General features: G+C 37.2%; 2 protein-coding genes across 14 annotated transcripts; one reads left to right on the top strand and one right to left on the bottom strand.

Moving 5' to 3' along the window:
* Nucleotides 1-35436: 35436 nt before the first annotated feature.
* LOC131030353 (patatin-like protein 2) lies at nucleotides 35437-130110 on the bottom strand. Of its 6 annotated transcripts, none has more exons than XM_057961123.2 (8): nucleotides 129848-130084; nucleotides 129431-129609; nucleotides 129159-129342; nucleotides 128761-128925; nucleotides 45456-45530; nucleotides 45128-45358; nucleotides 35875-36050; nucleotides 35437-35754 (listed from the first exon to the last, which is right to left on the bottom strand). In XM_057961123.2, exons 1-8 carry the CDS (start codon nucleotides 129953-129955, stop codon nucleotides 35706-35708), a joined length of 1167 nt encoding a protein of 388 aa, XP_057817106.1. In that variant the 5' UTR covers nucleotides 129956-130084; the 3' UTR covers nucleotides 35437-35705. The 6 variants fall into 6 exon arrangements, 5 of the variants coding, with proteins under 5 accessions (XP_057817106.1, XP_057817109.1, XP_057817108.1 ...); XR_009102893.2 differs by lacking the exon at nucleotides 35875-36050 and adding an exon at nucleotides 36903-37015 and having other exon boundaries at nucleotides 35637-35754; nucleotides 129848-130079; XM_057961126.2 differs by lacking the exon at nucleotides 35875-36050 and having other exon boundaries at nucleotides 129848-130082.
* A 151763-nt stretch (nucleotides 130111-281873) lies between these two features.
* On the top strand, nucleotides 281874-557690 carry LOC131030343 (twinkle homolog protein, chloroplastic/mitochondrial). 8 transcript variants are annotated; one of them, XR_009371605.1, is made up of 23 exons: nucleotides 281874-282121; nucleotides 282207-282350; nucleotides 282992-283116; nucleotides 283868-283923; nucleotides 284031-284088; nucleotides 284244-284369; nucleotides 327187-327264; nucleotides 327366-327446; nucleotides 327655-327720; nucleotides 327800-327916; nucleotides 363489-363536; nucleotides 363777-363862; nucleotides 363977-364037; nucleotides 374951-375133; nucleotides 425783-425914; nucleotides 426029-426090; nucleotides 447081-447164; nucleotides 484562-484693; nucleotides 522464-522560; nucleotides 522767-522901; nucleotides 523014-523081; nucleotides 556429-556598; nucleotides 556713-557372. XR_009371605.1 is itself a non-coding variant. In XM_057961103.2 (22 exons), exons 2-22 carry the CDS (start codon nucleotides 282227-282229, stop codon nucleotides 557673-557675), a joined length of 1995 nt encoding a protein of 664 aa, XP_057817086.2. In that variant the 5' UTR covers nucleotides 281874-282121; nucleotides 282207-282226; the 3' UTR covers nucleotides 557676-557690. The 8 variants fall into 8 exon arrangements, 7 of the variants coding, with proteins under 7 accessions (XP_057817086.2, XP_059072799.1, XP_059072802.1 ...); XM_057961103.2 differs by lacking the exons at nucleotides 556429-556598; nucleotides 556713-557372 and adding an exon at nucleotides 557600-557690; XM_059216816.1 differs by lacking the exons at nucleotides 556429-556598; nucleotides 556713-557372 and adding an exon at nucleotides 557600-557690 and having other exon boundaries at nucleotides 282199-282350.
* The last annotated feature ends 19026 nt before the right edge of the window (nucleotides 557691-576716 follow it).

Below are 576716 nucleotides of genomic sequence, written 5' to 3'. Positions count from 1 at the left end.
AATGTAGATTCTAGGTTTTAGAGAGATAAAAAAAATTAGATAGTCAAATTTCAGTAATCAACATGTAAAATTTCAATAATTAGCATGTTCCTACAAGAATTCTTTATCTCTCTATCTCACTATCTTTATCTTCCCCAAACTCTAGACCTATCTCTCTCCCTCTCTTGTCTCTATCACCTCTCTCTCCCCTCTATAGGTATATTCCACTCTCTCTACCTTTCAATCCCTCCTTACCCACATCTCTATCCCTAACTCCCTCCCTCTCCATTCTCTTGATCACTACCTATCCCTTCCACCCTCTCTCTCCCCGTATCTAGGTCTCTCCCTCCCTCCCTCTTTACCTCACTACCTCTCCCTCTCTATCTCATTACCCACCTCTCTCTCCCAACCTAGGTCTCTCACCTATTTATCTACCGACTCTCTAGTTTCCTCCCTCCCTCTCCACCTTTCTCTCCCTCCCCTCTTACCCCTATCCATTTATGAAATATCTCCTTCTCTTCTTTCTCTCTCCTCACCTATATATCTCCTCCTTCTATAGGTCTCTCACTCCCACCATGTCTACCTCTCCATCCATCACATTTTACTCCTACCTTTGTTCTTCTATCTCTCCTATTCTCCCTCCATTCCCTCTCTAGATCTCTCCCATCCTTTCTTCTCCTCTCCCTCACTATCTCCCTTCCCACTATCTATTATTCTCTATTCCTCTATTATTCTCTCTCAGTTGTCTAGGTAATCATCTCTCCATCCCACCCTCTCTCCCCACTCTAGTTTTATCCTTCCCTTCCTCTCCACCTATCTACCTCTACATATAGATCTCATTACCCACCTCTCTCTATGTGCCTCTATCTATCTCACTCCTCTCTCACTATCTACGTTTCTCACATCTCTTTATCCCTCTACATATCTCATCTATCTATATTTCCCCTCTATAGTTCTCTCCCTCCCTCTCTACCTCTCTCTCCCCTCTTAACCCTATCCCTTTCCTCCTCTTCTTTCTCTCCCCTAACCTATTTATCTCCTCCTTCCATAGGTCTCTCACTCCCTCCATTTCTACCTCTCAATCCATCCCCTCTTACTCCTCTCTTTTTTCTTTTGTCTCTCCTCTTCTCCCTCCCTTTCTTCCCCTATACATGTCGGCTCAATAACATAAATACATGAATATCAAAAATAATTTCCGATGTTGGATCTCCAAAATTTTCCAGCCTCCAATATCAATAAATTGATTCTAAACCATGTCGGCTTTCATTGTCGGTAATCAAAGAATTCCTTCCAACCTGCTGGTGACGATGAAGTGTTTGTGAAGTATCTGTCGGTACACAACTAAACCAATATATGAAGTTGGAATAAGTTGCCATGTTTGTTGGCTTGATGATAATTTTTGTATTTGATGACTTCATGTTTTGTCATTTGTGGCACACTCATGTGTTCTAATTGTCATAGTCAAACTTGTATACCAGTTAAGGTAAACTAGTACTATTGAGTCATTGAATTTTTAACCGGTATCATATGTATAGTTGAAGTTCAATCAGTATGAAGATGTCTAAACTGGTGTATGTAGATAATCGGTACATGTAGATAAGTCAATCGGTTTTGATTAGTTCCAGAGTTACCAATTTTGAGATGCAGCAAATAAAGTCAAGGAGGAGCATGGAAACAATCATCCTATATGGATTCAAGTGAATTGGTCTATGAGTTTAAAGCAGTCAACACTTAACTGGTATCGGTGTTCTAACTGGTTTCCCAGTTTGTATGATGAGTTATCACCGGTTGTGATGTGTTACCACCAACTGACACTATGGCGGCGATTTGTGTCATGTTAAGGATGATTGTCTAGATTTATTGAACCTAGGAAATTGTGTCAAGGTTTAGGAGCCGACATGAAAATTAATGTCTATAAAAAGACATTGTGATGAGTTATTTGAAAAGACAAGATGGAAGTTATGTTATGAGTTGAAGTGGATGTGATTTGCTGAAGGAGTTGCAGAGTATGTCGGTGATATAGTAATGTATGTGCAAAAAAGGATCTAAAAAAGAACAAGGTGCTATTCTTAGATCATTCCCACTGTTGTTCTCTAACAACTACAACAGTAAAATCCCTTAACCAGGTAAGCTCTCACAAGCTTCATTGTATAAATCCTCTAACAAGGTGATTCATTAACTTGGATCTATACCCTCCACTTAGGTTAGCTTTAACCAGGTATAGCTCCTAATAGGCCTTGAGATCTCTAACAGGATTTGCTCCTAGCAAAGCATTTGTAGACCTTAACCATTCAGTTATCTATTTCTGTAAATAGTTAACTTGTGATTTACATCTCACCGTGGTTTTTCCCAATTGGGTTTTCCACGTATAAATATTTGTGTTATGGTGAATGTTTTTCTTCTGGTGAATGTTTTTATAACACTTTGGATTACATGAAAATTCATTAGTAAATCGGTTAAATGTTTTTACTAGTTTGCAATTAAAGTGTTACTATTTTTTCTTCACTAATTCACCCCCCCCCTCTCAGTGCTTTATAAGTTTATCAGTTGGTATCAGATCCTAACTTCCTTAAGGCTTAACCGCTTGGAAGGGATCTCTAATACTAAGGAAAAAATGGGTGAAGGAATGACCTATAGAGAGATGGTTAGAGAAATTGTTGAAACCAAGGATGAGCTAGAAACCCTAAGAGACAACCATAAGACTTCACTAGCTAAAAGGAAGACATTGACCGAACAATTGTTGGATATCAATGAAACCATCTCTTCTGATGAAGAAAATATAGATGCATTGGTTGAGGTAGTGGAGAAACTAAATGGTGAGAAACTTAATCTAATGAGAGAACTTGAAGCCCTTACAATCCACTTGAGTCAAGAACTTGAAGCTAGGAGGGCAGCTGAAGACCGGATCAAAGAGAAAGATTATGAGATCTTTAAGATCAAGCAGGAGAATGCAACTTTGTATGAACATTGGAATGAGGAGAAAGAAGAGAAAGAAGAAATCAAAGCAGATCTTGATATGGCTGAAGATGGGAAAAACCAGCAAGGTAGATTCAAGTGGTTAGTGCACAAACAAAACACTAAAAGATATTAAAACATGAAACATACATAAAACCACATAACAACATAAAGACAGCTTATACCTTGCTATTTTTACCTCTCCCTCGAATTAAGCTTGATGAAGTGGGTGATGAGGATGCACCCTTGATGCTCCACTTGATGTGTTGCTTGCTTGATTTGGATGGGGATTGATCTCCTTTTCTCAACAAGATAGATTGGATTTGATAGGATTATTGGATAGATTTTGGATGGATGGATTTGATAGAGGAATATGAAGAGAGAGAGGAGAAAATAGCAACATGACAATGCATGAGACGTAGATGATTTGTGAGGATAATAGGCTCCAATTTATAGATTGGAGAAGGCTAATGGAGGGCCAAGATTGATCTGATCATGAAGGGTTGAGATTGATTTTAGATAGAAGGCATGGATCAAGGGTGCCTTGGGAAAATAAACAGGAATATTAAATTCCTTGGGAAAAAGGGGGGAGAGATTTGAATTTCAAATATGAGGAATTAAAAATTCCAAAATAAGGATGCATTGAGGGATTCAAAGAAATTTAAATTTCTTTGAGAGAATCAATGTTGATGTGACATGAGTGGGAATTAAAAATTGATGGATAATGATAAGCATGATTATGAGAGATTCTAGAAGGATTAATTAGGCTAATGAGATTAGGAAAAGTGATTTGTAGGAATCACATGACTAGGTTAATTAATTAGAATTAATCAACTGAGTGGGTTTAGAGGAAATAATTATTGGAGGGGACTTTAGAGGAATAGGGGAATAATTAATTTATTTGATAAATTAATTATTGGACAATAGTGACGGGATTAATTAAATTAGATTTAATTGATTCTGAGAGGAATAAGGATAACACAATTAAAGTCAATTAATTATGTTGATAGGCTTAAATTAGTTAAATATTAATTTTATGTGTCTACATTTTTCCCCTCTTTGATATAGCATCGTGAAATGATGTTATATCAAAGAAGAATAAAACTTAGTGGAAGAAAAGGATAAGGACTAGTAGCATGATGCCCCAATCATGAGATGAGGAAGAATGATGAGGAGGAATGATGACGAGGAAGTAGTGGTATGCCCCGTCGAGAGGACATGCGAGTTCAAAGAACACGGGTGTGCTCTCAAAAGGAATTAGAAGAATAAGTGATGAAAGGATGAAGATAATGAAAGAGTGAAGTAGGATGAGTTGGAGTGTTGTGAATGAAATGAGACAAAGAAATGATAAATGGATTGGATTTCTTGGTGAGCAAGTACAAAAGACAAAACCTAGATTTGATATTGCCATGGATAGTCTACACCACTAATGGATGATTGAATAGGATTGGATTGGGGAGGGGATTATTGATTTAATTGGAAGAGATGGAGAATATGATTGGATAAGATAAGATTGGATTAGAAATTGGATTGGAAATTGGATTGGATCGGGTGGATTGGTGGATAGGATTTGATTGAATGGAACCAATGAAAAGGGAGAACCAAGGATTAGTAAAAGGATCGATGGATGAATGGATGAAGATATTGTCTAGATAGATGGATCAAGTGGATGGATATGGGTAGGAAATGGAGGAATAAAGGATAGAGGATAGGGTGATGGAGACCCAAGGACTATGATGCAAAGGAGTGCAATGCCCCACTATAGAGGTAGTGGAATTAAGGATTCAATGAATGGTGGATAACGATATATGATGTGGGAGGATAATGTGTATTGGATATGTATGGTAGAGGATTAAGGAGATTAAGGCTTGAATGCTCCAAAGCATGCATGCATGTACAGTGTTTTGCCTCTTATATGATCAAGATGAAAGATAGGAATGGAGGATTCATTTTGATAGGATGAGGGATATGAGATGGAGGATATGGATAGGAGAGTCAAGATCAAAGATAGGAAAGGAGAATGGACTTAGATATGATGTAGATGGATGGGAGGATTGTGTGGATGAAGCTTGCCCCCAAGTGTAGAGTGCAAGGGGGTGAGGGGATTATACATGATGCTTGTTTGCCAATTTTTTGTCATGGTACTTACCCAAGGCACCACAAGAAGTGATTTTCACCATTGGATGAAATGATTATTTTTTAATTTTCTGGTTTTTTTTTTTTTTGAATTTTTTTGAATTTTTCTTGATTTTTTGATTTTATTTTATTTGGAATAGTTTGGATGGAGAAGGATAAGGATGAGTGGATATGGAAGATAGTGGATACGTGAAGGAGGAAGGGAGGACTCAAGAATCTAGTTCCATAGATGGTATCCCTTAGTATTTCTTCGAATTAGAGATATGCCCATAGATGTTGGAAACAATAATTGGGGAGATGAAATGGATAGGGGATGGGAGATAAGGATTTGGAAAGGATTGGACTAACAGAATGGGATTGTGAAAAATGGATGGTGGATAATGGATGGGGTTTTGAAGAATTTGTGGAAGATCAACATTGGCACATACCTTGAAGGGTGGTGGAGTAGTGGAGGAGAGTGTTTTGGATTAGATGGGCGATAGAGTGTGGATTTTGGGAAATGAGGACCCAAAATAGAAGAAGGGGATGATGGAGTTGGGATGGTAGATTTTGGGACATAAGGACCCAAAATAGATTTTGAAGATGGAGGAGTGTTAGATGGAGGATTGGAGGACTTATGAATGGATGGAGCTTTTAGAATAGCAAGTTTGGATGCCAATTTTGATTTTGCTTTGGGATGCATTGCTTCTTTGGGAATCCACATAGTTTTTGATTTTTTCTTTTGGGGCCTTTGTGGCCTTTTTAATTTTTCTTTCTTTCGAACCATATTTTCATTTTGAGCATGTCGTTTAGAGGGTACATGTTGTTCCTTTGATTTTTGTGGATTTTGAGCTTTATGCTTTTTAGATTGGGCATCCAAACTGCTTCCAATAGCAATGGGATGGGTGCATGAGGATGAAGGATTGATGGATTTTATGGATGGGATGGTGGAAAGAGAGTGTTGGGAGGAATTCAAGGATGTGCACCTTTGTTGATCTTGCTTAGGGATTATTTGAGGTGGTGGAGAGGTGGATGGAGGGATGTAAGGACCCAATATGGATGGAAGGGATGGAGGATTGTGCATCGAAACATAGGGTCCCAAAATGGATGGAAGGAATGAAGGGTTTAACTTTAGAACATAGGGTCCCAAAATGGATGCAAAAGATGAGGGATAACGGGATTTTGATTTGTATGAGGGAAATTTGGATTTAGGAGGAATAAAGGATGTACCAACATCTTGAGCATTATCTTGAGGACCCTTATTATTTCAGAAATAAGATGCGAGTCCATTTTGAGGGGGTTGAGATGTGGAAGGAAGATTAGGATCTTTAGATGGATTGGGATCATTACATGGAGATGAAGGGATAATTTAATCTTGACTAGGGAGGTTATCATGAGGTGGAGTGGGAGGGGTGATTGTATCATGAGATGGAAGAGGATCATGCGATGATAGAGGAATCATATGATCGTGAGAGGAAGTGCAGGGGATGGGATCATTAGATGGAGTGGAGGGATATGTATCATGAGATAGAGAGATTTCTATGCTAGCATGCTTTGGAACAAGCTTTTGGCATGTTGGGAGTTGTGGGGATTGTGTACTGGAGGAAGATATGGAAGCTTTGATGTGAGTAGATGGGGAAATGGGAGTATCATGAAGTGTGGGGGATTGGGATTTGTTTTAAGGTGGAGGTGATTGGGTTGGATGGAGGACTTGAGGAGACTTGGCCACTTTGCTTTGAGGTGAGGATTTTGTCTCCTTTGTTAGCATGTCTTGGATAAGATTATGGATGATGGATTTGGAGGACGTGGGCAATATGGATTTTGGAGGATTGGGACTAGATGGAGAATTGGGATTGGATGGAGGATTAGGATTAGATTGAGGATTGGGATTGGATGGAGGATTAGGATTGGGATTGGATGGAGGATTAGGATAATGGATTGGGGAATTAGGATTAATGATTGGAGGACTATGGAGTAAAGGATTTGGATGGGGAGTAGAGGTAATGAATGCATTGTAGAAGGATGGGGATTTGGATGTTTATGGGAGGGGAGGTGGAGGTATACATATTGGATTAGAGGAGTATGTGGATGAGGGATAATATGGAGATATGGATGGGGAATAAGATGGATTTCCCTTGTCGAAGGTAGAGGAAGGATAGGATATATGGTATAGATTGGGATTGGGTGTAATGTGTTGAGATAGGATGGATGAAGGTATGATAGGCGAGTGGGAGATTTTGGGATTAACTTGGTAGGAAGGTTCATGAATTTCCATGAGCATCTTCTCATACCAAGCTTTGAAATTATGGGTAGTCATGTTGAGAGAGTTTGATTAGATTGGAAATGGATGAATATGTTTTGGAGGGGAAAGATTATGAATATGATGTTAAATGAAGATGAGGATTAAGACTTGGCTTGGAATGATGATGGATTAGATTTGATTATATTTTGATAGGATTCTGATTTGGATTGGAATTGGATGAGGACTTGATTGGATTGGTCATTGGATTAGGACTTGATTTCATTGGTCCTTGTATTAGGACTTGATTGGATTGGATTAGATTGCATTGGATTAGATTAGATTTGATTTGATTTGATTGGATGATTGATTGAATGGATTAGATTGAATTGGATTAGATTGGATTGGATTGGATTGGATTGGATTAGGTTGGATTTGATTTGATTTGATTTGATTGGATTGGATTGGATTGGATTGGATTGGATTAGATTTGATTTGGATTGGAATTGGATTAGGACCTGATTGGATTTGGATTAGATTAGATTGGTTGATTAGTTGGATTGGATAACCGGATTAGGAATATGGATGGATTTGATTGATTGGAATTTTGGAGATTTGATTGGATTAGAGGAATAATGAATATTAGTTGAGGAAGGATGATTGTTTGAATGGATGAAAGTGGATTAGGGATTGGAGAATTTCTTGGATAGATAGAAATCAATTAAAGATTTGATGATGACAAGATGGAATTTGGAAAGAGGGATGATTTGATTGGTTTTGGGGGATGGACTTGGCAAGACATGTCAAGTAAAGAAAACACAATGGTCAAAAGAAATTAGACTCAAAAGACACTCATGCTCCTTCACAACATATCCTATGGCGAGAAAAGACAATAGTCAATGGATCCTAATTGGTTTCTTAGCTACGCTTACCCAAAGTGGACACTTAGATGCTTGACCCCACTGGCTCCCCTCCACGACACTCACTTCTCTAGGGCAGCCAAGAATCAATTTCCATGAAAACTCTTCAAGGCGGACATTGTGTCTCTACTAAGGGCCATAAAAATATGGGCAGCTTCAGAGGTCTTACCTCCTGCATCAATGACTAGAAGGTTTTTGGCCACTATGCACAAGGTGTTTAATATGGCTTCTCGTTAGGAGCTACCCTTTGCAGTTGCACAAGAGCAATTGAGGCCTATAGCCCAATGAAGCACCAAGAACTTAGTAGTCACGCAAGCATGATTGAGATCTCTAGGATCCTACTAAGCACCCAATGTGAGAGTGAACTCTAATATGGCCCCAACCATTGACCCTTTCGTAGTCAATGGCCTATTTATTATAGTGAGTTGGGAACCCTAGGTCCGGGTGTACAAACTTGGGTCATTCCCCTCTTACCTTCTCAAAGAGCAAGTTGGGAGGGCAGGCCCACTAAGGGTAAGCATGCAATCAAACAAGAAAAGGTTCGAAGGTCGGGATTTTTGATTGTCTATGCAGATAAGAGCATACTCTCCTACCTCTACACTTTCCTCAAACACAAAAAGCAAGATTTTTTTTACCCCTAATTAAAATTTAGGTGCCTAGAATAAAAAGATTAAGAAAAACACAATGTTTGGTCAGATTTCTTCGCCAACCTACAAAAAAAAAGTGGATTAGTAGTTTGAAAATGAAGTCTTCAACAAGCATCCTATAAAAGACACAAGAATGACAAATATATATATATATAGATATAGATATAGATATAGATATAGATATAGATATAGATATAGATATAGATATAGATATATAGATATATATATTTGGGGGAATGAGTAGAAAAACAAGAATAAAAACTTTTCTACTAGTGACAAATGTGGATTTGAAGGAAACTTTGATGGGTAAATGGGATTTGACTAGGTTTTTTGCCACTTTCTAAGGGATAGGCAAGCATAAAATGGAGATTTTAGAGGAGAGGTGAAGGAATGGAAAAATTTGTCTGAGAGGGACAAAGAAGTAAATATTGGAGATCGACAATATGGCAAAATTTGGAGGTGATTGGATAAAACTGGAAGAAGTTATGGCAAACCCTAGAAATAGAGAAATGTGGGATTTTGGGCTTCAAAAGTGGAATTTGGGATAAGGTCCTCAAGGAAGTAAATGTGAAAAATGAAATTGCAAGGGATATAGTGAGGTTTGGAGGAAAACAGAGTGAAGATAAAGAAGATATGGTGAAAAAACAGAAAAAATATAGTGATCTGTTTTTGTTTTTCTTTTTCTTTTTTCTTTTTTTTTTCTTTTTTTTTTCTTTTTTTTTTTAGTTTTTTTATTTTATCCATGCGGTCACGCTGATTAGTAGACAATCGCACTAATGCGCGAGTGGTTGCACTAACAGATAAATTATTAATATTTAAACAAACAAATAATAGAAAAAGAAAAATTACAGTCGCCTTGATTATCAAGCGCTTGCGCTGATGCATGGGCGCTCACGTCAAAACAACTAGAGTTAGTGCCCAAAAAAAAATTCAAATTTAAAATTTTCACAAAAACGCTCACGTTAAATTTTTCACAAAAACGCTTGCGTTAACCGCAGAGTGATCGCGCTAAAGTGACAACTAAAAAGAAATAGAAGTGAGAAGATAGAAGAATGCAAAAGAGGAAGAATGAGGAGGAGATAGAATAATTTTCATGGCAGTCGCGCTGAAGCTGACACGGTCATGCTGAAGCATAGTGAGCCGCCAATTTTTTTTGAAATTTTCTGCAGTCGTGTTGATTAGCAGGCGATCACGCTGATCCAAAAAGGATCATGCCAATGTGCATGCACTCATGCTGAAGCGTGAATCCTATGAGAAAGCTTCACAAAAAACTCATTTTTTTGTTAAATTTGGGACGTGGGACCCACCAGACGTGCCAAAATGAAGATGGGAAAAACCAACAAGGTGGATTTAGGTGGTTAGTGCATAAACAAAACACTAAAAGATGTTAAAACATGAAACATACATAAAACCACATAAAAACATAAAGACAAAGCTTATACCTTGATAAATTGGATGATGAGGATGTGCCCTTGATGCTCCACTTGATGTGTTGCTTTCTTGATTTGGATGTGGATTGATCTCCGCTCAACAAGATAGATTGGATTTGATAGGATTATTGGACGAATGGATTTGATGGAGGATTATGAAGAGAGAGGGGAGAAAATGTCAGCATGACAATGCATGAGAAGTGGATGATTTGTGAGGATAATAGGCTCCAATTTATAGATTAGAGAAGGCCAATGGAGGACCAAGATTGATTTGATCATGAAGGGTTGAGATTGATTTTAGATAGAAGGCATGGATCAAGGGTGCTAGATTCAGTACCGATTAAGCTCTGATTTGCCTTCAAAACCTCCTTGAATCATGAATTATGTCTGTGTGTATAGCTCTACTTATATTCACATATACCTTATTATATTCCTCTTCCACACACACTAATCTCACAAATGAGATCTTACATATATACCAAAACCTAAGACCAAATGTGTAGGTTGGCTCACTTAAGATATTACAATAAAATCAATTACAAATGAATCAATATGTGATGCATCATGTTGGCTCAATGCATTTACAATAATAACAAATCATCTTCATAGTGTGTCATGTTGATCTGGAATAGATAGCGCTTGTCGGTCCATAACCTAGACCTATTTGCCGGTAACAGCAAATATACAAACCGGATTAGATCAATGACCAAATCACCAAAACAAAGTGTCCAAACAATGTCTTCGACATAACCAAGTAATCTTCAAGTCATCCTTAGTGTCAGTGAACAATATAACCTACCGGTGAACCAGATACCAGTGATTGTGCATAAGTCACTAAACATACCGATGAACATAACCGAGAATCTCCACAAGGATACGTGTTGACAAAAGTTGACATCAATGACAAAACTAGTGCAATACATCCAAAATACCAACAATCTCCCCCTTTGGCATTGATGGCAACACAAGATGGAAAAACCATCTAAGTGTTAAAACAGAAATGCCAAAAACAAAAAACCAACAATTTCCCAAAGAGATCATTAACCAGAGATTAAAATAAAGATACAGAGAGTAACAATCTCTCCCTAATGAATAATGTCTCCGCAAAAGATAATGTGTTTTTCCATAGATATCTCTCCCCCTTTGACATCAAATGCCAAAGCAATACAAAAACCAAATTCAAACATTTATTACAAAATACCAACTTATCAATTTATCCAACTACTCCCCCTGAGAAGTAGCTCTCCTCATCAAAGCTGGAAAAAATATTTCTTTGTTAATTTTGTCGGTTTGATGACAATCATCAACTGTCTAAGTCTCTACTAATGGGGGTATAACCCCAAGCTACTCTCTGAGATATTCAAAAGTTTCCTTAAGCAAAGGCTTAGTAAAAATATCTACAAACTGCTCTTTAGTATTCACATAAACCAATTTCACTTCTTTTGCTTTAACATTCTCTTTCAAAAAATTGAATTTGATTGAAACATGTTTAGTTTTTGAGTGAAATACTGGAATCTTAGATATATCAATTGTTGTCATATTATCACAGTAAATGGTTATAGGTTCTTTGCATTTTACCTTTATGTCCTTCAACATTTGCTTAATCCATAATACCTGGGTACAATTAGTTGTTGCTGAAACATATTTTGATTCTGTTGTTGATAAAGATGTGCAATTTTGTTTCTTGCTCAACCAAAAAATTAATCTTCTACCAAGAAATAATTCTCCGTCGGTGTGTCATCTACATTTCCTACCCAATTTGCATCTGTGTATGCACATAAATCAAAATTTTCATCTTTAGGATACCATAAACCAAGATTTGTTGTGCCTTGTAGATACTGGAAAATCTTTTTTACTGTTGACTCATAATTTTCTTTAGGATTACTCTGAAATATTGAAAAAATACATACCGCATTCATAATATCAAGTCTTTTTTGTGTTAAATACAGTAAACCTACTAGCATAGACTTGTATCTTGTTGGATTAACAGGTGTTGATTCATCCTTCAATGATAGTTTATCAGTTGTAGTCATAGGTGTACTTACCGGTTTAGAGTTTTCCATGCCAAATTTCTTTAGTAATTCCTTCAAGTACTTTAATTGACATATGAATATACCTTTATCAGTTTGTGAAATTTGCAATCCTAAAAATAATTTTATCTCCCCAATCATAGATATTTCAAATTATTCCTGCATCTTATTAGAAAAGTCTTTACATAATCCATCTTCTCCTCCAAAAATTATATCATCAACAAAAACTTCTATAACCAAGATGTCATCATTAGTCACTTTGTAATATAAGTTGTTGTTATCATTACCTTTGTTGTAACCAATCTTCAAAATATATTTGTCCAATCTAGCAAACCAAGCTCTAGGAGCTTTCTTTAATCCATATAAAGCTTTCCTTAACCTACAAACCATATCTTTGTCATTTGTCAATGAAAATGCATCAGATTGTTCAATGTAAACTTCCTCTTCAAGATCAACATTCAGAAATGCACATTTAACATCCATTTGATATACTTTATAGTTCTTGTGTGTTGTAAAAGCTAAGAATAATCTGACTGCCTCAATTCTAGCTATCGGTACAAAGGTTTCATTATAATCAATTCATTCTTTCTATAAATATCCCTTACACACTAATCTAGATTTGTTTCTGATTACCTTACCATCTTCATTGTATTTATTTTTGAATACCCATTTAGTTCCAATTACATTTTTGTTTTCAAGTCAGGGAACCAATTTCCATGTGTTATTCTTTTCAATTTGTTCCAATTCATCTTCCATAGCTTTAATCCAATGTCTATCTTCACATGCCTCATTAACTGATGTTGGTTCAATTTGAGAAATTAAACATACCTCTTCATTTGTTAGTCTTCCTCTAGTCATAACACCTTGATATTTGTTCCCAATTATCTGACTTTCAGAGTGGTTCAATCTTACATACCGAGGTGTTTTTACTTGTTGTTCTTCAGTCACTGTGGAATTTTTAGATAATGCCAGTGTGAATGGATCAACATTCTATACCGATGTACTTATTGTAGGTTCATTTGATATTATCTCTATTATCGATTCAGAGTCCATGTACCTTGAATTACCTCTAAACTATTCATCAATCTTCACATTTGCACTCTCAACGATTTTCTGCAATCTCTTATTAAAATATCTATATGCCTTGCTCTTAGATGAATGGCCAAGAAATATTTCTTCATCACTTCTAGGATCAAATTTTCCAATGTACTAATCTCTCCTAATATAACATTTACTTCCAAATATTTTGAAATATTTAAGAGTAGGAGTATTATCAAACCATAGTTCATGAGGGATCTTATCGGTTTCACCTTTGATGTGAACTTTGCTGAATGTGTAAACCATTGTACTCACTGCTTCTCTCCAATATACATGAGGTAGATTTGTTTCTGATAACATACTTCTAACTGCATCCAGAATAGTTTTGTTCTTTCTTTCCACAACTCCATTTTGCTGGGGTGTCCAAGGTGCTGATAGCTGACTTCTAATTCCATTCACTTCACAGAATGTATTAAATTTCTTAGATATGAATTAACCTCCTTGATCAAATCTCAAACATTTAATTTTCTTAACAGTTTCATTCTCTACCATCACTTTGAATAGTTTGAATTTCCCAAAAGCTTCTGATTTCTCCCTGAGAAAAGTAACCTAACACATTCTAGAATAGTCATCAATGATTAGCATAAAATATCTATCTCCTTGTAAGCTTCTAGTTCTTGTTGGACCACATAAATCAGTGTGAATTAAGAAGAACGTTATTGGATTTTTCTGGAATACTCTTAAAAGTTGTTCTAACTTGGTTTCCAAATTGACATTCCTTACATATCGGATTGTGAGGTTTAACAATCTTAGGTAAATCCCTTACTGCCTTAGTTGTACTGATTTTCACAATGCAATCAAAATTAACATGACAAAGTCTCATATGTCATAACCAATTTGATCAATATGTGCAATCAAGAATGCTTTCTCATTGTTATTCAAATGAAATATATTACCTCTAGTCTTATTACCGGTTGCAATTTCCAAGCCAGTTTTGTTCATGATTTTGCATTTACCATTCTTGAATTGTAACTGAAATCCTTTTTCAACTAATTGACCAACACTCAAAATATTATGTTTCAAACCTTCAGCATAGTAAATATTATCGGTATTGTGTTTACCATCAAAATATATAGTGCATTTTCCTTTGATCAAAAAAGCTTTATCATTCCCAAATCTTACTAGACCTCCATTATATTCCTGAAAGGTTAAGAATTTACTTTTATCACCAGTCATATGATGTGAACATCTAGAATCAATGATCCATTCATCCTTATCTTCAATTTTAGTTGCCATGGCCTGCTCTACCGGTTGAACAGTAGGTGTCGGTTGATCTTCTGTTATAGCAACAAAAATCCATCCATTGTCTGTCGGTTCTTCATCAGAATCATCAGTAACTTTTTTATCAACATAGTAGCATGATTTGTCTCTATTCTTCTTAAATCTGTATCTCTGATATTTAGGGTTAGGCTTAGATATTCTTTTAGCTTCCTCTTTCAATCTTGCATGTCTATCAGGATACCTAGATGCTATATGACCAATTTTATTATAGTTAAAACATTTGAATGGTGATTTACCTTCATACTTACTTCCAACTGGACCTTTAGGAATTTTCCTTGCAAATAGTGCTTCAAGCTCTTCAATTCTTCATTCTCCCTTTTGATTTCTTCAAGGTTCTCTTGCATAAAATGCTTTCCAATCAAATTTTTCAAATGATGATGATGATGCCTTGAAAGGTAAATCTGTCTTAATTGTAGCAACAGGAGCAAATTCCTCAAGTTCAAAAGCTGAAAGTTTTCCAACCAAAGTGTCTCTAGATACTGATGCATTAGGCATTGTTCTTAATTCATTTATAGCAGTTACTTTCATTTTATATGCCGGTGGCAAATCTCTTAAGAATTTAGAAACAATTTCATCTTCACTTAAGGATCCTCCACAATATTGTATACCCAAAACAATTTCATTTACTCTTTCTATAAAAGTAGAAATCCTTTCATATTCTTCCATTTTCAGATTTTCATACCTGACCTGGAAGCATTCCAACTTTGCGATTTTCATTGTGGTATCACTTTCATTCAATGTTTCCAATTTTTCCCAAATAGCTTTAGCAGTAGATTGGTGTGATAATCCCATGATTTGTTGATCTGACAATGCGCTCAAAAGTGCTTCTCTTGCTTTGCAATCATTTTCCTCATCTTTAGCCAAGGTTGGTGGATTAGGTTGACCTTGAGTAGGACCAACATAGCCATTCTTTGTAACATCCCATATGTCTTTTCCAATGCAATTAAGATGTGTCTCCATTCTTATTTTCCATATACCATAGTTGGTTCCATCAAGTTTCTGATTGTCCTTCCTAAAATAGTTAGTTCCCACAGAATCTCCTCAAGTTGTTAAACTTTTGCACAAGAGGACTAGGCTCTGATACCAATTGTTACGTCTCGGAGACAACTGAGAGAGGGGGGGGGTGAACTAGTTGTTTATTAATTTTAAACCAAATATAACTTAACCAAACTTAATGCATAATACTAGTAAACCAAACTTTATGCCGGTAAATAGTTTTGGCAGTTAATTCTAATGTCGGTAAAGTTTAATGCATGAAACAAAAAGACAAATAACATCCACAACACATAACACAGATATTTGTACATGGAAACCCTGTAAGGGGAAAAACCATGGTGGGAAACCTTACCCACAATCAGATGATACTACTGTAGATAATATGTGTGTACAATATGGAGTCTGCACATGTAGAAAGGCCAACGACATAGAGCTCACTGCTCAATCAAAAATGGGAGTCACACTAACTATAATTGGATGGTTAAATCCAATGATAATGTATTGCTCAAAATAGCATCTTCATATGCTGGATTCAGTACCGGTTAAGCTCTGATTTGCCTTCTTCAAAACCTCCTTGAATCTTGAATAATGTCTACATGTATAGCTTTGCTTATATTCACATATACCTCATTGTATTCCTCTTCCACACTCACACTAATCTCACAAATGAGATCTTACATATATACCAAAACCTAAGACCAAATGTGTAGGTTGGCTCACTAAATATATTACAATAAAATCAATATGTGATGCATCATGTCAGCTCAATGTATTTACAATAATAAAAAATCATCTTATAAGCATGTCGTGCTGATCTAGAATAGATAACGCTTGCCGATCCATAACCTAGACCTATTTGTCGGTAACAGCAAATATGCAAACCCGATTAGATCAATGACCAAATCACCAAAATAAAGTGTCAAAACAATGTCTTTGACATAACCAAGTAATCTTCAATTCATCCTTAGTGCTGGTGAACAATATAACCTATCGGTGAACCAGATTCTGGTGACAGTGCATAAGTCACTAAACATGCCGGTGAACATAACCAAGAATCTCCACAAGGATAAGTGTTTACAAGTGTTGACGTCAATGACAAAACCAATGCAATACATCCAAATACCAACACTTAGAGAGCATATGGAATGGAATGTTATCATTGTCATAAAGCGGGACACATTGCTAAGTTTTGCAGAACAAAGAAGAACCAACCGATAAGTCACTCTACAAACCAGAAAGGAAAGCAGAAGGTTGATGTTGAAGAAACCAGAGGCGAGATGAATATAATCTAGAAGATGAAAAGTGATGACAAAGCATCACAAGATTCTAATACTTCACCTAGTGTGGAGAATCCTACACTGGCAAACTGAGCTTCTCAACAAGCTTAGGGGGGGCATATTGATAAATCCATTTTTGGATCCCTTGAAGAAAGTATGGTAAGAAAATTTTGCATTTTGAGTTGAAATATAAGAATTTTGATATTTCTATCAATCTATTTTCTAAGGATGACCAACCGGTTGATATACCTATCGATAAAGGAAAATATGTCAAGTGGTAATTAGGTTTTTTCAACCTATCGGTAGTACAATAAATGCAGTGAGTAAAGTTAAAAAAAAGCAGTTTCACTAAGTCATTTTTACCCTATTGCATTCGAAGACATTTTGTGAGCACTTGCAGAGCAAAACAGAGCATTCCTAGCAGATTATGAATGGATTTGGACAACAGACTAAGAAGTTGGATAGGATTTGAATAAAAGTAAAGCAAATCAAGTGTGCAAGCGAGACAGCAACTATAAATCCTAGTAGCACGAAGGAAACAAGGTATCTGGTCAATCTCCTCTCTGAAATCAAATTTATTTGGAATGGCATCATCTTTTGCACCATCAAAGAGTCTTTTTATCACTGCTGAAGTCATTGGGTCAATGGGGTTAGACAAGATAGAATCATACAATGCATTATCACAAGTACCCCAAGGATTTTTTATTAAAGGTAATATGTCCAGTTATATAGATTGCAAAATTGAGGATCTAGGTTCATTGGCAATCTATTTCTAGCTAAAGTCTTTGTGCGACAAGAACGGGAAGATTAAACCTGAGTACATCAAGGTTTATGAGAAAGGTTTTCAAAATGCGGTTTATTTTCTTGAGTATTTTGAGGAAGAGCACATCAGAATCATCCTCATCCGCGTACATGGATGAAACATGTATCTTGATAGGTCGCATACTATAACCAAGGAGGCTATTCATGCTGTGACCGGTTTCTACCAAACCGGTGAAGTACCCAAGTTGAAGAAAATCTCAAACGAGATTTTTATTGAACTAACAAAGACTACTGGTGATGGTTGTGCTATATCTATCAATAACATTGAAGATGACGGAGTCAAATTTGTTACAATGGTTATCGATTATAAGATATTTCATTCTAGCTGGATGAATAGTGTGACATATGTTGTCGTACATGTTGCCTACCAGATGATGAAGGAAAATGCAGATTATGATCTGTGTGAGGCAATGTAGAGTCAGTTAATGTTGAATCTAGAATCAATCAAGAAGAACAACAATCCGAAGTTCAAGTATGGGCAACTTTTGATCGGTTTATTTTTCTATTTTCAGAACTTTATTCCTGGTATTGGAGATATACAATGGTCAAAAGATACACCTATTTTAGCCCAGAGTAAGAATAGCATAATGGTTGTTAAGAACACATTTGTTTCACACTGACCACTAATTTCTACCTAATCGAAGTTGTTGAACCAAGACAAGAAGAAATTGACAAAATAAGCTATGAAGTCAATTATGACTTATTGATTGGCTACACCAACAACCTCTTGGCATCACCTAAGGATACCAAGAAGAAGAGACTAGGTACTTATCAAGAAATAATTGCACAACCCAAAAATAAGAAGGAGAAAAAGAAGAAAGATGATCAAGCACCTTCTGTGTCAACCGCTACTAGAGTAACAAGGAGCGTTCAATCCAAGAAGGAACCAGAACCTAAGGTGTATGCAAAGAAGCCAACTGCCACTAGCAAAAGAGGTAGAAATCTTATCTTGCAAGAAGAACTTGAGGAAATAGAGTCCAAGGAAGAAACAAAGAAGTTGAAGGTAACAACTAAGAAATCTAAACCAGTAGGGGAAATCCCCAAACAAAATACTCCTATTGATATTTGCATCTTTCAAGCCAATGAGTCATTTTGAGAGGACTCTGAAAATATTAAAAAGAAAGCAATTTGATAATGTAAAGGATTATTTTGATTCTTTTGATGAGGTTTAGAAACAAGAAGCAGTACAAGAGGTAATCAATTACCTATGTCAATATAACTGGTTACCACATGAAATTCAAAAGGACATTTCTGATTCTTTAGATTTAATTCTTGAAAATAAATGGAAGCTAATCATTGATCAAGAACAAGAGATTATAGTGAATTTTTGTTCAATATTTTCCTAAGTTGTCTCATGAAGAATTATTAGAAATGCTTGCTAAACACAAAGGACAATTTCATTCAAGAACAAGGAGACTGAGACTGTTGGAAGGTAAAATTCAGATAGTAGAAGATAATACTCATTGAATTGCTAAAGATATTCAAAAAATGAATGAACAATTGAAGAACTATCACAATAAACCTGATCACACTGAAACCGGAGCTCCACCAGAACTGGACACTAAAGAAATAATTACACCAGATGAACTCTACACTGACAAGAATAAGGATGACACAAATTCTCCACCTGTCATATTTTTTGTTGATGAAACTAAAGATATTGAGGATATTGTTAATACAACCAAGACCAATAATGAACCGGTTAAGGAAAAAGAACAGGAACCAGATATGGTTGACAAACAGAAAGCAGAGGAAGCACCGGCTACTAAACAAAGTGTGGACATGCAACCACCACCGATAAAGAAACATAATGTTAAAAGTCACATACCACCGGTCAATACACCAACACGGAAGGAACAGACAGAGACAGGGAAAGAGAAACTAAAGAAGAAGGAAGAAGAGAAAAAGGATGAAGAGAAGAAAACAAAGGCAAAGAAGAAAACCTTGATCGAGGATGATAATGATGAGGACTCTGTGAGTATTAAAGGTCCTATAGATATGGAAAATTTGAGTTCCTCTGAACTAATGGAGATTGCTACTGCTATGCAATCCAGAGCACAAAAAAAGAGGTTGAAAGAGCAGAAATGAGAAGCAGAGACCATTCAAACTACTGTTGACATTTTGTCAAGTCTCTTACCGAAGACTAATACAAATAATCTATCCACCCCTATTTCTAAGCTTGGACAGTTAGTTGTTGAAGCCAGTGAACAACTAAAATCACTTGAAGAGGCAGCTCATACTCTAGTAGAAAAAGATTACAGGAAGAGAAGGTGAGAACAATTGATTTTAGAAATTGACAAAGGTAAGGTTGCTTTAATAGTGAATAAAAATCTTTTGAAAACTGGAATAGAAATGGTGGTCAAATTTTGGCTACTATATCTAAATTATCATTATTTTGTTCTGACTTAAAGAAAAAGAGAGAAGACACAAAGAAGGAACTTGACAGGATAAGTGATGCATACATACTGGTACAGGATTCCGCTTTGAATTTTGGTAAATCCGTTTATGCCCTACAACACATATTAGAAGTTTATGATTTTGAACAGGTAAAGCGGATAAGATCCTTGAAAGAGATGAAGAATCAATTAATTTTGAAAGTTGAAATCTTATAGAGAGAATACAAGGATTCTAAAGTAATTTTGGCTACCCCAGAGATGAGCACTATTGATGCTATGGAAGAATTTACTACACATATTTTGACACATGTTGAAATCACTGAGACACTGTTAGACACATGGGACAATGACCTTAAGCAGTTGAAGTTTCATTTCAATGATATTTTCTTGAGAATTGCATTGTAAAGAGCTTAACACTATTATCTCTATATACATGCAATTTTTTATGATAAATTTTGATGTAATGTATGTATTTTACTTCTTTATTTGGCATTGTTGTCAAAGGTGGAGTAGAAATAGTTTAATTGAGTCAAAAAAAATTATCTACTGTTAAGGGGGAGTAATGAATTGCTAAGGGGGGATCTTTTGAGTCTCTACATTTTTGTAAGCATACTTAGTTGTCAAAATTTTCCTAAGTGTTGCCACCAATGCCAAAGGGGGAGAATGTTGGCTTGATGATGATTTTTGTATTTCATGACTTCATTTGTTGTCATTGATGGCACACACATATGTTCTAATTGTCATAGTCATCTTTGTATACCAGTTAAGGTAAACTGGTACTATTGAGTCATTGTATTGTTAATCGGTATCATATGTATAGTTGAAGTTCAATCGGTATGAAGATGTCTAAACTGGTGTATGTAGATAACCGATGTATGTAGATAACCGGTATATGTAGATAAGTTAATCGATTTCGATCAGTTCCAGAGTTATCAATTTTAAGATGCAGCAGATAAAGTCAAGGAGGAGCGTGGAGACAATCATCTAGCATGGATTCAAGTGAATCGATCTATGAGTTTGAAGCGGTCAACACTTAACCGGTATCGGTGTTCTAACCGGTTTCCTAGATTGTGTGATGAGTTATCACCGGTTGTGATGTGTTACCACCAACCGACACTATGGTGGTGATTTGTGTCATTTTAAGGAAGATTGTCTAGATTCATTGAACCTAGGAAATTATGTTAAGGTTCAGGAGCCAACATGAAATCTAATGTCTATAAAAAGACATTGTGATGAGTTATTTGAAAAGAGAAGATGCAAGTTATGTTATGAGTTGAAGTGGATGCAATTTGTTGAAGGATTTGTAGAGTGTGTCGGTGATACAGTAATGTATGTGCAAAAAAGGATCTAAACAAGCAAAATGTGCTATTCTTAAATCATTCCCACTATTGTTCTCTAACAACTATAGCAATAAAATCCCTTAACCAAGTATGCTCTAACAAGCTTCATTGTATAGATCCTCTAACAAGGTGATTCATTAACTTGGATCTAAACCCTCCACTAAGGTTACCTTTAAATAGGTATAGCTACTAACAAGGATTGAGATCTCTAACAAGATCTTCTCCTAACAAAGCATTTGTAGACCTTAATCGGTCAGTTAACTATTTCTCCAGATAGTTAACTTGTGAGTTTGATGTAGGAGCATCCTCAATTCATAGCAATCTTGCATCAACCAAAAACATTTTCTTTCTTGTTTACAGTTTCAATTTTCCTTTTTGTGTGTCCTGGTTTTGGCACATCGGCTTCCTATGGAGTTGGATTCTTCTTGAAGACTTGATCACCCTACTTGCTTTCTAACCGCATCTCATTTGGTTCTAGCAAGATATCACTATCGGTTTTCCTTGATAGTTTCTTGATTACCAAATTGTTATTTTCCTTCCAGTTGCCTGAGATCTATTCTGGTGATCTACCAGAACCCATTCTGATGCTTGCGGAGCCTTGGACATTGATCTCGATGTTTCTTGATGTGTGGCCGACCTTCTACGTTTCATCCTTTGGGATTTTTCAGAGGCTGACCTCATTTATTTCTGCATGTTAGGGTCTTGATCCTTTTGGGCTGACCTGATCCTTTGGATCAATATATATATTTGTAATCATGATTTGCATTGTGGTCAATCAATTTAGAGATAAAGGAGTATCAGATAGATAGTTCTTATAAGATATAACTTTTGATTCAAGGTCCATGTGAGACCTATTCTACGAGGCCTGTGTGTCGGTATGTTGTAACTCGGTTGTTGTCGGTTGGATGTAATTGACTTTTCATGCAATAAAACAATCTATTATGCATTTGCCTCCATTATATCTATGTGTTTCCGTTGTGTTACCTATTGCTGACCAGTTTGGACTTCTCTCTTTGATGTCCCTCCTCGTCGGTGACTTCTTCAAGTGATATCAGAGAAAAGTTTCATTCTGAAGGATTGTGTGTCCTGAATTTTGTTGTAGGGTGACAGATTGTAGATCCGACCTGCAATTGCAAAGGACTAGCGTGAATCGATGGTGTGAAGAGGAACTAGGAATGGTGGAGCGCATGAGAATGCAGAACCTACTATAATGGAAATGTTGTGAGGAATAGCAGCCTGGTTAGAAGTCATGGAGACAGCCCAGAGAAGAGGGTGACATGTTGAGGATGTGAGTGAAGATGAAGGAGAAGAAGCCCTCACAGAACAAGTAAACCTACCGGCAGTTGATCCAGAGGAGGAAAGGTTTTTAAGGGTTTTCAGTAGGGCGAACACTAAACCTAATTTTACCCCACCGAAATATGATGAGAATTTAGATGCAGATGAATTGTTGGATTGGATCTCAAAGATGGAGAAATGTTTTGACTTTGAAAACACTACAGAAAAGAGGAAGGTGAAGTATGCCTATACCCGATTGAAGGGTCATGCATCTCTTTGGTAAGAGCACTTGCAAGTTGATAGGAAAAGAAGAGGTAAAGAAAATATTAAGACATGGGATAGGATGATTGCTAAGTTAAAATCAAACTTTATCCTGAAAAGTTATCAAGTAGATCTATTCCGGAAGCTGCAAAATCTAAGATAGAAGGAATCTAGTGTGAAGGAGTACACCGAAACATTTTACAAGTTGAACATCAAATCTGGACATGTTGATGATGAAATTGAACAAATTGCAAGATATCTGAATGAATTACAGATGTCTATACAAGATGAAATCAATATGATCAAATTAGAGAGTTTTGAAGAGGCTTATCACTATGCAATAAAGGCTGAAGAGAAATTGAATAAAAGGCATGAGAAGAGATAGAGAGGTAGAGGTGGAAGGTTTACCAGAGGAAGATTTCAAGGATGGAGAGCATACACCAGAGGAAGAGGAACTAGTATGGATCAGAACAAGGACAAGGAAGTAAGCAAAGAAGGTAGTTCATACCGAAAGGATGATAGAAGTTTCTACCAGAGGAGAGAACCGGATGGTTACTTGAATGAGAACTTTGGAAGATAGGACAAAAGGACATTCAGAGGAACCTGTTTTAAATATGGAGGAGAAGGACACCATGCATTTGAATGTAAGAATTCAAAGACTACCAGAAGAGCGGCAGTGGCGAAAGAGAACCCCACCGGATCAAACAATAAACCGAAAGATGGAGAACTATTGATGATGAGGAGATCTTTGTGTCATACCAGAGAAGATAAAGAACCCTTACAAAGGAAGAACCTGTTCAAGACCAGATGTAAGGTATCTAGTAAGTGTTGTAAAGTTGTTATTGATAGTGGTAGTTCGGATAATCTTGTTTCAGAAGAGATGGTGAATAAGTTGAAATTGGAGAGATTGAAACACCCTAAGCCTTACCAGATAGCATGGATTCAGGATGAACATAAGTTGTTAGTAAGTGAACAGTGCTTAGTAAAATTGAAATTTGGGAATTACCATGATGAAGTTTTGTGTGATATTATGCCTATGGAAATTTGTCATCTTTTGTTGGGAAGACCTTAGCAATTTGATAGACAAGCAATACATGATGGAAGGAAGAATAAATACACTATTGTGGCCAATGGGATGAAGCAAACCTTGTGCCTTTGGAGGAACCTTTGAAGAATGATGTTTGTACAAATACCAGAATCTGTCTTATAGATGGAAGGAAGTTCATAGATGGACTGAGACATGAGAATGTATGTTTTGGCTTAATTCCTAAGAGGAATGAGAGACCGAAACTAGAAGGAGAACACCCGACAAAGATAAGAGATTTGCTGATAGAATATGAGGATATCATTTCAGATAATGTACCTGATGGATTTCCACCTGTTAGAAGTATTAGTCATTGCATGGACTTAGTTCCCAGAGCTAGTTTGCCTAACAAATCTACACACTGGTTAAGACCGGCAGAGAATGAAGAACCGAATAGACAAGTGCAAGAACTGTTGAAGAAAGGTTTGATCAGAGAAAGTTTGAGTCCCTATGCAGTACGAGTAGTATTGGCACCTAAGAAGAATGGAGAATGGAGAATGTGTACTGATTCCACAGCAATAAACAAGGTCATAGTGAAATACTAGTTTCCCTTGCCTAGGATAGATGACATAATGGACTATTTGTGGAGAAAAGTACTTTACAAAGATAGATTTGAAGAGTGGATATCATGGGATCACGATCAAAGAAAGTGATGAATGGAAGATTGCATTTAAGACCAATGAAGGATTATACGAATGGTTGATGATTCCTTTTGGAATGACTAATGTACCTAGTACTTTCATGAGGCCAATGAATGAGGTTTTGAAGAAATTATTGGGTAAGTTTGTTATTGTATACTTGGATGACATTCTAATTTTCAGTAAAACAAAAGAGGAACATTTGTGGTAGTTAAGACAGGTTTTGCAGAGGTCAAGAGAAGAAAAGTTACTGATCAATATCAAGAAGTGCACTTTCACAAAAGATGAGTTATTCTATTTGGGATTTGTGATATCTGAGGATGGTTTGAAGATGGATCCCAAGAAAGTGATAGCCATTGTTGAGTGGCCTGCACCAGAAAGCATTGGAGAGGTAAGATCATTTCATGGATTGGCTAGTTTTTACTGAAAGTTTATCAGAAATTTAATTTAAGTTTATAATCCTATGACCGAGACCATGAGGGAAGATAGGAAGGAATTCAAGTGGACCACTAGAGAAAACAAAATTTTTGAATTGTTGAAGTAGAAAGTGATTGAGCAACCTGTGTTGGCTTTACCAGATTTCAATAAGGTATTTCAAGTAGATTGTGATGCAAGTTGAACAACAATAGGAGCAGTTTTGAGTCAACAAGGGAGAGCAATAGCATATTTCAGTGAGAAATTAAATAATTCCCAGAAGAGATATTCAGTATATGATCAAGAATTTTATGCCATAATTCAAACCTTGAAGAAATGGTGACATTACTTGCTTCCTAAAGAGTTTGTGTTGTATACAGATCATCAAGCTTTGTAATATTTAAGCAGTCAGAGTAAGTTGAATCAGAGACATATGAGATGGGTAGAGTTCTTGCAAAGTTACACCTTTGTGTTGAAACATAGAAGTGGAAAATCTAACAAGGTTGTTGATGCATTGAGTAGGAGAAGGAATTTGCTGACAGAGATGAGAGTGACAGTATTAGGTTTTGAGGATTTGAAGACCTTTTATGATGAAGACCCGTATTTTGCAGAACCTTGGAAAGCCTATAGAAAACCGGTTATGGTTGATAGGAGCAAATGGTTGGATTACTTCATTCAAGATGGGATGTTATTTAAGGGAGTTCAGTTGTGTATACCTAAAAGTTCCATGAGAGAGAACCTAATAAAAGAGAAGCATAGTGGAGGTTTAGCTGGACACTTTGGCATTGATAAAATAGTTGCATTTGTAAGTGAGCAATACTTTTGGCCCCAGATTCATAAAGATGTTAAGAGATATGTACAGAGTTGTAGATTTTGTCAAGTTGCAAAAGGTAGTAGTCAGAATGCAGGATTGTATAAACCTTTGACAATACTGGTTAGACCCTGGGAGGATATAAGTATGGATTTTGTACTTGGCTTACCTAAGACATCGAGGGGGAATGATTCAATATTTGTGGTAGTGGATATATTTTCAAAGATGGCTCATTTCATACCTTGTAAGAAGACATCAAATGCATTGCATATAGCAGACCTATTTTTCAAGGAAGTGGTAAGATTGCATGGATTACCTAAGAGCATAGTTTCAGACAGAGACACTAAATTTGTTGGCTATTTTTGGAGAACACTTTGGAAGAAGATGAAGATGGATTTGAAGTTTAGTTCTACTTTTCACCCACAAATTGATGGACAGACAAAAGTAGTTAACCGAAGCTTAGGAAACTTGTTGAGATGTTTAGTAGGATATAAAACCGGAAGTTGGGATTTGATCCTTGCATAAGCAGAGTTTGCCTATAACAATTTAGTGAATAGAAGCACCAGAAAAACACCTTTTGAGATTGTTACCGAAGTGCATCCTAAAGGAATAGCAGAATTGAGAGACATTAACAATGAAGACTAGAAGAGTTCAGAAGCAGAAGAATTTGTAGATCACATGGCAACATTGCACATTCAGGTTAAACAACATTTGGAAGACATGACTAGAAAATACAAGAAGAAGGCATATAAGAAGAGGAGACATAAGGAATTTGAGGTTGGCAATGAAGTGATGGTCTATTTGATAAAAGAGAGATTCCCGATTGGAACTTATAATAAGTTGCAGATGAAGAAGTTTGGACCCTATATGATCTTGAGAAAGTTCAGTTTTGGAAATGCATATGAAGTGGAGCTATGGATAGTCTAAGTATTTCACATATATTCAACATTGCAGATCTTCATGAGTACCATGAAAAAGAATTCAGTGAGGAAAGTATTATTGACTTGGAGAAACAATTTCCATGGAAGGAACCAGACCAGGATGAAGAGATTTTGGATGGTAGGATCGGGCATAGTACTTGAAGCAGTTAGTACAAAGAATACCTTATGAAGTGGAAGAACATACCAGTGGAAGACTCATCTTGTACTTCTCAAGAAGAGGTGGACCACCTTAGTTTTCCTCTGACCTCGGAAAAGTAAGAGGCTCACTTTCTATTAACCCTAGATGTCTGATGTAGGAGCATCCTCAGTTCATAGCAATCTTGCATCAACCAAAAACATTTTCTTTCTTGTTTATAGTTTTATTTTTCCTTTCTGTGTCTCCCGGTTTTGGCACACTGGCTTCCTATGGAGTTGGATTCTTCTTGAAGACTTGATCACCCTACTTTCTTTCTAACCACATCTCATTTGGATTACTTTTTGGCAAGATATCACTACTGGTTTTCCATGATAGTTTCTTGATTACCAGATTGTTTCGTTGTTTCCGATTGCTTGAGATCTATTCTAGTGATCTACTGCAACCAATTCTAATGCTTGCAGGGCCTTGGACATTGATCTCAATATTTCTTGACATGTGGTCAACCTTCTACATTTCATCCTTTGGGATTTTTCGGAGGCCGACCTCATTCATTTCTGCACGTTAGGGTCTTGATTCTTTTGGGCTGACCTGATCCTTTGGACCAATATATATTTATAATCATGCTTTTCATTGTGGTCAATCAATTCGGAGATAAAGGAGTATCAGATAGATAGTGCTTAGAAGATAGAACTTTTGATTCAAGGTCCCTATGAGACCTATTCTACCAGGCCTGTGTGTCGGTATGTTGTAACTCGATTATTGTTGGTTGGATGTAATTGACTTTTCATGCAATAAAACAATATGTTCTGCATTTTCCTCCATCATATCTATGTGTTTCTATTGTGTTAACTCTTGCTGATCAGTTTGGACTGATCTCTTTGAGGTCCCTCCTCGTCAGTGACTACTTTAGAGTTCCATCTCACCGTGGTTTTTCCCAACTGGTTTTTCCATGTATAAATATTTTTGTTATGGTCCTTGTGTTGAATGATTTTATAACACTTTGGATTACGTGTAAAGTCATTGGTAAATGAGTTAAATATTTCCACCAGTCTACAATTAAAGTGTTAGTGTTTTTGCTTTCATTGATTCACCCCCACCCTCTCTCAGTGCTATATAAGTTTATCAATGTTGCCATCAATGACAACATATTGAAACCAACCAATTGAGTGTCAATTGAAAACATCTTCTTGGTCCTCTACTCCTTTGCTCTTTATCTTGATTTTCAGTTATCACTTATCCTCTCTTCACCTCTAATAATTTAGCATGCAATCTCCTTCAAGGTTATCCTTTCTTTGGGACTGTGTTATGTGCTCGTGATAAAGTTTCTTCTCTGTGGCCCCTTTTCTTTTCTTCTCTATTTTCTAACCTCTTTCTTTGGAAGAGCTTCTTCATCTGCATGCCTCTCCTGCACACTTGTCCTTACACCAGCTTTTTCAACTCTTTTTAATTCCCCTCTATCTCTTTCTCAAGATGCGCTACTCTTGGCCAACTCTGACTCACTCAACCACCTATGTCACATCTCATCAAAACCTTCTCCATTTGGTCATTTTTGTATGCTCATAATTTGTTTTCCCTCCAAGACTGAATTTGAAAATTGATCTTCTTTTCCTTTGAGAAAAATCATGTCTTCTGACTACTTGGATCATCCGTACATAGATAGTCGCCAGCAATAAATGTTTTCCCCATGTATCCTTCTACATTCAGGTTATAACTCTAATATTGGATTACTATACTTAGTAATCCTTGATCTGATATTTTTGTCATGGATGTTTCTTGAGCCTCTCAACAAATTCCAATTAGTCCTTCATTAAATGCATCTTGCTTCATTCCTGACCTGCCCTGATTTGATTGAAATCGACCTGCAATCCATTCTAATATCTTGTCAATAAAATACTTCCAAGTCCTCTCGAGCCACACAGCTACTCCTCTACATGTTCATCATTAAATGCAATCACCTCTCTCCTTCATCTTCGTAACCTGATTGGGTCGGTCAGCTAACTATCATTATGTGTGTATCCATATAATTATTATATGTCGACAAAGGTTTCATCCTTTGATTTATCCTACACTTGCCACGTCCATAGCTTCTCCACCTTCATCATCTCCTTTGATCAACATCCACGTGAGAAAATTCAAGTCGGCATCATCATACTCGTGACTAACTCTGCGTGTTACTCGCTTTCCTTACATTTTTAGCAGTTTGAATAACTTGAGATGTTATATGCATTATTTTTGCATGTTATGTGCACCGTATACCATCTATCTATAGGTTTACAAGTGTATTTGTGCTTCATTGACTATTGATTGTGGAGTAGAAAAGGTTGCTTACATTCTTCCTACAGATGCACAAATGGCAGCGGTCTTTTTTAGTAGACCTGTAGATTTGTAGAACATCAGTAGTCATCTAGCATAGCTGAGGTGGGGTCCAGCAATATCTTCTTTTCCATGTGCAATAGGTGATGTGGCCGAGATGGGGTCCACCCACACAAGACATCCTTACCAATCAACTATCACAAATATGGTTGTAGTGGGGTCCACCCTTCAAATCAATGACTACCATCACACCATGGCCTCCTGGTCTCTAACAAATATGCTTCTCACAGATGAACATCCACCGTTAAATTTACTACCATCCAGCATGGCCGATATGGTGTTTTGATGTAGGAGCATCCCTGGTTCATAGCAATCTTACATCAACCAAAAATAATTACTATTTATTTTGCTTTTTGTTTACAGTTTCAGCATTTATTTTTGTGTGTCCCATATTTGGCTCACCGAAACCTATGGAGTTGGATTTTATTTGAAGACTTGATCATCTTCCTTATTCTCAAACCATGGAGCATGTGGATAACTTTTCGGCAAGTTATCACTACTGGTTTTCGATATAGTTTTCTATTACTAGTTGCCTGGACCTATTTGAATTGGTGATCTACCAGATCCCTTTCATAGCTTGGGGAGCCCTAAGCATTGATTTTGATGTTCCCTGGCATGTGGTAGACCTTTTCTCATGATCTACACTTCACCCTTTGGATTTTTTAGAGGAATTTCTTTTGCAAAGGCTGACCTTGTTGGTTTTACACGTTAAGTCTTGTTCTTCGGGTTTTCATCCCTTTTTTGGGTCGATCGAATCCTTTTGGATCATATAAATAATTGTAATAGAGAATTATAATGTAATCAAGAAGTTTGACTAAGCATAGAAGATAGATCTTAAGATTTGAGGTCCAGGTTGTGACCTGTTCTGTATTTTGAGCATCTTTTAGCAGGCCTATGAGCCGGTTTCTGTAACCCGGTTGTTATCGGTTGGTTGTAATCAGTTTTCATGATATAATTCAATTTGTTTTGCATTACCTCCATTATTTCCTTATGTTTTTATTGTGTTTACTCTTGTTGACTGATCTGGACTGATATCTTTGGGGTCCCTCCTAACCGGTGACTACTTCAGGTTTGCCAGTTCAGTTGAAGAGAGGTCTGCTCATCTAATCAACGACCATCATTGCACCATGGCGTCCTCCTCTCTAGCACATAATCTCCCCATGGATGCATGCTCACCATTGGATTGGTTAGTGATAGACATGATGTGTTATGTTGTTAATGCATGTGACTAACACGATGTGAGAGATAAAATAGTGTGTTATACTATACATGTAACTATGTTCAACTAACATGGTAAATTATGCATAACCACAACTACACATTTTTTAGTCAGACCTATTCGCCCAATGCCTTCACCACTTTATGGCTTGTTTCTTCTATAGTCCATTCATTCCTTCTATATCTACTCTATGTCATTTGACTAAACACAAATTCATGATTATTCAGCTTGCACACATACAATCAAATCTTCTTACCTCTATCAACCTAGGACAACACTAACTCAACCAATATGATCATCCTCTGAGACCTCATCATCCTGCATATTTTCCAATGGATGTCTTTTCATGCCTTTTCATCTCTACCCAATGCGTGTGAAGCTATCAATCTACACATTCTTTCTCAAGATGTGCTTGTTCTATGTGGCACTTATCATCTTTGCACCTCTATCCAATCCGATCTTCATTATGGGGAATTCATCATGTTTGCATCTCTATCCACTACATATCCTCAACTATTGACATCAATGACAATCTAATGCCAACACTATCTCAGCCCTCTCTCTTCCTATCTATGTCTAACACCTCTCTCTCCCCTTCTAGGTATCTTATATCTCTATCTAGCACCTATATATTTCTATCCCTCCCTCTCCACTTCTTTCTATCTCATATCTCATATCTATATTAAGGCTTAGAGTTTAGGGTTTATGAAATTTGATGTATAGTTGAGGTTATACCTTTTGCTTCCTCCCTACCTACTTTCCTCTCTACCTTTTATTTCCTCCTTACCCCCATATCTATCCTTACATCCATTCCTATCTCTTCTTCACTCTCCCTCTTTTATTATTTCTCTCCCCCATCTCTCTACATTCTCTTGATCACTACCTCTCCCTCCCACCCTCTCTCTCTCCCCCCTCTATAAGTCTCTTTATTTCTCCCTCTTTACCTCTCACATGTATATCCCTATCTACTTACCCACCTCTCTCCACCAATCTCTAGGTCTCTCACCTCTATATCTTTACCCTCTCTATTTATTTCCCTCCCTCTTTACCTATCTCCCTACCTTCTTACCCCTCTCTTGATCTTCATGAATTTATCTATCATTTTCTTTTCTTTCTCCCTCACCTATCTACCTCTCTCCTCTCTAGGTCTCTCACTTCGTGTCTACATCTCTCTCCCTCCCTCCTTAGCCCTCTATTTCTCTTTGTTTTATCTCCCTCCTCTTCTCTCTCAATCTCCTCTCTAAGTCATCACATATCCTCTTCTATCCCTCTCTATCTATCTCACCTCTCTCTCCATCTAGGTCTCTCAACTCTCTATCCCTCTCTAGGTCTCTCGCCTCTCCATATGTAGCCTCTCTAGTTCTCTCCCTCCCCCCTTACCACTCTCCCTTTATGAACTATCTTATTCTCTTCTCTATCTCCTTCCCTAGGTCTCTCACTCCCTCTACAGTATTCCCTAAAACCTATACCCTAAAGAATTTATATACCCTAAACCCTATACCATATAGAGAGAGTTCATAAAGGGAAAGGGGTAAGGGGGATGAGGGAGAGATGGAGGAAGGGAGAAACCTAAATAGTAGAGAGATGTTGGGAGGGAGAGGTGACAACTTGGACAATAGAGAGAATTTAAGAAGGGGAGATAATAAGAGAGATTCAGGTAGGGACGGAGGTTGGAGAGGTAGAGAGGGAGAAAGAGAGGGAGAGACGTAGATAACTGAGTGAGAGGTGAGTGAGAGAGAGAGAGAGAGAGATATGGAAGGATCAATATGACCAATATCCTCAAACCTATGTACCTTATACCCTAAACCTTATATCATACAACCTAGTTTCTAAACCCTATACAAGAGAGGGAGAGGTCATGACTTATAGAGGGGAGGAAGCTCAAGAAGAGGAGAGAGGGAAGAATAAAGGGATATACAGAGCACAGGAGGGAGGAAGAGGTGGGTAGGGAGTGATTTAGAGACCTAGAGAGGGATGATAGAGAGAGGTTAGGGGGAGAGAGAGGAAAGAAAATAAGAGAGATTAGTTCACAAATAGAGAAAGAGGAGTAAGGAGGCAAAGAGGAAATGAGTAGAGAGGAGAAAGATATAGAGGTGAGAGACCTAGAGCCTAGGAAGAGAGGGGTGAGAAACCTAGGGTCAAGAGATATAGGTGAGGGAGATAGAGAGGGTGAGGTGGAGAGGTAAAGATGGAGGGAGGGAGAGACATAGGGATAGAGAGAGAGAGAGAGAGAGAGAGAGAGAGAGAGAGAGAGAGAGAGAGAGATTGGGAAGGAGAGGTGGTGATCACAAGAATGGAGAGAGAGTTGAGAGAAACAATAAGAGGAGAAGAGAGATAGAGGGAGAAAAGGATATATGGAGATAAGGATGGAATGTGAACGAGAGGGTAGAAAAGACCTAGACAGGGGAGAGAGAAAGAGAGAGTACTAATTCTAGAGTTTAGGGGAGATAAAGAGGTGAGTGGATATAAAAGAAAAGGAGAGAGTTCATTAAGGGAGAGGGTTAAGGCGTTATGCATAGAGATGTGGTGAGTGAGAGAGAGAGCTAGAGAGAGGATAGATAGAGAAGTGAGATACGTAGAAGGTGAGAGAGAGGTTAGACACCTAGATGGGAGAGAGAGAGAGAGGGAGAGAGAGAGGGGGGAGAGATAGATATAGGGAGATAGAGAGAGGTTCCTAATGATACATGTATGAAGAGGAATAGATGTGGAGAAGGAGGGAGAGAGAAACTTAGAAAGGGAACAAAGGAAGAGAGAGGGTAGGAGGGAGAGGTGATGACCTAGACAATGGAGAGAGAATAGAGAGGGAGAGAGTATGAGAGATAGTTGGGGAGGGAGATAGATATGAGGGTAATAAGGGAGGGGAGATAGAGAGGGAGGGAGATACCTAGAGAGGGGAGAGAGGTGAGAGAAAAGAGATAGAGAGAGAGGAAAGTATCGATATGAACAATACCCTAAATTATATTTATCCTAAACCCTATACCAGCAATCTAGTACATTAAATCCTATACCAATACCCTCAACCCTAAACCATATATCCTCAACCCTATACCTAAACCCTATATCATACTCTATATTCGCTAAACCCTATACAAGGTATGGAGAGTTGATGAATGAGAGAGGAGAGAGAGAGAGGAAATGAGAGAGATAAGAACAAAGATAAAGTGAGGGATAAGGAGGGAGGGAGGGAGAGGTAGATAAGGAGTGATTGGGAAAACTGCATAGGAGAGGGATAGAAAGGTGATGGAGAGAGAGAAGTTTACAAAGAGAGAAATAAGGGTTAAGGAGGCAAGAAGAAAGGTGAGAGGGAGGTGAATACTTAGCAAGGGGATAGATGTAAGTCTTGGAGCCTGGGGAGGGAGGGGCGAGAGAATTAGGGGAGAGATAGAGTGAAAGATATATAGAGGGAAGAGAGGTTGGTAATGAGATAGGGAGGGAGAGTTAGAGAAGTAAATATGGAGGGAAGGAGAGAGCTAGGGATGGGGAAAAAGAGGGTGGGAGGGAGAGGTAATGATTGAGAGAATGGAGAGAAAGGCGAGAGAAACAATAAGAGAGGGAGAGAGAAGAAGAGGGAGGGAGGGATAGATATGGGAGTAAGGAGGGAAGGTGAGGTAGAGAGGGAGAGATGGTGGGAGAGACTTGGAGAAATAGAGGAAGGGAGACAGTGTGGGAGAGGTATGTAAAGAGAGAGGAGACATATAGTAGTGAGTAAAGGGAAAGAGAGAGAGGTAGATAGGTAGTGATAGACCTTGGGGGATAGAGGAGAGAGTGAGATAGGGAGAGGTAGAAAGGGGACATAGAAAGAGTGATAGAGAGAGATCTATAGTTCTAGAGTTTTAGGTAGATAAATAGAGTGAGATGGAGATAGTGAGAAAATGCAAATAAGAGCATGTTGATTATTCAAATTTGGCTACTCTAAAAATTATATGATCTTCTAAAACCTAGAATCTACATTACAACTTCTAGAGATCCAAAACTGCTCTCAAACATCCTGCCAATATATATATGCAATATAACTTAATGATTTATACTTAAATGTTATATTTCATGTATACATTCTTCTTCAAGGATTGGGTGTAACATGTGTCTAAATTGGAATATTTACCCATTCACAACACTTGCTACAATTTTGCCAATGCAAAATATTTGGCAAGTGCCATATTTGGCGATCGCCAAATTGTTTGCATTGGAAAGTACCAACCCTTTGGGTTGTATTTGCCTCGGGCATCCAACCCAAAGGTTTGGACGACCATTTCATGCCAATGACATGTTTTTATGAAAAGATAAAAGTGGCACCTTTTTGGTACCACAACTTGGTGCCTTACCCTTCATAAGAGGAGCAAGCACATTAATACCAATGTCATTTCATCATAAAGTGCGTGAACAATAGAAAACCATATTTGAAATTTTACAGATCTAAACACTAGTTGATAGATATATTCACAAAGACATTAATGAACAAAATTTTAGAGCACCTAAGCAAGAACTTGAATATTGTGAATGCTAAAGTAGACAATTGTAGAAATTAAATGATATCTATTTATTTTTAAGGGCTTGTAGAGGAGAGTTTGGAAGCCATTTCATAGATGTCACATTATTTTCATTCACAAATGTTCATGACCTATTTATTCATAATTATGCCAACAATTTAGACTAGGAGAGATGTATGGTAAGACAAACATATAGCTCAACAAATTACCCATAAATTTTGGGCATGTACTAAGTTGTATTGTACCTTTTCTTTTTATGCATCACATAACAATTATAAGAATAGAGTTTAAAATTTTCAATTATATAAATAAGGTTGTCACAAATTGTCTTTCTTCAATACATATAAGATAAGATGAATATTTGTATTTGTTTAATGAAACCCAATTGTTCATTTCATTTGTGGTTCCAAGAAACTATATATGATATGATATAAAAAATTTAACACTTACACAAATCATTATACCAAGAAACTTAATGTCTATTACATTGTGAAATTAAAAATATTAATTATTAAATTCAAATTAGTTTTTTTTTTCCTCATTATGAGGATTGTCGACTTTCCCTCTCCTCCCATAGCAATTTGGCAAATCTGTGAATCCACAAGAAGTTGTGAGCAATAACTATTACAATATAAATAATTTTAAAATCTCATAAAGTAAACAAAATATATATAATTAACAAATGAAAATAAACTATAATAATAAACGACCTTGTCAACGCATCTTTGTTGGTACCCATTTTTGGAACTTTTTCAAATAGGCCAGTTTCTAAATCCACTCTGCTCACAGGTTGATCCAATAACTTCTTCCCAATATTCACTAGGTTCTCAAGATTTTCTTCATAAGAATAATCTAAACGTGTTGTATCTCCACTTAAATTTGCTTCCTAATTAGAAATCAAATTATTATAGAGAATCAAAGTTGAAACTTAAATATAATTTTGTTAAATTTTAAATCTCATCAATAAGAAAAAGAAAAAGAAAAAGTAAACTCTTAATTTTGTTAATAGTTTAAGCTATCAATAAGAGAAAGAAAAAATAAACTCTTAATAGTAGTTAAACTTGTTATTGATTAAACACAAGCTCCCCGTAGGGTCATTTAAATATGGATAATTGGCCCCGATGTATACTATTAATAATGGTTTGTTTAATGAGTGTCCAAGTTAATCTTTCATGATCTCACTGCTTCTATTCATGACTTAATGGAACTTGTGAAAGGCGTTTTCACATTATGGATGACTAAACGAAGACCATGCATGACCATGGATGACAAATACATGTGTGTTCAAAGACATTCGTACCTTTTTTTAAATCAAATTTAGACTCATTTTCTTCAATGGAGCTGAGAATCCTCATAATGTGACCCCTCCTATCAAGGAGGAGTACGACTCAGATCTTGTATCCTAAGTTTTCTTTTTTGGTTTTCCTTTCTTGTATATGAATTTATGTATCTTTATGTTCAATTATTTTTTTAATAAATTGATTAAACTTTATAAAACAATACATGAAGATTTCTTCAATAAATAGGATTTTTTAATGTAGAATAAACTCTAAAAACAAAAATATCTCAGTTTAGCATAAGAGAAGAAAAAACATATAACAAGAGAATAAGAATCACGAAAATAATCAGATTAAGGTTTTGGTCTTCCTTCTTGAAATAATGATTCAAAATTGAAAATTCTTAGTTTCACTTTGTTGAAATAGATTAATTTGAGTATGATTTACAAGAATATGAGTACCTTGAACTATTGATTGAAGATTGCACCTAGTATCTTTGAGCTCATGGGCCTTTTCCATAAAAGCATCCAAGGTTTCCATTTCATAATTCATAATCTAGTTTTGTCTATCATATCTGTAGCAAATGTGAAGAAGTAAGTTTTCTATATGTTCCATTAAGTCATGGATGGTACCATCTAGATTTTTGAGGTTTAACCTCACCTATCTAAAAATTTAAAATATATTTTCTAAGCATATTCAACTTTGGAGGGAAAGAAAACTTACTTTATCTTTGAGGAAAAGGAAAGAATACTTCTAACATTCCAATCTAATCTTGATGAGAGGTCAATAAACATGTTTTGAAGTATATGGATGCATATTTGATCACCCTTATTATTTAAGTATAAATTAATATTATTTTGTTTGGTGCAAAGGTTTGTATGTTTGTATATATATGTACATGTTGTTGGAAATATGAGTTTGTATGTTGTCATTGTTGTCAAATTTGGTTGTTCCGATGGATTTTTGACCGGATGTATCTTGTGTTAGTGTTGTAGTTGGTGGAAATATTTTGGTCTTGGTTGTGGCAATATGTAAGAAAGATTTTTAATTGTCTCATTTACATAATGGCTTGGTTTTCTAGTTTGTGGTTTGTAGAAGTCAATTGTTACTATTTTCTGACAGGAAGAGTGTCTATCAGATTGATCTGGAAAGTCTTCAGTGGCCTCCAGATATGTTGAAGTTTATGTTGTGGTTTAATGGACGTGATTGTGTGGTTCTTAATGTGTTCTCAATATGATTATTTTGTGATGTTTATGTTTTGCAAGTGAGTTACGTTGATTTGAGTATGATATATTCAATTATGTTGTGGTTCGGTGTGTCTGAATGTATTATCCTATTTTGGATTATGTCTTTGGTCTAAATATACTTTGGATGAAAATTTGAAATATTCTTATGGATCTCACCATGGTGTGTGGAGATCCACATGGAGTATTTTGCAATGAAATATATCTTTTTGGCCTACTGTTTGACAAGTTTTAATGCTTATCTACTATGTGTGGATCATTGGATCCATCTTCGAAGGATGTTTCATGATGTATTTGGGTCCCCTCTTTCTCTTGGAGTGGACCTCCTTAATAATTTTCTATTTGAATGCCTTATCTTGTGCAATAATGGTCATTCTATCTTGGTCGATCCTCAATTAAGTTTTTGATGTTCTATTTCACATTTAAAGAGTGTGGATGGATGAGTTGTTGTGTAGAATGTGTGTGAATTGTTGATAAGTGTATGCGAATGATATGCAAGCAAATTTGAGTTTATGAATGTGCAAAAGTCAGATTGTGCAGAGAATTGAAGGTGTTATATTCAAGAAGACGGCGAGCAAAGATTGTGATAGTGTTCAGAGATGTTTGTCATGATTTTGATCGCTTGATTTGAAGTTCAAGAACAATTTCATGTTCAAGAGATCCTTCTCATATTAGTTCTACTAATTTTGTTGTTGTTGAATGACAATGAGTCTTTTAGCAACATTTTTTGTATCTTTCCTTGAAGTAGTGAGTCTCAATTGAGCAAGTCCTTATCTTGTATCTTGTCTAACATTGTGCACCTAAGTTCTGAAAGTCCATAAGGTGTCGTTGCTCCTTGGCAATGAGACTAAAAATTTGTAACCATTATTATTCATAATGTGAGTTAGGTTCTCACTGTGGTTTTTCTCAATTTGGGTTTTCCCACATAAAATATGTTGTTCATGTGTTGATGGTTATTGTACTTTTTCAATAGAGTGTTGTATGATTGAACGTTGTTTATAATTAATTTGTTTTCAATTTTTGGATTGATTCACATCCCCCCTCTCAGTCCTACCTTGAGTTCAACAATTGGTATCAGAGAAAGGTTTCTCTTTGGAAATTTTAACCACTTGAGGTAGATGTGGAATGGCACAGGAAATACATCTTAAGGCTTTATTGTTTGATGCCACAAATTTTCCTTACTGGAAGGAAAGGATGGAATCTTATTTGGAGACTTTGTAGAATATAATTTGGTATATTGTCAAGTCTAGTTATAAGAGTCATGAGACTAATGCAAAAGATAGAATAATAATATTTTATTTTTTTAGTGATTCAATGTTTGGCAAATTTAAGGGATTCAAAGATGCTAAGGAAATTCTGAACAGGCTATGTCAAGCCTATGAAGGAGATTTGAAGACAAAGGTAGCTATCTTGATGAATTTGAAATAGAATTATGAGCATCTAAGAATGGTTGAAGATGAAGAAGTTGAGAACTACATACATCGGATAAACGATTTTGCAGATGCTATTAGAGTTGTCGATTGATGTCTTGAAGAAGGGGATGTTATAAGGAATATTCTATTAACTCTACCTAGATCCTACATACCTAAGAAGTGTTCTATAGAATAAGTCCATGATCTAGATAAGTATTCAATTGATCAACTTATTTGAACACTATCTGCCTATGAGATTTTAGAGATGGAAGAAGTAAAAAGAGAAAAGAGAGAAGCGGTATTTAATGTATCAAGGCTAGCAAAAGATGAATTGGAAGAAAATGAGGATCTGGAAGAGATTGAAGCAAACTTTGTAACAAGATTGAAGAAAGGTATCACAAAGTACAAGGGTAAGGTACCCTTGAAATGATTTAATTGTCATAGAATTGGTCATTATGCTTCTAAATATATATATTGAAACAAGAAAACAAGAAATCTGATGATGATGAAAAGAAAAGTAGATATATAAAACATGACTTTAAGAAGAAGATGGATGATAAAGGAAGGAAAGAACTATGTTCTATGGAGACACATTCATGAGAGGATGAAGAGTGTGAAGACTCAAATGAAGAATAATTATTTCTGGCTATAGAAGAGAAGAATAAAAATTTGTTCGGAAGACCGAAAGAAAGAAAAGTGAAGAGAATATTGCACTTCATGCTAAGGTAGAACTAAGAGCCTATATCATCGACTCTGGATGTTCAAATCATATGACAGGTGACAAAGATAATTTCATTAATCTTAAGAAGTATGATGGTGGATCAATGAAATTTGCAAGAGAGGAAGTTGCACCTATTTGTGGGATAGGAAGTATCTTGATTGATGGTAAGCATAAGACTGATAATGTTTGTTATGTTGAAAGTTTGAGACATAGCTTATTGAGTGTTAGTCAGATGTGCAATAAATGTTATGAAGTGTATTTGACAATACCGAATTTGTAATAAAAAAAGAAAAAACTAGAAATTTGGTAGCAGAAGGCATTAGAACAAGTGGAAAATTTTACTACATAAAGGATAGAAGTGGAAACAAATTTTTCTAACTCAGAGCAATGAATGTTGGCTATGGCATAAGAGGATGGGAGATATAAACTTTAAAAACATGAAAAATATTTGTAACATTAAAGTTGTGAAAGATTTTCCAAGGATTGTCAAACCTACGGATACTTTGTACAGGGAATGTCAACTTGGAAAAAAGACAAAGAGGAGTTTCAAGAACAAGGAGTACTCTACTTGAAAAATCCTAGAGTTGATTCATATAGACTTTTGTGAACCTACAAGGACAAGAGGATTCAATGTATAAAGGTATTTTATGTTACTCATTGATGATTATTCTGGGATGACATGGGTTACATTCTTGAAAAAGAAGTTTGAAGCTTTTGAAGATTTAAAGTATTCAAGTAAATGATTGAAAATCAAGTGTTTGAGATCTGATAGAGGTGAAGAGTTTACTTCAAATAAGTTTGATGGATTTTGTGAGAAATGTGAAATTAAAAAATGTTTATATGCCCCTAGAACCCTGCAATAGAATGGAATAGTAGAAAGGAAGAATAGGATTGTTGTTGATATGGCTAGAACTATGATGAAAGATGATAACTTGGCTAATGTGTATTGGAAGAAAGTTAAGCATATCGGTTTGTATATTATTAATACGGTACAGATAAGAGTGAGTCATACTAAGATTCCTTATGAGTTGTGGAATGGAAGACCCCCTATTATGAAATATTTCAAAAAAATTGGAAGCAAGTGCTACATCAGAAGAGATAAAGATTATCTTGGAAAGTTTGACCCTAGAGCAGATGAAGAGACTAAACAAAATGGTGGAGAGTACAAATTTGAAAGTATGTGAAGTATGGGATCAGACTACCCCTAAATCTATTCAAGAGACTGATTTTGAGATCATCTTGATTGTTGCAAAAGAAAAGAGTGATCTAGAAGATGGTAAAGAGAAAGAGAAAAATCAAGGAGAAGAAGAAGGAGAACCTAAGCAAGTTACCAAAACCCCAGCTAGATATGTGCAAAAGAATCATTCTGAAGATTAAATAATTGGAGATAAATATAAAGGAGTTTAGAAAAGAATAAGAGTTGTTGAATAAAATGAGCAAGCAAACTACTATTTTCTTTCACCAGTGGAGCCTAAATCATATGAAGAAGCAAGCAAAGAAAAAAAATGGGTAAGGGAAATGGAAAAAGAACTAAATCAAATGCATAAAAATAAGAAATGGGAACTAGTACCTAGGTTGGTGGACAAGAATGTGATAGGAACTAACTAGGTTTTTCAGAACAAACTAATGGACAAGGACAAGTGACAAGGAACAAAGCGAGATTGGTACGTAAAGTCTACTCACAAGTTGAAGGTATTGATTTTGAAGAAAATTTTGCCCTAGTAGCTTGGATGGAAGCTATAAGGATGTTTCTTGCTTTTTCTCCTTATAAGAACTATAAGGTATATCAAATGGATGTTGTCATTTTTTCATAATGCAGAACTTGAGGTAGAATTATACATTGAGAAGTTGGATGGATTTGGATTGTCAAAAGAACCGGATATGGTTTGCAAGTTGAATATTGTGTTATATGGACTCAAACAAGCACCTAGAGCTTGGTATGCTAGATTGGACAGATATTTGTTATAGAAAAATTTTAGGAAAAGAACTACAAATAGCAATTTATATTGCAAGGTTGAAGGTATCAAGTTATTGATTGTTGTTGTCTATGTTGATGATATTATATTTAGAGGAAGTGATGATCTATGTAGAGAGTTTGTAGAAGAAATGCAAAAAGAATTTGTGATGTCAATGATTAGTGAGTTTCCATTCTTTCTTGGTCTACAAGTTACTCAGTTTGAAGATGTAGTTTTTATTTCTCAATTTAAATATATTAAAGAAATGCTAAAGAAATTTGAAATGGAGAACTGTAAACCTATTACAATCTCGTTGGTTGTTGGTTGTAAGTTGAGAAAAGATGATATATCTTTAAATGTTGATCAGAAGAAGTATAGATGTATGATCGACTATTATATTTCACTACCTATATACTAGATATCATGCAAGTTGTTTGCTTGGTTGCTAGATTTTAGGCTAATTCAAAACTAACTCATGAACAATCTATTAAGAGAATTCCAGGTATTTGAAAGGGACTCCAAATTTTGGACTATGGTGCAAGAAGAATGGAAGCGTCATGATGAAAGCATATACAAAGGTTGATTGGTCTATAAGTGATGATAATAAAAGTACTAGTGATGGTGCATTTTTCTTAGGAGGCAAGTTGGTTTCTTGGTTAAGTAAGAAGCAGGATTCAATATCTCTATCTATTGCAAAAGCATAATACATTGTAGTATCATCTTGTTGTACTCTTGTTATGTGGATGAAACAAAATCTTATAGATATCAGAGTGGTGTATGATGAAGCTACTCCTATAATGTGTGATAATACTAGTGTTATAAACATTTCAAATAATTTGGTAATGCATTTGAGAACCAAGCATATTTCAATCAAATATCATTTCTTAAGGGAAAAACTTGCAGAGAAGGAAGTTAGATTGGAGTAAATTTCTACAAAGAAGTAGGTTGTAGATATTTTCATTAAGGCATTGGAAAAGGATACTTTTGAGTATCTCGGTAAAAAACTAGGGGTTATTGCCCCTCCCTTTTTCAACTACATGCATAATAGAGGTGCACCTTTCCAAGGAGAATTTTGAAGACTAGTCTTTATCTCCTGGATTGATGTGGGTTGTTTCTCTTAGAGGGAGTAGTGGAGAAAATGAGAAGTGGTATATGGTGTTTTGTGCCCTTTGTCTTTGATGTTAAAGGGGGAGAGATCTTGTCAATAAAAGGAGAGATATTCTTATTTGTGTTTCAAGTGTTGTCATCACTGACAAAGGGGGAAATAGTTTGAAATATGAGTTTATATGCTTGTCATCGATGTCAAACTTGGTTATCCAGATGGGTTCTAGTCTAGATGTATTTTGTGTTTATGTTGCAGTTAGTGGAAATATTTTAGTCTTGGTTGTGGAAATATGAAAAAAAGGACTTTTTAATGTCTCATTTATAGAATGTCTTGGTTTTCTAGTTTGTGGTTTACAAGAGTCAGTTGTTACTGTTTTATGACAAGAAGAGTGTCTTTCAGACTAGTCCAAAAATTCTTTGGTGGCCTCTGGATATGTTGAAGTTTATGTTGTGGTTCAGTGAGCGTGATTATGTGGTTATTATTGTGTTTACAATATGATTATCTTGTGATGTTTTTGTTTTGCAAGTGAGTTATGTTGATTTGAGTATGATATATTTAGTTACGTTGTGGTTTGGTATGTCTGGATGGATTATCCTATTTTGGATTGTGTTTTTGGTCCGGATATGCTTTGGATGAAGATTTGTAATATTGTTATAGGTCTGACCTTGGTGATTGGAGATCTGCGGGAAGTATTTTGCATCAAAAGATTTTTTTTTTGGCTGACTGTTTGACAAGCTTTAATGCATATCTACACGTTATGTTTGGTGTCAACTTTAGAGGATGTGTTAGCATGTGTGGATCATTGCATCCATCTTAGAAGGATTTTTCATGATGTATTTGGGTCCCTCTTTCAACTAGAGTGGACTGCCTTAAATATTTACGGTCTGTGTGGCTTATCTTGTGCGATAATGATCATTATATCTTGTTGGAAACTCAATTAGGTTTTTGGTGTTCTATCTCATATTTAAGGAGTGTAGATGGATGAGTTGTTATGTGGAATGTGTTTGAATTGTTGATAATTGTATGCAAACGATATGCAATAAAATTTAAGTTTGTAAATGTGTGAAAGTTAGATTGTGAAGAGCATTGAAGGTGTTGTATTCAAGAAGACTGTGAGAAAAGAGTGTGACACTATTTAGAGATGTTTGTCATGATGTTGGTTGCTTGATTTTTATGTTCAAGAATAATTTCATGTTCAAAAGATCCTTCTCATATCAGTTACTATTTCTGCTATTGTTGAATGATAGTGAGTCTTACAGCAGCATTTTTGTATCTTGCCTTGAAGCAGTGAGCCTCAATTGAGCAAATCCTTATTTTATATCTTGCCCTAAAGTAGTGAGCCTCAATTGAGAAAGTCCTTATTTTTTATCTTGCCTAAGGTTGTGCACCTTAGTTTTGCAAGTCCATAAGGTATTTTTTCTCCTTGGCAATGAACCTAAATTTTTGTAACCATTATTATTCATATTGTGAGTTAGATTCTCACTATAGTTTTTCCCAATTTGGGTTTTCAATGTAAAATCCGATGTTCATGTATTGATGGTTAGTGTTATTTTTCAATAGAGTGTTCTATTGTTGAATGTTGTTTATAATTAATATGTTTTAAATTTTTAGACTGATTCACCCCCTCTTAGTCTTGTGTTGGGTTCAACATGTGTGTATGTGTATACATATGTGAATGCATGTGCATGTATGTGTATGTGCATATACGTGTATATGTGTGTGTGTGTGTGTGTGTGTGTGTGTGTGTGTGATCCAAGTTTGTGTATCACGTTTGAGTTCATCTCGAATTCTTGTAGTGTGTGCATGCTTTGATGATGCAGATGATGGATCAGACCTGGTAAAATTTGCATACTTATATTGAAGTAAAATTTGCATACTTATGTTGAGGTAATATTTATTTCTACCATTTGCTTATATATATGTGTGCTTGTGTACGTGTACTTTCTTGTGCAAAGAAATGTGTATATGTATATGTGCATGTATGTGTATGTGTATATTCCTCTTAGTTACATGGTCTACTTGTAGACTATATAGATGAAATCTAGTAATATATATATATATATGATCACATTTATTATTAAATATAATTTGATATTTTTGGGGATTGTAACATCATAAATATAATATTTCTTTGTTCCTATTAGTTACATGGTCTACTTATAGTTTATATGAAAGAAATTCAAACATTAAATTTTTGTCATGGGAAAAAAAAATGGGGGGGAGGGTATAAGAGAGAAGATATGCAAAACCTGTATTCTAAGATAATTTTCTTTGTATTTATGAGATTGGAATGCGCTAGCTATATATATGTCCACCATATCTGCACTAGCATTTATGAAGACATCCGATATTGGAATTCTATTCTTGTTCTTAATCCATTGTAAACAACCCCATCTAGCAACATCTTTCGCATCGTAGCTTGCACTTGTTGAATCCTCTTGTCCAGTTCCAAGTGAAAGAACCAATATTTTTCCTTCATCCTGGCCCAAAAAAACTCATCTTTTACAATTTTGTTTAATAAGATAATTTATTCAATCACCAATAAATGACTTAATATCATCTCACAATTTTATCTACCTGAGGTCTAATTGTTTTGAATATTGGATTCTCCTTGACAAGAACTCCAGTAATCTGATTCATGGCTAGCAAGGTCTGCATAAATTATTTTTATTAGAAAATCTAATAATTGATGTTTATATTTTACTAATATAGAATTGATCTATTTTTTAATAGTTCAATTTTTAATAAACATAATGCAAAAATTACCAACTAATATGATAGGGAAGAAACATGTGAATAGATAAGAATAATTTAATCTAATAAACATTATGAAAAAATTACCAACTATAAATCCCATCATTATGGTTCCTAGATAATCTAATGTCATAATTGAATTTATATAAAATAATTAAAATTGGTTGAAAAACCATATATCAAGAATAAAGATAAAGGAAAATGTCTAAACATAATCTTAGCCTAGGGATGATTTTTCGCATCTAGTGATGAATCAAATAAATCGGTAATGTATATGGTAATGTGTGTGTAGCAATAATGTATAATGTAATAAATATTCTCAACCTTAGTCATAATAAAACAACATTATTGTGTAAAATGAGACATATGAACATAAACAAATAGAAAAACATGAAAAAGGAAGATATTTTACCTACCTTTCTATAACCAATCAATAATTAATGTTTAATATGATTAATTTGAAGTCTTCTTGCAAATGTATAATTTATTTAAGATAAAATACCAAGATTACAAATGTTATGATAACATAGTCCTGAATACTATGTTAGCAGCAACCAAGAAGGAAGACTGGGAGGGGGGGTGAATCAGTCTTCACCTGAACAACAAACTTAATCACAAAACATAGATCTGTGAAACTGCAGTAATAAGACAGATAAGAAAATTAACAACACAACACACAACACCAAGATCTTGACGTGGAAAAATCAGTTAGGGAAAAACCACAGTGGGAACCTACCCACAGTAAGATGATACTCTGCAGTAGTATGTGAAAATATTATAATGGGGAATGCACATGCATTCAGGCACACTGCCTAGAGCTCACTACTCAAATATAATGGCCCAAAAGGCTACAACCCTCAGGGAAGTCTCACTAACTTACAATAAGATTCAAACTACAATCTGGAAGAAATGAACTAAAAGAATAGCATCTCCAACTATCTGATTGCAGTTCCGGTTAAGCACAGATGTCTTCTCTGCAACACCAATCTCACCTCAAACTCAACACCGAAGGATAAATCACTTTTTCACACACAAATCTCTCTCCGATAATGTAGGCACAACATCAACACCTAAATTACATGAATATAACACCTATATATATAAATCATCAACCTTGATAACAAGGTTGGCTAAACCCTCAACCCTCAACCCTCAATAACAAAATTACATTACACGATACAAAGATCGACCACCAAACCAATATAATGGTTTATATAGCATAACATGGTCCTAAATCAAATTCCAAATGATCACATCCACCGAAAATCATGCCAAGATCAATCGCAACATGCTACACCATCAGAAAAACCACATAACATGCAAATCATCACTGGTTGATAGAAACCACCCAAAACACGCACAATGATCAATGCAAATTGCCAAAATAAATAGAACACGACTAGGAAATGTTGGCATTGTTTTTTCATTGATGTCAACTGGTATGGGATGACTACCGGTAGAAGAGATATATGTGCAACACTGCTATGGAGGAATACAGGATGTGATATCTTGGATATCACCTTGTGTTGCAGAACACCGGTAAGGTAAGGAAGATGACCTCAGGAGTCACCAGTACATGAGTTGGTGCCTGACTTGTGTGATGAAATAGAAATATGTTTGAGCAATTGTTTGTGATGAAGAGGCAGAATGTTATCTGAATCACATCAACACTAGAGGAGAAGAATAAACAGGTCACCGGTATGTTGTAAGGTTGCAGAACTACAGGACTCCCATCGGATGAAGATGCAATCACCATATGAAGAGATGACTAACAGTGAATGTGCCCACACCAGATCATATGTGTCTATTTGAAGATATGTTGCACAAACAAGGAAGTCACATGAGTACATTGCAGAAAGTAGATGTTGTCACCACACTAGTAAGTGGAGCTTATCTCCTATTATGCATTATGTGCATCATAGTCCCTTGAGATAAGGTAGATGAGTCAAAGACAGACGATTTGAAGGAATGCCTTAAGTGCATGAGATCAGGGTTATGCACTGGACCGATGGAGAAGGCATGTTGAGATGTCGGTACAGAAGAAGAGTGATGTGTTTGTCATTCAGACAAACCAATAGAGATATGATTAGAGCTGATCAAGGAAAAGGCATAACTAAGCAGATGTAGAAAGAGGGAGAATGGCTTGCCTAAAGAGGGAGTCTAGTGAAGCTTGATGACTTGTGTCATAAAAAGTGCTTACTAGTATGTATGTTTACTAGTAATTTGGACAAGGTGCAGATGCAGAAGTCTTCCCACTTGATGGGAATGTGCATGCTTAGGTCAGTCATGTCTGAAGACTAGTTTAGGTGTTCCACTGGCAATATAGCAAAGGGCAGACATGAGGAGGTAACTAGTAGAATGTGAGATACCGGTAGGGTCAGTAAACCGGCAGGATAGAGGAACCGATAGAGTGGTTGGTCAGTGATCCTATCTGGACCAACTCGAAGAGCCAAGTTAACAGTTGGTTGATGTGGATGCCACATGGAGTCAAGGTGGCAAGCTCACAGAGGTTTGTGAAGTGTCGTGCAGAGTCATTTACCTTGACCTGAATCAGGGAGTTGTTGGCACCTGGATCAAAGAAAGAAGATCATATTGTTAGAAGACCTCGACAGGAAACAATAGAGGCATTAATGATGGTTTGACAGATGCAGGTCGAGGTAAAGGATCATTTTTCCTATATTTGGAAAATGTGTATTGGAAGGCGTGACAATGGCAGAGATGAACAGTTGGCTGCTAGAGAGATCAGATCGAGCAAGATCTAATTGGATTTGGTTTGCCTCAAGGATGGTCAGGAAACCCTAACCGCCTAGATTTTGAATTGGGCTTTGGCGGGAAAAGATAGCTATAAATATGAAGGCCAAAGACATAGTTAAGGTGATGTTGTATAGAAGAATATTGTGCTACTATGAAGCATGATACTTCTGCATGTAAAAGAAAATCAGCCAAGTTATTAATGAGCATCTGAGAAGTGAGTGAGAGTGAGGGAGGACCTAGTTGAAGCGTTCAACTAGTAGGAGAGAAGAACCGGTAGTGTTCATACCTACAAAGTAGAAGTGAAGGAGGGTGCAGAGAAGGCAAATAGAGAACCAGCAAAGTGTTATACCAGTGAAGAGAAGAGAGTAAGGTGGAGATCTAGCAAAGAAGAAGAAGAGGAGAGGTCTACCGATAGATTTTACTGACAGTTATGTAGCAGAAGAGAGCAGCACAAGAGTGACTCGATGTAGCAGAGAAGGTATCTCACCGACAGAGTAAGATACATGAAATGGTTGCAAGATTCACTTGTAACAAGATAACTACTTTTGTATTTGATGATTATTTTGTGAACACTAAGTTGTAGCTTGGTGTAGGGGTTGGTATTCCTTGGGTAGGTGCCCTAAAGTCAAGGGTTGTAGCTTCTTTGGGTTGTAGCTCATAAAGTCAGGGGTTGGTGCTCCTTGGTTTGGTGCCCTAAAAATTGTAATAGTTTTCATTGTGAGATTGGATTGGAGCAATAGACTCCAACAACATTTCTCACCGAGGTTTTTTTCATCTTGGGTTTTCCTCGTATATGTTGGTGTTATGTGATGTCCTCTTGTGTGATTGCATTTGTGTTGTTCTCCCCACCAACCGGTAAGTTTACATTGAGTTAGATCCATTAATTGGCATGCTCACATAGGATAGGTAAAGCAAAAATTTTGAGAACCACTGATTCACCCCCTCCCCCTCTTAGTGGTGCATTGTGTCTAACAGGAAACACCAGCAAGCATGTTAGAATCATCTGGAACAATTGCACCAACACCGCTTTTCAAATCTTCATCGATCAACATCTAAAAGCTCAAGAACACAACCAATCAGCAACTATCACAAAGAAATATAACTTGTGGAGCACCAAATCATGAACCATCTAAAATAAAGATACACAAGATCATCTAAAACAATATACCAAAATCTCAGCTCAAGATCTGATCACACCAAAAAATATCAGAGGATATACCGAACTCTACAAAACAGTGATCAACAAAACAACACTACAAACCGGATCCTGAGAACTTCCCAATCTGTAATCACCAGAATAGATCACAGGAATATGTTGACATCAATGACAACAACATATCCTAGCAATAGCAATGACCAACAATATCCAACAATCTCCCACTTTGGCATTGATGGAAACATATGAATATGAAAAACAATCAATGCAAAGAAAGAAGATATCTCCAACAAACTTCCCCTAAGATCAGGACTTAGAAAGAAGTTTTTCACATGATCTCTCTCCCCATTTGATAGCAATACCAAAGATCTCAAAACATAAAAACAAAACTCACTCTCCCCAAAACAGCAACATGAATCTCTCTCCCCCAGAAATACATAACCAGATCAACAAACTACTCCACCAGAGGAGCAGCACCAACACACCAATCTGGATAAAGGATAAGGCTATGAAGTCCACCAAATCAATGCAACTCAATGCATCTAGTTCTCATCAAGAGGTTTGGATACCCCTAACTTGTCTCTTAAGTAGACAAATGTATTTGTAGGTAAAGGCTTAGTGAAATATCAATTATTTTTTCATTTATAGATACGTACTGTAGCTTCACCTTCTCTTCACTGACTTGCTCTCTCAAGTAATGATATTTGATTGACACATGCTTAGTCTTTCAATGTTGCACTGGATTCTTTAACATGTTAATAGCACTAGAATTATCACAGTATACAACAGTAGGCTCATCATAAATAACTCTGATATCCTTCAGCATTTGCTTCATCCAAACTACCTGAGTGCAATTACTAGCAGCAACAATGTACTCATCTTAAGCAGTAGATAAGGATCTGAATCTTGTTTCTTGCTAGCCCATTAAACTAACTTCTTACCCAAAAATAATTCTCCACCGACAGTGCTCTTTTAATCATCAACATCACCAGCCCAATCAGCATCAATGTAGGCACACAGCATGAAATCATCATTCCTTGGATACCATAAACCATAGTCCATAGTTCCCTTTAAGTATCTAAATATCCTCTTCACAGCAGTGACATGACTCTCTTTTGGATCAACTTGATATCTACCAGCCATGCACACAGCATGCATAATGTCTAGCCTATTCTGAGTAAGATATAACAGTCCACCAACCATAGATCTATACAAACTGATTAGCTTTAGGAGATTCATCATTTTTAGACAATTTACAACTAGTCACCATAGGAGTTCCAACCGATTTGGAGTCATCTAATTTAAAATTCTTCAATAATTCCTTCACATACTTAATTTGACATATGAATATACCTTTTCCAATCTATGCAATCTGAAAACCTAAGAAACATTTCATCTCACCAATCATAGACATCTCAAATTCCTTCTGCATATCACCATCAAACTTTTAGCTCAAGTTATCATCACCACCAAAGATAATATCATCAACAAAGACTTCAACAATCAGGATGTTATCATTTTCTATCTTAAAGTATATATTACTGTCAGCGGTACCTTTACTAAATCCAGACTTCAACAAGTATTTATCTAGTCTAGCATACCATGCTCTAAGATTCTGTTTCAATCCATAAAGATATTTCTTAAATTTACATACAATGTCTCCATCGTCTGGTAGTGAAAATCCATCAGGTTTTTCAATGTAGACATCTTCCTCAAGATCACCTTTCAAAAAGGCAGATTTAACATCCATCTGATATACCTTGAAATCTTTATAAGCAGAATAAGCAAGAAACGGTCTAACAGCTTCAAGTCTAGCAACTGGAGCAAAAGTCTCCTCATTATCAATTACTTCTTGATGTGAGTATCCTTTACAAACCAATCTAGCTTTATTTTTGACAACTTCACCAACTTCATTCAATTTGTTCTTGATCACCTATTTATTACCAATAACATTTTTATCCTTAGGTCTAGGCACAAGTTCCCAAGTATTATTCTAGCACTGGTAGGCTTTTCTCTTTGTTGAATATCCCAAGAAAATTCCTTCAGCACTTCTAGCATCAAACTTTCCTATATCGCCATCTCTCTTGATATAAAATTTGCTACCAAATGCTCTGAAATATCTCACAGTAGGAACATGACCAAACCAAAGCTCATAAGGGGTCTTATCGATACCTCCTTTGATGTGAACTCTATTGAATGTGTAAACAGAAGTACTAATAGCTTCTCTCCAGTAAATCTTAAAAACATTTCCTTCAATCAGCATAGTCCTTGCAGCATTCAAAACAATTATGTTCCTCCTCTCAACAACTCCATTCTGTTGAGGGGTTCTAGGAGCAGATAATTGTCTTCTAATCCCATGCTTCTCACATAATGAATTGAACTCACTGGAATAGAATTCTCCACCTCTGTCAAATCTCAGACACTTCACCTTCAATCCTTTATCAAATTCTTTTGATCTCTCCTTCAAAAAGACAACCCACATCATCCTAGAATAATCATCATTTAGCAGTATAAAATATTTGTCACCCTGCACAGTTCTAACATTTGTAGGTCCACATAGGTCAATATGTACAAGATCTAGCAGTCCATCTAATGTATACTATTTTCTTTTGAAATAAATCCTTGTTTGCTTACCCAACTAACATTCCTTACATACCGGATTAGCAGGCTTAACAATTTTAGGCAGATCTCTAACAACATGTGCAAAACATATCTTAATCATTGAATCAAAGTTCACATGACACATTCTCCTATGCCACAACCAACTCACATCAATCTGAGCAATCAAATAACTTTTCTCACCAGCATTCAAATGAAAAATATTACCTTCTGTCTTAGTTCCAGATGCAATCTCTATACCAGAGGCATTCAAGATCTTGCATTTTCCATCCTTGAATTGTAGATCATAACCTTTATCAACCATCTATCCAACACTCAAAATATTATGCTTCAAACCTTCAACATACAAGGCATCATCAGTGTTATTCTTACCATCAAAAGAAATAAGACCTCTCCCATGGATCACACAAGCTTTGTTATCTTCAAATCTAATTATTCCACCATTATATCTTTCCATGCTCACAAATTTGATTTTATCGCCGGCCATATGATGTGAACACCCATTGTCAATCACCCATTCATTGTTCTCTTCAACCTTAGCAGCTAAAGATTTATCCTCAATAGTACAGCTAGTGGAATCAACAGGTATAGGTCCATCTTCCTTAAAGGAAAGGAATACAACTTCATCTCCTTCAGATTCTTCGTCTGTAATACCTTCATTAGCAGCATAATAATAGTAATTTTGATTCCTATACTTCTAGTTAGGCTTGTAAGGCTTGTCATACTTCTCATGCTTGTCATATCTATCAAACCTATCATTCTTATCAAATTTATCATGTCTGTCATACTTAGCCATTCTCTCCGAGCATCTAGAAGCAAAATGTCCTATCTTATTACAATAGAAATATTTAAAAGGCGACTTTCCATCATACTTATCGACACCTTTAGGTAATCTTCAGGCAATCAGTGCTTCAAGTTTATCCAGCTCCCTTTCTTTCTCTTCCATCTCTCTTCTCTCTCTCATATCTGGATATTCTGCACTCATCGGGATCATATTTTTGCTTACTGAATATAGATGCAGATGCTCTAAATCTTGTCTCAGACTTTTTCGTGTGATTCTCCAAATTCACTCAGCTCAAATGCAGAAAGCTTTCCAATCAACATATCTCTTGTCATAATAGTCACAGTCTGGATCTCGTCAATAGCAGCAACTTTATGTTTATAGACAAGAGGAAAAGATCTCAGCACCTTAGCAACAATTTCATCTTCCTCAATGGTTCCAATGGCACATCCGATACCTACGATAAGGTCATTCACCTTAGCCATGAAAGAGTGTATTTTTTCATCATCTCTCATTTTCAATGTCTCATACTTTCCTTTTAAACTCTACAACTTAGCAACCTTCAATTGTTTATCATCTTCATATAGCCCCTCAAGCTTCACCCAAATCTCATGTGTAGTCTAAAGTCCCATTACATTTGTCATATCAGAAATAGTCAAGGCACTAAGCAATGCTTCCTTCACTCTAATATTGTGTCCAACTTCCTTAACCTCATTAGGAGTAGATGGTCCATTCAGAGGAACAGTATAGGCATTCTTTGTAATCTTCCAAATATCTTCACCAAGACATTTCAAGTCCACTTCCATCTGATCCTTCCATATAGCATAGTTACTTCCATCAAATCATGGATTGTCCTTCTTAAAGATAAGACCTTGAGCTGCCATCCCGGATCTTCTCAAGCGGTCAAGATTCTACAAGAGGATCTAGCTCTGATACCAATTGTTAGTAGCATCCAAGAAGGAAGACTGAGAGGGGGGATGAATCAGTCTTCACTGAAACAACAAACTTAATCACAAAATATAGATTTGGTAAACTGCAATAATAAGATAGATAAGTAAATTAACAGCACAACACACAACACCAAGATTTTGATGTGGAAAACCCGATTAAGGGGAAAACCATAGTGGTAACCTACCTACAATAAGATGATACTCTGTAGTAGTATGTGAAAATATTACAATGGGGAATGCACATGCATTCAGACACACTATCTAGAGCTCACTGCTCAAATATAATAGCCCGGAAGGCTACAACCCTCAAGGAAGTCTTACTAACTTACAATAAGATTCAGACTACAATCCAGAAGAAATGAACTAAAAGAATAGTATCTCTAAATGCCTGATTACAGTTTTGGTTAAGCACAGATGTCTTCCCCGCAACACCAATCTCACCTCAAACTCAACACCGAAGGATAAATCACTTGTTCACGCACAAATATCTCTCTGATATTGTAGACACAACATCAACAACTAAATTACATTAATATAACACCTATATATAAAAATCATCAACCTTGATAACAAGGTCGGCTAAACCCTCAACCCTCAACCCTCAATTATAAAATTATATTACATGATACAAAGATCGACCACTTGACCAATATAATGGTTTTTATAGCATAACATGGACCTAAATCAAATTCCCAAATGATCAACTCCACCTGAAATCATGCCAAGATCAATCGCAACATGCTACACCACTAGAAAAACTGCATAACATGCAAATCATCATTGGTTGATAGAAACCACCAAAAACATGCACAATGATCAATGCAAATTGCCAAAACAAATAGAACATGACTAGGAAACACCAGCAAGCATGTTCGAATCATTTGGAACAATTGCACCAACACCGCTTTTCAAATCTTCATCGATCAACATCTAAAAGCTCAAGAACACAACCAATCGACAACTGTCATGAAGAAAGATAACTTGTGGAGCACCAAATCACAAATCATCTGAAATGAAGATACACAAGATCATCCAAAACAATATGCCAAAATCTTAAAACAACATCTGATCACACGGAAATATACCGAAGGATATAGCGAACTTTGCAAAATAGTGATCAGCAAAACAACACTACAAACCGGATCATAAGATCTTCCCAATCTACAATCACCGAAATAGATCACAGGAATATATTGACATCAATGAAAACAACATATCCTAGCAGCAACAATGACCAACAACATCCAACATACTACACCAAATTTGAATGTGTGATTAACATCAACACTAAGCTAACACAAAACCATCCACCAACATAAAAAAATGTCAGTAAAATACTTCTTTATTGCAAGTAACTGGCAAAAATACATTGAACTCATGATAGCACAACCCACATAAAAATAAATTAATTAATTAAAAACATGTATTAACCTCACTGTAGTTAAAAAAAACAACACAATACAAATAAAATGTAAATTTCATGTAGATCATTACTTGTATAATACAATAGCATCAACCACCAATACACCAAAAATACAAATTTTATTTCTTGAAAGTATATTGAGCATGAAAAAATGCAAATTTCTATGATTGTTGCAAGAAACATAATCCAACTAGCACAAATTTTACAATTGCTAAAAGTATAAAACACTGTGATATGGCTAACTTTCTAGCTATTACAAGTGAATATAATGGCGACATGGGATAACTTCTTGATACTAATGTATGTGGACCAAAATAATAAGACAATCCCTATCTATTGCTGCAAGTGGATTCACACTAAAGCCCCTTTTCATACATATGTTTGTAAGCCCAATGAACCTACTTTATTTCTATCATATGTGCACATGGATAAGCATAAATAATATCCTATGAAAGATACAATATTAATTACTTCTTCCATTTGTACACCAGAAATTAAAAGATATATTTGTTTTCACTTTAATTATGAAAATATAATAATTATTTGACTTTGTTTTTTATCATAAACCTTTGAGAGAATTTCTTCTTTATTACCATTTGGAATTGAGTACTTAAACTCCTCTTCATCACTTTTCATGACTCCTTTTAGGATGTCTAGCTATATAGAGTTTAAGAATAGTTTATCTACCTCTCATCTTTGATGTGTGTACCTTTACTGGATTTTCCTCTTTCTCTTGCATATCCCTACTCTTCCTTAGATTTTCTACCTCTTATACCCTCACATGATCTATTTTCTCCTCTACAATATTTTGTGTTTCTATTTGTTCTATTTCTCTATCATGTGGCCTCTACTACCCTAGATTAATTCCTCTTTCTATAGTTCTCTTTCTACATGTACTCTGACACCTCTATTTTGCAACCACTCTTTGTATTCTTTCTCTCTAGACTTCCCTTCTCTATTGTGATGTTTTTTATTTTACAAATTTTCAGCCGACTTTTATTTCTTTGATATTCCCTTTCTTGCCTTTAAACTCTCTATGTCTTTCAATGACGCAAGATGATCCTAGGCTAGAATAAATCATGCATCAACCATAAAATCATTTTCTTATAGTAGGTTTTGTTTTGGTTCAATATATCTAAAATTTTAAACTATTTTATTAATGAATCATTTGAGCTAATAGAATGGATCATCTATGTAATAACGTGTTTTATTCATAATGACTTGTAGTTTCATCTACAAGATATTTTTTATTTTTTTCAAGAAAAAAGTCTAGAACCTAAAACATATTAATATTATAAAGAGTTACAAAAAATACTATATAGATAGTAGACTATCCACAAGATATAAACAAAGCAGAGTTGACACCATTACAACCAAAAAATAGTACATAACTCAGTAGAGAGAACAAAAAAGCAAGGTACCACGAGATGTCTACAACCCAAAAATACCTCCAAAGTAGCACCAGTCAAGGGCTTAAGGAAGATTCTTCTGAGGTAACCACATCAGATGGACTGTGAAAAAAGCTAGGAGAACCATGGGGATCCACCTCTGCATGAGTGAGTAATACAAGAATTGTATTGAACTGGATCAAAGTAGATGAAAATAGAGGTTCACCAATTATCAGTTTGTGGAGACACAGCCAATCATAGAATGCATAAGGAGCATCTCCCATGAGCGCATTAACCATAGAAATCAAAATAGATCTAGAGGCCAAATCTTCAAGCAATTCAGCTCTATCAAGGAAACCACCAATCACCAAGGACCCATTAAAAATGTTATAGTTCTCTAATTTTGCAGCAAGGTCCTCCCATGAGAAAAGATCTAGATGCACAAAAGTTCTCACAAAAAGCTTAGTAATATCTGTAGACCAAGTTAGGTCCATCACCATCGAAGCGAAAATAGAGACTACTTCAGACGAAGGAGCTGAAGGATTGCAGAGAAGCCAATTAAGACCCAGAAGGGTGACAATGGAATCTTCCATAGGTTGAAATGGGATGGTAAAAGCTCTGGAGAGCTTGAAGGAAATATCACGATCAAATCTATGAACCTCCACATATTTGCTACTAAGAACAATCCTATTCACCATCTTTGGAGAAGATTGAATTCAAAAAATGCCATCAAACCCAAATATAGCAAGAAGCAACAGGGTGAGAAATTATTAATAGTCTTGTCTACATACAAGAGCACATACAACTATATTTATGAATCACAAGGTAGAATGCGAACTAAAAACTTAGAAACGTGACACCTGTATGTCTACAAATATCAAACAAACATTAGAGAGAAAAGAGAACATGTCAAGACACCACTTTCAAGCTATAACAGTGGTCGGAGAATTGGTGCATGTGCGATAGAAAACACACCCAATCCACAATACCAACGATATCCCAAAAAAATATATCCCATGGGGCAGATGACCACATATCTAAGAAGAATTGTCTCAGCAGTACAATACACCATCTCATCATATGTGTATAGGCACAATCATTATAAACCATCATTCTACCATCATGTCAACAAATGGTCCCACTTAACATAGTTAATATTTTCAATGGCAGCATGATTTGCTAACTGGTCATCAATATCATTGGCCTGATGATAACAATGAGCCAATTCAAATTAATCAATAGATTTTATTAACTTAAGAGCTTGTTGCAAAAATAGCCCAACTGCCACCCCAGAGTAGATGACTGGGGTAAATCTCTAATGATAACCATTGAATCTCCTTTGATGCATAAATTATGTATCTCACATCTGATTGCTAATGAAAGGCCCCTAAGGAGAGTTAAGAATTTCACAATATTATTTGTTACATGAGGAATGTATCTACATGCTGCTTTAATTATATTATCCTAATGGTCTCTAAGAATGACTCCAACCCCCAAAACTCTCAGATTGCCTTTAAAAGCATCATCAAAGTTCAATTGTATCTTGCCTTTAAAAGCATCATCAAAGTTCAATTGTATCTAGTTTGTGGGAGGTGGTTTCTAAAAAACCTTTGAACTGTCAACTTTCATAAGCATTTTAATCAAACCCTGAGTCAAAGGGGACTTGAGATAAGACCAAGCTTTAAGAATAAAATCATCCTGGGAAGAGAAAATTCTGTGTATTTAGAGTTCTATTCAAAAAATTCATTGCTACCTCTAAAATGGACTGCTTAATTTTGAAGCATAGCTTCTTACTATTGAATATATTGTTATTTCTTTCCAACCATGTGATCTAGACCATAATTGATTGGATAAATCTTCTAGAGGCAAGAAAAAGTGGAAGTACTAAAGAGAATAGGCCAATTCTGAAAATGATTTAGAAGCTTATCATGCAAAGGCCCAACCCACTATATCTTATTTGAAAGCCATTTCCAAATCTCATGTGCAAAAATACATTGTAACAATAGAAGATCAGAGGATTCGTATGCATTCTCACAAAAAACACATTTAAGAAGTGGAATAACACCCTGTCTATCAAACTTCATACATGTCAAAATCCTATCTCTAATTGCTATCCAAGCAAAAGCCCCGACCTTAGGTAGGCATTTAGAATCCCAGCAAATGTGAGTAGGCCATTTGGGAGAAGCCTAAGATCGGTGTTGTAGTTCCTTATAACCCTCTTTCACAAGAAAAAATACTTGTATTATATTGGTCTATATGATATTATCATCACAATTCGAGAAGAAAATTTGCCTCTTACTAAGATCATCTATCAATGATACTTTCATGTCCATAAGAAGGGGAAGAAAGTCAAAAGACTTCCATGAGACTCTAAAGGGGAGGGATGAACGATCAATTATGAAATAATTCTTAAATTTCATTCCCCAAATCTCTTTCAAAATCAATTCCAAGGGCGTCCAATTCCCTGATCTATTCAAAGGAGGATGTACATTCTAAGCATCATCCCAAAATTTACCTTCTCTCCATTGTCAATTACCTAGGAGAGGTGAGTGAGGACAACCTTCTAGCATGAAGAAATAAAATTCCAAAAGGATAATCCTCTTGGAAGACCCCTGAAATCAAAATTTGCTTGCTCTCCATTGAGTCTAAATACTTGTATCTAAGAACTTTACACCATTTGGAATCGGTATTAGTGTAAACTTTTTAGAACATTTTAGCACCTAAAGCAACATTCGGTGATTTCAACTGACAAATTTTTTAGCCCCCAAAATCTTTTGCAGAACATGCCTTATCCTAGGAAAGTAGCAATATCATTTTCTTATTGGACATGTTATCATTCCAAAGGAAATGTGGGAAGAGATTATGAACTTTGATCATAGCAACCTTTGACATATCGAGAACTAACGTCATATAAATAGGGATAGCACTAAACACAAACTTAATCATTGTGATTTTCTCAAGAAGTGTAATTCATTTACTCTTCCAGGATGAAACCCTACTATCAATTGACTCACAAATACCGTTCCAAAAATTATTATCCATCTTATCACCAAAAAAAAGGAATGCCTAAGTATTTGCAAGGTAAAACTTCATACTGAAAATCCCAAAACTTTTGCAATCTTGCCTAAACCAAGGGAGGAACATTAGAGAGGATTGGTTTTCATTTCTCCTTTTTTATAACTTGACTTGATTCTTTTAGATAAGATGTTAAAACATTCTTCATATTCAAGGCCTCTTCCATATTTCCCTTCGCCAATAAGATGAACAAGAAAGGAGAAAGAGGCTCTCCTTGATGTATGCCTTGTGTAGAAGAAAAAAAACCACATAGAGAACCATTTACCAAAATTGAAAATCTAGCTCCAGATATATGTTAATGTATCTATTTGCACCAAACAAACTTCCTCAATACCTAAATTAGCAATCCCCAATTAACCTTATCATATGCCTTTTGCATGTCAGTCTTCAATATCATTGCTAAGATCTTTTCCTGATTGATAGAGTGCAAAATTTCGTGAGCTAAAATAACACCTTCTAGAGTCTCTCTTCCTGAGATGAAATCCCCTTGTTCCTCTAGCACAATTCAGGGGATCAATATAGCTAGTCTCATAGAAATAGCCTTAGTGAAAATATTGTACATATGGTGTTAGAAAGGGCAATAGATCAAAAATTAGAAAAGGTTGATGGTGAAGCCTTCATCTAAGATATTATTATAGTATTCCATATAAATATATATTTCAAACTCCTTGATCCCTTTGTTGTCTAGAATGCAAAATTAGGCTAAAGAGGTCTACAAATTATGTGCCAATTTTTAATTTTTTACACTAAATAATCATTTAAATACTTTTATTGGTCATATAAGGGTTTGTGTTTAGAGATACATTACATTTTGAATCTATAAATTTAATATTCATCTAAAGAAGGAAAATTTGTACAATTCCAAGGTAATGAGCTCATGCCTTCAGGTTGACTGAACAAAAATAATTAAATTTGGGTCCACTAATCCTAATCACCTTCATATAGAATCATATAATGCATTTTTTTTCATGTTTACTTAATTTCTACAACTTCTATATGAAGAGATACTTGATATAATTTTAGAATAATGCGTAGACAAGTAGTGAAATTTATTTTGTAGATAGGAAAAACCAAGGAGAGATTTGAAGATCAAGTAATGTTTAAATAACTTAGAGTATAAAAAGAGAATAGATAAAGGGCCAAAGAATATTTTCATTGCGATAACACCCATGTGAAAATTCAAATTCTCTATTTTAATCATATAAATAAAGCTTATAATGTTCTAATCCTATTATGATAGATATAGACGATATATTTTTTATTTTTAAAAATATATATAATTTGAATCCAAAATTGAGTTGTCATAAGATTATATAATTTGTATTTACTAGTGTTGTAGGATACTTTGATACCAAATCAATGTTATAGTCCTAAATGGAATCCCAATTGAATAGTTATCCAACATTAGGTATCCTAATAAAAACCAATCATTCAACAAATACCAATGTGGTTCAAAAATAATTCCTTGTCTAAAGTTGCATTAAATTATGTAAACAAATTTGATATGGCCCTATTATAGCACAACCCAAATATAATAGTATAGTTCAAACATAAAACACAATAGAAATAAAATAAACTTGTTACTTAGAATATTCCTTGCACAATACATTAGAATCAACTCTAAAGACATCAAAACTTACATTATAATTTTTTAATATACATTCAACATGAAAAGAGAGGACTTGATTATTTCTACATGCAAGAAACCAAAACAACAAGTTTTCCAAATGCTATAGGTACTACAAGTTATGATAGCACCAACTTTCTAATTATTATTGATGAAGATAGTGAGAACTACTAGGAAAAACTTATATATGATGCAAGTGAAATTAAAATAATAAAGTGATCCCCTTTAATTGCTAAAATCCCACTGTTTACACAAGTGATTGTTAGGAAAATGGAGTCTCAACCTTGTAATAATAAAAAGGTACTACTGATAGAAGGTTATTGTTGATATATGAGCATGGGGGGTTGCAAGGAGGGTACTCCCCTTGTGGGCTCCAGTCTCTTGACTTCCTAGGGGTCGGGGGCACAGTGCCCCAATAGGGGTTTTAGGGGTAATGCCCTTAAAACAAAATTTTATTTATAATCTATCATTGTGAATCTTGACCATTTATCATTAGGTCATAGATCTAACAATGGATATTTTGTGAGCTTTGTTTTCCCTAGAAGGAAACCCTATTTTATGAGGGAATTATACTATGGTTGGGTATTGCAATGTGCTCTAAGATTCTGAAAGCTATTGAGTTGCCCCTAGATCTTCGCATGATCTTCGTTGGTAATACTCTTGTGAGAAGATTTCTCTGCAAGTATATTGTAATTTGTTGTTGATTTCTGAATAATATTTTGGGCATCTTTTGGAGTGTGGCATTTTTCTCCCAAAAGGCTTTTTCCTATGTAAATCATTGTGTTGTGGTATGCATGCTATTTTATGTTTAATTTTGTTAAGTTTTTGAACTGTTGTAAATATCTATGAAAGTTTTACATTACCATCCTCTCAAGATTAGTGTAGGAAGTTGTTTAGCTACTATAACTTCCTTGCAGTGACTGCAACAAGAAAGAAAACACATAAAATATGTTTCCAATATAAATGCATATTACATAGGCACAAATAATAGATTTTGAAAGAGAAACATGAATATAATATTCCATTTATTAATTGTAAGCTCCAAAATATGTATTTATTTTATTACTAGGCAATACATTATTGAATTGAGTTCCCTTGCTTTAAATAATGAGCCCTTTCCACCTTCTCTCCTCTGGCATAATATGGAATCTATGCCTAAAGTCCTCTTTGTAAATATTTATAGCTCCCTTTTGGTTGTCTAACTATGTATAGATCTAGATAATTCTTTGCATTTATCCTCTTTCATATTTGTACTATTGTTGGATGTGATGAATACTAAGACGGGGGGTGAATTAGTATACCAGAAATTAATTAACTTAAACACTTAAGTAGTTTAGCAGTCAACCGGTAAAATAGATTTACTAACAGACCGGTTAAAACAAATGCAAACCAAACAGCAAATAAGACATTCACCCACAAGAGCACAATCACCAGAACACAAGAGGTTTTGACATGGAAACCCAAATGGGAAAAACCACAGTGAGCTGAGACTCACAAGTAACTATCTGCAGAATAGAAACCAGAACGGTTAAGGTCATACAATGTTCTTCACTAGAATAGATCCTGTTAGGAATCTCAATCTCTGTTAGGAGATAAGTTTGATTAAAGACTACCTTATGAGAGTATTTCAGATCCACAGTTGTGAATCACCTTGTTAGAGGATTTACAAAGCCTTTTCTGGGCCTACCCGGTTAAGGGTTTTAGACTTGTCGAAGATGTGAGTGATCAACAAGTGATTGATCTAGCAAATAGCACAGTTTGCTTGGTTAGATCCATGATAGCTCATTGTTAATGCATTTCAACATTACTTCAGTCTTCAGTATATCCACACTCTGTTACTTCACACAAACTTGACCTTCTCTACTAAGATCGCACATACAAATAAAACTCATCAATCACCAAAAACCCTAACAACACATAAAACCTTGGACATGATGTCGTTAAAAAGGAATCTGATTTCATGTCGGTCCAATAGGATTACATTGCAAGTTCCTAGGTTCATTTCATCTAGACACATTTGGTAACACAGCACAAAATCACCACCAAAATTTTGGTAGATGGTAACTCATCACAAAAATACTAGTTGGTAACTCATCACAGAGTAATATCGGTTCATATATTTTACCGATTACCGGTTGTCAAAGATGAAGACTGGGAAAATGATAACTGTCGCTTTAGTTCCTTTGTTCCACTTGAGATCCTCGAACTGCTTGAGGTCTTCATACTGCTTTGGGTCTTCATACTGCTTGAGATCGGTAAACACTTTCTGCAAAACACCAATAGTCTAAAGACTATAATACATAATACCGGTTGGAACAAATACCGGTTGAGCATAACTCATACATACAAAAAGTGATCTCAAAGCAAGTGTGTGTCCATCAATGACAAACACAACATCATCATCAAGAATGCCAACAATCTCCCCCTTTGGTATTGATGGCAACACTTAGGAAAATTTTGACACCTAAGTGTTTTACAACAAAAATATGTCATAATCAAAAATTACTCCCCCTAAGCATATACACTATCCCTTTTGCATAAAATACAATGTATACTACTCCCTTACAGAGATAAACATGAAGGTATACATAACATGCATCAAAATTTTTAATTCCAAAATACTACTCCCCCTTTGCCAACAATGACAAAGTACTGCAGAATAACCCCTGTTTCTCATTATAATTAAAATAATAAGTGTTTATGACAATAATGAGTGAAACTTATCAAAAACTGATTTAAAATCCTTCATGAAGGTCTTCGTGGATAAAGACCATGACTCAAGCAATGAGGTAGCAACCTCACTTTCTGTTTGCATCTAGGAGGCATGTTCTGCCATGGCATCCAAGGTACTCATCTCTTGAGTGACCGTTAAGGCATCCAGATTGAGATAGCATTTATGAAGTATTTGCAGTCTGGGCAGTAGAACCAGTTGAAGTTCCTGCAAATCTCAGGTCCAGTTGCTAATCTCCAACTCTATTCTGGCAGACTGGAGCTGAAACCGGTGAACAGTTTTCCCATAGGTAATGAAGGAATCATAGGGTGTCTTAAAGGTGCTTAAATATGCCTATAAGTTAGATTGCAGTTTTTCCTTCTATGCAAGTACATCATCACAAAATAGATGGGGTTGGCTTATCTTACTGAGCAGTAGTTTCCCTTCATCCATAGCATCTCTGATGTCCTTTTGCTCTTTCTAAAGTTCAGACCGGAGCTCATTTAGTTTCTTCACTAAGGCAGTGTTTAGTGCCTTTTGATGCTTCTTCTGTGCGCTTGCTTCAGCCATATCTTCCAGGAATTGTACTTGGTCCTCTACAACCATGCATAAAAGTGTCAGTTGTGCTAGAGAGGAATTGGTACTGGGGAGGTTGGTACCGGGAATCAAACTGGTAAGAGTTTCCACCGCAGTTTGAATAACATCTTGCTCCTTTTTCCTTCTTAGCTCTTCCAGTCGCTCTTGGGCAAGCTTAATGCTATGCAGCAGCTCCGATTCATTTGCAGATTGGAGGTCAATAGGACTGGTGATGTCAGCCAGTTTGGCTTGACGACCAGTTGCCTTTGGGCTCTCCACTTGTGAGCTCTTTTTTGCTTCCTCCTTCTCTTTGGCTCTTAGCTTTTCCTCTTCTGCCTTCTTTTGCTCCTTTGCTTCTTTCTTTCTCTTCTCTTCTTCCTTCTTTCTGTCATCTTCTTTCCGCTTTTCTTCTTCTTTCTTCTTCTCCTCTTCCTGTTTCCTCTTCTCCTCTTCCTTTTTCCTTTTCTCTTCCTCTTTTCTCTTTTCCTCTTCCTGTTTCTTATTTTCTTCTTCTTTTCTCTTCTCCTCTTCCTCCTGTTTCTTCTTCTCTTTCTCCTCTTGCTCTTTGTCAGCCTTTTCTTTGTCCCGTTTCTCCTTTTCTGCCTTTTCTTTTTCCTATTTTTCCTTGTCCACTCTCTCTTTATCGTCCTTTTCCTTTGGTGCATCCGGAGTGATATTTTCACCATCCAAAGCATCAACATCAATAGGGTCCATTTTCTCAGTGACCAGTTCTCCTTCATTGTCATAAACCTCATCCAGTTTTTTGGTTTTCGGTTCTTGTTCAACCTTCTTATTGTCCTCAAACAATTAATGCAATCTTAGAGCGTCTTTGGCATGTGAGTGGGTATCTTTTACCACTTCAGGAACTTTCCCTTCCAGTAACAAGAGTCTTCTTCTTCTCATGAAAAAGAGACCTTTGTATTTATCCATAACTTCATAAAGTTTTGAATTTGACACATCAGGAAAATATTGTGCAAATATTTCCTCTCTTATTTCCTGTTCCTTTTCTATGGCAATGCACCATTTGTTATCTAAATAATTGTATAAAGAATCAGGTGCCTCAGTTCTAATTTCTGATGGTGACCGGTCATTAATACATAGATATTAAATGACTTCCTATTCAACTTCCTCCTTTTCATTATCATTAAAATCATCAAAACATTCTTTCAAGTCACTAAGCAATTTTCTTCTTATGTTCTTGATAGTCCTTTGACAATGTGTCAATGGTTTGTAAGAAGAAATGTCTATATTTACCGGTGCTGATGATGTCGATTCCTTGCTAGTTTTCTTTGCCTTTTTCCTTGTTTGCCTAGTCTTCTTAGGCTGCACTTCAGGCTCTGTGTCCTCCGAGTTTGGTGTGTTGCCTTTGGTCTTCCGCTTCCTCTCAAATACCTTGGCAGGTGCAACTTTTGGTTTCTTCTTTACCGATGACCACTTGGTCACTTTAGGACTTGCTGAAGTAACTAGTGCCGATATAGATGGCACTGCCTTTCCCTTCTTCACTGAAGGTTCTTCAATCGGTGTTACCCTTTCCAGATAGGTACCAGTTCGCTTCTTCTTAGGATCAAGAGGTGAGGCAAGTAGGGTACAGGCATACCCATCTAGCATGTCATACATTACCTCATATCCCATGGGTTCCACCTTTTCTTTTCTAGGCTCAACCACCTCCATTATGCACTCATCTACTATGATGGTAAAGCAGATGTCCTCTTCATACTTCTTGACAATATCGCCAGATATCCTCATCCGCTAGCTCATCTTCCACTTAAACTCATCAAATTATTTGTTCAATACTTTTGGATAACCGGTTCCGACCACTTGGAGGCTTTCTCTAATTTTCTTGGTAACCGGTTGGTCAGCAGACCATTGGATATCACCGACTCCTAGGAAATAGCCTTGAAAGTAGAAAAACAATCCTACCAACAGTTGTCCAAATTTAAAGCTTAAAGCATTGTCCTATTTAATAGATTTCAGGTTCACCAGAAGTTGCCTTTGCATATAGGTGCATAAATCAAATGAGGCATCTTCCATGATTATTCGATAGGCAGCATTTACCGTTGCAACAGAGACAGAGTTAATTATGCTAGCGTAGAATGTCCGATAACCTATCACCATACAAGCATACTTGACTAGATCATCCTTGATGGTATTGACGGTCATTCCCCATTGGTCACTCACAGAACCGGTGAGCTTGGTCATTTCGGTCTTGATGACTTTCCTTAGGGCTGGCACCTCACCAGTGTTGCAAAAACTGATGACGGCATGAATAGCTTCAGGTGTTATGTCATGTGTTCTCTCAAGATATATTTTATCACCATGAACTCTGCTTAGAATGATGTGAATGTGATCTTCTGTAAACTCTTCAAGAAAATACACCACATTGTGAAGCTTCTTCTTTTCCAGGATGCTATATTCGGGTTTGATCTTCTTATCATCCCTGCAAAACAAACCTAGCTGGGAATGGATTACTAGTGATCCTAGGTCTTCCAGTTTACAATCAATGTACCCTGAAATATCACCTTCTACTATAACTCCAATGGGTATCTGGGATAGGGAATTGTATTTCACTTTCCGTTGGATAAAATCTACTGAATCAAGAGGAGCACTTGAACTGGAGTGTGATGCAGAAGCCATGATAAATGAATTAAATAATAATTTTGATAAATACCTTCAGAAATCCGCAATTTAGGGTTTTCAAACTCAGCTTTGCCACACACTACTTTGGTTGTTGGATTACCACTTTGTGTTCTTCACTTGACTGATTTAAACTATCTCCGGATTCAACTGCAAAGATTTGAAATGTCTCTTAATCATAAAACGAATCACCCTTTGTCACTTTGCACTTGAAAATTTCTTCGCTCACAAACTGAAAAGTGAAAATGACTTGAAAATCCCATTTAAATGAATTCTTCACCTACCATAATAAATGCACCGCCTTTAGGGCATAAACCCTAATTTTCCTTTTTACCATTTCTGGTCTTCTGCCAATTGACAAGTATCACATACTGGTTAAGGTCTTTTTCTGGTATAAACTAGGGGTTCGAAATATTTCATCGATTTGCTCCCCCTAAGCTTTTTTAAAGCTTAGTTTGTTGATTCAGAGATTTCCACACTAGGTGCAGAAATCTTTTCTTCTTGTGACACTTCTTCTGGTTTCTTTTTCCAGGTTTTCTTCATATCCATTTGAACTATTTCAACATCAATCTTTCCTTCCGGAGTGACTGGTATATCATCCGACATGCTCTTTCTCATCCTGCAGACTCTAGTTGTGTGACCCGGTTTGTTGCAATGATAGCACACCATTCCAGGTGCTCTCTATGGTCCATTATTCATGTTTCCATTCTTCCTTCTGCATGTTGCAGCAGTGTGACTTCTACCATGATAGATCAAATAGGTTTCTCTCCAACCGGTTGCCGCTTGATAGCCACCACTACCTAATTGATATTTATAGGTATAATACCGGTTTGGATTCTGCTTCACAGAGGGTTTAGGAAAAACTCCTTGACTCCTTTGAGGATAATACAGTGCGAAAACACGCAATGGATTTCAAAGAATTGATTGAATGAACAGAATGAGCAAAACGCTCATAAATAATACAAGCTATTTACAAGAATAGCAAGTTTCTAAAAGAAACTGCTGAGAAGATCGAAGACGATCTTTCTAAAATAGAATATACACTGAATGAGCATTAATACTAAAATTAACATATTTTAATATTCTATTACCCTCCCTTAATGCTCAATCTATTAACTACACCTATAGACCCCCTGAATTTTACAAATTTATCAGGACCAAGGGGCTTGGTGAATATGTCTGCTGGCTGCTCCGAGGTAGGAACATACAGCAACTGGATGGATCCGTCTTCAACCAGCTGTCGAATATAGTGACAATGCGTTTCCACATGCTTGGTTCTTTCATGGAAGACTGGATTCTTGGCGAGTTTGAGCACTCCCTGATTATCACAGAACAAGGGAGTAGGACCTGCCTGGGAGACATGCATATCCGCAAGCATTCGCCGAAGCCAAACCGCCTCACAAGATGCCTTAACTGCTCCCCGATACTCTGCTTCCGTCGAGGAGAGAGCCACTGCCTGCTGCTTCTTACTAGTCCATGTGACAGCACCAGATCCCAAACTAAACACATACCCTGCTGTAGACTTACGGTCATCAACTGAACCTGCCCAGTCAGAATCTGTGTAACCACTGAGTATAGGATCAGAACTCCGAGTGTACAGAAGTCCATAATCAGAAGTGCCACTCACATAACGCAGCACACGCTTCGCTGCTAACCAATGATCAGCCTTGGGAGCTGTCATGAAGCGTGAAATGTAGCTCACTGCAAAACTGATGTCAGGTCTAGTAGCAGTAAGATAGATGAGACTGCCCACTAGTTGCCTGAACAGAGATTCATCCACAACTGGTGAGGATGACTGAGCTGAAAGTTTGAGCCCGGGTTCCATAGGAGTAGAGGCAGGTTTGCAATCCTGCATTCTGAACCTGTCCACAAGACTTCTGGCATACTTGGACTGAGAGAGAAAGATACTGGTCTCAGTCTGCCAAACTTCAACTCCTAAGCAGTAATGTAGAAGTCCCAAATCTGTCATATCAAAAGTGCGGCACAAATCCTGTTTGATCCCAGTGATCAAATGTGCTGAACTGCCAGTAATGATTAAGTCATCCACATAGACAACTACAAACAGAATATCATTACTAGTATGCTTGATATACAGGTTTGCATCAGATGGACTCCGCTGAAAGCCATGATCTGTCAGGTACTTATCAATTTTCATGTACCAAGCCCGAGGAGCTTGTTTCAGACCATAGAGTGCTTTGACTAGTCTACAGACCTTCTGTTCTTGACCAGCAACCTTGAATCCTGGGGGTTGCGTCATGTAGACTTCTTCCTGTAAGTCACCATTCAAAAAGGCACTCTTTACGTCCATTTGATGGACTTTCCAACTGAACTGGGCTGCTAAGGCAAGAACGAGCCGTATGGTACTCATTTTGGCTGTAGGAGCAAAAGTCTCCTCGTAGTCAATGCCTTCTTTCTGTGAGAACCCACGAGCAACAAGACGAGCCTTATACTTGTCTAGGGTTCCATCAGCTTTGTATTTTCCTTTGTACACCCATTTGCAGCTAATGGGCTTCTTCCCTGAAGGAAGATCAGAAAGGGCCCAAGTGTGATTCTTCTGAAGACTCTGGAACTCAGCTTCCATAGCCTGTTCCCACTCAGGTATACCTTTAGCCTCTGAATATGTCTGAGGTTCAAAAACACTGTGTATGTTAGCCATGAGAGCAAAATTGACTGTATGCTGCTGTTTGCTCTTATTACGGGAGGTTCTACCCTCAATGAGCTCAGTATCCCTGAGATCACCAATAGTCTTGGCCCACCATTTAGGCCGGAGAGTAGAAGTGCTAACATCTGGAGGAGCTGGAAGAGGCTCAGGATCAGGAACAGGAGCAGCAAGAGGAGGATTATTCTCCGGAGGGAACTCAGGTAGTGCATCATCGAAAATAGATTCTGCATCATCCCTCCCATCAGGCGAACCTAATGGAATAAGAACACTGTGAGGCTGACCATCAGAAATCTGCTCAGAAGAAGGGGACTGAAAAAATCCTCTGTCTTCATCAAATACAACATCACGACTGAAGATAAGACGTTCAGTGTCTATATCTATCAGTCTGTAGGCCTTATGGTGATCACTGTATCCTGTCATCATAAGTTTCTGGCTTTTGGAATCCAACTTGGAGCGCTTAGCATCTGGAATCCAAACATAGGCAACAGAGCCAAAAACCTTCAGGTGGCTGATCTGAGGCTTCCGACCAGACCAAACCTCTTCTGGAGTCTTCCCCTTAACAGCCTGAGTAGGAGAACGGTTAAGAAGGTAGACAGCAGTAAATACTGCTTCAGCCCAATACTTATTCGGAACACTCCTGTGTTGTAACATAGAACGAGCCATCTCAACAACCGTACGATTGCGACGCTCGACAACACTGTTTTGCTGAGGAGTGTAGGGTGTAGTCAACTGGCGTTTGATGCCATGGGTATCACAGAAGTTGGAGAATGCAGAAGAACAAAATTCCCCCCCGTTATCTGTCCTAAGAGTAATGATACTTTGTCCAGACTCTTTTTCAACAAAGGACTTAAACTTCTGAAAGATACTAAATACATCTGATTTATGTTTAAGAAAGTACACCCACATCTTTCTACTGAAATCATCTACAATAAGCAAAAAATATTTGCAACCAGTAACAGAAGATGTATTCATAGGACCACAAATATCAGCATGAAGTAATTGAAGTACCTTAGATGCGCGCCAAGACTTTCCATGTGGGAATGAAGTTCGATGCTGTTTGCCAGCTTGACAGGCGCCGCATACTCCAAGATGCTGAGTCTGAATATCAGGTAACCCTGAAACAAGTCCCTCCCGAGACAGCTGAGAGAGATACTGAATGTTGAGATGTCCATATCGCTGATGCCACAAAGTGCTAAGAGGAGAAACACGAGCTGCCAGAGCCACTTCAGGAGAATCACCAGTGTCAAGGAGCCTATATAGGCCATGATCCTCTAGACCAACAGCAACAGTAAGACGAATCTCCCGATCAATGATGGAGCACTTGTGAGCACTGAACACCACATCTAGTTGAGGAGAATTCCTCATAATCTGGCTGACAGAAAGCAGATTAAGTTCCATTCCAGGAACATAATACACATTCAGAAAAAGAAGAGTCCTGCCACCAGACTGTATCTGAACAGTGCCTCTGCCAACAACTGTATACTCCTCACCTCCGCCAAATACAACGGAATCACTGAAAGGTGAGAAGTCTGTAAACCAGTCACGCCGATGAGAAAAGTGACGTGATGCACCAGAATCGATGTACCAAGCAGAAGACCTGGCATGATCTGAAGACCTCTTAGCCATAAAAGCATAAAAGGCGGACTCCTTCTGCTCGGAATGTTCTGCAACATGCGCCTTCTGGTGTGACCCTCCCTGCTTCTTTTGTTCAGAAGCGAGCCTCTGACGGCAATCTTTCTTCATATGGCCGTACTTGTGACAGTAATTGCACTGCACATTTTTCTTCTTAGCTCCATCCTGTGTCTGAGAAGAGCCTTTCTGCTGAGAAGACTGAGAGGACTGAAATTTGCCTTTATCCTTCTGAAAGGATTGAGCTGTGAAGGCATTTTCCGAGGAGGCTGATGTAGTACCACTACCAAATTGCTGTTTCCAGCGATCCTGCTGTAGAAGTTTGGTGCATAGGTCTGAAAACTTCAGATCAACATTAGTGGAAGTAATATTGAGGGTTTCAATGAAGTGTTCATACGATTTCGGAAGACTTTTTAAAGTGATTACAACCATGTCTTCTTCCTCCATAGTCCGACCAATAGCTTCGAGTTGATCTCGAATGTCCTTAATCCTCGTGAGGTGCTCCTGTAAGGACATACGTTCGTCCATCATAATGGAGAACAACTGATTCTTCAGAAAGAATGCTCGGCTCTTGTCGGATGTCTCATGCAATTCCTTCAGATGCTTCCAGATGTCAGAAGCTGTCTTGCCGGAAGGAATCTGCGGTAACTGATCATCAGTTACTGAGAGTTTGAGAAGCATGACTGCCTCCCGATTGCGTTCATCAAACTTATCTTGATCTGCACCAGGTGTACCAGGACTGAGTTCTTTGCCCAAAACAAGCTGGTCAAGACGCCTATATTCAAAAATGGTCAACATACGCTGCTTCCAGATGTTGTAGTTATGACCATTAAAGCGTTGACTGCCTTCGAGCATCAGATTGGTGAGAGAAGCCATTTGCACGGTTCCCAAGAAAAATTCCTGGCTGACCCAGAAAAATCCAAGGACAACCCAGAAAAGCGTGCAAAAAACCCAGAAGGATTCTCCTGTCAAAATCTGGATTCGCGGGCTCGAAAATCGAGGCACGAAAATCGAGGCACCCAGAAAAATTGAACAACAACCCAGATTAGGTTTCGAAAAACCCACCAAGAATCTGTAAGAAAAAAATATTTTCGATAAAAAAATGGAGGTAAACACCTCAGTCGAAAAATGCAGAATCCGTGGGCGCAGTGACAAGTGACAGGTGACTGAAGAAACCTTGGCCCGGAGAAAATTTGATGTCGGAAATTTGCGTCGCGCAGGTAAAGAAGTATGTGCGGCACACAAAGACACAGAGAACGGCCGCTGAAAAATACAGATGCCTCCTCCTGTCGCGAGCTGGCAAAACGGCGCTAAAAAAACACAGAAAATTGCGTGACTCGGGGAGCCGAAGATACACACGTGATTTTTGGAAAAAAACGCGCGCCTAAACCCCCAGAACAGAAAGCCACGGACGCCAAATACTGCAACCACGAACGCCAAATACTGCAACCACGAACACAGGAGACGAGGGTGTGAAAAAACGTGAAAAAAAACGCGTTTTTTTAGACACCCATAGGAAAATACTCAGAAAAATTTTGAAAGCAATCTTCACTAAACAAATTTAGAATTATAAGATTGCTCCAAAAAAATTTAATCCTGCTCTGATACCATAATACAGTGCGAAAACACGCAATGGATTTCAAAGAATTGATTGAATGAACAGAATGAGCAAAACGCTCATAAATAATACAAGCTATTTACAAGAATAGCAAGTTTCTAAAAGAAACTGCTGAGAAGATCGAAAACGATCTTTCTAAAATAGAATATACACTGAATGAGCATTAATACTAAAATTAACATATTTTAATATTCTATTAGAGGATACCTTCTAGTGTTGTTCATGACAGACCTACATTCAAATGCTCTATGCCCAAACTTGTTGCGTGCATAACAATTTCTATTGAATCTATTGAATCTAGGCTTATTGTTTAGAAAGTAAGGAAAGTTATTGTAAGCCTTATTTCTACATACATTAGCAGTATGTCATTCCTTGAGACAATTAAAGCAAATAGGTTTGAACTTTGGCTTACCTTTATCCTTTGATGTCAGTTGCTTCTTTGATGCTACATCTTTTTCTCCAGAGGTCTCACCTTCCTCATACCTAGAGAAACCAAGTCCATTAGTATTCTTTATTGGTTTTGCAGATTCAAGCTTTTGCTCTAACTTAGCAACACTCAGATTGAATTTGGCAAGTATATCCTTTGTCTCAGTGAGTTCCTTGGTAATAGAGGTATTGGACTCCTTCAAGGTTGCATTCTCAGAAATAGCCATGTTTAGTTCACCTTGCATTTCTTCTTTTTCCACTTTGCTCTCTTGGAGATGAGTGGTAAGTGCAATGATTTCTTGCTTCAGCTCGGAGATCTCATGATCTTTGTCTTTTACCAGATCTTCAGCTTTCCTCCAGTTCTTGAGTTTTTGACACATTCTGATAGTCAGTCCTTCTAGTTCCCTTCTTAGGTTGGCATTAGACTCATTCATTTTTTCAACTTCTTCAACTAGGGCTTCCATGTCCACTTCATCAGAAGAGTTGTTTTCATTTAACTCCATCAATTTCTCAACATGCTCTCTTCTTTTTGCCAAGGAGGCCTTATACTTGACTTTAAGTTCATCATAAGCTTTCTCAGCCTGAGTGAGTCATTGAGTAAGTTCCCTCACAGTGTATTCCCTCATATCTCCTTCCAAGTGGTTAAACTTATAGAAAGGTTGGCTCTGATACCCATTGATGAATACTAAGAGGGGGGGTGAATTAGTATACCAAAAATTAATGAACTTAAACACTTAAGCAATCTAGTAGTCAACTGGTAAAACAGATTTACTAACAGATCGGTTAAAACAAATGCAAACCAAATAGCAAATAAGACATTCACCCACAAGAGCACAATCACCATAACACAAGAGGTTTTGATGTGGAAACCCAAATAGGAAAAACCATGATGAGCTGAGACTCACAAGTAACTATCTGCAAAATAGAAACCAGATCGGTTAAGGTCAGACCGGTTAAGGTCATACAATGTTCTTCACCAGAATAGATCCTATTAGGAATCTCAATCTCTGTTAGGAGATAAGTTTGATTAAAGACTACCTTATGAGAGGATTTTAGATCCACAGTTGTGAATCACCTTGTTAGAGGATTTACAAAGGCTTTTCTGGGCCTACCCGGTTAAGGGTTTTAGACTTGTCGAAGATGTGAGTAATCAACAAGTGATTGATCTAGCAAATAGCACAGTTTGCTTGGTTAGATCCATGATAGCTCATTGTTAATGCATTTCAACATTACTTCAGTCTTCAGTATATCCACACTCTATTACTTCACATAGACTTGACCTTCTCTACTAAGATCACACATACAAAGAAAACTCATCATTCACCAAAAACCCTAACAACACATAAAACCTTAGACATGATGTCCTTAAAAAGGAATCTGATTTCATGTCGGTCCAATAGGATTACATTGCAAGTTCCTAGGTTCATTGCATCTAGACACATTTGGTAACATGGCACAAAATCACCACCAAAATGTTGGTGGATGGTAACTCATCACAAAAATATCATTTGGTAACTCATCACAGAGTAATACAGGTTCATACATTTTACCGACTACCGGTTGTCAAAGATGAAGAGTGGGAAAATGATAACTTCCGCTTTAGTTCCTTTATTCCACTTGAGATCCTCGAACCGCTTGAGGTCTTCATACCACTTTGGGTATTCATACCGCTTGAGATCGGTAAACACTTTCTGCAAAACACCGATATTCTAAAGACTATAATACATAACACTGGCTGGAACAAATACCGGTTGAGCATAACTCATACATACAAAAAGTGATCTCAAAGCAAGTGTGTGTCCATCAATGACAAACACAACATCATCATCAAGAATGCTAATAGGATGTTCTGCTTTTTCTCGCATGACCTTATTTTCCCCTAGAGTTCCCATTTAATATACTCACATATTATATATTTTATTCTCTATCATCTTACCTTTTTAGTTTCTTATTCCATATATTTTTCTATTACACCTTGTACTAGTCTACATCTTTTCCCTTTTCCACATTTATCTTCTTTCTCACGTGTCCTTGCTATATCTTTTCTTGCTATCTTTCCTTTCTACCATTTCACTCTCTAGGAATCCATTCTCTCTCATGGTATTTTTATTTCTTCGTTACCTTCTACTTTTCTCTATTGTGCATACCTTTTATTGTCATTAAATTCTTTGTTTACTTCCACATATGTGTAATTTTTTTCTTTTATAATTTTTTTTATTTTTCCTTTTTGATAACTCTTTTCTCATTACAAAATATTTTGGCTTCTTTCCTTTTTGATTAGGTTCTAAGAGGATTAGGTGAGCATTAAATTCTCACATTTATGTTTCATCCTTCAATGTCATTATTGCATGATCTACCAAGAATCGTGTAGTTTTCCATACAAGATATGTGTCTAACTATAGCTAGGTCACTTCAAGGGGAGCCCATGATTCTCCTACATCATGTTGTAGAACTAATGAAAGAAATTAATTTCTTGAAAACACATAAAATAGAATTAACTATAAACTTTATACACAAGAAATATCCTCCTAAAAGTAGAAATTGCTTTAGTCTTTTGAACAAAGTTTGATACAAACCTCCTCAAGTAGTTTACTTTTCCAAAGAAGGATCGCACTCCCTTGACTTCAGTAGAACTAGAAATAAGGCTCAATTCCTCGACTCTTTCTAAATAAATCCTTACCCCATCCTTAGACACAATGTGTCTTAGTAGCTTTCCTTATTCTTTAGTAAATATATACTTTTGGGATTCTTTAAAGAAATGCCATATTCAAGACATTATTTATATATTTTCTCTTAATACTTGTAGTGATATTTCCTATCCTTGGAGTACTTTATAAGATCATCTTGATGTACCACCACAATTTAATCAACAAGGCATACAACTGCTACATCCATGGATCTCTAAAAGGTTGACCCAACATTTATTAGTCTAAATAAAATGTTAGACTTATGTGAATAATGTTGCCATTCATGTCAAACCAACCATCCAGTTTGGACCGGATAGTGTATGAGGTCTGGACATTAGTCTGGATGTTATCGATGTTATGGTTGTTGTATGAGAGGAATGTATGCAGTCAGTATGAATGTGCAGTTCAGATGTTACAGTTTTGGTCAGAAGCTATTATGCAGCATGTACAGCCCTAGATGGTGACATTAGAGGATTCATTGAGTTCTCATTGATCTCAATATCCCAGTGTTAGGAGTTCTCATCGATCCCAGTATCAGTTATGTGTCCCGATGTTAGCAAGTTTTAGTAATTATCAGAAGTATCTCTTTGATTTTCGTGTTGCATTTTTCTTGGTATGCATGAAGCCTACATTTTGGAGATATTGGGCTTGATCTTGTAATTATGGGTTGGTATTCTTGGGTTTGGATGACCCTATCCCTTTCCGGTAATCTCAGTATATGCATTGGCAATCAAAGTATGTAAAGGAAGCATGTAGAAGTCTTGTGGAGGCTGACATAAGCATATTATTAATGTGTTGGGATTGGCCGACGCACTATTTTGTATTTGTTCCCTCTGGTATATATACATATACATATATGTGGTAGCATAATGTAGAAGCGGAAGTAGTATTACAAGCAGAAATAGTAGTAGAAGCAAAAGTAGTAGTAGAAGCAGAAATAGTAATAGAAGTAGAAGTAGTAGTAGAAGCAGAAATAGTAGTAGAAGTAGAAGTAATAGTAGAAGCAGAAATAGTAGTAGAAGAAAAAGTAGTTGCAGAAGCAAAAGTAGTCGTAGAAGAAGAAGAATAAAAAAGACCAAGAGATTGAGTGAGTAAAGGTGTGTGTAAAGTGTGAGATGTGAACAGAAAAGGAAGACAATGTTGTAGTAGTGTAGTAGTCCTTTACCGAACCTGTTGTAGGTTAGTTGTACAGAGATCTCTAACTAAATCTGTTGTAGAGTTTGTGATTTGTGATTTTTTATTTGAGCTTAAACTTAGAACTAATCCCATGCATTTAGATATGCAAACATTCTCAGTTCAACTTTTTTAGTTGTAGTGAGCATTACAGCAATCAGTCATCTCTTTGTATATCTGCAGTGAGCAGTCCAGCAATGAGCCATTTTTGTAATATGGCAGTCAGCCACCTCTTTGTAAACACAATTATAACTAGTTATATTCTCCTGAGAGTTAACACTCTCCATGGTTTTTCCCATTTGGGTTTTCCATGTATAAAATATGGTGTTCATCTTGTGATTATGTTCTTCATGTTTATTCTGCATTAACTACTTTATATCAATCTAAGTTTGTTTGATATTTTTGTGGATAGTCATAATTGGTGAAAAGTTTTTTTTAATCTTTATTTTGGCGCTTTCAACCTGATCAGCATAAAATTGTCACAAATATATAAGTGTCCTAAGGAATTTTAAATAAGTCTTATGATGTTTCAACTCCTTGAACATTACTTGGTTATACCTTGGGAAGTTATCCATCATGAATAGTAGTTCAAATCTAGTGATCCTTTAAGTAGGTGATCCATACTAAGGAGAGGGTAGTTGTCCTTAGAGAATTTAACATTCAAGTTTTTGAAGTCCACTTATTACCTCCCCATTTTTCTTTCTTATAAGAACAAGACCAAAAACATATTCTAAATGTTGAATTGGTTTCATCATGTCACCCTCCAATGCAAAATTACAAATTTGTGTCACACTTGAATAAAAGGAAATAGCCAACACTTAAACAGCTTTTTCACTTGAGTCACTAAAAGGTTACATACATGTTTTAAATTTTTAGACAATTTATATTAATAAAATGTTTATGTTTTAGTATATTTTGTGTTTATTTATTTTTAAAAAATAAAAAAGTTTTTTAAATATATTTTTTTATAAAATTGAAACTAAAATTTGGTTTCTAATAAAATATTAAACAATGAAGTTACATTGTATGGTGCTCTTTATATAGAAACTTTTATTCTCTCTCCTTCAATTTTTTGCGGCTATTTATAACTTGAGACTTTAGTGCATGGACTTATTTTTTCTCAATTTTGATAAATACATTTTTTAAATAAATATTAAAATCTGTGTGTATTGAAAAATAACCATTTTCATGGAACATCACCTTTTGTCTTAAATATTTATGTAAGAAAAAATATTACCATCTTGACATAGAATTTTTTATTTAGTGCATCATATGTGTGTGTGTAATGCAAACTATAAGCGAAAAAAAGTTGCCAACATGCGAAAATTTGCAGGAATGATGCAAAGTAAAGGAAAGGACTTCCCAAGACAACAAAAACAATGTGAAGTATAGAGGAAGAAACGGGAGAGAAGCAAAGCAGAAGGAAATCGAAAAAAAATTGTCACCTATAAAGCCCTAGACAATAGATCTCATAGAAGAAGTAGTAATAGATTTAGGGTTTCTTGAGGACTTTTGCAAATGTGAAGATGTTTGATGTGTCATTATGGTTGTCATTGATGTCAATGTACCGATTCTGTGTTTCTGTGTTTGGTTTTGCTCTCCATTTTTTGATATGTTGCAGATATGTTCAAGATGTGTTGATATGTCATTGAATATTACCTTGAGATGTTATTCTTGTGTTTTGGTGGTCTGGAAGTCATGCTCTGGTAGTTTATTCAGTGATGATGGTTTTTTTGGCAAAGTTTGCAGAGCTCCGCGTTTCTCCACATTTCTAGTTATGTTGATAAGATTTCAGATTTAAGTTATTCATGTATTTATCTTTATTATTTTGATTTGGCACCTGATGGTATGCTCCAGAGTTTTGGTTGTTAAGATATGTCCATTTTGGGTTTGGTTGATCTTGAATTCTCTATGTTTTGCTCTAGTGATTGTGACATTTTGATAACATGTTGATTTGATCAATAATGTGTTGTGGTGTGATCCACTTCTCATTCCTCTCCATCGAGGAATGTTTAGTGAAAACCTATTTTGAATTATGTTTCATTATCTCTTTGGCTGACATGGAAAATTGTATTTCAGAGATCAGTTTAAATAAAGGATGCTTATAATGAATAATATATATAAGGAAGTTGGTTGGAAAAGGAAGATCTATCCTTGTTGATGAGAAGTGGTTGATCAGTATGGTTGTGAGTTGATGGTATTTGGTACCGATGGCAGTGAGCCTAAGGTTTCTTCTGACATTACAGCTATGTGGGAGTTGTGCCTCAATGGTGGATTCTTTCTTCTTCTAGGCAATGAGCCCTCCTTCTTTTCCTAGTGATTTTAGTCAAGCAGTGAGCCCACCTGCAATGAGCATTACAATAGTGAGCCACCTTTGTAAAAGTCACCTTAACCAGTGTCACCCTAACAGGTGTTTTCATATTGAGAACTACCATTCTCCATGGTTTTTCCCTTCTTGCGTTTTCCATGTCATATCTAGCATTTCATGTGTATGATCTCTCGTGTTTATATCTATTGCTTATGGTTAAGTTATCTGAGTTTAATTTTCCGAATTTGTTTATGTGGGAAAAGTGAAATATTTTTAATTAACAACTGATTCACCCCTACCCCCTCTTAGTTGTTTGGGATATTCAGCAAGGACCTAGCGGTAATTTGTAGAGTCATTGGGCCAAGAATGGAAAGATACAAAATTAAAAACTAGATTCATAAAACTTATAAAACTCAACAAATTACCAAGTTTCTACTAAAGGGTTATTTCGTTGTTGTGTTCACCATCGAAGAGGAATGGGAAAGAATATTGTGCGACGGCCTATGGCATATGAAAGATCATCCATTGTACATGCAAAATTGGCACTGTAATTTCAACCCACTAAACACGAAACCATATGAAAGGTTTGTTTGGATAAGACTTAACAATTTACCCATAGAATATTGGTTAGAGGATGCTCTCCAAAAAATAGGGTGATCTCTTAGCACCCTAATTGATATATATGTTGGTATTGTAAATGGAAACTCTTACCTATATGCGTGAAACAAACTTGTTGTTGTCAGAAAAATCCCTGACTGTATCAGATTAATGAGAGGAGGGAAAATATTAGATGCAAAGGGTAGAAATCAAAGAAGATAAATTTTATTGTTTAAGATGAAAAAAATGCAATCATATGTTGGCAGATTGTAGAATCCCACCAAAAAGGATGGTTAAATGGATCCCAAAAAAAAACCTACTTTGAACAAAGGCAATTTAGGAAATAAGAAAGACAGTGGAACGGGTGAGCATGAAATCTAAGAAGGACAACACAACAAGATAGATAAATGTGAATATAATAGAAAGCGTCCCTTCACTGAAGTAAATGACGATTATGGAAAAGTAGATCACAAGCATAGAACCCCTTGCTAGTAATAAATATGATATTGAACTCGAGAAGATAGTTGAAGATTCAAGAGGCATTGAGAATAACATGTTATCATATGAGGAACGGGCTTTTGATAAAGATCTACTAGAGGATGAACTAGAAACCTTGGATTTGAGATGCATAAGCCAATCGGTTGCAAGGCTCTTGGGAAAGACCATAAAACTAGAGGAAGGAATACAAGCAAACAAAAGAGAGAAGATGAAGCCACAAAAAATGACTACTAAGTGTGACTGGATTTCTAAAAAAAACAAGGATGAAAAGGCCTCCCTTGGGAAGAAATGAAAATCATAACATGGAATGTCAGGTGTCTATCAAACCCTGACAAGCATAGGATAGAAAAATAATATCTAGAAAAATGGATTGGAAACATAATATTATTACAAGAAACAAAATGCAATAAGGAGGAAGGATGAAAAATTTTTAAATATTGTAAAGGATGGGATGGGTTATTTCAGGAAGGGATGGACATTCTAGGGGGTTAAGCATCTTATGGAACCCAAATTTGTTTAGGATAGCTCCACTGGAATCTAAAAAATAATGGATGTTATACAAAGTAAGACACAATCTATCTAATATGGAGTTCCCTCTATTCAATGTTTATGGCCCAACTAAGATGAAAGAAAAGGTGAAACTCTGGGAAACATTAAAACACAAAATCGAAGGTCTAAATAATGGAAGATTCATCTTTGATGGAGATTTAAATATGATTTTACATCTAACAGATAAAATCGAAGGCTTGAACAAATTCAATGGGGTCATGTTAGACTTTAGGAGTTTTGTGCAACAAATTGAAGCAATATACATCATTCCAAAAAATGGATGGTTCACTTGGACAAATAGGAGGATCCCATTCACAAGTATTGTCGATCATCTTGACAGATTCTTGATCGGTCGGCAATGGATTTTAGGTGATTTTTTTCATTCTTCCACAATTATGCCTTACTCTAGATCAGACCATTTTCATGTCCAATTAGATTTAGGCTCTTGTCAAAAATGGGGCAATGGGTACTTCAAGTTTGAAAGTGTGTGGTGGAGAGAGAAAAATTTGCTTACTTCTCTTGAAGAATGGTAGAAAGAAAGAAACACAGTCAAAGGCACACCCAATTTATGCTTTGTCAAGAGATTAAAACTCATTAAAAACAAACTTTGAATCTAGAATGAGGTATTCAAAAATATTTTTGTAGAAAAGGAAGAGATTGAATTGGAACTTGAGGCACTTAATGAGAAAATTATTAAGGATGGCATGTATAGAGATGAATATAAAAAAGAAAAGAAACTAAAAGAAAAACTTGATGAATTACTACATAGCGAAGAAATATTTTGGAGAGGTAAAGAAAGAAACTAGATAGGGATACAAACATGAAATTATTTCACGCCTCAATCAAGACAAGAAGAGAAATCAACTACATTGAAGAAATCACTAAGGAGGATGGAACAATATGTAAAGATAGATATGACATCAGGGAGGTTGCAATTTCCCATTTCATATCAATCCTTGGTAAAGGGAGTACCTCAAATAGTGGGAACTGGAATGAAGTTTTAGACACTATTCCCCAACTTATCGATGAAAAATATAGTGAATGGTTGAATGAAGCATTCATGAAAGAAGAGGCTCAATCTGCTACTTTCCAGCTTCACCTAGACAAGACGCCTGGTCTGGATAGTTTCCCTACCAACTTTTACCAAAAATGTTGGAGTTTTATGGGGAAGGATATCTTTAGGCTAGTGGAAGATGTTAGAAGAAGAGAAAGATTTGTCAAAGAACTAAATAAAAATGTGTTAGTTAACATCCCAAAAATGAAGAATTGCAAGACTGTGGACGATTACCATCTAATAGTATTATGTAACACTATTTATAAGATTCTTACCAAAGGACTAGCAAACATACTAATGAAGGTCATGACAAAGTTGATATCATATGATTAGAATGTCTTCACTCCTAGATAGGATATTGCTGACAATATCATTCTTACATTCAAAACCCTATACTCAATAGTTACAGAAAAAATCAAAGGTATAATCATTAAACTCGAAATTAGTATTGGAATTTATGATAAATTTTGTTGGAATTTCATATTCAGGGTATTGGAAAGATTCATTTTATATCAAAATTGGCTTCAAATAATAAAAATTTGCATTGAAACTCCTCACTACTTCATTTCAATTAATAGATCTATATTCAAATTCTTTGAAGGAAAAAATGGGCTACGACAAGGCAATCCAATATCTCCATTCATGTTTGTAATTATTGCAAAAATGTTGAGCAGCCATATCAAAAGGTTAAGAACACAAAAATTTTGCAAAGGACTCACCATTGACAAAGGTTTAGAACCAATGACACTCTCTTAATTCATGGATGATAACACCTTATTTGGAGAGGCAATTGTAAGAGAATTAGAAACCATCAAAAATGTGTTGGACACATACATAAATGCTTCAAGACAATGAATTAACAAAGATAAATCAGAAATAATATTCTTCTCTACAAAGAAATCATTACAACGGCATATCCCAAGTATCATTGGCTGCCAGATTGCCTCCCTTCCCTCAAAGTATTTGGGGGTTCCACTTTATATCAAAGCATCAAGAACTTCAATATGGAAAAGTTTCATTACAAAATGTAGACACAAGGTTGATGTATGAAAACACAAGTGGCTTTCCCTGGCAGGTAGATTATGTTGGGAAAATTCAAGCATCCCTAAAGAGCCATCTGAGATTAGTATGCACATCCAGCATCCAACACAAACGCACACTACTATGCCATAAAGTGGAATCAGACACAATTTATTTCCCACATTAACCCTTAAAGGAAAGTGATTGCAATTTAAGATCTTTTGATATTGAAACACAATATCAGAAATATACATACATTTAGATTTAGCAACATAAATAATAAAACAGAAGAATAGAACATAGATTTGCCATGGGGAAAACCCTTTTAGGTAAAAAACCCCACACGCCAAAACTAGAGAGTCATTATATTATTCAGCAACAAAAATAGTTACAATACAATCTCAAAACCGTTATGACCCCACTTTCCAAAGGAGAAAGAGCTACTCTATATATATACAAAAATGAGAAACTTAATGCTATAATTAAGTTCTTAAAATTTGCCACCTCTAACCCTTTCAATGCCACCACTATAGTTATATCATTAACTAAGCTTATATGTGCCACTCAATCATCTACAAGGTTGACAAATATAGAGTCCAACATAACTCTACTATGAATCACTTAATAATTTACTAAGTCAACACAACCAAGTTGCAGAGTCCTAGTTGGAGACAACTTACTAAATATAGTAAGTATTGTTATGCCTTCCATATCCACCCCATCATTTTCTTGAATTTCCAAATGTTGGTCCCCCTCGTTGTTTCTTGTTTGTCTTTCTTTTTTTGTTTTGTTTTTTTTTCTTTTGATCATTTCAGAAGCCCGAAGTCCCAAGATAATCTTCCTCTTGTTTTGTACCAGCCCCGGAGTTTCGGGTTGGTTTCCTTGTTTTGTTCTGTTCAGGACCCCAAAACTTTGGAACCTTGAAGTACCGAGGTCCTCATTTTTTTCATGTTCACTTCAAGACCTCGAAACCCCGAAACCCTAGAGTTTCAAAGCCTTGAGGCTCTGTCTTGTTGAATCCTTGAGATTTCAGAACCACGGAACCCCGAGTTCTTCATGTTTTGTTGTGATCAATTTTGGAATTTCAGTCCCAAAATCCAAAGCTTGTTTTATGTTCCACCTCAGAACTTTGGATTCTCGGAGTCCTGAGGTGCGTTTGTGTCCTACCTTGCAACTCCGGAACCCCAGAGTCCCGAGGCATGTTTTTGTGTTATGTTTAGAGCCTCAGAACCCCAAAACTCTGAAGTCTCGAGCTTCTCTATGTTTTATATCAAAACTTTGGAACCCTGGTGTCCCGAAGTGTATTTTGTGAAGTTGTACAGTCACGAAACGGGGAGTATAAATATGTCGAAATGGCTGATTTTCATTCATTTGTACAAATTGCTTTCGTGAAATCTGAGCTCTCTCTCCTATGCTCCTGCCTCCTCGCACGTCTGAGTCTTCTATTGCGCCAACCTTCCAGGTTAGTTTTCTCACTTTTTTTTTGTTTTTCTTCTCATTTTTTGTGTTTCCTATCTAGGGTTAAGTAAGATCTATGTGTTTTTAATAAATTTTGGACTTCTCATTTCGCGGATCCCTAACTTCAACACCTCGGAATCCCAGAACCTTAGAATTTTGAAGTAATTGAATAGAAAGTTTTTACCCACTTCAAGATTTTAGAACTCGGATTCCCAAACCCTCATGCTTGATTTGAAAAAATTTGGTGTTACCCACCTCGGAACCCTGAAACTTCAGAGTTCCGAAACTATCTTTTCAAGAAGTTTACCCTATTTTGGGATTTCAGAACCCTCAAACTTCAGAGTTCTGAAACAATGTTTTGAATAAGTTTACCCTGTTTCAAGATTCTGGAACCCCGGAATCCCGGAGTTGGCATTTTGGAAGTCACACCTATCATGGAACCCTGGAACCCCAAAGTTTTGAAGTTGATCCTTTGAAATGTTTTACCCATCTCGAAACTCTGGAACCTCAATGTTTTGAAATTGGCTTAGTGAGCTCTTTTGCAAAACTTGGAACCCCGAAGTTCCGAAGTTAGTTGTTCTTTTGGATTTTCTTAACTCAGAAACCCAGAACCCCAGAGTCCCGAAATTAGCTGTTTTTAAGGTTATATATGTCTCGGAACCCTAGACCCCCAAAGTTCCAGAGTATATGTTGATTTTATAAGATTGTATAATGGCTATGTAGCGTCCTAAAATTGCGACACTTGCAATTTCGACTGCATTTGGGTCTTCACGATGGTGACGCAACACTGAACCTGAATGGAGACCCCGAAACCTATTTACGACATCAAAAACTGCATATTTCTGCACCATGGCCTAATCCTTCCTTGCACCCTGCTGTCCCGAGAGGTGGGACCATGGCACCCAGCGCTTTGGTCCCTGGCCCTATTTTGGGCCCGATCTCTTATGGGGCATCGGGTCTTCAAGTTTGCAATTCGGAAAACAATGTTTCTAGGTCGGCCTAAGGTCGGAAAAATCAGTCTTCTAACCCTAATTAACAAGTATATAAACTACATTTCCCCTCTCAAAAAGGGTAGAGGTTAAGTAGATGGAAAAAAAAAGGCAGAAGCGACATTCAAACATTCAAACATTCAAGCATTCAAGCATTCCTTCAAGCAATTGAGCATTCTAAGTCTCCATTCAAGGCTAAGTGTTGCATTCAAAACAAGGATTCAACCATTGAAGAGGAGATCACATACAGCATACAACATCATTACACCTTCGCATGTAAGAATACAAACATTCTTACAACAAGGTATCAGTACTTTATTACATTACAAACATTTACATTTACAGCATTCTCATTTCTTGGTTAATTCCAAAACCAGGGTTTGACCTAAAGGAAAACCCCTAATCCCTAACCCCCCAATCGTCCTCTCTTTTCTATGTGTAGGTTGCAAGTACGCGACTGTAATTGAAGATCTGGAATCCTTGTGCAGAGACGAACAGATCCCCCTTCGTTTCGCAGATTTTTCAGAGGACCGTGTGCACTCCGAGCGCCATCGTCCCATCAACTTTCGCTCAAATTTGTAGGACAGCATCGTCTCGACATTTTATTGCTAATTCCAAGTCCGCAACTTCATCCCATATTCCTATCTCTGTTTATAAGTGAATCTTTCTTACTTTACATGCACTCCTAGTTCAATCCTTCTATCTACATTCTTTACAAAAGAGGGTAGCCTTGTTGTCTTAACCCTTGAAACTCATTCAGCATTCAATCTTGCATTGTGTGGGATTGGATCTTGTGGGTTTCAACCCCTCTTTTGAATGTAAAGTCTCTCCTAAGTGAAAACCGTCAATCCTAGTGACCTCCTTTCTCCTTGGAGTGGGGGGAACACCTAGGGTTCGATTTTTCGCTTTACATTTTGGTGAACCTGACGTGAACATCCTAATTCTAATTATTCATGGTTAGATCTGAAAAATTTGCTTCCTTAATTACATTTCCATGTTTGATCTTTTGCAAATTTTAGAGGTTAATTGCATAAAAACCCTAAATTTTCTTTTTAGTAATTGAGCTTGTGAAATGTTTAATTGTTAATGCTTGTTTCAGATCTACCCTTCTATTGCAAATTGTAAATTCATATTTGTGCTTTAATTCTAAAAATTAAGTGGTTAAGTGTCAAAACCCTAATTTTTAAAACCCTCTTGATTCAACCTTTGACTGATAATTTCACTGATCAAAACACCTCCAAATCGGCTGTAACTTTGGATTCCGCAACAAAATCATAATATCTTTCATCCCTGAAAATTTTGAAAAAAGTTGCGAGGACCGTGTGCATCCCGAGCGCCATCGTCCCCGACATTTTTTCTGAAATTTCGGGAGCTAGATCTTACTGTATTTTTCTGCTAAAATCCAGAATCTTGGCTGATTTCATCAATTCTAACACTTTCAAAATTAAAGTCAAAGTTGGTCTAGTGATTGCTTGGATTAAGGCTTCTAATCATTCAAAAATTGTTGAAATTGGAATTTTGTGTCAAAATTGTGTTCTTATTGTCCTAAATCTGAAAAGTGTGTTGGCATTCATTCAAAGTTTCAGTGCTTTATTCAAATTTTTGCAATTTGTGACTTTTGAAATTAAATGTTTAATTGCAACAACTTTGATTTCTGCTTTCAAAATTGAATTTTGCATGAAATTGAGTCAACTTTTAAATTTCAAAGCTTGCATTGCTTTTAGTATTCCCTCTAAAATCATAAAATTCAAAATTTCAGTTTCCCTCTCTTTTTCAAAATTCAAATTTTGCATTTTTCAACAATCTTGGTAGGGTTCAAATTTGAGATTGCAACTTTAATTTGGCCTATCTACAAATCGTAAAATCACTCAATTTTTTCAGATTAGCTTTAAAATCATCATAACTTTCGTCCCTGAAAATTTTGAAAAAATTTGCGAGGACCATGTGCACTTCGTTCGCCACGGTCCCTGACATTCTTTTCGAAATTTCGGGAGATTGTCGTGATTGCATTTAACAGCCTAAATCTAGGAGATTGGCTGATTTTATTGAAATTTGCTACCTCTAAATTCAAAATCTTCTCTCCCTCTCTAGTGCATGAGTTTTACAACAATAAGCCCTACTTACACTATTCCCGTTAGACGAAGCCTTAGAATTAAGTCTTTCCAAGGTTTAATTACCGAGGAGATGGAACCTAATTTGAATGGCCTCTTTAACGAAGACACGGGTAATTCCTCTAATCCTCTTAATGATGAAGAAGCTCTCCATGAGGTTTCTATAGAACAACTTTCAAAATTGGATAACCAATTTGATGATTTTCAGCAATGGATGTCTCATGAATACCCCGATAGTCAAGCTCTTTCATTAATCGAAGGTCTAAAATGCATGGTTCAAAGTGATAAGAATGGAATTGATATTTTGCGTGGTATTGCACACATTATGGATTCGAATGTGATGCCTATGAAGAGTTGTGCCGAAACTTTAGGTTATACACAACCTCCTACTCAAGTCAATCATTCTATTCCTTTAACAACTTCTATTGCTAGTATACCTACTATTACATCAAACATAATGACTACTTCAATACAAAACATTCCACCTATGATCACCAGTCATGGGGGCAATCCTTCCTCTTCAATCAACCCTCTTCCTTCATTCAATCCGACTTCTTCATTCATTCCTTCAATGAGTGTCCCTATGACATCTCCACAAATGAACATGACGCAAGGGGGCAATTCATTCAACCATTCCATTCCTCCTTGTAGTGTTCCTTGTTTCCAATCATCTCCTATGACTAACCATCATAGTGTCCCGCCACCTTACTCTCAATCAATACCTTCTTTCAATAACATAATACCTCCATCACAATCTAACATGTCTAATATGAACTCTTCGACTGAAGCGACCATTAACAATCTTGTGCAAACTGTCTCTTCTTTACAGCAACAAATTGCCTCTATGAATCAATCTAAGTTTAGTGTGCCCACATTTGATGTTGCGAGCCCACTTTCTCTTGACATTGTTCGAGCTATCCCACCTAAGCATGTTGAAATCCCACAGTTGGAGCTTTATAATGGTAAAGGTGATCCTCTAACACATGTTAAGACCTTTCAAACAGTATGTACTGATTTTGCTCATGACAAAAGGTTGCTTGCAAAACTGTTTACTAGAACATTAAGAGATAAAGCCCTACAATGGTATTGCTCGTTGCCTTCCTATTCTATTACTTCTTTCCAACAACTTGCAAATGCTTTTATTCAACAATTTCAAAATAATATAAGTCCTAAAGTTACTTTGATTGATTTAATGCATTGTAAACAAGGTGTTAAAGAAAAAGTGACTGATTTCATTGGTAGATATAAGCATTTGTGTGCTCAAATTTCTTTTCGAGTACCTGACAATGATATTCAAAGAATCTTTATTTCTAATTTACAAAAAGATATTAGAGAAAAACTTCTATTTTCTGAGTTTACTTCTTTCCAACAGTTGTGTGCAACTCTTCACAATTATCAACTGACTGTGAGTCAAATGGAACAAGCAAATCCTATGGCTCCGAGAGATAAGGGTGATAGTAGTCAACAACCATTTGGGAAGTTTAAACCAAACAGAGGGTTCGTTAATGAAAACATCATCAACAACAATGTGAATGCAGCATTAGGTGTGCCTCCTATTTCTAAGTTTTTCAAGAAAGAAAGAGAGTTTACTCCTTTGAATGAATCGTTGCATAGTATTATGAATAAGTTATTGGAACAAAAGGTGCTTACTCTCCCTCCTATAAAGCAAATAGATCCTGCAAAGATTAATTCACCCTATTTTGATAACAAATCTTTTTGTCAATTTCATCATCAACCTGGGCATGATACTGAAAAATGTTTTGCGTTAAAGGGTAAAATTCAAGATTTGATTGATAATAATACTATCTCTGTTTTAGGTGTGAATGATAAAGGCAACACATCTATAGCTCTTCCTAACCAAAATCTTAAGATTTTTACTGATCCATTACCTTCTCATACCTCTAATGTGATTGAGACTAATGATTCCTCTTTCTCACCTGATGGTCTTGTGTCTATGACTTTTAATGTGATTAACTTTGTAGAGCAGCAGAAAATCCCTAAAGAACCTTCCATCACATTTGATTCCAGTGAAACTATCAGGGCACCTGATGGTCCTTTATATATAGTTGCAAAAGTCAAGAATACACCTTGTCGTGGAGTGCTTATTGATCCTTCTTGTATGGTTAATGTTATTACTAAAGAATTTCTTTTTACTTTGCAATTGAATCAAGTGATCTATGACAAAACAGATGTGATTGTGAAATTATTTGATGCATTTTCTTCTCCTGCAATTGGTTCTATTACATTACCTATTGAGGTCCATAACAAATTCCATGATGTGAGCTTCGCTATTATTCCATCATCCGAACAATTTCGTGTGAAGCTAGGCTATCCTTGGCTATCTTTCATGAAAGCTATTGCTTCTCCTATTCACAAGTGTTTGAAATTTCCCCATAATGGTGAAGTTGTTACTGTCAATCATAGTCTCTTTAAACCAGCTGAAAGAACTTCTAGTGTTCCTATTAATTATTTTTGGCCTAAACAATTACAATCTCTTCCACCGCGAAGTGATCATCTTTTCAAATCTTATCAAAAGTGGAAAAAAGATATGATCCTATCTCTAAGTGAACCTCGAACACCCAAACTTGATATTCCTAACGTTCTTGAGAAGGAAGTTCTTCCTTTGAAAGATAAAACTAATGTCTTTCCTCAAGAAGATTCCCAATCCATTCCTATGGATGTGACTATGTCTATGTCTAATAAACTTTCTAAAAGTAGACCTATACCTCCTCGTCATGATGGACTTGGTCTCCTTCCTAAACCAAATATTCCTCCTTTATATGGAGTAGTTCCTCCTCCTTCCTTTTATAGAGAGAAGAGACCTTCCTCTTCTCCTATTACCCAACCTAAGAGACCACAACCTAAACACCCAAGTGATAAGGATGAGAACATTCCTCCTCCTCAATCTCCTCAACTTCCTACTAAGACTAGACGAAATCGTTCTGCGAGTGAACGTCGATGAAAGCGTCGTCTTAGAGCTCAGGCAGCTAATTCTAAAACTCTGCAATCCCCAAAAACACCTTCAGCTAGTATTATTCCATTTTCTCCTCAGCCAAAAATTGAGCCAAAATCTCCTAAACATAAGATGCATGATGGTTTTGATCCTGTGTGAGTTAAAGATCCTATTTTTATAAATCTTGATGATGATATAGATGAAAATGTTATTCATGATGAAAATGTTACTTCTCTTGCTTCTGATAGTGAATATGAATTTGTTGATATTGATAACCATTTATCTAACGAACTTATCCTAGCTCCTAGACAAGAACAACGTGGCTTGGAACATGAACATAGCCCTTGTTTGGATCTTGTGATAGCTCCATCTGCTGTGTTGGATGTTCCTCCTCTAGCATGTTTCTTGCCTTCCCGAAATATTGATCAGCAAGATCGGGGGGTGGATGACGTGCTAGACTAGTTCATTAGCATAGCAGACTCTCTCCTCCTCTCTTTTGTTACTTCTTCTATGTGTTATTCTCATTCTTCTATTTGTTGTCCTTAGTGTTGTCTACTTGAGGACGATGCAAAGCATTGAGATCTCTTTTGGTCTCTCTCATGTTGACTCAAAAGACACATGTGTTCCCTTCTTCTAGGTGACCTTCCTTGATTGGGGAATGAAGAACAATTATGCATACATACATATGATATACATGAATTATCATACAGCATACTGACCCCAAGGAAAGTGAAGTCACCTCGTGATTTGTGTTTTGTGTCTATTATCCTTGGGTTTATCTCACACTTGGGGGCTAAATCTTTGTGATAACGTGCTCCTTTCCTTTCTCATTTCTTATGTGTATCACTAGCTTAAAGCAATCACCCCCGATGAGGCGTGTGCGATCGCTTTAATGTAAGGGGGCATACACCCTGTTCATATCTCTTCAAGATACTTGAGAATTTTTTTTGACAAATTTAGCTTTGCCTTGAAAATTTTTGATATCTTTCTTACATGACTCATAGTGAGGGAACCTTACTATGGACAGTCATGGTTCTCCCTCGTGATCTTCCCTTTTACTTTGTCAATCGAAGTTGTAAGATCCTTAGTCCACTGGGGGCTTGGTGTATCTTGCCTCCTTGACGTGGTGAAAGTCCTTCAATGTTGTTTCCTTGTACTTTACCGGAAGTATGGGCTTATACTCCCGCTAAAGTGGGGGCTAAATGTAGCGTCCTAAAATTACAACACTTGCAATTTCAACTACATTTGGGTCTTCATGATGGCGACGCAACACTGAACCTGAATGGAGACCCCGAAACCTATTTACGACATCAAAAACTGCATATTTCTGCACCATGGCCTGATCCTTCCTTGCACCCTGCTGTCCCGGGAGGTGGGACCATGGCACCCAGCGCCCTAGTCCCTGGCCCTATTTTGGGCCCGGTCTCTTATGGGGCATCGGGTCTTCAAGTTTGCAATTCGGAAAACAATGTTTCTAGGTCGGCCTAAGGTCAGAAAAATTAGTCTTCTAACCCTAATTGACAAGTATATAAACTACATTTCCCCTCTCAGAAAGGGTAGAGGTTAAGTGGATGGAAAAAAAAAGGTGGAAGTGACATTCAAACATTCAAACATTCAAGCATTCAAGCATTCCTTCAAGCAATTGAGCATTCTAAGTCTCCATTCAAGGCTAAGTGTTGCATTCAAAACAAGGATTCAACCATTGAAGAGGAGATCACATACAACATACAACATCATTACACCTTTGCATGTAAGAATACAAACATTCTTACAACAAGGTATCAGTACTTTATTACATTACAAACATTTACATTTACAGCATTCTCATTTCTTGGTTAATTCCAAAACTGAGGTTTGACCTAAAGGCAAAGCCCTAATCCCTAACCCCCCAATCGTCCTCTCTTTTCTGTGTGTAGGTTGCAGGTACGCGGTTGTAATTGAAGATCTGGAATCCTTGTGCAGAGACGAACAGATCCCCCTTCGTTTCGCGGATTTTTTGGAGGACCGTGTGCACTCCGGGCGCCATCGTCCCGTCAACTTTCGCTCAAATTTGCAGGACAACGTCGTCTCGACATTTTACTGCTAATTCCAAGTCCGCAGCTTCATCCCGTATTCCTATCTCTGTTTATAAGCGAATCTTTCTTACTTTACATGCACTCCTAGTTCAATCCTTCTATCTACATTCTTTACAAAAGAGGGTAGCCTTGCTGTCTTAACCCTTGAAACTCATTCAGCATTCAATCTTGCATTGTGTGGGATTGGATCTTGTGGGTTTCAACCCCTCTTTTGAATGTAAAGTCTCTCCTAAGTGAAAACCGTCAATCCTAGTGACCTCCTTTCTCCTTGGAGTGGGGGGACACCTAGGGTTCGATTTTCCACTTTACAGGCTGATTGTGGATTTCTTCTTCCAGGATAACAGAGATTTCTGGACCCTTCCCCAAGCAAGAAGAAGACCAAAGAAGGGGTGAAATTGGATAAGAAACCTATAACAATGAAATACCAATACCAAGGACAGATTCTGGTATCCAAGTTAGAAGACGAAGTGCAATGGGTCACAGACATAGAGATTGGCCATATAGAGTTACAATACATTGAAACCTAGTTGTAAGTTGAAACATAAGGGGCACCATATAGAACAATTAAAAGATCAGGTTTGGTGGAATCAACCATTTTTCCTCAAGCGATATAATCACCTGAACTTGTTTTAACCATTACAAAATACTATCAGCCAAAGATAAGACAATGTATAGATGCAGATGGCAATATTATTATAGATCTCTTCCTAGATATGATAGCGATGACCTTTGGGATACCGGTGCCTAAAAAAAATGTAATAACCATAGAAGAACAGGTTGTTTCTTTATTTTTGAAGAATACTTCTAGCTACAATAGGCATATTAATGAGGCATAGCTCTCAGAGGCAAGGAAAACAGACCTCAAGGTGACAGATATTCTGAGGGAAGATTTTCAAGAGCCCCAAAGAGACCTGATTATCATGCTAAGTAGGGACTTTGGGAAACCAAATTGTAAAAACTTCCACACATGGATGTTTCACTATATCACCACAATTTTCATCTGAAAGGACTATTTTGACTGGCCTCAAATCATTTCTAACAATATTCACAATCAAATGATTGCAGTCCAACGGACAAAGAAGTTCTTCATTACTTCTTATGAGATACGGGTGGTCGCTTGAGCCCGTAAATTTCCAGGGCTTAGGACTGAAGGAAAGTTGGGAGAAGAACCAAGACAAAAAAGGGTATGGGAGTATTATACTCAGCTACCTCTCTCCCAAGAAAAATTACACTTCAAAAGGATAAATGATGCATTTATTTTTGTTGTAGTAATAAAATTAACAAGAGATGTAGGATACAAGCTAGTTGTTGAAGCCATGCAATTGATTAAAATGTGGGGGTGTTGGTTCTTGCAAAACCAATGATCTACTTACATCAGGGTCAGTGTGTTCACAGGTAACCCATTCCTCTTACCTAGATATTGCAGCAATAGGATAATTATTTTAGAATATGCTAGGCAATTGGCGGGTTTGCAAGCACTACTGAGGAAACTAAAGCAAATGATGCCAAAAGGAGTTTGGTTATGCTTGTGAGTGGTATGATCCATATGGGAAGCTAAATTAAATGGTTCCAAAATCTTATGAAGGACACAAGCCCACATTGGAGGATTTTTGGGCCAACCTCCAAGATAGTTTTGAAGTCAGAGAAAAGGGGTGTTATAGGTTGTCAGTGCCTCAGATCAAAAATTTTGAGATCAAAACAAATATTCTGAAGGAGCTGAGAGACGACAGTGAATTATTTGATCCTGAATTCAAAGAAAATGGAATTGATCAAAAACCACTTACTCCAGTCAAATGGTCTAACCAAGAAGAATTGGATATTGAAATTGTTACTGCAAAAGTTTTGGAAAGAACAAGGCAATGGTTAAGTTTAAGGATCCGTCCTAGTGTTGCAAAGGGAAGTAAGAAAGGGAAAGCAACTGAAAACGCTCAGGCCAAGGTACATAAAGAGTATGTAAGGAGAACGAGGTCGAATTCAAGGAAAAAAACCTCTAAAGATCTTGAAGAAGTAGCAACACCAATTGACACCTGGGAACTCAAAAGACAATTGGATGCTAAGATGAAAGAGTCCCAATTTTTGAAAATTGTTGCTGAACATGGGATTACTACAAGTTTGCAGGCTTTCTGATAGGCTTCTGTAAATCCCATTCTTCTTACAATTGGTTTAGCTCCAGGTGAAGGTACTTCTCAATAAGAGACAGCTCAAGCACTGCAACCTCCTACCACTCAAACGAAGGGAGTTGACATGCAGCCTCTTCCTGTTCCCTCTACCCAACAAGAAACACCCATTGATGTACCAACAAAAGAAACAAACATCATTCACAATATTGAAACAGATTCATATGAAGATGATAAGCCTATCGTGATTATAGCTAAAATAAGGAAATTGGAGAGGGTACAAAAGGAACTATAGGGGGAACCCACTAGAGTTGTTGAAGAACCAATAGTACAAGTGAAACCCATGGAGATTCATGTGTAGATTACAGGAGAAGAGGCACTTGATGACAAAGGAGATGAACAAGATGAAAGGATGGTTCTCACTCCTAAAGATTAGGATATTTTGTTGCAACAATTGGGAGGAGATGATCAAGGAAATGAGGAGGAAGCACAAAGGCAATTTGAAGAAGACGTCTCTAAAAGGTTAGAAGGAATATAGCAACAACTTGACCAATCTCTTCAAAGTAGTCTCGTCCAATAGGTTGCTCAGTTTCATCATAAGCCCCCAACTCCTCCAGATCAACAGGATCAGTAAGAACATCGGCAAGACGAGCAACAAGATGAAACCCAACAGCAAGAAGAGGGGGAACAGAATTTGGAGGCTCATAAGGTCACTGCAGAAGTAGCGGTATAAGGAGAGAAACATGACGACACTATCCCACAATGGCTAAGTTTTACTTTGAAGATGAAAGAGAAGGTCATCCTCCCTACCTTAGTATTACAAGATGTGATTACAAAGTCTCCAAGGAGAATGAAAAAATCCAAAATTGTTCATCATTTTTCAAGAATAGACTCTGGAGAAGTCATCGCAGATATTGCTTCACCAGTACAAGGTGTCGAAGGATCTTCTCAAGTGACTCCCCAATATCAAGTATCTACGATGAACTTGGGTAAATAGATGAAGTGGGGAGAGATGGCTACCTTCATTGCTGCAACATCTACCATCCAATCAAGGATAGAAAAGGAACATAAGACTAAATCAAAGATTAAGGCACAATCGAGGAAATACAAGCAATTGATTATGGAGATCACCAAGCCTCTAGATTCTCGAACAGATGATGCTTTGCCATCCACTTCATCACTCTCTCTCGATGATATTAAGGCTATATATGAAATGAAAAAGGAAGCTACATTAGTCAAAGCCTGGACAGAGGACAAGTTGGGTAAAGGAAAATCATTTTTGCAAAACACAATGGAGATACTAGAAGAAGCTTATTCTAATGAAAATGCTCTTATATATTTTGCTACACAATGGGAGAAGTAGCTGCATCATATTTTTAAGAAGTGTAAAATTTTGAAGAAGATTAGGGAGTTGGAGGAGGATGTGATTACTAGAGAAGATCTGTTAGGGGGTGACAAAGTCGCCAATTTGCAATTATTCATTGATATTTTGGATTTCAAAATGGAGGTAATGGAGCAAGGTCGTATCAAGGTCATCAAGGAACATCCTTTGTTCCTGGACACACTTGATAAATATGAATGGCTTTTGACTAAATTTTTGGGCGATCATGATCATAGTCTCAAGCAAGATGGAGTATTACACTGGCAGAGTGTACTCAGTCAATGGGATTTGTATCTTGCGGCTCACTTTTCAGAGACAACTGACTTCATTGTAGATACAATGAATAGATATATTACGTAATATTCCAATGTTAGGAAGCTGAGACTTTGATGGATATGATGGTTGGTAAAGTAGAAAGTGTAAAAGAGATACTTAGAGTATCTAAGTTTTAGATAAGCCATATTGTTGATCCACCTTCTACTTCTTTGGAATGCTTTATTAACAACTATTGAAACTGCAGGAAGAAGTGAAGAATGAACGGGTAGTTTTGGAGGATGAATGCATGTTGGATTACTGCCACTGCCATCTCAACTTAGTTGTCAATTGGAGTTGTACCTCAAACTTGATTTTTGAGACATTATCTCTGTATGTTTCAAAATACCTGCTATTGGAGCATCGTTTTACGAGTGGACCCAGTTTAGTAACACTTAACTAGAGTTTTCAAGCAGCGACTTGCATGTCAACTGTAACTCCTTCCTTTTTGTAACCCTAGTATGTAGGCATGATTCTTTCCTAGGATGTAGGTCAAGACTCTATAAATTGTGGAATCTGGGCCATTTTGAGGGTCCGCAAACTAATGATTTGAGGTCTATTTTAGAGATTCTATTAGAGATTTTATGCAGATTTTCATAAGTTTAAAATATTTTGTGATACTCTTTGAAGTTCAATACAAAAATAATCATGTGGATTTCCTAACCTGCTTGTGTGTTCTATATGGTTGTGTTCTTCATGATCTAGTAACTTCTATCATTTGAATCAACAACTAGTTCTTTTGGATGCTTTTTTTAATGAATCATATTGCGCATATAAATGGTATATGAGGATTAAATTGATAGGGCAATTATTGGTTGGGTGATATTCATTTCCATTGGTGTGTAAAGTTGTATGACTTTATATACTTTCTGGAGCTCGTTATTTGAATGTTGATTTAGTGATATAGATAATATTTGGATTACGAAATTCTAACCGTGTGGTTCATTCAGTCGTTATTGTATTGATTTCATTGTTATTTCCTTGTTCCTGTGATCTATCTTTTGTTGTTTATTTTTTAGAGAATCCAAATCAAAAAATACAAAAAAAAAAGTAGATAATTTGAAATTGTTTCAACCAGTAGGCCCCTTGATAGGTACAATCACATCAACCATTGAGTTGCCCATCACCATCGAGACCCAACTATAGAGACCTTGGAGTAGTTAGTTTCCCAAAACTTACTGCTTTTTAGGAGAGGTGGTGAATGTTCACATAAACTATCTGACTATTAGTGAGCGTGTCAAAATACCCATCAATAGAAACTGGCGCTAGAAGGAGGGCCAGGAATAATTTCTCCTAACTTCCAATTTCACGGTCAGAGTATGACTTAACATGGTGCTCTCGGGAGACAGACTTTTACCTTTCACACAACCTAACCTCAATTATGAGAAAGACGAAATCATTTCCCATCTATACTCTCTTGCTTGGGATAGTAGAAGGAATCATAGTGATTGGTTGTGAGCACAACAAGTCCTTGACAACAAAAGGCAAAAGTGTATACGCATAGAAGTAGAGGCACAAAAGAAACTCCTTGCACAAAGAAACCCTCAACCACATCCTCCACAGCCAATAAATTGAGATACTAAGTTAGAGCGTATATAATCTTTTTCTCCAGAAAATTTTCATAAAGTTCTTAGGAGTAACTCCTCTCCATCAGACTTAGTAGAGTTAGGACCTGCAACTAGGAAGAAGAGAAATAAACCTCAAGGATAGCCTTCAACAGACTCACCTGTACAATCATCCAAACCCAACATAGGAGATTAGCTAATCCCTAGTCCTCAACCCGTTTCTACACCTTTCGTGACTCAGCATCCACCATCACCACCTGCAATGGCCTACTTCAACCAAGATCATACACCATTGGGAAATATACCTAGAGGGATACATGACCTACCTAGGAATACAGAAAAATTTTGTAGTAAGTTCTACTTCGGGGTACCTAGGACCGCAAATGAGCATATTGAAGCATTCAAGGATGCAATGGTTCATAACAATATTTAACATCAAGACGTGGTATGTAGATTTTTCCCATATTCACTTGGGGAAAACAAGTATAATTGGTATCTGACTCTACTAGCAAATTCCATTAATGGTTGGGATGTTTTAGAGATCTTTTATCAATCAATTTTGAGTGTATGTTGATTCTGGAATGTTGTAGCATCAGTTTGCCTCCCTTAAGAAGTTACCTAACGAACCTTTGACAACTTTCAATACCAACTTCCAAAGGGCATACAAGAGGTTACAGGCTCCTTATCAAGTAGCATCGAATGTAGCAATTGATTTGTATTTGAGATCCATTGACCCATAGATTGTGATGTTTATCAAGAAGAGCATACCTGAAGATCAAAGGGATACCTTGGCAAAAATTTATGTGTTGGCAATCAACATGAATCAAGAATTGAATCATACACCTTGGTGGATTGGATACAACTTGCCCATAGGAATGAACCAAGGAAACTACAACCAACTCCCTGGAGTACCATCACCCTTGCCAATAGGAGCTGCAACAATGAGAAGAGTACCACTTTATGCACCTCAACCTCAAGCTAGTCAAGAATTTGCTACACAAGCTTTACAATGGGAAAACAATGCCAATGTTAATCATGTCCAAACATAGTACAGTGATCAAATACATGGGACAAGGCAATAGTATGGAAACTTACACACAGCAAACCAAGCCCCAACTTCGATGCTTGAGAGTCAAGGGTCACATATATCCACTATAGTAGAAGCTTTAAAGAAGATGATTTTGCAAGTTACTTCAAATCTTAGCCAACTAAAGATGAATCCTCCAGGAGGGTACAACCAATCCCAATCGTATAATAATCAGCAAGGCTATAATAATCAAAAATATAACTCTAAGCCATACAATAGACAATGGAACACGGGTCCAAACAACGGTAGGGTAAACCATGACCATTCTGACGCAAGAGACAACCATAACAACACGTAGAGTGTTAACCTAGCGGATATGAATTTGCTAACTAATTGGTGTAGGTTACAAGATACAGCATCACATTCGGAAGTCAATTGCGTTCAGTTTGAGAAAATGATTAGGATTGCTCAAGATGATTCTCAACTGAAAGGGTTCTCTAATGAGGAACCCGAAAAGATTAATACAGTAATGTTGGTTGACACATTCCTCTACAAAAAGTTTCAAGAAGAAGCTGAAGGTGAACCATGTGTTTATCATGCATAAGACTTTCAAACTAGAAACAATTACAACCTCAGAAATCAAGGCAAGGCACCATTGACAGAATCACCTCCCCCAAAAGGCAGATTTGTACCTCCTAATGCAAGCGCAAGCAACAATCCTCCCCCTCCTCAAGCTTTTCAAGGAACACGTCCTAGATAGGGACAAGGTCAAGAATATGTTGTAAGAGGATCTTTTGATGTTACCAAGGAGATGGAGAGGATTGCAACAACTATGTCATTAATGGAAGTGTTGAGATATTGTTCTGAACAAAAGAAGGCCCTTCTTAAGAAATTGGAACAGTTGGAATCTCAGAGCAATGAGGTTAAGATGGATGACTTGAATGAGGTCAATACAAATATCAATAATGATGCCATCAAAAACCCCCAATTTTTACTCATCCTAAAGATATGTGGAAAGAATTTGCATAAATGTTTGGTACATTTAGGCGCTTCTGGAAACGTAATGCCTTTATCCATATGTCAGAAGCTTGGTCTTAACCCAATTCGTGCAAACAGCAAGGTGGTACAATTAGACAAGACCGAGGTGAATGTGATTGGGGATTTGAAAGATGCATATATTCAGTTGGTTGTCGATCCACGCATATCCCATTACATTGACATACAAGTAGTTTACATTCCAAAAGTATATGGGATGCTTCTCAATAGAGATTGGTCGAAGACTTTGGGAGGTTACTTTTCAACTTGTTTTACATATGGCTTCCATGGAAGGGTGTAAGTAACCAAATATGGATCGACAGTGAACCCAAGTTGAAGAAATTGGTTATGGATTATGGGGCTCCCAACGAGGTGGCATATGCTGAAGTGAGTCCAGGAGTTTATAGAGAATGAAATTTTCACCTTCTCTGCACCTACAATTCCCCAGTCCCACCAAGTTGATGTGGCAGAGCATATGGGGAGGATTAAGGATTTCATTGCAGGGATGAAATAAGGGATGTGCCTAGTAGGAGATGACATCAAGGTACAGGATTTATTGCTCCTGTAATGGTGTAGAATACATCATTAGGAACACTCAGAGATATCCTGCATCCCTTGTCAAAATGAAGTTACAAAATTGATGAGTCTAGTCCCTTGTGAAGATACTGATTGTGATACCAAGGTTGAAGAAATTGAAGTGCCAAATCATGAGAGAGTAATTCTCCAGAGAGAGAAAGTTACAATAGAAGCTTCCCAGCCAAAGAAGTGCAAGAAGGAGGTCCTTCTAATCGAGATAGGCAAGTAGGAGGATGAGGAGACTCAACCTCCCATGGAGCTTCAAATAGAGAAATCCACTTCCACTATGGTTGAAGTACTCCTAGAGCATGTAAACAAACAACCTCAGATGTTAGAAGATATCATGCTCAAGGAGCAACAACCCTCTTCCGAAAGTAATCTTCAGTCGTTGATCACTAAACACAAGCTGAAAAATATAAAAACATTGAAGGATAAAATCTGGTTTCTAAAGTTTGATGGATCTAAATCTAAACGAGGTAGTAGAGAAGGAGTTGAATTAACCAGTCCTAAAGGGAAGATCTTTCTAGCCTCCTATTGATTCCAATTCCCTTGCACTAACAATATGACTGAATATGAAGCCTTAGTTAGGGGACTCCTCTTTGCCCATAAAAATGGAGCTAAATTCTTAAGAGTGCAAGGAGATTTTGAATTGGTGGTTAAGCAAATAATAAGTCAGTATGCATGTCATGACAAAAGGCTAGCAGCATATAGAAACCAAGTATGGGGATTGATAAAAGACTTCGACGCTTTTGACATCTAGTCAGTGCCTAGGAAAGTATTGGAATATTAGATGCATTGGTTGTAGAAGAAAGTACCTTGGAACCAGTTAGTCAGTCTCCTCTAAAAATATTTTCCGTAGAGTTAGTCTCCACATCAGCTGTACCTGATAATATCAAGCATTTTCAAGTTTTTGAAGATGATAGACACATCCTAGCTTTCCTAGCTAATTTTGGTGCCTTCAAGGAGCAGATTATTGATGAAGATGATAGATCATATGTTGTTGAAGAAGATTGTGATGAAGAAATTATCAACCTATCTACAAATGTAACTCCCAAAGGAATGGTCACTTTAGAGCGGCTTTTTGACTCTGACCCTAGGGTAAAAGAAAGATTGACCATGGACTCAGATTCTGGAAAATATGAACCACACAATATTGTTCAAGAGGTTCAAGAGAAGATAGTTTATATTGGGAAAATTTGCACTCCCACTGAGAGGGAGAAAATTATACAAATTTTGAAAGAGTACATTGATGTTATAGCATGGGGATATGAAGACCTGAAAAATATTTGATACATATATTATCACACATGTTATACCATTAAAACCCAATACGAAGTCATTCAAGCAGAAGTAGCAATCAGTCAATTCATTGATAGAGCCCTTAATTTTCAAAGAATTTCAAAAGTTGCTTGTTGCTAGGATTATTTTCCCCATATGCCACTCTAGTTGGGTTGCTAATCTGGTGCCAGTAAGGAAAGAGAATGGAGAGATTAGCCTTTGTGTTGATTTATGTAACCTCAGTAAAGCATCAAAGAAAGATAATTATCCACTCCCTTCCCTGGATGAGGTATTACAAATTGTTAATGGTTCATAGATGATGTCATTCCTTGATGGTTATTCTAAATATAACCAAGTGTTGGTGAAGCATGAGGACCACATGAAGACAATATTCACTACAAAGTGGGGAACTTATGCGTATCGCAGGATGTTGTTTGGGTCAATTAATGTCGGGGCAACATTTCAGAGAGCGATGAAGACAGCCTTTAAAGACTTGATTGGTAAATGCATTATCATATAAATGGATGACCTTACCATATTCTCCAAAGTCGGGGGAGATCATCCGGACCACCTCCGTAAAGTTCTGGAAAGATGTCGAAAGTATGGGATATCTCTTAATCCCAGAAAGTGTGTGTCCGGGTTTGTTGAAGGGAAGCTCCTTGGTAATGTGATTTCCGAAAGAGGAATATCCATCGACCCAGATTGAGTGGAAGCATTGTTGAAATTGCAGATGCTTGGGAGTAAAAAAGAGATGAGATCTTTCTTCGAGAAGATTAATTTTGTGAGGAAATTCATCACTGGATTTGCAAAGATAATCAAGCCACTAAACGAAATGATGAAAAAGGATGCTAAGATTGAATGGAATGCTGAAGCAAGAGAGGCCTTTGCTCGGATTAAGAAGTCCATCGTTGAAGCTCTCATATTGACTAGTCATGATTATACTCTCCCATTTTACATATATTCTTTTGCCTCACTGCATTCTGGTGTCGATGTTTTGACGCAAAGACAAGAAGGGGATGAAAAACCAATTGCATTCATGACCTCCCCTTTTAAGAATGCTAAGGTATGATATTCTTCTCTCCAGAAGCAAGTTTTGGTTTGGTAAGAGCAGTCTAGAAATTTAGACACTATATCTTGAGGAGCAAGATATACGTGATTGTACCCGATCAAGCAGTTAAGTCACTGCTCATGCAATCAAAGCTGGGCGAACTCCGAGGGAAATGGATGGCCATTCTACAAGAATTTGATCTAGAAATGCATCCAATGAGGTTAGTTAGAGGCCAGGGTTTTTCTCAATCTATGGCGACTGATACCCCTCAAATTCAGTACCAGCAATATACATTACAGTCATTCACTCAGGACCCATGGTACACTGATTTGGTTTTTATCTTGTTGAATAATAAGTGCCCTGAGGGGTTGACTACCACACAAAGATGAACTTTAAGGCTCAAAAGTACTAATTACATGATCAAAGATTCTGCATTATACAAAAAGAATTACGAAGCCATCTGGGTAAGTGCACAAAGTTGTGTCCACTTAGTGTGGAAGTTTTACACTTAGAAAAAAATGGCAAATCTCACGGAGCGCATGAGAAACGAAACGGGATCCCGTTTCACATTAGGATCCCAAGCCAAAATTTGAAATGGGATCCCGTCTAGCTTCAGGATCCCAAGCCTAGATCTAAGAAATGGGATCCCGTTTCAAAAACAAAATGGGATCTCGTTCTAAACCGAGATCCTGTTTCCTTTTTTAAATTTTTTTTTTTAATACAAGCTATATATACATGAAATATAAAATTTATATATAAGTCACATTTCTCTTTGTCTTTTTTTTCCTTTCTATCTCACTTTGTCCCTTCTCTCCCAAAATCTAAAACCATGTCTCTACCTCTCTCTCACGTCCTTAACTCTTTATTCTTTATCTTCGCTATCTCTATACACCTCCCCTTACTATATATACATCTCTACCTCTCTCTTAACATACCATCTCTCTCTCCCAACCAACTTATCTTTCTCTACATATGTCATAATAGGTCCTACTAAGGGGTCTTATGTCATAATAGGTCCTAGTAAGAGGTATAATGTCTTAATAGATCCTCTTAAGGGGTCTTATGACATAATAGGAGCTATTATGTCATAATAGGTCGTATTATGTCATAATAGGTCATATTATGTCATAATAGGACCTATTATGTCACAATGGGACCTATTATGACATAATAGGTCACACTGTGACATTATAGGTCCTATTATGACATAATACCCCTTAACAAGTCCTAGTAAGGGGTATAAAGTCATAATAGGTCTTCTTAAGGGGTTTTGTGACATAATATGACCTATGATGTCATAATAGAACCTATGATGACATAATAAGACCTATTACATCATCATAGATCTTATTATGTCATTATTAGTCCTATTATGACATAATACCCTTTAACAGGTCCTATTAAGGGGTATAATGTCATAATAGGTCCTCTTAAGGGGTCTTATGACATTATAGGACCTATTATGATATAATAGGTCCTATTATGTGATAATCGATCTTATTATTTCATAATAGATCCTACTAAGGGGTCTTATGTCATAATAGGACCTCTTAAGGGGTCTTATGACATAATAGGACACTATTATGTCACAATAGGTCGTATTATGTCACAATAGGACCTATTATGTCACAATAGGTCCTATTATGACATTATAGGTCCTATTATGTCACAATGTGATCTATTATGACACAATAGGTCCTATTATGACATTATAGGTCCTATTATGTCACAATGTGACCTATTATGACATAATAGGTCATATTATGACATTATAGGTCCTATTATGACATTATAGGTCCTATTATGTCACAATATGTCCTATTATGACATAATACCCCTTAACTCTCTCTAAAATTACCATCTCTCTCTCTCAACCAACTTATCTTTCTCTACATATGTCATAATAGGTCCTACTAAGGGGTCTTATGTCATAATAGGTCCTAGTAAGAGGCATAATGTCATAATAGGTCCTCTTAAGAGGTTTTATAACATAATAGGTCGTATTATGACATAATAGATCATATTATGTCATAATATGACCTATTATGTCACAATGGGACCTATTATGACATAATAGGTCATATTATGACATTATAGGTCCTATTATGTCACAATAGGTCCTATTATGACATAATAGGACCTATAATGTCACAATGGGACCTATTATGACATAATAGGTCATATTATGACATTATAGGTCCTATTATGTCACAATAGGTTCTATTATGACATAATACCCCTTAACAAGTCCTAGTAAGGGGTATAAAGTCATAATAGGTCCTCTTAAGGGGTTTTATGACATAATATGACCTATGATGTCATAATAGGACCTATGATGACATAATAGGACCTATTACATCATCATAGATCCTATTATGTCATTATTAGTCCTATTATGACATAATACCCTTTAACAGGTCCTAGTAAGGGGTATAATGTCATAATAGGTCCTCTTAAGGGGTCTTATGACATAATAGGACCTATTATGATATGACAGGTCCTCTTAAGGGGTCTTATGACATTATAGGACCTATTATGACATAATAGGTCCTATTATATGATAATCGATCCTATTATGTCATAATAGGTCCTACTAAGGGGTCTTATGTCATAATAGGTCCTAGTAAGAGGTATAATGTCATAATAGGTCCTCTTAAGGAGTATTATGACACAAAAGGACCTATTATGATACAAAAGGACCTATTATGATACAAAAGGACCTATTATGTCACAATGAGACCTATTATGTCACAATGAGACCTATTATGACATAATAGGTCGTATTATGACATTATAGGTCCTATTATGTCACAATAGGTCTTGTTATGACATAATACCCCTTAACAAGTCCTACTAAGGGGTATAAAGTCATAATAGGTCCTCTTAAGGGATTTTATGACATAATATGACCTATGATGTCATAATAGGACCTATGATGACATAATATGACCTATTATGTCATCATAGGTCCTATTGTGTCATAATCAGCCCTATTATGACATAATACCTTTCAATAGGTCCTACTAAGGGGTATAATGTCATAATACGTCTCTCAAGGGGTCTTATGACATAATAGGACCTATTATGACATGACATGTCCTCTTAAGGGGTCTTATGACATTATAGGACCTATTATGACATAATAGGTCCTACTAAGGGGTCTTAAGTCATAATAGTTCCTATTAAGAGGTATAATGTCATAATAGGTCCTTTTGAGGGGTCTTATGACATAATAGGACCTATTATGACTTAATAGGTCATACTATGTCATAATAGGACCTATTGTGACACATTAGGACCTATTATGTCACAATGGAACTTATTGTGACATAATAGGTTGTATTATGACATTATAGGTCCTATTACGTTACAATTTATAACATCTTCTAAAATCTAGAATCTGTATTATAACTCCTAGAGATCTGAAACCACTCTCAAACATCCTGCCAATATATACATGAAATATAACTTACAGTATAAGAAAGGAAAAAGACAAAGGGAAATGTGACATAAATTTAAATGTTATATTTCATGTATATATAGTTTGTTTTAAAAAATAAAAATTAAAAATTAAAAAAAAAAAATGTATATATAGTCTATTTTTTTTAAAAAAAAATTAATTTAAAAAAAGAAAAAAAAAATTTTAAAAGGGGAAACGGGATCCCGTTTGCTAAATGTTTTTTTTAATTATTTTAAAAAATGAAACGGAATCCTATTTTTAAAAATTTTAAATTTTGGTTCGGTTGTAGCTTCGGTTTTGGCTTGGGAAATGTCTTGGAGAGCCGACCCTTTGGCTTGGACCTGGTTTGACTTGCAACTTGAAGGTCAAGTCAATCTTCATATAAAATAATGACTTCAAAAATATATCTGAACACCAAATTTTTAAAAATTTTAAAAACAATGAAAACCTATTATAGTAGAAACTATCTAGATTTAAAATATGTAATTTTAAAAAAAAATTGATCAATATTTTTATTTTTAAAATAATTACTAATGAAAGAGGTCTATAAACTCGAAATAACATGGTTTTTTAGTTTTTTAATAACTTTTTTGTCTCTAAGTTTTTTGAAAAAAAAATTATATGGCATCAAACTAGAGACAATTCTATACAGTTTTTTTTTTTTTTTAAATGTTAAGTTTAGGTCAAATTATGCTTGTCGTACACAAGAATTTTTCAAAACAATGATTATGCCCAATAATAAATAAATAAATAAATATGCAGAAAAAAATTACAAAAAAATATTCTCATCAAAGGTGAGTGAGTTATAGATCTTTTCTCAAAAGGATTTATAAAAATAATTTCATTTAGGTCAAATTATGCTTGTCATACACGAGCATGGTATGGTCCTGAAAAGTGACTTTTAAACTATAGGTTTTAGTAATGCCTATTCAAACTTCATTTTTAAGATTTGGGTATTAAAATAAATTACATATTTGGAAAGTAAACTTTGAGCACTACATTTTCTATTACTGAATTTTTTCAAGATACATTCTTTAAGTACCTCAAATATTTAGGTCAAACAGGATGAAATTGAAAAAAATGGTAAAAAACTTCCACTTTTTGGCCAAAAAGTGGACACAACTTCTTGCAGGTACCCATCTATCCTAGGTGTCTAGATCAGCAAGAGGCTCATAAGATGATTGAGTAATTTCATGGGAATTATGGTATAAGCCATGGGTCGACAGATGCTACAGCACGTTAGATATTGAAAGCAAGCTATTATTGGCCCAGTATTTTCAAAGATACCCATAAACGTGTTACACTGTCATACCTATCAAATTGCAACTTTCAAAGAAAGGAATCCCACCATGCCTCTCCAACCAATATTTGAGGTAAGACCATTTTCCCAATGGGCATTAGATTTTGTTGGTGTTATTAATCCTAACTCGTCCATAGGACACAAGTTCATTTTCACAGCAACGGATTATTACACCTGATGGACAGAGGCCATAGCATGCAAGAATGCCACTGCAAAAGTTGTTCTCAAATTCATTGATGAGTATATCGTCATCAAGTTTGGTATGCCATTTCCTCTGGTATGTGACAACGGCCCCTCTTTTACTTCAGCACAATTAATGCAATGGTCATATGAGTACAAAGTAATCTTAAAATTTTCATCTGATTACTATCCACAAGGTAATGGAGTAGCTGAATCCACGAATAAGAATATTGTAGATGTTATTAAGAAGTTACTTAAGAAGAACCCTGGGGATTGGCACAATCAATTGAGGTACGCCCTATGGGCTTATCGCACCAGAGTTAAAGATGCCCTAGGGACTTCTCCATACTATCTTGTTTATGGCCAAAACCCTATTTTCCTGGTTTATTTACAGATACATGTCCTCCAACTAATGAAAAAACTTTAAATTGAGGACCAGGTAGAAGTTTGCCTCCTATATTTATTGAAAATTAACAAGAAAAGGATAAATACCCTGCAAGATGGTTTGATAAAAGGACCAAGGTGAAAGTCTTCTGGATCTCTGACTTAGTTCTATTATGGGACAAGGCCAAGGAAAAGAAGGGCAATCATCATAAGTTTGAAAGGTTGTGGCTAGGTCTTTATCAGATTGTTGAAATCTTAAGAGAGAACACTTTTAGGTTGAGCTCCTTGACTGGAGAACTTGTACCATTGTCCGTCAATGGTCAGTTCCTCGAGCATTATTTTGACTAAACCTCGATGGAGTTGGATATTTTTTACTATAGTAGTTTAGTCATTTTAATCTGGTTTGTTGCTTTGTTGTTTTCTTGAGTTTGTGAGTTAATTGCAGGGTTTTGTTTTTGCTACGTGTTTGTTTCCCTTTTTGTTTTCTTCGGTTCGTTTGTCTTGTTCTATTTGTTTTGTTTTGTTGTGTCGAGACACATGTTTATTCTCAAGGATTCTAAAGGATGGGTGTTCTTTACATAACAGGTTGGAGAATATTGAGAAACTTTGACTCTTTTCTCTTTATAACTTCATTATTGTTTGGTTAATATTGAAATCTTTGTCTACATTCGTCTAAGGTGATATATAATGGTTTAATTATGATTTGAATTCTTGACTCTCAATTGTAAAAGGCTAACCTGATTACTCAGCACCACCATCACACCAAGTTACATCAGAAAATTTTGTAAGATATCAGATGAACTTGTTTCGAAGTGAAAAATCAAAAGTCAGGATGTTTCACGTTGTCCATCATGGCTCTCAACCCAGTAATCAAACTTTAATGTTTGAAAGTTTCTTTAAGGTTATGAAGAAATAATCATTATATATTCTATGAGGAGAAAAATGGTCTTAAAAAAGTGAAAGAGAAAAGAAATAACTCACTTATAGCAACTAAATTTGGGTGTTTCAAGTAATCTCCATCGGGGCTATGGATGCTTGGCTAGTAGTGGAGCACTGCTTGACGGGAGCTAAAGGAATCTTTGTCAGGGCTATGGACGTCTGGTTAGCAGCAGAGCTATGCCCAGAATGAACTTGCACAAAACACGTTGTTCCGAAATTATGTTTTGAAGAAGTTTACCCTGTTTTGGGATCCCAGAATCCCGGAGTTGGTGTTCTTCGCAGTCACACCTATCACAGAACCCTAGAACCTCGGAGTTCCAAAGTTGATCCTTAGAAATGTTTTACCCATCTCAGAACTCTGGAACCCCGAAGTTCCAAAATCAGCTTAGTGAGCTCTTTTACCAAACTCGAAACCACAGAACCCCGGAGTTCCGAAGTTAGTTGTTCTTCTAGCTTTTCTTAACTCAGAACCCTGGAACCCCACAATCCCGAAATTAGTTATTTTAAGGTTATGTATGTCTCGGAACCCCGAACCCCGGAGTTCTGTAGTATATGTTAATTTTATAATATTTTCTAATGGATGATTGTGGATTTCTTCTTGCAGGATAACAGAGACTTATGGACCCTTCCCCAAGCAAGAATAAGACCAAAGAAGAGGTGAAATTGGATAAGAAACCTGTAACAATGAAATACCAATATCAAGGACAAACTCTGGTATCCAATTTAGAAGACGAAGTGCAATGGGTCACAGACACAGAGATTGGCCATATAGAGTTAGAAGACATTGAAACCCAGTTGCAAGCCGAACCATTGGGGGCACCATATAGGAGAATTAAAAGATCAAGCTTGGTGGAAGTGACCATTTTTACTCAGGCAATACAATCACCTGAACTTTTTTTAACCATTGCAAAATACTATCAGCCAAAGACAAGACAATGTATAGATGCAGATGGCAATGTGATTGTAGATCTCTCCCCATATATGATAGCGATGACCTTTGGGATACCGGTGCTTGAGAAAATTTTGATGATCACAGAAGAACGGGATGTCTCTTTGTTTGTAAAGAATACTTCTAACTACAAGAGGCATATTAATGAGGTGTGGCTCTCAGAGCCAAGGAAAACAGACCTCAAGGGGATAGATATTCTAAGGGCATATTTTCAAGAGCCCCAAAGAACCCTGATTATCATGCTAAGCAGAGCCTTTGGGAAACCAGATTGTAAACACTTCCACACGTGGATGTTTCACTATTTGACCATAATTTTGATCGGAAAGGACTATTTTGACTGGCCTCAGATCATTTCTAACAATATTCACAATCAAATGATTGTAGTCTAACAGACAAAGAATTTCTTCATGATTTCTTATGCGATATGGCTAGTCGCTTGAGTCAGTAAATTTCCAGGGCTTAGGACTGAAGGAGAGCTGGAGGAAGAACCAGGACAGAAAAAGGTATGGGAGTATTATACTCGGTTTCCTCTCTCCCAATAAAAATGACACTTCAAAAGTATAAATGATGCATTTATTTTTGTTGTAGTAATAAAATTAATAGGAGATGTAGGATACATGATGACCGTTGAAGCCATGTAATTGATTAAAATGTGAGGGTGTTGGTTCTTGCAAAATCAATGATCTACTTACATCAGGGTCGGCAGGTTCACAGGTAACCCATTCCTCTTACCTAGATATTGCAGCAACGGGATAAATATTTTAGAATATGCTAGGCAATTGGTGGGTTTCCAAGAACTACTTATACTCAAGCATAATACCGGAATCACCTTGCTTGTCTCCCTAAAATATTACCCATGTCTGAACATTCAAGTAGCAAACATGGCAGAGCAAGAACTACAGGATTTGAGCTTAAAGGAGTTTTATTATGCTCATGAGTGGTATGATCCACATGGGAAGCTAATGCAAATGATGCCAAAATCATATGAAGGACACAAGCCCACACTAGAGTATTTTTGGGCCAACCTCCAAGATAGTTTTGAAGTCAAAGAAAAGGGGTATTATAGGTTTTCAGTGCCACGGATCATAAATTTTGAGATCGAAACGAATATTCTGAAGGAGCTGAGAGACGACGGTGAATTACTTGACCCTGAATTCAAAGCAAAGGGACTTGATCAAAAACCACTTACTCCACTTAGATGGTCTAACCGGGAAGAATTGGATATTGAAATTGTTACTGCAAAAAGTTTTGGAAAGAACAAGGCAATGGTTAAGTTTAAGGATCCGTCCTAGTGTTGCGAAGGGAAGTAAGAAGGGGAAAGCAACTGATAACCCCCAGGCCAAGGTACATAAAAAGTATGTAAGGAGAATGAGGTTGGATTCAAGGAAAAATACCTTTACAGATCCAGAAGAAGCAGCAACACCAATTGACACCCGAGAACTCAAAACACAGTTGGATGCTAAGATGAAAGACCCAATTTTTGAAAACTGTTGCGGAACATGGGATTACTACAGGTTTGTAGGCTTTCCCATAGGCTTCTATAACTCTCATTCTTCCTACAATTGGTTTAGCTTCGGGTGAAGGTACTTCTCATGCAAAGATAACTCAAGCACCGCCACCTCCTACCACTCAAATGAGGGGAGCCGACATGTAGCCTCTTCCTGTTCCCTCTACCCAACAAGCTATAGCCACTCATGTACCAACATGAGATATAGGCATCATTCACAATATTGAAATAGATTCATATGAAGATGATGAGCCTATCGCGATTGTAGTGAAAAGAAGGAAAGTGGAGAGGGTATGAAAGGAGCTATAGGGGGAACCCACTGGAGCTACTAAAGAACCAATAGTACAAGTGCAACCCATGGAGATTCATGTGAAGATTACAAGAGAAGAGGCACTTGATGAGAGAGGAGATGAACAAGACGAAAGCATGGTTCTCACTCCTAGGATCAGGAGATTTTGTTGCAACATTTGGGGGGAGATGATCAAGGAAATGAGGAGGAAGTGCAAAGGCAATTTGAAGAAGAGGTCTCTGAAAGGTTAGAAGGAATACAGAAATAACTTGACCGATCTCTTCAAATTATTCTCACCCAACAGGTTGCTCAGTTTCATCAGAAACCCCCAACTCCTCCAGATCAATAGGATCAAGAAGAACATCAGCAAGACGAGCAACAGGATGAAGCCCAATAGCAAGAAGAGGGGGAACAGAATTTGGAGGCTCATAAGGTCATTACAGAAGTAGCGGCACATGGAGAGAAACATGACGACACTATCCCAGAATGGCTAAGTTTTACTTTCAAGATGAAAGAGAAGGTTGCCCTCCCTACCTTGGCATTACAAGATGTGATTACAAAGTCTCCAAGGAGAATGAAAAAAGCCAAAATTGTTCATCATTTTTCAAGAACAAACTCTAGGGAAGTGATCGCAAATATTGCTTCACTAGTACAAGGTGTCGAAGGATCTTCTCAGGTGACTCCCCGATATTAAACCTGTATCCACAGTGAACCTGGGTAAATAGACTAACTGGGAAGAGAGGGCTACCTTGGTTGTTGCAACATCTACCATTCAATCAAGGATGGAAAAGGAACATAAGACTAAATCAAAGATTAAGGCACAATTGAGGCAATACAAGCAGTTGATTATGGAGATCGCCAAGCCTCTTGATTCCCGAACAGATGATGATTTGTCATCCACTTCATCACTCCCTCCCAGTGATATTAAGGCTATATATGAAATGAAAAAGGTAGCTACATCAATCAAAACCTAGACAGAGGACCACTTGGGTAAAGTAAAGCATTTTTGCAAAACACAATGGAGATACTAGAAGAAGCTTATTCTAATGAAAATGCTCTTATATATTTTTCTACACAATGGGAGAAGCAACTGCATCATCTTTCTAAGAAGTGTAAAATTTTGAAGAAGATTAGGGAGTTGGAGGAGGATGTGATTACTAGAGAAGATCTGTTAGGGGGTGACACAGTCGCCAATTTGCAATTATTCATTGATATTTTGGATTTCAAAATGGAGGTAATGGAGCAAGGTCGTATCAAGGTAATCAAGGAACATCCTTTGTTCCTGGACACACTTGATAAATATGAATGGCTTTTGACTAAATTGTTGGGAGGTCATGGTCATAGTCTCAAACAAGATGGAGTATTACACCGGCATAGTGTACTCAATCAATGGGATTTGTATGTTGCGGCTCATTTTTCAGAGACAGTTGACTTCATTGCAGATACGAAGAACAGATATATGTATGTAATATTCCAATGTCAGGAAGTTAAGACTTTGATGAATGTGATGGTTGGTAAAGTAGAAAGTGTAAAAGAGATACTCAAAGTATCTAAGTTTCAGATAAGTCATATTGTTGATCCACTGTTTGCTTCTTTGGAATGCTTTATTAACAACTATTGAAACTCCAGGAAGAAGTGAAGGATGAATGGGTAGTTTTGGAGGATGAATGCATGTTGGATCACCGCCACCGCCATCTCAACTTAGCTGTCAACTAGACTTGTACCTCAGACTTGCTTTTTGAGACATTATCTATGCATGTTTCAAAATACTTGCTATTGGAGCACTGTTTTAGAAGTGGACATGTAGTGCCAGTTTAGTAACACTTCACTGGATTTTTCAAGCAATGACTTGCATGTCAACTATAACTCCTTCCTTTTGGTAACCCTAGTATGTAGACATGACTCTTTCCTAGGATGTAGGTAAAGACTATAAATTGTAAAATTTGGGCCACTTTGATTGTCCGTGAATTGATGATTTGAGCTCCATTTTAGAGATTTTATTAGATATTTTATGCAGATTTTCATAAGTTTAGAAGATTTTGTGATACTCTTTGAAGTTTAATACAAAAAAGAAGCTTGTGGATTGCCTGATATGCTTGTGTGTTCTATATGGTTGTGTTCTTTGTAATCTAGTAACTTCTATTTTTTGAATCAGCAACTAGTTCTTTTGGATGCTTTATTTGTTTATGAATCATATTGCGCATGTAAATGGTATATGAGGATTAAATTGATAGGGCAATTATTGGTTGGGTGATATTCATTTCCGTTGGTGTGTAAAGTTGTCTGACTTTATATACTTTTTGGAGCTCGTTATTTGAATGTTGATTTAGCGATATTGATAATATTTGGATTACGAAATTCTAACCATGTGGATCATTCAGTTGTTATTGTATCGATTTCATTGTTATTTCCTTGTTCCCGTGATCTATCTTTTGTTGTTTATTTTTTAGAGAATCCAAATCAGAAAATACAAAAAAAAAGTAGATAATTTAAAATTGTTTCAACCAATATGCCCCTTGATAGGTACAATCACATCAACCATTGAGTTGCCCATCACCGTCAAGACCTGACTATAGAGATCTTGGAGTAGTTAGTTTCCCAAAACTTACTGTTTTTTTAGGAGAGGTGGTGAGTGTTCACATAAACTACTTGATTGTTGATGAGTGTGTCAAAACACCCATCAACAAGTACGACTCGCAACTACATGTATGACACATACGGGAGCAGAGTCCTAATTGAAAACAACTTGTATGACACATATGGAAGCAAAGTCCTAATTGACTTCACATTTCAACATATAACAGTTGATTAAGTCTATTCTTTCACTCACCCCATCTATGCAATGTCTTGCTTCAAACTTTCATCAAAAGCAATCAATGATTTAGAGAGCTTTCTTAAAAAACTCCTCTGGGATGGTGTGAGGGATAGTAGGTGCATATCGTTAATCCGATGAGAGACTGTATACTACTCCAAGAGTGATGGTGGAGCTGGATTAAGGTGAATGGATCTTTAGAATATTGCACTCGGGGCTAAACTATCATGGAAAATGTATAGAAAATAATGAGGAAAAAGTATCTCGACTACGAGGACCCAAGAATAATTCTTACCTTGGCTAAATCGACAGGTGGCTCAACTATATGGAGATTTCTTTGGAAAAGTAGATTTGTCATTACTGAACACCTGACTTGGAAAATTGGCAATGGCAGATCAGCCAAGTTTTGGGTGGATTCCAGGAATGGCTACGAAGCTATAAGTACTAACTATGACAACCAAGACTGGGTTAGTGAGGCAACAAAACTAAATGGAGAGTATGTAACAGATTATATAAAGGAAAATCCTCCACGCAATTGATTGTTTGAATGGAAGACGATTTCAAATCTTCTAATACCTGATGGGGTGTGTCCAACCCTTCAAGCGATTTTAGAAAAGAGAAACATTTCTTTGACTCTGCAAGAGGATGAAATCATTTGGTGTGTGTCAAAATCTAGGGAATACACGGCTAAGCTTGGGTATGAAGTATAAAGAATGCAATTAAGTCCAAAAGATTAGCTAGCTAGACTCTATTAGGACAATTGTGTGGCACCTTGTGCTGGTGCATTCCTCTGGACTTCTTTACATGAACGGATTCTCACTGGAGACCGATTAGAAAAATATGGAATTCAAGGCCCTAGCATTTGCTCATTGTGTGTGAAGAACGAAGAAACACTCAATCATTTGCTTTTATTGTGTCCATTTGTGATATCATATTGGGATTGGCTCGTACGCAGTCTTGATTGGACCACAATTAGAAATTGTTCAATCTAGCAATTTTTGTCCGGATGGCCATATAGACAGAGAAAATCGCTATGTGGTGACATTTGTATTATTGCACCATCAACGATAGCCTAGCAGATATGGAAGGAGAGAAACTGCAAAATATTTAATGATAAAGTTGGTAGTGTGGAGCATACGATACATAAAATAAATATGGGAATAAGTGAAATCGCTAATGTAAAAGTTTGCAACAAGAAGGTTGAGTACATAAATGAATGGGACAAAAAAAATACAATTAGAATGCGACACACTGAGAAGTTCCTCAATCAATGTGTCGAGCAAGAAATGTTTACGAAACAAGACTATTTGGAACAAACCAAAAGATGAAAAATACAAATTAAAGTTTGACTGAACAATACAGGGCTAAGGGCACACTCTTTCTTCCCAAGTTTCTATTAGTATTTTTCAACATTCGCAGTGGAGTTTATGAGAATTAGTTCTTAATTGAACAATGAAGATTTTGGCTTTCTACGGTATATCGGTTGGTCCCTATGTACCCTTTTTTATTATGGTTACAAGAGGGGTTAAACTCTTCAATATAGTATTTTTTCTTTGTCCCTAGCTCTTATCCATAACATAAACCTTTATCTCCTTACTTTCGGATGGGAGTAATATATATCCCATTTTCTAAACTATTTGCTATTTTGTTGCATCCAAGTCTTCTTGCTTATACATAATGTATCATTGAAAACAAGTTTTTGAATTCCACAAAAATGTACGTGGAAAACATTTTCTAACATAATGTGTCAGTCAAAAACAAACAATTTGAATTCCACGAAAAAATACGTGGACTACAGGTTCTTATCATTTCAAACCAGTCTTCAATTTGTGGGGTGTGATGTGAAGTTTTCACTCTTCAAGATAGCAGTAGCCATAAATTGGAGGCGGGCGTCATGATCATTTCACCACTCCTTTGTCTGTGGGTGAGAGAAGGATTGATTATGCCTCTGTGCTGTCCCATCAAGGTCTCAAATATCATTGCCCTTATCTGGGAACAAATCCGCAAATAGAGACATGGGATCTATATTGGGTATATGTTATATATTACTGATGTACCAAATTTCCCCTATAAGGTACTTTTGAGGACGAACGGAGGAACGATAGGGATCACAAGCAAGGCACAGTGGTGCAGGATGTCAAATTGGTGTGACTGTTGAATCAGTAACTTCAGGCAGGATAGATCGGCTGCAGTTATTCTGGTTTCAAAAACGTTTAATCGTATATCATGATGTTGACATGTTAGTCAATCTTAATTTTTGTTTTCAAAATCTACAGTATAAAAGATATGACTAACTTACATGGTATGCACACCGTACTACGTTTTAGAACCAGAATAGTTGTGTGCGGACTGCAGATAGATCCCTCTAGATTCAAAAAACCTTTCTTGGTCTTGCATGTCTGGATGCGCGATCCACTATTTTTTTAAATGGTAAATGGAATGAAGCTTTCACAGTGTGCATTGGTATGAAAATGAAGTATGGCGAGACCTTTCGACGTGGGTTGCCTTTGTCGATCTGAGACTCTGGAATAGCAATGTTGCCGCCTGTTCAAATGTGATCATGGGGGCATAAAAAACGCAGTCAGAATGGTTATCGAATCTAGTCATAGCAGAGATAATCACTTTCATGATGAGAGAATATATAACTGGTTCTTCACCCCGATTGTACAAACCTTGGGATCGCAGGAAGAAGTGATGCAGAGAGATCAACTCTGGAACTCTCCCTAAGGATTAAAACAACTCAAGGAGACACATCAAAGGATCCTCTACATGCTAGGTGATTCAAAACCAAACTCAACTCAACACACCCAACCAAGGATAACATCAAAATGGTTTGTTCCAACACCTCTATTGGTCTTAACACATCCCAAACACCATAAGAAAAGGTTCTACACACCCCCAAACTCAGACTCAAACTCATAAACCAAACTTGCTCTTCTAGGCTCTATTCCTTGTAGCCTCCAAATCGGGTATTTTCAACTTTTCTCCAAATCATCCCAAAACACTTGACAAAAAAATTACATATTTAGACACCCATTTGGATGTTACACAACATATCAGAAAACCAATATAGGTTGTTTTGGACGGACCCTTTGCTGTCCTCAAATGTGCCCCTTTTTAGCCTTAAAAAACCACCCACTTTACAAAGGAAGTACCAACAAAACTTAACACCAGATTAAACCCTTTTGTACAGTCTCTTATTATGTTCCCAAACCAAAGATTTTTCAGGTCTTAGGTCTTGGTTGCACTCCTAGATACCCAAACACCAAAAACCTCACTAAATCACCCTTTTCCCTAGGGCTTTCTAGAAATATCACTTCCAATCACTTCCAAGGCTCAACCAAAGTTCAAACACCTTTAAAATGGTGTGTCTAGACACTTCAATGCATAAAATACCCCCCTTGTTCAATTAGATTCTCTGCTGCTACACTCTAGCCTTCATTTTCACTCATTTCCAGTCACTTTTCTTCAACTTTCATGCAACTTTCATGGTGTACACCTGCACTCTTCACTCCTTCCTTTCAATCATGGGTTAGTAAACTATTGTACATGTTATTTGGCATCCATCCTATGAGAATCAGACCTGTACATTCATAGGATGGATCCTTACATGCTTGGAAATTCACAAATTAGTGAAAAAAATCACTGTCTTTTCTGGGACAGTCAGCAATAAATAAAAATATGATACTTTCAAGACTTCAAAAATGCACTCAATACATCAAAGGAATAACCAATAAACCCCCAATGTACAGCAATGATGATCCCTTAGCCTTTCAATGCAAAGAAAGCATGAAAAAACAAGGATTTGACAGCAAATAAAGAGTTTTTTAATTAATTTTCTGAGACAGTCCGTACAAGTCCGTACCAGCATCATCCAAACACACAAAAATTACTTTAGAGACTTTATAAGACCTTCCCCAACCAACTCCAACCAATCTCCAACTAATCCAAGTGATTAAAATGTCAAAACAACTCTAAAACTTATTTCCCACCAAAACTGGAACTAGTTGTTGAAATTCAAAATTTGAATTTTCAACTTTATTTCTAATACTTTTAATCAACTAAAACCTATCCCATTCAACTTATTTTGACATAATAAGATCATTAAATCACAATAAACTCCTATCCAACCTATCTAGACTCCATCATCCTATTACATTGCATTTTGGTCCTTAGGGCCTTTATCAGGACCTTTAGGATTTTTACATAATTTATTGAATTCAACATTACAATAGGCCATTATAGGCTTCAAAACATTCCAATTGACCTCTAGTGATGTCATATCACTCTCCTTAGTCCTTTGTGTCCTCCTTTGTTCATTTGCCCTCCTGGATGCTCCGGCATCATACTCCCCACCAATAAGAAAATTCTTGTCCCAAGAATTGCTCCAATGATCAGTCTGATTTCTTTTTGCTATCATCCTTTGAGTAGGGATCAGATAGTCCCCAAATGTGACCTGCTTCCTTCCTTTCCAACCTGTACTCACATCACAAAATGGATTAGAAACAAAACATGCTTTGGTGTGTCCTTGTCTAGGACATGGCTGCTCATAACTAGTCTGTACATCTGCTCTTCTCTAATCCACTTGCTGTACCTGCAACTTCTCTTTCACACCCACATATCCCTGCTCAACAATAGGACATTTTACTAAACCAATTTGCACAAAAGACAAATCCCATAAATCATCATGAAGAGGACTGTTTTTTCTCATAGTCTGCTGCAAATTACCGTCTTCCTTCCAACCAGTATCTTCGTGTTTTGTACCCTGTTGTATCATTGGTAAATGCTCACCAAAACATATTATAGGATGCTCTTTCAAGACCCCCAAAGGTAAAGGATTCAATTTATACTTCTGACCATCTTTATGAACCATATATGTGTTATCAAAACCATCATGGAGTGTCCTTCTACTATGCTGCCAAGGTCTTCCTAAGATCAAATGTGCACAAGTCATAGGGACCACATCACATAACATCTTATCCTGATATGGACCAATAGAAAAATTCACATAAGCCTTCAAACTAACCTCTACATGCTGCTGTTGGGTAACCCAAGTGGCCTTGTAGGGATTAGGATGGTCAAATGGTACAATTCCTAACTTGGTTATTATATCAAGAGACACAAGATTACTATGTGATCCTGAATCAATGATTACCTTACATATCTTTCCTTTGCATAAACAAGTAGTTCTAAAGATTGTTACCTTTGGTTCTTGCTGAAGTTTCTCACCTTGCCTTACCATCAAGAAGTCACCTTCAAGAACTGGGTCTACTCTCTTTGATTCTTCTTTCTTCTCATCTTCTTGTACCATATACACTCTTCTATCTCTGCCTTGTTCTGATTCATTCCACTTAGGGCATCTGAATGATTGGTGCCCAATCTCATTGCAATGAAAACACTTACCTGTAAAGATTCCACTTCCTCTTCCTCCTCCAAATCTACCACCTCTAGGGTTGTATCCTCCTCTTGGTTCTGAAAAACTTTCCTTGCCTTTCTCATTGTTGCCTTGCCCTTGATCTCTATTACCTCTTCCTCTATTAGAAATGCCTCCTCTTCCACCATTACTTGATCTTTCTTGTTTTCTCTTCAACTTCTCCTCAGCCCTAATGGCCAACTGATAGCATTCACCCAAGGTTCTAGGTACTTGTAGACCAATCTCATCTTGTAAGTTGTATCTCAAGCCATTTATATACCTGGCTATTTTCTCCTCTTCTTCCTCATATCCTCCTCTAATACTAAGCTTGTGAAATTGCTCAGTATAAGCCATTACATCCATTTCTTTTTGCTTCAGATTTTGCCTCATCCTCTTCACATGAATGGTATAATCAGAAGGTAGGAACTGCTCCTTCATCAAACTTCTCATCCTTGACCATGTAGACACTTTTGTTAATCCTCTTACCATCCTATCATTTTGAAAACTAGTCCACCATGTCAATGCTGTACCTCTCAACTTTGTCTTTGCAAATTTCACTTTCTTCTCCTCTTCCATTTCTTCAAACTCAAAATAGTTATCCAAGGCATCAAGCCATCCCAACACCTCTTCACTATCCATCTTCCCCTGATAGATAGGCAAATCAATATGACTCTTACCTCCACTACCTTGTACTGCCTTCAACAATCTAACCAACCTTCTTTCTTCAGGGTCATCTATGTCATTTGTTGGCTGCTCTTGGTCTGCTACCTCATTCACTTCTTCTTCATCATTGTTCCCTATGTTGTCTTGCTCCATTCTTCTTCTTCTATCCCTCTCAAGGTTTTCTATCCTTGCTTGCATATTCTCTCTTTCTCTTCTCCATTGTCTTTCTTCTCTTACTTTAGCCTGCTCTCTTGCTGCATCTTGTTCCCTTCTTTCCCTTCTTTCCCTTTCTAGGATTTCCTTCAATTCTTCTAGTTCTCTTGCCAATTGATTCTTAGGTGCCATAACTACCCTTACCAAACCTTCACCAGATCTTTTACTGATGCTCTGATACCACTTGATGCAGAGAGATCAACTCTGGAACTCTCCCTAAGGATTAAAACAACTCAAGGAGACACATCAAAGGATCCTCTACATGCTAGGTGATTCAAAACCAAACTCAACTCAACACACCCAACCAAGGATAACATCAAAATGGTTTGTTCCAACACCTCTATTGGTCTTAACACATCCCAAACACCATAAGACAAGGTTCTACACACCCCCAAACTCAGACTCAAACTCATAAACCAAACTTGCTCTTCTAGGCTCTATTCCTTGTAGCCTCCAAATCGGGTATTTTCAACTTTTCTCCAAATCATCCCAAAACACTTGACAAAAAAATTACATATTTAGACACCCATTTGGATGTTACACAACATATCAGAAAACCAATATAGGTTGTTTTGGACGGACCCTTTGCTGTCCTCAAATGTGCCCCTTTTTAGCCTTAAAAAACCACCCACTTTACAAAGGAAGTACCAACAAAACTTAACACCAGATTAAACCCTTTTGTACAGTCTCTTATTATGTTCCCAAACCAAGGATTTTTCAGGTCTTAGGTCTTGGTTGCACTCCTAGATACCCAAACACCAAAAACCTCACTAAATCACCCTTTTCCCTAGGGCTTTCTAGAAATATCACTTCCAATCACTTCCAAGGCTCAACCAAAGTTCAAACACCTTTAAAATGGTGTGTCTAGACACTTCAATGCATAAAATACCCCCCTTGTTCAATTAGATTCTCTGCTGCTACACTCTAGCCTTCATTTTCACTCATTTCCAGTCACTTTTCTTCAACTTTCATGCAACTTTCATGGTGTACACCTGCACTCTTCACTCCTTCCTGTCAATCATGGGTTAGTAAACTATTGTACATGTTATTTGGCATCCATCCTATGAGAATCAGACCTGTACATTCATAGGATGGATCCTTACATGCTTGGAAATTCACAAATTAGTGAAAAAAATCACTGTCTTTTCTGGGACAGTCAGCAATAAATAAAAATATGATACTTTCAAGACTTCAAAAATGCACTCAATACATCAAAGGAATAACCAATAAACCCCCAATGTACAGCAATGATGATCCCTTAGCCTTTCAATGCAAAGAAAGCATGAAAAAACAAGGATTTGACAGCAAATAAAGAGTTTTTTAATTAATTTTCTGAGACAGTCCGTACAAGTCCGTACCAGCATCATCCAAACACACAAAAATTACTTTAGAGACTTTATAAGACCTTCCCCAACCAACTCCAACCAATCTCCAACTAATCCAAGTGATTAAAATGTCAAAACAACTCTAAAACTTATTTCCCACCAAAACTGGAACTAGTTGTTGAAATTCAAAATTTGAATTTTCAACTTTATTTCTAATACTTTTAATCAACTAAAACCTATCCCATTCAACTTATTTTGACATAATAAGATCATTAAATCACAATAAACTCCTATCCAACCTATCTAGACTCCATCATCCTATTACATTGCATTTTGGTCCTTAGGGCCTTTATCAGGACCTTTAGGATTTTTACATAATTTATTGAATTCAACATTACAATAGGCCATTATAGGCTTCAAAACATTCCAATTGACCTCTAGTGATGTCATATCACTCTCCTTAGTCCTTGGTGTCCTCCTTTGTTCATTTGAAAGGCTAAGGGATCATCATTGCTGTACATTGGGGGTTTATTGGTTATTCCTTTGATGTATTGAGTGCATTTTTGAAGTCTTGAAAGTATCATATTTTTATTTATTGCTGACTGTCCCAGAAAAGACAGTGATTTTTTTCACTAATTTGTGAATTTCCAAGCATGTAAGGATCCATCCTATGAATGTACAGGTCTGATTCTCATAGGATGGATGCCAAATAACATGTACAATAGTTTACTAACCCATGATTGACAGGAAGGAGTGAAGAGTGCAGGTGTACACCATGAAAGTTGCATGAAAGTTGAAGAAAAGTGACTGGAAATGAGTGAAAATGAAGGCTAGAGTGTAGCAGCAGAGAATCTAATTGAACAAGGGGGGTATTTTATGCATTGAAGTGTCTAGACACACCATTTTAAAGGTGTTTGAACTTTGGTTGAGCCTTGGAAGTGATTGGAAGTGATATTTCTAGAAAGCCCTAGGGAAAAGGGTGATTTAGTGAGGTTTTTGGTGTTTGGGTATCTAGGAGTGCAACCAAGACCTAAGACCTGAAAAATCCTTGGTTTGGGAACATAGTAAGAGACTGTACAAAAGGGTTTAATCTGGTGTTAAGTTTTGTTGGTACTTCCTTTGTAAAGTGGGTGGTTTTTTAAGGCTAAAAAGGGGCACATTTGAGGACAGCAAAGGGTCCGTCCAAAACAACCTATATTGGTTTTCTGATATGTTGTGTAACATCCAAATGGGTGTCTAAATATGTAATTTGTTTGTCAAGTGTTTTGGGATGATTTGGAGAAAAGTTGAAAATACCCGATTTGGAGGCTACAAGGAATAGAGCCTAGAAGAGCAAGTTTGGTTTATGAGTTTGAGTCTGAGTTTGGGGGTGTGTAGAACCTTGTCTTATGGTGTTTGGGATGTGTTAAGACCAATAGAGGTGTTGGAACAAACCATTTTGATGTTATCCTTGGTTGGGTGTGTTGAGTTGAGTTTGGTTTTGAATCACCTAGCATGTAGAGGATCCTTTGATGTGTCTCCTTGAGTTGTTTTAAACCTTAGGGAGAGTTCCAGAGTTGATCTCTCTGCATCAAGAAGGTTTTGAGATTGGAAACAGATTGGTAGTCGACTACAACTGGCCCAAAATTGCTGACTCTATCTTTGATAACATCAATGACTGTTTGGCGGCATTCTTCAAATGGAGGGCGCATGAGGCCAAGGAGGTTTCGCTGCAAGCAGCTATTACGGCATGGAATGCTTTTCGTAAAGGTGTTCTGGAGGAAGAGTAACTATTCAGTATAATGGGGAGCAATGCAGAAATGTTTCCTGAAAATGTCAGAAAAAGGATACTCAATCTGGGTATTGGGATGGGCTTCTTCAAGTATCATCTCCCTGATAACTAAAGTTTCTAGTATTAAGTTTTCGAGACTAAACAGCATAAGGATGTATATTATTATCTTGATATTGCCTCAGCTATGAGGCTACCAGTGTGTAATATTTTTTTTTGGAGTATTAATGAAGGTAACTACACCATATGGTAGTGCTTGCATAAAATATAAAAAATATGACCTCTTAGGATAATTTTTTAAAGGCTTTTTACATATATTTAATAGGTGTAACAATTAGTCATAAACTAGGTAAAACCTACTTTCTATCACATTACTATTGCTTATTCTTTTAAAGGTGTATGGAGATCAAGTTTTTAAGACTAAATATTTATATGAGTTACAAAATTAAGCATAAGAAACAAAAATAAATTATGATACCAAATAATCTAGTATACTTAATTATCCTTGTCAAAACTTGAAACCTTTCTTGGATAATAAGAAAAAGACTATTACAAATAGCAACTTAATGAATTAAAATATTACATCATTGATTAGTTTTACATGATAGAGACACTGAATAAATTATATGGTGAGAGAAAATTATAAACAAAGAATAACCTATCACACCTCTTAGCTTATAGTTCTCTAAAATGCTTGCAACTACCCAATGCGACGCATGATTAAAATATATCTACTTATATGAGCTATCTTTCTATTACTTGTAGAATGTATCTCTTAGATTGTGAATGGATGTGCAAGTATTGGAACCCTAGAATATTCTTTACACTATGATGATTAAAAATAAAAAATGACCAACTCCTTGAAGAATGAAAACCCACTTATAGTCCTTGTAAGTTGTTGAATTTGTGATCAATGAAGTGGGGCAAGAAAATATACATTAAACTCAAAAATGATTGAAGTGGTATGCTATAGAGGACACTCATACCTCTTGGGCATTTTTTCTTATCGAATCGTACCTAAAGTCACATCCATGCATGCTTGGGTGTACCTAGAAGGCGTGAAAAAGTGTTCTTTTGGACATGCAAATATCCTTTGTAGTAACATTGATCTTATCTAAAGTAACTTGTGTAATAAATGCACACAAAACCTATAGAAACATCCTTGGAAGGGTGCCTTCAATTAACTTGGTACGAAAGAGTCCTAAAGTTGTAGGCAAATAGATGAAAATATGAAAATGGGAGTACAAGGTTTTTGGTGCTTAATATGTCTTTGGTGAGATCTTCTAATTTGACTTTTGTAGGGGTGTTTATGAAATGATGAAATCTATGACACCTTTCATTACCTTTTCCCCATCTTCTCACAATTTTGGGCTTGTCATGAACCTTGTCACACTTGAACAACTTTTACAAATTCATAACTTACAAAATTTAAAACTTGGCCACTTTTGTGTTCTTTTCTTGATAGGGAAAATTGCATTGCAAACTTTGTGACTTTACATTTTGTTTTCTTCTTTATTTATTTTGCAGTTCTTATCTTTGTTCTCTTTGTTGCACTTTTTGCAACCTACCAGACCACTTTGCACTTTCACAAAATTTTCTAATTCATGAACTTTATGACATCAAGAACCTAGCAACATTAACTATTTTGTTCCCTTTTTGGGGGTATTAGGAAGTTTTTATGGATTCACAAATTTTCTTAACGTTATAATTCAATTAAATAGGAAACTTATAATTAAGAAATTTTTGGATTGTGATAGTTTTGAGTAAATAACCTAAATAGAAGGGAGTTAAATATACAACACAAAGAGCATTTTGGTATATTGAAATTATTTCAGATCAATTATGTGTGAGAGTTCTAAATAGGAAAAGTATACAAAGTAGATTAGGAAATATTTTTTTGTAAATTTTGAGGGCTACAATCTAGGCACTACCAATGTGTTCTATGTATGTTGCACTTAGAATGCTAATGTTAAATAATTGACACAATTGATCTAAGTGGATGTGTAGTCAATTTGAAACTATCACTTGTCCATCAAGACCTTGATTGCACACATCATCATTTGCTTAACAACTTGCCAATTGAATTCATACATTTCAAGAATGTATAAAAAAGAAAACTCAAATTCCTAATTGACCTTTTACACCTCTTTGACATACTCATTATAGACAAAAATACAATTTTTAATTATAAAACCAAAATATTAAACATAAAAAGTTTTAAAAAATTATTACTTTTTTGAAGTCAATGTATATTATGCAGACACAATAATTGTAGAATAGACTCAGAATGGTTGCAGGGCTCAACAGAAGCACTGCGGTCGCTATACCCCGTGTATAAAATGAAGGTTATTTTCAGTGTACGGCAATATAGTCGAAACCTTTTTTAAACCAAAATAGCCACGGCCAAAAAGTAGGGGGTTGGGGTTTCAAACCCTACCACATAAGGGAGAAACTTTTCTATTCAAAACATCTCTCTGAGTCATTGATGGGGCATCGGCATGTGTAGATTGTACAAAGTCGGGACGTTTTGAATGTTTATGACAGTGATCTATGGTTTCAAACGTGTGGGTCACTGAAAATTTTGATGTCTATCTTGCTAAATAGAAAGATGAGAAACATGACGAAGAGTTTAGAGTGTGAGATAAACTCGGTCGAATATCTACTCAAAAAACATTTGGTGTTTTCCAATATAATTCCTCTATTTTTAGGTACTGGCAACAAAAAGTTCAATCAGATCTAGAGAGAGTTTCAAGCCAACGACTATCCCAAACTGCTATATCTGTAACTGTGAACAGCTATAAGAGCCATAAATATAGATTATGAATATAAGTAATTTTTTAATTCATTTGTGTAAGATTTGTTTAGTATCAAAATTTTGAGTCAAACTGAGTGATCTGTCATCATAATAGTAGTAGTAGCTCTCTATTATCTTCGTGATGGCGAAACGTTGATACTAAATAAATTTACTCTATCATTTTGAAGATAAATCACCAAGTGTGACCTGTCTAACTCTCTACTATCCTGATAATGGATCACCAAGTATGATCTGAAATATTGACTGAATCTACTCTATTACCTCTATGATGGATCATCTTATTTTGATAATAGATCACAAGTGTAATCAGAATGTTGATACTAAACAAATCTTACACAGTTAATCTAGAAACTACTCTAACTCTGTACTATTCTACAATGGATCATAAAATATGACACAAAAATATTGATAATAAACAAATCTTACACAATTAATCCAGAAACTAATACTATAAACTGAAAATTTAATGTCTTTAAATCCTCACCACCCAGATCTCATGAACCATAAAACAAAGGGTCAAAAGAAAAGGCGGCTCTAGCAAGGAAATTTGAAGAGTTTGTTAAAACTTAAGGCTGAATCAGGCGGCCACCACGCTACAAAGTACGGTGATCAGATTTAACAAAAATTGGAATGGTTTGTTTACAATACGCCTTTAAAATAAATAAATAAATTGGGTAGCTTAAAGTATTTTTTGGTTGAAATCTGTGACCTGTTGTTCTTTGGCCCTTTGTTTTGAGGGGAAGAGAAAAAAAATTGCGTCGTTGACCATCTCCTGGAAAATGGGTTTTTCTCCTTTTGTCTGCTACTTCTTAAATTGTGCATATTTTTGTATCAAATGGTAAATAGTTCGCCTATAATCAAAGACAAATTAAGAGAACACTATTTACACCCCGGGCTATAATCAAAGGGTAAATAGTTTGGCTAGTCTCCAATAAAAATGCCGAAGGAAAAGTAATTTGGGCCTAGGGATTAGCAACTCAATATTGTTCTTCTATTTGTCGATTTGATAGCCTTCTATAAACTATTTTTATCTGCAATTATAGATAGTGATGGCTAGTGAAAATGTAAATTGAAATATCCAAATGTGGACAGACAAGACTACTGAAATACCCAAATGTGGACAGACGACTCATAATTTACTTACTCTGTTAAGAATTTCTAATTTTCAAAGATAACTGAAAATGTTTATTCTACAACTGTATAGCTCATTTATATATTTGGTAGTCTAATTTGGGTTTCCTGTCTTAATAAAATTTCATCGTGATTACTTACAGGATTGTTGGCAGCGATCCCTCCATCTATCAAGTGAAAACTTCTAGATCTTCCAGAAGATTGATCATGTGTTTTAAAGTAGTGGGGTGGAAGAAAAGTAGGAGCTGCAGATGTACCAATGCATACATCTTTCAGAAATGGATCCTTAAGAGCATTTTCCTTAGCCTGTATATATATAGTAAGACATTCAGTTAGATCCAGACCTGTTAACTGATGGTTTACAAAATCCTGGGATCCCACAATCTATAAGCTTAAAGTTGAATGCCTAAATTTTATTTCTGTAGACTACATAGCAGATGTCGATCTACATCAAGGGCCTCTAATTCTGACCAGTTTTGTATGAGAATTTTCTATTTTCAAACACACAATTAATGTAGTAAAATAATTAGAGACTTCACCTGCAACGTGGAGAAAATGACTGGCTGATGCAGTTTCACATCAAAAGTGGGTATCAGCACATTGGTCATTGTCTCGCTTAGACGTAGTGTTGGAATGTTTTCATGAAGGATCATGTGGAGGCACTGCCCTGAGTATTTGCAGCCACGGATGTAACTCTTGGCTTTTCGAAAACGACTCCAAATCCTATCAGAATTTTAATATGAATCAGACAAACACAGTAAAAATATTACAAGATTAATACAACAATACCAACTAGAGAGTATGTACGAACGTCTGTGGAAAAATTTCAGGAAGCCACTTTTTGTAGAAATTCGTCATTTCTTTGGAAGAAAACAGGGGACGGTTGTGGGCATTTGGAGAAGCTATCATGGCAGTCATCAGTCCTCCAGTGCTAGTACCAGCTATAAGATCAAAATAGTCTGCCAATCTGGCACCTGGTCCATCTAATTCCTAGTCAAAACAACCACAATGAACGTGTAATGGAACTTTCAAGACAGTGAGAAGTCAGTCCTATCGATAACAGAAGAAATTTCTTTCATTCTCAACTGCTTTTTACTGATGAATTCAACTAAATTATTCCTAGAAGAACATTGCAATACAGGGGACTAGAAAATGATATCCTTTAACTTCTCGACTTCTGACTGATTTTAAGTTCTGGATTCATATATGAATATTTGTTGATGGGTACCTGAAGTTTGGCCTCTAAGAACTCGAGAGCTTGGGCAGGAATAAGTCCCCTAACGCCTCCTCCATCAATACTCAAGATTGTTCTTATCTTTGCTCGTGCTTGAGCCATTTCTTGCTTTATGTTAATCTTAGAAAAATGTTTGCAGACATATTACATACATAGATTGTAAAAACATTAACCTCCAAAATTCGGGTGGGGCAAAAGATTCCAGTCATGCCCAAATCATTAAAAAAGTGGATTCTAAAAATGTTTAAAGGAGATTGACCGCCTATTTTACTTTACGGTCATACCCCATGTGCGATTCGCATATCCTTTAACTTCACATTAACCTTAACAAAATACATAGATTGCAGAAAATTTGTATATTTTCTATGAATTAGTGAGCTCCCACATTAATCTACAAACCTCGATTGGGGTAAAAGATTCCAGTCATGCCCAAATCATTTAAAAATAGGCTTTTAGAAAAAGTTTAAAGTGGTGTAATGGAGATTTTAGATCATCTAGGGGAAAGGACCCAGTAGTCGTGCACCCTAACTTCGCGCTTCTCAAAATCCTACTTGGAAATTTCAAATCACTTCGATTTTTTTACAGCAGCTTACTTGGCAAGTCCCCTGCTAATAACTAAGGTTTCAGGGCCACGTCATCAAATATGATGCCACATCAGCATGCTTTTTGCCAAGGTGTCCAAAACAGCCCCAAAAAAAAGTGAGACCAATAGGCGTGCAAAAGAGACCCTAATAGTTGTGCAGCTGACATGGCATCACCTGATTGGTTACTTTTTACAATATTAGTACATTTCTTAACAACTATTGGTACATTTCCTAACAACTGTTGGTACATTTCCTAACAAAAATTGATATTTTTTGTTTCAAACAATAGGTTTTATTTGTTCAATTTTTGGAACAAAAGGTATCAACAACCCTCACAACAATTGGTACATGCTCAACTACTGGGTCCTTTCCCCTATTTTACTTTACAGTCATACCCCATTTGCGATTCTTCTATAGTAGGAAGAAAAATCTTGACTCAGAAATGGGAAAGTTACTAGAAACGGTCCCCTCCGGGGGTTACAGTCAGTGGACGGGGCTCCATTTAAAATCTGCCTTCTAAGAATCTTGACCGGGAAACGGGGCAAAATGTAGGACAGTTTCTAAGAAAATTGCATGAAAATCGTCTTATAATAAATATCTAACATCAAATTTTGTGGCTATTAAATTTATTAAGAGAAGTATTGTCTTTTTTATAATTTTCTTGCATGACTAGATAAACAATATAATATTATTATTAAACAAGAGACGTCAAGTTCCTATCAATAGTGTGGTTAGTTTATATTAGGAATAATGAATAAACTAAACCACGTCTCAATTGACTAGGCCACATGTCTTAATTGTGTCTCGTTTATGTTGCAAGATCCAATATTATAGGAGTTTGTTTAGAAATCAATTGAGTCAATTATGGAAGTTGTTAAACTTCAGCATCAATTATAAATTGTAACATTTCTAGTTTAATATCAATCAGATATTCAATTCTTTGTGTTTTGTCATGGTATCAAAGCCAGTTATATAGAAGAGTTTGTAGATATTCAATTCTTTTTTTGAGAAACTTGTGCTTCAGGTATCTTGTATCCATTAGAGTTGTGCTTTCAACGGTTGGAGAGATCTCAAAACAACATTGTTTGTGTTGTTAAAAGATTTGTGATAAGTTAGAAATTATCAGCGGCAGGAGTAGAACAATTTGTATTTGTTGTTGCAATGGTTTGTTTTGTTGAGACTACAAGTGTTGGTTTTGTGATGGGGTGCCCTTTGTTACAGTTGTTATTATTGGATCTCTCATTGTGTTTTTAGCCAACTTCTTGCACTAAGTTGTTGCTCTATTGTTTGTGTTTGATTATGCATTATGTTTCATTCTATTATTGTGAGAGAGTTCTAATGGTGAGTTGTAATCTTGCTACTGCGAGTTGCACTAAGAGATTCGTGTAAAGAACCTATGTAAGCAGTTTAATAATTGCATTGTAAATGTCACAAAAATATAAGTGACTTATTGGAAGTGTCAAGGATGAGAATAGAAAAGTATGAAGAGTGCCAAGGGAAGGGATATATAAGTCATGGTTAGATGCAATGCCACCAATCCGTGTGAGAGGTGATTAAAGACGAGGTGTTATGAGATGACCTCACCCATATTTGTAAATATGGTCTACATATGACAGAGGTCTATGAATGAGGTAGATAGTGTTGTAAGAAATGCAACACAAAATGAGACCCTTCTGGAAAATTGACAGTCAACAAAAATTGGTTGTCAAGTTAAAGCTCAGTTTCGTTTAACACTGGCATAGATCCTTCGATAGTGTGCAATGACATTCAGCAAGAACAATTGTATGTAGATGAAAGGCAATATAGTGTAATCTTAATGAATATTAGTGTACTTTATTCATTAAGGAGGAGTGTTAGGAAAAATGAATAAACTAAACCACATGTCTCAATTAAATACGCCACATGTCTCAGTTATGTTGCAAGATCTACTATTATAGGAATTAGTTTAGAAATCAATTGAATCAATTATGGAAGTTGTTAAACTATAGCATCAATTATAAATTGTGGTGTTTCTAGTTTAATATCAATCGGATATTCAATTCTTTGTGTTTTATTAGTTTAGAGCGGAAAGTAAAAAAGGAGGAAGAAGAAATATGGAGATATATAGATAGAGAGGCAAATAGATATAGATATAGAGGGATCTAGAAAGGGAAAGAAAGAGAGAGAGAAGGGGCGGACATGTTTAGAGACAGAGGGGAGATAGGAAGATAGAGTGAGATAGGTAAATAGAGAGGAAAAGATAGAGAGACATAGAGAAATAGGGAGGGGGAGAGAGATAAAGAGATATAGATGGTGAGATATAGTAAGAGTAGAGATATACAATAAGATATGTAGAGAGAGAGAGATAAATAGGGGGAGAAAGAGAGAGAGGAGGGAAAGAGAGATCTATATGGGAAGATTATTTTTGTTATTGTTACTATCCTCTCACTAAATGTAGCTTACTACACTCATTTTACCAGTCACACTAATTAATATTAATAAATAAAATTTAATACATAAGATAGCTCTTAAAACCAATCACACTAAGTAATGGTAAGATAGCTCTCAAATAATCAATAACAATTTTTTATGTATAATTCATCAAGCGATATATTTTTTTTTGATCGGTTAAATCATTTTCTACACATTAAATAATCCAAAAAAATATTTTCTACACAATAGTTTAAAAATTAATTTGCTCAAAATTATACTGATATCTAAAAAACCTATTTTACCTAATAAACAAGGGACGCAAAGCATCAGGTTCTTGCCAGTAGTGTTAAGATATGTATTTAGAGTTAGGATTATGTGAGATTAGTAGTTTGATGTTACATTACCAACTTATAGATTCTGACTTTGAACTAAAATAATAGGTACTTGGTGAAAAATTGTATAAAGCTTTGAGGATCTCACTCAAGTCTATCATTGATAACTCTAATTTTGATAATGTATAAGAGTAGGGGGAGAAGGTGAACCCTAAGCATTTTTATTTTATTCTTTTCATCTTCTCCTTTGTGTTTGGTCTTACTTAAAGGGTGTGCCTTTTACGACCCACATTTTTTGTGAATAATGTAATTTTTTTCTTTTTATAATATAAAATTAATTTAGTCGATTATTCTCTCTCTCACACACTCAAACACATATATGAAATGAGGTATGAGGTACAATTAATTTCATCATCAATAGTATGTGCATTATTATTTATGGAAGAATCCAATCAAATTTGTAATCTTATATTTTTAATTAAATAAAGGTTAAGAAAAAATTATATAAAATTTTAAGACTAATTAAATGTATTGAAAGGCAAAATGACAAGTTTCTTAGCAGGAAAGTGTATGTAATGCATTCTTGAATATATAATAAGTATTGGATCTATTATGGTATGTGTAGAATGTGACATCAAATTTGTCAATTTGAAACTATGTACAACTAGTTTGCTCATAATGATTTAAATTGTTAGTTCTTTAAAAATTCAATCTAATTTATAATTTTATCTTTTTTATTAGATAAAAGCCAAGAGAATATTATATCAAAGTATCAAGACCAATAAAAATATTAGAAGGAAACATGGTAAAATTTTGTAATTAGGAGAGTGTATCTAATACATTCTTGAATATGTAATAGTTATTACTTTGTATAATATCATATTTATAAACAAGTAATAAGTTTATTTGAATGAAATTTTTAAGATTTGTTCAATGATTAATCATGTATTTTTATTTCTTAATAAATGTCTATTTTCATATTAATTTATCATATTTAGTATCTTTCAAAATTTTAAGTATTTAAATTTAATTTATTAATATTCTATTAGATTATCTCTATTAAAATGACTTTTTTTATCTTAGTGTACAACTATTTTCCATTTAATTCATTTCATTATTAAAAAGACAAGATCATATCAATTTATTTTTCCTACTATTAAAAATCAATAAATATTATGAACTTCCTTCATACTCAAATTAAATTACAAATAATGACAAATCTTAGAAAAAATATTCATTTAATTAAGTGACTAGAATACAAATAATGACAAATCATAAAAAAAAATCTTCATTTAACTAAGTGACCAATCCACAATATTGCATTTGTTTATTAATTTCATCTTTTCAATTCTACGTGTTCTCTATTTGCTCTCTATCATCTTGATGATGGATCACAAAGTGTGATCTGAAATGTTGATACAAAAAACTCATACACAACAAATCAAGATCAATTTCATATACGCTCAAAACAAACCTCTTGTTACGTCAGAAGGGCTTTACGTACTAGAACTTTCTAATTAATGCAAATTTCTTGTTTGATATGAGAGGAGTGCGTATGATTTATGATGCTAATGTGACGTTATTAATTTTGAGGTAGGAAGATGTTTGTAGATTTGAATATCTTGTAAAATATTGAATCCACAAGGTTTGAGAAACATAATTTGGCAGTTTAGATATTGATTTTTTCTACTCGTCTAACATCCGACAAACTTTAATACATTATGTTTATTTAATGCATTGTATGCATAGAAATTTATATATTTTTTTAGGAAAATTGAATTTTAGAGTTATTGTTACCAATAGGATGAAAGGAAATTATCATTTTCATAATTATTTAAAACAAAAACAAAAAAACTTAGACTATAGGTTTTTAGGTCAAAAATGTTAATTATAAGAATTGATTGGTTAAATTTATTAAAAAGTAGATTGAATGGATGCAATAGTATCCTACCTTGGCGGGAACTAAAAATAGATATATTAGCTTAAGTGACTTCTTAATTTTTAGAGTAAAATTTAATAATTTTTTATAATAATATTTTCAACAAAGATAAATCAAAGGTTTTCTATCTAAATGTTTCAAATATTATCTAGAATAGGCTCACCAAATTCTGGGGTTTCCAAATTGAAAGTATGCCATGTGAATAAATTGGGATCGCATTCTTCATGAGAAAAGTCAACAATAGTTTTTGCGATGGTGTTCTTACAGCAACAAAAAACAAAATATCTTCCTGGAAGAGCAAGTAACTTACTCTTCCAGGTAAAATTACCATGATCCAATCTATACTTTAGCATTATTCCCACATATCAAATGTTAGTGTTGTGCATGTCAAGGTCAAACTCTACATATTTCCAGTCCAAATTAGGATATTTCGTGTGGTTAGATAATGTTTCAAGCAAGGAAAAGATTCCACTTCTTTCTTGGGAGAAGGTTTGCTCCCCTAAAGACATGGGTGGTTCAAGTATTCGAAATCAAAAATTACAAAACCTTACCTTGAGAGCTAAGATGTTTTGTAAATTTTAATACCATTCCAAGTCTCAATGGAGTAAGATAGTGAGATATAATTATTTGGATAATTTTGAAAAGGAAATCATTTTCACCCTTAGAGAGCTTCCAAAAGGTTACAATTTCATTTCTTCTTGCAAGAAAATCATTTTACCACATCTCTCTCGAGTGATAAACAATGGCGAAAAGGAAAACATCTATGATGATGTTTGGAATTGATACTATTCTTTAAATAGCAATAAAATATGGGAACCTATTACACAAATCCTCAAAAGAATTTGGGGTACTAAATTTTGTTGGTATTATGGATATGTTCCTTGGTTTTGTCATTGATGTCAACACTTATCAACACTTATCCTTCTAGAGATCTTTGATTATGTTCATCAGCAAGTTCAGTGACTTATACATAGTTACCGGTATTTGGTTCACCGACGGGTTATATTGTTCACCAGCACTGAGGATAACTTGTTATCATCTGGAGATCACTTGGTTATGTCGAAGACATGGTTTGGACACTTGGTTTTGAAGATTTGGTTACTGGTCTAATCGGGTTGACATATTTGTTGTTACCGGCAAATTGGTCTAGGTTATGGATCGGCGTGCATTATCTATTCCAGATCAGCACGGCACGTTATGGAGATAGTTTAATCAATTAATATTGATGTTGAGCTGACATGATGCATCGCATCTTGACTTGTTGTAATTGTTTTTTATTGTAATATTCTTAGTGAGCCGACCTACACATTTGGTCTTAGGTTTTGGTATATATGTAAGATCTCTATTGTGAGATTAAAATGGGTATGGTATGTAATAAGCTATTGTAAGGTTGTGATATTCAGTATATGCGAATATAAGATGAGCTACTCACGCAGTCATCATTTGAAGGTTCAAGGAAGGTTTGAAGAGGACAATCGGAGCTTAACCGGTACTAAATCTAGCATTAAAGATGCCACTTTGAGTAATACAATATCATTGGATTTAATCATCCATTTTGTAGTCAGTGTGACTCCCATTTTGTGATTGAGCAGTGAGCTTTAAGCAGCTAGCCTTTCTGCATGTGCAGACACCATTTGTAAATACATACTATCTGCAGTAGTATCATCTGATTGTGGGTAAGGTTTCCCACCATGGTTTTTCCCCTTACAGGGTTTCCACATACAAATCTTTGTGTTATATTTCTTGGATATTGTTTCTCTTTATGTTTCATGCATTAAGCTTCATCGGTACTATTATTAACTATTAATCTATTTACCGGCATCTAGTTTGGTTTACCGGTATTATGTTTCAAGTTTGGTTAAAATTGTATATGAGATAAAATTATTAGACAACTGAATCACCCCCCCCCCCCCCCTCTCAGTTGCCTCTGGGTCCTAACAATTGGTATCAGAGCTCAGTCCTCTTTTTGCAGAAGTTTAACAACTTGAGGAGATTCTATGGCAACTAACTATTTTAGGAAGGACAGACTGCAACTTGATGGAACTAATTATGGTATATGAAAAATCAGAATGGAGACACATCTGAATTTCATTGGAAAAGACATATGGGATGTTAGACAGAATGGTTATGTTGGTCCTACACAAGGTCAACCTAATCCACCTACATTGGCTAAGGATCAAGAGAATGATTGAAAAGCAAGAGAAGAACTTTTGAGCGCTTTGTCATATCAACAAATCATGGAATCATCATATCGATCTACTGCTAAAGCTATTTGGGATAAGTTGGAGACATTGAATGAAGGAGATACCACTATCAAAATTGCAAAACTGGAATGCTTCCAGGTCAAGTATGAAATTTTGAAAATGGAAGAAGAAAGATTTTTTGCTTTTATGGAAAGGGTTAATGAAATTATTTTGGGAATACAATGTTGTGGAGGTTCCTTAAGTGAAGATGAAATTGTTTCTAAAGTTTTAAGAGAATTTCCACCGGCATACAAGATGAAAGTAACTGCTATAAATGAATTGAGAACTATGCCTAATACATCAGTATCTAGAGATACCTTGGTTGGAAAACTTTCAGCATTTGAGCTTGAGGAGTTTGGTCTTGTTGCCACAATTAAGACAGATTCGGCTTTCAAAGCATCATCATCTACAGCATCCTCATCATCAACTAATAAATCTGATTGGAAAGCACTCTATGCAAAAGAACTTGAAGACATCAGAAGAGAAAATGAAGAACTTGAAGAGCTTGAAACACTATTTGCAAGGAAAATTCCTAAAGGTCCTATTGGAAGTAAGTATGAAGATAAAGAACCTTTTAAATGTTTTAACTGTAATAAAATTGGTCATATGGCATCTATATGTCCGGGCAGACATGCAAGATTGAGAGAAGAAGCTAAAAGAACATATAAGCCTAACCCTGAATATCAAAGATACAGATTTAAGAAGAATAGAGACAAATCATGTTACTATGTTGATGAAGGAGTTACTGATGATTCTGATGAAAAAATAGGAGACAGTGGATGGGCTTTTGTTGCAATAACTGAAGATCAACCAGCACCTACTATTCCACTGGTAGAACAGGCCCTGGCAGCTAAAATTGAAGAAAATGATGAATGGATTATAGATTCCGGATGCTCACACACATGACTGGTGATAAAAGTAAATTCTTATCCTTTCAGGAATACAATGGAGGTCTAGTAAGATTTGCAAATGACAAAGCTTGTTTGATCAGAGGAAAAGGCACTATATCTTTTGATGGTAACCACAATACTGACAATGTTTATTATGTTAAAGGTTTGAAGCACAATCTTTCGAGTGTTGGTCAATTAGTTGAAAAAGGATTTCAGTTACAATTCAAGAATGGTAAATGCAAAATCATGAATAGAACTGGTTTGGAAGTTGCAACCAATAATCAGACTAGAGGTAATATCTTTCATTTGAATAACATTGAAAAGACATGCTTGATTGCACATATTGATGAAAGTTGGTTATGGCATAAAAGACTCTGTCATGTAAATTTTGATTGCATTGTGAAGATTAGTTCATCTAAGGCAGTAAGGGATTTACCTAAGATTGTAAAACCTCAGAATCTGGTATGTAAGGGATGTCAATTGGGAAAGCAAGTTAGAACAACTTTCAAAAGTATTTCTGAGAAAACTAATAATGTTTTTCATTTAATTCATACTGACTTATGTGGTCCAACAAGAATAAGAAGTCTACAGGGAGATAGATACTTTATGCTAATAATTGATGATTATTCTAGAATCTGTTGGGTCACCTTTCTCAAGGAGAAATCATAAGCTTTTGGGAAATTCAAATTATTCAAGGAACTTGTAGAGAATGAAACCGGCAAGAAAATCAAATATTTAAGATCAGATCAAGGAGGTGAATTTACATCTAAGGAGTTCAATACATTTTGTGAAGTGAATGGAATTAGAAGACAATTATCAGCACCCCGGACACCTCAGCAAAATGGACATGTGGAAAGAAAGAATAGAACTATTCTAGATGCAGCTAGAAGCATGATATCAAAAGCAAATCTACCTCATGTATATTGGATAGAAGCAGTGAACATAGCGGTTTACACTTTCAACAGAGTTCACATCAAAAGTGAAACCGGTAAGACACCCTATGAATTATGGTTTGGTGATATTCCTACTCTTAAGTACTTCAGAATATTTGGAAGCAAATGTTACATTAGGAGAGATGAGTATATTGGCAAGTTTGATCCTAGAAGTGATGAAGGAATATTTCTTAGGTATTCATCTAAAAGCAAAGCATATAGATTTTTTAATAAGAGATTGCAGAAAATCATAGAAAGTGCAAATGTGAAGATTGATAAACACTTTAGAAGAAATTCAAGGTCTATGGATTCTGAAACGGCAGTTGAGATAATCACTAATGAACCTATACAGAATGCACTATTACAGAATGTTGATCCAGTTACACCGGCATCATCAGAGAATTCCACAGTGACTGATGAACAGCAGCAAGTGAACACACCCAAGTATGTTAGATTGAATCATTCTGAAAGTCAAATAATTGGGAATAAGTATCAAGGAGTTATGACTAGAGAAAGACTGGCAAATGAAGAGGTATGTTTAATTTCTCAAATTGAACCAGCATCTGTTAATGAGGCATGTGAAGATAAACATTGGATTAAGGCTATGGAAGATGAATTAGAACAAATTGAAAAGAACAATACATGGACATTGGTTCCCCGGCCTAAAAATAAAAATGTAGTTGGAACTAAATGGGTATTCAGAAATAAACTTAATGAAGATGGTAAGGTAATCAAAAATAAAGAAAGATTAGTGTGTAAGGGATATTCACAGAAAGAAGGAATTGATTACAATGAAACCTTTGCACCAGTAGCTAGAATTGAGGCAGTCAGATTATTTCTTGCATTTGCAGCACACAAGAATTATAAATTTTATCAAATGGATGTTAAATGTGCATTTCTGAATGGTGATCTTGAAGAGGAAGTTTAAATTGAACAACCTGATGGATTTTCATTAACAAATGATAAAGATATGGTTTACAGGTTAACGAAAGCTTTATATGGATTGAAGCAAGCTCCTAGAGCTTGATATGCTAGATTGGACAAATATCTTATGAAACTTGGTTACACTAAAGGTAATGCTGACAACAACTTATATTTCAAAGTGAGTAATGAAGATATTTTGGTTATTTAAGTTTTTGTTGATGACATCATTTTTGGAGGAGAAGATGGATTGTGTAAAGACTTTTCTAATAAAATGCAAGAAGAATTTGAAATGTCTATGATTGGGGAGATAAAATTCTTTTTAGGATTGCACAGATTTCACAGACTGGTAAAGGTATAATCTTATGTCAATCAAAGTACTTGAAGTAATTACTGAAGAAATTTGGTATGGAACACTCTAAACCAGTAAGTACTCCTACGACAACAAATGACAAATTATCATTGAAGGATGATTCAGCTCCTATTAATCCGACAAGATACAAATCCATGATTGGAGGTTTACTGTATTTAACACAAACAAGACCTGATATAATGAATGCAGTATGTATTGTTTCAAGATTTCAGAGTAATCCTAGAGAAAATCATGAATCAACAGTGAAAAGGATTTTTCGGTATTTATAAGGCACAACAAATCTTGGTTTATGGTATCCTAAAGATGAAAATTTTGAGTTATGTGCATACACCGATGCTAATTGGGCAGGAGATGTAGATGATAGAAAGAGTACCACCGATGGGGCATTCTTTCTTGGTAGCAGATTAATTTCATGGTTGAGCAAGAAACAGAGTTGTACATCATTATCAACAACATAATCAGAATATGTTGTAGCAGCAACTAACTATACTCAGGTATTATGGATTAAGCAAATGTTGAAGGACATAAAGGTAAAATGCAATGAACCTATAATCATCTACTGTGACAATATGACAGCAATTGATATATCTAAGAATCCGGTATTTCACTTTGAAACTAAACATGTTTCTATCAAATACAATTTTTTGAAAGAGTGTTGAAGCAAAAGAAGTGAAATTGGTCTATGTGAATACTAAAGAGCAGATTGCAGACATTTTTACTAAACCTTTGCCTAAGGAAACTTTTGAATATCTCAGAGAATAGCTTGGGTTTATACCCTTGCCGATAGAGACTTAGACAGGGGATGCTCGGCATCAAACCGACAAAATTTACAAAGAAACTTTATTCGGCTTTGATGAAGGAGAGCTACTTCTCAGGGGGAGTAGTTAGATAAATTGGTATTTGTAATTGGTTCTATGAATTGGTTGTATCTAGTATTTATATTACTTTGGCATTTGATGTCAAAGGGGGAGAGATATCTATGGAAAACACATTACCCTTTGGGGAGAGATTATTCATTAGGGGAGAGATTTTTACTCTCTACATTTATATTTTAATTTATGATATTGATCTATTCTGGAGATTGTTGGTTTTTGGTTTATTGGCATTTCTGCTTTGGCACTTAGATGGTTTTTCCATCTTGTGTTGCCATCAATGCCAAAGGGGGATATTGTTGGTATTATGGATATGTTGTTTGGTTTTTTTATTGATGTCAACACTTATCAACACTTATCCTTCTGGAGATCTTTGATTATGTTCACCGGCAAGTTATATTGTTCACTGGCATTGACGATAACTTGTTATCATCTGGAGATCACTTGGTTATGTCGAAGACATGGTTTGGACGCTTGGTTTTGAAGATTTGGTTATTGGTCTAATCGGGTTGACATATTTGTTGTTACCGGCAAATTGGTCTAGGTTATGGACCGGCATGCATTATCTATTCCAGATCAGCACAGCATGTTATGGAGACAGTTTAATCAATTAACATTATTGTTGAGCCAGCATTATGCATCACATCTTGACTTGTTGTAATTGATTTTTATTGTAATATTCTTAGTGAGTCGACATTCACATTTGGTCTTAGGTTTTGGTATATATGTAAGATCTCTATTGTGGGATTAAAATGGGTATGGTATGTAATAAGGTATTGTAAGGTTATGATATTCGGTATATGCGAATATAAGCTGAGCTACTCATGCAGTCATCATTTGAAGGTTCATTAATAAAAAATTAGACTTCCTTAGCAATTAATCTCAAACTTAAGATATAATCTCTAAAATTAATTATCCAATAATCTCTTATAGTCCTTTAATTACCTAGGGTCTAAATAAATTGTCCTAGTTATTCAATTTAACAACCCTATTAAATAAAACCTCCATAAATTAAAATACCTTATAATTTAAAATTTAAAAAGGGACCAACTTGACCCTACATACCCCATTTTATTTCCCCAATTGTTTAGCCTTCCAAGGAGTTTAAAATCTTCTTATTAAAATACTTCTACATTTATTTAATAATTTAAAAGTACATTATCTAGTTTACAATTAACCATTAGGATTCCATATAATATAAAATTTGATTACATATATATATTTATAAGAATATATATATATATATATATATATATATATATATATATATTCCAAGATGAAAGAGGGGGGGGGTTCTCTTTTCTTTATTTTATTTATCTATTTATAAAAAAATTCAACCAATGTTACAGACTATCCCTATTTTTTTTAAAACACCCACCCACACACATAATCTCATTTAAAACCTATGTATGTTTGCCCTAACCCGAAACTAGGGTTAGGGCTTGTGTGTTATAACATACACTCATATTCCCTTTTTTTAAAATTCTATTAGCATTTTGCCCTAACCCGAAAATTGGGTTAGGGTTTGTGAGTGAGTGTGTGTGTGTGAATGCAGGTTGACGGCCGAAGGGGGGAGCAGCATTCGTTATTTTATCCCCGGTGGGCGCGCAGGGCCGAACCGGAAGCTATTTTCATCGTGGAGGAAGGAGAGGCAGTGCGGGGGTTACCCGTGAGCTGCAGACAGCGCCGCCCACAGCTGCGGGCTCCCGCAGTCTGTGGACGTCGCCACCCACAGCTGCGAGTTCCGTAGTCCGTGGACGTCGCCGCCCACAGCTGCGGGCTCCCGTAGACTGTGGACGTCGCCGCCCAAGGCTGCGGCCACATTTCTCTCTTTAAAAAAAAATGCATTTTTTTCTTTAAGAGTATTTTTTTTGTGTTTAATAATTATGTTTAAGAGAAAACGTTTATATATATATGTGTGTGTGTGTGTGTGTGTGTGTATATATATATGTGTGTGTATATATAAACATTTTCTCTTAAACATAATTATTAAACACAAATATATATATATAGATCTAGAGAAATACATTACTGGTTTTATTTTTAATAAACAAATTTTCAAAATAACATTTAAATGAAGAAAATATATATATATATATTAATATTACTATTTATAACTCATTTAGGCAAGCTTATGAGATTACCCTCCTTTTTTTTTCTTTTATAGCTTTAGGATGCAAGCAGGGATTTTCTATTAAAATTTCGTAGTATGTTAAAAAGAAAAAAAGAAAAAAAAAAAAAAAATTCTTAAAGCTGGAATATGTATGTTTTATATTCTGTTTCTCCTTTTTGTTTAAAACTAACAATCTGCAACTAATATCTACAATGCATTCTAACAGCAACTTAAAATATAATCATTTTTTGTAAACAAATTAAATCTAAGAACTAAATGCTAATCTTTCCTTTGTTACATTAAGCTACTACCTTAAGATTTATTTTCTGTATTAAATGGGAAAATAAATGACTGATTTATTTATTTGCAGCAGCATAATAACATAAAAGAACATGTAGTAATAAACTAAATTTATTTGCAGAATACATAAAAATGCAACAACTTCATATATATATATTTTTTTGAAACCATAGAACTTAATAAAACTTATACATTTTTTTTGACAAAAATAACTAAGTATACTCATGCATTTCTTTAAGCATTTTATTTATTTCTAAATGAAAAAAGCATTACATATGGGATTTGAAAACCCTACTAGCCTCTCCTTTTTAATGGAGAAGAACTTATATTGAAATACATACTTTACTTGCTTTTGGAAAGATAAATACAACATTGACTCCTCTTTTCTTTTTACTACAAATTAAAATACAATTTCCTTTCAAACTTTTCTGCAACATAAAACAGCAACTAATCCCTTTATTCTTTCTTTTCCATCCCAAGCAACCTGCAATAAAAATACAACTTGACCATGGAGAGCTCACCTCCCAGCCTAGGCTTACTAGAAGCCACCCCCGAGCTTGGAGAACCAAACACTAGACGGGTTACAAAAAAACAAACAACACAACAACAAAGACAAACACTCAACATGCATCTTCCCATCCCAAGCTACACTTTCACCACATTTTGTGATGATCATTCCACGTGTGGAAGTGGACCAAGTACCATTGGGGAGATTGCAAGCCAAATTACAACTCAAGCCACCTCATGGCAATACAAAATACAACAAAAGATTCATCTCCACACCTTATGCCCCCCAAAGGCTCAAAAGCCATATTCTCTCCCCTTATGACCCCCAAATGCATACACAAGGCTATGCAGCAAGGGTCACAAAGGACACCCTTGAGATCACTCTCCTTAAGGAGAGCCTCTCACCCAAGGCTGTCATACTTCTTCCACCCCAAGACCATCCTACTCTCCCAAGAGTAGGAGGTCTTGGACACTCCCAAAACAAGAACACATAAACAAAAACATAGAAATGAAAACTTACATTTTTCTCCTACAACAATTCACATATACACATCTCTTTCAACAAGCATTTCTTTCTTTCAAAAACAACATAAACAACATAAACAAAAGGGAATAAAACCAACCTTAATCTGCCAATAGGTATGTTAGACTTAGTTGGGGATGAGCTGCCCAAATCCACACAAACTTTCCACCAACACTTCACCAAAATTCTATCCTACCACTAAATTCCAAAAATTGCATAATCTCCAAAAATGGAGAGTGGGTGATTACTCACTAAGTCCCTAATCCTTGCCTAAGAAGGCCTCTCACACACTTCCCAACCCCTTGGGTGAGGTGAGAGTTCCCATTGGTTGCTCTTCCCAACCTCTTACATATTACTAAAACTGGAAAGGGAAAAGGTAAGTGAGGATGGGGAAGAGAGTTTGACATCAAAAGGGAAGGTTGTCTATCCTAGGAGGAACCTGCTAAGTTGAATTTTCGCTCACTTTGGGAAAACCACTTTTTAAGGTGACTAAATAGTCACATGTTTCAAAATACCCCTAACCCATAGGTATACCCTTTAGACCTTTGGAAAAGCCCTAAAACTGACCCTAGGAGTCCACTTGACCCCTTAGAAACCCAACTGAAGTTAACCTACGGGTCAAACCCGAGTTTACCACTCCCAAGACTCCCTACCCGAGGCAAATTTGGGACCACACTCATGTGTTTGAATGGCTTTGGTAGAAACAAAACTCCCTCCAAGAGACAAGTCAAGATCAATGACACTAATCACCACATGTGTCAAGTGACACAATAAAATACAATATAAAAGTCACACATGGAATTAGTCTCTTGTAGGATTACACATATACATAAAAATCAATTTTAACACTCAAGCATCATTCACTTCACAAATAAAATACATTACAAACGGGGTGTTGTCTCTCCAAATAGACAACCCCTGGCTTAACAAACGTACATTGGTCTAGGTTTGGTTCTCCATATAAATTCCATGGTCACATGGATAATTTTCCTGCGCATCTCAATTAACACATTAGTAATTCCAAATAATCACAATTATACATAATTAAATACATAGATTTCATTGCACATCAAACACTCATACATTTGGCAACAATAATTCAATATCTCATTCATTCAAATTCGATTCCACATAAGCAATTAACATAATTCTCAAAATTGAACCATTCATAAAATAAGCATCATTTTTCTATCGTCAAAATGAAGTCTTGAAATTCCAATAATGACATTCACCATTTCAAAGTAATTCTATTCTAGCAACATATAAAGTTTCATAATCATCAAGCATAAAATAAAGCATCAACATATGTCAATGTGATCCAAATCATGGAATCATATAGGTTCTAAATCCATAAAGCATAAAATAAAGCATCCATAATAGTCTCAATATGCAAATACTTGAAAATGTCAAACTGAGTCGGGGTAGGGCCTCACACCCTCCCCCTCTAGGAATGAACTTCCTCCTGGAGTTCATCAAAAAGGTGGGGGTACTGTGCTCTCATACGTGTTGCATCCTCCCATGAGGTCGTGACCTCATCATAGCAATCCCACTGGACCCTAACTTGGTCCAGCTCTCGACCTCGAAGGCCCAACGTCCAATGTGCCAAAATGCAAATGGGCTCCAAAGCTAGCTGCCCATCTGACTCCACCTGCAAGGCATCCCAATCCAGAATATGAGACTCATCATAGATATACTTCCTCAAAACTAAAACATGAAACACATCGTGGATGCGTGACAGGCTAGGTGGCAACGCTAAACGGTAGGCAACTGGTCCTATCCTCTCAAGGATCTCAAATGGTCCTACAAATCGAGGTGCGAGCTTAGAACCCTTTCCATAACGGATTGGACTCTTATGCGGCCGCACTCTCAAGAAGACTCTGTCTCCAACCAAGTAGCTACGATCTATCCTCTTTGCATCTGCATATTTCTTCTGTCTATCCTGTGCCTCTCTAAGACGCTGCCTAATCAAATCCACCTATTGTTCCATATCCTGAACTATCTCAGGACCAATAGCAACTCTATCCTCTATGCGGTCCCAACTCAACAGTGTCCTACAAGGTCTACCATATAATGTTTGATAAGGTGGCATCCCCAAGGACGTGTGATGCCCATTGTTATAGGCAAACTCCACTAAGGGAAGGTACTCTTCCCATCTAGTCTGGTGATCCATGACGTACATGCGAAGCATATCCTCTAACACCTGATTAACCCTCTCTGTCTGGCCATTCGTTTCCGGATGATAGGCTGTACTGAAATTGAGCTTGGTACCCATAGCTGCCTGTAATGCCTTCCAAAAGGAAGAAGTGAAGAGGGAATCCCTATCGGAAATGATCTTGTGTGGAACACCATGAAGTCTGACAATGTCTCGCAAAAACACCTGTGCTACTGCTGGTGCTGTGAAGGTGGTACGAACTAGTGAAAAGTGGGCCACTTTGGTCAACTTGTCAATCGTCACCAAGATGGCATCATGGCGACGAGATGACATAGGGAGACCAATGATGAAATCCATTGATATAGTATCCCACTTCCACTCTGGTATAGCATGAGATTGGAGCAACCCACCTGGATGGCGGTGCTCCGCCTTGACTCTCTGACACTCAAGGCATCGGGCTACCAACTCGGCAATAAGTTGTCGCATTCCTGGCCAATAGTATAATTCCCTCAAGTCAGCATGCATCTTATTGACCCCGGGATGTGCTGCATAAGGAGCTCTATGAGCCTCTATGATAATGAACTCCCGCAATCCCCCAAAAGAAGGCACATAGATGCGCCCTCTATGGCGTAATAAACCATCGAACTCTAAGGAATAATCCACATATTTCCCTTCTAAAGTTTCCTGAGATCGTATAGCTTAGAAAACCTTTAAATACCATCCGTCCTCTGGCAACTATTACATGATCTGATCTCTCAAATCCGTGCTCATAGACATGGTGTATACCTCATGACGTCTCCTACTCAAAGCATCTGCAACTACGTTTTCCTTCCCTTTGATGTAGTGAACGTCAAAATCATACTCGCACAAGAATTTCATCCATCTCCTCTGACGTGCATTAAGATTCGGCTGAGTGAATATGTACTGAAGGCTCTGATGGTCTGAGTGCAACTCAAAATGATGACCCAAAAGGAAATGTCTCCACCTCACAAGTGCATGCACTACTACTGCAAGCTCAAGGTCATGAGTAGGATAATTAAGCTCGTGAGTCTTGAGTTTCCTAGACTCAAAAGCTATAGCTTTGCCACTCTGCATAAGGACTGCTCCTAAACCCTCTAGGGAAGCATCTGTGCAAACCATGAAATCAGCTGAAGAATCTGGTACTACAAGGATAGGTGCGGTAGTAAGTGCCTTTTTAAGTTCCTGAAAGGCCTTCTCGCACTTCTCTATCCACTCAAATTTCTTCCCTTTGCGTTGAAGAGAAGTAATAGGATGAGCGACTCTAGAGAATCCCTCAACAAAACGTCGGTAATAATCTGCTAAGCCCATGAAGCTCCTGACCTCTGTCACACTGGTAGGCACTGGCCAATCCATAATGGCTCTGATCTTCGATGGGTCTATTGAGATCCCATCACCGGATATAACATGACCAAGGTACTTGACCTCTGTTCTAAAGAAAGCACACTTCAACAAACTGCCATACAACTGATTATCCCTTAAACACTTCAAAACCTATCTCAGGTGCTCCTCATGTTCCTCCTCATTGTGTGAATATATCAATATGTCATCGAGAAATACAATCACAAAACGGTCAAGGAATGTGCGGAATACTCCATTCATGAGACTCATGAAAACTGTTGGGGCATTCGTAAGACCGAATGGGACCATGGTGAACTCATAGTGGCCATATCTAGTACGAAATGCGGTCTTGTGGATATCGCTATCCACTATCCTCAGCTGATGGTACCTTGATTTTAGATCAATCTTGGAAAATACTTTGGCACCCTGTAGTTGGTCGAATAAATCATCGATTCTGGGCAACGGATATCAGTTCTTGATGGTTACTTTGTTCAACTGACGGTAATCCATGTATAATCGGAGAGACCCATCCTTCTTCTTCACGAAGATGACTGGTGCACCCCAAGGGGATACACTAGGGCAGATGTGGCCCTTCTCTAGGAGTTCCTCAAGCTGCATCTTGAGCTCATTAAGCTCATTTGTGGTCATTTTATATGGTGCTCTTGAAACTGGTTCGACCCCTGGAACAAGGTCTATATGAAAATCAATCTCTCTATGGGGTGGCATACCAGGTAACTCTGAAGGAAATACATCTTAAAATCCCTTAAGGATAAGATGGTCATCAATAGATGGTTCCTTTTCTTCTTCTTCCTCTCTATCACTAATGGTGATGGCAAATAATTGACATCCCTTTCGCATGCTCCGCTTAAGCTGCATGGCGGAGATCATACGAAGAGACACGGGTCTCTGAATTCCAGTGATCACTATGGGAGAACCATGATCATCCTCACACTCGATCCTTTTTAGGCGACAATCCATCTTGGCTCTGTGGGAATAAAGCCAATCCATGCCAAGTACGATGCCATATGATCCGAGTGGTGTAACTCTAAGGTCTACTAAGGTGGTGGTATTACCAATCTGAAGCTGACAACCCTTAACCTCTGATTCCACTGACACTCTAGCCCCTGAAGCTAATTCCACTACCCAACTGACCTCTTGTCTAATTGCCACTAGCCCACAACGCTCCACAACCAATGGAGATATAAAAGAGTCAGTAGCTCCTTAATCAAATAATATAGATACACTGCTACCTCTGATCATACCTGCTACCTCAATAATCGTGGCCTGATGCTCTGCCTGGCAGTTGTCAACCACTGCGAAGACCCTATGGGACTTGCCCATATCTCCAATTGTCGACTCTGATGCTGCCATCCTCTAATTTCCTGCCATCTGACCCTGAGGACACTCTCTCGCCATGTGTCCCATGGCTCCACATGTGAAGCAAGCGCCACGTGCCTGAAACTGCACTCCCTGTGGTCTGGAGAAAGACTGTCCCCCTATCCTGCTAGAACCACTATACCCACCTCTGGAGGATTGCTGAGTCCTCGCCAGAGGTGTGTAAGGAGCCTGAGATCTCTGATCTCGCCTCTGACCCTGTGACTGCCACTGCTTGGGCTTCGTGCCCTGCTGACTCTGCGGAGGCCTTTGCCTCTGGTTTTGTTGTGCTTGCTACGAAGGAGGGGGTTTGGAGAACCCCGATGTGTGTCTATTGTTACCTTTCCAATGGGGTTTCTGAAACCCATAAGTCTGTGGTGTAAGGTTATGGTTCTGGAATTGATCCCTTGAGTCCTGGGGTCTGACCTGAATCTCCTCGGCTATCAAAGCCTTCTCCACAGCAACCCGAAGGCTCCTTGGAGCGGCCATTCTCACTGGTCCTGCTATGCCGGAGTTCAATCCTCTGATAAAACGGTTGATGAGAAGCTTCTCATCTTTCAGGTAGTTTACGTACAGTAAGAGTTCAAAGAACTTGTTCTCGTACTGGGTCACTGAAAGACCCTTCTACTGGAGGTCATGAAACTCATCCACCCTATGCTGTCTGAAATGCTCTGATAAGTACCTCTCCCTGAATCTCTCTATGAAAATCTCCCAAGTGACGGTTTCTATCTCTAAGCCACACTTATATTCTTCCTGTCTCCACCATGTGGAGGTTGTTCCTCGCAATAGGTGTACCACTACACGTGCTTTTAGATTGCTCTCATAAGAGCGCAATGCAAAGCACCTATCTAGGCTCAAAAGCCATGCCTCTGCTTCTACCCCATCGGTAGATCCCCCAAAAGATGGTGGCTGAAGACGCATAACCTCTCTGATTAGATCCCCTGGATCCCGACGTGCCCTCTCAATATACACTGGTGCTACGACTGGAGGTGGTGCTGGTAGGTGAACGGACTCGGGTTCATGCCCAGCCTGACTCTCTACGGGATTAGGAGGTGGACTCCTACTCCATTCCTGTTCTACTGTTCTACGGCTTCCTAAGTTCTGGTTCTCAACATTATGATCTACAGCCGGAAGCCTATCTTGAACTATGCCAATCAGGTTCTGTAGAGCTACCAAGATGTCTCGGTTTGGGTCAACTGATCGTTCGGGAGGGGCTTTTGGGTTCACTTCCGGAACCGATTCCTCCCTAATGACCTCTTTGCGTGCCATGCGTTCATGCCTAGGGCCTCTACCACGTTTGCAAGTTTGTCGCGTAGTTGGAGACATCCTTTTTAAGAATAAAATAAAATGAAATAAATAAATATTTTAGGAGAAATATTTTTGCTAATTTAAAAATAAATATAATAAAAATAAATACAATTTAATTAATTAAATAATTATAGCAAAATGTAATGGAGTAAGGTTCCTAGTGTTGGTAACCTTGCTCTGATACCAAAATGTCATGCCCAAACTTTTGGGCACAAACGGAATAATTTTTTTTTTAAATACTTAACCTAGTACGACTAACTTAATAGAAATAATGCAAAACTGGTTTAGTCTTAACTATGTTTTGAGTGAATCCACACAACTAAATTAATCTGGTGATAAAATTATCTAAGTTATCAGCGAGCTAATATTTCTCCAAAAGAGTTATCACTAATCTTTCATTAATAAAAAATTAGACTCCCTTAGCAATTAATCTCAAACTTAAGATATAATCTCTAAAATTAATTATCCAATAATCTCTTATAGTCCTTTAATTACCTAGGGTCTAAATAAATTGTCCTAGTTATTAAATTTAACAACCCTATTAAATAAAATCTCCATAAATTAAAATACCTTATAATTTAAAATTTAAAAAGGGACCAACTTGACCCTACATACCCCATTTTATTTCCCCAAGGGTTTAGCCTTCCAAGGAGTTTAAAATCTTCTTATTAAAATACTTCTACATTTATTTAATAATTTAAAAGTGCATTATCTAATTTACAATTAACCATTAGGATTCCATATAATATAAAATTTGATTACATATATATATATATATATATATATATATATATATATATATATTCCAAGATGAAAGAGGGGTGTGGGGGGGGGGTGTTTCTCTTTTCTTTATTTTATTTATCTATTTATAAAAAAATTCAACCCATGTTACAGACTATCCCTAATTTTTTTTAAACACCCACCCACACACATAATCTCATTTAAAACCTATGTATGTTTGCCCTAACCCGAAACTAGGGTTAGGGCTTGTGTGTTATAACATACACTCATATTCCCTTTTTTTTATTCTATTAACATTTTGCCCTAACCCGAAAATTTGGTTAAGGCTTGTGAGTGTGTGTGTGTGTGTGTGTGAATGCAGGTCGACGGCCGAAGGGGGTAGCGGCATTCGTTATTTTATCCCTGGCGGGCGCGTAGGGCCGAACTGGAAACTATTTTCATGGCGGAGGAAGGAGAGGCGGTGCGGGGGTTACCCGCGAGCTGCGGACAGCGCCGCCCACAGCTGCGGGCTCCCGCAGTCTGTGGATGTTGCCGCCCACAGCTGCGGGTTTCGCAACCCTGTGGACGGCGCCGCCCACAACTGTGGGTTCCGCAATCCGTGGACGTCACCGCCCATAGCTACAGGCTCTCGCAAACTGTGGGCGTCGCCGCCCAAGGCTGCGGCCACATTTCCCTCTTTAAAAAAAAATGCATTTTTTTTTTAAAGTATTTTTTTTTGTGTTTAATAATTATGTTTAAGAGAAAACGTTTCTATATATATATATATATATATATATATATATTTATATATGTATATGTATATATATATATATATATACATATACATATATATATATATATATATATATATATATTTATATATACATATAAATATATATGTATAAATAGATCTAGAGAAATACATTACTGGTTTTATTTTTAATAAACAGATTTTCAGAATAACATTTAAATGAAGAAAATATATATATATATATATATATATATATATATATTACTTTTTATAACTCATTTAGGCAAGCATCATTTTTCTATCGTCAAAATGAAGTCCTGAAATTTCAATAATGACATTCACCATTTCAAAGTAATTCTATTCTAGCAACATATAAAGTTTCATAATCATCAAGCATAAAATAAAGCATCAACATATGTCAATGTGATCCAAATCATGGAATCATATAGGTTCTAAATCCATAAAGCATAAAATAAAGCATCCATACTAGTCTCAATATGCAAATAACTTAAAATGTCAAACTGAGTCGGGGTAGGGCCTCACAAATAGTCTGTACTGTACCTTCTTAATTCGTATTGTACCTTTGGGAAAGTGTTCATGGTACTTTTTTAATTCTTTGTAGTTGATTGTGGCATTGGTTTCTTCAAAAAGTTTGATTTTACAAAATTATTTCTAAAACTGGGTGCTTGCTGCCCTGTCAAGGGTTTGAAGCTCCAAAATGACTCCACTTGACTAATCCATACTTGGGATACCACAATATGGATTCAGTCAAGTTGACACTCATGTATATACTGTACATATGCTTTTTTTTAAGCCAAAATGGTGGTTGGAAGAAGGATTTGAGTGAATACTAGGCAAGTATTGATTACTCGACTAGTAGTGTGTTTAAAACTCAAGAGTTGCACCCAAAGTCTAATTTGGGGTGTGAAAATACATGGGGCAGAGGTATGGACATATGGCCAATGGTGTGTAAGATAAAATTTCCTCATTGGTTGAGCTTGATCCAATCAAACTTTATCATTTTGTAAGCAAACAGTGAGTTCACTATTTTTATGAGTTGTATTTGACTAAATGCTCATGGAATGCCTTAAGAGCATAATCCAAGCCTTGAATCATGAAGGCATTGTAATAGGAGGTTTTCTAAATGTTTTAAGACCTCATTGAGGCTCTGTACAAGTTAATATTTCTTGTGTAATAGGTCCAAAGAGTGCAGCAGCAATCTGACTGGTAAAGGGCAGCAAATTGACAGTCTTAATGACATTTCTCTCCATTTTCAGTTGCTTGCCAAGTGTTTGCTAAAATGATTGTATGGAAAGGGTAGGGGAAGCTCTAAATTTCTATGGCAGAGGTCTCCAAGTAGTATGGGAGGATGAAACAATTTTGATGGAGTGAATCCATGGTGGAAGCAGCCAAACCCTCTTGAAAACCCTTGTTTTGAGGCTACAAAATAGGACAGTCATAAAAATGAGCAAAATAGACCTCTCTTGGCACTAATTCATGATTTTGGAAAAAAGGGTACTCAAAAATATTCGCCTTTTTCAAAGATTCCAAGTTGGGAGTGAGTAATGAGCAAAATAGTGTTTCAGGAGGGCTAAAAAGGGCTCTTTCCTTATAGCCCTGTTTTGGGAAAAACTAAGAATCCAATTGGAGTAAGGTTTGGTGACCTTGTAAAACCTTTTGAAATTAGTCCAAATCAACCTTGGAAACCTTGTTAAGCCCTCAAAACACCAGTTTAGACATTTAGGGGTTTGGACTTAGAATAGTGGATTTGAGTAACTTGAAGAAGCAAACTAGACAATGTTGCATAACACACAAATGGCAATTTTTGAAAGAATGCTCAAACCCAATTGTAAGGAGGAGTTGGGGGTTTGTGAAACATTAGGAGAACAATCCTAAATAGTGTGATAAGTGGCAGATGGAGCCTTGGACAGTGCATAGCCTAAATTGGTGGTTTGATCCTTTGGTGGTGCATTTGAACAAGCAAATGACTATGAGTCTAAAACCAAGTTTGACTAACAAAACTTGAACAAAACTTTGCTGCCCCCACATGTTCATGTTGGATTTTCTAATATGCATTTGGAAACAGCAAGTTGGATGCCAAGAGCAGGGGTTGACTAAGTATAGTTGGAAGGGTTAAGTATTTTGAGTAGTTTTGTGCATGGGCAAGAGCCATCACCTAGAAGGGAGTTTGTTGGGCAAGCCAACCATTGAGAATTTGACATGACAATAATAGGATAGATTGGATATTCAAACACAATAGACTCTACAATTCCTTAGCCAATAAATTGTTCATTTTGAGTAACTAGCCTTGTGAGTGCTTACCTACCAAGCTCCCTATCAGAGCTCTAGGCAGCTGGCCTTTCTACATGTACAAACGCCATTTGTAAACACATACTATCTGCAGTAGTATCATCTGATTATGGGTAAGGTTTCCCACCATGGTTTTTCCCCTTATAGGGTTTCCACGTATAAATCTATGTGTTATGTGTCTTGGATATGGTTTCTCTTTTTGTTTCATGCATTAAGCTTCACGGTACTATTATTAACTGTTAATCTATTTCCCAGCATCTAGTTTGGTTTACCGGTATTATGTTTCAAGTTTGGTTAAAATTGTATATGAGATAAAACTATTAGACAACTGATTCACCCCCCCCCCTCTCAATTGCCTCCGGGTCCTAACAAAGTCAAGGATTACTTCACCCTTGATTACTCTTCTACCCCTTACAAACTCATATACAAATAAGTATATTTTCTCCCAATTCCTATAGATATCAAAGTCTACAACTCTCTCCTAAAGAGGGAACCAAGTCTAAGTTGGCCTAATCATCTTTATTAGAATTTATCTTGTTTACCAAATGATAGAGAATTTACTTGGCTTACCCTAAGAGACAGAACTCTTACAAGAATGTGATTAGACAAGATGGGCATTACCTCATTAACTTCAAATGTGTTTTATGTGACAAAGGTTTTGAAAGACTTGATCACTTACTCCTCCACTGTGAATTTGCACAAACTATTTGGAAATGGCTCCAATAAAAGTTATCTTGGTAGGGTCCATCATCTCCCACCTTACTTCAACTGCTCCAAAGTTGGATCTTTCTATATAATAACCTTATCCTACCCTTGGATGGTGAATACATCAATTGTCCTCTAGAATATTTGGCTTGAAAAAAATAACAAAATTTTCAAAAGAGGAAACTCAAACTTAAAGTAGATCCTTTTAAAATTGAACAATCTATTTTAGAAGTTACTACGAGTTTTTTACTCAAAAATCCAAATGTCAAGAGGTTTTTCTCCTCTTGGGATAAGCTCATTTCAAACTCTTGGAAAATTCTAAAACCTCCTTCTTTTCATGGTTCAATCAAGATTTCCTCTAAAGTAAATCAAAGCTTAGTTGCATGGAAACCCCCTCCAACATAGTGGTTTAAATTAATCTTTGATGGTGCCTCAAAAGGCAACCCTAGCATCTCTAGGGTAGGGGCAATCATAAGAGACCACAAAGGGAAAATTTTCAAGGCAGCATGTACAAAACTTCCTCTTGGTACGAACAACACTACAAAATTTCTAGCTCTCCTATTGGGACTCTCCCTAGCTCTCAAACACAAGGTTAAAAACCTATGCATGGAAGGTAACTCCACGGTGGTATTTCAAGCCCTTTCTCATTCTGTCACTCCTACTTGTCATCTCAATTACATTTTAAAACATGTACTATCCCTTATCAATGGCTTAGATGAATTCTTTATATATTTGCACCCTTGTAGAGGAGATTTATTTATATTAAATACACTAATCTCTCATTCCTCCTCGATGTTCTACTAATGTCGCAATAGAAAGGAAACTTCTCTTAAAAATAAAAGAAATTTCTCAACAATGAGTATACTTAAGAGTTGCATCTTCCTTAATGAAGGGGTCCTCTTTTGTCTTGCTACATTTACTCAATCATGCCTCCCTACACTGACCTAAGTAGGAGTATAAATTTCATATTTTCTAATCCTTTCAAGTCATGCACCTCCAAGACTGGGAGCAGGGGTGAAGTTTTGTAGCATTTGTATTGTCGTACTTTTACATCACTCCATCAATCTTACTAACTTTTGAGCCCATTACTTCAAATATTTCTCTAAAAAAATCTTTCCTAATTTTATTAAAAATCTAAACATTTCTAAGTTAGACAACTATAGTAAGAAGGAGATTAAAAGTCTCATGAATTAAGGGAGAGGAATCAACTCGGTAGCCAACAAAACGCATAGTGCCAAGGCTACGTCTAGTCAAACAGATCTTCGTATTGTTTCCTTACAATCTCCTTCATGCTCTTTGAGGTGTATGAGTCCATGAATACTATCAACAATGACAATAAACTATAATGTATGTGTGTGTGTGTGTGTATTTAGACACCTAAATTTGATTAATTTAGTTAATTTAATTTGGCTACCTTGAGTAACATGTCTTTAATTAAATAATTACACATTATTTAACTAGTTAGTGTTCCCTACTTCTAGCTAATTAATCTTATTAATTACGCTATAGTCCCCCTTTAATAAATTATTTGACAATCACAATCATTTAATTAATTAAATTTAACCCTTTTATTCTATTAAATAAATCAAAAGCATAATTTGATTATTTAATTCACATTTGTCCTTTCCTCCTAATATTCCCTCATAAAATTAATTAATTAATTCTATTTCCCCACATGTCTCCTAACTCTAACCCTCACCTACCCTTCCTCTAGCCTAACTCGCCTAACTAACCAACAGTTTAGTCAACCCTATTGTTTATCCCTCATCATATGAGTGCACATTCCCAAAATATCCCAAATTTCCTAAAATTTGGGAAGTGCCTTTAAATTTGGAGGAAACAATTTCCTAAAATTTGGGAAAATATCCCAAATATCTTAAACCATGGAAATATCCTCATTTTTGGGGAACCAAAATTCTTATAATTTGGGAAGATATCCCAAATATTTTAAACCATGAGAATATCTCTATATTTCAATCTCTTTTAGAATAGAACCTTCCTATTTGGGTGTCTCGCTCCCAAATAGGCATGTGTCCTCAAGGACACATGTTATTCCTTCCAATGACACATGTCTTTCTTAAGAACAGATGTCATTTACATCCATGACACATGCCCTTCTTGGGGACATGTGTCTCTATCTCATCACTCTCCATCTCTCATTATAGCCTATTTAAACCCCCCATTTTCCTTCCTTGTTTATCCACTTTCATTTTCATACTATCATAATGCAGAATTGTTCATCCATCTTCATTTTCATAACCTCATAATGTAGAATTGTTCACTCACTATTTTGCACATCCATTAAGCATCTCACATCCATCGTGCATCTCATTCTAGCTTAATATCCATCTTGCATTTACTGCCATGGAGCATAATCGAGTATCTATCATTCATCAAGAACACATCAAATTAGGAGACTATCAAATTGAAAGATAATCTAGAGTTTGCAGTTTAATTGCTTCTACTTTCTTTATCTAGTTTTCTTCCTTTTTAACGTCTTAATCTTGAGTGTGGTTGAAATATGTGTGTTGCTTGTTTAGTTCATCTTTTCAATCTCTTTAGTTTACATTCACAATTTTTTGCATACATTTCTGGCACACCTAGTGGGACCCACTTCATGGGTCATTTTAATCTTTTGTTGTTGTTTTAGTGCTTTTGAATCACAAGTTTTGGCACTTGGAGACAAGAAACATTCTGTTTGCAAGATCAAGTACAACTTCTTGCGTCAATGACTGGGAGTTCACATGTGTATACTTAGTATTTTGGATCTATTTTGACCATGTTTCATATCCATTATGCCAGTGTGTTGCATTCATCCAATTGGTGTTTCACATGAACCTGTTGAGTGTTTTACATACGTCATAAGTAAAAGTGGGTGAGGTCTATAAGTTGGTTTTGTTATTTTGGGGGTCACCTGTCAATTTTTGATGTTAATTTGCTTCCAATTTCAAGAATTTTTTTCTAAATGAAGCAGGTAGATAAGTTTGCAATGTTTTAACCATATGGCTCGCAGTGTTAAGATTAAGCATGCAAGATCTCCACAACTAGCAAACGTAGACAGCTATAGAAAAAATGTGTTAGGGCCTTGTGAGAAGATCAGCTAATCAACGAACTAGAAGAACAGACCATGTATTTTTAATACCAACAATGAATCCTAGCTTACATACAAAAATACAACATGCTTTCGAGAACGCGATCATACTTTTAACTGTGATCTGTGAAAAACTAATCAATTTGTTTGCAAGACCTGATTTGCAAGTTTTACATAGAAACTAGTTTCCAATCTATGTTGTTACTATTTTGCATTAGTATATGCAGTATTTTGCATTAGTACATGCAGTATTTCGCATTAGTACATGCAGTATTTTGCATTAGTACATGCAGTATTTCGCATTAGTATATACAGTATTTTACATTACTATATGTAAGATTTCACATTAGTACACACAGTATTCACATTAGTATAATCAATATTTCACATAAATTTAAGCAGTATTTTGCATGCGTTTAGATATTGTTTCGCATTCAACTGGTTATTCTAATGTTGTTCTACTTTGGATCTATCTTTGTTTTGGGGCTTTTTCTATGTTATTAATAATTTGACTGCAGTATGTGGCAAAGTGGAGAGCAACATAGGTGTTTCGATCAGTCAAAGACAATTATAAAACCTCAAACTATTAATTACTTGCTTGTAAAGGTAGATTAGGAGAGTGTTTACTTTTTAGAGTAAACAATATTTGATTTGGTGCTTAAAATGAATTAGTGTATTTGGTGTTTGTCACACTTGTGCATGTGAGTGAACCTACTGTTAACACACACTATCCTCTCCCCTAGCTCTAGTGATCCTGGGTGCAAGAGAATAAGTGTTAAAGACACTTGATTTACTTCTTTAGGTAGAAGGGTTTGCCTCCCGAGTAGCCTATAAGGATGGGTGAGAGGGAATGACCCAAGCAATACTCTTTCGGTCCGCTATATATATATATTTGTGATTTTGGTGAAAGCCATAATCAATTGGTGCCACTGTGTTATGTCGATGGTTTCCCTCATTATCTACATGCAAATTACTTTGTGGTCTTGACAAAAGTAAAAATCCCCTAATGCTTGTGTGGCAAATGTGTAAAAACCTGTGCTCTACAGGTTGGGATATTTCTTAAATGAGCTAGCCACCACATGTATAACCACCAGATTTACCCCAAAAGTTCCTCCACTATGAACCAAATCTATTTAGTTACCAAAAAAACTTATATTTGTTGGCATAGGAGATCAAACCTCTAAAGACACCCACAAACTCGCAGTTCATTATTGAGATATCAAATTCCTCGAGATCTTTGGGTCTTTAGAAATTCAAAGTCTAATGCGCCCAGGAAGTGTGTGCCATGGAGGGGACCCAGTGTCACCAAACTTTTATAATATCCAATATGAATAAGTGCGGCTATAGATTAATTTTTGAAGTGGGATCCAACAAGTATTGTCCTTTTCTAACCTAGGAAGTACATGATTGTTAATGCATTTATCATACTTGTGTGCTTGTTGTGTTAGTGTCACCAAACACTTTTGCCAAAATCAGTCTAAGCTGTCAAACATCATATTTCACATGGCCTTAATTATTACTATCCTCTAGTGGGTTTTCTCCTTAGTGTCTCGTTGTGCTGTCGGAATTTTGTCTTCAGTTGGGCCTATTGTTGCCCAAGCTTGGTGTCAGATATTTTTAGCATCATCATTATCATCTAATAGAGTCTTGATTTGCATGGCCATTTTTATCACCCCAATTTTGATTCATCATCTTGGTCATCATTTGGATTTTGCATCATTACCATCGTCAGTTTATATTCTTTGTCAGCTTGCGTCATCACCATCTCATCATTGTCATACTTTGTTCCTAAAGTTAGGGATTGATATTTTAGTTAAGTTAAATCCTTTAATCCAACCATCAAACTTTTCCAAGTTCATCAAATCAAGAGTTGATCTTTTTGTCACCTTTGGTTTAACATCTTAAATTGCAAATCTACATCCTATTTTTAGCGACTATTATCAGTAGCTCTTTTGACTATATTGAGTTTAGAGATTAGTTTACATCATTATGGTTTTGTTACTTCAAGCCAAAGGTCTAGGCCATAATTCATCTTGTTGCTTGAGTGTATCCTGTTAAGTAGCTTTGAAGTCACTTCATTCAAAGTAGAGTTATCTATTTGTAATTTGAGTACCAAATTATCCTAATCAATCATTGTGTCCATCCTTTTATCAATCAATCAGTTAATCCAAATGTTTGACTTTAGCTTAGTTGATGCTTGTCACCACTTGATCCCGCTCTAGAAAAGTGATGGAACAACAATCTTCTTAGTTAGGAGTAGGGACATCGAATCCACAACTTAATCTCAATTTGGGTGTTAACCCTACTATATTAGAAAGTGTCCCTGTCAGTTTTGATCCACTTAATCCAGTTGTCACTAAAGAAACCATGGTTAATCAACCAGATGAGACTGTCATTCCAATTAACCCTGTCAATCAATTTCTTTCAAACCCAGACAATGTTCAAATGGTTGATGAAATCATTGAAAAATGAAAAAATAAAATCTTTCCTAATATGGTTGCCCAAGGTATGACCATTATGTCAACTGATGCACCTGTAATTGCTAATCCTCAAGGGCCATCTCAATAACAGGTTCCTTCACAACAACCCCCGCCAGTGCCACTTTCAATCCAAGCTTTAGTAACACCACCACAATAAAATATCCCACTTGCATCTATAAAATTACCACCTTTGGACATGATGGCAAGATATTATCGATATTTTTATGATGCTTCATTAGGTCTTATGCCATCTCCAGCCTCAAGGGGAGTCATTTACAATGCACCCACTAATGTACCATCCACACAACTCTCCACTTCAATGCCCATGGTTTCTCAAATGCCCATGACTTCTATTGTAATGCATATTGCTCCTTTCATTGGTCCAATCATGAGACCATTGAATTTATATTCTACACAAACACTAACTTGGACCATAGGAATGTCAGGTTATCCTCCACCATTTTCTACATAGGCCATGATTGGGAGCATGAGTTATATAATGCCAACATCATCTATGACCCCGCCTATACAATCTATGCCACAGATTGTTAATGTGCCTCAACATCAACCTCAAGTGATTGTGCCACTTATTATCTCACGACCATGATTTAGTTACTTTCAAGAGCCATCTTCATATTATATTGTTCCAAATGTGCAACAAGTGCCAGGTGTTATTCATCAAAATCCTACATCATATAGTACGCCACAACCAAACTTATCTCATCCAACCTATATTGGAGGTAGTTATCTGCAAGGAAGTGCTCCTCAAATTCAACAACCTCAAAATATGCAGTATCAACGGTAATACATTCCTTCACAATAGAATGTGGCATCTTACTTGCACTCACCTTAGTATCAACAATAACAATCAACAACAATATCAACAACAATAAACACCTTTTGTTTAGCAAAATTTTCTTGTTTATCAAAACATGAGAGGCTCTCAATATCTGTAATAACAACCAAGTTATGTTCACCCATTTCAAATGGCATAGAAAATGCCAATTTATCAACCAACAATACCATCTCCTGAACTGTTCCCAATTAATACTGAGTGGGAAGAAATAAAGGCAGCTCTCAAAGCTTTACAAGATAGCAATTCTGAGAAATTTTTTAAATTTGATGAGCATTGTCCATAACCATTTGACGAGTCAATAACATCAATGTCATTCCCCAAACATTTTGAAACACCAAAATTTGATAAATACAAGGGGAAAGGTGATCCGCATCATCACATCAAGGAATTCTACATGGCTTGGCAGAAAGTCACATATTGTGATAATTATCTCCTACGACTCTTTCCTAAGAGTATTATTGGTCCATCTCTAGATTGGTTTTCCAAGTTACCATTTGGCATCATCACTACATTTGCAAACATACTAGAGAGATTTGTGGCCCATTATCATTACAACATCTATGAAAAATGATATTTCTATGCTTGATCTTTTTCAGGCCAAACATAAAGGAGGATCTAGAGCCTTTTGGATTATATTCAAAGATGGAGAGTCCTTGCTAGTCATCTCCCTTGTACAGTACCCGACACTCAAATAGTTCCAATATTCATCTATAATTTGCATCTGAAACTTGCATATTATATTCGCTTAAACTATGCAGCTACATTCAAAGATATCATGTCCAAGGGACCATAAGTAGAACGGGCCTTGATTGATGAAGGAATCATTAAACTTTATATAGAGTCTTCTGACAAATCGAGTGGTGATAAACAAAGATATTGGAACAAAAACAAGAATGTTGTAGGAGATAGTGTTACTAATTCTAAGATAGTACAAATGGTTGTGGCTACCAAACCACCACCTGCACAAGCATACTCTAATCAGTAATCATATGTCAATCCATCACCAACAATACATGTCAATCAGTCGTCTCAAGCTTATCATAATCCTCAAATACCGACATCACATGTACAAAGTAATAATACAAATGCCATATTCATTATTTCTCAAGCTCCTCGACAAAAAAATTATAACAACCCAAGGCGTTAGTTTACACCCATGGAGGAACCCTTAGATGTGATCTTGAAGCGTATTGAGCATCATAATATGGTCATGTATCCATAAAAAGTATCATTTGATGAGTCTAAACCCAATCATGATTGGCACAAAGAGAATGAGTATTGCACTTATCATCATGTCAAGGGTCATGCAACAAACAAATGCATGAAGCTTAAGCATTTGGTCCAAGATCTTATTGACCAAGGAAAAATTGATGTTAACCCTACTACAAGAAAGTCACCCAATGTGAACCTAGGTATGTATAAGGATGCCCTCCTAAACATCAGGGAGAGGCTAGTACGTCAAATGTAGGTCAATCTTGTACAACCAATAACATTAGTTCTAAAAAAGTCCAATTTAACTATGGTGGTATGATAGGTTGTATTACGTAGGTAGAAGAGCATATAAATATGATTTTTCTCAAGGGAGTTGATACTCAATGTGACACAACCACTAGAAGAGATTGCAAGAGAGTTCTTGGATATCCACCTCCTACCACACCTCCAGTTCTTGTGCCAACACAATATAATATTATTGAACACTTAGGGAAGACCCCTGCACAGATCCCTATTTTAGATTGTTGAAAGTGTCACCTACTCATCAAGAGATTCTTAATCATGCATTGCAAGAAACCCATATGCCCAGCAACATAGATCCAATGCAATTCCAAGCTTTAGTAGCACATTTATCTGCACCTACTATCTCAAATTCACCCAATCTGATGCCATGGTGCCTGATCCTAATCATAAATGTCTGCTTAATATCAAGGCCATTATCAAGCACTACAAAGTAAATCAAGTTCTCCTTGATAATGGTTTTGCCCTAAATATTTTTACATTAAAATTTGTTACACAAGTAGGGTATACTATCATGCATTTGCATAACCAATGCATCACTATAAAATCATATGATAATGCAGAGAGAAGCTCAGAAGCGATGAGCAATCTTCCAATTTAGGTGGGCCTGGTAATACAGGATACTCTTTGCCATGCCGTTGATCTCGATCTTCCATTTAACATCCTTCTTGGTTTCCCATGGATTCATGCCATGCAAATCGTGTCATCCACTTATCACCAATGTTTAAAATTCTCATACCAAGGTTGTGAAATTACTATTCGTGGTGACACTCAACCATTTCAGTATTGTCACGCTCTTGAGGCATCTTCCCTATATTCCCATCATTGCCCAGGTATCAATATTAGAATCCCTCAAGCTACTCCATCATCCTCATATGTTGATCATGAATCCATACTCACTAATGCTAAGGAAAAATCTTTCATTTCATCTTCCTTTTCCCAGCTGAAGATCAATGACATCGATTGTGGTGAATATACTCTACAAGGAACCCTTGCAGTGAGTGCATTATAATGCAGAGACAGGCAACAAACTAGGTGATAACCTTCTCTCACCCATAACTACTATGTACAAATCAAGCTGTTTTTTTTTGTTAAAGGTGTCAAACAACACACCTACCAAGTACTCAACTCACACAATGATTTGTGTGACCGGATCCATACCGGTTTAGTATCTTCTGGTTTCGATAGGATGAAAACACTCTACCCTTGTCTAAATGGCAGACAACCTTCCAGTACCGATGGGATGGAAACCTATTGGATTTTTGTCTATTGGTGGTCCAGCCAACACAAAACACCCATAAGATCTAACTATCAAATGTGTTAGGGGATACTTGTCTCACAACTATCCTATTTGCCTAAACTCCTATTGAACCACATGGTCATTTTTCCATGGTGGCTTATAAAATGCAGCCATGGCAATGCCTTACATCAATTGGGTCTTATTGACTCACAAACCTATCAACCTACTACATATACCTCATGGGTAAAATTAGACTCTTTTAGGCTTCATTTCTTTCTTTGGGTGCTCTTGCACCACATTACCTCTATATCATCATACCCATGGGAAACCTACCAAAGAGTAGAAGAAGAAAGAACATGTGGTCTGAATGTGTGGTTCTACTATATTCCAATCTCATGGTGAACTTAATCATGAGGTCCTAGAAGGAGATATTTATCAGTGGCTTTTTAGAGATATTGTTGTAGACTATGATACCCACCTTTATCACTTCAAAGAGAAATACCTAGTAGCACACAAATTGGCTACCAAGAAATGGTATTACCAAGGTGGAGGATTAGGACAAGAAGAACATGGAATTACAAGACCTCTAGATCCAATTCCAAATGTCTGTCATCAAGGGTTTGGTTTTGGACATTCTTCTCATGAAGCCTCAACTTTGGAAGTTACTTCTAAAAACAATGAAAATGTTTCAGTTGATATTGAAAACATACTTGAGGAGGTTTTCAAACAAGAATACAATAATATGGATATATCCTCATCCTTTGGCACATCCACCCTATTTGATGCATCTATTCTCTTAATTAACCCTCCCCTTCACCATCCCGAACTTATTGATTGGGGTCAGACTATTGCACACCTTGATATATTACATAGTAATGGCATGCTCTTACAATTATTGGGAGCGACTGCGTGTGCACCATACTATCATCCAACTTTAAATACATTGTATAAATTGGATCCTCAAGGCTACTTTGGGGAAGAGGGGATCCTTAATCGCAAAAGTGAAAAAGAATTGTAAAATCAATTGTTTGTAGGTGAAAACCTTTCTGAGACACCTATAGATTCTAAAAAGGTAAAAACAAAGGGTGTATCTTCTGGTCGAAACCTCTCTAAGGCACTAGAATATGATGATTCCCCTCTTCCTCTCAATGACATACAAGATCCTAATAAATCTCCAATCCTCATTGATGACACAAGAGAAGTTAATTTGGGAACTGCAGAAAATCCTCGAATTACTTATGTGGCAGCATCTTTGTCTGATGAAGAGTTTCAAGTTTTCTTTTAAATTCTTCACTAGTGGCCTATCAACTTCACGTGGTATTATGTAGAAATGCGAGGGATTGATCTTGATCTTGTTGTACATTGTAGACACTAAAAATTGGTCATCGCTCCTACGTTGCTAACCTAATTTTTAACATGTCTTCTATGTCGCATTTTATCTTCATCATATGTTGACATCGTGTCATTCCTCTGGTTTCGATTCATTTAAAATCCAACCCTAATCAACCTTGTTCATTCGCATTTGGTCCTAAATCATTACGATTGAAATTTTATCATTTTCAAATCATTCCAATTGGTCTCATCTTGACAATTAGACTTAATCCCCTCTTTGTTGATGATTAATCAATCATTAATTATCAACCTCATTATCAAATAATTTCAATCAGTCCTCTATGGCACTTTATCGGTCTTTCATGGAACTTTATCAATCCGTTATCAAGTCATTGTCAATTGATCTTATCAATCTTATCAGTCTCTTATCAAAATCATTATCAATCTTTTATCCTATTTTATTGCCAACCTCAATCAATTGTCATTATTTTTTATCAATTATTAGCCAATCAACCATAATTATTGGGACCTAGTTCGTCATTAGGGTTGGTATCTTAAATTATTCAAATCATTTCCCTAGGTTGATTAATTAAATAATTAATCAACTCCTTTGTTAACATGTCCCTTTTTTAATAAATAAATTTATATTTATTTGGTTCACCCTCTTTGTCCATGTCACAATTAATATTTTTATATATTAATTGGCTAATTTGAGTTATGAGTGGAATTAATAATTTTTAATTATTAATTCCACCTCATTTATCCCTCTCCCACTTCTCCTCCTCTTTTTTAGCTTCTCTCCTATTTTTTAGCTTCCCTCCTCTTTTCTAGCTTCCCCTCCTCTTTTCTAGCCTTCCACTTTCCTCATTTTTTAATGACAAATTTCCCTCCACAATTCACTCATTTTGTCATAAAATTACATAGCAATTTGTCATAATTCCTTGCATAGCAACTTGTCATATTTCTTGACATAGTAATTTGTCGTAACACTTTGCATGCCATTTTGTCATAAATTTGACATAGAAATATGTCATATTTTATCATAATCATTCCCTTTTCGAATGAATTTGCCTCTTTTGCATTTTTCATTCCAAATTCTTATTCTCATGAACTTGTCTATAAATTGATATCTTTCTTCATCATTGGCATCCCCATTTTGAGCAACTATATGTTGTCAAATTAACTTCAAATCTTCGAATCTTCTCGCCCTTTCTTTCAACACATGTGCAATTTGGAGTTTGAGAGCCACATATCATTTGATTAGAGAAGCAAGAAGGACAACATTTCAAGTATATGAAGGATGGTTTGCATTTTCTTACCTTATTTTCATGTTTATGCTTTATTTTTGTACCTTCATTGATGTGGGATTTATGGATTTTTATTAAATGCCTAACTTTTCCTCTCACATACATCACCTAGTTGTCAATCCAAATGTTAAACCTATTAAACAAAAGCTTTGAAAGATGCATCCTCGGATTGCATTACTGGTCAAAGCAAAGTTGGATAAATTATTAGAGGTCAATTTCATCTGACCAATTGATTATTAAGAATGGATTTCTAACATGGTACCTATTTCTAAACCCAATGGAGCTATTCGAGTTTGTACAGATTTCAAAGATCTCAACAAAGCATGTCCCAAAGATGATTTTCCACTTCCCAACATTGATATTCTGGTTGATTTAACAGCACGACATGAAATGTTTTTCATTATGGATGGTTCTTAGGTTATAACTAGATAAAATTTGTAGAGAATGATCAGCATAAAACAATTTTTACCACCCCTAGGGCACTATTTTTTATTAGGTTATGCCCTTTGGTCTCAAGAATGCAAGCGCCACATACCAGCGCACTATGAAAATAATATTCCATGACCTTATGCATAAGATATTGGATGATTATGTAGATGACATCCTAGGAAAATAAAAATTTGGGGTAGAACATCCAGCTATCCTTGAACAAATTTTTGAACATTTGGCTAAGTACAAGTTGTGCCTCAATCCTAAAAAGTGTGTTTGGAGTTACATCTCGTAAACTCCTAGGCTTCATAGTTTCCAAGCGTGGTATAGAAGTTGCTCCTAAGAAAGTCAAGGCAATCTTAGAAATGCCTCCTCCTAAAACATTGAAGAATATGCATAGTCTCCAAGGAAAGCTACAATATGTTAGATGCTTTATTGCTCAACTTGTAGATAAATGTCATCCATTTACACATATTCTTAAAAAAGGTACAGAGTTTAAGTGGGATGCTCAGTGTCAGCAAGAATTTGATAAAATAAAAGAATATGTAGCTCATTCTCCAATATTAATGCCACCAATTCTAGGAAGACTATTCCTCTTGTATATCTCAGTTACCCCAGTTGTGGTAGGAGCACTCCTTGCCCAACATGATGATCAGGGAAAAGAACGTGCCATTTACTACATTAGTCAAACCATGGTAGGGTATGAGCTCAATTAATCACCTATGGAAAAGACATGTCTAGCTATTATATTTTGTTCACAAAAGCTACAACACTACATGCTAAGTCATATTGTTAATCTCATATGTAAGATTGACCCTTTAAAGTACCTATTATCAAAGAAAACTCTTACCAGTCATATGGCTAAATGGGTCATGTTTCTTAGTGAATTTTATATTCAATATGTAGACAGAAAGACCATTAAAGGACAGGTAATTGCAGACCAACTGGCAGAAACACCCCTTATGGATACTCATCCATAAGTGGCAGAATTTCTAGATGAATATGTTTGCACAATCACAACATAAATTCACTGGAAACTTTATTTTGATGGTTCACATACATGTAGAATGGATCAGGGGCAGGGTTATTATTTGTGATGCCACAAAGGGATATTATTCCCAAATCTTTCAAGTTGCTTTTTCCATGCACTAATAATATTATTGAGTATGAAGGTCTTATCATTGGTCTCAAAATGGCTATACAATGGAATATTGCAAATATCCTTGCTTATGGGGATTCATAATTGGTTGTCAAATAGGTGAATGATGAATACCAAACTAAGGATGATAAATTGTTACCATATAAAAGAATGATTGATGACCTCAAGAAGGACTTTCAAAATATTACCTTTGACCAAATCCTTAGAGCACAGAACAAGGAATTTGATGCAATGCCCACTATTGGTTCATTAATTGCAATGGAGTCAGACAGTCCAAAATATAATTTTTTGGTCAAACACCTTCTCTAGCCAACTTTTAAGACATCACATATACATATGGTGTGAAACATTATTGATCCTCAATCACCCTGGTACCATGACATGTATGCCTACCTTAAACATAGTACCCTTCCACCCAACATATCTCAAAATGATCGTTGTAACCTCATTTATAGATGTGCCTAGTTTAAAATTATAGGAGATAATCTATATTGTCAAGGCTATCGTGACATTCTCGCTAGATGTTAAGATTCAAACAAAGTTAATCTTGCAATGAAAGAAGTGCATGTCAGAACTTGTGGCATTCATATGAGTGATTATGTTCTTGCCAAATAGCTTTTGAGAGGGATATTATTTGCCCATGATGGAGCATGATTGTTGTGAGTTTGTTAAGAAATACTTACCTTGTCAATACAATAGTGACTTAATTCATGTTTCAACACAACATTTGTAGCCTATCACAACATCATGGCCTTTTCTACAGGGGGCCTTGATTTGGTTGGTAAAATTCATCCTCCTTCTTCAGATGGACATAAGTTTATCACTGCAGCTACTGAGTATTTTACCAAGTGGGTTGAAGATATTCCCCTCACTCTTACTACTGGTGAAGTGTCCAAATTCATCCTATATCACATCTTTTTCCATTATGGAGTTCTCTCTACCATCATTACTGACAATGGAACCCTATTTAAAAACCAACACATGCAAGATCTTTGTTCCACATTTTATATCCAGCATCATTGGTCCACCTTATACTATCCACAAGGTAATGGCCAAGCTGAGGCAACCAATAAAACCTTGTTCCATATCCTCAAAAAGGTTGTCAATGAAACTAGTCGTGATTGGCATCTCTATCTCAATCCTACCCTTTGGGCACATTGCACCAGTATTTGAACTGCCACTAGAGCCACTTCATACTCTCTTGTCTATGGTGTAGAGCCAGTTTTACCAATTGAGGTTGATTTACCATCCTTGTGCATGTCCTTGAAATATTTTATTTCTAACGAAGATTATAGGGTGTTAAGGCTAGCTCAATTGGATCTCCTTGATGAACAGTGCCAGAAAGCATATGATCACTTACAAGTATATCAAATTAGACTCAAGAAACAATATCAAAAGAAATTTTATCCCTGTGAATTCGAGGTTGGTGATCTAGTGCTATGGGAAAATCCACAAAATCAGCAGAACAGAGAAAAGAAAGGAAAGGTTGAAGTCAATTGGTAAGGCTTGTATGTAATCACAACAAAATATGGTTTAGGAGCCTATCAGCTATCTACTCCAGAAGGGGAACCTCTCAATGACCCCCTAAATATCCTACATTTGAAGAGATTCTATGCTTAATCTATGCCAGTGTACCATTAAAAAAAAACCATCCAATATTGAAAACTACCTTTGGTGATGCCTTGGGCATGTATATATGGTGAAAACTTGGAAGCAGAGGTTGTATGTAAGGGCAGTTCCATTATCCTTTTTCTTCTCCTTTTGGCCTTATCCTAGCACAGTATCCTTCATTACTTGCCTCTGTGAATTACATATATACATATCTCCTTACTTGTCCTTTTTCGAGTTTCTATGTAGTGGTCTCCTAGTTGTAGTTTCATGCACATAAAAGTTGTGTAGTTTTTTGCACATGGTGTCAGTCTTATCTTGTATAAGTTTTCTAGTTGGTCATGTATTGGTGTGCCTTGTACATATAGGCTTTTTTTTTTGTTCATATGTGCATGTTGGTTGCATTTTCAAGATAATACCTCATTTGCTAGTTCTTCACCAATTGTCAATAAACATCTTTGTCATCATGATCATATCAGGTTCCCTTTTTGTCAAATCCATCTCATTAATCCTTTATCCAATCATTAATCTACGCAAGATGCATCCTTCCTCTAGCCAGACGTTATCCAATCTTCATACATTTGTCATCCTTGAGCAAAAGACATCTGAGACACTTGTATTGGCTTTTATTTTTTTTATCTTTGTTTATCTTTTGAGCACCTATGTTTTGTGTCTTCTTAGTCGTCGTGATCTTTCATATCATTGTGTGCTAGGAATAACAAATCTAGGGGTCTGATCTTGATAGTTTTTGTTTTGTCTGGTGTGTTTTTGATGGGTCCCATGTTGTTCCCTCATGAGGTCTTGGTTATCTCATGTTACTCTGGGGCATATCTCTTTGCTTGTGGTTTTTCTAGCATCGTTTCCTGTAGCATTCTTTGTAATTATGTGTGGTGCTAGACTAACCTCTTTTGTGTTTATTTATTTGAGTCAGTCCATGCATTTGTTGTGAAGATCAACTTGGTTCTTTGTACCCTACTGCATCATATACAATGCTAAATCAAAATAAGTGCTCACTGCATACTAATATGGTTCCAAAGGTGCTCACACTTTATGATCATTTCATGCATCTTGTTTGTTGCATTTGCATTCACTCCACTATTCCACCGTTTGCCCAAGGCATTTCCTTGCTCTATGTTATTTGAGTCAGTGATGTCTTACTGTATTCGCACTGATGCTATACTAGCGCCACCGCGAAGAGGGGTAAAATGTAGACACCTAAATTTGATTAATTTAGTTAATTGAATTTGGCTATCTTGAGTGTACCTTTAATTAAATAATTATGCATTATTTAATTAATTAGTGTTCCCTTATTCTAGCTAATTAATCTTACTAATTACGCTATGGTTCCCCTTTAATTAATTATTTGACAATCATAAATCATTTAATTAATTAAATTTGACCCTTTTCTTTTATTAAATAAATCAAATGCATAATTTAATTATTTAATTCACTTTTTTCTTTTCCTCCTAATATTCATCTATTTCCCCACATGTCTCCTAACTATAAGCCTTCCTCTAGCCCACCTAACTAACCAAGGGTTTAGTCAACCCTATCCTTTATCCCTCATCATATGTGTGCACATTCCCAAAATACCCCAAAATTCCTAAAATTTGAGACATTCCTTTGAATTTGGAGGAACCAATTTCCTAAAAGTTGAGAAAATATCTCAAATATCTTAAACCATGGAAATATCCTCATTTTTTGGGGAACCAAATTTATATTCCAAATATCCTAAACCATGAGAATATCTCTATTTTATAATTCTTTTGGAATAGAACCTTCCTATTTGGGTGTCTCACTCCCAAATGGGCATGTATCCTCAAGGACACATGTCATTCCTTCCAATGACACATGTCTTTCTTAAGAACACGTGTCATTTGCATCCATTATACATTCCCTTCTCAAGGACATGTGTCTCTTTCTCATCCCTCTCCATTTCTCATTCTAGCCTATTTAAACCCCCATTTTCCTTCCTTGTTATCCACTTTCATTTTCATACTATCATAATGCAGAATTGTTCATACATCTTCATTTTCATAACCTCATAATGCAGAATTGTTCACTCACCATTTTGCACATCCATTAAGCATCCCACATCCATCTTGCATCTCATTTTAGCTTAATATCCATATTTCATTCACTATCATGGAGTAAAATCGAGTATCTATCATTCAACAAGAACACATCAAATCAGGGGACTATTAGATTGAAGCATAATCTAGATTTTACAGTTTAATTGCTTCTACTTTCTCTATCTAGTTTTCTTCCTTCTTAACGTCCTAATCTTGAGTGTGGTTGAAATATTTGTTTGTTGATTATTTAGTTCATATTTTCAGTCTCTTTAGTTTAAACACAATTGTTTCTACATATAATGCATGCATACATACATACATACATACATACGTATGTATGTATTTATGTATGTATATACATACACACACACGTATATATATTTGTGTGTGTGTACACAGACACACACATATATATATATATAAATATATGTATATTAAAATATATATATATATATATATATATATATATATATATTGTTGTTATGTGGCAACTAATCATGCAAATGTTGTACACTCATAAATATACATACACACATATATATACATATATGTGCATACATGTATATATACATGTATATACTATTGCTATGTGGGGACTAATCATGAAAAAAATTGGCATTTTTTTTCTTGAAAAACCAACATTGAAATAAACCCTAAAAAGTTGACTTTGTAGGTTGTCCTAAAATTGCATGTGTATAAGCAACTGAAATGAAAAGGGTATTGTAATGGTGTTGTATTGTTTACTAAATAATAAGAAAAGGTTGGACAACTGTGTTTTACATGGATGTAGCCCAACTTGGGTGAACCACATTAAATCTTTGTGTTGTGTATTATTCTTCATCTTTGTGTATTTGAATCTGCATATAATTGTTAATTTTGTATTTTCTTTGGATCTTCCTAAACCCTAACAATTGATATCAGAGCCGTGTATTTCTGTGAATTAGTAGGGAGTTTAAAATTTGAGTGGGAGCAATGGAAGAAATCAAATTCAAGGTTGAGAAGTCCAACGGCCAATAATTATCAGTTATGGAAAATGCAGATGGAGGATTACTTGTATCAAAAGGATTTGTGGCAACCATTGGAAGGAAAAACAAAAATACCTACCATGATGTCATATGAATATTGGGATATTCTGGATAGAAAGGCAATAGGGGCCATTCAGTTGTGCCTTGCACCATTTGTAGCATTCAATATATCAAAAGCAACAACGACTAAAAACCTTATTGCAACACTGGCTAAATTGTATGAGAAACACTTGGCTTCAAATAAGGTATTTCTTATGAAGCGTTTGTTTAATATGAAAATGAGTGAAGGGGGATCTGTAGAAGATCATTTAAATGAATTTAATGTACAATTACCATCCAATAGACTTTTGTAAAAGTCAACTTTGATGAAGAGGTTGTAATACCCTAAAATGGTCACCTAAACCATGGGCCCCTAATCTCGACAACATCACGAAGGTCCTAACCAAAGGTAATTAAATCAACCTTGAGCACCTAATTAATCAGTTCTTCAATCATTAATGTCACATGGCAAATTAATCACTCAATATTAATTAAATATTTATTTAATTAATTAAATCATTCCAATTAAATCATTTTGATCAATTATCCTATTTATTTAATTAAATATACTTATTTAATTAAATATCCTAGCATATTTAATTAATTAATAAATTTGTCATTTAATCACAAAAAAAGGAATTAATTTATAAAAGAGATTTATCACAAAAAGAAGAATTATTTGAAAAATAAATTAAAATTGCCATAAATCTTCAAAAAAGGAAACAAATCAAGAAAGAGGAATTGGAAATTGTTAGGGTTCCCACAGATACTGAGAGGGGGGGGGTGAATCAGTATCTAACCGGTAATGAAATTTTCTTAAAACTGAATATGCAGAATATAAAATAACAGTATACCGGTATGCAAGAATTAATGCAAATAACAGAATCAAAAGCATCCAAATGAAAAGAACACCATAAACCAGATTCAGTACCGATTCTTGCTCTGTTCTTTACATATACCCTTGACCTACAATTCGCACATTAGATCTGCCTTATAATTTATTTATTGCTTTCTATCCATATCCTACAAATGCCTACAATGATCTCTTTTATATACTAGAGTCATTTTACAATTTGCCAAGTCAGCTTACAATGATAAACAAAATATTACATATCAAAAATCCTGTCGGCCTGTGTGTCGGTATACATATTTCCTTCTATGTCGGTGTACATCTTCTGTGTCGATGTACATCTTCTGTGCCGGTGTCGGTGTAGATTGATTTTGTTGATGCCGAAGCACTATTTTGTTTAAGTAATGCTTTGTTGGTATAATGTCTTGTCGGTGCCATAGGATTGCAAGGTTGCCTGTGTAATGCTTTACCGGTATAATGTCTTGCCAGTGCCATAGGATTGCAAGGTTGCCATCAATGACAAAACCTTCAATCACACACAATGTCTCATTGGAGTGTCCATATGCCAACAATCTCCCCCTTTGGCATTGATGGCAACACTCATGAGAAATTTCAAAAAGATATCCAAAAATGTGTATACCAAAAAAATGTTAACAAAAATGTGAGAGCTCCCCCTGAGCAAGTGATCCCTGTGTTTTGAATTTTCTCATCTACTACTCCCCCTTTGGCATCAATGACAAAGGTTAGTAGATTTTGTAGTTGTACCAATTCATAACCTTAGCCTTGTAGTTGGGTAGTTACTATCTGAAGAATATCTCCCAAAATTAAGTTTATACCATCCATAAACTTCTTGCTCTCCTTTATTGCTATCTTAGTTCTGTATACTGTACCGGTGAGATGCTGCAAGTGCTCTGCCGGTGTTTTTCTACCCTGTGTTAGTGCCTCTGAGATTTCCTTATGCAGAGATGCTAAATAGTCCAATCTTGGACTTAGTTTAGATCTCAAAAATTTTGCCTTGTTTATTATTTTCTCTTTTTCTCTTTCTAATTTGAGCAATTCTTCCTCAAAATTTGTTATCTTTTCCTCAAAAACTGATAATGTATCGGGTGAGTTAACAAAATTATCAGCAAGTTTATTGATCTCTTCATGTACCTTGCTCATCTTTTTGTCTACATCCGTGGTCAAAAAGTTTATCTTACAGGTGTCTTTGTACAGAGTTTTGTACTCTTTCAATAAATTGCACAGTTCCAGTAGAAGTGTGTCAAATTCCCTGTTACACTTCTTTATTCCTTCCTCAAAGAATTTATGTTTCTCTTTTTCTACACTTTCCTTTATAGTTTCTACCTTTGTTTGCTCAAAATTTCCAGAAATATATTTACAAAGTGTATCCAACTGGCCTAAAGAATCTTTGTTGGCTATATTACAATTGGGAGCTATTGATTTCAAAACTGGAATTGAATCATCTATCACTTTATAGGCTTGTGAGCTATAATCAGTTATTTTCTTGATAGATTCGAGCAATACCTCTATTACATTTGATGGTGACCCAATAAACTGAGTGCCGGTGGAAGTGACCATGCTGGTATTGACCTCTGGTAGGTCTGTTTGTGTCTCCATCTCTTTAAGCACAGTTTTTCCTGCATCATTTCTTACCGATGGCATCTATTCTGGAGCCCTTAGCTCTGTTGGTTGCTCTATTTGTGTTCCAGATTCCATCTTTTTCTTTGAATTTGCTGTCGGTTGCTCTTTGTTTCCTGTTGCCAGTTGCTCTTTGTTATCATATTTATCTGCGGTATCCTTATCTACCACTATGTTGATTTTTTGAGTATCAACATTCACAGTATATAGGACTTCAGGATTAGGATTATTATCCTCTGTGTCCATGCTCTCAGCTGCCGGTTGATCTTCTGAAGTTATTGTTTTTACCAGTGGAGTATTTAAAGGAGGTGGGGGTAAGTTGTCTCTAATCTTGATACTTGGTGGTCCACCAAATTTACCTTTCCCTTTGTCCTTTTGATATACCAGAATGGGCTTGGGATTCCTATATTCTTCTTGTTTTTCTTTTTCAACCAAGAATTTATCCCAACCATCTTATGTTTCATTTAAAACGTCAGTAACTCTACCTGCTATTAGTGATATTTGCCGGTGTGCAGTGGAAAAAACTATCCGGTTGGCCTGAGCTATCAAATCATCAATTTCCTTAGGTGAGTTGACCGGGTATACTGCAAGTAATTTTTCTATTTTAATTTTCTTATCCAACTCAATTATTCCTTGCCTTCTAGCCTTAAGTCTTTTATATAATTCATCAGGAATTTCATTTAGGACTTGCATCAAAAACTTTTTATACATGTCCATGTGTAATATAACACTTTCCTCAACTTGTCCTTTCTCATCATCTGATAGGGTGTCATAGATTTTCCCTATGTTTTTCAATTTACCTTCCTTTGTGATCTCATTCAGTAATATGTCAAAAGGGGCCAAGTCAGTGTTTGTCTTCTTCTTCTTTTTGGGGGTCAGCTTTTTCTTAGGTGTGGCTTTCTTGATTGGAGACCTTACAACTTGTTGCTTCTATCTTGTCCTTCTAGGTGAAGGAGTGGATACCGGTGAGGGGTCTCTTTTCCTAACAACTCTTTTGAAAGTTGCTGGCATATCTCCTTCTGAGGAGGTATCTACCGGTGATAGATGAGTTTTAGGCTGTTGGGCTACCAACTCTTCTTCTGTTATGTCGGTTTTCTTTAATACATCATCTTCTGTTATGCCTCAACTTTCTTTACTCTCTTTTTAGATTGAATTTGACTTTCGATGGTCTCAGCACTACCAAATACTTCTTCCTTTGGTTCATTGGGGGCTTCCAGAAGTGCTTTGGCATAAGTTTCCACTATGTGGTCATCTGTTTCATACCCCATCTCTGTAACCTAGATTGTTCTTGGGATGACTGCTTCCATCTAGATCTCATCCTTTTTTATTACAAAGCATATATCATCCTTGTATTTGTTGACAATTTCTTGTGATAGTCTGATCCTCTTATTCATTTTGACCTTTAGTGCTTGAAAATACTCATTGATATTCTTTTCTTTGTTTTCACCCATGTTGTTGAATAAGTCAGACAATTGTTTTCCTACTGGTATGTCAAATCCAAAATCCTTGTTGCCTATACCGGGAGCCTGTTTGGTTATATATAGCATTAAGCATACAAGTAAATTTCCAAATCTAAAGGTTCCTTTCTTATCCTTCTTGATTTTTGCCAAATTATCAATTAACTCATCTTTTAACCATTCACAGATATCAATTTTCACATTGTCCTTAACCATGTCATAAGCACTCTTTATGCATAAATTGGAAACAGAGTTAAGCCTATTTGCATGAGTTGCTTTGTAACCTAGAATCATGCTAATGAATCTCACATTTGTATCGGTCACATCATTAACCCTCAATGATCTTTTGTCGGATGTTGCACCAGTTAATTTCATTACTAGGTCATTGGAGACCTTCTTGGTTTTCTCAGGTCTGGTACCGGTGGAAGGTAACCCTGTTACTGCTTTCATAGCTACCTTTGTAATTTTATTCACTGAGTCAAGCCAAAAGAATGAGCCATGTACCCTACTAAGAACTATCCTAACCACTTCCTTAGGAAATTCAAGAATGCAGAGGATTTCAGTGAATCCTAGGGTTTCAACAATTTTATGTTCAGGTTTCACATTTTCGGCATTGTCACATATAACAGATTTATACATGTTTTTGATTTCTTCATCACCTAATTCCTCTATGTTGCAATGAATATACATTCTCAGGTCTTCTGCATAAACAACACCCTTTGGAATTTGGGATAAAGCACCTATGTTGTCATCTTTCTTAGCTACCTCGAGAACTAGCTGAAACACGGGCCTAGGTCATTTTATAACCTCGACTACTATAGGGTTTGCTATGAATTCAGGTGCAGAGGAGGATGCCATGATGATAAATACCTTTTTCTACCTTTGGATGGATTGATTGCTGAAGTGCTTTGCCTCTTTGCTCGGAATGCTTTAGCTTGGAAATCTTTGCGCTCTCTGAAAGTTTGAATTCATGGTGAAATGAAATGGAGCCAAAAACCTTATTTTATAAAGTCTTTTCTACTACCTACCACATTAATTGTTTGCCGGCAATGTATTAACTCAACTTTATTTGCCGGTAATGAAGGATTTTCAACTTCTTTTCTCTAACTGAGGGAATAATAGCACATGTGTCATTAAATTGCCAAACCCTCAAGATAATTTTCTTCAATTTGATGAAGAACATCCTACCGATGGAGCATTGCTCTGTCCTACCGGTGGAGCATCATATTGTCCTGCCAATGAAGCATTTTTTGGTTCTACCGGTGGAGGAGTAACCCCAATATTTAGATCACCTTTTCTAATCCATTGCTTTGAAAATTCTTGCTTAACCTCTTCAACCTTTTCTTTACCTTTCAAGCTAGTACTTTTGTTATCTACCGGTGTACCTTTACTTCTATAGAATTTAGCAATATGACCAATCTTGTTACATGCATAGCAAGTTACATTATTTTTCTGAATAGCTTTCCCATAACCTATGCCGGTTTGTGTTCTGCATTTATTTGATAAATGACCAAATCTTCCACAAACATAACATCTTACATTCATTCTGCAATTTTCAGAGTTATGACCAATTTTGTTGCATTTGGTGCATTGACCGGTGGGAGGATTGATGTTCTGATAATTCCTAGATCTACATTCATTTGCCCTATGACCATATTTATTATAGTTAAAGCATTTTCCATTGAATTTGTAGGTATTAGAGGGTCTTACCGGTTTGCTTTGACCCTGGGTATTTGCAGTACCGGAGCTTTCTCCAACTTCAAATCGAACTCTAGAAGTGTCACCTTTGGGTTTTTGATTCTTCAATAAGGTACCAAGTTCTTCTAAGCTTTTCTTGAATTTTTCTTTGTGTTGATTTGCAGTTTCCAATTCTCTTTCCAAGGTCTCTTTTTGTCTCATTAGTTCATTCGAGTCATTTTGAGTATGCATCAGATCTGTCTTCAACATATCATTTTCATAGCTAAGCCTTGTGTTCTCATTTGATGCATCACTTAGTCTTCTGGTCAATTCTTCTTCATTCTTCTTTCCGTCCTCAATCTCTTTGTAGAATCTCATAGTCATATCCTGCATTTCATTTTTTGTTGTCATGATCTCTTGTTTCAATTTGCTTATCATATCATTTAGTGATTCCTTTTCATCATTTTCATTTTGCAATTTTTCACAAAGTTCTCTTCTCTTGTTTCTTGTAACAGTAAGATTTTCTTGAAGTGCCCGAATAATGTCCTGAGCTGCTTTTAAATCATCTCCTAATTTGATATTTTTCAACTTCTTTGCATCATAGTCAGTAAGAGCTCCTTCAAGTTGCTTCATCAGATTTTCCATCTTTACCGGTGTCAAGATCTTCCTCAAGCTGTTAGGCTTCTGAAAATAGAGGACCAGGCTCTGATGCCAATTGTTAGGGTTCCCACAGATACTAAGAGGGGGGGGTGAATCAGTATCTGACTGGTAATGAAATTTTCTTAAAACTAAATATGCAAAATATAAAGTAACAGTATACCGGTATGCAAGAATTAATGTAAATAACAGAATCAAAAGCATCCACATGAAAAGAACACCATAACACGAGATGTTTAACAAGGAAACCCGGTGTGGGAAAAACCTCGATGGGATTTGTGACCCACAATATTCGCTTATTGGCCAATAAGAGAATATTACTTACAATAGGGGCTTGCACATGCAGGAAGGCCAACTGCCTAGAGCTCACTTCTCAATAAGAAGTCACACTGACTTACAATGAGGATTTACACAAATCCAATATTTTGTACTGCTTTACAATAGCATCTTCAATGCTAGATTCAGTACCAGTTCTTGCTCTGTTCTTTACATATACCCTTGACCTACAATTCGCACATTAGGTTTGCCTTATAATTTATTTATTGATTTCTATTCATATCCTACAAATGCCTACAATGATCTCTTTTATATACAAGAGTCATTTTACAATTTGCCAAGTCGGCTTACAATGATAAACAAAATATTACATATCAAAAATCTTGTCGGCCTCTGTGCCGGTATACATATTTCCTTCTGTGTCGGTGTACATCTTCTATGTCGGTGCCGGTGTAGATTGATTTTGTTGATGTCGGAGCACTGTTTTGTTTGAGTAATGCTTTGCCAGTATAATGTCTTGTCGGTGCCATAGGATTGCAAGGTTGTCATCAATGAATCACACACAATGTCTCATTGGACTATCCATATGCCAACAGAAATTACGAGCTCAAATCTTCAAAACATGAAACAAATCAAGAAAGAGTTAAATTGAAAAAAAAAATTAAGAAAAGAAATCAAATGGAGATAATCTTGAAAATCAAATTAAAATTTGAAAAAATCTCAAAAAAGCAATTAAAACAATTAAATCTCAAAATTTAATAAAATAGAGAATAAATCAGTTTTTTTCTGATTTTATCTTAATTTTAGTTCAATTTCCTTTAAAACTAAGAAAAGCAGCCAATCACATCAATTCACCAAGATTGTGCTTCTTCTTGGAAAATCTTGACCGCTCGTCATCATTTGATCTCGGTCGTCGGTTTCTTTCTGAATTTTCTATAAATTCAAGCTCTCATCTCCTAATCAAGGATCCTAGAGACTATATTGTTATTATGTTGTTTTTGCTCTAGGTTCATTAAGATTGTGCATTGAGAATATTTTCACATTAGTTATTGCATATTTGTTAAATCATTTAGCTTAATATTTATTCATAGCTTAATCATATTAGCCTAATATTCATTAATCTTGCATATCTTGCATTTATCTAGCTTAATCTTACATCCATTTAGCTCAATTTTGTACTCATATAGATTAAATCCTTCATTTAGGTGTTGTCTAGTCATTGGTATTGCATATAAAAATCTGAGAGCAAGACTAAACTCGCATCTACTAGAAAGCAATAGGTTGCTTTGTGATGGTTTATTATTCATTGTTGATTGATTTACTAACCATGCATCTAATGACTTATTGAAGTGTTGTGTATTCCAAATACAGATACGATTCACTTTTCAAACACACATTTTTTGCACCCACCATGGGGATCAAACCCACGACTACAATATTTCTAATATTTCTTGAATAGATTTTATGTTTGGTTTTTATAACTAATAAACATGTGTTAAATTTGCAAATAAAAATCTTTCTTTTTGCTTGTTCTTTTGTGACAATCAAAAATGGTCTTTGTTCGAAGGGCATAACTTTTTATTAAACCGTTGGATCTAAACAAATGTTTTATATGTTATTTAAAACCCTTCTGTAGTTCCACTGAAGCAATTTTCCTAATGTGGTCTGGATTGAAAGTTATGAATGATAGAGTGCAGTACTATCGTTTTACTTGTTCTTCTGTGACAGTCAAAAATGGTCTATGTTCAGAGGGAATAAATTTTTATTGAACCATTGGATGTAAACAAATTTTTGATATGTTGTTTCAAATGAAGTTTTCTACATTTTAATTGAAGAGATTTGCTTAATTTTGTCTGGTTTGAAAGTTATGAATGCCAGAGTGTAGTACTATCAAAACTCTCATAACTAGGATAGTCATAATGAATGGAAATTCTTGTTAGATTAGTTTAATTTACAGTTTGCATGCTAGAATTTTATTTTGATATTTTTTATGTTATTTTAGAAACTAATTTTGGGCTTTTAATGTTTGCAGAATGCTTGTCAAAGAATTTATAGATCAAACATACGCCTGTCAACGAATCAAAAGCAAAATGACTACTAATGCGTTGTTCTTGCAGGTTGCCTAAGGAGAATCGACTAAACATTGTGTATTCATTTAGTATTTTCTTAGGCACTGAAATTTCTATTTGGTTAATGAAAAAATTTGTCTTTTGTGTTTGAAGAAAAATCTAAGAGGTAGGAGAGTATGCTCTTGTCTTTACAGACAATCAAGAATCTAGACCCTTGAGGCTTTTTCTAAATTTCCTTTAATGGGCCTGTCACTGTGGGAAAAAGTAATCACCTTGTGAGAATGACCCAAGTGAGTACAGCTGGACCTGAGCATTCCAACTCACTATAATAAATAGGCCTCTGGTGATTAAAGTCTCAGATGACAGGATTATTTGATTTTTCTCTTTGAGATCTCTCATATCAAGCATTTTATAGGGCCTCGCAGTCTCAATCACGTTTATGTGACTACAACTTGTTTTGGCACCTTTTCAGGCTATAGGCCTCCATCATGCTTGCATGACTTCAAGGGGTAATTTCGAAGGAAATTCCTGACTAAGAACTATAAGATAGAGGCTACCCGATTCACCTCCGAAAGGGGGATAATCTTTGTGCAAGAGAGATAGTAACTCTCCCAAGATACTTGCCATATCGTGCCCCCATTAACATTTGGAGTCGGCTAATACACCATTGAGAATCCATTGCATGAGACTCAGTGGTTGTATTCTTATTAGCTATTGGGTGTGTACCTAAGTCTTCAAGCAAAGATTTTCTTCTCTAAGCCAACTTCTATAGGGTTAGCGTGTTGTGCTTGAAATTCATTATACATCTTGCGTGTTTACTGTGTTTTCATCCCTGAAACTAAAATTGAAATACTAGAACTAGAGAAAACAAATCAACAACATTAACAACTCAGTGATCAAAACTCAGTCTGTCTCAAAAAACTGGTCTCTGTCAGTCATCAAAACTCTATCTGTGTCAAAAACTAGTCTCTGTCAATCATCAAAACTCAATCCATCTCAAAAATTTGGTCTTTGTTAGTCGTCAAAACTTTGTCTATATTAGAATCTCATCTTTGTTTATTCTTTTATCATACAAGCTTATTGAATTATCGTTTGGCTATACATGAGTTGTCGTACAAGTCCTTATTGGTCATGTCAGTTTATCGTCTGGGCCTGTTAGAATTGTCATTTGGGTCTAAGAAATTGTCGTTCTTCTCTTAGAGAATTATCGTCTAGCCTTTAGCATATTTTTCATATGAATAATCATAATACTCAATTTATATTATCGTCTGGAGGTCATTAAACTATCTTACGAGTTTAGGCAGCAAGTCGTACGAGAAACTGTCTCTATCGTCTGAGAACTGCTAAATTGTCGTCTGGGTCTGAAAACTCTATCATACGAATTTTTTATTTTGTCAGTCCAGAAACGTGTCTATCTACATACTTTTCTAGAACTATTACTTGCCTAATTAGACTATGGTGAGTGTAAATTTGGTCATCATAATTCTAAGCATAAACAATCTTGATAGTGTACCCCTGTCATTGTGTTGCACGATTTTGTCAATCATCTTTCGGCTAGTTCAATCAATTACTTATCAAACTTAAGTTACTTTGATCATGTCTTATACAGGATAGATCATTCCTGAAACCAGACCGAGTCTTAGTCACTTCTCTCAAATCAAACTAAGTTACTTAGATCACGTCTTATACAAGATAGATCGTTCCTAAAACCAGACCGAGTCTTAGTCACTTCTCTCAAATCAAACTAAGTTACTTAGATCACGTCTTATACATGATAGATCATTCTTGAAACCAGAATAAGTCTTGGTTACTTTCCTCAATCACTACGTCAAATGAACAACTAGCTTCAATTTGATCTTAACTTCTGCAACACATCTAACTCTTGATCCTGTCAGTTATAAATGCCCATTCAAACCAGAAGCTCTTCTAAAAATTCTGACAAAATTAAGAAGCCCATGGCTACCTTGGCCCAACAAATTCATGATTTCAAGAGATAAACACATGACATTCAAGATCAACGAAAAGATTCAATGACACCTCTTGAGATAAAATTTCATGATATCAAGAACACTAGACTTCAAGAAATGTTAAAACAATTATACAAGGTGGAATAGAAAGTAACTGAAAATCAAAAGTCAAATCTCATACAAGATCACAAGACATCTTCACCAAGACAAAAAGACATCTATCCCCTAGATAGACAGTTTACAGCTTTGGGGCAATCTATTGAGTCATCTTTGAAAGAGCTTCTTAAGCACAACCTTATTGTATTGCCTAAAGAGACCATATGGGGATGTGAAATTTTGAGTAATTACTATGCATACCATAGGCATAAAAAAATAAGACTTCAATATCTATGGAATTAAAACATAAAATTCAAGACCTCCTTGATGATGGTGTTATTGAAATCGAAGATCCTAAAAATTCACCTAAGGAGAAATGAGATGTCATTACCAAGCATGATCAAAATTATGAACCTGTGTCTAGCAATGGCCCACATGTAGCCTCCATCTCTTCCATGATTCCTCCATCTCCTAAGGCTTCTCAAAAACAATTCATATCATTTCCCTCAAATAATGAACCTAATGATGAAACTTTTCATGTTAACCCTCAAGGGCTATCTCAAGCGCCATCCCATCCAATGGTTGAAAAGGATCTTACCTTCCTAGAATCCCATGATGATCCCATTATACCTTTCCATTTCTTCCAAGATGATCCCATTCTATATCAAGAGAAAATCATCCTTCCTAAACAAGATCATGATGGCTCTTCCACCTTTTCAAATGATCCTATTCAAAATGAAGAGTCAAACACCCTTCCTACTCTATCCAATGGTCCTCTTCCATGTCAAGATCAAAGTATACATTCATATCCTTGTCATAATCTTCCATGTTCACCTCAAGGATCCGTCATGCCTACAAAGCCCTCTCATGATCCTACAAGTCAAAATATTTATAAACACAAAGGGGTAGACCTTCACAAGCAAGAACCCCTTCATGTTAAAGACAATATTAAGGGTCATGGCCTCAATGACATTCCTCAAAATTGTGTACCCTTACTAAACCAAAATACAAGTACACGCCTTCCCCTTCATCTCTTCCATCCATTTTAGGATCCTATATTCCTCCATCCCTTGTGTAGGATCAACAAAGGTGTACATCTTCGCATACCTTCCATCCATCTAAAAGAACACAAAGGCCCACTGAGAAAAAGAAAGAAAAATCAAAAGCTATATCGGTTCCTAAGGCACTTGTAGAAGCAATGCATTCCAAGAAACTACAAAAGCATGAAAAATCAAAAACCATGTGGATCCCTAAGCGTCTCCTTGAAGCACAACAGTCTAAAGAAAAATCCAAATCAACACCCAAGATGTTGTTCCTCCATCCAAACCTTCCAAATCTATTCTTCCATCACCTCCTTCATCCATTTTGGATCCTTATGTCCCAAAATCCCTGATTGTTCCTCCATCCAAATCTCAAAATCTGAGATCCACTTTTCCTCCATCAATACACCATCCCTCAAGATGTGTGCCAATGGTGATCCCGCAAATGTTTCTGTTCGCTCATGCACCAAACTTTCAATATCTAATCCATTATCCAGCACCTCCTTTTCATCCTTCCATACCCCTTATCCAATCCTTTGCATAATACTTTACCCTAGTTTCATCATGAAATCCAAAAACTAAGGAAATCAACTTTGAAGGTGTTGAACATTTACACTTACTTGAGTCCTTATATCCTATTGGAAAAGACATCTTTATCTGACTCTTCAAACAAATACCAAAGAACTACCTACACAAAACTCCCTGGCCCTATGAACAACAATGCACCTTAAACGATATTATATCTAAGGGTTGGGTTAGTTTAGCATTTTCTTTCTGCACTACATATCATTTTATTCAAAGCACTGCATCACATATAGTTTTTAAATGCATCGCATTCACAAAATTTCCGCATTTGTATATAGTAGCATTAATAAAACAAGGCAATTGTCCAAGTTTATCATTGGTTTGCATTCAAGAGAAAAAAGGGTCATCTCCTTTCTTAGATATTCAGACATGAAGTCTTTGACGTCCTAAGGTCATTCATTTTCAACATTACTCTGTGACGATGCTTTACTTATGGTTGGGTAGTGATTTCACTATTTGAGACTTGTTAACCCAAAATTTATCAATTGCTATATCTCAAACACATTCATAAAATCTCTAATTCATTCTAGACACCTAGTTGATCATATGACTAGTGAAAAAATCTAAAATTCTACTTCAACGCCATTATAATTTTCACACCCAAGTAGGTTTCATTACTTACAAGTCAAGGCAAGAAAAAAAAAAGTGTTATGCCAACTATTCATCTCAAGGCAAAAGAGCAATGATATATAACTAAAATATCATGCATACAAAGTGCGACAAAAATCTTGACTATGGGAACATGTGAGTAACTACATCGGGGCTATGAACGCATGTTGGAAATGGAGCAATATTTGAGAGATTATAGTCTATAATCTCATCGGAGCTCTAAAAATTTGCTGCCAACAACACTCTATTCGGGATGCTTTTGAAGTTAGAATAATCCACGTAGCTAATCATATAGGATGGTAAGGATCTTTAGTGAACACAAGAGCGGGAATTAACTCATTTGCACTCACATAGGCAAAAGAATATCAAAGTTTCAAGAATCAATGAGGAAGTGGTATGCATCTCCATTTGTAAATCATAGTAACTAAGTGTGTTAATTTGGATGTTCCAAGGGACCTTAAGGATTGATTGACCGCTTATCTATGAAATTTTTTGTACCTCCAATTCAATTGGTGTATTATGAAATGTTGAACAAACATGATCATCCTTCTTCGAATAGGAAATGCATCTTCATCATATATATTGCATTAACATAGGTCATATCAAAAAATCAATGTCTCCATATACATTCTACAAATCATCATGTCATATAGGTCTGCATGCTGGGGGCATAGCTGAGAAAATCCTAAAAAAAATCATAAAATGTCCTAAACAAACTCCTAAAAATCATAAAATGTCTTGAAAAAATCCTAAAAAATCAAAAAGCTCAAAATTAAAAAAAAAAATGGAAAAATCGAAGCAAGAAAGCATAGACCATCCTTCAAACCAAATCAACCACAAGCAAACTCTCAAGGTCTGCAATCAAACGTATCGCATGTCTTGTTAATTAATCTATCAAACTCTATCAAACATCAACATGTCTTATACAAGGAAGGGTACACTCGAAACCAAACATATCGGTCTTATACGAGGTACTTACTCTTTGAAACCAGACATTCCTATCAATATCACACAAATCAAAACAATGACATAGATCAGTATGGTTGTTGGATTTTGTCCAAGTTAGTCTTATCTCTTGTACTAAAGTGCTACATCTTTGCTTTCACTTGTACATATCTTTTAGTCGCTTTTGTGACATCTAGTTCTTTTGGAACCCTCATTGCTTGAAACCAATCTAAGTCAGTCATCCATCTCCAAACTACTAAAGGGTTTTATCACTAAGTAAACAAGCAAAACAAAATTACTGAAAACAATCACTAAACAGTTTGAGATATGATTGAAATTTTCTTTGTGTGTTGTCTTTTACATTGGTTTTTGATTATTATTCCCTCTGAGTAACTCGAGGAAGTCTATCTTGACTAAGAGGAGCAAGGATTGGGGGCATAATCCTTTTCTTTGTTTTCTGCTTGTAGGGGTGATTTCGATGATTTGGAAACATCTAATCAGCTGGGTGTCTGTGATAAGTGCCTTCACATCAAGGTGAAATCGCCACACATACCTCGACTCCACTTATTTGTTTTCTACAAGGAGGTTGGCGTCATTTCTTTGACTATTTTGAGTGAATTTCTTTAATGTGCAATCTGGATGCATGCATAATCTGTCCTCGGATATGAACGAAAAAAAGGGTCATTGCAGACAAGATAATTAATATTGCATATATAAAGGAAGGAACTCTATTTTTCCTGCTCTATTTGTAAACGCTCAGTAATGAAGATTAAGCATTCCAAATCCAATGACTAGGTTTAGGTTTCATTCATTCTAAATTTTATGCATTTCGAGTGATTCGACATGATGACAATGATCTCTTTATCTCCTGAATGAGAGTTTGACGCATCATCATTTCTTAGCTAAGTGGTATCTTATTCATCATCATTTGTCCGATTGAGTATTTTTTGTCATGCTCTGTGAAGTGTGATACCTACCTCTGTAACACAAAATACTCAATAGATCATTTCAAGCATGGTTAGCAAATTAAAAGCAAATAAAAGATAAAACCATGACAAAGCAACCTATCACCTCCTAAGAGATGCGAGTATGAATATGCTCTCAGATCTGGATAAGCAATCCCAGTGACTTGACTACACCTAGATGGAGGATTTGAAATGATAATGATATGCAAAGATGAGATTGATTATTCTAGATTCATCCAAGAGACTAATTAAGCTAATGATATGCATTATTAAGCTACATGATTCAACAATTATGCTAGAAAAATGATCAAATTAAACTAGACCTAAGATGCAATTGCCTATAATAACAATGCTCAAATGATATGCTAGAATGGATATGCCTATAGTAACAATACCTGAATTACAAATGAGATGGGATCCTTTGTGCTCCAAAATGAGGGATATTTATAAGATTTCCAAGGCCAGGGGTGAGGTGGTAGGAATCAACGGTCAAGATTGAGTCTAAAGATATCAAGGGTGAAATTAGAGGAGGTTGGAGAAGAGGATGGAGGAAGAGACACTTGTCATCTCTGTGGTGACAAGTGTCAAGGAACCTTGCTCATGAGAGGGCAAGTGTCCAAGGGAGGAGACATGTGGCCAAAGTTCCATGTGTCTCAAGGAGAAAATATCCACACCATAGGAGGTTAGGATGTGCAAGATAGGATAGGGCTATGCAAACCCAAGGTTAGGTGGAATGAGTTAGGTTAGAGGGATGGTTAGGTTAGGTGGTTAGAAGTTAGGAGACGTGTGGATAATTTGAATTTAAAAATTCAAATAATAGGAAAAGACTAATTAATTCTCAACAAATCATAAATTGATTTGTTTTAATTAATTAAAGGATTAGAAGAATTGATTGAAATGGGGGAAGAATTAATTAATTTGAATTAATTAATCAAAGGGGACTATTTAAATGAACCTATTAAATAAATCCTTAGATTTATTAATAAGTAGAGGAGTGGGAGAATTTAATCAAATTGTTAATAAATTCAATTAAATTGGAAAGGAGGATTAATTAAATAATTTCTTATTCAATTAATTATCTTCAAACCACTTTTAGGTGTATACACTTGTGTATTGAGATGTTAGCTACACAGATAAGCATCTTATATAGATCCATGCATTTCATTATTACTTATTTGCATTCATATTATTGCATGAAAAATAAACATTTGCATTACTAGTTACTCATTTTCATCATTTATTTGCATATGAAAAGAATTTTTTTTTAAAAAAAACATCCATACACATCTCCATTGCATACTCTATATTGAAAAGATATGCATACATATAGAATAAAGCATATAGAAAGACATCTCATAATCAATCAACACAAGTACAATGAAATTGAAATCAAATCAAGAGCTCGTATATCTCATCATAATCTCAATGTCCAAGAGTACAAATGATATCAACTATCAAATACAATGTCTCATCGGAGCAAGAATCGTATAAAATTGAAAATGATACATTAAACCTCTTATATAACCCAAACCCTAATTTTTAAACTTGCTCCGATGGACGTAAAACTTATATCCTAAGCTAAATCATCTGTCTTGAGTCCATTTTTGGGATCAAAATCAAAATCTGGCATCACTTCTCTAGTCAAAATTTCACGATGTTGACCACTAAGCACTTTCATCCTCAAGTCAATTTCGAATCATTTTGTGCTCAATTCAATTCTAAATCTCAATTTCATTCTCAAATCAACTCTGATTTTAATTCTTCAATATCAATCTTTGTGCTCAAATAATTATCATCACCAAAAATTGCCTAAAATCATTATACCCTTGCTATCTTTCGAATTCACTCCCGAGGGGACATACTCATGACCTCATCATCTTTTCAATGATTATCATCGTCAAAAGTCGAGAAATTTATCAAATCTTCATCTAAAGTCGAGCAAAAATCTTTTCAACCAAAGAAAATTAACCAAACCTTGTTACTAGGGGCATCTTAACTAAATCATGTTGTATAAAGTTGAGATTCTTCGATGTCAAATAGAGAAATCTCTAGAGGCATATCAATCTTTGTCCTCATCTGAATCAATCTTCAAATCAATGTTTAGTTTTAATCACATCAAATCAAGCTAGATATTTTCTCTTGCTAATTGGTTCTTGTTCAATCAAGTTCGAAATCGGTTTAATTTCACTTTGCTCAGTCCGTTCTTGTTCAATCAAGTTTGGAATTGGTTGCGTCTCTTGATCAATCTAGCTCAATCAAGTTCTAGATCAATGCTCATTTTCTGATCATTCAAGTTGAAGAATAGTATCTCGCTCTTTGTCGATTCTTGTTCAATCAAGTTCAGGATCGATATCGCTTTAATGAAATATGTTCAATTTCATCGCTTCAAATCATGCTAAACATCTCTCTCTTCATTGGTTTGTGATCCATCAAGTTCAAAACTGATTTCTATTTGACATTAACTATTCTTTGAACCAACGCATTGCTCGCACGTTAATTCAAAGAGGGGCAAATGTATTACCCTAAAAATGGTCACCTAAACCATGAGCCCCTAATCTCGACAACATCACCAAGGTCCTAACTAAAGGCAATTAAATCAACCTTGAGTACCTAATTAATTAATTCTTCACTCATTAATATCACATGTTAAATTAATCATTCAATATTGATTAAATATTTATTTAATTAATTAAATCATTTTGATCAATTATCCTACTTATTTAATTAAATGTCCTAGCATATTTAATTAATTAATAAATTTGTCATTTAATTAAAAAAAAAAGAATTAATTTACAAAAAGAGATTTATCACAAAAAGAAGAATTAATTTGAAAAATAAATAAAAATTGTCATAAATCTTCAAAAAGGAAACAAATCAAGAAAGAGGAATTGGAAATTATGAGCACAAATCTTCAAAAAAGGAAACAAATCTAGAAAGAGTTAAATTGAAAAGAAAAAAAAAGAATTAAAATTTGAGAAAATAAATCAAATGGAGATAATCTTGAAAATCAAATTAAAATTTGAAAAAATCTCAGAAAAGCAATTAAAATAATCAAATCTCAAAATTTAATAAAATAGAGAATAAATCAGTTTTTTCTGATTTTATCTTAATTTTAGTTGAATTATTTTTAAAACTAAGAAAAGCAACCAATCACATCAATTCACCTGGATTGTGCTTCTTCTTGGAAAATCTTGACCACTCATCATCATTTGATCTCAGCCATCAGTTTCTTTCTGAATTTTCTATAAATTCAGGCTCTCATCTCCTAATCAAGGATCCTGGAGACCGTATTGTTATTATGTTGTTTTTGCTCTAGGCTCATTAAGATTGTGCATTGACAATATTTGCACATTAGTTATTGCATATTTGTTAAATCATTTAGCTTAATATTTATTCATAGCTTAATCATGTTAGCCTAATATTCATTAATCTTGCATATCTTGCATATCTTGCATTTATCTAGCTTAATCTTGCATCCATTTAGCTCAATTTCATACTCATATAGGTTAAATCCTGAATTTAGGTGTTGCCTAGTCACCAGTATTGCATATAAAAATCTGAGAGGAAGACTAAACTCGCATCTACTAGAAGGCAATAGGTCGCTTTGTGATGGTTTATTATTCATTGTTGATTGATTTACTAACCATGCATCCAATGACTTATTGAAGTGTTGTGTATTCCAGTTATAGATACGATCCACTTTTCACACACAGAGAGGTGAGGGCTCTCTTGATTTTACGTTCTTTGCCAGAAAGATGGAATAACTTGGTTATGGTTGTAATTAACTTTGTCTTTGGTACAAGAACTTTCAAATTTGATGATATTGTTGGTATTATCCTAAGTGAGGAAATGCAATGAAAAAGCATAGGTGATACTTCAACATCATCAAGTACTAATTTGAATTTAGAGAGAAAGGAAAAACCAAAGAAAAGAGAAAAAAGACCAGGAAATCATGAGAAGTCACAAGGGAAATCAAAGAAAGGATTCTCTCAATCTAGAGGAAGAAAGGATTATTGGTACTGCGAAAAGCCAGGACATCTAAAGAAAGATTGTTGGTCTCAGAAAAACAAACAAGGAGATGAAAATGAAGATAACAATAAGGAAGCCAACATTACAAATAATCCTTTATAAGATTTCTTAATTTTATGTTTAGATAATGTTAATAATTCTTGGGTAATAAATTTAGGGGCTTCATTTCATGCCACATCCCATAGAAATTATTTTCTAGATTATGTTTAAGGTGATGTTGGACAGGTATATTTAGGTGATGATGAGGCTTGTTAGATTGTTCGAAAAGGCAAGATAAAAATAAAGTTGCAGAATGGATATGACTGGTTGCTATGGGAGGTAAGGCATGTTCCTAATGAAGAAATTTAATTTCTGCAGGACAACTAGGCAGTGAAGGATACATAGTTACCTTTATAGACAATGTCTAGATGGTTACTAAAGGTGTGTTAGTAGTAGCTAAAGGTGCAAAGGTAGGCACATTGTATTTGTGTACTAGTAATACTCATTCTACCTTAGCTACTACAAAAAAAGTTGTTGTGGGGACAACTACAATAGGTATTGCAAGGACAGATACAAATTTGTGGAACCATTGAGCACATGAATGAGAAAGGGATGAAAATCCTTCACTCTAAATTTTTTTTTCCATGAATGAAGCAAATTGATTTAGAGTTCTGTGAAAACTGTGTTTATGGTAAACAAAAAAGAGTCATATTTCTAAAGGTTGGGAAAGAGAAGAAGAGTGAGAAATTAGAGCTTGTGCTTCAAATGTATGGGGACTAGGTCAGGTATCATCTCTTGGTGGCTCTTTTTATTGTGTTATTTGCATATATCATGCAACTAGGAAAACATTGATGTATTTCCTAAAATAAAAATTAGATGTTTTTGAAACTTTTAAGAAATGGAAAGCTTTGGTTGAGAATCAAACAAGAAAAAAGTTGAATTGACTTAGATCTGATAATGGAGGCAACTAAATTGTAACAAATCATTTGAATATTATATTCTTTTAATGGAATTCAAAGGTAGAAGATGATTCCAAGTACCCCACAAGAAAATGGTGTGTCTGAGAGGATGAATAGGACCATCATGGAGCATGCAAGGAGCATGAGATTGCGTGTTGGACTGCCCCTACATTTCTAGGTAGATGTTGTACATACTATCATTTATTTGATAAGAAGAGGATCTTCAAATCCTTTGGATGGTGGCATTATAGAGGAGGCATGGACTAGTAAAAAGGTAAATTTATTATTTTTTGAAAACCTTTGGTTGTGAAGCTTTTGTCCATGTTGATAAAGAAAACAAAACCAAGCTTGATACTAAATCTCAAAAATGTACCTTCATTGGATATGGAATAGATGATTTTGGTTATCGATTATGGGATTTTTAAAATCACAAAATAATTAGAAGTAGAGATGTTATATTCAATGACAAGGTCATGTATAAAGATCAAATGCAAGAAACAAAGAACGAATAGGTCAAAAAGGAATGTGTGGTGCCGAATGAGATTCCTCAAAATAAAATGCCATTAGTACTTGATGCTCAACAACAATAAAATATCCCACAAACTCCTACAAGTGTTAGACTTTATATGACGTTATGTAGACCTCTTGAAATATTTTCTCCTTCTTTGTATTTTAGTTTATTAACTGGTTCTAGTGAACCAGGAGGATATGAAGAAGCAATGTAGGTGGATGTCAAATAATAGTGAGAGTTAGGCATGAAAGAGGAAATGGATTCCTCGATGCAGAATCAAACTTGGGACTTAGTCCCATTACCTATAAGAAAAATCTCCTTGCCAAATAAATGGGTTTATAGGCCAAAGGAGGAGGGTGGAGGATAGAAAAGATCTAAGGCCAGACTCATGGTAAAAGGTTTTGCAAAGAAAAAGAGTATATATTTTCATGAAATATTTTCTCCAGTTGTAAAGATGACTTCAATTAGAACTTTTCTAAGTCTTGTGGTTGTAGAAGACTTGCATCTTGAACAACTAGATGTTAAAATAACTTTCCTCCATGGGGATATGGAGGAGGAAATCTATATGCAGCACCCACAGGGATATGAGGTCAAAGGTAAGGAGTTAGTGTGTAGGTTGAAGAAGAGTTTGTATGGCCTAAAGCAAGCACCCTAGAAATGGTATTTGAAATTTGATAGTTTCATGGTTGACAAAGGTTACCATTGATGTCATTCTGATTATTATGTTTATTTTAAGAGATTAGATAATGGCAATTACATTATCATGTTACTTTATATCGATGGCATGCTTGTTGTTGGGTCTAACATGCAGCATATAAACGAACTTAAATAGAAATTAGCAAAGTCATTTGTTATGAAGTATTTTGGTGCAACTAAGCAAATCCTTGGTATGATAATTTTATGGAACAGGAAAATAGAACATTAACTTTGTCCCAGAGTGAGTATATAATGAAGGTGTTAAAAAGATTTAACATCTAGAATGCAAAATAAACTGGTACACCTTTGGTTAGTCATTTGAAATTGACTAAGGAGATGTGTCCAAAGACACATGAAGAGGTAAATAAAATTTCTAACATTCTGTATTTATCAGTAGTTGGAAGTTTGATGTATGTGATGGTATGCACACGGCCAGATATTGCAAATGCAATGAGAGTTATGAGCAGGTATATGGTCAATTTGGGAATGGAATTTTGGAATGTTGTCAAATGGATTCTTAGGTATTTAAGAGGTACTACTACCAAGGCATTATGTTTCAAAAGATCAAACTTTGTTCTATGAGGATATGTTGACTCTGATCTGGCAGGTGATATTGATACAATAAGTACTACATGGTATGTTTTAAATGTAGGGGAACTACAGTTAGTTGGATTTCTAGACTTCAGAAGGTTATTGCACTTTCAACCACTGAAGCTAAGTATGTGGCTGCTACTAAAGATAGCAAGGAGATGATTTGGTTACAATGTTTTTTTGGAGGAATTGGGCAAGACACAGTAGGATATCCTATTGTACACTAATAGTCAGATTTTCATGCATCTTACAAAGAATTTTTCTCTTCATTTGAGGACAAAATACATTCAACTTAGATACCATTCCATAGGGTTTGTTTTGGAGGATAGCCAATTACGGCTTGAAAAAATTCACACAAGTGACAATCCTACAGATATGTTCACGAAGGCAGTTGCATGGGAGAATTTGATTTCCTTATCAATTTCTATTGGCCTTCTTGACTGAAAATCATGGAATTAAGGAACAACTGATTCTAGGAGTTTTATCTAGTGGGAGTTGCAAGTGCAGCAATATCGTCCAAGATCAGTCTCCAAGTGGGAGATTGTTTGGTGTGGAGCCTAATCAGTGTCTAAGTGGGAGATTTTTGGTATGTGGCAATTGATCATGCAAATACTATACACTCGTATTGTTGGTATGTGGGAGATTGTTGGTATTTGGCATTTTTTATTTTCTTGAAAAACTGACATTGAAAGCAGCTCTAAAAAGTTGACTTTGTAGGTTGCCCTAAAATTGCATGTTATAAGCGGTTGGAATGAAAATGGTATTATAATGGTGTTGTATTGTTTACTAGATAATAATAAAAGGTTGGACAATTGTGTTGTGGATGTAGCCCACCTTGGGTGAACCACATTAAATCTTTGTGTTGTTTGTGTTGTGTATTATTCTTCATCTTTGTGTATTTGAATTTGCATACAATTATTAATTTTGTATTTGCTTCGGATATACCTAAACCCTAACATACATACATATATATATGTATATATATACAAATATATATACATATGTATACATATATATATACATATAGATATATGTATATATACATATATCTATATATACATATATGTATATATACATATATATATATGTATATATATATATATGTATACATATACGTATACATATATATATCTATATATATGTATATGTATATGTATATGCACACACACACACACATGTATATGTATATGTATATGTATATGTATATGTATATGTATATGTATATGTATATGTATATGTGTGTGTGTGTGTGTGTGTGTGTGTGTGTGTGTGTGTGTGTGTGTGTGTATGTATATGTATATGTATATGTATATGTATATGTATATGTATATGTATATGTATATGTATATGTATGTGTGTATATATATGTATACATGTGTATATATGTATATAGATAGATAGATAGATAGATAGATAGATAGATAGATATATGTATAGATAGGTGTGTGTGTGTGTGTGTGTGTGTACATACATACATGTTAGAATTCATGAAATGTGAATCCCACAAGCCAATTTATCTTCTGCAAGAATATTTGTCACACATAAAGAGAGAATTGAACAACAAAATAATTGAAGACAATAACAATGAAATTGATTGAATTGCTTTAAAATTGCTTGAGTTACAATGAAGGACTAAAGATAGAAACCCTAAACACTGGAGTTTACAAGATAGAATGGGAGTTAAAATAGAGTGCATGAATCAGTCATCTATGCACAAATAACATAATAAACTAATTAAATGCATAAAACTCTCGAAATCTAAACATAGTTTTTTTTTCCTAGTTTGCATTATGCATGGAGATAAATATTAATTAATTATTTGTAATTAATTAATTAACTAAATAATAAATGCCAGTAATTAATTACTAATTAAGACATCGATTATTTAGTGAATTAATGCAATTAAGTGAATAATTATTGTATGAATTATTTACTCCACCACCCCCGTCCCCCCCCCTGAATGCAAATTGGGGAGAGAGGCAAAAAACATGCAAAGATGAATGCAAGATGGGTCTCGGCATAAATCTTGATGAGGTCCCCATTAATAAACATGCAAGTTTCCCAGATTCAAAGCAAAGGAGAAAACCCAATGGGAACAAAACTCCTCTCCAAAAGAGAAACAAAAGACGAGCATGAAGAAATATTGAAGCATGAAAAAGCTGCAAACATTGTCGTAGAATAACTACTATGATGCTAAGAAACTCTTCTAAAACAAAAGATCGGGATCAATAAGACATGAATCTGCATGAGTGACCCCAACAACACTACTCAACCATGCAAGAGAAAAATGCTAGTTGAAAATACAGGTGCCAATAGTCTAAAGAATTGACCAAGTGAAAAATGGAAGGTCGCCTCTAGAAATAGGAATGCAAGAGTGTCCATGTGGTAAGTGTTCCATCTCACAGAAATGCATGGGTAACCAGCTGCTGCATCTTCCTAGTACATAGGAGCAAATACTGAATACATAGAATCTCCAACGTGAAACCAAGGAAGCATTAGCACGAATAGTAGAAACCCCCCCCCCCCATAATGCTGACAAGGGAGAGGTATGACAGGTACACTAAATTTGAATGTTATTCTCCGTGATGCTAGAAAAAGTATAGATCTGAGACAAGAAAGGTGGAGCTTAGATCACAGGGACGCAGAATAGGACCAGAAAAGGCATTGTTGACTTCGGAAGGAAGAGACAGTGACCTAATAAGTAATCTGCAAAAATGGACCTGAGATCTAGATAGAGCTCTGAATCATCTTTTCTACAATATATCATTTGCAAAAAAATGAAGTCCGGATGCACAAGATATGCCCCTGGGAGTGCAAATAGAAACTTTTGACTTCAACTAGAAAAAAAGGCTGCAAAATGGCCCCCTTGGTGGAGAGGCGGTGGCTCCCTAGTGGAGCGAAGGTGGCAGGAGGTGGCAGAGCGGAGTGCTGGCGGTGGTTTGTGGTTGAGGCGGTGGTGATTTCTAGTGGAGGTCATGACGATTAGCGAAAGCCACTAGCGGCTAGCGTTGTGGTCGCTGCAGTTATCGTCGGTCACGGTGACCACTAGTGATTGTCATAGTGGCTCAGTCCTAGCATGCCATTAAACTGCTTGAAAAAAATATATATATATTTTGATGAGGTCGTACGGTACAGACTATATGGCCCAGAAATTTTTTTTAAAAATGCCTCCAAGGTTCCCATCACCCAATATAGGGAAATTATATATCAAAATTCATCTAAAAGGCCTTCTGAAACCATTGGTGAGGTTTGTTTAGGCCCAAAATGCTCTAAATTTTCAAGTACCCTCAAACTTTGAACCCTTGCAAAATAGACTCTTTGTATTTGATTTCAACGAAACAAAAGGCGATTCTAAATTTCTCGAGCCTTCTAGAACTAATTGTGCACTCATTGTGGAAAAAATTGAATGTGTGAGGGATAAAATTGGCAAGTATAGTTGTATAGAATTAAGCGGCTTCGTATATATCATTTTGTGGCGTGGTTGCGTGTAATTGAAGAAAAGCATATGCTCTATGAAAAGAAGGGCAGTTGCGAACAGGATTAATGAGTCGAGTCCCTCATGTCCCAACTACCTAGCCTTGTGATACTAAAAAAAAGGAAAATAACATAAAAGTAAATATGTGCTATGTGTGCATGTATTTTTAGGTAGCAAACCATGTATAAGTAGTGGTTGTGGGTTATCCTGATGGTTCATCTGCAAAAAGTGGGGAATCCTCTACTATTATTAATGGTGGTGGAATGAGTTTGGAAGATTAGATGTATAGGGTTGATAGTGATGGAAATTCAAGTGGAGTGGGTGGAGTTGGAGATCTGAATTGTTGATGGAATGTTGGCAAAACTCATCTTTGTCCATTGGTTTCTTGTATAGTTCATTAGTTTAATTTTGACTAGATCAATTGTAGTGAGTTGAACAATGCCATTAGGAAACACTTGCAGAATTTCATATAGTCCCAAACAATGTGTCAAGATTTTTCCCTTATTGTCTGTAACACCTCGCTAAGGAACCCCAGAGGACAACAAAAACTAACTAAAAAAACATAGAAATAATTTTTGTTTTAAACACTTTACACTACATTAATAACGTATTAATAAATTAATTATAACAATGGTACATGCAGAAGATAATCATTCACCTAAACTATTTCCTCTTGTGAGTTCCCTAATGTCACTACCTATGCAACACTCTAACCAATATCTAAGAATATTAAACCATAATGCACTAACGATAACATTATGCAAAGTTAAAAATATTGACATCTAATACTAGGTTCATTTCAAAACACCAAATGAAGTGTTCCTATGATAAAATTTAGCATTGAATATGATTAAGCATTCATCAATGTGAGAATATCCAGTTCCAACACCACACTACTTAAACATTAATCAAGAATACATAACTTTTTCAATTGCATTAACTAATATCACATTAATCTTCATAAGTAATACAAATATACAATGATAATGTTACAATTACAATGATATCCAAAATACATAGCATCTACTAATACAACCATTCAGTTATCTGCAACAAGGAATGATAGAAACTAGAAAGAAGATACAAGGTCCACCGACACACACGAACAAGTCCATCGGTCCTTAATGGAGGTAGGCAACAACCACCCAACCATGTGGAACCTTTGGGTCTACCCCACCATGCTCTAGAGATAGACATGAGGCTCCACACAACACAAGCAAACTAGGATGATAATACAACATATAAGGGAACACAAAGGATGCACAAGGGGTAAACAAGACACACCACAAGTCTTCGCGAGAGGCTTCTAACACAACCACATAGGATAGGGTTCTAATATACAATTAGAGAAGAGTTGCATCACACAGCCTCACATAGGTTTCCCTGGTAGTCTGACCCTCTCCTAACTCTAGACCTTGGCGTCCATGGACAGCTCAAGTGGAACTAAATAATCCTTTCATAAGGAAAAGGAAGTTCGATCGTGCCAACTCCAAACATCCCCTGGATGAACAAACCTTCCCACTCCCATCCTTAGTCTATACGCACACTAAGGCCATGGGTGGGGAATCACAATTATCTTTATTAATGTGTTCTTTTTTCCCCTCGGTTCATTAATTAATTAAGTTATCACTCGATTGAAAAATTCGCAATGGGTTTCCTTGGCAACCAATTTAAGGCCTCAACTCCCAACTATGATCCACTCTCCCTAACTTGCACCTAGGCACCTCTAACCTAGGGTTCCAAAATATTATTACCACAAAATAATAACATCCATGATAGACATAAAGAATCGTCACAATTCCATCTCATAAGAAAAGATCACATAATCTGAAATAGGACTTCCACATGACCCTATCAACAAAGGGTTAAGTATTGAATCTGCAAATGCATCCATAAGAACTAATTCTTTATCACCAAAGCATAGAATTAGGAAAATTTTCACCAATCTAATTCCAATTAATCCATACAAACCAAAAAAAACATGATCAACAGGCACAAGACCAAAACAAGCCTTTGGAACTAGCTAGAAGTCAACCAAACAAAACGATAAGTATGACCTAAAACTAAAATATCCCCACAAGAATATTATGGGTTTATTTTTTATTCTATTATTCCATCAATAATATATTAATTATTTATTTCAGATCTTAAAATGGATTCACAAATTAACTTGCCAAATCTATAGAAAACATCAAAACTAGTCAACTATTCTTGCACAAAGAAACACCAAATTGAATGCAATCTCATAGAACACCATGGGAATGTACTTTTTGATATTAAAAAAAAAAAAAAAAGGTCTAAAATATGATTTACCATAATAAAAAATTATATATCTTTTATTTTCAAAATCTCTACCAAACCCACAAAATCGTGATAAAACTACACCACTTGTTTCACCTAAAACACCACAAACTGATTCTGTTTGAATTACAAATGGAAATAACAACATGTAAATATAGTTAAAACCATAAGAAAAAAAACATAATTCTAATGCATATTAACAATATCCAACACAACAACAAATCCACACATTATGCTATAAGATTACTGAAAACAACATGAAGATTACAAGACACACAAAATTGAAAACAACCCTTTGAAACCTCCATTTGGAGAGAGCTTCACAACATGAACTTGATTCCCAAAACAAAAAGAATTAAACACACTCAAACCTCATAAAAATACACTAATTACATTATTTATATCTGACCAAAATCAATCCAAACATAGTTTGCTCATTTGCACATAAACCCTAAATATTTCATAGAAACCCTTAAAGAAAAGGAAAGAATTCAAAGCCTATATCAACACAAAAATAAATGGAAACTAAAACAATACCAAAACTCCTTTCAAAGCACTGAAAACATTTCTTTTATTTTTCCAAAACAAAGAGAAATCATTTAGCAATAATGGGTATCAAACCCTACCTCGGGTCCTACAAAAACAATAAGAAAAGAAAGCGAAAGAAGAAGACCGAAGCATGGAAGTTGTCCTCCACAACTAGAATCTCTTCCAATCAGGAATAAAAGCATAAAAAACAACCAAATATCAACAATATCTTCAATCAAAACAATCTCCTTCCAATTTGTAAAAACAATCAACAATTCTCCGCCAAAAGCCTCCTCACACAAAGATGAAATTCAATCCCCAAAATTTCCAGCAAGAACCCCTTCAAATGAATGACCTTCATCCTCTCAAAACCCCCAAAAGGAAACCAATATAATTCCCTCTCAAAATCCACAAATGAAAAGCCAACCATCTCACAAAAATAAACTCAATAAAATAACTTAAAATCAAAGGTCACTCATAAAATGAATAGCTCAATCCCACCAAATAATAAAGCAATCATAACTAAGATATAAATACCAACTCCACACCAAAGTAAAATCACAATTAAAACAATATATATTTATTTTACCATCATAATATAAAACTCACATTACAATAGTCTCATATTTAATAATAACATAAGTGATTTTATAAAATATAGTTATACGATTATTTTAATAATAATATTAATAATCATAAGTACTCACATTTATATAATATTATCAACTCATAACATAATTAAAATATCACCCAAGAAAGCATGAGACATAACCAAGAAAAGACGCCATCCATCACACAATCAGGACAACTAACTAGGGATTCGAATATTGCCTTTGTGGTTATTCAAGCAGGTAATCACATGACCAAAGATGATTGTCCTAATATGGGACAATGGCTAGGGTTAATTCAACTTGGGCCTATATGTTATCTCTTTTACCACCATTGAAGATTGTTAGGCATGCTTAGACCTATGAATCCAAGTGGACTCGATGCTTGGTACCTAAATTAAAATAAAACACACAACACCTGCACACATACACACTCATATATATATCTAAAAAATTGGATTAGTAACCATAAACATCCATCATATATAATCATCTCAACATATTTTAGAACATCGTAAGCCATCATACACATAATACATCATCTCACATCTAATCATCAAGTAACCCTAAGCATAAAACCCTACTATTTCATTATTATACCCTCAACATATCAACACCACTAGGACATCATAGATGTAATCATAAACCCTTATGTCGCCAAAAGATCCTATAAATCATCACCCCATAGTCATGTCCTAAAACATGTATCCATTTTACATAAGAAACCTTCATTAAAACAACAGATTCTATCAACATCTAACAAACAACATGTCACTAAAACCAACATAAATCCGGAAGAATCATAATTAGAATATGGACATAGAAGATGTTACCCTAGATCATAGCTCATTTCTCAAAATATAACACGTAGCAAACATGGTTAGACAATTACACATCATAACATTATCATAGTATCATTAAATGACCATCTCCAACTAAGCACAATCACTATATTTACACATTATATTTAAGCACCCTCAAATACATTTAAGCAACCAAAATTTAAATTCATTGGAAGAGAATTCTAATATCATATACATTCTCATTTATTCAAATGATGTGATGTCATCCATTTCCATCCATGATCCTTAAAATATAAGCATGATACCTTCATGATTTAACTATATTAGTAGGAACTTAATCATTGCAATGACTACTAGAACTAACAAAAATCTCTAATACATGTATTACTTACATCATTTACATCAAAGTGTAGGTTTAGTATCATAATACTTGTCTTATCATGTTAGGGTTAGAGGGGTATTACATTGTCCTTGTATCTAGAATCATATAGTAAAGCCCAATCTCCTTCCTTGAACTCCTTTATTTTGATGTACTAATCATATCATTTACTAATATAGCGTTGGACAAGTTTAGTGTGTTGCAGTGCCTCCATAGGCATCTCATCCAACGCATTCAATCGATGTAGTTTATCCTTTTGAGATTTATCAAGATTCATCTCCAAGTTTACAATTATTCTTAATGTTTTATACTCAAACTCAATAGGTAAGGCCACCTTTGTTCCATAGACAAGCTCATAGGGTGTGAACCTTATGATTGTCTTCCATGTAATTCAATATGCCCAAATTGCTTTAGATAATCTAATAGCCCAATCTCTTATATGAACTCCCATTGTTTTGGTCAAAATAGCTTCCAATTCTCTATTTGTTACCAATACCTAGCCATTTGACTGAGTGTGGTAAGGATTTGACTTCTTATGCCTTATCTTAAATTATTTAACCAACTGTGCTACTAACTCAAAGGTAAATTGTGGACTATGATCAATCGCTATCTCTCAAGGAACTCCATATCTGCAAAATATTTCTTCATACAAAAATTGAGCCACTTTCATATCTCTGGAATTCCTCAAGTCTTTAACTTCCACCCATTTTGTTAAGTAATTAGTGTGCACCAAAATATAATATTTACCATTTGATATTTGTTTAATGGGCCCAATAAAAACTAATCCCCATATATCAAATGATGCTAATGAAATTTGAGGTTGGAGTAGCATTTCATCACTCCTTGTAGGTCTACCCATTCTTTGACAATAGTCACATCTCCTTGTATAATTGACTGCATCTTTATGTATAGTAGGCCAATAATAGCCAAAATTGAGTATCTTAATTGCAGTCCTCTTTGTTGCAAAATGGCCCCTGCAAGGGTCATAATGATAGTCCTTCAATACATCATATGTCTGATCTTCTCTAAGACATTTCATAACATTGTCAGGTCATGTATAAAACAAGAATCCAACTATCCAAACGTAGGATGAGTTGCGATGTATCAATTCCTTTTTCTCCCTAAGAGAGAGATGTGCAGGTGTCTGACCTGCAACTAGATAATTGGCAATATCTACATACCATGGTGAATTGATTGTCAAAGCAAAAATATGTTCATCGGGAAATGAATCATCCACCACTACTCCCTCTGTTTGATTTTTTAATCGGGAAATAAAATTTTCAACAACATTGGTGTTGTCTATCTTGTCAATAATAGTTGTGTCAAACTCCTACAGCAAGAGTAACCATCTAACAAGATTTTTTGTAACCACTGGTTTGTTAATTAAGTAATGGATTGTTGAATGATCAGTGTGAATTAAAATGGGATAGCTAGTGATGTAATGTCTGAATTTCTTGATAGCATAGACAAAAACAAGCATTTCCTTTTATGTAACTATATAGTTATATTTTGCACCTTGAAGATTCTTACTAGCATAATAAATAGTGTACTCAAGATTACCTTCTTTTTGCCCCAATACTACTCCAACTGCAAAGTCAAATGCATCAATATGTTATGGAGAGGTATGTTCCAATTCGTTCCTCTAAAAATTGGTGCTTGTGCAAGGGTAGACTTTAGTTCTTCAAATTCTTTTTGGCAACTTGTATTCCATTCAATTTCTGAATCCTTTGTCAGCAAAGTGAAAAGTGGTGAAGGTATCTTGCTAAAATCCTTGATGAAGCATCTATAATACCTTGCATGTCTAAGGAAATTTTATCATCCCTTTGTTTTGAGGCACTGGAAACTCTAAAATAATTGCAATTTTGGTTGGATCAATTTGAATTCCATTAGTAAAAACAAATTGTCACAATACAACTCCCTCTTCCATTGTCATAAAGCACTTTTCACGACTAAGAGAGAGATTATGACCTTGACATCTTTGCAGTGCCTTTTCCAAATTTGATAGGGCCTCCTCTTGATTATCACCATAGATTGTGAAATCATCCATATAAATTTCCATGGTATCATGAGAAAAATTAGAGAAAATGCTTAAAACAACCCTTTAAAAGGTGGTTGATGCATTGCATAGCCCAAATGGAAGTAATGAATATCCATATGTCCTTTAGGGACATGTGAAGGTTGTCTTATCTTGGTCCTTAGAAGCAATTTAATCTAATTGTAACCAATGAATCCATCCAAGAAAGAAAACTATCTGTAGATGTCTAAAATTAATTAAATTAAATATTTATTTAATTTATCCTTTCTACATAGTTTATTTCTTTAATTATGTTATTCATATTCTTCTTGCAGTTAATTAAATTTAATTTAATTAATACTGTCACTATAGTCCAATAATTGATTTATCAAATAAATTAATTATTTGACATTCTTCTAAAGTTATCTAAATAATTAATTCTTCTAAGTCTCCTTTAGTTAATTAATTTTAATTAATTAACTTAAGTCATGTGATTCCTACAAATCACTTCTTCTAATCCTCACTTAAGCTAATTAATTCTTCTAGAAGCCTCATTATCATTATTCTCCAATTTTTAATTCCTCCACTCATTCTCTCTCCTCTTGTGAAATCCTCCTAACTTGTCCACTTGCTCCCTAATTCTTCACTAACCCACAAAATTCCACTTGCTAATCATTTTCACATTCCTAATCCCCATGATTAGGAATAATTCAACCATTTGCCATAAATGGCTTGTCCCCTTCTCAACCCCCAACCTTAAATGCACCAACTTTGGTCATTTCAAGGACTTAAAATTCTCTCAGTTTCCTATGCACCCTCACTTCTCAAGGAATTTTTTAATTCATTTTCTCTCCTCATTCCCCCATGCAATCCATTATTTGAGAATTTTTAAATCTCTTGTCCTCCCCCAAGGAATTTTTAATTCTTTTTTATTCCCCCAATGTACTTAGGGATCTCTTCCCCATGTATCTCTAAGTGTGTGGAGACAAGAAATGCCTTTATGGCAAACCTCTTGAATATCACACCTTGTCCTCACTATCCCTTCCATAATTTCCTTTCAATCTTCAGCCTTCATTCCAAATCAATCTTGGCCCTCCATTCCTCCTTCCTCAAATCTATAAATTGGGGTCTCTTCCCCTTCATTGGAATCCATCTTTTGTGCAAATACATGTTAGTATAAGGTTAGAGTCATCCATAGAATCACCATTATAGTCATTTTGCTCCCATACTTAATCATTTTCCATCATCCATCAATCCATCTTTGTATTATTGTGTGTGGAGAGAAATCCACAAATCCATTGTGGACCAATCCAAACAAGTTGAGGAGGGGCACATCTTCAACTTCATCCAAGGTCTAATCGGAGGAACAAGTGGACTCACTTGCAAAGGTATAAGGTTATTTTTTGTTTTGTTTGAATGTTTACGCTACTTTGGTTTTAAACTAACCTTCTCACCATTGCAAAGTTTCTCCTTGGTTCATTTTGGCATGCCCAATGGGACCCACATCCCATTTTACTAATCTCTTTTTGAGTTTTGTGAATTTTTTTAGCTACAGGTTCCGAAATGGCGTCTTTGGTAGTAGAATGACATCTATGTTGTGCTATTTCAATGTTTCCATTGTGAATCGACATCTCCGCTCAGTAAATTTTAATATTTCCCGCTTTTTCTTACACGTTTATAGTTCAACATCTTCGCCTGTGGTTTGGCATCTCTGCCTCTAGTGTCTTTTGACACTTTTTCTTGAGATTTTCTTGCATTTTTAATAATTTAAAAGCATGAAAACATTAAAAAATCATTTAAAAATCACAAAAAAACAACTTAGATATTTCTAGTTTCTAGTTTTTGGTAGAAATATCAAATTTTTATGCTAACTTAGTTTTTGCGGGTTGATCTATGCATCAGCATCTACGCCCTGGTTCGGTGTTTGTGCCAAGCCGGATTTACCGCCTCATTTCAAAATTTTAAAATTTGAATTTTCTGATCTAACTACTTTTTTCTTTTCTAAGTTTTGGCATCTACACAAATGAGTAGTGTTTGCACTGTAGAACATTGTCTCCAAAGGTATTAACTTTTTGTCAATCTTTGAAATTCAAATTTTCACATTTTCTCACTTTTTGCATTTCAATTCGTAGTTAGGCTCTACTTCAGTACTTGCATAGACGTCCAATGTCTGCGCATATATCCAACGTCTGGACAAACATTCGACGTTTGCGCCTGTACTTCAACATCTACGTTGAGGTAACTAGGGTTTACTTACTAATCCAAATTTGAGTTTTGCAAGTGATCTATGAGGTCACCTACCAAAGGTTTCTCAAGGATAGATCAATCAAATCCAAGGGGAAAATGTGCCCTTTGAGTGATGATATGAGCTATACACCCACTACGATTATGTTTGAAAAATCTCTCCATCATGTCTTGATTGTAAGGATCATCAATAAAATATTGGACATGTGGAGAAAGCTCAGGTTGGTAAACAAGTTGTTCTTCTTCTTCTTAGGGATCTTGATCAAAGTGGTGACTAGTCTCAGGCATCTCATTGCCTTTGGCGGCCATTTTTTCTTTTTGTGAGTTAGTCAGGACTATACATAGGTAACCTTGAGAAAGGAATTGATAGACATTGGAAGTGATGATGAGAGGATTTATAAAATTTTGAATTGATTTGATTTGGATAGGATTGATTTTGGATGAGATTGATTTGATTAGGATGACACCTTAGTCCTTGTATTAGGATTTGGGTGAGAGATTAATGATGTGGACCACAAGCACAATGACAACCAAGCTAGGTAAAAGTTTAGACCTTATGATATTGATAAAATCCTCTTCTACTTAGGGTAGACTAATGTCCCTGAGCAAAATAAGACAAAGGATAAGGGTTTTGATCAACCCACAATGATTAGACAAAGGTACTCGGGGGAGATTCTTTCCCAAGCACAAAAGACAATTGATTAATTGATTAAGGATGAAGGTCTAAATCTAACTTTTACAAGGTATTACCCCTATGATGAGGTTGATTGATTGATTAGGATGATTGGATTGAAAATTGATTAATTGGATTGGGGATTGATTGTGCTAAGTACTTAAAGATTGAAGGTGAAAATGATTATAGGATGACAATGACTATGAAAGGAAAGAAAATTATTGGAGAAATGAAAAATGTGATAAAATGCAGTGTTACCCTAGGTGGATCAAGACTCAATAATGGATTGTTGGAGAAGGAAAATTGGATAAAGGGATGCGACCACACCTATTAATGGATTATGACAATCCTGACCTCTGATGGAAGGCACGTTCTCTCAAAGACTCCTCATCAAACTCATTGTTGTGACCATGGAGATAATTGTGGAAACGATGTAGGAAGGTCCTATGCTTCAACAAGAGTTTTTGATTGATATGCAAGAATTTCAGACGCTTAAGAAATTGTTTCAAACTAGGTTTCTTCTTCTTGACTTGATGATATATTGCATTCTTGGGATGTTTGATGGAATTGGACTTATGGAACATGAAGGAAATTGACTAAAAATATTAACTATGCGGAGACCTTAAAGAAGAACAGAGATGTTTAAATAGTGAGGCGGAGACATTGAAGCTCATAAATGACAAGGAGGAGACATTGAAGCTCATAAATGACAAGGAGGAGACATTGATCTACAGGTTTGACTTGTTTGATGTGAAATTTTGATGAAAAGTTGGTCAAATTTGGAAAATGTTTGATTATTAACTACTCTTGGAAAGAAAATATCAAACAAAGTATACACATTGGTCAAGGGAAACACTTGATAGCAAGCACAAAATTGATTGGGGGCGTAGATTAGCCCAAACACATTTTACTGGTATTGCACAAAATGAAGACATGCATCAAATATATGACTTAGGTTGGAAAATGGAAACCATTCAATAGGCCTCTCGCACAAGCGATACCTCAAACAAGTAGACATATAAATATTTTGGTAGCATTGGCTCCCCCTTACAACACACTCACTTCTCAGGCATACCAGATTCTCTTACCCCAGAAATCCAAAGATCCTTTAAATGAGGGATTCCTGTCTCATCTTGAGTGGGTGCATGAGGGTAACTTTAGAGTATGATTCGCATCCCCTGCACTACGAATGTGGTATTTTTGGCTACTACAAGAAGGTTCTTAGTGTAATTTTGAGGGATCACCAATCCAATGATGGATTCTCAAAGCAAGCCACCTAAGGCTTTAACTAAGCTTATTGGTGCAGAGGGGGCCTCCACATACGTCAAATTTATTCAACACTTCAGCCGCTTGACCAATGTATTTATATAGCGGCTCAGAAAACCCGCTCGAGATTGTTTTAGGAGAGTCGATATCCTTGGCGTGTCCCAATTCAAATTACCCTTGTGAGTTGATGAAATCACTAATAAAGAATAGCCCTCTACAAAAAGAAAAATCGAGTGTTGTTAATCATCTTTCTCATCACCCAAGGTTTGCGAAGGTGAAGGGTGACGATAATAGGTGTGATGATGGGTCCACCCTAAACAAGCACAAGTGTGCAAAACACATAAGGCAATGGTAGATTTTATTCCCACATGATAAGTGTTGTTTAATCTAGGAATGCGAAAAATAAACTAATACTAGTGAAAAAATGAAATCTTCAACAAACGAGCTACAAAAACAAGTCAGTAGTTTGAAAATTGATCTTGGACACATGAAGAGAGACATGTCATTGACGTTATCCTTCATCCACCACTAGTGACATCTACACCCATGGTTTCTTTACATCCAATCTCCATACCTCAAAGCGCATCCAATCCAACCATATCTCAACCTCCTAGGTAGATCGCACCTCTTCATAACTCCCTCAATCACATCAACACAAGTTTTCCTCTCACTAGCACTATCCATGGGTCACACTCGCAAGTCAAATAACAACCTTCCATTTCTTCATATCAATACATTGGTGGTGGTGATATCCCATCCTTGTCCAATCAAATCCCCAGTACTAACATGGGTCATTATGTCCCTCATTTCCCTAATCAACAACCTGATCTCATAAAAGAAATTCAGACATGAAGGACCTTATCAAGAATCTAAATAATGGGACAAATAAGAGACCTACACTTTCAAAGAAATATTTCCTTGTCCCTATGATCCTTCTATTTCAGTCGCACCTTACCCACCTGGTTTTGAAATGATAAATCTAAAAAATAAAAAGGCAAGGGTGATCATAGAGACCATGTTCAAGAATTTTACATCTTATGTCAAGATATCTCTTATAGTGACATCTACCTTAGAAGAATTTTTCCAAAGTGCCTTAGTGGGGATGCCCTCGCTTGGTTTTCCGCCTTACCTCATGGCTCCATTAAGTCTTTTATAGACCTAGTAGAAAAAATTGTGTCTCACTACACTTATAATATGAGAATGATGCTTCTATGATGGACTTGTGAAATACAAAGCAAAGGCCCTGAGAAAATTTCACCAAATTCCTCCAAAGGTGGTGGCATCTCATCAAGAAATTTCCTTGGGACATACCAGAACCATGCCAAGTAAATTTATTTCAATATAACTCAGTACCCGAGTTATCTAAACATTTGACCTGTCAATGTTTGAGTACCTTTGATGAAATATCCAAGAAAGGCTTATCCTTAGAGTGTGTACTCCTAGAGGAAGGAACTTTAAAAAATTATCAAAAATTAAATGAAAATTCCTCCTCTTACAATGACAAGCCAAAATTTTGGTCTAAGAACAAGAATATTGCCAATGATGTAGTCACTGATGTCAATAGTGTCTAAACCATTGTCACCCCATCCAAACCCACCACCACCAACAACTTCTTCAACAATCAAACCAACCCTCACAATAAATCACAACCACGCAACAATCCCTCTATCTAAGGTCGACCTCCCTACCACAACAATCAGTCCTAATGCGAGTACACTCTGCTTATGGAACCCAATAAGGTCATCTTCCAAAAGCTAGTCAAGGTCGGCAATGTTGTCTTTCCAATAACACGCCCTTTTGATCCCAATCAACCTAAACCTCAATGGTATAATGAGAATGAATATTGTGACTACCATCATGTCAATGGTCATGATACACACAAGTGTATGAAGTTCAAAAACTACATCTAAGACCTTATTGACAAAGGTGACATTGAGGTTGATATAGCCAAACCTAGTAACTCGAATGACAAACTTAAGATGTACTAGGACCTATTCGCTAAACATAGTAAGGACAAGGCCTCATCATCTCATGTCGTCAACTATGACTATACCAATTATGTGTCCAGATTTGACTCCTTGGTAGGTCGCATAGAACCTATTGATACCCATGTTAACACCATCACAATCAAAGGAGCTAATCCCCCTCTTGCCACTTCAAGACCTAAAGTCACCATTCGAGGTGCCCATCCTCTACAATCCTCAATTCAAGCCCCGCAAGAGAAAATAGTCATCCTCTTGGCAATATGTTGGATTTGGTTAAGTGTTATCATTGATGTCAACACTATATCTTGATTGGAGGCTATCCTTGTTGGATCTATCTCGACTAGTCTTGGTGATTATTTTGGTTTTAGCTATGATTCTGATCTGGTATGATTAGATCTTTGAAATTGGTTTTGGATGCTTATTTTGATTGTTACATGCTTGCTATATTCTAGTGGTTTCATTATTTGGTTATCGCTATTGGTATTTTCAGTTACCGGTTTGTTCTTGGCTTTCCTAGCTAGCTTTTGGCTTTGCTGGCTTCTGGCGTTCCCAGTTAGCTTTACTAGAATGTTGTTTTGGTGACTTGGTCAGTGGATTTTGGGTCCGGCTTATGGAATCGGTTTCTATCATGTTGTTGGTGCTTCTTGATCACATCCTGAGTGTTTGGTGACTTTGCATTGGATGGTGTGCTATTATGGTGGTCCTATTTGAACCCGATTAAACTTTCACTGAGGATTTCTACGGGCAAGTGAAGTGTGTTGGATTTTGGTCTCAGCGGAATCCTCGATGAATATAAGTGTTTGGTTACTTGATTTAGGTCCATGCTATGTAATGAAAATCATAATATTGGTTCGGTGTATCGTGTGATGTAATTTTTGTAATTATGGGTTAATGGGTTTAGGGTTTAGTCGACCTTGTCAATAAGGTTGATGATTTATATTTATAGGTGACTTGTTCATGTAATTCGTATAGATTGATGGTTATGGCTGGTTAAGTCTTCATTATCAGAGAAAGGATTATGTGCGAATAGATTCATATCATTCTAGAGAAGGTTGGAAAGGTTTTTTATTGCAAAGCAAACATCAGTGCTTAACTGAAACTATATCAGGAATTTGTAGATGCTACTTTCACAATTCATTGTTTTTCAGATTGTAGTCCGATGATTTTGTAAGTCAGTGAGACTTCCCTTTGTGATGAGCAGTTCTCTCTACGTTTTTGGCCTTTCTACATGTGTGGACCCCATTGTAATTATTCACAATACTGCTGCAGAGTATTCATCTGATTGTGGGTAGGGTTTCCCACCATGGTTTTTCCCTTTCTGGGTTTTCCACGTCAAAATATTGGTGTTATGTGTGTTGTTCTTTCATATCATATTCTTCATTAGGTTGTGCTTTGGTTTAAGATTTATAATTGAATTAATTGTTGTTATTGTTAGTAAACTGATTCACCCCCCTCTCAGTTTACTATTGGTATCAGTACATTCCAATAATTGGTATCAGAGAGAGGTCCTTTATGTAGAAGCTTAACTGCTTGAGGAGATCCGATGGCAACTGCATCTAGTTCCACATTCAATCCTTACCGGAAGGAGAGTCCTAGATTTGATGGTACAAATTACAAGATATGGAAGAGCGAATGAAGATTCATCTCAGATTTCTTGAACCTGAAGTTTGGGAGATAGTGGAGAAAGGGTATACACCTCATGATCCTAATCCTGAAACACCGACACCTACTGATGAACATAAAAGAGATGAAAATGATGTAAGAGCAAAAGAAGCATTATAAGTGCCCTATCTGATGAAAAGCTATTGAATGTCATAGAGTTGGAGAATGCTAAGTTGATCTAGACAAAGCTTGAAACTCTTTATGAAGGTGACCAAGTTGTGAAGATTGCAAAACTTGAAGGTTTCCAGCTGAGATATGAAACTTTAAAGATGGAAAAAGATGAGAAGATAAGTTCTTTCATGGATAGAGTCAATGACATTGTCATGGGTATCAAATGTTATGGTGGATCTGTTAGTGAAGATGAAATAGTGTCAAAAGTTCTAAGAGTTCTACATTCGGCTTACAAAACGAAGGCTACTACTATCAATGAACTCCGAACAATGTCAAGTACCCCTATGACCAGAGATACACTACTTGGAAAATTGACTGCTTTTGAACTTGAAGAAATTGGAGATCAAAGTGCTGCTAAAACTGAGAATGCATTTAAAGCATCTACATCCAGTAAATAGGAGATAGATTGGAAAGAGATGTATGCTAAAGATATGGAGGAAATTGAGAAAGAAGAAAGAGAGCTTATAGAGTTGGAAGCCTCGATTGCTAGAAGAATTCTTAAAGGACTAGCTGGAAGTAAGTATGAAGGAAAAGTTCCTTTTAAATGTTTTTCATGCAATAAGACTGGTCATTTTCCATCTAGATGTCCTGAAAGAGCTGTTAGGAATCCTGAAAGATTTATGAGGAATTATAAGCCTAATCTTGAATATTAGAGAAAACCTAGAGCTAGAAGGAATAAGGATAAATCATGTTATTATGTTGGTGATGATGATGATCATGAGCCTATGAGTGGATCTGGTAATTGTGCTTCATCCGGCAAAGATTGGGTCTTTATTGTTATCAAGGATGATTCTCTAGAATTTGTCATTAAAGTAAAACATACTGAGGAAAAGGCCTTGGCTACTAAAATTGAAGAGAAGGATGAATGGGTTATAAACAGTGGATGCTCACATCACATGATTGGTGACAGAAGAAAGTTTGTATCACTGCAAGAATTTGATGGTGGATTGGTCAAATTTGGAGACAACAAGGCATGTAGGATCAAAGGCAAAGGAACAATATCATTGGATGCTAAGACTAATACTTATAATTTTTATTATGTTCAAGGCTTAAAGCATAATATTTTAAGTGTAGGTTAGATGGTTCATAGAGGATTTCATTTGCAATTCAAGGATGGAAAATGTAAGATCATTAATAAATCTGGATTGGAGATTGTTTCCAGAACTCAGACTAATGGAAATATCTTTCATTTGAACTCCAGTGAGAAGGCTTATTTGATTGTTCATATTGATAAAATTTTATTATGGCATAAAAGGATGTGTCATGTTAATTTTGATTGCATAGTAAAGATCAGTTCAATACCAGTTGTCAGAGATTTGCCCAAAATTGTTAAACCTCATAATCTGGTATGTAGAGAATGTCAAATGGGTAAGCAGGTTAGAACTTATTTCACAAGTGTACATGATAAATATAATGAAATTCTTGATCTTATTCATACTAAATTGTGTGGACCGACAAGGACTAAAATCTTTCAAGGTGATAGATATTTTATGTTACTTATCGATGACTATTGTAGAATGATGTGGGTAGCATTTTTGAAAGAGAAATCTGAAGCTTTTGAGAAATTCAATATATATAAGGCTATGGTTGAGACTGAGACAAGACTAAAGATAAAGTGCTTAAGATTATCTCATGGTGGTGAGTTTACATCCGACGAGTTCAACAACTTTTGTGAAAGGAATGGTATTAGGAGACAACTTTCTGCACCTAAGACCCCACAACAGAACAAAATGGTGGAAAGAAAGAACAAAATAATTTTGGATGTTGCAAGGACTATGATGATTGAATCTAAATTACCTTATATGTATTGGAGAGAGGTTGTCAATACAGCTATATACACTTTCAACAGAGTACACATTAAAGGCGATACTGGTAAAAGTCTTGATGAATTATGGTTTGGTCATACTCCTACTATCATATATTTCAAAATTTTTGGAAGCAAATATTACATTAGAAGAGATGATGCATTAGGAAAGTTTGATCCTAGAAGTGATGGAATATTTTTGGGTTATTCTACTAAGAACAAAGCATATAGATGTTATAACAAAATATTGAATACGATATTGGAAAGCATAAATGTCAAGGTGGATGAGCATGGCAGTAATTAGATCAGAGCATATGATTATGGACCAGAAGATGAATTTATCATAACTAAACCAGTAATGAAAGGATTAGCTCAAAACAATGACCCAGTGACACCCGTAGCATCAGAAAACTCAACAGTGACAGTGGAACAACAGAATGAGTTAGCAAATCAAGAAAATTCAAAGACTCCCAGGTATGTAAAGGTAAATCATTCTAAAGATCAAATTATTGAAGATAAAAGGAAAGGTGTGATGAGTAGGAGAAGGTTATTTGCTGAAGAGGTGTGTTTAATTTATCAAATTGAATCGGAATCTTTCATTGAAGCAAGGATGAAAATTGGTTAAAAGAAATGGAAGATGAATTAGATCAGATTGAAAAGAATAAGACATGGGAACTAGTACCTAGACCTAAAGACATGAATATTATTAGAACTAAATGGGTTTTCAGGAACAAATTGAATGGGGAAGGTAAAGTGGTGAGGAATAAGGCTAGATTGGTTTGCAAAGGTTATTCGCAGGAAGAAGGAATTGATTATGGGGAAACTTATGCCCTGTTTGCTAGAATTGAAGCGGTAAGACTTTTTATTGCTTATGCTACACATAAGAACTAAAAAGTATATCAGATGGATGTTAAATGTGATTTTCTCAATTGAGATCTTGAAGAGGAAGTTTACATTGAACAACCTAATGGATTTTCTTTATTAGAAGACAAGGACATGGTTTGCATATTGAAGAAAGCTTTATATGGATTAAAACAGGCCCCTTGAGCATGGTATGCTAGATTGGATAAGTATCTTTCAAAGCTTGGTTTCAATAAAGGTCATGCTGATAGTAACTTATATTACAAAATTGAGCATGATGATATATTGATTATTGAAGTCTTTGTGGATGATATCATTTTTGGAGGAGAATAAGTTTTATGCATGAAATTTGCTAATGATATGAAAAGTGAATTTGAAATGTCTATGATTGGTGAGATGAAATTTTTCTTAGGTTTGCAGATTACTCAGACTGATAAAGGTATTTTCATTTTTCAAACTAAGTATGTGAAGGAGTTACTTAAGAAATTTGGACTTGAGAATTCTAAACCTGTCGATACTCCTATGATAATTGATTGCACATTGTCAAAGGATGATGAATCACCTAAGGTGAACCTGAGAAAATTCAAATAAATGATTGGTGGTTTGTTGTACCTAACTCAAACAAGCCCTGATATAATTAATGATGTTTGTATTGCATCTAGATTTCAGGCAGATCCTAGAGAAACTCATGATATTTTTGCCGAGAGAATATTTAGATATTTGGCAGGTACAATAGACTTTGGGTTATGGTATCCAAAGAATGATGACTTCACATTATGTGCATATACAGATTTTGATTGGGCATGAGATGTGGATGACCGGAAGAGCACTATTGGCAGTGTATTCTTTCTTGGGAAAAAGTTGGTTACATGACTTAGTAAGAAACAATCATGCACTTCATTGTCTACAGGTGAAGCAAAATATGTTGCAGCTGCTACCAACTATACTCAAATTTTATGGATGAAACAGATGTTAAAGGATATAAGGGTGAGTAATGATGAGCCTATTGTTATTCATTATGAGAATACTGCTGCTGTTGATATGTCAAAGAATTTGGTATTTCATTCCAAATCAAAACACATTTCTATAAGATATAATTTCTTAAAGGAAAAGGTTGAAGCAAAGGAAGTCAGATTGGTTTGTGTGCCTACTAAGGAACATATTGCAGATATTGTAATGAAACCATTGCCAGAAGACACTTTTGAATATATCAAAGATTAGTTGGGGGTTATCAACCCTCCAGAAGAGACTTAGAGATACATAGATGCATCAATCTGGTGAGCTTGTTAGACATACTTTTTTTATCCGAGTTGATGAAGAGGGTGCTACTACTCAGGGGGAGTAGTCAGGTGTTTGGTTCACTACTCTTGGTTTAGTATCCATCCTTTGTCATTGATGTCAAAGGGGAGAAGGTATTCATGTGAAAACTACTAGATCTTTTGATGGTTTTGAATATTCTTGGCATTCCTTGGCACTTGGATATTTTTCACATTCAGTGTTGCCATCAATGCCAAAAGGGGAGATTGTTGGCAATATGATGGATTTGATTAAGTGTTGTCATTTATATCAACATTGTATCTCAGTTGGAGACTATCCCGGTTGGATCTATCCTGGTTAGTCTTGGTGATTATTTTGGTTTTGGCTGTATCTGGCATGATCAGATCTCTGGAATCGATTTTTAATGCTTATTCTGATGGTTATATGCTTTCTATATTCTGGTGGTTTCATGATTTGGTTATCATTTTTGGTATTACTGGTTACCAGCTTGTTCTTGGCTTTCCCAACTAGCTTTTGGCTTTACCAGCTTCTGGAGTTCTCGGTTAGCTTTATCGATATGTTGTTTTGGTGACTTGGTCAGTGGATTTTGGGTCTGACTTATGGAATCAATTTCTATCATGTTGTTGGTGCTTCTTGATCACATTCTAAGTGTTTGGTGAATTTGAATTGGATGGTGTGCTATTATGGTGGTCCTATTTGGATCCGGTTAAACTTTCACTAGGGGTTTCTACTAGCAAGCGAAGCGTGTTATATTTTGGTCTTAGCAAAATCCCCGACAAATATAATTGTTTGGTTACTTGATTTAGGTCCATGCCATGTAATGAAAATCATAATATTGGTCTAGTGGTATCGTGTGATGTATTTTTTGTAATTATGGGTTATGGGTTTAGCCGACCTTGTCAATAAGGTTGATGATCTGTATTTATAGGTGACTTGTTCATGTAGTTCATATAGATCGATGGTTATGGTTGGTTAAGTCTATATTATCAGAGAAAGGATTATGTGTGAATAGAGTCATATCATTCTAGAGAATGTTGGAAAAGTTTTGTACTGCAGAGCAGAGATCAGTGCTTAACCGGAATTGTATCAAACATTTGTAGATGCTACTTTCACAATTCATTGTTTTCTGGATTATAGTCTGATAATTTTGTAAGTTAGTGAGTCTTCCCTTTGTGATGAGCAATGTGTTCTAATTTGTTGGCCTTTCTGCATGTGTAGACCCCATTGTAATTATTCACAATACTACTACAGAGTATTCATCTGATTGTGGGTAGGATTTCCCACTGTGGTTTTTTCCTTTCTGGGTTTTCCACATCAAAATATTGGTGTTATGTGTGTTGTGCTTTCATGTTATATTATACATTGGGTTGTGCTCCAATTTAAGATTTATAATTGAATTAATTGATGTTATTGTTAGTAAATTGATTCAACCCCCCTCTTAGTTTACTACTGGTATTAATGCATCCCAACACATCCAAGGTGTCGCACCTTCTAATTTTCAAAATGACTGCAATGTTACCACACATAGAGGAAGAATAACCATCCAGGGAGTCCCCCCCTCCTCCGCAACCCCCCATTTCATCCACCTGCCAATATCATATCCTTGATCATCTCAAGAAACCTCTTGCATAGATCTCCATCCTTGAACTCCTCAAGAAATCCTCTATTCACAAAGAGATCCTTGAGAAAGCCCTCCTACAATCCCGTGTCCCAGACAATATCAATGTATCCCAATTGGCAACCTTTTTGCACAACATCACCTTGTGTTCACATCCAAGGACACACCTATTGATGACCCATCTCACAATAATCCCCTCCACATTGAAGCTATTGTCCAGAAGCACAAAATCAAAAGGGTCCTTATAGATGGTGGATCTAGCTTAAATATTTGTACATACAAGTTAATTAAACAATTGTGAATCACTTAAGACTTGGTTGATCCATCCGAAAAAGATCACAATAAAGGCCTATGATGATGCATTAAGGGTTTCAAATGGTACGATCACATTACCTCTCCAAGTGAGCCCTACTATAGTGGAAACAACATATCAGGTATTAGACCTTGACCTCCCATATAATATCCTTCTCAGTCATCCATGGATCCATTCTATTCAAGTCGTCTCATCCACCTACCATCAATGCCTAAAATTTCCCTTCAGTGGTAGAGAAATCACCATCCTTGTTGACCCACAACCCTTCCAATATTGCAAACTCCTTGAAGGGAATCACCCCTACCATTGTCTGCTCAATTCACCCACTCCACCACTTCCATCTGATCCCTCAAATGTCGCCTCCACTTCATCTCAACTCGAGGTCAAGGTCAAGATCATCAATAGTGGTTGTGGAGAGTACACCCTTCAAAATGTTCTTTATGTGGGTCAACTCCCACCTTCTCCCAAGTCATATGGAAATCCGAAAGAAATCAAGAAACAAACCAAGCCCACAATAAAGTGCAAGAAAAACACCTTCCAACAGTGGGTCCCACTTCATGAAAAAGGCTCGAAACCTGATGTCACCTCTTGGTTGTATCAGGAGGAAAACAAAGCACCAACAGACATCCCCAAGCAGATGTATCCTAAGGCCTTAGCCATGGTAGATAAGATGGGATATAAAGGACATAGTATCAGACCGCAAGAACAAGGAATCAAAGCACTAATTTCAACCATCTCTTATAAGCATAATAGGAGCTTGGATTACTCACCACTGCCTAAGAATACTATCGTTGGTGCCCCGACAGATCCTCCTACTGAAGTCTAAGACTCTGAGGAAGAGGAATTCCATGAAATTCCTTTCGAATACCTTGATGACATATTTGATGATGCCCATGTAAACACCATGACCCTCATTATCCCTCCTACTCTATCTAAACTCCAAGTTACACACCCTGAACTTATTGATTGGGGCCAATGAGGACAACCTATTATTGACATTTGTGTTGATGATGATGCTCTCTTGGCATTACTCAACATGCAAGACCTTGAGAACCACACTTCTGTCAATGGTATTCAACTTCATCCAGAAGCTTACTTTGGTAGTCAGGTCAACTCCCTTAGTCATAAAAATAAAAATAAAAATAAAAATTACAAGTCTGTTGGTGAAAACCTCTCTAAGGCACCTTTGGACACATAAAAAGTAAAAATAACCTACTATGGTTCCCCCACACCAGGAAAAATCCCCTCTACTCATTGAGGAAACAAACACAATCAATTTGGGTACAGAAGACACTCTAAAGAATGTGATCATAGCCAAGTCTCTAGCAGATCAAGAAAGATAGAACTTTATGAGCTTTTTAGATGAGATGAAAATCAATTTCACTTGGTCATATGCTAACATGCTAGACCTCGATCCTGACTTGGTAGTACATAATCTTGTTGTCCGTCCGGATGCCAAACCAGTTAAATAGAAGTTAAGCAAGATGCATCCTCAAATTGCCCTCCTAGTCAAAGCAGAATTACAAAAGATGTTGGATGTCAGTTTCATCAAACCCATTAATTATCTAGAGTGGTTTTCTAACATAATACCTATCGACAAGCCTGTTGCGGGCATAAGGATACACACAGACTTCATAAATCTTAATAAAGCATGCCCTAAGGATGATTTCCCTCTACCCAACATAGATATAATTGTGGACCTGACAGTCAGGCATGAGATGCTTTCCTTAATGGATGGGTTTTCTAGATACAACCAAATATGGTTTGTTGAAGAAGATCAACATAAGACAACATTCACTGCACTATGGGGTACTTTTTGTTACCAAGTCATGCCCTTTGGTCTTAACAATGCAAGAGCAACCTATCAATGAGCAATGACAACCATCTTCCATGACCTCTTGCATAAGATAATGGAAGACTATGTAAATGATCTCTAAGGAAAGTCAAAAATAAGAGATGAGCACATTACAGTCTTAAGGAAGATCTTTGAAAGACTTGAGAAATATAAGATGCGCCTAAATCCTAAGAAATGTGTCTTTGGGGTAACATTAGGAAAGGTCCTAGCGTTTATAGTCTCTCACAAAGGCATTGAGGTAGATCCCACAAAAGTGAAAGCTATAATGGAAATGCCTCCTCCTAAGACACTCAGACAACTTCACAACCTCCAAGGGAAACTCCAGTCAATCCACAAATTCATTGCACAACTGGCAGACAAGTATCACCCATTCGCACACCTCCTAGGGAAAAATGCTAAATTCAATTGGGATTGTTTGTGCCAGAAGGCCTTTTATAAGTTAAAATAATATCTAGCTTATCCTCCAGTTTTGATGCCACCAACCCCAAGCCAACCACTCCTTTTGTACATATTAGCAACCATAGTGGCACAGGGGGCATTATTAGCACAAACACATGACAAAGGTAAAGAACAAAAAATTTACTACATAAACTACACTATTGTAGGGTATGAGATCAATTATACCTCCATAGAAAGAGCTTGCCTTGCACTATTCTTAAACAAGTAGAAATTGTGACACTACATGCTCAACAATAAGACCAAGTTGATAGAAAAATTGATCCTCTTAAGTATTTGTCATTTGAGGTTGCTCTCACTGGACGCATTGCAAAATGGGTCATGCTCCTAAGTCAATTTGACATTGAATATGTAGACCGAAAAGCAATCAAAGGAAAAGTCATAGTGGATCAACTGGTTGATGCCCCCATACAAGGTGATCACCCCCTTATCACAAAGCTCCCTAGCGATCCCATTATAACTATCACCGCATCTTCAAAATGGCAGTTGTACTTCGATGGCTCCTGCACACAGAATGGATCAGGGGAAGGTATCTTGTGTTAGATTCAATGATAGTCCCAAAGACACTGAGAGGGGAGGGGGAATTAGTGTCTAATCAGTTTATGGAATATTTAAACTTATTTATAATTTTGCAACCCAAATCAATGTACCAGTAAACAAGAAATAATGCAATAAAGAGAAATAATAGAGACAGCATAAATGCACACCATAACATAGAATATTTTAACGAGGAAACCAGTGTGTGAAAAACCTCGGTGGGATTTGTGACCCACAATATTTACTCACTGGCCAATATGAATAAATATTACTTACAATAGGGGCCTACACATGCAGGAAGGCCAACTACTTGGAGCGCACTACTCAAAAGAGTCTCATTGACTACAATATGGATAATTAAATCCAATACAATGTACTGCTCAAAATACCATCTCTAATGCCTGGTTCAGTACCGATTTAAGCTCAATCATATACCAAAAACCTTTCACTGTCCAACAATAATATTGTCTTTCTTCCTTACAATTCCATTCCTATATTCCTATTCATTACATTACAAAAATGATCTACAAGATCTCATACATATATGAGTCTATTATAATACACCAAGTCGGCTTACAAATAATTAATTACATTTACAATACAATTCATATAAGCAAAACTTTATCCCATGTCGACCTAATGCCGGTATACTTCATTTCCGCTGTAATCTGGATGCCGATGAAAGTGTCTGTCGGTGTCAGTGCCTGTCGGTCCATGATGTCTATGATGTCGGTGCATGTGTGGAAACCTATTGCCAGTTAGTTTCCAGTTGGTTGACATCAATGACAACATCAACTGTTCTCATTAGAGTGTATAATTCCAACAATCTCCCCCTTTGGCATTGATGGCAACACTCATGAGAAAAATTCAAAACTTCTATCCAAAAATGAAATCCAAAAAGAAGTGTGCTCCTCCTGAGCAAGTGATCTCCACTGTGCATTTATTTTCTCCATACTACTTATTTTTCTCCATACTACTCCCCCTTTGACATCAATGACAAAGGATCTCAAAAAGAATCAAAGAATAAAAAAAAGCTACCTCGTCGCTTGTAACCAGTTGGTTACAATTTGAAAAATGTCTGCCAAAATTTGATTTAGGCTCTGCATGAATTTGTTGTTGTCGGAAAGAATGGTCTCAATCTGCTAGATCATGTCGGTTAGATAATGCATCTATTGCTTCAGTGATCATTCTCCTTGAACTATTGCCTTTGATAGCTCAACCCGCTGAGTAATGAGACTGCCCAATCCTAGACCAAGTTTAATTTTGAGTTCCCAGGCCTTTAACCTTATCCTTGCTTTATCTTTCTCAAGTTTCTCTAACTTTTCCTCATACACTACCATTTCCTGCTCAAAAACTCAAATAAGTCTCAAAGAACCTATCTTATTATCCACAATATCATCTATCTCCTTTTGTGTCTTCTTGATTTCCTCATCTATATCCTCAGTCAGATGGTGAGGCTTGCAAGCTTCTCTATACAGCTCCTTATATCCCAAAATTGTTAGTTGAGTATTGGTAATAATGAATCCATATGCTCATTACAGTCTTTTATGATTTTCTCAAAGAATTCTCCTTTCTCTTTATCTACTCTTTCCTTTATAGTATCCTCATTCACCTTATCTATAGTTATGACATTTTCAGCAATGAATTTGGACAATGTGTCCAATTTACCTAAAGAATAATTAATGTGATCTATCTTACAGGTAGGTGCAATCACCTTCAAGATAGGTAATGTGTTATCAATAGCCTTAAATGCTAAGGCATTGCAATCTGTTATCCTCTTGATAGAATCCAATAGAACATCTGCTATGTTAGTGGGTCTAAATTCTCCTATTGATGTACTTGGTTCTTCTATGGATTTCCTCTCAACTTGTCCAATTACCTTCACTATTTCCTCCTTATTTCCATCAGTTGCTTCCTCTTTACTTACAATTTCTTCTGGTTTCTCTACCTGTGTTTGTACCTCTGCTTCTTTTGGTTTTTCAGTCTGTATAAGAATTTCTTCAACTATCAGTTTCTCTGATTTTGGTTGCTCAGTGTTAGTTACCTTATCCTCTGTCGATTTCTCTATCTCCAGTTCCTTATCTTGTGTCAATATCTCATCCTTCTGAGAGTCAACAATGTGTACTGGTATCTCAGAGATCTTACTGTCCTTAACAACATTTTCCTTAATCTTTGCAGTCTCTTTATCCACAACAATATTTATATCCTATGTATCCACATTCATGGTGAAAAGTATTTTAGACTCTGGGTTAGTATCATCATGAGTTACTTCATCAGTTTCCTTATCCGATTGATTTTCTGTATGTACCGGTGATGCTGAAGTTAATGGAGGGGTGTCGTGAGCTGGTGGAGGGATGTTATCTATTACCTTTATAGTAGGTACACCACCAATCTTGCCTTTACCTTTGTCCTTTTGGTACACCTTAGCAAAAGATTTATTTACCTTTTGTCTTTCCTTTTCCTCTTTCTTTTCTTTTTCAACAAAAAAATATCCCATTTGTCTGTAGTCTCATCAACAATCTCTTTCACTCTACTAACCATTAGGATAACCTGTTGGTGTCCACTAACAAAAACTGACCAATTTGCCTCTGCAATTAGTTCATCAATTTCCTCCTTAGAATTTACAGGATGTACTACCAATAATGCTTCAACCTTTAACTTTTTGTCTAATTCCATCACTGATATTCTTTTAGCTTCTAGTCTTAGATATAAGTCATTTGGTAGATCCTCTACAACATCAATTAGAACCTTCTTATAGATATCTAAATGCAAAATTATACTAACCTCTATTGTTTCCTTGTCTAAATCTTTGTAAGAATGATAGCTTTTATTTACATTGCAAAGATTTGAACCATCATGTGTTATCTCATTTACCAGTTCCTCTGGTGTCAGGGTATCTGGCATCTTAGTCTATTTCTTCTTTGGTAACTGCCTATTGCTTCTTCCTTAGTGTTCTGGTTCTTTTGGGAGAAGGAGAGGGTACTGATGAGGGTTTTCTCTTCTTTCTTTCAACTCTTTTGAACTCTGTTGCCTTTCCACTGTTGGTATCAAAAGAGGTGACAACTGGTGAAACATGAGCTTCCAATTTCAGTCTTTCTGGTTCATTGGTAGACATACAATTTAAGTTCATTACATTTTCCTCAATTTCCTTTGCCATCTTGGATGCATCTCTGATAAACCTTTCTCTTCTTTTTCTTGTCTTTTGCATTGAGATAGCACTCTCAATGGTTTCAGCACTACCAAAGAATTTCTCATATGGTTCCTTAGGTGCATCAAGTAGTGTTTTATTATATATTTCAAGAATGGGTAAATCAACTTCATAACCCATTTTAGTAACCAAAATAGTTATAGGGTTAACTACTTCCATCCATGTCTCATCACGTTTGATTACAAAGTAGATTTGCTTGTCATATTTGTCTACTATTCGCTAGGGTAACCTTTCTCTCACTCTCATTTTAGTCTAAATTTTTTTGAAGTAATTTGTTATAATGTTGTCATTGTTATTGTCCATATTGGTGATAGCTTCCTTGATTTTTTTGCCTATCGGGATGTCATATCCAAAGTCCTTATGACTAATGTCGAGTATCTCTTTGGTGAAGTAAAGCATTAGACACACAAGTAGGTTGCCAAAAAGAAATGTCCCTTTCTTGTCACCCTTAATCTTCTTCAAGTTATCAATTAATTCAGCCTTAAGCCATTCACAGATATCAATCTTAGCATTGTTCTTTACCATTTCATATGCACTATGAATACATAAGCTGGAAACTGAATTCAATCTGTTTGCATGAATTACTCTATATCCAAGTACCATACTCACATATCTTACATTAGCATCAATAATGTCATTAACCCTAAGAGATTTGCTATCAAATGTAGCTCCGCTTAACTCCATAACTCCCTTGTTAGGTAACTTCTTGGTTTTGTTGGGCCTACTACCGGCTGAGGGTAAACCAGTAACTGCCTTGATTGCTTCCTTAGAGATTTTAAAAATAGAGTCAAGCCACATGAACTCTCCATGAACTCTACTCAGAACATGGACTACCTCCTTAGGAAATTCAGGTATGTTTAGCAGCTCAATGAATCCTAAGTCTCCAACTATCTTATGCTCTAATTTAATTAAACCTTGTTCATCACTAATAACACCACTGTACATGTTCTCCAAATCATCGGTTCCTAGATTTTCTATGTTGCAATGAATGTAGATTCTCGAGTCTTCAGCAAAAGCGACACCCTTCGAAATTTTTGAAAAAGCTCCAATAGAATCATCTTGCTTGGCAATTTCAGGGATGATTTTAAACATAGGCCTAGGGTGCTTAACGTTTTCTACCACAGTAGGGTTTGCAATAAACTCAGGTATAAAAGATGAAGATGCCATTTTGAAAGATAAATACCTCTTGCTTGAAATCCTTGGATGCCTGAAAAACACTTCACAACTCGTCTTTAGAATGCCCTTGCTCAATTTCATGCTCTTTGGATGCTTGAATGCTTGGTGGATGAAAATGAGGGTTTTTTGGTGCTTTATAGCTAAAAATGCTTTCCAACTACCGTATTAAATGCTTGTCAGTTAAGTGAAAACTTAACATATCTGTCAGTAAAGAAGAAATGTATCTTCTTACCATCAACCGACGGTAGAATGCATGATTTTCAACTTGCTACAATACCCCCTAAGGATTATTCCTTAGTTAGATGAAGAATCTCCTATCGGTGGAGGGTTACTCTGTTCAACCGGTGCAAAGACAGATTCATCAACTTTCTGATCTCCCTTCTTAATCCATTGTTTTGAGAATTCTTTTTTTATTTCATTTACCTTTTCTTTCCCTTCTCATTAGATCCTTTATTGTTCATCGATATAGTCTTGCTTCTACAAAATTTTGCAATATGCCCAATCTTGTTACATGCATAACAAGTTACATTATTTCTCTGAATAGTTTTTTCATATCCTTGACTGATTTGTGTTCTACATTGATTAGATAAATGTCCAAATCTACCACAAACATAGCATTTCACATTCATTCTGCAATTTTCTAAATTGTGACCAACTTTATTGCATTTGAAACATTGACCGGTGGGTAAATTTGTATTTTGATTATTTGTAAATCTGTACTAATTTTCTCTATGACCAAATTTGTTGCAATTAAAACATTTCGCATTAAATTTATAAGCATTAGGTTGTCTTATCGATTTACTGTGATCTTGATTATTTGCAGTCCCGGAACTTTCTCCATGTTCAAATCCAAATCCAATTGTATCTCCATCAGGTTTTTGTCTTTTCAGCATGTCATCAAGTCTTTCTGAACTTTTCTTGATTTTGTCTTTGTGTTCATTTGCAGTGATCAACTCATTTTCAACAATTCCAACTTGTCTCACAAGCTCTTCTTTATCATGTTGCATGTGAATCAGATTTGTCTTTAGCATATCAATTTCGTGACAAAGTCTCAGATTTTCATTACCTCCATCATTAAATCTTCTAGTCAAATCTTCTTCATTCTTCTTTATGTCTTTCAATATCCTTACATGGTCTCATAGTCATGTCTTGCATTTAATTCCTCATATTGTTGTTCTCTTGTCTTAACTTATCTACAATATCACTAAGAGTTTCTTTCTCATCATCATGTTTCTGCATTTGCTCATGAAGTTATTTTCTCTTGTTTTGTGCTATAACCAGGTTTTTCTGAAGTCCTTTAATGAATTCCTTAGCAGTCCTCAAATCATCTTCAAGTTTGATATTCTTCAATTTTTCTGCATCAAAATCTTCAAGAGCTCCTTCCAACTATTTTGTTAAATTCTTCATCGATACCGGTTTCAGAATCTTCCTCAAGCTATTAGGCTTTTGAAAATAGAAGACCAGGCTCTGATACCAATTGTTATATTCAATGACAGTCCCAAAGACACTGAGAGGGGGGGAATCGATGTCTAACGAGTTTATGGAATATTTAAACTTATTTATAATTTTACAACCCAAATCAATGTACCGGTAAACAAGAAATAATGCAGTAAAGAGAAATAATAGAGATGACATAAATGCACACCATAACATAGAATATTTTAACGAGGAAACCCAGTGTGGGAAAAACCTCGATGGGATTTGTGACCCACAATATTTACTCACTGGCCAATATGAATAAATATTACTTACAATAGGGGCTTGCACATGCAGGAAGGCCAACTGTCTGGAGTGCACTGCTCAAAAGAGTCTCACTGACTACAATATGGATAATTAAATCCAATACAATGTACTTCTCAAAATACCATCTCTAATGCTTGGTTCAGTATTGGTTTAAGCTCAGTCATATACTAAAAACCTTTCGCGGTCCAACAATAATATTATGTCTTTCTTCCTTACAATTCTATTCCTACGTTCCTATTCATTATATTATAAAAATGATCTACAAGACCTCATATGTGTGTGTGTGTGTGTGTGTGTGTGTGTGTGTGTGTGTGTGTGTGTGTGTGTGTGTGTGTGTGTGTGTGTGTGTGTTGCCCTCCTAAATGGACAAGGTTAGTCAATGATAAACAACACAAAAGACACAAGAAAATCGTTAGTGTTAGTCAATTAAAAACTAATCTAAAAAGGCATACCAAGAGAGACACTAAAAACATGCTAATATATCTAACTAAAGAAACAAAGATAATGAGACATCTCCAAATGCCTCTTAGCATGGTCTTAGCTCTTTCTCCCTTGTTCCTCTCCTCTCCAAGTTCCAAAATAGTGTAGCTCTCAGCAGCTTTTTGCACTATGGATGCTTATAGAGGATTGAGATTATAGTATTGTGCTCTAAATGAAACATAAAAAGCTAATACTATGCTATTGATGCTAAAATGATATATTTTAACCAAAATGGCAATACATGAGTTTGCTATGTTAAATGCTCTCTTAAAATGCCTATAGCTTAAATGCATACAAGTTTTCAGGATCTGGATTATGAAGAAATGGGCTCTATTTATAGAAAAAATGGAGCAATGGATGGTTGAGATTGAGTAATCTCAACAAGAGTCAGGATTGAATGATTTCAAATCCATGTGAGGGCTTTCAACCCAATCCCAGGATGACAAGTGTCAATGTGAGATAGGTTGAGAGGGGAGGGAATAAGCATTAAATGCTTGACATAATCTTGGGAGTTAAAGTCAAGGTTGATTGAATGAATAAACTCTTTATTCCAAGAATAAAGCTTTTATCCAATGGATAAACTCTTGTGCAAATGTGAAATGGATGAATATGATCAAAACAATAAATATTTGGGGAGACAAGTTTGAAATAACCATAAATGGTTACGTAAGAGCCATAAATGGTCATGTAAGAGCTATTAGTGGTCTTGGAAGACTTTGGGGGTTAATTTGTTGAACACGCAAAGCATTAACTGCTTTTCAAAGACTTCTGAAGTCTTTGAGAAGTGACTTCATTTTGCTTAAGAATGTGACAATAATTAGGGGATGGATTAGGCTAATTAGGAAGGGGTTAGAAGAATCTAGAAGGGGATTAGATTTTGCAAGTGGATTTGGTGGGTGAGGGAAAATAAGATTTTATTAAAATAAAAATTTATTTATTTCAATAAATATGTGCAAGTTGCATTTGTAGGAAAATGCAAGTGGGGGGATAATGATTTAAATAAATGTTTTATTTAATTTATTTAAAAGAGGAAAAAGGGGAATTTAATTAAATAAATTGATTTTATTTATTTAATTGGTTGGAATTTGATTTTAATGAATTAATTAAAATAAATTGAATAATTTATTTAATTAATAGGAGAATGTTTGGAGATGAATTAATTAAATATTTATTTAATTAACTGATGGCTAGTGGATTTTTAATCAAATAAATAGCAAATATTTATTTAATTAAGCTGAACAGATTTGTGTGACTACATTTGCCCCTCTTTGAGACGATGCGGTTTATTGCGTCGTTTCAAAGAAAGAAAAATAGGTGTGAATAAATGTCTCATAAAATGTAAATTTAATGGGTGGTATGCCCCTTCGAGAGATGGGTCGAATTTTTTTTTTTTTAAATCGGGCGATCTCTCGAAAAAGAATGAAAAGTGGCAGGGTGTTAGAAGAGAAGAAGTTAGGCATATGGGTGAAAAATAGAAGAAAATGGAGGAAAAATGGAGAAATGAGGGGCGCGGGAAGTTCACGGGGACCACAGCGGTGAGCGGGGGGAAGTTACGGTGATGACGAAGGGTATAAATGGGGTGAAAGGGGTGAAAACAGGATCATTTGTGACCGCGACCAATGTGAAACGAGAGCTCTGAGAAGGACATTTGGAGGAGCGAGCAGCAATGAAGATGCCGATACCGATTACCGAGCACAGATTCGAGCGAGTCTGACGGTTCCAACGCCCAGAGGACTACGGACCAGTGGTACACCAATTCGAAACTTTAATGTTTATGCTTTTTTGATAGCTTTTTAGCTGAGTCCAAGTTGGGTCGGAGCAAGAGCGTTGGAACTTCGGTTTTGACACTTTTGCTCCATGAACTAGCACTATTGTGCTGCAATGGCGCTATTGCCCCATTGTTTGAGCGCTTTTGGTTTGTTGTAGCGCTATTGTAAGCAAGTTTAGGCACTTTTGATTAATAGGCACTATTAAGGTCTGGTTTGAGTGCTATTGAGCTTTATTAGCGCTACTGCATAGTTGTTTGAGCGCATTTGGAGTTTTAGCGCTGTCGGATAGCTGATTGAGCGCTTTTGCTAGGGTTGTAGCGCTATTGTTGGGAAACTAGCACTTTTGATAGTAAAATAACGCTTTTGCATTAGGATAAAGATATGCCCCAGTTTGGATGAAGAGAATCTCCCGATGCCAAGGATAGGTGGATGGCAAGGTGAAGTGAGAGTTGTTTTGAACCATAGCAGCCTGATGAGACTTAGGTCGTTTGTTAGGATAAATGTTTGTTGAAGTCTAGGTGGCCATGATTGCTTACCTGTTGAGACTCGAAGATACTTGATCAAAGTATCTGATGATAGTCTAGGTTTAAACTTAAGAAAGTTTGAAAACAAAACAACTAATGGTGATTTGATGAATGTTCATGTGTAGGAGGAGCTACGCGTGTTGCAGTTACGCGAGCGTCATCCTGCAACACAGGAGTTGCAGGATCAATTGACAGAGGCGGAGATCGATTGTATTGCCTCGATGGGACTATATGAGGTGATGCACATGCCTGTGATTCGTATGAATCACGGTTTGATCACAGCACTAGCAGAGTGGTGGCACAGCGAGACATGCACCTTCCATTCGGCACAGGGGGAGATGACAATGACCCTGGAGGATGTGTGGTGCATCCTACAGATTTCGATTCAGGGGGAGCTGGTCACGTATGATAGATCCTGGGGGACTCTTGCAGTTCAGAAGATTTTTGATGAGGATGTGTTCATTGATGATAGCTCGATTGCGTGGGAGGAGATAACTGCATTATATGAGCCTCTGCCAGCGGTTTTAGCAGGTATCGTGGGAGGACTACTCTGTCCAGACAAGCGATCACATGAGTTGGCCGTGGGGTGGGGACAGGTGATCGAGATGATGGTGACTGAGGGGACTCGATTTGCGTGGGGGTCGTACGTGCTGGCGCACATGTACCAGGAGCTCCATGAGGTTGTTTATTGGGGGAGGGGTTCCTTAGCAATGGGCATGACGCTGCTACATATTTGGGTTTGGGAGCACCTACCAGTGACTCGACTGGTGAGTTTGAGATTTCGGGTGGTAGATCAGTCGTACACCTTCATGTATAGCGATATGATGAGTTAGCCCCACCTGGGGAAGTTAGAGTGGTGGCGACGGGCACTGGACGATCTAGATGCAGTGATATGGCGGCCATACTTGGAGTGTGAGCCATGGGATGATGACGCAGAGGCATTGCCTTATGTTTTTATGACTCAATTCCTCATTAGGAGGACCTCATACCATGTGGAGAGACAGGTGTCTGGGAGAGTGATGAGACAGTTTGGATGGCAGCAGGGACTGCCTAGCGGGTCAGGGGAGTATGCACGGGTGATTCGGGAGAGGTATGCATGGGGTCCAGTGCTACCATATGATCAGGCACTGGTAGAGTTCTGGACACTCCAGGCGAGACCATGGGATATACGACCGAGGGTCGTGGATGCAGGTGTGACCAATGAGTACACATAGTACCGAGCAGCGCACCCGATCCTACAGATATCGGATCCAGCCGAGCCGATCCCAGATTTTGAGGATGAGAGGGGATGGAGACGGAGGAGAGCAGGAGGTCGAGGACCTAGGGCAGGAGGAGGAGATGGAGGAGGTGGAGGAGGAGGAGGAGGAGGCAGAGGAGGAGGTGGTGGGTTGGGGATGCAGAGTCAGCGGAGAGGGAGAGGTGGACTGCCTCTACAAATATCACAGGGACCGTTGATGCAAGGAGGAGTTCAGTTGAGTGGGAGGGGGATGGAGAGAGAGATCCCGATGGACAGAGGGGAGGGTGCTATTGGAGAGGGTGGTACAGGTGAGGTGACGATGGACACTAGGGAGGGAGCCACTCGAGATCTGTGAGATCATATGATAGCTCATTTGCAGACCCGGATAGAGGATCTAGAGGCAGAGGTGGCAGCTAGGGATGTGCAGCTATGTGCACGAGAGTCAAAGCTGGCAGTGGTGCTGCAGGAGAAGGATAGTGCAGTGGAGAGATTGGTCGAGCTGCAGGAGAGAGTCCGGATTGGAGTAGGGTCACAGGCTCCTACAAGGGAGGTGATGAGGGAGATGCGGCGAGCACAGGCATAGATAGACTACTGGCGGGGTTTATATGAGCAAGTTGTGCTAGTTAGCCAGTGAGCTCTCAGCTATTCTCAGATGCGGCAAGCCAGATCAGAGAGATCGCAGAGGGCGCAGAGCAGTGGGGGTGTGATGGGTCCTCTACGACAGGAGAGATCAAGGGATGCAGGAGCGAATGGGGGTTTGATGAGGCCTCCATAGAGAGATGGATTAGGTGGTGCAGGTACCAGTGGGAGAGAAGGTGGCGATGGTGGTGGTGGTACAGCATCGGGCTAGAGTGGTATTTGAGAGAGCATTTTGCATATATGTATTGTATCATTGTTTATTTATGGACTGTATCTTGGATGGCTCTTAGTAGCCGATTTTGTAGACTTCATTATACTCTGATATATGAGATGATATATATATGAGGAGATCCCATATTGTGATGATATGCTTTTGACTTTTATGGATGTTTATGCAGAATGATGAGTTATTGCTTAGATGGATATGTGTACATGTATGCATTTGATGAGATGTTTCTTATATGCATGTTTTTATGATGATTTATGATGTGGGATACTGACATATGAATGCAGGTTTATATATGTATGTTTGATTGGATTTTTGATGTAATGCTTTATGTATGTAATGCCATGATGATGATATATGCGTATGATGATTTATGAACATGATTTTGGTGTTTCCTATGCAATGATAATGATGAGATAATTTATGCAATGATGTAATGGTTTGAATGAATGATGTTATGTATGGATATGCATCTAGATGTGTTTTTAGATGAATATAATATGGATAAACAAAATGTAAAGTACACATGTTTATATGATAATGCCTAAATGAATGTATATGTAAAATGGATATATATAAATTGGTATGAACTAATGTTTTGGGAACAAATGGGTTTATGATTCTAAATGCTTAAATATGTTTTAAGTAAAAATGATAATGTGATGATACTATAACTTATGGTTTTAATAATTGTACCTTAATGCCAGTAAAAACGGATAATGAATGCAATGTGAAATGAATCCTAAAATGAGCCTAATAAGATACTTTAATAAATGGACGAATGAATGCACTTTTTTTTACTAATGAATGGATGCAATAAAAAATGATAAAGAATGATGAAATGATGATGGATAATTTTGACACTAAATGAATGCATAGTAAATTATTTAAAACAATCAAAGACAATTTTGATCCTATGAATGAATCCAATTATTTATGATTGATGCAATGATGCAAATGGTTAATGAAAACTAATGTCAAACATGAATTATATGCAATATTAAGTTAAAAATGACATGAATGGACTTAATGCGAGATGCACATAAATGCGATGATGATATGATCATGAGGAATGCAAGGTTTTTAAGACTTGGCATGATGCATTGATGATGTATTAGAGTACTCGGTCATGATTGTATCCAAGACCAGTTTTTGTGGTTACTTTTGCATATAAAAGCCTATATATGAATAAATGAATGGATGGGTGATATGCAACAGAATGCAAGATATAAACAGATGAGATGAAATGATGATCCATAGTGCTCTATTTTCATCATTGAGCTTTAAAATGTTGGAAGAGAATACAAGCATCTTGACATAATGATTCAAGATGACCTGAGTATTCCTTACATGGATTTGATATAGCAAGTTAATGCAAACGACTTGATATAAGGGTCAAGTCGACCAGAGTATTGCTTGCGGAACAGACAAGGATTATCTCCGTTCATGCATGACTTGGATCGTCCTCCTTGATCTTAGGTTGATCATATACTGAGACAAGTGCATAACATACTAAGAAATAAAACCTTTATCCAATTTGGAGGAAGAGGAACCAAAGGATGAGCATTGTACCTGCAAATAAACAGTATATACATAAAGAATAAAGAATAAGGATCCTTGGTAATGGTTCATGCCTATATGGTCAAGGTATACGCTGTAGTCAGCAAGCCGTAGTGATCTATGACTACATTTGGCATAAGATCACGTAGCCTGGTAAACTTCCCATGTAGACACCATTAGTACATGCCCCAAAACTTCATCGGAAATAATGTGCAAACGATACAACATAATGCTGAAAGATCCCAATACAGATAAACAAATGATTGTACTCACAAATCAACCAAGTATTTGATAGCTTTAACATAATTTTCTTGTCAAAGAAAACGTCATCTTGTCTTTGTTTTGGTAAGGAAGGATGCATCCTTGTTGAAGACAGTTTGATTGTTGATGTTGATTGTGTGGTTTGATTTGATAAATGGTCATCGTGTGAGTATTGTGTCAATGTTGGTTTTGTATCTGCTCAGATGAATATGTACAAGGTGTTGCCATGTTTTTGTTTTGATTTTCGATGGTTTTTCGATGTTTTTGGATTTTGTGGAACAGTTTTGAATGTTTTTGGATTTTGCGAGACATTTTTGAATGTTTTTGGATTTTGTGAGACGTTGTGATTGTTTTTGCTAATGAATCACCAGTAATGTAGAATCCACTTCCATCATCTAGATTGTAAGGGCATTGCCCCCAAGTGTAGATATGACTATGAAAAAGCGGGATGCAAGACGCATGAAGTACTTTCTCTTTGTTGCAGATCAAATAGCAAGCCATGGTTAGATGGATGGATGGATGTGTAGATGTATAAATGGGATCGCAACGAGCCTGAAAGATACTGGAGCCATAGTCTTTACGAGTGGTGCCTGTTTGCCAGGTTTTTACCATAGCACTTACTCAAGGTGCCACCGGAGTGGTTTGTTCACCGTTTGGATGCATGATTTTTCTTTACTTTTTTTTTGAATGTTTTTAATATTTCTTCAGGACATTTTCTGAATGTTTTTGGTATTTTCTGATATGCAGGGGAGCTTGATGCTCTGTACAGCTTATGTGTAAAACCGTTTGAGGTGCATGTTGTTGATTGGATCTGAGAGCGGTTCTCCTTCTGATGTAGCCAACTGATATGCCCCGGACCCGAATACAACAGTGACGACATATGGGCCCAGCCAGTTTGATTCAAACTTGCCTTGATGTTCTCTATTTGGTTGGTTGCGAGGATTCTCTCGTAGAACAAGATCACCTACCTCAAATGTACAAGATCTAACTCGGTGATTGTAGCTTCTACTCATGCGCTGTTGATGGGCTTTGAGATGGTTGTATGCAGCTTGTCGCTTCTCATCAAGTAGCTCCAAGTCCTAAAGACGAGATACTCTGTAGGCTTCATCATCGATGAGATTGTGCGAGGAAACCCGTAATGATGGTATCTCGACCTCAATAGGTAAGATAGCTTCTGCACCATAGACCAATGAGTAGGGAGTTGCGCTTGTAGGGGTTCGAATGCTAGTTCGATATGCCCATAGTGCTGGATTCAATTGAACATGCCAATCACGGCCGGCATCATTGACTGTCTTCTTTAGGATCCTCAATATGTTTTTATTGGATACTTCGGCCTGACCATTGCCTTGTGGGTAATAGGGAGTGGAAAAGCAGTGTTGGATATGAAATTTCTCACAGAGTTCACGGACATCCTGATTTTTGAAAGGAAGACCGTTATCTATGATGATGGACATGGGTACACCATACGGGTAGATGATGTAGTTGAGGATGAATGAGGCGATCTGCTTGCCGGTGACTTGGGTAAGTGGAACAGCTTCAAGCCACTTTGTGAAATATTCGATGGCGGTAATAATGAATTTATGGCCATTGGATGAAGATGGATGAATCTTACCCACCAGGTCAAGACCCCATTGACAGAAAGGCCATGGTATCATGATTGGTTGCAATTCCTAGGCCGGTGCATGTATCAGGTCACCATGAACTAGACATTTCTTGCATTTTCTGACAAAGTAGTAGGAATCCTTTTCCATAGATGGCCAATAATATCCAGCTCGCATGAGTTTCTTGGCTAGTGATGGACCACTTAAGTGAGTCCCGCAAATGCCTTCATGTACCTCTTCCAAAGCCTTTTTTATCTCACCTTGTTCCAGACATCGAAGGAGAGTACCATCAAGACTGCGTCGGTATAGGGTTTTGGCAATAATGGTATATCGAGCAGTTTGGCGAATGAAGGTTTTACGTTGGTTATTCGATTGGTTAGGAGGAAGGGTGTGATCACGGAGATAGGTGTAGAACTCACCGTACCATGGGGATTCAGAACCAACAAGGCAACATATCATCTCGGATTTGGGGATATCATAAGCGAGAATCCAAAGCTGTTCTACCAAGAACTCGTAGTGTGTTGAATTCTATGGAAGATCTAGGAGAGATGCGATAGTAGCCATGGCGTCAGCAGCTCGATTCTAATCTCTTGGTATCTGCTCAAAAGTGATAGTATTAAATGATGACTTTAGATTGTCCACCATTTGCTTGTATGGCATGAGTTTATCATCCTTGGTCTGATATTCATTTGTTGCTTGTCGAATGACCAGTTGTGAGTCGCCATATACTTGCAGTTCTTGTAATTTCCATTGGACGGCTAGCCTGAGTCCTGTGATCAAGGCCTCATATTCTGTTATGTTGTTTATGCATGGAAATTTGAGCTTGTAAGACTTCGGGATGCTGTCACCTTGAGGTGTGATAAACAGAATGCCTGCCCCCGAGCCGTGCCTAGTGTATGAACCATCAAAGTATAGTTTCCATGGTTGTGCTGTTGTGATCATGAATATCTCCTCATCTGGAAAATTGGAAATGAGAGGATGATCGCCTATGAGTGGTGCATCGGCCAACTGATCTGCAATAACTTGACCTTTGATAGCTTTACGGTCTACATACTCGATGTCAAATTCACTGAGAATCATCACCCATTTGGCCAAGCGGCCTGTCAATGTTGCTTTCTGAGTATATACTTGAGTGGATCAATCTTTGCAATGAGTTGTACCTTGTGTGTTAACAGATAATGCCTCAGTTTAGTGGCTGCCAGGATTACTGCTAGGCAAGCTCGCTCAATAGGTGTGTAATTGAGTTCATAGCCCACCAGTGTGTGAGAGATGTAGTAAATAGCACACTCTTTGCCTTTTGTATTATGTTGTGCCAATAGTACACCCAATGCTATACTTGTTGCTAAGATATAAAGTAACAACGGTCTACTTGGATCTAGTGGCATTAGCAATGGTGGAGTCATGATATAGTCTTTAAGTGTCTGAAATGCTTGTTGGCATTTGGCATCCCACTGAAAGCAGATGTTCTTATGTAGCAGGTGTGTGATTGGGTGACACTTATCAACCAGTTGTGCAATGAATCTTTGGATGGATTAAAGTCGTCCTTGTAATGTCCTTAGCTGACTGATATTCTTTGGTGGTGGCATGTCCATGATTGCCTTAACCTTTGCTGGATCGACCTCAATACCTTTGCTTGAGACAATGTATCCTAGAAGCTTCCTGGAGGTTACTCCAAAGACACATTTCTTTGGGTTCAATCGAACATGGTATTGTTCCAGTCTATCAAAGATTTTATCTAAGATGTGGAGATGTCCTTCTCTGGTGAGTGATTTTGCTAGTAAGTCATCCACATAATCTTCCATCATAGTATGTATCATGTCATGGAAGATGGTGGTCATTGCTCTTTGATAGGTTGCTCCTGCATTCTTGAGACCGAAAGGCATTACATTCCAGCAATATGTGCCCCATGGACATGTGAAGGTTGTATTATGTTGATCTTCTGGTGCGATCTTTATCTGATTGTATCCTAAAAAGCCATCCATGAGCGAAAGCATGGCATGTCCTGCTGTCAGATCCACTATAATGTCGATATTTGGTAGGGGGAAGTCATCTTTAGGACATGCCTTGTTTAGATCTTCGAAGTCAATACAAATGCGGATGCCCCCTTTTGGTTTGCCGACAGGCACAATGTTGGAGATCCAATCTGCATAATCAATTGGCCTAATGAAACCAACATCCAGGAGTTTCTTGAGTTCTGTTTTGACTAGTACTGCAATCTGGGGATGCATCTTGCGAAGCTTCTGCTTGACAGGTTTGGCTCCTTGTGCGACGGTGAGGTGATGCATGACTAAATCAGGATCAAGCCCCGGCATGTCTGCATATGACCATGCAAAGTTGATCTGACGCTTCTGGAAGAACTCTATAAACTTAGGTTGTTCCTCTAGAGTTAGAAGAGATGCCAGATGTATGAGATGAGGATTGTCAGGAGTACCCACATTGTATTCTTTGGTTTCCTCGATGAGAATCGTTGATCGTTCTTATTGTGTACTAGCAGGGAGAATGTCAAACCCTTCATCCTCAGGCACCTCAGAGAGGTTTTCACCATTGGATACGCTCTTTCTTTTTACTTTTGTTGGATCAAACAGTGCCACAGTGTGGTTTTCACTGGAAGATCCATGTTTTATTGTTATATTTTTGCAGCTGAAAGGTTTGGCATCTGCCCCGAAGTATGCTGTGCTATTAAGTTCAATGGCGAATCCAACTTTGTGATCCCCGCTTGGTAGATTATCCCTTAATTCCAAAAAGTCAATGATAGCCTCATCATTTTGGAAGAAGTCAAGACATGGGGGATTTGGTTGGTTCCATTCGATGAGTTCAGGATGGATAATGGGCATTACTTCATCGATTTGGTTAAGTGCATTAGATGTATCAGTGAGAGTTAAGATGTTATGGTGAAGGTCATTGATGGTACTCTCCCTGTCAGAATCAGGCATAGGATGAGATGTAGGGTCTGTGGAAGATGTTTCCAGCTCAAGAACCCAAGTGGTCTTTATCTGTGCTTCTCCATAAATAGGGATGTCTTTGCGTGGCAGAGGTGGTGATGTGTCTTCCTCATCTGAAGTGTTAAGCTGCATAGAATCAAATTCCCATTCATGTGAGTCAGTCTCTAAGTCACTTTCCAGCATCCGATTACTATACCATACTGGGATGTCTTTTGAGTTAAACATCGCAGGTGTGATTAGTTGATGTACCTTTGTAGTGATTGGTGTTGTAGGAAGTTTGATGGGGATAAAGGAATCTGATATGGGGAGTAGCGGTAATATTGACTGAGTGGCTTCTGTTGGAACTACTGGTACCATAGATGCTACTGCGGGTTCTGATACGGTTGTTGCTGCTAATGGTACTATTGATGGGATTGGTGCTATGGATGGGATTACTGGTTTTCTTGGTGGGATGAATGGTATTGGTGATGGTTGCATTAGGGTTGTGAGCCTTGATGGGGCAGTTGGGATGGTGCTTGATGCTGCTTTAATGATGAAAGGTGTCCGTTTTGCCGTAGGTTGACATAGTGGTTTGCTGGGTTTTCCTTTGAATTTGAGTTTAGGAAAGATTTCTTTCTCAAAGCCTAGGCCTGTATTGCCTTTGGGCTTTAATTCTGGCAGCAAAGGTTCATGTTGTCCTTGTTTGCAACATCCCAAAGCACTCTGACCATCATATCCCATTCTTTGCATAATGAGGAGACCTTTGCCATACTGATCCGTAGGAAGTTTAACTTGCAGTATATCAGTGGTGATGGGATCTTTATAGATCCATTGTGCTAAGTCCTCATCTTGGGTTTCTTCTTCTTGACTCTTTCCAAGGATGAAAGGCGTCAAAGCACATGCTGGCGTGGTCAGTGGTTGCTAGAGTACCTGTTGTGGTTTACCATGTGTTTTAGGGGAAGTGGGCATCTGTCCCACACAAAAGAGTTGACTCGAGTTGTATTCCCCGGGACCTTGGTCTGCTACTTTCATCTTAAGCTTTTCTTGCTCGGGTATAGTGGTGTTTGAACTGGTAAGAGAAGTGGGACTTATATATGATGTGGAGGAAATGGCTTCTCTATTATTAGGAACAGTAATCTCTAGTCGATGGCTGATATTATGGCAAAACACAAAGGGATTTGCATCACCCAGGATTGTGATCTTTGTATCGTTATGTGGGAACTTGATACATTGATGGTAGGTAGATGGAATGGCTTGCATGGCATGTATCCAAGGTCTTCCTAATAATAGATTGTATGGTAGAGGAAGGTCTAGAACCTGACAGATAATGTGCTTTACCACAGGGCCCACTCGGATTGGTAGTACCACAGCCCCTTTGGATGAACGCTCTACATCATCATAGGCTTTGATTGTGATCTTCTTGCAAGGATCCACTGATTCTATCACATATCCCAATGTTGTGACCAACTGTAGGGTACAAATGTTCAGGCCTGCTCCATTATCTATCAAGACTCGCTTGATCCTGTGTTGGTTGATAAAGCCTTCGATGTGTAGCGAAGCGTTATGAGGTTGCTGGAAGGAAGAGTTGTCACTTTCGGAAAAAGTGAGACAAGGTGATGACTTTAGACTTCCAACCATGGCTTGAAATTGGTCTGTATTCAGATTTGCAGGGACTGAGGCCTCTTGGAGTGCTTGATCCAAGATTGTTTTATGAGATGGTGATAGACGCAAAAGCTCTAAAATGGATATAAGCGCAGGCGTTTTGTCTAATTGTTCCACAAGATTGTACTGCTTTGGGATGGAGGTGGTGCCTTGTGGAGCTGCCTTTATGGTAACTTTGCCGCGACGTGTAACAACATTGCAATTTGAGTTGGGATTTTTGAAGGTTATAGTTGCAACTTGTTCACTGGCATCATATAGATGATTTACAATGTAATTATACGCAGCCTGTGTATAATCAGTGGTATCAGTGCCTCACCTGGAAGTGGAAGGACCCCTTTGATCTTGTGATGGAAGTGGATTTTTGAACATCAGATGATCATTATTGGTTGTTTTTGGGTCATGTCCTTCAATTTCAATTTCTCCTCGATCAATAAGATCCTGAATAAGATCTTTCAATCGATGATAATTACTTGTCTTGTGTCCTCTTCCTTGATGGAATTCACAGTGTTCAGTATCTCTCCACCATGCCGGTTTGACCTGAGGCTCATAGTTTGATAGTTTAGGTAGAGTGACCAAATTTTGAGAAATGAGTTGTCGCAAGACAGTTTCAATGGGTTCCCCTAAGGGAGTGTATGTGCGTTTCTGTTTTTGCTGACGAGGTCTTGGTTCATCGTGAGATGTGATGCGACCTTGATTGGAAGGAACATTTGTGTTGTTCTGAGGTGGAGGATTTTGTCCTGCAAACCGAACCACAGGTTGTGCATTTTGGATAGTTCGGGCATCCACAACCCCATCGTTGACGATATTCTTGTTTTTGTTCCAGAAGCTTGGTTTATCACTATTGAAGCGCGGGCGAGGACCATCTTTTGGTTCATTAAAGATTTTGATGAGTCCTTTCTTGATGAGTGCCCGTTCACATTTCAAACCCGTGGTGATCATATCATTAAAAGCGTCTGTGTCTTTGACATCTAGGTGAAATTCCATTACTTTGTTTAAGTTGGAAATAAATATTTCCACTAGCTCTCGTTCAGGCAACTGAAGAGAACATCTGCTAGACATTTGGCGCCATCGTTGCAGGAATACTGAGAATAGTTCACCTAGTTTTTGTTTGGTGTTGCACAGATCAACCATGGTGATGTCGCGTTCAATGTTATGAGAGTAATGAGATAGGAACTTCTAGATGAGTTCCTCAAATGTTCTAATGCCACCTGGTAGTCAGGAAAACCATGATGTGGTTGTTCCTCCCAAGCTTTGGGGAAAAAAGTGCATTAGGTATGTGTCTTCATATGCCACTTCAAGACAAGCAGAATGAAATTCTCTGACATGATCGCGGGGATCTTCCTTTCCTCTATATTTTTTGAATTTGGGTGTTTTGAATCCTCATGGAAAGGGTGGCATATAAAGATTTCGATCAAAAGGATAGGGACAGATGTCATTGAGTGAGAATTGGTTAGTTTTGACACCACTATGAAGTTGTTGGGCGAGATTCTCGACTTGTTGCCGTAACATCTCCATTTCATTTGGAGGAGGTGGTGGTGGGTTACCTTGAGGAATGTTATATCTGATGGGATCTCTACCTCTTCCCTCTTCATAGCGACTTTGTCTTTCTGATGCTTGTGTTAATTGGGCAAGATCAAAGTCAAAGGGGAGTTTTGCTCCTTCTTGAGCGAGTTTTAAGAAGTGAGCATCCGCATTGCTCCTGAGTATTTCATCAAACAGTCTGTTAAAGAGAGGGTTATGTTGAGCCCGTTCTATTGTTGCAGGAGTAGGAGTACTTGGGTTTTCGTCATTCGCATTTCCTCCAAGTGCTTCTTGAAATTCATTGAGATTTTCCTCTTCTTCTTCTTCCATTTCTATTTCTCGTTGCCGTGACTGTGATCAAGTTTGAGCCATTTTGTTTACAAGCTTTTTGTTGAAGTTGATTGAAGATGATGATGAGTTTTTTGATGAAATGAGAGATTGATGGTTGGTGAATTCATGTTGGATGTGGATCTCTAGCACTTTAAGGTAGATGTAACCGAAATTCCTTCTTTGAATTGCTTGCCTATTTGATAAGTTTTGATGTGATAAGTTGTAGAGAAATCTGAGATGTGTTACAGATTTGACTACCTAGTAATGAGAGGATTCACTCATGAACTAGTTTTAACCTGCGTAGATGTGTCTCTTAGGATGAGCTTATCTTAGATGTAGAAACAATCTAAAAAGTGATGTGATGTGTTTGATTCAAGCAATATCTAAAAGAGAATTTTGGGACAAGAACCTCTTAATGTTTTGAGAGTTGGAACAGATTGATGATGATGAAGTGATGTAAGATGATGGATGAAAAATGTTTTCAACTTTCAATAAAAACTTTGTGTTACAAATGGGACAAACTCTACCTCTTCCCTTTCGGGTGTTGGTGGTATTTCTCGAGCTGTGTTGTATGTGATACAGATGTGTGGGAAAAAGTTGGGATTAATCTTGCCTCCTTGGTTTTTGTGATAACTCAGAGCTCTATATTGCATAAAAGCTCTGCGATTCAATGATTCTGAATCAAATTCATTTGTTTTACCTTGAAGGTAGAGACGCATGCGATGCAGAAAGACTCTATGTGAGACAAAGATTTGTCTATTTATATAGAAGAACTTCCTTCTTTTGATCAAAGCCTTTGAGCTTAATGGTCTTCTTTTCAAGTTGATATTCTGATGACGCTTCTTCTTTTCGCAAGATGTGAAGAATGGTCATAAAATTTGACTCTTTGTTGTTTGCACTTTGTTTTTGATGTGTTTGGTTAGATGAATACTTTGTTTTTGGAAGTGTTTTTCTGATTTTTCTTTGACAAGAAAACAAAGCAAGCACACAAACACAAGAATGTTGCCTAAAAGGCACAAATGAGTGTGGGTCTAGATCAACCCAATCCTTGGACTTGTATATGACCCTTCCTTTAGATGTATTTTAAGGTGTATTTCCAAAGCCTGAAGTCGGCTCAATTTGCACTTGGTCTTTAAAACGAACACACTTCAAACACTTTTTATCCCTAAGGTCAAATGGCCAGTTGTGATAAATTTAGCCCACATCTTGATATTTCTTCGACTTTGGTACTACATACATTATGAATCCCATCATGGCAGGTAAGGATGTGATATACTAAGTTTTGCATGAGCATAACAAATAGATGATCCCTATGATGGGGGAGTCACCACTTTTATCAAGCCACAAGTGACTTTTCAAAAAGCTATGTTTCTACTCAAGGAAATATGTATGGTGAGTATCTTGGGAGCAAAACCATCTATGCTCTTGCACTAAATTATATCGCAAATATCCTCAATCAATAGAACGGGTGGGCTACTACTTAAAGGTGTTTAGTCATGTTCGATGTTTTTGGACATAAGTTCATTCTGCAGTGACTCACTTAAGAGCCTTGTAACTGGTGGTGGGGCCCATTTGTCCTTTCGGCCAGTTACACTGTAGGAACAGCTATACCCAAGGCTACAACTTTTGCTCTCACCTGATTTCTATAGCGGCTCGAAGGATTTATCGCTCGAGGTCGTTCCCAAGAGTATCGATCCCTTGGCAGGCCTCTCTTAAAAAGATAAAATTTGAGTGTTACTAACACTTTTCTCTTGCACCTAGGACCACAAAAGCCAAGGGAGAGGATAGCGTGTGTTAGAGGTAGGACCACTCGACTGACTTTTTTGCACAAGTGTGCCAAGCACGAAAGACGCTTGTTCTTTTTAATCCATCATTGCAATGTGATCTAACTATTTGGAGATGTTGCTCCAACAGTCATGGTGTTCTTTTTAACTTCAAAAGCAATGTGTTTTGTAATCTAGAATTCAGAAATCCTGGTCAACTTAATGAAAAACATGTTTGCTTGAAGTAAAATTTGTTTGCGAAATCAAAACAAGTGGATTGTTCTTTTTACTTCCAAAAATTGAAGTGTGGATTGTGATTTTTAAGTTTGATGCAAGAAAGAAAATTTGTCTTGTTGATTTTAAGAACCAAAATAAAATGTATCCCTAACTTGCAATGAAAGCAAAATTTGAAGTTGTTGTTCTTTTTACCTTGCAATAAAGAAAAATGAATTTTCTTTTAAGCACCAAAAACAAGTTTTAGGTTCATTTTATGCACTCCAAAATAAAATGTGAGGTTTATTTTAACTTGTGCAAGAAGGAAAAATGGATTCTTTTTAACCAACTTTTGTTGAAAGAAAGTAAAAAAGAAACTTTTAAAATATCTAAACTAACTCCTTCCCCTGCACAAAAAGATTAGAGCCTGCATAAAAGACAATTAGTTAGAAAAATCCGCATGTTTTGGTGGGCTTCTACAACCCTAAAATTTTTGGTTTTTGGTTACAAGGAATTTTCGTACAACTCTTTGTTACAATAGCGCTAGTTTGTGTTTGAACAAAAGCGCTATTTAACACAAAAGCGCTGAAAGAACAGGAATGACAGAGAGGCAAAAGCGCTAAAAGTTTATTAATAGCGCCAGAATAATGACCAATGCGCTAAAACGGTTTCAAAAGCGCTGAAATTTGGACAATAGCGCTAAAAACATGGGTGTCAGTAGCACTAGAACGTGTTCAATAGCGCCAAAGCGCAACCTGTGTGACACTTTCAACAGTCAGACATGTTAGTTTGCCAAAAAAACAATGATATTTTGGTGTTCGATTCACGTCGGGTTCACCAAATGATGCCCTCCTAAATGGACAAGGTTAGTCAATGATAAACAACACAAAAGACACAAGAAAATCGTTAGTGTTAGTCAATCAAAAACTAATTTAAAAAGGCATACCAAGAGAGACACTAAAAACATGCTAATATATCTAACTAAAGAAACAAAGATAATGAGACATCTCCAAATGCCTCTTAGCATGGTCTTAGCTCCTTCTCCCTTGTTCCTCTCCTCTCCAAGTTCCAAAATAGTGTAGCTCTCAGCAGCTTTTTGCACTATGGATGCTTATGGAGGATTGAGATTGTAGTATTGTGCTCTAAATGAAACATAAAAAACTAATACTATGTCATTGATGCTAAAATGATATATTTTAACCAAAATGGCAATACATGAGTTTGCTATGCTCAATGCTCTCTTAAAATGCCTATAGCTTAAATGCATACAAGTTTTCAGGATCTGGATTATGAAGAAATGGGCTCTATTTATAAGAAAAATGGAGCAATGGATGGTTGAGATTGAGTAATCTCAACAAAGGTTAGGATTGAATGATTTCAAATCCATGTGAGGGCTTTCAACCCAATCCCAGGATGACAAGTGTCAATGTGAGATAGGTTGAGAGGGGAGGGAATAAGCATTAAATGCTTGACATGATCTTGGGAGTTAAAGTCAAGGTTGATTGAACGAATAAACTCTTTATTCCATGAATAAAGCTTTTATCCAATGGATAAACTCTTGTGCAAATGTGAAATGGATGAATATGGTCAAAACAATAAATGTTTGGGGAGACAAGTTTGAAATAACCATAAATGGTTATGTAAGAGCCATAAATGGTCATGTAAGAGCCATTAGTGGTCTTGGAAGACTTTGGGGGTTAATTTGTTGAACACACAAAGCATTCAATGCTTTTCAAAGACTTCTAAAGTCTTTGAGAAGTGACTCCATTTTGCTTAGGAATGTGACAATAATTAGGGGATGGATTAGGCTAATTAGGAAGGGATTAGAAGAATCTAGAAGGGGATTAGATTTTGCAAGTGGATTTGGTGGGTGAGGGAAAATAGGATTTTATTAAAATAAAAATTCATTTATTTCAATAAATATGTGCAAGTTGCATTTGTAGGAAAATGCAAGTGGGGGGATAATGATTTAAATAAATGTTTTATTTAATTTATTTAAAAGAGAAAAAAGGGGGATTTAATTAAATAAATTGATTTTATTTATTTAATTGATTGGAATTTGATTTTAATGAATTAATAAAAATAAATTGAATAATTTATTTAATTAATAGGAGAATGTTTGGAGATGAATTAATTAAATATTTATTTAATTAACTGATGGCTAGTGGATTTTTAATCAAATAAATAGCGAATATTTATTTAATTAAGCTGGACAGATTTGTGTGACTACGGTATGTATATATATATGAGTCTATTATAATACACGAAATCGGCTTACAAATAATTAATTACATTTATAATACAATTCATATAAGCAAAACTTTATCCCATGTCGGCCAGAGTGTCGGTATACTTCATTTCCAGTGTAATCTAGATGCCAGTGAAAGTGCCTACCAATGTCAGTGTTTGCCGGTGCATGATGTCTGTGATGCCGATGCATTTGTAGAAACCTATTGCCAGTTGGTTGCCATAAATGACAACATCAACTATTTAGAAAACCAACATCTTGATCGTAACACCTCAAGAGGACTGCATCCCAGAGTCATATAAGATAGCCTTCGCTTGTACCAATAATATAGAAGAGTATAAAGCGTTAATCACTGGGCTCTGTTTGGTTATCCAATGAAACATAACAAAATTATAGGTCTATGGTGATTCTCAACTTGTCATAAAATAGGTAAACGATAAATATCAAACAAAAGACAATAAGTTACTTCCTTATCGTAGCATGGTTGAGGATCTCAAGCAACACTTCACTCTCATTCAGTTTGATCTGATCCCTAGAACAAACAATAGAGTTGTTGTCGTTATGGCTATAATTGGTTCTATCCCGCATATGTCGGCAAATAGTCAGAAGTGTGAGTTCTTGGTTAAGCAACTCCTAATTCCGACGTATGATGTCCCTATATTTGAAATGGTGTGCGTCCTTATTGGTTCTGACTCCCCCTAGTATCAAGAAACCTTTACCTACCTATGAGACAATATCATCCCTCCACACATCACTAAAACTTAGCAACAAACCTTCACTCATCGATCCACTTGATACACTATCCTTGGTGACACCCTCTTTCGAAAGCATTTTAACGGATCCCTTCTAAGGTGTTTAGACAAATAAGAGGTTGAATGGGCACTATGTGAAGTGCACGAAGGTATCTGTGGAGCACACTCAAGTAGCCTCACATTGGCTAAGAAGCTCTTGCATACAAGATACTACTAGCCTACAGTGGAAGGAGATGCATATCACTATGTGAAGAAATGTATCCCCTATCAAAAGCATGACGACAAAATTCATGCACCTTCTCAGGATCTGCAACCATTCGTTACTCCTTGGCCCCTCTCTCAATGGGGGCTCGATCTCGTAGGTAAAATATATCCTGCCTCATCTAACGGACACAAATTAATAATAACTTCCACATAATACTTCATTAAGTGGGTGGAAGCCATACCCCTCACCTTCACAACTAGCAAACAGATTTCCAAGTTTATCCTGAACTACCTCATCTGTCGCTATGGGATCCCTAAGGTAATCATTACAGATAATGGCAGATCATTCAAGAATCAAGATGTTAAAGAATTGTGCCAAAAAAAATCCATCCAACACCACTTTTCCACTCCATATTACACGTAAAGTAATGATCAAGCTGAGGCTTCAAATAAAACCCTTATCAAAATCCTCAAGAAAATAGTGAATGAAGCTAGTTGCGATTGGCACTTGCAACTCCATCTCGTCCTTTGGGCCTACCACACAAGCATTCAGACACCCATAGGTTCCACCCCTATTCCCTAGTCTTTGGTTCTAAAGTCATCCTTTCCCTTGAGATCGAGATCCTGTCACTTAGGGTATTGTTGCAGAACATTCTCCTTGATGAAGATATAGAGTTTTCTAGATTGCAAGAGCTTGAACTGTTGGACAAAAGGTTCCTCAAGGCCTTGAGCCACCTTCAAGTATATCAAAACCATTTATGGTTAAGCTACAACAAAAAGGTTTGAACCCAAGAGTTTGACATCATGACCTAGTGCTTATGAAAAATCAAAGAAATCTACAAGATCATGAGAAGAAAAGCAAGTTTGAGCCTAACTGGGATGTACAATATGTGATCACGACAAAATAATGGCTCAGGTGCTTACAAATTGGCCACTCTTGAAGGAGATCCTTTGGATGAGCCCATGAACATCATGCACCTGAAGAGATTCTATGCCCAATCTTCAAAGGTTGCCAATATTCAAAATAAAAAAAAGAACAAAAAAATGAAAAAATCATACAAAAATACAAAATAATTGAAAAAAGCAAAAAAGTATAGAAAAATCAATTCATCCATTAGTGAAAACCACTATGTGGCGCTATGGGAAAGTACGTTGGTGAAAACTTGGTTTCAAGCATAAAGGTAAATAAGCTAGATTCATCGTCTTGTCAGACAAACTAGCTTTCTAGGACCGAGACTTAAAAGAATGTACACCTCCCACTTGTGTTTTTATCATTTTTATAGTGTTTGCAAACAAATTTTGTTTCCTGGCATGGCGTATTCCGCTCTCGCCCTCTTGCTCGGTATCCATATTTTCACATGTAAGCCATTAATTGGATGCCTACTTCCCCCACCAAATGCATTGCTCACCTAGTTTCCATATTTCATTGGTGATGTCAGGAATTAATTTGCCCCCAATCGTCCATTTACCTATTCATTTTCATATCCATAATCCTCTTAAGTCATATGATGGGTTTACTCCTTTTATGGGCATCTATGCAGATGTTCTCATTTTGACCATTTGTCCCCTCCCTACCCAGCCTCCACATTCCATTAGTGATGTAAGAATTAATTCACCTCCAATCCATCATCTGCTAGTCCACTTCTATCAGTGCCCATCCACAATGGAATTGGAATGATTTTTGAATTATCCGCAATTAATAAATTTTGCTCCCCATTCTACTTCACCTCATCCCCCCTTCATGAGATGATGAGATTTTGTCCGAACTGCGAATAAGGATCATCCCAGTAAATTGAGCTTTTATCCCATCACACTAAGCTTCCCCCCACTCTCTAATCTTTTATCCCATCAAAATAAGCTTCTTCTTGACTTGTGCGTCATCCAAACACCCATCCACATGAGCTTAATCGAGTCTTCACATCCACAACCACATGCACCTATGATCTGCTATATTGCCTAACCAACCCTATCAGTCACCATTGCCCATCAACATGCATCCTTCCCATGTCCAACAATCCATCCATCACCTTAGTCCTACTCTTGGCAAGAGATGTCAGCTGGCCATGTGCACGTCATTTGCATGATTTGGTATGTTGTTTTGATTTGCATCTTTTTTTCCCATGACTACCCCTATCTACTATTGGAATACAAGAACACTAAGAGGGGAGGGTGAATCAATGTTTTACCGGAATGGAGAAATTTAACCTTATTAATACAACAACTCAACAACTCATAAATATAAAAGCATATAACAATAAGCAATAATGCAACCACAAAGATTAACACCATAACACCACAAATTTATACATGGAAAACCTCAAAGAGGAAAAACCACAGTGGTATTAGAGACCCACAATATCTATCGACCAATCAGATGAATAAATATTATAACAAGGGGCCTGTAAATGTAGGAAGGCCAATAGCCTAGAGGGCATTGCTCATCACAAAAGGAGCCTCACTAACTACAAAAAACATCAGACTAGAATCTGGAATGAAGATTGAACTGCAAGTGTAGCATCTCCTATGCTTGAGTATAGTTCTGGTTAAGCTCAATACCGGAGGTCTTAAACCTCTTACACAAACTCAATTTGATCACCTATGATCGACCAAAACCTCTACATATAATTACAACATTATTCGCATCGAGATAATCCCATAACCTTCCATCATAATCTACAAAGAGATCTTACATCATATGTATATCAACCCGGGACCTAAACAATTAGGTCAACCACCTAAAAGATGATATAATAAATCTTTTACATAATCTCGTAAACCAATGATAAACCAAGTTTGCCTAAGACCGAAACAACATAATCCAACCGATGACACATCAGAAGTATCAATCAACACGTTACATAAATCGGTCTATAACCTAGCAGAATGACACCAGACCCAAAATAGGTCGCCATAAGACAAATGAAACACCACGAACAACTGTAACATGAACATGATAGCCATCAACATCCTGATAACCTTCTAGAAGCTGCACCAACACCACTTATCGGATTCAACAAAATATCTTCAATAAAGCTCTGTCAAATAAAACCCTTACCGGTAACCAAAAGGCTTACTAGAACAAATGATAACTTTCAGATCATTAAATCTCGAACCAACTAAATGCGATATGTGGTATGCATCATGAACACATGAATAACCAATCCAAACTAATTCCTCAACCCGAAGCATACCGGAGAAAATCTCCAGATCAACATCATAAACCAACCACTCTATCGGAACTCGGTAGATAGTAAAACAACTAGTGTTGACATCAATGACTGTTGGTGTAAATAATTATTCATCATGGATATTATTACACTTACTTAAGTTTACTTAGGATAATGCATTTCATAGTAGTTTGGATATGAGACACTTGGGTGTTTGTGCCACATTGGGATAGTGTGTGTAGGAGAAATTCCACCTTTTATGGTGTTGATCTTGTTATTACACTATCATATCCACTTATTGTGGAGTGATAATTCCACCTTCGGTGGGTGATCCACCTCATGTGGAATATTATATTATTTCTCCTACCTACCCACACCTATTTCCTACCTACCCTATTTTCTCATTGAGCCACATGTCATATTTGTGTGCTCATACATCCATATGGCCTTGCCTATATAAGCAGGCCTCTATTCATTGTATTGGTAATAATCCAGTTGATTATTGATCATTTTCTATTGATGAGAATATAGTTTATTCTTGTCCTATATTGTGTCTCTATTTTGTACATTTCATTGAGCTCTTGATCTTGGCAAAATCTAACATGGTATCAGAGCCATTGGGGCTTCATTGATTCGTCTTGAAGAGGCATTATTACGACGTTAAGAGGCAGATCTGAGGAGCAGCATCTTTTGGAGGTGTCCTAGACCAGATCCGACCCCGCCATTGCGTCCAAAAGGCCGTTTCCATGAATTTTGGTTATAAAGTCGGCCTATTTTGGTGAGAAAATTTTTTTCCCCAATTTTGCTATAATCGTACGGATTTTTGGAATATTATTATATTTTTCGAAAATAAAATAAAATTTTATTTTTCTGAAAAATATTTTGTCAAAAAATAAAAAATAAAAAAATTTGAAAAATCAATCAAAAAAAAAAATCAAATATTGGGGGTCCGCAGACCCCCCACCGTGCCCCCGTGACCTACAGGGTCTAGGTCTGTTAGAAGTACCTGTCACGTACCTGTACGCCGGCCCGCCGCATCACCTCCCGCCGCCGTTCGACGCCGCCCGTATCCACTCTACCGCTGTCGCATCCACGCTCTGAACCCCGCGCCTGCCACCACGACGCCGCCGCCGCTGCACCAGCAGCTCCGCCTGCTCCCGCACCGCTGTCGTCCCTGCTCCCGGCTGCCGCCGTCGCCATCTCCCTCCGGCTTCCTTCCAACACGCCGTCGGTAACTCCCGCTTCACTGATGACCACGAAGATCGGAGGACCCACACCCGCCACGTGGCAGGCAGCCACTGGCCCGAAGGTAAAACCCATCCGTACGGACTGCCACATCATCAGCCACGTGGCTCATCCAGTCAACAAAATCCATACAGTACGGATTATACAGTCATCCGTCCATACAGTACAGACGCCCAATCAGTAGATAGTGCAAAGTTTTATGACGGTCATACGACCGTCAAATTTAACCTATTGAATTTCTAACGTCAGCGCCACATTAGTAGGGTTCAAAAAATTTTGGACCCCCTCTCATTTGCATTTTTTATTTTGCAGTTCAACTTCAAATGGCAATAACTTGCTCATTTTTGCTCCTTTTTGGGTGCAATTTTTTTTGAAATGGGCTAGAATTTCGTGCTCTTCGTAGTGGTGAAGAATTTTTTTAATTTTGATGTACGGATGTTTCAGAAAATGCAGTTTTTGGTGACTGTACTTGAGTAATCCCAGTTTTTGCAACTTCAGAGGCTTCGTTTGGGGTCATCCGACCTCCTTTTCAGGTGCTGTTTTTTTTGAAAGTGCGTATTTTTTCATCTAATTTCACATGATGCTATCAAATTGATGCCATTGTAAGTATAAATTGTACTTTAAGATCTTGGCCATTTTTGGCTCTTTTAGTGGTTGTATATTTGTTTGAATCTCAGTTAGATTCATTGCACTATTGATTGAAGTCTCTTGTATCTCATTTGAGAAGTTGTGAAATTTGCATCATAAGTCCACTTTGCCTTTTTTTGCAAGTGGCTCATTGTAATCGCACTAAGTATAAAGTGCCAAAATCATCACTTTAGGGGGGGTACTTTGATTGATTGAATTTGGGGGGGTGTCTCTTGTGCTTTTTTGCTCTTGTGTTCCTTCCTTTTTGCTGCTATGGGTTCTTCTAAGTTTCCTCTCTTAACTCCACATAATTATGCTACTTGGAAAATTGATGCATGGAGTAAACTTATGGAAAAATGACTCACTCATTACATTGATGGAACTATTGTTGCTCCTGCTGATCCTAAGGCTGATCCAGTTGGTCACTTAGATTGGCTCACTAAAAATATCATGGCAATTGGTACCTTAAGAAAATATGTATCAAAGGATCTCATTTTTCATATTGAGAAATGTACTCTAATCAAGGATGTTTGGCAAAAGTTTCAAGACTTGTATGGTCAAGTTGATGAGATTAGGGGATATCAAATTGATAGTGATCTCACCATGCTAGATCCCAAAAACTTTGATACTATACAAGATTATGTCACTAAGGCAAATGAGTTGAGGGCACAACTCAAAGATTGTGGCATTGATAAAAAGGATACTCAATTGATATTCAACTTGATAGGCAAGCTTCCACAAGAATATGCAGCATTTGTTTCTGGTTTCCAAACCCATAGGATGACAATGGGTTCAAGCTACAAAATGCCTACATTTGATGCTTTCAATGAAATGTTGATGATGGAACAAACTAAGTTGATAAACATAGGCATTCTTATGGCTTCTAAGTCTCAAGCATTAGTGGCAAATCAAGGGAACAAAGGAAATCAAGGAAAGGACAACTCAAACAAGAAGAAATGGCAATCAAAGCCTAAGGACAAAGCATCATCTTCTCCACAACAAGGAGATTCATCCTCTTCCAAGAGAGATAATTCACCAAAGAAGGAAAGATCTACTTGTGCTTATTGTAAAAAGATTGGTCATGAGGAGCATCGTTGCCATTCTAAGAAGATTGATGAGCTTACACATATCATCAAAAAGCATAACATTGATTTGCCTAAAGTCTACAAGAAGGATGATTCATCAACTTCCACTTCCTCACATTCAAAAGGAAAAGGGCAAGCATTCATGGCTTCTACAAGTGGGAAGACTCACTCTTTTGGAACAAGAAAAGGAAAAGCTCTATGTGCTACTACCAGTCATAATTCAGAGAGATGGCTTCTAGATTCAGGGGCTTCTCATCATATGGCATCTTCGCAGTCCATGTTCTCTACATTTGAGCCTTGCACCATGCCACAGATTTTGATGGGCAATCATACATACATGGATGTGATTGGGAAAGGATCTATTGATATTGGGGACAACTCCTTCAATGATGTGTTGTGTGTACCCCACTTGACAAACAATCTCCTTTCTATCTATCAAATCACACATGGCGCAACTAAGAGAGTTGTGGAGTTCACACCTAACTCAGTTTTCATTAGAGACATGGAGACTAGAGCTATCATTGCAACTTGGGTGGTTGATCATGCATCTCGGATATACTCCTTTTCAGATTTTGTTGATGATGATGATTTCACATTTGATGATTCTACACATGATGATCACACTTATTGTGATGATTTAGATTTTGAGGAGAACTTTGGACACTTGAACATGGGGATTCTCACATGTGACCCCGTTCTTGAGTCTTGTATTTCATCTCCTCATATTGATATCACATCACCTATCGCACCTGATGATGCAGATAGTGCGACAATTTTGCCTTCATGTGATTCAGTGCAGCAGGATATTCATTGTCTTCCAGCTTCAGATTCATGGGATGATTACTTGACAGATATTACAGGTTTGTTTATGGAATCCTACATTGCAGATTTGGGAGACATCATTGATGACATTCATCTTCTCTTTGATGAAGATGATCCTTCTTTGATTGTTGCGAGGGAACACTCTGACCCTCTTGTTCATTCTCTACATGATCATTCTTTCAAGGTTGACATGATTGTGGATACTTATGTACAGCAGTTGGAGGGGGTCTCTTTATTTTTTGAGGAGACATATGAGTCTTTGGGACATGCTCTACATCCATCTCCACTAGATCTTGGAGTGCCTTTTTCAGCAGTGTGGCATAGTTTACCACCTTTGGAAGGGGTATCTTTCAGCATCGACATGGAGACACTTGAGCAGTTTTTCAAAGATTCCTTTCATCATGAGTTTTCTTCATACATCTTCCCTTCGTGACTGGGGAGACTTCATGGATACACCTTTGGTTTTGTTTCTTCCTAGGGGGAGGAATGTTGTTCGACGTTCATGGAGCAATTTCTTCATACATCGAGCTTCTATCATTGGTGCAGATTCTCCATTGAGGGGGGGTCACAGTTTGACTTCTCTTCTTCTCTTGTATGGGGGGGACTTTTTCCTCACATGGGGTTTTGTTCCTCACATACTTCTTTGAGAGTTTTTGTATAGCTTTCATCTCTCTTTTGGGGGAGGGTTTTTTCCCATTGGGTTTTTCTCTCTTTCCCCACTTTGTGAGAGATTTCATTGCATTGGTTTGCATGCATTTGCATTTGTACATGGGTAACTAACATGGCCTCGTCGCTGGGACCCATCTTGCATTGCTTAGTTGCATTGTAGACTTAAGTGCATTCCCCTAAGTTGCACTTAAGGGGGGGTGTTGGTGTAAATAATTATTCATCATGGATATTATTACACTTAATTAAGTTTACTTAGGATAATGCATTTCATAGTAGTTTGGATATGAGACACTTGGGTGTTTGTGCCACATTAGGATAGTGTGTGTAGGAGAAATTCCACCTTTTATGGTGTTGATCTTGTTATTACACTATCATATCCACTTATTGTGGAGTGATAATTCCACCTTCGGTGGGTGATCCACCTCATGTGGAATATTATATTATTTCTCCTACCTACCCACACCTATTTCCTACCTACCCTTTTTTCTCATTGAGCCACGTGTCATATTTGTGTGCTCATACATCCATATGGCCTTGCCTATATAAGCAGGCCTCTATTCATTGTATTGGTAATAATCCAGTTGATTATTGATCATTTTCTATTGATGAGAATACAGTTTATTCTTGTCCTATATTGTGTCTCTATTTTGTACATTTCATTGAGCTCTTGATCTTGGTAAAATCTAACAATGACAAACATCAATGCAACACATAATCAATTCCTCCAAATTGCCAACATCTACAACTTCCATGATCATTCTATATCTTGGTATGTTTTGGATCGGTGTATACTGGGGTATGTTTTGTGGTATGGCGTGTTTGAGGGTCTCTCTTGTATGAACCTGTAGTCCCGTATCTACATCATCATGGTGTTTACATGACTGTGTGCAAGGGATGCCTATTGTCTGAGAGTCTAGTCCACACTTCGGATTTTCACAACATCTTGATTCCTATAGTAAATGATGTAGATAATCCTTGGCAATATCTAAACTAGGTTTTCTCCCCACATATACAAAACAACAAATCACCTCCACTTTATCCATTCTACTTTCCATTTCATCCCATCATTTTTCATTTTGGAGACCTCCATTTATTCATCTTTCCCCTTCTTCTACCTATTCCTATATCATGTTGTATTATGTTAGGCGCATTGCAAAAAAAATTATTATCCCACTATCATTTTTCATGTAGTTGCATATCCATTTTAGGCACATTTTATCATATTACCATAATAGGTTAATTTTTGTTATCATTACACTCTCATTATCATTTAGTTGCATTTTCATTTGATTCCATACTTGCATGTTTTCATCATTGTTATTTACCATATAGTCATTTTAGATTCATTTTTGTTATCATTTAGTGGCAGCTATGTAATTGCATTCATTCACAATTTAATGGTTGCATTCATATTCATTTAGGGGCATTATGATTATAAGTCCATTCTCATTGCATTACATCTTTCATTTTAAGTTCACTTTAATTATACTCATTAATTGCATTCATTTAATTACCATTTTTGTTTCATATATAGATGCATTCATTTCATTTTTACATTTAGATGTATCCATTACACATAACATTCATCTAGGATCATTCATAATATGTTATATTATAGTTCATCCATTAAATCATATGTACAAAAAAGATCAAATCATGAGCATAAGGTTAGCACTATTTCCACATGAATGTAATAAAAGCACAATACACGAAAAACATGAGTGGAAATAAAGGCAAATAATATAGAGCATCCATGTGCATTGCATCCATATAGCATAATCATCACATCATCAACATAGATCATAGGAAAAGCATAATCACCGCATGATAGATGAAAATCGCATATCACATAGGCACATATCATGAAATACAACCTGCATCCATAAGCATGCTACGAACATCATATAACATACATATGTGTACATATCATGCCCATCCATCCTGCATCACAAATAGGTCAGATCGCATGCATCATATCACAAAATCATAATCACCAACCCATCCATCACATATAAATAAATAATAAAGTCCATGCACAATCCATAATAAATACACATGCACATCGTCACCAAAAATCATATCTCACATATATCTCAAAAAAATCAAGGTGTCTAGTCATAATACAATAATACCATCTCAAGGGTCAAAATATGTCACCTATACATCTGTGAGTACTACCTTGTACTCTCCCTGTCTTCGTTGTCTCCTTCTTATCCTGAAGGACATGTTGGTGGTGGTCGTGGTGCCCTCATCCCAACATAGGAACCCGACTGTTGGCTATGGGTCCTGTGAGACCTAGTGCTCTCAGCATATGAAGGAGCTCTTTGATCCCCTGGTACCACCTGATGGTAAATATCTTTGTAGTACTCAATCTCGCGACCCATCCTCTCCACCCTCTACTTAGCACTTGTGATCTCTTAAAAGATAGGTCCTAATGCCCCAATAACCAATAGTTGTCAGGCAATATCTCTCTCCCCCTCAGTCTGGTGGTGTCTGCCTCGACTCTACTCAATTTGACCTGAAGGGTCTCAAGCTCATCATCCATGCACTGCATCTCATCTCATAATTGCCCTACCCCCACCACTTCATGCCTCCTCTAGCATCCTCTATCTCATCTGACTATATTCACAAGTTGTCCCTCTCAAAGCCAGCACTTTGTAGCTCCTACCTTAGAGAATCCCCCTCTCACCTCAGTCAATCCACCTCCTCCTCCAGACTATCAGCCCAATCCCTCTCCTAGTCCACCCTTTGTCTATTTGTGGCCAACCGATCCTCTAAACTCTACGCTCTATCCCTCTTTATATCTCACTCCAAGTGAGCCTGATCCAATGCAGCTTGTCCGCCTTGCCCTGCTTGTCCTCCTACCCCTACATCCCATCCCTCCCCAGTTGGTATGTCAATAGGCTCTACCCCCTCTCTAGAACCTTGATCCCAAGATGGTGCCCCAATTTTCCTTGTCGGAGCCTGTACCTATAGGGGCACCTCTGCTTGAGGTACTTGTTGTCCCATCCTCCTCCTCCTCGACATCTATCATCGAATCCTAACTACCCCTTCCCGTCTTTGTCCTTTCCCCCCTCCAGTAGCCTCCCCTCCCTGGGACTATCTCCCTCTCCTCTGAAAATCTCATCAATAGATGGTGCTACCTCATCTGGCTCCAAAACTCCAAGAATCAATAGTTGAACAAGACTGTGAGCCTCCCACCAACATGTATATGCTCCTATGCACCCAAAATCCTCTACTACCTACAACCCCTCATCCCATGGCATTATAGGTGCCCTTGTCCAACTAAGTCATACCTCGAAAGGGCCCACCACCTCTCCTTATGTCGTTGGCTCCCTCATAATCTACGGATGGGAGTGCTCATGTTCCACAATGTCCTGTATAAGGTCAAACTGTCGCATCACCCGATGGGGCGGGTACTGATTGATGACATGAATCATGCATTCAAAGAGCCAACACTCGCTATGAACCCACACCAACTGCTAGTCCCCTCTCCATCTCTTATTGTCCACGTATGGCCTCCACGTGAAGACCATCAACTCATCTAGCACCCTCCTCCAAAACCATACTGCTCCTACTCGAGTGTAATTTAATAGGCCTCTGTAGCGGTCAACATATGGGAATCGTTGTCATTGATCCTAAATTCCAACTGGGCGAGTAACCACAATGTGCTCCCAAGCCCAGATGTGAAGCAAGGTGACACCTATCCCGAGGTTCTTGTAACCTTGATATACGCACATGTGCATGTCATGATATAATTGGTCGAGCATCGTGGCCCCTCATGCATACTGTACACAATTCTCTAGCATATAATCTACACATTGGACCCATCCGATCGAAAATCCATGGCCACTCAAATCGAGCATCATCTGCCCACTGATCAATCCGCAAATGAACAAAACTAAGTGAGGAATTTGTCAAATCTGCATGACCTCTCACAACCGCATCTTGGTCCGATCTAGAGGAAGCTCATCACAATCGCATATGATACGTAGGTAGTGATCCCCGTGGTCCAATCGGTACTCTGGGATGACTCCCCTGATGGGGACCTTCAAGATCTACCAGACATCAAGTACTGTGATGTTGGCCTCACCTGTAGGCAAATGGAAGGTGCAAGTCTCACCGTTCCATCACTCCATGAGTGTTGTTATCATCATTGTGCGTGCTCGGATCCACGACCATCTCCCCACAAACTCCAATCCTACTACACTCATGTAATATTCCCACATTTTTATTTTATTTTTAAAGCAATATCACAACCACACAGTTCACCCGTTAGGGTTAGAATAATGAAATCCAAACAACTGGAAGGAACCCTACACCTTTTGATCACTGAGAGCCCAGACTAGGAGGGTGAGAGCATATGGCAGCAGGGGATCGTTAGTGATAATCTGCTGAATACTATAATGGGCGGCAAGCTAGGCCCTTCTGCTTATCCAGTGTGAAAGAAAGGAACTTGGCGGTAAACCAACCAAGAGAACAATACTCCAAACACAAATCAATCTACCGCAATATTTCAATAGGAGGACTGAAGACACCGAACAAGCTCAACTCGACCGCTTATGCAATGGGAGGATCATTACAACAAATATCACTCAATCGCTTATGCAGTGGGAGGACTAAGTTACAAAATATCAGATATAGGTGGCAAGCCAACCTCTTCCACTTTTCAGTGGGATACGAAGAATACAATCCAGAAACGGTTAGTAGTACTACTACTTAACCTTACAATAGAGAGGAAAGATATAGTAGAAGTATAATGTTGATCACATGAGATAACTATCATCAAACTAACTCAACACCAACTTTCTAGAATCTGATAGAAAAGACAACAGGCTGGAAATGCATAACTAACAACACATAAACTCACTAAAAAGCTTCCAACTCTCTTCAAACTCACTCCACACACCCCACAACACACGCAAACTAACACTAGACACCAAGCGACTAAGAACACACTAATAAAGAGCTACCAAACACCCCAAAACACCTTGCACACATCCCAATGCACTCCCAAAACCCATGCCTAAGCTAGGAAAGTTCGATTTGCATTATAAAATCTAAAACTCCAAATAAGGGGCTTCAAACTTAAAACATATATCGGCAATAGCATAGAAAAAGTTCTAGCCAATACCCAAAATGATAAGTCGCTTAGGAAAGGAGGTATGATCAAAATTTTGCTTCGGCCACAACAAACCAACAACTCCAAAAAACACACCACACACTGAAAATACGCACTGAAAATGTCACAAGTATGCACAACTCAACTAGGTACTATGTCTCAAGTACAAAACTCACAATACTAGGGAGCCACACTCCAAAGCTTCAAGTTCATTCGCCAAACTGACAACATAACGATGTAATTTGTTAAGATGACAAATGAGAGGCCAAACACCTGTATTTATATATTTTTCTCTTTAAAATTCAAATGCGTATGGTGCCCAAATTCGCCTTTCCCAATTGCATTGCATTTACCAAAGTGGACCCAAAGATGACACCATACTTCAAGTCAAAATCACGCCTAGCCAGCAAGGACCGTGATTTGTGACTTAGAAAATACTTTGTTGAATAAAATAAAATCTCCTTTTTCAATATTGGCGTCCCCCTTAAAGACACAAAAAATTCGCCTAGCAACTTCAGAGACATCATGTCATGCATAATTTTCAAAGTCATTAATCAGTAATAAAAATAATAAGATTAATTAAATATTAAACCTTAGGATAAGAAAATAATATTTAATTAAATCACTTATGACTCCAATACTGATTATTAGTAAAAACCAGGATGAAGCTAAACAATGAAGACCACCGAACTGTTGCAGGATCAAGACCCTGTCCAAATTGCTAAAAATAGAAATGCTCCATACCGCCACTTACTAAAAATAACAAGTCATGAATTACTCCTCCAAAAAGCAAGATCTTCACACCTAGAAAAACAGCTTTTAAAGCTCAATAAGACAACATCATCTAAACAACCAAACACTAACTTACTAAAAATAGTAAGTTCTCGCTTCACCAAAGAATCCAATGAATGTTATGCCACCCTGGAGTTCATAAAAAACCTAGTAGGAAACCATAGATAGAACTAAAGAATTCCCTCCTAATGAACCCTAAAAATCTCGTGCAAAACTCCACCAACGTTGGAAAACCTAATTATGCTTTCCACATAGCCTACGAGTCTCCGAGATAGGCCAATGGACCACTGAAAACACATCATTGAGAAGGGGACATTACAGTCCGCCCTCCCCAAAATTGCTTGTCCTCAAGCAACTGTAAGGTTGGATGAAGTAAAATCTCTTCATTTTCCCACGTAGCATCCTCTACTGTCAAATTTTTTCACTTGATCAAGTATTCCTTGATCACCCTTCTCCTCAAAGAACGTTCCCTGAAATCAAGGATAGCTTCAAGAATCAAAACTAACTCTCCCTCCTCATCAAGCGGAGGTAACTCTATCAAAGAAACAACATTATGTCCAAAAGCCTTTTTAAGGTGAGACACATGAAATACATTATGAATCATGTTGCTCGTCGATAGTTCCAATTCATCCGCCACTTATCTAATCATCCTGTTGACTCTGAAAGGCCCATAAAATCATGGTTTCAATTTCTCAACTGCACTCTCCTTGAGAGTAGACTGTCTATAGGGTTGGAGCCTCAAACAAACCATGTCACCAACCTCAAAGCTGTGCTCAATTCGTTGTTGATCAGCATACAACTTTTGTTGATTCTGCACATGCTAGAGATTGTCCCTCAAGGACCTCAAAATATCTTGACTGCATTGCATCATATCCTTCACCTGAGGGGTTCTGCTATCACCAAATATCAAGTCAGTGGAGCTAGGAGCTTCATAACCATATAGTGCCATGAATGGTGACATCCAAATGGACATGTGATAGGAGGAGTTGTAGCAATACTCTCCTAGGAGAAGCCATCTCACCCATGTATTCTGTTACTCCAAGACATAGTTTCTAAGGTATCCTTCCAACCACTTATTCACTATCTCGGTCTGCCCATCAATTTGTGGGTGATAACTTATACTTGGAGTGAGCACAATACCACATAATCTAAAAATTTCCTACCAAAAAGCACTTAGGAACTTGTTGTCCCTATCACTCATAGTGTCCTTTGGCAATCCATGTAACCTGAACACCTCATGAAAGAACACTTCAACAACTTGAGTTGTTGTAAATGAGCTGGTGATGGGAAAAAAGTGAGAAAACTTAGTTAGTCTATCCACCACCACATATATACTATCCTTCCCCTGAGCCCATGGCAACCCAGTGATGAAGTCCATGGATACACTTTCCCATTTTTGGCTAGGAATGGGCAAGGGTTGTAGCAAACCAGCTGACAAAGTGTGCTCATCTTTGTTTCTCTGACATATATGACACTCCTTAATGTACCTCAAAACATCATTTTTTATCCCCTTCCAAGAAAGCCTCTCTCGAATTTGCCTGCATGTCTTGAAGTGACCTTGGTGACCAGCAAGGGGAATGTCATGGAAAGTCTTCAAAATCTTCTCCTTCAACTTAGATTTAGCCACAATGAAGATCCTTCCCTTGTATAGAATCAACCCCTCAACCAATTTGTACTTTTCATCATGAAAAGTACCCTCTATGATGTTGGTTGCAAACTGATTTTTGGCATAATCAGCAAGCAACAACTCCCTCCAATCAGCAGTAAGCTCACATAGTGAGTTCAAATGGGGCCTTTTGGACAAAGCATCAACCACAATGTTATTCTTTCCTTTGACATACTCGATATCAAATTTGTAAGCATGTAGCTTACTCACCCACTTCTGTTGCCTTTCGTTAAAATCTTTATGTTGCATGAAATGTTTAAACTGTTATGATCAGTCTTAACAACAAACTTACTCCCCACAAAGATACTGCCTAAACTTTGCAAGGGTATGCATTATGGCAATCATCTCCTTGTCATATATCAAATATAGCCTTTCAGGCCCTCTCAACTTCCTACTTTTAAAGACTATAGGATGCTTGTCTTGCATGAGGACCGCACCAACACCTTCTCCTGATGCATCACACTACAGTTCAAAAGTCTTGGTGAAATCAGGTAGAGCCAAAACAAGGTAGGAACTCGTGATACCCTTAAACTAATCAAATATTGTCTATGCCTTTTTTTGACCACTCAAAATCTCCTTTCCTTGTAAGATCTATGAGGGGGGAAACCAACTAAGAGTATCCCTTCACAAACCTACAATAAAAACCACAAAGACCCAAAAATCCCTTTAAGTGTGTTATGTTTTCAGGAGGAGGCCAATCAATGGTAGCTCTAATCTTTTTAGGGTCTACCTTCACACATTTTCCCCCCATTTATGATCAACTTCCCCCCCATTTATGACCTTAATTAATTCCCTAGCTACTAAATCACAAAATCAAGTCGGGGTACATACCGGTGGGCCGTACTCGGTCGATCATTGGAAGAATCAAACCCTCTTAGTACGATGCTCTTCGTGTGGAATGCACGCCATCTCTCCTGAGTTCTCTGAGCTCCTTCTATCTCCAAGGTGTATGTGTGACAATGACCCCTCCTCGGGCCCTGTGTGGCCTATATAAGGTCCCCCGTGGCCCCATTTTCTTCCCCTTTCTCCTGAATTCTTTTTCTTCCTCCTATTTCTCCTTCTCTCCTTCCATTTTATTTTCTTCCCGCCGTTTTCTTCTTTTTCGAGAATTTTCTTGAAAATTTTTAGAATTTTCCGGTTAAATTCTTGAAGGGGCATGTACCACCCGCGTCTTCACGATGGGGCATCTTTTTTCTGTCTTTTACCCATTGCCAATTTTGTCGTTGTGTAGAAGAGGGGCAAAATGTAGACGTCTAAAATTAATTAAATTAAATATTTAAATAATTTATCCTTTCTACATAGTTAATTTATTTAATTATGTTATTCGTATTCTTCTTGGAATTAATTAAATTAAATTTAATTAATATTGTCATCATAGTCCAATAATTGATTTATCAAATAAATTAACTATTCCCCATTCTTCTAAAGTCATCTAAACAATTAATTCTTCTAAGTCCCCTTTAGTTAATTAATTTTAATTAATTAACTTAAGTCATGTGATTCCTACAAATCACTTCTTCTAATCCTCACTTGAGCTAATTAATTCTTCTTGAAGTCTCATTATCATTATTCTCCAAATTTTAATTCCTCCACTCATTCTCTCTCCTCTTGTCAAACCCTCCTAACTTATCTACTTGCTCTCTAATTCTTCGTTAACCCACTTAACCCCTCTTGCTAATCATTTGCACATTCCTAATCCCCATGATTAGGAATAAGTCAACCATTTGCCATAAATGGCTTGTCCATGTTGGCATTTTTAGTTTGTTGGCATTTTGCATATAAATTGCATTAATGATACGTAGTCATTGATGTCAATTGAACAGGTAATGGTATTTATGTTATTGCTAATATTGTTCTTTTTTATATTGGCTAGTAACCGGTAGGAAGAGTTTTGTGGAAGATGTTGTAAACCGGTATGTTAAGTTTGTAAGTTGAACCGGTAAATCAGTGAAAAGGGTTAAACCTTTCTATGCAATATAACCGGTAAAACCTACTACTGTTGTTTTTGTTAAACCCTAACCGATCAAGTTTGTTGGTTTATTATCTGATGAGCGGTAATGATGGAGACACGTGTGATCATTGTATGAGGATAAGTTTAGATTGTTTTGGCGTGTTTGTTTGATGTCTTGGGAAGGAGCAAAGTGGATTGCATCCAATGCATAGCACGTGATGAGTTACAAAGTCCGATGAAGCAGTGATCATGGAATGGTTGGAATTTTCTTGAAGAATGTGAAGAGATTGCTATGATTTCTAACAATTAAGATTGTACCGACTTGTTTGTAATCTCGATGATGAGAATTAGGTTTTTGTTGTGTTACCAACCTAATTGATTTGTATTTAAGATCGATGAAGTTGTTTGTAAAAGTAGTTGGCAAGATTGGCAGAAACCTGTTGAGTGTGTAGTTGCCTAACCGGTGAATGGATCTGCACTTTGAGTAAAGGCAAATTGAAGCTTAAAAGGATCCGATAAAGCAAATGTAGTGCTATTCAGACATATCAAGAAAACCTGTTGTTTTCTAACAATTACAACAGAAGTGAAATCCCTTAACTGAGTAAGCTCTAACAAGCTTGGTTACTTATTCAATCCTTTAACAAGGTGGTCCATTAGCTTGGATTCTTAAAGCTTCCAGCGAGGTTACTCCTAACAGGGTATTGTGCTTTTCATCAAGGCATATTTGTAAATCCCTTAACTAGGCGATTCCTAACCAGAATTAGTTCTTAACATGACTTATCGTAAAGCTTTAACAGGCTTGGCTCCTAACAGGGTGAACTTCAGAAGAGTTCAGATAGCTATCCTCGTGAGTCTCATCTCACCGTGGTTTTTACCTATTTGGATTTTCCACGTATAAACATTTGTGTTAAGTGGTGAATGTTTTAATGGTTATGATCTTATTTGTTAATTTTATTAACTTTTGATAAGACATAATAAATAGAAGCATTGAGAGATGAATATGTTGAGATATGATTAAGCATTGTTGATGTTTACAAAGATTGAAGTTGTTTACTGTTAAGTTGTCATAACAGTCAAACCGGTTGATGTCAAGTATTCTTATGAATATTGATCTTGACTGTGATAAGTTTACTTTGTATGGTTGATTTTGAGTTTGGGAACTTTGTATCAGTTTTTCAGTATATTAATTCACCCCCCCTCCCTCTCAGTATTCTACTGGATACTTATTCTTTCATCATACCATCAGTCCCCTTCTCAACCCCCAACCTTAAATGCACCAACTTTGGACATTTCAAGGATTTCAAATTCACCCACTTTCCTATGCACCCTCACTTCCCAGGGAATTTCTAATTCCTTTTCTCTCCTCGTTCCCCCATGCAATCCATTATTTGAGAATTTTAAATTCTCTTGTCCTCCCCAAAGAACTTTTAATTCCTTTTTATTCCCCCAATGTACTTAGGGATCTCTTCCCCATTAACCTCTAGGCGTGTGGAGACAAGAAATGCCTTTATGGAAAATCTCTTGAATCCCACACCTTGTCCTCTCTATCCCTTCCATCATTTTCCTTCAATCCTCACCCTTCATTCCAAATCAATCTTGACCCTCCATTCTTCCTTCCTCAAATCTATAAATTGGGGTCTCTTCCCCTTCATTGGAATCCATCTTTTATGCAAATACATGTTAGTATAATCTTGGAGCCATCCATAACATCACCATTTTAGTCATTTTTCTCCCATACTTATTCATTTTCCATCATCCATCTACTCATCCATCAATCCATCTTAGTGTTGTTGTGTGTGGAGAGCAATCCACAAATCCATTGTGGACCAATCCAAACAAGTTGAGGAGGGGTGCATCTTCAACTTCATTCGAGGTCTAATCAGAGGAAAAAGTGCACTCACTTGCAAAGGTATACGGTTATTTTTGTTTTGTTTGAATGTTTATGCTTATTTGGTTTTAAACTAACCTTCTAATCATTGAAAATGTTCCCCTTGGTTCAATGTCTCTTACCAGCCAATGAGTCCAAAAGTTGATCAATTAAAGGAAGCGGAAAGTGGTCCTTGCATTTTGTAGCATTTAGTTCTTTGTAGTCTATGCATACTCTCCACTTTCCAATAGTATTTGGCACAATCACTAATGGTGAAACTTCCTCACTATCCAATATAGAAAAAATGAGTCTGGTATCAAGCAATTTCTGCAATTAAACCTCGACTATATCCTTGAGTATTGGATTCATTCGCCTGTGTTGTTGTCTAACTAGTATGCATCCTTCATTAGTATATATCTTGTGCATACATAGGTTTGGGTCAATGCCTCTCATATCATGGTAATCCCATGCAAACACTAAAGTGTGAGTTTGTAGCATCTGCAATATATTATTCAATGTTGAAACCCTCGCCTGGTTAGTGAATGGGAATGCAAAGGTGACCGGTGTATCAAGGTTTTCTACTTCAACATCACCCATTGCTGCTATTGTATCTCAGGCATGCTCTTGAGTATGTTCATCTTAACTATTGCTAGAAGATGTCGAATCTATATGTGCACTAAATGGATCTTTTGATGTATGTGTCAAAACAGATGAGTCCTTTGTCCCTTCTCTCGAAGCTAGGGCATTTCCTACACTTGGTGTATAGGGAAGAAACCATCCTCTAACATCCCTCTATCAGTGCATGCAGTGGAAGTGTCAAGATTGTGGGGTATATTCCTACACTTGTTTTTGATTAATTAAAAACAAGTTTTAAGGGACCCAAAACCTAGATACAAAAGAAAGATATTCAACAAAGCAACAAAATACTACAACAGCAAAACACCAGCAAAAAGACTAGCAACATAGGAAAGGACAACAAAAGGCCAGCAAGAAGTTGGCCCCAAGCCCAGCAAAAAACAAAATTTAGAAATTCTTCATGGTTTCTTCTGCATCCTATACCAAAAGCATCATTGCCTTTGCCGCTTCCCTCAAATCAGTATTTTCCTTAACAGTCTAGCTATCTTTCATCTTCATTTCCTTCTCCGCCATAGTCTGCCTAGTTTTGCGCCTAGAGGTCTGGTGGCTTAGGCTGGAAGTAGGAGCATCTTCAATAACCACCAGGTTCTTCTCCTAGTTTTTATTTTCCAGGTGATTCACTAGCACATTCATGTTCTAGGAGGAGACTTTTAGAACCTAGAGGCTATGATCCACAAGGATTTTAAGGGCTTTCTCGTTTCTAGCCATCTGGGCGTTGACGTTGTCCTTATCCTCCTCCACCCGTTCCTTCAGAATTTTGATGACATCCTCCAGGTGTTTCAGGTCGCCTTTAATCAAGTCTTTCTCCAGCTAGTCTTCCATTTCCATTTCTTCCTCCGCTTCACTATTCTCCATCTCCTCGTGCTACTTCCAAGAATTAGACATGTTGATCAGCTTGTTGATCTTAACTTCCAACTCCCTCTATTTACCCTGCATGTTGGTAATGTTTTCCACCACCCACTTCTGAAAATTGAAGAATTCAAGGGTGCAATTGCGGGTGGTATCCATAATGGTTTCCGCATAATCCTTGCTTTGTTTCATCTCCTCCGCATTAGGGTTTTCACCTTCCTTAGGCTTCAAAGTCTCTTTCTCAATTTCTGAGCCTTCAATATTATGTTGACGATTCTCAGAATTGCCCCCTTCCTCTCCTTCCCCACACTTCTCCTCCTTATTGGTCTCCTTTTCAGAAATTTCTTCATTATTCTTTCCCTCTTCTTCCTTACAAAGCACATCCTTTTCTTCCTGCACAATATCAACCTTCCTTTTTTTATGGGTAGGGGTTCTGGTCTCCTCAGTCAAACCAGAGTCTATGCTTTTCTCAGAAATCTGAGCATTGAGAATTAAAGGGTCATCCTTTGTTGCCCTGGTCTTATCCTTCATATATTCATAAATCAGCAGAATGAGACCCTGGTGCGCAAGAGGGTAGGAACTGGGTTTTTTAATATGGTCAGCCAACCTCTCGTTAAGAGAATAAGCAAGATAGAAGGGCAAAGAAATTTTCACCCCATGGCGAAAGTGGTTCAGGATGGCGAAGTGATAATTGTAAATTTTCGTAAACCTACCATCCACAGTTAAATATTCCATTAATGCCCTAAGAATTTTTTGCCAAAAAGGTTTTACCTGTTGGGGGGTGAAGTAAGATATATTATCCTTCTTCTCCAGGTTGCTCTTCTCATCCTTCATCTTAGGGAAGTTTTTGAAGGCCTCAGCGGCGTACTTTCTATCCCTATAGAATTTGGTCCCCTCCATCTTGAGCCCCGTTACCTCCGAGATCAGACTTTCATCAATGTGCCAGATTTCCCCAAATAGGGTAGCCCTGTTATTACTCTAGCTTTTTGCGAACCCCTAAGAAACAGAGCTTCTACTACCATGGAGCTTCTCCATATAATCCGTGAACCTGTGTTAGTGGAGCCTTCTCCACACCTTCCTTTCGCTCTTCCAGTGCTCACAACCGGACGGTTCATTCCTGTTAAGGTTGCCTCCCATTCTACTTTCCAGGTCACAATCACCTCTGTTACAACTCTCAGCCCACAAGTAAAACTCTGTGTTTCTAGTTTCTCCTTGAAAAAAGACTTTCACAATTTTGAGATTGCCATTCATGTTCATACGAACCTGGCTATTATTACAATTACCTCTCGCACACATGTGTTCTTGGTTATAATGCCGAGAAGCACTCATCGACTGGCAGTTCATCCGCCCCCAAACTCTGTCATTGGTACTCGTTCCCCAGAATTCGATCATAATATTTGCTTGCTCCATTAAGGCGATCAAAATATAATTGTTCCTTAATCTCCCACTCAATGTGATCTTCCCCTATATATTTGACCCCCTTTTCCAAATTAACCCCTTCATTAGCAAGGATATCCGCTACCTTGTTACCCTCTCTAAAAGTATAGGTTAAAATAATGCTAACAAAGTTATTAAGGATAGTCTTAGCATTTTTAATAATATTAGCAATATTCCAGAAGACTGAACTAATACCTTTGAGGGCTTGTATAATATTTAAGGAATCCCCTTCAGGCTAGATTTTTTAAAATTTGAATTCCTGGGCTAACTGGAGGCTCTTAAGCATGGCCATAGCTTTAGCCACATGGTTGTTTTGGATTCCAAAAGGGGAAGCAAAAGCAACAATACACCTTCCTTGAGCATTTCTGATAACTCCACCTCCACTAGCCTTTCCAGGGTTCCCTTTGGCGGCCCCATCAAAATTAACCTTTATCCAGTCATAATTAGGGAACCTCCAAACAATGTTTTCTCTCTTCTTCTTGTTATCCACTCTATAGACCTTATGAATCAGGTTCCATTCAGTAATAATGTCTTTTTCCATATCATTCATATTTATAATAGCCCATTGCTGATTATTCTTGTGAGGGATGTTGATGTTCTCCTTTATAGCCCTGCATATTTTTTCAAAGACAACCTGAGTATTACACCTTTCTTCCCTAAATATCCTGTTATTCCTTTCTTTCCAAATGCCCCGGCATATCATGGGGAGGGTCAGGGACCATAGGTTTTTAATAATTTGACATTTGGTAGGATAATTCCATTGCCATATTATATCCTGAATGCTTTTGTTCATGACCCAATTAATTTTCCATTTTTCCCATATTTTACACCAGATTTCCCTAGTGAAGGAGCAATGAAAAAATAGGTGATCAACTGATTCCTCCTCCTTCTGATAGAGCTCACATCTATTAGGGAATTTGAAGCCCTTTGAATTAAATCATCAATAGTAAGGATACTATTATGAGAAGCAAGCCAAAAGAACATGTTGACTTTAGGGATCAAGATGTTGTTCCAAACTTTACTCCAAAAGGGATTGTGGATTTGAGAAAAAGTGTTTTTATAAGCAGAAGAAACTATGAATTCACCTTTAGGGTCGCTTTTCCAGAGGAAAACATCATCATAGTTGTTGTTAGGGGAAAAGGACAACAATTCTTTCTGAATAGAGGAAAGACTAGGATGGATGTCCTCAAGATTGGCCCATTTATTCTCCTTCCAATTGTCACAAACCATCAACCCAAACCTCCTTTTACATTCTTCAATAACTTGATTGTTGTTTTGATCAAATAGGGCTTCATTCTTCATCTAGGGGTCTTCCCAAAACCTTATTCTATCACCTTTTCCAAGGACCCATCTAGCTCCAGCTTTTGCAACTTTTATGGCTTTGGTTACACTATTCCAGATGAAAGATCCAGTCGGGATATCTTCATCATTGAGGATCCCTTGGATAGTCTAATTCTTAATGTATTTGTCAAACCAAATTTGACTCCAATCTTTCTTAATGTCAAAAGCTCTCCATAATTGCTTGGCAAGAAGAGCTTTGTTAAAAGTTTTAATAATTTTAATCCCCAACCCTCCTCTGTTCTTTGGTCTACACACCTTGTCCCATGCAATCAAAGGTATTCTCTTCTTTTCTTCAACTCCTGACCATGAGAATCTCTTCTGAATTCTTTCCATAGTTTCAACAAATTTAGCCGGAATACCAAACAGACTGAGGGCATAAACAGGGAGATTTTGAAGAGTTGCTTGGAGGAGCTGCATTTTCCCAGCTTGAGATAACATTGAACCTTTCCATCCTGCAAGTCTCTTATTAATTTTATCAATGATCATATTCCAAAAAGAATTTGGGGGAGCCATCCCTAAGGGAAGACCCAGGTAGGTAGAAGGTAGCAAGTCCACTTTACAACCAATTATATTGGCTATTCTCTGTTGTCTTATGACTGGAGTATTGAGAAAGTACATAGCTGATTTGTCCCAGTTAACTAGTTGACCAGTTGCCAAAGCATAGGAGTTGAGAGCAGTTTTGAAGGCTTCAGCCTCCTTGACTGAAGAATATCCCATGATGATAGTATCATCAACAAACTGTTGATGAGTGCAAAACACATTGGGAGAAGAAGGTTGAAGACCTTTGATAATTTTGCTTTGTTTCAATTTATGAATCATTTTACTCATACTTTCAGCCAAAATGGTAAAAAGGATAGGTGATAGGGGGTCTCCTTGTCTTAGCCCTCTAGAGTTTTTAAAATTTTTTGTAGGAGATCCATTAACCAAGATAGAGAACATAGGAGTAGTGATTAGTTCTTTGATTATTTTGATAACCTTACCATCAAAACCAAAAGCCCCCATGATTTTAAATAGAACATCCCATTCAACTCTATCATAAGCCTTTGCCAAATCCAACTTTATCAAGAAACCTTCTTTCTTTGCAGCGCTGAGAGAGTGTATGTTCTCATGAACAATAATGATTGAATCAAGAATCTGTCTACCAAGAACAAATCCTTTTTGCTCTTCAAATATGATGAAGGGAAGAATCTCCAACATTCTAGTCGTCATCACTTTGGATATTATTTTATAGAAAGAGTTACATAGACTAATAGGCCTAAATTTTCCCATAGAATCTGCCCCAGCAACTTTGGGGATTAAGGCAATAAAAGTGGAGTTCAACTCCTTAAGGATTCTTTTGGATCCAAAAAATTCTTTTACCGCATTAACCGTATCCTTCCCCACAATATTCCAAAATTCTTGAAAGAAAAACATAGGGAATCCATCAGGGCCCGGAGCTTTATCCCCTTGAAAGGAGAAGACAGCTTTTTTGATTTCTTCAGCAGACGGGATGGCGGTAAGGGTCTTATTCTAAAAAGAGTTTATAATATTAGGAATATTGTTGACCAGATTGAGTTGATGGGTCTGATCAAGATCCTCATTACTAGATAAGAGCTGCTTGAAGAATCTAACAGCTTCCTACACTTGTTAGTAAAGAGGTTGATGCTAATTTCAAAATACAACACTCCTAATAATGAATACAAAAACCTAAGCTACTGAGAATATATATAAAAAAGGAAGTTGCAGAAAGTAAATAACCAAAATAAATCGTAAACTTAAGAGTCCTAAACCTTAACACCATCCTCGACGATGACACCAAAAAAGATTGGTCTTTATTATAACCATTGATTTGGTGCAGTATGTCATGTACACAGTCTGGTTGAGGTATTTAATGGGGTAACCCTATGTCTTAAGTGAAGGCTTGTTTAATTATAAACCAGAGTCATATCTTCAAAGATAGCATTGACACCATACGTGCAACAAAGGATTCCTAACCTTTTTATCATTGCATGAATGGAATATACTTCATCTTGTGAAAACATAAAAAAATATTGAAATTAGAATCTAACTAACATTGTAGTTTTTGTGGATAACTTTGGGAGTGACTCAATAGTAGCTATGGGTACAACTAAAAATACAACTAAACAACTTGAAGTTGGTTGCAACCAGGGATCTTAACTAAAACAATATTATTGAACATGAATTAGAAACTGAGAATCAATAGTAACTATCTTTTGCATTCATGAAACTAAATAACATGAAGAAGGAAGGAGGTAAGCACATTACCTCGAGTGACCCTTGCTTGAGGAATGTAATCTCCATGAAGGATAATAATACACTTAAAGAACAGTAATTATTCCATCATTATTAACTCATGCTCAAAATAATCAAATGATAATTATGCAGAAGATTTATTAGTAAACGTAATCTATATTTTATGAATTGTATATCTAACTGATAAGTTAAAAAAGAGGTTAAATTTCTAAGAGTAGAAGAAGATTCTAACTAGAATGGCACTTCTCCTTTTAAAAGCGTTCGAAGAAAGCACACCATTATCTTCTTCCAACCGGCTAAACAAATGTTACTTCTCCCTAACACTGAGGCATCTTGTTCTAAGAGATAAAACATAAATAACAAATTAAGCCACACGAGTCTCTTTCAAAATAAAATCTTTTATTGAGTAGTAAGATGGAATCAGAAACATGGTTGATTCGTCAATACGAGGTTCATGATGCACAACCCCATCAGTTTCCATAATGCAATGACTTCTCAATGTCCGCTGGAAAGATAGAGTCAACAAGGACCTCTTCTTCAACCATGACTCTTCCACGTGTGCTAACAAAGTTTCTCTTTCCTTGATTGTGGATGGAATAGGGATATGTTGGCTACAACCATATTGCGCTTCTTTCAAGTTGCATGTTAGTTCCAACAATGACAATAATCCACATAGATAATCATTCATAGCATATCATTCATTAAAACACATTAAATATCTATATATCTTATAAATAAATGACAATAATAAGATTCTAAGGTTAAAACATATCCTTTTGTAAATTAGTAATGAAAATTCTTTGAACATCACCATCAAGAACAAGATAAGCAATTTGTGAATGCAAATGTTTGTGTCTACAATTTGAATCAATCACTTTTTCTTTAACTCCTTGCTTACAATGAATCAAAACAATCAAAGTAATTTGAGGACCAATGTTATTTTGAAATTGCTGAATGAATGCATTAGCCAACTATGAAAGGAATTGATAGAATAAGGATGCAAAGAGCAATACCATTGCAAATATTTATCTCTAAAAGTGTGAGTGAATATTTTTGCCACAAGTCTTTGATCATGAGAGAAATCACTACACAAGTTTTGAGATGTTTTCACATGAGTTAAGGGGTCACCTTTTCCATTATAGAACTCCAATTGGGAAAAATTCACCTTCTTAGGAGCAACCACACAAACCACATCATTAGATAGTGGGCTAGCTACATCATATTTGGGGACATTGAACTTAGATTGGGTTAAATAAGCCAATGTTGTTCAGGAGGAGACACTTTGAGCTAGGTTATTGATAGTGTCTTCAGTGGATGAGTTGGAATTGGATATGTTGGATTGTAAGGGAGGTGTAATATCATGATAGGTGGGTGGAGATTGAGAATAAGGAGGTGGAACATTATGGTATGTTGGTAAAGGACGTGGTTGGGAAACAAATAAAAGGCTAACAAAAGGAGGTATGTAGGAGTATTGATTAACAAGATTGCCCCCATGACAAAAATGTGTAGGATAGGCATTTTGTGTAGAGGTAGCCATGATAGAAGATGTATATACATGGACACATCAGGCAAGAATGTAGGCATAGGAATGGAATGCTCAAACTGAGAGTTTTGACAAAGCTTTGTATTGGCATAACATTGGTATCGACAATATGAGCAATGCCACACAACATTGCCACACCATTTTCATCATTTTGAACTGTTTTCTTCAACCCTTAAATCAAGGGGTGCCTCAATATTTGGGTGTTCTTGACCCGTCCATTGTTGAATTTTGTCCAACTTGTGGTCAAGCTTCCCCGATTGGTCAATAGTAACCCTAGTTAATGAGTCATCCTCGTTATGAGAAGTGCAAGGGGAACTATTATCCATAATGTTAGGTATGTATTGGGTAGGGGTTGAGGATTCACCCAAGTTCCCATGGAATAGATTATTCAACAAAGGCTCACACCCCTATGAAGCCATAGGTTTATAAACTCTCACGGGGATGTTGGACGTAGGTGAAAGGGCAATAAAACTCATGCTTAAAAAGGAAAAAATGGATGGATAGACTCGAAAGGCAAGATAAATAGATGAATAAACAATGCAATTTCCTTAAAAATGATTGATTAACAAATAAGATGCTATAAAGAAATGATAGATGTGATAAATAAATGCCTCTAAATATGAAAATAACATGTAATAGTAATCCACCAAAATGTGAAGGTTGGTGAAAGTAGGATTTCACAAGTTAGGTTATGAATCCACTTATTTCCACCAAATACATCAAAAGGGAGATAGAACCAAAGAGATCCAACCTCAATTCTATTACGAAAAGGGTTGAATGCAAAATTTATTCTACTCTCCTTTTTGTTTTAGTTGATAGTGCTTAAGAGATTTGAAATTGAATGCTAGATACAAACTAAATGATAGGAATTTGACATAAAATGACATAAACAACAAGTTATATTTACAACATGCAAACATAGAGCTAGATCTGGGTAGAAGGAATAGAGAGGAACCAATGGCTAAAAAATTAGCTTGAAAGTGCAAGACTGGGATGGGAAAATTTCCTTAGTCCATAGATATTTGATGTAGACAAACAAGAAAATTTTAGAATCAAAATGTTGCTTAGAACTTGTTCCTTGAAGCTAGTTAGAAATTCACGAGATCAAGATGCAAAAGTTGACCCAGTCCTCTAATTTTTGCTCCTGCAAAAGTTAGATTTGATCGTTGTCAAATTTTCTGTCAAAATCTCCATCTGTAGTTCTTGAATCTATCGCCTGCACACAATAAGAAGGAAAATGGTATTTTTGATAGGGGTTTGCCTTAGGTCAAACCTTAGGTCTGGAATTAACCCTTGAACTGAATTGAAATTGAACTTAAAATGGAATTGACTAAATTGGAAAAGCTTTCCTTTTGAGGGAAAGACTAAATTTGAACTAAAATGCTTGAATTGGAATTTGATATCTTGACGAATCTTACTTTGAAGTATTCATGCATAGGTTAATAATGTCATGTAGAATGCCTTCGTATTTTCTTGATCATGGGTGCCATCATGAATGCCTGAAATTTAAGCTCGACCTCGCCTTCACTGCCTTGATGATGTTTGATTGCAGACCCCCTTGAATTTGCAAAAGTACAATTGAATTCCAACTTGAGAGATATTTAGAGGTTACAATATGAGGGGGTTAGGCTTGCTTTTATACCTAACTATACCAAATGTATTTGAAATTTTGGAGTAGGCCAACATGGAGAATGTTTTGTTGCCTCCAAAATGTGACTGTTGCGGGGTCCAAATTTGGGCCCCTTTTGGGAGGACCATGGTGCCCAGGGCATCCTAGTCCTGCTAATCAGGGCTCAAATTTGAACAGTGTCCCACAAGGGCACATAAGATGCATATTTTAGATGGGTGTGAGCAAAATCAAAGCGAAATTAAGGCACAAAAGGCCCAAACACGAAAGTGAGGCCTAGGTGAGGATGAAATTGTATAAGGATACAATTTATGACGTCACATTTCCTTATGAGACTTTTTATCCAAAGTGTTTAATCTTTCATGGATCAACATTCAGTATTTTGAATAGTTCATTGGATCATAGAAAAGCCATTTGTTGAAGGGTCTGATTCTCCTCCCAACAACGTGTCTTTGCATTACCCTTATGCTAGATAAAATATTTGGAAGGAGAGAAATACTAAATTTTTCTATCATGATACCAGGGATATTAGTTATGTTTGAGAAAATGTCAAAAATGAATATTGTTGAATATATCATGCATAGTATTTGTCTACCTCAAATCCCCCGAATGTGAGCATTTATTTAAACAAATCTCTTTGCAACCCCAAACTTTAACAGTGCTTCCCTTACAATCTAAAAAAAGAATAGTTGGATGGACCTTGGAATCCTCCTCCTTTTCAGTATCATAAATTGAACATGCCATGGTGCCTCAAGTGGCAATCTAGATTAGCCTAGTATGGGAGGCACTGCTATATATTTAGATAAATCTATATATTTATTTGTTGAAAATTTGGAATATATAACCAATAATTTAGTGGAGACCAAAACTATTTATAAAGGAATGCAAGATGCCTTCCAAATTTGGTGGCAAAAACTCTAAATTGAATATGATTCAAAGGTAATCATCAACTTGTTATTTGATCCCGAGAGATTCCATAGTAAAAATTTGACAAATAGCAAGATAGTTGGGAAAGATTCAAAGTTTGCAAGACAAGTTCGAGAAGGTTCATTTTAAGTATGTTCCTAGAAAATGTGGTAAAGTAGTGGATAGGTTAGCCATTTGGGCTCCTAACAATTCTAATCTTAATTATTATGTCACCCAAGCTTCAAGAGGATTTGAGAAACATTCTATATTTTGATTTGTCTCAATGAATTACACTACAAAGGAGAACCCTAACTTTGCGCTTTTCAAAATCCTATGTGGAAATTTCAAATCACTCCCAATTTTTTATACCAGCTTATTGTTATACACAATGTGCCACTGAGAGGGGGGGGGGGGTGAATCAATGGTTTTCAAACTTTTCCCTTTAACTATCCTATGTGTGAATATCAATTAATACATCAAACATAAAGCATACTTACCGGTTAGATGGGAGCCTATCACAAATACAATCACACATGAAAAGGGACATCACATAACACCAACATATACAAGGAAAACCCAAGATGGGAAAAAACTCGATGAGAAATGTTGCTGGAGTCTACTGCTCCAATCCGGCCTCACAATGAACTCTGATTACAATGTTTAGGGCACCGACCCAAGGACCTACAACCCCTATACCAAGCTCCAATCCAATGTTCTACAAAGATAACAAATCAATACATAAGTTGTAACCCTGATTATAAGTGAATCTTGCAACCACTGCATATAATCTGTCTACCGGTATCACCCCTTCTCTGCCTTCCTGTCACTCTGCCTCTCTTCATCTCTCTGTTGGATCACTATCTTCTACTCTCTGCTACTACCTTCCGACTTAATTCTATCGGCTACCTTTCTTCTGCTTCTGCTATGTCGAATCTCCTCTTCACATACTCTGAACTTCAACACTCTTTGTCGTCTTCCAACTTGATCTAGCATTACCGGTTGGCTTCACTAATGCTTTCTTGCAGCTTGCCGGTTGCTTTAACCTCCTCTAAAACCTATTATTGGTTGTCTCCCTTCTGCTTGATCTCTATGATCCTTTGCAGATATCAGTCTTCATCTACTTCTCTATTTGGACTTTGGCATTACTTGGCAACATCTCTCTCTGAGGCATCATAAAATTTTGTCTTTGCCTTGCATATTTATGATCTGACTTTCCTGCCAAAAGCAACATTCAAACTTGGCACCTTAGAGTTTCTTCCATTGATCACAAGGCACATCGAATCCAATCAGATCTCCTTCTAGAGATCGATCACTTGCAACAAATCAATCAAGCTCTGCCAATCTCGTGACTTCTAACACATGTTTGCTAAGTTTAGCAAACACAATCCTGTATGTTGACCTGCATCTGTCAAATGCCATAAATGTCTCAGTTGTTTCCTTTGACAAGCGAGCACAACCTGCAACAAATCAATCAAGCTTCGCCAATCTCGTGCACGTCTACTTTACTCTGAGCTACCTTCTGGCAGGCTTGATCACCACTGGTTCTCCCCTGCACTTAGCCTCTTTTCTGCTTACCGGTTGCTTTGATCTTATCGGTTAAGCATATGCTAAATCCTCTCACTGGTTGCATCTCCAACACACAGTTTATATGATCTTCGATGAAGTCATTGAATTTGGCTCTCTACTGCTCTTTCACACTCCACTCTTCAACATTCAACATGCAGCATCGACATCTCCTGGTCTTTGGTTTGCATACATCTATCCATGCTTTCCCACCAAAACACAAATTCAAACACTCACGCGATTAGGGTTTCTTCTTCGACCAACGAGCCATACCATATCCAATCAAAACTCCTCAAATCATGTCTCAAAGATGATTGCCTGTACATCACTACCAACATCGTGTCTTCTAGTGCACGCCTTCCATCTTTAGCAATCTGCATTCAATCTGTTGGCTCATCTTTTGGTCAATTGCCATAAATGGTTTGATGGTTTGCTTCACCTACTTTGATCTATATCCAGACATCTTGCATCGATTAGTGCACTCCATGGATCCGATTAGATACATCCTACCTCAAGCCGCAACTCCTCTGCAACTCAACCCATAACAGTCAGTCAACATTTAAATGTCGACCAACTCTGCAACAACCTCACCGTCACGACACTTCACCGACCTCTGCAAGCTTGCCACTTCAACTCCACGTGGCATCCCTATCGGTATCCATCTCAGCCAAGACCTCTGTGTTAGTTCAGACAGGATCAACGACCAACCACTCAACCGAGTTCATGTACCGGTCCCACTTTGCTTACCAGTTTTCTAGCCTTGCCGGTATATCTTGCCTTGCTGGTTAACCTTCATACCTTCACCTTCCTTGTGCTGGTGAATCATGTCAGTCCGGTCATCAATCATGCCGATCCTTAGCAGCAATCTTGGATGACTCATCGTGTGCATCTTCATCAGACTGAGAGTACTTCACTTTTGTCTCTCGGTCCACTTGGTAGTATGTCGGTATCCTCCTTGTTTACCAATTGACATGTTTCTGCCTTTATATCGGTAGTGTGCATGATATCTTCATGCCATCCATCTCCAACTATTATGCATCTGTGGCAACACCACTTTCCATTTGCATACTAGTAACTCCATGTGTGCCTCATTTTCATTTGACTGGTTCTCTTCTCAACCGGTTTGCCAAGGAGGCAAACTCACCATCTTAACTATTCCTTCTCTACCCTGATAGCACATCACTAATCTCAACCTCAGGGGGCTTCCTCATATTCTACATTACTCATCCGGTCTATGCATCCAATTACCCGCCTTTGCTTGCTCTATCTTATCCCGAAGAGTCATAATGCATTCCATGTATGTTAGGAGATAAGCCAATTAATTACCACTTACCGAGAGAAGTGAATCCTTGTCTCCTGTGGGCCAATGATATAAGAGAATCAGTTATCAACATATTGTGCACTTCAACTTTCAGTTTTGCACTAATATGACCTCCTTGTGTGAGCAGTTACATCTCCTACACATAATCTGGTAGACATCCCCTTTGTCTACTTTACTAACTTGCAGCAGTCCAAACTCTGTCGGTCATGTCACCAACCTGTGATGACCTAGTCTTCCAGTGGGAGTCCTGCAGTTTCACATCCACCTGTCATCAACACAAGTCAACACTAACTTGTGTACCGATGATCTGCAATAGTAGATGACAACAAGGATAACAATACACTTCAACCTCCCATACCGGTTGACATCAATGACAACACAATGCCAACACTTACTTGGCAAGTCTTCTTCTTATAACAAAGGTTTCAGGGCCACATCATCAAATATGATGCCACATCAACATGTTTTTTGCCAAGGTGTCCAAAACAACCCAAAAAATGGTGAGACCAATGATCGTGCAAAAGGGAGACCCGTACTTGTGCAACTAATGTGATATCACATGATTGGTTGCTTATAACAACTATGGGTAGTCATCATCAACAATAACAACTTTAAAGCCACAACTATTGGTGCAATATTATAAAAAAAAATGGACATTAAATTAACAAGTGCGAATATTAAATCAACAAGTACGAGTATTGAATGAATGAATGGGTTTTAATGACGTCCATGAGACCCAACATCCTAAGAGACCCAAAAGTTTCAAATTATCCTAGTTTGAAGTTCTTTTCCATGCTGGATCTTCTCTTGTGAATCTTGATTAAGAGGCTCGCAGTTTTGTGAAGTCTCGACTCTTCAAAAAGCTCGCTCAGACTATCCACTTTTAATTCATTATCAAACTGGCTGTGAATGTCTTCATACGCTGTACACTCCATAATGAAATGCCATTCTGTTTCTACTGTCCTCTTGCTGCAAAACATACACGTTCTTTCTTCCCATTCTTCTTTTGACACCTTCCATCTACTAGTTTCACATCTCAAATGGTGAGATCTAGTCTTTAATTGCACAATTAGAATTTTGACCTTACTATTGATCGCCAACTTCTACCTAGTCCTACGAAGTAGGTCCTCTCCGCTATATATCCTTCTCTACATTGCCCAAGCTTGAACTAATAGCTTTAAGACACGTGAAAATGTACATTGAGATCTATTCAATATGAAAAGTTTTTTAAAATAAATAAATATATAAATAAAAGAAAAAAGCTTTATGAAGCGCTAGTAAATGGTCCAAATTTGCTCATCAAGACCACAAATGAGTTCCCGCCGACTTGAACAAGGTATTCTCTAGAATGCTGGGCGCGAGTTTTTACCTTTTCGCTTGAGCCAGATTGAAAAATTTCCTCAACTAGAACTAGACGAGTCAAGCAATTCGTTCCAGCAGCTATATTTCATCACAGACGATTCCTGCCAACATCTAGAACTAGACGAGTCAAGCAATTCGTTCCAGCAGCTATATTTCATCACAGACGATTCCTGCCAACATATGTATTTGTTGAATCATTAATTTGATATTGTATATTCTCAATATATTTTTTTTGGTTGACGGTGTTGACGGTGTTTAGTATTGCAGTTGCATGGTAGAAAGCACGGATGCAAAGGCTAAACGTGAGTTCGCGAGGTCCCATGATTTTTCAAAGGGCTGCCAATCAGAAAATGAATGCCACCGGAATTTCCTTAAGACCCTTCACTTCATCTGACACACTCTTCACTCCCGGTAGTCAATCTCACATTGCACTTGCAAACTTTTTTAAAATTAGGCGAATAATCCTTTTTGGCATCACTTCAGCCAAAATTAAAGGTGACTGGCGCTAGGTCTTCTTAGTTTTGGATTGGGTAGGAGTTCAGCATTTTACCATCTCTTCTGGGGTTTGAACTTGGATTTAATACTTTTTTTAATTGCTTGAACTCAATTGTCTTAGTTTAAACACTTCAGCATATCTCGGTTTGAATTAGGTGCTTCACTTTGTTAGAAGCCCACTTGGTTTTACCACTAATGGTCGTTTTTCTTAATTTAAACACTTGGTTTTACCTATGGAGCTCATTTTACTTATTCAAACATTTTATCATGCCTTCAGAATTTGAAATCAGACCTTCAACTATGAAACTCCACTAAGTTTTACCATCTGAATTTATAGCTAGTATATTGCTTATAATATTATTAAAGAAGTTGTGCGTGTCTCTGTTACTGCAAATGATACCAGATTCTATTTTGACATTAGGAAATGGCCTTTTGCTGCCATGAAAAAAGAAACTAATATTTACGCAAACCTTCTTTGAGGTTGGTTTTCAATTTCAAAGTGTTTTGTACTGGACCATTTTGTTATTGATGGTTTCTTACTCTGGTCTATGTACCAGGCAAAGGAGACAGCAGAAACGGAGATGCTCAATTGGATTCTTTACAAAAGAAATTGAAAAGGTTGAATACTATTCCTCAATCGCACGCACTACGTGGTCAACATCAGAAATGTCTCTGTCTACAGGTGCACAATAAATCGCCCCTTTGCAGCACTCATTTTGATCAAAGGCATTGGGAAATGTTTTTGTTTTAAAAAATGCTGCTTTGTTTCACATTTTGAATTGTTTTAAGAATGTTGGTATTCTTCGACAATATGGGCAGGTCTTTTTTTCATAAGCAAAATGGCTATTATCTTCATTGTCATTAAGTTTAAATGTTTGTGGTTAGTTATGTTCATGCGAGTGCATTATGTTTTCCAGTCTTTTATCTCAATATTTTTATAACTGGGCTTATTATATTTTGGGGTCAATTTTACTTATTTATGTAGGTTGTAGAATACATATTTCACCTGCATATTTTCTGCATATGGTTATTTACTTATTTCAATTGGATTTGAGTGCTATTGTACTTTTCTTTTTGTCCGAGACAAATGTCAACTGCTTTGCTTATATGGTTTGATCTCTGGAAGGGTGCATTTCATTGTTCTGTTCGATTTCAAGTTTGAAAGCTGATCAGTACGGAACTATTCCCATTATATATACACATGTACATGTAGGCAAACACAAAAAAAGTATTGCATGCATAGTTCCACACACAATTATAGAGAAGTATACATACACAAGCATAGACACAAACATACTACGTCTCACACACATAGACACAATACACACTAATATTCACACACACACTGATATACCATGTGCATGCATACACAATATTGAGTTTTAGTTTTGCACAACGTTTGACAAACTTGCTTTTTTGTAATGTTGTTACAGTTTGGAGGAGAAAATGCAGGGGGAAGGAATCATTCACTTTTTATTCTTCAATATGGGTGAAAAAAGAATTCTTAATATGATTTGAAGAATTGTTCTTGGACTTGGTCAATTCCTTTGTAGCGTTTTACCATGTCCAGTCTCTTATATATGAAAACTGTTGCAGAAATTTGGCTTGGGGGCAGTGCTATAGAGCTTATTGTAGCTGGAGTGGTATGATACAGGTATGGTAATGGCATCATGTGGAATATGTTATTACTTGCTTGATTGTAATTTAGGAAAGTTCCTCTTTAGATCTATTTTGTATTTTTCTGACTTTATCAGATGAAGAATCTATCAATCTAAATTTCTTTATCCAAATTCTTATATTGGGCTGTAGAGTGCTTGTATGCCAGCACTTTTATCCTCACATTTAGACACTGCAAGGTGTACCTCAAGTTGTGGAGTTAAGGCTAGACAGCACTTCACCGAAGCAAATCTGCATTTACAGCAAGTTTCTGTGGAGGTTAGTGCATCCAGAAATCATTTCTCTTTTTAAACAATTCTATTCTTGCCAAGTTAATATTTGAATTATGGAGAACATGAGTGCTTCACTTTTTTTGTTTGTTTGAAAGTGTAGCCTGCTGTTCTTAATATAATACATTGGGAATTAAACTATTGTGATAAAGTTTGAGGAATGCTACTTGTATATATTTCACTTAAAGACAAAATGCTAACTAATATATTTTTGGGAAGCTCTTCAATACAAACAATAGAGAAGCATTTGAATCCTAGAATAATGACAGCTGGTCCTAAATATTTTTTTTTGCTTGGTAACATGCTTCTTTTTCAAACATAGGCCAATAAGAAGCCTTGTACAACACGGTCAAGTTATTGCAATATTTAACTTGCCATAATCATTATTTACCTCTTTCATTGGTATTTCCCAGACAACTAATGTTAAGTATGTTTACAGGTGTAATTATAGCAAGGCATTGATCGGAATCAAGTTTGTAATTTAGGGGACAATATATCAGCTATGGAACTTAATGTACCATAAAAAATGGAAATTGAACTATACCAAACAGAATTAATAGTTGCTAAAATTGCTGAACAAAACAGGTTCTCACTGTAACTGCGAGTGTATATGATGATGACAATCTTTGTAGGAGAGATGTATGCATTGAACTTTGAATTTTTGATTTTAATTCACATTTATGATTTAATTTTTCAAATGAAATCTGAAACAAACTAAAATTTGTTTTGGTACCAAACAAATTCTTTGCTTAAGTTGTGAAAATGTTTGTTGTTTTGCCTAAGTCTACACAAACTTTACCATAGCCCACCTTCTATTTCTTGGTTGAGAGGCCATATGATGCGAGAACTTGAATAGGAACCTTTGGTAAAGCTGGCCAGGCCCAATAAATTCTTGAGACTTGTGAAGCTCCTTGGATTTGACTAGTCTCTAATGAATTATTGTTACTATCAAGTTATCAACAATGTAGCCAAGGTACTAGATTCTATGGATGTTGAAAACGTAGTTGAGAAAATTTTACTCAATAATAATTTGGCTGACCCAAAATTTTCAAAAGCTCGGACTCAGGAAAAACTCAACAGATATTTTGAACATAAAAAAACAATAAATTTTTAAAACAATTCTTCAAAAACATGCATGCTACTGAATTGAGGGAACATATTACTGATTTTATTCATATATAGATAAAAAATAGAGTTTAATATATATCATATGCCAAAACATAAGTTCAATACATATCTGAAATGGTAAATGCATAATCATTAATGATATAAAACGAATTACATATAGGCAATTACATTACGATGTTTCTAAACGAAACAATCAAAAGCAAAAGACAAATAGAAACTATCTAACTAAACCAAGCTTATACTAAATGACCATTAAATAATAATTAATTACTCTAATACCTTCCTTTAATGGTCATCCTATCAACTACACCAAGTTGACCCCTAAATTTTACAAACTTGTCCGTGCTCAAAGACTTGGTGACAATGTTTGCAGTCTGGTCCATAGTTGGAACGTACTGCAAGACCACAGTTCCATCTTCAACAAGTTGACGAATGAAATGTCAATGAAGCTCAACATGTTTGGTTCACTCGTGGAAGATTGGATTCTTGACAAGTTTCAGCACCCTCTAATTGTCACAGTACAAAGGTGAAGGCCTTTCTTGAGACATTTTCATGTCAAAAAGTATCCTTTGAAGCCAAATTGCTTCACATGTTGCCTTAATAGTTCCCCGATACTCTTCTTTTGTCCAGGAAAGAGCTACTACTTGGTGCTTCTTACTGGTCCATGTAACTGTACCCGTGCCAAGACTAAAGACATACCCAAAACTGCAATTTGAGTTTGTAAAACCAATCAGCCGATGATCTTTGTTTTTGTTGTACAGAATGCCAAAGTCAAGTGTCCCTTTCACATATTACAGTACATGCTTCGCTGCAACCCAATGTTCTACTGTAGGGGCTGTTATGAAACAAGATACGTAGCTCATATCATAACTAAGATTAGGTCTAGTGGCCGTAAGGTAGATAAGGCTGCCAACTAGTTGCCTGAATGCTGACTCATTCACCAAGCTCATCATCTTGCAAATCACTGATAAGCTTTTACCACCATCAAATGATACCATGAAATGATAATTCAATGTTTCACACACGTGCCCAAAAATGATTGTCGTGCGGGCAGAAAATCACCGGAAATTGCAAAAAAAAAAAGACAAACCCTTTTTGCCCTAATAAACCCTAGGTGCGATTTGGATAGAGAAAAAATAAATAAGAATCCATGGGTTGCAAAAGACCCATGATCCACAAAAAACCCTACGTCGTGCGATGTTTTGCTGCACCGTTTTATGCAAAAATTTTGTGCCGATTTGGTGATAGAAATCACTCCAAAAAATCATTGCGTGGAATATAGAGGTTGCGCATTGGAAAAACCCTCGCAGAAGACAGACACACAGAAGACACCAAAAAAGCTTGAAAAACCTGCAATTTTTTTTACCATTAGTTGCACGATTTCTCACAGAAATGGAGCTGCAAAAATCCTTAGACACAACTGTGATGTCATAGAAACCCACACAATTTTCAGCACGACTTTAAAACAAAAAAACCCTCGATTTTCTTTTAAAAAAAATCAATTAAAAAACTTCTGAAATAATTTCAGCATTATCTACAAATTTTTTTCTTAAAAAATTCACCAAAAAATTTAAGTGGCTCTGCTACCATGAAATGGTAAATGCATAACTATTAATGAAGTAAAACGAATTACATATATGCAATTACATTACGATGTTTCTAAATGAAACAATCGAAAGCAGAAGATTGAAATAGACACTATCTAACTAAACTACCATTAAATAATAATTAATTACTCTAATAATATCAATTTAAAGTTTCAATATAAATAAAAATTACAAATTAAAGTTTCAATGTTCATAATCTATAAATTTCTTCTATAACTAAAGCTCAAAAAGGGCTGCCATGATGTAGGTGTCCTCAAATTGGATGGCCTTGCTAGAACCCTTCTTTTTCCAAATAAGTTTTTGTTTATATAATAGCTGCTATTTTGTCAAATTGCCTTAGGCTATAACTTTTTCAATGTCTGTGCTACAATTACTCTTGTCAGCAAATATCTCCCCTTTAGAACTTGGTTCTACTTTAACTTCCCTTTTGGGAATTTTCCCTATTGAGTATAGTGTTCTGTGTTCTATTATCTTCTTTCTTCATTGGTTTCTTCATTTTGTGCCACCTCTTCCATATATGCTTCATCCATTTATGTATATAAAGGGATGTGTAATTCTCTATTTGTCCCCAAAAATGTTAATTCCTCCTTATGAGAGTCAAAAATCCCACCGCAATTGACAAATCATTCTAAACTCAATAAGATATTGAAGGTATCAAAGGGCTCCTTCATTCAATGACTTCAAAATCTATCCTCTTCTTTATCCCTAGTAGGTTAAAATCAACATCCCTCTAGGTTCTTGTTGGTGATTCCATCAGCTAGTGCAATATTGTATGGAGTCTTGTGTAATGTAGGTCTTTCGAACTCTTCCATATATGTTTAGGCATAATGCTGAAATCTATGCCATGACCCACCATTACATTCTTAAATCATTTATTGTGAACATGAAATTCAATCAGGACTGGTTTTTGCTTTCGTTTAATAGAAATTTTTACTGTATATCTTATCTGTGGCCTTTTACCAATGGTTCTATTCTTATTTCAATATTTTGCAAGTTGCTTAAGTTTTTCAAGGATGCTCTCTTCTTCCGCAAGGTTGGCTGGCTCTTTAAGTAGCAAGGCTTCCGTTTTTGAAAAGAAAGCCTTGTGGTGATCTTCCTTCCTTTTCTCCTCAACAATGGTTGATTTTGCTTTTACTACAATTAGGTCATGTCCTTGCTTAGTGGGGAAATTCTTCTCTTCTTCACTTTCTTTCTCTAATTCTTCAACAATCATCTTCCTTCTTTTGGTATCTATTCCTCCCTTGGTAATTGTCGCAACTTTGTTTTTCTTCTTCTATTCAGCTATAGCTTTCTTCTTAAGCTTCTCTTTTCCTTATGAGCATTCTTTCTCTAGTTATTCTTCTTTTGTAAGGGACGATTGTGTTGTTTTTGCTATCTTTATCAATTTCCATTCTGAATCATTTCCTAATGTTTTGAGGATCTTTCTTTAGAATTCTTATCATGACATTTGCTCCTTTTGATGCAGTGTGTAATGTTCCCTTTTCTAATGCCTTAGGTTTTGCCCTAATATCACAATCCCAAGCCAAGTAAGGAATGAAATAGAGATATCATTTACCAATTAAATCTTGATTGAGACCCCTCAATCATGTTGGATATAAAATCGACTATTCCTACTAGGGTTAGGGACATTATCTTAATCATTATTGTAAATTACATAATATACACGTGGAATTCTTTTAAGGTTCTACCCAACATTATTGTAAATTACATAATATACACGTGGAATTCTTTTAAGGTTCTACCCAACAACCCATTGTCATTATGGAGCACCACTTGGGAGATCATACAAGGCATCTCGAGCTGTTCCATCCAGCCCAGGAGCATGGAATGACATCTGTCATTTGCCTCCCAGCCCCACTTGGGCTGTCTCTACCAGAATGGCTTCCTCCTTTGCACCATCTCCCTTCCATTGTGGGACAGCTAATTGGCTATAAGCTTTACAGGAATCTTCATCATCATAATTATGCATAATTATAGTAATGATAATAATATATAAATATATATGAACAATAATATGTTAATTAAATCCATTTCTACATGGATGACAAAACAGAAAATCAGTAAGATCATGGTTCATGCATTATGCATCAGACCCAAACACTTAAATAATGCACAGGAACTGTATGCTGAACTTTATTCATGTATTCAGGTTCCTCCTTAATCCCTTTCAATGCCTATATAAATCTGATTTGCTGGTTATACTCAGATATATATTAGTGTATGTCAAATATACTTAGCATATCTCTCACTTCTCAAATCTGTTTTTACTGCATTTCAAATCTGCATATATCCCATTTAAGATCTGCATATCTTCTTCTTCTAGATCTGCATATCTCATTTTCTCCTTTTCTTCTCAATTCTTTTTTCAGATCCCTCCATATATTTCTGATCTGAATCTGCTCTATATCTCCTCTAATTCCACTTCATTCCCCCCGATTCCGTTTGATCCTTATTCCCCTTTAATCTTCTAATGTTAGGGAAAGGCCACACCTCTTCATCATGTCTGCCTTTTGGCAATAGTCACAACCTTTCACAAGCAAGAGCTTCCCCCATAGTAGGGGGGCTGAGAGATTAGCATCCTTTGAAAGAGTACAACCCTTCATAATTTCTGCCCTTTTGAAAGAGTCACTTCCTTATTTACTTCCCATTCTTTTCTTTTCCATTAATCCTTCCTTGATTCACATTCTCCCTTCTTTCTTCCTTTCTCCATATCCCCCCATTCAAATGAAGTTCTCTTCTCCCTTTTATATCTCATGTTTGAGGTAGTCACAACTTTTCATTTCATGCCTTTTGACCATTCAAGATTTGTATCTTCTTCTTCATTATTTTGCCTTTAATAATATTATTAAAAATCAACAACATTGAAAATGGATAAAATGTCTACACCTTTAGGAAGCTGTATCTCATAATAATTCGCTACAAACTTCCTCAAGACCTTACTCGTCCAATCTTTTTTCACTTGAACTTGTTGTAGGTTCCTTGGAGAAACCTTTCCTTTCTCAAATGAGCTAACATAAGCTCCACAACCTATGTTCTTGCTTCCTTCCCTTAAGATCAGCATGTTCTTTATATTTCATTGTACTTTTCTCCAATTTTTTCCTGACTTAGATATAATCAGTAAAATCTTTTGCACACATGTTCTTTCTGCCTAAATCAACAGTGCCCCTTAAAGTGTCGAACACTCTTTGGCTGCACCCATGCACAATCTGAAGTGCAGTTTTGGCTGTTCTTCTATTTAGTGAATTGTTATCAGCAAATTCAGCTTGTGCTAAAACTAAATCCCATTGATTGGGCTTCTTTCCGTCTAAGCATCTCAGTAGATCATGCAAATTCCTATTAAAAAGTTCTATTTGCCCATTCATTTAAGAATGATAAGGCTGAATTGACACTGAAGTTGGTATCTAATTTTCTCCAAACTTACACCAAAGATGACCCACAAATTTGAGGTTTCTATCCCAGACTGCTCTTTGGTAATCCATGGAGGCATCTTTTGATTTCTAGCATGGGATAAAATATGCCATGTTAGAAAATCTATCAACAACGACATAAATAGAATCATTACTTTTTTTCATGGCAGCCCAAGCATAAAATCCATACTTCCATTTACCCATGGCCTTTTCCAAATAAGTGACAGTTGATATAATCCAATGTTTTGGCTTATTCCTTTGGCATGTTGACAAATTCTGCAATTGTGCACCATATGCTTCATGTCTCTCCCCATCTCAGGCCAGTAATAGTTCACTTATTTGGGCTAATGTCTTATCTACTTTAAAATGTAGCTAAGCTGCCACTATGTTTTTCTTGTACATGATTCTGCCTTTTAGAGACTTAAGGTATATGTTAAACATTTTTACCAAAATAATAATAGTCCCTCTTGGATGAAACAATCCAGCCATGGTGTTTTTGTTTTGGTCCATTGGACTCTTACATGCTGTCCATGCTTCCTTGAAATCCATATCATACTTGTACAACACCCTCATGGTATTAAAACTGGTGACTTCTACTGTTATTAGTCAACAATAAACATCATCTACTTGATGCATCTACTGCTCAGTTAGATTTACCACTTCTATGCTTCAAAGCAAATGAATAATTTGGCCAAAATTCAACTCGTTTCATATGGCTCAAATGAAGTTTATTTTGGTTGTATATGTATTGCAATGTCTGATGATCTTTCTATAAGACAAATTTCTTAGGTAGCAAATAGTGTCTTCACTTCTTAAATGCTTGGATGATGGCATAAAACTCCTAATCATATATCAGAATGAGCAAGACGCTCATAAATAATACCAGAGTATTTACAAGAATAGCAAGTTTCTAATAAGAAATTGCTGAGAAGATCGTAGAAGATCTTACTAAAATAGAATATACACTATTGAGCATTAATACTAAAATTAACATTATTTTAATATTCTAATACCCTCCCTTAATGCTCAATCTATTAACTACACCTATAGACCCCTTGAATTTTACAAATTTATCAGGACCAAGGGGCTTGGTGAAGATGTTTGCTGGCTGCTCCGAGGTAGGAACATACAGCAACTGGATAGATCCGTCTTCAACCAGCTGTCGAATATAGTGACAATGAGTTTCCACATGCTTGGTTCTTTCATGGAAGACTAGATTCTTGGCGAGTTTGAGCACTCCCTGATTATCACAAAACAAGGGACTTGGACCTGACTGGGAGACATGCATATCCGCAAGCATTCGTCGAAGCCAAACCGCCTCACAAGATGCCTTAACCGCTCCTTGATACTCTGCTTCTGTCGAGGAGAGAGCCACTGCCTGCTGCTTCTTACTAGTCCATGTGACAGCACCAGATCCCAAACTAAACACATACCCTACTGTAGATTTACGGTCATCAACCGAACCTGCCCAGTCAGAATCTGTGTAACCACTGAGTGTAGGATTAGAACTCCGAGTGTACAGAAGTCCATAATCAGGAGTGCCACTCACATAACGCAGCACACGCTTCGTTGCTATCTAATGATCAGCCTTGGGAGCTGTCATGAAGTGTGAAATGTAGCTCACTGCAAAACTGATGTCAGGTCTAGTGGTAGTAAGATAGATGAGACTGCCCACTACTTGCCTGAACAAAGATTCATCCACAACTGGTGAAGATGACTGAGCTGAAAGTTTGAGCCCGGGTTCCATAGGAGTAGAGGCAGGTTTGCAATCCTGCATTCTGAACCTGTGCACAAGACTTCTGGCATACTTGGACTGAGAGAGAAAGATACTATTCTCAGTCTGCCAAACTTCAACTCCTAAGCAGTAATGTAGAAGTCCCAAATCTGTCATATCAAAGGTGCGGCACAAATCCTATTTGATCTCAGTGATCAAATGTGCTGAACTGCCAGTAATGATTAAGCCATCCACATAGACAACCACAAACAGAACATCATTACTAGTATGCTTGATATATAGGTTTGCATCAGATGGACTCCGCTGAAAACCATGATCTGTCAGGTACTTATCAATTTTCATGTACCAAGCCCGAGGAGCTTGTTTCAGACCATAGAGTGCTTTGACTAGTCTACAGACCTTCTGTTCTTGACCAGCAACCTTGAATCCTGGGGGTTGCATCATGTAGACTTCTTCCTGTAAGTCACCATTCAAAAAGGCACTCTTGACGTCCATCTGATGGACTTTCCAACTGAACTGGGCTGCCAAGGCAAGAACGAGCCGTATGGTACTCATTTTGGCTGCAGGAGCAAAAGTCTCCCCGTAGTCAATGCCTTCTTTCTGTGAGAACCCACGAGCAACAAGACGAGCCTTATACTTGTCTAGGGTTCCATCAACTTTGTATTTTACTTTGTACACCCATTTGCAGCTAATGGGCTTCTTCCCTGAAGGAAGATCAGAAAGGGCCCAAGTGTGATTCTTCTGAAGACTCTGGAACTCAGCTTCCATAGCTTGTTCCCACTCAGGTATACCTTTAGCCTTTGAATATGTCTGAGGCTCAAAAACACTGTGTATGTTAGCCATGAGAGCAAAATTGACTGTATGCTGCTGTTTGCTCTTATTACGAGAGGTTCTACCCTCAATGAGCTCAGTATCCCTGAGATCACCAATGGTCTTGGCCCACCATTTAGGTCGGACAGTAGAAGTGCTAACATCTGGTGGAGCTGGAAGAGGCTCAGGATCAGGAACAAGAGCAGCAGGAGGAGGATTATTCTCCGGAGTGAACTCAGGTAGTGCATCATCGAAAATAGATTTTGCATCATCCCTCCCATCAGGTGAACCTAATGGAATAAGAACATTGTGAGGCTGATCCTCAGAACACTGCCTAGAAGAAGGGGACTGAAAGAATCCTCTGTCTTCATCAAATACAACATCACGACTGAAGATAAGACGTTCAGTGTCTATATCTATCAGTTTGTAGGCCTTATGGTGATCACTGTATTCTGTCATCATGAGTTTCTGACTTTTGGAATCCAACTTGGAGCGCTTAGCATCTGGAATCCAAACATAGGCAACAAAGCCAAAAACCTTCAGGTGGTTGATCTTAGGCTTCCGACCAGACCAAACCTCTTCTGGAGTCTTTCCCTTAACAGCCTGAGTAGGGGAACGGTTAAGGAGGTAGACAGCAGTAAACATTGCTTCAGCCCAATACTTATTCGGAACACTCCTGTGTTGTAACATAGAGCGAGCCATCTCAACAACCATACGATTGCGACGCTCGACAACACTGTTTTGCTGAGGAGTGTAGGGTGTAGTCAACTGGCGTTCGATGCCATGGGTATCACAAAAGTTGGAGAATGCAGAAGAACAAAATTCCCCGCGTTATCTATCCTAAGAGTAATGATGCTGCGAAGGACTTAAACTTCTGAAAGATACTAAATACATCTGATTTGTGTTTAAGAAAGTACACCCACATCTTTCTACTAAAATCATCTACAATAAGCAAAAAGTATTTGCAACCAGTAACAGAAGATGTATTCATAGGACCACAAATATCAGCATGAAGTAATTGAAGTACCTTAGATGCGTGCCAAGACTTTCCATGTGTGAATGAAGTCCGATGCTGTTTGCCAGCTTGACAGGCGCCACATACTCCAAGATGCTGAGTCTGAATATAAGGTAACCTTGAAACAAGTCCCTCCCGAGATAGCTGAGAGAGATACTGAATGTTGAGATGTCCATATCTCTGATGCCACAAAGTGCTGAGAGGAGAAACACGAGCTGCCAGAGCCACTTTAGGAGAATCACCAATGTCAAGAAGCTTGTATAGGCCATGATCCTCTAGACCAACAACAACAGTAAGACGAGTCTCTCGATCAATGATGGAACACTTGTGAGCACTGAACACCACATCTAGCTGAGGAGAATTCCTCATAATCTGACTGACAGAGAGCAGATTAAGTTCCATACCAGGAACATAGTACACATTTAGGAAGATGAGATTCCTGCCACCAGACTGTATCTGAACAGTGCCTTTGCCAACAACTGTATACTCCTCACCTCCGCCAAATACAACGGAATCACTGAAAGATGAGAAGTCTGTAAACCAGTCACGCCGATGAGAAAAGTGGCGTGACGCACCAGAGTCGATGTACCAAGCAGAAGACCTGGCATGATTTGAAGACCTCTAAGCCATAAAGGCATAAAAGGCAGAGTCCTTCTGCTCGGAATGTTCAGCAACATGCACCTTCTGGTGTGACCCTCCCTGCTTCTTTTGTTCAGAAGCGAGCCTCTGACGGCAATCTTTCTTCATGTGGCCGTACTCGTGACAGTAATTGCACTGCACATTCTTCTTCTTAGCACCATCCTGTGTCTAAGAAGAGCCTTTCTGCTGAGAGGACTGAAATTTTCCTTTATCCTTGTGAAAGGATTGGGTTGTGACGGCATTTTCCGAGGAGGTTGACGTAGTACCACTACCAAACTGTTGTTTCCAACGATCCTGTTGTAGAAGTTTGGTGCACAATTCTGAAAACTTCAGGTCAACATTAGTTGAAGTAATATTGAGGGTCTCAATGAAGTGTTCATACGATTTCAGAAGACTTTTCAGAGTGATTATGACCATGTCTTCTTCCTTCATAGTCCAACCAATAGCTTCGAGCTGATCTCGAATGTCCTTAATCCTCGTGAGGTGTTCCTGTAAGGACATGTGTTCGTCCATCATAATGGAGAACAGCTGATTCTTCAGAAAGAATGCTCGATTCTTGTCGGATGTCTCATGCAATTCCTTCAGATGCTTCCAGATGTCGAAAGCTGCTTGCCGGAAGGAATCTGTGGTAACTGATCATCAGTCACGGAGAGTTTGAGAAGCATAACTGCCTCCCAATTGCGTTCATCAAACTTATCTTGATCTGCACCAGGTGTACCAGGACTGAGCTCTTTTCCCAAAACAAGTTGGTCAAGACACCTATATTCGAAAATGGTCAACATATGCTGCTTCTAGATGTTGTAATTGTTTCCATTAAAGCGTTGATTGCCTTCTAACATTAGGTTGGTTAGAGAAGCCATTTGCACGTTTCCCAAGGCACAGAAAATAACAAGAAGAGACAGGTACAACTGCAACAGGCACGGATTTCAAGAAAAAATTTCCGGCTGACCCAAAAAAATCCAAAGACAACCTAGAAATTCTTGCGAAAAACCCAGAAGGAATTTGTTGTCGGAATCTGGATCCGCTAGCTCGAAAATCGAAGCACCCCCAAAAATCGGACAACTACCTAGATTAGGGTTCGAAAAACCCACCAAGAATCTGCAAGAATAATTTATTTTCGATGGAAATTGAAGGTAAACACCATAATCGAAAAAATCAGAGGGTCGTGGAAGCCATGAAATGCCCAGAAAAATTTGCAGTCGAAAGGAACTTGGTACGGGAGTCGCGCCACCAAAATAGACGTCCACACGGGTTTGAAAACCCACAGTAACAGTCTACAGGTCACGACTCGTCTGCAGGGCACGCACAGAAAACAGGCTGCAGGTTGCGACGAGTCTACAGGTTGCGCCGAGGTTGCAGGTCACGACGAGTATGCAGGTCGTGCCGAGGTTGCAGGTCACTCACAGAGACACAAATGGTGGCTCGACTAGTCTTGCAGGTCGCGCACAGAGCCACGAACGCTGCCGAACAGAAGACAAATCGCCTTAAAATCGCGTCACCTGCACCCCGAATTGCTAGCAGATAGCACTGCGGAAGACCACGGGTTGTGAAAAAAAAATGCGACTGTTCAAAAAACACGAAGTAGTCACAGGAGCTAGGGATTTTTTTTTTTTAAAACCCTAGATGAGTTTTTAAGATTAATTGGAATAATTTTCGAAAATTTCCACTAATTGGAAATTAGAATTAAAAAATTTCCGAAAAAATTCTCCTAAAGCTCTGATACCATAAAACAGTGCGAGACACGCAATGGATTTCAAAGAATTGATTAATTAACAGAATGAGCAAGACGCTCATAAATAATACAAGAGTATTTACAAGAATAGCAAGTTTCTAATAAGAAACTGTTGAGAAGATCGTAGAAGATCTTACTAAAATAGAATATACACTATTGAGCATTAATACTAAAATTAACATTATTTTAATATTCTAATACTTTCTTTTAGCCTCCTTTAACTTATCATTAAAGAAGCAATAGGTTTACCTTCTTGGCTCAAGACCCCTCCAATTGTCGTTCCACATACATCCTAGTTTAGTTGGAACAATTTGCAAAACTTTGTAATGCCAAGACAGGTTGCGCTGTTATCTTTTCCTTCAAGAGCTGAAAACTCTTTTTTTTTGTTGTTGTCAATTGAAAATAAGTCCTACCACCCTTCATAGTTTTCTTGATAAGTCCATAAATGCCGCCAAAATATTGAATAAACTTCCTATAGAAGCTTGCTAGGCCATAAAAACCCCTTGCCTCAAAGGTACTTAGTGGTGATGGTCACTCTATAATGGCCTTTACTTTTTTTGGATGCATTTTTAGACCGTCCTATGAAATAACAAATCCTAGATACACATGCTCTTTTATCATAAAACTGCACTTTTTTCAAATTTATAAGCAATTTCTCTTCAATTGTTTAAATCCTCTAAATGCTCTTCTTTGATCTTGTTGAAATTTGAGATATCTTTCAAATAATCCTAGGTTCCTTGGGGATGCGTCCTTTTAAAATTTGACCTTGTTGGGATGTTTTGGAGACATAGGCATTAGTAGGAAATGTCCCCACCTTGTCCCTGATTTTGGAAGTTGGAAACGTTTTAGGGATGCTATTTTTTGGATAGGAAATGCCAGGGAATGGCAATGTTATTTGTTCCCTACAATTTAGTCAACATAAAATGCACTTTAAGAGAAAGGTACAAAACTTAAAAAATGGGTCGGGGGGCCCACAGGTACCTCTTTACACCAGTCCTAAACCTAAAATGCCACACTAACAACTAAAAACAAAAAACAAATTCATTTCACTATTTTTCCATATTGTGAAGAAGAAGACAAAGGAGGAGAACAATTACGAGAAGAGAAAAGAATAGCAGTGAGAAGAAAGCTTTGAGCACATCAAAACTACATCATTAACTTGAAAGCAATAAATTTATGAATAGTAGCATACGCTTTTGTTAATGTTTTTAGCAGGAGGAGATTTCATTTTGCCTGCGATGGTTTCTTCCTACACTTCTAAGGGAAGCTGATGTGTAACAGCTTCCTTGATAACTGTCACCGACCGGCATGTATGACTTGCAGCTTTGTGGGAGCCTCGTGCATGCTGGCAGTGGTTTCTTTCCTCTTCGTATTCCATCCCGAAAGAGGTTCACTTGTGTCTACGTCTTATGGCTCTTGTCGGTGCCAGAGTTTGTAACGGCAAGTATTGTAACTGCTGTCCAGCATATTGCGTGATCTGGATGTTGGCTTGTCATCTCCTCCATCTCAGACATTTTCAAGCCTCGTCGTTTCTTTAAAGGAGGTCAGTATTTCGTATTTTGGAGGATGAGAAGTCCTTAAAGAGAGACTATTATATATTTGTATGAGTGATCATTCAGGGGTGGAGTTTTTTGACAGTATTTTTTCTGTAGCATCTCTGTATCTTCTTCAGCGTATATATCTTCTTTGTCTTCTTGTGTATAATTGAGGGATGATTATTAAATGTCTCAGAAAGCTTCATGCTCGCCGTATTGTAGAAGGCTAGAAGCCTTCAGTTTCAGATGTTATCGGCTTCATCTTCTGATTGTTAAGGGTTAACAATTGTGTCTAGATCATTCAGTTTGACAGCTTTTGTATTCAAGTTTGTGACTTCAATAAAGTTTGATTTTTGGTGTGGCTGGGTTTTTCATCCTCAAGTGGAGGGTTTTCCCAGGATAAATACTTGTGTATCTTGTTCTTGTGAAATTTTATTGTTTCAGTTTTTTGTTTCTTATGTTTCCGGTTCTAACATTAACAGCTTTGAGGGTTTTTGTGGTCCCAAAGGCTTTAATTTTGGTTTAGTTGTAGAGGCTCTACCCATCAAGCTCACCGTGTATCACGACAAGGGACACACAAGGAGCACTGCCCCTTGAACCTCGTGAGGGGTGCTGCCTCTCAACCCCACTCACAACTTATATAGTTAATCAAGAGGAAAAGGCTTACCACTTGACAATTGCAAAAGTTGGTGGTTGCGAGTAGTGCCTTGCAACTTTAGGATCAAGAAAGGCTTAAATGTCATGGAACTTCAACCATGCATTGGGATGTTGATCTTGAAGGTGCTGCACAAGTTGACGAGGAGGACACACTAGAGGGATTGGTTGGACTTTTATTGGATGAGGCAGTCCCTTATAATGGTAGTGATTTAGGCTTAGACTCCAATTTTGATGTAATGTTAGCAGATGCTGACTACGGGCAGTGACACATTTTCTATATGATTCCCTTTTTAATGTTAGCAGATGCTGATTAGGGGCAGTGACACATTTTCTGTGTGATACATAACTTTTAGCTTGTAACTCCTCTCAAGAGATTCCCTTCTAAAATTAGTTTATAATTCTCATACTTAAAATAATATTCCTAAGAGTTACAAAAGGCCTTATTATGCACCATTTAGACTGCTCATAATAATAAAATATAAGTTGACCCTTACAATAATATTCAAATATTATTGTGACTTGTTGGAGCTCAAAATCACTGGCTTGGTGAACCCTAAGAATATGCCATTTTATATGTTCAGGATCAACAATTGATTTTGACCAACTAATGGAATGACCAATCTGGTTCGAATTCCCTACTCTTCAGGCTCTACTAGACCTAGGCAGGTTTACCTTTCGATTATGCAGTAATCTTGCTTTAATCTATCTTTTATCTCTATCTCAGAATGGCATGAACTTCTAGAATAGATCAATCTGACTTCTAACCCTACTCCTATCTCCTACTTGCATAAAACTGAAATTGAAAGTAAATATGAATATGATTATTTTAACTGATTAGTGCTTTCTATCTACTGGGCAACAAAGTCAATATTCTGTTTCTTCACTGGTTGTATACCACTCCGTCAGACAATTTTTAAATTCACAGCTTGTGTAAATCTTTCAATTATTTGGCTCCTGATATGTTTAATAAATTGTCTTATTACTATGATCCATCCACTTGAATTTAATCTCTCCTTTAGAGAACCGAGCAAACAATTCATACAAAGATGTTTAAAGATTCTTTGACCAATTTGAAATATACTTGATATTCAAATTAATATAATAAGAAATTCACAACAAACAGAACTCTCCAAATAATCTTGACTGCTTGAGCCAATATAACAGGTGAAACCAATTTTGAAAACATTCAACTGTATTCGTTGCATAGTATTAAGAGGGAACCAAATACTTTACAGAAGTTTTTTTTTGTGATGGTATATTACAAACGATGATATATATATTCTACACTCCCTCTTTTCCTAATTTTATCTTACATATATACATTACAATTTTAGGGTTGTGACCCTTCACATTGTTCAGTGCAACTCTCCATTTAATTTTAATCTCTTTAATCTTTTTACTTCGTGAAGATAGTTATAAGTTATAACAATAGTTTTCCTTTACTGGCAACTTCCTGTTTATACTTTTCGATTCTCATGAAATAATTTTCACTTGATTGAAAATAATTCTCCCTTTCACTTTGTTGTTCCTGTTAAAGTCTTCATAAGCAATTGATTTTTATTTGGCCTAAATTATTCTTCTGGCATCTTTACCCAAGTTGTATTTTTGGTGTAAAACCATTTTCTCCCTCTTTAAGTGAAAATAATTCACTTAGTCCTTTATATTCTTCATTTACCAAAATCCACATTAAAGCATCCTCACTTTTTACTACTAATTTATCAATTATATTATCCTAATGAAAATATTTTCTATCCTGGAGTGAAAATTCTTCCTTATTTATGATTCACTTTTCTGAGTGTGACACTTTTCACTTTGAGTAAAATAATTCATCTTCTTAATCATTCTTTGTGACGCATCATTAACCTCTGCCTTTATTTCTCTCCTGAATTTCCTGTAATCAAGATTTCCTTTAAATTGCTAATCATATCTATTTATGACCTCATCAAGATCTTCAAATGTCTCGTCCGCAATTGAAAAATGTTTTCCAAGTTGAAGAATATTTTACCCCTTGGTGAAAATATGTACTTATGCCCTGAAGTAAAATCTTGTTTTGATATATTACCTTAATCAGTGATAATCCTTTAGTTGCCCCTGTGTTAATTATTTTGCACCTTATCCCTTTTATAAATAAATCCCTCAAATTTATTGATTTTCTATAAAATATCTCACCCCTATATTTATTTATATATATATTTCCCTGGTCAGTGGATTTTACTTCAAAATGAAGAGTCCTCAAGTAAGGCGCCTCATGCTACACATCATCTACCTCACTGTCACTGAACATCTGATACGATGCTCATTATTAAAGTGTAAGACTATTTTTCAAATTGTTTCATTTAGCATTGCGAATTTATCCAACTTTGCCAAGATTTCTTGTGTTTTGTGTATTTGATTTGTTTGCTGCACAAAAACATGTGCTCCATATGTCCTTCAATCTAAACATCTTCCAGCTGCATTCATTCATCAATCTTTTGCTATCCGAATCCCACACATCTATCCACTTTCACAAAAATATTTTAGAAAAGAATATGCAAATCTGGAAGTGCTCGGCCTATATTCATACATGATCCATAAGCACCAGAAAAACACATCCACACGACCACCTCAAATCTAACTAGCCTCCTCTATAGCATCCTCACGGGCAAGAAACTTTATTGATTAATCATATATGCAGTGCAATAAGGGTTACTCATGTGATTAATTGTGTACAACCCTTATCCACTAACCATAATACAATTTCTTAATTGTATTAAACTGCACCATACCTCAAATCTAACTAGCCTCCTCTATAGCATCCTCACGGGCAAGAAACTTTATTGATTAATCATACATGCAGTGCAATAAGGGTTACTCATGTGATTAATTGTGTACAACCCTTATCCACTAACCATAATACAATTTCTTAATTGTATTAAACTGCACCATACCTCATTATCAATTTTTGGGCTTTATGTGCAGGAGCTGCTAGTCTTTGAATGGAGCAGTGGCCGAAGAGCTTTTTATGAGTATACTCATTTTTGTGAAATTTAGGGTTTCCACCCTTATCGGAGAGACATTATGAATTGGTCTCGCTGAAAGATGTTGTTTGTAAAGACATTCAATATTTCCAACTGTTGCATCCTACGAAATGCCACATCTATGAGGCATTGTGAAATAGTTTATGCACTTTGTAAATACTTATACATCTTGTGTGCCTGCTTGCCAGGGTAAATGTGACTGCAGTATCTGATAAAAACTTATGTTTTTAATGCTTCGAACGGTGTCCATAAACTGTGATAAAGCTTCCATACATGCAGGAAGAGCGTTGACCATAGTTGTGGAATTAGCTTTTACCAGTTAGTTGTATTTGCTTGAAAATTTCTAAAGTATTTTCAACAAATCGATTTTCTGCAAATTCTAAAATCACTGTTCTTCATGAGATGATGTTTTCTTTAGGAATTTTGTCACACCGCTCATACGCCTTCTATATTCTTCCACATTTTGGATACGTGCCTATCATCACAACTACAGGATTTGACAAAAAATCTTCACACTTCGATGGATGCTTATGATTTCGGTAATAAAGGTTGTGGAGTTTGGCTCTACACCTTTTGATTACATTTGCTTAAAAATTTCGTTGTTTGGGGGGCTTCTACAGTTCTGAATGTGGAAATCTTCCCTCTTCATTATGCTTTGATGAATGTCAATACGCTGTTCAAATTTTTTATATAAGCAGGAATAATACTGGTGAAGTTTATGGAATTCAGCTCTATAGCCACCAACCCCATCCGTAAAGCTTTAAAAATATTTCCAATGTATTCTGTGTAGATCCATAAGCATATAAGGTGTTTTCGGTGCATCTATCTTCTGCATATCTTGCGGTCATGGCAAGTCTGTGAGACCACATTTTGTTGATGCATCTCTGTCGATCAGTTCACATACCTTTTCTTTGCTTCTGCATTTTACATACATATATACCAGGGTAGTTGCTACTGCAAAGTCTGTAAAAATCGGCCTTTCATTATACTTTGATGGATGTTCGTATCCTCTTTCAAGGCTCCCATTTTGCCGCAGTTTGGAGGTTGCTGGCAAAGGTTGTGAATTTTTTAGCTTTACACCACTCGATTGCATTCTTTGCAAATTTATTATCGGTGTAGCATCATTATCAATTATCATTTATGCTTAATCTATTTTGTTAGATCTTTATCATTAGGCCAAAATTATCATTTTGGTAAAGCTTTTTAGATGTCTCATCAACGTATTGCCTTTTCGGCAAGATATCCTTCTTCGGTAAGAGCACTTTCGTGCTTTGTTGCCCTTCATTGCTATGCCGACATGGATTAATATATACAATGCTAATAGGAGTTTTATTTCGTTTTAGGCACTTTGAATAATTAATCCATATAAGGCTTATGGTTATTTTTAAGGGATAAGATTTTTTTTTAAATAGGGTATATTTAGATTAAGGTCATTTGATCACTTGATTTTTTTATTATTATTTTTTTATTTTTTTAATTTTTTTCTCATAGGCTAGATAACATATGAATCCATCATATGCATGGATTACATTATGAGAGTTGTATGCTGGGTTCTACCCTTGTGGGAGCCACATTTGACCCCACATACAGTGTGAAATTTTGAAATATTAAGCTTTGCTTGAATTTAACATGTCTTCATAGTGGATGTGATTTCAGGGTTTTTATTGATTTTCTTATTTAGGGAAACCCTAAATTTTTGCAAAATTTAGGGTTCCAACATGACTAACTTAAAGAAAAAAGAATACCACAAATGCATTCCTAATGACATAACATTGGCCCTCAATCAAGACAACATTTAAGTTGTCCTTTAATTAAAATATTATAACATCAAGTAACTTAGGACAACACAAATTACTATTTTAAAACATCATTTTTCCTCACCTTTCCCAAGCTTATGAAAAACAAAATGATATACTTAGGTGCACTTGATTATCATTGGTCTGAAAATGTGACATGATAGTTTGCCCTTCTCGAAATTGCTTGTCCTCAAGCAATGTAGACTCAACCCTTTGATTAATTCTGGATGAAAAATATTATAATTCCAATATCTTAAATTAACATTTGATGTTTGTGCATCCATTTGCATGATGTACTAAGATAAAAGACACTTTCAAATATAACATCCTCAGATTTCCTTACTAGTTGTTCAACAATCTTTTGCAAACTCCCCAAAAATTTGCTTTGCTCTATCTTGTTTCTGCTGTGCTATTCTGATGTGAATTGAAAAATCTAAGCAAAGAGTCTCTATGGATCCGAGTAGACATTTGGGGGTGGCTGTGGCTATATTGGCTGCTAATTTGGAAGTCCCTTAAATTTCACCTTTCTTCCTTAAAAAAGGAATTCAAACTCTTAAGGTTTGATAATTTTGGGTAATTTCACCACGGGAATATAACCATTGAACACCCAAAATAATGCTAGTTTCTCCCAAATCAACAATATAAAGTTCATCAGATACCTTATGTTTCCATATGAGTATATTGAGCTAACTAACTTTCTTTTTGCAAGGGATTATGAATCTGTCAGCTACTATAACATCAAATCCTTCAAATTCTTAAGTTCGAAGTTCTCTCTTGAAAACTAAGCCTTCATCAATGAAGTTGTGAGTGGCTTCACTATCAAGGAACACTATAATCCTAAGTCCACAGGGAAGTCCTTGGAATTTGAAAGGATGGTATCTTGGCACTTCTGTGTGGTTTAAGCTTGAGTTCCTCTTTTTCTTCGTCCTCATCAGAATCTGCCTCAATATAGTGTATTTTTCCCTTGCCAAGACATCTGTGACTTGGTTGCCAAGGTAAACACAAATTCTTCCATTGCAGCTCTTTTTTGGTTTTGTCCTCTTTGCTTGTTTTGGGTGGTTTTGGACCTGAGCATGAAATTCTTCTTTTTGGAATGCTTTCTTTGATTGCTCCAAAAGTGGCGTCTTTGAGTAAAACTTGTTTCTGGATATGGAAGTTTCCAAGTTGAGAGCCCTTTTAATAGCATCTTTAAAGATAGAGGACCTAAAGCTTTTACTAAACCCTTTAGAGGTTCAATTAACCTCTCTATAAACCAGACAATGAGTTTTCTTTCTATCACATTAGGAAAGTCTTTGAAATTCAGCTACTTTTCCACTATAAGGTAATCATGGAAATCTTGCAAAGGAAGAGGATTTGTAATTGGTTGACCTAATATTTGCTGTCCACCATCCTCTTGCAAAGTCATTCTGTAACATAAGAGGTTGTCTAATTGTCTAAGTTGCAGCGAAAGTTTATGAGGAAGAATCAGCCCATTTCATTAATGAATGTTTACTGGAAACTATTGTGAGCTGGGCGGTTGTTACCATAGCTCTGTTTTGGCATGATTGCTCTTAGCATGGGTTTGCTTGGATAGGGTTACTTTCATCCTCCAGATTTACCTGAGCTTATACACAGGCATGGAATTGGATATTTGCTGCATATTTCAGTTGCTGATCAGATTTCTCAATACTGGAAATACAATTCTGAGACTGTAGCATAATTTGTAAAGGAGAGAGAGGGGACATGGACATGCAGTTCAGATTAAAGAGTCAAAGTGTAATGTCCCTTTTTTGGACTACTTAGAATTTGTTTCCAAACTGATAGATTAAGGTATCAACTATCAATTAGGGTGCGAAACAAATAACCCTTCTGGATTTACTATGTCACCTTTGATTTACTCAAAGAATCAGTCTAATTTAACAATAGTTCTGGTTGTTGATCACATATATATAGAAGAAGATATTATGTCAATAATAATGAAGCCACATTTCTGTAATGAATACTGAAGTTTATGTTTTGAAATACTGGAGGCTTTTGGGGTGTATCATCAACATGTTAATAACATTAATATGACCCTCCTTATAATATAACTGTAGGTATCCGATGGTAGGCCTAATATGAACCTTAGAAAATAGACAAATCTGTTTGGGTTAACTGTGCAGGGGGTTCTTTCCAATTGTCACGATATGATATAATAGAACTTCTGACCCTTATATCAGTATGCTTTCCTTATCTATATATCCTTGCTTTTGTAATGATCTGTAACTTCGATTGAGACCTAACTGTAGTAAGTAAATGATCTGCAGAATGAAGTGTTTTGTAGGATAAGACTCAATGGTTCGATGCCCTTTTCTAGAATGCAAGAATGGTCCTTTATGCCCTTTGATTGATTGTGGGCAGTCATGACTCTTTCAGCGGTTGCATTGCTTGCAAAAGAGGTGCCCTTTCCTTCTTCAATCGCTACCTTTCCCATAGTTAATTAATCTCATTGTTTAATCTTAATGAATCATTCTCTAACAATATCTTTTAAGTTAACCAAACTGCCTTGTAATAATATTCCTTATACTTAGCAAGTTCCTGGTCACCAAGTGTGAGATAGCTGACCCTGGAAAGTAGAAACGATTTATTACAACATCTTCCATTCTTCATGGCTGTTGCAAATTGTTTGATTTGAAATTGTGAAGTCTTGCAACTTATAAGACAATTTCATTGCTGGAGTAAAAAAACAGATCGGGGCATGCCACAAAGATTTGGCATGGCTGTGCACTTTCAGAAGTTTTCCTACTAACTTGTAGACTCATAAATGTATTTGGAGTACTGAAATATTAAACTTCAGATTGGAACTTTTCCTGAGGTTGATTCTTTGATAGCCTTATCACACAGACCTGGAGTTGTCATGGTCCGAGTTCATCATTTTAAATAAGATACAGCTGGATGCCCTCTAATTAATGTTCAGCTTATCAGTTTTTAATCTCACTCTTGAATCACTTTCTTTGAACAAGAAATGTTCCCATATGTTACAATAGTTAATATAATCAGATAAGCCAGATCTATGCCATCAAGAAAGGAAAGCAAACTTCATGTATCTCTGGATATGATCATTGCAGCAATATATTTCTGGGTGTACTATGCTATGTAAGGCTGCTCAAAATTGTCATACACTCTTAATCTGAGATCTGCAATAAAGGTCAGGGTTTTGTTTACACCTGTATATTCCTACTGTGTTTATACTTCTGCTCTGCATTTGTTGTTATTATGCATATGCAATGAACATATATTATAAACTCACAAAACAACAAATTCTGTAAAAATCTATAATCTGAAACCATTCATTCAGTATGCAAAAGTTTTATGCACAAACAGTAAGGAATAATAATATTGGGATAAAAATCAAGGTTAAATAGTAAGGGTCTTTAAAACAATCTCTATATTTTTTAATTTTTTGACCATGCAATTTTTTCCTAACGAAATATTTATAGTAAAACACATACATTTCATATGAAAATATTATTTTGCATTTATCTGAAAAGTGACAAATACCTATACAGTTTATAGCAGAACTCTTTTTATTAATATCATTCCAACAAAAATCCAAAATATAAATAATTAAAGGCAGCAGCTTTAAACTTACACAAAATTAGTGATAGGATAACAACACGCAAATCCTAGGCTCCACACCACCTTCATCAAATTGGCTCTCTCCCAATTAACTGCCAATATTAAGAGTGATTTGTTAAGTTCTTTCAAAATTCTGTGATCAAAATAGAAGAGATGGAGATATGATCTGAAAGTTGTATTTTATTTGCTATAGCATGTTTTGAAGATGCACCACACTTATTAATTTCGGTGTGTACATCCTCCTCAATGTAAGCATGCTATATAAGTGGATGAGGGGTTACGTAGTGAAGAAATATGTATTCCCACGTGGGAAGACACATCTCTTCCCTACGTACCTCTCACCATAGTATATAAACTAGTCACCATTTACTTACTCGATCGAAAGGAGTGCGACTTGTTTGAGAATCGCTTTACCACCCGATACCATGAACGGTGTAACCGTTGATCAAACACGATAAGTTAACTTTGGTTTTATTTATCACTAGTTAACGTTAACATATATATATATATATATATATATATATATATATATATCCGAAGCATGAAATAGTACGACCAACTTTACAAAATTTAACACTCCCTCTTAACTAGGGAGGACACATTTCATGTTAGAGAAAACATCACAATTCATCTATTGATTGTGAAGAGAGGAGATATCGCACCATAGTGATATTCAGAGATATGGTTCAACAATGAATATCAAGTCTCATGATACTCACCATAACTCATAGTTATCAAGTACGGTATGTGCACTGGCATCAAGTCACATGATGCCTACCATACTGATAATGATTTCATGGCATGTCCACGAATATTATGTTCATAATATTCACTATGAAGATCTCTATCATAATTATGGTTTATTTAATGATATCAACCAACAAATATCTACCATAATGTCTCAGAGATATATATACTATCATGACATGTCCACAGATATCAAGTCACATGATATCCATCAAGATAGTTAAATTGATAATTGTAAAATCGTCACCTTACAATATCAATTTGAAACAAGTGTTCATTATTGAAAAGTCGTCACCCTTCAATAATGTTCACAGAAGGCCCATGCAGTCATGGAGTCACACACATGACAAATAAAAGAGTTTACACACTAAATATCTTTAAATATATTAGTATATCAGAATAAATGAGACTCTATCTCAAAATTAAATAACATTTTCAACCATACCAAGTTTATCTCTAAAGTGTTCAATCTTGATCTTGGAGAGAGGCTTGGTAAGAATGTCTGCAATCTGATCACCTGTACCAATATAATTCAGTCTGATCACATTCCTTTCCACCATATCTCGAACATAGTGATAAGGAATTTCAATGTGTTTAGACTTGTCATGAAATACTGGATTCATTGAAAGCTTGATGCAACTTTAATTGTCACAGTAGATGACAGTAGGATTTAAGGGCTGACCAAACAGTCCTACAAGCAGTTTCCGAAGCCATACTGCATCTCTTGCTCCCATGGAGGCTGCAATGTATTTAGCTTCTGTAGAACTTTGAGCAACTGAAGACTGTTTTCTACATATCCATGAGATCATTCCTGATCCTAAACTGAAGCAACATCCTGATGTGCTTTTCGTGTCAACTACGCTTCCAGCCCAATCAGAATCAGTGAAACCATGTAGGTCAAGGTCTACATGTTTATACTTCAGACCAAAACCAATAGTTCCTCGAAGATATCTCAGAATATGTTTTGCAGCAACAAGATGTATTTCCCTAGGTTCACACATGAACTCACTTAGTGCGTTAACATCATAACATATATTAGGTCTTGTGTTTACCAAATACATCAGAGATCCAATAATGTGTCTATAGAGGGTAGGATTTGCAAACTCCGATTCTGCACCTGCTTCCTTTAGTTTGTGCAGATTTGTCTCCATAGGTGTGGTCATGGATCTACAATCCATCATTCCAAATCTCTTGAGTATATCAATGGTGTATTTTCTTTGATTAAGGATTATACCATCTGCCTGTTGCCAAACTTCCAATCCAAGGAGGTAGTGAAGAATTCCTAAATCTTTCATATCAAACTCAGAGGCTAATTTTTTCTTACATTGAGAAATACAATTATCCTCTCCTGTGATTAGTAGATCATCAACAAAAAGAATAAGAATTAATAATTCACCATTGATTACCTTGTAGTAGAGATTTGGATCTGCTTCATTCTTGGAAAGCCCTAATTCCAAGAGATAGTGATCAATTCTTTCATACCATGCTTTGGGGGCCTGTTTCAGTCCATATAGAGCTTTCTTTAATCTGCAGACATGTGATTCAGCCTTATGAATAACAAAACCTTCAGGTTGCTCCAAATAAACTTCTTCTTCAATCTTACCATTTAGAAAAGCAGTCTTAACATCCATTTGATGGACTTTCCATCCTTTAAATGTTGCAATAGACAAAACTGCTCGGACAGAAGTGGATCTGGCAACAGGAGCAAATGTCTCTTCATAGTCAATACCTTATTTCTGTGAGAAACCTCTAGCAACAAACCTTGCTTTGTGCTTCTCACTGCTGCCATCTGCTGCATGTTTGATTTTGAAGAGCCATTTAGAAGATACCACAGATTTGCCTTTAGGCCTAGGCACAATATCCCAGATATTATTTTTCAGAATTGACTGATACTCTTCTGACATAGCATCTTTCCAAACTTGATGCTTGAGCGCATCTCCAACACAGGAAGGTTCTACATCAATGATCTCACTTATCAAGGTAGTATAACTAGAAAATAGGTTAGGTCTCTTACTTTCTCTGAAGGTCCCCTTTGGAGCAGCATAATTTTTAGCTTCTTGAAGCATCTTTTTAGCCCAAAGTGGTCTCTTCCTAGTTTCGGGATAATTTTCTTCTAAAGGTAAGCCTTGAACTTCATGCTTAGCATCTTCAGGGGTCTGCCTCTGAATCTCAGGGGTGGAATCCTCATCCAAGCTTGTAGGAGGATCTTGGTGTTCTAATTCATTAGAGCTTTTGGACCTCCTGAATGCTATGTCTTCCTCAAAGATGACATCTTTGCTTAGTTCAATTTGTCTTTGACCAGGTATGTATATTCTGTAGGCTTTAGAGGTTTCACTGTACCCAACAAATACTCCTTTCTTTCCAGAAGTTTCTAACTTTGACCTCTTTTCTTTGGGGACATGAATATAGACTGGACACCCAAAGATCCGGAAATGACTTATGTTAGGTTTGTTGCCAGTAAAGGTTTCTTCAGGGGTTTTATTGTCAAGAAGAGAATGAGGACATCTAATTTGAATGTACACAGCTGTCCTAGATGCTTCAGCCCAAAATGAGGTTTCTATATTTTGGTCAAACAACATAGCCCTAGCAGCTTCTACTATAGTCCTATTCTTTCTTTCAGCTACCCCATTTTGTTGTGGGTTATAAGGTACAATTAACTCCCTCTTAATCCCAACATTTATACATTAATCTTTAAACATATCAGAAGTGTATTCCCCCCCATTGTCTGTTCTTAAGGTTATGATTTTCTTACTTGTCATATTTTCTGCAAGAGATTTGAATTCCTTAAATTTAGAAAGGATTTCTTCAAACTCTTTGTACCTCAGAAAATATATCTAGGTCTTCCTAGAATAATCATCTACAAATATTACATAATATAAAAATCCCCCTAATGAGGGTACAAACATGGGTCCACATAAATCATGATGAACTAATTCTAATACATTTTTGGATTTACCGTTGCTAGAATTAAAGGACCGTTTAGTATTCTTTCCCAAGGCACACCCTTTGCAGGCTCCTTTAGATTTTTGACTTAGGTTGGGTAAGCCGATCACCATCTTCTCTATCTTAGGTAGGGCATGGAAATGAAGGTGCCCTAATCTTCTGTGCCAAAGTTCATTCGAATCTGGAGTCTCATGAATCAAGGCTCGAGGTGGAGTGGTGCAAAGTCTGTAGAGGCTCCCTTGTCTTACTCCAATGGTGTGGGCTTTCTTGATGGTGGAGTTCTTTGGCCAAGCAAGTACCTTTCCTTCCATAAAGGTTAATATGTAACCCTTATCTTCAAGTGCAGAAACTGAGACAAGGTTTCTCTTTATACCAGGTACAAATAGAACTCGAGTCAGCTGTACGGATATGCCTGACTTTAGGTTGATATTGTAGGTTCCTATTCCCATAACGGGATAATTTGAGTCATCATCAATTGTCACTTCTTCATTTGAACTTTTCACAAGTGTATCTAGGTGCTCACGAAATCCAGTGATGTGTCGAGATGCTCCGTTGTGAATCACCCATGTGTTGAAATTGGAGGTGACTTGACTAGAGAGGGCTGAGTAGAAGACTAGCTTCTCGGAATTACTCCCTTTCTTAATTTCTGCCATTGAAGCTTGTTGTTTGATCCTGTCTGAACACTTCATTGCATAGTGCCCATATTGGTCACATTTGAAACATTGTACTTCAGAAATGTCTCTCTTCTTCTTTGAAGACCTCTTCCCATTTGAGTTGTTGTCCCTCTTTCTCTTAAAGTTCTTCTTTCCTTTCTTGTGGGAATTAGAGTTTAGAACTCATTACCATTGTTTTGTTTTATTCCTCTTGTGACAAGCCGAGATTCCTCTTGAATGCAATCGGTTTTCAATCTATCAAACTTGGGAAATTTAGAACGAGCACTAATTCCTTGAATGAACGATTCCCATGAGGTAGGAAGTCCATTTAGGGCCATCATAGCAAGTTCTTTGTTGTCTACTAGATGTCCAATAGTGGATAGTTGATCCCTAAGCTCAGTGATCCTCAAGAAATAGGATGTAAGTGTTTCTCCTTTATTCATCTTTATATGGTGTAGTTGATTCTTTAGGGTGAGAGCCTTGCTAGTGTTGTTGATTTCATAAATGTCAGCTAGTGCTTTGAACATTTGAAAGGCCGTCTCATATTTAGAAATAACTGGTACAATGTGGTCTCTTACTGAATCCACAATTATCTTAAGGGCCTTCTCACTGTCCTTGCTCTACTAAATTTTCTCTGTATCATCAGAGGGCTCAGGAATTTCACTTTTGACATGGGAGTCAATTTTATTTTCTTTCAAAACAAGCATGATCCTGAATTTCCAAGATACAAAATTTGATGCTCCATCTACTCTATCTTCAAACCTAACTCCGGTTGCCATTAGGATTATGGGAATGTGATCTTAGTAAGAGCCTGGTGAAAGTTTATGAGATCGTTACAGAATTTTAATATGATCTTCCTTAACTTCGCTTTGATACCATGTTAAGTTCTTTCAAAATTCTGTGATCAAAATAGAAGAGATGGAGATATGCTCTGAAAGTTGTATTTTATCTGCTATAGCGTGTTTTGAAGATGCACTACACTTATTAATTTCGGTGTGTACATCCTCCTCAATGTAAGCATGCTATATAAGTGGATGAGGGGTTACGTAGTGAAGAGATGTGTCTTCCCACGTGGGAAGACACATCTCTTCCCTACGTTCCTCTCACCACAGTATATAAACTAGTCACCATTTTCTTACCCGATTAGAAGGATTGCGACTTGTTTGAGAATCGCTTTACCACCCGATGCCATGAACGGTGTAACCGTTGATCAAATGCGATAAGTTAACTTTGGTTTTTATTTATCATTAGTTAATGTTAATCTATATATCGGAAGCATGAAATAGTACGACCAATGTTACAAAATTTAACATGATTAACCAACAAACATTAGACTTATAAAATATTGATCCTACACAAGATATAGTTCCTTCAGCAAGGTTGACCAAGGGATTCAAATACGAGGGATTGTACCTTTGATGCAAATTTCGATCAAAATCAAAAGACTCGTCAAATCTAAGCCGAAAATTCCTTGCATCCTCAATACTTGCGATTCCTCCTCACAAAGTATGACACCCAAAGCTTACCTACTCAAATGCTAAATAATGGAAAATTCCTTTTAAACTTGGTGTGGCTTCCTTAACAAGAATTGAAATCATTAGAACAATGTATCTTGACCTCTAGGATACATTCTTTGATTTTTGCATGCCGATCAAGACTCAGAGTTGCCAGTAAAAAATCAGCAGCTACTCACCTTTTTCTATTAACAGATCAATTATGATGAATATGTTTGCTGCATTATAGAATAGATCCGAGCCTTTAGGCTGATGCTGTGTTGCTGTGTATTGTCTAATAAGCCCAACTTTATGGGATAAGCGATTGTGTTTGATTCATGAAATTGTGAAGTCTTACTTTGTAAGACAATTTTAACAATTGTTTTGCTGTTCACAATGTATCAGGTTGGGAGCATGACAAATTAAGGAATGGGCTAGAAGTTTACTAACTTCAATGCATTATGAATGTAGATGGAATTAAGTCTGACTGTCATTCATATTGCAGTCTATATTAATATTTCTATTAAATTCTGCATAAGAATATTATCAGGCTTCATATATTAAGCACATCCCCATGCATGCCACCAAGAACCAGGATGTTAATGCCTGTAACTTAATAACAGTACTGATCTGGTCTGACTGTTGGTGATGTCATTGGAGGCTTTCGATACCTTTCCTTTATATCTGTGAATATGAGGGAGAGGTTACACCTCTTCATCATGTATGCCCTTTGGCAAGAGACATACCCTTTCACCATTAGCACCGTTTGAAAGAGTGCAACTCTTCATTATTTCTGCCCTTTGAAGGGACACAACCTTTCTCGATCAGATCTGCACTTATTTAAATCAGATCTGCATTTCTGATTCCCAAATTATCCCCTCTTCAAATGAGTTCTCTTCTCCATTTTATACCTCATATTTGGGGAAGTCATAACTTATCATTTCATGTCTTTTGGCCATTCATTAACTTAGTAAAATTATAATTTTATTTGATTATATTAATTTTATATTTTAATTTAATTTTTTATTTTTATTCTTTTGTATTTTAATTTTATTATTATTATTTATTAATAAAATCATATTTCAAAGTGGGGACATTACAGTCCGCCCTTCCTGAAATTGCTCGTCCTCAAGCAGTGACGGATTTTAACCCAATATTTGTAAATATGAGGATTAGAAGCATGACACACATTTATGACCTTAAATGCAATGTTCTTTCTTAAACAAGTTCATATCCCTTTGGTTCCCTCTCATTATTCTCATATTCTAAAATAACCAAAAAGAGAAATCACATGATGATAGGGATATGTTTGTAGTAATCATATCAGGTATGAGCCAAACACGGAGCATACACGTAAAAACACAAAGCATACACATGGATATATGCAAGCACGGAGCATACTCGTATTCTTAGATTACTTCTTGTTAATTAGATTGATTCATTGGTTCATCTTTACCCTGCAGGATGGTAGGATCATGCTGTGATGTCCCTTACTAGATATAGGCCTTTTTAACAACAATTACCTGATTTCAATACACTTATGACTTAATTAATTTGCTTGATTTGGAGACAATTTCCATTCTTAACTTGCTAACAGTATATCTGAAACAAATATTTATCATAGTACTCAATGTAATTATCCTTGAATCTAATATCCTACTGCAATCAAGAATTCATAAATTTATAAATCAGGAATGGGGCTTGAGACTTACCTTGTATTAGAGGAGTGGAGACCATAGTTTTAAAACTCGTGGACTCGCCACGGACTCGCGAGTCCATGGGAGCCACGAGTCGACTCGCCAAGGACTCGCGAGGCGAGTCCTGGCGAGTCCATCTAAAAGACTCGTGAGTCTTTTGCAAGGACTCGCGCGAGTCTTTTGCATGGACTCGCGAGTCTTTCAGATGGACTCGCGCGAGCCAAAAAAAAAGTCATGCAAGCTTTAAAATTGAGTTTAGCATGTGAAAAAATTTGGTCTCTCCGTCAGGATTCATATATGGAATATAACATTTAAGTATAAGTGATATTTCCTTATATCTTTCTTCTTTCTTATACTTTCAGTTATATTCCATATATACTGTCAGGATGTTTGAGAGTGGTTTCGGACCTCCAGGAGTTATAATGCAAAATCTAGTTTTTGGAGGATTCTTCAATTTTCCAGACTTAGTCAAATTTCAAGATCCTTCAACAATGCCCCTTGACCCCAACTTGGGGGTGCTACCACCAAACAACCGGCGAAAAATACAGGGGGAAATTGCGCCAATGGAAGTAGGGAAAATTTAACCTCTGAGTCTAATTAGGCTCCATATAAAAGCATAATTAGCATTGAAGAAATCTTGGTATTATATATTTTAGAGTTGAAAGTTTGAAACTATGAGTATGTGACATGTGTAATGTTTCAATTATGGCTCTTATGTTCTCTAAATGCATTAATTTCTTTATGTTTTTTTGTAAAACTACGGTTTTTTTTTTTGCCGAGTCCTTGCCGAGTCTTTCACGAGTCTTTCACGAGTCCGAGTCCGAGTCCAAATTTTTGGTTTGCCGAGTCCGTGGCGAGTCCGAGTTTTTCAACTATGGTGGAGACTTATAAAGATAACCTGCACCCACAAGGAAAGGCAAACACCTACAAGCATATCTATTCTTAATCAATCATAATCTGTTATAAGGTAACAACGGAGAGAGTGGGTATACAAGACATGAAGGGTTGCTTGGGTCCGTTTTCTACCAAGTGCCAACAAGATTATTTCTGCGATTAGGCATGTATAAAGTACTATAATTTTATGAAAGCAATGCCTTCTGTATGATTCCACATTAAACAAAAATAATAACAGCTTCCTTCAAATAATATTATTCAACCCTTTAATCAGTAACTTTTAAAATCAAAAGACTATTAAATTGTTTTCACCAACTTGTTTAGATATATTTGAAAATAACACTGGAACTCCTGATAATAATCTGAACACTAGAAGCACACATTGAAATGTGAGAAATCTGCAAACAAGAAAAAGTTCCACAATCCAAAACTGGAAATGCAGATGCTGTGTAATTCCTTGGTGGAATCACCATTTGGAATTTTGAGAATTTTCATTCTAAAACTCCATAGCAACCTCATATTAGAATAATACTTTATTATTTTATTATTAATGCTCAATATTGTAAACTTAGTGTAAATATCTTAATAAGATCTTGCTCGATCTTATTGGCAGGTTCTTTTTAGAAACTTGCCCTCTTGTAATTCTTTGTAATCCTATTTATTGAGCGTTTGCTCATTGTTAATAGACATTCAATTTTTTTACCAATTACTTGCGTAATATGGTATTAGAGTTTGAGTAAAGAATTTGTGAATTCTTTTTTGAGATTTTTCGGGCCTCTTGGTTTTGTTGCAGATTTTCGAATTTTTTTTCATTTTCAAAAGTCCATTTTTTTTTGAAATCTTCTATTTTTTGAGGTTGTTAAGGACTGTGTTCATGCCATGTAACGGGATTCTTCCTATTTGCGTCTGTTTGGCGAGGGTTTTCGGCATTTTTTGGTGCGGGACGGACCCGCCATTTTTTTTTGCAACTTGGAGATATGCAAATATCTCAAGCAGGTTCGACTCCCTTGTTTCTGGACAATCAGGGAGTTCTCAAACTCGCCAAGAATCTAATCTTCCATGAAAGAACCAAACATATAGAACTTCATTGTCACTACATTCGGTAGTTGGTTGAAGATGGATCCATTCAGTTGTTGTATGTTCCTACCTCGGAGCAGTTAGCAGATATTTTCACCAAACCCCTCAGTCCAAATAAGTTTGTAAAATTTAGGGGGTCTATTGGTGTAGTTGATAGATTGAGCATTAAGGGAGGGTATTAGAATAATACTTTATTATTTTATTATTAATGCTCAATATTGTAAACTTAGTGTAAATATCTTAATAAGATCTTGGTCGATCTTATTGGCAGGTTCTTTTTAGAAACTTGCCCTCTTGTAATTCTTTGTAATCCTATTTATTGAGCGTTTGCTCATTGTTAATAGACATTCATTTTTTTGCCAATTACTTGCGTAATACCTCAAGGGGTTTCATCCTTATTGAGTTTCCAAATACAAGTGCTTTGCAAATTTGAGAGAAATTGATAATATCTAGATTGATTTCTCCATTGAGTTTTTTCCTCTTTTTAAGGATCCGTTGAGGAAACTAAAATAATATTTCTTTCTTTTCCTTTCCACTATCATGAATTAATAGTTTTTTCTTTCTTTAGATATTCTTGGATAAATTCAGCTTGTAACTCCCCTAAAGAGATTCCCTTCTGAAATTAGCTTATAACTCTCACTCCTAAAATGATAAAATATTCCTAGGAGTCACAAAAGGTTTTATTTTGCCCTATTTAGAAAGTCTCTTACAATAAAATATTAAGTTGTCCCTTATAATAAGATTCAAATAATATAAGCACTAACTTAAAGGTACAAAATACCAAGGCCTACATTCCTAACGACATAACATTGACCCTCAATCAAAACATTTAAGTTGTTGTCTAATTAAAATAAAATAAAGTAACTTAGGACAAAACTTAAATTACTAATTTAAAATATTATTTTTTCTCATCTTTCCCAAGCTTAAGAAAAATGAGACGACCTTGCAAAAATCTCTCTTGGAAATGAATCTGTGCATCCCTTGCTATCTCCATCTCGGAAACTTGGTGGAAAAAAGAAATAAAAAGTTACAAATCTACCAAGAAAAGACTTCAATACTTCATTCATCAATTGCATGAAGGTGCTCAGTGCATTTGTTGAATTGAATGGCATGACCAACCACTCATACAAGCCATCCTTAGTTTTGAATTGGCTTTTCCATTCATCTTTCTCCCTAATGATTAATCTGAAATTGGTGATATCCACTCTTTAAGTCAATATTTGTGAAGTTCTTGGCTCCACTGAAGTAGTCGATCAAGTCATCCATTTGAAGAAATTGAAATTGATACTTTACTGTTATTTTGCTGATGGTTTGTGAATCCGTGCACATACACCTCTCATCATCCTTTTTAGGTACCAATATAGCGGGCACAACATAAGGACTCAAGCTTTGTGTTATCAAACCCTTCTCTTGGACTTTCTTTTTCATATCCTCATTCTCTACTAGGGTCATTTTGTACGTTGCCTTGTTTGGTAGGCTTGCTCCTGGGATCAAATCCATGTGATAACTAATGCTTCTTATGGGTGGTAACCCTTCCCACAATACTTGTAATGGAATTTCAGCATTGTCTTCTAACAATTGCTGTGCTTCCAATGGAATTTCATCTTCCATGCTTGCTGTCTTAGGAATGAAAGCAAAACACATTTCTTGAAACTAAACATACCTTTGGACTGGTGTTCACTTCTTCTCCTATATACTTAAATGGATTTAACCTGAATTCCCTTGTGAACGGCTCATTCATATACTCTTCTCCTTAGTAAGCTAGTTCTACTTCTTCTTCCTCATCATCACTTACATTCGCAACAGGCACCCCTATTCTTTGTGCTATTTCCAATGTATTTAACTTTGTTGCCATTGCCCTCACCATTTCTGCCATTTAAGTGATCCCACGAGCCATCTCTTCTCCTGCCCTTTACAGTTACAGGCTTCACACACATGCAACAAAAACTCTTTAGTGCCTTTAAGGCTGACTATTTCAACAATCCCACAAGCTTGACCAGCTCTGATACCACTTAATGCAGTCGAAAGGTTTGTGAGCCCAATCAAGTATTTCAAACCTAGCAGATTCACAACAATAGATCCCGAAAAATAACAGTGTAGAACAAAATGCATCAGATGACAATAAATCAGTCATACATCAACACACCCCTTGCTGGCATGATTATGCAGTGTAGCACATACTCATTTATTTGAGTTAATGGTTGTAGCAGTCACATAAGGGAAGGTTGCCCAGAATAGAAACTAGCTGCCAGCCGTGATGAGGAGTTTTAGGGCAGGAAATAGATAGAAATGAAAGTGCTGACAGCTTCAACCTAAAGTAGCTGTGGCCAGGTCCTAATTGTGGACTATAGCTATGTTGAGTCCAATGACCCTGTTGGGTGAAAATTTTCTAAACTTGAGGGAGCTTACAAAATGTGGATTGTCACCACAGTGTGTGAGACAATACCTTTCAGAAGGCAAGATATAGTCTCTCTGATTTATAAGGGAAGGCTCCCCCTTTCTATTGTAATCAATATCTATTCTTAATCTACTTGCTAATTTACACTGATTTCAGGATGATACAATAACTTAGTTCTCTTTGTTCAGAACAAATATTTCTCTAATTCTATATTTAGAATAGAGCAACAAAACAATTTTAACTTACAGTAATCATAAAAATCTATTCTAATTGGAAGCAAAGTGTCCATGAAAGTGCAAAGTCTTCCGTTGCTTCCTTTTTTGAAAACGATTTAAGGGATGGGCTTTTTGTATTCAAAAGAGCTCAAAGTCTCCTTCAAACACTCAAGTCCTATCAATCACTGTAACCCAAATATTGATATATTGTAAGCATAAAGTCTTCCAAATATATCACAAAACGTTCTACTCTAACAAGATAACTCAACGAAGCACAAAGTCTTCGCCTTATTATCCACTTAATACAAATTTTTTAGTAAGATATCATAACACAAAGTCTATAATATTTTACTTTATCTCTTTCAACTCAAATACTTTTCACAAAGCAAGATTTAATCTCAAAGAAAGTAGAAAAGAATGACATAAAAACATTCCCTCACACAATAAAGTAGTCCTAAGACAAAGATTGGATGCAACTTCTTTTCTTCTTTGATTAAACTTTTCGAATGCACTACAAGTGCAAAGTCTTAGATAGCTTTTCAATTCTGCAGAGTTTCGACGTATTAGCCAAAAGATCCTTATTACAAAAAGATCCCTGATATATATAGAAGAGGGATGATGCACAAAAATAGGAAAAGTTACTACTAATTGTGACTAAGTCAAGGTAGAAACCTATTTGACTTGGGACACGTGCAGTCCTACATGTGTACTAGTTCATGCATGAAATGACACCTAAGGTGCCGATTGGAATTATCAAATGCCACTGAGAATTTTGTTGTTATAGTGACGTGAGATATTTTTCTTTCAATTTAAATTAATAAAACAATGATGAAAGGAAATGATTGTAATTAAATTTAATAGGCATTGATTAAGGAGAAACCAAAGTTAGACAAACGCATGCATATGTTGGCCGACTTTGTGTTAGTTATGGCGCCCATTTTTTGGTATGCTATAAAATAAAATAAGTATCCTTAAGAGGCCGACCTCTTTGGTAGAGACGCCTCACTTGGGACAAGTCATCCCCTTTGGAAGATTTCGCCTCTCTTTGGAAGAGGTGCGAAGAAGATACAAATAGATGGTGGTTCTGGAGTCAAAACAAATTAATTAATTAATTCCTTTTAAGCAGAAGTTCGCACTCCAGCAGCAGATTCGCTTTCTAGAACAATAGATTTGCCTTAAGGATAAGAATCATTATTGTGCATATTCAAGGAAATCGCACTATCCTAAGTGCAATCTATATATTTTATTTGCCCTTGAGAAGGGCCTGATTGTAAGCAGATTTTCTGCTCTTATTCATACTAGATATAAGAGATTTATTTGCTGAGTTTTTCTCCCTCGAGTAGGAGGGTTTTCTCAGGGTAAAATACTGTGTTCATTGTTCATTGTGTTGCATTTTCTGATTGCTTACATTTTTGATCCTAAAACTAACATAGAAAGCATAAAATTAATCTCATTATCTTCACGTTGATCATGTTCCTACAATTCTTCAAACTTTTGTAGAGCAATTTTCATTTGAGCTTCATCGGGTCTTTGAGTATGACTGGTGATGACCTTGACCTGTGTAATAGAATCTCCCAAATCAACACAACATTTCTTATGTTTCTTCAAGAGAGAATCCAGAAAATCCAGAATGAACTAAAGATCAACCAACTTGTCAATAGAGGACAAAGAGAAGTCCTCTTTTTCAATTTCAGTAGTTAGTAGCAAACTAAACTCGCTAATGACCATATCCACTTCTAGAGCTTTTTGTTTTTCATCAAGGAAAGTACAAGGAATTTCTGATATTTTATCAACAATCTCCTTTTATCAATGCATTCCTTTTGAGCCTTTCTCATGTCCTTGATAAGCCGCTCCAGAGTATTCATTTGATGCTCTAATGCTTCCCGCTATTCAACATACATATCTCGAGAAAGAATGACACCATTTTCCACAAAAACATCTGGGTCAAAATCGTCAAGTTTCAACCTTGCATCAAAGTCCTCCCGTGTTTCCAACTCTTGAGAAAAGAGTTCTATTGTGTTATCCACCTCAGTCTTCACAATGTCAAGATTTTTGACTATGGTGACAACTAAACTGTTCTTTGACTAAGCATTCTATCCATCCATTCACCCACTACTCTGCTCCGCGAAGTTGCTTGCTTGGCTCTCTTCATGGCCTGTTCATCTAGTGATGAAGTCACTGGTTCAATTGCTTCGGTGGACTTGGTCACCTTGATTAGAACAATAGTGAGCTGTTCAACTTGTGCTTTAAGTTTATCTTTCTTGATCTTTTCCTCATCATATCTATCAATGAGAGCATTCAATGCTGTTTGAATATCTCCTTTGGCAGAGTCACGAGTTTTTTTTTGTCCAAATCAACCATGCTAATAGTATAATTTGAGTCTTGAATTTGATCAATGTCCTTATTGACAGGAGGAATGGCAATCTCTGCATATTTGTTTTTAGCTTTATCTACCTTTATCCTTGATAAGATTTTGGCTTTCTTGGTAGTCTTAGGTTTGGTGGAAATGAGCTAACTGAAATCAAAATCATCTGCAGTGTTGGTGTTCAAAATAAGTCACCCCTGGACCGACGATGGACTGGTCCAAGAGGGGCCAGTAGCTCAGTGGTAGAGCACTCCAGCAGCGTATGAAAGGTCCTAGGTTCGAGTCCTAGCTTGTCCATATCTCAACATGGTATCAGAGCCAGGTCCAGGTTAGGAGCCCTAAGCACACGAGAGGTGTGGCTTAAGGGGGGGTGTTGGTGTTGGAAATAAGCCACCCCTGGACCGACGATGGACTGGTCCAAAAGGGCCAATAGCTCAGTGGTAGAGCACTCCAGGAGCGTATGGAAGGTCCTAGGTTTGAGTCCTAGCTGGTCCATGTCTCAACATAGAGAAACAACTCGTTTCTTCCTCTTAGGAGCATTGGAGAACAACCATGGTGGTAAGGAAGAATCATCATTGACACCTGTGACTAAAGATTGAGAGGGATTTGTTTGCTCTTGAGAAGTAGTAGCCACAATAGGCGAAGTTGTAGTAACAAATGATGGGAGGATTTTCAAGAGATGACTCATTAGGTCTAGGACCAGTTTCTATCATGAATTTATCAAAATCATCCAACATGGTGGCTGACACTTCGGATACATTTGTTAAGGTAGAGAAAACATTCTCAATATTATCATGTGGGGTATCTAAAGCAGACTCATTAGCACTAGTGGAAGAAATATGAACAATTGTACTAGGAGTAACACAAGAGATAGTAGATCCAAAAGGTTCTAATTCAACGGTAGAAACATGAGCATGAACTATGGTTGAAACAGGACAATGAACTATGGTTGAGGAAGAAAGAGATACCCGTGGAAGGGATTCTTGGGATTTATCTGACGGGGAAGTCTTGGAAGATTGTGGTAGTCCCTCTTCATCATATTCATCATCACGTTCCTCATTACCCTCCTCCTCACCTTCAAGTTGATCTACATCAATAGGCTCTAGATTAGATGGTTCACCATCGAAATGCTCACCTTGTACCTTAGACTCTTTTGTCTCTTGAGCTTTTAAAACGAAAGATTCTCCTTGGGCTTTTCCTTTGTTAGCCCCAACTGTGAATTTCAACTTTGGAGCCTTCTAAGGAGTAGTGGGATCTTGTTTGTTCTTTGTTCCAATCTTTGACCTTTTACCAATAGTTTCAGCTGTATCATCATCAAAACTAGTGGAGAAAGGCTTCAACTGGATTCCCTTGCTAGAAAGCCAAACATTAGTATTTGCAAGAATACTTAAGAATCTATCTCTGATGGATGTTGCCTCTTTTTGTGACCATTGAATGAGTGGCAAGGGTGTTGAAGAAACTTTCTTTTTCTACATAGGTAAGATCTATAACATTACCATCATCTTCAAGATCATCTAGTCCATTGTGAGCCAACAATATTAAAGTTTCTTGATATCATGCTTTGTCCTACAATCAATCCAGATATCTTCAATGCAGTGCACATGGACATATGCTTTCTTCAATTTATTCCTCATTCCTCTATAATCAAAGTCTCTCCTTGCCTTGAAGAATTTCATAGTTACTCTTCTCATTTCTTCTTCTATTGCCCTTGCCTTGAAGATTGAGTTGATTGAGTATCTACCAATAGTTAAAGAGAACTTCAAACCTATCTTATGTGAACCAGATTGTGCTTTATGTACTGCCACCATTTGACGAGCTAGTTCTATTAAGACAATTTTATCAGAGGGATACCTTGGGAGCATTAAAAGGTTCACCATTAAAGCATCCCACCTTGAGATAGGTGAAGGTAGGGAATTGTAGGAACATACATCTGTACTTGTTCACTACTTCCCATGCATGATTTGACACTCTTTTGTTGTATAAATCTTTGTTTAGCATGCACATATGATAACCAAAGAATGCATCATTGACCCTTCAAAAATGGTGAAAACTATTTTTCAATACCGAGAATAGTATTCATACACAACCACTTGCCTTCTGTCTCTTGATGTAGACAAACCTGGAAAATGTCTCATAGAAGCCGCTGCGTACACCAGATAAGATGTCATGTAGAATTTGGGGTAGTTGGTACCTTAGTAGGTTGCTCACATGTGGCATCTCTTATTTGCTTGCCCCAAAATATCTTCTTATTTTGCCTAATGACATGGATGTACTAATACATCCATTTATAATAGGTATTTGAAGTAGGAAGCCCTTTCACCTTGCTCAGGAGAGTAACCAAGTCATTGACCTCTTCAATGAGATCACTTCTAGGAAAGGTTTTTGGCCACCTAGCAATTGTAGGTCTTGAGGTCTTTAACCAATTGTCATTCATATTCTTTCTACATTATCTGTATTCCTGTCATAGTAAGCTTGTGTTGATTGCATGGTGATATCAGAATACTTTTCAATGCTTGGACACTTGAAGATAGTGTCGAAGAAGTCTTCATCAAGCCTGATTAGCTTTTTTCCACTAGTATCCTTCACACTCTTGCGAATAGGATCAAAATGATTTGCAGTGCCACGATAAATTCAGGATCCTGAGCAGACATTGGGAATGCTAAGACCGGATGAATACCACTGTTGATGGTGGGCTCCATTTTATAGTATGAGGGTGGCTGCTCAATCCTCTTGAGAAACTTTGCCAGGTCCACATGACCTATTTTAGTATCCCTTATATGATCAATATTGGAAGAAACCGATAAAGGTGGGAAGATCGAATACGGATCTTGTTTTTTGAACTTCATGGTCTTCTTGCTTGGAGATGGTTCTGTCATCTGTACAGGAATAGCATTGTAGCATAGAGAAATCATCAGTACTTGAGAAGAGCAATCATCAACATCTCGATCATTTTAAATTGAATAGGATCATGCATGTGTTGCATTTGGTGACATTAGGGTTACAAAAACCCTTATTGCATCATGATAGAACGTGTAAATCGAGCCTACGAACCCTATTTACATGTGTGTGCAATTGGCATAATTCGGGTTCATAGGCCCGATTTACACCTAAGGCTGAGTGTGGCTCAAAGGTGCCTTTCGGGTTCGTAGACCCGAACTACACTTGGAATAAAGGTTAGGTGTAGTTCGGACCTATAGGTCCGAACTGCACTTGGGGAAAAACATATGATTGGTGTAGATCAGACCCATAGGTCCGAAATACACCAAAAAAGTGCTTAGGATAGAACTAGTGTAGGTTGGACCTACAGGTTCGATCTGCACCAAAATAGTAAATGGCTAAACCAAGTGTATGGGGAACTTATAGGTCCGAACTACACCTAAGGGAGAGATAAAATGGTGTAGGTCGGACCTATAGGCCCGTCATACGCCAAAAATAGGAATGAACTAGTAATGGTGAAGTTCGGGTTTGTAAACCCAAACACCACCATTAGTTGGTGTGGTTCGGATTTACAAACCCGAACCTCACCACGAGTTCAATGCACAAGGGAGACACAATGCTGCTCGGGTTTATAGACCTGAGTAACATCACATATATGGTGTTGTCCGGGTTGGTAAAATCAAACAAAACCAAAAATTGTATGCAAAGGTGTGCAATCGAAGTGCCACTTGAAACAAAGGATAAGACAAAAGGGGTATTTGGGTTGGTGAACTCGAATACCACCACACATTGGTGTGATTAGGGTTCACCAACTTGAATACCACCAAAGATTTGGGTAAAGTTGAAAAAGAAAAGATGTGTTTGGGATTTATAAAATCCGAACACCATCACCGGCAACAAAAATGCGGCTATGGTTTTTAAACCCAAATGCACCAAAAAGGAAAAGCAAAACAATAGAAATATTATGGAAAAGAACTCACTGGCGAAGAAAAGAAAGATACCTTGCGAAAATGGAGGAAAAAGATGCCCCACAAAGTCGCCTTTGAGCAAAATGATAAACCAATATGAGAAAATGCAGGCCAAAGAGATTTAAAACAAGATAAAAGACTCTTAATCGAATTAGCAAAGGGGGCATTAATATCACACAAAGTGTCATTAATAGGTGCAAGTTGGGTTCATGAACCCGATTTGCAGTTATTACTATGACAAGGTGCATTTTGGGTTCACAAACCCGACATGTACCTATGTGCATAGGGAAAGGCATGAAGGGAGGTGTAAATCGGGTTTATGAATCCGATTTGCACCTAGAGGCCAAAGTTGTGTAAATTGGGTTCATAAATCTGATTGACACCTAGAACTTAAAAAGGAGGATAACTTGATAGGAAAACTAACACAAAGACCACACACGAGGTGACGTAATCATCTCAAAATTTGTGCATAGAGCTATTGAACCACAAATGGGCCAAAAATTTGTAGGGTTACCCAATATTTCGAAATTGGGGATAACACACCCCACTAGTGGTGTCCATAAAAGAAATGAAATTCAATCCTGCAGCTGCCAACCAGGTAGGCCCAAACCTTTGACCACAAGACTGATTCACAAGCAGTGACCAGTAATAACATGCCCCATTCGTACAATAGGTGATAACTGCTGCACATAAGACCTAGAATAGGCACAGAAACCTATGTTTAGGTGCTTGTATAAGGTCAGCTAAGAACTGTCACAACTTTGAGAGGAATAACCGAAGAATTTGTATTGGAAAGAATGAAGTATGGAAATCAGCTATGACCAGTAGAGAGAGAGCAATCAGAAACAAGAACAGAAATTACAAGGAACAACTAACAGACCTGCAACAAACACAAAAATCAGAACGTAAGCCTGGATGCCCCTGCACTAGCAATTATATGACAATTAATTCCTGCTTGGTTGTGGGTTGAATTGATGGTTTGACATTTCAATCAATTGCAGTGCATTCAAATTCACATACCTGCAATTGAGGAAGGGGATCGACATAGTAAACAATAAAGATTCAAGAATGAGGTTTGCTTCGTTGAAACTTGTATCCTTTGGATTTCAGCCACACACACCCTTCTCATCTTTGAATGAGTGATTAGGGCAGGGTATAAACATTATGCTAGGCATATTCTTGGTGATGTGGCTTAACAACTTACACTCTTTTCAATTTGATTAAGCTTTTCAATATAAAATAAAATGGACTTAGTCACTACTATGGTTATAACTTATAAGGGACTAACATCTTAATTCCCCCCACAGGGCTTTGACATTATTATTTTAGTATGTAGCAATGAATATTTATCATGACTTTCGAGTTTGACTAATTCATATTGAGGTGGTATGTTTAATTTTTATGGTGGTCGTGTTTATTATATGTTGCTATGATGTATTTTGAATTTAACCTGAAGTTATGCTTAATCAATCTTATACGAGCATAGATAATTTTTTTTGGATAGTTTCCCAAGAAGTAATGACTGTTCTGCTTGTACGTTAAACATATTGTACTTTTAGTCTTGTTTTTACATGTAATTTGTCCAAGCAAACTTTTTATGGATCAATGGAACTAAAAGTATTTCCTTCATTTTTGCAGTTTTTTTGATCGTAACTACCACATCATGCATTACTTATATATGCATGTTATCAAGATTTTTCTTAGATGTAACAAATTACCATGAAAATCATATTTCTCATTGCAGATTTGTGAATACTTTATGGAGCGTGGTATTTCTTTGGAAACACTCAGGAGGAATGGGGTGATGCAACGTTTTCATAAGGTTGACTGAACTCTGGCTGAATTTGAGCTCTAACTGTTGCATTTGTATTGTTTAATTTCCTAGTTTGGCATACATGAAACTTACATATTGTTTTTCTACAGCCTGTAATTGCATTTACGTATAGAAAGAATGGAGTGATGGTCAATTGTAAGTACCGGGACTTACAGAAGCGTTTTTGGCAGGTTAATTCTGAGCTTGCAATGCATCTCTAGTAATGAAAAAAGTAGAATATGAATGTCAGTACTAAGAAGTCTCTTGATTGCAATTCAACTTCCTGATATCTCATTTATTGTTTTTGTCTCTATGGAATGCTCATTTTCGAGTCACTGAATGCCCACTATTGATTTACAATAACCAGTTAGAAAGTTCCATTTTCTGTTCTATATGCAGGAAAAGCTTGGTGAAAAGATTCCTTATGGGCTGGATGATATCAAGGGAGCACGAGACATCATAATTGTACTAATTCAGTTTTAATTTGATTCTTTGGAATTCTTATTGATAGTTTTTTTTGGTCAATAAGCTTGATGCTATGTAGGTTGAAGGGGAAATTGATAAACTTTCCATGGAAGAAGCTGGGTACAAAAACTGCATCAGTGTACCCGATGGTGCTCCATCCAAGGTTTCAGTAAAAGATTTACCACCTCCAGAACAGGTTTGTCCTACAATGTAATCCCCTCGAATACTGAATTTTGATAACACATATTTATATTCATGAACTATCAGGTAACCACAGGAAGTGTGTTCATAATTAGTACTGGCTAAGATTATTAAGAAGAATAATTTTTGTTGAATAAATTCAATTGCAACAAGGTGTTATAGGCATTATATTGGTATTAAGTTTTAACTAATCAGTGTGCAATTCTTCATATTCATCCCTTGACGTCTATATAAATGATGTCCTGCCATATCATGGTCATTATCTTATCAGAACATTGTGAAAAAATCTACAAAGAAACAATCAAGAATGAGAAAATTGGGATATTTAGAGACCTTGATTGGCTTTGCAGCCTATCAAAAACATGATTGCATTTTTCTTTTTTTCTTTTCTTTTGAGACAACTCAAACCAGAACAGTATATGAGATAAAACTTTTAGTGTAAATAAGGTCTTGTACCTAGTAGGGGGACTTATTCACATGACTTAAGTTTACTTAGGTCCTAGATGTTATGTCTAGAAGTCCTAGTTGTCTAGATAAGACACATCATATCCTATCTTTATTACTTTTATTTCCTTTAAGTTACCTAAGCATTTAATATTTGTGTCATGTTATTTGTTCATACTACATCACACATTGCTTTTATAAGCAAGACATCTCATTGTGACATTTCATATTCAATCATTCAATCTTGCATAATGAAGCAATCTATTTTTGCCATTCTCTCTTGTGGAAGTGTCTTGCAGGGACTCTGGGGTGTTGAGGAGTCACCATCAAATCCTACAAAAACTTCTCTTCAAATTACAAGTGGAAGCCCATTGTGATCTAAACTAACCTGTGACACTAAGTTATAGACAAAATGTATAGTTATTCACAGTTTACAGTATTTTGTCTAGTGGGTTTTGCAATAATGAAATAACTACTTGCCTATCTTTTTGCCTTTGGTACAAGCGCAATATTGGTGACGATGCTTGTCTCTCAAGCAAGATTCTGGAGATCTTGTGAATAAAAACATCTAATTTTAGATCCATCAATGACTTCCTATTAGTTTAATCAAAGAGCAACAGTTCAGTGCATACAAGATCTGGAAAAGAATAACTACTTGGACAAATAATATTACATTATCCTAGGAATTGAATAGCTATTTGGACAAATAACATCACACTATTCTAGGAATTATACTACCAAGATATGTAGATAACATTGATACAAATCTTGATACTATCAGCCTATCATAGTTGAAAAACTCTTACTTAGCAAAAACTCTTTTGGCTCAAAATTTTTAAAAACTTGAGACTTGACAATAATTCGGCATTTTTATCAAACGTTTTCTATGTAATGCCCCTACTTTGAAATATAATTTAATAATAATAATAAAATTAAAATACAAAAGAATAAATAATTTTTTATTATTAAATATAAGGTATCAAAGCATTATACAGTTTAACCATAGGAGTCCAGGCTGTCAGGGAAGACAGCAAGAGTCACATCACAATGGTATGCATGAAAGCACTGAGAGTATAGTGTGAAGCTACAAACTGAGACTGAGTACAAAAAAGGATTACAGTATATAATAGTATAAGACCATTTGAGATGCTGCATCAAAAATACACAATATAGGGTCAAAACTCCAAAGATCATCTTCTGAATTAGCATTTCTCAGTTGTCAAGCCACGAGGTCAAACCCATCGGGCCTTCCATCCAGATAGCAGTTCTGGATTCCTGGATAATGACCGGAACATCTGCCTGGGCATGTGGTTGTTGCATAATTTGCCTGCCTTCATTGATTTCCTTCACACTGGCCTACAATGCACTCACAAAAGGGGACCTCTCATTGGTGAATTTGGTCCAGGTGTATACATGAGACAGCTCTGAGAGGTAAACTTGAACAGTTTTGTCATCTATGAACCTCTCGAATTTCTTCACTGTGAGCTTCATCACAAGCGTAACCTGCATGGCAACATTATAAAATATGAGTCTCCTGAGAGACTCAGTAAGCACTCTATCCCTGCTCTGAAATTTAGCCTCATTATAAAACTTCCAAATAATCCAATAGGATTTCACAAGTTAAAATAGACCAGAAATAATTGACATCTTTTTTCATGCCTTTGATAGAACCATTAATAAGATCATAGTGAGTGAGATCATTATTAAAATTAATGCCAAACATGTTCCAGATCTCTTTTGCAAATTGAAAAAGATATGCATGATACTTTCAGGAATCCTGCAGAGATTACAAATAGCAACATCATTCTGGTGATTTTTAATAGGCAATCTCTGTAGAATAAATAACCATTTAAAGCACTTGTGTTTAGGAGAAATAATAGAATGCCAGTGAAATGAGAATAATTTCTGCCAATCAGCATTAGTATAATTCAAATTCCAAATACAATTAAGATGTGAACTGAGATCATCATTAGAAAGAAGAGAGTTATAAATCACTTTAGCATTAATCTTAACCAGAGGAGACTCATTCACCCATGTGTAAGAGGTGAATCTATCCTCCCTCAATACACATGGCCTCGATGGATCCACTTTATCACAAGCAACCTTAAGCATGGCAGAAGTCCTCCAGTTAGAGGAGGGAATTTAGTATCTCTGTTTGATATCGCACCATGGGACCAGAGCACCGTTGCAAATAATGTCATTAAAAGTTTTAATGCCTTTTTGAGCCCAGTTCTTTGTCGAGGACCCTTGGATGAGAGCCAAGGGCTTATCTTTATGCATAAGATTCCACCAGATAGATTTTTCACCTGCAATAGTGTTATCCTTGTCCACATCCCCATTGTTAGTAATCAGTTGTCTAATATATTCCCAGGTTTTCATATAGTCTTAAACATAGAGGACCCAACTGGGGAGATAGGGAACCTGCCGGCAACCAAGTCAACAAAGGGGAGCAACTTCAAGTCTTGGCTTGCTTAGGCACTACAAGTCTAATATTGTTTCTAAAAGGACTTTCCATGGCTCGTCACCTTCTAAGGCCTAAAAGATCCATTTAGCTGCCAGTGAAATTCCTTGAAGCTTCAAATATTTCATCCCTAGACACCCCATCCCCTTCTCCAAACAACACCAACTCCACTTAATTGAATGCCATTTCTTTTTCCCTCTACCATCAGACCAGAGAAAATGCTTGATGACCTTTTGAATCTCGTTAATCTGATAATTGCTAAACATCCAAACTGAGGAATAATATAGATTGTAGGAGGAGAGGATCTTTTGGCATACTTGCAATCTGCTTGCCAAAGAGAGGTAGAGGCTATTCCATTTATTAAGTTTTGTTGATGTGTTTTTTATGCACATGCGGACACAGAATAAAATACCAAGGTATCTTATCCTCTCTTGAACAAAGTTATTGGAATGCTGAAGATTTAGCCTAAGGATCAATCGAGGCAACTCCAAGGTTTTGGTATGTAGGGTCTCTACGTGTGGATAAGCTCAATTTGGTCTGATGTGATTATGCTGGGATTCACAAGGGGACTTATGTTTGTATGCTTGAATGCTTGATTTGTTGGAATTCAAGTCCTATCTACTCACCAGGGAGAATAAAGAAATAGTAAAAGGTGTAGGGTTTAGAGAATCTAATCTAAGACCTAGAATGTAAGAAGATAGATGAACGACTAGGTGGAAACCTACTGGGTTGGGTCTCACCATCAGGTTGAACAATCCGACACCAACTCAGTGCAATCTTCTAGGGTAGTTCTGAAAATGTTCAAATCATCACCGTCAAACACTGATCACCATTCAGGTTAATGCATGAACAATAGTCGCATAACAATTTGAAGTTAAGCTCATTCAATGCCAGTTGACCACACAAGGCACACTTACAATCAATAAGAGGCTAGTGGTATGGACTAGGCGGATTCCATGCGAGTGCATTCAGTAACTTCCTTCATTCAATCTAATCATTTACCATCTAACATGAAGATTCAACAAGAAACCATGCATATTGCAAAGAAACAACACACTTCACCATTATTAACTAACTAACCATCTAATTGCTATTCTATTTGCTATTCTTACTATTAGCTATTCTAACCATTATTAACTAACTATTAACCTTTACAAATGAAGAGCCAAAGCTTTATATAGAGGGCTCTCTACATTTCAATGGCTCTGATTGATTTACAATCAATGGCTAGGAGTACAAGATGAAACCCTAATTAGGGCTTGTTACAACAAACTCTCCTTAGCTAATGAGAAAATTACATTCAATGATGAGAACCAATAGGAATCAGGGGTAGGTACATTGAAGTTTGTGCCTCCGTGCATAAGCGTAATACATTGAATCTGGACATGCTGATGTGGACCCTTCTGACTGGAGGAACAGTGACTGGGATGCCACCTTGTCTGGTACTTACTCGTATATCTTTTGATACTCAATTTAGTGATACTAAGAAGCTAACATTGATTAACTCTTCTAAAACTATCTACTTCTTCAACGTACCCTTGCACTGACTTTGGTTGATACTCTTCTGTCCTTGATGTACTTGATGAATGTTGTACCTCTCCTTGACTCTCTTGTGTTTGATGAAGCCTCCTCTTGATTTTGCATAATGGTGATAGGAAGTCATGGTCAAGTCACCTTCTCTAGTAGCTCATCTTGCCTTGAAATGTTTATAAGATCTTTCTTATGATATCTTGTGATCTTTGAGGATAGTTCTAACACTTGAAGTCCTTTGATTTTAGCAACACCTTGGGTACCTTCTCATGCATCTAAGGCGTCCTTAATGTGGATGAAGCTTGAAGAAGTCCTTCTTGTCCTTGCATGATCTTCCTCCAACTTGGTCTTGTTGATCTGCATTTCTTACCTTAAATCATCAACAGGAAGGCATTAGGATTAATTTCGCTTTGGACCCTTTCCATGGACAGGACCTATAATGAGATTCGCTCTGGACCCTCTCCAAGGATAGGACCTATAATGAGATTTCGCTCTGGATCCTCTCCAAGGACATGACCTATAATGAAATTCGCTCTGGACCCTCTCCAAGGACAAGACCTATAATGAGATTCACTCTGGACCCTCTCCAAGGACAAGACCTATAATGAAATTCGCTTTGGATCCTTTGGAAGGGTCAGGAGCTTAGGTGAAATTCGCTCCTGTACCCTTTGGAAGGGTTAGGAGCGAATTTTGCATTTTTAGGCTTAATTCACACCCCTTTTCACTTGGCTTTACCTTAGACTTGACATTTGAATTCTTTTCTTGCCATGCATGATCACCATTCACTGTCTCTAGCGAGGAAATAGGTCCTTTGGAGGATTTTGCTCTTGACCCTTTGAAAGGGTTAGGAGCTTAGATGAGATTCGCTCTCGACCCTTTGAGAGGGTCAAGAGCAAATTTCTCAAATTTGCATAAATTCTTTGCCTTTTATATCACTCAATTTACTTTGAAGGCATGGATAAATCAACCTTCGCTCAATCACACCATGGGAACAAGTTTTATGATGCAAATTAGAAACAAGAAGGGAGATTTAAGGAAATTCGCTCTGGACCCTTTGGAAGGGTCAACAATGAATTTGAGGAATTAGTCTTAGATATCATTCAAACATTCAAACTTCACCCTCATTCACATTGCTCACACCTTAGGACATGCTAACAAATCACCTTAAGGAGGCGCCTAGTTCAAAATGTTGGATGAAAAGTACATCTTAACAATTTCGCTTAGGTACCTTTGGAAGGTGCATGACCTCAAGAGGAATTTCGCTCTGGACCCTTTGAAAGGGTCAGGAGCGAAATTCATATTTTCACTCAATTTATCCTTCATTTTACTTTAGTTTTGACCTTGGTCTATGCTAAGAAGGCATCCTAAGGGTTTCCCTTGCTCAAATTTGGGAGCAAAGCACAATCCTTGGCAAATTCGCTTAGGTACCTTTGGAAGGTACATGATCTCGACAGGAATTCGCTCTGGACCCTTTGTAAGGGTTAGGAGCGAATTTTTCTTTTTGGCTCAATTCATAGACTCATCTTACTTCAATTTGCATTGATCCTCACCTTTCAGTCCCTCTCTCATGAAGATATCATTTATTCAACCCCCAAAAAGGCCTAAAAGAAGGATTTTGCTCTGGACCTTGGGCAAGGTACAGGAGCAAAATTGGTAAGTAGGGCTTAAGCATTGATAAGGTTTCCTCTTAGCTTGCTTGTTCATGCTATTTTATCTTCAAACCATCTTAGGAAAAGACCTTGAGGGCAATTTGCTCGAAATTGGGGACAAAGGACATACTTTTGAGGAATTCGCTCCTGTCCCTTGGCAAGGTACATAGGCTTAGGTGAAATTCGCTCTTGTCCCTTTGCAAGGGTCAGGAGCGAATTTGTCATGTTTGCACAAATTCTTCACCTTTTATGATGATCAAAGTTCATTTAGTGCATGCTTAAGGTGTATTCAAGTTCATTCAATCTCACTCAATGCCTTAGAGCCTAGATTTGATGCAAATTAAGAGCAAAAAGGAGGCTTCAAGAAAATTTGCTCCTATACGTTTGAAAGGGTCAGGAGTGAATTTGGCCTCATGGCCTAAACTCTTACCTTTTCCTCCAACTTTCTAAGTCCAAACTCATGGTCATGCTCCTCCATAGTGGGAACGAATGAATTTTGTATTAAATAAAGGCCTAGCAATGAAGTATTCTAGCCAAATTTAGGGAAGAAGCTCCCATTTGAAAAATTCGCTCCTATACCTTTGGAAGGGTCAAGAGCGAATTTGGTGTTTTACTCAAATTCCTCATGGTTTATGATCAAAATTTGCCCAACTTAATGCCCAAGGTCAGGTCTACGTTCATTTCTCTTTAGTTGATGCTTTGAAGCAAGAGTTTAGCTTGATTGAAACGCAAGAGGGGAAGTCCTGACAACACTCTGAGTCAAACGACTCACATCTTCATTCACATCCTTGACTTGACTCAATGGCATAGGTCTCAAAAGGCAAGGCTAGACTCCTAGCATGATATAAAGACTTCCTCAAACTCAATCAAGACTCAACCCTAGAAACAAGACACAAGCCTAACCAAGGGGAAGGTTTTAACAGAGACCCTGGCCTGGACCACCTACTGACCCACTTCAACTCAAGCAGACAATCCTATCCTAATGAGCTCTCTAGAAACTCTCCAATGCAAAGATTAATAGCACAAACCTAAAAGACTAAGCCAAGAAAACTAACCCTAGAAAGCAAAAAGTAGGGGTCTGTTGTGACATATTCATACATCGCCCCATTACAAATGGGGACCCTTGCTTTTTTCGCTTTGTGGGGTTTTGCTTTCTAGGTTTTAGAGTTTTGTCTGTTAGCCTTTGCTTTTCGAGTGTCGCCAGGGGGATCACCTGGATAACAGGCTTTGCTTGAGCTAGGTTGAGTCTTTGGGGCCCCAGAATTAGGGTTTCTTTGAAAGTCTTCCTTAGGGCCTGGTTTTGCTCTTCTTGCTATTTGTGTCTTGCTTGGTGAGTGAGTATCATTCTTGAAAGTCCGAGCTAGGTCAAGTTGGTGAGTGATGAAGTTTGGAATGTCATCCTGATCTTGAAATGCCCTGAAATTTGGCTAAGTCTGGAATGTCCTAATCCTGAAATTTGGCTAAGTTTGGAATGTCCTGATCGTGAAATTTGACTGTCTGGGAAACTGAAGAATCCTCCAAAAACTAGATTTTGCAATATAACTCCTGGAGGTCCGAAACCACTCTCAAACATCTTGGAAGTATATATGGAATATAACTTATATCTTTCTTCTTTCTTATACTTAAATGTTATATTCCATACATGAATCCTGACGGAGAGACCAAAATGTCAAATTTCGCTCCTGACCCTTCCAAATGGTCCAGAGCGAAATTCTCCATAAGACATTCTACATTGCCCAAAGTCATGAACTAGCTCATTCCTAGGCATTTGTGAAGGCAAAACGCTTGTTTGGATGAAGAAATGTGAAAATGAAGTCAGGATCTTGGCCAAGAACATGATTTTCGCTCTTGACCCTTCCAAAGGGTCCAGAGTGAAAATCCTTGTGCACCTCAATTTATCACTTGTCAAGACCAATTTCATAGTTCCTTAGGCATGTTTGGGGGTGTCTTGACATGTTCTAACCTTAGGAGGTGAGTAAAGGTGGATGAGGTGAAGATTTTAGCCAAGAATGTGAATTTTGCTCCTGACCCTTCCAAAGGGTCCAGAGCGAAATTTTTGAAAGCTCTCATTTTTCCTTGGCTAAGGTCAGGATCTTGATGGGGATGCGTGAAGAAGGGTCTATGTTTGCCTCTCAAAGAGAATTGGAGTTCAAAAGGTCAAGAATCAAGCTCAAATCTTGATTTTCACACCTGACCCTTCCAAAGGGTCTAGAGCGAAAATCTTGGTAGCTCACATTTTCTCCTCAATTTTGGCTAAGTGTTGGTTTCTAGGGCATGTTTGAAGATGAATTGGTTTGATCTAGCCTTGAGATGGAGTTGGTGGATTTTTTGAAGAACAAGATTTTGGCCTAAACAAGATTTTCGCTCCCGACCCTTCCAAAGGGTCCAGAGCGAAATTCTTGAAAACACTCGTTTTCCCTTTAGCCAAAGTCACGACCAAGATGGAGATGCAAGGAGAGTAGTCTATGTTTGCCCCCCAGAGAAGATTGAAGAAGGAAAGATGAGCAATCAAGCCCAAAACATGATTTTCGCTCCTAACCCTTCCAAAGGGTCGAGAGAAAAAATCTACCTAGCCCTCATTTTCTTCCTTGTTTGATCAAAATTTTAGTATCCAAGCCATGTTGGAAGGAAAATGGATATGTTCTTGCCTTAGGGAGGAAATTCACTCCCGACCCTTCCAAAGGGTCCATGGCGAAATTTCACTAAACCCACCTTTTTTTCCCAATTTTATGCCAAGGCAAGTATGGATCAAGATGAATTGAGATGGGAGAGGTCCTTAGGAATGACTTCAAGTTGCTAAGAAATCATTGAATTTGAAGGAATTGAGCAAAACCAAGGTTTTCACTCCTAACTCTTCCAAAGGGTCCAGGGCGAAATTCTTGTAGGGCCTGTCCCTGGGAAGGATTTTGAGTGAACTTTATTTGAAGTCTTCTTGTTGATGATTTAAGGTGGAAAATGCTTTGTTGAAATGAACATGTCATATGTACTTAATCACCTTTTGGTTTATTTTGCAAATGGAGAACACCAGGCCAGGGCAAGGACGATCTCTTCCAGTCCATCATCATCAAGGACGACCACTTCCAATCCAGCATCATCAAGGACGACCAATTCCAGTCCATCATCGTCAAGGACGTTCCACAGGCAAAAGGGAAGACTCAAGGTGTTCAAGGAATTGCCAACTACCTCCAGAACCTTCACTTTGCCACACTAAGGAACCACAAGATGACAATGAATGGCGTTGCCAACATTTCAAGGAAAGGTACACCACCCATCCATCACATCAAAGACAAAGGAGAATCAAATAAGGTCAATGCAAGGGTCCGTTGAAGAAGCAGATAGTCTGAGAAGAGTTAATCAAAGTTAGTTTCTCAGCATCATCAAATTCAACATCAACCAAGTTACAAGTGTCAGACAAGGTGGCATCCTAGTCATCATTCCTCCAGTTGGATTGGTCCACCTCAGGGTGTCCAGATTCAATGTACCTGACTCATCGGGGATGACACAAACTTCGAGGCACCTACCCCTGCTTCCTATTGGTCCTCACCGTTGGAATGTAATTTTCTAATTGCCTAAGGAAGTTTGTTGTAATAAACCCTAATTAGGGTTTCTATCTTGTAATCCTAGCCATTGATTCTAAATCAATCAGAGTCGTCTATTTGTAAAGGGTTTCTCTATATAAGCCCTGGCTCGTCATTTGTAAAGGTTAATAGTGGGTTGATAGATAATAGCTAGCTAATGGTTAATAGTTGGTTAATAGTTAATAGTTAGGAATTAGCAAAAAGAGATAGAGATAGCAGTTTAGAGTAGAGTAGAAAGAGAAGGCAAAGATTGTTGCCAAGACATTGTTTCAAAAAACTTGTAAACTTCATTGAAGAAATGGTGAATTCTATGTGTCGATTCAACAATTTGCATGGTCTCTATACTTCTCAAGTTTGATTTCATGTTATTAGATGAGTGGAAGAAATGTGTACGATCGATGGTGAAATTTGTATATCCATACTACTAGCAGTTTGTTGATTGCATACTTGCCTTGTGTAGTCAACTGGAATCATTCAGCTTAAGCTTAACTTCAATTGTCGCTTCTGCATTGATATGCATCAGCCTGATGGTGTCCATGCTTGTAGCGGTGATCTGAACATCATAAAGCTTTCCTCAGAAGATCGCACTAACCTTGTGGAGATGGTCCTGGGATGTCAAAGCAAGACTTAGTTAGAATTTCATCAAAGGTCATTCATTGCTCTTACGTTCTTAGTGTTAGAAATAGATCCCGTTCCAACCCTTATCTTTTTTTCCTTTTTCAAAATCTAGGACCAGTAAAATCTCACGTTCCAGCAATATTCAAAGCAAATCAGACGCTCAGGCAATCGAATGTAAGTCCCCTTGTGATTCCAACAAAATCACATCATACCACGAAGAGCTTATCCACACGTAGAGACCCTACATAACAGAACCTTGAAGTTTCTCCGATTGATCCTTCTGTCGTATCTTAGCATTCGGGAACTTTATTCAAGAGAGGATAAGATACCTCTGGGTATTTTATTTTGTGTTTGGTCGTGTACAAAAGACACATCAACAGGGTCCCCATTCGCAATGGGGCGATGTGTGAATACCTCACAACAAGTTTGCCATCCAATTTTGTTTAAATCCACAACCACATCTGCCTCATGTAGGGGTGAACTGCAAAAGGGATCCCCAAATATCTGACTTGCTTTGATGGTCCTCCCTATTGGAATTCAAATTTGGATAACTAGGAGTAGGGGGAATCATCCCACCCCAACAGTATAGATTTGGGGGCAGAGATTTTGGCCCCAAAGGCATCACATAAAATCTTTAACTTACTCATCGAAGAGGTAAAGCTCCCCTCTTCTACCAAATCCATACTGTTGGGTAGGGTAATGCCCTTAACTCTGGGGGAAGAAGATGAGTCTCTGAGAAGGTAGTACATAGCATCAACAACAATCACAAAAAGTGTTGGGGCCAAAGGGCAGCCTTGTCTGATGGACCTACTAAGGGAGATAGTCGGAGAGTGAGAACCATTAATCTCCACTTGCGCTGAAGCATCTTTAAGTAACATAAACACCATTTGACAGAAAACTTTAGGGAAACCAAATGCCTCTAGCATCATAAGAAGAAAACCCCACTCCACACGATCATAGGCCTTCTCAAAGTCAATAAGGAACATGGCAGCTTTCTGATTGGTGACCTTGGCCCAGTTCATGGCTTCCCAACTGGTGATTAGATTCTCAAGAATGTATCTCCCTTTGATAAAACCAGTCTGGGTGTTGCTAACAAGCTTTGGAAGAATCTCTTCTAATCTAAGAGATAGCATTTTGGCTAAAATTTTATAAGACACATTAAAGAGCGTAATAGGCCTCTAGTTCTTGGTAAGGGACTTATCCCCATCTTTTGGAATCAGTTTGATGACGCCCCTATTGATCTCAACACCTAAAGACCCAGTTTCCATAGCCCCATGATAGATCTGAAGCAAGTCCTCTACTATCCACTCAATGTTAACCTTGTACAACTTAGCAGTGAGCCCATTTGGCTCTGGGGCTTTGTCATTACTGAGGCTATTAATAGCCTTCTTGATCTCCTGAATGGTGAAGGGCTTATTGAGAGTGTCTATATCTATGTCAGAAATCTTTTTTGGGATGAGCATTCTGCACTGAGCAAGAGCTGACTTGTTAAGAGTGGAGTCACAGTCTGAAGTAAAAAGTTTTCCATAGTATAGGAAAAAGGCCTTCTTAATATCCTCAATGTCTGTTAATTCAACCCCATCATCCTAGATCCTGCCCACTCTTTCCTTGAATTCCTTTTGTCTAAGCATATTGAAGAAACATTTTGAGCCCTCATCTCCAAATTGCATCCAGTTAAGTGTGGCCTTGACTTTAGCTCCTTGGGCTTTCTTATACTGAATATTTCTGAGCTTATCTTGGGTATAGGAGACAACTAAAGGTAGATCAATATTGTGGGGATCATTCTGAACGAGAGCTTCTTGAGTGAGAAGTTGGTCTGTGAGCTCCCTTTCTTCTCTTCTCCGTGCCCAGAGTCTAGCAGAGAGTCCTCCAACTCCCCACATTCTTGTTCCATTTGCTGATTGCTGATGACTCGTGATAGTTCCACTTGTTGATTTGCCTGATAATATACAAGGCATTTTGAATATCTTGGTTTTTCAGCATTTTAGTATTGAGCATAAAGTTACTAGGCCTCCTACTCTGTGGGGCCAAACTAGAGTTAATAGAGATATGTGCCATAATGGGGTGATGATCGGAGAGGGATATGGGATTACCCTAACCGTGCACCTTGAGGAATCCTGGGTGAAGGAACAAGCAATAGAGTTAGCATAGAAGCGGTCAAGTCTGGAGTATATCCTCGTAGCACTTTGTTGAGTGTTGCACCATGTGAACCAAATGTTATTATACTCCTCCTTCCTGCCTCCCAGTGGATCAAAGAGTTGAAGTTTAGATTTCATCCCGTTCCAAAAGAGCTTTTCTCCACTTTTCCATTCCATTGTCAAACCACCACTTTTGTCCTCTGAGTTGTCAATCATATTGACATCCCCTTCAAAGATCCAAGGGATGTCCGGGAGGCAAGTCATCCACTTCCATAACTCAATTCTATCTCTGTAATCATTGGGGGCGTAGATAGAGCATATGCCAACTTGAGAGTCTTCCAACTCTAAGATAACCCACACAGCTCTATTGCAAGGGGAAACACATATAATTAAATATAATTCAAATTTGATTAAAGCTAATGAATGGTCAAAAGGCATGAAATGATAAGTTGTGATTCCCTCAAACTCTAAATATAAAAGGGAGAAAAGAACCTCATTTGAGGGGGGGAGAAATTGGAAATGAGAAGAGCAGATCTGATTGTGGAAGGTTGTGTCCCTTTCAAAGGGCAGAAATGTAATGTCCCCTAGAAATAGGAACATTTAACTCATAAGAATAAGTTACAAAAGACTTCTTTCCTCAGTCGACCAAATAATGCTTAAAGTGACGATAGTAGAAATTCCTTGATTGCAGAATGATAGTTTATAATATCTCTTTATAAATGATTGTTATTAGGATGATCCGAATTCCTTGTTCTATGTTATAGCGATGATGCTATAAGACTGAATATGCCGTGGCGGTATTGCTATGCTGATACAGATCTCGGTTATTAACAATGATAAGAAATTGTTATTGCTGATTGGCTTGTGCACACGATATGGGGTCTTTGACCTGTTCACCATCAGCTTTCCCAAACTGGAAACAAATGATAAAATACCAAATCTTTTTTGCTTCCAAAATGTATTGGATGATCATTATATACATTGACTCTTCCTTCCAATGATTGTGTCTTTCCGTTATGAAACTAATTGCGCATATTAATCATTTGTTTTTGCCGGCTCATAATTAATTGAATTATTAAACATCAGTTCATTATTAAATATACCGTCTACCATCGATGATCTTGACATTGATTATGTATGGTTTGCGGACATAGTCTTCTGTATCAATGGAGATGCCTGTGATGAAGTCCACTATTGCTTTCCTTGCTAATAACTATTGATACCTTTGTTCATGATTACTGCAGTTGATGATTCCCGACATCCTATCGACATAGTCCAAGTAATTGTTGCTCAGTCATAACATTGATTGCCATCATCTTAATTATTGTATCCAACTTATATTTATCGATACTTGCAAATGCTTGTCAACATCTTAGTTGCTCGACTGATCTGTATATCATACCAGTACCTATTAACTGTTGACCATCATAAGTATGATCAGTACTCATTATCATTGATTGCTTGGCTTTTGTTCTTCATAGAAGCTACCATTCCTGTTGACACTTAGGAGTACCTATATCCGATTCTGAAAAATAAATTGAGTGAAGAATGATTCAATAATTGGATGATTACATTGAACAATATACACACGTACATAAAGAGGTTACAAGACAATGTTCTATAATTAGAACATAATGTTAAAGTAAAAGACCAAAGAGCTAAACGCTAAATTAAGCGTGAAAGTTAAATTAAGCTTAAAAGCTAATTACATAAAAAAAGTAAATGACCATTAACCAAGGAACTAAAAATAGGTGACTAACATAGAATTAAATATTCTAATACTCTCCCTTAATGGTCATGCTATCTATCACACCAAGCTGCCCTCTAAATTTGAGAAACTTTGCTGGGCTCAAGGACTTGGCGAGGATATTTGCAGTCTGATCTTCTGTAGGAATGTACTGCAGTATCACTGATCCATCTTCAACATGCTGGCGGATGAAATGACAATGAAGCTCCACATGCTTTGTCCGCTCATGGAAGACTGGATTTTTGGCTAATTTTAGAACCCCTTGATTATCACAAAACAAGGGAGTAGGTCCTGGTTGAGACATTTGCATGTCTGCAAGCATCCTTCGTATCCAAATTGCCTCACATGCTGCCTTAACAGTTCCCCGATACTTTGCTTCGTTCGAGGAAAGAGATATTGCCTGTTGCTTCTTGCTGGTCCATGTGATTGCACTTGTACCCAAGCTAAAAACATACCCAGAAGTTGACTTTTTGTCATCAACACAACCTGCCCAATTTGAGTCTGTGAAACCAACTGGCCTAGGATCTTTGCTTCTGTTGTACAGAATGCCAAAATCAGGAGTGCCCTTCACATATCTAAGCACATGCTTCGCTGCAACCCAATGTTCAACTTTTGGGGCTGACATGAAGGGAGAAATATGATGGTATGATGAATCAATAAGGATTCAGACAACTACTGAGAGGGGGGTTGTGAATCAGCAGATAGAAAACTGACTAACCTTTTACAAAACTCAAAAACAACCTCCCAAGTCAAACTCTGAACTAACTGGTTCAAACACTGAACTATCAAATGCAATATCACTGTCAAGTATACCGGTTGACTATCATAATAGAATAACAGTATTAAAGCTCTAAAACTCTCAAAACCTTTTAACGAAAACATCCAAATACTTTACTGACAAAAGTAAAAGCACATTTCAGATTACTGCCGGTCATCATATCATATCTAAGTGGATTTAGCAGTTAAGCAAATTAACCATAACAAACATAACCACAAAAACATTCACCACTTGACACAATGATTTTGACGGGGAAACCCAAATGGGAAAAACCACGGTGCAGATGAATACCCACAAGTATTCTGAACTCTTCTGAAGTTCACTCTGTAAGGAACCAAGCCTGTTAAAGCTTTACAAAAAGTCTTGTTAAGAACAAATCTTGTTAGGGACTACTCGGTTAAGGGATTGACTATAATGCCCTATTAGAAGCAATACCCTATTATGAGTAACCTCGGTAGAGGATTTGAAATCCAAGCTAATGGATCACCTGGTTAGAGGATTTAGATAGCACTAAGCTTGTCAAAGCTTACCCTGATGAGGGATTTGATTGTTGTAATTGTTAGAGAACAATAGGGGTTTACTGATCTGGTAAATAGCACTACTTTGCTTCATCAGATCCTTTTCATGCTCCAATCTGCCTTCACACATACTGCATATATCTTCTGGTTCGGCAACCAATCACTCTTACACTCAACCAAAAATTGCCAACACTACAACAAAACAACTCATCGGCCTTATAAGCAGAACAATAGGTCGGTAACACATCACAAACCTAAGATCTCATAGAGATTACAAACAAATCGGTTCAAGTATGACCGTTGGATTACATAGCAGTCATTGCACATGATTCAAGACAACCTCGACCGCTCCTTGATCATCGCTTCATTGATTCCTGTAACTCATCACGTGGTTTCCTCTCCATGCAATGTACTCGCTCATTCCCAAGATAAAACTGTTATCTCTACGTGCCAAAAACCATTTGAAACTCTTCACATACAACATGCATACGTGGGATAATCGTTACCGTTCATCATTTGATCATAAACCAATACAACCGATTCACCAAGCTCCATCGGTTAGGGTTTGGCACATCAACATGTAGGGTTACCGATTGATCTCACTTCTTTTCAAGTAATACCGGTTTCTTTCACTAGCTCACCTACCAGTTGCAAAACAACATCATAACCGGTACATAATAGTTCATCAATGCAATCTTCATGCAAATGCCAACAAAATATAGCTCATAGCATAACTGATGTCAGGTTCAGTGGCGGTGAGATAGATGAGGCTGCCCACTAGTTGCTTGAATGAAGACTCATCCACTATAGGTGAATCTGATTTGGCTGATAATTTGAGCCCTATCTCCATAGGTGTAGATGCAAGTTTACAATCTTACATTCGAAACTTATCCAGTAGGCTCTTGACATACTTTGACTGAGAAATGAATATGTGGCTATCAGTTTGCCAAACCTCTACATCGAGTCAATAATGGAGAAGTCCCAAATCTGTCATATCAAAATGCTCACACAAATTCTGTTAGACCTGCATGATCAGATGTGTTGCATTGCCAGTAACAATGAGATCATCAACATAGACTACTAGAAATAGAATATCATCACTAGTATGTTTGACATACAAATTGGGATATGAAGGACTCCTCTGAAAGCCTTGATCAATCAAGTACTTATCAATTTTGATGTACCATGCACGAGGAGCCTGTTTGAGGCCATAGAGTGCTTTGACTAGTCTACATACCTGGTGTTCTTTAACGGCAACCTTGAAACTTGGAGGCTGCGTCATGTACACTTCTTCCTGCAAATCACCATTGAGAAAGGCACTCTTGACATACATTTGATGAACTTTCCATCCAAATTGAGCTAAGAGAGCGAGGACAAGCCTAATGGTACTTGTTGTCATTTTATGTTCAGAGATATGTTCCATGGACTAGTGCTGCCCTAGTTTGATCCAAGAGAAGACAATGGAATCATAAAGTATGAAGTGTTGTTTTGTTGGAAGTTCCTTTCTCAAACCTTCTCTTCCTCTCTCTTTCTCGGAACTTTGGAACCCCGAGGTTCCGCAGTTCCCTTCCTTGGTCTCTTGTTCTCTTGCCTTGGAACTTTGGAACCCCAAAGTTCTCAAGTTGCTAAGTCTTGCCAACTTCGGTAACCCAGGTCTCCGAAGTTCCCCCAACTTCGGAACCCCTAGGTTCCCATGTTCCTACCTCGGAACTCTGGAAGCCCCAGGTTCCCAAGTTCATATGTCTTCTACCTCGGAACTTCGGAACCCCAGGTTCCCAAATTCTTCAACCTTGGAACTCCGGAACTCCCAGGATCCCATATTCCTACCTCGGAACCCCCAGGTTCCCAGGTTCCTAGGTCTTCAACCCCGGAACTCTGGAACCCCTAGGTTCCCAGGTTCCCGAGTCTTCCCAACTTTGGTGACCCAGGTCTCTGAAGTTCCCCCAACTATGGTGATCCAGGTCTTTGAAGTTCCTAAGTCTTCTACCCCGAAACTCCGGAACCCCCAGGTTCCCAAGTTCCTAAGTTCCCCCAACTTCGGTGACGTAGGTCTCCGAAGTTCCCCAACTTCGGTGACCCAACTCTCCAAAGTCTTCCAAATTTCTTTCCGGTTAGCAACACATTTGGATGGCGTGATCGATACTCAAGGCTTTAAATGCTCCGACAATTTTGGTGACTTATGCACTTTCTTTTGTGGAGCCACAAGGGTACATTTAATGTTTTTGGCAGGATTTCCATCAAGGGAGGTATGGGGCCATGCTTGGTGACTTGTGTCATGACTGCATACTCTGACTTTGGAAGGTCAGTCAATCCACCTTCCTAGGATTGCCCTTTGTGGGTATGGCTAGGTTGCTTGCATGTACAAGACAAGTGCATGCACTTCCTTGCACTTCCAGACTGACATGCAGAGGTCATGATCACTCTTGTAACCATTTTTCTATATAAAAGCTGTTAAGCCTCATTGTAAAGGGTTCTCTCCCCGCTGCCTTGAGCTTTCCTATGCTCTTTCTTTTCGCTTGAAGACTTGTAATTATTTTTGCATTTCTGCAACTGTAAGATTGGCTTTTGGCCTTATGATTATTTGAAAACCACTATTCTTTCCTCCTTTCAACTTATGTATGTTGTGTATGCTTTCTTACCTTCAGCATAGGTGTATGTCTTGTGGCTTTTCTCTCCATATATGTTGTGTTAACTTGTGTCCTGAGTGTAACTTGTGGGAATCCTTCTCCCCTCTTGACACTTAGCAAATTCTAACCTCCATACATGTGTTTGGGTCACTCCTGGGGTTTTTCAGTTGGTTCTTTGTGCCATTTCGGTAGGGAGAGAAACAATCTCTTCTTGGTGCATCACCTCCCTTTATTTCTGTTAATGCATAGATAGCTTCGGTAAGATAAATGATTGAATGAGAGATAAATGAAGTCTCGCATTCAATCATTTATCATATCGATTATTAAAATGAATATCATCATGCCCTCAATTGATAAGCATTTTTTATTTATACATAATTGTTTATTATCATAGAATTCGGATTTGATAATCTATTATACTAGTTGCATTCACCGATTAGCAAATCGGGATAACCATTGCAAAACTGATTTGATGATTATCGGTAAACTGAACATCAATTAGTATTGATGATTATGCTTGAACCGGTAATAAACTCACACCGATTGATATCGGGTGTTAAGGAAAACATTTGAAGCATTAATATAACCATATACCGATCGGTATAACTTCGATGGTTATCGAATATAATATGCACCGCTTGGTTAATAAACACTGGGCACTATTGTTATAGTGAATGTGCACGATCAAGTGATGTCTTGATCGGCCATGTCCAAAATACATGGTCGGTCAAGGCATCGCTTGACCGTACCGAGTCCACTATATATGTAAAATGGTATGTGTGAGAATGGACATAGAAATTAATAAATGCTCCTCTCACCTGCCATACAAAAGAAGATAATCAGATTCATCATATAAATAGATAATACATAGATCAAGAAAATATAACTAGAATATATCTTGCACATTGAATTGAGAATTGAACATCATTTACAATTTCAAGCATTCTCTCTTCCCTTTACCTCTGCATTTTGTTAGGATAGGCTTAGGAGTTAGTTTTGAAGTGTTGAGTTGGTTCAACACTTGCACTTGGATTGAGAAGGAAGCCGACCTTCTCTGGAGATTCAACCCCCTTGCGCAAGGTCCCACACTTTGGGGTTGTTTACATGTTTCACAAGGTTGCTGAGTTGATAGCTCAGCAAGGGTGTGAGCTTTTGTGATAACAATACTCATCTTGGCTGTGGGAGAAAATGTCCCTTCATAGTCGATGCCCTCCTTCCGTGAAAACCCTTTTGCCACCAATCGAGCCTTGTACTTATCAAGGCTTCCATCAGCTTTAGACTTGACTTTAAACACCCATTTGTAGCCAATGGGCTTCTTCCCTGGAGGAAGATCAAACAATACCCAAGTGTTGTTTTTTCAGAAGACTATGTTGCTCAACTGCCATAGCCTTTTCCCACTCAGGTACACCTTTAGCCTTTGTATATGTTTGAGGCTCATAAATATTGTGAATGTTGTCCATAAGAGAAAAATTAACTTGTGTTGCTTGCTCTTACCTCTAACTAATCTACCCTCAATGAGCTCATCATCATGAAGATCACCAATGCTCTTGGCCCACCACTTAGGCCGGAGAGTAGAAGTACCAACATTTGCTACAGGATGAAGATTACCTGGAATATTTGGAGCAAGCTCCTCTAGATGTGGATCTAGAAGATCCTAAGGAAAGTCAGGGGGTGCAATGTCATGCCTCGGAGACCCCACAACTTTAGAGTCAACTGAATCCCTCCCATCAGGTGGAGCTAAGGGAAGACGAACACCCATACTTGCAGCCTTTGGAGGCTGATTCTCAGTGCTCAAATCAGGAGAGGAAGGCTGAAAAGGCCCTCTTTCTTCATCAAATAGTACATCTCGACTAAATATGAGGTGATTAGTGTCTGTATCAATCAGCCGATATGCCTTGTGGTTGTCATTCTAGCCGGTGAACATCAATTTCTGTCTCTTTGGATCCAGTTTGGTGCGCTTGGCATTTGGAATCCAAACATAAGCTGTAGAGCCAAAAACTTTCAAATGACTGATTTTGGGCTTCTTGCCAGACCAAGCTTCCTTTGGAATTATCTTCTTAATGGCCTTTGTGGAGACCGGTTAGAAGGTAGACTGCAGTGAAGATCGCTTCTGCCCAAAAGTGTTTTGGAACATGTCTACTCTCCAACATAGACCGAGCCATCTCAGTGATTGTACGGTTCCTGCGCTCAACAACATCGTTTTACTGTGGGGTGTAAGGTGTGGTAACCTGATGCTTAATGCCATGTGATGCACAGAAGTTGGTGAACTCTGTAGAACAAAATTCCCCTCCATTGTCGGACCGAAGAGTGACTATCTGACAGTTAGACTCTTTTTCCACTAAGGCCTTAAACTTTTGAATTATGGTGAACACCTCTGATTTCTGCTTAAGAAAATAAACCCACATGCGTTTGTTGAAATCATTAACAAATAATAGAAAATACCTACATCCAGTGGCCGATGGAGTGTTCATGGGACCACAGATATCCGCATGACCGAGTTCCAAGACTTTGGATCCAAGCATCTCCATTTGAAAACGGAGTCCTATGATGCTTTCCAGCTTGACACGCTCCACAAACTCCATGATTCTGAGTTTGAATCTCATGTAATCCTACAACAAGATCCTCTCTAACCAACTGAGAGAGATAGTGGACATTCAGATGTCCATATTGCTGATGCCAAAGCATGCTGATGGATGTACTCCTAGCTGCCATAGCAAGCTCTTGAGAACTAGTAGAATCAACAAGTCTATGAAGACCTTGATCCTCAATGCCAACTACAATTGCAGTGCGAGTTTCCCTATCAACTATGCCGCACTTGTGCAACCCAAAGACGACATCCAGTTGTGGTGAATGGTGCATAATCTGACTGACTGACAGTAGATTGAGCTTCATTCCAAGTACAAAGTATACATTTCGGAATATCAAATCCCTCCCACCAGATGAAATCTCTACGTTGCCCTTGCCGACAACAATATACTCTTCGCCTCCACCAAAGATCACTAAATCAGTGAAAGGCATGTACTCTGTAAACCAATGCCGAGAGGCTTCAGAGTCAATGTACCAGGCTGATGATTAAACATCATCAAAGGAGGTTTGGGCCATGAATGCATAGAAGGTAGATTCCTTCTGATCAAGATGCGTGGCAGAATTAGCTTTTTGCTTGGACCCTCCCTGTTTGGATTGCTGGGATGCTATCAATTCTCGACAATTTTTCACCAAATGGCCATATATATGACAGTAGGAACACTGTAAGCTCTTCTTTTTGGAAGACTGTTGAGGTTGACCTTGACCTTGTCCTTTTTGTTGGAAGGACGAAGCTTTACCCTTATACTTATGCCTAGCTGAGGTTGTGAAAGCTTGTTCAGTGGATGAACTAGCGTTGCTTCCAAACTGTTGCTTCCATTAATCCTATTGCAACAACTTGTTGCAGAGATCAGGAAACTTCAAATCAACACTAGTAGAGGAGATATTGAGCGTATCAATGAAATGCTCGTAGGATCTGGGAAGGCTTTTCAGCGTGATGAGTGCCATATCCTCTTCCACCATGGTTCGGCCTATAGTTTCCAACTGATCACGGATATCCTTGATCTTTGTAAGATGTGCCTGGATAGATGACTTCTCATCCATCATGATAGAAAACAACATATTCTTCAGAAAGAAAGCTCGGCTCTTGTCAGATGTTTCATGAAGATCCTTCAAAAGATCCCAGATCTCTTTTGCTGTTTGACCTAAAGGCACCTATGGGAGTTGATCATCTGTGACAAAGAGTTTGATAAGCATGACAGTGTCTCGATTCTTCACATCATGTTTTTCTTGATCATCACCTGCTGTTGTAGGACGAGATTCCTTGCCCAAAACAAGTTGATCAAGGCAATGATACTCAAAGATGGTAAGCATACGCTGTTTCCAGGTGTTGTAGATGTAGCCGTTGAACTTTTGATTGTTCCAACATGATGTTGGTTAATGATGCCATCACGTAAATTGAGGTTGATCGAGGTCAACTGAGTGAAAGCAAGAGACAAAAGAATATGATTTAAAAAAAATCAGAATAGAAGCAGTTGCTGACAAAATTGAAACCCTATAGGAGAATTCTGGCATAAATTCCAAGGCGCGAATTTTGAGGTTTGGAAGAAACCCAAAAATTAAAATTTCCCGCAAACTTAAAACAACATAAATGGTGCACAGAAGACAACAAAATTCTCGACGTCCATAGAATTAGCAGAAATTGTGAACTGTTTTTAAATTCCAAGGCAAGTTTGTTGGCAAAAAAATTGAGGCACAAAAAATGAGGCACCGAAAAAAATTTGACCAACCCAAAAAAGCTCTTGAAAAACCCACCAAAAATCTGAAATTAGAATGCAGTCTGACGCCTCAAAAATTGAGGCACAGAAAACAATGCACCCAGAAAAATATGACGACGACCCAATTGAGGACTCAAAAAACCCACCAAGATTCTGCAATAAAATTTCGACTTGATCTGAATGGTCAAAACCCTAGTCAAAAAATGCAGAAACCCTAGGAAAAAAAAAATCCGCCCAGGAAGAGAAAAAGAACTACTTTAAAAAAAACTAGTTTTAAAAAATTCTCTTCAATAAAAACTTCAAAAAATTTAATAACAAAAACTTTCGAAATTTTTAATTTCCATGCTTTGATACTATGAAAAATAAATTGAATGAAGAATGATTTAATAATCGGATGATTACATTGAACGATATACACACGTATGTAAAGAGGTTACAAGATGATGTTCTATAATTAGAACATAACATTAAAGTAAACGACTAAAGAGCTAAATGCTAAATTAAGCGTGAAAGCTAAATTGAGCTTAAAAGCTAATTACATAAAACAAGTAAATGACCATTAACCAAGGAACAAAAAATAGGTGACTAACATAGAATTAAATATTATAATAGATTCCTCATTCATCGATTGTCTTTCCATATCGATCTTGTCTCCATAGTAATTGATTCATTAATCAATCGCTTCTCTCATGATATCTATGTTTATTGACTAGTATCAATCACAGATTTGGCTTATAACAACTCTCTGTTATTAATTATTGGTGCTTGTCATTAATCATGATTCTTATTTCTTATATTCTTAAGGAAAATCGTCTTATTTATAGGATTTCATGATTTTCCTGAATGCTAACTATCCATTCTAAGCTATAGGTGTTTGTTGGTTGAAAATTTTGTACATTTAGGGAAATATACAAAATTGTGGTTTTGAACCACAACATGTGAGTAAAACTCTCCTAATTAAGGGAAGGCTCCCCCTATCTAGCTACAACTTTAAAAATAAAATAGGATGGGACAACAATCTTTCTTCTTCTTTCAAGAAAGACAATATCCTTTTCTCTTCACAGAAAAGGATAGCAATTGAATATAAACAACAGTAACCACTTTCAAATGAAATGAGAGAAAGGAAATGAAGTTTTCTGAAAGTGCAAAGACTTCCGTCACTTCCTTCGGGACGGGACAACAATATCAAGCTCAAAGACTTGATTATATGAAATCCTATCTACCCTTTTCTACACTAATACTATAAGGGACAAGTTATGACAGCTCAAAGACTTAAATACCTTATTTTTTTCTTCTTTAAAACAATGAGAAGTAGTGTCAGCTCAAAGACTCATAGCTATTTCCCACACAATCTACTTCTAAATTCTGTTTAAGAACAAGTGTAAGAACAAAGGCTTACAATTTTTTCCAATAGAACTTCTACTTTAACTAAATTAATCTTCAATACTTGGAGCTCAAAGACTGCAAATCAAATTCAATTAAGCTCTCAAAGAAACACTTGCAAAGAAGGAAAATATGGAACACCAACTCAAAAATGTAGCACAAAGACTCAAAGTTTGAGTAATTTTCTTCTATTCCTTTCAATCTTTCAATTTGCACATAAAAGCTCAAAGACTTCTTTGCTGCAAATTTGACAGAGTTTTTGCTTGCTTTCAAAAAGATAAAAATTACAATAGACCCCTTCAAGTATTTATAGGAGAGGAGTCATGAGAAAAAGGTGGGAGGATCCCAACTAACTTGAGAGATTCTCTCAACCACCAAGAGTTATTCAATAACTAACTAGGACTTCAATAATTAACGAAGACTTATTCCAACTACAGTCTAACTGAAAACAACTAGTAGTTGCCTTACATGTAATTACAAAAGTGCAAGTAATGTGTTAACTTGCATTTTATAAAAGATACTTTTACAGGTAACTTGTCAAAACAAAATTACAACTAAAGATTACAAAAGTGGAAAAATACAACTAAGTGTTGAAAAACATTTAAGTTGCAGCACATGAAAACACCAATCCTTTAAACTTTTGGATGCTCCTTTGTAGTTCTTCGGGATTCGGTTCATGGGTGTTCTTGGCAACAACCATGGTTTTCACAATAGTGTCATGACACCGGAGGAGCGCAGACTTGTTTTTATCCAGGATGGACTGGATTTCATGCAAAAAGGCTTGGTGTGTCATCAATATTAGAATTGAAGTAGTTGAGAATTGTTCGCTTCTCCACTCATTATGAATCCTCATTTGTAAATCAACAAGAACTTCTTCTTCTGGAATCAACTCTCCATCCTAACTTACTATGTTGCAAGAGGCCCTTTCACAATGTGAGACAATATCTCGGAAAACCTCACCCCAGAATCTTGTTGCATCACTGATCTTCTCAATGAGGGATTTAAGAACAAGGGCCTTGTTTTCCAGAAGCTCTTCAAACTCCAAGTACATGACCCTGGAAGAAATGATGGCATGCTCTTGTAGAACACTCAACTGTTGTTGAGGCATGGTACGCCAGATTGTCAAACTTTTTTCAACACTTTCCAGATTCTTTTTGAAAGTATCGAAAGTTTGATCCAGTTTTTCCTCAATGCTTTCCAACTTAGACATCATCTGAAAAATGTCTTTTATCAGCTGTGCACATAGATCATAAAGCTGCTCAACCCAGGAATCCAGTGCTTGTACCTTCTGAGCAGCCCTTTCCACTCCACAAATTGATTCTTGGGAACCAGAAGAACCTATGGAGTTACTCCCTTCAGCAGCAGGTTTTGTGATCTTATGAACGGCTGCCAGAAGTTGTTGGTTTTCTTCTTCTAGCTTGTCTTTCTTTGCTAGAAGTTCATCACACCTTTGTACCAATGAAGCTACGGAAAACTGAGCATCATGTTTAATGACCTCATGCGTTTGTTTGCCCAACTCTATCCTTGTAACCTCATAATCAATAGATGACATTTCTTCCAGTAGCTTGTCTACAATGGGTTCTACAATTTTAGCTACCTTCATCTTTTTTGCTGTCGACAGTTACTCTAGAGATAGTCTTAGCCTTCTTAGCAACCTTGGATCTAAATTGTTTTAGTTGCTGATAATCAAAGGCATCAGGTGAGATTTTTTGCTTCTTCCTTTTTGGAGTAAAAGAACTGAGCCATGGAGGTAAAGTCATCAACTCCCCTTCAGTAGCAGCTGTAGGCAAAGGAGACGCAGTTTCTGTTTGAATCACCGTGGTCATCCTGGAAGGAATATCTGTTTGGACAGCGACCACAGTTTGCTCAGTTACCAATGGGCATGTAGATTGCCTTATAAACTCTTCAAAATCAGAAGTGGAAGTATCAATTTCTGATAGTTGGATGCAAGTAGGAATATCCTCAGGAACTTCCAACACACTCTCTTGTTGATGATCAGGAGGTGGCTCGTATGCTGAAATGGGAATGACATTCTGAGGGGATTCATCCGCAAGCAAATCAGGAGGAGAAAGAGGCATCTCAATGGAAACTGGGGGAATGATCTCATGAGGTGAGTCTGAAAATGGAGATTTAGGAGCATCATCATATTGCTGCCCTTCTTTTGGATTATCTAGATCAACCACCTGAACATGAAATCATGATTTTTCCTTCCCACGAACTGTTGTTTCCAAAGGAGGAAGCACTACTATGCGACTTACTCGCAACTTGATCCTTGTGCCCAAAGACGATGCACCTTCTTTGTTGTCAACCTGAATTTCAGACTTACGTCCAAGAGGCCCCGTGGAATCATCTTCTTTTCCAACCTTGATTTTTATAAGTCTAATAGCATTACTTTTCAGCCATGCGTTGGTGTTAGCCAAGATAGGTTGAAATCAATCAAGGATGGATATGCACTCTTTGTGTGACCATTGGATCAAAGGAAGTGTTGCTTCCTCAACCCTCCGTGAAATGTATTCAGGATCAAGTACGTGCCCATCATCAATCATCCGTTGTGGGATATCCACCAAGTTCAAATCAACAATTTGCTCAACAATGAGCCTGCAGTAATCCATCTTTAGAACCTCGACCTCTGTGCGGAGATCTACCCAGATGTCCTCAATGCGATGCAGGTGCACAAAGGATTTCTTGATCTTCTCCTTCATACCCCGGTAATCAAAATCAGCTCTAGGTTTAAACCTTCTGAGCTTGATTTCCTGCATTTCAGTCTCCATGGCCTTAGCTTTCACAGATGTGACAAGGAAATACCGGCCAATTTTCAATGGGTTTGTGGTAGAGATCCCCATTCCAACCTTGTGTCTAGCAGAGTGATGAGTGTGGACAGCCATGGTTTGTCTTCCCAAATCCATAAGAATGATCCCGTCAGTTGGGTATCTAGGAAGCATATATGGCTGACCACTATAGCATTCGATCCTCATATAGGTGAAGGTGGGGAATTGTAGAAACAAACATCCATATTCACACACCCTTTCCCATGCCTTATCTGATACTCTTTTGTTCCTGAGATTTCTGTCAAACTGATACATGAAATATCCGAAGAATGCATCTTGGACTCTTCTGAAATGCAGTCTGCTAGGTCTCAAAGGCAATTGATTGTAATATTCCCAAACTGGTATAAGTGAGCGATCACCCTTGGTAGAAAGATCTGGAAAGTGTCTAAGTGATGCAACAAAATATACCAAATATGAGTTCATGTAAAAAGTCATGGTGGAAGGGACTGCTGCAAGTTGTTCACACAAGGCATTGCTGATGACTTCTCCCCATGATATATGATGCGACTGTCTTATGAACATGATGAACTGGTACATCCATGGCTCAAAGACATTAGAATGCTCGAGGCCCATTATCCTGCTGAGAAGGGTTATGGTGTCTCCTATCTCCCATTTGAAATCGCAGCGGTACAACTTATTCCACTTTGAGAAGGAGGCATGTGGCTCTTGGATCCACCTGTTGATATGTCGCTTGCAATTTTTTTTCCCTCTTCATGTAATACTCAGCTGCACTTTCTCTTTGAGAAGGAGGCTTGTGGCTCTTGGATCCACCTGTTGATATGTTGCTTGCAATCTTTTTCCCTCTTCATGTAATACTCAGCTGCACTTTCTTTGGAGATTTCCATGTAAATAGGTGCAGGGGGTATTTTGAAGACATTCTCGATCGTATCTGCATCAAGACGGATTATTGTTTCAGCATCATCATTTTTGATGACTCTTGTGTCTTTGTCAAAATGATGGGCGTAGGCGAGAACAAATTCAGGTTCTAGGGCAGCCACCGGGAAGGAAGATGCATGATGGATATGGCTGTCCAACAGCCGCTGCATGTTGTTATCTTGTGGATCTTCCACCCTCTTGACAAATTCTGACATATCCACGTGCCCTATTTCTGTGTCTCTGATACGATCCAGAGGGGAAGAAACTTGGGAAGGTGCTACCTCATTCTGATACTTGTCATACTTGTACTTCATCTTTTTTGGAACTGTAGATGATGGTAAATCTGACATTGATTGAAAACCTGGAATGTTGTGATGAAGACTTAAAAGTGTTAAGGCAACATCATAGTCAGCTGCAAATAACATTCTTCCTTCTTCAAATGGGAAAAACTTAGATTCTTGAACTTCACGATTTTGTGAGAGGAAGAGGGGAAATATATGAAAATGGGAAAATCTTGACTTTGACCAATTTCGGATCTTGGGGAAATTTTCGCAAGTATACAAGTTGAAAAGAACATACATGCAATCGGGGTTTTAAAACCTGAATGCAAGTACACTTGTAAATTTGCAAAATGGAGAAATGGATGGAAAATGAGAATTTGACTTGTGGAAAATGATGGAAATGGAAAGTACGGATATGAGAAACATGAATAGATAGAAATGGGAAAATTTGGGAATGTCATTTTCATGTAAATGGGAAGAGCTTTTCAACATGTAACCCTGTTTTTAAAACCCGATTTTGAAAGGGAGGGTATTTCACATCTTTTCAACTTGGAATTTCAACCAAAAATGGTTAAATTCCTTAACTGTAAGGGAAGAACAAGAATTTCCAGCCAACTTGTAATCGAGATTTAAAATCCCGAATACAAGTAAAGAGGGAAAATGGGGAAGAACAACGCAATTCAAAAATTGCATACCAAGGGGAAAATCTCTCTCACAAAACCGATCTTTGGGGGAAGAACAACATATTTACAAAACTACAACTAGAAAAAAAAACTAAGAAAACAAGAAAATAATAAAATGAAAGAAGGAAAGAAAAGAAAACATACCTTGCTTCAAACTGAAAATGCCTCTCCAAAAGATGCAATCAATCTTTGGAATGAAGAAGACAATCCAATAAGTAAACACAAACCACAGTCCAAACCCTTGCCATGTTTTTGATAAAACGTCTTTAGCAGCAAAAACGTGGTTAAAGATGCAAGAAAATAGGGCCAAATCGCTAAGGAAATACCATGTAGGAGAGTCTCAAAGCCAAATGCCCAAGGATGGAGAGAAAATGTGGCACCAAAACCCCAAGATGTGGCTTGGAAGAATCACGTGGAAAATGGTTTTGAAGAAGTAAAACGCAGTAAATGAATTGTAAACCGTTTACCAAATTAAATGCAACGTGTTTCCAAACTCACAAAAAATGCCTTGCAATCATTTCACCTTCTTGATCCATGAATTTCTCCATAAAATCTTGCTTGGAATCCTTAAAATCGTTTTTTCCTTGCAATCGGGTTTTTGGAAAACAAGTGCAAGTTCGAATTTGCATAAAAGAATGAAAATCGGGTTTTTTAGAGACAAAGACAAATTTAAAACTTCACTTTTTCAACATGTTAGGCAAAATCGGGATTTTTGGAACAAAATGCAAGTTTAAAATGGTCAAAAATGCACTTTATAAGCAAAATCGGTGTTTTTAGAGCAAAGTGCAAGTTTTAAATTGTCACTTTTTCAATTACAAGGCAAAATCGGTATTTTTTGAGAGAGATGCAAGTTTAAAATGACTTGTAAAGGGGAAATAAAACCCCTATAACAAGTTATAATTTACTTGCACACATGTAATAGGGGTTTAAAATCCCTATTACATGTAAAAACCATTAAAGTAGGGGTTTTTGGAAAGAACTATAAGTATATTTGTAACTTAACCAAAAAATCCCTATTTTAACTAAAAAAAGCCAAAAAACGTTAAAAACGAAAAGAACAATAAAGGGGAAATTTAAAACAAATTACAAGTTTTCATTTTTTAATAAAGTGCACATTTAATAAGCTAAAAATTTCCCTACAAAGACCAAAACAATGGAAATCATTTAAAACTTGCAGTTCAAGTGAAATTCTCCACCTATAGTAGGGATTTTAAAACCCGAAATTGAAGGAAAGACATAGAAAACGAACCCAGAATGGGACGAAATTCGAAACATAGTTCGAGGATGGACTGAGGATTAAGCCAATCCAAGCATTAGTCGAAATTCTGCCTCGGGAAGCATGCCATAGAGTAATTTTTTTCATTTTTTCACAAAAAATTTATGTAATGATCCATCATTTTTGGAAACAAAAATGAGGACAATAGTGTTCAAGGTCTTGATCCCACAATTGTTCATTGTTGTTTATCTTTTTGGGTCAAAGATGGGGACATGACAAGAAAGAATGAAGAGTTGCACTCTTTCAATGGGTGCTAATGGTGAAAGGGTGTGTCTCTTGCCAAAGGACATACATGATGAAGAGGTGTGACCTCTCCCTCACATTGAGAGATATAAAGGGAAGGAATCAAAAGCATCTCGTGACATCACCATCGATCAGATCAGAACTGTTATTAAGTTACAAACAGTAACATCCTTATTCTTGGTGGTATGCATGGGGATGTGCTTAATATATGAAGCCTGATAATGTTCTTATGCAGAGTTTAATAGTAATATTAATATGACTGCAATATGTATGACTGTCATAATATACATCCATAGTACAATTTAATATTGCCATAACTTTGTCCTAAGTCATAAATCTATTCTAATCCTTCTATTCTGCAAGAGAGATGGGTGCTGCTAGGGAAGGGCAGAGTAAAACCACTTCAATAGAAAACCCCAAGGGTGAAAGGGCTCCTGAAATTTGGGCTGCAGGCCCCAAGGGTGAATGGACTGAGTTCCGGTAATCTGGGTTACATTAAGGAGGTGGTGTCAAGCGCCCTAGGCAGTCAAGCCCTCTTCTGGGAATGGGGTCAGATTGGTTTGGATTTTGGTATGGTTTTAATGGTATCATAAGTTATATTACAAAGAATTAGTTAGTTATGCTCAATTAATAGCAATAGAAGGTAGTAACATAGATGTTGCTCTTGGTAATTGCCAGTGTATAAATAGGGGACATTACATTATATACAAAAATGTTTAATCAAACATAGATTTTAATACATACCATAGACCAAAAAACAAGTTCAATTCTAAATGAGTTATAATGCCACTTCCACTAGCCATGTCATATGTAGAAGTTGCCTCATCTAAAGTGATTTTTGGCAAGTTTTGCAATAATAATGTCTAATTAGGCACACTCAAATTCTATCTCGATTCCTTGTATCCCATCATTGTAATCACGTTTTTTACTTTACAGATTCCAATAACTAATGGAGATTTGGCAGTGGAGGCCCTGATGAGGAGGGGTAGTGCCCCTCATGGGGGTTTAGGGGCAACGCTCCCAGTAGGGTCAAGGAGCATCTTCCCTTGTCGGGGTTTGGGGGCACCACTACCAACAAGTTAGTAGAAACCTTAGGTCTTATTTTTGATAGATCCATAATTATTGTCAACCCATTGATGACTTCACCAATCAATCTTGGTGACTCAAATTTAAAGCCTTTTGTAGAAACAAAAAAACACCAGTGTTTTAAATCCTAGGGTCCTTTTTGGGGATGATTTTACTAACCCTAATTGTTTGTTCCATAGTTGTAAAACTTAGACTCGGCAATTACTTGGTAGGCCCAAAAATTTCCTCAAAAGTACACATATTACTGCTTTTTATCATATATAAATCAAAATTAGATTTTAATATATATCATAGACCAAAAAACGAGTTCAACGGCAACCACTAAATGAGTTACAATACCACTTCCACCGGCCATGCCATATGTTGAAGCTGCCTCATCTAAATATATTTTTGGCAAGTTGTCTGATTTATAATGTCTAAGTCAACACTCTCAAGATTTATGCCCTAATTCCTCATCACCCCCCATTGTAATCAAGTTTCTTATGTGAGTAAAAATCCCAATAACAAGTGGGGATTTCAGAGTGGAGACCCCAATGGGGTTGAAGAGTAGCACCCCTCATGGGGGTTAGGGGGTAATGCCTTTGAAACCTTCACAAACCTCTATTGTGCATCCCGTTTTCACAATTATCACTCGAGGGCAAAATTAGGTGTTTGGTGCTTTAATGTTTAAAAATCTGTTTTAAAGATCATATAAAACTTTTAACATTAGGTGAAAAAAACGAAGTTATATTCATTTAGGTGAGTTTTTGGCAAGTTTTTATGAAAAATCGCCCCGAGTTTTTCAAAAATCACCAATCAAATTTTAGGTGAGTAACTCACTAGGGCTTTTCTCTTGGGAGAACTCTGCAATTTTTCAACTATGGTTTGTTCCAATCAGCAAAATGGAAAATCATTGCCCAGGGCTTCAACAAATCTGAAACCTATGGTTGCATTGCTTGAATGAATGTATAACAAAATCTCGCACAAGAATTAGGTGAAATTGTCAAAAGACACAAAAATTGTGACCAAAATCTGCAAAGTGTAAAGCTAAAAGGTTGCTGTTCAATCTTCACTAGATGGTTGAAATGTGTTGAACACTTGCCAATGCTAGGGTTTCACTCACAAATCTGATGAAGGTTTTGCAGAATGCTGATAACCAACTGATCAATAGTGAAGTGACAACTTTGGCAAATCAGACAAATGGCAATGTTGCAAAGATGACATCAATGTTTTCCTTGTTTGCCTTAATTTTTCATCATTCAAATTATCAAAGGATATGATGTTCCAAGGACAAAACTCCCGATTTAGACTGTCCAACTGCCATTATATGTATTGAATTGGAGGCATTATGAGTAAGTATAAGTTGCAGGTATAAGCAACTGAAAGCACTGTTCTTGACATTAGAGAGGCCCGAAGCCTAGCTGCACAGCATACCCTAATGTTAAATCGTACCTTTCAATGCTTCAATTCTATTGCATGTCTTATGTTTTTACTAGAAATCAGGTCTGTTATGAAACTTTTTCTCCAAAGTGAAAATAAAGTTATGAAAGCATTAAAAGGAGATAGAAAAATAAGGATAATATGTTCCTTTGGCTAAAATGGAGAGTATTAAAAAATATTTATGAAAACTCTTTTAAAAGAGAGGAATAATTATGTTTACTAAATAAAATTTAAAGGCAACCTTTGTGAAAGGGTGTGATGGTTTGAAAACCAACCCTTAAGACACATATAAAGCATTTATGTCAGACTTGGAAAGAAACATGTAGATCACTCAAAGAAGAATAAGGTGGTTTGGTGGGCTATAGGCATTGGAGAAGGGGCAGACAAGTGTGTCCAACTGAGGTATAGAGTAGACCTAGGATTGTCTTGGCCAAGGCTTTGGTGTGAGTAGGCACATACTATGTTTTTACATAACTTCTCAAGAGTGTGCCATAGCTATGGGGGCCAATACCATTTGAATCTTCTTAGGGTGATGGTGACCTTTCCGAGTGTTGTGATTCTAAAAGTACTAAGCTTATTATTATTCAAAAATATTTATAATTTTAAATAAATGAAATGAATCTGATTTAAATTCTTTAAGGATGTTATTTGTTCATTTTTTTTATCATATTCATATTGCTAGATGCCAATTTCTATATTAATGATGTTCTTAGTGTGCTCAAGTATTAAGCTAGTTAACATTGATAAATGAGCATTTTGTATCCATGTAATAGATATACCTTATGATATTTAAACTTTAAATAATTACACTAATAAATCTGCTGCCATATAAAATTAACTTTGATATATTAAATCTATCCAATCTTATACTCAAAGAAAAAACACATTACAAGGTCAAGCACTTATTGTCATTATCATGGCCACTTAAGCCATAGGGAAACTTGGGAACACATTTTTGTGTAGCCAGTCAAACTTGTCAAAAATAGTTCAAACGTTCTTTTAAAAGGCTTCAGTCACTCAATAGTGACAAAAACTTACTTAGGCATGCTTTTGCTCCTCACTTAAGTCGTGGAAAAATGTCTTTTTGGCACACATCATGATTGTTTTTGGCACTTGAAAGGTTGCAATCTCACTCTAGCCATGCATTTTGGTCACCCACACCACTTAGCAAGTCTTTAACAATGATTTTTAGGTGTCTTTGTCTTCAAACCTTGGCTTTCCCTCAAGGTGCTCAATGACAACCCACTCGCAGGCACACTTTTTATGTACACCTGCTTTGGTGTAGTGGTGGAAAACTTGTACTCTTGAGAGAGAAGAAAAGTCACTAGTTCAAATCCTATAGGGGGTAGGGTATGTACACCTCGTTTGTAGCACAATTAGTGCCTCCTGCATGGAGTATTGGGTAGTCCCATATTACTACCCAAAAACAGATCGCTCGATATTGTGGACTAGAAAAGGATCCATTTCCATTTCCATGCCTTTGTAGACTGTCCTCACACACCTAGACACACTTTTGTCTCAACTGCCACTAAAGGCTAGTAATTCCCTTCTAGGTGTGCCATTCTTTCACCCTTGTCACTTGAAATCTAACATCTAAAGCCCTGTGCTATTTGCTCACTTGTGACCTTTAAGTCTGTCATTTTTCTTCTTGGTACACATTTTGGCTGCTATGTCACTTAAATGCTGGTTATAACCTGTTTGGCGTGCTCTGAATGGATTCTTGCACTTAACCATGACCCTAATTGTCTAGGCACATGCTTGTGTTATTCTTGTTACTTTATGGATGACAAGACACTCTTTTAGGCGCACACTTCTTGGTTGTTCTCACCACTTAAAGTGTATCATAATGCATTTACTCCACTTGTGCCACCTAATAATGCTTACTATTAGTTAGACACTCAATTTTGTTCTTGTCACTTGAAGGATACAAATATCTTCAAAGTGTGCTCCAACTGCATGGTTGACACTTAAGATTTTAATAAGCATGTTTACACTGCCCCTTTGTCATGGCAAACCCTTTGGAAGTGTAGTGGCCAAGTTACACAAATAGTACTTAGTCACTTTCCATCCACCCAAATCAACTTTTGACATGGAGGAAGATTCTTTTGTATCATAATGTCCCTCAAACTAACATACAATTTGACATTAGGCCTTGAATAGGACTTTCTGTAATCTTCTTCATAAGACAAGACATATAGCAAACCGCCTTGTTGTGACGTTTTCACACATCACCCCATTGCAAATGCAGACCCCCACTTTTTGCTTGTAGGTTAGTTGTCTTAGTTTAGTTGCTTGGCTGGCAGTAATTTATCTAGTTATTATCCTTTTGCTTGTGAGGTGATGTAATGCCTTTGTCGTCAGGAGGTGATCAAGTTAGGTAGTCTAGCCGTAGTTGGGTCTCCCTCTAGAGTAGTTTGAGGTCTTTGCAGCTTCAAGTGCTCAAGTGGTAAGTGAGAGTCAGGTGATAAGTAGGAGTCAAGGTAGTTATTGAGTGATGCTTCAAAATGCAACCTCTAGGTCAGGTCAGGGTGAGTCTTAAGAGTGATGAGGAGTAGAAAGCAAGTAGACTTCCTTAGGTTAAAGCATGGAGGCGAGGAACGATAAAGAAGTGCTGATTGAATATCCTTTACTTTTATCTCCCTTTTAATTCTTAAATAATATTTCATAACTTTACTCTCTTTTGGGGAAAATGTCACATGACAGTATTCATATTTTAATCACTGTACAAGAAATTTTCAAGATCTCTCCAAGTAAATTGAAGTGATTGATTTCCTGCCTGCTTCCAGATTTTACATTCTGAAAATCTTTGTTCAAATAATCATCGATTGGAAAATATTAGTTAAATAAATTTGAAAATAGATTCCATTCATCTAGTCTAGTGTATTATTTTCTGTGACTATCCACATGAGCCAAACAATGTGATTGTTATTTTGCCTTGTAAACATTATAGAATAATGAGGAAGGAGGAGCAATTGTAACTGTGGAAATTAATGTAACTGCTGTTTTTTTATTCCAATTCATAATTATTTTAATTCAGTTTAATAAAATTTTTGAATTTTCACTAACATGGAAAATCACAGCTTTATTTGTATGAATATTGTAGGACAAGAAATATGAATATCTGTGGAAATTTCGAGAATACTTTGATCAGGTAACTTCAAAAAAGTCTATTGTGGAAGTAAGAAAATTCACTTGCTTTTCTGCTTTTTTTATTCTGCTGAAAAGTAGTCTCTCTCCTTTGATGCTTTGCCAGTATGTAAAATTTGGGAGTGGAATGGTAGTATATGAATTTTGAAAGTCGTGAAGATTCTTAAACCTTGCTCTAAACATATAATATTAATCTGGTCATCACTTTTAAAGGAAGCTATCGATGAATTATCTTTGCCCGCAGGCAAGGCACATTATTCTTGCGACAGATGCAGATGAACCTGGTCAGGCTCTTGCTGCAGAGCTTGCTCGACGTCTTGGCCAAGAAAGGTCTCAGTTTCCTCATTTGGCCCATTCTCAGATGTATTTCTGAAGCTTTTTAAACTCTTTAATACTTCATTTTATTTTGTTACGACTTACAGTGGCCTTCATTTAGTATCTCAGGTGTTGGCGAGTTACATGGCCTCAGATAACACAAGACAAGCTATGCAAAGATGCGAATGAGGTATATTCTCTATTGCAGAGTGGCTTATCCATGCTTCTCTAATATGCATATTATATGTGGATGTATCTTAAAATGACAAATAAATACCTGTTTTAGAGCAATATTTTAGTGATAAAGTAAAGGCAATTAATTATATTTTGAAATGGTCGAAGTCCCATAGCCATAAATGACTTCCTTGTATCCTCTCTGCTTGCTTATTAAATTCTGCAATTATGTTACGTTGCAGAAAAAATCTAGTGGAAAAAAGAAAATATATTGATGTCCACAAATGACCAAAAATAGATCAACATGACTGGAATGTACAACAGCTACAGTAGCAAAGGACTAGGACAACAAAGGAAGCTGTAGACAAAAAGCAAATACATATGGTGGCTAACTTGCGCATCAAAGGGTAATCTTGGATTATCAGGTGCAGGCTTTGTGTTCAGAGATTGGATGGGGAACTTTTTGGTGATGGGAGCCCAAAAGCTTTCGGAAGGTCTGAACAATGAGGCAGAGGCTAAAGCAATGTTATTGGCTGTTTAATGGGGGATAAAATTGGGTATACAAAACCTACATCTAGAAGGTGACTCACAAATAATTACCAGTGCAATCATCAAAGGTGAAGCTCAAGCCTGGTATTTAAATATATTTATTTGTAAAATAAAAAATGATTTAAACTTTTTCAGAAACTACACCATCTCACATGTGCGATGGGGATGCAACGAAGTTGCTGACGTATTGTCCAAGTGGGCAATATCATTTGAAGAAGTGGACGAAGCACGTGGAATATTTCAGAGATCTGGAGGAGGATTACGTGGGGGGGTGCGTACATTGGGTTTTTTAATGCATTTATTAAATGGTAAGGCCGAGAATTTTGTGATGTGATCGGGCATTATTTATAGGTGTTTCGGCCCAATTTTGGATGCATCTGGTGGCGGTGGTTGCCGAGGTGTTGTAAGTGATGGAGGCAACATTTACTTTGTATACCTCTAGGCAACAATTGTTGTTCGTGGGTGATGTCTTTGTAAAGAGAATTAAATGTATTTTCAAGTATTCAATGTTAGTCCCCTTGGATTACTAGCAATCACATCAACCATTGAGTTTATCTACGAGACAAGACCTGACAGAAGAAACCTTGGAGTTGTCTCATTTGATCGCGAAGCATAGCATTTGAGAGACTTTGTTCAAGAGAGGATAAGATACCTTGGTATTTTATTCTGTTTTTGATTGTTCGTAAAAAACACATCAACAAAATTGGCGCTAGAAGGAGGGCAGAACATTAATTTGTATATCAAAGAGTTTTCGTCCAAGTTGAGGGGTAACAAGTGAAGAGTCATCAAGTGGACAAGCTGCCTCAAGTTTTGTTTTAGACTCGCACCCTCCTCTTCGCGCTCAACAAAATTGGCGCTAGAAGGAGGGCATGATCGCGATGAATGCCTAAATAGCCGAACTCCAGATCATATCAATTCATATTTGCGAGAAGTAATCTTATAGCCTTTTTTTCACCCTCCTCCACGCTCAACAGAAGAAGGAAGGCCCGATTGTGGATACATGAATGAAGTAGTTGATATCGGAACTTATCAAGTCATATTTTGAAGCAATGCTCAACTGAATTTGTTCAAAGAAAGAAGGTGATAGCTGGACTATCAATTGGACTTGCAAAGAAAGAAAACATTTCACGCAAGCTGGAACTAGTTGCTCCTAAATTCGAGATTTGCTAGATCTCTCTTATTCCAAAAAATCCAAAAAATAGAAAAGAAAGATTTCTCAATGGAGTAGCAGCATCACCAAGCTGAGCATGAAGTTGATATTTCTCAACTTTGGTGGAGATTGAATGCACAACTTTACCCATAGAGATTGTCAGAATTTGCAGTATCAGGGAAGTGTAGAATCCATGAGACAAATAATCATGATGAGATGCATTGCTTAACATACCTATCAAGGATGGAATTAGCGGTGCAAGGAAAGATTTTCTTTTGGGACGTCCCCAAGCCGGAGGCAGAATCAGGCAATTTCAGTGTCCCATAGAGAAGTGATCCTCCTTTTGGATTTTTAGGGATGATTGAAAATCAACTTGTCTTGAATGATGAAATGCATTTAGAAAGCATATTGTTACCATTGTGGTGTAGGATACATAATGCACACCGCTCTGAATTTACTTGCTCATTGTGCAAAATGGCTATCAACCAAGTCAATATCAATTTGGATTGCCAACCCTATCCAAGGAAGAGTGTATCACGAATAGATCCCGGAGTGCATACCTCGCAGCTGAATTTAGAAGAACACATGAACAAGACATTGACACCATCAGATAGTGAAGAAAGCCAGTTACAAGTTGATGATATAAGTGTTGAGACATGGACCAGCTAGGACTCGAACCTAGGACCTTCCATACGTTGTTGGAGTGCTCTACCACTGAGCTATTGGCCCCTCTTGGACCAGGCCATCGTTGGTCCGGGTGTGGCTTATTTCCAACACCAACACCCCCCCTTAAGCCACACCTCTCGTTTGCTTGGGGCTCCTAGCTTGGACTTGGCTCTGATACCATGTTGAGACTTGGACTAGCTAGGACTCGAACTTAGGACCTTCCATACATTGCTGGAGTGCTCTACCTTTGAGCTACTGGCCCCTCTTGGATCAATCCATCATCGGTCCGGGTGTGGCTTATTACCAACACCAACAATAAGTTCACTTGATGATCAATGCAATGCAATGGATAGCTCTGCACACCTTGCACCTAAAGAGGAATATGTTGAAATACAAATCAAAGAAGAAAGTGATGATCAATGCAATGCAATGGATAGCTCTCCACACCTTGCACCTAAAGAGGAATATGTTGAAATACAAATGAAAGAAGAAGAATTCCTTGAGGAATTTTCGTTCATGCTACAAAAGGAGATTATTGAGAATGAAGTGCAAGAAATTTCATGTGTTCTTGGAGAAAAGAACAATCATATAGAAATGTTGAATGAAGAATTGCAAGTTATCACAAGTGAACCTAAGTATGAAGAACAATTCGAGGGGGCGCTCAAAGACATCATTACTACAATGCTATTTGAAGGGGCGCTGAAAGATCTCATGGAAGAAATACAAATGGAATCACTACCAATTTTTTTTCAAGACAAACATATTATTGCGAATGATGTGATCCATCATCAACTCCGGCCTCTCGAGACATTGCTTGAGGATGAACTACCACTTGACATTGTATTTGATCCACTAGAGGAGATCTTTGAAAATCAATCATTCAAAGAGACTCTCATTTTCGAAGATATGCTTATGGAGTTTCACAAGGATGTATGGTTTAGGCAAGATATTGAGTCTGTAGTCACCATAGAAGTGAAGAATGAAGAACAATTCGAGGTTGCAATGGCTCCAGTTCAAAGGATTCAAGAAGAGTTTGCAAGCAAGAATCAATATGTTGTGGATGCTCGTGGAATGATCCATCACTAGTGGCGACCTCTTGAAGCAGTTGATGATCTCTCTTCCTGCGATGCACCAATGGATGGCAACCAGGAGTTTCTACTTGAGCATGAAAAGAGCGGTTTAGAAGATACATTTTTCTAGATGCTAATATTTTGAACTTTCATAACTTTACCATCAGACCAATGAGGAGGGAAAGTATCATCAAGGTGCTTTTTCTCCCAACCATGGACTTACTAGTCCCCCGTGCCATATGCGATTGGATTCGCCTGACCCTTCGCAGGGAGGTAACAAAAAGCCTAACTCATGTCATCTGAGCTGGTGGATAATCCTACACATATCCCTAGTCGGTCATACACTATAGGCTACCCCTAACTAATATGACCTCTGATTGGATTGTGTATCTGGATTAACAAATTGGTTGACGCTTGTAGAAATAACATCCCTTTTGCTAAAAATTTTAATGTATTTGCAATCACGCTAAAACATGAAGTCATAGTTCATAACTCTACTCGATCAAATTAAATTCCTGAAGGTGTTCAAGTTATCATGTCTATCTCTATGCTGATTGCATTGTAACTCTATGAGGCTCTTTGGCTATCATTTATGTTTGGACCCAAGTTTCACCCTGAGTGTAACCTATCTTTTGACAGAACCCTAGATTAATTAAATTCGCAGTTCACACTTGTGCCCTTGAGCTAGCAACCTGCCCTCTCACGAGTACAAGAATGAATCCATGCTTAATGGACATGCAGAAATCACTATCCTTCTATTAATGTGCCAATTCCCTGTACAAATTTATTAGTCTTTAAATTACAGCAGTTGAATAGTTCATAGTTCACACAGTTTCAATACTGTTTACTCATGAAAAGTAGCCCATACTTGACCTCTATTAGCTGATATTAGCCATTGAGTTGCATATGTTTTTAACCCTTCATGGCTGCAACTTGAACTTCTAGGACATGAGTTCTTTCCTAAGAACTTAATTAGCAGATGTCCACTAGTCAATCACTTGGATTTCAATCTCAAAGTATATATTTGAGTTGAACATTATTTTTCACTGAGCATCACAACTTATTCAAAATTAAGATTCAGCCTTACTGTTTTAAAGGTATTCTTGTTTCTCTCAAGATTCACTATTTCATGGTCTTAGTCTGAAAAACACTACCTTAGTGGGAAAAAGGTAAGGAAGGCAATAGGGTATCTGGCCCTCATGTTTATACCTAATTTCTATATTCAGCATGAATTATGAATAAGAGCTTTCACTGTTCCATTCTGGAAAGCTTAATATTATTCATTTATATTTTAAAGAACACCATCAAGTTCCCTTATGTCTATCTAATCCTTTTCATACTAAGGATTGATTAAGCATTAACCATAAGTAAAAGTTGTTTAGTAGAAACTCTGGCTTGGTGAGCTTCAAAACTGATATAAATTTTCAATAATCATCTAACAGCAGAATTGATTTTAGAGATGTTACCAGTGTTATGTCTCTCTTTTGTCTCTCTCTTGGCCCTTCTGTGGATTTGATTTACATGTATTAGTCATATTCCACGAACTTCATTTATTTTCTGAGTTATATTCTCATATGAGGTTTTTGTTTTAACTTTCTCATAAATCATTGCATAAAGTATTAGGAATTATAACTAACCCCTAGATTAGAAGAGGTAAAATGGCTTAGAGCCGCCAGCTTCCCATGTACTCTTTAAGTTTGGTAAGTATCTTATGCATGACATGTCTCTACTGTCTTTGCAATATCTGATTGTATTTTTTTTATAACTGATATGCTAACTGCATAAGGGATACTGCTGTTCTGCTCTTAGTATCTTACCCATTTTCTTTCCTAAGCTAGGTTTTAGTTTCATTCACATGCTAGTGAAGGTTAATCTCAGTTGGTATAATCAGCCTCACAGCGGTACTATTTTTCTGTTTTGGTTAATTCTGAGACAACTTAAAATAAGAGGGTGAACTCTTCATAATACAAGTTTTTCTGGTATGCATACCCTCAATTCTGAGTGGTATTACTTTGCATATCCTTTACCAGTTATGTTCACCATAATTTTCAGGTTATAATTCCACACAATTTTATATATATATATATATATATATATATATATATGCACATGTCAATGTACAACAAGCAGTTTCAGATAGACAGACATTTATGCCTATTTACACATTTTCAAATTAAGAAACTAACCCAGCCATACTGTACTTTCTCAGTGTACATTTTATTTACTGCCAATAAAATTGTTCTCAGCTGTTAACTATAAACACAATGTATCATATTGTTCCAACTGTCAAGGGTTTTTATTTTATTTTTCTTTAAACAAACCCTATGAATGCTGTTACAGCTGCACTATATTTCAGTCTTGTCAACCTTTCCAAATTTCCCTGAATTCACTTATAATATGAATACATTTCCCATGTATTATAAGGATTTAAGCAGTCAAAACACAACCATACTGAAAATGCAAATACACAGCCATGGCTGTGTGTTATCATTATGTGTATATATATATATATTTTGTTTTTGTCTACAAGAAGGAAAACACAACTATATGAATATTTCTGTGTGCTTTTATAAATCCTCACTCACAATAAGATTATACCATAGCCGTGCTGTATAGCTCTCTATGCAATTATATTTTCCCATTTCCAAAAATAAAAAAGATTTCCCATACTAGGTTTATACAAAAAGCATGACCTGGAAAATGAAGATAGAGGCGACTGGATATGGCTTCCCTGCACAATGCTCAACTCTGTGAACCCTCTGAGCTTTCACGAATGCAAAGCTCCTATATTTTGCAGACCCCAAACCCCCAAAAACTGCACACAAGAATGTCTATCACTCTCCTAAAAAATGCCCCCAAATACTCCATACTAGAATCGTTTCTCCCAGCCAATTCCTTTCCAAATCTTTTACGCCAAAAGACTCCCCCCCCCCAATTATCATGCCCATTCCATGTACTTTTTCTTGGAAGAGAAAAAAAATTCATGCCAAACGCATTATTCTCCTATGCAGCTTCTCAACAAAAAATTGCTTCCTACAACTATAATATTAAATGCCTCTTTTAAACAATGCTGTGTTTTTATTGCCCATATGGTGGCGAACAAATTCCTAATTTGCTCGATAATATTTTTCGTATTAAAACATTTATATTTCATTACATACCCCATTCGATATGTGGCTTTATATCTAAACCAATATGTATTATTTGGTGATTAAAGTTACATTAAACTTGCACCCATCAATGAATTTATAAAAGACCACATCAAAGGATTGGTCAAAATATTTAATACCAATATAATACAATAAAAGGTGTGAATTTATATTTATTTTTACACATATATATTATTAATATAAACATGTATTGAGTGATAAAATGATTAAATTCCATAATTAAAATAAATAATAATATATTAATTTGGAATCCTATCTATGACTTAGAGTCGTGAAACCCTAAGAACTCCTATTTAGATCTGATTAGGGTTAGCTAACATGAGAGGTTGATGAAAGACATGGTCAACATGAGACGACCTGACTCAATTTACGGTGAGGGTGTCCAGATGGGATGAGTTCTCTTTCCTTACCTTCCAACCCGATGATACTTTTCCTCCCTTTTCGGAGGATGACGAACTCCTGCACACACTTGGCCAGTTCAAATAGTTAGCCTGAAATAGTGTCATAACTTTGACATTTCAAAAATATTATTAACAAAAATAAAACATCACAGATATCCTCATGTTAAATATCAAAACATCAATTTAATCGTTGTAAATTAAATTTTTTTGCCAATTTTGGGGATGGTGGGGGGACGACAAAGGGGAGAACTATATAAAATACAGGGAAAATTTAAAATATATAGGGAAATTTAAATTTTGATATGAAAAATAGATAAAGCATGTATATATACATTATATTCATATGAAAACATGGATAAAGCAGCTATATGTACATTATAAAACCTTAAAATGCCACATTTGTGTTCAGAATTCATTGTAAATACTCAATATACATTAATAATTCAGAATTCATTGTCAATACTCAATATGCATTCATAATTGAAAATTCATTGTCAATATGCTAGCACTTGTTTGATTTGCTGAAAATTTGATTGCTCTACTTAAACAATTATCGCTGGAAATAATTGTTTTTATCGTCCGTATTGCATATCCTTCCCTTTTAAATAAATGAGTATCATATGGTAAGAGATCAAATATTTATATCGTTCCTTTTTAAAGTTTTAAATATATGATATATCTTATAGTCAAACTTGAAATATGGCAACGATATTATGAATTATCACATAGTCAAGACTTATATTAATAATTTAATATCGTTACCTTTTAAATTTTTAATAATGTTGTTATATGGAGCCTAATCAGACTTGGAGGTTAAATTTTCCCCACTTTTATTGACGCAATTCCCCCCCCAAATTATTCAACGGGGGTCCCCCATGGCTGGGGCAAACGTCCCCCCGTTTCTAGGATGTCCCCAACAAATTCCCACATTTTGGGGACAGGGGGGAAACGTTCCTTGGCCGTCCCCAAGTCCCCGAAACGTCCCCGAGACAAGAATGGGGGTTTTTAGGCCAGGGACACGTCCCCGAGTTATGTAGATATTTAGCCAATTCCATGAGTAAGGCATATGAAGTTTGTGTCATCCTTTGTAATGTCCCTTTTTTGGCCTTTCCAAAATTCCTAGGGAACTCCAACTTTCTTGGAGACTGACACCATTATTGGTTTGGAGTTTAGTTATTGACATTAAGTTCTAGGGATCATGTTGAGTTTGTTGATGCTTTCCAAGAGTAGTTTTGTCATTTTTGGTGCACTCCAAACGTCTTGGGAGGAAAATTCTAGTTTTGGAAAGTATCTCTTTTTAGTAAAGTGGATCTCTGGTGAGTTCCTGAGTATGCCAGTGCCATAAGATTTCACTTTGAGACCTTTCTTGTATTTTCTTATCTTCAGTTGGGCATGTGTGAAATAATTACTGATTAAATAACTAGTCGTTAAGTTGTCGAAAAAAGAAAAATTAGTAGGCAACATAGGATAATTATTTATAAGGTGAATTGAAAATTAACTTAAATAAAGTCAAAGTCAATTTATTTAAAAGTGATTTTAAAATCAATTTTTCAGAAAGTTCCCCATTAAAGCTATACAAGAGGCTATTTTGATTCATTTTGGGTTGTTCATTTTGTTGAAACCCTTTGTGGGAGTTTGAGCTGTTCACTATTTCAGCCTAGGGATGAAAACCCCTATGGTGAAGATTTGTTTCAGTAGCGAGAGATCTGCCTTATCTGATTTGTGGGTGGAGTGATTCAGATTTCACACACGTGCTGAAGGTTTGCAGGATTTGGATCAAACAATTTATCTATCCAAGTTTTCCAGGTTTGCTAGGTTTGTAGATAGCATATTTGTGCTGAGGATTTAATTATTTTTACAGATACAAAATATTGTGGTGTGTGTGCAAGGCGAGTGTGAGCAAATATATTTGTGTGGTGTCTGCACTCTGAAAAGGGGAAATTAAATAATTTTATTGCCAGTCGCTGGGCCTTATAAAGGGGAATCAATACTCAAAGAAAAGTTTTGGAACTTCTGTAAAACCTCACGTGGGCCACCACAAATCCATTGCAGCTGTTCAATGGGGGTCAAAGGAGTGATGTCAGCATCATCAAGAATTTGCCACTCATTCTCTAGCCAGCCGATACATATGAGAAGATTGCTGTAGCTTTTTAATGAGTAAAAAGGGAGCCAAACACGTGAGGAGGCATAAGGTGTAGCACAGCGCATCTAGGCCTTGCTTATTGCTAGCCACAGCCTTCATTTTTTGAGTTTCATATCATGTTTGAAGAGGTTTGCAGCTGATGTGGGACTTTGAAGATTCAAAGCTAGTCAAATTTGGTGCTATTCTTCTCTAAATGAAGTCGCAACTCCCTATATTCTGTCATATCACTATTTAGAGGCTACTACACTAAAAAGGCTACTGTATCATGTATATTGCTGCGGTACAGCTTCTGGGACAGAATAAAAAGAATTAAGAATTGCTAGTAGATTTCCAGGTCAGTGAATTCTGTCTTATAATATTGAAATTTATTAGATGTGTGTAACTTCTGGATATTTCAGTTCTGTAACAGCAGTGCAAGTATTGCATAAAATTCCTCTGAATCAAATTAAATATAATATTTTTGTATCAATAAGAAGTTGATGGTTTTTGGAAGATGAGAATTCAGTGTACTATTGATTATTTACAATGTCTATTCAAAACAAGTTGAAAGTTATTTCAGAACAGCTGAAACGTAACTGTTTGATGAAATGCCTGTGTGCCAAAACACTCTAAGAATTGCAAAAACAATAAAATAAAATAGGTTTAAAATTGGAGTTGGATAGTAAATCCTTATCTCTGAGCTTCCCTTTGAACTTGAAGTGGGTATAAGATTATCATGAAAAAACCTTGTCCTGCAAGTGCAACTAACTTGTCAATGCTATCCAAATCTTGGGGCTTGGTCATCATCAAATTGGCTATCTGTAATCTGAATCCTGAGGGTTTTTTCATTGTCAAATTGGCTTTCTGTAGTCTGAATCTTGACAGCCAATGTTTATGGGTTTCCAATTTCTTCCATGTGACTTCAAGGAGATTATTTATCCTCCAAAACTCCATTCTCATCAAAATTAGGATTCAACATGATTAATCTTTCATCTTCCTCAGACCTTGGAAGTTGAATTTTACTTGCTCAGTTGTCTTACAGGTCTGTACAATTTCTATGTATTATTAAGGCATGGAATACATGTTTCCACAATAACTCATCAAGACAGGGTTTTGGCAAATATGGACTCAAAAGTTGCCATCCAGTTAATACTTGATAGCAACATCAAAACATGCATTTGGTCAATATGGAAACATAAGTTGGCATGTTTGAGAGAGGAATTTGTCACTAAACTATTTACATAAAACCCAATTCTGAACTTATTATAACCAAAGAAATATTTATTTATTATAACCATGGAATACTTATTGGAATGTAATTAATATGTATTATTGGAACTGTGAAAATATCTGTTCATTGATTAGTAGTAATTTGAGCTACGTGTCTAGATAATATTATAAAAGATGGGTTCAATATGTGAAGAAATTTTAAAATTCATAAGCCTTACGTACATTGAAATTCAATTATTTGGAGTATTTATACAGTTTCTTCTCATAAATAATTATGACATTTTGGATTTCAATGGTTTTGTTGGACTTGATTAATGCAAAGCACATGATATTCTCGTTTGACTTTCGCATTATTAGTTCATGTTTTCCTTATCTCAGGGTTTGTCTTATAAGTTAGACTTGAAGTTTGCAGCTACCTTGTTCTGCTTGTTTTTCATGCTATAAATAATGCGGTAATGCACATGTTAATGGAAAACAAAGGGACATTAGCTAGGTACATATCTCCCTTAACATGGAAATTATTATTTATTGGTTTGAGTTAACAAGGCTACATCTGGGATCTGGCATGCAGGTATTGATGCATTTAGGACCTCAAGCTTTGAAGGAAGCTATTGAAAATGCTGAGCTATATCCAATTCGTGGATTGTTTAAGTTTAGTAATTACTATAATGAGATAAATTCTTACTATCAAAATTGCATGGAAAATGAGCTTAGCGTGTCAACTGGATGGGCCAAGTTGGATGAATTATATCAAGTATTCTTCTGCTTCTTTTTTCCTTCAGTTTAGGACAATTTGTATTCTGATGATATCATTTTGATAAAAAGGATTATTCCAGTTATTTTATTTGGCTACTTTGAATTAAATTTGGAATTATACAACATGCAGTTCTATCCCCATAAATTAGCCCTTAAACCGCAAGGCAAAAGCCTAGAGTTTCAAAGGGCTTAAAGCTGAGATTCAGGGAGCTGCTTAATGGTTCAAATATTCTCAATCGCTTTGGAGCTTGACTTGGCACTGAGCTGTTTTGCACAAAGATTAAGTGTCAGCCTAAGAATGACCTGCTCATGAATGTACATTGAGAGTGGTTAAGCATGGTTTAGATGAACAAGTTAAATATGTTCAAAAGTGATTGCACTCAATAAGGACATAAATTCTAAAATATTAACTAAGGAGATACATAATGGCTCAAAAATCCCATTTCGCTATTTATATTTATCCATGCACAACATGGTTTTGATGAATTGCACTATTTACTTTGGAGTTACAATATTTTGATTTGTAGAGAATATGAATCCTAGACGCCATCCTTGCTTTTTGTGGATGGTCTGGATGTTTGATATGGGTTTGTCATCCTTCGTATGTAAATTGTTTTGCTACTCTAGTTTGATATACTTGTGATTTTGTAGTTAATATTTGGAGATGCTGTTGATATCCAAAACCATTGGTCTTTGATTGTGGAATGTTTGCTCAATTTTTGATCCTCTTAGGATTTCAAAATGCACTCTACAATTTTATGGTACCATTTGAAATCATACATTGATGCAAGAGCATCCGGGTTCACGAGCAATCTTGTGTCACCCAAATAGTATATGTCTTTGCTTTCTGGTTTGCTTGTTTCCTTGTTTTCCTTGTAGGAGTTGGTTATTCATTGCAGAATATTTCCAGTTGATTCTCGGCCAAGTGTTGAACTCACCTTGTTAAGAAGCCAAATTTGTACTCACCTTTCAAGTTTGGTGAAGTTTTGATCAAAATGGAGCAAGATATGAAGTTGTAGAGTTTTAGCCTACATCTAGACTTTGTGGAACTTTTGGCCTTGTTCAGTTCCCTTCAAATCCCCATAAGCCCTCTTGACCATTGACCTAATAGCAGTATGCAAATTCTTAATGCATGTATGCAATGTTTTCACACTAAGAATCATGAAATTGTTGACTAGTATCTCCCTTCTCCCAACATATTATAGGAAGATGAAATTGAAAAATGTCAGGCACATTTTGAGCTATTGGGAACTCAAAATGCAACATTTTAAGCATGTTAGTGCTCCTAATTTTAGAAAAGAGTAGTTCCCCTATCATGATTACAAAGAAGACCATAAGTGTGAGGGTGATTGGATACGAGTGGATGATATCACTATTGGTAGCAGAGGTAGGGATTGATCTTATTGTGCATGTATCCTTCACCCATGTCCTACTTGTCCAAGTATGTTATACAAAGAATTGGAACAAGAAGAATTGCTAGATGAGCGCAAAAGCCGATTATACAATCAACATGATTGAAGAAAGCATGATAAACTAAAAGGCCGATTCGTGGCCAAATCTAAAACCTAAGTGGCAATCAAAGAACAAGAAGACAATGGACTAAGGTTTTGACTTTTCCAGGAATTAATTAAAACCTTTAGATTTGAAGCATTGAGAGATTTCATGCTAGAACCTAAGTGGCAATCAAAGAACAAGAAGACAATAGACTAAGGTTTTGACTTTCCCAAGAATTAACTAAAACCTTCAGATTTGGAGCATTGAGAGATTTCATGGATAGCAACCTCTAAACAACATTCATATTTGGGATTTTGTTCATCCCAACCTATTGTGACCATTTCACACATCGCCCCATCGCAAATGAGGACCCCCTCTTTTTGCTTGTTTTTCGTTCGTTTTCGCTTTCGTTTTTAGGATTTTGTTAGTCAGTTAGTTGTCTGGATTTAGGGTCAAGCCTTAGGGTTTTAATTACTGTCTTTTCAGGCCAAAATCCGGTCGTTTTTGAGAGCTTTTTGAGTTCCTTTTCTAGAATGCAAATTTTGAGTGCAATAAATTCGCCAGAATGGTCTAATTTTCAATTGGAATGTTGATGCAGAGCTTAAATCTGTCTAAGTGTTGAAGAAGAAATGTGAATTTTTGTCTGATTGAATATTTTTTGACCAAATTTTGACTTTTTTGATTTTGATCCTAGGCATTGGAAATGATTTGTTTTCGCCTTGTGAAGTGTTAAAATGTGAAAAATCATGTTACTTTGGCCTGTAGGAGCAAAATCGCTCCTGTCCCTCAGTGAAGGACGGGAGCTCGTTTTCAAATATCTCACTATTCCTGCAGAGTCAAGATGAATTACGAATTGGAAATGATGGAGAGAGGCGAGATCTTTCCATTGAATATAAATTGAAGATTTTCATGAACACAGAAATGCCTCCAGGGGAAAAATCGCTCCTGTCCCTCAGTGAAGGACAGGAGCTACAAATCAAATTCTGCCTTGTCCTTGCGGGATTTTGACGACTTGACGATTTGAAGAGGTCCAAACGAAGATGTTTTATCAGATGAATATAATTTGAAGTGCAAATATGGAGAAGAATGGTTCAGAATGCAAAATTCGCTCCTGTCCCTCAGGAAGGGACCAGGGCGAAGTACCTTATAGCTCCCGTCCCTCTCCCAGGGACCAGAGCGATATTCTTCATTGGGCAAAATCCAGGCAAAGATCGAGACAAGTTTACGTTTGAAGCCAAGGAAGAGCATGAGATGAGCTCATTGAATACAAATTGAAGATTTTGAAACGTCCATAAGGGTCCCAAAATGCCTAGTTCGCTCCTGTCCCTCAGGAAGGGGCCAGAGCGATTTTTGTTATACATGATTTTCTTGCTAAGTTGCAGACGATTTCAAGGCATGGATGAATGGAGTAGAGCATGACAAATCCATTGAATATAAATTTGGAAGCTGACAAAGTGAAATGAAGGCCACAAGAGCAACTTCGCTCCTGTCCCTCTCCAAGGGACCAGGGCGATACAGTGGTTGTATTGCTTCTTGTTCAAGTTTAAACCGATCCAAGTCAAGACGAAGGGTGGCGAAGACATTTCAAGGCATTTCCATCGAGCACAAGGTTACAAAGGTCATCACATGGAAGGAATGTGCACTCTAAGACCTAGATCGCTCCTGTCCCTCAGGAAGGGACCAGAGCGATATTAGATATATTGATCAATTCATGCGAAAATTACATTGAGGCAAGGCTTCACGAGGTTGTAAAAGGCTCAAGACGTCTTTTGAAGATGACATGCAAGAGTTTTGAACGTCCAAACATTGTCAAACATGCTAAGGAGTCTATATCGCTCCTGTCCTTTAGACAGGGACCAAAGCGATTTCATCAAAGCACTCATACTCCTTCAAAATCGAGGCAAGGCAAGGATGGACGAGGTAAAGGACGGCGTTTGGAAGACATCACAACGAAGATTGAAGTTCAAAGTTGTTAAGATTATGGAGAAAAGACATGGATCGCTCCTGTCCCTCTCCAAGGGACAAGGGCGATGATCCTCTAAACATCCAAACACCTCATGAAAGCAAGTGGAATGTGCATGGAATGGACGAGCAACGATGTTATCCGCCTTACGATGAAGATTAGAGATTAAAGATGCAAGATCAACGTGAAAATATGGAGATCGCTCCTGTCCTTTGGACAAGGACCAGGGCGATGTTAGGCAAAACACATGATATCCTTTGAAAATCACGTTAAGGCAAAGACGCACAAAGTTTTAAATGGCATTTGGAAGATGATACAAGGAAAGGTTCGCATCAAAATGGAGAATTTCAAGCGAAAACCTTAGGATCGCTCCTGTCCCTCTCCAAGGGACAAGGGCGATGAACATCCAAAGACACTTATGTACACATGCAAGACCATCAAATTCGAAGAACCTGACAAAATGATCAATTTTGAACGTGGAGATGAAGGAGTTGATCGTTGAAATTGCAAGAATTATGACAAAAATGGTGAATCGCTCCTGTCCCTCTCCAAGGGACCAGGGCGATGAGGTACGTCCACTTCATTTTCATAATTTTGGCGCCAAATAAACATTTCAAATTTTCCTTAAATGCTAAAATCGATGAGTTTTGAAGATCCTATTAAATTAGCATTTAATATGGCGTTAGTCATTTATTAATTATTTTGCCTTTATTAAAAATCGAAATTTACAAATTAAAAAACGAAAGGCATTTAATTAATTATTAATTAATCATTAAAAATCGAATAAAAGCGCTCATACATGGAGGTCGGCCTTGTTATTTAATTAAAAAATCATTTAAAAATCGTTTGAAATTGTTATATTTTACCAAGTCGGCCTAAGGGGATGAATAGTGAGATAAGCGCTATATAAGGGGGGTAAAACTATCATTTTTACATCATTGTTTTGTCATTCAAAGTGCGAGCTTGCATCCCAATCGAAGGTAGTGCGAAGTGTGTTTGAGGTGGTGCGAATTCCATCCAAAGGTGGCGCTAATACATCCAAGGTGGTGCGATAGATCTTCATTTGAGCGAATTTGCTAAGAGTTGAAGACCACGCCAAAGGTGAACTTGAAGATCACGTTGAAGACAAAGGTGGCGAGATTGATTTCCTGAGGAGATAACGTTGAAGATCATTTATACCTCAATTTTGCCTAGGCGAATTTTGTCTTTTTGCATTCTAGAGTTAGCTCTCTTCTGAGGTATGGCGATTTGATTTGTATTGTTTTATTTGTTGATCGTCATATTCTAAATTTTGAAATTTTGAATTTTGAATTTCTTAGCTCAATCGCTATTTTTAGGAAATGATAACTCTAGAGACTTATCATGACGTTTCCTAAAAATCTCTCTCTCTATTTCACATTATTTATTGCAAAATCAAACTTCTCATAATGAAATGTTGTGTAGGTATGGCGACCCCGAAGGCGGGAGCATCCACCAGTCGCTCAGCTCTCATGAAAGAAGATCAGAAGACCGAAGAAGTGGAGACCAAGATCGTGTCGAAGTGGAGCAACATTGGAGATACAAACTTGGGGAACTTTAGCACGAAGAAGTTTCGAGAGGTCCCTTACATCGGCAAGCCATCACCTGTGGCCCGGAGAATAATAGAGAGTGGCATCATTAAAGCGGCCGGTTTTCCTCCAGCTATTCAGTGCCACGAGTTGATGATCGAGTGTGCCCGTCACTATAATCCACAGTCCAGGACGATCGTGTCCAATGAGGGAAACACTTTGGCGTACCTTTCAGAGGAAGCTATAAGTGAAGCTTTCCATCTTCCAGAGCACAGGGACATGATATACAAGAGCATAGAAGGAGCCAGATCAATGTACGATGATGATCCAGATGCTTGCCTAAGCATAATCAACAAGAACTGGCTACTCAAGAGTCGTCCCCGTCTAAGCAAGATTCCGAACACACCGCACAGGATTGATTTCCAGGAGGAGTACAGAGATTTGATTACCATGCTTAACCGAGTTACGGGAGCATCTCATGCCTTCTATTTTGAGAAGTGGATGTTCTACTTCATCCAGGTGATTGTTCAGGGTAAAGGTACAATACATTGGGCTAGGATGATTAGCCATTGCTTAGACGTACAGTTGAGGAGACTCAGGGCTACTAAGTCCTTCCACATGAGTTCATACGTCATCTATGCTTTGATCAGGAGTGTTGAGTACGCAGGACTGCCTCACAGAGGAGTGATTGGAAGAGGACCCGGCGAGGTCAGAGCTTGTGAATCCTATGCCTACTTGCATCATCCGCCAGGAAAAAACTACAAGTTAGTTAATGATACCTTCACGATGAACATCACGAGGACGTTGCAAGGTGGGATTCACAATAGATTATCTCAGGATGCCCAGGAATTCATCAAGAGGTACGGTGCTTGGTTCATTCAGTTTCCCAAGTTCACTTACATTAGAGTGCATGGATGTCCTTTACCTCCATACATGTTGCCGAGATATCCGACAGACAGAATTGTGTTACTTGAAGTAACAAGGCAGTTAGCAGCATATGCGCATTCAGACACAGACATCAGAATGGAGTTCAAGTACCTATCATTTTGGGTAATTCAGTTGAGGTATGTCCTAATGTCTTAGCCATGGATGATGCAGAGAAGGAGTTAGCCTTGTATTCTTTTTCATCTTTTGCTTGGAGAGAAAGCTTTGATCCACATGGACATTTAGAGGAGACGGTCGGTAGAAGATTTAGACATGAGCATCAGATTGAAGATTTTATGATGAACATCTTAGATGATCTTGAAGTAAAACGAAAGATGCATTCTAGATTGCCTTTGGATTTCATCAGGAAATGCAGGATTTACAGAGTAGCCGACCAAGCTCAGGATAATGGCAGACATATCCAGTCTTCCTATGATAGAGAAAGTAAAACAATAAGGTTGGATTGGAATGAGCTCGAGATCGTGGATTTAGATGCTTTGATGGCACCAGTCTTGTCTTGTACTCGCAGATGGGTAGACGTTCAGCATCAGAAGTTGAGAGAACAAGGCATAGCTATGTCTTTTACTTTGGAAGAAAAATCAGCCGAAGGTGGAGCTAGTGTGAGTGAAGGCAATCCTAATCCTAGGAATTCAGGTGAAGGTAACCTTCGATGTGCCAGTGAGGGCAATCTCCATCCAAGAGGTTCGAAGAGAAAGGAAAGATCAGAAAAGAAAGAGTCTTCTAAGAAAAAGCAAGGGGGCAACAAAGATCGAACACCAGGTACTTCTTCTAGACCAGAGAATAGAACAACTCAAGTGGAAGAATCCATGGAGTCTATGGTACAGAATGACAGGCAGGAGGAAGGACAGGCACAGCAGGGTTCGTCAGATGGATCTCTCGAAGACTATGAGTTAGAAGAAGATAATGAAATGACATCTCCTCCCAGAGAAGAAGAAATAGTGCATAAAGAGATTCAAGTTCAAGAGACAAGATCGAATATCCCAGATTGGTTGAAGGAAAGATTGACTAAGGTGATCATAGTAGAGGACGAGGACAATGCAATTGATTTAGAGAGCCTTGTTGGACGTTCACATGAAGTAACAGGGAAGAAGAAGGCTACAAAGATGTCCAAGATGATTCGAGATGAGACTGGATCTAGAAAACTGCAGATAGCTACACCGACAGCAGACAAATATGAGGGTGAGATCCTAGCAGAGGATTATGATATTCAAACAATCGAGTTAGGACCATCCACTGCAGAACAGACAATGGATGATGCCACCGACACATTTGAGGCATTGAAGGACAAGCTTAGAGAAGAAGTGGAAAAGAATAGAAAGCTTGAGAGAGAGGTCGGTGCATGGAGGACGTATTTCAGTCACATCAATGAACCTTTGGGACGTCAGGATCCAGTTAGATCACCAGTACAAGCATTGCCACTTCAATCAATCAATGAAGCAGAAAGATTCAGGAACATGGTCCAGTGTACATGTAGTTGGATGGATAGATCTCATACAGTGGGCATAGAGTTTGTTACAAGGATGATGAAGATCATTCATCAAGCTATCCAAGTTCTTGAGATAATCCACAGATTGATGATAACAGTAGCTGCATTTGCCCATACCAAGGACGTTATCATTCCTGTCTTGAAAGTTATAAGACATACATCGAGGAGAATTTTAGCGCAGGAGAAGATCTTGGAGGGTGATTCTCACAGTTTGTTTCAGTGGTCAACCTTACTCCATATGAAGAATGTTCTCTTCGAGGACATCATTATTAGATGTGGCCAAGTTGAGGAGGTGATCAATCCGATCCAGGACAGAGTATTTGAGGTACTTCGTACCATTCTTGGCAGAAGGATCGAGGTCGAGACAGATGTGGATATGCAGGAATTTGAGGATAGAATCAAGATCATCTTTTGCAAGGACGTAGATGTTACAGATGAACAGTATGATCAGATGTTTGCCACCCTGCTCCTGATTGATAGAACGAAGGAACTTGAACCTTCATGGGACGCAGCTCTTCTAGATGCTTTTGATCAGGTCATCCACTTAGAAGAGAGTATGAAGAATCTTCCCGAGATTCCAATCACAGAAATCGAAGGAATCGTGACAAAATTCATTGCATATGCTAAGAAAGAGAATTGGAAAGGGAATAAGATTCTAGATGAAAGGTTGTTACAGATGATATGACATCTTATTTCTCATTGGTTGATACCTCCTAGGTTTTTGTGCCAAAATTTAATATTTGGCTATGTATTTAATATTGTTCAGTAAAAAGGAGGTCATTTGTAACAAACCCTAATTAGGGTTTAGGTGTCATGATCTTGTCCGTTGATTTACTTTCAATCTGGACCTTTCATTGTAACTGGGGATGCTATTTATACCCCATTTTCCATTTCATTTGGTAATAGTCAAATAGTGAAATAGTGCAAGAGTTAAGAGAGATTAGAGTTAGAAGCAATTTTATTTTGTAGCAAGATTGAGTTTTGAAGAGAGAAATTCAAGCAATTGTTGTACATGATGACTTGGAAATCAATAAAATATTGAAGTTATGGTGTTTTGTTGCAAATCTCGAGTTATCTTCATGGTTGTTTGATCTACTTGAATCATGCTCAATCAAAGTAGTTTGTTAATTTGAAAGACAAAGTGTGAGATTTGATATTTGGTAGGATTCGTAATCCAAACCACTAGCTTCTTGCTGATTGTAGGAACGCCTTGCGTGGTCGACTGGAGAAAACTTTGAGTCCTTTAATCCTCAATCATTGTTGTATCTTGGATATGTACCTTCGTAGTTGTGTCCTTGATCTTTGATGCATTGAGTATCATTTTATTACCTTAGAAGATCGCACTAATTTCAATTGAGTTGTTATCTTATGGCAAAATTGAAGTTGGTTGAATCCTGCCAAGTCTCGTCCATACTAAGTCATTCATAGGGTTAGGTTAGATTAGACCTCTTTTAAACCCTACTCTTTTTGCTATTTTTTTGAAAGTTTCTTTAGTTTAGAAAATCTTTGAACTTTTGGAATGCGTAAGACCCCTTGGAGGAAACAGCAAATCACATCATACCACTAAAAAGCTTGTCCACACATAGAGACCCTACTAAAAGAACCTTGGAGTCTACCTAACTGATCCTTTATGCAGATCTTCAGCAGTTAGAGACTATTTTCTCAAGAGAGGATAAGATACCTATTGGTATTTTATTCTGTGTATGATTGTGTATAAAATACACGTCAACACAACCTTGAATATTTCTTGATCGTGGGCTACGGATGAGGCCGAATGATGACGAGAATAATGGTGAGATGGAACACCTTCACTCATTTAAGGCAAGGCATGTTCCGAAATAAAGATAAACCCCTATTAATGCTTAGAAGCACAATGAATACACCAGTGCGTTTGGTGGAGGGCTAGAGACAAGTGGTATTTCTTGACAGTTTAATAGAGCAACAACTGAAATGTCTTCAAAACTTGAAGCGGATTGCTGCTCTACATAATCTAATGGGTGCTGGGGGAGTAATTAATGGAATTTGATCATTGTTATAGGGTTAATACAAACAGTTGATCACTGTTTGTGGCAATGCTTCTTGATCTTGGAGAAACCCAGGAATTGGTAAAGATGATAGTTGAAGCATTGATAAAGAGCGAGTTACTTGGGAGTTTGAATGAAGTCATCCCAACGACAGTTTATGTTGTTGGTTTGCCTGCTTTGGACAGGATTTTATTGGTTAAGAATGGCATTGTCAGCAGCACATGGAGACCTCTGATTTGTGACAGGAATGTTGTGGGAGGAGGTGTGAAGGAAGAAAAAGGCATCTAGAGGCACATAATTCTTGAAGTAGGCAATGGGACTAGTGACAATTGAAGGTATTGCTTGGATGAGTGCACTCATTTTTGATAGCTTTGAAGATTAAAATAATTTGTAATACAAATACTATAATAGAAACTTTAGATAATTGATGATGATTGTTATATATATCATAAATACAAATATAGGAAGTTAGAAAGTATACAAAAGGTAATTGCATAGAAGCCTGTATAGGGGGTTTTGTTATAACTCACAACTGCTGAAAAACTCAAATATGTATTTTGTTAAATATAATACAAAGGAAATAGTCACCAAGACCATAATTTATTGATAAAGAAACAAACAAACAATTACATTACTTTTTAATATAATAACATTATTAATTATATCTGTAGGCCATTCATATGTATTATTGTTCAATTAATTCATTATATGGAATTGACCATATAAAGTATTTGTAATTCTCGTAATATTTAAAAAAATGAATGAAATTATTGCGAGCAATATCCTCGATCCTTTATAATGATCCACAATCCTATAGAATGGTATTAGAGGTATGATTTGTTAAGTGTAGGAACTAGCTTGTAATTTGGAGTACAATCTTGGGAACAAAGCATTTTGAGTGGTAGTGAAGACCATATAAGTATGTCCTGTTTGAAGGCTAGGAGGAGCTATGTGAGGACTGTATAAGTCATCAAAAGTGTAAATGCGAAAAGTTTGAAAAATTCATAGTTGATCCTTGCATATTCCAAGTAAGTTTACTTAATCTTCAAAGCTTATCAATTATGGATAAAAGAACATTGGTAGGATCAAGTACCTCTAATATAATGCCATTCTACAATTTTTTTGAAGATGAAATTTTTATAAATCTAGATTATTCTTTCGAGTTTCCTGATGGAAGTATTAGTGATCTTTTTCTTGAGAAAGGGATTAAAGGTAAAATGTTAAAAACTATCAAGCAATCTAAAGTTAACCTTTAAATGCATTAGAATTTGTCTTGTCCATCTACTCTTTGTTGTTCTTGAAGATGTCTAGAGATGGAGATCTAAAGATTTTTTCCATGTTTGTTTCTCTTATGTTGATATTATCATGCATCCTTAGTTTAACTATGACATATGTTGGTTGAAAATTTTGTACACTTGGGGAAATATACAAAATTGTGGTTTCAACCACAGCGTGAGTAAAACTCTCCTAATTAAGGGAAGGCTCCCCCTATCTAACTACAACTTTAAAAGTAAAATAGGATGGGACAGTAATCTTTCTTCTTCTTTCAAGAAAGACAATATCCTTTTATTTTCACAGAAAATGATAGCAATTGAATTTGAACAACAGTAACCACTTTCAAATGAAATGAGAGAAAGAAAATGAAGTTTCCTGAAAGCGCAAAGACTTCCGTCACTTCCTTCGGGATGGGACAACAATATCAAGTCAAAGACTTGACTATATGAAGTCCTAGCTACCCTTTTCTACACTAATGTTATAAAGGACAAGTTATGACAACTCAAAGACTGAAATACCGTATTCTTTTCTTCTTTAAAACAATGAGAAGTAGTGTAAGCTCAAAGACTCACAACTATTTTCCACACAATCTACTTCTAAATTCTGTTTAAAAACAAGTGTAAGAACAAAGGCTTAGAACTTTTTCCAATAGAACTTCTACTTTAACTAAATTAATCTTCAATACTTGCAGCTCAAAGATTGCAAATCAAATTCGATTAAGCTCTCAAAGAAACACTTGCAAAGAAGGAAAATATGGAACACCAGCTCAAGAATGTAGCACAAAGACTCAAAGCTTGGGTAATTTTCTTCTATTCCTTTCAATTTTTCAATTTACACATAAAAGCTCAAAGACTTCCTTGCTGTAAATTTGACAGAGTTTTCACTTGCTTTCAAAAAAGATAAAAATTACAATAAATCCCCTCAAGTATTTATAGGAGAGGAGTCATGAGAAAAAGGTGGGAGGATCCCAACTAACTTGAGAAATTCTCTCAACCACCTAGACTTATTCAATAACTAACTATGACTTATTCCAACTACAGTCCTAATTGAACTCAACTTGTAGTTGCTTTACATGTAATTATAAAAGTGCAAGTAACAAGTTAACTTGCAATTACAAAGTTATTTTTTACATGTAACTTGTCAAAACAAAATTACAAATGCATAAATAAAACTATTCTCCGTGTCCAAAGATACGACTCTAACTGCATCATCCTTTGTCTGTGATGATCTTCATGTTGCTTCAGGATGCTAGAACTTGAAGTATTCTGGATTGATAAAGACATCTTGAACCGGAACGGGAACTTGCATCCTTGTCTTCTTGCTTGGGGTAGTACTATCTTTTCAGGAGGGAAAGGGTCGCCTTCCTCTTTTCATGTCATGACCATCTTTGTCTTGAAAGCATTCTATGCTCTCAACCATGAATTGTTGTTGTATCTCTTCTTTGTATCATCCTTCATTCTTGAAATCTGCTTGCAAAATAAGGCGTATGCCTTAATCCATTGATTTGGTAGATCGTGTGTGCAAACCAGACTGACAAGGGAAGAGATAATTTGATACGAAAATGGGCTCACAAGTGAATTTCGGGTTTTGGAAGTTGCATTACATGTGTGGGGAAAACAAGAGCATTAACTTACTATTGCGGGGAACAAACATGCAACTTGATATGTGTAATGGGTAACTACAAGTTTGCACTTGTAATTGGACCTTTAGAACTCATTTTCAAGTGTTTTTTGAGTGCATTTTGGACCAATTTAGGGTTCTGGATGGCTGACTGCAAGGAGACTTTAAATGGGGAAAATGAATGAAGGTGTGAAATGAGTGGATGAAATGGTATGTACGGATGATGGAAATGAATATGAGTGAAAATGAAAGGATTTTGGGAAGATCGTCTTCAAGAAAATGGGAAGAACTTTCAACATGTAATCCGGTTCTAAAAACCTGATTTTGAAAGAATGGGTATTTTTCATTTTCGAAACTTGGAATTTAAACAAAAGATAGTTAAATCTTTTATCTGTAAGGGAAGAACAATGATTTTCATCCAACTTGTAATCGGCATTTAAAATCCCGAATACAAGTAAAGAGGGAAAATGGGGAAGAACAATGCAATTCTAAAATTGCTTTACAAAGGGGAAAATCTCTCTCACAAAACTGATTTTTGGGGAAAAACCAACCATTTACAACTAGAAAGGAAAAACAAGAAAACAAGAAAATGAAACAAAGAAAGAAAAAAATCAAACCTTGTTTCAAACTGAAAATGCTTCTTCAAAAAGATGATCAATCTTTGAAAGAAGGAAGGAGAACTCTTAAAAAGAAATTAACTGCATTCCAAAACCCTAGCCACGTTTTTGAAAAACTGCCATATGTATCAAAATGCCCATTAAAAACATGAAGAATCGGTCGAGTAAAGCACCCAACCTCCACGCCTAGGCAAGACAAGCCAAAACAATTTAGGAAAGATAAGATTCGTGGCACTTGAATGAGGCAAATCATGGCATTTTTCAAAAACGTTTTTGCTGTTAAAACGCCTTCAAACCAGCAAATAAATCCACCAAATGGCATGAGAAGAGTTTCAAAATGCATAAAAACAGGGAGGAATCCAAAACACCTTCTATCTCCCAAAAAATCTCCAAAAAAATTGCTTCAAATCTCCAACAAAATCCTCCAATATTGCTGGTCGGGTTTTTGGAAAAGAACAAGAAGTTTAAAATTGAATGTAATAGTGAAAATCAGGTTTTAATTCCCATATTACAAGTTTAAAATGTTACTTTTCTCTCAACAAGGCAAAATTAGGTTTTAAAAATCCAATTGCAAGTTTAAAATTTCACTTTTTCCATCAACAAGGCAAAATCGGGTTTTAAAAATGCAATTAGAAGTTTAAAATTCCCTAATTTGCACTTTATGGAGAAAAACGGGTTTTTTGGGCAAAATAGCAAGTTTAAAATGTCACTTTATTTCGATTCTAGGCAAAATCGGGTTTTGGAGAGAGATGTGCAAGTTACAAATTACTTGTAAAGGAAAAATAAAATCCTTTCAACTTGCACATATGTAATAGAGGTTTAAAATCCCTATTACATGTAAAACCCATTAAAGTAGGGGTTTTAGGAAATAATTACAAGTTTACTTGTAACTTAACCAAAAAATCCCTATTTTAACTGAAAAAGCCAAAAAACAACAAAAAACAACGAGGGGGAAATAAAAAGCAAATTACAAGTTTTATTTTTCAATAAAGTGCACATGTAATAAGCTAAAAATTTCCCTACAAAGTCCAAAACAATGGAAATCATTAAAACTTGCAGTTCAAGGAAAATTCTCCACCTGCAGTCAAGGAGAAAAAACTTGAAATTGAAGGAAAGACATAGCAAACAAATCCAGAATGTGATGAAATTTGAAACGTGGTTCGAGGATGGACTGAGGATTAAGCCAATCCAAGGATTAGTCGAAATTCTGCCTTGGGAAGCGTTCCATAGAGTAAAATTTTCTTTTTTAGACAAAAAATTATGTAATGGTCCTTCATTTTTGAAAACAAAAAATGAGGACAACAACATGGGTGCTGAATATTTTGCAACCTTAATTGATACCTAGTGTATTTTTTGGGAAGAAGGTATGCTTTCTCAATTCCGAGCAATTATAACAGCTGATGGAATTGTAAGGTTAGACCTAACTTCACCTTGTCATTGGAAGTTGAGTACATCTACTCAGCTTTTTGTTTATAATTGTAAGTTAAAGTTGTTGATCTCACTTTTGGATTTGTTTACACCATAGTAAAAGGAAGATGTATCTATAGTTTATTGAACATTGTTTTCCCACCATCTACTTTCCCAATTGATGTTTCATCCCTTGAAGGATCAACCGATCTACTAGATTATGGTAGAAATATGGATCATCTAGGTTTTCAAATAGGCTGTCTAATCATCAAGTACCTTATTTGTAGAGAAATTCCTAGATTTTGTGATCTAGATGTACTAACTGCTCCGTTTATTTGTAGTTGTCCTTGTCTCTAGAGGAGAAGAGTTTCTACAATAGACATGCTTATGTTACACAATAAAACCATTAGTGAACAAGTCCAATAAATAGAACTTGGTAGAAGATCTTTTAGAAGATTGCTGATGTTCAAGTTTGTAATTCTATATGCTCTTGCATCAACATGGAAAATTTTACAACTGTGGAAGTTGGCTTGGAAGATAACCTTTGGGATTTTAGAACCTGACTAAATTTGATTTACAATAAATCTATTAATGTGTGAGGGGAAAAAGGAAGAAATTACTTAAAACTTAAACAAAACTATTGAGGTGATTTGCCAAGAGTTGTTGGCATCAAAGTTTGTAGAGAGCATTTATTTTAAAGACAACGATTTCAAGATAAAAGGGTTTCAATACTAGAAATTATAAAATTTATGAAACAAGTGTAGTTGGCATAAAATACCTATTGTAATGTTTGATTCCATGTTCCCTCCTTGATCGTTATATATATCCTAAATAAAGCAATTATTATTATTAATTAATATTATAATTAACAATGAATGATTATTTGAGATTTATTTATTTATGAAATATTATATTTTAATTAATATATTAATATTCATTACTAGTAATATTCTTGAAATATTCAAATAAAAAATAATAATATTATATTATAAACATAATTTATATATTATAAATTATAAACATAATTTACATATTCTTAATTGTAAACACAATCTATATATTTAAAATAATTAAATAAAATAATAAATTAATTCCAAGAATATAAATACTTTATTAACAGTAATTATTTAATTAATAATTTTATATTAATTAATTAAGTAAGAATAATTATTATCAATTATTAATATATTTATGATATATTATCTGATCACTAATATATTATACAGACTCATAGATTGAATTAAACCAATTTACTGAGAGGTCAGCAAATAAAGCCCGATTCATTAAAGAGATTTTACTAAGTGGTTAATGGAAATAAGAAGAGGTGCGATTCATTTGCAAGACTAATTACCAAGGCAGGGTGCAATTCACTTACTAATAAACCCACAGCAACGATTCAATAATGGGGTATGACTATTGTATGGAGCGCTGGTATTTAAAAGAAAGAACTTTAATAAATAATAAAAGGAATGCTAAGGCAGCGATTAGCAAAAATGGCAAAGGGTGCGATCAAAGTAATTTGAGTAATGTAAAAGAATGAATAAATACAAGGATGTGTCTCTTTATTTTAAGAAGCATGATATTTAGAAATAGAAGATATATATACGGGATCAATTTTGGAGATTGAAGGGGAAATATATATTAGCTGGCAGCCAGCAATCAGATCAGATCAGAATTGTTATTAAGTTACAGGCAGTAACATCCTTGTTTGGGTGGTATGCATGGGGATGTGCTTATTACGTATGCTTAATATATGAAGCCTGATAATGTTTTTATGCAGAATTTAATAGTAATATTTATGTATGAATATTAATATAAATATTAATAGTAATATTTATAGACTGCAATACGTATGACAGTCATATTTAATGTCATATATAGTGGCAGACCAGAACGTCAGATCTGTCTGCCTTTGTAGCCACTAGATAGACTAATAATTAATGTTTAGGCAATGGTAGTGTTAATAATTTATACAATAGATAATATTATTCGATTCATTTATTTATGTACATATATATAGATATAATGTTTGATTAGACAAATAACAATATTAGATTCTAAAATCAGTATAATAGTGGAATTACTTAAAAATATTCCTGCCATTACTAACAGTAACTAAGGAGAGGTGATGGACTTGTTTCCAAGAGGGGCAGTCTAAATCCAGTCAATAGGTTGTTTCCCAAGAGAGGGTGGGAATCAACGACCCAAGAACCTTGATGATAGGGTCCAAAATAGGGTAAGGGCTTGGATCTGTAAACTTGGAGGGAAGCCTATTGAAATTGGTAACAAAGCACTTGGCAACATAGTCATTCTCTTCCTCTTAGACTAGAGTAATGCAAGGGTTAAAGGTTTTAATTGTTGAAGTTAATCATCTTAAATTAATTAATGAACAATTTACTTATCAATCTATCAAATCAATAGAATATGGAATGACACACATTTGATTATTTTTGCTGAGCTAGTTTCTTATTTTAACTGATCTAAGTCATATTGAAATGAGATTTATTATGATTAAACAAGGGACATTACATTTGATATCCGACAATGAATTAATTAATTGTATTAAGTGGGTTGTCACTCTCAGGTAGTTATGTGTCCGTTGGTTGATGGTTTGTTTCCTCTCAGCAACCATCAGGTCTTTTAAATATTTTGTGTATTTTCAAGGAAGGGGGGAGGATATAGTCGGATCAATTGTAATCCTTGGTTAAAACCATCTTTGGTCTTCTTCTTTGTAATAATTTCATGTGCAAATAAAGATATATTTTATACCTGTGTCTAGTATGCATTTTTATTTGTATTATTATTTCCTGTATTTAATTTATCAGATATAGTAGTAAACATTTGGCGTCGTTGCCTTAAAAGAAATCAGGTCAGCTTTGCGTGATTCATGCCCTTAGATCACAATAAAGGCAAGGAGAGGCCATAGGGTGGTCAAGACCAAGTGATCAGGTGATAGATAAGGATTGTAGAACAAAGAGAACAAAGAAGAATATTACGAGAAACATTTGAGGGAAATCCAGCCGAGCGATTAGATAGTCCGTCTGTACAGCTAACGTCTGACGAGGAGTACAAAGAGGGAAATCTTGAAATCACAGACGTACTCTGTCGACTATCCATCTTAGGAGAACCAAGAATTGGAGGATTTGAACCGCCAACCCTTAGACGGAGGGAGCACAAGAATGAGTTAGAGTTTGGAAGTACTCGAAGTGTTGGGGACATTGGACGTGGACGTGTAGAGGACATGCATGTGGCTGAGAGTGCTGGGAAAGCACCAAAACGTAGTGGTCGAAACAGTCCACCTAGGTCCGTCACACAAGGGAGTAAGTAGGCAAGAAAAATGGTGACTCCTTTGACTAGTCCAAATGTGGATCGACAAAAACTCTCGAAGTTCATAGGGAATGGGTTTGAGGATCCTACATGACACTGCAAGACATGTGTGACGATATGGCTAGCAAGTGGTCAGGATGACGAAGACTATTGGTTGAGATCATTTCTGGTCATGTTATGGGGAATTGCTATTGACTAGTGTATAGATTTGGCAAATATACACAAGGAGTCATGGGGCAGATTGAGGAAGGCATTCGAGGAGGAATTCAAATTGTTAAGGGATGACAAGGAAATTGTGGCAGAAATCTACAATACCAAGCAGGGCAAAAATGAGAATTCATGAGCATACAATCGTAGGCTCAAGGAGTTGCTAAGTAAGATGGAGAACTAGCTAGTCAACGGGTTGAAGAAGAGGTGGTTCATTGAGGGATTGATCCCTTTGCTACACAAGAAAATGAAAGTAGTGATTCTGTCCTCGTACACCGATGCTTACAATCAAGTGATGATCATCGAGAGTGAAAACAAATCATCCTCTCGAGGGAAGAGGAAGATTGACGATGACGAGAGCATCAAAGGTAGTAGTGATGAAGAATCCAAAATGATTCAAGCCCTTTGACGAGATATGTTGAGAATGATGAAAGGATTGAAGGCTGAGAAAGGAACCAATAAAGAAAGTAATGAAGTATGGTGTACTGAGTGCAAAATTGAGGGGCTCACGAAAGGTAATTGTCTAAAAAAGATGTTTTGTGAGATTTGCCAGGTGATGGGTCATTCAATAAAGAAGTGCCCATATAATTTTAAGACTAGAAGTACACAAGTACTCTTCAGATAGAGAGAGTCTAGCCCATCGAAACCACATAATGTATCGTTGGTTAATTATGGAAATCAACGAGGGTGAAATCAAATAATGTACAACTCCAAAGGACGTCCTATCATACAGTGCTGACAATGTAGTGAATGGGGACACTTTGGGAGAGACTATTAGAATAAGAAAGACAACATACAATTATTGTGCAAATGATGTGAACCGGGTAATCATGAAGACATCGACTACCCAAAGAAAAAGGGTATTAATATGTTGGATGTGGCGGAACAAGATGAGACAGTTTTGGCAATCACAAGAGCACATATGAAGAAGGCGGTGTACTTGGACCCTTGTATAGAGAAGGAACGACTTTGAGCAGCATGAGAAAAAGTAGAACAAATGTCAATGAAGGAACGAATAACTTCCAATGGAAGTGCAAGTACGTCATTGCAGGAGTCAAAGAAGAACATAGTTCAGTAGGTACTACAGACAACCATACCCATCAAGGTGATAGACCTTCTTCAAACTATGTTGCAACTAAGATTGGCAAATACCAACACGACACAGTTAGCTAAAGACAATGTAAACCACAAGAGGAATCGACAAGGGAACCACCATGTGAAGAGAATGAGGCTAGTGATCTAATGTTGCTGACAATGAGGATCAGGATGAAGCCGATGGTCGTCGAGATGGAAATAATGGGAAGAAGATGACAAAAATCATTGTCAATGGAGACTGAGGAGTAAATGTACTGCTAGAAGATACTTGAAAATGCCTTGGAAGACCAACGCTTTGGTTGCCGACCTTCCACTTGGTAGGTGCTGACTAGCACGACATCGAGCCATTGGGAACACTGATGGCACAAAAATTAATGATTTGGATAACAATTTTTCTTAGACTTCATAGTCATCTCATTGCAAAAGGTGTATTACGCACTCCTTGGGAGGGAATGGTTGATTGCAGCCAAGGCAAATCATAATTGGAAGCTTAACACACTCTTGATCGAGAGTGACTGGAGGAAGTATGTCATTGACTTGAGGAACCACGCGGTGAGTAAAGAACTAACATCCTTCGACTTAAAATCCAAGGGTGGAGAGTTAGGTATGGACAAAGGGAGGAAAGGCATGGAACCCAATAATGAAGGGGTGCTCGAGTTGGAAGGCTACTTTGAAGATGAGACGAGTTCCTTGAATGGACTATTCCATTGGCAAATGGAGGTGTTGGTGTTTGTTTTATCATCTACCAAACATTAGAATAGGATACCAGAAGGTATTCTATCCTCTCCTAAAAAATCACTACTGATTCCAAGGTCTATATGTGCGAACAAGTGACTTTAGTGGAATAGCTTCTTGGGTAGTGTATGCTGAAATTTCAAGGGGGGACTTACGTTTAACAAGTATCTTGAACTGCTGGATTTAGATGGGTTTGGCAATTTTAGGGTCTTTTTTTTTGGATTTTCAGGGATTTGGACTTTCAAAAAAAGGGAAAAGGGATAGGGTTTAGGAAGACTAATCTAATCCTACGAACTCTGGAGACGGTATCAGTTGGGTGCTCTCGGGAAACAAAACTTTGCTTCGCCATGCTAGGGACAACTACACAAAGCCGGTGCAATCTTCAATGGGTTGTGCTTATGACCGAGATGTCAGGATGCACGAAGGACGGGCTCAGACTAACTTTGCATGGTAAAAATGGACATCATCCATCTACCAAAAGTATGAGCGGAGATACACCATCAATTGACACTTATCAAATCCTTCATTCACATTAACAACAGTGAAAGCAAATCTAAATTAATTTTAACTGAGCGCTGAGGAAATTGAAACCATGCAAATCATTCAAACAATAGGGATTACAAAGCAGCGCACATGCAATATATTATTTGGAAATTACCTTACGCAACAATACATGAAAAACCTCACCCCCTCCAAATGAGAGGATGTAGCCTTATAAAGTTTCTCAAAAATAAATGAACGACCAAGATCAAACAGTGATCAAGGGCCCAAATTGAAAGCTACAAACCCTAATTAGGGTTTCCTAAAGCTCTACCAGCTTGAATGAGTAAGAAGAGGACAAGTGGCGCAGCTGCTAATTTCACTGAGGGGAATGTCCAGTTTCCTCTTTGATAGATTCAACGTATCTGGACACGATTAGCCTGACTTCTTCTAGAGTGACACTTGGCAAGCTGCTAATCTGGAAATCGATGATGTCCACATCCTCAGTACACGTGGCGAGGATGCTCTCCCACTCGACTGCTTGAGCCAGAAAATTCTCATTGATGAAGAGAAAATTTGCAATCTTTGACAGATCGCCCTTGTCAACCATTCCTGAGTCCCTGAAGAAGCTGGACTGGATCTTTGCCCTCAGGTTTTTTGCTTGCAGGTACTTCTCCTTTATACTCTCCTTTTTCCAGATTTCAGATGCTACATGGAATACCCTACTCAAAATTCCTTTAATGCTCTCCTCTGTCTCATAGCACTTAACCTCGGATCTTTTCAAAACCTCGATCCGAGTGACTAGTGTATAATACCAGGTACTGAAATAGTACCTGTCCCCAGCTTGTATGATGCCTGTATCTACCAGACTTCTCTTTGACAAGCCTTAGATTGTTCTTAGATGTGGAAGTATCTCATCTTGAATTTCATCGATATCTTCCCAATTTGTGGCCAAGTCCTGGATACGGCTGATCAATGAAGTAGCAGATTCATGAGCTGACACTAGATTTTCTACCATTGTATCAGCTCGCACTGAGACATTTGAAATCCATTCCTTGTCCTACGTGAATGTACCCTTCATGTCCTCATATTCCTTCATTGATTCCTATTGAAGAGGCTGTGGAGGGGTGATGGGGATCTCGCGGTTGAGTGGCCTGGTAAGGTGAAGAACATATTTCCTCCACTGCTGCTTTTCTTCTTCAACCTTCTTCCTGTGTTCTTTTTCTTGGGCTAAACTAGCCTTGAGGGCGTTACACGAATCATCGAAGTACTGGACCTCTTGCTCTTGGGTAGGCTTGCCTAGTTCTATGGTAGTGATCTTGTAATCATCAGGGGCAACATTGCCTCTAGTTTTCCCCTCCTTGGGCACCACTATCTGGACTGTCCTGAAGCCTGCACTGTCTCTCTGGATCAAGGAGAACTTCCTAGTCGGCTTGGGTGGTTTGATCATGATTGGCTCATTCACCTTTTCCAGAAAGCCTGCGGTGATTTCTTCGAAATGGGCTGCCTTGGGGACCTTTGCCCTTATCCTCTCTCTTAGCCAATCAGGGATGGTCGACTGCTCAATGGTATTCTGATCAAATTCGTCGTCTGTCTTTTCTGGTTCAGTATTTATACCATCCAAAAAGACTAATGGTGGATTAGGCGTTTCAACCTCTACAGCTGCATCCTGCCTTTTGCTTGGATTTTGGACAAATGTTTCCACCACTTCTTCGACTGAAGGAGAAGGCACTCTTGCTCCCTCATCAGCCATATACACTTCCATCTCCTGCTCTTCGATGACATTCTGATCAGGTATGGCGGATGCGGCACTTAGAATGGAATGACCTCCACTAGACTCTCGTCTTTCTCCCACGACCTTCTTCCCAACGGCCTTCCTCGGGCTTCCAACTAGTTCTTTCCTCTTTCGAGATCCGACACTTTCCAGATTTCGAGCGTTGCTTGTAGAGGCACACGGGTTGGAAGGTAGGGAGTCATCTACTTCCATCAAATCATAGGTCAAGGTGACACCTTTAGCCTTCAATGATTTCGTCTTTTCTAAGGTCCACCATTTGGAATACTCCACCACCGTCCTCACGAGGTCCGCCAGATCTGACTTCTCCCCTTCTGCCCAATCTATCAAGGCCAATGGTTCATCTTTCATCTTATCGAAGCATGGTTGCTGAAGATCAAGGCTGTCCTTCACCTGGTCAGCAACTTTGAACACTTCTGTCGTACCATGCTTAAAGGAATCTTGGACTAGAATCTTTTTTCTAACCTCGAAGCTATCGGCTGCACTGGCCCAATAATCTTGTAGATCTACTCTATGTTCGAAGGCCATCCCTTCGACTCTTCTTATGTTGTGGAACGGGTCGAAGTTCTTCTTCGCCTTGTATTGGTAGAAGGGATACCAGGCCAATTCCTTCTCAGCCGTTGCAGCAGCCTATGATGATGGACATGTCTCCAGCCCATTCCTGATTGTGAGAGAAGAGGTTCGTGCCTTCTTCTACTTATCTCTCTGAATTGCCATATACCCTTCTAACTGCCTTACAACCTCGAGCAACACTGTTGCCAAGAATAATCATTATGTTATGTTGTCATATTATGTTTATGTTGTCATCGGTAATAATGAGTTACGACAGTCAGTTAGTCGTCCCGAAGGGCAATTGGACGTGACGATTGGTCGCACCCCTTTGGGTATTATATATTGCGTACCTTTCCTTCGAAGTGGGATCATAATAGTTGTATCAGATGTAATGTGATAGCACTTGATGTACATGGACTGTTGAATTAATACAAAAACTGGCTCTTTAATATATTTCCATTATGTTCTGTGTATTTACTTTCTGCGTTTAATCGTTTACACGTATGTGGCAAACATTTGGCGCCGTTGCCTAGACATACTTGGGAAAGGAAGGAATGGATGGCCTACGAACACGATGGGCCTACCTGTCGGTGAGATTAACCCAGAGGCTGACGTCGCGCAAACGAAACAATCGTCGTGGGACACAGAGCGTGATGGCAAGAGGTGAAGGGGAAATTGAACCTTGTAATAATCCCGACACGATGTTGATATAAATTGTGGCCGAAAGGGAAATTAATAAATTTTTTTTTTTTTTGTGTACATGGTGTGTGCTTGCTATGTACGAAAGTGATTTATGCCAAATATACTAAATAAGGACAAAAATAAAAAGATACAAAGTGACGAATGGGAAGTGACACGAGGAGCGTTGAATCTTAGACAACAAATAGAACGAGGGCGTAGGCTAAGGCAGCTTGTCGAGGGACGACCGGCTGAGGGGTTGCTCGAAGGGAACCCAGGAGGTGTCACGGAGGTTGTGGAGGCAGAGATAGACAAAGACAGAGAGAATTACACTTTCTACACTGTCGTAGGGTTGCCCGAAGGGAACCTAGGAGTCACGGAGGGTGCCGAAGGAGAACTCTACAGTTCGCCAGAATACAACCATAGGGTAAGAAGTGGTGAAGAGTTGGTGGAACAAAGAAGGCAAAGTCTAAACCTAATCGACGCTACCAGAGACCTACTAAAGAACTTGTCCATTTTAGAGGACGAGACCAGGAAGGAGAAGGAGACCAAAACCGAGATCAGAGAAGTAGGAGATACTGGTGCAGTCGAAGGTGTCGGGAGGACACAAGGGCACGGTAGCAGAAGCAATTTGTTCGGGTCGGGCTCAGCCATCCTTGGTAGTTAAGGCAGTCTGTTGGGACCTAGTGGACTAGTTTCCGGAGTACCTAGCGATAGTGGACCTGGAGGGCCGATCTCGGGAGGTACGAACCTTGGAGGTTTCGGAGGGCAAGGTGACGGTAGTGGACCTGGAGGGCCAATCTCGGGAGGTACGAACCTTGGAGGTTTTGGAGGGCAAGGTGCGCCGAAGGTAAGAAGTGCGATGGCGGGCAAACAAAAGTTGTCCAAATTCAATGGAGATGGCAAAGACGACCTCGTACGACACTGCCGTACGTGTGAGACAATATGGTCAGCCAACGGGGTGGTTGACAGAGCGGATTGGGTGGTGTAGTTCCCTGCCACCCTGAGAGGGGTAGCCATTGATTGGTACTCTGATGTGGATAAAGCAAAGGTGGGAACATGGGATGAGCTACAGAAAGCTTTCAAGATGGAGTTTTGACTCCTTCGAGATGATAATGAGATCGTGGCAGAGATATTAGGCACAAAGCAGAACAAGAATGAGACTGTCCGAGCCTATAGTCGACGACTCAAGGAACTGTTGGGGAAAATGGAGAGTCAACCAGCGGATGGGTTGAAAAAGAGATGGTTCGTGGAGGGACTGAAACACTCCATCCGGAAGAAGATGAAAATTGTTCCACCAACCTCGTACGACGATGCATATAATAGAGCGATGGATCTTGAGAGTGAGACCAAGACATCCAAGAAGAAAAAGAAGATGGATAGCTCGTCCTAGGATAATGACTCTTCCGAGGGAAGCAACAACGATGGCGAGTCCGGCAGAAAGGTGCAAGCCCTGTAGAAGGACATGTTGAGGATGATTAAAGAGCTGAAGGTTATGAAGGGAGGTCTGAGCAAGACCGACGAAGGGGAGCTTTGGTGCACGGAATGTAAGACGGACGGCCACACGAAAGGCTCTTGCCAAAAGAAGGCCTATTGTGATATATGCCAGTTGATGGGGCATCCCACGAGGGAATGCCCCTACAACATGAAAACACGAAACCAACAAGTATTGCTTACGCAGGAACAACCAACTACATCCGACAATACTGGCAGCTCCCAGGCGAACAACAATGCAACATCGGGAGGCTATCGAGATAACCGGTGGGGAGGACGAAACAACAATAACAATACAAGGAGCCGGATCCAATACGACTCCAAAGGCCGATCGATGGTACAATACCGAGCGTGCAACCAGTGGGGGCACTTCGCCTGAGACTGCCCGAAGGGAGAGGCCACACAATATTTGTGCAAATGGTGCAGACCCTTATAGAGTTAGGTAGGACAAGGGGCTCGTAGGTAGCAAAGAAGTACAAACTAAGCTTTACGTGGAGGAGGCCCTATACTAAGGTAAGTTATCAGTATGCAGCATGAGAATCATGTAGGGCGTATGAAAGCCTTACGTGGGTACCTTACAAGGAAGTTCGTATGGGTGCAAAGCCAAAGAGTTGTATGTGGTTATTGTATGAGGAATCTTGGATGTGCACATGGTAGAATTGATTGTATACAAGCAGTAGAGTTAGCCGCATGTGGAATGGGAAAAACATGGCTGCTCGTATAAAGGGTGTAGCAAGACAAGGAAATCATATGCATACGAGAAAATCACCATACCATATGCTGAGGAAATTATGAGACCGTACAACGAGGAGAGAAAAACACCATATGGCAAAATTTGTTGTTCGTGCCTCGAAGGAAACACTGCAAGGTCATACAACAAGGTCTTGACTAGACAGTACACGAGGAGGAGAGGGAACAAGCCACACAAAGATAGAGAAAACAAACTGTACGACACTTCTGGGTCTTGCATGAGAAACAATTGTAGGTTGTGTATGGAGGAAAGCATGCCGTATGGTCAAAGAAAGAAGGCATAAGTAGGAGAAACATTGTCATACGTTTTACGATTGCCATATGCAGCAAGTATCAGAACAAACAAACCATATGAGAAGCATGAGAGGAACATTTCGTATGCGTACGGACCACAGGTGCTTGAAACCCAACACACAATCGAATGGAACCGTACGTGAACATGGAAGGAGGCTGTACAAAAAAGGCTCGCCAGAGTTGTATGTGAAGGGATGTCCGGACAAGCAAAAACCGTATGTGGGGGTAGTTCGTAGAATGCTGTATGAAAAGGACATGGATAATAGGGAAAACAAGTTACTATATGGGGTCAATCTCAAACACAACACCTTGGCAAGCCGTATGAGGAGGAAGGATTTAAGCCATATGAGAGTGAGTTGTACAACCAAGGAAGACTTATGTTGGACAGGGGGAAGTCAGGAAAAACAAAGCAACTTCTAGTACGACCATCAATTTTGAAGTGGAGAGTACGACTTGAACATAATTTTGAAGTGGAGAGTACGACTTGAACATAATTTTGATATGAAATTGCTATTTTTTGGCTTCATCAACATTGTTTTTGGCATCTTAAAAAATCATGAAAATCATGCACTGCGACTTGACCTCGCATGGGGTTCTACCCCTTGACCCTGCTGGGGGTGCTGGTCCCAGACCCTCACAAGGCCCCATTTGATTTGTTAGGTACACTACAAGTTGGGGTTGTCTAGTCCAAGTCATTGTCTAGACTTTTGTCATTAGTCTTCCCGAATATTACTTGATGTTTAATTGTCATTAGTTATGTGTTCGCTAGTTGACGGTTGTGTTCCTCTTGGGAACTGTCGGATCCTATAAATATGTTATGTACCGCCAAGGAAGGGGGGAGGATATAGTCGGATCAATTGTAATCCTTGGCCTTCTTCTCTATAATAATTTCTTGTGCGAATAAAGATATATTTTACTCCTTTTTTTGGTATGCATTGTTATTTGTATTATTATTTGCTGAATTTAATTTATTAGATATAGCAGTAAACAACAAGCTAAGGCAATTAATAGAAATTGATAGGATGACTAGAAGTAGTAACATAGAAGCATGCACCGATAGACACAACTAAGAGGGATAATCATATATATCAGTTTCTTTTAGAACAAATGTAAAGGGCTAACTAACATGGTTAATTAAAATCCAAAGGAACAATCTACCACTTTGAAGGCCTAAAGATACGCTTGTTTTCTTTTGCCATGTCTACCAAAGAGTTCTCCCCACTCTCCTTTTTTCTTTGAGGAAGGCATTGCCTTATATAGAGAAAGACAGTCCTCCAAATCAGTTTTGCTTGAGTAATCTCACGAAAGAAGTGATTTGGTAGATGTTAGTTACAATGATGGGAATTAAACAAGGCAACATGCAAGAGCAATCCTGCAAACTCTGCACATTTTTGCACCTAGTGCAATGTCAAATCCTTCTAGTGGCTTAAATTCCCCATTGATGGTGGAATGGATACCCATCCCATTTTGGCGTGAATTGCATGAGAACCTAGATTGAGAACGATTCCCTATAGGTATTCAATAGTTGAAGAATTCAATTTTGTATCTACTATGACAATGGTGCCTTGCAGAAGGTAGACATGATCTAGGTGAAAGTTTTACCAAGTATTGTGCTTTAGGCATTTCCTTCCTTTTGGTGTAGGTCCAAGTGTTGGTGCCATATTGAAATGTAGCCAATGGCACAACTGGAATCCGTTGTCAGATTGGCATCCTTAAAACTTTGTGTGGTAGTTGTTAGTTTAGGATCAGATTGATAACAGAAAGCAGAAAATAACAAATGCAACAGATTGATAACAGAAAGCAGAAAATAACAAATGCGACATACATAACACAGCAGTACCCTGGGAAAACCTCCCTCTTGGAGGTGAAAAACCCAGCAACAAAAGATCTCAGATTATATTAATTAAACTCAGTAGCAGATTTACAATCTTGCTTCACACATGAAGCATACTTCAAATTAGGGCACACATTAGGGGGCAACTTATCTTGCTGTAGGCGATACAATATGCTGAAGGCTATGTCCTTGAATACTTCGCTGCCCTAGATGAAGTTCACTGTTACTGTGAATGGATTCGGCAGCCTTGAAAGGAAGTTCGCCAGCCCTGTATGAAGTTCACCCAGCCAAGTATGATGTTCGCCCAGCCAAGAAAGTAATCAGGACGAATTCGCTGGACTGAAACACTAATTCGCTTGACAAAGGCGGATTGCTGACCAGTAGACAAAGATAGTTCGCTGTATGTGAATTGGTATTGAATGATTACAAATCAACTTGTATATATATGCCTTAATGCCTCCTAATAGATCTTAGGTCGGCCTTATTGTTTTGGCGCCAAGAATAGGATCAGACCTATAAATTACAAGTTACATTCATATAGGTCTTGTCCAATACAATTACAAGTTTCATATAGGTCTTGCTCAATTACAAGTTACATGTGACGCCCTATTAGGGCCAGACTTAAACAATGTTTAAATATCAAATTGAACCATCAATATGGCTAAGGCCAACATGCCACTTAGCCATCAAGTGTACTAGGTCGGTCCTAGAAGGATCCGACCTAGCTACACATCAACAGTAGGGACACGTAGTTGTGATGTCACTACCTTTTCTTCATTGAACCTATTTCAAGGTTATTAGGGGCCCATTGTAAATGCCAACTTGCATTACTTAGACCAATAGTGCAACATTATAAACTTGTTAGATTGACAAGATTGACAAGTTGCAAAATGTTGCCATTTGCATCTCCTGATGAATGAATGGTTCCACAAATTGCCTCAATTGTGCTTGCTCTTACAAAGGTGATATCTGTAATTTACCTAGCTGGTAATATCAACCAATGGTGCAACTCCCCGATCGACCATTTTGGCAAATCCTAAAACTGTGTGCAGGTCATTGATTTAAAGGAGCATCGATCAACGTCCTTTAAAACAGATTCATAATAAATAGATCAGGACCTGAAAGGGCGATTGAAGAGCAAGAGCTCTACCATTAAGAACTTCTCTGAGAATTCTAGCACCTATTCCCTGATCAAACTTGAAGTCATTCGTAGAAAGTGATCTCTAGTTCAAGTTATCTATAAACTATACATACAAACAAGCCCAATTCTGTCATCTGTATGATGCCATTTCTTCACCATGCTGTTCATTTATTTTTAGGAAAACTTTATGATTGGTGGGATAGTCTTGTTAAAAATAGTCCAGCAAATTCTAATGCCACTATTGATGAAGACAACACGGGGAGAGTACATTGCCTAGTTTAGCCCTAGCCAATTAAAGCTAGAATTGTTGGCACAATTCTGTATAGAAAGAGAAGACATAGGAAAGGAAGCTATAGGTATTCTTTATACCTTTAAATTATGTTATCTGGCCTAATTTAACGAATATTTTCTCATATATAAAAAATATGCTTATAGAGTGAAAGAATTGAACAATGCCACTCTTAAAAGACATTTTTTGTTATCTCTACCATGTAGAATGATGAATGGGTAGAAAGCTACATGGAAAAAGAGGCAAGGTCAATAACAGAGTACACATTAGCAAAATTAAAAGGCATTGTCCAGTAGAAACTCAGAAAACAATGCATCAAAAGCTTGTTAGGAAGCAATATTGATGAATGTAATTCCTTGTGCAATCTTAAAGGATTTTGCTAAACAACTCTTGTTTATGAAGATTAGGGATGTTCCAAATTCAATTGCCATTGCATAAATTCTCAAAGATCTGCATCCATACCAATTTCAAAATGGTCTTCTCCATTCACAATAAGAAAAGTCCTCTCCAAACTATGTCAAGAAAAGCCAACAAACTAGAGCCCAAGGCCATAAGCCATAACATTAATGAAAATCTTCCAAAAAATACAAAGCCGTTTACATCCATAATTGTTAGTTTAGAAAAGCTGGATACAAACCTCTGCCTCATGTTAAAAAACAGGTCTTCATCTCATAAAATCCCTTCTCATGTGCAATGGTCCTCATTATGCCATTGATTGCTTGGGAAAAAATCTTGTTGTTTCAGCCAAAGCTTTTACCAAGTACCCTCAAGCACAAGTGTCATGGATGTCATTAAAGCATCACAAGCAATTCAAAATCCAAAAGAACAATATTATGAGTTAGTTGAAATTTCAGAAAAATGTGCAATTATAAGAGATAGGTTAGTGAGAGAAAGAATGTTTACACATAGGGGAAAGGACCCATTTGAAAGCTGAGATGATAAAGAAGAAGATTCGATTTAACAGTTGATAAAAGACTAACTAAAAGCTATTGAACAAAAAAAATATTTTTTTTGAAAATAAAGATGTTTACAAAGATGCCCTAACAAGAGAAGAAAAAGCAGGCAAGCAACGAGCTTAGAAAATTGCAGGAAAAACCAGAAAGAGATCAGCTCGGAAAGGAGGTGAAACGTTAAAATCATCAACAGTTTGAGCATGAATGCAATGAGCTGGCATGGAGGAAAAGTTAGAAAAAGATGATCTCTTCAAAAGAAGAGGAATCAGAAACAAAATTTCAGGATTCAAACTCAGAAGAGGAGAAAGGACAAGAAAGAAAAAGCAAAGAAGGAGAAAATGTAATCATTTGATAACTTGACAAACTTTGATTTGAATATCACTCTAAGAAAATTAGATGCTATGAGAAATTAAATGGAAGAAATTGGGATTCTAGTTTTATTCCAAAAGACTAGCCTTGATAGAACAAATTTTATTTGCAGCTGATGAATGTAAAGGCTAGAAATAAGAGGAAGGCCAAAGATTGCTTCAACAACTTATTTTATTTATAATTGTATATATATTAGAATAAGTTTTGACTTTCTTGACTATAAGCCCTATCATCTGAATGCTTTTGTAGATTGTGTTTTTGCAAGATCTTTTGTCAATACCAAGCCATTCCTAATTGGTATTGGAAGAACAAAAGTAACAAAAGGTCTTTCTATTATGGGAGAGCCGCTCAAGACAGAAAGATATACTCAACATTTCCATTTCATTACTGAGGGACAATTATTTTTCATAGATTTCCTTGAATTCAATGTAATCGATAGTTGTGTTTTATTAGGTCATATTTTTCTTTGTAAATATGAGCTTCTTGTGCTGCACAAAACTCACATATATTCGAGAAATAATGGAAGATAGATAAAGATTTCAATCCTCAAGTTTGCTAAACATAAGCTGGAATGGGTAAAAGAATAACAAGGTTGGACCAAAGAATTCAAATAACATCATGAATTAAAAATACAACAGGAAGAACAGAGAAAGCAAACTTCCGAGACAAGATTGGAAAAGGATAGAAGATGATAGATTTGCCTAGATTAGGGGTAGATTTGCAAAATATGTTGTGACATGAATCCACTAAAATTTTGGACATCAACGCAAGAAGAATGAAATAAATATTAGACGAGTGTGCCATTAGCATTCCTCAGAATTTGCCTACCTGCTTAATGGAACTGAAGTATTAGAGATGGATGAACATTAGAAAAAAAGGCCATCGTCATGTCCAACATTTTCTGAGAACAAAAGAGCAAAACAGGCAAGAGTTACGAAAAGATTTTGTATAAACTATTCGCCTCTAAATGAAAAAATCATTCCTTTCTATTGTTTCATACTATTTAGTTCTGAAGTTATCAGAAGAACAGTAAACTGTAAAGTATATCCTAAATTTGCCTCCAAATCTAGTATTTGGAAAATTAAGATTGAAGAGACAAGTATAAGACAACATTTTTTGTACCACAAGGATTATGTGACACCAATCCTTTTGGAATCTTGTTTCCCTTCAACTGTAGGAAACATTCATCATGTGAGGAGTCATCACTTGCCGCTGAATCAGAGTTATTGAAACCATTACTAGTCTCAAGGAAGTTCACAATTTGTTTATCATCATTAAAAATCTGCCAGTGATCCCAATTATCCGGTACACTTGGCCTACAAATCAATTCAATAGCATAAACTTCTTGGGAAAATCATCATGAGGAATCAGTAGAGTCGCTGACTAAGCAAGTGAATCTGCCCTAGAGTTAAACTCCATTGATACCACCGAAATATTGAAAGAATCAAAATTTTCAATATTTTGCCAAACTAAATTCCAGTAATGTTTTAACTGGTCATTTCGAGTTGGGTAAATATTTCTGATTTGGCAAACTACCAACTTAGCATCTCCCCGTGCATGTAAATTTCTAATACCTTTTTTTCGAGCCACCTCCATACCTAGCAACAAAGATTCATACTCGGCAGTATTATTGGTATTAGAGAATTGAAGCTTGAAAGAATATGGGAGAATCTCACCTTGAGGGGAAATTAGGACAACTCCAACACATGAGTTGTCAGTGTTACAACTTACATCAAATTCTATTAACCATACCTGATTATCACTTTCTGGTACTGCAGGTTGTGAACTCAAAGCTTCATCGTTAAAAGAAATTGACATAAGCTCTGAATTTTCAGCAGAAGAAGAAATAGACATAAAGTCGTCTGTTGAAAGACTAGCATCATTACTGGAAGATTCAGATGTACTATATTATGATACTTCAACCCAATCTTCAGCAAACTCAAAACTTCATCAATACGTAAATAGTAGTTTCCCATACTAGATGACTCAAATAATATTTGAACTTTGTGATCATCTGATTTGACCACCAAAAACTTTACTTCCTTCTCAGGGAGTAATTTCTGCATCTCACCTTTGATAGGTATCCTAGCTTTTGACCAGTCCATGTTGATTTCACCTCCAACATCTTTACAAAAATTTCTTCCCAAAAGCATACCGTAGGAGGTTGGAACATCAGCTACTAAGACGGTCATCTTGATTCTCTTGTCAGGATATGTAGCAAAAGCGAACTGAGCTTCTTCAATTTGACCAATCAAAGGTACTTGTTTTCCATGGATAAGCATTTACCAAACGTCTTGGTAAGGGTAAGTCCTTAGGCATTAGCTACCTTAGCGGGCATTACATTATCTGAAGCTCTTGAATCTGTGACACAATTGCTCAATTTATACCCATTTATGAGAAGGGAAATATAAAAGGGTTCAATCCTCGCTGACACAATAGATGGGACAACAACTAAGTTGTTTTGAAAGACTACAGGTTCTTGAGGATTTTCTTTTTCTTTAACAAATTTAGCTAACCTATCAAACTGTTCAGGATTAGCTTTAAGGTATTCAACTTCTGACATTTGGATTTTTGTTTTCTTTGCATGATCAATAATGTCAAAAGGTTGGTATTGAAAATTAAATGAAGGAGTAGACACATCACTAACAAGTTTGGAATTAATTGACACATTCTTTGGCACATTAGACAGAGAAAGGTCAGGTGTACCTACTTGATGATTTGCAACCAGATCTTTGGGTAAAGTAGGCAAAGGAGTACCTCTCTTTGCAAGAGTTACCAGTAATTAAGGTGTATGCTTTGCTTTGGTTTTATCGCCAGACTGCTGATCAAGCTGGTTAGGAACTTGCGAACGAGTAAAAACTACAAATGCTTCACTCTCACGTTCTACTTCGGCTTCCTGGTACTTCAAAAACTAGATACTAGAGTTGCCAGATAATTCTCCTTCATCCTTCTGAAAAGAATTAACTATGTCTTCAAGTGGAAGATCTTCAATAACATCGTCACCTTGTTTGGTCTCATAATAACCCATTGAAGCATTAACAAGAGGTGCTTCGAGAGCCAATCTCTCGGGAGGAGGAGGCAACTTATTTTGGTTTCTAGCTGCATAGCTAGAAGCATTGTTTGGGTAGGTCCTTCGTGGAACATCTTGTATGGGGCAGGGAAAGATGTTTGAGAAATCTACTTTTTCAAAGCAAGAACCTCGTTTGCAAGTCTCTGTACCATAGAATCAGTAGTTCTTGCAGGAGAAAAACTTGAAGCTTCTTGAGAAGAAAAACTTACTTTGGTTTTGTTGGGATCTTTCTTAATCTGTCCTTAAGTGATCTTCCATTTCTACTGCTTGAGTATGAGCTATTGACAAATTTACCGGAGGTGTTCTCCTCAATAAGAAGCTAACTTTTGGCAATTGTGCATGTATAAAGAAACATTTTAAGTTTTCCTTAGTAGGCTGAGAAGTAGTGGAAATTCGGCTCTTTAATTTGTTGAACTTAGCCACAAAATCCCTCATAGGTTCAAATGGATCTTTCCTCATGGAAGTCAGTTGAGCCAAAAGAGCATGTGCATTGTGCATCTTCGTTTGGCTTAAAACATGCTTCAAATTGAGTCTTAAGAACGTTCCAAGTTGTAATTGTTTGAGGTGCCAGGTGACAAAACCAATCAGCAACAGTACTTTGTAAAGTCTCAACAAAAAGACGTATAGCTACATCTTCATATTCCACACCAAGAATCCCACATGCAATATGGAATGATGCAATATTTTCATCTGGGTGTTGCTTACCATGCCCAAAGGATTTGGGAAAATTTTCCTTGACCCTTGTGGAAGAGGATGAAGGGGTGGAGTTAAATTCAGAGGACCAACAATTTTTCCCCATGGTCTTAGTGCGGCCATCACAATAGGCTGTATTGGTTGAAAAGGAGGAATTACAAACCTTGGTACTTGTGGAATTACCAAAGGCCTTGGTGCACTTGAAGCTTCACTTGGAATAGGAGATCTCTGACTTGTAGGTGGAAAACTCCTTGTTCTTTGAAGAGAAGAACTTGCTTGCACAGGTAAGTAAGCAAAATGATGTTTCCATAGAAGTTCAAAGATAGGATCAACAACATCTTGATTTCTGGGCCCTTGAGTATAGCTTTGTCCAGCTAGAGTAGAAATTGGTTGTAGCTCGTGTCCCTAGTAGTGTTGCCAAAAATTTGTTTGGTGAAAATTTTGTAAACTAATGAAGGTTCACAAAATGTGTGTTGCACGATAGCACATGGGATGATATCTCTCAAAAGGCAAGATATAACCCCTCCTAATTATAAGGGAAGGCTCCCCCTTTCTACTGCAATTATTTTCTATTCTACGTACCTGCTAACTTTACACTAATCCAAGGTACAATAACAACTTAGTTCTATTCTTTCAGAACCAGTTACATCTAACTCTCTTTTAAGAATATATTTTCCCTTAACTTAAACAACTTGAAAACTTGCAGTAATATTAAGCTTATCTATCTGGGAAGTAAAGTGTCTGTGAAAGAACACAGTCTTCCGTTACTTCCACTTTTCTGAAAATGAACTAGGGACGAGAATTATGCACATTTAAGAACTCAAAGATTCTTTTATATACTGAACTCCTATCAACCACTGTAACCCAAATATATTTTCAGCTCAAAGACTTACAATATATTGAAAGTTCTTCTACTCTAACCGGATAATTTGTATAGCACAAAGACTATTTTTTACCTTTTCAATACAAATTCTTGAGATAACTTGTAAAAACTCAAAGACTTTAAGCAACCTTCTCTCAACTAATTTCTAATTTTTGAATTCCCAGAGTAACTCAAAGATTACTTGTAAAGACTCAAAAACTGATGCAGAGTCCTAGGATAGGTTCGAACAACACAACCTTACAAGGCTATCAAACACAACTAGGTATATATCCTTTTAGACCATGACCACACTTGGACCTAGATGTTCTCAATCCCTTTTGACAAACCAAACACCCCCCAATACACTTGGTGACAACTCAACATTGCAAGGAGACAAACTTGCTCATTAGACCTACTCCAACCATTCTTGATATATGAGCATTACAAGGTAACACTGGGACAATGGTTTGGGGACTTCAAAATCTTCCTTGGACAACTCCAAGAAACCAAAATGCACTCAAAGACCTGATACCCAACTCCTTGTATAGGTCAAACTGCTCTACAAGCCTTTTAGGCCTAGTAGTCCTACTTCGAGTGAAAATGGACTACAACTCACAAACTAATGGTTCTTGACATAAACCAAACACACTTCCTCATACCTTTTAGGGAGACCTAAAGCATATATCCAAACCACCATGGGATGCCTTGGACTGCTGTTGTCAACGTACAACAGTTGTAAAGACCTAATAGACCAATTAGGATACCTTTACAAAGCAAGTTGTTGATGTGTTCACTAGGCACATGCAAACTCAGAATAAAATACCAAAGTATCTTACCCTCTCTTGAACAAAATCTTTTGGTTGCTGAAGATTTATTTAAGGTTCATCCAAGAAAGACTCCAAGGTTTCGAATGTAGGATCTCTACGTGTGGATAAGCCTAGTTGGTCGTTGTAATTACTGTTTTATCAAAGGGCATTTATGGTTCGAAAAGACTCAACAATTGATTAGCAGATGGTATGCAGTAAAGGATTTTCCCTAATACTACTAAATGATTTTTAAAAAAAAAGGCAAAAGGTGAGGGTTTAGAGGGAATTCTAAACTACTCTAGCATGAATGGATGAAGAAACAATATGAGTGAAACTCAACTAGTTATAGCATCGCCATACATGAACAACTTTGCTAGAACTAATGCAATCTTCTAAGGATGTTTTAAGGTTTTCAAATCACTGTCAACCATAGACACCATCAATTGAATGCATATCAAGGGTTAAACAATAATCGAACTTAAACACTTTTAAGTGCTCCAGTTGACCACACAAGGCTCGCTTACAATCAACAAGGAAGCTAGTGGTATGGATAACGAGCTTCACAATGTATCAAATACAACATTCCATCATGAAATCTTATACTAAAATTATCATCAAAAGATTCAAGGATTGAGCTAAAACACCATAACTTCAATGTTTCATTAATCCATTGGCCAAATAACAACAATTCTTCAAGTCTAACTCTTGCTATTATTGCTCCCTCACTATTCACTATTACTATCAATTGTTAACTATTAACTGCTCTTATTCCTATTCTCATTATTAACCTTTACAAATGAAATGAGTGGAGCTTATATAGGGCTTCCAAATACAATGAAGTGCCGAGATCGAAAAGAGATTCCCTGGCCCGCCCCCTCCCCAGGCTTCGTTAAGCTGCTTTTGAACATCCAAATCCTATCAATGATGCGCCAATCATATTACGTAGATAATAACATGGGATCGCCTCCAAAGGGCTTAATCTCCGCCCCCCCTGAACTGAGAGCAGGAGAACCCTAGGCAAATGATTGCAAACCTCTGCTCGCTCGCCCTTACTCTAACAGGCGTACATTAATTAATTAAGGGTGGGTGATCGAATAGTCCTGGCGAATAGGCAACCTCTAGCAGGCATACATTAATTATGGACCGGTCAAAAGTGATCAATCAATAGAGTACTTCACCCACCCTACTTTAGATAGTTTGGTCTACCCCCGCCAAAAATAGATTGGGGGGGTTGTATCACGTACATTCCCTCGCAGTGCACTCGACTGCTGCCTCTATTCCAAATAAAGCCGCCTTCGATATGTGTCACCTTTCCTAGGGGGGCCTAGCCCCGTGCATAGAATAGCAAGGGTGGCCATCAACAACTATATGCGGGCACAGGAACCACATGGGCCACCTCCAACCTTATACCTTCAAGGGCCAAGATCTTGCCACCTAAACCCTAATTAGGGTTTGACACAAATAAAGACCCTATTTGGATAATCATCACCATGAATCAACCAATAAGAGAATAACACATGCTGACACGAAAATCGAGGAAGCATCCTCCAATAGGAATGCGACATGCCAAATGAGATCATAACAAAATTTCTTCTAGAACTTTATTTTCTTTCTCTTTCTCCTTCTTGGCATATTCGACGAATCTGGACATCATGCTTTCAATTTTAGAAATTGGAATCTCAGGTAGATTCTTCATACGTTCTTCTAGGTGAATCACCTCATCAAAGGCTGTAAGAAGTGAGACCTCCCATCCATGCTCAAGTTCTTTTGTTTTATCAATATGAAACATAGTGGTATGCATAAGATCCAACTGTTTTTCTGTGATCGGTCTACCTTCTCCTTGGAAGATAACCTTTATCTTTCTTTCTAGTTCTTGAATGTCCACATCCACTTCAATTTCCATTCTTTTGTCAAGAATGATACACATTACCTCAATGATCTTGTCATGAATAGGATGGATGGTATCTTCCACTTGGTTACATCTATTACTCACATCTTCAAAAAAGAGTTTCTTTATTTGGAGCAAGGTTGACCACTGTAGCAGATTAGGGGTTGATTCTTTCCTAATTATCCCTTCTTGTGCCAGCATCTGTCTAGGTGCCTTCCTTATTGTTTGCAAAACAAGAATGATGACGTCCTCAGTATGGACAAAGCCATCGACTGTCATCGTGAGTTTATGAACTATCTCAAGAACTCGAATGGCTCTTCCAAGTATTTTCATCATATTCCTTACAAATTCATTAGCCATTGTGAAAGATTTACTGATCCAAGCCTCTAGAAGTTGTCCTGAATTTCACATTTTCTCCATGTGATCAACTGACTCGATGGGAAGAAAAGGAGGTGGTGTGGTTGCTAGACTTTGATGTCTCAAAGGCTGCTGAAACTGCTGAATATAGCTCCTCCATGTCCAATCTTTTGTTCTTTTCTATATTGGCTTTTAGCTTCTCATTTACTGCTTTTATGGATTCAGTGGCTTTCTCCATGGCTTGCTCGGAAGTGAGTGGACCCAAGTCGAATGTCTCCAAATCATATTCCTCTGCCAAGATCTCATCTTCATACTTATCTGCGGTGGGAGTGGCAATCTCTATCCTTCTGGAACCTGTATCATCCCTTATTATCTTAGACATCTTTGGAGCTTTCCTTTTCCCAATGACCTCTTGAGATCCATTTAAAAGACTATATAAATCAAATGCTTGTTGTTCTTCTTCTTCTATCACTTCTTTGGTAAGCCTTTCTTTGAGCCATTCGGGAATGGAGGACCTTCCTTCTCTTACTTGTAATTCTTCAGGTGGAGGCTCATTCCTCGGAGGAGAGGTTACTTCATTATTATCCTCTTGTTCTTCATCATCACAAATCTGAATATGAAGGGCTGGATGTGATGAATCTTGAGACATTCTTCCTTGTTCTTACTTGTCATTCCTGTCATTCTGTATTGTTGACTCTATTGATTCATCTACTTTGTGGACTACACTTTCATTTCTTCTTTGATCTTCTCCTTGATCTTCTTTCTCATGTCTAGAAGAAACGCTGGGAGGTTGATGAAGATTTGTCTTTTGCTTCTTCTTGGAAGTTTCCTTCTTTCCTTGTTCATTCTTTCTCTTTGATCCTTTTGAGTGTGAAGTATTCTCACTCACACTTACCCTTTCCCCTTCTTCCATCCTTGTCTCTAAGTTGAAAGTCATGATCACATCTTGCTCCTTTAGCTTTTGATGTTAAATATCTACCCATCTTTGTGTGCAAGCTAAAATGGGATCCATCAATTCTCTTAAATGTTTGACTTCCTTTTCATCCCAATTGATCTTTATTCTTTTGTCTGCTTTCTCATAGGTAGATTAGATGTATCGACTGCTATCTTGTGCTTGGTCGACCACTCTATATATCTTGCATCTTCTGATTAGGTCGAGGGGCATCCGAGAGTGCATCTTCTTTCTTATCTCAAAGTCATCTTGCGTTTTCATCGAAAAGTCTTCTACTTGAGACAAATGCCGGTACTTCCTTCCAGCCATCTCTTCTACATTACCATGAGGATCAAAATTTTCTCTAGAAGCAAATGGTGTAGATAAATAGAGAGATAATTCTAGCTCGACACTTTCAGCTGCTTGATGTGAAGGACAAACTTCTATTGAATTCCCAAGTGTAATGGAATTAGTGATGACAGGTCCATGTTTGTACCTCAAGGATTTAGTACATGCTAACAATTGCCTTCTCACCTCAAGGATATCCTTGGATCCTTATATATGTGAACTTGGGAAATTGAATAAATCACACCCCATATTGCTTGATTAGGTCTTTCGCATCTTGAGATAACCTTTGATGGATTCCTCCTTGTAGGGTCCTAGTGATATGCATCGTGAAAGTATCATTGACCAATCTATAATGTTGTTTAGGTGGATGATGCAATATCTCATAAGAATCACAAACCCTTATCTCTCTGGGCCCTCTTCCAACTCGACCTCTATATGGTAACCCCGCATATTCATAGCTCCTTGCTAAAGATTATATGATATATGACCTCATGTGAAATGACTTAGTTGGAATCAACCTTCTCAACTACACATCTAGGCAATTACTAATGATCCTTGCCCAATTAATCATTCCCTGCCCTTGAATAATAATTTGAATGAAAAAGAACATCCACTTGTCAAAGCAAAAGGCTTGAGGAGTTCCTATAACTCGACCAAGCAAAGTGATCAAATCTCCGAATTCTTTTTGAAAATCCATGCAATGTGGCCCATTGGGAATCTTGTTAAGGCGAGGTCTACTCTTTTGCAACCAATCCCTATTGATGATTGATAGGCATGTGTTAGGATCATCCTCATAAATTGACTTGGCTCCTTCTAGACTTCTATAGATCATGTTTCTATGCTTTGGTAGATGGAAGGCTTCACTTATGGCTCTCTCTGATAGGTACGCAAGAACAATTCCATCCTTTGCCACGATCGTCCTTGAGTGTGAATCATAATGCTTAGCACACTCGATCATCAATTCATGACATCTAACTGCAGGAGGGAAGCCGTTTGGCTTGATGATGCCGCTCTCTATTATCTTCTTGGCTATAGGTGACGGTTTGCCGATGTATGGTGCCTCATGAAACTTCTTCACGTCAAAATTGACAAGGTTTGTGTCCCCAATGTTGCTCCATCGGGATGTAATCTTGGTTTCCAAATCATCACTCTTTTGGTCTTCTTTGATAAGAGCTTGCCTTGATGACGATCCACTTGCCTTAGGCGCTGCCATGATTTACCTATTAGAGGTGGTCAAGTTAGAATCTTGATGAATTATTAATGCATTAAGACCTATAAACTGAACCTTGCATCAAATATGAAATTCGTTACTAAAAGGTTCTAATTGACTTTGACAAAAATCATTAATAATGCAAACTAGACCACCTCCTGCTTTTAAATCTACCTAAAAGATGGAGTTACCTTTGATTTAAGCACTTTATCCTAAAGAAATCTGATTAATGGCGACTGCTGATATTCAAGAATTCGCTGTCCTTTCAATCTCTTGCTGTTTAAATGATGAACTTCACCTATCAATCTGCTAGACTTCGATTTTATTGATATCTTCTTATTTGATTTGCCTTGCTAATGATTTAATTTTGCTCCATTGAATTCAAAATCTGCTGACTGCTAAAATAGTTCACTCAATCTGCTTATCAAGCTCGCTGATGATAGAAGATAAATGGTTTGATTTGATTTTTTAAAAATGATCTTGATAATGTCTTTATATATGCGATATGCCTTATGAAACAAATAGGCCGACTTAGTGAAAAATAAATATCAATTAACCTTTCATGATGGCTGACTCTTCATTTTAAGTTTCCTTCATTGAAAATCGAAATTTTGAATATAATTTAGCGCCAAACTTTTTGTATCATGCGATTCTGCTTAAGAACTTGATCAAGGTTCATACATTTTGATTAAGCATTGATTTTGCTCAATGTCCTCCTTAAGGACACGTCCTATATGGTTTTTTCGCTCTTTGTCCTCTCAAAGGACAGGACCTATAACTAATTCGTTGACTATCCTTGATGAAGGCGAGGCTCTTGATGTATATTTCGCTCTATGACCGCCTTAGGGACACGCCCTATAATCAAAATTTGCTCACCTTCCTTTTGAAGGACAAGACCTATATTCAAAATTCGCTCCATGTCTATCCTGAGGACACCACCTATAAACTTGCTTTAGGCAGCCCCTTAAAAATGTGTGCTTTATCAAATCGCTTCATGTGTTTGATGATCAAACTGAAGGCAAGGACTTCACCTAATGTCTTCTTCAAGGACAGGTTCTATAATAAGTGAATTAGCTGCGTGACCGCCTCAAAGATAAAACATATCAATCACTTCTCTTTGTGTCCTCTTCAAGGACAGGCCCTATAAACAAATTCGCCCTTCGTCCTTGCTAAGGACAAGATCTTTATCTTATTATTTCGCTCTCTGTCCTTTGTGACGACAACTCTCAAGAAATGGTTCGCTCTAGGATTGCCTTAAGGACAAGTTTTATAATCAAACTCGTTCCATGTCCTTCCCAAGGACAAGACTTATATGTTGAATTTGCCCATTTAAGAAGACAAGTCCGAAATGAAGAAGCTCGCTTCATGTCCTTCTCAAGGATAGGACCTAAATCCAATTTCGCTTTATGTCCTTTGTGAGGACAAGACCAAAAGATAAACTTCTCTCACCGACCTCCCCAAAGACAAGCTCAAATCGTTCCATAACCAGCCCAAGGACAAGTTTCAAAACATAGTTCGCTCAATGTCCTTGATGAGGACAAAATCAAGATAGACAAAATTCGCTCTTGACCTCTCTAGGGACAGGACCTAAATGACAAAATTTGGCAACTTACCTTATGACCTTTACCAAGACATGACTTGAAACTTACTACTTCATCAACTTAAAAGCAACATCAATTCTGCCCTCTAAGAACATTTCTATAAGAAATTCAGTCTGAGGCCTTCGGAAGGATGGGACCTACAGTAGAATCTCGCTCTATGTCCTCTCCAAGGACATGACTTAAATACCATCTCTTCACTGAAAGATCAAATCAAGGACACAAGTCAAATTCGCTCTAAGACAACATCAAAGACAAGGCTAGAAAGTGCGCTCCAAGACCCTTGGAAGGATAAGGCATGAAATTCGCCCTTGGACCTTCAGAAGGGCGGGACCTAAAATAGAATTTCGCTTTAAGCAATGATGATTGCTAACTTAGCCTGATCTGATCTATGCTAACCCCCTAAACTCACTCATTCCATCTTGAAAGCAAAGAGAGGCAAGACTAGACAAAAAGAAAAACCAAAAAAGAGGGGTCCCCATTTTGATGGGGCGATGTGTGATATGGTCACAACACAAGTGTCTTCAAAACTATTCACCCAACCCAACCACCACGTGGAACACTTCCAACTTGTCTCCAAACCATCCAATCCACCATTCAACAATGTCTAAACCTCTTAAATTTCCTCCACACTCAAATTACAATCAAAACCCTCTTTTTCACTTTCTGTCACATAGGGATGCCAGACTGATTATTGCATTTTTGAGTTGGCTAACTTCATTGCTCACTCTGCCACCACCAAAACCGTACAATGGACCCCTAACTCCATACTTTCACCAAGTTTCAGCATCTGCTGTTGGTGGAGTACGAAGCTATGGGCATATTTGTACAAAAACCCTAGACAATGAGGGTTTCAGACCTTCTGTGACTAAAAAATCAATATCTTTGCTTAGACTTGATGAAATGAAGCCTAACCAGGTTCAAATGAAAGGTTATTCACCAAACTATTCAACCATGCCCAGGTTAGTCCATTCCCTATCCGTACAATGCCGTACAAATTGACTGTTACAAGAAAACCGTGAAAATGCAGTGCAAAACCAACAATATCTTATTGCCAATATCCAAATTTCAACCAACAACCATTGCCTCGGTTTGAGGGAGGCACATATAGCCTTATTACAATTAACCAACTGGCTATAACTGATTTTCAAATCAATTAGCCTTTGGAACAAGTGTTTATCCTAATTTGACAAGAAAAAGTGCAAAAGTCATTAATACACTTTTCCAACTTTTACAATTTTGAATTCTACTTAACCAAACCTCCCTAAACACTTCATGAACATCACATATAGGCCATTTATGGCTTACAAACAAGTTTTACATTGGTTCCACCCATATTCACTCTTAGGGTGTTATTGACCAACTAGGTCCTAATTTCTTACAAATGAACCATTGGCACGAAGGCCTTACAAACATGGAGAGAACAATGAAAATTGGTCCTTATGACCTTATTACACACATATAACCTCTGAGAACACAAAACAAACTCAAGACCTCAATAGGTCCCTATGAACCCCTAGATGCCCCTGCACCAAAAACTCTTCAGTATTCAACACCAATAACTATATCCAACTTTAATCATTCAAGAACATATGATACCAACGACATAAGAACATTCATACCACATAAAAGATTGTATTCAAAACAAAGTTTCAATGCCTAGCTCTCCTCTTTCTTGATTAAATTACAAATTTACAAATTGATCACCAAGTCTCAATTTGCTCTTTACTTTGACAAAGTTTTGTTGTATAAACAAAGATGGAAAAAAGATCCTTATTACAATAATAACCCTCATATATATAGAAGAGGGGTACATCATGAAAATAGGAAATTATAACTAATTCTAAGTCAAAAGAAGAGTTCAAATTGACTTAGGACTTGTGCACTCAACAGGTGCACACGAGCAATTTGAAATGACACCTGAAGTGTCAATGGATAAAATAAAATGCCACTAGGAAAATCATGAAAATGACTAAGTGTCATTTTCCCTAAGTTGAATCTCGTTTCTGGAATTTCTCGAACTTCTGCAAAGCATGCTTCATGTGAACTCCATTGGGCCCCTAGGTATTGCTGGTGATGACCTTGACCCTAGTGATGGAATCTTGTAAGTCAATGCAACACTTTTTGTGTTTCCTTAAAATAGTATCCAGAAAATACAAGACGAATTGGAGATCAACCAATTTATCAATTGAGGATAAAGAGAAATCCTCCCTATCAACTTCGGTGGTCACGAGCAAGTGAAATTCTTTGATGATTTCATCCTCATCAAACACCTTTTCATTCTCATCAAGAAAGGCACATGGAATCTCAAAGATTTTTGCTGCAATCTCTTTCTTCGTATCCACACATTCTTTTAGGGCCTTCCTCATATCCTTGACTAGGCACTCAAGAATATTCATCTGATGTTCCAAGGCCTCTCGTTGCTCAATGTACATGCGCCCGTGAAGGAAGGACACCATTTTGAATGAGATCATCTGAATCATAATCTTCAAACTTCAACCAGGCTTCAAAATCCTTCTCTTGTGTTTCAAGCTCCGGGAGAAGACTTCTATGGCGTTATCTACCTTTGCCCTCACTGCATCAAGGTTGCTGACGATGGTGCAGGCTGAAACTAAGAGTCGTGTGCCTTGACTCAACACTCGATCCATCCATTCTCCTACAGCTCTGCTTCGGGATGCTGCTTGCTCACCCTTTTAACAACCTATTCGTCCAAGGATGAAGCTACTGGTTCAACAACTTCTGAAGACTTGGTCACTTTAATAAGAATTGAGGTGAGTTTCTCAATTTGTGCTTTGAGCTGATCTTTCTTGACCTTATCTTCATCGTACCTTGCAACGAGAGCTTCCAAAGCTGATATGGCATCACTTGAAGTAGAATCATGAGTTTGTTATCCCAACTTAATCCTTTGAATGACATAGTTTGAATCTGGGACTTGACCAATAACTACATTTGGAGGAGGAATAGCTATAGTCTTGGGTTTGAGAGGAACAAGTTGGCTGAAATCAAAATCTTCAGGAGAGACAACTTGCTTCTTTCTCTTTGGCATTTTAGACATCAACCAAGGTGGTAAAGTTGAATCATCATTTTCACCTGCTACCACATCCTGAGAGGGATTGATAGAATCTTGAACGGTGGTGGTTACTATAGGTGATGTCATTATAACAACATGGGAAGGATTTTCAAGGGATAACTCGTTAGATCTAGGAGCCGATTCATTCATGAATTTATCAAAATCATCCATCATAGTTGCAGACACTTTAGATGAAGTAGGAAAAGCTGAGAGGACATTCTGAATATTGTCATGAGGAGTGTCTAGGGTGGACTCACTAGCACTAGTGGAAGAAACATGGATAACATTTGTAGGAGAAACACAAGTAACCACTGGAGGCTCGGGCTCAGAAGTAGAAACAAGAACTTGTAACATAGATGAAGAAGGAAATACTTGAGGTAAATATTCATCTGCTTGTAACAACTCTTCTTCATTAAGTCTACCTTGTTCTTGATCATCTTCTTGCTCTTCTTCCAATTGATCAACATCAATCAGTTCTTCATCGGGATGCTCATCCTCCTCTTGTTCATTTGGTGCTTTAGATTCCTCTGTCTCATGAACATTAGAGCTCAAGGGCTCTCCTTAAGCTTTTCCTTTCCTAGTTCCTACTGTGAACTTCAATTTGGGAGCTTTGGTCGAAGTAGTGGGATCTTGTTTATTCTTGGTTCTAATTTTTGATCTTTTTCCCATTGGGCTAGCAGTGTTATAATCGGAACTAGAAGAGAAGGGTTTCATTGGAACACCATGCAGGGTCAACCATATATTGGTATTCATAAGAATACTTTGGAACCTTGTTCCTCTCATACATAAGATCTAAGATGTCCCCATCTTCCTCAAGATCATCAAGAACATCAACAAGACCAAAGTTTTCGACTGTTAACCGACAATAGTCAAGTTTTTTCACATCATGCTCAGACCTGCAATCAGCCCAAACATCTTCAATTCAGTGCACATGAACATATGCCTTCTTCAGTTTATTTCTCATTCCTCTGTAGTCAAAGTCCTTCGTAGCTTTGAAGAACCTCATGGTAACTCTCCTCATCTCCTCTTCCATTTCTTTGGCTTTGTAGATAGAGTTTATGGAATATCTACCAATGGTAAGAGAGAACTTCAAACCTGTCTTATGAGAACCTAATTAGGCCTCATGCATTGCATTCATTTAACGAGCTAGCTCCATCAATACAATCTTATCGGAAGGGTACCTAGGGAGCATAAAAGGCTCACCAATGAAACATCCAACCCTGAGGTATGCGAAGGTTGGGAATTGGAGGAACAAGCATCCATATTGGTTCACCACCTCCCAAGCATGATCAGATACTCGTTTATTATACAAATTCTTGTTCAACATAACCATATAATAATCGAAGAATGCATCATTTACTTTCCGGAAATGACTATGACTATGAACCAACTGGGAATAATATTTATGTACCTCAATCTGTCTCCTATCACTAGCTGTAGACAACCCAAGGAAATGTCTCATTGAAGCCGTAGCGTACACCGAGTATGAAGTCATATAGAACTTGTGTGCGGTAGGTACCTTGGTGAGCTACTCGTAGATAGCATCACTGATCTGTTTTCTCCAAAATATCTTCTCTTTATTTTGCCTGATCACATGAATGTATTGATACATCCATTTATAGAAGGTATTGAAGGTAGGAAGACCCTTCACCCTACTCAAGAGAGTTATCAAATCATTGACTTCTTCAATGAAGTCACATCTAGGAAGAGTTTCCGACCATCTTGCAATGGTAGGTCTTAGGGTTTTCAGCCAATTATCATTCATGTTCTTTCTGCACTTGTCAGAATTTCTATCAAAATAGGCTATAGCTAATTGCATTGTGATATTAGAATACTTCTCAATACTGTGACACTTGAAGATAGAATCAAAGAATTCCTCATCAAGCCTAATCAATTTCTTCCAAGTTTCATCCTTCACACTTCTATTGAAAGGATCAAAGTGATTCTCAACTGCCATCACGAACTTAGGGTCTTGAGCAAACATGGGGAAGGCTGCTACTAGGTGGATACCATTGTTGATGATGGATTCCATTTGATGGTAGGAAGAAGACTACTCAATCCTCTTTAGAAATCCAGATAGGTCCACATGACCTATTTCCGTATCTCTAATATGATCAATATTGGATGTGACTGAAGAAGGTGGAAAGATCGGATGGGGGTCCTGCTTCTTAAATTTCATTGCCTTCTTGTTTGGGGAAGCCTTTGTCATTTGTGTGATAATAACACTGAGAAAAAGATACTCATTAGTATTATAATGATGCATTTAATCAACCAGTTTGTTCATCTGAATTGAGCAATCTTTGAGAAAATGATATATTCAGGACATTAGGGTTACCAAAAACCCCTCTTGAAAACTTGAGAACTTCAGAGTAAATTGAATATAAAATCTCGATTTACATGTGTGCATTAAGCGAATTTCAAGTTTAAAAGCTTGAAAAATTCACTTTAGAAAAAGTGCGAATCAAGGTGTAATTTGGGTTTACACTTGGTGTAATTTGGGTTTCTAAACCTGAATTACACTTTAAAAAGCGTAAATACAAAAAAGGTGTTGGGCGGGGTTACAAACCTGCCAAGCACCAAAGGAAAACAAAATAGTGCAAATAAAGTGGAAGGCGGACATACCAACCTGTTGAACACCAAGGAAAAAAGGAATACCAGTAGGTGTTTGGCGGGGTTACAAACCCGTCGAACACCAAGTTTTGGTGTATGGCGGGTTTCCAACCCTGCCAAACACCAAGTGTTTCTCTTATATGCAGTGAAAGGGCAGTGGTGGTGGACGGGGTCGCAGACCCGCTACACACCACTGTGGTGTGGGACGGGCTATGGCCCAACCCAACACCACAATGGTAATGCATAGCAAAAGGAATGACTGTGGTGTGTTTTGGGGTCATTGACCTGTCACACACCACAATGACTGTGGTGTGTGGCGACCAATGAACCCGCAAAACATACAACACAAAAAGTGATAATCAAAATATATGAAATAAAAAATACAGTGCGTGGCGATGGTCGTTGACCACCATGCACCACCATGTGGGAATTACAGTGAGAAGATTTAAACGATACAAAATTGAAAGGAAAAACGACGTAAATAAAAATGGTTTCTAAAACCCTAGAAATCCAGAGGAAAAATACGTACCCGGATTTGAAAATGTGAAAATCTTCTTCTCTCGTAATTTTGAGCAACCGATAATGAATTGAATGAAGATTAAAATCACCAAAGAAAGCTTTAAAATCAGAAGAAAGATTCCTATTTTGAAAGTTTCAAATGGGTAATTAATATCTTAAAGTATAATAAATATGTGCATATCGGGTTTGTAAACCTGATTTGCACATATAAGGTGTAAATCGGGTTTACAAACCTGATTTGCACCTTAATGGGCAAAATAAAGTAAAAGAGGTGTAAATCGGGTTTGTAAACCCGATTTGCACCAAAAAGGTGTAATTGGTGTAAAATGGGTTTACAAACGTGATTTGCACCAGAAAGGTATAATTGGTGTAAATCGGGTTTACAAACCTGATGTGCACCACAATATCACACTTAGTGAAAATGGAAAGTAAGAGGGAAAAAGGACTTACGACGACGTAATGTCTCCTAAAGCATGAATTGAGCATCAAAACCATAAATGAGCACAAAATTTGTGGGGTACCCTCAGATTCTCGTAGAACAAAAATCGAGGATAACACTATCCAATGGATAGAAGGAGAAGACAATCTTGTTGCAAATGCTTCGACAAGAGAATTTACAGCAGCAACCACTGTATTTTTGGAACCAGAGAATGAATCCACTTTGTTAGCACAAATAAAATAAAGTCTATTGGACAGCTGGTACTTAAATAAATGGTTAGATGAATTGAAAAGCCTAATTTAAGATTGTTGGATTCATAGGACAAATAGATACGATCATTTAATTCTACAGGAATGTGGTCTTTTTGATGCTCCTGTTTCTATACAAACAAGAAGTTTCTGCTTGTTTGATCTTTATTGAAGAAGATTAAATGTCATATACTGACCACCACAATTGAGGATAAATCTAAATCAAGTTTCTAGACTCGGTTTTGTTAGTAGATCAACTTCTGGCTCATATTCATTTGAAGACCATGCAGATGGTATTGGAAATCTGAAAGATTAAATGTTGGAAATGTTTAATAAGATCAAACTAGGATTCTCAAGCCATATCAGTGAAGGATTCGGTGACTAGGAGCAGGAACTTGAAAATTATAATCTTCGAAGACTTGAATTTGATCCTTTTGGTTGGATTTGGCTACTTGAAGTAATCATTTCACATGGACATGCCGAGATACGATCAGCATTAGTTGTAGCAAATAGAATGGGACTGGATAGCACACAGAATCTTTAGAAGAATAAACTTCAATTTTATGCTTGTGAGGAATGAGGCAAGGGACCTTTAGTGCATGCCACTAAAGTTGTGATTGGACAGAAATAGGAGTACAAGACCACTACCATGTGTCGGTTGTGTTGTGAATAAAGTTAGGACCTAAGAGTAGTGGAAACATAGTAGACATTACCACTATCTATGCAATTGTTCTTTTCTCCCATTCACAAGGAACTTTTGTACATCTGCCTCTCTTAGTGTGTTCTCTTCGAATGATTGCTATAGTTCAAGCATATTTGTTTTGGTTTGTGGATCTTTTTGCATCCTTCCTATAAATGTTAGGAGTCCAAGAGTATTTGGCATTCGGGACAGAAAGAACTAAAGTCTTAGAGTTCAAGAGATGTATTGTCTTAGCTTGCACTTTCAACGCGATCTGGCTACTCAGAAGTTTGTTTTAGATCTAAGAAAGTCCTTATCGTCTTGATTAGATAAAGTATTTGTAATGCATTAGAATCTTTGAAAAATTGAATAAAATTATTGACAGTGTCATTCTCAATATATTTTGTGTGTATTTACGATTTTATTTATAAATTATTTTTTTATATGGACAAACACAAAATCCAATTTTTTTGTATTGGTGGTACCCAAACCGAAACTGGTAACTTAGATCAAAAGAAATATGAGGGAAGATAAATACTCTTCGTTGCCAAACCTTTGAAAGTAGATGCCTCTAGTTTTGAACTTGAGCACATTGTCAACATCATTCTTTTTTCTTTTCAAGATGTTCTCAATTTCCCAAGGGGCACTACCCTCTACAAGAAGTTCCTTTGAATGGAGAGACTCAATGCATGCTTTTGTAGTAGTTTCGAACTTTACTGCTTAGTTTGTTTGCCCTCATTATGCTAACTCCTGAAATATGAAGTTCTCTTTTTTCCTTATATATTGTAGTTTTTCCTGGGTACCTTATATTGTCATTTAAGGAAATGCTTGAATTCAAGAAAATGACAAGTATTATTGAAAATGTTATTTGTTTGAGTTCCCTGACTTTGTGTATAAACCAATCTGTTTTACCTGTTGTCTTAATGCACTCTTAATATAAATTCTGTGTAGGTGGTTCCAGGGGAGTTAACCATTGTCACAGGAGTTCCTAATTCAGGGAAAAGTGAATGGATTGATGCTCTCTTGTGTAATTTGAACCATCATCAAGGTTGGAAGTTTGCGTTGTGTTCCATGGAAAACAAGGTTTGGGTTACATGTCTGATTTTCTTAGCAAACATGACTGTAAAATTTTAATAGTTTTATGTTTGAATGACTATCAAGCAAATGGTTTCTTATTTTTGAAGTACCTTTACACAGGTTGCAGATCATGCAAGGAAATTACTTGAAAAGCACATAAGAAAACCTTTCTTCAATGTTAAGTATGTATCTTCATGGTGCAATTATGATGCTGTGTTTCACTCTGATTACACTAATAAAATACCATTTAAGCACATTGTTGTTGTTCATTCTAAATCTTCAGTTTTTTTGTGGGCGACACACTTAACTGTTGTGATTGTGTTGGAAATTGAGAAATCAAAAAAATATGTCTCAGAGCCATGTCCAACATTTACTTAAAAACCTTTCTTCGATATAAATTATGTATCTTTATCATGGAATCAGTTTGCTATATTTCAATTTGTTATACTAATAAAATACCAAATCAGTACTTGGTTGTATTTCATTTTAAATCTTGAAATTTCATTTGGTGTCTAATTTGACTACAGTAATTGTCTTATGTTGGCCATTTAGAAATCCGAGAAATGTAACGGGTGTCTTGAATGCACTAGCATTTTACAACTTTCCCGTCTTGTGCAATTGGTTTCATATCATTTTCAATGTGAAATGTCATGGTCAATGCAAAGCATTAATTTGATAATGGTAGCTATCTTGAATTAAGTTACAGTGCTATCAAAACCAAAAATTGTTTACAACCTTGTGCAATTGATTGAATCAGATTCAAGGCATGAAAACTTAATCATCAATACAAATTTTAATCCCTATTTGTTTTGGGATAAGCAACAAATGTTATTTTTAGATCAAAGTTTTTCCTATTCTATAACAAACTTAAGTAAGTTGGAATTTTTCTTTGTCTATATAGAAAAGAAAGAGAGAAATTAATTATTTTACCATCCTCAATTGACGAGGAATCGGTCTAAGGGATGGGAATGGACATTAGATTATGATTATCAAAGAATTGAAGGAAAAGCAACCCTAGATTGAATGTCAGATCATCAAAGAATTGGAGCAAAAACGACTCCAGACTTGAACAAAATGCAATAAAGCAAGAAAATAGGACAAATGAATTATCCTGAAAAGGAGAACCCACAAACTGTTATTAGTACAAATAGAAGTCGAGGGGGAAGAGATTAACAAAGCAATGGAAAAAGAATTCTTACACATGTTGGAGGAGCTCATGATATTATCATTAATCACTAAACGAGTACCAATCTAGAGTGTACGAATGCTTGTTGTGAAGTCTTGGTTTAAGATAGAGAAACCTAGGAGGTTGAAAATTTTGTTCCAAGTGTGTTGGACTCCATGGATGCTTGAAGTTTTTGGGGGCTTTTCTCTTTTTTCTCTTAATTTTCTCCATACAAATTAATTACATTACTGAGTGTCTTTACATTCTAGAACAATTAGTCAAACAAGCATGTATCAAGTCAATTCACAATAGTTTGTAAAAGAGGCATAAAAAAATGGAGCTTAAATTTGAACATTTAAATTTTGGAGTTAATTCCATGCTAGTTAGGATTGTCTTAAGACAACAAAGTGTTGGTTTTGATGAAGTGATCAAATATATGATAATATATGCAAACATATATGCAATTAATGACTAATAATGGTGAATATGTGGGAGTGTGTAAACTGATTAAGGGACAAAGACAAATGCATGCAAATAGGTGTAATTAATGATGAAGTGGATAGAAAATTGTATCAAGTTGTGAGGGAAATATAAAACAAGATTATACCCCTTTTTGAAATGTATGTAAATTGTAACACCTCAATAGGATTGGAAATTATATCATTTTTTAGATTTAAATATCTAAATTAATCACCAAAAGACTTGATAGGGGCTACAAGTTAAGATAGATATATTAAGTTTTGGACGCTGCTCATCCATAGCAATGGAGTGAATATTTATATGGCTTATGTAGTAAAGAGGATGTTCTTTACATCAACTATAATTCCCTTCGGTAAGTTAAACTTGAATTTCTTTTTATTTTAATCTTACTCAAATTCCCAGATATTATGGTAGCATCAAACTCAAGCATTCATAGCTTGGTTCATTTTGGTTCAATCACACACATTAGTCACTAAGAACCTACAACAATACAGACACAATTAAGGTGCTTAAGATCATGTGGTTGGGGTGAATGAAGATTACACAATGTATGCATGGTCCCTATTTAGCAGTTCCTAATTAATTCATATGGGTGAAATTTTCTTTCTAGAGAGGTTATCAAGTTTATTTGAGTGGTCTCTAATTTTAATCATACTTGGAAGCTCATAGACTGGGCATACCTATCTTCTACTCAATCTTCATAGTTTCTTCAACTCGTACATGATGATTTATTCTGATCCATCTGGGTTGTTTTCTTAGTATGTTATGTTTTGTTAGTTTAATGGTTTGTTTTGGTGACTGGAGAAGATGGGTTTGTGGAAAACCTCCTTGAATTATTGACCTTTTGGACTTTAGTGACATTTGTTTTTAAAAATCATTGTGTAAGGTGACCGGATTACAACTGTAAGCCTTATCTTTTAATAATTTGATATTATTATAATACATTCTTCTTGTTTGTCATGCACTCTTTACATTTCAAAGGCAAGATTCCCACTTACTAAATTGTACTTTCTTGTGATATTTCATTTTTTCAGAAATGAATGATTTTTTCTAATTTAGGTTAATGTATGTCTTCCTTGTCTTCTCTATCTATCAAAATTTTTGTTGCTAAACAGCCAAATTTTTTTGATATGTATGACTTGGTGTTTTGATGTGGGCACTTCCCTTATGTTCTCTAGGGACACTTTCTTTTGACCTGTTTACACGGTACTGCTGTTTTAAATCATCACCTATAGGTTGATTGAGCATTTTGTTAAATTCAACTTTCTCCTATTCTAATCATTAATATATTTGTCTTTCTCTTGTTTTGTTCTAGTGAATTTGCTTAGGATTTGAGCTCATTATGCTACTTTTATTATCTTTTGTTAACAATGTTTTAACTTTTCCATGGATTTTAATTTTCCGTTTTCAATTTGTCAAATTATTTAATTGCATTGTCTTTCAATGTTCCAATGAAATACTGTAAGTTTTGTTTAGGTTTAGCTGTATCATTAGCTTTCCAATATTATTCCCAGTTTAGGCAATGTGGTGTTGTTGCTTGGTTGAGTTTTCTACTAGGCCTAGCAAAGTTGGAAATCAGGGATGGTTTTCTGTCCAGCCTTTTGTTTAACTCTAGGATTCTCCTTTGTGAACTACCAATCGGTCCAAGTTATTGTTTCTTGTTTTGGTGAATATAGATAATCAATTCCGAATCCCTCTTTGTAGCTGATGCTGCTTCCTTTCCAATATTTGGTTTAGGTTGAGATACTTGTAATTTTCTGATTTGTCCTGATAATGAGTCAACTTCTGCTTATGACACAGGAATCTGATGTATATTGATATTGGCATAATTCCTTTTCTTCCCCAACCTAAGGGATCTTTCCATATGTTTTACCTTTTGCTTGGTTTTCACCTATTTGTAGGTATATTATAATTGCATCAACAATCAAAACTGTTGTCCACAAACAATGACCCACAATTGTTCTTATGCTGCTATGTTGGTGTGGCAAATGTAAACATGCATGGAGTCTGAAATGCTCTTAAAGTTAGAAGGTACATTAACAACTACAATAGTAATTGTAATGTCCCCTTCTCAACAGTGATCAGTTTAGTTGGCCGTTAGTCTATTTCGGAGACCCGTAGGCTAGTCGGAAGCAGTAATTAGGGTTTCCTATTTTCTAGGAGGATGTTTTGGCAATTTTAGTGGCTTGCATGTTGGAGTTTTACAGTTTTGATTATGGATTCCTTCTGGGTTTTCAAAAAGCTTCACAATTATGGTACGTGTGTAGCAATCAGTGGAGTTTGGGATACTTACTATTTTTAGTGAGGGTGAGAACACCTTATTTTTTTTGGTTTTTAGAGAGCTTCGTGATGGTGTGACATGCAAATGAATTTGAAGACTTTTTCGGATTTACTATTTTTAGTAAGTTGCGACGGTTGCTCAAAATGTGGTTAAAATGCATTTGGACACACTATTTTTAACAGTATGCTATTTTTAATAAGTTCTATTTTTAACAGTTCTATTTTTAGTAGTGCTTCAATAGACTAGTTCAGATGGCTATTTCTGGCAGGTCAGTTTGAGCAGATGGTCTTCTAGCATTCGTGGAGTTATTTTTGGCAGTTCAGAGCTTATGTTGGGCGCTTCATTGTTGAGGTAAAATGTTTTATAAAGTGAAATAATATTTAAGGCATGATGGATGCCTAAGGAAGAATAAGTTGATTTTATAATATAATACACTTTATTACCTTTGGACGTCACATTATACTTTATTGATATTTTTATAAAGTATATTTGTTTCTTTGTGAAGGTCGATTTGGGGAAGAGGAGAAATGAAATGTAAATTTCAAATTAATGTGAAGTGAATGTGCATTTGGGTTTGGCGTCCATTTGGAGGGAATGTGAATTTGAATTTGAATTTGGAGACACAAAGGCTATAAATAAGAGTGCTGAGATCTTGTTTTGGCATCCATGAATATTTTGTAACTAAGTGTTGTTGAAATGGAGACTGATTTGCTTCGAGGAATGCATACCTCCTAGCCTATTCTTGGCTTCTTGCTTGAGAGATAGCAACTAGTTGAGATTGTGAGGCTGTTCTTTTCACTGAAGGACAAATGAAATTCATTGTTAAAGTGTCATTTGATGTTTTCTGATGTTTTTGGGTTGTATGTGAGTTTCCAGGTTGTTGGTTTACTGTGTAGCCGAAGGTGGTTTTCAATCATAAGTCTCAGAGGGATTTGTTGTCGCTTCTAGGTAATCTCTCATTATTTTACTATGGTCTAGGCGCGCCATCTTACTGATTTTCAGGTTCTAGTTCACAGATTTGAATTTTATATTGAAAATCACCCATGCCTTCCTTGGGAAGTGTGCATTAATTGTTTGATGAGTTGTACAGTTGGTTTTGAGTCTTGACTTGGTCACCTTCTCTCTAGTCTTCATTTGCATTTTATTTCAAGTCAATCCGTTGTGTTCTGAAGGAGATAGGAGTGTTTTTGTGTGTCTTGTGTTGCTGGTCTGTATTTTCAGTTTGCTGGTCTGTATTTTCAGTTTGCTGGTTAAGCATTTCAGACTTAGTGTTTGAAGTTTTGGGGTTGTTTCTTTGGTTGTGAGCCTCTTAAAGTTTGGGAAAACACATTGGATATCATTTGCAGCTATTGGACAACAATATTACTTGATTTGCAATTCATGTTACATAATGTAATGCTAATTAGTAGTACTAACAACAAATATCATTCTTATTAGTTCCTTGTTACCCACTATTTAAGTGGAAGAGGCTGGTTTACCACCTAGCATAGTTATTTATCTTTCCAGCATTTTGGTGATCAACTAATAATGTATTGCTCCCATTGCATAAGTGGTTGAGCCTTCCTTTGAGTTGTAATTCCCCCACTGAATAAGTGAAATTGGCAGATTATACCGCCAAGTTTGTTCTTAAATTTTCAGTAATTCTTTATCCTGCTGTAAAGTGGAAGTGGCTGGGGCAACAGCCAACATGTAATGTTTTCAATGTTTCATCTTTCCTAACGCTAATGGGTGCTGAATGTTGTGTTGAAATTGAAAAAAACTAAGGGGGTCATTTCAGCAGCAATATAACTGGCAGTCAATAATATGTACAAGGCTTCTGTGGCTGCAACTAATGACTATGGATCACCATAGAATGACGACAATTCACTAGCAAAGAAGTGAATATGATAATGATTTTAAGCTGATGATCAAATATCACACCTTTGGTGATACCTTTTCATTATCAAAATGATATGTGATTGATAAAGTCTTGAGACGGCTTAACATAATAGGTTACATAACTATGCTAACCTATGGAAGTGCCCACTAAGCTCTGGACAACTTCTATTCTTGCTTGATATTATTCTATCCTAATGTATATTCAAACATGGTATCAAAGCTTAACAAGTAAGCTTGCCAAGCTTTGATCATAAATAACTTTTTAAAGTGTGAGAAGGCTTGGTGATTAAAGGATCTTGTATATTAAAATAATATTGTAATAAATTGTAATATTTAGTTTTACTGGTCACTTAAGTTGCTAGAATAGACTTTAGGATTATTCTTTATTCTTTTAGTTTTTATCTGCTTTTCTTAGTTGTCGATCTTATTCCTATTGGATAAACCATTTGTAACTCTTATTTAAAGAGACTTTTGCTCCATTGTTAATATTGAATATCTTTGTAATCACTCTTTATTTCATTACTTTTTGTAATATTGTATGGTGTGGTATTTTGTCTTTTGGATGAAGGTGTGTGGCTTCACTTTTTCTTGCTTGAGGTTGGATCTAGATTTTTTGAGCAAAGCAACCATTTTTTTCACCTCATGTCATATCCCTGTGTAGACAGCGAGATCATGAGAAGCATGACTGTATACGATTTATACACATGTATATTTTCCAATTTATAAATTAATAATAATTATGTTGACTGATTAAAGGTGTTTGCGCTTTAACTAATATCTTTGATTAATATTATTAATGAAAGAATGCATCCTTTTCCTACCACCTCTAAAAAGATGCCATGCTTTCAAAAGGGGGTTGCGTGATTTCAAGAAGGGATAAAACTACGCCACCAAGGGAAGCATGGGGAGGAAAGGGAGGAACGGGAAATCGGAAAAAGGAGAAGCATCAAACATGTAACCTTGTTACTCGACATTAGTATTAATTCCGTTTCATTTGCAATGCACCAAGTGGCCCGCGGGATAGTCTGTGGTCGTATCAGGCTAAAACAATGTGGAGGAGTGTCGCTGGTTCTTCCCAAGGATGAAGAATCAGAGGCTAGACGTGCAGGAGACCCCCCCCTCCTGGTGCAGGAGCACCTAGGTCCTAGCTTTCTTGTTTTGCAAATTTTGGCTTGTACTGGCCCTAGCCAAGTCAGTAGTGAATAAGGACTCCAGGAGGGTCCAAGAGTGAGTATTTGGTGTCAATGTAGGCCTAGGTTGAGTTCATTTTACTTAGGTTTGTATTTTTGTGTAAATAGTGTGTTTGAGTAGGTTTTTGGCCTTTTTGTTGATCAAAGGTGTCAAAAGTTGGTAAAAGCATTTGAGGGGGATAAATAGGTCTTAGGCATGTTTGAAATGCCATATGTGATGATTTAGAACAGGTTTCATTAGTTGGAGAGGCCAACTCCTGAAATTGGTTCAACGTTGAAGCTAGGGCTTTCTCAACGCCATGGAAGGACTCGACAAGTGGGAAGGCTATAAAAACCCTCTCTTACACGCTTACCAAGGTTGGTGTACTTGGATTTTGGAAGCAATAATCAAAATACAAGATTTTGGACTGCACTTTTCATTGTTTTTGTCAATTTTTGCATTCTTTGAAGGTTTAATGGATTGAATCCATGAATCCAATAATGGATTGAGGTTTAGTAGTGTGTTGCAGGGTAGGCTGTTCATTTTGAAGCTTTTTATTTAGCATTTACTACTGTTTAGGTGATTTGATTCACAAGTAGCCAGTTTTGGCTTGTCATTAGCAGTTTTTTCTAAAATGGGTGCCCCATAAAATCCCACCGTGTGTTCATCATGACCTTTTGGGACATGGTAGGCAACCCGTTGTACAGTGTACATATGAAAGGAGAAGGTCTAAAAGTGTCATTTGATATTTTTAGCATCTTGCACTAGGCGAGCCCAGGAGCAACTCGGCTAGAGTTGGCAAGATGAAAAGTTAGCACAAAGTGCAGAGGTGAATGTAAATGACAGTCCCAAGCTTTTGGGAAGTTGTAATAGGATAGTACAGGTTTGCTTGTGCAGGAGGAAGCCTCAAGAGTTCCATTTGAAGGTCCAAAGACAAGATTTACTTGCTGCTGCCAGTTAAGTGCCTAGAAGCCCTTGAAATTCTCATTTTGGGGTTTGTGTATGCAAAGAAGGGTTGGAAGCTTAAAACCACTGAAATCTTTTGGGGTTGAGTGAATCTTTGACCTCAAAAACTAGTTCTAGGAGGCCAAATTGGGGTTCTATCCCTTGTAGCCTTTTCTAGGCCAATTTTTGAAATCGGTAAGAAACCTTTGAATTGCAAACCACAAATGGACCTTGAAACCATCTAAAAATATGAGAGAAGAACCCTCTACACCTCTGCAACATCTCAAGACCATTGGAGGGCAGTTTGATGAATTTGAGCCAAGAAGCCATCATTGAGCATATGGAAAACATAGCAAATTGGTAGGGTTCCTAGCAAGGACACTTGAAGCAAACACCTTGGAGTGAGTAAGAGCAAGCCCTAGAAGAGATTGAGAAGGACTTGTAGGTCTAGAAAGCAACTAGGCCTGGTGAGTTGGTGAAATTGAGCAACATCGACTTAGTGAAGTGTTGAGTAGGCTAGGTGAACCTTATCACCTCCCCATTGCCGATAGGCTGATACGCTCCTAGGGTAAGCCGTCTGGGTGGCTCAGGTCGTCTATGTTGTTACCCTCCATTGAAAGTTATTGTCATATGCAAGTTGCTCAATTTTAGTTTCTGTAATTTACTTAAATCCTAATAGGAATGATCATAGTTCATGCAGTAGTACAGGCAACATGCTAATAATCATATTCATTATTATTCAATACATAATGCAGATCGGTAAATAAACATTTTTGTGAATTAATCATATTTATAATAAGTAGAACATAAGCAATCAAGGTTATAATTAACTTATAATTCACGCCATACTTAAGACCTGCAATATTAGGTTCTGTTATTAATTATTAAAATGAACTCTAACCATAGACAACAATGAATTGAGTAAATGTACATAAACCATTAATTCACAAACACATTAATATGAGATAATAAAGAACTATAATTAATAGCAATCATGCTTTTGCAATTAAACAAGAACGTAATGAATCCACACTAGCATAAATAGAATGAGTGAAATCAAGTAACACATGCTGAAATCTTTAATTTTTGTTTCCCTGTAGACATTTGTAATCTTCCTACTATTTTTTGTTTGTTAGCCCATTCGAAATAAGGGGGTCCTAGCTAGGGGTATGCTGGGCCCATCCTCAGGTAACCCTATGAACCCTAAGAGACGGGATGGGTTTGGATGGGTAGCCTAGCCAATCGGGAGCGACCCCAACTTTCTGAATGGGTCTATGTTGTGTAACTGTATTACTATTATTGCTGATATATATATGTATTGCAATGTCTATAATGTTGCAGGGAACCCTCGATCTGATTTATTGCCCATTCCTACCCATTGGAGTGACGAATTTGATCCAAATAGCAAGAGAGCAAGGTAGGGACAACAAAGGCACTTTACAGTGGTATCAAATCCTCCTTCCTGCTACCCTATGGAAATAGTTGATGCAACAAAGCCAAAGAACCCTTAGGGCCTTAGAAAGAGAGAGGAAAAAGGGGTCCAAGAACATGAGCGAACAGGCTAGTAATGAACTTTGGGCCTTCATGGAGCAAACAACTCAAGCACTAAATGAACAAATTGAAAGGACCATGCAGGGCTTCATTGAACAAAATGAGAGGAACAACCAACTTGTCCTTCAGGCCCTCCAAAACATAAGTAACCATAATGCCAAAGAAGCCCAATCCAATCATTTTGAAAACCACCACCCCACCTCGTTAAAGGACACCAGCTCAAGGCCCACTCGCCCTTCATTCCTACCTGAGGAGGTGCCAATAAGAGATGATAACGATGACAGACCCATGGAAGATGTAGATGAGATTCTTGCATTCTACCATAGGTTGGATCCCGAACTATGAGGTCTTGTAACCTTCAAAGACTATTGTGATGCCAAACTAAAGACACTTGGTCAAAATGAAAGATTTCCCCCAGCACACAAAGAACTTGAAAACAAACTCAGTAAGGTGACCATACCTAACTTTGATGGAGAGGGAAGGGTATCGGCTAGGTCATGGGTCCAAAAATTGGATACCTATCTATCCCTTAGCCGCATGACTCAATCCAATGCCATTTAATTTGCTATACTCCATTTGTTTGGAGTTGCCCATGAGTGGTGGCACCATGGCCTCATCACCCAAGGGCATCAACTTATAAACACATATGATGAGTTTGCCCTAAAGCTTATAAAAAGATTTGACCAAAAGCATCCCGAGTGGTACTTTCGAGAGCTCACCCAACTTCGGGGACTATTGAAAACTATGCCACGGAATTCCAGAAATTAGCAGTGATGGTATCGGGTCTAACACCAGAAAGCCTTACTTACCAATTCATAGAAGGGTTGAGGGGATCAATAAAAAGCACAGTAAGTGTACATGAACCCCAAACATTAGATGAGGCTATACAAAAAGCTATGAAATTTGAAGATAGCTCACCCAATGATAAGACCAAATCCTTTGGCAACTCCTCCAAAACTCCACACAAGGACAGTAAACACGGCCAAGAAGGCATTGTTAAGTCTTGTACCGCCAAGAAGGCATTGTTAAGTCTTGTACCTATTGCAAGGGAAGGAGAGAGAAGGGTCATATGTGCTCAGCCTTGGAGGATCTTAAGAAAGAGGAACTGTGTTTTACATGCCTAAAACCATATGAAGGGAGAAGTCATAAATGCCAAAGATGAGCTCACAGGATAGAAGTCCCACCATATTGGGATGAGGAAGAGCCGCCCAACAAAAAAATGAGATTGGGGGAAGAAGATCAAGCCATAATTGCCACAATCACCCATGCTGCTAAGCACAACCTGTTCAGAATCAAGAGCTCGCTTAAAGGGAAAAAAGTAGTCACACTTGTGGATAGTGGAGCCTCCCGTAACTTCATCGATAAAAGAGTAGTCAAGCAACATAAATTACCCACACAAACTTTCAAGGGGTTCGAAGCAGCAACAACCACGGGGGCAAGGGTACAATGCACTAAGTTGTTACCTAAGTTGGAGTTCACAATAGGTAGCCTTCTGGTAAAGGGAGATCTCTACATGGTACCATTGGACATAGATATCATATTGGGGACTCTATGAATTTATTCATGGGGATGTTTCACGTTCGACCTCCCAAACCAAATAATCCGATTCTAGCATGAAGGGAAGGAAGTTACTCTCAAGGGCTTACTCGATGGCAGTCCAAAGGTGGTTTCATGTAAAAGAATGGAGCAGATTTTCAGAAAAAACCGAGGAGAATGGGTGGCCCAATGCATAATACTAGATAAAAGCAAAGCTCATGAGAAATCCATTCATGTGGACATCAAGCCCATCATGGAGAAGTATAAAAGGGTATTTGGAGAAATTCCCCAAGGTTTGCCTCCCAAACGGGGGTTTGAACACACTATAGAGTTGGAGGATGGGGCAAAACCAATCATCACCACCCCTTATCGCCACCCCCACGAATATAAGGAAGAAATTGAGAAAACCATTAAGGAACTATGGGCTATGGGACACATCTAACCTAGAAGCTCTTCTAGACGTAAGAGAAAGAAAAATTAAGAATAAGAGCATTGTAGAATACTTGATCTTATGCAAAGGATTGCCAGAGGAGGACGCAACTTGGGAAGGTGAAGAGATCTTCAATGACCCAACTCTCCTCATCGCTTGAGGACAAGCAATGTAAGGGGGGAGGAGTGTTATATCCCTGTGTAGACAACGGGATCGTGAGAAGCATGACTGTATACGATTTATACACATGTATATTTTCCAAATTTATAATTAATAAAAATTATGTTGACTGATTAAAGGGGTTAGCACTTTAACTAATATCTTTAACTAATATTATTAATGAAAGAATGCATCCTTTTCCTACCGCCTTTGTAAAGACGCCATGCTTTCAAAACAGGGTCGCGTGATTTCAAGAAGGGATAAAACCATGCCACCAAGGGAAGCACATGGGGGAAAGGGAGGAGCGGGAAATCGGAAAAAGGAGAAGCAACAAACATGTAACCCTGTTACTCGGTATTAGTATCAATTCCGTTTCATTTGCAGTGCGCCAAGTGGCCCGCGGGATAGTTTGTGGACTTATCAGGCTAAAACAATGTGGAGGAGTGTCGTTGGTTCTTCCCAGTGATGAAGAACCAGAGCCTAGATGTGCAGGACACCCCCCCCTCCCCATTGCCGGCAGGCTGATACGCTCCTAGGCTAAGCCGTCTGGGTGGCTCAAGTCGTCTATGTTGTTACCCTCCATTGAAAGTTATTATCATACGCAAGTTGCTTAATTTTAGTTTCTGTAATTTACTTAAATCCTAACAAGAATAGTCATATTTCATGCAGTATTGCAGGCAACATGCTAATAATCATATTCATTATTATTCAATAGATAATGCAGATCCGTAAATAAACATTTTTGTGAATTAATTATATTTATAATAAGTAGAACATAAAGCAATCAAGCTTATAATTAACTTATCATTCACGCCAGACATAAGACCTGCAATATTAGGTTCTGTTATTAATTATTAAAATGAACTCTACCCACAGACATCGATGAATTGAATAAATGTAGATAAACCATTAATTCACAGACACATTAATATGAGATAAGAAAGAACTATAATTAATAGCAATCATGCTTCTGCAATTAAACAAGAACGTAATGAATCCACACTACCATAAATAGAATGAGTGAAATCAAGTAACACATATGCTGAAATCTTTAATTTTTGTTTCCCTGTAGACATTTGTAATCTTCCTACTGTTTTTTGTTTGTAGGACCATTTGAAATAACGGGGTCCCAACCAGGGGTATGTTGGGCCCATCCTTAGGTAACCCTATGAGCCCTAAGAGACGAGATGGGTTTGGATGGGTAGCCTAGCCAACCGGGAGCGGCCCCAACGTTCTGAATGGGTCTATGTTGTGTAACTGAATTACTATTATTGCTGATATATATATGTATTGCAATGTCTATAATGTTGCAGGGAACCCTCGATCTTGGAGTGACGAATTTGATCCAAATCTCAAGAGAGCAAGGCAAGGACAACAAAGGCACACTACACCTCATTGCAAATACAATCACAAGTTTGGTATTGGCAATAGATGCTTGTGAGAAGGCCTTTTCGTGTGAATGATAGATCCCAAGTCTTTGTTTTTGTCAAACTAGGGCGATGTTTCCAGGATGGGGAGGATAGGTGATGGTAGGACGAATTTTTGGAATGGAATTTTTTTTGCCAATTTTGGAGACGGCGGAGGGATGGCTACATAAAATTTAGGGAAATTTTAAGTGTACATATGAAAAATAGATAAAGCATGTATATATACATTATATTCATATCAAAACATGGATGAAGCATGTATATGTACATTATAGAACCTTAACATACCTAATTTGTTTTCAGAATTCATTGTCAATACTCAATATGCATTCATAATTCAGAATTCATTGTCAATACTCAATATGCATTGATAATTGTAAATTCATTGTCAATATGCCTACACTTGTTTGCATGTAGTTCATTGTTTGTATATAATTGGAGGATATTTTGATAGTATTCCATTACTATTATGACCTACCACCGCTTCTTTCTGCACTACCAAGTTTTGGGTGTTTGTGAAATTCATTACCAAGCTGTTATTCATAATTCTGAGTGCTTTTGGCTATGATTCAGACCTGTTTACCTTTCATATCAGTGAAAAGTCCAATATTGCAGACCTGCAACCACTTTTTTATGCACTACCAAGTTCTGAGTATTTGTGAAATTTATTACCAGGCTGCTGCTCATTATTTCTAAGTGCTTTTGGAAGTGATTCAGACATGTTTACCTGTCATATTAGTGAAAATCCAGTTTTACAGACCTTTAATAAATTAAAAAAATGTTTTTTTAGAGCATTCAAGTTTTTTTTTTTTCAAATGTGTTGGGAATAGGGGGACGGCTGGCCATCCCCGGGACAGTTAGGGGACATCACAGACATCCCCAATCATATTGGTGACGAGGGGATGTCCCCTTTGAGAATTGTTGGTTGAAAATTTTGTACACTTGGGGAAATATACAAAATTGTGGTTTCAACTACAGCACACGAGTAAAAACTCTCCTAATTAAGGGAAGGCTCCCCCTATCTAACTACAACTTGGAAAATAAAATTGGATGGGACAACAATCTTTCTTCTTTTTTCAAGAAAGACAATATCCTTTTTCTCTTCACAGAAAAGGATAGCGATTGAATAACAGCAGTAACCACTTTCAAGTAAATGAGAGAAAGGAAGTGAAGTTTCCTGAAAGCTCAAAGACTCCCGTCACTTCCTTCGGGACGGGACAGCAATATCAAGCTCAAAGACTTGACTATTGGAAGTCCTATCTACCCTTTGCTATACTAAATTTTACAACGAATAAAAGATAACAGCTCAAAGACTGGAATAATCTATTCTTTTAACACAAAGACAAGAACTAATGCAAGCTCAAAGACTTGCTGCTATTTCTTATCAAACAGTAATTTTCCTCAAGAATAGACGCAAGCTCAAAGACTTGCTGCTCCTTCTAGAGATTTTCCTATTTTAATTAATCTTCTCTACTTGCAGCTCAAAGACTTCAAATCAGATTGGACTAAGCTCCTTTAGAAACACTTGGCATAGAAGAAATAAAAGATTCAAACTCAAACATGTAGCTCAAAGACTCAAAACTTGAGTAGTCCTTCTTTATTATTTCTTCAAAAACTTTCAATCCACATACATAAGCTCAAAGACTTCTTGCTGTAAATTTGGCAGAGTTTTTGCTTGCTTTCCAAAAGATATATTTACAATGGACCTCTCAAGTATTTATAGAAGAGGAGCCTTGAGAAAAAGGTGGGAGGATCCTAACTAACTTGAGAGATTCTCTCAACCACCAAGACTCATTCAATAACTAACTAAGACTTCATTAACTAACTAAGAGTTACTCCAACTAACTAAGACTTATTCCAACTACAGTCCTAATCGGACATAACTTGTAGTTGCCTTACATGTAATTACAAAAGTACAAGTAATGTGTAACTTGTATTTTACAAAAATTACTTTTACATGTAACTTGTCAAAACGAAATTACAACTAAAGATTACGAAAGAGAGAAAATTCAACTAAGTGTTGAAAAACACTTAGGTTGCCTTTTGTGAAGACATGAATCCTTGAAATTTCCGGATGCTCGCTTGTAGTTCCTCGGGATTCGGTTCATGAGTGTTCTTAGCAACTACCATAGTCTTCACAATAGTGTCGTGACAGCGGAGGAGCGTGGAATTGTCTCTATCCAGGATGGACTGGATCTCATGCAAAAAGGCTTGATGTTTCATCAATGCTTGAATTGAAACTGCCGAGAATTGTTCACTCCTCCATTCACCATGAATCCTCATCTGTAAGTCCGCAAGAACTTCTTCTTCTGGAATTAGCTCTCCATCCTGACTTACTATATTGCAAGAGGCCCTTTCACAATGTGAGACAATACCTTGATAAACTTCATTCCGGAATCTCCTTGCATCACTGATCTCTTCGATGAGGGACTTAAGAACAAGGGTTTTGTTTTCCATGAGTTCCTCAAATTCCAAGTACATGACCCTGGAAGAGATGATGGTGTGCTCCTGCAAAATACTCAGCTGTTGTTGGGGCATGGTACACCAGATTGCCAGACTTTTCTCAACACTTTCCAGATTCTTTTTGAAAGTGTTAGAAGTCTGATCCAATTTCTCCTCAATGGTTTCCAGCTTAGACATTATTTGAAAAATGTCTTTTATCACTTGCACGCATTGATCATGAAGGTGATCAATCCAGGAATCCAGTGCTTGTACTTTTTGAGCAGCCCTTTCTACTCCACGAATCGATTCTTGGGAACCGGAAGAACCTATGGAGTTACTCCCTTCAGCAGCAGGTTTTGTGATTTTATTGATGGCTGCCATGAGCTGTCGGTTTTCTTCTTCTAGCTTGTCTTTCTTTGCAAGAAGATCGTCACACCTTTGCACTAGTGAAGCAACAGAAAACTGAGCATCATGTTTAATGACTTCATGTGTTTGCTTGCCCAATTCTACCCTTGTAACCTTATAATCAGCAGCTGACATTTCATCAAGTGGTTTATCTGCAATAGGTTCCACAATTTCAGCTACTTTCATCTTGTTGCTATCAACAGTTACCCTGGAAATAGTCTTCGCCTTCTTAGCAACTTTGGATCTGGACTGTTTGAGTTGCTGGTAGTCGAAGGCATCAGGTGAGATCTCTTGCTTCTTTCTTTTTGGGGTGAAAGAACTAAGCCATGGAGGCAAAGTCATCAACTCACTTCCTGTAACAGCTGTAGGCAAAGGAGAAGCAGTTTCTGTTTGAATCACTGTGGTCACCCTGGGAGGAATATCTGTTTGAATAGCGACTATGTTTTGCTCAGTTACCAACGGACATGAAGATTGCCTCATGAATTCTTCAAAACCAGAAGTGGAAGTATCAATTTCTGATAACTGAATGCAAGTGGGATTATCTTCAGGAACTTCCAACACACTTTCTCGTTGTTGCTCAGGAGAAGGCCCGTATGCTGAAATGGGAACTGCGTTCTGAGGAGACTCATCAATGAGCAAATCAGGAGGAGAAAGAGGCGTCTCAATAGAAACTGGAGGAATGACCTCATGAGGTGTGTCTGAAATTGGAGACTTAGGCGCATCATCAGATTGCTGCCCCTCTTTTGGATTATCCAGATCGATCACCCGAACATGGAACCGTGATTTCTCCTTCCCACGAGTAGTTGTCTCCTCAGGAGGAAGCACTACTGCACGACTAACTCGTAACTTGATCCTTGTGCTTGAAGATGAAGCACCCTCCTTATTATCAATCTGAATCTCAGACTTTCGTCCAAGAGGCCCTGTAGAATCATCTTCTTTACCAACCTTGATTTTGATAAGTCTAACAGCATTGCTTTTCAACCATGCGTTAGTGTTGGCCAAGATAGGCTGAAATCTGTCAAGAATGGAGACGCACTCTTTATGTGACCATTGGATCAAAGGAAGTGGAGCTTCCTCAACCCTCCGTGAAGTGTATTCAGGATCAAGTATACGCCCATCATCAATCATCCCTTGTGGGATATCTGCCAAGTTCAAGTCAACAATTTGCTCAACAGTGAGCCTGCAGTAATCCATCTTCAGGACTTCAGCTTCTGTGCGGAGATCTGCCCAGATGTCTTCAATGCGATGAACATGTACAAAGGATTTTTTGATCTTTTCCTTCATACCTCTATAATCAAAATCAGCTCTAGGTTTGAACCTCTTAAGCTTGATTTCCTGCAATTCAACCTCCATGGCCTTAGCCTTCACAGATGTGACAAGGGAGTATCGACCAATTTTCAACGGATTTGTGCTGGAGATCCCCATTCCAACCTTGTGTCTAACAGACTGAAGAGTATGAACAGCCATAATCTGTCTACCCAACTCCATAAGAATTATCCTATCGGTCGGGTATCTTGGTAGCATGTATGGTTGTCCATCATAGCACCCAATCCTCATGTAGGTGAAGGTGGGAAATTGCAGGAATAAGCACCCATACTCAGATACCTTGACCCATGCCTCATCTGATACTCGCTTATTTCTGAGATCCATGTCAAACTGACACATAAAATATCCAAAGAATGCGTCTTGGACTCTTCTGAAATGTAGTCTGCTAGGTTTCAAAGGCAGCTGGTCATAATATTCCCAAACTGGTATGAGAGAGCGATCACCCTTGGTAGAAAGACCTGGAAAGTGTCTAAGTGATGCTGCTAAATATACCAAATAAGAATTCATAAAGAAGGTCATAGTGGTAGGAACTGCTGCAAGTTGTTCGCACAAAGCATCGCTGATGATTTCACCCCATGAAATGTGATGCGACTGCCGTATGAACATGATGAATTGATACATCCATGGCTCAAAGACATTAGAGTGCTCAAGGCCTAACATTTTGCTGAGAAGAGTGATGGTGTCTCCTATCTCCCACTTGAAATCACAACGGTACAACTTTGCCCATCTTGAGAAGGAAGGACGTGGCTCATGAATCCACCTATTGATGTGGCGCTTGCAATCTTTTTCTCTTTTCACATAATACTCTGCTGCACTTTCTTTGGTGATTTCCATGTAAACAGGTGCAGGAGGTATTTTGAAGACCTTCTCGATTGTATCCGCATCAAGACGAATTATGGCTTCGCCATCATCATTTTTTATGACTCTTGACTCTTTGTCAAAATGATGGGCGCATGCAAGAACAAATTCAGGTTCTAGGGCAGCCACTGGGAAAGAAGACGCATGATGGATATGGCTGTCCAACAGCCGCTGCAAGTTGTTATCCTGTGGATCTTCTACCCTGTGAATGAATTCTGCCATATCAACATGCCCTATTTCTGTGTCCCTGATGCGATCCAATGGCGAGGAGACCTGGGAAGGTGTAACCTCATTCTGGTATTTATCATATTTGTATTTCATTTTCTTTGGAGTTGGCGATGCCGGCAAATCTGACATTGATTGCGAACCTGGAATGCTTCATTGGAAAATCAAAATGCTTCTCCAACAATGCAATACTTCTTGAGATGAAGAAGCAAAACTGAACTTTTAAACCCTTATCACGTTTTTGTGAAAATGCCCCCAAAAATGGTAGCAATCTTAAACTTGCAAGAGTAAAATGCCAATGAAAGTGTTCATTTCAAGTTTGTTGCAGCAAAACGATCAAGGTATTTGCTAAAGCAATAATACCAAAGGTGTTTGAAGAGGTGTCAATGCCAAAGGATTTAAAACGCAGCCAAGAGAGTCACGTTTTTGTGAAAAACGTGGTATTCATTACACATTACACATTCAATGCACCATTAAATGGTGCGAAACTTCTCTTACCCTCCACGCCTTAGGAAGAAAGATCAAAACGATCTAGGAGTGTGCGAAATTTTAAAGATTCAACCCCTCAAAACGTGGCATTAATGATTCACGTTAGGAAAAAACGTGGTTGCTGTTTTTAGGGTAAAAACCAGCGAATTTGTCCTTGGAATGGCATGATAGATGTCCAAAAATGCAAGAAGATAGGATACAAACCCAACACGCCTCATTCATCCAACGATTCATCCATGAATTTCGCTTTGAAAAAGTCCAAAATCGCTTCCCTCTTGCATTTCGGGTTTTGAAAAACAAATGACAAGTTCGATTTCTTCAAAAGGAAGCAAATCGGGTTTTAGATATAAAATGACAAGTTCGATTTGCACTTTTTCCTCTTTCATGCTTAAAATCGGGTTTTGGATATAAAACAACAAGTTTAAAATTTCACCTTTTCACTCATTAAGCCAAAATCGGGTTTTTTTGGACAAATGACAAGTTTAAAAATTGTCAAAAATGAACTTTATGTTAAAATCGGGTTTTAAAAGACAAACTGCAAGTTTAAAAATACTTGTAAGGGGGAAATAAAATCCCTACAACAAGTATTAAACACTTGCACACATGTAATGGGGATTTAAAATCCCTATTACATGTAAAACCCATTAAAGTAGGGGTTTTTTGGACAAACTGCAAGTTTACTTGTAGTTGAGCTAAAAAACCCCTATTTTAACTAAAAATGACCAAAAAACAACAAAAAGATAAAAACATTAAATGGGAAACTTAAAATAAATTACAAGTGACATATTTGAAATAAAAAATGCACATGTAAGTGATCAAAAATTCCCCTACAAAGACCACAACAATGAATATCATTAAAACTTGCAGTTTGAAGAAAATTCTCCACCTGCAGTCTGGGTTTTAAAACCCGAAATTGAAGGAAAGACATGGCAAACGAACCCAGAATTGGACGAAATTTGAAAAGTAGTTCGAGAATGGACTGAGGATTAAGCCAGTCCAAGGATTAGTCAAAATTTCGCCTCGGGAAGCGTGCCATAGAGTAATAATTTTCATTTTTCATAAAAATTCCATCGTAGTGGTCCTTCATTTTTGGAAACAAAAATGAGGACAACAAGAATCACTGCCGTCCCCAAGTTTCTGGGATGTTTCTCTGAATTTTTGCAATTTTGGGGACAGCGGGACAGGGGATTTAGGCCCGGGGATGCATCCTTAGGTAACACAGATTTACAATAAAAAATAGTGAAGAACAAGAAAATCAGGTAGTTCCACATTTTAGGTGTATTTGTTTTTCTTCTTTTTGTTCGAATTTTAATTCTTGCACATTAAAATTTGTATTTAAAAATTTGGTCTTTCGAAGGACATGAATTAGGCACTTATGCAGTGGAATTTTGTTTACTTTGGTATGCGGCTGGCACAGTATACTGTTCAGAAAGTGCACTTTGGTATAGCAGTGTTATTTCAAGAGTATAACCACTTAAAGCTTTATCTGGTACTTAGTGTTTAGCTACTTTTCATAATTATGGCTTTTTACTCTGGCATTTCACTATTTTCTGATTGTACTTTTTGTGTGAGATTGACCTACTTTTGGGGATATGTGGATGTTAATATGGTTCTTTATTCTTTGAGAATTATAGCTCTATGTAAAACAAAAATATAATCATAGCTTGTATAAACTCTATTACTAGACTTGGATGAACACAAGAATTTATCAGTTTTAGCAAATCTGGTTTGGCCTATAATTTAATATGATATATTCTTATCATTAGAATTTTTCCTTAAAAAAATCAGCTGCAGTCCTCCAACTCTCCCTCCTTTCCTCTTTTCATTTCAAATTGTGGTTTTTGAGGAAACCCCGGGGGCTTGTGGCAGGCATGAGTTCACCATGAGAATGTCCAGGTTCCTGTCTAAACTATTTTTAGGTTGAGATATAGATTACAATCAAATATGTGTTTGGATTAAATTTTACCTGGACGAGATATAAATTTGGCTACACGCTGGATGCATTGCCTAACTTGGGTCTTATATTATGGTTTTACAGTAACTTAATGCAGAAAAATATCCTATGCAAATGGAGCATTTGTATCTATGTCAAGTTATTTTTAATTGATTAGTGGCTTCTTATAACCTATTTATTACACTTAGATTATTGTCTCTAATGAATCCAATATTTTTCTTTTGTTATTTTTCAAGGAAAACTATTTTTTGTGCATTGTTGTTCTACCTGCACTGGTAGCACCACTATTTTTCTGATATAACTGTGTGTCATTTCTATGCATTTGGCATTGATTTGATTAATTAGGGACTGTTGAATTAGAGTGTGTTTTTGTTTATGATGTATAAATTTAATTTAGAATTCAAATATTCCTCCTATGCTTTGTATGATTGATGAATCTTGTTATTTTCAGATATGGCAGTTCTCTACCTCGAATTAATACTGATGAACTGGAGGAGGGTAAGCAGTGGCTGAACAAAACATTTTATCTAATAAGGCAAGTTGGTTTCTTTCTAACTAAAAAGTATTGACTTTTTTCTTTATTTAACCTCAAGGAATCTTATATGGTGCATTTGAAAGAAGTACTCATTTGGAATGGGCAGTGTGAAAATGTTTTTTCTTCTACCTTATGCCCATTCCAGCTGTGTTTGGATTCTGTATTTATAGGCACTTTCAAGAATCCTTGCAACCTGTTCTTGCCAGCATACAGTTCTCAATTTTGTTAGTGGCTGGCTGTACTTATATCATACGTAGCAGGTGGAAATCCAAGTTGTTTATAACTCAGCTCAAAACTCTTAATAAACCTATTATTAGGCCTAGTGATTTTTTCTAGGCTCATTTTGCAGACTTCCTTGGTGATTGTGTTGCATTCATTCTATGTTTATATTTGTGACATGCATTTGAAGTAAACTAGTTTCTATAACCTTACAAACAGTTATGGGCATCATTCTGTAGTTTCGTATGAGAGAATTCTTATTTTGTAATTAGAATGCTGGGGACTTGATCTGTATATGTTGACGTCATTCAAAATTGAACTTTGGCTCAACAACTGATGTAGACAAGTTCTTTTGGAAGTCCTACATATGTACTCCAGGAAATAACTGAAGTCAGTGGAATCGGTTGAGGGATTATTTAGATGCTTTCTAACATAGTAAGATTATTGTTCAGCTTTAACAATGAGCTTAAACCACCAAATGATTTTGGGAGGGTGGGTAGTGTGAGAATATTAATGATATTTTGCTTTGTTAATGATGGAAAGTGACTGTTGATGTGGTAACAATGGAAATGTGTTACCAAGATCCTACCATATCTTGAACCATTCAGATGTTATGCTTTATAATCGTGGACTAAACAGATCAAGTCAATATTTAAGGTACCTTAGATAGGTGAGCCAATCAGTTGTATTGTAAAACTACATGGTCTAAGCACATATATGAAAAGGGAGCCATTCCCTTTACTGTGATGAGGCAGTCATCCATAAAGATTCGATGGTTAGAGATGCATAATGCACCCAAAATGCTTTGTTCACATGTGTAGCGTCCTAAAATTGCGACACTTGCAATTTCGACTGCATTTCGGTCTTCACGATGGCGACGCAACACGGAACCTGAATGGAGACCCCGAAACCTGTTTATGACACCAAAAACTGCATTTTCTTGCACCCTGGCCTGAACCTCCTTTGCACCCTGCTGTCCCGGGAGGTGGGACCAGAGCGCCCAGCGCCCTGGTCCCCCAGGACCAGGGCGCCCAGCACCCTGGTCCCTGGCCCTATTTTGGGCCCGGTCTCCTTTGGGACTTCGGGTCTTTTTGTTTGCAATTTGGAAAATAAACTTTCCTGGTCGGCCTAAGGTTGGGAAAATCAGTCTATTAACCCTAATTGACAAGTATATAAACTACATTTTCCTCTCTCATTTGGTATGATGAGAAAAGACGGAAAAAGCGTGGAAACGATACTCAAGCATTCAAGCATTCAAACATTCCTTCAAGCAATTGATCATTCTAAGTCTCCATTCAAGGCTAAGTGTTGCATTCAAGACAAGGATTCAACCATTGAAGAGGAGATCACTTTCTACATGCTACATACAACATACTACATACAACAAACAACATAAGGATACAAACATCCTTACAACAAGGTATTAGTACTTGTTTTACATTACAATCATTTACATTTACAGCAATTTCTCATTTCTTGGTTAATTCCAAAACCGGGGTTTGACCTAAAGGCAAACCCCTAATCCCTAACCCCCCAATCGTCTTCGCTTTTCTGTGTGTAGGTTGCAGGTACGCGGCTGAAAGTGAAGATCTGGAATCCTTGTGCAGAGACGAAGAGATCCCCTTTTGTTTCGCGGATTTTTCGGAGGATCGTGTGCACGCCGGGCGCCATCGTCCCGTCAACTTTTGCTCAAATTTGCAGGACAGCGCCGTATCGACATTATACTGCTAATTCCAGGTCCGCAGCTTCATCCTATTTCCCTATCTTAGTTTATAAGCGAATCTTTCTCACTTTCTATGCATTCCTAGCTTAATTCTTCTATAAACATTCTTTACAAAAGAGGGTAGCCTTGTTGTCTTAACCCTTGAAACTCATTTAGAATCCAATCTCGCATTGTGTGGGATTGGATCTTGTGGGTTTCAACCCCTCTTTTGAATGTAAAGTCTCCCCTAAGTGAAAACCATCAACCCTAGTGACCCCCCTTCTCTCTCCTCGGAGTTGGAAGAGGGGAGAGCAACTAGGGTTCGATCGATTTTCCGCTTTACATTTTGGTGAACCCGACGTGAACATCCTTTCTGATTATTCATGATTAGATCTGAAAATTGGCTTCCTTGATTACATTTCCATGTTTGATCTTTTGCAAATTTTAGAGGTTAATTGCATAAAAAACCCTAAATTTTCTTTTTGGTAATTGAGCTTGCGAAATGTTTAATTATTAATGCTTGTTTCAGATCTGCCCTTCTATTACAAATTATCAATTCATATTTGTGCTTTAATTCTGAAAATTAAGTGGTTAAGTGTCAAAACCCTAATTTTTGAAACCCACTTGATTCAACCTTTGTCCGACAATTTCACTGATCAAAACATCTCCAAATCGGCTGTAACTTTGGATTCCGCAATAAAATCACAATATCTTTCATCCCTGAAAATTTGGAAAAAAGTTGCGAGGACCGTGTGCACTCCGAGCGCCATCGTCCCCGACATTTTTTCCGAAATTTCGGGAGCTAGATCTTACTGTATTTTTTTGCTAAAATCCAGAATTTTGGCTGATTTTATGAATTATAACACTTTCAAAATTACAGTCAAAGTTGGTCTTGTGATTGCTTGGTTTAAGGCTCCTAATCATTCAAAAATTATTGAAATTGAAATTTTGTGTCAAAATTGTGTTCTTACTGTCATAAATCTGAAAAGTGTGTTTGCATTCATTCGAAATTTCAGTGCTTTTTTCAAATTCTTGCAATTTGTGACTGTTGAAATTAAGTGTTTAATTACACCAACTTTGATTTCCGCTTTCAAAATTGAATTTTGCGTGAAATTGAGTCAACTTTTAAATTTCAAAACTTGCATTGCTTTTGGTATTCCCTCTAAAATCATAAAATTCAAAATTTCAGTTTCCCTCTCTTTTTCAAAATTCAAATTTTGCATTTTTCGACAATCTGGGTAGGGTTCAATTTTGAGATTGCAACTTTAATTTGGCCTATCTACAGATCATAAAATCACTCAATTTTTTTCAGATTAGCTTTAAAATCATCATATCTTTCATCCCTGCAAATTTCGAAAAAAGTTGCAAGGACCGTGTGCACTCCGAGCGCCACGGTCCCGGACATTTTTTTCCGAAATTTCGGGAGACTGTCGTGATTGCATTTAATAGCTTACATCCAGAAGATTGGCTGATTTCACTGAAAATTGCTACCTCTAAAAATCAAAATCTCCTATTTCTCTCTAGTGCATGAGTTTTACAACAATAAGCCCTACTTACACTATTCCCGTTAGACGAAGCCATAGAATTAAGTCTTTCCGAGGTTTAACTACCGAGGAGATGGAACCTAATTTGAATAGCCTTTTTAACGAGGACATGGGTAATTCCTCTAATCCTCCTAATGATGAAGAAGCTCTCCATGAGGTTTCTGTAGAACAACTTGCGAAATTGGATAACCAATTTGACGATTTTCACCAATGGATGTCTCATGAGTACCCCGATAGTCAAGCTCTTCCTTTAATTGAGGGTCTAAAACATATGCTTCAAAGTGATAAGAATGGAATTGATATTTTGCGTGGTATTGCACACATTGTGGATTCAAATGTGATGCCTATAAAGAGTTGTGCCGAATCTTTAGGTTATACACAACCTCCCACTCAAGTCAATCATTCTATTCCTTTGACAACTTCTATTGCTAGCATACCTGCCTTTACATCAAACATAATGGCTACTTGAATACAAGACATTCCTCCTATGATCACCAGTCATGGGGGCAATCCTTCTTCTTCAATTAACCCTCTTCCTTCATTTAATCCGACTTCTTCATTCATTCCTTCAATGAGTGTTCCTATTACATCTCCACAAATGAACATGACGCAAGGGGGCAATTCATTCAATCATTCCATTCCTCCTTGTAGTGTTCCTCCTGTCCAATCATCTCCTATGACTAACTATCATAGTGTCCCGCCACCTTATTCTCTACCTTCTTTCAATAACACAACACCTCCATCTCAATGTAACACGTCTAATATGAATTCTTGAACTGAAGCGACCATTAACAATCTTGCACAAACTGTCTCTTCTTTACAGCAACAAATTGTCTCTATGAATCAATCTAAGTTTAGTGTGCCTACATTTGATGTTGCGAGCCCACTTTCTCTTGACATTGTTCGAGCTATCCCTCCTAAACATGTTGAAATCCCGCATTTGGAGCTTTATAATGGTAAAGGTGATCCTCTAACACATGTTAAGACTTTTCAAACAATTTGTACCGATTTTGCTTATGACCAAAGGTTGCTTGCAAAACTGTTTACTAGAACATTAAGAGACAAAGCCCTACAATGGCATTGCTCGTTGCCTTCTTATTCTATTACTTCTTTCGAACAACTTGCAAATGCTTTCATTCAACAGTTTCAAAACAATATAAGTCCTAAAGTTACTTTGATTGATTTAATGCATTGTAAACAAGGTGTTAAAGAAAAAGTGATTGATTTCATTGGTAGATATAAGCATTTGTATGCTCAAATTTCTTTTCCAGTGCCTGACAATGATATTCAAAGAATCTTTATTTCTAATTTACAAAAAGATATTCGAGACAAACTTCTGTTTTCTGAGTTTACTTCTTTCCAACAGTTGTGTGCAACTCTTCACAATTATCAACTGACTGTGAGTCAAATGGAACAATCACATCCTATGGCTCCGAGTGATAAGGGTGATAGCAGTCAACAACCATTTGAGAAGTTTAAACCGAACAGAGATTCCATCAAATTCAATGAAAACATCATTAACAACAATGTGAATGCAGCATTAGGTGTGCCTCCTATTTCTAAGTTTTTCAAGAAAGAAAGAAAGTATACTCCTTTGAATGAATCATTGCATAGTATTATGAATAAGTTATTGGAACAAAATGTGCTTACTCTTCCTCCTATAAGGCAAATAGATCCCGCAAAGATTACTTCACCTTATTTTGATAACAAATCTTTTTGTCACTTTCATCGTCAGCCTGGGCATGATACTGAAAAATGTTTTTCTTTAAAGGGTAAAATTCAAGATTTGATTGATAATAATACTATCTCTGTTTCTGGAGTGAATGATAAAGGCAATACATCTGTAGCTCCTCCTAACCAAAATCTTCAGATTTTTACTGATCCATTACCTTGTCATACCTCTAATGCGATTGAGACTAATGATTCCTCTTTTTCATCTGATAGTCTTGTGTCTATGACTCCGAATGTGATTAACTTTGTAGAGCAGCAAGAAAACCCTAAAGAACCTTCCATCACATTTGATTCTAGTGAAACTATCAGGGCATCTGATGGTCCTTTATACATAGTTGCAAAAGTCAAGAATACACCTTGCCGTGGAGTGCTTATTGATCCTTCGTGCATGGTTAATGTTATTACTGAAGAATTTCTTTTTACTTTGCAATTGAATCAAGTGATCTATGACAAAACAGATGTGATTGTGAAATTATTTGATGCATTTTCTTCTCCTGCAATTGGTTCTATTACATTACCTATTGAGGTCCATAACAAATCTCTTGATGTGAACTTTGCTATTATTCCATCTTCCGAACAATTTCGTGTGAAGCTTGGCTATCCTTGGCTATCTTCCATGAAAGCTATTGCTTGTCCTATTCATAAATGTTTGAAATTTCCCCATAATGGTGAAGTTGTTATTGTCAATCATAGTCTCTTTAAACCAGCTGAAAGAACCTCTAGTGTTCCTATTGATTACTTTTGGCCTAAACAATTCCAATCTCTTCCTCCGCGAAGTGATCATCTTTTCAAATCTTATCAAAAGTGGAAAACAGATATGATCCTATCTTTAAGTGAACCTAGAACACCCAAACTTGATATTCCTATTGTTCTTGAGAAGGAAGTTCTTCCTTTGAAAGATAAAACTAATGTCTTTCCTCAAGAAGATTCTCAACCCATCCCTATGGATGTGACTATGTCTATGCCTAATAAACCTTCTAAAAGTAGACCTATACCTCCTCGTCATGATGGACTTGGTCTTCTTCCTAAACCAAAAATTCCTCCTTTATATGGAGCAGTTCCTCCTCCTTCCTTCTATAGAGAGAAGAGACCTTCTTCTTCTCCTATTATCCAGCTTAAGAGACCACAACCTAAACACCCAAGTGATAAGGATGAGAACATTCCTCCTCCTCAATCTTCTCCACTTCCTACTAAGACTAGACGAAATTGTTCTGCACGTAAACGCCGACGAAAGCGTCGTCTTAGAGCTCAGGCAGCTGCTTCTCAAACTTTGCAATCTCCAAAAACACCTTCAACAAGCATTATTCCATTTTCTCCAAAATCTCCTAAACATAAGATGCATGATGATCTTGATTCTGTGCGAGTTAAAGATCCTATTTTTATAAATCTTGATGATGATATAGATGAAAATGTTATTCATGATGAAAATGTTACTCCTCTTGCTTCTGATAGTGAATATGAACTTGTTGATATTGATAACCATTTATCTAATGAATTTTCTAAAGCACTTATCCTAGCTCCTAGACAAGAACAACGTGGCTCGGGACATGAACATAGCCCTTGTTTGGATCTTGTGATAGCTCCATTTGCTGTGTTGGATGTTCCTCCTCTAGCGTGTTCCCTGCCTTCCCGAAACATTGATCAGCAAGATCGGGGGGTAGATGACATGCTAGACTAGTTTCATTAGCATAGCAGATTCTCTCCTCCTCTCTTTTGTTACTTCTTCTATATGTTATTCTCATTCTTCTATTTGTTGTCCTTAGTGTTGTCTACTTGAGGACGATGCAAAGCATTTAGATCTCTTTTGGTCTCTCTCATGTTGACTCAAAAGACACATGTGTTCCCTTCTTCTAGGTGACCTTCCTTGATTGGGGAATGAAGAACAATTATGCATACATACATATGATATATACATGACTTATCATACAGCTAAGTCACCAGGTTCGACCGAATTTGAACCTTGAAGTTCGAAATTCGGCGAACTTGAAAAACCATTAAAAAAATCGATTAAATTCGATTAAATTCGATTTTAGGGTTTGTTAAAGTGTTTTTTTAACTTTTCGGGTTTGTTTTGGCGGATTTTATAAGTAGGCGGCCGCAGACGTTGCAACCACACCCACGCGAGCTGCTAACGCCGCCCGCTCTGCCCGACCGCCCGCTCTGCGACCACCGCCCGCTCTGCGACGCCACCACCGGTGCTCGGCCGCCACCCGTCTGCGACGCCGCCACCAGTGCCGACGCCGCCTGCACTCCGCGACGCCGCCACTAGTGCTGACGCCGCCTGCACTGCGCGACGCCGCCTGCACTCCGCGACGCCGCCACCAGTGCCGACGCCGCCTGCACTCCGCGACCTGCACAGCTGCACACGTCCGCGACCTGCACAGCCGCACAGGTATTTTTTTTTATTTTATTATTATTATTTTTTTTATAATGTTAAATAGTTAATAACTTAATGTTTAAAAATGTAATATTATATAATAATAATATTATATATTTTATGCTTTATATTTATATTTTATAATATAATATTATATATTTTTATATTTTATTAATTTTTTTTAGGTTTAATAATTTTTATGTTTAATAATTAATAATTTAATATTAATATGGTGTTAATTTTTTTTATTTTTTATGATATTAATATGATATTATTAATTTATTATTATATATCTCTGCTTCATTTTTTTATATGATATTAATATGGTGTCAATTTTTTTTATGTTTATAAATTTATAATATTGTTTAATATTATTATTATATAATTTATAATTTTATATTAATGGTTTTTTATTATATTGTTTAATATTATATATTTTTAAAAGGTTGAAATAAAAATAGTGTGTTTTTTAATTTTTCTTTCCAAACATGCAGATTTTCATTTAATGGCTCCTCCCAAATCAACTTTTGAGGCATGGAAGCATGTGACCCGAAATGGAACTCACATCAAATATAACATGTGTCAGGCAAATATCATTGGAACTTTAACAAGGCTTAGGGACCACTTCCTTGCTAATAAAGGGGGTCCAGGTGGAGGTGTTCAAGCAAGCATAGGTGCGACTCCAGAACTTAAAGCTATTCTAGAGAAAGAGTTGGCTGCTTCAACGGTAGGCAAAATGAAGAAGGCACAAAAGAAACAGAGAATTGAAGGAGATATATCTAGATTCACATCTACCATGTCTTCCTCTTCTGTGCAATCCGAAGCGGCGAGTGTACCAAAACAGAGTGGAACACTGAACAACTTTTGGAAACTAGTAGAGAAACAACAGGTGGATGATGCAGTTGCTGATTTGTTTTACACAAGTGCTATTCCATTCAATGTTGCGAGAAATCCTCATTTCCGCAATGCAGTTCAGAAAATTGCAGAGTTTGGCAAAGGGTACACACCCCCAGGTTCAGAGGCTATCAGGACAACTCTTTTGCAGAGGTCAAAAGATAGAGTGACTGAAAAATTAGCTGATGTCAAAGCCACTTGGAAGGAAACAGGTTGCACTATATTGAGTGATGGATGGTCAGATATGTGTCAAAGGCCATTGATTAATGTTTTGGTGTCTTGTCCTGAAGGTGTTGTGTTTTTGAAAGTCATTGACACCATGAACCACAAAAAAACTTCAGAGTATATTTTTCAAATATTAGAGGAAGCCATTCTTGAAGTAGGGATGGAAAATGTGGTTCAAGTGGTAACTGATAGTGCAGCAAATTGTGTGGGAGCTGGGAGGCTGATTGTAGAGAAGTACCCACAGATATATTGGAGCCCATGTGCAGCGCATTGTCTCGATTTGTTGCTTCATGACTTGGCTAAATTCCCATGGATATATGAAGCTATTCATAGAGGGAGAGCAATTGCAAATTTCATACGGAATCATCATCTCACATTGAGTATTTATAGGCAGCATGCATCAAAGGAATTGTTGAGGCCTTGTGAAACAAGATTTGCTTCATATTATATCACTTTGAAAAGAGTGGTTGAAGAAAAAGCAGCTTTGAGGTCTATTATATGTTCCAATCAGTGGGAAAGTTCAGTGCTTTCTAAAAGCCCCAAGGGGAAGAACATAGAGCAAATCATCCTAAACAACAATTTCTGGGAAAGTGCAGCAAAAGTCTTGCTTGTATGTGAACCAATTGTTGACGTGCTTCGTATGGTTGATGGTGACACTCCTTGCCTTGGCATGCTTTATGAAAGCATGGACCGGTGTAAGGAATCTATTCAAAAAGCACTAAACAATGAAGAAGCAGAATATATGCAGATATGGGAGGCAGTTGATTGCAGATGGAAAATGATGCACACACCTTTACATGCAGCAGCTTGCTTTTTGGAGCCTAAGTTGTTTTCTATTGATAGAAGGGGTGATAATGAAATCATGGCAGGGCTTTACCAAGCCATTAGCAGGTATGTACCAAATCCAGAAATTGCAGCACTAATCAGAGATCAAAGTTGGCAATACAAGAGAGGAGAAGGGATGTTTGGAGGGGCAGAAGCCAAATATGACTCGCCACGTATGTCTGGATATAGATGGTGGATCGCTTATGGATCATCAGCTCCTGAACTGCAAGAGTTTGCTATTCGAATTTTGAGTCAGGGAGCAAGTTCATCAGCTTGTGAGAGGAACTGGAGTTGCTTTGACCACATCCATTCCAAAAAGAGGAACAAATTGCTCACTGGAAAGTTGGGAGATCTTGTCTATGTTCGCAGCAATTTGAAATTGCTGATGAACAAATCAGCAAAGAACACTTCTTTACAACAAACTCTTGAAGGCATGGCAATGCCAGATGCAGATGAGCCTGACTTTGCAGATGATGAACTGAGTAGTGATACAGATGATGATGATTTGGCATCCCAGCCAACTGCTCTTGATGACTTAGAGTTATTTTAAAGTTCTAAAGTTTTTGATTGTTATTGTACCTTTTTGACAAAAGAACATCTTTGCGATAGTGAAAGCATATGTTTCCTACGGTTTATATTTTATAAATGTGTCATCTTTTTGTAATGATTTCAAATCTATTTATCAATGTTAAACTATTTACGCAAATTTATAGATATATTACATATATTTATTAAAAAAAAATTTAAAAATTACATATGGCGAATTTAATTCGAATTTTATACATTTCGAATTTTTTCCGCATCGAACTTCATCGAATTTCAAAGCTGTCGAACTTCGAATTCGAATTCGAATCTGGTGACTTAGTCATACAACATACTGACCCCGAGGAAAGCGAAGTCACCTTGTGCTTTGTGTTTGTGTCTATTATCCTTGGGTTTATCTCACACTTGGGGGCTAAATCTTTGTGATAACGTGCTCCTTTCCTTTCTCATTTCTTATGTGTATCACTACATTAAAACAATCACCCCCGTTGAGGCGTGTGCGATCGCTTTAACGTAGGGGGGCATACACCCTGTCTATCGTTTCAAGATACTTGAAAATTTCTTGGCGAACTTAGCTTTGCCTTGAAAATTTTTGGTATTTCTTTTGCATGACTCATAGTGAGGGAACCTTACTACTGACAGTCATGGTTCTCCCTCGTGATCTTCCCTTTTACTTTGTCAATCGAAGTCGTACGATCCTTAGTCCACTGGGGGCTTGGTGTATCTTGCCTCCTTGACGTGGTGAAAGTCTTTCAATGTTGTTTCCTTGTACTTTACCGGAAGTATGAGCATACATACTCCCGCTAAAGTGGGGGCTAAATGTAGCGTCCTAAAATTGCGACACTTGCAATTTCGACTGCATTTCGGTCTTCACGATGGCGACGCAACACGGAACCTGAATGGAGACCCCGAAACCTGTTTATGACACCAAAAACTGCATTTTCTTGCACCCTGGCCTGAACCTCCTTTGCACCCTGCTGTCCCGGGAGGTGGGACCAGAGCGCCCAACGCCCTGGTCCCCCAGGACCATGGCGCCCAGCGCCCTGGTCCCTGGCCCTATTTTGGGCCCGGTCTCCTTTGGGACTTCGGGTCTTTTTGTTTGCAATTTGGAAAATAAACTTTCCTGGTCGGCCTAAGGTCGGGAAAATCAGTCTATTAACCCTAATTGACAAGTATATAAACTACATTTTCCTCTCTCATTTGGTATGATGAGAAAAGACGGAAAAAGCATGGAAACGATACTCAAGCATTCAAGCATTCAAGCATTCAAACATTCCTTCAAGCAATTGATCATTCTAAGTCTCCATTCAAGGCTAAGTGTTGCATTCAAGACAAGGATTCAACCATTGAAGAGGAGATCACTTACTACATGCTACATACAACATACTACATACAACAAACAACATAAGGATACAAACATCCTTACAACAAGGTATTAGTACTTGTTTTACATTACAATCATTTACATTTACAGCAATTTCTCATTTCTTGGTTAATTCCAAAACCGGGGTTTGACCTAAAGGCAAACCCCTAATCCCTAACCCCCCAATCGTCTTCGCTTTTCTGTGTGTAGGTTGCAGGTACGCGGCTGAAAGTGAAGATCTGGAATCCTTGTGCAGAGACGAAGAGATCCCCCTTTGTTTCGCGGATTTTTCGGAGGACCGTGTGCACGCCGGGCGCCATCGTCCCGTCAACTTTTGCTCAAATTTGCAGGACAGCGCCGTATCGACATTTTACTGCTAATTCCAGGTCCGCAGCTTCATCCTATATCCCTATCTCAGTTTATAAGCGAATCTTTCTCACTTTCTATGCATTCCTAGCTTAATTCTTCTATCAACATTCTTTACAAAAGAGGGTAGCCTTGTTGTCTTAACCCTTGAAACTCATTTAGAATCCAATCTCGCATTGTGTGGGATTGGATCTTGTGGGTTTCAACCCCTCTTTTGAATGTAAAGTCTCCCCTAAGTGAAAACCATCAACCCTAGTGACCCCCCTTCTCTCTCCTCGGAGTTGGAAGAGGGGAGAGCAATTAGGGTTCGATCGATTTTCCGCTTTACAACATGGTATCTTGATTAATGTTTATGTGTTTTATTATGCTTCCACTATTCTTATAATAATCAATATGGATATAAACATACATCTATACACATTTCTTTACTTTGCAAATCCATCAACCATAGTTCATGTGGCTGACCCTTATCCTCCTCCTCGATTCCTCGTCCTTCATCTTTTGCTTGTTTTGTTTCCTTTATACCATTTCTTATTCCAACCACTACTCCTAATTCTCATCCATCTCTTCCTCTAACAATGCTTCGTCTCGCATCTCTTCTACCTTTCGTATTGTTCTTGCTCTCCTAGTCCATTACTATCATCTTCCTGTTGTGACGTATTCACACATTGCCCCATTGCAAATGGGGACCCCTACTTTTTTCTTTATAGGGTTAGTTTTCTTTGCTTGGTTGTCTGGTCTTGGCTATTAACCTTTGCATTGGAGAGTTGTTAGAAAGATCATTAGGATAGCAGGGTTTGCTTGAGTTCAAATTGGTCAGTAGATGGTCCAGGTCAGGGTCTCTTTGAAAGCCTTCCCTCGGTCAGGCTTTGCTCTTGTTGCTAGGTTATGTCTTGTTTGAGTTTGAGGAAGTCAATGAAGCTTTGTGAGTGAATATCATCTTTGAGGGTTTGAGATTGGTCCAGTTGATGAATGATGAAGTTCTAGGCATTGATTGATGTCAAGCTGACCTATTTATCCTTGAGAAACGCCTAATGATCAGGTCTAGACTTGGAAATTTGGAGAAAGGTCAAGAATTTGAGCATTTTTGCAAATTTCACTCTTGACCCTTCCAAAGGGTCCAGAGCGAAATCTTCCTTAGCTCCCTTTTGACTCCTATTCTAGACAAAAGTTTCACTTTAAGGCATGGATTTGAGGGAAATAAGCTTGAGTTCACCTTTGGAGACGCCTTGGATAAGCTTGGATATGGAAATTTGATGAAAAGGTCATGATTTGAGCCTAAAAGACAAATTTTGCTCCTGACCCTTCCAAAGGGTCCAGAGTGAAATCCTTAGAAAGACCTAATTTGTCATCAAAAGCATTGAATTGACATCACCTTGAAGGCAAATGGACTTGATTAAGATAAAGGAAGGATCTAAAAACCAAGTCTAACAACAAAGTTGAAGGAAAATGAAGAAATTTAGCCTAAAACATGAATTTTGCTCTTGGCCCTTCCAAAGGGTCGAGAGTGAAATTCTTGGATAGGTCCTGTCCTTCCAAAGCTACCTAGGCGAAATGGTTAAGATGTCCTTGTAGTCCAACTTTTGAGCCAGGAACTCCTTTAGGGTGGTTTGTTAGCCTGTCTTGAGGTAAGAACAACATGAATGAGGGTGAAGTTTGAGTGTTTGGGTGGTATCTAAGGCTAATTCTTCAAATTCGCTCTTGACCCTTCGAAAGGGTCCAGAGGGAATTTCCTAATATCTCCCTTCCTGGTCTTAATCTGCCTCATAAACCTTGTCCTTGTGACATTATGAAGAGAGAATTGAGGCATGAAACAAAGTGAAGTGATGAAAAGTAAGGAATTTGAGCATAATTGCAAATTTTGCTCCTAACCCTTCCAAAGGGTCCAGAGCGAAATTCGCCAAGAGACTTATTTCTTCACTAAGGACATCAAATGGTGGTCATGCATGGCAGAGAAAAGGATCAAGGATCAAGGCTAAAGTAAAGATGAGCGAAAAACGATGAGAATTGAGCCTAATTGAGCAAATTCGCTCCTAAAAGGGTTCAGAGCGAATTTCTCCATGAAGCATTATACCTTGCTCCAACCTACGAACTAAGTCATTCCCAAGCATTTTTTTGAAGGCATTAGACTTGTTTTTAATGATTAAAGGATGAGAAATGGAGTTTTGTGAAGGAAAATCAAGTAAGACATGAATTTTGTTCCTGACCCTTCCAAAGGGTCGAGAGTGAAATCCTTAGGATAGCTTATTTCCTCACCAAAAGCAACGAGTAGGCACTACTTTGAGAGCAAGTTGACTTGATGGTGATAGAAGGAGGTTTGACAAGTTTAATTCAAGGCAAAGAAAGGAGAAAAGAAGTGTGAAATAAGCCTAAGGAAGAATTTCGCTCTTGACCCTTCCAAAGGGTTCAGAGCGAAATTTCTTAAAACACTATTTTCCTCCTTGTTCAAGCCAAGATCTTTGTTCCTAGGACATGGTAGAGAGAGGATGGATATATACTTGCCTTAACAACTGAATGGAAGTAAAAGCAATGATAGATTCGAGGGTAAAAGACAAATTTCGCTCCTGACCCTTCCAAAGGGTCCAGAGCGAAATTTTATAGAACCCTCCCTTTGGTTCAAATTTGAACTAAATTTTGTGCTTTGAAGTCTTAGTTAGGATGTTATCATGCCTTGGAAGCAATTGAGGGGTGAAAAGGTGTAAGAATTAGGCCTAAAATGCAAATTTCGTTCCTGACCCTTCTAAAGGGTCCAAAGCGAAATTTTTTCAAGGTCCTGGCCCTTCCAAAGGGTCCAGAGTGAAATTCCTAAAAACTCCTTTTGCTCCCAATTTTGTGTCAAGCCCAGTGTCGATTGAGGTGGATTGAACTTAGAGGCATCCTTAGGCATGCATTTGAGTAAGTTGTGGTCACAAAATGTGAAGAATTTGTCCTAAAATGCAAATTTCGCTCCTAACCCTTCCAAAGGGTCCAAAGCGAAATTTCCTAAAACCTCCATTTGCTCCTTGTTGAGATCAAGATCTTGATTTCTAAGGCATGGTTGGGAAAGAATTGATGTGTACTTGCCTTTGAAAGGTGACTTAAGGCAATGAAGTGATGGAATTGAAGCTAAATCACAAATTTCGCTCTTGACCCTTCCAAAGGGTCTAGAGCGAAATTCCTTATAGGTCCCTGTCCTTGGCCAAGGTTCAAAGCGAAATTTCTGAAAACACTATTTTGCTCCTTGTTTGAAGCCTAGATTTTGTCCCTATGGCATAAGATTGATGTATTCTTGCCTTGAGAAGAGATTTGAGGCAAAGAAATGATGAAAATTGAGCTAAAATGCAAATTTCGCTCTTGACCCTTCCAAAGGGTCCAGAGTGAAATTCCTAGGAGATCTAAAGTTTTGACTAAGTCCTTGAGCAAAACCCATTCCTAAACAATTTTGGAGGCGAATGATTTGATCTTGGTAAGGTAAGGTTGAAAATGAGGTCTAATTGAGCAACTTTGTCCAATTTCGCTCGTGACCCTTCCAAAGGGTCCAAAGTGAATTTTACTATAGGGCTTGTCCTTGGAGAGGATCCTGAGCGAATTTCATTCTAATGCCTTCTTGTTGATGATTTAAGGTGAGAAATATCATATTAGAACAAATATATCATGTATACTTAATCATCCTTTGTTTGCTTTGCAGATTAATAAAATCAAGAAGGAGGAGGATTAGGCCAGGACAAGGAAGACCTACTCTAGTTCCATCATCATCAAGGACACTTCAAATGCGTGAAAGAGGTCTCAAGGTGCTTCAAAGTTGGAGGACTTCAAGTGTTCAAGGAGTTGCACGTGATAGACTAGGTTATCCTCAAGGACCTCATTTTGCCATATGGAGAAACCGCATTATATTAGAAGAAAGATCCTCTAAGCATTTCAAGGCGAAGTGGGCTACTAAGGAGTGATCTGACCATAAGGAGGCTTCATCAAACATATGAGAGTCAAGGGGTTACATCATTCACTAAGTACATCAAGGATGAAGGAAGATCAATCAAGGTCAATGCAAGGGCAAACACAAGACAAGGTGGCATCCCAGTCATTGTTCCTCCAGTCAGATAGCTCCACCTCAGCATGTCCAAATTCAATGCACCTGACTCACCAGTGATGGCACAAACTTCGAGGCACCTACCCCTGACATCTATTGATCCACATTCATGGAATGTAATTTTCTCATTAGCTAAGGAGAGTTTCTTCTAACAAACCCTAATTAGGGATTTTATTGTAAAATCTTGGCCATTGATCTTAAATTGATCTGAGCCATTGAATTGTATTGAGAGCATTATAAAAGGCTCAAGCTCTTCATTTGTAAAGGAGGAATAGTTGGTTAATAGAAGTTAATAGCTAGGAGTTAGTAGCTAGAATAGTGAATAGAATAGCAATTAGAGTAGATTAAGAAGAGAAGGCAAGAAATCGTTGACTTGATTGTAAATGAACTCCATTTTCATTGAAGTTATGGTGAAATGTGTCGTTTCTTTGCAATATGCATGGTCTCTTGTTGCATCTTCATTTTAGATGGTAAATAATTAGATTGAATGAAGGAAGTTATTGAATGCACTTGCGTGGAATCCGCCTAGTCCAAACCACTAGCCTCTTGTTGATTGTAAGGGTGCCCTGCATGGTCAACTGGCATAAAATAAGCTTAATCTCGAGTCGTTACACATCTATTGTTCATGCATTAACTTGAATGGTGATCAATGTCTGATGGTGTAACGATTTGAACATCTTCAAAATTCCCTTAGAAGATTGCACTGAGTTGGTGTCAGATTGTTCAACCTGATGGTGAGATCCAGCCCAGTAGGACTCCACCTAGTTGTTGATCCATCTTCTTGCATTCTAGGTCTTAGATTAGATTCTTCAAACCCTATATCTTTTGATATTTCTTTATCTTCCAACCAGTAGATAAGATTCAAGTTCCAGCAAATTAAATGCTCAGGCAGTCGAATGTAAGTCCCCTTGTGATTCCAGCAAAATCACATCATTCCACAAGAGCTTATCCACACGTAGAGACCCTACATACCAGAACCTTGGAGTCTTCTCAAATGATCCTTAGGCGAAATCTTCAACATTCGAGGAAACTTTGTTCAAGAGAGTATAAGATACCTTGGTATTTTATTCTGTGTTCGCATGTGCATGAAAAACACATCAACACTTCCACACCCCCATGTTATTCCCCACTCTACCTACCTATCTCCTTATACTCCTTTCACCCCATCCTTCCAACATTATACTTATACGTTGGTATCATCCAAACCCATTTGTTATCCTACTCCACTTAACTCAACTATCTCTATTCTTAATTCCTTCCCTTATACCAATGGTCTATTGCTTCTTTTTCCTCTCCTATTTGATAAAATGAATACTTGAAATAGTGAACAAAATTAATAATGTATACTAGATAAAGGAGTAAAAGTGTATCTTTCTTCACACAATAAGTTATTACAAAAGTAGACCAAAGAACATACTACTTTGCTTGATAATACAAACTCTATTTAAGGGACTTGGCAGTTGCCAAGAGGAACACAATCGTTGACCAATTGGCTAGACTAGCCTTTGTAAACTAGTCTAGCCTTGTTCCTAATCACTTCACCATCTTCATTCAATTTGTTCTTGAACACCCACTTAGTACCAATCACATTTTTATCAGCTGGTCTGGGCATAAGTGACCAAGTGTTGTTCTTCACTATTTGATCAAGCTCCTCATTCATAGCCTTTATCCAATCATCATCCTTGAGAGCTTCCCTCACTGTCTTAGGTTCAACTGTGGAAATTAGACACACACTTTCTCTGATCTTTCTTCTTGTTTGTACTCTAACATTCTTGTCTCCAATTATTTGATCTACAGAGTGATTCAACTTTACATATATAGGTATAACCGGTTCCGGTATAGAAATCTCTTCTTGTTGTTCTTCTTCATCTTCATCTGGTTGAGCAGTATCCTCCACATTGTTCTGCTCAGCATCATTTAGAACTTTTGGCTCAATAATCACTAGCTTTTGTTCATCTACTGCATCAAACTTGTTGGTATCATTAGATTTGTCAGAATACTCATCAACTTTCACATTAACAATCTCAATCCGCTATCAACTTTGCCAAAGTAGCAATTGAAAGCTCTTCTATGTTGTTGTCGCTTTCTAGATGTGCTCTCAAAAATGCTAAGTGAAACATGAGACTATAAAACACCCCTTTATTTGCCTTTTACTAAACCGGTTGAACATACCCTAATCACTGTTCAACCATAGAACTTGCTACCGGTTCACATATCACATCCAATTTACCAATTTGAAATGTGACCAGTTCAAAATCACTTCATAACATCATATTGCATCAAAATATGCAAATTTGACTTACCGCGTACCATTTAGGTGGTCCGGAAATGGATTTGACAATATGCTCCCCCTAAGCTTCATACATAGCTTAATTTTCCGGTGAGGGATTCTCCACACCAGGTAAAGAATTGGAGTCCTCTGATGGTCTCTCCTCACTTTTCTTCTTCCATATCTTATTCATTTCACTTCTAGTTTTAGTTAAGTTCTTTCAAAATTCTGCGATCAAAATAGAAGAGATGGAGATATGATTTGAAAGTTGTATTTTATTTGCTATAGTGTGTTTTGAAGATGCACCACACTTATTATTTTTGGTGTGTACATCCTCCTCAATGTAAGCATGCTATATAAGTGGATGAGGGGTTACGTAGTGAAGAGATATGTCTTCCCACGTGGGAAGACACATCTCTTCCCTACGTACCTCTCACCACAGTATATAAACTAGTCACCATTTACTTACCTGATTGGAAGGAGTGCGACTTGTTTGAGAATCGCTTTACCACCCGATACCATGAACGGTGTAACCGTTGATCAAACGCGATAAGTTAACTTTGGTTTTATATATCATTAATTAACGTTAACATATTAGTATATGTAATCAAATATATATATATATATATATATATATATATATATATATATATATATATATCCGAAGCATGAAATAGTACGACCAACGTTACAAAATTTAACACTCCCCCTTAAATAGGGAGGACACATTTCATGTTAGAGAAAACATCACAATTCATCCATTCATTGTGAAGAGAGGAGATATCGCAGCATAGTGATATTCAGAGATATGCTTCAACAATGAATATCAAGTCTCATGATACTCACCATAACTCATAGTTATCAAGTAAGGTATGTGCACTGGCATCAAGTCACATGATGCCTACCATACTGATAATGATTTCATGGCATGTCCACGAATATTATGTTCATAATATTCACCATGAAGATCTCTATCATAATTATGGTTTATTTAATAATATCAACCAACAAATATCTACCATAATGTCTCATAGATATATATACTATCATGACATGTCCACAGATATCAAGTCACATGATATCCATCAAGATAGTTAAATTGATAATTGTAAAATCGTCACCTTACAATATCAATTTGAAACAAGTGTTCATTATTGAAAAGTCGTCACCCTTCAATAATGTTCACAGAAGGCCCATGCAGTCATGGGGTCACACACATGACAAATAAAAGAGTTTACACACTAAATATCTTTAAATATATTAGTATATCAGAATAAATGAGACTCTATCTCAAAATTAAATAACATTTTCAACCATACCAAGTTTATCTCTAAAGTGTTCAATCTTGATCTTGGAGAAAGGCTTGGTAAGAATGTCTGCAATCTGATCACCTGTACCAATATAATTCAGTCGGATCACATTCCTTTCCACCATATCTCGAACATAGTGATAAGGAATCTCAATATGTTTAGACTTGTCATGAAATACTGGATTCATTGAAAGCTTGATGCAACTCTGATTGTCACAATAGATGACAGTAGTTTTAAGGCTGACCAAACAGTCCTACAAGCAGTTTCCGAAGCCATACTGCTTCTCTTGCTCCCATGGAGGCTGCAATGTATTCAGCTTCTGTAGAACTCTGAGCAACTGAAGACTGTTTTCTACATATCCATGAGATCATTCTTGATCCTAAACTGAAGCAACATCCTGATGTGCTTTTCCTGTCAACTACGCTTCCAGCCCAATCAGAATCGGTGAATCCATGTAGGTCAAGGTCTACATGTTTATACTTCAGACCAAAAGCAATAGTTCCTCGAAGATATCTCAGAATATGTTTTGCAGCAACAAGATGTATTTCCCTAGGTTCAGACATGAACTGACTTAGTGCATTAACAGCATAACATATATTAGGTCTTGTGTTTACCAAATACATCAGAGATCCAATAATCTGTCTGTAGAGGGTAGGATCTGCAAATTTTGATTTTGCAGCTGCTTCCTTTAGTTTGTGCAGATTTGTCTCCATAGGTGTGGTCATGGATCTACAATCTATCATTCCAAATCTCTTGAGTATATCAATGGTGTATTTTCCTTGATTAAGGATTATACCATCTGCCTGCTGCCAAACTTCCAATCCACGGAAGTAGTGAAGAATTCCTAAATCTTTCATATCAAACTCAGAGGCTAATTCTTTCTTACATTGAGAAATACAATTATCCTCTCCTGTGATTAGTAGATCATCAACATAAAGAATAATAATTAATAATTCACCATTGATTACCTTGTAGTAGAGATTTGGATCTGCTTCATTCTTGGAAAACCCTAATTCCAAGAGATAGTGATCAAGTCTTTCATACCATGCTCTGGGGGCCTGTTTCAGTTCATATAGAGCTTTCTTTAATCTGCAGACATGTGATTCAACCTTATGAATCACAAAACCTTCAGGTTGCTCCAAATAAACTACTTCTTCAATCTTACCATTCAGAAAAGCAGTCTTAACATCCATTTGATGGACTTTCCATCCTTTAGATGTTGAAATAGACAAAACTGCTCGGACAGAAGTGGATCTTGCAACAGGAGCAAATGTCTCTTCATAGTCAATACCTTATTTCTGTGAGAAACCTCTAGCAACAAACCTTGCTTTGTGTTTCTCAATGTTGGCATCTGCTACATGTTTGATTTTGAAGAGCCATTTAGAAGATACCATAGATTTGCCTTTAGGCCAAGGGACAATATCCCAGACATTATTTTTCAAAATTGATTGATACTCTTCTGACATAGAATCTTTCCAAACTTGATGCTTGAGCGTATCTCCAACACAGGAAGGTTTTGCATCAATTATCTCACTCATCAAGGTAGTATAACTAGAAAATAGGTTAGGTCTCTTACTTTCTCTGAAGGTCCCCTTTGGAGCAGCATAATTTTTAGCTTCTTGAAGCATCTTTTTAGCCCAAAGTGGTCTCTTCCTAGTTTCGGGATAATTTTCTTCTAAAGGTAAACCTTGAACTTCATGCTCAGCATCTTCAGGGGTCTCCCTCTGAATCTCAGGGGTGGAATCCTCATCCAAGCTTGTAGAAGGATCTTGGTGTTCTAATTCATTAGAGCTTTTGGACCTCCTGAATGCTATGCCTTCGTCAAAGATGACATCTCCGCTTAGTTCAATTTGTCACTGACCAGGTATGTATATTCTGTAGGGTTTAGAGGTTTCACTATACCCAACAAGTACTCCTTTATTTCCTGAAGGTTCTAACTTTGACCTCTTTTCTTTGGGGACATGAATATAGAGTGGACACCCAAAGATCCGAAAACGACTTATGTCAAGTTTGTTGCTAGTAAAGGTTTCTTCAAGCATTTTATTGTCAAGAAGAGAATGAGGACATCTATTTTGAATATACACAACTGTCTTAGATGCTTCAGCCCAAAATGAGGTTTCTATATTTTGGTCAAACAACATAGCCCTAGCAGCTTCTACTATAGTCATATTCTTTGTTTCAGCTACCCCATTTTGTTGTGGGTTATAAGGTACTGTTAACTCCCTCTTAATCCCAACATTTATATAATAATCTTTTAACATATCAGAAGTGTATTCCCCCCCATTGTCTGTTCTTAAGGTTATGATTTTCTTACCTGTCATATTTTCTGCAAGAGCTTTGAATTCCTTAAATTTAGAAAGGATTTCTTCAGACTCTTTGTACCTCAGAAAATATATCCAGGTCTTCCTAGAATAATCATCTACAAATATTAAATAATATAAAAATCCCCCTAATGAGGGTATAGTCATGGGTCCACATGAATCATAATGAGCTAATTCTAATACATTTTTGGATTTACTGTTGCTAGAATTAAAAGACCCTTTAGTATTCTTTCCCAAGGCACACCCTTTGCAGGCTCCTTCAGATTTTTGACTTAGTAAGCCGATCGCCATCTTCTCTATCTTAGGTAGGGCATGGAAATGAAGGTGCCCTAATCTTTTGTGCCAAAGTTCATTCGAATTTGGAGTCTCATGAATCAAGGCTCGAGGTGGAGTGGTGCAAAGTTTGTAGAGGCTCCCTTGTCTTACTCCAATGGTGTGGGCTTTCTTGATGGTGGAGTTCTTTGGCCAAGCAAGTACCTTTCCTTCCATAAAGTATAATATGTAACCCTTATCTTCAAGTGCAGAAACTGAGACAGGGTTTCTTTTTATACCAGGTACAAATAGAACTCCAATCAGCTGTAGGGATATGCCTGACTTTTGGTTGATATTGCAGGTTCCTATTCCCATAACTGGATAATTTGAGTCATCACCAATTGTCACTTCTTCATTTGAACTTTCCACAGGTGTGTGTAGGTGCTCACGAAATCCAGTGATGTGTTGAGATCCTCCACTGTCAATCACCCATGTGTTGAAGCTGGAGGTGACTTGACTAGAGAGGGCTGAGTAGAAGACTAGCTTCTCGGAATTACTCCCTTTCTTAATTTATGCCATTGAAGCTTGTTGCTTGATTCTGTCTAGACACTTCATTGCATAGTGCCCATATTGGTCACATCTGAAACATTGTTCTTCAGAAATGTCTCTCTTCTTCTTTGAAGACCTCTTCCCATTTGAGTTGTTGTCCCTCTTTCTCTTAAAGTTCTTCTTTCCTTTCTTGTGGGAATTAGAGTTTAGAACTTGAATGCCTTCATTACCATTGTTTTGTTTTATTCCTCTTGTGACAAGCCGAGATTCCTCTTGAATGCAATCGGTTTTCAATCGATCAAACTTTGGAAATTTAGAACGAGCACTGATTCCTTGAATGAACGATTCCCATGAGGTAGGAAGTCCATTGAGGTCCATCATAGCAAGTTCTTTGTTGTCTACTAGATGTCCAATAGTGGATAGTTGATCCCTAAGCTCAGTGATCCTCAAGAAATGCGATGTAATTGTTTCTCCTTTATTCATCTTTATATGGTGTAGTTGATTCTTTAGGGTGAGAGCCCTGCTAGTGTTGTTGATTTCATAAATGTCAGCTAGTGATTTGAACATCTGAAAGGCCGTCTCATATTTAGAAATAACTGGTACAATGTGTTCTCTTACTGAATCCACAATTATCTTAAGGGCCTTCTCACTGTCCTTGCTCCACTGAATTTTCTCTTTATCATCAGATGGCTTAGGAATTTCACTTTTGACAGGGGAGTCAATTTTATTGTCTTTCAAAACAAGGATGATCCAGAATTTCCAAGATACAAAATTTAATGCTCCATCTAATCTATCTTCAAACCTAACTTCGGTTGCCATTAGGATTATGGGAATGTGACCTTAGTAAGAGCCTGGTGAAATTTTATGAGATCGTTACAAAATTTTAATATGATCTTCCTTAACTTCGCTTTGATACCATGTTAAGTTCTTTCAAAATTCTGTGATCAAAATAGAAGAGATGGAGATATGATCTGAAAGTTGTATTTTATCTGCTATAGCGTGTTTTGAAGATGCATCACACTTACTAATTTCGGTGTGTACATCCTCCTCGATGTAAGCATGCTATATAAGTGGATGAGGGGTTACGTAGTGAAGAGGTATGTCTTCCCACGTGGGAAGACACATCTCTTCCCTACGTACCTCTCACCACAATATATAAACTAGTCACCATTTACTTACCTGATCGGAAGGAATGCAACTTGTTTGAGAATCGCTTTACCACTCGATACCATGAACGGTGTAACCGTTGATCAAACGCGATAAGTTAACTTTGGTTCTATTTATCATTAGTTAACGTTAATATATATATATATATATATATATATATATATATATATATATATATATATATATATATATATATATATATATATATATATATATATATATATCGAAAGCATGAAATAGGACGACCAACGTTACAAAATTTAACAGTTTCTGCCACATCTACCTTCTTGTTTCCTTTCTGGTCAACAGACTTATTAAGCGGTTGGTTCATTCTAGCTCTACAAAACCTTTCATTGTGTGCCGGTTTGTGACAGTGGAAACATGCCATTCCAGATGCTCTCCAGGGTCCAGTATTGCCTCTATCATTTTTTCTCTTGCAATTCATAGCCATGTGGCCATAGTTGTGACAGATTGAACATGTCACATTCCATCTATTCTCCATTTCATATGGATTAGACCATTTCGCATAAGGTCTCTGCCAAGTAGGTTTCTGTTGTGCGAATCGCGCACCCATCCCTTTCTTGGACAGGGACCCCCCCAGTTTGTTCCTTTCTGTCCTTGCGGAAGAGGAAGGGGATATGAAGGGTCAAGTGACGCTAAGGCAATTTCGGCCTCTAGGGCCTGTTGTGACGTATTCACACATTGCCCCATTAAATGGGGACCATTGCTTTTTGCTTTCTGGGGTTTGTTTTTGTAGGTTTATTCAAGGTTTTGTCTGTTAGCCTTTGCATGATGAGTGCTGTCAGGGGAATCGCTGGGATGGTAGGCTCTGCTTGAGCCAGGGTGAGCCCACAGGGCCCCAGAATTAGGGTTTCTTTGAGAGTCTTCCTTAGGGCCTGGTTTTGCTTTTGTTGCTCATTGTGTCTTGCTTGGTTAGTGAATATCATCCTTGAAGGTCTGAGTTAGGTCAAGTTGGTGAGTGACGGAGTCTGGAATGTAATCTTGATCTTCAAATGCCCTGAAATTTGGCTAAGTCTGGAATGTTTTGATCCTGAAATTTGACTAAGTCTTGAAAATTGAGGAATCCTCCAAAAACTAGAATTTGCAATATAACTCTTGGAGGTCCGAAACCACTCTCAAACATCCTGAAAGTATATATGGAATATAACTTAAAGTATAATCTTTCTTATACTTAAATGTTATATTCCATAAAATGATCCTTCGGCGAGATCTTGACAAACTCGCCCAAGTGCCCAAGGTCGCACTTCTTGAGGAAAACGTTTAAAATCGCCCAAAATGCCCAGGAAGGGTGAGTTTCGGACTTTCAGGCCAAAATGAGAGAAAGTTGCAAAAAGTTGACAAAACTAGCAAAAGGTCCGAAGTTCAGTTAAGTTGGCAAAAGTGCCAAAAGGTCTGAAAATTGCTTAAGTTGGCAAAAGTGCCAAAAGGTCCGAAAGTTGCAAATGTTGGCAAAAGTGCCAAAATGTCCGAAAATTGCAAAAGTTGGCAAAAGCGCCAAAAGGTCCGAAAATTGCAAAAGTTGAAAAAACTGGCTTAAGGTCTGAAATTCGCTTAAGTTGGCAAAAGTGCTAAAAGGTCTGAAAATTGCAAAAGTTGGCAAAAGTGCCAAAAGGTCTGAAAATTGCTTAAGTTGGCAGAAGTGCCAATAGGTCCGAAATTCGCTTAAGTTGGCAAAAGTGCCAAAAGGTTCGAAAATTGCAAAAGTTGACAAAATTGGCTTAAGGTCCGAAAATTGCAAAAGTTGGCAAAAGTGCCAAAAGGTCCGAAAATTGCAAAAGTTGGAAAAAGTGCCAAAAGGTCCAAAAATTGCAAAAGTTGGCAAAAGTGCCAAAAGGTTTGAAATTTGCAAAAGTTGGCAAAAGTGCCAAAAGGTCCGAAAATTGCTTAAGTTGGCAAAAGTGCCAAAAGGTCTGAAAATTGCTTAAGTTGGCAAAAGTGCCAAAAGGTCTGAAAATTGCTTAAGTTGGCAAAAGTGCCAAAAGGTCTGAAAATTGCTTAAGTTGGCAAAAGTGCCAAAAGGTCCGAAATTTGCAAAAGTTGGCAAAAGTGCCAAAAGGTCCGAAAATGCCTTTAAATTTGCAAAAGTGCCAAAAGGTCTGAAAATTGCTTAAGTTGGCAGAAGTGCCAAAAGGTCCGAAATTTGCAAAAGTTGGCAAAAGTGCCAAAAGGTCCGAAAATGCCTTTAAATTTGCAAAAGACCCCCAAAGGTCCAAAATTCACTTAAGTCATCTAATTTCGGACCCTGGGGCCGAAATTTGAAAAGTGAAAAGTTTGCAAAAAGTGCCCAAAGGGCCGAATTTGGGCCTTTAAGTGAAAATGTTAAAAGTGAAAGTTGGCAAAACACTCCAAAATCCCGAAATTCACCATAAAGGGGTGAAAATGTCAAAGTTTTTAAAACCTTTCGAACGCCCCTCTTGCGCGAAATTGCTAGGAACAACTAAATTCGCGAAAGGAGTAAAAGCGTTAAAACTCAGGAACTTTTCAAATGACCCTCCAGGCGTTAAATTTAATATTTGTTAAATTAAATTTATGAATTTTTCAAATTGATTTATTGAAATGAAATTGATCTTTTGCAGGTCGTAGGACGTCATTAGAGAACCAGGAGAAAGACCTGAAACGCAAATCGAAGAAGGATCGCAATCAAGGCCAGGCGCTGAAGACTAAAAAAAGAAAAGATGTGGGAATGCGTTGCAGGAGCGCGAGAGCAACCAAACATTGGGAGTCGTGCCACTGAACAAAGATGAAGTCCACCACCGGGACCAAAGACCAAGGAACACTCTGAATGCTGCAAGTTTATGCCTTCTTGAGAAAAGGCACATAGCTGGATTTAATTCCAGGAATTCAATTTCTAGAAAGCTAAAATTGTTTTATTGTAAAACTGCCTATGGGTCGCGTGCAAGATATTTTTGTGGACAACTATTCCCAACCACCAAGAAGATCGGATAGACTCAATTTAATGCCAAAACAGTTGTAGGTGGTTGAAATTGTGGTTGGTTGGATAACTGAGAATTAATTGGGCATGGGTTAAAGCTACCAGCTTCTGGATGACAGGTTGCAGCCCTTGGATGGAGTCCATCCTAGCCTTCGATTCATTATTGTAAAATCTATAAAAGGCAGGGGCCTTTCTTTTGTAAAGGGTTAGATGGTTAGATAGTTATAGATTGTTGAATAGTTAGACTCTGGTGAGAGAGTTAGATCTTAGAGGTTAGAATAGGTTAGATCTTAGCAGTAGCATAGAGATGCTGCAGAAATTGTTGTAAGAGGCAGATGAAATCAATATATAAACATTGATTTGGTGTTTATTGTCTTGTTTTCATCCTGTTTGCATGGTTTCTTTCAGTATTTTAGATAGATCTTTCTGTTTTGGGTGTGCAGGTATTTGATAGATTCAGGCTCATACCACTGAGGATATATTGATTGTGTATCCTTTTGTGTGGTTAACCTGAGCCTTCGATTGTGCTTAGTTCAATTGCAGATGTCCGTCTGAGCTGCGCTAGAATTGGGTGCTTAGCCGTGCGTCTCCAATCTGAAAATCTTCCAAGTCCCTTTGAAGATTGCATCGTTCCTGCAAGGTTGTGAGCTATTCTAGCCAAGCAGGAATTGGTTATGTTGAATCCGTCTACCTGCATACCCGTGTTGTTAGTTTTAGATCTCCTAACCCTTTGCTTTTGCTCTTTATTACGTAATTCGAGAATCACAATAGACTAGCTTGTTGCAAATCGTAAGTCCCCTTGTGTTTCCAGCAAAAGCACATCAAGCCACTGAGCAATCTTGTAGTCAAGACCTGACAAACGAAACCTTGAGGTTATCCCCTTTGATCAAAACGTAGAAAATAGCAATAGGGATTTCCTTATCTCAAGAGAGGATAGGATACTTAGCTGGTTTATTCTATTCTGTGTTGGCCGTATGGAGTTTGCAGCAATGCGATTTCAGACACGTCAACAGAATTGGCGCTAGAAGAAGGGCCGTATGATGAATGTCTAAACAGCTAAATCTAGATCATATCAGTCTATATTTTCCAGGAGTAACCTTATAGCTTTTTTAACCTCCTCTGCGCGCAATAGAATTGGTGCTAGGGGGGCCTTTGTCAGGATCCAGGCAGCAAGTTGAGTTTATTGAGACCTTTTAAATGCTATACTTGGGATATGCAAGATCCCTGTTAAACTAGAAAAGCCAAAAAATCAGAAAACCAAAAAATACCAAAAATATTTCTAAGTCAGTATGTTGAGTCAGTCGCCTCATGAAGGCTGTTTGCAGTCCGAAATTTTCCAGATCCAGCAAAGGTTGAGTCTGCAGTTATATCCCAAGCGGTTGTTCAAATTTGCATCTGCAGCTCACTGCAGAATTCATGACACCACAGCGCACGATGAAGTGAATTGCTTGACATTTTTGTCAAGGGTTGAGCTCGCATTACAGGGGCAGATATTCTTTTGTGATGTCCCCAAACCAGAGGCGATCGTGCAATCGGATATCCTCGGTCCTCCGTCCAGCACCGAAGAATTTACAAGATTCAATAATTTGATTGAGAACCAGTTTGGTTTCGAAGAGTAGTTATGCTTAGGGAACGTGCTGTCACCCTGGTGGTGCAGAATTCACCGCACCCCACATTCAGAATTCACCTGCTCGCTATGCATAGAAGTAGTCAGTCAAGTCAAAGCCCAATTTGGATTGCCAGAAGAACCAGAGGAGAGCATCACTAGCAAAGTGTGGAGTGCGTACCTTGCTGTAGACGAGTATAGACGAACGCAAAATCCATGCAGCGCCGCACTCCCCGATGATGAAAGGATGGAGTTGCCAATTGCTAAGCAAGATTAATCGATCAATCAAACCAAGGCAACAGATGAATTTATTATCCGTGCAACTGATGAGGACAGTGTTCAGGAGGACGATCAAGGGAGCTTTGTGGATCAGCCACAGGTTGAAGAGCAGTTTGTAGCAGCCCCACAAATGGATGATGCAGTCCAAGAGTCCGTCGAGGATGTTTTTGAGAGCCAATCAATCAAAGAGTCTCTGCTGTTTGAGGAAATACTGATACAAGTGCATAAGGCTGCATTGTTCATACAGTCCAAGGATTCACTGACAGATGATGCGCCTCTCTTTCTTGAGTTTGAGTTCAGTTTCAAGACTAATTTTCAGCCTACGCAACCTAATGTGGAATGTGATGCTGATTTGCATACACCAGACGCTATCGAGATGCTGCACCACCAATGGTGACCTCCTGATACAGCTATTGAAACCTTCTCGCCGCACAACCCATCGTACAATACTCTGCATGACTCAGAATCTTGCCAGGTTGTTTCTTTCTCTCCTGCTGGTAATTCTGAAAATTTTCCGTTTAATTTTGAATATTCTAGAAAAACAACCTGTAAATGGATTAGCGACGGACCTAATGAACTCCCTCAATTAATAATTCTACCTGACGTCCTGGTTAAACCTGAGAGTGGCCAATTGAAAATTTTCTTTTCAGAATAGAAAGACAAACAAGCCAAACTGAGAACTGTTCCCACTGCCCTGTTACTGTTGCACATACTGAGAAATCATCCTGGGTCGGGAACGCATGTATATAACCCGCATTTTGTACAGTCAGTTTCTCCTTGTACATAGTTTAGGTTTTTGTTTTCTATTTTTGTTCGTTTTCTATTTTTTTTAGCTTAGATTTCTTGTTTTCTGCTTTAGTTTAGTTTGCTTTCCGTAGTGTAGGTGTCCTTTCGGAAGGGGCTGTCTGCCTGTCAGTTTTTGAAGGGGTTTGTTTGCTTTTCCTAGCTCTGGTTTACGAAGTCAGGAAATTTTTTCCGGCTCATTTCTTGGATGCCGACTTTGGTAGAGCACCTAATTGACGGTTGCTTCAGTTGTCCTTCTGGCTTCCAACTCTTGGCTCATCCTGATGGAAAGGGCTTCTAACTCTCTCCTTCGATTTTTCTTTTCATCATTCAACTTTTCCACCTCATTAGACAAGGCATCAATGTTTGCTTCCTCGGATGAACTGTTTTCATTGAGTTCCAACAACTGCTCAAACAGTTCTCTTCTCTTAGCCAATGAAGATTTGTACTTGACCTTTAGTTCACCAAGGGCTTCTTCAGATTCTGCAAGCTCGTGTGAAAGCTCTCTGTAACTCATTGAACCTTCCCCAATGTTAGCCTTAGAGATCCCTCCCAAGCGATTAAGCCTTTAAGGAAATTAGGCTTTGATACGAATTGTTATTATGAGGATCTAGTTACTACTAAGAGCGCGGGGGGGTGGGGGAGTGAATTAGTAGTAAAACAATTCTGCAATACTTAAAAAACCTTTATCGGTAACTACTCAAACAATATTTTTAAGCAGATTTACTAAACCATTCACTCAAGTGTTCATCATTATGCATAGTAAAGATATCAAATGCACAAATCAAGAGAGCATCCACCACATGAACAGAAAGATTTTTCACGTGGAAACCCAAATGGGAAAAACCACGGTGGGAATTAGCACCCACAAAATATTTGCACTCTTTGGAATGCGCCCGATGAAAGGCCTAGCCCGGTTAAGAGCAAACCATGTTAGGAGTCACTTGGTCAAGGAATTTGTTAGGAGCTCTACCCTGTTAGGAGTAACCTTGTTAGAGGATTTTGAACTCAAGTTAATGAGCCACCCGATGAAGGGATTTACAATTTAAGACCTGTTAGGATCTACCCGGTTAAGGGATTTCAAACTGCTGTAACTGTTAGGGAACAACAGGGCAAATGATTTGATTACAACACTTCCTTGCTTGCTAGTACAAATCCTTTTCAACACAACTTTCCTACACACATGCATACACTTCAATCTGGTTTGGCAATACCTTCTCCTCAAATCATCGACACTAAAACCCTTCTCCAACTAGCCCTAAATACATTTTTCAGTTAAGGCGGCTACAAACCCTAATTACATCAACAAGATACAATGAATTTACATTACAGATCATTACAACAAATATCTAGATGATTTCCGTCGTTGAATGATTATCGCATATGGATTTGATAAGCAATCAAACCCTTGTTTCATTCTCCTAAGCACTTTGCTGTTTCCCAAGAAATCCGATCCTTATACGCGCTCAAACACCATCTTATCATTACACACGGATTTTGACACGTCATCACTAAGTTATGATCATGATAAGATCCACCGCCAAACCTGAAATCATTACCAGTTAAAGATCTGTTACCGGTATACATTCTTCTTCACAGAGTTCACAACAGTCAATCATAACACTCACTCAATACATCGAATCAGCTGATGCGGTTGGGAACATAGGTGCATGTTCCTATCTTCAACACTCCTGTAAAACCGCAACGTCTAACTCTACTCCAATCGTCTGTATCGTTCTCTTGATCATTGCTATGCTCCTGTTACCTTGCCGTCAACCGGTTCCACTACCGGTTAGGCTATACTGGTAGGTGTAGATGACTTAGATGACTTAGCAAACATGGTTGCCATCAATGACAACACAAATAAAGTCATCAGACAACTTACAACAAAGTCATCATCATCTAGCCAACAATTTCCATCAACTTTACCGCTCATCTTCATCTCATGAACATCTCCATGTGCCAACAATCTCCCCATCATTATCTTTATCAATTATTCCAACAGTGGTTAGGGTTTGGGGAAAGCTTGTTTTCCAGTGTGTTGGGTAAATTCCCAGTTCATATAATTTGGTATTGCTAGAGGCACGAAAGCTCGCTAAGTAAAATTATAATATTTGGAGTCACAAAATATTCATGATTGTGGAGTATAGGATGAGTAATGGAATTGTTCTAGGAAGTGAAACCAGGCCTACACCAAACCTAGATGACAAGCATCATTGGGAAGCCTTACTATTTGTTACTCAAGTTGTTTGTGTTTGAGGATTTAATCCTCAAAGTTCAGAATGCCACATCTGCACTTACACTATGGGATAGTCAAGAAAAGTTGGATTGTGTATGTAAATAATTTTCTGTTTTTTACAAAACTACATGAGGTTGGGTCATGGTTAGAACATCTCTAAAAATTAAACGATTAGTGATTAACTTACTATTGTCAGCAAAGCAGTGGATGATTAAGACATGGTTGAGCTAACCATTAATAGCTTGTGTAATGTCCCACCCCAGGTGGAACACTAGGAACTGCTACTGAACAACCTGCTTGTTTGTTTAGAGTAAAAATACCATTCTTTTAAGGTGTTCTTTCAGAGCTAGACGGAAGTGCAGAAGTGTGTATTCTGTTTGGGTTTGGGTTTTGTAATGTTTGATGAAGCAATGTGAAACCAAGCATATATTGCGTATAACTCAAAGTGATAATAAAAAATGGATTTGTAATCTTGAAAGAGAATTTTTCAGATTTACTTCAGTTTATGAATATTACAAAATTCCCCAAGGGATTACAAAAAGGTATGATAAATAATGCTACTAACCCTTATAAGCATACTTGATAAGGTTGACCTTTTTAGGAATAAAGTATGAAGGAGTTTTAAAATATTAGCAAGTCTGATTTGTAGTGGCAGCCAAGCTGGTTACTCAGAAAATGAATTAAAATGTTCCAACTTCTTCAAAACTGATATGAAAAGTGTCCCAATGTGCTGGTGATGACTTGTATTTGTAGACCCAACATTTATGATGCAGATTAGTGTTCTTTCTTGGCTCCAAACATCCTCAAGGAGGGTTGGCCACACAGGTAGACAGCTCTCTCAGCAGTAGCAATGAAACTATCAAAATGCTAACTCCAAACTCCTCTTCTTACTGCTGGAATCTATCAATAAAAGGCTTCTTTCTAGCTTACCAAAACTATATAAAGGAAGGAGAATAGTGATATTTCTCCACTCTAAGCAACCCAAGAGGGGTTGGCCTAGCATAACGGCAGGTCACTCAGAAATTATGTTAAAGCTGCTCCAAACTCCTTCCAAAAACTGTACAAATGCCTTCAAACTGCTGGAAATGGAGTTTCATACAAATCCCAATCTGAAAATGCATCAAAAGTCTCTTGTTCACTTCCAACAAGCCAAATAGGGGGGTGGCTAAACAAGCAAGCTCCTCTTTTAGATTTCTAGAAGCAAATACCTTTTCCAAAAGTGGTTTCTTTGTTGCCCAACTGAGATCCCTGAAGTATAATCTCCTTGCACACTCTTGGCTGGTATCTCACAGCTGCAACTGTGTTTACTTATGGTGGTTTTTGTCTCCAATAAGCAGCTTAAACCCTAAGGTTTAGACAAGCTCCTCTAAGGAGACAAAAACAAGATAAAAACCCACATAACATAATGCTTTCTTCACCTCCAAGACTCTTTTATCCTTCCTGAATGCTATACCCTAATTAGGGCTTCAACATGGGTGCCCACTTATGGCTTTAGGTTGAGTTTAACTTAGAGTTAAATTAACTCTTTATATCACTTCATTTAGAGTTAAATACTATGGATTATTATTATTTTTTATTAAATTATATTTCAAAGTGGGGACATTACAGCACACACCCCAATTGCCCACATTAGACGATTGAGCACCGCTTAGATCACCAACCATTCAAATCTCTCTTGCATTCAAGCCAAACACGTTCCTAGTCCACTTAGGATCCAAAGAAGGAAGGAAAAGCCATCATAACAAAATGGTCAAAGAGAAGAAGCTTTAGGAGCCATAGCCTTTGTTCAGCCAAAGGGATAGAGGATGCCAGTTTCTCTACAAGATCATTTTGAATCCTAACCTTCAATCTAGGGGAGCCAACCCAGCTCTTATTGCCCTCATTGAAGACTGCCTTAATGAATCCTAGGGTAGCAAAAGAAGCTTAGGAGAAAATAGTGGAAACCTGCTATCTATGATTACACCTTTCCTAAATGGGTGTGAAGATTTTCTTGATTTGAACTTTGATGCCTTGACACCTACTATACTAACAATGCTCTATCAACACCATACATAGTTTGCACCTACCACAAATTAGCACCACCAATGTTAAGCTGGAAAAATAAAACTTCAATCCTTATGAGAGAAGCATCCAACACACATTAATGAAGCACGTCACAATGCACAATGAAACAAATAGCCACACATGGGGAAGTAAATAAGGAGAAATGTGCACCCATTGCCATTTGAAGTGATCTAATAATTGGGGACATAGTTGGTAGATTTGGACTTGGGGAGTACTCGGCAAGCCAAAAATTTACAACTTGGTGGAAACTTCACAACTTAAAGAACACTAAATTTATTCAAAAAATAGCTACAAAATGTATCAAATGAGTTTGGTGGCGGTTTGGGGCCAACACTTGTACTGGACTCAAGGGGTAGCACCCCTCACATAGGTTTTGGGGTAGTGCCCCCAATAGGATTGAGGGACAATGCCCCTCATGAGAACCACATAGACTTCATGGTGCAAACCATTTTAATAATTTAAAAAAGAAAAAAAAAACAATGCTTATAAAGCCAAAAAATAATGTTTTTTGGAGAGCTTAATCCACATTTTTTTCCTCATTGTTGGCACGGTGAGTCAAGTAGTTGGACTTGCTGAGTATTCGACAAAAACGTTCCAATTTTTTCAAAAAATTGACATTTGGACATTGCGAGTTGAAGTGGCAAAAACTCGTGAGTAGAAAAAAATGTGAGTACTTCGTGGTTTGTTGAACTTGAATAGGTAGGCAAGGTAGTGTATATAGCATTGGAGAATTTTTATCCTAAGAGCAAGGGATAATAGAAATCTCTTACATAGGAAGTAGCAAGCTCTTGACAGTAACTATACCTAAACTCCATCGAGCATATTATCTTTCTTGGCTACAAGTCAAGGAGGCTAAAAATTTAATTGACACTCTAAATCAGCCATGAGTTTGAGAAACGGCTATAGATAGTTTTAGAGGGTTCTTGATCCACAACGAAATTTGTCAAATAGTCATCTATTTAATTTCAAATTTCTCGTACAATGTTGAAAGGGTGATTGTCATTTTTTTCGAATGCCTAACACCTTTTTGAAGGTATTTTGTTAGTACCATGGAGTCCCCTTCCACAATTAGGTTTTTCATGTTTTGAGTTGTTGCAACCACCACTCTTCCTCATTATTGGTTTTGTTTCCTAAAATAAGGAACCTTACACAAATCTCCCTTTGAAATTTTTGATAGCAACACTACCTTCAAGAATACTTAGCTTGCCTCTATAGGTCCCATCAAAATTCAGTTTATCAAAATTTTCAAGGGAGGGGAATCCACTTCTTACTTTTATCTTACTGAATAGGACTGCTTCCCTATCTATTATTTCCACGAATTTTGTTTTCTCTTAACCTTTGAATAGGGTAACGATAATATCAACGCGCACAATTGACATTAAAATTAATAAAAAATATATATATATCAATATATCATATGTTTATCTTTATAATTCTAGTTAGTTTACCTTGAAATGTTGTGGGTGTTTTTGGGGAGGGCTCAGATTACATAATGTCTCGTTTTTATATTTTTTTTTCGTAAAATTCTGATTTTTCAAAACAAACGAAAATTGAAACAGCAAACTGAAAATGAAATCAAGTGGCTTGAAACTTATTGTCAAACTCGCAAATTCTGAAATACAATTTAACATGTATCATAAATTCATAATTGATAGGGTTCACGTTTCATCAAAATATAGTTGTTTGCTTATGACTGTTATACACCCTAGGTTACCAAATAACACTTAGATCTGAATTGAAATAGTTGTGACAACATTATTTCACATCAAAGATGAAATCTGGAATCCTCAGAAATTAATTTCATTTAGTTGCAACTGCTGGAAATGATTACAAATGTTGAAACAAAATGATTTCAGAATTACAATAATTTCAAACCCACTCACAAGATGCCAATGACTGGAATATGCCAAATTGCTGATGGTATGGCACCTTGGAATGCTGGTACAGCTGCTGCATGACTTGCAAATCAATGTGGCAATGATGGATCAAACTTGTAGAGTTGTAGCTAGGGCTGAAAAATGATATTACAGAAACAATTACTATTAAATCTTCTCTTCCCAAGTTGACGCATTGCACTACAATGAATAGTAATGAATTATGAAGCTGTATGATTCCTCTAAAATCAGCCAAAACCTTTATGTATCTTCCCAAAGATGATGGTGTCCCCCAAAACTGCACTAAATGAACAGCAAGTTTGCAGCCCTGGAATCAGCAATAGTGTTGATAGCAGCTCCTCCACAATGTGGTGCTCAAGATCTAGCATAAAATGACAATGAACAGCAGCAAATAAACTTAAAAAATAAGTAATGAAACCCTCCAAATCATGATCACAACATTTGCTTGAAAATATAACTCAATCCAGTCCACCAGCTGAAATCTTCAATAATTCACTGTCGCAACACTTTATTGACACTGAAGCAAGCTGATGACTTTAATTCTTTTGAGTACAAATGTGATCATTGGGTGGAATCACTTCTACAGACAATAGGGTTTATGTCCTCAAATCCAACCATGGAAATCATCCTCCAAGATATTTAAAATGCCACTCAATCTCTGGAAAGTATTTAAAATGCAAAAGGTCAACTGATGATTTAATGTGAGGCTTGACTTCTCTTTTATAGACACTTTATTTTGGGCCCTCTGTTTTATTTATTTATTTTTCCCCTCCAAATGTTTAAAAGTTACTTTTAAATTACAACCGAAGGCTCCTTTGTGAATCCCATTTTGAATAAGTGTTATAAACACAGTTTAAATATTACATAGAATAAAAAGTAATATTACATAGAATAAAAAGTAATATGTTAAGTTGCCCTTTTGAAGCTAAACTGATTTCGCCTTTGGGAAATGGTGATAGGCTAGAAGTCTTCTCCATGGATCTAATCTTGAAAAGAGGACATGATAGATTATGAAGAAGTTGGCACATTACTATGGAGAAACTAAATCTTGGATCAGTTGCAGAATCAGTTTGGTGTGTGTTTGGTAGGGGATCATATATAATTGGTAATGTAGCATATATTAATGTCCATGAGTGACTGGAGGAGGTCAGTGGGGCTCAAAGGTATATATCAAGCTACAATGGCATTGTACTAGGTTGGAAATTAACCCTAGAAGCTAAAAATATGAATAATACAAAAGCTGAAACACAAACAATAACTTCATATGATCTTCAGCCTACAAAGAAATTTATAGTTCTGCTGAGAACCTGACTAAGACTAAAGATAAAACACTAATACAATAGTTTCATAGGAGTTTCAATCTTTAAATAGATCAATAGTTCTTACAAAAACATAAACAAACTTAATTGTTTATCCTTCTGACATTGTACAAGGGATATTGTAATAATCAGAATTGAGAAACTTTAAGGTATTAGGCAACTTGAATGTTTACCACTGCAATACAAATTCGTTAATCTAAGCAATTGAAAAATTGCCAATTTCTTGTCAAGGGCATGGATGATTATTTCTGACTCCCAGTGCCCCATCCATTGTTTACTGATGGGCCAACTAGATTACAATGGAAATTTGCTTAAACTACTTTAATTATATGTGAATAATGATTAAATTTTACTTCTGGAGTTGGAGATTATATTTAATTTAGTTGCAATCTTGTTTGTTTTTGCTTTGCTTTATGCTATTGAATTTGATAGCTACTCCAACAAATTTGGTAGGTTACATTTTTTAATTCTGATTTTACTTTTTAATTAGTGCAATGCCTGTAGTTTTAAGGCATGCTGGATTGAGTTGACAACAGGTGTGAAGATGATGTTATCCCATCGATCAAGTGGGCTATTGATCTTGCAAAGACGGCAGTTTTAAGGCATGGGATTCATGGCTTAGTGCTTGATCCATACAATGAGTTTGATCACCAACGTGCCCCCTCACAGTAGGTGATATATCTTTTTGTTTGTTTCTGCATTTCAGATCTTATGAAGATATTTTTAAATTTTATGTTGGTGTTTTAGCTACTTGAAGTAATCTAGGATAATGTATAGGGATTGATTTAAGCATGCAAACATTAAATGATTTTGCTAGTGCTCATGAGGTTAGGTTTTCAAGTGTTATTAAGAATCATGGGTCTTGTGACATTTCTTTTTTGGGGGGATGATGTTGTCGGGTAATTAAGCAATAAGACATTTAATGTAATTAGAGTTAATGACGGCAGTTAACCCGTCGGTTGTCGACAGTTGACACCGGGTAACTGACCGGTCACCTTTCCTTGGTCATGGGGACAGAGTTAGTATGGTCATTGTCATTGTACTGACATTATTATGAATCAATGAAGATCTGAGTTTCTTTATATTCTGTCATGATGTATTCTGTCATGTCTATTATTTCTGCAATGCATTGAATTACACTTTATTGGCAATACATTTGGCGTCGTTGCCTAGACGTACTCGGGAACGAAAGACGCGGATGGCGCACGGACACGATGGGCCTACCCATTGGTGAAATAAACCTAGAGGCCGACGATGCCCAAACAGAACTTTACACAGGAGAAGACACTGCGACGAGAGAATTTTCAATTCTACTCCAGGTAGCCATCCAGACCTACGTCCAACGAGAGGCGACCGAGGCGGAAATTCCACCAAGTGCTGTGTGGACAGCGTTGGAGGTGAGCCCGACACAACAAGCTCGCCTGGAGGAGATTGCCCAGGAAGAGCGACGTCAACAAATCCTGCAACAGTACGAGGACAACAACCGACAGGAAGCGGAACGGGATGGCGCCAGGCCAGGAGGGAATTGAAACTTGAACTTTATATATTTAAATAAAAGTGTGATTGACACAAGATTGTATCCGACAAATGAATTAATAAAGAAGTGTGTTGATTTATGTATTGCGAATTTTGGAAATGTGCAGCAATTAATGCCCAACCTATTGAATAAAGATAGAAATAAAAAAGCAGAAACGGTCGAGTGGGAGGCCGCACAGAGGGCCTTGATTCTGGAACAACGTGTAGAACGGAGACGGAGGCTGAGGCAACTTGCCGAAGGACGACCTGTCGAAGGGTTGGCCGAAGGGAACCAAGGAGGTGTCACGGAGGGTGCAGAAGCCGATGGGAATTTCTACGCGTCGCCAGACCACCGTAGGGTGAGAAGCCACGAAGAGTTTCTAGAGGAAACAAGGTTACAAAGAGATCTAGTTGAGGAGACTCGGGATCGTTTTATAAACTTATCCCTTACCCCACAAAGCGAGGATCACCAAAGGGAGCGAGTAGTGGGTGCGGGTGACAGCGAAGGGGAGGATAACCGCACGGTAGGTGCCACACTCGGTAGGCAAAACACCGTACCTCCAGTCACCCCCGCAAGACACACCACTGGCACCGGAGGGACCGGCACAGGGGCGCAGACACAGGCACAGCCAACCCCAGGAAGACAACCCGGGATGGCGAGTAGACAAAAATTGCCAAAGTTCACAAGGAACGACAAGGAAGACCCCTTACGGCACTGTCGTACATGTGAAACCATTTGGTCCGCCAACGGAGTGACAGACTAGGATGACTGGGTACAGCAGTTCCCAGCCACGTTACGTGGAGTTGCCATAGATTGGTACTCCGATGTAGATAAGCAAAAAGTGGCCACGTGAGCCAACCTACAGAAGGAATTCACGGAGGAGTTTCGGTTGCTCCGTGATGACAACGAAATTGTAACAGAGATATACAGTACCAAACAAGGTACCAAGGAGACAGTATGGGCATACAGCAGGAGACTGAAGGAGCTGCTAGGAAAGATGGAGAATCAACCCGCAAACGGACTGAAAAAACGGTGGTTCGTGGAAGGTTTGAAGACGTATCTTAGACGGAAAATGAGGATCGTACCTCCCTCTTCATATATCGATGCCTAAAATAGGGCAATGGATTTAGAAAGCGAGCAGAAGATGTCCAAGAAAGAGAAATCCTTGTCAGACGACGATTCCTCTTCTGACAAAAGCAGTAGCAGTGATGACGAGTCTAATCGGAAGGTATGGGATCTCCAGAAAGATATGGAGCGAATGATGAGAGAGATCAAGGCGACCAAAGGAAGCACAAGCAAAGCCAACGAAGGGGATTTATGGTGCACGGACTGACGCAGCGACGGACACACCAAGGGGTCTTGTCCGAAGAAAGCATTTTGTGATATTTGTCAGATTGCCGGACAACTTACCAAGGAGTGTCCGTACAATATGAGGACCCGTAACCAATAGGTTCTCTTTACGGAGCTATCTGCGCCAGCCGGCACGTCCCAGCCTGCGATGAACAATGCGTCGTCTGGCGGCTATCGGAACAACAGGCGAGGAGGAAGAGGCAATAATAATAATAATACTAATAATAGAAGCCGAATCCAATATGACGCTAAAGGGCGGCCAATGATACAATGTCGGGCTTGCAACCAATGGGGGCATTTTGCCAGGGACTGTACGGCGGAGGAAGTGCCACAAAAACTTTGCAAGTGGTGCGGTCCGGGGGACCATGACGATGGCAACTGTCCGAAATCTGGAGTGAATTTGTTGAATGTAGAAACAGAGGATGTGCTCGCCATAACAAGATCCAAGACGAAAGTGGTCACTTACCCAGATCCTCGTGCGGAAAAACGAAAGGCACTGGAGGCACGAGCGGAACTGGAGAAGGAGATGTTGATGAACAAGGACGCACACGGGCTTGCAGGTACTTCTCGCTCTGAAGCAGAAACAAATATTATAAACCAACTGCTACAGGTCGAGATACTCGTCAAAATGAAGGATCTCTTGGAAAGTATGCCACACTTGCGGACGACACTTTTGCAATCCGTACTGATAACCCTAGTTGGCCGACCAACACATGGAAGGGACAACCTTGGCGAGACGGCGACAGACCCATTAGCCCTGACGATCAACAATGGTAGACACCCAGCAGTGGTGGAAATGGGTATACTGGGCACCATCTTGACCGACACCATTGTCGACGGCGGGTCGGGAGTAAATGTCTTGCCAGAGGAAACATGGAAAAAATTGGGCAAACCTACTCTCTGGCCGTCCACCTTTAATTTATTGGGAGCAGACCAACACGACATCAAGCCGCTTGGCACACTCATGGTGCAGCCAGTGATGATCGGAACACAGCCGTTTGTCTTGAACTTTGTGGTCATCCCATTGAAGTAGAAGGGATATGATGCCATCCTTGGCAGAGGTTGGCTGGTGGCGGCAAAAGCAAACCACAATTGGAAAAAGAACACCTTGTCCATGGAAAAGGCCGGCAGAAGATATATCATTGACCTCAAAACCCAACTGGTCAGTGAGCAGTTAGCATCAGAGTCAGAGTTCGACAGGGACGACGGTACGGACGAAGGGAAGGATGGCAGGGAACCAGATGACGAAGGCATCTTAGGAATTCAAGCTTGTTCTGAGGACGAGACAGATTCTTTGAGAGGGCTCTTCCATTGGCAAATGGAAGACTATGAATCATTGTACGGGTGCAATATGCTTGAGATCGAAGAAGAACCTGATGAGAACGAGTTCCCGCTAGAGTACGAACAATACAAGGAAGGGGATGCCCCTGTGGATGACGCACCAGCGCACCAGTTCGACAAGAGTAAGCCCATAAGGTACGAGGAATCCACACTTAAAATTACAAATCTTGGAGAAACTTCAGAACAGAAAAATATTCTGGTCGGCGACGATTGGAATCCGGTCTTGAAGATGGCGGCGTTCAAAATTTTCATAGAGTACAAGGATGTGTTCGCCTGGACGTATAAAGACCTCAAAGGGGTACCACAAGAACTTTGTGTACACCGGATCCCTCTGGTTCCCGGAGCCGTGCATGTACGGAAGCGGCCATACAGGATGAACAAAAATTATGTGGCTAGGGTAAATGACGAAATTGACCGCATGCTCGAAGCAGGAATCATCTTCAAGGTCCAGACCAGCGAATGGGTATCAACCATTGTGATATCCTTGAAAAAGGAGGCCAATCAGATAAGAATCTGTGTAGACTTCAGGTGTTTGAATGCTGTCACAATTAAAGATCCATTCCCCATGCCATTCACAGACACCATCCTCGAGGAAGTAGCGGGCCATGAAATTTATTCATTTATGGATGGATTCTCCGGATATAATCAAATTTCCATTGCAGAGGAGGACAAATTGAAGACCACCTTTGTCATAGAAGATGGCGTCTATGCATACAACCGGATGCCATTCGGGTTGTGCAACGCGCCAGCTACCTTCCAACGGATAATCCTCCATATTTTTGACAAAATGTCCGTAGGAAACTTCAAAGCATTCTTGGACGACTGGTCCATTTACAGCATGGAAGAGGCACATCTCGCCGCACTTGGCAAATGCATGGAAAGATGCCGACGAGCCCGCCTCACCCTAAATCCCAAGAAATGCAGATTTATGGTGCCTCAAGGCAAGTTACTAGGGCACATCGTCTGCAAGGCCGGATTGAAGACTGACCTTGACAAGGTAAGGGTCATTGTGGAGATGGAGGCGCCCGACGATGTCACTGGCGTCAAGTCATTTCTTGGACACATTGGGTATTATAGGCGGTTTATTAAGAACTTTGCCCAAGTATCATACCCACTTGATATGCTGATACGAAGGGGGGTGCCGTACATCTGGGGGATGGCCCAAGAAGAGGCTTTCCAGGAGTTAAAGTCACGGTTGGTAGGTGCGCCAATCCTGACATATCCAGACTGGGACAAAGAGTTCCATGTACATGTCGACGCATCCAACTTTGCCATAGGGGCCACACTGGCGCAGGTTGGTAGCCATGGGCTGGACCACCCAGTGTATTTTGCAAGCCAACTCTTGTCAAAAGCAGAGAAGAATTACAGCACGACGGAGAGAGAAGCCCTCGGGATGGTATACTTCGTCCAGAAATTCCGACATTACCTATTGGTGACACCATTCACATTTTATGTGGATCACCAGGCATTGATGTACCTGGTGAAGAAGGCAATCATCCAGGGGCGGATTAGCCGATGGCTGTTGCTGTTACAAGAATTTACATTCAACATCATTGTCAGACCTGGCAAGAGCCATGTCATCGCCGACCAGCTATCACGGATCAAGTCTAGAGAGTCGACCGAAGGTGTTAATGAGGATTTTCCGGACGCCCATCTCTTCCGCATTGTTGTCCTTCCAGCCTGGTACACGAGTGTGGGCGAATACCTATCAACTTCAAAATTTCCTAAGGAAATGTCGTCAGGCGAAAGACGAAAACTTGTACTAAGAAGCAGAACGTTCCAACTTATAAATGGCCTTCTCTACAAGATGGGACTTGACCAGATCCTACGACGATGCGTCTTGGAAGAGGAAATCCCAGGAGTCCTGAGAGAAGCACATGAAGGGGTTGTAGGAGGACACATGGGACCGGACACGACGGCAAGGAAAGTCTTACTAGCAGGCTTATGGTGGCCGACAGTGCATAATGACGCCAGAGAATGGGTGACAAGTTGTGATACATGTCAACGCGTTGGACGACTGTTAAAGAGGGATTTTATGCCACTCAACCCGTCGAATGCTCAAGAGCTGTTCGAAAGATGGGGGTTAGACTTGATTGGTCCGTTGAAACCAAGCCGGGCTCGACGATGTAGATACATTGTCGTGGCGACCGAATACTTGACCAAATGGGTCAAAGTGAGGGCCTTGGTAGACAACTCCACCGTTAGTACGTCGAGTTTCATTTATGAACAGATTATCACCCCGTACGGAATACCTATACAGTTGACAAGTGATAGAGGAGGGCACTTCGTAAACCACATTATCCGGCTGTTGACAACCGAATTCAAAATTTTCCATTCTCTATCAAGTCCGTACTATCCTCGGGCAAACGGCCAGGTTGAGGCAACCAACAAAATCATGGTGTCAGTAAGTTATAAGTCCTACGGGGTTGAGAAGGAAGACTAGGAGGAGCGTCTATCGTCGGTACTTTGGGTGTACCAAACAACTTACAAGGTAACCACTGGGCAGACACCATTCCAATTAATGTACGGCCAGGAGGTTGTGGTGCCAGTGGAATTCATGGTGCCAAGTCTCAGAATTGCCATTGACAACAGGTTAGGTGACATGGAAAGCCTCCGGGAGAGACTATACGTCCTGAATAAGTTGGATGAAAGACGGACGATGGCACAGTGGGCGACGAAGACAGCTTAGCAACGACGGAAAGCATGGCACGACAAACATTTAAGAAGGATGCAGTTCACCCCAAGGCAATTGGTTTTGAAGTTTAATGGTTGAAATGAAATTAAGCCAGGCAAGTTCAGGGTAAAATGGCTAGGTCCCTTTAAGATTCGCGAAGTTGGCGTGAACAGAGCCATCAAGCTGTGGACGATGGACGGGATGGAGGGGCTTGATGCTGTATATGGCTCCAAGTTGAAAATCTATCACCAATGGAGGCAAGAGACGAGGTCCGCCCAGGCGGACAGGTAAGTGCGGTCGTATGGAAATGACTGTACGGTAGGTCCGTATGACCCCATAGGAAAAAAAAGCGGATATATATATATATAATGTTGTCGTACGGAAATAACAATACAATGGGTTCGTACGGCCGTACGGTACTAATTTTTTTAAAAATAATTTTTTTTTTTAAAAAAAAAATCCGTACAGTCGTACGGAATTGAGTTTTTTTTTTTTTTTTTAAAAAAAAGGAAAAGAAAAGAAAAAAGGGACATACAGAAAAAAGTTAAAGTTATTTATTTTTTTTTTTTTTGTCATTAAGTGTTTTATATGGCATGAATACTTAGGAAATTGCCAAGTTAGAAAATTGTCGGGTTATAAAGATGTCCGTACGGACAAATCAACTACTTGCCAGTTAGAAAATTGTCGGGTGATAGCCGTACAATCAAATCAGCCATACCACATTAGCAAGGCAAATTCGTACAAAACGAAAGATAGTTAAGACTCGAAACAGTTACAAATCGAACCCCAGACAACGAATTTTTATTTTGTTTTGATTAATGGCGACTGAACCTAGGGGATTGAAAAAGCTAGACTGGAGGAAGAAATTGCAGGAAAGAGAAGAGCAAACCAAGAAGGAAGCCAGAAAGAAACCTGCTGTAGCAATGGGCGACCAAGACAAGGGCAAAGCAATTGCACAGGATGCAGGAAAGGGAAGAGTTATGCAGGTCACCGCAGATACAATTCTATTCGAGAGTTTGGCTGGAACGGTGTGCAGGGAATGGTGGGAAAATGCCACAAGCCCGTCAAATATTGAGTTAAAAATTGAATTAACAAAAGCTAGGGTCCATGATGCTATTCAGATGCCCATTTTTAATATTAAGGAATTCGAACCCTGCCTACGACAAATGATTAAAACATATGATCCTGAACTTCGCACATCGTCATTCAATTTCCAGCACACTAACATCATTGTTTCATTTAACTCTGATGATTTTGAGAGAGTATTTGGCATTCTTGACAAGGGTAAAAAGATTGACAAAAAGGTAACAAAGTTGTTCGAGGAAAGAAGAACCCAGCTATTAAAAGAAATGTGTAGGGACAACTTGACTACAGAAGAATGGAGTCACATCCTGGATCCGAAGGGAAGAGGTCTGAGGAAGACATTTTTAAAATCTGGCATCTGGCAATGTTTACTTGACGTAGTATAGAGCATGCTGACTGGCGCCAGCAGAGCGTCGGACGCAGCAGTACCTATGATCGCATTGATGGTAGGACTCAGAAAGGGCACAGTGTATGATTGGGCCAGTCTACTGTCAGACAGAGCCCATGACTGTATGATGCTGAAACATAAATTATTTTATATGTCACATCACGCTATCGGATTATTTTTAGATTCCGTGCGGGTACAGGTGCCACCACACCGTAGAGGATGGCAGCCACGGGATAGCATCGACTCCCTTAAGCCAGCTATATTTTATTGGTCAGAGCTGGATATTTTGACTACCGCCGAGGGACAGACTAGCAGGAAGAGGAGGAGACCGGTCCACGTAGTGGTGTCGGCCAGTGACACGGATTCAGGACGACATGGCACTAGTGAAGAGGAAAGTGAGGGGTCGAATGATTCAGAGGAATATAGCACCTTCAGGCTTTCACAGACCGAGCAGCTAGTACTGCTGCAGGAGACCCCCACCACTCAGACAGTATCGTTGGCAAGTGTATCGAGGGGGCATCGTGGAATGCCTGGAGGGGGAGCTTGCAGGACCGGCCAGGTGGTATTTACTCCAGCATTCCTGACCGTCGGAGGAGAGGGAGGACCATTGACATCATCTGGAGTCATAGTGGGTACCATCTCTACCATCCCCATACTTGGGTTTGGTCAGATGCATCCTCGATCTCCACCAGTCCAGCCATCGCCAGTCATAGCCAAGATGACGACACCAGCGAGTGCACCAGTACCCATGCCTGTCATCCTGACGGAACCTAGGATAGAGGAGGCCCAGAGGACGGTCGAGGAGAGGTCGGCTGGGGATGATGTCGATTCATGGCTAGATAGATATGCGGCTCTACCTTCATCCCCATGCAGGCAGGCACCACCCACACCTTCCTACCCTTGTATTCCTTCACCTCCAAGGGTTATTGACTTGGACAGTGGCACTAGAAAGCAGGGCGATAGAAAGACACCGCTGGTGGAGGAGGGGGTGGTATCACCACAGCAGCAGCATCAGGTTGGACGGATTGGAGAGGGGAGACCTACTGCCATGGTGTAGTTCTTAGCTAGGATGGAGGAGGAGCTTCAGTTACTGGTTGCCTCGATAGTAGAGGAGTCTGTCGGACAGCTCACTTTGCGGAGACTCCTTGCGTTTGCTACATCTGGAGTAGCAGTGGCATTTCATCAGTGTTTTGAGCAGCATGGATCGCTGACGCTTGATCTTCCAAAGATGCGAGCAGAGTGGCAGAGCCAGGAGGTGGTCGGAGGGAGTTAGACACAGTCTGTGGTCAGACGGATTGAGCAGGTTGTATGAGATAGGTAGCTCGAGCTTTGAGAGACTCAGCTCAGGGCAGATAGGGCTCAAAAGGAGTTGGCCACTTGCATCCCTGCATTGGAGACAGAGTTAGAGCAGCAACGCACCCATGCTAGGAGTATAGATGAGATCCTTGCCACCGTGAGAGGAGAATTGAGTACCGTGAGGGTAGAGTTGGCAGTGCAGTCAAATGAGAGAGCCTCAGCAGAATCGAGAGTTGCTACCTTGGCAGTCGAGTTGGAGGTGAAGCATCAGGAATTGATGGAGGCAGTGTTTCGAGTGAGGAGTTCCCGGGAGCGGCAGTTGCAGGCTGAGCAGGACCTCCGATACCGGACCGACCAGGTGGTACAGCTTTAGGAACAGTTGGCAGTAGTAGCCCTAGCCCCTCCACCATCGAGGACGCCCCCCTTACCCCCTTAGTAGTCTGTGTGTAGTTGTTATTTTGTGGGGTTCGTAGTTGTTATCTGTTGTAGGCATATCATTCCCATTTTGTTGTCTGTCATCCGGAGACGACATTTCTTTTTTTGGGGGGATGATGTTGTCGGGTAATTAAGCAATAAGACATTTAATGTAATTAGAGTTAATGATGGCAGTTAACCCGTCGGTTGTCGACAGTTGACACCGGGTAACTAACCAGTCACCTTTATATATTAGCGAGTCCTTGGTCATGGGGACAAAGTTAGTATGGTCATTGTCATTGTACTGACATTATTATGAATCAATGAAGATCTCAGTTTCTTTATATTCTGTCATGTCTATTATTTCTGCAATGCATTGAATTACACTTTATTGGCAAAACAACAGATTTTATATCTAGTGTGGAATCTATTATACCTTTTTATTACTGTGTAGGATTGTAAGGATTTTGACCAATTTTTGCATATGAAAACTGGTATTCTATGATTCCATTTTGATCAAAGAACAAACATATATGAATTTGTGAATCTAAATATATATTGTGGTTTCACTGTATGAACTGCAAATGTATATCTTTTTGGATTTTCCATTCTCTTATGACTCAAATTAGAACTTAAAAATTTGAAGGTATTTTTTGTGGTATGTCCATTTCATCAAGATCCATTTGAATGCAGTCCTATGGTTTTTTTTGTTCTACAAACATACTAGGTTCACAACCTTCACTTGAATGTATGATTTGGAACAAGAAGTACGAGTTTTGGTATGTTTGGTACTACAATAACCTTCCATTTAATGTGGCAAGAAGCCCACACATGAAAGGATTTGATCACAAACTCAAGTGTTGCCTAGTTCACATGACTTATGTGGTAAAAAGTAGTGGCAAATGTAGAGAATTGTAAAAGAGCCAAAAAAGTATTGGGGTAAGTATGGATGCACCATACTATCATACGGGTGGATAAAAGGAAGGAATTGCATTTTAATCAAGTTTTTATTGGTTTCAAATGATGAGGTGGTGTTCTTGAGGTCCATTCATCTAAGGTCAACATTGGAAGAGGTTGTATAAGAGATTGGTATGGAAAATGTGGTCCATGTTATGACAAATATTGGAAGAGTGAGTGTGGTAGGAGGAATACTACTTGAGGGGGGATCACCTAACATGTTTTGGACCTCTGTCACTACCTATTGCCTTGATCATCTATTAGAGGACATAAGAAAACTTGAGTGAGTGGATTTTGTGATGGAAGATACCATGATCATCACCCAATACATCTGTTGGTTGAAAATTTTGTACACCTACGGGATGTGCAAAAAGTGTGTGAGTATAAAACTCTCATAATTTAGGGAAGGCTCCCCTTTGCTTTGTACTTCAACAATTCAAAAATAAACTCTTAACTCTAAATCTATTCTAAATTTGGGTGAAACTCTGTCTTCTCTTTTTTCAGAAAAGACACTTATTCTTTTCTCTTCTTTCATAAAAGAATCATAGCTGAAAGCACAAATGATTAATGAAGTAAACTAAATAAAGAAGCAAAGTTTCCATAAAGGCACAAAGTCCTTCGTTGCTTCTCCGAGACGGGAAAAAACAGAAAGAAAGCTCAAAGTCTTCAACTATCTACTATCCTATCAACCTTTTTAGATAATTTTCTGGTAACCAAGCACAACATGTAGCAGCTCAAGGTATAACTACATGATGCACCTCTTATGCACAAACATAGAAAATAAAAACAACACAAAGTCTGCAAGTTACCCCTTTGCTTGAGCGTCCTACAATAGTTTCAAACATGACAAGTAGCTCAAAGTCTGCAGTGTCACATCTGAAAACCAATCTAAAACTCCAAATGCAATAAGCAGCTCAAAGTCTGCAAGATTGAGCTTGAATCCCTCTTGTATAACACCTCAAAACTCACAATCAATCTCCAAAAAATGTTGTCACATAACATCTTGAATCAACACAAAGTTTGAAAGCAATTTGCCTCTTTTAATTATTGCAATTTGATTTACAACTAAGCTCAATGTCTTAGAGTGTACATACAAACTAACAGAGTCTTGTTGTATTGCCAAAAGACATCGATTACAATAGACCCCCTCAAGTATTTATATGAGAGGAGCCTTGAGAAAAAGGTAGGAGGATCTTAACTAGAGAAATTCTCTCCACCACCATGACTTATTCCAACTACAGTCCTAATCTAACTTAACTTGTAGTTGCCTTACATGTAATTACATTTTACAAAAGTGCAAGTGAAAGTGACACTTGTAATTACAAAACTTGTTTTTACATGTAACTTGTCAAAACAAAATTACAAATACACAATTGTAACTATTCTATGCTTTCGAAGACACGACTCCAACTACATCATCCTTTGTTTGTGATCATCTTCATGCTGCTAGATCTTGAAGTATTCAGGATTGGTGAAGACATCTCGAGCCGGAACGAGAATTTGCATCCTTAATGATCTTTGTGTCCTTGGCCAACGAACTTCAATCTTATCTTCTTGCTTGGGGTAGTACTGGCTTTTCAGGAGGGAATTTCTTTGCAAGGCTGAATTAAGAAGCCTATCTCTGTCTTGAAAGCATTCTATGCTCTCAATCATTCATATCACTTATCCATTTCCTTGTGTGGCTCCGCCATGTTATTGTTCTCTCTTTGTATCATCCTTCAATCTTGGAATCTGCTTGCAAAATAAGGCCCATGCCTCAAAATATTGATTTGGTAGGTCGTGTGTGCAAATAGGACCGACATGGGTGAGACAAAGGGACTGCAAAAATGGACTCACAAGTGAATTTCGGGTTTTGAGGACTGCATTACATGTGTGGAAAAACAAGAGCATTGACTTGCAATTGTGGAGAACAAAGATGCAACTTCATAAGTGTAATGGGTAACTACAGGTTTGCACTTGTAACTGGACCTTTAAGACTCATTTTGAAGCGTTTTTGAGTGCATTTTGGACCAATTTCGGGTTTTGGAAGGCTGACTGCAAGTATGAAAATGGGGAAAAACTCTTGTGAAGACACAACTGTGATTGGGTTTTAAAATTCCGATTGCAAGTAGACTAAGTAGAATACTCAACATTGTAACTTTTAGAAAGAATATTAACTCCTTTTACCAAGGGGAAGATCAATGTAACCAATGTTACTTGTAATTGGGTTTTGAAAACCCGAATATAAGTAAATAGGGAAAAATGAAAAGGGGCAAAGCATACACATTTACAACTTGTATTTAAACAATCTATCAATTTGGGAAGAGCACTATGAAATCCAAATTCAAGCAAGAGCAAGATATTTACAATACATAAGCAAACTAATAAAACATAATAAAACCGAAAATCACATACCTTGCTTGAAGAATGCCCTAGACCAAAACAAATGAGCTTGGGAGAAACCGTAATGCTCTATAAATAGATTATGGAAGCCACCACGTTGATATTCCTTGCAGCAAATCAATCGGTTTTGCATTCAACTCGTTTCACAAAAAATGTCTTGCAAGAAAGTCACATTTGGCACGAAACACTCTTCATTGAATCCAAAATGCAAAACGTTTTGCAATAATGCCGAAATTCATGGTCAACTAAGCCAAAAATGTGGAACTAACGCAACAGAAATCAGAAGCAAAACCTCTCATTAATATGCAAAACATGGCAAAGATCATTGAACTCCAAAATCGTGGCAAAGATGGTAAACGGATTTAACCAAGAATGCATACACTTGGATCGGATTCAACCAAGAATGCCACAAATCGATGCCCTTGGGAAAAACGTGGTCGGGTTTTAGAATAGCAATAGCAATCAACATAAAAAGCACTTAAATACTTGCAATCAGGTTTTGAAATCCCTATTGCAAGTTAGAAATAAAGAAAGTAGGAACTTTTTAAAGAACTTACAAGTTCTTATAAACTTGTATTTTTAAATTTACTTGTAGTTTTACCAAAAAGTTCCTACAAAACAAATCAAAAGACAAAAAGTGAAATGGAAAATAAAAAGTAAGTTACAAGTTATAATTCTTTTATAAAGTTCACTGGTAATTGCTTGAAAAAGCCTCTACAACTTAAAAATACAAAGGATCTCTCAACTTGCAAAAGAAGGAAAATTTCCCACTCATAGTCTAGAGAATAAAACCCGATTTTGAAGAAAAGGCCAAGAAAACGAACTCAGAACGGGATGAAATTTGAAACGTGGATAAAGGATGAACTGAAGATTAGTCCAGTTTAGAAAGGAGCAAAAATTTGCCTCGAAATGCGTGCCTTAGAGTAAAATCTTCAACTTGCAGTGATTGCTTTGAAACTCGATATTGCAGAGAAAGCTAGGAAAATGAAAGAGAAAACTCACCAAAACTTGGACAATGATGGCAAAGACAACCCTCGATGATTTGAAACTAACATGTGATTTTTGCACCTTGTAAAATGTGCCTTAGAGACAAAATGACACATTTAAAGCAAAAATTTGTAGGGGTTGTCAATTTTGGGAAAATTCTAAAATGAGGACAACAACATCCACAATCACCCTTGGGTGATTATCTCGATCAAAGATCATATTAAGAAGGAGCTTGTGTGAGTAGGCGCCACATAATCTCTCACTAATTTATTGTTAAACCAATTTTCAAACAACCAAATTTTAAACCTTTGCATTAAATCTAATGTCTGGCTCATCTATAATGCGTAGTTGTCAAGAATTTTCAGGATGGGTGATCATGAGGTTTCAATCAAAAACCTTAATTTTTGAGTCTTGTCATGAATCGGTTAACATGTGTCCTATTTGTAGTATCCCCATCAATTTTTTTTTTTTTAACAGTTTTGCAAGCACACCAATCACCTGTTATGGTTAGAATAATGCAATCCAAACCAATTGAAAGGAACCCTACACCTTTTGAGCACCAAGAGCCCAAACTGCGAGGGTGAGAGCATACAATGACAAGGGATCGTTAGATGCAACACTGAAAATGCAGATTACAATATTGGGTGGCAAGGCAACCCCTTCCACTTTCTAGCGGGTAATAACAAGGAAACTTGGCGGTAAACCAGCCAAGGAAACAAAAAACATTCAAACACAAATCACTCTACCGCGATATTTCAACGGAAGGACTTTTCACTAAACAAACTCAACTCAACCTCTTATGCAGCGGGAGGACATTTACAAACAAAGTTCACTCGACCCCTTATGCAACGGGAGGACTCAACAACCAAATGAATTACTAACACTGAAGCCGGCCAAGCCGACTTCTTCCACTTATGCAGTGGGAATTCCAATGAAGTACTTTAGGTACGATAGAGGTTAGTACTACTAACCAACAATTACAATGATGAATACAATGAAGTACTAGGAATCATAACAAAGGAACTCAGAGAAATACAAGCTAAAACACAAATAACCAAATCTGATGTAAAATACCAGCAACTCCAGAAATGGACCAGCAACATTGAAAGACTCACAACTTTCTCGGAACAACTCCAAATCACACACGAACATAGGCAAATGAAAGATATGACCAAGACGACCAAGATAGGATCACAAACTGACACCAAAAATACCACCAACAAACAACACACAATTCTGATTTTGTGCTTGATAAGGCCTGGTATGTTGAGCCTGTTGCTTTTTTACTGTCACCAACTCATTGCGAAAGTTTTGCAACAAAGTCTTGACCTCGGGGAGTTCATTTGAGGATGAAGTGGTTGTGGATGGATGTCTTGTGGATGCCATTGGGATAGGAGCCAAGGTGGGCTGTTGAGTAGGAGCTTCTGGGAAGAGAGGCATTGGCGGCCTTGGAGCTATCTTCTCAACCTATATCAAACAATTTTTTGCCTTTATGACTATGTCATATGCATCTGGTAGAGAAGTTTCGCCCATTGATTGTATCATGACAGCTACATCACTATTGAGAGCTCTTAGATAATACAAGAAAGCATGATTGGAAGATGGCTTCACTAGAGTAAGGATTCTATCTGATGTCTTTTGGAATCTGAAATTGAAGTCTCCCATGAATTCATTAGGTGCCCTCGTGATTGTAGTTAGTTCAACTAAGGATAGGTGATCATTTTTGTCTTCAAAATGGTCACACAATTTTTTGCCTAATTTGTCCCAATTATGAATGGAGTTAGGTGGCGACCCTCTATACCATTGCAAAGCTTTTCCTTTCAAGGAAGTGGCCAAAAGCCTAACAATAACATCATCCTTGGTGACATTATGGATAGAGCAGATGTTTGCAATGTCTTGAATGTGCTCTATGGGAGTAGTAGTTGTTTCACTAGTGAAATAGGGTATACTCTTTAATGCAGCCACTGGTATATCATTTCTTTGGGCTAAAAGGAGAGGATTTCCTCCATTGAAAGTAACAAAAACTTGATTTGTAGCCATTTGAAACAATGGTCTATTGATATGGGTGGTGGGAGCCCTAGATTGTAATGGTCTTGTAAATGGAGGGGTAGAACGAGACCTGGGTGATAGAGTGCTTACAACCTTAACACTCGTGACTGGTGACAATGGAGGTCTACCTCAAAGTCTCCTAGAATTTGAAAATGAGAGTTTTGAAAATTGGAAATTACCTCTAGAAGATGCCCTTGTATGAATTCTGGGCATGAAATCAACAAGAAGTCATGAACAAGAGACTGGATCTATGAGCAAAGTTTCTCAGTGCTTGAATGATGACTACCTCCAAAGGTTGATATACTAGAATAACATTGAATCCTTGGCATGTAAGTTGAAAGTTAGTCCCACCACGCGTGCCAAAAACTTTTGTTACAAAAGTTTGCACCCTTGCTGAGCTATCTATTCAACAACCTCGTGAAACATGGAAACAACCCCAAAGTGTGGGACCTTGTGCAATGGGGTTGAAGCTCCGAAGAAGGCCGAGTTCCTTCTCAATCCAAGTGCAGGTGTTGAACCAACTCAACACCCCAAATTCTACTTCTAAACCTATCCTAACAGCTTGTAGAAGAAATGAGAAGAAGAAAATGCTAAAATGAAAGGAGGTGATGCACAAAGGTAAGAGATTTTCCTTTCCCCACCCCAAAATGACACAAAGAATCAATTGAAATACCCTGGAGATGCACAAACGTCAGTTGCATGAATGACCTCAACGCATGTATGGAGGTTGGAATTTTGTTGAATGTCAAAAGGGGAGAAGGTTTCCCACAATTCACACTCAGAAACAAGTTAACACAACATATACATGAGGGAAAGCCATAAAACATACACTTATAATGAAGGTAAAGAAACATACACACCATGCATAAGTTGAAGGGAGGCACAAATGACAATTTCAATTCATTCTGAGGCCAATGATCAAACTTACAGTTACAAAAATGCAAGAAAATAGACAAATCTTCAAGAGAAGTGAAAGAGAAAAGAGTAGCTCAAGACAACAGGGAGAGAACCCTTTATAGTGAGGCTTAACAACCTATATATAGCAAACTGGTCGTTGAGGAGAGACCAATGGTCAAGGAGGGGAACCCTTGACCCTAGCGTGCACAGAGAAATGTTAGTTAGGGAAGGTAGGGAAGTACACAGACCTGACATGGTGTACATGCAAGCAACCTGTCCATACCCTGACAAGGAAATCCCAAGAAGAAAAGTACTTCTAGAAGGTGGCTTGCCTGACATTCCAAAGTCAGAGCATGGAGACTTGACATGAAGGTCATCAAGTAACCATAAATATGCATGGTCCTGTACTCCACTTAATGGCAATCTTGCAAAAAACATTAAATGCGCTCTTGTAGCTCCATAAATGAAAGTATAGAAGTCACAGGGATTGATGGAGCATTAAGAGCCTTGAGTGTTGATCATGTCACCTAGAAGTGTCACAAGCAAGAGGAGTCGAGAACCAGGGAATTTCAAGATTCTGGGTTTGAAAATGCTTGGGAACTTGGAATTTTTGAATTTCGAGGTTCCGGGTTTCAAAAGGCTTGGGAACTTGGAATTTCGGGATTTTGGGGTTCTGGGTTTGAAAAGGCTTGGAAACTTGGAATTTTGAGATTCTGGGGTTTCGGGTTTCAAAAGGCTTGGGAACCTGCCTCCCGACAAGACAACACTTAACACTTCATGACCATTGGCCTTGTTCTTGACCAACTGGGGCAATGCTGGTCCATGGAACATATCTCTGATCGGTTCTCATTGATGGTCCAAGGATGTTATGTAAATGATGACAGTTACTTATCTGAATAATCTTGGGATTGGTGGCAACTTTGACCTTTTCCCATATCTGCATCCCTCTCTTTGATGATGTTCTCCCTCCCTTCTCGGAAGGTGATAGTGTTTCCTACATCCACTTAGACACACAAAGGTAGCTAGACATAATCTCATTACTATTCAAGGCATTCACATAACAAAACATTAATTGCTCAAGTCAATATTCATTTAGTCCATAAAATTCATCAGTCTGTTGTTCACAATAAGCTTCACATAGCATCTTCATGTCTCATAATATGCAATAAAGCAAAATGAAATTGTTCATGAAAAAGGGATGTAATAGATGACATTATTTGATATCTTGCAAGGGGGGGAAAAGACATTGGTGGATGCATTGAACATTATAGAAGGTATAATGGGTAATGAGTTAGAGGGGTGTGATACAATTACATAAGATCATGAAAAGTTTACATTTCTCAGGAAGAATCTAAGGTCAAAATAAGGAAGTCTAGTCGGTGCAGTTGCAATGCATCTCCTCAAAGGTCAAATTGTTGCTAAACATGTGATTATAGATTAGAAGAAGTCAAAGTATTCATCATGACAAAATTGATGAATTATCTTTCTCAAACGTTACAACTCTCAACTTATCTTTAGGAAAAAGTGACTTACGTCACTTATTGTAACCAACAATTAGGAATTGAGCGTTGTTTACACAAAAGTGGTGGAAATCTTGACCAAATAAGGTCTATTATTTTTAAAATCAATGTATTTTCAGAATAGGTAGTTTGGGGCTAGTTATCAAGTTAGCTACTAGGTAGTTATAGTTGGTTTTCAGAGAAAGCCTATAAATACAAGGCTAATTCAAATGTAAAAAGACTCTTATAGGGGAAAACTTTGGAGAAATTTTCAGACAAACTTTTAATGACTTTTGATTTTATACTATGTATAGAAGGGTTTTTGAAATTGTAATATTTCAAGAAGGTAATGAAGAATGCATTTCACCTCGTCTGTTCATTGTTCATTGTTATTATTGCTGATTTCTTGTATGTCAAATTGGTAATCTTTGTATGTATCAGTGGAATCTATTGGTTTCTAGTTCTACAACCTATGTAATTGATGTTAAGAAACACACCTATGTCTTGGTGTCTTGATTTGGATATGCTAGTATAGCTATCTCTTCATATGTTGCCCTTTCATTGTCATTGCATAACTAAAACATAGTTTGTGCTACAACCCCCTTTGTAATCGCTACTCGATGTGAATCTCAAATGTTATTTATATGTCTACTGTTGGGGTTTTCATTAGTCATATTTCTTTAGTTTTATCTTATCTCCTTTTTGTACTTTAAGGTTAAAAGTACACAAAAATCCTAAAACCCCCCCCATTATATGGGGAAGCTGCCCCTCTCAAACGTAGAGGAAGATTGTTATTCGATAAGAATTTCTCCAGCTGTTGGCATGGTTGTCACTACTCTTCATGCAAACAGGGTCAGTTTTGGAGAAACAATCGCAATGACAAATTTGTTTGCCAACATTTCCTCACCTTGCAGATTATTTATGGTTTTCTAACACTTCTTAAGTAGATGCTTGTGTGCCAACAATGGGTAGATTTTTCCTATTTTGAATAAGATCAATGGAGAGCTATAATAACAATTTTTTATGGTGTTTTTTTAAAATCACTAAAGAAATCAAGGTAACTTGGAACTTCTACTTAAATTTTAAATTGCATCCATTAATTTCACCTTTTTAAAATTCTGATTACTAGATATTTTTCAATTTTATTGTTTTATTCTTAATTGCAGATTTAATTTGTTTGCAAGTGTTAGAGCATTTCATTAGAGTTTTGCACTTGTTGGATGGGAAACAAAACTAGTTAATTACCAATACGAGGCCATGAACAGGGCCAAGAAGGTTGTCTAAAATTATTATAAGGGAGATAGAGGAAAATTTGAATCCGTTTAGCACACTATTGATCAAAGGTGGAAGAATCAACTCCAACCCATTCATGCAATGTTGTGCTACTTCAACCGCAAATTTTTCTTCACATTTGACATAAGGGATGTTGACGGCGAGGTTATGGAGGGCCTCTTAATGTGCATTGAGAGGATGTTACCTAAGGTTGACGTCAGGGACATAAATTTATAGAGTTGAAAAAATACAAGCATGTTGAGGAAAGACTCTTTTGTTCACAACTAGTTGTCTAATGGAGAACCACCCAAGCAACAAGTAACAAAAAAATCATTATTTGTTTTAAATCTTTGATATGTGCTTTGATTGCTTACTTACAAACTTGTGGATATCTTCTTTGTAGTTTTTTTGGTGGGAAGATTGGGCTGGAAAACCCCAAATCTTCAAAAGCTAACCCTTTGAATCTTGTTTTCCTTATCCTTTTCTCCTTTTTGCAAATTTAATGAATTTGGACGTCGTGAATTCAATATCAGTTATTGAAACTGCATGTAGGTTCTTCAACTGTTCTTCCAAGTAACTGACTTTTTCCAAAGCTGAGGCAAAAGTTGTCTCCCATCCTGACCCAAAATCTCTAGTCTTGCTGGCAAGTACTACGAATGAGTGTGCATCATCCAACCGTTTCACAAAAGGTGATCTGTCTGCTTCAAAGAATATGATCTTCACACGTTTGGCTAGCTGATCAGCATCTATGTGAATTCCTTCGTTCATTTCTTTCTCAAGAATGATCTTAGCTACCTCTACGATCTTGTCATGTATCAAGTTAATTGCTTAATCGACTTGGGTGCATCCAGTATTGATATCCTCAAAAATGACTTTCCTCATGCGAAGCAAGTTACTCTACTGCTGGAAATCAAGTGATTGTCCATCTCTCGATACTCCTTTATTCACCAAAGTCTGCTTTGACATCTTTTTGATTCCTTGCATTATAGGCATATTAAAGTTTTTGGTGTAAACAAAAGTATCATATGCTGCCATGAGGACTTGAGTTCTTTCAAGGACACTTACAGCTCTATCAATTATCTTCACTAGTTCTCTTATAAATGCTTTCACCCTTTTGAAAGTCTTATTTATGCAAGTATCCATCAGATGTGCTGAGGTTCTCATATTTTTCAAATTGTCAACTGAGTCTGGAGGAAGCAAAGGTGGTGGCGTAGTTGAAGGATCATGCTACTTCAATGGTTGCTTGAATTGTTGGAAGCATCTCTTCAATGCATTCACTTCTCTTTCCAATTTCTTATTCTTTTCCACTTCCAACTTCAGCATGTCATGGCCTGTCTTCACTGTGTCATTCATGTCTTCCAACGCCTGATCGGTGGTAGGAGGACCTAAATCAATAGTCTCCAAATCATATTACTTTGTTGTGATCTTGCCTTTTGGTTAGTCTACTCTTGAAGTGGCAATCGGTATTATTCGAGATCCTTCACCATCTCTGATCATCTTGGACATCTTAGTTGCTTTCTTCTTTTCAACAATCCCTTGAGTTCTGTCTAGGAAGTTGTTTATATCGATAGGATCTTCTTTTGCTACTTTCACTTCCTTGGTTAACCTTTTCCTAAGCCATGTAGGGATAGCTGATTTATCCTCTCCTACTTGCACTTCATTGAGCTGATGATCTTCTCAGGCTGGAGATGTTACTTCTTGATCTTCATTTTCAATATCCACATGTGCATCATTGCTTGCTTTATCATTAACTAGCTTAGGTGAGATTGACTTGTCTTGATCCAATGGTTGCTTACCTTTGTCAGTCCTTTCATACTTGCTGTTCTGAATTGTGGATTCCATGGACTCATTCACTCCATGATCAATGCTTTCCCTTGGTGGATGATTTTCTTGGGCAGCTGCTTGATTTATCTCTACTTCGTGCACGAAAGAGGTAGTAGTAGAAGGGCGGCCTAAATTTGACTTGTGCTTCTTGTTTGGGGGCTCTTGTGATTTTCCTTCCTCTTCAATCCCTTGGAATTAGTCAGTTGGGTAGCACTTCCACTCATGCTTTCACTTTTTGTATCATCATCAGAAGACTCTACCTCTCCCATCAATTCGAAAGTCAGCTGGGTATCTTGACTCTTCAATTTTTGGATCGGGATGTCTACCCATTGTTTTGTATAGGCAAAGATTGGTTTCATCAAATCTTTCAAGTTGGTGATTTCCACATCAATCCATTTGACTTTCACTTTCTTGTCTTTCTCTTATTCATATATCGGTTGGAGGTGTCTTCCATTGTCTTGTGCCTGATCTGGGATATCACAGACCTTGCATGCCCTAACGATGTCGATAGGTAGCCTTGAATACATTCTTCTTCTTATATCTAGATCATCTTGAGCATTCATGAAATGATCTTCCAATTTTAACTTGTGTTTATGCCTTCTTCCACTAGACCTCTTGATGCTTGCGTAGGGATCAAAGCTATCTCTGGAAAAGTATTGGATAAGAATGTAATGTCCCGTTTTGGGACTGCCCTAAATCTTGGCCTTGTAAATATCAAAGTCTACTAATTTTCCCCCTTATTAATTCCGATATTAGATATTGTTCCATTGAATTTCTTGTCTTCTTTGATCTTATGGATGATTCCTCCAATTCCCCTTTCTCAATTGAATTAACCTCTTCATTATATCTTCAATTGTCGGAAGTCACACATGCCTTGTCATAAGAAATGAGTCATCACTCTTCATTGCTGCCCTTTGAGAATAATAAATTATTCTCCAAATTGATCTCCCTTGGGTGTCGTCCTCAAATGAGTCTTTCTCATTTTTATATCCTCCAATGTGAGGGAGAGTTACACCTCTTCACCATGTCTGCCCTTTGCAATGGTCACAACTTTCATAATTATCACCTTTTGAAAGAGACACAACCTTTCATAATTATTACCTTTTGAAAGAGTCATAACTCTTTTTTTATTTCTGCTTTTTTGGGAGAGTCACTTCCTTATTTGCTTCCCATTCTTTCTTCTTCCGTTTGCTTTCCTTAATACATATTCTCCATTCTTTTTTCCCTTCCTCCTTGCTGTTGATGAATAGCTTCGGTCGAATCCTCAATAAACTGACTTTGCTATCAAATGTGTGCAGGGCCTTTGGCCTTACACATTTATTATCCGACTTTTATATATTTCCGAGTTTCGTATTTAATGAAACGGTTTGCTTAAATAATTGTTATATGTTAAGCCACCTTTAAAAGATGTGTTCTTTATCCTAACCGATGTCTAAATATGAATCAAGAGACGTGATGTTTTGCGAAGAGGCCAACGATTGGAAAGTCACATTGCTTGGATGCACACCCAGTTCAGATCATTTCTCATGTTCAAGAAAATATGGTGAAGAAGACAATCACGTCAGATCACAGCAGTTTCAATATATTTAATAGCAGATCAAGTTGACTTCTATAACAGACCGATTCATTCCTCCAGCAGAGATTGACTTACTGCAGATCAAGTTGACTTCTACAACTTCTAGCAGTCGTTCATAAGATCACAAAACCTGCTGCTGAAGGGAGTAAGTCCATAGGTTCTTATGGTTCCCAAGAATCAATTCGTGGAGTGGAAAGGGCTGCTCAGAAGGTACAAGCACTGGATTCTTGGGTTGATCAGCTTCATGATCTATGTACACAGGTGATAAAAGACATTTTTCAAATGATGTCTAAGTTGGAAACTGTTGAGGAAAAACTAGATTAGACTTTTGATACCTTCAAAAAGAATCTGGAAAGTGTTGAAGAAAGCTTGACAATTTGGCGTACCATGCCTCAACAACAGTTGAGTGTTCTATAGGAGCATGCCATCATTTCTTCCAGGGTCATGTACTTGGAGTTTGAAGAGCTTCTAGAAAACAAGGCTCTTGTTCTTAAATCCCTCATTGAGGAGATCGGTGATGCAACAAGATTCCGGGGTGAAGTTTTCTGAGATATTGTCTCATATTGCGAACAAGCCTCTTGCAACATAGTAAGTCAGGATGGAGAGCTGATTCGAGAAGAAGTTCTTGCTGATTTACAGATGAGGATTCATAATGAATGGAGGAGCGAACAATTCTCGGTTGCTTCTATTCAAATATTAATGAAACACCAAGCCTTTTTGCATGAAATCTAGTCCATCCTTGATAAAAACAACTCTGCGCTCCTTCGGTGTCATGACACTATTGTTGAAGACTATGGTTGTTGCCAAGAACACCCATGAATCGAATCTCGAAGAACTACAAATGAGCTTCCATAAGTTTAGAGGATTCGTGTCTTCACGTGCTGCAACTTAAGTGTTTTTCAACACTTAGTTGTATTTTTCCACTTTTGTAATCTTTAGTTGTAATTTTGTTTTGACAAGTTACATATAATAGTGTTTTTTGTAGAATGCAAGTTGACACATTACTTGCACTTTTGTAATTACATGTAAGGCAACTACAAGTTGTTTTCAGTTAGGACTTTAGTTGGAATAAGTCATAGTTAGTTATTGAATAAGTCTAGGTGGTTGAGAGAATTTTTCAAGTTAGTTGGGATCCTCCCACCTTTTTCTCATGACTCCTCTCCTATAAATACTTGAGGGGGTCTATTGTAATTTTTATCTTTTTGAAAGCAAGCAAAAACTTTGTCAAATTTACAGCAAGGAAGTCTTTGAGCTTTTATGTGTAAATTGAAAGATTGAAAGGAATAGAAGAAAATTACTCAAGCTTTGAGTCTTTGTGCTACATTCTTGAGTTGGTGTTCCATATTTCCTTCTTTGCAAGTGTTTCTTTGGGAGCTTAATCGAATTTGATGTGCAGTCTTTGAGCTGCAAGTATTGAAGATTAAATTAGTTAAAGTAGAAGTTCTATTGGAAAAAGCTGCAAGCCTTTGTTTTTACACTTGTTCTTAAATAGAATTTAGAAATAGATTTTATGTGAAATAGCTATGAGTCTGTGAGCTTACACTACTTCTCATTGTTTTAGCAAGAAAAGAATAAGATATTTCAGTCTTTGAGTTGTCATAACTTGTCCTTTATAGCATCAGTATAGAAAAGGGTAGATAGGACTTCATATAATCAAGTCTTTGAGCTTGATATTGCTGTCCCGTCTCAAAGGAAGTGACGAAAGTCTTTGCGCTTTCAGGAAACTTCATTTCCTTTCTCTCATTTCATTTGAAATTGGTTACTGTTGTTTATATTCAATTGCTATCTTTTTCTGTGAAGAGAAAAGTATATTGTCTTTCTTGAAAGAAGAAGAAAGATTGTTGTCCCATCCCATTTTATTTTCAAAGTTGTAGTTAGATAGGGGGAGCCTTCCTTTAATTAGGAGAGTTTTACTCATGTGCTATGGTTGAAACCACAATTTTGTATATTTCCCCAAGTGTACAAAATTTTCAACCAACAATGCTGATCCAAACCTTTACTCCAAAGTATTCAATGGTGATATGTTGATCTTGGTACTTTCTGTTGATGATCTATTTATTACCGGAGAAGATCATCTCATTATTAAATGTAAGGAGCTGACTTTAGAATTTGAGATGAAAGATTTAGGACTTGTGCAGTTCATTCTAGGGTTGGAGGTGTGGCAGAGGCCCGATGGGATTATCCTAAGTCAAGGTAAATACACCATCGACATCTTGAAGAGATTTGGAAGGACTGATTGTAAATCCATGTCCACACCCATGGAAACCAACTTGAAGAAATTAAGGGAAGCCGCAACTAGTTCAGATCTTGTGGACCCTACTATGTACAGGCAATTGATTGGGTCCTTGATGTATCTAGTCAACACTAGACCAGATATTTGTTATGCAGTAAGTGCACTTAGTTAGTTCATGAGTGAAATTAGACAGATACGCCTAGTTGCAGTCAAGCATATCTTGAGATACTTGCGTGGCACAATTGGATATGGCTTGAAATACTCTTCCAGTATGGACTTGATTCTTGAAGGATATTCAGATTCTGATTGGGCAGGAAGTGTTACTGACCGGAAGAGCACTTCTGGTTGTTGTTTCAGTTTGGGATCTGCTATGATTTCCTGGTGTAGCAGTAAACAGTCCTCAGTAGCTCTAAGCACTTTAGAGGCAGAATACATTGCAGCATGTGTAACAACTTGTGAAGCAGTGTGGCTTTGTAAGATTCTTGCAAGATTGTTTGGTCAATCATTGGAGCCTACCATCATACATTGTGATAATCAAAGCTGTGTAAAGCTTTCAGTCAATCCAGTAGTTCATGACAGAACGAAGCATGTAGAAATTCAGTACCAGTATATCAGAGATATGGTACAAAGGAATGTTGTTCAGTTGAGATACATTTGTACTGAGGAGCAGAAGGCAGACATTTTCACCAAGCCTCTTGCGAAAGTAAAATTTGTGCATTTTCGAGACAAGCTTGGAATTGTGGAAAATGAAGCTCTTGCTGAGGGGGAGTCTTAGCATCAGTTACTTACTTGATATGTATTATTATACATTCTTCTCTATGAGAGAAGTCTTTTTGTTGAGCATTCTTCTCTGTGAAAGAAGTTTGAGGTATCGACCCTTGTTGAGCATTCTTCTTTGTGAGAGAAGTTTGAGGTGTCAGCCCTTGTTGAGCATTCTTCTCTGTGAGGAAGTTTGAGGTTCTAGTTTTGTGAAACTTGAGGCAAATAAGAAAGTGAAGGTTGCTGCAATAAAACATTACAAATACAAAAGGAAATTAATACACTCATTCTTTGTTGTGCATTCATTCTCATTGAACATTTTTTTCAAAAAAACTAAGGTAGGGTTTGTAAAAAAAAATAAAATTGTAGGGTTTGTGAAACTTTACTTTTAAAAAAACAAATTTACAAACCATACATAGTAACATACAAAAGATTTTGGAAGAAAATGTGAAACTTTCAAAATAAATGAATTGAAAATGGAATTTTTGCATACAAGAACCAAAAAACCCTAAAAAAAACAATCTTACCTCTTACAACAAGCTTGAAATGAGCTGCAAACTCTTCCTATCCAACTCTTGATGCACCAAATCCAAACACAATGCAGCTCCAATGTGATAAATGGAAGAAATCTTGAGCTTCCCCCTTGCTGGTTTTTCTTCAATGCACCCTTGTTTTTCTTCACAACTCACTTTACTCCTCCTATTTTTGCAAGTGAATGAAATGAAGTTCACTTTTAGGCACTAAGGATAAATTAAAAAAAAAAAAGAAGTTAAAAAAACTTTTTAAAATGTTATTTTTTTGTAATTTTGTTTAACCCAGCCGACGGTCGAGTTTCAGGCACGGGACTTGCCGAGTTTGGCGAGTTTGCCTCTTGGGCTCAGCTGAGTTCGAGTCCAAGTTCGAGCTCTGCAGGCTTGGGAGACATGACTTGGACCTGGATTCGTAGAGTTTGTGTGAGTTCGGGCGATTCTCGTTTCTCTGATATATATATATATGTGTGTGTGTGTGTGTGTGTGTGTGTGTACATATACACAAACACACATGTATGTATATATACATGTATACGTACACACACACACACATATATATATACACACATTATATATATGTATACACATACACATATATTAAATATTTATATATATCTGTGTGTGTGTGTGTGCACATATATCCCAGAATGGGTAGGGTGAGCATATGGTGGATGGATATGAATAATATTAAATAATTATGTTCATTGGTGGTAGGTTGCACAACTCTACATTGCAATTACAAAATCTGAAAATGACTGAAAATTGGAATTGACAGCTCTATTAAAAATGTAGAATTTATAATAGCCATACTCGCCAACTTGGCGAGTTTGCCTCCTGGACTCAGCCGAGTTCGAGTCTGTTGATGCGTCTGAAATCGCATTGCTGCAAACTCTATACAGCCAATGCAAAATAGAATAGCCAACTGATTATCCTACTCTCTCTTGAGATAAGGAAGTCTCTAATGCTGTTTTCTAAGCTTGATCAAAGGAGACTACCTCAAGGTTTCTTTTGTCAGGTCTTGACTGCGGGATTTTTCAGTGGCTTGATGTGTTTATGCTGGAAACACAAGGGGGACTTATGTTGAACTGGTAATTTATAGATAAGTTCCTTGGAACTTCACTCTTTCTTATCAAATGATTTCAGGTTTAGTTGATACTGTTCTTAGTGGGGCTGTGGTTCTCTTTGATAATAAAAAAAAGGGGAAAAGGAGGGAAGGATAAAGAGAGAGAGATACATGAAATATAAATTCTAACTAAGATAGCAGATTCAACCAAGCAGATAGACACCTCCAGGTAACTAGATTAAATAGCACCAGCCATTTAGACACAATGTTTGTATAAATCCAGTGCAATCTTCAAAGGAGAAACTAGATTTTCATATTATCAAGTACGATATTAGAACTTCTACATTCATAGTATTTATTTGATAACCGAACTAAGCATGAAAGGGTCTAGATTAACCATGCGGAAAGAAAAGCAATCAGTCGTTCTCTAATGGTATGGACTGTAAGGATTCTATCAGATGCTTGATTGAAAAAATGCTATGTAAAATAAATAGACATAACTGAAAACTTTCTAAATTAAGTGAAGGAGACCATGCACTCACAAGGAAACTCAAAAACAGTCTTAATTCATTGCATTAATTCCTGTAAACTTCTCCAGAGCTTTCGCAACAATCCAAGAACTTCTTACAAAATGAGGGAAAACGAGTCCCTTAAATAGGCTTCAAAACAGGATGAATAGCCTAGATTTAATCTAAACAAATGGCCCAGATCATCCATAAGCATGGCTGCCCATACCCATAAATGGGAGGCAAATATCAACAACCACCCCAAAATGGGCAATAACTACCCAAAAAGGATAATTACAGCAATTTGAAATAATCCAAAAAGGTGCTTTAATAAAGTTTTACATTTTGTTGACGAAAAAGTCAAATGTCACCTTTTGGAGCCAAAATGCACCTTTTCAAAATTTTAAAAAGGAAAAGCACTTTTAAAGTTTTGAGAAAAAGGATAAGTACTTTTAGGAAAGCACTTTTTCCTTTTCAGCTTCATAGTCCTTTTCTAGAAATTCATTTTCGCCATGCAAATATTCTTGCCAAAGATCTTGACCTGCGGCGCACTCTTCGCGAACATATTCTTGGAATTTGCGGCACAGTTGAAATAGCAGACTGAATGGAGGCATAGGAGGGTGGCGAATTTTATACTGCATGCCCTCGAGGTATTGGTCCACTTGTCCGAGACCTTCTCGCCAACTGGAACGATTACGTTCGAAGCACAACATGTTCAAGTGGAACTGACCGACAAAGCCAAGATCCTTGGTGGAATAAGTGATCTTATTTGTCCCAATCTTTCCTTCCAGTCTGGCGGTATCACTTCGTCGGACTAGTCATTTACCCATCCCGAAACCATTGATTGAAGGATTATCTTGCCGAGTTCCTGCATGGTGTTCAGAATTGCATCGCATGCATTGAGATCTTTATCGATGATTTCCCTAGCATCATTCTTTAGGTTGATTGTCCAGTACCACTCTTTGAAAACACTGATACTATGAGGATGCAGGATGTCGGAGAGTGTAGGGATCTGTGCCTGGGTCCAAAAGAGGGCATTCATGAGGGGAAGAGTAGTGTCAGCTACTTCCTGCATTCTGAGGGATTCCTGCTTTACTTCCAACAGCTTAACCAAAGTGGTCTCCCAGTAGTGAGCCATTTCCTTCACTTCCTCAAGGATTCGTTCTCCCCTTGTTCTGATGCCTTTTATCCATTCCTTGATGGCCCTTGCAGTGTCCAGTACTTCTTCAAATTTTGTTGTGGTTCTTTGTGCCAATGCCGTCAGAGGGATATGGGACTCGGAAGGATTATGCAGGGGTCTTAAGAGTTGATCGATATACCCTTCTGCCTGCTCAGCACGAACTCGATACATATCCTTCTCAGTTGTTATCTCTTCAAGTTGCCTGAGTATGTTCTGTACTGAATCCTTGAACTCTTCTTTCTCCTGCTCTTTAGTGGCTCGTCCAATGGGGATAGTCGGTATGCTATAATCTGCCAGTGTGATCTGATCTGTTGGCCTGTCTATAGGTGGGGTGGCAATATGGAGAGTGCGGTTCCTTTGCTCATCCTTGGTCACTCTAGAATATGCCCTGGGCTTTTTCTTTCCCTTGGCTTTTGCTTGGTCTATGCGTGAGAAAATGTCCTCTAGATCATTAGGTGACTTGGTGGCGGCCTTACGTTGGGCTCTGGCAATTAACCATTCTGGAGGTACTGCTTGGGCTGATGATATGGTTAAGTCTGCAATCTGTTCTTTGGGGTCCTCAGCCGACTTGTCATAGATTTGCAGCTGTCCTATTACTTGAGGGATGGAGGAGGTGCCAAGTTCCTTGGTTGCAGCTTAATTTTCTCCCACTTCACTGAACAATTGCCTAGTACCTTCGTGTGACAGTTGCTCTTCAGTCCTTTTTAGCTCACGGGGCTCCTCTATCCTTTGCTCTCCTTCAACAGTAGAGTCTTCTTTGGTTGTATTGTGGAGCAGCAATTCATGGCAGCTCTGTTGGGTGGGCTCATGCACTTCAATCCCTTGAATGGATGGAATTTCTCCTTCCTCTATTTGGTTACCTGGTTGGGCTGATTCAATGGCCCTCAGCTTCTAGCATATCAGGTGCGGGGGGATCATTGGCTTCAAATGCATCGATGTCGCTCTGGGAAGGCGGAGCAGGTATGCAATCTAATTCCACCACATCGTCGGACGAACTGGAGTTCCTTGACGATGAAGTGACCTCTGGCTTCCTTATGGGGATTTTTTCCCTTCTTGTTCTCTTTGACATCCGAGTCCCTCTGCAAGCCTTAGCTTTCTTTCTCTTCTCAGGTTTCCCAAGGTCTTCTTTGGGTGTAGTGGACGTTCCTTCATCTTCTGAAGACTGAGAATCGAGGTTGCCCATTAGGTGGTAAGTGAACTGGACTCCCTCATGGATTAGCCTTTCGATCTGCTGATGTAACCACTGATCTGTGTACCTTGCCGGGGCTGCCATGACTGCCTCGAAATCAGTGATTGGGTCTTGGGACTAATCGACGCCTGGCAGGAGATGCCTTATTGCTTCAAATTCTCGGACCTGGAGGCAATTCCTTAAATCAGTGAGCTGATCTGGGACCTGACGGTATTCAAAGAGCCGCATTTGTTGCACACTTAGTCTAGAATATTCCCGCCTGCAGACCTCATAGTCACCAAAGCAATTCTGCCAATAGTCTTCAATTGATTCCTTTGCCTTGTACTGCCATAGGCTCTTTTTGCCAGATTATCATGATCAAAATATCTTCTTGGAAAATGGTCCTGTAGGCCATAAGAAGCTAGCTCTGCAAGGGACTCCTTTGCTAGGGTAGGGGTCTTTAAGTGGACATCACGGCTGCCTATGATCATAGGAAATGTGAATCCAGCCTGCTTGGTTTCTCGAAGTAAGATGCCGGTCGGGTGTGACTGCCTTGCAACCTCCATAAGAATTACTTTGTAGGTTGGATACCGTGGAAGTCAGAGGGGAGCACCATCAAAGCCAGCTATTCGGATGTAGGAAAACCTTGGGAACTGAATGAACCAGGCTCCATACCTCTGCACTAAAGTAGTAGCTTGCTCCGAGAGCCTTATGTGTAACCCTTCCTGCATTAGCCCGACCAGGCGCATTGTGAAGGCGTCATTGATGCGTTCATACTGACCAACCACATAATTCGGGCTGTTCTTTTCCCTCTGAGCTATATCTTGGTAGTGCAGTTGGGGGTAACAATCATAGACTTTCACCTGACCGGGCCCATTCCCGATCTCACCTTTCATTATCAATCTAGGTAGTGGCTGGTTCTTGGCGAACATATAGACCAAATAAGAGGTCATGTTGAAGTACTTCTTCGTTTCGAGCTCAATCAACTGAGTGTGGATGTTATCGCTTATGATTTGGGCCGAGTCAAACTTGGACTTTCCGGCGAAGACTTGCTCTGTAAAATAGAACATCCACTCTTCAAAGTAGCTGTACTTAGGAAGTCCCATGACTCGGCTGAGTAAGGTGACCATATCCCCATGTTCATTATGAAAATCACTCTTGGGGGTCTTTTTCACAATTCTGGCATTTGAAGGCCTTTTCTCCTTGAACCATTCTTCGTTGATCAGTGCTTTGCATCGGGCCGGATATATATCATAGGGCCCTTACGCTTCATCTATGGTTGTGGCTGTGGGATTGTTTGGAAAGGGAATGTCGAATGCATCACCAATGGCCTCAGGAGAGAAGTTGGCGATAGTCATATTCTCAAGGAGCACTAGTCTGGAATTTGGTTCATAATGTCGGGCAGCCTCCACTACTAATTCATAGTTCTATATTGCTGGAGGAAAACCCGCCGCTTGGGCGATGCCACTTTCCACCATCTGCCTAGGCTTGCCATATGCGTTGGGTGAGAAGACCCGATTCCTGAAGTCCTGAATATCGATATGGCCAAGGTTAGTATCACCAATGTTGTCCCAGACGCTCTGAACTTTCGACTCCCTCAATCCTCCCCTCTGATATTGATACTTCATCCTTTCAACCTTACGCGGGATATCTGATTTGGATGCTCGTGAGGTTTCGGTTGTAGCGGGCGTTTTTTATGATTCCACCGTCGATTTAGGGATTTATCTTGCACAACTGGATGCGGATTACGAGGTGATACAAGAAAAGTAATGCGGGTTAGATAGCAAAATGCTCTAGCATGCCGGGATTAATTTAAAATTTAGTTTGGACATGGAGCAATATTTCTAGCTAACGGCTTGATCAATTTGAAACCAGAATATTCATGGAGATTTTTGATTGCGCATTTATACTTATCATTTCTGGATTTTGGATTAATTTTCAATAGAGGCAAAGCGTGGAACTTTTTCTAAGTTTGAAACGAGATGCAATTTTTGGTGAAGCCTTAGGAGTGAATTCTGAACTTTCGAGTGCTTTGAATAACGCTTATGAGCAAAAGAGATGCAGATTTTCAAGAATACAAGCATTGTGATCAAATTTCACGCATTTGTCTATTCGATTTAAGCATTTTCAGATGATCATACGAGACAAAGAGTACTTACTTGATGAGAGCGGATGGCGAGAGATTGCCTGACCTTGTCGCGTCAAATGAACGGACGATCCTGCAAAGTTTGAATTCCAATGGTTATCTCTCATGTTTTTAAATTTTCGCGGTTACCGGACAAAAGAGAATTTATTATTTGTAAATGATTTTACCCTGGGTAATTGGCAATCTGAATTTAAATGAATAGGAGGGAGTTAATGCAGCGTTTTACCACCTTATTTTCGGACGTCGGGGGGGTTTTCAAATTTCGAACTGCGTTTTCCTCCTTGCAAGTTTCACAAATTTTGCGTTTTATATTTCGCGATTTGCAAGCCTCTGGTGAATTTTGGAGCTTGGAGCTTGAGGAAAACTTCGGACCTGACACTTCCTTGTTTGCAAACTTCGGAGGATTCAACACCTTGGCGAATTTCGGAGGTCTTTGGGGTTTTAGGCGAGCTGGAGATTTTCGGAGCACTTAGCACGCTGTTTGCAAGTAAAACTTTCGGACTTAAAAGATAATCTTGCAAATTTCGGAGCTTATGGATGCTCTCGCTACCTTGGAGATATTTTCGGATTTCAATGATTTTCGCAAAAAAACTTCGGACCCTTAACTCGTTGTTGGCAACTTTGGACTAACCTCGGACCTCAACGCGCTTCTAAATTTCGGAGCTTTGAATGAACTTAAACTCCCTTTCGTGATTTTAAGACAAACTTCGGAGTTCAACGTGCTATGGAAAACTTTGGACCTCAAACGCCATGTGCAGCTTTCGCTCTCAGATGTTTTCTCTATCTGAAAAAAAAAAGAGGGTTTTTTGGACCTCAATGCCCTTGGCAAAAACTTCGGACCAAAACGCGCCTTTGCAAACTCGCACCGCGCCTTTGCAAACTCGCACCAACTTCGGACCCCAAAGGCCCTTTGGCAAATTCGATACGTTTGAAATTCCGGGGTAGGGTTCGAAAATGGGCATCTAAATCGAACTTCGGACCTGGAGGTGGCTTTGAAATTTTCGACGCTTTTCACCTTTTCATATTTCGTTCTAAGGTCCGAAAAAAAGGACTTTAAGTGATTTCGGAGCTTGGGCCACCTTTTGCAAGATTTCGCACTTTATCTTTTCTTTCAAAATTTCGGAGCTGGGGTCCGAAATTGAGATTTTACGTGCTTTTGGGACCTCAGCGTCTCTTGGGAATACTTTGCGATTTTTACACTTTTATCTCAAGGTCCGAATTTGGGGTTGTTAAGTGATTTTTCGGACCTCAAGGCCCTTTTGAAACATTTCGCGCTTTTACATTTTATCTTCAGGGTCCGAAAATGGACGCCCAAGTGCCTTTTGGAGGTTAAAACACATTTTGCGAATTTTAAAGAAACTTCGGCCCTAAACGCCATTTCGCAACTTTTTACGCTTTTTAGTTTACCCCCCAGGGTTAAAAAATGAACGCCTAAGTGGTTTTTCGGAGCTTGAAGCGCTTTTGGCAAATTTTGGACCTCAACCATCCTCGTGCAACCTTTCATGTTTGCCATTATTTCTAATTTCAGAGCTAGGGTCCGAAAATGGAGGTTTTAAGTGTTTTTCGGACCTGGAGCTACCGTTTGCACATTTTCATGTTTTCACATCCTCCCGTTTTCTCTCCAAGGTCCGAATTTGATCATTTCAAGTGAATTTCGGACTAAATAATAGATTTTGAATTTCGAAATTTTCACTCCAGGGTCCGAAATTCGGCCCCCAAGGGCGATTTTAGCAACCTTTTAAACCTAGTGAAATTTTAACCCCTTGGCCTCTGGGTCCGAAATTCGGTCCATGAGGCGATTTTGAAAACTTAAGCAAAATTTCAGATTGCAAACCAGTTTTCGCCAGGTCCTACAAATTTGGATTTTGGAGGCTTCATAATTCTAAGGCATTCGGGCAAGTTTCGCAGCCTTGGCATTTTGGTAAGGAAATTCGATTGTTCATTAGCAAGCGAAAATCATCCTTCATTCAAATCCTATAAACGTTCGTGGGGATAAACCTTATGCAATCTACTTTGTAGCTCTTGTGTGAAAAGTGGCGACTTTGGTCCTCGTGCGACCTTTAGACGCACTGCTCTTGCTTGGCGGGCTTCGCTACTTTCTACCACCTTATGCCTATCCAAGGCGATTTTCAAAACTTCGAACAAACTCTTGGCACTCACGCCCGAGCTAGACTAGCCGGGAGGATTCATCGGCTCTATTCTTTGACATCATCACTTTACGGACCAGTCGCGGACTTGCTCGAAAAGATGCGAGACTCTCTACGCGAAACTCAGCAGGGCAATGACTGAAAGCTCAAAACAGGAAGGGGGACCCTGTCGGCAATAGGGAGTGTGTGCAACGCACAATAGAGTCCAAGTTCGAGCTCTGCAGACTCGGGAGACATGACTTGGACCCGGATTCGCCGAGTTTGGCCTAAAATGATTTTAGGCCAAACTCGCCAACTCGGCGAGTTTGGCGTGTTTGCCTCCTGGACTCAGCCGAGTTCGAGATCGGCAGACTCGGGAGACATGACTTGGACCCGGATTCATTGAGTTTGTGCGAGTTTGGGTGATTCTCGTTTCTCTGATATATATATATATATATATATAAATATATATATATATATATATATATATATATATATATATTTGTATATATACATGTATATGTACACACACACACACACATATATATATACACACATTATATATATGTATACACATACATATATATTAAATATTTATATATATCTGTGTGTGTGTGTGTGTGTGTGTGCACATATCCCAGAATGGGTAGGGTGAGCATATGGTGGATGGATATGAATAATATTAAATAATTATGTTCATTGGTGGCAGGTTGCACAACTCTACATTGCAATTACAAAATCTGAAAATGACTGAAAATTGGAATCGACAGCTCTATTAAAAATGTAGAATTTATAATAGCCATACAGAGAACATGCAGAGTTATATCAAAGATTATTAATGTTGGAAATGACACCTAATTTAAAATTCATATAATCTACTCAACAACAATAAACAGTACAACTTCAATATCAGCCAAGGAATAGATATATTAGATAAAATACTAGGAATAATGCTGGAATGGCAGCTGGTCAGAGTCAAACTCATGGCTTTTTCAATGAAAACACAATCTTGAGTTTGGTCTTATAACCATTGAAGATGAATAATATTGCAGTAAATAAGTGTAGTGATCCATTCATCTCCTGATACAAGCACCCAAGCAATCCCAAAAATGCTGTGATATACTTTAGAATTGGTACAAAAATCCATGCTCATTATTGTATGTGTTCAATACCCAAGCAGAAAAATCCATTGCTGTAATACAATCCTGAAAAGTGGTGTGCAAAATTTGCCTGTCAATTGAGTACTCTCTGGGAACCAAGCATTATTGCCTGTCAATTCAGTACTCTCTGGAAACCAATTATTTCTCTTCATTAAAATTTAATGGAACAATTTGTATTCTCTTTTCTCAACTCCTGTATAAAAACCATTGTCAAAGGCATCTCTAAAATAGTTTCTCTCATCATTGCTGGGGCACAAACTGTCATTTTCCCTTTATCTACCTTCACTGATGCTGTTAGCTAGATTTCCTTGAAACCTTGCTCCCCATGGTTTTACCCCTGTTTGAATATAGGTTATTTGTGCTTAAAATCCCCATGGCTTCTCCTGTTTGAATCTAAACAATGCTGCCTATAGGGTAAGACATCTCTACTGTCAACACATCCTCCTTGTTATTATAATTCTTTGCAGTTTTGTATGTATTTCTCTGTTAGATTTAGCGATAATTTCTCCAATGCTCAGGCTCTTTACAATCAATATATTGCTAAAGGATCAATGTTTGTAATGATTATGGACATTGAGGAGCCTGTGTCTAATTTGCCTTGAGACATTTACAATGCATTTAAATATCATCAGTTCAACATCAATTGTCAGGCCATTTACTTGCTTTGGTCCCTGAATTTAGTGGCTTTTCAAAAGAAGTTCGTGATTGTTTTGTGAATGGTGGCTGCAAACTTTTAGAAGTCATCTTTCAACTTGGGCTGTTGATATGAATGATTGGATGATCATGATGTTTCACAGTGAACTTTAAATTCAATCTCAGGCTAAGCACAAAATAATAGGGCCAATGATAAGTGAGCAGTTGGAAGTGGCATAATATTGCTTTGATTGAACTGAGGTGATTAATAGTTCAGCAGTTCTTGAGTTTAGTGCATAGGGGTGAGATGGGATAAGACTGCTTGGACAAGATCAATTTAGAAAATGAGCGAATGGCAAGAAGTTGTGACTTGGTGACACATGAAAGTAAAAGTGGGAGCAAATGAGATCCATTACTTCAGAGAAATCAGTCATCATTATTTTGTCTTTAGATAAGTGGACCAACATCTGTTCACACTGAAAAGGCCATGAAGCCCTTAACAAGGGATAACTGTTTGACGTAGATATTGATCAACAATAGACATTGGTTGAGGTTTAGATTGCATGATCATCTGAGAGCCTTAAGAATTCTTGCACTTTATGCAAAAAGTGTGTGCAGAAAATTGACAGCATTGGGACGTCCCCAGCAAATTCCCACATTCATTGGGGTCTCTTCCAATGCATAGGAAATTGCATTGGGACGTCCCAATGCCAATTTGCTGGGGGAATTTGCATGGACATCCAACATTTTGGGGATGGGGGGAAAACGTCCCTTGGTCGTCCTTAAGTCCCCGAAACGTCCCCGGGACCAGGATGGGGGTTTTCAGGCCAGGGACGCATCCCCGGGTTATGTAGTTGTTAAATAGACAATAGTTGGAGGAGTTACCTATGAAATTTAAACATATACGAGTGTCTCAGGCTAGGTTTAGTTGGGAAACCCTGTTTCTATATTCCAAGGATCTTTCTCATAAATATACGCATGCAGATGCATGTATTCTCATATGCCCAAGTTGATTATTTTTTCATTACCTAAGCACTCTACTCCATATGGTCAAGTGTATCACTACCAGCCACAAAACATTGCTTCGATTCACACCATAAGCAAAATTAGCATTTTGACTTATAAATTGTATATCTCTCATATATTTTATAAATGGAATTTTCTCGTTTTATGTCTTTTTTAAGGGTGAAATGCCCTTCTATGTATACTGAATTGTACAATAAGATGCATTGAGTTCATGCACAAAGTTTACAATAAGATGTCGACCTATCGAGTTCCTGTGAATTATGAATATGAAGCTTAAAGCTTACTTTGTGATATTTATGCTTAAAATGGTGATGATTATCTTTCAAAGATGTGTCATATTATGGCTTGAATAAAAAGTGGTCGAGAAAATGACACACGATTGGTACTTTTGCCACCATTACAGAACAGAAACTGAGTATGTCTCTGAGGTGCTCACAATGGTGAAGCGCTTTGCTCAGAGCCATAACTGCCATGTCTGGTTTGTTGCTCACCCAAGACAGGTATGTATCATATTGAGATCATTTTTTCTTAGTCCACTCTGTAAGGGTAGTTATTTTTCACTTGGCATATTGATATTTTTAATGTACTATATAATCAGTTTTGTAGAAATATATCTTTAGCAGACACAGTAAAGTTTCTGAAGGCTTTTTTTGTGGGGGAGGTTATTTGATTTATTGTTGACACATTAGACATGTTTTGCCATCAGTTACAAAATTGGAAGGGTGATCCTCCTAATATATATGAAATCAGCGGTAGTTCTCATTTCATCAACAAGTGTGACAATGCAATCGTAATTCATAGAAATCGAGATCCAGATTCTGGTCCACTTGATGAAGTCAAGGTTATAATCTCTTGAAACAGATCATATTGAATTTAATGGCAGATTATTACTCTCAAAATATTTTTCACCATCTCATATTTGATTTTGTAATCGCTAATCTACAACTCTGCAGATTCTTGTTAGAAAAGTGAGGAACAAGCTAGCTGGGAAAATTGGTGAAACCTACTTATCATACAACAGGTAAACATAACGCTTATCTTTATACAAATTACTAAGGATGCTAATTAAAGCATTCTCATATTGTTCTTTCAAATGTTCATTTGTGAATGCTTTCTTTTTCAGAGTTGTTACTGTTTGCTCCAATTCGATTTCTTTGCACTTACATTTTACTAAGTGTTAATATTACATGACTGTTGCTTGCTGAAAAATGTTGTTTAACATTGGTCAAGTTATGATCAGCAAAGTAAAGCATTATATATTCCTAATCTCACTTCAATCAACATGTTCCAAAAATGTTGAGATCAAGCACATGTTAGTTGTTAAACAACCATGATATTACACTCAAAAGATTTTTTGTTGATTACAATCCTTCAACTCTTTGTTAATGATTAGAGTTTCTCCTTGTCTTTATATCTTTTTTAGTTAAATTAATAGGAGATCCATTTCTTTATTTCCTATGGAATAAGGGATAAAATTAGGGAAACATTTTAATAATAATATTTTAAGTTAGCAATATAATTTAAAGAACATTGTAAAATGATAACTATTATTATTATCTAGATAAAGTGGGCTGTTAAAATGGGACAAAATAAGGCCTTTTGTAACATTATATTAAAATGTTTTTGAATGAGCACTTTGGAGGGAAAAGGGAATTACAATATCGGTGCCAAAAAATAGTTTATAGAAGATGTTAGGAAATATATTGTTAGTGTGGATTTTGTTGTAATAATTGCAAGTTGCTAATTCTAGAGTTTTGCAGAACTGTATGGAGAAATCTGAGGAAGTCACCTTCCTATATAAATGATTTGTATTGAGTGGTTTGGACAAAGAATATAAAACAATACTTTTCATGTGTAACACTTTGAAATCCAATATGGTATCAGAGCTTACCAAGCTGTGTTGAGCGGTGTTGGAGTAACATGTGAAGGATGTGTTCTACATATGGGATTTTCAATGGTTTGCTGTGAGTAGGGGCATAGCGGTGTTGTCCTCATTTTTGTTTTCTAAAATGAAGGACCATTACATGAAATTTTTGTGAAAAAAAATGAAAAATTTTACTCTATGGCATGCTTCCCGAGGCAGAATTTCGACTAATCCTTAGACTGGCTTAATCCTCAGTCCATCCTCGAACTACATTTCGAATTTCGTCAAATTCTGGGTTCGTTTGCTATGCCTTTCCTTCAATTTCGGGTTTTAAAACCCCGACTGTAGGTGGAGAATTTTCTTCAAACTGCAAGTTTTAATGATATTCATTGTTTTGGTCTTTTTAGGGGAATTTTTGAGTTACTACATGTGCACTTTTATTTCAAATATGTTACTTGTAATTTGTTTTAAATTTCCCCTTTGTTGTATTTATCTTTTTTATTGTTTTTTGGTCATGTTTAGTTAAAATAGGGATTTTTTTGGCTCAACTGCAAGTAAACTTGCAGTTTGTCCAAAAAACCCCTACTTTAATGGTTTTTACATGTAATAGGGATTTTAAATCCCCATTACATATGTGCAAGTATTTCTAACTTGTTGTAGGGATTTTATTTCCCTTTTACAAGTAATTTAAACTTGCAGTTTGCTCCAAAAAAACCCAATTTTGCCTTGCAAGTGCATTTTTGACAATTTTAAACTTGTCATTTGTCCAAAAAAACCCGATTTTGGCTTATAAGTGGAAAAAGTAAAAAATTAAACTTGCAATTTGTCTAACAAAAACCCGATTTTGGCTTATAAGTGGAAAAAGTGAAAATAAAACTTGTTATTTCCTCCCCAAAACCTGATTTGCATGATTTTTGGCAATTCGAACTTGTTGTTTGTCTTCCAAAACCCGATTTGCATGAAAAATGGATTTGTTGAAGATGTCAAAGCGATTTTTTGGGGAGATTTGCTGGAGATGCAAGGCATTTAGGATTCTATCCTATTCTCATGCATTTACAAACACATTTTTCGCCATTTAGAGTTTATTATTACTGGTTTTTGGAGCTAAATCAGCAAAAACGTGGTTCTTTCAATCCACATTTTGGGCGTTTTTTACTCCACACGTCTGCATTCTCCTAAATCGTTTTCCCTTCTCTCACCTAAGCGTGGAGTTTGGGATAAGATTCAAGCTATTTAATGATCCATTAATGATGCATTGAATGCCACGTTTTTTGCAAAAACGTGATTCCTTTGGCTGCAAATTTGAAGCTTTTAAATGCCACGAATCATTGATAAGAGGAATCATTTTTGCTTTCCATTCTAAGGCGTTGAGATTTGAGGAAGATTTGACCTCTTCTTGTGCCTCCAAGTTTGCATTTTGCTGCCATATAAGACATTCTTGCAAAAACGTGTAAAGGGTTTGGCATTGCAATTTTGGGTTTATTTACCGGTTTTGCTTCTTCATTCCAAGAATTGTTGCGTTATTGGAGAAGCATTTTGCATTTGTAAGAAAGGTATGTTCTCTTTCCTTTCTTTCCTTCATTTTATTGTTTTCTTAATTTTCGTTCTTAGTTGCATTTTTGGCATGTGTTGTTCTTCCCCCAAAAATTGGTTTTTGTGAAAGAAATCTTCCCCTTGGTATGCGATTTTTGAATTGCATTGTTTTTCCCAAAATTCCCTCTTTACTTGTATTCGGGATTTTTAATCTTGATTACAAGTTCGCTGGAAATTCTTGTTCTTCTCCTACGGTGAAGGAATTTAACCATTTTTGGTTAAAATTCCAAGTTGAAAAGTGTGAAATACCCCTCCCTTGCAAATTTGGGTTTTAAAAACCGGATTACATGTCGAAGAGTTCTTCCCATTTTCATGAAAATGACTTTCCCGGATTTTCCCATTTCTATCCATTCATGTTCCCCATATTCGTACTTTTCATGTCCATCATTTCCCGCAAGTCAAAGTCTCATTTTTCGTCCATTTCTCCATTTTCGAATTTACAAGTGTACTTGTATTCGGGTTTTAAAACCCCGATTGCATGTATGTCCTTTCCAACTTGTATAGTTGCGAAAATTCTCCCAAGATCTGAAATTGGTCAAAGTCAAGATTTCCCCATTTCTACATATTTCCCCTCTTCCTCTCTCAAAACCGTGAAATTCAAAAATCAAAGTTTTACCCATTTGAAGAAGGAAGAATGATATTTGCAGCTGACTATGATGTTGCTTTAACTCTTTTAAGTCTTCATCATAGCATTCCAGGTTCACAATCAATGTCAGATTTGCCAGCATCTCCAACTCCAAAGAAAATGAAATACAGATATGACAAATATCAGAATGAGGTTGCACCTTCCCAGGTTTCTTCTCCTTTGGATCGCATCAGAGACACGGAGATAGGGCACGTTGATATGGCTGAATTCATCAACAGGGTAGAAGATCCACAGGATAACAACTTGCAGCGGCTGTTGGACAGCCATATCCATCATGCATCTTCCTTTCCAGTGGCTGCCCTAGAACCTGAGTTTGTTCTTGCATGCGCCCATCATTTTGACAAGGAGTCAAGAGTCATCAAAAATGATGATGGTGAAGCTATAATTCGTCTTGATGCGGATACAATCGAGAAGGTCTTCAGAATACCTCCTGCACCTGTTTATATGGAAATCACCAAAGAAAGTGCAGCAGAGTATTATGTGAAAAGGGAAAAAGATTGCAAGCGACACATCAATAGGTGGATCCAAGAGCCATGTCCTTCCTTCTCAAGGTGGGCAAAGTTGTACCGTTGTGATTTCAAATGGGAGATAGGAGACACCATCACTCTTCTCAGCAGGATGATGGGCCTTGAGCATTCCAATGTCTTTGAGCCATGGATGTATCAATTCATTATGTTCATACGGCAGTCACATCACATTTCATGGGGGGAAGTCATTAGCGATGCCTTGTGCGAACAACTTGCAGCAGTTCCTACCACCATGACCTTCTTCATGAATTCTTATTTGGTATATTTAGTAGCATCACTTAGACACTTTCCAGGTCTTTCTACCAAGGGTGATCGCTCGCTTATACCAGTTTGGGAATATTATGACCAGTTGCCATTGAAACCCAGTAGACTGCATTTTAGAAGGGTCCAAGATGCATTCTTCGGATATTTCATGTGCCAGTTTGACATGGATCTCAGGAACAAAAGAGTATCAGATGAGGCATGGGTCAAGGTGTCTGAGTATGGGTGTTTGTTCCTGCAATTTCCCACCTTCACCTATATGAGGATTGGATGCTATGATGGTCAGCCATACATGCTTCCAAGACACCCAACCGATAAGATAATTCTTATGGAGTTGGGAAGATAGATCATGGTTGTTCATACTTTTCAGTCTGCTAGACACAAGGTTGGAATGGGGATCTCTACCACTAACCCATTAAAAATTGGTCGATACTCCCTTGTCACATCCGTGAAGGCTAAGGCCATGGAGGCTGAATTGCAGGAAATCAAGCTTAAGAGGTTCAAACCTAGAGCTGATTTTGATTATAGAGGTATGAAAGAGAAGATCAAGAAATCCTTTTTGCATGTTCATCGCATTGAAGACATTTGGGTAGATCTCTGCACAGAAGCCGAAATTCTGAAGATGGATTATTGCAAGCTCACTGTTGAGCAAATTGTTGACTTGAACTTGGCGGATATCCCACAAGGGATGATCGATGACGAACATATACTTGATCCTGAATACACTTCACGGAGGGTTGAGGAAGCTCCACTTCCTTTGATCCAATGGTCACACAAGGAGTGCGTCTCCATCCTTGACAGATTTCAGCCTATCTTGGCCAACACTAACGCATGGCTGAAAAGTAATGTTGTTAGACTTATCAAAATCAAGGTTGGTAAAGAAGATGATTCTACGGGGCCTCTTGGACGGAAGTCTGATATTCAGATTGATAACAAGGAGGGTGCTTCATCTTCGGGCACAAGGATCAAGTTATGAGTCAGTCGTGCAGTAGTGCTTCCTCTTGAGGGGATGACCATTCGTGGGAAGGAGAAATCACGGTTCCATGTTCAGGTGATCGATCATGATAATCCAAATGAGGGGCAGCAATTTGACGATGCTCCTAAGTCTCCAGTTTCGGACTCGCCTCACGAGGTTATTCCTCCAGTTTCCATTGAGACGCCTCTTTCTCCTCCTGATTTGCTCGTAGATGAGTCTCCTCAGAATGCAGTTCCCATTTCAGCATATGAGCCTTCTCTTGATCGACGACAAGAAAGTGTGTCGAAAGTTCTTGAAGATAATCCCACTTGTATTCAGTTATCAGAAATTCATACTTCCACTTCTGGTTTTGAAGAATTCATGAGGCAATCTTCATGTCCATTGGTAACTGAACAAACCATGGTCACTACCCAAACAGATATTCCTCCCAGGGTGACAACGGTAATTCAAACAGAAACTGCTTCTCCTTTGCCTATGGCTGCTACAGGAAGTGAGTTGATGACTTTGCCTCCATGGCTTAGTTCTTTCACCTCGAAAAGGAAAAAGCAAGAGATCTCACATGATGCCTTTGACTACCAGCAACTCAAACAGTCCAGATCCAAAGTTGCTAAGAAGGCCAAGACTATCTCTAGGGTAACTGTTGATAGCAACAAGATGAAAGTAGCTGAAATTGTGGAACCTATTGCAGATAAGCCACTTGATGAAATGTCAGCTGCTGATTATAAGGTTACAAGGATAGAATTGGGCAAGCAAACACATGAGGTCATTAGACATGATGCTTAGTTCTCTGTTGCTTCACTGGTGCAAAGGTGTGACGATCTTCTTGCGAAGAAAGACAAACTAGAAGAGGAAAACCGACAGCTTATGGCAGCCATTCATAAAATCACAAAACCTGCTGTTGAAGGGAGTAACTCCATAGGTTCTTCTGGTTCCCAAGAATCGATTCGTGGAGTGGAAAGGGCTGCTCAGAAAGTACAAGCACTGGATTCCTGGGTTGATCAACTTTATGATCAATGTGTACAAGTAGTAAAAGACATTTTTCAAATAATGTCTAAGTTGGAAACCATTGAATAGAAACTGGATCAGACTTCTAACACTTTCAAAAAGAATCTGGAAAGTGTTGAGAAAAGTCTGACAATCTGGCGTACCATGCCCCAACAACAGCTGAGTATTTTGCAGGAGCACGCCATCATCTCTTCCAGGGTCATGTACTTGGAATTTGAAAAACTCATGGAAAACAAGACCCTTGTTCTTAAATCCCTCATTGAGGAGATCGGTGATGCAAGGAGATTCCGAGATGAAGTTTATCGAGGTATTGTCTCACATTGTGAAAGGGCCTCTTGCAATATAGTAAGTCAGGATGGAAAGCTGATTCCAGAAGAAGAACTTCTTGCTGATTTGCAGATGAGGATTCATAATGAATGGAGGAGCGAACAATTCTCGGCAGCTTCAATCCAAGCATTGATGAAACACCAAGCCTTTTTCCATGAAATCCAGTCTATCCTGGATAAAAACAATTCCGTGCTCCTCTGCTGTCACGACACTATTGTGAAGACTATGGTTGTTGCCAAGAACACCCATGTACCGAATCCTGAGGAACTACAAGCAAGCATCCGGAAATTTCAAGGAATCGTGTCTTCACAAAATGCAACTTAAGTATTTTTCAACACTTAGTTGAATTTTCCCTCTTTTGTAATCTTTAGTTGTATTTTAGTTTTGACAAGTTACATGTAAAAGTATTTTTTTGTAAAATGCAAGTTACACATTACTTGCGCTTTTGTAATTACATGTAAGGCAACTACAAGTTGTGTCCGATTAGGACTGTAGTTGGAATAAGTCTTAGTTAGTTGGAGTAACTCTTAGTTAGTTAATGAAGTCTCAGTTAGTTATTGAATGAGTCTTGGTGGTTGAGAGAATCTCTCAAGTTAGTTAGGATCCTCCCACCTTTTTCTCAAGGCTCTTCTTCTATAAATACTAGAGGGTCCATTGTAATTATTATCTTTTTGAAAGCAAGCAAAAACTCTGCCAAATTTACAGCAAGAAGTCTTTGAGCTTATGTATGTGGATTGAAAGTTTTTGAAGAATAATAAAGAAGGATTACTCAAGTTTTGAGTCTTTGAGCTACATGTTTGAGTTTGAATCTTTTATTTCTTCTATGCCAAGTGTTTCTAAAGGAGCTTAGTCCAATCTAATTTGAAGTCTTTGAACTAGAAGTAGAGAAGATTAATTAAAGTAGGAAATCTCTAGAAGGAGTAGAAAGTCTTTGAGCTTGCGTCTATTCTTGAGGAAAAATTATTGTTTGATAAGAAATAGCAGCAAGTCTTTGAGCTTGCATTAGTTCTTGTCCTTGTGTTGAAAGAATAGATTATTCCAGTTTTTGAGCTGTTATCTTTTATTCGTTGTAAAATTTAGTATAGCAAAGGGTAGATAGGACTTCCAATAGTCAAGTCTTTGAGCTTGATATTGCTGTCCCGTCCCGAAGGAAGTGACGGAAGTCTTTGCACTTTCAGGAAACTTCATTTCCTTTCTCTTATTTCACTTGAAAGTGGTTATTGTTGTTATTCAATCGCTATCCTTTTCTATGAAGAGAAAATGATATTGTCTTTCTTGAAAAAAGAAGAAAGATTGCTGTCCCATCCTATTTTATTTTCCAAGTTGTAGTTAGATAGGGGGAGCCTTCCCTTAATTAGGAGAGTTTTTACTCGTGCTGTGGTTGAAACCACAATTTTGTATATTTCCCCAAGTGTACAAAATTTTCAACCAACAAGAGGAAACAAGGGACTATTTGTCCTATGTATGTTGCGCCTGCAACAAAGGAATAACTGGTGCTGGAACTTTAAACTTCACAAAATTTATTCTCAAAGATAGCAGTTTGTTGGTCATGCCAAGTGCGCAATGAATAGAAAGGATGTGCAGGTGGAGAATTTGAGCCAACCCTCAATTGGCTATAGATTTGTGGGTGTAGAAGAAACCGAACATCCCCCACATAGTGTGTTCTTTCTACTCTTCTCTCTACTTCCACTCTAGGCAGTAATCATATCATTTGTGTCGGGTGGGCTCCATACCGTGTTTCTTTTTTGTGTTATATAAATACACATGTCTCCTAAGTTCTCGCTCCAACCATACTCTTCTTCTTGCTTCGTATTCAATGCCTTGCATTGTATTTGAGTAGAATTATAAGGGTTCTGATTGTTGTGCAACCTGCGCAATCAGATCTGGGAACGTATTGAAGTGAAGAGTGGTACAAGGTTTGTTTCCTTCTCCAATTCATGTAATGCTTTGTTGTTGCTCGTGGAAATAAATTATTGTAGTGTTTGTTTCTGATGCTAGTTCGATTGGAAAAAAGAATGGTAAGGAGTGTGAATCAGAGAGAAAGCACTAAATTGCTAACATTAGTTTTTACTTAAGCTATTTTGGGGAGAGGGAATGGCTTTTTTTCCTTAAAACAAAGCTGAGAAAGAAATAGCTTTAAAATTGGTGGCTCGTCATTTCTTTCAAGAGAGTGATTCAAGTTGTGTAATAATGATATTTTGAGATTCTTCTTCTCTAATGTGGTCAGAGATTTAATTTTCAATCATCTTTTTTATTTGGGGGGGGTTGAATATTTTTAATATTTGAGTACAGTCTACTGCAGGAAGTATTATGTTAGGGGTTTTGTGGGCATTGTGATGGATAAATTAAGTTTTATAGAGAAATTTGAAGCTCAAGATTTTCATATAGGTAGATGTAGATGCAGTTACACCCTGATAGAAAAAGATCTTTGGGATATTGTCAAACCGAACTCAGTCATACCAACTAATGCAAATGAACTTGCTAAGTGGAATTTCAAAACTTGAAAAGCTTTGGGAACTATTAGCATTGGCTTGTTGAAAGCATACTTACACCATGTGGATTTCACGAAGTCTACAAAAGAGATTTGGGAGTCATGAAACAAGCTCTTTGGATGTGAAGCAGAAAATGCCAAGACGACATTTAAGAAGAGATTGTATGGATAAAAATGCAAAAAATGGCAGATCATATAAGTAAGTTTCACTCTCCTAAATCAGCTAGCAAGCATTAATGAGAAAGCAAAGGATAATGATGCCAAAGCAATACTTTTGAATAGTTTGCCTAAGAATGTTTGTTATGGTGTTTACATGAAGCAGGGTAAACATTAGTTTTGGAGTAATTTGTAATGTCCCCTTTTTAGCAGTTATGAGGTGATTTGTCATTAGCCCTTCTTGCCATGGTCCCGAGGGCTAACTAAGACTTATAGGGATCGGTGAAGGATTCCCTAGGCAATTTCAGTTTTAGACCAATTGGAGGTGTTTTGACGAGTTATCCAGATACTTACTATTTATAGTAAGTCAGTTCTGGATCAATGATTAGTAATTTTTGATACAATTTTGGTTGTTAGTATTTTGGTGCATTTAATTCTTCAACTCGATTGCAAATTTAATGGGCCATTAATTAATTGGGCAATATATCAGAGGTTCCTAAAGTTAAATTTAAATATTTAACTTTAGTGATTAATTAATGCTGAGTCTAATGTTAAAGGGGAAAGATTAAAAGTACCCTGTCTTTGTGGAGACATAAGGGGATAGTAATTTTTATTATATCATTCATTTATCCCACATTCACGGTGCCTTGGGAAATGAGCCCAATTGGAGTTATAAATGAAAGCATTTAATGCAGATTGTATCATCTTGGAAATTGGTATCTTGGAATATTTGTTTCTTGAAAACTGAGTTTCTGGAGAAATGTGGAAATCATCTTGGCTTTTGGGGACGTACACATTAGCAACATTTCCCACGTTTCTGGAAGACCAAATCTTGGAAATCCTTCAATTTAAATTGCAGAGCTTGAAATAATGGAGTTTGGTATTTGCCATTTGAAGCTCAAACATGGAGGTGTAGCAGTGATTGCAACTTGGTAGGAGTAATTTCCTATCACCTAGAGGACTTTGCATTTACAGTCAAATTCGTAATATTTCCAGCTAGAGGAAGAATGCAAGGTTGGGAAGAACATTTCATGTGATACAAGAGCATTAGGATTTGAAACTTGGTTGGGTGTAGTTGAAGGAAAGCCACATTCACCCCAAACTTCAACAACACAGTCCATGTTAGGGAGAATGCACAGGAGTCTTATTTTCTGCGGTTTGCCGATCAATATATTAGAGCTGGGTGTGAGAAATACCTTGGTTAGTATAACTACTATGTGTTGTGCCTTGCATCACACTCCTCGTCGTTGACAGGGTCCCTCCTTTTTTTTGGTTGTCCATCTTGTCCTTGCTTAGGTCCTTAGTAGGGAGTTCTGGTAATTCACAGAGAGGAGTGCAGCAGTTATAAATTTCAGACAAAAGGAGATGATCCTTCTCAAGAGTGAACTAGCCTAAGTCCTAGGTACTGAAGTGTTTGCATCTTGAAAATGAGAAGCAAAATTTTGCATCTAAGTCAGATCACCAAGCTGACAAGAGAGCCTTGAACAGATGAGACAATTGGTTACTTGAGTAAGAAAATGCTTGAGGCAAACAAAATGTACCTTTTGACAGATTTGCAAAGTAAAGAGGATGAGTGAGCATAACGTTTTCAGAAATCAGTAAAATGAATCAAACGTGAGCCAAATTTCAAACAAATTGGCCTTGAGACCCGAAATTCAGCCATATAAAGCCAAATTCAGCCTCTAAGGCCAAAATACGAATTCAAAATCCCTAAGGCCCAAAATTCGGCCTCCAGACCAAAGTGCAAAGTCATTAAAAGTTCAAAATTGGTCTAAAACAACAGAACGTTACAATGCAAAAGTTCAAAATCGGCCTTGTAAATTGAAGTGCATTCAAAAGTGAGAAAATCGGCTTGATAGGCTGAAAAGTGATAAGCAAAGCAATGGTAAAAAAGCTCGCAAAATAGTCTTCTAAGCCAAAATTCATTAAAGCTCACAAACTCGGCTTATAAGCCAAAATTCGCAAAGTGGAGTCAATTTCGCAAAAATGATTCAAAAGGGCCGAAAAGATAATAAAGACCAAGTCTCACAAAATACTCATCTAGGTCGAAATCGTTAAACTTGCAAAATCATCTTCTAGCCTGAAAAGAAGAAAATAGTTCGCGTAATATAGCATTTTAGGCCGAAAATCACTCAACTTTGCGAAAGTGGTTCATAAGCCAAAAAAGTAAGAAACACTTTTAAGTCTAAAAAACTTCCCAAAGTCATCTCCAAGGTCGAAAAAGGTAAGGGCCTTCTAGGCCAAGAGGCGATTCAAAGTTTGCATTTTATTTCGTGTTTTGACCCTTTTAGCTCGAAAAAGACTAACCAAAAATCTCGCAAAAGAGGCCTCTAGGCCGAAAACAAAGCCATAAAACAAATTGCGCATTTCAAATTGTTTGCCCAAAAACTTCAATGGCTAACAAATTGCGCATTTCAAACTGTTTACCTGAAAACTTCAATGGCTAACAAATTGCGCATTTCAAACTGTTTACACAAAAACTTCAATGGCTAACAAATCGTGTAGTATAGGCTTTTGAGCTGAAAAGTCAAAAAAACAAATTCGTGCATTCTCCCTTTATATCCCGAAAAGGAGAAAGGGGGCTAAATAACAAGTTCACAAAAAACTCTTTCATGCTAACAATAGAGGGCAAAAACAAAGATCGCGCAAGTTTGGGATAGGTCAAAGAGAGAACAACTTGCATTCCCCTGGAAAGGCCGAACTTCCTCCCCAAATCGGCAAAGAGAGAAGGTTTTAAGGAAATAAGAAAATTGCTCATTCCACATCAAATGGCTTGAAAAATGTAGAAGCAAACTTAAAACTTGGAGGATCATGTCAGAACATCGAGAATCGTGAAAGATCATTCAAGGAGGAAATCGCGTGGGAAGCTAAAAGGGAGGTAGATCCGAAATCGCTATTTTGACCCCCATTTCTCCGATTTTCTTCGAACGCATCCATCATGATCACAAGGTAAAATTGCGCAGACTAGGCTCATCGATTTGCAGCTCTCAAAATTAGTCTCAAGGCCAAAAATCTTAAGGAGCAAGAAAGTCGCGCGATTTGTCTTAGGAATCTGAATTTAGAAAGAGGGCATTTTGAAATTAGGATTCGCATGTGGTAGTGAAACGCCGAAAGATAAAGAAGTCTTGCAGTTCATATCCTGAATGCCAGATCAAAGGGAGGGTGAATTTTACTTGCCGAGGTTTTCTCTTCAATGCCAAGCTTGATGATTTGCAGTTGAAACTGCTTCGGTTCATTCTCAAGTAAGTTAAAATTTACCCTTCACATGGTTAAGGTTTTGAAAAATGATCATAGTACTTTTCCCCAGGGTTAACTTACGAAGTGCATTTTGGAAATCTTAAGTTTAATCCCATGAAACATCAATGATTTGTCAAATTCGGCCTCTAGCCAACAATTTGGGACTTAGGCAAATTTTGGGATTTTGATCTAATTTGAGTGCTCAAAGCAAGCAGGTATGAAAACTAAATGATTTTAGAAAGCATACAACATTTGTGATTTTCAATCATTGGCAACAAGTGGAATGATAAAATTTTAAACTTGCTCAAAATCAATAACAACCAATTGTCAAAATCGGCTCTACAGCCGAAAATGTAAACTTAGAGAAATTCTAGAAGTTTTGAGTTCAAACTGAAAACGTAAAATGTTGAGTTGCGCGATCCAATAAACACTGGCAACTTTCATCGTCAACATCATAAATAGCAGTATCTTGAAATTCGTTCAAACCAGCGGTTAACCAAACCAACTTGATCTTTAGCTTCAAATTGCATTTAGCTTCCAGGCGATCAGATTTAAAAATTGCTTAAATGTCGCATTTTAGCAATGTTTTCAAATTTTGATTATCTCGTTGATGGTCAATTTTGGTGCTAATGTCGTCTTCTGGCACTGTTAACCCCTAATTTTCGCATCAAGGCCTTCCTTGTAATCCATGTCCGGTTATGCAGGATAGATGCCTAAATCAGCAACAGAGTCCTCAAAGGCACTTGACGCAACTGGAACATCCTGGAATTCCAAAGCTGACATTCCCCGCAAGGTCGAAAAAATGAACTACCAGTACCAAGGAGTCAAGGAGTCAAAGGTCCAGAGTGTGTGGGAAAACATAGGAGACATAGACCTAGGACATATTGATATTCAGGATTTTAGGAACAGTGTTTTCTCTGAACACCTATGGCAAGCCCAGACGGATGATGGAGTGGCATTGCTTAGGTAGCTGGTTTCCCTCTGGCAGTGTAGAAATATGAATTAGTGGTTGAGGCTGCTAAACATTATCAGCCGGAAACCATATTAGTGGTATTGAAAGGGATGGTACTAGCTGACTTCACGCCTGCAGCTCTTGGGGAAGCATTTGATATCCCGTTTCCTGATGATCCCATTGCCACAACTATCGATGAGGCTCAAGTTGTTTATGACATGAATCCTGCTAAGTGCAAAATATTAATAAACGAGGAATGGTTCAGTGAGAGAAGACCACCAAACACTAGAATCAGTAAAAAGACCCCCAAAAGCGATTTTCACAATGAGTATGGTGATATGGTTACCTTACTTAGCCGGGTTATGGGACTTCCCCAATCCAATCTCTTCGAGGAATGGATGTTCTACTTCATTGAGCAAGTCTTCACTAGGAAGTCTAAGTTCGACTGGGCTCAGATCATCAGCGACAATATTCATACATAGCTAGTTGAGCTTGAAGAAAAAAAGTATTTTGCCATGACTTCCTACTTGCTCTACATGTTTGCTTGACACCAACCGTTGACGGGATTAATTAAGAAAGGTGAGATTGGGAACGGGCCAAATTAGGTGAAGGTATACGACTGCTACCCTCAGTTGCATTACTATGATATTGCCCAAAGAGAAGAATAACATCGCATCGCAATTGGTCAGTACGAGCGTGTTAATGATGCTTTTACAATGCGCCTGGTTAGATTAATACAAGGAGGATTGCATATAAGGCTGTCAAAACAGCCTACCACCTTGATCCGGAAATACGGTGCATGGTTCACCCAGTACCCAGGTTCACCTACATCAGAATAGCAGGCTTTGAGGGAACACCATACCGGCTTCCGTGCTATCCATCAAAGAGATTAATCCTTATGGAGGTAGCAAGGCAAGCACACCCAACAAGTAGCTTACTTAGAGACAAAAAACAATCAGGGTTCACCTTCCCCATGATTTATGGTAATCTTGATGCGCACTTCAAAAATTCGGTGCACGCTGAAGAGTCATTTGCTGAATTGGCGTCCTATTGCTTACAGGAGCATTTCCCCAGGAAATGCTTTGACCATGAGGGATTGGGAAAGAAGGCCTACATCAAGCATTACAGGGCCAAGGCATTGATAGAGGACTATTGGAGCAATTGTTCTGATGACTTTGAGGTTCGTCGGCGAGAATATTCTAGATTGAGTGTTCAGCAAATGCGACTTTATGAGTACTGCCAGGTCCTAGATCAAGTGATAGACTATGGAAATTGCTTACAAGTTCGGGAATTTGAAGTAGTCAAGGACCTCCCGCTAGCCATTGATTGGACTTAGGACCCAATCATAGATTTTGAAGCAGATAATTGGTTATCCCAACAAATTGAGAGGTTGACCCATGAAGAAACCCAATTCACATACAATTTGATGGGTAGTGTCGATTCCTAGTCTTTAGAGGATGAAGGAACCTCGAGCGCACCAAAAGAAGAGGTTGAGAAATCTGAAAAGAAGAGAAAAAAAGCAAGGGCCGATAGGGGGACTTGAACATCAAAAAGATCAAGAAGAGAAAAGATCCCAATTAGGAGGCCAGAGGCTACTTCCTCATCCAAGGACCCCAGTTCAGAGGATGATGTGGTTGAACTTGATTACATACCCACTCCACCTTCACAAAATGATCCTGTTGCATTTGAGGCAAATGATCCTCAAAAACAAAATGAGAAAGAGGCGGAGGTGAGGATCATTCGTTTGGATGGGGACCTAGAAATTAGGTCGAGGAGGGAGAGATTGCAGCTGATCAAGGGATCAGTAAACAAGAGCTCACACAAGAGAGAAGGCATGAGTTGCAGTAGGAAAGTGGCAACAAAGATGACACCACGGTTGAGGGAGAACATAAAGAAGATGGAACTTAAGAACTCACCAGGACTGAAGAGCAGCCATTACTAGAGGATACCCAATAGTTGCATAGTGAAGTGGGAGAGAACTCAGCCATGAGTAAAGGATTAGATATTGCACCCATTCCTCCTATGCCGGATCAGTTACGGATAAGCAGTGAATCAGTTGAGGCCTCCAAAGAATAGAGTGAGAATCTAGCAATTACATCTGGACAGACCATCGGTCAGGACTGGTTAATAGCTCGTGCACAGCAGAAAGCGGTTGTCAAACCACCAATTAACCTGGAGGATATCTTCTCTCAAATAGGAGAAATAAAATCCAAAGGTAGGAAAAGGCCGAAGACTTACTCCAGGATTACCCAAGACGAGCAAAGGAACCGCACGATTCATATTGCTACCCCACTTGCAGACAAAACAACAGATTAGATTGCATTGGCTGATTACAACGTCATGACCATCCCAATAGGGCGAGCCACCAAAGAGTAGGAGAGGAAAGAATTCAAAGATTCCATGCAGAATATGCTCAAACAGCTCAACGAAATGACCACTGAAAGAGATATGTACTAGGCTCGTGCTGAGCAAGCTGAGAGGTACATAGATCACCTGTTGAGACCGCTGCAACATGTCGCTGAATCCCATGTTCCCCCATTGGCACTAGCACAAAAGACTACAATTGAATTTGAAGGAGTGCGTGACACTGCCAAGGCCGCCAGGGAATAGATTCGGGACATTAAAAAAAAGGGAGAGCAGATCGTCAAAGATGTGCGGAAAATGGTCCACGACTGAGAGAACATTCGCGTCAAGATGTTTGAAGTAAAGAGGGAATGTTTTAAGGTCCATGAGGTGGTTGGTGTGGTTCTCCCCCTCATGAGGGCTCTTTTTTGGACTCACACTCAGATTCCCACGTTGCATACTATCCTGGATCCCTACGACATCAGCACTTTCAAAGAGTGGTACTGGACTGCCAGCATGAAAAATGATATGAAAGATACCATAAATAAAGAGTAGGACGAGTGCGAGGAAATTTTGTCAAACATGAAGGATCTTGGTGAAAGGATCCTCAGATCAATGGTCCCTGGCTGGAAGAGTAGTATGATAGATAATGAGGTACAACCAAGGTGGGAGGATAGACTGAGAATTGATAAAGTCACGTACTCCATAGAATACCTGGAATTTGCGAGTGAGCTGCGTACGGACATATTGGGTTTTAAAACTCATCGGTCGGTCTGGAGTGATGGGTTGAAACATGTGGATCGCGACCTGGAGGGTATGCAATACAAAATACCCCATCCTCCTATGCCCCCCAACATGGTACTATTCCAACAGTGCATGAGATTTCAGGATTACGTTTGGGTAGAACGTGTAGCAGATCGGGACATCTGGAGGGAGTACTTGCACGAAGAAGCTGAATTTTTGGAGAAAGAGTCTACAACGGGGAAGGAAAAAGTGCTTTCTTGAGAATATTTGTTTCTTTCAAATTCTAAATGCACTTTTTCAACTATAAAGTTTCTTTTCAATTACCAAAGTCATTGTAATTTTTGAGCTTCGTGCAAGTGCACTTTTTGGAGCAGCTTTATGTTTGGTAGTTGGTAGTTACTAGTTACTTTATGGTTGGTGTTGATATTTTGTTTTCCATTTATGGGTATGGGCAGTCTTGTTTTAAGGGATGAATCTGAGCCACTTGTTTAAGTTTAATCTTGGCCATTCATCCATTTTGAAACCCTATATAAAGGAGTTGGTTTCTCTTCTATTTTTAGTAAGAAATTGTAGATTGTCGCGAAAGCTATGCAGAAATATATTCAGACTTAATGGAAATTAAAGTTGTTACTGTTTCATGTCAGTGCATGGTCTATTTCTTTACTCTTTGAATATATTTTATGCATTTTGCTTTACAAAATAATGTGCAAGTTGATATCTAATAGAAATCTTCGTTCATACCATTAAGGATTGGCTGATTGCCAGTTCCTTTGCATGGTTAGTCTGAACTTATTAATATGCTTAGTTCGGTTTTTGAACATGAAATGTATGAATCCCTCAAATTCCAAATTCAGTGTTTATGTTTAAAAACTTGAAAATCTGTTTCCCCTTTGGAGATTGCATCAATTTTATGTAGTTGTGTGAATTGCTTGCGAAATAAAATTTTTATTATTGCAATATTTTTGTCTATTAGCTTGAAGGTGTTATTTTTTGGTAGACTAATTAGGCATTTTCTCCCTCTTTTCCCTTCCTTTTCCCCCTTCTTTTATCAGAGTTGAAGTCCGAACAGCATCATATTAAAGCAAAATTGGATGAAATCAAAATTGTAGGATCTTAGGGACCCTGTGCGAACAAAACCAATTCTGTCTAACCGTAAGTTCCCTTTGTGTTTCCAGTAAGACACATCGACTGTTGAGTTATCCTGCAATCAAGACCTGACAATCGAAACCTTGAGGTTGTCCCCATTGATCAGTTAAAAACAACACTAGGGATTTCCTTATCTCAAGAGAGGATAGGATACTCAACGAGTACATTCTATTCTGCATTGGCTGGATAGAGTTGCAGCAATGTGACTTTAGACACATCAACATTATGCTGGACATGAAATGACTGCTGGACACGTATTGCTTGCTAGACGTATAGTGGCTACTGGGCATGTGTTTTGAGAGTTGGGCGTACATATTAGGAGTTGGGCGTATTCCAGTGTGCTGGGCGTGTGTATTGAGAGCTGGCGAATATATTAGGAGCTGGGCGTATTCACAGTGTGCTGGGCATCACACAAATCACAGGGAAATGCATAGTTAGAGGGGACAACTTGGTGTGGGAACAATGAACGGAACTTACCTTCGTTGGGCTGAATGTTATGGACAACATAGACCCTTTGTTCACTACTGGAGGACGTATTTAAGCTGCCACTGTAGTTTGCACCAGCCACAGGGAAATTTCCAGGTTCTTCGATTGATCAATAATCTTTGTGAAATTGTTTTTAAAAAAAATCAAGCTGAATAGATTCATGTTATTACTTGCAAATTTTATGACTGCTGGGTGAAATGTAAATCTGAAAAAAAACAATGTAATTGTTCCATGAAATGTTCAGTAAGTTGTTTCAATTATAGTAGCAAAAACCGTTTAGGGAAAAAATCGGCAAACCAAAAGTATAAGATTTTTAGAAAAAATCGGCAAAAAATCGGGAAAAAAATTGGATTTAAACAAAAACATAAAAAATTTTAGAAAGAGAAAAAAACTATTTTTTAAAATAATATCAGGGCATTTCCATAGCATAGAGATATAAAGAGCAAATAAAATAGAGTTTAACTTGTGAATTGTAGAAAATATTTTTTTGTTGTTTATATTCATATTACTGATTACATAGGCAAATAATCAGTTAACTTTTTAAGAGGGCAGCCACCAAATACACCAAATAGTTGTCTAAGTTAGATAAAATATTAACTAAGTCTATGGAGTAACTGAGATCAAAAGTTAACAGACAAATAGTAAAAGTAAAAGTCATTTTGAAGTGATCCAAGAATTTCATTGCGATTGAGGCAAGGAGTTTTGTAGGGTTAATTCAATATTTTAGAGAGCTTACCAAATCATATTCCACAATTGCAATGCTTTTTATCATAGTAACAAAAATCATTTGGCGAAAAAATCGGCAAACCAAAAGTATAAGATTTTTTGAAAAAATGGGTAAGAAATTGGATTTTAAAAATTTGTAGAAAAATAGACAAACTACTATTTTTTTAAACTTAAGGGCATTTCCATAGCATAGAGATATAGAGAGTAAATAAAATAGAGTTTAACCAATGAATTGTAGAAAATAGATTTTGTTGTTTATATTCATGATGCTGATTACATATGCAAATATTATTTAACTTTTTAAAAGGGCAGTCACCAAATACACCAAATAGTTGTCTAAGTCCAAGATCAAAGATTAGCTAAGTCTATGAAGTAGCTAAGATCAAAATTTATCAGACTGAGATCCAACTATTGTCAGGAATTTAGTAAAAGTGGAAGCCATTTTGAAGTGATCCAAGACTTTCATTGTGATTGAGGCTAGGAGTTTTCTAGGGGTATTATCTAAGTCTATGAAGTAGCTGAGATAAAAATTTATCAGACAAAGATCCAACTATTGCTAGGAATTTAGTAAAAGTGGAAGCCATTTTGAAGTCATCCAAGACTTTCATTGTGATTGAGACAAAGGAGTTTAACCCATGAATTGTAGAAAATCGATTTTTGTTGTTTATATTCATATTGTTGATTACATAGGCAAATATTCACTTAACTTTTTAAAAGGGCAGTCACCAAATACACCAAATAGTTGTCTAGGTCTGAAATCAAAGATTAGCTAAGTCTATGAAGTAGCTGAGATCAAAATTTATCAGACAAAGATCCAACAATCGTTAGGAATTTAGTAAAAGTGGAAGCCCTTTTGAAGTGATCCAAGACTTTCATTGTGATTGTTTCTAGGGGTAGTTCAATATTTGAGAAAGCTTATCAAATCATATTCTATAGTTGCAATGCTTTACATTCCCTGATGGCAATTGGTAAGTCTTTTATATGGGGTAGAATTCAACAAAAGGCATTTGTTTAGCTGAAGTAAAAGATTAGCAAGCCACTGGTTTTGGCAATACCTAGCTTGCAGCTACTATTTTAGGTAGAGACAAATTTTAATGATTGTGTGCTGGAGGCTCTTATATTACAACTATGTGAGCTTGTTTGTTGTCATTCAGATTTATTTCATGGAGCACTTTAGATATATTGCTCACATGATGAATTGTATGTCTTTGTTTGAGCAAAAATTAAGTATATCAATTATAAATTATAAATCATATATCTATATCTACATATATGAAATATGTCTTTGAACATTTAGTGTTGTGGTAGAAAAACTTCATTGGTGAGGTAGCCACCAAGGTTCAAACCCCTACTGGGCCATTGAGCTTGTGGGCTTTCTACCTTTGTTGGGTCGTTGAGCTCGTGGGTTTGAACAAGTGTGAGAAATGATGAACCCCCCGAAAATGGACAAAATAACAAACTTTTTTAACGTTGATTCCACATTGACTCTGATTTTGTTTCTGACCAACCCTATTTCATGCAAAAAATCTTTGAAAATTGGGTCAACGCTTGGTCAACGATTTTTTTCATGAATTGGGATTTTTTCGGGGAATAAATTGGCTAGCTCCAGGATTCAGGATTAATCGGGTATAATCGCGATTTTTTGCAGACTATTGCTTCATTGGAACTTTCAATACTATAATGTTTCTTAATGATTGTCATAACATTGTCAATATTCAAGTCCACAAACATTGAAAACGCACCAGGTATCAACTTAACAACAGAAAAAAATCAGAACTAGGGAGTTTGATAGAATTACTCCGAGTTGTAGTAGACAAAAATTAGCCAGTATAGGGGGGTATCTTACATAATCCCTACTCCACTTGAAAATACTGAAGACTTGGAATTTGAAGTAGTCTTATTTGTACATAACAAAACAAGTTCGCTTTCAAGAAAAGGAAAGTACAAATTCAAGAATTTCTCTTTGAAAGGGAAAATAAAATGCTTTTAATGTAATGTAGGACATGTAATTTTGAATTGTAAGGAGGGAGCATAGGATCTACTAGACGACAAACTAGATCAATATGCTTCCTTGGTTGGAAAACTGATTGGGAAAACTATGCCAATGATGAAGAGTTATCATGTCCTAGTGATGAAGAATGTGTTTTCGATAAATTCAATCTTGGAGGTAGAGGCAATGGAGCAAGGAGTATGATCAACATCCTCTCATTAGTCACCAATGATGGGGTTGCTTGTCAGATTTGGTGGTTTTTTTTCCTATTGTGATGTGTGCTATTTTATTTTGTTTCTAATAGTCGGAAATTTCACATCATGGGGGGGATTAACAACAATATTCCATCTCTAGTGGGAGTGAAAATTCCTATGCTATTTGAGATTGAGTGGCACAATCAACAAAAGTGGCAATTTCTTTTCGTGAGTGTGTTATTTCCCAGTGAAAATTCCTATGCTATTTGAGATTGAGTGGCACAATCAACAACAGTGGCAATTTCTTTTCAATATTTCCTTCTGTAACCTCCTAGTGTAAAATAGTGTAACAAACAAAAGCACTAGTTTAATGCAGTTCATGGATCTTGAAAAGGTGAGTGGTAATCTAGAAAACCATACTAGGTGAACAAATGATTGTGTCCTTGTTCGTATCCAGGTTTATGGTAAACCTATTTGAAAACCATGAAAGGTTGATGTAAGGTGCCTTTTGTTTTAATCAAGATCATGAGCCACAAGAGTTTTGCTTATTGCAGTGGAAAGTGTGAGTTTTTACCATATTCACATTAAAGGGGGGAATGTTAGGAAATATATATTGTTAGTGTGAATTTTGTTGTAATTGTTACGAGTTGTTTTAAACATCATGGCAATTCTAGAGTTAGGTAGAACCATAGTTGAAAAACTCGGACTCGACAATGACTCGGCAAGCACAAAATATTTAAAAAACTCGGGACTCACAAAAACAAGGGGAAAAGTTTGGCAATAACTCGCAACTTTATCAAAGATCTGAAAGTATATTATTTTAAATATTCTTCAAAAACGCACATTTATATAAATTTAATGTCATTATTTCTTAATTATATTGGAATAAACATGTATTAATAGAAAACTATTTAAGTCGTAATAGTATTAATTTAACATCATAGTATTAAAAATTCATGTCTCATAGTATTAATTTTACATTTAAATACGTTGGGTTTTTATGTTTGCGAGTCTTTCCACGAGTACTTGCTCGCGAGTCCTATAAGTACTCACAAAGTTTTTCAACTATGGGTAGAACTATATGGAGAAATTTGAGAGTCACCTTCCTATATAAATGATTTGCATTGAGTGGTTTGGACGAAGAATATAAAACAATATATTATTTGTGTGTAACTCTCTTGTTAATGTGTTTTTTAGGACACTTCAAATCTAGAATAAAATACCAACTATTCTATCCTCGCTTAAATAAAGAAACCTCACGTGCTAAATAATATGATTAGATGAGAGAACTCCTAAGGTTTACAATGCGAACAATTGACTTTGATTTCTAGATAGACTCAGTATTGTATGATGTGATTGTTGACATGCGTTTTGTGACCACACCAACATAGAATAAAGTTTTCCAACAGTCACTTTTTCCTCTCTTGATCAAAATCAGATGTATGCTAAGATTGCAGGAAGATCATACATTGACTCCAAGGTTCCAACTACGTACTAGTGGCTTTACTGTGGATATAGACTCGTTTGGCTTTGATGTTTGCTGGTAAGCCAAGGGGACTTATGTTTGGATCATTTTTCACTTCTTTGCTGTGGCTGGAACTTCATCATCGAATATAGCAATTCTGTGATGCTTCTACTTCGAATGAACTAAACTAGAATGGATTGAAATTAAAGGCAAAAGGGTTCAGGAAGACTAAGATAAATCTAAGAACTCAATAGATAGCAATGCTTTGGATGAGATCAACCACACTTGACTTCGCCACTAGAAGACAACTACATGAAGCGGGTGCAATCTTCAAAGGTTCTGCTTGAAGGATTTTAAACCATTGATGAACACCATCAGAGAACAATGTTCATCCCACGATTCTGATTAAACGCACACATAAAATAGCCGTAATGTCCCCTTATGTTATTCCTTAAGAAATTGGAGAACAACTGTCTTGCAAATCAATTGCAAGAGACTTCTTTCCAGTCAAAACTCCAGAAGCACATAAATTGATAATAAATGATGCCACTTAATAATGATTATCCAATTGATTGTAATGTCTTCCTTTGTGATTTTCCAAAAGTGAATCTGGGGACAACAATTCCCTTGTATAACCTGCAGCCAATCCTCTCAATTATCTATGTATCTTCACATGTTCTCCATATAGGTATTGCACCACTTCACATAAATTTTCCTGCAACACTTCATATTTTATTTATAAATCTGCCCTTATTCTTTTACATATATTTCTACTTTATATTGTTCTAAATCTACTGTACTTCGAATGATGATTTTTTTTTCCCCCCGTACCCCCTCTTTCACCATCTCCATTTATACCTTTTAAAAGAGATGATTCTCTTACAGACTTTTTCATGAATGAACGTATCTCTCAATATAATCACAACTCTTCAATGATTTAATCGCCGACTTAGAGGTAAGTCTTTTTAAACAATAGTTTAGTATAATTTGGACCTTATCTTTTATAGAAATCTCAGTATGTACTAAGAACTTCACTTTGTTTTATATTTATTGTTTTAAAGTTAATACAATCTCCTTAAGCGCTTGCTCATTGTTTTAACTAATCGCCGCCTTTGTGTTTATTAATAAACATTTTAGCCATATTTCTCTGTCTTAATGAATCGCTGCTGCTGCTGATTGTTAACATTCAGGTATTATCGATTTGTTAATGATCTTGATTGCCATTAGTGAAGTTGCACCCTCTCTTGGCAGATTGTCTGTAATTACTCTTGTTCCCTGAGTAAATCAGTTCTTTCATCTTCAATCTATGAATCATTGTTGTCTCAAAAACTATTTGTAATTGCTTTATTAGTCATCGCTATCATATAGAACTTTCCTCTCTGTTTATCCACGGCTGCTCTATTGCTAATAGCTATTTTTATTAAACATTGTCAATGCTAGTTGCTGCTTCCATGCTTTCATTTCTGTGCACTACCACTTAGATAATCGACCTTGCTATTATGAAGTCGGCTTTCTTAACTTATAAAATCAGGTATATTTCTTTAATGTACTTCAAGTAGTTTTTAGAATATTATAATAATGATGTCACTTATAATATATAAATTCTGTTTACAATATAATATAAATTACTTCAAGTAGTTTTTAGAATGATATAATTTATAATATATGAATTATGTTTACAATATATAAATTATGTTTACAATATAATAATAATTTACTTTTATTTGAATATTTCAAAAATATTATTAGTAATAAATATTAATTAAATAATAATATTTAATAAATAAATAAATTTCAATTAATCATTCGCTGGTAATTATTATATTAATTAATAATAATAATTGCATCATTTAGGATATATATAACGATCAAGGAGGGGACACGACAATAGCTCAGTCTAACCTTGCACTGTTGATAAAAATCATCTATCAACAAAAGGTATGAGCAAGCGATCTTTACCTTAAAACATTGCAATCAACCTTGTTCACCTAAATGCTTCAAGATAAATTTCTACTCTAAGTGAGGAAGGTGAAACCATGCAAGTTTAAAAAAATAACTTAAAGTGAACACCATCAAAGAACAATGTATCACTATTACTATCTCAATAACTTATTGCAACAATTTCATACAATCTTCGTCGCTTTACAAATGAAGGAGTCACCCCCTTATATAGGCCTCCAACTTTGATTACATGCAAACCCTAATTAGGGTTTGACCCAAAAGATTCCACACATGATGCAACAAGGTGGAAATAAACAATGATGACCCATTACGCCCATTATCAATTAATTACGTTCTTGCCAAAAAAGGCTTCTATTGTGCATTAAATGCACCACTTCTTTCAAATTCGCCCAGTGTGTAATAAATGCCCCATCAAGCTAGAAATCGCCCATTATGCTTTGAATGCTCCACCATCTCCAAAATCAGCTACATGCAATAATAGCTCCATTATGCAAAGTTCGCCCAACATGCAAAAGATGCTTCATTATTTCATTAAGTATGATGGTTGCCATGCATTGAATCAGCCGCCACTTGGTCAAATGCCTGCTAGTAGTAAATGTGCCATCATGCTGCCATGCATTCAATAGATTCTCGACATGCAAGTGGATCATGCCATCATAGGAACTTCTATAATTTTTTCGGGTTGTGCTTCATTAATACGAAATATTCTCTCTGCATGTCACCGACTCATCTTTTGCAAGAATCTTTCTATTCTGGGCTCACAAAAGACATTTTGGAAGATTTTCTTGCCTTGGAAGAATTTTAACAATCTTTTCCATTTCTGAAGGATTTTTGTACTTCTGGAATTCGAGGAGAGAGAAAATCTTTGTAGAGAGAAGGAAAAATTTCTATGCACACTTCATCTTGAAGGAAGATTTTTTTGACCACTTACCATTTTCCATGTTCAAGGAATTTTGTCAACCTGAGTCTTGGAGATAAAATCTTCTTCCTTAGCCAATTTTTCGTGTGCCTCAAAATTCTGTCAATTTGGGCGCATTTCTTTCGAGGAAGGAATTTTTTTTCGAGGATGAAATGTCTTCCTTGTCATAAAATCCACGCCCTCTCCCAAGTCCTTGGGCATAATCTTGATGAAGTGAAGGAATTTTGAAAATTTGGAAAAATCCTTAGTGCACTGATTTCCACGTCGTACTTCTATCCTTGGATACATTTCAACTGAAGAGGAATTTTGTCAAAGTTGAATTTTCTTTCTTGACCATGTTTTTTGGAATTTAGGAGAGAAAAACTTCTCTCTGTCAATTTTTCTCGTCTTGGAATTTCTTCATTCTGGGTGCAATTTTTTTTTTGAGGAAGGAACTTTTTTGAAATCTTGAATTTCTTGAATTATTTCCCCTTGCTTTGAATTCCATTTTCAATTTTATCCTTGGGAAGAAATTTTGTCTTGATGGAGGATTTTGAACTGTGCAAGAATTTGTCTTTGGGGGAAGGAAATCCTCCTTTTTCTCACTTTGACTCTCCTTTCTTGGATTGGGCGCCATTTGACAATGGAGGAATTATGACTTGGACGAAAAAATCCTCCACAACATGCTTTTAGCGCTCCTTCCACTGTAGAGGAAGAATTTCTTGTTTGGGAGGAAATTCCTCTGGACCCCCATTTTGGCACCCATACTTCTCCTTGAGTGCATTTTCCACCTCATGTAGGAATCCTTTGCCTTAGGAACTTTTCCTTCTCTACCCTCATCTGGCACCCTGATCCAGACTTGGGCGGGATTTTCATGGTGTGCAAGAATGTTACCTTGGAAGGAAAAATCCTCCCTTTCCTCTGTTCGGCGCCCACATTCATGCTTGGGCAGAAATTCATCATGTGGAGGAATTTTGGACTAGGAGAAAAATCCTCCACACCCCTTGTTTGGCACCCTCTAGCTTTGGTTGGGCACTAAAACTACCTTATGCAAGAATTTTCACCTTGAGGAAATTTTCCTCCACAACCTCAATCTGGCGCTATGTCCTTGGGCTTTGGAACCATGCTTTCCAGAAATTCACAGTTGGAGGAGAATTCCTCCATCACCTTGATTTGGCGCTATGCCCTTACTTGGGTGTTGGAACCATGCTTTCGAAGTATTCACAGTTGGAGGAGAATTCTTCCATCACCTTGATTTGGCGCTGTCTTTGACTTGGGCGCCATTTTCATGATGTGAAGGATTCTTTATTTGGTGCCCATTCTTCTTTTGGAACCCATTTTGGCCATGGAGAAGGAATTCATTGGAAATTTAGAGATTCTTTCCTAACTTAGACATTTTTGCTCATTTTCCAGATTTGGATGCCATTACTGGAATGAAGTGGATTTTCGTGCCTTAGAAGATTTTCCATGCTTTTTCCACTTTAGGAAATAATTTCATACTTAGCCATTTCTCTGATCAACTTCGTGCTTTTCCAGCTTTTTGGATTTAGACATGGATTTTCAGGAGTGCTATGCCTTCAGTCACTTGCCAACTGCTTGAGATGGACCTGCCAAAAATAGACTTACTAAAAATAGTAAGTACTTCAAAACACTATATTAGGGCAAACCGAGATAGGGTGACACTTACTAAAATAGAAACTGCTAAAAATAGTAAGTTTGATTTTTGGCAAAATTAGGCCAATCCGGGATGTAGTGAAACTTGCTAAAAATAGTAAGTGCTCAAAATTCACTAGTAGCTTCCTTGAAGGGCTCTGACTTTATTGCAACATTCAAATTTTCCAAATCCCTAAGGAAATGAATACAAATCTAAGTCTGAAGGGCAAAACCTTGAAATAGACAAAACAAGTTCCAAACTTAGCCAAATTCACTCAAATGAATTGTAGACTTGATCAAATCTCATCAAAACACTTGCAGACCAAGAAGACTGAAGGGATTGCTGCGAAAAGATCCAAGGGACCAAAACCAAAAGACCAAGAGGACCTAAAAAGTAGGGGGTCCCCATTTCCAATGGGGTGATGTGTGAAAACGTTACAACAGTGATATTGCTGGTGACCACAAGGGGACTTACATTTATGAACACTGCTAGAATGTGGGATCTTACTAACTCAGAAAATAATGATAAAACATATAAGGGTAAGAGATCTAATCTAGAGTCATAAGAATGTAAGAGATGATTGTTGACTTGATGATGCCAAACCAAGCTTAGCTTTGCTTTGCCATGAGGAAACAACTACACAAAGATGGGGCAATCTCCCTAAGGATAAGCGAATGATTTTCATATCACCTATTCACACCAACATTATGAACAATGAGCATATAGCAATTGAAGTTGAGCTTTGAATCAAGTTTAGTCTAACCACACATTGCAATTTGCAATCAACAAACTCCAAGTGGTATGAACTTTAGGTTTCACCTTTCATCAACGATAAGATCTTCCACTCATCTAACCTATCTAAACTATGAGAAGTAGAGACCATGCAACAAGTTGAAACAGCACACAAAATCCACCATCACTTCAATGAAAATTGTATGTTTATTACAACAAGCCTTGGCAACAATCTCCTTTCCTCCTACTCTAATTGCTATCATCTATTTATCAACTACCAACTATTAACTAATTAACCTTTACAAATGAGAGGATTGAGCCTTATATAGAGGTCTCAATACAATTCAAAGGCTCAAATTGATTTGGAATCAATGGCTGAGATTACATGATAAAACCCTAGTTAGGGTTAGTTATAACTAACTTCATTTGGCCAATGAGAAAGTTACATTGCACTAGACACGTGCTTCTTAGAATCGTGGCAAATGAGTGATGAGGTTAGGTATGTTGAACAAACTTTAATGCAGTGCCATGTGTCGCTCCACCTTTGGATGAATCAGGTACATTAAACCTAGACATGTTAACTTGTCACAACTTGATTGGCTTGACGATGATTGGATGCCACCTCATCACTCCTCATGTACATCATCACAAAGTGTTTGTGATTGAGCAATATTTCTTGGTACTCAACATTATCCAGTTTGCTCAATATGATATGATGGGGTATATTCCCAAATTGCATCATCAAGATCAAGCATCTAACTTTTCTTAACTCTTCTGAAACTATTTACTTGATCATCCTTGCATTTCCATTCACCAACTTGGGAAGTTTGACCTTGTGATGTATTTCACTTGCATGCTAGTGAATTTGGCTCCTAATGGTACACTCTATCCTTTATTTTGAAATCTCTCACCTTCACGATGCCTAAGCTTGATCCTCCTAGGTGATGAATCTCTACCTTGATCCTTGCTTTTGATTTGAATTTGCTTGCCTTGTTGTGTGGTATCTGTATTTTAAAACGCTCCTCAATCAAGAATCACCCCCTTGTACTAACCCCTATTTTTGGATTTCCGAAGGAAATTCAAGATTGTCAAATTATCCTCCAACCTCATAACTATGCCTTGAATCTCTTGATGCTTGTAAGGTGATCCATATTGAAGACCTTGATCTTGTAAAGTAGTCCCTATGTAGTAGTTGCATCCTTGAAGTTGCAAGTCCATCTTGAGTATTTTTGTTCTCTTGCTTTGTGAAGTTTTGATGTTCATCCTATGCAAGCCTCCTTGGAGGTTGATCTTAACAACATATCCCTGACTAGGGCGGAATTGCAAGAGTAATGTGGATTAGCATTCTCCCTTGATTGGAATTACATGACATAGTTGAATTAGCGCCCTTCTTTGTCATCATAGTGAAATCCCTTTCATGAAGGTGATTTGCTTGCTCGGGTGGAATTTCATGATCTTCATGCAACAGCACCATGTTTGAGTACAATTTCCCTAGGCAGGATTGCAAGGGTTGTATGCAATAGTGCCCATACGTAGGTGATTTTCTTGAAAATGTCTTCGAAGATCGTTGACTTCAAGTGACTGAGTCCTTTATTGCATTGTTGGAAGGAAAATGTATAAACTTGAATGTGATTGATCTCCTTGGATCTATTTGAACTTTCCTTGATTTTACCTAGATACTATCATCTTTCATGTCTTGATATCTCATATGGTGTAATTGACTCATCATGTTTCCCCTTTGCCCTTTGCATCAAACTCCAACTCTGTGGTGAATCTCTCTCAATCAGGTTTGTAAGTGAATATTAATGGTCTGATCCACATTTCTCAGGTCCCAATCTGCCATCTTCCTCTCCTTATGCCAAACCTGCAAAACAAACACATAGCATTAATTTTCTCACAAACCCTATTACTCAAAAACCCTGGCAGAATGCTGATGTGATTCACCCTCAACATCCTCAGGTCTGTAATTCATCTCTGCTCCTTGATTCTGCTGGTGAAATTTGCGGAATATTTTGGGTGTAATGATGTTTGAAGTGACAATTTAACCCTTCTTTATAACCTTGAATTCACATTTCCATACCAGACCGACCTAAATCCCTAGAGCATCAGTTTCATCCTCCTAAAACTTTTGTAATTCTTCCTGAATTTGGCCGACTTGAGGCTTATTATCTAAGCGGGTTTTAAGTGTTTAAGTGCACAAAGGCTAAGCAGAAATCACAAGTATTCATACATGAGATACAAGTCGGCTAAGGGCATCATCATGATTGCACAAACTGAGGTTGGCTGGCAGAAGAAAACTACCTTGAACCCTATATAAATAAGTGTTGACTACTCCCTTCAAAACACAATTTCAAAACCAATCATTGATTAGGTCTGCTCACTAAGACTGCGAATTAAGTCTGTTTCACCTAGTTGCAGGTCTGATTTTGATATTTGATCTGTTTTCTATCCCTTGGTCTGATTTTTGGCTCGCTCAGGTCTGAGTTGAAGTATCTGTGCTCTGATTTCATTCCTCAAGTGGGCGCATTTGGACCCCTTGATTGCATAGCGGATTGGAGGTTGCAGTCTGCACAAGTCTAAGGAGGGCGCATTCTAGAAGAACCTATACATGGTGGGCTTGAGTGGCTCTCTTGCACAAGTTAATGTTGGGCAGCTTGGAGATCTTCAATGTATAAGACCCTAGAGCGGATTTGGAGCATACACTTGCATAAGCTTGAATGACCCCTTTGTGAGCAGGTTTAGAAACCTATGTGCTTTGGCGGATTTAGGTGCTCGTACACACTTTCCTCTTGAGCAAATGGGAAAGGATCACTTGCACTACTCATTTCATTGGAGTGGGTTTTAGTATCTTGCTTGCACTAGATGGTAAGGTGCGCATTTGGAGGATAGTCATGCATAATGCAAGCCTTGACCAGGTTCTTGGGGTTAGGATGCATAAATTGCCCTGGAGTGCTCTTGGTAGGGATGATTGCACAACTTCTTGCCTTAAATTTTTTTACGTTTCTCCTATTCTCCTTGGGCGCAAATGGAGGGTCAGCTTGCATTGATGGGTTTGACAAGCATGTTTCATGGCGGGATTTGAGGATTGATTTGCAAAACCTAGCTTTGAGTGCATTTGAAAGGTCTATTTGCACACAGTTGGTTGCATTTGAAACTCACCCTTGCACAATTTCATACACAAAATGAGGGGGTTGGTTTTACCATAGACAATTTTCTTCAAATTTTCCTCTTGAGCGGGTTTTTAAGGGTGGTGTGCACAGTAAGATTGGCACATATGACATGGTAGGATGCATAAGTTTGTACTTGAGTGACTCACTTGAAGGGTATTAGTGCACAAACCTGACTTGATCTACCCTTACCCACATCAACACTAGGCACATTTGAGATTTAATATTGCATAAGCATAGAGTGCACAAGAAGGGTCACCATGTATAGACTTTGCCTTAAAGTGCATTTTGGAACTTAACATGCAATGGCAGGATTCAAGGGGTGTATTGCATAACTTAATGCATGAGCTCAATGATGCACAAGCCCCAAATTTGTCCTTAGAGCGCATTTTGGACCTTGGCCTACACAATTTTATACATGAATCAAGGGTGTTTAACTTTTACTTAGCCAAATTTCTTTGGTTTCGCCTCTAGGTCCAACGTAGTGTAGGTTTGAAATCCAAGATCCTTGTGCTGTGCTTGCAATTCTTGACAGAACTACAAACAAGTTTGTCACTACTAATTATCAACAACCAACAACATCCTGCACCATGACAACATTAGCAACCTTGCAACATAACCTCAACTTTGACATTCACACAACCAACCTCTTCTCAAGAGCAAAGGTTGACAACTAGGAGACTATTGCCAAGCTAAAAGGACCTAACAAAACACCTAAGCGAAGCAAAAAGTGGGGGTCCCCATTTGTAATGGGGTGATGTGTGAAAACGTCAATCCTGAAAATCCAAAAAAAGATGCAATTGCTCGTAAGTAGACCATTTAATTTATGAAATCAAAGCCCTCCTTTTTATCTAATAGCTTGAACATTTGTGGTTATCTATTTCTCCTATATTTCTCCTAAGAATGATAACTCTTGGAATGTGGAGATTCGGAGGACAAAAATCCCTCTTGGTTTCCAAGCAAGAGTAAGGATGAAAGCCCTTTGTTCTTTGAGACAGTTTCACCCAAGAATCACTATTATGTAGAGGAGATTGCAGCTTATTTCTAGTTTCTAGTTTGTTGTTTTTCAATAAGATGTTGGTGCAAATATCTATAATTTCCATTGCTTTTCTCTATGCAACATTCATCGTTGTTATTGTACTATCTTGTATCTATAGCTACACTGTCATTGCTAGAGTGCCCTGCCATTGTGATAACAGATTAGATACATTGTTGTTTGCATCAGTAAGTTTAGACTCCATTAAGCCCTTGGATAGAGCTCTACCTACCAAGATCAGGTTGTACCTGCTACAAACAACTGTACCATCTACTTCATGCATTATAGAAGTGTATTGTGAGTTCCAAATGGTTTGTACATTTGTCTTATCTGTTTATGGTGACATCATATATCCCATGTTTCAGTAATTACATATGTTTGTTAGGGTTTTAGTAATGATATTTTTCATTGCGGCCTTGCTGTGTCATAGTCATATTTTTTTAACAGCAATGAATTAAGTTTTGATGTCTGGGATTAATCATTAATCTTCTTGCATCTATATTCGGAATAATAATAGTTTATATTCAGTTGGCTGTATTTCAATCAATGGTGGATTTATGTGTGAGAGGTATAACTGTTTATATCAGAAGTTCATAATAAACAGTATTTAGCTTGTTGTGGTAACATTATATTAACTGGTAGTATCAGGAGAGTTCATAGAGATTGATCACTTTTACTTGTTTTCTATATACTCTCATCTCACCGTGATGGGATTTTGGTGATTGGGAAGTGACAAGTTCTTGACTCAAGCATAGGTAGGAACTTCGAAAAATTGCAGGGTTCTTTAAAATACTAAAAAGGGACATTACATTACTTCTTTCTAAAAGATTTTGTAATGCGAGAGTATGGTCTTCCCTTGGTATCCTTTTGGTGATTTGATTTCTTCTTGACCCTATTCCGAACCTTGACATTTTGGCATCCCATTAATGCATTCTTTCATTGTGGGATTTTGGGATGTATGCTTAATTGCCAAGGGCATCGAATTAAGTGACTTATAAAGAGCACCGAGTATCAATGTGCTTCTTGTTTTTTATCTTATTGTGGCACAGTCAAGTTTTAATCAACACATATTAGTTACAAATGGAATTTGAACTTCATTTTGCAACTAGCCATGATCATAGGGTGGTGATTTGTGACTCTTCTTTCACATGGTGATCACCTCTTCTAACATCCAAGTGATGGCATTCTTGGGTCTTAATAGTTGATGGTAACATCTCTATTAATTGTTGGAGTTGAAATTGTGTTGCACGGCCTTCTATGGGCATTATCCATGATGTAGTTGCTTCTTGAGACCATATCTTACTTATAGAGACCCTTCCTCCTCCTAGTATAGGTTACTTTGAAGCATTACACTCCTATATCATGTGATGATTGTGGGTTAGGGTGGCTTTCTCATTCATGATGCTGTTTGTATGTATCACCCACTGCAGAAGTTTGAGGTGATCCTTCCTCCTAGTATAGGTTACTTTGAAGCATTACACTCTTATATCATGTGATGATTGTGGGTTAGGGTGGCTTTCTCATTCATGATGCTGTTTGTATGTATCAACCACTGCAGAAGTTTGAGGTGGTGAGAGATAGTCTACAATTATTATCTCTTTGGAATTTTTAAGTTTTCATTACACCAAGTACTGTTTGAGATTATATATGACTTTCTATGCCAATTAACTTCATAGGTATTTTTATATTCAATAACATAACAAATTATAGTATATGGTAATTATGTGATTGCATAGCTTGGACATACATATTAAATTAACAAAATTGATATTCTAATAATTTGTATGTAGGATCACTGGGGAATATGAGGATAATAGTGAAGAATGACTCGATGGCACTGTATAATTGAACATCCCCAACTCTAATTCGCTGCAGATCAATTCGCATTGTATATTCGTTCAATAGCCTAATACAGTTGTGAATTACTTTACAATTATTTCAAGGCGTGCATCACAAAGAGGTCCGACTCTTTTGTCAATTCAGCAACTTGTTCATTCGTTTCTGTTTGGAACACTAAAGTAAAATAATGCAGAAACGTTGGAGTCTTGTATTCTAACCCTTTTGGTGATTGAAGTTCGACTGTGCACAGAAAGCTGAAAATAACCCATTATTGCTAGAAAGTAGCAGCTTTCTCGGAGTCAGTTTCTTTCTCAAAAAGAAGAAATCTAATTTGATGTGTAAGAAACAAATGCTCGGAGCTACCGATCTTGCAGCAGTGCTAAAGATTGAATCTTCTTGTCATGCGCATCGATGTGAGTGTCAATGAAACTAAAGAAGCATCCCCTCCTGACGTCTTTCGTATCTTATACTTCATGGAGACTTCAGTCTTAAGTATAGAATGCCATATTTGCAAGGGTTGCAGCAGAAATTATCAATCTCAGGCGTGTCATAATTTTGAGATCTTGGCCCGTTCGTCCTTAGGCAAATTTCAGTAAACGCAGAAAACTTGTGCAATTTTGTACCTATTCGTATAATTAGATGTAACCTCTAATCTGATTATAGAAGCAAAGTAGATTTGTTATATTGTCTAATTTTTGTGCCTTACATTGGAAAATTTATGGGAAGATGGATTGCCACAAAATTTGCCCTTGGGAAATCTCCCTATTTTTATATTAAAATGCTGCCCCCGGATTACTCAAGAGGCACAAGGCATGAGATACATGTAAAATGTTTTTGAAATATGGGATATAGTTCAATTGTTTTAGACTTAATAGACAACTAGTGATTTAGAATAGCTAACATACAAAGATTCTGAGTATATGGAATATTTGATATTTTTATGTTTACCAAATTGAGTGTGACTAATATCTAACCTATGAACTAGCACTTTAGGATATTAGGATATAATATGTGTTCAAATATAATAAAAAAAATAATTTTTGGGTTATAAAGATTGAAAATTTAATAAATTTTAATGTGATCCTTATAGTTCATTAGGCTCAAGGGAATCTTTTGTGGAAGGTTATTTTGTCTTGTAGGTGATGCTGGCCTAGGGTGTGGGGAGTTCACTATCCAACTCCTACAATTCTTACATTGAATAATTACAATTTGGACAAATATTGTTTCTGTCAACACTATTTTAAGATGTGTAGTTATTTGAATTAACTACATTTCTTGTGTTTAATGGTTTGAATATTAACCACATTTGAATTATCTTATTTAATCCAATACCTTGATGAATGAATATACATGTATGAAATATGTCATTTTCTATGATGAGGCCAAACAAAGTCGAACGAAGGCATTCTATTTTAAGGGGTAAAATATTGGTATTTAATGATGATACCAAATTGAAATGTCAATAACTACTAGCAAGTCAACTAAGATAAGACGAGCGCAATAATTTTTAAGTCAAAGAGGACCATTAGATTTGTTAATATATTTAGTTTAGTCAATAAATCAAGGAGGATAAGCCCATAGTTAATAAATTGGGATTGTTATAAAATTATTCTAGAAATAGAGATGCACAACAAGATTTTATTATTTAAATGAAGATAAGGTGAAGAGCCAAAAGATCCAACACAATAACCATAAATAATCTTTGACATTATTTTTACAATAACATGAATTACATATATATATATGATTTCTTTTACAGCAATTTCTAGAATTAGTCTGCTAATAACTAAACTTATAAAATAGTTCTAATGTGATTATTTCATAATTATTTACATTAGTTTTTAACTTATGTTAAGCACTAATTCTTAACAACCACTTTGGGCAGTCATAGATGAACTTTTATTTTAGAGGTACATCAATGGTTGACTATGGTTAGTTTCACCTCTATTCTATGTTGCCACTAGGATACACCTGTTTCAAATTTAACCCCATTAATTAAATAACTTCAATGCTCTTTGGATGTTGATTTCTATTGATAATACATCCTTGCAATGTGATAAATAAATGTGTATACAAGATGTCCTTACTCTTCCCTAAAAAACAAAATATCTCTAAAACAACACCTTACAACTCTATTTACAAAACAAGTGTCCAACATATAGTGATATCTATTTACATAAATGACATTTTGACCTTATCATTCAAATAAAAAAGTTTTATAGACATAAAATGGGAAATTTTGAACCTTTGAATGAGAAAACATTTAATAGTTTAAAGTTATTTTCAATTATAAGTATGGAGTTGTTGCAACTTATGAAATTGAAACATAACATTCTGAATAGTTGTAACAATTGATGAATATCTTCTTGTGGGCATTCACTTTGATGTGGCAGTAGTGATATTCTGCTAGATCAATATCATGATGCATGCACTTTGAATTCCTTTGAAAGAAGGAAAGAAAATGTCACTCAAAACGGATTTGGTTTTTTGCAATGAATTTGTATACATTTTCAGAATTTACGCCTAATTGCACCAATGAGGGATATCCAAATGCCTAGGCATATCTAAGTGCCTAATCTAGTAGAGAAAATGATATAATTACTTTTTATAAATTATCAAGTTAACTTAGAAATGTCAAACATGAAGCTTCACATTGTTTCAGATGATCACTTATGTCCAAAATAAAACACAATGTCCTTGGTTGTGCTATTTCTTGCCCTTTAAAAAAACTCCAAATCAAGAAGATTATTACACTTTGGGTTTTGGTAATTTTAGTTGCATTGTGGGAATTCCCTTAAACCAAATTTATTTTTTGTTGAGTTCATAGCAGAACAAAATATATGGACTTTATTCGAAAGCAAATCCTTAAACATGTTCAAACAATTGTCTTATGAAATAATGTGTATTTTGAGCTTCTTCGAATGAATCACACCAAGATTTCATCTGATGAATCTAAATGTGTGTATGATTTTTCCAAATTTGAAAATGACAAAAAATGAACAAAATGAAGAGAAAATAATTTAAAGAGTGAACACGATTAAGAGAGAAGAAAATTTAGATGGATGTTGAATGTCATAGATTTACATGCAAGCTTCATTGCATTGTTGTTGTATGAACCATGTTGGAGAAAAAAGGATAATCAAATGGAAGGTGAACAAAAAGGTCTAGAAAAATCCCTCTGATAGCATATTTAATTGAAGACGTGAAAGAGTCAAAGGTTGAAACATATTGATCTATCAATCATCTTTGACAACATTTTTAAAAATAACTTGAATTGAGTATATATAGGCTTTCTCCTATAACCACTTCTACAACCACTCCCCTAACTAATAACTAATGTTTATAAACTAATTCTAATGTGATTATTGCATAATCTCTCATATTAATCATTATTTATTTATTAACCTACATTAAGCACTAATTTGTAACAAGCATGCAAAATGGTGAAGAGATTGATAGGTGAAGGTGGTGAAAGATAAAACAACAAATAAGAGATTGGGATGCCAATTCAAATACACCCACTAGAAGGAAATCCAAACAAGAGTCAATTGTTGAAGGATTGAAGAATCCAAGGAATGTTTTAAGAAGAGCATGTAGTAAAGGAAAAAATACAAGTTAGATATTTTGAGAGTTAATGTACCTACCTAAGTATCCAATGCAATTCTTGGAGGAAAAGCCAACAAAATTAGTATAAATATTAGAGGAGATTATCTAACAAAGCCTATTGATATTATTAGTGGTTTGGATGACATTCAAATTTGGTTGCAAACCAGATAGGGAAGTGGAATTTGGCAGGAAGGAGGATTTTAGACGAAGTGGAAGTAAGTTCCAAAAAGTTAAATGATAAGAGACTTTGTCAAGGGACAATGCCCATGTTTTGATGTGTGATATTGAGCTTGTGTATTGTTTGTGCATAAAACCTCTGTTATGTTGGTGTCCATAAGCTCATCATAGTGACTCTCCATGGATAAGTACTTAAAGTTCCAATGTGCTATAGGGGAAGCCATGGAAATGTTGTAGAACTTGAGGCCTTAGTAGGTTTTGTTGTAATCGCTACTTGTTAGGTTTGGTCTTAGCTAGCACTATTTTTTAATATAGAATTATAACACCTTGATTGTTGTTGAGTATATTATTATAGAATTGGTGGAATGGGTTCTAGCTATCACTATTTGTAGACTAAAGCATTATTATAAGTCATAGCTTAGGTAATCACCTTAGTTGTAGTTGAATGATGCTTGTCTGTAGCCAAGTGGAATTCATTCTAGCCAAATTTCTTTGACCATATTGGCTTGGGATCCTTAGAGAGGTTATAGCCCTGCCAGTTTGTATGTGTCTTAGTTTAATTCCCACCTATGTGATAAATCTTGCCTTGTACTAATGTTTCTTATGATTGGATTAAAGATCATGTTGTGTTGGTTATAATGATGCATTTATAGGATTGATATGTACCTACTAGATTAAATCTTTGTATTGGTCATTATATTTTTCTTTAGCTATAGTCTTGGTTATTAGATTCGACGATTCTCGTTTATTGCACAAGAAATGTGGGTAAGTGTACGATTGGGGACCAAAAAGGGGTCTTACTGGCTTCTTTTTTCTAATATCAACGAAGACTAATCTTAGATGAGAAATTGAAGATAGTTAATCTCAAAATTTGTAGATACAACAAGAAAGAGTCACAGTGCTCCGAATCTACTTTCTAAACTATTATTTTTTAAAGAAAATGGTAGAGATTAATGGGTTCAAAAAGGGGGTTAATATAAAGTGGTTCTATTTTTATCAACAAGACATAGCATAGCATTTGACATTAACCTTGTAAAATATTTAACTTTTTATAGTATTTTGAAAAGCGTTTCATTAAAAACTTATCTAACATGATGTAGTTTATGTTCGATTTTTCTACTAATTTTTTAATGAATATATGATTTTTTACTAATTTTAAAAGTGGAAACATTCTAAAAAATGGAAAATTCAGCATGCTCCCCTCTAAATCTTTTAGAAACTAATGAAAAATCAATGTTATTAATGTGTGTAGAATGGAGTCTAGTTTCTAAAATTTAATTTGTTTAAAATTTTGATGAATGAGTAAAGAAAGAGACCAAATATACTATATGTAGGTTTTGATGATAAATGAAGAAACTAGCAAAAAAAATAAAAATGTAAAATTTAACATATTTGAAATGTGAAAAAAAATTCTATGGTCAGAAAGTTAAGAGAGATAATAATGTTACTGTGGTATTTTTTTAATTTTTCCTTTGAAGACATGAAAAATTGATAGAGAGAATGCTCGACATTGTATCATTTTTTTAACCTTTTGTCAGTAAACACATCTTTAGTTGTTGAAAAGTCAGTCCAAGCCTTTGGGCTAGATGCCCAAGGGAAAATTGAAACCTAAGGTTTTGAATTTTGCAAAGCAGGTAATAATGTGAGTGCGTTATAATGGGTTCACATAACGAGGAACACAATGTGCTCTTATGGTCTCCAAAGTCTCTTCACAAAAGTGTGAGTGCCTTATAATGTGTTCATGTTTTTGTGAAGACAAAAACCCTTTCTCTCATCTCCCATATATGATGTAAAGGGAGACCCTGCATTAAAAAAAAACCCTAAATACACACTTCAAAATACTTAAATAAATTTGATTTATAATAGTAACAATAAGATGATTTGAACATCAATTTGGTGCACACAAAGTAGTGAAATTCATATTGAAATTTGAAACATCTTTACATAACACAATGCCAAGCTTATTGGCTTCTCATTACAATACTGGAAATGTGAGTGTCTTATAATGTGCTCATGTTTTTGGGAAGACAAAAACTCTTTCTCTCATCCCCCATATATGATGTAAAGGGAGACCTGTATTTAAAAAAAAACTAATTACACACTTCAAAATACTTAAAAGAAATCTTATTTATAACAAAAATAAAAAAGATGATTTGTGTAGACCCCTAAATTTGATTAATTTAGTTATCTTGAGCGCCTTGAAATAAATAATTATGCATTATTTAATTAATTAGTGTTCCTTCCTTCTAGCTAAATAATTTATTAATTACACTATAGTCCCGTTTTAATTAATTATTTGATAATAAGAAATAAATTAATTAATTAGATTTGACCCCTTCTATTAAATACATCAAATACATAATTTGATTATTTAATTCATTTTGAGTTTTCCTCTTAATTCCCTGATAGAATTAATTAATTAATTTTATTAATTCTATTTCCCGACATGTCTCCTAACTCTAACCCTCATCTAACTTTGCTCCTAACCTAACCCACCTAGCTAACAATAGGTTTTAGTTAACCTTATCCCCTTGCCTTCACCATAAGTGTGCACATTCCCATTAATCATATTTCCGCACATGTCTCCTAACTCTAACCCTCATCTAACTTTGCTCCTAACCTAATCCACCTAGCTAACAATATGTTTTAGTTAACCTTATCCCCTTGCCTTTACCATAAGTGTGCACATTCCCAAAGTATCCTAAATTTCCTAGGATTTGGGGAAATTTCATAAAATTTGGGAAAATATCCTAATTACCTTGACATTTGGAAATATCCCCATATTTGGAATGGAACTTTCCTATTTGGCTGTCTCTCTCCCAAATAGGTATGTGTCCTCAAGGACACATGTCATCCCTCCCCAAGACACTTGTCCTTCTTAAGGGCACATCATGTTCATTCATGACACTTGCCCCTCTCAGGGACAAGTGTCTCATTTTCACGCCTCCTCATCTCCCATTCTTGGCCTATTTAATCCCCTCATTTTCTTTCACAATCCATCCACTTTCATTTTCATACATCATAATGTAGAATTGTTTACTCACCATTTGCACATTTATATCCATTTAGTATACATCCTTGCATCCCATTTTGGCTTAATCTTCATCTTGCATTTCCCATCATCTAGTGAAATCTAGCATCTATCACATATCGAGCACACATTAAATCAAATCGGAGGACATATCCTCATCAAAAGGAGTTGTTAAGTTTGCATTTTCTTGCTCATTAATTGTCTTTTTAGCTTTCTTTTTATCGTTGAATCTAGAGTGTTTTGCTTGTTGATTGTGAAGCTAGATTGTAAATAGCTTTCAATCATTTTTAAGGTGAGCAATTTGAACATCAATTTGGTGCACACAAACTAAGTAAAATTCATATGGAAATTTGAAACATATTTGCATAACACAATGCCAAGCCTATTGGCTTATCATTACAATACTTGAATCTAATATATTGTTGATCATAGACCTACAATATGATGCATATAATAGCAATATGGCTGCCAAAAGCCTTCCTTTCAAACTCTCCCACTCTTTCTTGCAAAATTGTGTTCTTACAAATGAAACCCAACTTTTTTTCATATCATTCCCCAAATATAATTTCATTTCATTTGATAAATTTGGAATCCCAAAAAGGGTACACCCATTTTTTATTCCCTCCAATTTGATATTTTAATTTGAATTTGGAATCTCCAATTTGGTGCTCTTGCACCACTCTTACATTTTGCTAAAGACGGGTGTCCACCTCATGTCACTAACATGCCCAATTGACTCAAAATTTGGTAAAACCTAGAATCCCTCTTGTGGTGTGCCCAAAATTTTGTAATAGCATTTACTTCCCATAAATTTGATTGTGAACCTCGTTTGGCTCCTATTTGGGTGTATGTGGGTTCCACCAATTCCCAACACCTTTTGGCAATTTTTAAATTTTTACAGCTTAATTTGCCACCAAAGTACATAAAAACAAATCATAAGGTCTATTACAAGTCATGCCAAAATATTTATAAAAATATTTGGCCTTATTAAACTCCAAAAATCTACCTAAAGCCAAAATTACACTATGCAAGAAAATGAAATATTTATGGATGTGCGTGATTGCTTGACCCCTTGGAAGCTCTTACATCACTATATCACTCTCTCCCTCCTCTTTCTAACACACTCACTCTTCTGAACAAACACACTCATTCTCTTCCTCCTCTCTCTCTCATTACCTTCCTTCTCTCTCTATCTCCCTTTGTCCCTTCTTTCCTTCCTCCTTCCTGTCTTTCTTTTCTTTCATTCCCTTACCCTCTATCTCTCTCACTCTATCCTCTCTCTGTCTCCCTTCCTTCCTCTATTTATCTCATTCCATTTCTCTTCTCTTTGTCTCCATCTCTCTCCCTTTCTCTCTTTCCCTTCTTCCTCTCTTTAAAAATGGTGTGCCCTCTCTCTCTCATTTCATTTTGAAAATAAATTTGAGAGATATACAATAGCAAATCACAAACAAAATGATATGTACTTCTCTATTTTCAATCAATATATATATATAGGAGAGTCTACTCATGTATTCAAGGAGAGATTATCTCCACAAATCCTTATTTAGTTGTGATTGTTACTCACGTAACAATACACAACTCAAATTATATGAATTGTTAAAACAACTCCAAGCCATAATATATATTGTTATTAATATTACTAAATACTAGCATTTACATGATAATAATTACTCAACTATTATTTACCTACATACATGGAGCACTACCTCATTTTTCCTAACATTCCCCCTTTAGTGTGAACATGGTAGAAAAACATTCACACACTACACAATATGCTCACCCCTGTGGCATGCCCATTCTTGTGGCTCATGACCTTGATACAAAACAAATTCTCTCTCCTTCCATGGTTTTGAATACGCTTACCACAAACCTTGACGTGAACAAGAACCCATCATCTGTGTTGGAGATTGTTGGTAGTATGCTGCAAATATGTGCTGAAGAGATAATTGGGTGATGTGTTGTCATTGATGTCAACTTATTTCTTTCTTTGTGTTAGTGATGTAGTTAAGTTCAGTGAGTTGATTTGGTCAGCATGGTAATGATTAGATTGTGCAGATTAAAGGGTTTTTAGATGGATGTCTGGAGTTGATTCAATTAAATTTGCAGAGGTCTGCATGATGATTTGAGTGAGTTATGAATAGCTGTGTTGTGGTTGTTTTTTTTGTTGTTCAGTGGTGACACAATGTTCAGTATTTTGCTCTGCATTTCTCCACATTGTAATATCTTGTTCTATAGATTTGGAGATATATTTGGGATGTTTATTTATGTCCTCAATTTAAGTGGTTCGTGATTTGGAGGTTCGCAAGTGATTTTTTCAAGTTGTCTGTCACTATAGTTACTATTCCCAAGGTTTGGTATAATGATGATGCTGACGATTCTAGTAATTCGTGTTGTGCGGATGTTATTGTGGTAATTCATGATGCTTTTGGATGTTTTTGGATCATATGCCTTTTCTGTTGGTGGCCCACATTGATCGACGAGCACATAATTTATGATTTTCTTCGGTATAATGGTGTTCTTCATGTTCTTGACCGACCATATGATTGTAGCATGTTGTAGATGATCGAGGCATAATTCTTGGAGGTGTTTCATGTTCGAGGTGGTGATTTAGTTCCATGATATGTCTTAGCCGACATTGTCTTGATCCACATGTAATATTGTAGTGTTTGTGATTATATTTTTATAATTAGGCGGTGAGTGTTGAGCTGACCTTCATGATCTTTACAAGGTTGATGTCATGTATAAATAAATGTAATATCTTTGTAATTGTGTGTGTATATATGAGAATCAAAACACATGCATGGTGAATGTATACATCTTTCAAAAGATGAGAAGAAGTGTGTAAAACAGATGTTGTTATGTGCTTAACCAGAACTATAACCAAACATTAAGGAGATGTTATTATTCAGTTCATTGTCTTTCAAATGTGATCCAAATTTATTTGTAAGACAATGAGTCTTCCTTGGGTGGTAGCCCTTTTCTTGTTTTTGAGTAGTGAGCTCTAGGTAGTGTACCTAAATGCGTGTGCATTCCCCATTGTAATATTTCAAATACTTCTAATAGAGTATCATCATATTGTGGGTAGGTTCACACTGTGGTTTTTCCCTTGACTGGGTTTTCCATGTTAAAAATCTTGGTGTTATATGTGTTCGTGATGTGTTGTTGATTTATGCTTTCATGTTTAATTATCAGATCTAAGATTAAGTTCAAGTTGTGTAGGTTTTTGAAGACAACTGATTCACCCCTCGTGTCAGTTGTCTACCGGTATTAAAACTATTTCATCAATTGGTATTAGAGTAGGTTCCTTTGAAGAAGCTTGACCGCTTGAGGTGATCTGAGATGACAACATACAAGAAGGATAGTTTGAGATTTGATGGCACTAACTACTCTCTTTGGAAGAATCACATGGAGTGTCACTTGAGATGCATGGGCGAACCTTACTGGACAATTACTAAAGATAAGTATAGCATTCCTCTGAATGGTCCTTCAAGTCTAGATGAGATAAAGGAACTTAAATACAATATTCGGTCTAAGGAAGCATTGTTGAGCACTCTGACTGATTCTGATATGACAAATGTTATGGAACTGAAGACTTCTCATGAGATCTGGAAGAAGTTAGAAACTTTGTATGAAGGTGACAACTATGTGAAGATTTCCCAGTTGCAGAGCCTTAACGGTAAATATGAGATGTTGAAGATGAGCAAAGATGAGAACATCACTTCTTTTATGCAGAAAGTGAATGAACTTGTGTGTAATATCAGATGTGCTGGTGGAACATTGGAAGAATCAGAGATTGTTGCTAAAGTGCTTAGATCCTTACTTGCATCATACAAACACAAAGTTGCTGCTATTGAGGAGATCCAGACTGTGACTAAAGTGAGTAGGGACATGTTGATTGGTAAGCTTTTAGCTTTTGAATTGAGTGAGTTTGGTGACTCTCTTCCTAAGACAAAATTTGCATTCAAGGGCAGTGTTTTTGAGAAGGGTAAGCAAAGATATGACTAGGGTGAAAGTTCTTCAAGGAGGATATCTAGATATGAGAAAGAGATGAAGGAAATTGAAGAAGAAGAGTGAGAGCTTGAGGAGATGGAAGCACTTATTGACAAAATATTACCCAATGGAGCTAGTTTGTATGAAGGAAAATTGTCTCTTAAATGTTTTTCTTGCAATAAGATAGATCATTTTGCCTCAAAGTGTCCAGAAAGAGTTCCTAAGCCAAGACCTAACAAACCTAGATTTCAAAAGAGATGTTATTATGCTATTGATGAAGGTGTGACAGATGATGAATTTGATAAAGGAGGTTCAAGTGATAATGAATAAGTGTTTATTGCTATCAAGGAAGATGATGCAATGCCTACTGATTCTGCTAGTTGCACAAATGTGGAAAAATCTTTGGCTGCACAAGTTGAGGAAAAAGATTAATGGGTGATTGACAGCAGATGCTGTCATCATTTGATAGGTGATAAGAGTAAGTTTGTGAGCTTAGAGAAGTATGAAGGTGGCCTGGTAAGATTTGGTCACGATAAAGCTAGTATAATTTGTGGTAGAGGTTCCATTTTTCTTGATGGTACAAATAATACTGATGACATCTTATATGTAGAAGGCCTAAAGCATAATTTTTTGAGTGTTGGGCAGATGGTTAACAAGGGATATGATTTCCAATTCAATAATGACAAATGTAGAATCTTAGGTAGTTTTGGAATTGAGATTACATCAAGTACAAAGACTAAAGGTAATATCTTTCACTTAAATGTTGTTGGTAAAAGTTGTTTGATTGCTCAGATAGATGAAAGTTGGTTGTGTCATGTGAATTTTGATAACATGATCAAGATAAGTTCTAATCAGGTTGTGAGAGATCTTCCTAAGTTGATGAAACCTATTAATCCTATGTGTTGTTGCCAATTGACACTCACTGGGCTTATGGTGTTGTCATTGATGGCAACACATCATTTTGGGTTGGATACTTATTTGACATCCTCTGGTATTCACAGTTTAACATTTGACATTCAAGGAACCGACAAGCAAGGGAAATCGACTAACTAGGAACTGATATTTGGAGGTCGACATAGAAGATTGATTCGGCAAAGGTTTTAGCAGCAACAGTCACAAAGATTAATGTTTATATTTTTTTCGAAGCCAGCATGTATTTATCTTTTATAATATGATTGTAAGCCGACATAAAGCATTCATGTTTATGTATGTAAAGGGTATATAAGTCAGTCTGACTAGGTCATTTTGGAATATAGATGTGATAGGTTATGTGATATTATGCGAGGGAGATATTGATCGACATAGAGCAAATGTAATGTTTTGTTGTCGGTCTTGGTTATTTGTGGAAAGGATTGGAAAGCGAACAAGGTTATCGGTAAAGAAGGAGACAGTGATAACTGGTAGATTCTGTACTTAAACCCGAACTCATCCAAAATATTTGATGCACATTCAGAGTTCAGAATTTTGTTTGTAATTCAGTACTTTATATCTGTAGTCAGTGAGGCTCCTTTGTGATGAGCAGTTTGCTCTAGGTAGTGTGCCTTCCTACATGTACAGGTCTCCATCTTATGTAATTTTATTCAACTGGCTAGTGGATAGATATTGTGGGTCACAAATCCCACCGTGATTTTTCCTCTTTGAGGTTTTCCACATAGAAATCTGTGGTGTTATGGTGTTGATCTTTGTGGTTGCTTTGTTCTTCATTATATTTTCTTTATATGCATACCAACTGTTAATTGGTAAAGTATCTATAGGAATTAAATTTTACTTAACCGGTAATTCTGATGCAGGAGCATCTAGGAAGATACCAAGGCAACCAAATGGTCAAAACATGAATGAAGGCTCAAGGAATTATATAAAGGTCAATTGGGACATTTTGAAGCCAATAATGGCAATTTATAATGATTATTATGATTTTAGAGTTAAATGCCCTGAAGGTCCTGATAAGGACTTTAGGACCAAAAAATTATGTAAGGGAGGCCAGTAGTGCCTAAATGGGATTTGAATGGTTAGATAAGTTTTTTTTAAATCCTAGGAGTAATAAAACATCAAGTTTGATAGGTTAGACTTTAAAATATTCAATAAATTGTAAGTTAGAAATTCAATTTTTTGAATTCTAACGGTTAGTTGTTTTTAGGTGGGAAAATGGATTTTAGAGTCTAAACAAGTCTATAATGACAAATAACTAATATAGGTCGGTTTGGATGGTTGAAATACACCTTATATATATTGGACAAAGTGAGAAATGAAGGGGAATGGCTATAGAGACATATTTGTATGGATTGCATCATTGAAAGGCAATAAAAATTTATTTTCTTGCATTTTAAAGTCTCTTTTGATGATTCATTGATCAAGTATCACTTGTATGAACTAGAAATAGAATTTTAAAGTTATTTTTATTCATTTACATCCATTCCTATTTCTGTTTCAGATTTATTTGACTGATTGGCCTCTTGAAAGGCTTGTTTTGACATTGTTTTGAGAGCATGAGATAAGGATTCATTCCAAAACTGTACTTACTGTGAATTGGAATGAATCCCTAAGTTGTATCATATCATGCTAACACTAAATCTGCAGAATTGACAAGAAATTGCAAGGTGATGACTCAAAAAGTGGATTTGAAGGTGTGAAGAGGGTGTGCGATGGTTAGAGGGAATCAAGGAGATGGTGTTCGATCTTTTGTTTTCTCAGATAAGTGATGGCATGTGGGAGATTGACCAAGCCCTAGTTTTTAGGGGTTTTGAGGCCTAATTTGGGGCTTTCATATTTCTAGGAGTCATAGAGTCAAATTGACCCCCAAATTATTTGATTGGGACCATATATAGATACTTTCCAAAGTTGTGGAGTGATTGGAGTTGTCGGGTTGGTAGTTCCTTTGTAAATGTACCCATTTTTGTGAGTAAAAAGTGTCTCAATCAGCCATTAGAGAGATTTGGTACAAAAAACCATCTAGTTTAATTTTGGTAAGTTGTGTAACTCCAAAAAGGGTATCTGAAAGTGCAATTTTTTTGAGAAGTCTTTTGGAAAAATCTGGATTAAAGTCTAAATAATAGTCCTAGGAAGGCTAATTGGGCTAGGCCTAATTCAAAGCAACAATTTTTGAAGCTTGTGTTCCAAAACAACAATACCTCATTCTGACATATGTTTAGTAAGATTGAAAAGTGTATTTTAATCTGTAATTTTATTTTGGATTGCTTTGTAAAAGTTGAAAGTTATTTGTGTTCTACCCATTTGAAAGACTACTAGGTTTGAGTGCCTAAAAGTGAGTTTGCCTAACTAAAATTGAGTAAGGGTTTTGAAACCTATTGGTACCCTATGGGTTGAGTCTGATAAGTCATTTTAAACATTTATAACCATTGATTGAGGTCTTGTTTGGGTTTGGGTCTCTTTGTTTCTTTTGGGTGTCATTAAACCTATTGGAAACCTTGCATTTCCCATATAAATCCACCCAAACCAAGTGGCCCATCATAATCCCTCTGCATCAGATTCACCCTCCCCTCTTAGTGTTCTTGGATTCCAACAATTAGTATCAGAGCTCGGTGCCTCAAAATAAGTCTAATAGCTTGAGGAAGATCTTATATCCGGAATCCATGTAGATGAGTCAGAGAAGAGTTTTAGGACAACTAAACAAAAGGAATTGGAGGTGAAAATAGGGTTCAGTAAGAAGAAGAGGGAAGGTCAGATAAAGAAGGTAGGACAAGTTGTTGAGAAGATGTCTACTGAGATCAAACATATTATTGGACTAGAAGAGTCATCTCCTCCGACAACAGTTCAGGCCTCACCGATAGCAGCAACCGACAAAGGTGTGATGAAAAGGAAGAAACTAGAAACCTTTATTACCCTTGTTTCTTTTAGATATGAGATTAAAGATTAACCTCCTAAGATACCCAAAATTTACATGAGAATTCAGAGGAAGAAGCCTGAGGAAGGAAAACAACAGAAAACCAAGGTCACCCCTCCGTCAACTCACAAGCAATTGTTGAAGGAGAGGAAGCCTACATAGAAGAGGAAACCAGTAAAAGAGACAACTCCCACTCCTAGTAAGAAGAAGAAATCTGAATTGGATATGGCTCTTGAATTTGGTAAAAGTGTTAAAGTTATCCCTCCTTTATCTGTAGATGAATTGGTAGAACAAATTACTAAGGATAATTTTTTTTGTAATTTCCAATACTACTATGAAAATATGGATGATGTTGAGAAAACAGAAATTGAGGAAGAAGTTTTGTTATACTTAGATATATATAAGAAGGCCTTACTTGAGATAGAAAAGCAAATTTTGGCAAAGTTGTATACTAAATTAGATGCTATGAGACTATATACACTTGAGGAAGACAAACATATAAAGATTCAAGAATTGTTGGCTGTTTGTGGTGCATTAACTAGAGAGGAGATGCAATAGTGTCTTAAATTTGCAAATAAAACAATTCTCCAGAGTAAACATGGGCATGTGAGTCTTATGGTGGGAAGAGTGAATGAAATAGTTAATGAGAAACATGAGACATGGCCACAATTCTTTGTTGATAATCCAAGGTTCTTTAGATCACCAAATATTCCTCCTAAGTCTGACATTCCAGACATCTCGGTTGATGCCAGAGGGAAAGGTATATTAGGTGAATATCCACAAGTTTTGGATAAAGAAATAACTGAGGATATTCCTCCGACAGTCACAAATGTGCAAGATATAGAGGAAAATAAACCGATAGATAATATTGAGGATAATTTTCCTTCGGTTATTGATGTAGTGGCAGATGATATATCTGCACCAAGTGGCGAAGCCACCAGTGCTTGGGAGAAGGTACAGGATAAAGAGGATAAGAAGGTAGAGGAGAAGAAAAAAGGACAAGAACAAATTGAAGTCAGGGTACCAGCACCCTCACCGGTTGTTGGAACTTCACTCATCCGGTCAAGTAGATTTTAGGCATTTTGGAGAGAACATAGAGCAGTTGAGCAATTTTGAGTTAATGTTTGTTGCAGCTCAGAAGTTAATGAAGGAAGGATCTGAGGACAAGCAGGTGATTGAGCAAGACATTCCAGTCCTGCAACAACCTGCATCAGACCACAAGGTTAATCAGGCAGCTAGTCCCTCTGGTAAGCTTAAAGGTTTGACTGAGCACATTGCAAAAGAGTACAAAACTCTTCAACAATTGTCAAACCGATAGTTGGTGGAAAGATACAATGCAACTAGGAGGGTCACTTGTGATAATATGATCACATTAGACAAAGCTAAGCTGGCATAAGAAATAGAAAGGATTGATGAAGCACTTTACCAATGTAGTCGTATATACCGGTCTTGCACTAACACAACAAAACTAACAACATACCTGGACAATAAAATTAAGGAGGATAAGGACAAGATAGAACAACTTGTAGTCAGTTTTGATGGTATTGAGTCATTGACCAACATTGTTGATAGTTAAATTTTGCTTTTAGAGTAAAAAATTTTAGCCTTGGAGAAGGATAAGGAAAAGTTAATCTAACGGGCCAGAGAATTGAGAGGTTTAGTAAGTCCCCGACTTAATACTTTGTTACTTCATATGTGGGAAAGTATGGAACATATGAATATGCCCACACCAGCAACATTAACAGAAGAAGAATCACATGCTTACATTTTGAATGGGTTTATATCAATTTTGGGAAGTTTAAAATCTAGTCAAGACACTTATTTGGCATTTTTGAAGGGTACTTACCCAGATATACTCAAGTACATCTAGATCCGGTAAACATAATTTTGATTCTTTCATTTATTTGCCTCGACTTTGACATTGTTGTCAAAGGGGGAGAGGTTGGATGTGAAAAATGTTAAGGGATATAAGAAGTAATGTATAGCTCAGAGGGAGCAGCTTTCTGAGATCAGTTTTAGGAAGTTTGTAGACAAGAACTAGAACAACACTTCATTGATCCATTTTTAACATGAGTGTTGCGATCAATGCCAAAGGGGTATATTATTGGAAATTGACACTCATCTGGGCTTATGGTGTTGTCATTGATGGGAACGCACATCATTTTGGGTTGGATACTTATTTGCTATCCTCCAGTATTCAAGGTTTAACATCCGGTAAGCAAGAGAAAGCGACTAACTAGGAATCGTTATTTGGAGGTCGACATAGAATATTGATCCGATGAAGGTTTTAGTGGCAATGGTCACAAAGATTAATGTTTATATTTTTGTCTGAGCTGGCATCTATTTATCTTTTATAATATGATTGTAAGCCAACATAAGGCATTCATGTTTATGTATGTAAAGTGTATATAAGTCAGTCCGGCTAGGTCATTTTGGAATATAGATGTGATAGGTTATTTGATATTATGCAAACGAGATATTGATCAATAAAATGTGAATGCAATGTTCTATTGTCGGTCTTGGTTATTTGTGGAAAGGATTGGAAAGTGAACAAGGTTACGGGTAAGGAAGGAGACAGTGATAACCGATCGATTTTGTACTTAAACTGAAACTCATCCAGTGTAGTACCTCTTCTCGTTTGAACTCATTAGACTCATATTTTATTATTGTTTATTTTTAGTTGATACATTACCATGATGTGTTATTTAGACTTATATGACATTATTTCATTCTTTATCTGGATATGAAATGCATAATTTATTTGCAGCATTTCAATACTTGTGATTTATGGCATTTTATGGATTATTGCTATGTACTGACACTTTACTTTATCTATGCAATGTGTAAATTATATGTTATGTGTCTGCGAGTGTATTGGATGCAAGGGGACGATTTTCCTTCACTCATTTCGGTGAAATAGGGAACGTCACAATTCTCCTTCATCGGTGTGCATGTCGTGTTTTCTATATTATATATATGCATGTGTGGTTCGGTGATGCAGGATATTGCAGGTACAAGTATTGGGTAGGTACGGGGTATCGTCTCCACCTGGCTTCACAGGTCTGAGCGTGCCTTATATTTTCTGATGGAACTGGAGGAGGTAGTAGTTGACCCTATTTTACTTAGTTACACTCTTGTGAGTGTCGTCAGTTGGTCGTCCTGTCAGTTTGTTCGACCTTCATATTTTGTCGTTTGATCTTTTTATGAGTCTTTGCTTTGGGTTTGCTCAGTTGTGTGTTTAGTGGTTTTAATTAATTAATTAAATTTATGGAGTTACCTCATAATTGGTATTTTTTGGGAATTATGTATTTTATGCATTGAGATTATAAATTTAATTAATTAAAAGAAAATTATTAAATTAAGTTGCAAGCTGCATGATATTAGAAATATATTTTATTTAAAATTTAGTGAAATATAAATTAGATTAATTTCATTTATTGTTTCCTAGAATTTTAAATAAATAAAAGAACAAAAGAATAAATAAATAAATAAATGAATAAAAGAATTAATTAGAATTAAAGTTTTGCTTTAATTTCTTTATTTAGAAAAATTAATTAATTTGCATGAGAAAATAAAAGAAAGAAAATTAATTTTTAATTATTGCATGTGAACTTATTTCTTTGTTAAGAAATTAGAAAAGAAAATAAAAATTGCTTTTATTACTAAAATTAAATATTAGGGTTTTGGAAAAGATATGCAACCTAGAATTTTACTTTAAAAGGGGAACAAGTCTTCATTTTAAAGGACACGGGAAACAGGTCAGGGAATTTAGGTGAAGAGAAATTTATTTGGAAGCTTGTTGAAGGATTAGGGCTCTTCTACAAATTTCTTCCAGGAAAGCTATAGCAGGTTGGGTGGCTTCTTTTGATTGCTGTGTTAAGAAAATATTTTTATTTTCTTCCATCTTTCTGAATGATGTGTGTATTAAGATGTTTATCATATCCTGTCTGGTTATTCCTTGTTCTTGGCTAAAGCCCATTTTTGAAGTTAATTTCTAGTTTATGGAAAGAAGTTGTTTCTTCGGTGTTTGTATATTTAATTTTGAGAAAATTTGGGAAAAGTTTTTATGGCAATTTTGCCAAGATTTTTATTGTGCATGAAATTTGCAAGATTTGGGAGGTATGAGATTTACTAGAGATATCATTTCCTCTTGTTTGTTTCGATAATTTTGGATTGTGATTGTATTCCCTGTACTATCACCAAGATTTAGCCAAAGATTTAATTATCTTTGTTTTTTAGTCTAGATGTTAATTAAGTTTTATGTATCCCTGTTTTAACTGTTAAATTATGAAAATTGCCATGGGAATACATTTATTTGTGAAATAAATTTGTTGTTATTATTAAATATTATGTGGAACTTGTATTAATTATATTATGGAAATTAAATTTTTTATGCTACCGCAAGATAGCACTGCTACCTAGTGGTAGCAAGGGGGAGCTGCCAACAAAATTAAAACAACACTTCGTCATTTAATTGCCCACCGAAAATTATATTTTTGGTTTCCTAATTTAGTTTTATTTAATTGTTTTATATGTTTTTTAAAAAAATATTATATATGTGTATATATATATATACATATATATACATATGTATACATATGTATATGTATATGTATACATATATATATATATATATATATATATATATATATATATATATATATACACACATACACATACACATATACATATACATATACATATACATATACATATACATATACATATACTGTGGTTTTATTGTGTTATTTTGGAAATAAAAAGTTATTGTAAAATTAAATCTTCATTTTATTATATATTTTTAATTTAAAATTTAATTTAGATTATTGGTATAAGCTAATCGGATGTAATTATAAATTAATCATGAGCATATAATTAGGGGGTTAATTTTTATGTGATTGATTTAACCTTATTGGACAAATGACAAATTGATTTCTTTGTATTAATATAGTTGTATTTTCTTATTTTCTAGAAAATCTTTAATTGCAAGTTATTTATGCTTTTGGCTATATTAAGAAAAGATTTCCTGTATTAGGATCTTGTGTAAATGGTGTTTGTAGTCAAGCTTAATTTCATTGCAATTCTGGTTGAGTTGTCATTATGTCATATGTTGTTTTGGTCAGGTGTTGTTGTATAACCCCGTTGATGTGAGCCATTGTGTGTTTTGTCCAAATGGTCAATCTTGGGTTAGTGATTGTGTACCCTTCACCCGTGCTTTGTCAGGATTAGTTATGGCTGTCTGTTTCAACATAGAGTTCTCGTAGAGAGATCTTTGTTGTTAGTGTCCTATGAGAGAGAGTGGCTTTCGAGCAGGGGTCGTGCCCGAAGTGGATGATAAGATAACCCGTCGAAAGTCAGTTAAAAAGTGATAACCTAATAATTGATTTGGAGGGGTGGAAATAATCATAATTAAGATAATGTACCTCATGCATAGGTGAGTGCTAGTATAGGGCTCATAATGTTGCGAGAAGGCCTGGAATGACAAACTTACCACCTTGTCTTCACGAAAGGATTGGTAGGGTCCACATGAGACTTAGTTGGAACCGAAGGTTCGAGAGAGGTTACTAGGACAGTGAACCGAGACCTATGGAGGC

The sequence above is a fragment of the Cryptomeria japonica genome, chromosome 1 (genome assembly GCF_030272615.1).
Source record: "Cryptomeria japonica chromosome 1, Sugi_1.0, whole genome shotgun sequence".
Classification (NCBI taxonomy): Eukaryota; Viridiplantae; Streptophyta; class Pinopsida; order Cupressales; family Cupressaceae; genus Cryptomeria; species Cryptomeria japonica.
Note: the sequence above shows the minus strand (reverse complement) of the source record. Positions and strands in the feature narration are given on the sequence as shown.

Bases quoted from the DNA above. Each gene is read 5' to 3' on its own strand.
- LOC131030343 (XM_057961103.2), top strand. From the start codon at position 282,227: ATGCAAAGGCTAAACGTGAGTTCGCGAGGTCCCATGATTTTTCAAAGG. The intron at 375,134-425,782 runs GTATTCTTCTGC...AATTCTGTGTAG, and splicing joins AGTTGGATGAATTATATCAA to GTGGTTCCAGGGGAGTTAAC. The intron at 484,694-522,463 runs GTAGGTGATATA...CCACCATTACAG, and splicing joins CACCAACGTGCCCCCTCACA to AACAGAAACTGAGTATGTCT.
- LOC131030353 (XM_057961122.2), bottom strand. From the start codon at position 129,955: ATGGCTCAAGCACGAGCAAAGATAAGAACAATCTTGAGTATTGATGGA. The intron at 129,610-129,847 runs GTACCCATCAAC...TGTTTTGACTAG, and splicing joins TCTTAGAGGCCAAACTTCAG to GAATTAGATGGACCAGGTGC. The intron at 57,402-128,760 runs GTAAGTAATCAC...TCTTCTCCAAAG, and splicing joins GGATCGCTGCCAACAATCCT to ATGGTGAATAGGATTGTTCT.